We start from the raw sequence: 576,716 nt of genomic DNA on the forward strand, positions 1-576,716 counted from the left end.
TTTCTGGCTGTGGGGCACACCGGACTTTACTGAGCTCTGTCCCTTCCACCTTCCCAGACCATTACTGGGGTCCAAAACACAGGCTAATTTTCAAAGACCACTTCAGATCAAAAGGCCAAAATGAAAGTCATCATCTTTCCCACCAAAGCTCACTCACTCTGTTCTGTTTCAATTTGCACTCTGCAATCTGCTCTGCCACCAGGAAAGCGGGAGTTCTGTAAACTGCTCTCTCTCACTTACATTCCCGTCCTCCCCTCCCCCCCCCCCCCCCCCCCCCCACCATTTGCCACTCCGGATGGCCAGTCACCACATCCTGTCCAGGCCACCGCTTCTGCGGAATCACACTGGCTCAGTTTACCCCATTGTCTTTTTCCCTACCTCCAGTCTCTTAGTTCAGGACCACAGCATTTCTTATGTGGATCGCCTAAGCTGGGTAGCTTAGAGCCAAGGACTTGGGAGCCTTCTCTGTTCCTGGATGAGTCAATCGCTGGGAACTTCCAAGGATCAGGCATCCAAATAAGGATCATCAAATTCCCTCCCTCTTCTCCCCTGCCTCAGAGGAGATCTGGTGTCCCTATGCCATCCCCTATAAGTTACTCTCTTTATCACCTTTATCAAATACAGTGATTGAACTGCATTACAACACTTCATGGTCTTTCTTCCCCATTGTATCGCAAGCAACAGGAAGAGTGGGGGTTCTCCTTGGATGCTGTGTGATGCCAGGCACACAGGTATTCAATACTCCGTAATTCTAGCACCTTCCTGTGAGTATCTGTGAATCCCAACCCTAAGCACTGAGTGACTGCCGTAGGAATGAATGGATGATCGGCAATATCCCTCCACCAAACAGAACGGCACATTTTATCAGACTGCTTCTTAGAGTTTCCATCAATTTGCAAGCTGGGGGACACGAACCAAAGTACACGAAGATGTGTATGATTCGTGCACTGACGCCGTTCGGTGAGGAAGCAGACACTGTAGCCCTCAGACAGTCTGGCTCAATCCAGGAGCTCATTTTTTTAATGCATCCTGTAGAATAAACTATTCCACAGTAACAGTCGCAGTGGATGTATTGCAGACAATCTCTTCACCTCCCCCCCCCCCCAGTTTAGGGGGCAGCTAAACATCCTAAAGGGGTCTGTTTCCAATCAGTTTCCTCCAACTTCCTTTCATTTGCCAGTGCTTGCGTGGTTTTTTGTGGAACAAACATTTTTTTTTAAATTGAAGGGTAATTAACATACAGGGTTGTATCAGTTTTGGGTATACAATATAACAATGCAACAGTTCTGTACATTACTCTGCTCATTAGGAGCTTGAGGAAACTCCCTGGTAATCCCCCTTCCCAGGGCACCCCCAGGTGACCCCTGACCTGCCCCCTGCCCCTTAATCTTCAAGGGCTTCCTTGTTCTGTCTTCTCTTTACATACCTTCCCCATTGTTTTTTGGGTTTTTTTTTAGTAATTTTTTAAATGTTTATTTATTTATTCTTTTGAGAGACAGAGAGAGACAGAGCATGAGCAGGGGGCCGGGGGCAGAGAGAGGGAGACACCAAATCCAAAGCAATCTCCAGGCTCTGAGCTGTCAGCACAGAGCCCGAGGCGGGGCTCGAACTCACAGACTGTGAGATCATGGCCTGAGCCAAAGTTGGATGCTTAACCAACTGAGCCACCCAGGTGCCCCCATACCTTCCCTGTTCTTAAATTATTGCTTTATTACCTGATATCTCTCCAGAGTTTTAATTCAAGTAAAAACGTTTGTTGGAAGAGGGGGCACCTGGGTGGCTCAGATGGTTAAGTGGCCGACTCTTGATCTCGGCTTAGGTCGTGCTTTGACGGTTCGTGTGTTCAAGCCCTGAGTTTGGCTCTGCACCGACAAGGCAGAGCCTGCTTGGAATTCTCTCTCCCTCTCTCTCTATTCCACTCGTGCTCTCTGTCTCTCTCAAAAAATAAATAAATAAACTTAAGAAAAAGCTCATTGGTCTGCTGGGTGACCTCTGTGGCCTCCCAAACAATTTTACTTTGATGATTTATCATGCTTGCCCTCTGATGTCTAGTGAGCCTGACTTCCTTCAGGAAGGAGGATTAGGTGGACAGCATTCATTTTCTTTGCTGTTAAATGACGCATTTTCTGAAGGTCTCTCACCCCGTGGGGATGCTGAGTGGCAGTTCTGTGCGAAGAGGGGCAGGGGTTCTGGGTGAGGTGACTGTTGGCCTGTGATGCAGGGTGGAGCCAGCTATCGGCCCGTGGACCTCCAAACTGCCAGAGGGAGAGGCCTTCACTTGTGATGCCAATACTAACGAGTCAAGATTTTGCTTCCCTCGGAGAGTTTGTTCCATTTACTTGAAGAAGCATCTGGGTTTTTGCTGTATTCTGTTCGCTGCGTGTGCGCGCCTGTGCACGTGTGTGTGTGCAATTGTATGGGTGTGTAGGCGCATGTACGTGTTTGCATGTGTGTGTGCATATGTATGCATGTGTATTTATGAGCACATGTACTTGTGTGTATGGGTGTAACATGCATGTTGTACATGGGTACGTGTCTGCGCGTGCTAGGCATGTGTGTGTTCGTATAGGTTGCGTGTGCATATGCGTGCGTGTATGCATATCTGAGCAGGTGTATCTGCACACGTGCATGAGTGTGTGTCATATGTACGTGTGCGTGTGTGTGCATGCACGTGTGCATGCATACCCATGTGTGCATGTGCGTGTGTCCATGCCCGTGTGCATTGACTGGGAAGGCTGTTCCCTATACAGAGGCTTCAAGTAATCCCTGCTTCCACCCCAATCCTCTGGGAATCCTGGCCCTGGGGCCTCTCTCCGTTCTCAGGGCTACAAGGCTCCTTAGAGATTCTAAACTCCCTCCAAGGCCACATTTGTTGTTTGGGTTTGTTACTTTTCCTAAACTGGCTGGAGGAGGGGCAGGCCGAGCCCCGGGGTGTGGGCATACCCAGGGAGTCTCCTGTCTCTCACCCCCAACTACTCTTCAGGGCCCATCGGGGTGTTTCTGGGTCCCCTGTGGGACCAAGGCCCTCTCTCTGAAAACTGGAGGCACCATTGCCATTTTGTTTTATGTAAAAAAGTGTTTTCTTCTATTAAAACCACTTCATCCGAGAGTTTGAATTTAGCTTTAGCCAGGAGAGTCAGAAGCTAATTTTGCTCTGAATGTGGACTCCCACTTAGCATGTAAAAGGCAGATCCATTGACTGAGGTCAATAGAAGGCAGACTGAGTGAGTGGGGTGTGTGTGTGTGTGTGTGTGTGTGTGTGTGTGTGTTGGGGGTTTGCTTTTACACGGTGGAAGCTCCCTTTCTTAGACTTCCTGGGACACTTCTTTCCTGTTTCAGGAAGAATCCAGAGTTATGCTAGAAAACAGCAAGGGCCCCAATGTCATAGATGTGTTGAAATGAAAATGTTCCAACCAGCCCTTTCCACCAGCCAAACTTCTTGATAAAAATCACCTAATAACACTCAGTCTCACTGTACAATCCTCCAATTGTGCCCCTTAATATTTACATGAGTTGAAAACTTATGTCCACACAAAAACCTGCACAGGAGTGTTTACAGCAGTTTTACTCATAATTACTCCAAAATTGGAAGCCAATAAGATGTCCCGGAGCAGGTGAATGGCTTAACAAACTTGGGGCATGTAGATAATGGACTATTACTCAGGGCTAAGAAGAAACGAGCTTTCCAGCCACAAAAGATCGGGAGGGATCTTAAAAGCATATTGCTAAGGGAAAGAAGCCACTCTGAAAAGCCTACATGCTGTGTAATTCCAAAGACGTGACATTCTGGAAAAGGCAAAACCAGGGAGACATGAAAAGACCAGTGGTTGCCAGGGTCTGGGTGGGAATGTTGGGGAAGGATGAACAGGGGTCACACAGGGGATGTTTTGGGCCATGAAAACACTGTCTGACATTATTATTATTTAAAAAAAATTTTTTTTGATGTGTATTTATTTTTGAGAGAGACAGAGACAGAGCATGAGCAGGGGAGGGGAAGAGATACAGGGAGACGCAGAATCTGAAGCAGGCTCCAGGCCCTGAGCTGTCAGCACAGAGCCCGATGAGGGGCCCGAACTCATGAGCTGTGAGATCATGACCTGAGCCGAAGTCGGACGCTCAGCCGACTGAGCACCCAGGCGCCCCCTGTCTGACATTATAATGAGGCGTATGTGCCATTATCCATTTGTCCAAACCCATAGAATATACAACACCAAGCATGAAGCCTAATGGGAGCTACAGACTTTAGTTTACGATAGGATGGTAACAGAGACGCGCCTCACTAGGGCAAGATGTTACCAATAGGGGAAGCTGCGTCTGGAGAAGGGAAAGATGAGAACTCCCCGCACTTCGCGCTCAATTTTTCCTGTAATCTTAAAACTTTGTTTTTTATTTTACTCTTTATTTATTTTTATAATTCTTATTTTTTCAGACGCGTCTAATAAGACGGCCACGGAACACCTGATGGAAACCAAAGAAAGTCAGGGAAACTTGCCGGAACAAACTAGTTGCAAATGGTCCCTCTCCAGGGCAGCATTGGTGAAAACGTGTCAAAATTATGATTCGGTTTTAGAGTGGCTCGTTGTAGAGGGGTGCCCCCCCCCTCCTCTCCCCCCAGCTACTTAAATATGGAGAGAGGGAAGCGCTCCCTCTGCTGAAGCCTTTCTCAGCAGGTGCAGGGGAAGGGCGAGCAAGCCGTGGAAACACTACCCCCTAGTGGTGGAAGGCAGACTTTCAAAAGCGCGGCTTTGCACGGTTCATTTTCTGTGATATTATCCCTGCGCCCACATTTCTTTACAAAAGCCGGGGGAAAGAAGGTTTGGGGAAGGAGGGAGGTCGGTGGGAGGGATAAGGAGGGCCTGGCTGTCCACGTGGCCACGTACCTAACATTGTCCATCTGATAGACCCACCACGCTCCGCGAGCGTTGAGGGTTGAGAGGAGGGGAACCCAGAAGGCCACTCAACAGGTGGAAGAGGGATTCAAAAGGCACTGAAGGCTCTGTTTGCTTACAAGCATCCCTGCCACGTAATCCTGCTCGTACACACTGCTTGTTGTTGATTCCTGCTGTATACAACAGGCCAAAGCGCAGAGATACCCTCGTTCACTGAGTCTCTAGTGGCGGCCTATTCTGGGCCAGGCGTTCTTGTGGGTGCTTGGGAGGAATGGGAGGTCCGGAAGACTGCCCGTGTCGGCTGGAAGTATGAGCAGCTTTCTAGCTCTTTCCTGGGTGCGAAGAGATAGACGCCCTGACTGGGAAAGGGGAGCAGGAATGGACACCTGGGGGTGTGTCTCTGGAGCTGGAGGAGAGGGAGCTTAGGGCTCTTGGTCAAGAGGGTATGTTTAAACTTTTAAAATATTTATTTCGTTTTGAGAGAGAGAGGAGAGAGAGAACAAGGGGTGGGCAGGCAGAGAGAGAGAGAGAGACCCAGAATCCGAAGTAGGCTCCAGGCTCCGAGCTGTCAGCACAGAGCCCGCTGCGGGGCTCAAACCCATGCCTCGTTGAGATCACGACCTGAGCTCAAGTTGGACTTAACCGACTGAGCCACCCGGCTGCCCCTGGGTATATTTAGAGAGACAATTGCCAGGTGCATGGGAGACCCACAGGGCAAGAGGCAGGGTGGAGGGGAGAATGAGTTGGCCCGTTTCTGGCTCTGCTTCAGGCCTGCGGGGACCAGCCGATTCACAGCTTCCAGTAAAACACTTAGCTGGCTGAGCTGCTGGTTGTAGGAGGCTTTGCCTCCATGGAGGAAAATCCCTATTGCAAGGGGCTCCAGGCAGAGTTTCAGCCCGGAAGCTCTTTCCCAGATTAGCCTGTGTATGCATTTCCTAGGGCTGTGGAAGTGAAGCACCAGGCACTGGGAGGCTTAAAACAAAAGCAAGGTACTTTCTCCCAGTTCTGGGGGCCCAGAGTCTGAAATCGAGGTGCCGGCAGCGTCCTGCTGGCTCTGACGCTCCGGGGGACGAGCCTTCCTCGCCTCTTCCAGCTTTTGGTGGCTCCTGCTGCCCCCCTTGGCTCCCGGGTGCCTCTGCCTCTGTTGTCACATGGCATCTCTGACTCTAAATTCCCCTCTCCTGTAAGGACACCAGTCACTGGATTCCAGGCGCCCCCCTGCCCCAACCCAATGTGACCGGATATTGAGTTGATTGCCTCTGCCATTTGCAACTACGTGGAAGGAACTAGAAGGTATCATGCCAAGCAAAATCAGTCGGTCAGGGAAAGACAAATAGCATATGACTTCACTCCTATGAGGACTTTAAGGGGCAAAACCGATGAACATAAGGGAAGGGAAGCAAAAATAACATAAAAACAGGGAGGGGGACAAAACAGAAGAGACTCAAATATGGGGAACAAACAGAGGGTTGCTGGAGGGGTTGTGGGAGGGGGGATGGGCTAAATGGGGAAGGGGCATTAAGGAATCTACTCCTGAAATCATTGTTTCACTAGATGCTAACTAATTTGGATGTAAATTTAAAAAAAATTTTTTTAATGTTTATTTATTATTGAGAGACAGAGAGTAGGACAGTCCTCAGCACGGAGCCCGACATGGGGCTCGAACCCACAAACTGCGAGATCATGAACTGGGCCGAAGTCACACGCCCAACCGACTGAGCCACCCAGGCACCTCTAACTTGGATGTAAATTAAAAAAATAAATTAAATGAAAAATAAAAAAAAATTAAAAAATAAAACCTAAAATAAAATCACTAAAATAAATGTTTGGTAGAAAAGAAACAAACAAAACTCGGGGCGCCTGGGTGGCGCAGTCGGTTAAGCGTCCGACTTCAGCTCAGGTCACGCTCTCGCGGTCCGTGAGTTCGAGCCCCGCGTCAGGCTCTGGGCTGATGGCTCGGAGCCTGGAGCCTGCTTCCGATTCTGTGTCTCCCTCTCTCTCTGCCCCTCCCCCGTTCATGCTCTGTCTCTCTCTGTCCCAAAAATAAATAAAAAACGTTGAAAAAAAAATTAAAAAAAAAAAAAAGAAACAAACAAAACTCAAAAACCACCTTTTTGCACCAAAGACGTCTTCAAGAATTCTTGCTTGGCCGTCAGCTCCGGACCCCACGAGCCCCACTGTCACCCAAAAAAACCTCATCAGAAAACACAGTGGTTTTTGGTGTTGGTGTTTCCGGCCCTTTGGTGTGCTGTGACTTTGGGCTCTTCTGAGTTAAGGGGAATCTCTGGTGGGATGTTTCTCTGTCCCAGCAGACGGCCGGGTGTTGGAAGCCTGCTTTTCTGCAGCCTGTTCCACCGCTACCCTGAAACCCGGCTGATAATCGGAACGGTTCTTCTAAAACGGAAAACCGCAAGTGGTGTCGTTCTGTTCCCAAATGCCGGGTGCGGTCCTCCAGGAGGAGAGGGACTGCCCTCCCACCCCAGAGAGGCTCCTTAACTGCCGGTGATGAATTTGAACGTGTTCTCCCCGCTGGATGGCGAGTAGGTATTGATGGTGGTCGTATCACTTCTGGGGGTTCCCACATTGGGATTTTTTTTTAAAGTTTATTTATTTTGAGAGAGAGAGAATCCCAAGCAGGCTCCGCGCTGTCCGTGCACAGTCCAACGCAGGGCTCAAACCCACAAACTACCAGATCATGACCTGAGCCCAAATCAAGAGTCCGGCGTTTAACTGACTGAACCACCCGGCGCCCTTGGGATTTTTTCATCATGATCTTGAAACAAAAGATTTCTACCTAGGGGCGCCTGGGTGGCTCAGTCAGTCGAGCCTCTGACTTTGGCTCAGGTTATGATCTTGAGGTTCGTGAGTTCGAGCACCGCGTCGGGCTCTGTGTGGATGGCTCGGAGCCTGGAGCCTGCTTTGGATTCTGTGTCTCCTTCTCTCTCCGCCCCTCCTCTGCTCATGCTCTCTCTTTCTCTTTCTCTCTTTCCCTCTCTCAAAAATAAATAAACATTAAGAAAAAAAAAAGATTTGTAGCTAAAACCAGGTCATGCCCATTAGCCTACCCCACTTTGCTGCTTCCTTTTCTCCATAAGGCTTAGCATCGTATGCAGTAGATTTTTAATTTATAACATTATCAAGATTTTCAATTACTTTGTTTTGGTCTAGGCTCCTACATTAGTTTCTGATGGCTGCTGTAAAAAATTCACCACAAACGCGGCGGCTTAAACCAACACAGATTTACTGTCCTGCATTTCTAGCCGTTGGCACCACGGTGGGTGTTACCGGTCTTAACCAAAACTGAGGGGTTGGCAGGGCTGTGTTCCTTTCCAGAGGAAAGATTTTCTTGCCTTCCCAGCTTCTAGAAGCTGTCTGCAGGCTTGTGACCCCTTTCGATCTTGGGAGCCACCACCAACCTTTGCTTCCATCATTCCATCTCCTTCTGCTACCCCTCCCCCACTTTCCATCTTTTAGGAACACGCGCCTTGACATTGGCCTACCTGGAGAGTCCCATATCATCTTCTTATTTTTTTTCTAAATGCTTATTTATTTTTGAGAGAGAGAGAGAGAGAGGTATGTGTGAGCTCCTGCAATTGGGGGAGGGGCAGAGAGAGGGGGACAGAGGATCGGAAGCCGGCTCCATGCTGGACGCGGGGCTCCAACCCGTGAACTGCAAGATCATGACCTGAGCCAAAGTTGGATGCTCCATTGACTGAGCCACCCAGGCGCCCCCATCTTCTTGAAGTCCGTTGATTCGTGGCTTTAATTTCATTTGCAACCTTAATTCCCCTTCGTGATATGACATATTCATGGATTCCAGGAATTAGGGCGTGAACATCTTGGGGGGGGGGGCGCTATTCTGCAGGAATAACAGGAATTTTGGTCTATAGTCTTGTTAAAATACAAATGTGATAATGTCATTTCCCTATTTGTCCTCCTTCACTATCTCCCCTGGCCCCCCTATGGGGTCAGGCACCTTGATCTGCCTGCGCCCCCCCCATAACGGGCCCTGAAGACAAGGAAATGATCCCAGGAAACACTGGGGGGAGTGGGGAAATGAGGCGGGGAAGGAGTCTACACTGGATGCATCAGTGAGCGGGTGATTGTGGTCGGCTCGACCGCTCCTTGGAGCATACCTCTCAGGTGCCCACCCATGGGTGTGGAAGCTGGGGAGTGAGTCTTCCGACTGCCAGTGGAGACAATTGCTGGAGATGTCGACTCCCCAGCACTCGGGGCTGAGAAGTCTTCAGAGGGTGTCACAGGTGCTTGCGGAAGGACATCGATGCCTTGGAGCGTGGCGGGGGAGGGGGAGGTTGGTGGGGTGCCTGCTGACTTGGGGTGCCTGGCGGATCTGAAGGTGCCTACTTCTTTTTAAAAAATTGTTTTAATGTTTATATATTTTTAAGAGAGAGAGAGAGAGAGAGAGAGCACAAGCAGGGGGGGAGGAGAGAGAGAGGGAGACACAGAATCCAAAGCAGGCTCCAGGCTCCTAGCTGAGCTGTCCGCACAGAGCCCGACGCGGGGCTCGAACTGATGATCGTGACATGAGTCACAGTCAGACGCTCAGCCCGCTGAGCCACCCAGGTGCCCCAAAGGCAAAGCTTCTGTCACTGGAAACTCCAGGGCTGGGCCGCTTCCTGATTTCAGAGCTTCGAGCTGGTTAAAAGTGGCAGCTCCCCTCCCTCTCTCTCTGCCCTTCCCCTGCACTCTCTCTCTCTCTCTCTCTCTCAAAAAATAAATAAACTAGGGGCACCTGGGTGGCGCAGTCGGTTAAGCGTCCGACTTCAGCCAGGTCACGATCTCGAGGTCCGTGAGTTCAAGCCCCGCGTCGGGCTCTGGGCTGATGGCTCAGAGCCTGGAGCCTGCTTCCGATTCTGTGTCTCCCTCTCTCTCTGCCCCTCCCCCGTTCATGCCCTGTCTCTCTCTGTCCCAAAAATAAATAAACGTTGAAAAAAAAAATAAATTAAAAAAAAAAATAAACTAAAAAAAATTTTTTTTAAAAAAAGAGGCACCTGGGTGGCTCAGTCGTTTGAGCATCCAACTCTTGATTTCAGCTCAGGTCATGATCTTCAGATTTGTGAGTTCGAGTCCCGCGTCGGGCTCTGTGCTGATGGTGCAGCGCCTGCTTGGAATTCTCTCTCTCCCTCTCTCTGTGCCCCTCCTCTTCTGTCTCTCTTTCTCTCAAAAATTAAATAAACTAAGAAGAAACAAAAAGTGGCACCTCCCCTGGTGGGTTAGTTCTGAAGTGTTGTTCTGGGAGTCCTTCCCGGAGGCCCCAGCTGCAGCCTGCTTTCCTGAAGATTTTGTAAGCACGTAAATCCGTTCCGAAATCCATTTCCTCCTAGAATAGCTAGACCGGCTCCTGGAACCGCAAGCGGACCCTGCCTGAAACAGATGGCGGCTGTCACACCCGCGGCACAGGTGACACCCGAGAAGATGAACAGCTCCCCGAGGCTGTAGAGGTCAAGCGTCTCCACGGGGGTGGAGTGTCTTCACCCGGTGAAGACGGGGCGAGACGGTGGGGGGGTGTGTCTGCAAAGTGGGGCGGTTCCCGCAGACACAGTGGCCTGAGGGTAACGACAGGAAGGCGACTCTGAGCCGAGAACAGCACGGGATGAGACGACTTCAGGGGATAAACAACCACAAGGGCACCTGAGCAAGCGCCTTGGTAGGAGTTGAATGAGAGCTTCGCGGTGTTACAGGTGCAAGGATGACGCTGGGGGCCAGGCAGAGGCTTCGGGTTTCAGCGAGCAGCCTGGTGACATCGGCTCTGGGTTTCAGGTGGGATATTGACGCAAAGCTGGTTTTGTGTGTTTCCGAAATTCCCGGGGGCTGGTGGACAGGGATGTTGCGACTCTGGTGCAATCTGGTGACCGGTGGCCCTCTTTCAGAGATGCACGGCTTAGAAATTTCCAGAGTCCCGCAGTTGTGTTGGAGAGCACCAACCCAGCCCTAGAGTTTGCAAAGAGCTCACAGTGCTCAACCCACAGGTTCAAGGACACAGAGTATGGATTTTTTTTTTTTCAGTTTACTTATTTAATTTTAAGAGAGGCAGAGACAGAGCGTGAGCAGGGGAGGGGCAGAGAGAGAGAGGGAGACACAGAATCCGAAGCAGGCTCCAGGCTCTGAGCTGTCAGCACAGAGCCCGACGCGGGGCTCGAACCCACAAACTGTGAGATCGTGACCCGAGCCGAAGTCAGATGCTTAACCGGCTGAGACACCCAGGTGCCCCCAGAGTTTAGACTTTTTTAGTGAAGTTTGCACACTCTACTCTGGTAAAGCAAACGTCCTAAGCCCCATCGGAATCAGGTGGAAGATAAATATATAGATAAATACATGCATGTGTACTTACTCCGAGATCCGTGATAGCATAAGACGGACTAGTGCTCTTTCTAGCTTGTGGACAAGTGTGTGGCTGTAAGACCTGAGGTGGCCCCTACCAGAGCCATCAGACGCCCTGGAAGAAAGAGCCAGGTGAGCCTGGCCCCCTTCTCCTCCCACACTGACCCGAGCATGCGGGACAGCAGCCCAAAGCTTGTGCCCTCTGCTCAGGGGCTGCCAGACCCATCCCTTCACTCCTCAGATTCCTTGGAAAACATCCTGGGACACGTATTAAAAGATCTGGTAGTCAGGGGCGCCTGGGAGGCTCAGTCGGTTAAGCGTCCCACTTCAGCTCGGGTCACGATCTCGCGGTTCGTGAGTTCGAGCCCCGCGTCGGGCTCTGTGCTGACAGCTCGGAGCCTGGAGCCTGCTTCGGATTCTGTGTCCCCCTCTCTCTCTGCCCCTCCCCTGCTCACGCACTGTCTCTCTCTGTCTCTGTCTCTTTCTCTCAAATATAAATAAACATTTTGGGGGCGCCTGGGTGGCTCGGTCGGTTAAGTTAGAAATATTTGAACAATGTGACCGAGCAGGAGATGGAGGGAAAAAGCGGGGACAAGGTCAGAAAGTGGCAAGTACGAGCGTCCCAGCACCCAGGGCTTTGCGGCCAACGCTGTGTCGTCAGACGTCTCTCTCACAACCCATGATAAACGCTTCTCTGTCCCGAGTCCATGTTCAACACGCAAGCTACTGACTACTAACTGGAGTCCCAAATGGCTACACGGCAGACAGGAGTGCCTTGGCTGGTAGCCCAGAGTGCCCCAGGACCGTGTGATAAGAGTCCGTTGCTGGATCACCGTTAGGGATGACGGCTCGCAACAGAGCACAGTCTGCCCACATGGGCGGAGCTCTTGATGGGAACCCAAAGCCATCAGCTACCTGTCTGCTCGGTCACCTGCATGGCGATGCCACTCAGGGAAGGCTTCCTTCCCCCGAATCACAGACTTGAGTCCCACGTGCCCTCACAATGTCCAAGCGTCTCAAAACCTTGGCCTGAACCGGGACTGAATCCAAAGACCCGCAAAATTGAGCTTCGTATTGAAGCCAACGAGTCAAAAAAATCTGTCTCGGTGGTAAATCCTGGGAATCCACGGCGGTCACCACAGCCACAGCATGTGGCAAGACGCTGGCCTTGGATCTTTCTCTGTTCTCACTCCCTCACCTCCCCCCGCCCTTAATGGCTGCCATGCACGTGAATGCAGGGTCCTTGGCAAACTGGAAGGGGTTCTCAAACCTACTGCCTCCCGGATGGATCCTCAGCTGGGGGGAGAGGGAGAGCCTCAGGGGCGAGACCTGTCTGGTGCTGGCAGATAGAGAGCACAGGCCTTTCACCCCCATTCTGGGCCGAGACTTGCAGTGGGCGTGGGGGGCGGGCAGGGGGTTAAAGGAGTCTCAGGGAAAGCACCAGTAATGGAAGAAGAAGGCTGAGAAGCATTGGTGGGTTGGCCAACGGGAGGCCTGAGGCTGAGGACTTTGGGATTTGTTCTGCAGGCAGAGAGGAGCTGAACGACATCCCTGCCCGGGCAGGGCTGAGTGCGATCCATCCATCTGTGAACCAGTGTTTTGCTGTGATGGTTTTAAGGAGACTGGGTCACCACTTTCTCCCTACCTTATCCCCCAGCTACGTCTTAAATTCTTTTTGTTGTGAAATACATACTAGATATAAGAGTATAAAATATATACATACGAGTTCATGAGTAATAGAATAAATATCTGTGTATTTACTACCCACATTAAGAAACAGATCTTTCTAGAAACTTAGAGGCTCCAGTGTGCCCTCCCTGCTCACATTCCCTTCTTCGTCCCAGAGTTAATCACTGTCAGATGGCATAGAGAAGGGGTCGGGGGCTAGACAATATGGTGGAAGGCAGGGGCAAGTGTAGATGAAGAACTTCCCAGAAAAAAACGGAAAACAAAAAACTAGAGCTTTCCTTTTGGGCTCTTAAACAAGCTTTTATTTTTATTATCTATTTTGAGAGAGAGAGAGAGAACAAGTAGGGGAGGGGCAGAGAGAGAAGGAGAGACAGAATCCCAAGCAGGCTCCACGCTGTCAGTGCAGAGCCTGATGCAGGGCTCAAACTCGTGAACCTTGAGATCACGACCTGGGCCGAAAGCAAGAGTCAGATGCTTAACTGACTGAGCCACCCAGGTGGCCCTCCTTTTGGGCTTCTTTGGCCGCTGGGACTGCAGTATAGCTGCATGGACCCCACCTGGAGTCCATGGACACACTCACTTGATGGGGGTGAAGGGTGTTGGAGGTATGTTCCATGCCTGCCTCACCTGGGGCAGTGGAGAAGAGCCGCCAATGGTGAGATATGAATGAGTTCAAGACGTCAGGAGGAACAGAAATACTAGGTCCCTGTGTCAGGACACAGTTGGCCATAGGTAGCAGAAGACCCAACTCAGACTGGCTCAAACAAGTGACTTATTTACTGACTCACTTAACTGTAAGTCTTGGGGCAGGTCAGACTTCAACTCCATGTCGATGGCTCTCTTGGTTCTGCCCTTTAATGAGATGGGAACAGTGCCCAAGGCCTCACCTCCATGCAGGACAAAATCCTAAGGAAGAGGAGAGCATTTCCTTCTCTGGTTTTCTCTAAAAAGCAACATTTTTTCTCCACAGAACCACTCCTCCCCAACTTCCTTTCACGCCCATCACCCAATGGGTCCATTGCTGAACTAATCTCTGGTGGAAGGTAACACCTGTTGGTTGAATCAGGTTTGAGTTCTAGAATCCAGCCTGACTGGGGGTGGGCTGGGGGTTGGGGGGAGATGGGACGACCTCGGCCAGTTTAGATTAAAGACACTCAGACCTGGAGTGGGGACCACAATAACCGAAGGAATGACTGAAATATTTACTGAAATTTACTGAAATATCTGTTTGCACACCACACTTCCCTCCAGATGCATGGTAAGGGGTTCAGATAGATTTTAGGCTGCAAATGTTATAGTGAAAGAATTGTACATATATTCATTTATTTCATCCTCCCAGCCTATTGCCATTTAGGGTCTTATAAAATGCCCCAAGTGAACAAACCTGGATAATAAGACACCATCAGTGCCTTTACAACTTTTCCTCTGAAGAGCTCCCTGGATGGTTCAATAATACTCAAAAGAAAGCGGCACGTCACCACGATATAAATAACTAGATGGCTGCCCTTGGGACCAGAACCTGGAGGTGATGGTCAGAGTAGACGACCACCGAGGGACTCAGGGCTTTAGGATCAGCCTAGGAAAAGAGGAACCTTTCAGGGAACCCTAGAACTCCTTACACGCAAGTCCCACCCTAGGGCGAGGACCAGGGATCTACTGTGAAAATTAATGAAGGCAAACTGCACTGCAGTGGAGTTGTGACGCCAGCAGGGGGAGCTCTCCGGCCCTCCCACGTGTGTTTAACTGACTCCAACCGGAAGAGAGGTGCCTGGTTGCCAGGATACTACTTTATCACACTAGTGGGGAGGAAGGAAGGTTTTCTCCTCCCGCCCCGGCAACAGCCCGGCCAATGAGAGGCAGTTACAATTCAGCCAATGAGAAGCCACTACACTTCAAACTCCCCAGTTTGCTCCAATGGACTTTTTGCTGAGAACGGCCCGTCTAGAGTCCCTTTTCCTTTATAAAACAGCGGCCCTCTCTCTTGTGCTGTGGGCTTGCTATGCCTTTGCAGTACATTGCCTGCCCTGAATTGTGATTCTTTGGTATTCCTGAATCAACCCCCTTTTTTGGGGGGGAGGGGAGGGAGGGCTGGGAAAATAACCGACAGTTTTTATTTTTATGTTTAACATTATTCATACATGGGTGTTTTTTTCTTCTCTGCATCTTGCTTTTTTTGGTTAATGCTAGATCTTGGAAGTCACCCCAGAGTCGCACAGGGAACTATTCCTCATTCACTTCTACATTCCATTGTGTACCTGCAACTGAGTTTATTCAACCAGTTTCTAATTTATTCAGCCATTCCCTTTTGATGAACATTTGGGTTTTTTCCTGTCCTTTGCTATTAAAAACAGTGTTTCTGTGAATAGCCTCGTGCATATGTCTCCTTTGCATTTTGCTAGTATATCTTTGGGAGAGATTTCTAGAAGTGGGGTTGCTGGGTCAAAGGGCAAATGCATAGATAAATTTGCTAGATAATGTCGATTCTCCTCTTTGAGTCACAAGTTTTTATGTCTCTCTCTCTCTTATGTGAAACCAGAAGCCTTATGTTTAACTTACTGGTGCAGTGTCCTAATGAGTCAAGAAAAAAAAAATCTCTTATTTTTCCCCACTGCCTGCCTACTTTACTTTCACACAGAACACTTCACTTCTGACACTTCTGGTCACCGAATCTGTGAGGCTTTTCCCCACACCAGGCAATTCTGCAACACCAGTGTCCTACAATTTAACCCAGTTCTGACACTGTCTACGTGGAGATAGCATCCGACCCCACAGGTGACGGGCTCAGTCCCATGAGATTGCTCCGCATTCCAGATGGCAATTGTAAATCCAGGTTGTCACCTGTGCTTCTGACCCGTGGACTATAAATCAGAGGTTCCCACAGTCCCCTCCTTAGGTTTGATTAATTTGCTGGAGTGGCTCAGGGAAAACAGTTTACTTATGTATATCAGTAAGCAAAGGCTATGATCAGGGATACAGATGAACGTCCAGACAGGAGAGATGCACGGGGCAAGGAATGTTGGGAGGGGAAGAACTCCCATGCTCCCTCCAGATGTGTTATATGTTCACCAACCCAGAAGCTCTCTGAACCCCCCCCCCCCCCCCCCTCCTTGGGAGTTTTATGGAGGCTTCCTCCAGGAGATGTGGTCAGTCATTAACTCCATTTTCAGCCCTTCTCCTTTCTCAAGAGAATGGGGGGGCAGGTTGAAACTTGCAAGCTCGCAATCATGGCTTGTTCTGTCTGGTGACCAGCCCTCATCCAGGAGCCCAGGCAGGAGCCCACCCAGAGTCACCTCGCGAGAACAAAAGACACTCTGATTACCCAGGAAATTGCAAGTGTTTCAGGAGCCCTGTGTCAGGAACTGGGGTCCAAGACCAAACATTAGAACAAAAGATGCTCCTCATGCCCTTATCACTTAGGGAATTACAAAGGTTTTAGGAGCTTTGGGAACGGGGGGCAGAGGCCAACATATATTTTTTCTAATTTTGTAAGTAATTTTTTTAAATACAATTTTTGTAGGGGCGCCTGGGTGGCTCAGTCGGTTGGACACCCGACTTCGACTCCCGTCACGATCTCACAGTTCGTGAGTTCGAGCCCCGCATCGGGCTCTGTGCTGACAGCTCGGAGCCTGGAGCCTGCTTCGGATTCTGTGTCTCCTCCTCTCTCTGCCCCTCCCCCGCTCACGCTCTGTCTCTCTCTGTCCCTCAATAATAAAGAAATGTTAAAAAAAATTAAAAAAAATAATTTTTTAAAATAATCTCACATCCACTCAAAAGAAAAACATGCTGACAGACTAAAATTTTGGCTCCCTCTACAAGGTCTATTCAATGCGTCCATAAAACGATCTTTATTGGTGCATGCAAACAAATCCATTTGACTACTTAATTACCAGGCACTTACAAAGGTGCCCTCACGCCATATTTCCTCTGTTAATGGCTGGCTGCTTCAACGTCATTAAATCTATTGCACTTTGAAATTATTTCCATGGAAAAAAAAATCATGCCGTCCCTAGGGGGAAGACTTGTGGCACTAGAGTGTCCCTTGATGACGGTATATGCCACTCAAGTCCTATAGATAAGGGAAGGTCCCTCCTGCACAGGACGTTGAATATCTTTCTGCTTTGAGTCCCCTCTTTACTTACTCCCACAGATCCAGCGAAGACTCTGGATCCCCTTTGCCTCATATCACCTCCAAAGAGAGCTGGCTGAAGGCCAGCCCCTGGAAATGCGGGGAGGGCTTTGATTCCATTTATCTGGGCACAGTGGAGTTGTGCCAGCCCGCCTGATACAGACAGGTGCGTCATAAATTCCAGGGGCTGACCCCACGACTGGGGAGTTTGGGCCCAATGATCCAGGGCTTTTGGTAGCAAGTTCCTGGAGGTTGGTTACCTGCCAAAAACCCCGTTACAGGTGAGCATGTCCTGAAAGGAGGGCTTACACATCTCGGATATATGAGCTGCTCTCCTAATGAGCCAGCCGGCCTTTTAGAAGACTTCTGAAGGGTTAGTAGCCGCAGTGCAAGAAAATAGGATTCTGACCTCTCAGAGCCTATGGATACCAGGGAGGGATCAGGTGGTGGGTTCATTCAAAAGCTTCCCTGTAGAATAAATGCATTGCACAGGTGAGCCCTGGAACAAAACAAGGTGCACTGAAACCAGATCACTGCTGGCTTCAGGAAAGATTAAAGGGAAGGCTGAGCCTTTTTAAAGGAATAGGGTGAACATCAGCCGTGTTAATTTCACAGGAAGGGGATACCAGCCAGTACGGTGTTGTGATAACGATGCCACCAGTTTATTAGGAAGAAAGGTCATCAGAAAAATCCGGAGTTTACAAATAAAGTTCAGAAGGGAAAGAAATTTGGAAATCGGAATTGCTAACTTCTCTCTCAAAAAAGTAATCATTATTTTTGTATTGGCAATTTTTAAATTTTAGTCTTAAAAATTTTTTAATATAGGGGCGCCTGGGTGGCTCAGTCGGTTAAGCGTCCAACTCTTGATTTTGGCTTAGGTCGTGATTTCATTGTTGAGGGGTTCGAGCCCCGGGTCGGGCTCTGCACTGACAGTGTGGAGCCTGCTTGGGATTCTCTGTCTCCCTCTGTCTCTGCCCCTCCCTCTCTCTCTCAAAAATAAATAAACTTTGGGGGCTCCTGGGTGGCTCAGTTGGTCAAGCGTCCAACTTCAGGTCAGGTCATGATCTCATGGTTCATGAGTTCGAGTGCTGCGTCGGGCTTTGTGCGGACAGCTTGGAGCCTGGAGCCTGTTTTGGATTCTGTGTCTCCCTCTCTCTCTGCCCCTACTCCGCTCATGCTCTGTCTCTCTCTCAAAAATAAACATTAAAAAAATTTCTTTAATAAAAAATAAACTTCAAAAATCAATTAACGAATTTTAATATAATAAATTGAATTCCCAGATTCAAACGTCAAAGCCATACTAAAAAGGTATTTGCAGAGATGACACATCCCACCCTCACCCACTTCGCTGGAAGGTGTATTGTTATTTTCTCTGTGTGGAGCCATCAGGAAACCGGCCCTGCAGTCAGTACCTGCTGCCTCTTTGGGAACGTGGGAAAGGGGAGAGAAAGTCTTGATGAACACAACACTTCTCTCCAGCTCTGGCCAGGAGGCGGCACCTTTAATCCAGGCCACTTTCCACCGGAGGGGACTGAGGGGTCACCCTCCTTGCTGGGAAGGGTGGAGCCCCCCCCTCCCCCCGGCAAAAGGGAGTGAGGCCCCAGGATTGTGCTAGAAATGGACCAGGCTTACTGTTGAAAATCTAAATCATCTGCACAATTATTTCAAGTCTCCATTTGCCAGAAGCTGAGAAAGTTCCCCAAGAGAAGGAGTTGAATTTTGGGAGGGTAGGAAACCTTTGGTCTAAAAACACTTTTTAAGCATTGCTATACACAGAACAGTCCCCAAGATCCATTCCTCCTCAAATCACCCCAATCCAGAGCTCAGGCTAGCCAAAAGTCTATAGTCAATGCCAACAGGTTTTGACTGAGCACCCCATTAGCCAAAAAAAATTTTTTTTTGAATGTATACTTCCAATATCCCAAGATATGTAAATATATTAATTAATAATTTGTAACTGTACATTTATGTATATAAATATTTTATTCATAAATTTCATATATTTGTAAAAGAATGTTATATATACTATATAACATATGTAAAAATATGTACTGAAGAGTGCTGATATTAAAAAATATCTCAGGGTGCCTGGGTGGCTCAGTCAGTTAAGTATCCAACTTTGGCTCGGGTCATGATCTTATAGTTCATGGGTTTGAGCCCCGTGTCGGGCTCTGTGCTAACAGCTCGGAGCCTGGAGCCTGCTTTGGATTCTGTGTCTCCCTGTCTCCCTCTGCCCCTCCCCTACTTGTGCTCTGTCTCTCTGTCTCTAAAATAAATAAACACTAAATTTTTTTTAAAATTTTTTTTTTCAACATTTATTTATTTTTGGGACAGAGAGAGACAGAGCATGAACGGGGGAGGGGCAGAGAGAGAGGGAGACAATGGAATCGGAAACAGGCTCCAGGCTCTGAGCCATCAGCCCAGAGCCCGACGCGGGGCTCGAACTCCCGGACCGCGAGATCGTGACCTGGCTGAAGTCGGACGCTTAACCGACTGCGCCACCCAGGCGCCCCTAAATTTTTTTTAAATAAATACATAAATATTAAAAAATAAAAAATATATGTCTCAATATGTGCCTGTATTTACTTCCTTCATCCTTGAGGTGTGGACACCTCACTCCCTTGGGGACCACTGTCTCACTCTCCCCAGATCTCAGAAGTGAGTTCTAGATTGGCTGAAAGTTCACCTTCCTAGACATTCCTTCATCTCATGTTCCAGACTTACAAGGAGGAGAAGGAGGGGGAAGGAGATGAATTCCTACCGAGTGTCTGTGATGGACCAGCACGCGATCAACTCATTTTGTCCTGCCTGCATTTGTCAGGCCAGGCACCTGGGGCTCCGCGGTGGGTGACCTGCCATGCAGCACCCACAGGCAGGAACAGATGGGACCCTGGGCCTCGCCTGCCCCAGGAGCTCAGGGAGCTGTAGAATGGACTTGGGGGCCAGCGCGGGGTCATGCTGATTTATTTTCTTTTGTTTATTTTTTCCGCTTGGAATAACTTTTAGAGAATTGTTGTATTTCTTTTACTTTTTGAATTTAGCCTCTCGGGAGGGTAATGTCCCTCCTTCTCTGTCCCATGAGAAACTTGTTCCGAATTGTGGACAAGTTGCTTTCTTCGGGTCATCTGTGTAGAGCAGGGATTCTCAAAGTGGGCGCTTTTGGCATTTGGGGTCAGATCATTCTTTGTGCGGGGGCTATGCTGTGCCTTATACCATGTATCCCTGGTCTCTATTCATTACGTAGCAGTATTACCACCCTCCCCCCACCCCCCAAGCTCTGACCACCAAAAATGCCTCCAGATTTTGCCAAACGTCCGCTGGGGGACAAAATTGCGCCTGTTGGGAGCCAGTGGTGGAAAGTCACAGCCTTATAGTTGGGTGGGCCCTTTTCGGGCACCTCCTACTCTCACACCCTTTGACGTTGAATCCAGAAGATGTTAGGGCCCTAGACTTCCAGGTTGGGCCCTGCACTACCCAGCAAGCAGTTACGTTAGCTCTGCAGAGAGTGGACCCTATCCCGGGGCACGGCCACATCCTGCCAACCTGTCTCGCCCTTGTGGACAGACCTCTGGGACGCCACAATGCTCTTTGGATAAAAGCCACACTTCCTGGTGGAACTTACGGGGCTCTTCAATGCCTGACCCTTGCCTGCTTCTGGAGGGCTCTCTGCCCTTCTCCTGGCCAGCCGCCCACCTCAGCCCATCCACACTCAGCCCCGTCCTCACTGAGATGACTTTTTCCCCCCGGTGTACTTCTTGCTCTGGGTTTTCCCACGCTCACTCCTCTGCCTGGAATGCTATCTCTTACCTTTTTTTGACCAGCTAAACTTCTACGCATCCTTCAGGTGTGTGCCCTCGACCTGACCAAGCCTCGCTCCATACCTACCCAGCCCGAGGTCAAGGTTGGACACCCCTCCTGCACGGTCCTAACAGGACATTTACTCCCTCTGTGTTGTACTTGCTTGGCTGATTGTCTGAGGCCCTCCAGGAGGGTGGCTCCATCCGGGCGTGGGCTGGGTGGCCTTGGCACGCCGTGTCCCCAGCTCCAGCAGGGACACCAGCGGGTCTCAGGGCATAGCTCAGGGCTAAATACACGCACACACCATACAGTGCCTGGCACTAGGCACATACTTCTCAAATATTAGGAAGAGTTAAGTTCATAGGGTTAAGTTCACAGACTCCGGAGCCAGGCTGTCTAGGTCCGTTGCTGGGCTCAGCTGCTTTGCAACCGGGTGCCCTTGGGCAAATTGCTTACCCTCTCTGTTCCAATCTCTTCATCTTTAGCGTGGAGTGGTAATAACGTATGTCCCTGGAAGAACCACATGGATTACTGTAGGATATGTGCTTAAAACGGTGCCTGGTATTCAGCCAGTATGATGTGAGTTTGCTGTCAGTGCCTCCTAATACTTGATAGAACTTACCCACACTACGAGGATAAGAGTTTTGGTTTGAGGGGGACGGTAGGTGGTTGGGATGAAGAGGGAAAGAGACAGCGTGGGCTGAGAGTCCCCATGTTGGTGAAGAGAAAACCAAGAGTGTGGACTTCCTGAGAATAACCTTAGGACCTTGGAGAAGAGTGCAGGAGAATGTGCGAGATTCTAGAAACTCATTCGTTTCATGAGAATTTGTGGTAGGTTAATTCTGGGTCCAGGAAAGGAGAATAGAATGCCCCTTCTTCCTTCCTCCCTTACTTGGCCCTTTTCCCCAGCACTCACATGAAGAAGCTTCTGTGGACACCTATCCTCCATTTGTCACATCGTTTTCATGGGACAAGTGCATTTCACGTTCCTACCTTCCGGCTGGTCAACACATCCACTAGAAAAGAGGAGGCTGCCAGTTATATAAAACCAGGACGACGACGACGGGTCGTTTCTTGTTCTCAAGCGTTTGGATACAATGGAAGAATTTAAACCTGCCTTGGGGACATTTCTAACTCTGATTTATGCCCACTGGATGGAAATTGAAAACCTGAATTCTCCATCTAAGTCTTCGGTTTGCATTCACGGGTCTGGAGTCATAGAAAAATAAGTTGATGTGGTGTCGAGTCTGAGTTTTCAAGTCTAGAAGGGAAATGACTTTGAACTTCAGAACAAGGTTAGCACGACTGGAGGAGAAGCCAAGAACGGGAATGTTTTCTTGACTCCTGAGCCTGCGCTCATAGCTCACACCGACCTTTACTGATTATTTAAGTTCATGTAGTTTGAATGCAGTAGAAATAACAGGGTTATTCGTCAGCTGCTGAGTTCATTTGGCTGTTTAAACAGTTAAATCAAGCAGGCGGGTAGGCAGACACACAGCAAACATGTGCCTGACATTGGCACCAGGTGCCCTTGGGCGAGACAAGCGTTAACAGTGGCCGCATGTGGGAGTTAGCACGTCACCCGTGGACTCCAGGCTCTGCCGCTTACCAGGGATATTTGACGCCTCTGAATCTCAACCTGCTCATCTTTAAAATGGGGTAGGGACACCTGGGTGGCTCAGTTGGCTAGGGGTCTGACTCTTGATTTCGGCTCAGCTCATGACCTCACAGCTGTGAGGGTTCCGGTTCGAGCCCCGAGTCGGGCTCTGTGCTGACAGCTTGAAGCCTGCTTGGGATTCTCTCTCTCTCTCTCTCTCTCTCTCTCTCTCTCTCTCTTCCCCTCCCCCACTCGTGCTTGCTCTCTCTATAAATAAACAAATAAATAAATAAACTTAAAAAATTTTTTTTAAAGTGGGGGTAGTAATTTCAGTTACCTCATAGAGTTCTGAAAGGTTGTAACTAGACAGTCCCCTCGAACTGTGTGCCCAGCATTAATGTGACTGCCTCTGTTTTGGAGCTCGTGAGCAGATAGAAGGAGAGAGAACTGATTAGCAGAAGCCTGTTGCTGGGTCTTTTGGGGATGAGTGTGAGGAAGCTAAGGGGGAGAATTCAGGACGGGGTGGAAAGAGAGAGTAGTGGATCTGTTACAAATAGCAGGGGTGAAACTTTCTGGGGCCAGGAATGACCTAGAGCCCTTACGAATGTATATGGCATTTTTTGGGCATTTTTGTCCTGTGTGGCTCTATTGTAACCAACTCCCCAACCCAGTGCCCATTATTAGCCCTGATTCTTTCTTTCTTTCTTTCTTTCTTTCTTTCTTTCTTTCTTTCAAGAGAGACAAACAGAAAGAGAGGCTCTCAAGCATGTTCCGTGCTCAGCAAGGAGCCCGATGCTGGGCTCTATCACATGACCCTGGGATCGTGGTGGTCTGAGCTAAAATAAAGAGTCAGACGCTTAACCGACAGAGCCACCCAAGGGTCTCTAGCCTGATTCTTTTTTTTTTTTATGTGTATTTATTTTTGAGACAGAAAGAGACAGTATATGAGCAAGGTGTGGGCAAAGAGAGGAGACAGAAGATCCAAAGTGGGTTCTGAGCTGAGCACGGAACCTGATGCAGGGCTCGAACTCTTGAACTTGCAAGATCATGACCTGAGCCGAAGTCGGACGCTTAACCCCCTGAGCCACCCAGGCACCCTTGTAATTTACACCTGTAGTCCCAGCATAATTACTTTCACTTTTAAAAGTTTATTTATTTATTTATTTATTTAGAAGGAGGGACAGGGAGAGAGGGGAGAGAGAGAATCCCAAGCGGGCTCTGCACTGTCAGCAAAGAGCCCAACCCAAGACTTGAACTCACAAACCATGAGATCATGATCTGAGCCGAGATCAAGACTCAGATGCTCCACTGACTGAGCCACCCAGGGGCCCCCCGTTACCTTCACTTTTAAAAGTGTACAAGTTCGGGCTGTAAATTACATCCTAACTATGCCCACTGCCTTCTGTGAGGTGGTGTTTTGGAAGACGGAGGAAAAGAGGTGGGAGTGAGGAGAGGAGACCAGCAGATGGGGCCAGGCTGGGGGTGGGAGCTCCGGGCCAGAGGGGACCAGAGGAACCAGCGACAGAGCGAGGGACGGGAGGTACGTGGAGCTGTCCTCCGTGCTCAGGATGGGGCTGTCAGCCACTTACATCTTTAGGTGGAGCTGGATGATGGGGGGTTTTCAGGCAACTAGGGATGGTTCGTATTTATAGCATTTTACAGGTAAATTTACCTACATTGAAATACAAAAATCCTATCCGCCCCCAGAAATCCCCTTGCCCCTGTGCCAGCGATGCCCCCACTCCCTGCCCCCAGCCAACCACTGATGTGTTTTCTGTCTGCTTGGTTCGGCTTGCAAATACTGTCCCATGAATGGACCGATGCATTATGTAGCTTTTTGAGTCTGGTTTCTTCTGTTTTTCATAACGCATTTGAGGTTCATCCGTGTTGTGCATGTCAATAGCTGGACCTTTTCGTTATCGAGAAGTATTCCTTTGTATGGATGTGACGCAGTTTATTTACCCGTTTCTCAGTTCGAGGACCTGACGTTGTGTTCATTAACTGTATGATGTTGACAAATCAATATACCTGTGCAACTGGTATCGTAAGATACACGTGTAGGTTTCATTTAAAGTACCAATGAGAAACCAAAAAGAGGTTCAAGGGTTCTTGACCTCTTCTGAACTATGGATCTGTTTGCTTGTCTGGTGAGCTCATCTCTGAATGCTTTCAGTGCCCAAGGAAAAATGCGGAGGATCTCCAAGGAAGCCAATTATACTGAAATACAATTATCAAAAAAATAAGAGGAACCATCTGATTAGGAAGAAATTTAAGAAGTAATTAAGTAATAATATATTTATTTCGTTGTGAACCCACGTCATAAAATCCAGACGCAGGCTTGATAACTATTGAAATTTCAAAGTAGCGATGAATGGAATGGAAATGATACTTTAAGATAATTCACACCTGGAATGAGATACAAATATATCTCTGATTTGTACTGGGGACAAAGCCACGGGTACAATTATTGCAATGGTCATTTGTTCTTTATATCCATAATTAAAAGTAATGTTAAATTTGAGTTTTGTGACTATAAAAATATGATTTTTCCCCAGGAAGCTTCTGAATTCTATCCATGTGTCCTTTGGGGACTTTGATTATGGTGCCTTGTTGTAATTAGAATATTCAGCTCGCTTTCTTGCTATAACCCTAAAAGGGGGGGTGGGGATCAACTTATTTTTGCTGACTTCCATATTCACTGAGACAGAGCCTGGGTCTTTCTCTCTGCTGACTCATAGCTGTTGATTAACGCGTAATGCAGCTATTTCAGGCAGGTCCCGAGTCCCGAGTCGCTTCTGTGACTTCAGAAACTGCTCAGCGTACAGCAATGTAACAATAACGCCTTCAAATTTCATGAAAGAAAACTTGAACAAAGCCCCCAAAGTCCTGGGAAATTGAAACATCTCCTTATCTCGACTTAGGAGACCTGCCACCTGAATTTATAGCAATATACACACACTTAAAGCAAAAGCAAAAAAGTTAAAAAATTAAAAAAAAAACCCAAAATACAAAACAAGCAAAACAAACAACACCCCCCCCCCCAAAAAAAAAAATCAAATGAAGTTTAGCTAGGGGTAGAAAAATACAACTCGTAACCTGTATTTTGGGAGCTCTGAGTTTCTACTGAAACATGAGCCAGTATGATTCTGGGAAAATTCACCTTCCTGGTTTAAAGACAGGGTTACAAAACAGCTTTCAAGTTTTGTGTATATCGAATGCTCCTGAACTCACCCAACAGGATTTTTTTTCAGACGTAATGCATACGAGTGCACCAGAGACATGCAGACTGGTAACGCCTTAAACCACTTAGATTTATAAGGAAGAATCGTTATATCCAAAAAATACAAAATCTGCTCCAAAGATTTGCTTTGAAATACGTTCACCCTTTTTTCTCACTCTTCCAACCAAACATTCTAGAACTGCCCCCTACCACCAAGTGCCATGTGTCAGCATCGCTTCCCCACCCATCATGTTCCTTATTCACTTCTTCACTATCGACATCCATATGGCCAAAACGTACCTTCCTTTTATGGTCCCAGGTGGGTTACCTTCGGGGAACTGTCAAAGATGCTCTACCTGAAAAATAGTTTCTCACTGGCTCTTGGCTGCCTTAGCATTTTCAAGGGTGCAAAGCTTTTATTTCCCCAATAGAGGTAGGAACTTAAAGTGGAGATCTTTGGAATGGCCTAGAAGAACGTGAGACATTCCTGCAGAATGAATGGAATAGACACCAGGGCTTCTTCCAGTCTGACTGAATGGATAAATCCTTTCTGGAGACAGGGCCTAGGGACCTTTCATACTGACACACTCCCTCCGGCATCCCTGTCACTCTGATGCACAGCTGGGGTTAGACACCGAGGCCTCGGAGCACTGAAGGTCCGAGGTAGATGCCTTACCTTTGTATGTCCATAGTTCCTGGGTTTTTGTTCAACAGACTTCTTGTTTGGTCCCAAATAACCTCATAAGAGGAGGGCAGGGATCGCTCCCTCATGGTAAGGTTGGGAAACTTGTCCAAAGACACCCTAGAAACCAGGTACAAGTAAAAGAGGGAGGAGGAAGGTCTGGATCTGCCCTTGGTTTATTTCGAAATTTTGTTTAAAGGTGATCTTGTATATTAATAAATGCCATTAGTTTCGTCTGTGAAATCAGGGACTTAAATACGAAAAGTGGTTTTATAAAAGCTGGCGTCCATTGGCAAATGTCGTCAGGAGCCTTCCAGAAGGAATCTTCCAGTTGGATGGTAAGGGTGTAATTTTTTTTTTCTTTTTTCTTCTTTTTTCTTGGTGAGAAAGTTGCCATCCCTGTCTCAGCAGAGGAAGGGCTGGTTTTAGACCTGGACTATCTTGATTTGGGGGCTATTTACAAGTGTAAGTGGGGTTGCAAATAAAGGGGAAAAAAAAGTTTTACCAGGTATTTGAATCCTCAAATAATGACGATTGACTATACTTTGTACACATTGACACAAAACATCCCTGGTAGGTTATGGACTGAAGCCATGGAAGAGGAGAGACCAAGGCACGTAGGGGTGAAGTAATTTGCCCCAAGTCATATAGCTAGTAAGAAAGAAGCCAGGACCATATATCTGGTAACAGTGCTCCCCAGAAACCCACCAGCTGCTTTTGGACGTGTGGAGAGTGTCAGGTGCAATGGAGACCTCCATACCACTTGGTGTGTTTCTTTTTATTTTATTTTATTTTATTTTATTTTATTTTATTTATTTATTTATTTTTTATTTTTGGGACAGAGAGAGACAGAGCATGAACAGGGGAGGGGCAGAGAGAGAGGGAGACACAGAATCGGAAACAGGCTCCAGGTTCTGAGCCATCAGCCCAGAGCCCGACGCGGGGCTCGAACTCATGGACCGAGAGATCGTGACCTGGCTGAAGTCGGACGCTTAACCGACTGTGCCACCCAGGCGCCCCCCAGTTGGTGTGTTTCAAATTCCTCTGTCAAGAACACCTTTGGCCTTGGGATCTTTCCAGAATATCTTGCTGTTTTGAGGGCAACAGTGCAGGGTCTGAGGAAGGCACTTGTGCCTCTCATCATTGCTCCTGGTGGGGCAGTTGTTTACAAGCTAAAAGGCAGTAAAGACCTCAGATTCTAGGACAACAATTGGCCCTGTTTTTGAGAAGAAATAAGTAAACAAGAGAAGAGAGAGCACAGTTTAGCGGCAGTGATTGGAAGGCTGGCAGGGGGAGGAGTGGGATTTGGGCATCAGGCTTCCTGCTGCGTCTGCAGGATGGAGGCTGTGGCCCAAAGCCAGCCACCTGTACAGAGAGGGAGGTAGGTTCCCAAAATAGAGTTCTACAGAAAAGCGGAGCACAACTCATTTGTAGTGCAATCTACAAAAGCTGGACTCGTAGAAACAGAGGGTACATTGGTGTTTGCCGGGGGCTGGGGATGGGGACATGGGAGATATTGATCAAACGGTGCAGACTTCCAGGGAAAGGATGAGCGAGTTCTGGGGAACCAATGTACAGCCAGGTGATTACAGGTAACGATACTGAAACATACTAGATACCCTCTTTTTTTAATATATAATTTTTTAAAATTTATTTATTTATTTTGAGAGATAGAGCAGGAGAGGGGCAGAGAAAGAGAGAATCCCAAGCAGGCTCTGCACGGCCAGCACAGAGCCCGATGTGGGGACTCAAATTCCTGAACCGTGAGGTCATGACCTGAGCTGAAATCAGGGGTCGGATGCTTAACCGACTGAGTCACCCCGGTGCTCCTGAAATATACTTGAAAATATACTTGAAGGGTACTTGAAAGTTGCTAAGAGAGTAGATCTTAAGTGTTCTCACCACACCAAAAGATCGCAATCTTAGGTGAGGCGATTAAGTGACCTTATTGTGGTAATCAGTTCGCAATACCCGTGTGTTATCAACTCATCTTGGATATCTCCAACCTTACACAATGTTATATGTCAATTATATCTCATTAAAGCTGGGGAAAAAAGTAGAGCATGAAATCTTATTTCGCGATTGTCAGGGATGATGATTATGATTTTATGTTTATAGAAAGCCTGAAAGGGATCACACTATCCTCAGGGGAAAAATCGTGTTCAAATTTCCACAACTCATGATTCAGTCTAGTTCAGTTCCATGTCACTTCGCTCTGTGGCATCCCCCATTTCTACTCCAGGACAGTGACCCCATCCCAGGGTTGTTGAGATCACTCAGTGATTTAAAATAATATATTGGGGATAAAGACTGCTCTGTGTAGCAGCAAGATGTGTAACATTCTATTTCTAAGAGGGAACTAGACAGAACAATCTTTAAGGTCCTTTCAAGTGTTAATATTCCTTTTTTTTTTAAAGACTTTTAAAAATGTTTTTATTTATTTTTGAGACAGAGAGAGACAGAGCATGAGCAGGGGAGGGGCAGAGAGAGAGGGAGACACAGAATCCGAAGCAGGCTCCAGGCTCCGAGCTGTCAGCACAGAGCCCGACACGGGGCTCAAACCCACGAACTGTGAGATCATGACCTGAGCTGAAGTCTGGCGCTTAAACTGACTGAGCCACCCAGGCACCCCTTAAACTTGTAATTGATACATAATGCTTTATTTGTAAGATGGATAATTATACTATATAATAAGTAGTTATATATAATTTATTTATATTAAATCACTGTACCTGACATATTGACATATGGGTTTTGTCCAGTAATACTGTGCCATTTCATAAATGAATACGATAAAATATTACCAAATATCTCTCTCTATTTTTTTTTCCCCAACACACACACAACTATCAGTCTGTTTTTGAGATTTTGGCTCATTATTCTGTACTATGTGCTGGGTATATAGGGATCTTTCTTTCCTCCCTTCCTCCCCCCCTTCCCTCCCTCTTCCCCCTTCCCTACCCTGGGTTCCTCTTTCCTTTCTTTCAATCAAATAAGTCATTTTCTTGGTTCATTTGAAACAAGAAAGTAAACCTTATCGCTTAACTAAAACTTAAAAGTATAAGCATTCTTTGCTTTTAATTTACCGTTTAGTTTCCACAAAGACTGTTTCAGCCTTCCTGTTTTGCTGTTTCTAATGGGTTCTGAATCAAGACACCGGAAAATAGGTTAGGTTGAATTTAGAATAGAGTCATGGGTTTGGAATGAGAGCTCAGTTGCTCATCTTTGGGGAAAGCATTCACACTTTAAGAGGCAAACTCAGTTATATTGTTGTTGGCTTGGGGAGACCTTTTCTGCTCACTTCCTGATTCTGAGCTTTGTTCAGCTCTGGCTAGTGATTTCTAAATACGTGAGGTGTTAGATCATAGGTTACAGAATTCCAGTGCTGAAGGAACCCTATAATCATCTGATCCAAGGTCTTCATTCAGGGTGATGTCCCATCAAGTGAAAGGGACTTCCCAAGGTCACTGAGTTCACTACTTACCTGATCAAACACATACATCTTTGGGGAGAATGTGCCAACAGAGCCGAGGCTCTCGCCCCGGTAGACCCTCTTTCACAACCTTTATCTCTTTCTGGTCCAATCAGATTAAACTCAACCAAATTAAAAAAGGAAAGCTCAAATATTGTAAGATTTGGGAGTGTAAAAGTCGTGAGTTAAATGATTTCATTCTCAGTGTGCTGAATAAATAAACAAAAATACATTTCAAACATTTGACTCCAAGTTTTTAGGAAACATGATTCAAAACATGAGCAACAAAAATATTTTTACAAAGCAGGGCCTTGGCATATTTGAGTTTCTAGAGTGTGGTTAAAGATCTTAAAAAAAATGTGTAATCAAAGTTATTGAGGAGGTGTGGCATGAAATACCAGCCATGAACCGGCATGAACATCAGAACGTTTATAGTTTAGTAAGGATTTTCCACTCTGCAGAATTACACAGCAGGGTGGGACCCTTGTTCCATTTATGTTTATTTCTCCAATACTAGCTGAGTCTGTGTCACAAGGAAGGTCCTCAGAGAGAGTTTGTGGTGTGGTGGATGAATGAATGAGTGATGGGTGGATGATGGATAGAGGGATGGATGGATGGGTTGGATGATGGGTGGATGGACTGGATGATGGATGGATGGGTTGGATGATGGGTGGATGGACTGGATGATGGATGGATGGGTTGGATGATGGGTGGATGGACTGGATGATGGATGGATGGGTTGGATGATGGGTGGATGGACTGGATGATGGATGGATGGGTTGGATGATGGGTGGATGGACTGGATGATGGATGGATGGGTTGGATGATGGGTGGATGGACTGGATGATGGGTGGATGGACTGGATGATGGGTGGATGGACTGGATGATGGATGGATGGGTTGGATGATGGGTGGATGGACTGGATGATGGATGGATGGGTTGGATGATGGGTGGATGGACTGGATGATGGATGGATGGGTTGGATGATGGGTGGATGGACTGGATGATGGATGGATGGGTTGGATGATGGGTGGATGGACTGGATGATGGGTGGATGGACTGGATGATGGGTGGATGGACTGGATGATGGATGGATGGGTTGGATGATGGGTGGATGGACTGGATGATGGGTGGATGGACTGGATGATGGGTGGATGGACTGGATGATGGATGGATGGGTTGGATGATGGGTGGATGGACTGGATGATGGGTGGATGGACTGGATGATGGGTGGATGGACTGGATGATGGATGGATGGGTTGGATGATGGGTGGATGGACTGGATGATGGGTGGATGGACTGGATGATGGGTGGATGGACTGGATGATGGATGGATGGGTTGGATGATGGGTGGATGGACTGGATGATGGATGGATGGGTTGGATGATGGGTGGATGGACTGGATGATGGATGGATGGGTTGGATGATGGGTGGATGGACTGGATGATGGGTGGATGGACTGGATGATGGGTGGATGGACTGGATGATGGATGGATGGGTTGGATGATGGGTGGATGGACTGGATGATGGATGGATGGGTTGGATGATGGGTGGATGGGTAGGTCTTCTCAATTCTGTGAGTAGAATGGAAATGGTTTCTTTAAAGGGCAATTTCATGACTATGTTATAAAGGGATGATTAACTTAATTTTGTGATATGGTGCTCACTTTTTCCTGAACCATAGTTACAAGTAAAATGATAAAAACAAAAGGTTGCCAAGTCTCACAATGGCCAGCTTGTGCTTCTCGTAGCCGCTTAGAGCTCACCCAGCTCCCAGGAGATGAGAGGTATTTTTCTGGGTATGTGGGGACACGGCGTACTCTAGTATCATCTGTTTTCATTCTGACAGATAACTTTTCTCCCCCCAGTATTTCCTATAAGGAATAGACGTTTAGGATATTGGATTTTCTAAACCTTTGTGTCAACAGATGCCGGGGAATCAGCCATGGAAGCTGATTTTTTGGCAAGTATCAAGGGATTAATATTTTAGATGAATGTCCTATGTTATAGAAGAGTGAGATCCATTCCAGTATCTGGACAGTGAAAACTAATAGGACTGACCATTGGATCACCACCTGAAAGCAAACCATTACCACTTGGTGATTGTGCAGAAACATCCACGTTTACAAAATACTTTACAGATGATCTCTTCAGAGGAGCCCAGTGCAGTAGGGTTATCACCAAGAAGTGGCTTGTGCACTATAACATGGCCAGTAAGCAGCCGAATTAGGAGTTGAGCCTAGGCTTGTAGATGCAAATCTCGTAATCTGTCTGTCATTTCAAAAAGTTTCTCATCTGGATTCACTAGGAATCTGCAGGACATGTTTTAAGGAATTACCATCCCTCCCCCCCAACACAACACAACAACCCTTCATCTACTATTCCAAGCTCCTAGTAGATTCAATATATCAGATGAAGGCATTTTCTATGGAACACCCTGTAATTGGGGGGGGGGGGTGCTGGAGGGAGACTGGTCTTCCTTTCAGGCAATAATTCACATTATGGGCTGGTTAATTCTTGGTGGTGGGGGGCTGTGCATGGGAGGAGGTTCGGCGACATCCCTGGCCTCTACTCACTAGATGCCAGCAGCAGCCCCTAATCATGACACCAAAAAATGTGTCCAGACATTGCCAGATGTCCCACGAGGGGCAATATTGTCATACGTGTGTGAAGCCCAGTGCTCACGCCCACCTCCATCCATCTCTGTAGATTTTTGGGTTCTGAAGGACTGGAGGGAGGAGAGAAAAAACTTGGGAGTTTAGTTTTTTTAAGTTTATTTATTTTGAGAAAGAGAGAAAGAGAGAGAGAGAGAGAGAGAGAGAGGCAGAGAAAGGGAGAGAGAGAATGCCAAGCAGGCCCCGTACTGTCAGTGCAGAGCTTGACGTGTGGCTGAAACCCAGGAACTGTGAGATCGTGACCTGAGCCAAAATCGAGAATTGGACGCTTAACTAACCGAGCCACCCAGGTGCCCCAAAACTTGAAGTTTAAAGAAAGTCGAGTTTCTACAACATGTAGAGAGCAAATACAGAAGATTGGACCGTTTGAGAACCATATCAAAATGTTTAGGAAAAAAACTTTACAGATAGAAGGGGAAAGTTTAAAATTGGCTCTCAGTCTTGAGTTTTGGTATTGGTTTTGTCTTCAGCCGGATTGTGACTGATGCTCCTGGGGTCAGAGGTGAAGAATGGGAGAATAAGACCCTGGACCTACCGTCTTCAGGAGCCCAAGGGCCAGTGTGGCATGGGACGGAGGTCCACACCCTTCCACCCCTTCCCTTGTCCCCGGACTGACCACGGCACACCTGAAGCCTGCAACATGACTTCGTCTTTCCCTTCCAGATTGTAGGCTACCTTTCCAGAAGGGCGTTCGGCAAGTGGTTTGTAATCAAACCCTCCTCCTTCCACTCCCCTTCCTCCTCTCCTTCCTCAAAAATCTCTTCCCTCATCCAACAGGAATTTGTTCCAAATCTAGCTTGTTTTGAGAACAGTGCAAGATCATGTGGAAAGAAAACAGAAAAAGCTCTCACTAGCTAGGCGAGTTCCTGGTAGGGTGACCATATGAGTCATTGTCCCAACTGAGGCACTTTTGAGAGTGACAGGGGGTGGCTTGTGATTATGTTCCTGAGACAACAGGATGACTCAGGACTGTCACGGGCTAAGTGGGACGGAGTGTCATGGCTTTTCCAACACTTCAATGCGCGGTTCTGTCAAGATGGGTCCTCTGGGACAATACTAACCATGAGGTCACAATGCCGACGATAACAAGTGCCGTGCTGGGTAGGATACGTACATTCTCTGACTTACAACGGCCATGGTCCTACTAGAACTTCCGTTCTAGAGGAAAAACTTAGTGAAGATCGCAGAGTTAATATGAGATAAAGTGGGATTTGAATCAGGCAACAGTGTGCCCCGAGAACCCATTCATTTCACCATGGCATTATTCGTGTTGGTTTGCGTGATGTGCTTATTGACTTGCAAGAAGGAATATCAGTGTTTCAACCTCTGCCTTCCGATTTAGGTCTATTCTTCAGCAATAGCCTTCTTTTGAACTGAAATACACCTTTACAGTTAACGGGGCAAAGCCAGGAAAATGAGAGCAGGTTGGGGGCCATTCTTGGGCAAGAAAGACCAGCTCTTGGACGAGAAATCAGTGCAGGAAGGACTTGGGTTCAGGCATAGCATATCCCATGATCTGAATGTTATACATACATCGAAATCCCTGGTTCTGAAAGGACCAGACGCTCGCTAAAGAGATCTCCATGGAAACGAGTCTCTCTGTTCCGGAAAAACTGCAAAACAACAAATCCTTTAGTTGTTTGTTTATGGGACACCTGGGGGGCTCAGTCAGTTAAGCTTCTGACTCTTGATTTCAGCTCAGGTCATGATCTCACAGTTTGTGAGTTCGAGCCCCACGTCGCTCTCTGTGCTGACAGCGCAGTGCCTGCTTGGGATTCTTTGTCTCTTTCTCTCTGCCCCTCCCCTGCTCTCTCTCTCTCTCAAAAATAAATAAATAAAACAATAAAAAAAATTGTTTAGGGGCGCCTGGGTGGCGCAGTCAGTTAAGCGTCCGACTTCAGCCAGGTCACGATCTTGCAGTCCGTGAGTTCGAGCCCCGCATCAGGCTCTGGGCTGATGGCTCAGAGCCTGGAGCCTGTTTCGGATTCCGTGTCTCCCTCTCTCTCTGCCCCTCCCCCGTTCATGCTCTGTCTCTCTCTGTCCCCCCCCCCCCCAAAAAATAATAAAATAAATAAATAAACGTTGAAAAAAAATTGTTTATTTATAAGCCCTTGAGTTTTTCCTTGGTAATCCCTGAGCTGTGCTGTTTCATGAGTCCTCGTAATACATGGTAAGAAAGCTTTGTAGTTACTAGTAATTTCTAAAAGCCACTTGATTACCAGTCCTTTGCCTCTTGTCTCCCAGCCTTGACTCTGTCACTTCTGTTTAACCCTCCTTGGTATTTAAATAGCTAATCTGGTGCTGGTTGCCGAGTTAACAATGTGCAAACCTCTAAAGCAACTTCACCTCGACCTTCACGATTCTGTTTATTTGGTGTTTCCTTTTGTGTTTCTGTTCATGAGCTGACTTGGCCTTTGCTAATGATTAAAAGTATTCGCTGAAGTATTCGCCAAAGCCAGTAGATAAGAATTTCTGCAAACAGTGTGTCTTGTGACATTAGCTTGTCCCCTGAAGTACAAAACCAACTGAGAAAAGTAGTTTTGAAAACAGGTTCGCGATGACACGTATGTATTTGAAAGCTTGCATGTATTCGCCCGCTCAGGATTTATTGAGTTTCTAGTAGGCGCCCAGTTTTGTTCTAGGCAGTGACAAACAAAACCTTTGGCTTCATGGGACCACCATCCTAGCGGGGGGTGGGGGAGGAGTGGGGGGGAGACAGACAATAAGGAAGTAAAACACATTGTATGTCATATGGAGACAACTGTTATGGGGGAAAAATAAGGCAGAAAAGGCTGACAGTGAGTAGGGATTGTGATTTAGTTATTCTTTTTTTTTTTTAAATTTATTTTGAGACAGAGAGAGAGGAGGAGGAGGAGGGGCAGAGAGAGGGGAAGAAAGAATGCTAAGCAGGCCCCAGACTGTCAGCACGCAGCCTGACATGGGGCTCGAACCCACAAACCATGAGATCATGACTTGAGCCGAAACCAAGAATCAGACGCTTAACTGGCTGAGCCACCCAGGCGCCCAGGAATTGTGTTCTAAAATAGGGTGTTTATCCACGTTTACTGCAGCATTTCTCACAACAGTCAAGATATAGAAACATCTTCAATATCCTTTGGTGGATGAATGGATAAAAAAAATGTGGTATATGCACACAATGGAATATTATTTGGTTTTTAAACCGAAGGGAAACCTGCCATTTGTGACAGGGACGAATCTAGATGGCATTCTGGTAAGTGAAATAAGCCACATGCAGAAAAAACAAATACTGCACGATCTCACTTATATGTGGAATCTAAATAGTCAAGTTCATCTAAACAGAGTAGAATAGCGGTTAGCAAAGGCTGGGGGAGGGGAAAAGAGGGAGGTGTGGGTCAAGGGTACAAAGTTTCAGTGATGCAGGATGAATACTGGAGATCTAATGTACCACATGCGACTATAGTTAACGATATGGTTTTGTATATTGCTAAGAGGGCAGATCTTAAGTGTTAGCACCACACACACACACACACACACACACACACACACACACATATAGGGTGCTTAGAGAAAAGAGCTTATGAAAAAACCTAAACAAGGCAAGGGATGAGCTACAAGGATATAGGGAGCATCATAGGGAGCATCCGGAATGCCTAGCAAATTCTGGCAACAGCAGGAAGCCAGTGAGGACAGAAAGAGACTGGGACGCCTGATTTTATAGGAGCCATACTTGATGTGTAGGGACTTGACTTTCTCTTGGTGTGAGACAGGAAGGCTTTGAAAGATTTCAAGCATACGAGGTGACTGGTGGACTCATGATTTCGATGGGAGCCATCTGATTGTGCGGTAGAGAACAGACTGATGAAAAGCAAGGGTAAACCAGGGGACCAGCTGGGAGGTAATGGTGGGTTGGCCCAGTGGGGTAGCAGTTGGGGGTAGAGAGGAGAGTTTGGATTCTGGATATGTGTCATTTATTTATTTTTTAAAATGTTTATTATTTTGAGAGAGAGAGAGAGCATGCGAGCAGGGGAGAGGCAAAGAGAGGGAGAGAGAGGGTCTCAAGCAGGCTCTGCACTGTCAGCTCAGAGCCAGATGCGGGGCTCGAACTCACGAACCACAAGATCACGATCTGAGCCGAAATCAAGAGTTGGATGCTCAACCGACTGAGCCACCCAGGCGCACCCTGGATATGTTTTAAAAAGTGGACAATAGAATTTATTGGCAGGTTGGATGGGGGGTGTGAGAGAAAGGAGTTAAGGTTTTCAGTATGTGCACACACGAGTGTAAAGTCTATATAAAGCTGAACACTATCCGAAAGTGTCTGGCTTAACTGCTTACTTATTTTTGCTCTAGCCCAAAGCCCCACGATGGAAGGCATACAGTTCGCTCATTGCTGTGTGCCTAGAGTCTAGAACAGCCTCTCTTTCTCAGCACAGAGCCCTACGTGGGGCTCGAACTCACGGACTGAGAGATCATGACCTGAGCCGAAGTCAGATGTTTAACCGACTGAGCCAACCAGGCGCCCCGAAGAAAGTGTTTATTGGGAGTAATGGGATTTCAGAAAAATTGTAAAGAGTTCTGTTATTTTCTGTCTTCTCTATTTTCAGCTTTGAGTCTGTATTCATGTAAAAATAATGCATTTGCTGAATTATAGAAAATAAAAGAACTTTGCAGAATTATGTGATAAAAACATTTAAAAATTGTTAAGACTATTATTAAAAAGTGAAAGCTTCCACATTCTACAGAAGGCAAGCTGTTATTTTTTTAAATTACATTTTTTTAAATGTTTATTTATTTTTGAGACAGAGAGAGACAGAGCATGAATGGGGGAGGGTCAGAGAGAGAGGGAGACACAGAATCGGAAGCAGGCTCCAGGCTCTGAGCTGTCAGCACAGAGCCCGACACGGGGCTCGAGCTCACAGACCGTGAGATCATGACCTCAGCCAAAGTGGGAAGCTCAACCGACTGAGCCACCCAGGTGCCCCGGCAAGGTGTTATTTTGAAAGCCAATGTCAGTGTGAGTCAACGAATCCAAACACTATAAAAAATTAAATCCTAATCCTATAGAATAAAATGACCTTGTTTGAGATGTAGGGTCCGTTGCGAGGACAGAATAGACTTTATGAATGCTGTTTCTCTACAAGGACACTCCTGGGGACCAGCTCTCAGCCAGCCAGTCAACTGTACTGAGTTCCCATTAATCATCTCTAGGCTTGATTCAAAAGGAGGTTTTTAAGAGATGCCAACCTTCCTATAATCAGGACTTCTGTTTTCTGGAACACACCAGGGCTCACAGGGTTTGCGTCAAGGGACCGCAGTCCTGTGCTCACGGGGTTTGCGTCAAGGGACTGCAGTCCTGTGCCGTGTTTGCTGTTAGGGGCTGACTGTGCTGGCTTTTCTCCTTCCTTAAGCAATGAGGCTAATGGCTATCTCCCGGCCTTGTGAGTGTAGCGGGATTCCTTTCTCTAGGTGATGGGAGCTTTTGCAGAGCATGGCCTGTGTCTGACATGTCTGTCTAGCTCTCACGTGTGAGTGTGGGGCTTTGAGTAGATGTGCCGTGCTTTGTGGTGATGAAGCTTCCGGTCCCTTCCTTTCTGGATAGGGCACAACCTTGGAGAAAGGTGGCATGAATCTGGGTGACACTGGGCTCCTGTCTTGTCACCTGTCAGTGGGTATTGGAGACATCCCGGTAATTAGCCAAATGTGTGACTCCAAGCCCTACCAAAGATCCCCTCTGGTCTTTTAGTGATAACAGAGCCCTCTGTAGACGTGACAGACTAACGTGTCTCAGGACAGTGTCAAAGCCATTAAGAGCCCTATGACTCAAATCAGTCTTGAGTTGGGCTCCCTGCTTCACCGCACTTAGACTGGGCCATCCCAGGCCATCACGGGCCATCCTGGGCAACAGCCTCCTCTCTGTAACCCACATGATTTAGCCTAGCTCATAGTGAACTTACTACGTAATTCTCCTCCTAACTTCCTTTTCTTCGGGAGAAGGTGTCCAGTTTGTGATTCCAGGAAGTTCCTCACCCAGGGAATGCCACAGCTCCCAACCTTCGAATCTTGTATTTTCACCCCAACACCCACAGCTCCCCAAACCCTAACACATAACTCAGGCTAAAGCGCTGGCCAGGGGCTTGGAAAATCTAGGAGCATCTGCAAGATAGACTCTTAGAGAGTCTTTCAGGGACCAGAGAGGTAAAGGATCTAGCCTTTCCACACTGCAAGGATGCTGTACGTGTCATACCTGAGACGGGGGGCTCCCTCATGCACAACAGAGCCCATCTCTGATCAAAGTGCCTCGACGGACTCTTCCTTCTCTATAGGGGCCTCTGGAACTTCTCAGGAGGGTCCTGCAAAATTGGAAAGGTGTCTCCCTGTCTTCTTGCTTTCTGGGTTTGCCACCTTTGTTCGGGGACACTGAGGCGGAAGATGGGCATCTGCATTGGATATCAGCTGAGGAACTTAACCCTGGGCTCCCTGGGGGAGAGTGGAGATTGGGTATTCGGGTGCCCAGCGTGTGGTGTTGGGGTTGTGTGTGATTTAAATGGCTCTGGAACTTGATGCTGTTACAGAAAACACCCAAGCTGCCAGGAGAACTGGGATCTTTTCACTGAAATTCACAAGGGCCATGGGAAAGGCTGTCATTGGCCAGGCTCCCAGGCCACCTGAACACGGGGAGAGGATGGGGTGCAAGCCCCGCCCAAGCCCCAGGGGGACGGAGTTGGCACCGATGACTACTGGTCAGTCCCTGGACGGCGGGCCAGGCATTTCAAAGGGTGTGGGAGCTAAGAGGCCCTCCCCAGCCGCGCTCTCTATCTCGGTGGCCCGCGTCTCCAGCGAAGCCGGGTAGGAATTGGGAGTCTGGGTGGGAAGCAGACTTGAATCTGGAGAAACAGTTGCGGTGGAGGAAGAGAACAGAAAGCTTAAATCCGGGACGAGGGGCGCAGTGTCTTGAGGTCGAGCCCTTTTTGCGCCACCCGAGCCCAGAGCGAGGCGTCCCTTTGGAAGGGGTGCAGCGGCCCCTCCGGCACCGACCTCCTCGCCCAGGGCCCCTTGCCCCATCAGCAGTGTCAAGGAAGGGTCCCCAGCGGAGGACAGGGATCTGCGGCCATGGCCGAGGCAGCGGAGCTAGAGGGAGGGCCCCCAGGCCCCCAGGGGCCGCCCGAGGCCCCAGCGCCTGTGGCGGAGAGACCCGGTGAGCCGGGGGCCGCGGGCCGGGAGGCGGAGCGGGAGGAGGCCAGCGAGGGCGCCGCGGAGGCGCCGAGGGGCGAGGGGGCGGGCGCAGCCGCGACGGCCGCGGTGAACCGGGCAGAAAGCCCCGACCGGGACGGAGGGCGCGCGGGCGAGCGGGAGCCCGGCGCGGACAGTGGCCAGGCGGCCGAGACGCGGGGCGCGAGGGCGGCGCAGGGGGAGGCGGAGGCCGAGGAGGGCGCCTCGGGGTGCGCCGACGGCCCCCAGGGAGAGGAGGGGGCGAGCGGCGGGGAGCAGGTGGAGGACGCGAGCCCCGGGCGCGGCGCGCAGGGTGAGGCCGCGACGGAGGTTCAGGCGGAGCCCGGGGAGCCCGAGGACCCCGGGGCGGAGGAGAAAGCGGAGCGAGGGCCGGGGGAACCGGGAGGCAGCGCGCCGGGGGCGCAGGGGCCCGGCATGGACGCAGCGGGGCAGGCGGGAGGGGCGCACGGGACCCAGGGTGAACCCCGGGACGGAGGGGACCGCAGCCCCCAGCCCCAGGCCGAAGCCACGGAGGCCGCGGCGGCGGAGATTGGCGGGTGCGGCCCCGGGGAGCTGGCAGGGGAGCCTCGGGATGCAGCGGCGGGGCTTGCCGACGAGGCGGGGGCCCCGGGGACAGCGGAGTCGGAGGAAGCGGCCCCCGGGGACGCGAGGGCGGAAGCCGTCGAGGAAGGGGACCAGGGTGGACCCCAGGAGGAGATGGAGGAGGCAGAGGAGGAGAGGCGAGAGCGCAGCCCGGAGGGGGCGGGCGAGGAGGAGCCCCCCGACAGCAGCAGCGCGCATCCAGAGGCGGCCGCGCCAACCGGGGCCGCGGAGCCGGAGGCCGAGCTCAGCAACCACCTGGCGGAGGAGAGCAGCGTCGAGGGCGCGGACGAGACCGCGCGGGTGAACGGCCGCGGGGAGGACGGCGAGGCGTCCGAAGAGGGGGCCCCGAGACAGGAGCACGACATCACCCTCTTCGTGAAGGTAAGTTGAGCTTTCCCCAACTCTTAGCACGCCCCCTCCCATTTTTGGTCTTGGTCTTCCAGGGGTCCCCAGTGTCAAGAGGGTCACTTCCATTCCTAGGAGGGAGGCAGGACATCCTGGGTGTTTTGGGAGAGTTTTAAGGAGCGTTTTAGCGAGACACGATGGTTTGGAAACGAAGAGGTTGGGTGGAGGCAGTCGGGGGAAGTGGGGGGATGCAGGGCCAGCACCCCACTGTCCTTTGCTCTGAAAATCCAAACTGGCCCTTCTCCTCCGGAGGTTATTGAAGAATTAACTTGAAGAAGAAAAAAAGCGACACACCCTACTGATGTTCAGAGCAATTGATGCCAAAGAAAGCTTAATACTTGAAGAGGGGGGAAAATGCAAACAGGTTGTAATGCGAGAAGTATCCCCAGGACTCCGATTTCAGAGGCCCAGGGCTGGCCAGGGTTTTCAGCCCCCCAAAAAGTATCCCTCTTTGGTGGGTAGAATCGATGAGGTCTATTTGGAAGGAAAGCAGAAATTTATGTAAGTATTAGGGTGTTTATTGAGCATTTTAACATTTATTCTGGACGTCTACAAGATGCTGGTGGCTTGAACGCAATCTGCCTTTATGTCGTATTTCAAATTTACTTCAAATGGGAGGAGAACAGTGAATTTGTTAGGGACTCTGTAGGGCACGACTGAGTACGTTTTGAGGTTTGAGTTTAAACAGGCATTTCTACAAGGCATCAAAAATGAGAGGCGAGGTCCAGTGGTAGCCACCCCCCACCCCCTGCCCCCCGCCCCCCACATGGGGATCTTGGTTAAAAAAGCCCGTTCTGAAGACCTGTGGCCAGACCAGGAAAGCAGCAGATAATAAGGCCAAGAATGTGCGTTGCATGTTGAATCATAATCCTTCCAGAATACTTTCAGGCTTATAGAAGCCAGTTAGGACCTAAAGCTCCTTGCGGGGAATGTAAGCAAATTCTAATAAGCAAAAGGAGAAATGTTTCCAAAGTGATTAACATCAGAATTTCAAGAATTGTTTGGGTGGCAAGGGGGTTAGGGAGGAGAGGGCATGTATTTCTTCACTAGTGGGAAAGGGCTGTTACAGAGCTTTTTTGAAAACCCTGGGGCCTTTTAAGATTATGCGTTGGGATAGAACCTAAGGGCACAGCCCCTCCAAAGGGCCTCTGGGAGCTAGAAGTTTGTAGGGAAGGGGAAGGAGAAGGAGGGGGAAGGGGGAGGGGAAGAGCCAAATGCCCTGCCTGTGGTGTGTGCCCCAAATCTGCTCTTGATCTGAAAAATTCCCATTGCTCTGGTCTCATGGCCACCTGATTCCGGCACATCTTTCCAGCCTCTTGTTACAGTTCGGAAATACAGTAACACCTTCCTACCTTGTCCCGCTTCCATTCTCCACTGTCTCCAACCCAGGCCCTTGGTGACAGCCAGTGAGCTACACGTTGTTTCAACGTGTAAAATTCTTCAGTTGTTTTTTGCAGAATTTCAGATAAGTCCACACCCCTTAGCCCGGCCACAAGGTCAGTCCCTCATGATGTTATTCTTGCCTCTTTGGTGTTGTCTGGATGTCTCCACCCGCCCCCCCGCCCCCCGCCCCCCTTTGTTACCGATGGTACCACTATGGCAGCCATATTGAACGAGTCACCTTTCCTTGAGCGAAACACATTCTTTCCTGCCCGGAGATTTTGCAGGTGCTGTACCTTCTGCCTGAATCAAGTTTTTTCCATCTCGACTCTCTCCCTGCCCCCTGCGGGGTGTCTGGATTCATCATGGGGAACCATCTCCTCTGGGGAGCCTTTTCCAACCCCAGTCTGGGTTGGGGGTCCCTCTATTGAAAGTCCACTCACGTCCTGTGTGTTTCACCTCTCCCCTTGACTGTGTGAAATTCATCTTCTCCCCTCCATGTGGAGCACAGGTCTGGAACACGATGAAGATTTGAAGGGGTGTCTGTGTGCACGGCAGCCACGGTTACCATGGTAATCAATAGCATGGACCCACAGCCGGGGGATCAAATCCTGGCTCTGCTGCTCTCTTGCAGTGTGACCTTGGGCAAGCTACTTAACTTGTCTAAGCCTTTACTGCTTATGGATAAAGTGGGGATAATAATAGTACCTACCGGTGAGGTTGTTCAAGAATTAGATTATGTAAAGCACTGAGAAGAGTACCATGGCTTGAGATAAGCATGCTGCGAACCTGTGTTCTTATTGTTATATCTGCTTAGCTTCCACAAACTTCTATTGCTTTTGCACAGAAATGGTCCCCTGCCCATTTCATCCCTGCCCTCCTTTTTTTCTTTAAAGGAAAAATCTCTCTAGATACCTAATTACCTCCATTCTCTGGGGATAGGAAATGTTATGGGAAGTAAAAATGCATTTTTCTTCTCAGATCCTGCTCGGGAGGCAAGGGGCTTTTTTTTTTTCCTTTTAATATATATTTGTTTATTTTTTTGAGAGAGAGTGAGCGCGAGAGCAGGGGAGGGGCAGAGCCCCATATGGGCTATCCGGACTGTTTTATTCTGACATGATCATCTTGGTGATCATTTGTGCCCCCCCCCTTTTTTTTTCTTAAAGAAACAGATCTCCAGGGGAGCCTGAGTGGCTTAGTTGGCTTAGTTGGCTAAGCGTGCAACTTTTTTTTTTTTTTCAACGTTTATTTATTTTTTGGGACAGAGAGAGACAGAGCATGAACGGGGGAGGGGCAGAGAGAGAGGGAGACACAGAATCGGAAACAGGCTCCAGGCTCTGAGCCATCAGCCCAGAGCCTGACTCGGGGCTCGAACTCGCGGACCGCGAGATCGTGACCTGGCTGAAGTCGGACGCTTAACCGACTGCGCCACCCAGGCGCCCCAGATTTGTTTTTTAAGGGAGAGTACTGCAAACATTTCAAACATCTCCTGATGGCCTGGCAAATACCGTTTTCATTAATTGGCCCATATTTTATTTGTGATTTTTAACTTTTGCTTTTCCCTCTGTTTTTTAAAATACATATATTGGTTGCAAACATACCACAAAGTAATGACATATGACCCAGTAACATGTGCTAATAAAATCTGCTTCTACTTTTAACCACCTGGTGGTTTATAATCTCCATCTTTGTGAAAATTCTCATCCTACTACTTTGCCATTTTGTTTTATTCCGTAAGTACGCAAGAATGTATTCTTGTAAAAGAGCCAAAAGCGTATAGAACAGGCCCAGGAAAGCTTCCTTGAATTATTGTATGGGAAATTAATTTCTGATCATGCTAATTCTTTTATTTATTTATTTTTTTACAAAGAAGTGTTAATTATTTGTCATCAAATTATAAGGTAACCCTGCAGTGTATTTAGTAAGAAAGAGTCATTTCTTCTTCACTCATAACAAAGGGTAACAACATAATAACATACCAACATAACAATAACAAACGACAAACAAAATACTGACAACAAAGGATAAAGTAGGGACTTCACCAGCTGTGGGGACTTAGTCGCTAAGGAAGTCTTGCTTACAGATTTGGGGCTTCTAATCCAGCGTGCGTACTTTGAGGCAGGGTCTAGGCGTAGGACAATCTGAGTTATAGATTTTCTGGCAAATGTCACATGACTTAAAAAACCTCAGTGTGACCAATGAGTAATCCTGGGCCAGAGTCTAGGAATTTCTGAAATTAGGTTTTTGGACACGCATCCGGCTTCAGCTCAGGTCACGATCTCACAGTCTGGTGGGTGAGTTCGAGCCCCGCGTCGGGCTCTGTGCTGACGGCTGGGAGCCCGGAGCCTGCTTCGGATTCTGTGTCTCCCTCTCTCTCTGCTCCTCCCCCATTCGTGCTCTGTCTCTGTCTCTCAAAAATGAATAAACGTTACAAAAATTAAAAAAAAAAAGAAAGAAAGAAAGACGTGACCTTTGAAGAGGCATTGACGTTGAGAACTGCCCCCCAACGTAAGTAAATAAATGAATGGAGGCAGCCAAGCAGGGCCACACCACGTCGCCACAGCAGGAGAGGAGGGGTAGGTATGTGTCCAGAGCAGCAGCTGACTGGCTCCTGGTAGACCAGTTGGCTGCAGCAATCTAGGCACCTTCCTCCAGGAGAGAACATGTCAAGACCTGTCCTGCGGGGCTTGGTCACCGAGGAGCTCGAGAGGGAGGTGGTATTTTCATCATCGTGTGTGGGCTGTGACCACGCGCCCTGGAGGGAAATGGGCAAAGGTGCACTCCTAGGATTTTACGTCTCCCTGCAGAATGACGTTTTTGTCCCTTGTGTTCTGAGCGTCTGATACAACTTGCCTGCAAATACATTTATGAAGTCAGTGGAGGTAGTTGGGGTGGAAACCGAGGTGGGATGCGGTGTTATGCTAACGTCTGATACACCTGCGCACACATGTGCACACGGGGTTGGGGGGGGGTGGTGGTCCCTCTCCCCACGCTGGCAGGGCAGTGGGGTCATTGGAAGCTCTCAGTCGGTGCCTTTTGGGAATGGTAGGTAAATGCCGAGGTGGATGCTGGTGGCATCAGTCCAAGGTGACCCAACTAGGCCACTCAGATATCTTGCGGATATCTGTCTGTACCTGTAGATACCTTCAGAAACAGACACCTGAAGATCGGCAAGATACCTTCAGAAACACCACACCGGGTCCTTTCGGCATGTGAATTTACTCTTTAGTTTCCCATACGCAGAAAAGTCAAAACCCAGCCTTTGAAGGAACGTAGAAAGTACAAAGCTCTTGAGCCATGGTTTCGGTTCAAGTAGGTCACAGTGCTGTCGATGCCTCACTTAACCTAGAGCATGTGGATTTATCACCTACTGTGTGCCAGACACTGTGCTACAGTTTGGGGACCCAACGTCAGGCAAGACCGACAGGGTCCCTGCCCTCACGGAGTTTACCGTCTAGCCCAGAGGACAGACCCCGAGCACTGAATGCTGGCGATAGCAGGGACTACACTGATGTGCTCAGTTTTGTCCTCCCGCCCCCCAAGCACAGGGACTGGCACACAGTAGGCGCCCAGTTAATGCTGGCAGGAAGGGGAAGAGGCAGCGAAGATGAGGAGGAGGCTGTAGGAGTATATAGTGGGAAGACCCACAGATACAGTGGTAGTCACTAAGGTGTTTGTCGATTTGATGTATTTGGGGAGACACAGAGAGTGGGACCCTCCGATGATCCCTAGTGCAAGTTCTTGAAGATTTTTGAAAACAGGCTGCCTTTGCTCTCGCCACTCTGTGAGCTCCTGCGACGTTCAGCAAAGGAGGGTTTTCTCCGAGAGTTGGGGAGGTGGATATTGAAATCTCCTAGACTCCTTTTCCATCAATTTTTTTCTACTTTTTTTTTTCTGACAGAGTGCTGATTCATGAACTGGGTTTTGTATTTGGGCATAGTTGGGGGTAGAGGGAGATCCTCTGTCCGCAGTATAGACATCACCGTGTTTTCTGGCACACCATTCTCCTTCCCGTAGGGAGATGGTATCCAATTCCATGTTCAGCTGGATTCTGCAAAGCCTAAAATATTTACTCTCCGGCCCTTTAAGAGAAGGTTTGCTGACCCATAGTTAAACCCCCTTTGATTTGTGACCTGGGACTAGATACATGGCCTCTGGCACAAAATTGGAGTTTTATTTAGCAAGGAAGAAGAGGAATGGCTGTTGAGTAAAGAATCAGCAGTGTCTATCACAGTGAAAAATTTAAGACGCTGAATATCTTATACTTATTTTTGGAAATGTTATTTTTCTACGAGGCCCCTAATCTTGGTTTAAGTGAGGTTGAAATAAAACAGAGATTATAAGTATAAAAAGATACTATGAGGGGCACCTGTGTGGCTCGGTCAGATTAGCGTCTGACTTTGGCTCAGGTCGTGATCTCCTGGTTTGTAAGTTCAGGCCCCACATGGGGCTCACTGCTGTCAGTGCAACGCCTGCTTTGGATCCTCTGTCTCCCTCTCTCTGCCCCTCCCCTGCTTTTGCTCTGTCAAAAATAAATAAACATTAAAAAAAGATACAATGAAATACAATACAATAAAAAGTAAGTCTTTTTCCACCCCTGAGGTCCAGCTTCTCAGTTTTTCTTCTTGGAGACAGTCGCTGAATCTCTTTCCAGGGGTATTCTGTGCATATTGAAGCTGGCATGTAAATATCCTCACTGCATTAGTTACCTATCACCGTGTAATAAATTCATTACTCTGAGACTTAGCACCTAAAACAGCAAACATTTGTTATTCACGGCTTCTCTGTGTTAGGAATTTGGGGTCTTCTTCGTCGGGTAGTTCTAGCTTATGAGATTGCTAGATGTGACGTTGGCAGGGCTGTGGTCTCATCTGAAGGATCGGTTGGGGCAGGGGAGGATCTACTTTCAATGTGGCTGAGTCACATGACTGTTGGCAAGCGGTTCGAATCCTCACCACTTGGGGCTTTCTTCATGGGCTGCTCTCATGTTGGCACAACATGGCATCTGGCTTTTCTTAGAGCAGGGATCCAAGAGAGAAGAAGCCACAATGCCTTTTATGACCAAGTCTCAGAAGTCGCACACTGTGGTTTCTGTCTTATTTGTTTTATTTTTTTAGATGTTTAATGTTTATTTATTTTTGCGAGAGAGAGAGAGGGAGACCACGCATGTGCACAGAGGGGCAGAGAGAGTGGGAGTGCAGGAGGGGCAGAGAGAGGGGGAGACAGAGGATCTGAAGCAGGCTCTGTGCTGACAGCAGAGAGCCCGTCATGGAGGTCGAACTCACGAACTGTTGAGATCATGTCCTGAGCCAAAGTTGGATGCCTAACTGACTGAGCCACCCAGACATCCCTCACAGACGTATTTTTTAAAAAGTACCACACCCAATTTTGTTTTCATAAAAAGTAGTACACTGGAAATACATTGGGTTACATCTTGCTTTCTTTACTTAATGGTATATTTTAGATATCATTCCCTGTTGTACCTGTAGCTTGATTAAATTCTGATTGAGCTAAAAATTTAACTCTGATCGAGTTAAAAATTTCATAGTTTTCTAGTGATAGATGTACTCTGTGGTCAGTCTCCCATGGGTGGATATTTAGATAGTTTCCTTTTTTTTTTTTTTAACAGAGAGAAAGCATGAGCTGGGGAGGGGCAGAGGGAGACAGGAACTGAAGGGGGCTCCATGCTGATGGCAGAGAGCCCAATGTGGGGCTTGAACTCACGAGCAGTGAGATCATGACCTGAGCAGATGTCCAACACTTAGCCTACTGAGCCACCCAGGTGCCCCAGTAGTTTCTTCTTTTGGATGTTAAACCACCCTGTAATGAATATCCCTCTGTGCATATGTAATCACATATGGAAGCTCACTTCTTTAAAAAATTTTTTTTAATGTTTATTTATTTTTGACAGAGAGAGAGGGACAGAGCATGAGCGGGGGAGGGACAGAGAGAGAGGGAGGCACAGAATCAGAAGCAGGCTCTAGGCTCTGAGCTGTCAGCACAGAGCCCGACATGGGGCTCGAACTCACAGATCGCGAGATGAAGACCTGAGCCGAGGTCGGACGCTCAACTGACTGAGCCACCCAGGTGCCCCAGAAACTCACTTCTTAGATCATATCTCTTTTGGCGTATGTGTGGTTGAGTATACTTTTATATTTAACAACTATTGACATCTTTTTTTCTGTGAGCAGCTCGCTTTTGTCCTTTGCCCATTTTTCAAATGAATGTTTGACCTTATTTTTCCTAATTTTTGTATTAAGGACGTTAGACCATTGTCTGTCATGTGGGCTGCATATATTTTTATTGGACCGTTTTGACTATTTGTACTGGAGTAATTTTTCCTTTCAGTCTTAGTAACTTGTTGGAATTGATGCGCAGGAAAACAAAGCATAGGCTGTGACAGCACTCTTAAACTCTCCAACTTCAGGGGCGCCTGGGTGTCTCAGTTGATGAAGTGTCTGACTCTTGATTTCAGCTGAGGTCGTGATCTCACAGTTTGTGGGATGGAGCCCCATGTCGGAGCCTGCTTGGGATTCTCTGTCTCTCTGCTTTTCTGCCCCTCCCTCACTCTCTCTTTCTCGCTCTCAAAAATAAACATTAAAAATAAAATGACATCCCCAATTTAATTTACTGTAATCTTTTTTTTTTAAATGTCTGTTTATTTGTGAGAGAGACAGAGTGCGAGTGGGGGAGGGAAGAGAGCGAGGGAGACACAGAATCCGAAGCAGGCTCCAGGCTCCGAGCTGTCAGCACAGAGCCCGATGCGGGGCTCGAACTCATGAACCACGAGATCATAACCTGAGCTGAAGTTGGCCGCTTAACCGACTGAGTCACCCAGGCGCCCCTTAATTTACTGGAATCCTCAAATCCTCTGTTTTACTTTATATTCTATAACTTCTTAAGTCCTGAGGGATTAGGTATTTCAATTCTTGCCTCTCTCCCTTTCTTTTTAATTAGCACGTTACACTTTATCAAGCACATGCCCTTTGAGAATTAAGTTCTTTCTTACATGGTACGAATTCCCGTTCAAAACAAAATTTCGAATATCTAAGATAGCGGGATCATTTCATGCCACACGGCTACATCACTCTGATGTTGGCATGCCACCTACTGGAATGTATTTGAGTCCCACAAATAAAAACCATCGTGAAAAGTAATCGTCTGTGATGCAGTGATATCAAAATATCATTTCTGAGGTTGTCTCCTCGCTAGATGTTCTATTTCTGCCTCCATCTGTCCAAAGAATTGACCGAAATTTAGAGAGTGATGGCATAGCCTATTTGTAGAGATCCAGTGAATTGTGAAAGACTGCTCAGAGCTTATGTTTAATTAGTGGGAGGGGGAACTGAAACACTCAGATATCAAAGATCATTTGGGGAGATACTTTTGAAGCTTTGGGGGAGGGGGTAGCTCTATGGAGAACAGTTGATATATACTTATTCACACAGCAAGGGAAGTCAGATCTTGTATGTTTGTGTAAGAAATCATCAGATTAAAAATATTCTCTAATTCTAGATTTTTATTGGGTTTATGAGCTCTACCCCAACTCCCTGGTTCTCCTCCCTTGGGTGCTTGGTTGGCCACATGAAAGTTGAGTGTTTTGCTGTGGGGAGAGGTAAAAGGTGCCTTTCAGTCTTCTAAACTCCAGAGTGGTGTTTTGGACTCAAGTGGCTATTTAAAGCAAATATTGATTGAGTGCCCGCCAAGTAGCAGACCCTGTGTTTGGGGCCGGGGTACAACAGTGACACACAGTGATGAACACAGCCCCTGCTTTTCTAGAGCTTTCAGCCTAGAGAGTGATCCAGAAGCAATGGCTAGAGTGAGGAAGGGGAGTGTGTGTGTGTGTGGGGGGGGGGGGGGGGTTTGCTGGAACAGATGGGAGAAATAGGGTAGCAGGCTGGGCAGTGATCTCTAAAGGGGAGGATTTGGCCTCTAGACCTCAGACAGCCTGGGCTCTGCCCTTCTGCTGCAGTCTCTTGCGTTGGGAAGACTGTGCTGTGTGCAATAGACGGGTAAGTGGATGATGGTAATGTACACGCGTGGCTACCGCATCAGGTACAAAGAATTGGGTGGTCAGTTTGCAGAGTGTAAATTGGGTCATCTTGTACATTCTCAGTTAGCCATGAATGCCTCACGCGTCACTTGGCACTCGCAGACATCGGCTTGTGTCTGAGCACAGTAATCGAACAGCTGTTCAAGCTGGGTGCATGTTGCAAATCATCTTTGGCTTTCTATTTGTATGGCAGGAGACTATAGGACGCGGTACAGTGAAAGAACAAAACGGGGGAGATAGACGGAGGTCACTCGGTGGTGTTCAGCTGGTGGGGGGTGCTGATCTGAGGGGTCCAAGGCAGCTTCGCACACGTGTCCACTGTCCGGGCAGCGTGGCCGGAAGGCGGGGCTCAGCCGAGATTGTCAAATGGAGCGCCTGCAGGTGGTCCCTCCAGCTGGTGGCCTCCAGACACAGAGTGGACGAGGCAGCAGGTGCACAGCCTTTTATACCAAAAGCCACATAGCATCGCTCCCACCATATCCTACTGGTGACCAGGTGGTCCCCAGGGGGCTGGCCAGATTCAGACCCGGCTTCTCGGTGGGAGGAGGGCGGAAGAATTTGCAGCCATCTTTAGCCGATCGCGCAGTCACGTGATTTCACGTGACATCAGAGGGTGCCGAAATGCTCAGATCGTTTATTTATAGATCCAGTTCTTTACTCACTTGAACTAGGAAAGTGTCAGCGGTGCCTAAAAGCAACGGAGTTATTTATTTATTTATTTGTTTATTTATATTCAGCGATGGACAGAGCAACCTGTCTGCACGATTTACTACAGCAAATGTCACTGCCATGTAATTACCGTAATTACAACACACGGACGAGGCGGGCCTCGAGCTGAGATCTGGGCCACTCCACGTGTCCTTTCTACAGTCCTTTCTTTGTCATCTCTACGAAGCAGCCATTCACGCTTAGGAAGGAGAAGGGTACCATGCCAATTAAATAGAGACTTGCCCCCACACCCCCTTTTGCTTCTGAGCGTGTGAGTCCCACGCGGTCCTGGAGTAGCAAGAGGCTTGGGTCCCCTTTCAGAAGCTGTGCTATCCTGCCTTTGGTCCAGCAAGACTCAACCCCCAAGACGGCGTGGCCAGCTGCAGGGAGAGGAGAAAATCTGGACCCATTCTGCCCAAGGTGTTATCTTTTATTTTTTTTTTTTTTAATGTTTATTTTTTTTTAATGTTTATTTTATTTTTAAGAGAGAGAGACAGAGAGCTAGTGAGGGAGGGGAGGGGGGAGCAGAGGACCTCAAGCAGGCTCTGCACTGACAGCAGACAGCCTGATGTGGGGCTCGAACTCATGAACCATGGGATGATGGCCTGACCCTAAGTCCGGTGCTCAAGTGACTGAGCCACCCAAGTGCCCCCAAGGCTTTATCTGTGTGTTTTTCTAACCTTCCTGGGGCCTTAAGATGCTGTGGTCCAGGAGGAAGAGCCTCATTATGTACCCCCAGCATCACCCCTTGGGTGCCCCAGGCCCACCTCTAACCATGGTGGGTGGAGGGAAAGACAAATTGGGGCGGGAAGTCGCTGTTCTCTTCCCTGAGTGGGGGCACACGAGGGGACTGATGGGGCCCTTAGGACAACAGCCAGAGGCATGTCTAAGACACTGCACATCACAGACATCACATGCTTGGAAGCCCGCATAGAATAAAAGTGCTGTTGGTCTGGAGATACAGGGACATGGGGCTTTCTTCCTAAATGAGGGAAATTAATACCTTTTTGGTGCCTTTGGTGTCAGGGAGGCGGTGAGTTCGAAGAATCTTGGACTGACTTAATCCCTACCCCCAACTTTGTTCCCTTTGTTTGAGCCCCGGGCTGGCTGCCTTCGACGCTATTCCCATAAAAGGTCAGACTGGATGAAGTTTTGGGTTGCAGCTCAATGGTTTCTTTGTGTCGTTTAACTTTACAGAGAATTTAATGCTTAAGAAAACTCAGAGGTATTAACACATCAGATATGAGAAGGACATTTTTTTGTTAATTGCCACGTTAACCAATATATTATGACCCTGAGTCGTAAGCAGCGGCAATAAAGTGAGATTGTCACTCTCCAGATATTGACATTTGCTGTCGTAAATTCTGCACAGATGTTGCTCTGCCCATCACTGAACATAAAATAAATAACTCCCCTGCTTTTAGGCACTGCCGACATTTTCTTAAGCCAGTTCAAGCGCGTAAAGAACTGGGTCTATAAATAAATGATTTGAGCATTTCCGCACATCGTGCAATCACATCTTCAGGTGGTGGGTTAATGATGGCTGTGAATTCTTTGACCCTCCTTCCACTGAGAAGTGGGGTCTGATTCTCCTCCCTCTGAAGCTGGCCAGACCCTGGTGACTGCCTGGTCACCACTAGAATATGGTGGGAGTGATGCTGTGTGGCTTTCGCTATAAAAGGCTGTGCACCTTCTGCCTTGTTCACTGTCTGTCTTGAGGCCACCAGCTGGAGGGACCACCTGCCGGTGCTCCATTTGACAATCCCGGCTGAGCCCAGCCTTCCGGCCACGCTGCCCGGACAGTAGACACGTTTGAGAAGCTGCCTTGGACCCCTCAGATCGGCCCCTCCACCAGCTCAACACCACTGAGTGACCTTTGTCAATGCCACATGGAAAGGAAGGATCACCTAATCCAGAGCCTTGTCCAGATTCCTGACTTATGAGAGCACGAGAGATTAAAAAAAAAAAAGCAGCACCCTCTGTTAAGTTTGGGGTCATTTGTTCATTGGCGATAAGTAACTGGGATGTGTGGCTTATGTGTCTTCTAAGCTGGTGAAATCTGGTTGGGTCAAACGATAGGACCATGGTGAGAGGTATGGAGGGGTTTAAGGCAGGTCCAGGAGACACAGGAGGTTCCGTGTGGCCACATCTTCTGTCTGCCGCGTGCATTTTTTCCCTGTGCAGTCACTGCAAAGATTGGAATATTCTCATCCATTCAAGAACGCAAGCCACCAGGGTATATAAAAACAGGCTGCATTATTAAGCAGGCTTTCCAGAACAAGATGTTCCTTTGTTGTAATAATTCCTTGTGAGAATTTTACAAGGAAATAAGCTTTTCATGTCCGTGTAAAAGCTTCAGTTGGTATCCGGCCATATTATTAAATAAGGATTAAAAATAGCCCTGGAGTTTTTAAAGCATAATTCGTACACGAGGATAAATAGTAAGTTCCATTCTGTTCGTCCGTGTACTTCTTATGACTTGATTCCACCTACTGTGACAATGAATATGAACACGACTAAGCCTCTGGCCAGAATTTAAAGCTAAGAGCAATTTGATTCAGTGATTAAGTTATGTGGGTCAAGGGTGGCCAGCCACCTGATCCATGCAATAATACATCGATTGTTATGGCTGTTGAAAAGAATAAATACTATACATACCTGGGAGCGTAGTTAGGATTAATAGGCTTTTTGAAAGGTTCAGATCTATGTTTCAAAAAGTTTTAGGACCGAAAACATATTTCTGAGGATCCAGGTATCAACGATGCATTAAGTTGTTCTTAAGTTCTAAGGGTAGGAAGAGTGAGAAGCACATTTCAAAATAGAGCATATCTTTTTTGCATGGGGACCGGAGTGAGAAACTTAATAAACCTAATAGATGAATAAGGTGCGGCCGATGGGCCCATCTCTCCGCTCCACTGGGGACAGACAGCCTAAATCATTGGCTGGATGTGCCAACAAAATCAGTCTTGAGAAGCGTTACCAAGAGGGTAGGCTTGTCTTTATGTAAGAAAAACAAAATACTCAAATTTCCTTTTCTAAAATAGGCTTTGCTGCACTGATGATACATTTTTCCTTTATAGGCTTACAAGAAGTGGGATGCGTGCGATTTGTGTCACAAGATATGCTAGTATAACGAGAAACTCTACCGACAAAGATACGAAAGCGAGGGGCTTAACGGCCTCTCTCTTCATTCCTCCTAAGTGTGGTGAAACAGAGGGTCTATCCGTTTGGTTCCCATTCTGCGAGGACCCTTCCTTCTGCAGTAGAGTTGGTTTGTTGCCGTCCCCACTGGATATCTTGTCGCACCACTAGATGGCGGAAGAGGGAAGGCGAGAGACACGACAGTGGGGCCGAAGGGGTGGTTTCCCGTCCAAGGAGCGTTCCCTCTCTGCCTTGCAGAAAATGTAAAAACCAGAAGCCTTCTGGATGGTCTGTACCTCACAGTAGTCATGGTGACGATACAGCTGGAATTATTGGAATCGCTGGCTTTTTGCCTGCAAGCAGCCGATAGAGCCCTTCCTGCTGACCTTGGCAGTTGCCTTGGCACTGTAATTGGTGGTGATAACAGGAGCCCAGCAGGGCACGGTCCGGCTTTCTGCTCAGCTGCCCACGGGCCCTCTTCCCTCCCAGCTGCAGGTGGCCAGCTCCCCGGCCCCACACTGCCAGGCTCCGTCCTGCACCTAACCAAGAGGTGGGGGTAGGACCCGTGAGGACTCTACTTCGCGGGCACACATTGTAGAGGAAGACGGGAGAGGGCGATGCTGAGCTGAGAAAAGCTTGTGCAGTGGGTGCAGGCAGAAAAATGACCAGACGTCAGCAAATGGCTTGTCTTGTACCTGAGCTTCAAGAAGGCTGGTTTCCCTCGGTTGAAAGGGAGACTGGAAAATAGCGACTCCACCGTTAGAGCAGGGGATATCGGATGCTGTGGCTGCCCTGGCAGAATCTCCCCAAATACAGAAATTGGGAAATGAGCCAAGAATTTAGCGCCTTGGGGACTGGCACTCTCTGTCCCATTTCTATTGGTTTTTCTCATGTTGTCTCTGTCACCCACTTAGGGGGTTTATATATCTTCTAGAAAACTTTATCTTTCATAGGCTCCTCCTTCCCCAATTTTGTGGTTGTTTGGGCATTTCTATAAAAGCTGTTCCATTAGTTCTGGGCCAAGAAAATAATCTCCTGTTGTATCATTGTGTCCGTGGGAAAATCAGTCAATATATCAATTCAACTCACATCATCTTTCCCAGGAATGAAGTTTCCTTATTAAGCATGTCCTTCCCCTAAAAGGTATCAGTGAGTCACATTTCAGTAATGGATTTTTTTTAAACCGGTAGTCCAGATTTTCAGAACCACAAGCCCTATGGCACACCTTATTCTGATGACCTAGGTGAATTAGCTATTCAAGGTTTGTTGAGTATTTTTAAGTTCTTACTTCCTGCACCGACAGCATCTGAATCCAAATGGAAAGAGTTAAAAATCCCCTGAAATTATTCGACGTATTCACCAAGAATACTGTGCGAAGTGGGTTTATGGCTCTGTATTTCTCCAACACCGTCCACTGTAGGCGGGATTTCAGAATGTTCTCGGCACAGTGCGTATCAACACTAGGTCAGGAGTAGAATACAGCAAGCAAAACTCCAGAAGCTGACCCTACTCTGGTTGAGCCTCTCTTCTCGCCCCGATGGCACTGTCCCCTAGAGCTTGAGGATGTGTTGACAAGTCAAAAACACTGGAAGCCTGGATGCTTCTATTCACAGTGTGGTAGTGTGCTAACTAACAGTGTGTTTTGGGGATCCCCGATCCGTGGCTTGACTTCTGAGTTCATTCGTTGGCTCAGCAAGCATCCCAAATGCCCTAAAAGAAAATCTTCTTTTATTGTTTCTTCTACAATTTCATCTTTCGGAATGGGGCTTCGGGTTTTCTGGTTAAGAGCACCCAGTGTTTTGTGCCATTTCTACCCTTGCGCCTTATTTTGTTGAGTAGATCTTTATTGAACAGACTCATGGACAAGACCGTGTTAAACCAAACCCTTTTCAGCTCCCTCTTCTCTTGGCTTTAGTCGGAGCGTCCCTATGACCATGGTTCTGGGCAGTTAGTGTGGTTTGGGACAGAAATGGAATCCAGGGAACCAGAGCAGGGCTGGTTTAGATGATGCCTAAGGGTGGGCTGGACGAGCTGAGGCACCTAACCCACTTAGGGTCCCGTACCTAAGACATAGCCAGTGCCCATCCCTCCCGCCCGCCCTTATTCCCCTGAACGCCCTTCTTTTTGTGTCTGTGTAGATGCCTTTATTTCAGCAACAAGCGAGAGCCCTCACAGAGGCCTGAATGTAGGGCACCGGCTCTTAATCCCATAGGACCTTTCTTTCCCATAACTCGGGGCATTTTTATAAAATTGCCTTCAGTGTGGGGTGGGGTGGGACAGCTGCCTGGTGGTTCAAAGGGAGAGCAAAGGGCTCACTCTGCTGTCCCTCCCTTGCCTGAGGGAGAATTTTTCCCACACTCCCATCTCTAAAGCCCTGTCTTCCTTGCCCCTTCCAAGTGGGAGCAGGGAGAAGGGTCTCAATTTCAAAAACCAAACCTCTACTTTGGTTTCTCACCCCTCTAGTGGTCGTGGTCAGACCGATTGTGGGGAAGAAGTTGTCAATACTCAACACAACCCAACACAGGTGTGTCGCAAGGGGGCTGTCCTCAGAGAAGGCCAGGTTAATTGGTGTTAGCAGAGGTTTTGTTCAAGAGGGATGCTTTTCCTGTGGGGATTGGGAGGTGGGTGCAAAGAAAACCAGGGAGGGCTTGCAAGGTCTTTATGCTTCAAAGCACGTGCCTTGCACATCACCGTCCATTCTGAGTCTTATATGGTATGATCCTTTTCTGGTTCTCGTTTCTGGTTCATTTGCTTCTACGGAAAGTGCTGGATGGAGCAGGGTTCTCATTCGGTGCGTTAAGGGGTGTGAGGTTCTTCCTTTTTTTTGACAACTGTCTCGAGGGGGATTGATGTCGGTGTCCCTCAGAGTTGCTTCGCACCACTCCGCGAGACCCCTGGCACAGACTGGAGCACGAATGGGTCCACAACTGTCGTGCTATGTGGCCTTCTCTGTGGCTCCTGGAGATTTTCCTTTTGGCTTCCTTCCCCTAGGTTTGGTAAAAGCTTTCAGACAGTTCCATTTGTCGACTCTGACATTTCCCTGGTGCTTTTTGCTTTTTGCTTCACCTTCGACACAGCATAAAATGATGCTCCTTGCTTTCCCTCAACCCTCCGAACAGATGCCCACCACCCGTTTGACCAGCCATCCTGCTCCTGGCTCTGCAGTCATGGGGCAAGACAAGTTTCTGCTTCCTTCTTCCTTCAGACGACTGTTCCCTTGTTTCCTGTTTCCTATAAACAGATCATGGAGCTCCCCCTATAAACAGCAGGGGCATCCAGACTGTGGTAGGCTCCCGAGGGACAGACCTGGGGGCTGGAGCAGAGAGAGAGGCCTCTCTGATGCCGCTCAAGCTCGTGGTGGGTGAGGGCAGAACACGCCTGGATATCCAGGTGCCCAGGATGAACCGCTGGTGATTGGTGGCATCCCCCAAATCACAGCCAGATTATCTTCGCCTTCCCTTGTCTTCCTGAAATGGAGGGTGCTGGTCTTTTCCTGTGTCGTTATTTACCTATGGGCACCCTCGTGTGAACTCTTTCCAAGTTATTCTATACCAAAAGTCGTATTTTGTTGCCTCCTCTCCCAGTTCCCAAGCCCTACTTTGCCCCTCCACGTAAACCTGACATACGGCAATTCTATATTGGATTTAGGGTCATAAATGACCATCTTTAGAAAACCCCAGCCTCTCCTCTTGTGTCAGCATGTCTGTCTCCACGGGGCAGATGAAGTGACTCATCACCCTGACATTGGATGACTGCGGCCACAGGATGATTTGCAACAAATTAGGGACACCAGTTTCCCGGCCGCTTACCATAACTGCCCCTTTTGAAAACAGGAGCCTCGGAATGGTTTGTTCCTGGGCCGGTTTGTGGACAACTCTGTGAAGCTGATCTCTGGCTCACTGTCCTTTTTTGAGCGAAAGGGTCAGGGTTAAGGAATCCTGAAATAGTATATGCCCCTCCTTCTCTTTTCCCAGGGGTGAGGGTGGTGAGGGTGGGGATATTTGCCAAAAAAAGCATGTGGCACAGAAATGACTTCCTTATAATAAAGCCAGGGCGTTAGTCTCAGCCTTGGCCAGCCTGTTTGCTGTTTCTCCTTGTCTGGAGAGAAGCTCGTGCCCTTGGCCTTAAGCCACAGGCCTTCCCTGTTGTGTGGGTCAGGCCAGGGCACGGAATACAAGTCTGAGGGACTAGCGATGAGGAAGTGGGGAAAGGCAACGCTTCCAGATAATTCTGTAATGTCTGAAGCCCCCAAATCTCCCCATTTAAATTGCGAACATCTACAAGTCAGTACTGCGTGTCCCTGCTCACTGACAAAGAACTTTAAAATTCGGCACATTTGCTCTCCGTGACCTAGGAACTTGTAAGGAACACACCGGGACTGCAAGGAAATGCAAAATAAAATCTAATCGTTACAATTGGGGTAGTTACCTTCCTGAGCATAGTTCTGGTCACATTTCGTCATTTTAATAAACTCTGTATCTCTGTATGTATATGTATATGTGTGTGTGTGTGTGTGTGTGTGTGTGTGTGTGCATGTGTGTATTTATATATGTGTGTGTGTGTGTGTGTATAAAATGTGTGTATTTTGGACTCTGCCTTTGGTTTTCTTGCTTTTGAAGCTTAGAGCCAACCTTTGCTAATTTATACCTGATGGGATTTGGGGTCCCCCTGTTGATTCTTCTGTCTCCTCTCACCAATGCCAAATGATAGTCTGGTTTGAGCCCAAAGCTTGCGAAGCCTTTGGTTTCTTTCTGTTTAGTCATGCGGGCTTACCTTCAGATCTCAGTGGGACAACAGGGTGGGTCAGGAAAAACGAGCAAGTTGGTGTGGCTCGGGTTTCTTATTAACCACAAAGATATAGGACAGAGTTTACTAAATTTGCACTGAAATAAAAATACCATCCCATTACACCCTGGATCTGGCCTGGGGTCCCATAGCGCCTTAGGCGATGACCTCTCTCCTCTACAAGAAGTCGTGTTTTGGGTGCTGGGAGCTGTTCATTCGTTTCCGATTCTTGCTGAAGTTCGAGACCCATGCGGGGATAACCCGTCATCCCATTAGGGACAACTGCAGGAGAAACTACCCAGTGCCTAGAAATGGCTCCTACGTAGTACCCTTGGTTGCCATTTTTCAGTATACCAGATGTTTTTAAAAAATTATTTAAATATAGTTGACATATATGTTAGTTTCAGGTGTGCAACATAGTGATTCAACAAGTCTGTACGTTATGCGGTGCTCGCCACGGTAAGCGTGGTCACCATCTGTCCCCGTGCCTTATTCCCTACACTGTACTTTTCATCTCTGTGACTTACTTACTTTATAGCTGGAAGTTCGTATCTCTTAATCGCCTTCACCTGTTGCGCCCACGAGCTCTCTGTATTTAAAAGTCTGGTTTTGCTTGTTGGCTTGTTCATTTGTTTCGTTTTTTAGACTCCGCACCTCGGTGAGATCAGGTGGCGTTCGTCTTTCTCTGTCTGACTTATTTCACTCCGCGTGATACCCTCTAGGTGCATCCATGTTGTTGCAGATGGCAAGATCTCATTCTTTTATGGCTGAGTAATATTCCATCATCGTATCCCTAGTGACTTAATTTGAAATTGTGAGTATCCTTCATAACTCTAGCTGTGTAGTATAGCTATAGCTGTAGTAATTAATATGGCTTCTCACAAGTGCCTCCAACCTTTTGGAAGGAGATCTAAGAAGCATAACTTTATAAAGTGACATTTAATAAGACAAGAGTGTTGATCTGGTTTCGCCTCTTGAGCAAACGCTTGTAGGAAGGTGCAGAAAGGGTCACCAAAGTAGACATTTTCCTGTTGTGTATGAGGAAATGGATAGCGTCAATTTGTGGGAAGGTTAGTGGTTGCTGGGGCTAGTGCCCTCCTGGGGAAGAGAAAAGTAACCACCACCACTTGTCTTGACAGTCTGTGGCTTTTTTCTAGACGATTCTCTGAGATTTAGGCTTTTGTGGAAAGCTGGTGTGGGCATCTTGGACCAGGTGAACTCTTCCGGATGTCACAAATCATGCTGCACAGGTGAACCTTCGCCATCTACCTGAAAGAGTAACCACAAAGCTTCTGATTTCTGCCATAATTTGCAATTTTTTTTCCTAATGTTTATTTTATTTTGAGAGAGAGAGAGAGGCAGAGAGAGAGAGCACAATGAGTGGGGGAAGGGCAGAGAGAGAGAGAGAGGGTGAGAGAGCATTCCAAGCAGGCTCCACACCGTCAGCGCAGGGCCTGACGCGAGGCTCGATCTCACGAACCGTGAGGTCACGACCTGAGACAAAACCAAGAGTCGGATGCTTAACAGACGGAGCCACCCAGGCATCTTTGAAATATTAAAAGGAAAGCATCCTAAAATCCTCATTCGTCCTAAACTCTGTCTCACAAGAATTCCCTCCATGACCCTTAAGATACTTCTGATTAATTGGCTAGTTCACCCTGAACAGAAAATTCTACAGAATGCCTAGTCCCCTTCCCTGTCCTGGTCAATAGAGCTTTCATATGTTGGTCATTGAAACCAAGTGGTGTCTCTGAGGCCCTAGACTTTCTTCTCTGTAAATAGTTCTAGGCCTTTGTCTTCCTTAAAACTTATAGACATTCCAAAGAAAAATAAAGACAAAGCAAGTACCTTTTTTGTTTTTCAGGAAGCTACTTGTTTCTAAAGGCTTTTGCAAAAGAGCTACAGAAATCTGAGCAAATTGAGAAAAGCTGGATCAGGAGACTGCTAGAGATAATTAGAATTTTTTTGTTTTTCATTCTTCTCTCCTACCCACTGTATTTCCTCCCTCCTCTCTCCATTGTTCTTCAGTGAGAATCGAGAAATACATTACAAATCATAAATGGTTGTTTTCCTAACATGAGCGAAGCACACACAATTTTGCTGCTGATCTCAAGTCTGGATGCCTTTTTAAAAGCCATACCGTTCAGCTCCCAACTGTGTTTGGGACCTGGCTGTCGCAGTGCCTAGGACAGAAAGACAGTGCCCTCTTTGGTGGTTTTAATGTGGGGTCTAAGAGGGAACTCAAGGGTAGGGAGACCAGTGCATCCTAGTTTATCCAGGGCTTTACTGTTTTTTTTTCTTTTAATAATTTTTAAAATGTTTTATTTATTATTTTTTTGAGGGAGAGAGAGAGAGAGCATAAGCAGGGGAATGGCAGAGAGGGAGAGGGGGAACAGAGGACCTGAAGTGGGCTCCAAGCTCTGCACTGACAGGCTGACAGCGGTGAGCCCGATGTGAGGCTTGAACTCACGAACCACGAGATCACAACCTGAGCTGAAGTTGGATACCCAATCGACTGAGCCACCCAGATGCCCCAGGAGTTTACCGGTTTTAAAATTAAAAAACTCCAGGTAGCCGGAAAACCCTGAGCGTCTGGCAGATCGGGAAGGTTAAGTCCCCTACAGGAGCTAAAAACTAACCTGTGACATTTTCCATCAGCACCTAGTTAGGGATGGATGGTGGGCACGTCTGAATGTGAAGGTGGACAGTCCGAATGTGCCTCTGAAGACCACGAGGGGGCGCCATCAGCCTCCTAAAATTGTTCCACAACAATTTTAGGCTTTTGAAAAGGCAGGTCCTAAAATCCGAGGCGGGGCTCAAACTCATGACCTGAGCTGAAGTCAGCTGCTCAACTGACTGAGCCACCCAGGTGCTCCCAGGGCATGCATTTCTGATAGCCTTAACCCAGCTCCATTTTCTGTCCCGACCACAGTTTGTCCCTTGCATTTCTACTATGCATTTTCTGATTATTATGGATTCCCTTGAACCACCCCCAATGCTTACTGAAAGGAGATGGGGTAAAACTAACAGACAGACCTTTACTCTGAGGAAGGACTTTGCTGGAGCTCCATTTAAACAGAGGCCAGTGTCCAGAGTGGGTAGACAAGGACGAACTCTGGCCAACTCGGGGCGGGGGGTGGGTGGGGGGAGTGGGGAGCTCAGATCCTGCTGTGTGGCCTTGGGCAAGTTACTCTACCTCTCTGAGTCTTAGTTTTCTCACCTGTCCATGGAGATAGTAATGGGACCTACATCTAATAGGCTCGCAGTCAGGCTCTACATCTAACAGGCTCGCATTGAGTTAATCCGAGTCAAGTGTTTCGAACAGTGACTGGTAGAGTGTAACAGTGACGTTGGTTGTTACCAACAGCATCTTTGCTTTGCAACATAGCCACTCTGTTCGTGATGCCACTGGGAAAAGATTTGCAATCTGTGATCGTCTTCCGGACTCAGGTGAGTTGTTTTGAGAAAATGCATTCAATTATGTGTCTTCTTTTGAGATGGAGAGGTGGGACAGAAATTCTCAGGCAACACTTCCTGGCAGTACTGATCTGGCCAGTCTAAATCCCAGGAGACAGACGCTCCAGCGCTCCGGACTCTGTCCCCAGCGGCTTCTGACTTCGGGGAGACTGGGGCGATTTCCCTGCTTGATGGAGGTTCTTACTTTTCCTTCTAATCCCAGGGATTCTATGGAGGATGAGAGAGAAATGGTGGCCTTTGTCGAGAGTGATACAGGGATTTGCAGATGAGGAGATCCTGGTTTCTGGCCCATTTCTGGGCCAGAGGTGGGCTGTTCGGGGGGTGGGTTTGCCCCGCGAACCCCACTGCTGATTTTAAACTGCTTCTCTTTCCCAAAGGTGCCCTAACAGCTGGGAGGGGAAAGCCTGCTCCTAGAGTAGCAGGCTATACAGAACTTGGTGAGTTGGCCAGGCTCGTGGTAGTTCCCGCCTCCTTCCCCCACCCCTGTAGGCCTCAGCCCCTGTTTATCTGTTCACTCTTCCAAGGACCTTATAGTTGCAAGATTTCAAGGTATCAGCTACCTAATCTGAGCGGTTGATTACATCAACCTCTGCTGATGTTCTGCCTAGGGAGGAGCAAAGCCCTGCCTCTAGACAATCTGTGAGGACATTTATAATGTTGTTCCTCCTCCTAAAAAAAAAAAAGGCTCTCATCTGGGCACACAGTATGGTGACCAGCTGTTCCAGCCCGCCTAGGGCTTGGAGGTGGGGGTGGGGGGGGGGTGTGATGGTGCTGAATTTCCAGTTTGAAAATCAGGGCAGTCCTGGGCACACCAGGAGGAGTTTGTGACCCAGAGATCGTCATTTTGGGTGGGTGGGGAAGGGAGCCCCGTGACAGGCAGTCTGGGGGGAGATGCTTGAGGACAGAGGAGGCTGGCCGCGCTGCTGGCCCCGTGGATGGGTGTTCTCGGGGAGAAGGAGTGGTTTCGCTGTCTTTAAAGGAACTGCAGGGGATGAGGAGTTTGCTAGAACTTCGGAGGACAGTGGCCGTTTGCTCCACCATGCGAATTTTTGTGGGTTTTTTTTTAGTGTTTATTTTTGAGAGAGAGAGAGATCGGGGGAGGGACAGGAGAGAGGGGGACAGAGGATCCGAAGCGGGCTCCGTGCTGAAGCAGAGGTGAGTTTTTATGAAGTGCCTTCCACAGGCCTGACTCTGTGCTGTGGACGCTGGCGGGGGCATAGGCAGAACAGGAACAGTGTCACACTTCAAGGGGCCAGGCAACCGCCTGTTGTGCTCAGGAGGCTGACAGGGTCCGCCCGAAGGAATGCAAACCCACAGGAAACAATCCGTAAATAATCTGGTGCTCAGCCGGGCAGCACTGACTCCCCTGGGAGCAGAATTCAGCAGAGGGCAAAAGAAATGCCCAGCAGAGAGTCAGAGAAAGGGAGTCCCTACCTTTGGGGAGGCAGGAGTTGGATGGTAGCCAGGTGGACCAAAGGTATTGTGGGAGGGTGACATGGGATAATTAAGAACACGGCAGTTGGCCAGAGAGAGAACAGCATTTGAGGAGAGTGATTAGCTTGACTGGTATGTTAGACAGTGGAAAGTGCCAGCCTTGAACACAAAACAGCCAGTTATTTCACCAGCAAAATGGGTGTATTCGGGAATGGCAGAGGGATTGCGATTTGGGACATGCAAGTTATGGCAAAACCTTGGGTGAGTCTGGAGAACAAAGGAAAGGAACACTACGTTAAAGAGAAAAAGGAGGGACTTGCGAGGGACTGCTTTGAGCGAAATTCTGTTGGAGAAAAGTGAGAGTTCTGGGTGGTGACGGTTTCTCATTGGCTGAGTTGTGGCAGTTTCTCATTGGCTGAGTTGTGGCAGTTTCTCGTTGGCTGGGCTGTTGCCGGGTCGAGAGAAAATCTTCTCCTGCTGAGTTAGTAAAGCTGGCTTCTTCCTGTGGGAAGGTGCAGGGGATACTTCTTCTATTGGGTCTGCAATGGAATTGGTTGGGCATGAGAACTTTTTTCTTTTTTTTTTTTTTAAGTTTATTTTGAGAGGGACAGAGAGAGAGAGAGAGAGAGAGAGAGAGAGAGAGAGACAGAGAATCCCAAGCAGGCTCCACAGGATCAGTGCAGAGCCTGATTCGGGGCTCGAACTCATGAACCTTGAGGTCATGACCTGAGCCTAAATCAAGAGTTGATGCTTACGGGGCTGAGCCACCCAGGCTCCCTGGCATGAGAACTTTAAGGTTTCTTTTATTCAGGTTCACAAAAGGAGAAGAAAGAAGGAAGGAGGGAAGGGGCAATGGATGATGGAAAGTTTCCGTTTGTCAGGCATTGTTCTCTGTAACATGTAATTAATTCTCACCCAACCTGAAAGAGGTAGGTACTGTTATCCTTACGTTGTAAATGAAGACCGAGCTGTAAGAGGTTGGGTACTTTGCCTTGGTCACACTGCTGGGAGAGCACTGTAATGTGAATTCGCATTTGAACAACATTCCAGCCGAGTGATCTAAGATCTAAGGAAAATGGCATCTTGTCTGGGTGGTTCTGGAGATAGAAAAGATCAGAGGGGCTAGGATCCTTAGGCTGACAGACCAGCGGGAGACTGCTGCAGGAATTTGGGTGGGAGGCTCTGAGACCAAGGCAGGAGTGATTGCAAAGGAGGAGCCATCGCTGTGCTGGGGGACAGACTGATGTTCAGATAAAGGGTAGGAAAGACTGGGTTTCCATCTTCAGGACCGGGAAAGACGTTTGGGACCATTGCCTGGATCCAGTTTGGGAGAATAAGAGAAATCTTTGTTCACCTAATGTTGTCTATGTCTTAGGGCAAGTTACTTAGCCTCTCTGAGCCTCAGTTTCCTCCATCTGAAAAACGGGAGTAGTAAGTAGGCATCTTACAGGAGTTTGAGAGGATTAAATCCGATAATGGCTGTAAATGGTTTAGAACCATATTTAAAATCAGAGCAGGTGTTCAATGAGTATTTGCTCTTACCAGTTTTTTTTGTTGTTGTTGTTGTTTTATTACACCTTTTTTTTTTTAACGTTTATTTATTTTTGAGACAGAGAGAGACAGAGCATGAACGGGGGAGGGTCAGAGAGAGAGAGGGAGGCACAGAATCTGAAACAGGCTCCAGGCTCGGAGCTGTCAGCACAGAGCCCGATGCGGAGCTCGAACTCACGAACCGAGAGATCCTGACCTGAGCCGAAGTGGGACGCTTAACCGACTGAGCCACCCAGGCGCCCCTGCTCTTACCAGTTTTGAAAAAACGTCTGATTTTGGAAGACATTTCCTTCAAAAACATTCTCGTTCGACAAGGAAGTGATAGGCTCATTTGTTTCTCTCCTACTTGGTTGTGATCATTTTTCTTCATTTGATCTGCAGCTCTAGCGTGTGGGACTTCAAATCCTGGTAGGGATTCTTCCACAGTGTGGAATTCACTCTCTCCCGGTGACAGTGGACGAAAGACAGCTGGCAGGGCTCTCGTTTCCTTAGTGCCAACTGCAAAAGTCGGAAAGGAGACCGGCTTTAGCTTTTACAAGCAGAGACCTTTGGTGTCGTTTCTAGAAAAGACTGTTCCCTTGGGCTTGTCGGCCCTGCCGTCGGTCAGGGCGAGCACAGCTCTCCAGATGTTCTTTCCTCTGGACCTTTCCCCAAGAGGTAACTCCCCAAGACATGAGTGCCAGCCCCTTTGCATCCTGGCTGAAGATGTGTTTGCTTTTGCAATTAAGAAAACGACCTCAGTTGTTAATTTTCACTTGGAATACATAGAGGAGGCGTTACTTTTGGAGGGAAAAATATCTGTGGCTTTTTAAGGACTGTACAGTTTGGCATGAAAATCACACTAATTGAGCCTTGTTAAAAAGCTCCCTAACTTCCATAATTGTCTGTTCTGATGCGCCCCAGTTTGGAGGAGTAATAATGCTGATGCTGCAGATGATAATGACAATAATAGCCGCCTTTATTGGTGCCCGGGAGACCCGAGTGTATCACGCCAAGATCCTGCAAGGCATAGGCCTCCTTATCCCCGTTTTTAAAATGGAGAAACTGGGGCGCCTGGGTGGCGCAGTCGGTTAAGCATCCGACTTCAGCCAGGTCACGATCTCGCGGTCCGTGAGTTCAAGCCCCGCGTCGGGCTCTGGGCTGATGGCTCAGAGCCTGGAGCCTGTTTCTGATTCTGTGTCTCCCTCTCTCTCTGCCCCTCGCCCGTTCATGCTCTGTCTCTCTCTGTCCCAAAAATAAATAGACGTTGAAAAAAAAATTAAAAAAAAAAATAAATAAAATGGAGAAACTGAGGCTCAGGGAGAACACATGAACTGCGCAAGGTCACACGGCCAGGGAGTGGGTCACAGCGGCTCTCCCTGGCTCCAAGGTCTGCTGCACTCATTCCCCTTGACCATACTGCCTCAAAATAGAAACTTCCCCTGTCAGGCAAACGGAAAGAACTTTGTTTTTTTTGTCTTTTGTTTTTTGTCTTTTGTTTGTTTTTTTTTTTTGTTTTTTGTCTTCGTTTGTTTGTTTTGTAATTGACAGGAGTAATCAAATCAGAAAGTCTCAGATCTCTTTAAATATTACATTTTAGGTCAAACCATTAGATCGAGAGACTTGGGGAAGACTTTACAGCAGCTCAGGCCCTCCCTCCCTCTCTCCTACCCCCTCCCCCCCTCTCCCCCAACCTCCCTGCCTCCAGCCCCCTTCTATTCTCTTCCCTCCCCTTAGCTGTCCCTCTTCACGGGTAATGTCATAGTGGGAAGAATTGGGAGCTTCTGGAAGGGAAAAGTTCGGAAAAGTTGGCTCAGAAAAAAGTGAGCGGGGAGGGGCTGGGAGGCACTTTCTGAAGCCGACCAGGCTGCAGGTGTATGGGAGCAACTGGACGCAGCGCCCCCCCCCCCCCGCCCCCGCCCCCCGCCCCAGTCATTTTCTAGTGTTTACTGCATGTCAGGAACTCTGTCGGGGAGTGAGGATGGGTCTCTGACTCCACACACCCCCCTTTTCAAGGATTAGAGCGATCCTAGTCCCCCCCTTTCCCCGACTTCCAAATGGGAGCAGGAAAAGACCCAGTGGGATGCCTGATTTGGACCATTTCCCACAAGGCTTTCTCCCTGGGAGGGGACAGTTGCCCCAGCCCAGCCCTCCAAATGGCAGGCCTCGGTGCAGACAGGGTGGGCATAGGCTGGGTGGCACGGGGAGCAGTCACCCACTCCCATGGTTGGCGCTTCTGGCTCTTTCTCTCTGGCGATGCCGTGTCCGGCCTTCCACTGGGGCCAGCTGCCACCAGAGGAGAGTCCCCGCCCATCCCTTCGACCACACTGTTCGTCTCAGAGGGTCAGGTGGCTGCCCACGGCCTCCCACGCACACTCTGCCTTCTGACCCCTGCCTCCTCTGGTCAACTACTGTTTGTGTTCCGCCGAAGTTCCTCCGGAACGCTGGAAACAGGACAGCCCGTCATTACTCATTGCTTTTCTCCAAATCCCTGTGACGGAGCCCCATGAGCTGTTGGCCCCCAAATCCCTCCTGGTTTCCTGCAGGGACTGGCATACCTCCCTGCACACAGGATGCTCATCCTGCCCTCTTTGGTTGAAAGCCGGCCGTCAGAGCAGGGACAATTAGAATATTACTGATTTATTGCCTCTTCCTCTACCTTCTCCCTGTTCGCCCCAAGTGTCTTTCATTACATTTGGGTAGAGTAGGGAAAGTTAAACAGAAGGTGTTTAACGTTTAGGTCCACATAGAATTTTCTAGAAAGAAGGTAGAGTCAGGGGTGGCCGGCTGGCTCAGTCAGTGGAGCATGCGACTCTTGATCTCAGGGTGGTGAGTTTGAGCCCCGTGCTGGGTGTAGAGATTGCTTAAAACGCAAACAAAATCTCAAAAAAAAAAAAAAAAAAAAAAAGGAAGCTAGAGCCAAATAGAGAATCAAGGTGGTGGGTGTGTGGCCTGCTCTAGAGGAAAGGAGAGGGCGGGTGCTGAGGAGCTGCTAACAATACCTTGGAGGGGTGTCACCCCCGTGTCAGGCCCGGACCAGGATGCCAGCAGTCCATTTGGTCCCTTAAAGGCGGTGGCCGGGCAGGAGTCGCTTTAGTGGAAGGTGGGGGTGGGGAGGGTGTCCCTTACATGCAACCCCAATGCAACACCAGAGAGGTCATTTGCTGGAAGCAAAAAGCAGTGGAAGGAAATCTGAAACAAACAAACAAAAATGTCTTCATTCCCCACACATTCTGAACGTGCCCAGGGTACGTGGGAGAGGTTCTAATTTGAAGAGGCCTGAGGTGAGGAGGGATTTTGAGTGTCATCTGGACCCTTCCGCCTCAAGCCCGGAGGGGCTCTGTGCCAGGGAGGCGGGCGCAGGCCAGGACCCGCAGGATTACAGAAATTCTCAAGGCCACAGGAACTTCTCGGCACGTGTCAGCGGCACTAATGTCTTCCTTTCGAGAATTCCCGTCACAGGTGCTCGGGAAAGTCGCGTTTGAAAGACAGATGTGCCATCCTGGGTTGTCCGGGTGCCTGGGGCTTCCCTGGAAACAAGACACTCCAATCTCTCAAGCTGCTTCACCTGATTTTTATCAGAAACGTAGACGTACAAGAATCTCCCCCTGCGGGCCGAGAAACCCTGCTGAGACTTTTTTTTTGCCCCGAGTGTAATTAGCCCGAGAGAATTATCAGCAACGAAAAGTAAAACTTTATACCGTAACACGTGCCAATTACGGTGACCGTCAGTTATTCACTCCTACCGTATGAGGATTTGTCCCATCACCGCGTCTGGTTAATGAACATGGACAAGACGACCCAGTGTTCCTCCCAGTGTTGCTCAATCCCGGGCTGTGAAGATGGCCTATCTCCGCCTTGATTTTGGCTGGCGCATCCCAGCACTGAAGCACGTTAAAGTAATCAAGTCAGGCAGCAAGGCATCTTGGGAACTCCCACCACGTTCCCATGACCCCCTTCATTTACGACAGACCGAGACAGGGAAGTGTTTTCAGAGCTATTTAAGATGAGACGCCCCTGCCTATGTAAATCCTGTGTTGGCAGCTGGCTGATTCTCAGAAACAGCTGGCAGCTTCCAGTTCACTAGCCGTGCTGGCTTGTGACAGTCCTGTTTGGAGGTCACACAGGGGTGGGGTGGGGGGCAGAGTGTACTTGTGGCTTTCCTCACTGCCTTCCAAGCTCTGGGCCCCGTGGCCTGCAGGCCGCTGCCCCCTCCGCCCCCCCACCCCCAGCCACACGTCTCTCTTAGGGTTGTGCAGTTCTAGAAAGGAACCTGTTACCAGGTTTCTGCGTGTGCAGAGCTAGGTGACAAAGGCAGGTTTTTTTTATTTGAGATGTTGGATGTTTTTGGATGTTTTAATTTTATTTGAGAGAGAGAGAGAGAGAGAGAGAGAGAATATGAGTGGGGGAGGGGGAGACAGAGAGGGAGACACAGAAGCAGGCTCCAGGCTCTGAGCCATCAGCCCAGAGCCCGACGCGGGGCTCGAACTCACGGACCGCGAGATCATGACCTGAGCCGGAGTCGGACGCTCAGCCGACTGAGCCACCCAGGCGCCCCAGGTTTTACTTTTAAAGAATGTATTATCGCTTCTGATCCCTTTACTCTTCTTGAAGAAGGAGGTGGCCCAAAGGACAATTTTGGGGGCGGGGGTGGGGGAACGCCGACCTGAGCTGGGGACAATGGAGACATGGAACTAGGCAGAGACCCGGGCGGTGGAATTCTGCCGCGGCAGAAAGCAGCCTGGTGCAGACGGGCCCGTTCCCAGACTCGGAGTTCTTTGTCAAGGTGAGCTGCGTCCACGCACCAGTGACGGCAGAGACGCACGGGCTCAGCAGGGATTTTGCCGCATTCAGGATGAGTTATAACAGGATCTCCGAGGTTAGAGAGACAAGGGAGAGAGAGAAAGGAGACGGTTACCCCACTCCACAGAACTTATCTTAGACTTTACTGTGCTTACTGTAACCACTATAAAAATAAGAGGTTTAGAAGCTGCCAGCGAGTCAGGACTGGCCAAAATATGTGGCTCTGTGTCCTTGTGATTTCATGTCCCCGCCCCCCCCCCCCCCGTTGGCTTGATTCTGCCCAAACCTGCAGTGGTGAAGAAAGAAAGCACCATGATTTAAGAGGTCCTTGCAGCGAGCCGCTGGGGGTTTATGTAACTCAGCTCTGCTCGCTCGTCTGAGGGGCTGGGTTGGCCTTCAAAATGGCCTTGGTGGGGGTGGGGGGGGGGACCCCGAGGCAGGGAAGGCGGTCCAGCAGGGTGCTGTTTCGGGGCCCACCTGCTGGGGACTTGCAATGACCACTCGATGGGGGTGTCCTGACCGGCCACCTCACCACCCCTCCAGCTCCCGAAGCTTCAGGCTCCAGGTGGGGGAGTCCCCAGCCTCTTCTCCCTCATAGGTGGACAGGCCAGCACATGCCCGGAGGGGGAGGGAGAGTGCAGGGGGTGGACAGGTGTGAAGAGAGTGCTTGGAGCTTAGGCGACTCTGAATTCAGTGCTCTGAGTCTGTGGGTGCCGTTTTATGGGCACGATGTCTGCCTTCATGGATCCCTGGCCACCAGCATGACATCATCTTGGGCGAGCTTGTTAGAAATTCATATTTTCCCGGGCCCCAGGCAAGACTTACTGACTCCAACTCTCTGCAATTTTTTTTAATTAATATTTTTACTTAAAAAAAAAAAAACTATTGAAGTAACGCGTGCAGTCAAGTAACCCCATGTTAAGACTCCGCCACGTGAAATCCAAGAGAACGAAATCTTGCTGTTTGCAACAACGCGGAGGGAACTGGAAGGTATTCTGCTCAGTGACATTAGCCAGAGGCAGACAAATATCATATGACTTCATTCATGTGTGGAATTTAAGATACAAAACAGACGAACAGAATGGAAAGGAAGCAAAAATAACATAAAAACAGGGAGGGGGACAAAGCATAAGAGACTCTTAAATGCAGAGAACCAACTGAGGGTTGCTGGAGGGGTTGTGGGTGGAGGGACGGGCCAAATGGGTAAGGAGCATTAAGCAGGGCACTTGTTGGGATGAGCACTGGGTTTTACGTGTAAGGGAGGAATCAGTGGGTTCTACTCCTGAAATCGTTATCACACCATATGCTAACTAACTTGGAGGCAAATTAAAAAAAGAAAAAGAAAACAAGACTCTGCCACTTGGATACACCCGTGTAGCCACCACCGCCTTCAAGATGCAGGACATTTCTGGCCCCGCGAAGTCACCCTCCTATCCCTCCCAGATGAGAGTCCCCTCCGGGGACGGCTGCTCTTCTCACTCCCGTCATCTAGAGAAGCTTGCCTGCGTCTCAGCTCCTTTGAGTCGGCTTTCTTCCTCCCAACACTATATATATGGGATTCATTCACACTGTTGCTTATACTAATAGCTGAATTTTCCCCGTTGTGACGTAGCGTCCTATTGTACGAATATACTACAGCTTCTCTACAACGAATGGATAAGTTGTAGTATACAGATATATTTTAGTATTTCTGTCTTTTATTTTTTTCTGGGCTTTTTAAAAAGTATTTCTGTCTTTTATTTACTTATTAATGTGTATTTCTTTTTGAGAGAGAGAGAGAGAGACAGAGTGTGAGCCGGGGAGGGGCAGAGAGAGAGGGAGACGCAGAATCCGAAACAGGCTCCAGGCTCCAAGCTGTCAGCACAGAGCCTGACGCGGGGCCCGAACTCACGGACTTCGGGACCGTGACCTGAGCCTCGGGCAGACGCTTAACCGACTGCGCCACCCGGGCGCCCTTACTCGTTTTACTCTTGATGGCATCCGGCCTGTTTTCAGGTTCTGGCTGTTCTGCCAAAGCTGCTAAGAACAATTCCTATGAGTGTCTCTCGTGCCCGTCAGCACTCTGCTCCGTTGGGAGTAGAATCACTGGGTCGTCGCTGTTACGCTTACTTAACGTTGGGAGGTTAGTGCCAAACGCTTCTCCAAGGTAGTTGTGCTGTTTGCACTCTGGGCAGCCGTGAATGGCGGGTCGGTTGCTCTGCACCCTTGTCCACACTTGGTGGCGTCAGACCTTTTCATTTTGGCCGTTCCCATTTTGGCCATTTGTGTGGCCCCGTCCCTCCGTGGCTTGGCTTTGCGTCGCTCTGTTGCCTAAACGTGTTAGGAACATTTTCATGTGCTTATGGGCCTGTTCGGGTTTCGTCTTTGGTAACGGGGCCGATCTTTGATTGAAAATTGAGGGTTTCTTCCCCTCTTGATTTCTGGGGCCATGTGGTTATTAGCAACCCCTCCGGGTGACCTAAGCACCCCACCTCTCCGAAGGTCCGGTCTTCTCGCGTCTCTCTTTGCCTTTCTTCAGTCCCCAGGCCAGCAGCTCACTTCCTGCCTCGAATCCTCCGGGGACGCAGGTTGCAGACACAGTGCGGTCTCCTTCACCTTCTCTTAACTGTGCGTGGCAGGGATGGGCCCCTCGGATTGACCGTGGCTGTGTCACCGAGGTCTGGCTGGGTGCAGTGCTTTCGGTCTGGAGATGTGAGGAGTGCGGCGAAGCCACCTCCTTGCCTTTTCCAGCAGGATTTTGTTAGCGCCACGAGCTGGTCAGGGACGTGCGGCCTGGTGGGGAAAGATGGCAGGAGACAGAAGGGTTTGGGGCCTTCCTTTGTTGGCCTTGCTTCTAGCCCTCCGTTTCCCAGGGCTTGGGTAGCCGGGCGTCTCCTCTGTCTTCTCCAACCCCCATGCCTTCCTTCTCGGCCACAAGCCCACGAGGAGGAGGACGTGTGTTCCAGACGTGTCTGCCTGTGTGTGGGAGAGGCGTGTGTGGGTGTGACCTGCTCTGGGTCACCGGGGAGCGGCCGCCCCACCCTCAACACCTTCTCAGTATGAATGCTTCCCATGTTTCTGCCACCCCATGAGCCAGAGGAGGGGACATCAAGGTGTGACAGTGTCCAGGAGGGATGGTGTCTCGGGGGGAGAGTCTGCTGGCGTGTTTCCAAGCTGAGGCATCCTGGAAAGAGCACGTCTTTCCTTTGCACCTTTGGTGACAAGGAGAGTTCCCGCCTGCCTGTCCTTCCCTGTGGGAACCGTGCTGCTCAGAGGCCCAGTGTGGCAGGAAGGGGTGAGCGGCGGGAAGGAAGAAGGAAATGCTCCGTGAAGCCTGTTGGGCTTCACCCCGAGGGGGTGGCCGACTGGCTCAGAGGCTGAGTGAAATGGCCCCGAAAGGGTAGTGGCAGTGGCGCGACCACCAACGCAAGTTTGTAACGGGTTTGTGCCATGCCTTGCGGAATCTGGCCCTCAGAATTGTGAGCCTCGCTCTGATAACGATTTCTTTTCCCGCCTAGGCTGGCTACGATGGCGAGAGTATTGGGAACTGCCCCTTTTCCCAGCGCCTCTTCATGATTCTCTGGCTAAAGGGCGTTATATTCAACGTGACCACAGTGGACCTGAAGAGGTAAGAGGAGGTTTCCACGTTGTTGAGACTGGCCCTGCCACGTCCCCCCCACCCCCGCGCACGTCTTCCCACCCACTCACACCCCACGCCCCCATAACCCCCACACACGCCCCGCACTCACACACTCCTAGAGCCCACAGGCGACCTCGCGGCGTGTCCATCCACGTCGGGGCCCCGAACCGAAGCCCGGGTGTGGGCTCGTCAGTAATTACAGGACCCGCTCAGACATAACCAGGGAGGAGTTGGGGGCACCCTTAAGGAACCTGCTCCCCAAGCTCCTGGTCAGCTGAGCACCTCTCCAAAGCCCGTGTGAGCAGCTCTCCTGTGACCCACGGGGGAGAGAGTTGGCTTTCTTACCTCTGCGCCCAGACAAGAGCCACGCTTTCACTGTCGGTAGGACGTCTTGGGAACCCATGGTCTCCCTTGAACTTCTCAAGGGCTGTTCCTCGTAAACCGGGGAGGACGCGGCTAGGCTTTGGGGGAACGAATTCAAACCTTGGCGACCGTTCACAAAAGCTGCCGCTCCCCTCCCCCTCCCCCCCCCCCCCCCCACCAGGAAACCCGCAGACCTGCAGAACCTAGCCCCCGGAACAAACCCTCCCTTTATGACTTTTGATGGTGAAGTCAAGACGGATGTGAATAAGATCGAGGAGTTCTTAGAGGAGAAATTAGCTCCCCCGAGGTAGGCCTCATAAAACCAGCATTCGCCATCTGATCGTCCCTTTGCCCCTTCGCAGACAAGCCTGAAACTCGTGGCTTCGTGTATTGGGTTTTCTGCGGCCGTGGTACGTCCGTCCCTCCTTAGCCGTGCCGCGGTGTGCCGCAGAACACGCAGCAAGAGCAGAAGCCTTGGGCGACGGCGGCCCGGGTCTCTTTGCTTCGTTTGCACCTGCAGTGGGGCAATTAGGGTTTGGCAGCAGGAAGCGGGGAGGAGGCGGGCCGATGTCGCATGGGTTGGCCACTTCTTAGGTCTGCGGCTGGGAGGGGAAGGAGTGACGTTAGCGTGTGATGTCGCGGGGCGCCGGATCTAGGAGGGAATCTTCTAGCACAGTTGGAGGTGCGGGTGGGCGGCCGTGTCCTGGGAGAACAGCAAAGGCCTTCTCCCCAGACTGTGCAGCTGCCACACCTTGAACACAAAGAGATTAGAAAACCATCCGAGGGGGAAGGTTTTTCACTTTTATATCCGCTCAGAGACAGACATGTTTGTCGCCCCCCCCCCCCCCGTTATCTGTGCTATTCCAATTCTGAATTTTTCAAGGTACCCTAAGCTGGGGACCCAACACCCTGAATCTAACTCTGCAGGAAATGACGTGTTTGCCAAATTCTCGGCATTTATAAAAAACACCAAGAAGGATGCCAATGAGAGTGAGTACTTGCCGTCTTCCTGTTCAATGCTCTCCCCCTGGGGTGCCCCTCGGCCTCTGGCGTGGCTTCTTCTAAGGTCCTGGGAATTCTGACTGATTTCCCTGGGGGTAGGGACCTGTGTCTAGAAATCAGGAAAAAGTACCTTCGACGTAGAATCTGCACGTGCATTTCAAGAGGTCAAATGCTTCCCCTGGAGGTTGGGAGCCCAGAAAACGATAAGTTTAGGGGCAAAGAATCACCGCCAGGAGTTCCCCTGCCGGACCGCGGGAATCCGTTTCAATGAAGCTTCTGCCACTGCTTACCTCATTATGGGCCTCCCATAAAAAGTTTTGAATAAACGGATGAGTTCTAGAAGGAGCAGTGTTGTGTAGACAGCAGAAGTATTTTCCAGGGAGGAGTGAGTCCTTTATTCAGATCTTAGAAGTCCACATCCTTCCCTCCCAATTCCCCAGTGCGGCCCAGCCATGTGTCGGGAGGGAGAGGAGATCAACTCCTCACTTCATGTCGAGAGAAAGGTAACACTAACTCATACGGCTGGCTTATCTTGGTCATTTCTGGCCTTTCTGTTTTAGTTTATGAAAAGAACCTGTTAAAAGCTTTGAAGAAGCTGGATGATTACTTAAATAGCCCTCTGCCTGATGAGATAGATGCCTACAGCACTGAGGATGTTGTCGTTTCTGGAAGGAAGTTCCTGGATGGGGATGAGCTCACGTTAGCCGACTGTAACCTCTTACCCAAGCTCCACATTATAAAGGTTTGACGTTCCTCCTACCGTAGCTGCTGAACACACGGATGGGGCCTTATTTTATTTCGGCCAGACATTGAAACAATCTAAAAGGCAGACTCCTGAATTAAAGAGTCCGTTGGTTTCTGTTTGAGGCGGTCAAATCCCAGACGTCAGATACATGGATATTCTCAGATATGCTTTAGGTAGTCTCAAGAAACTTCTGGGAAGTTGGGCCCCACCCCTCCATCCTCACTGCTTCTCATTTCAAGTCTTGCCCCCACATCCTAAAGAAAAGTTATATGAGAACAACTTGAGGGCAACATTGATTATACCTGGCATTTAATGCTCGAGGTTTGGAGACAATGCATGGAATCTGGGAGCACTGCAGCGTGAATTCAGTTGCTGGTGATAGAAACAGTTCTGTCTGGGGATGGCAGAGATGTGTCTTCTCAGCTTTTAATATCACCCCCCTACAGCTAGGGAGCAGCTCCTTGGCCGGGCCTCTGCTAGATTTGGCATCCTGTCTTGCCAGATAGTTGAACAGGAAATCAGCATTGTGGGTCATATATGTTAGGGTTTAAAGTCTCCCTAGACCAGTGGTTCTCCACCATTAGCAGGCATAAGAATTATTTGGGGAGCTTTCTAGAATTGAAAATCCTCCAGTCCAGCCTCTGGTCTACTAAATCAGAACTTCTAGGGGTGGCCCGGAGATTCCAAAGTAGATGGCCCTACCTCTGGCCTCTGGAGTTATGGTGGTCTCTAAGTAGTGCCCCCAGCCTTCACGTCTCATCAGTTGTTATTATCATTATCACCACTGCAATGTTCTTGACCCTCAGTAGCCTCAGAGGCCCCAGGAAGAAACCCAAGCCTTGTTCTGGGGCATCTTGATGATTAAAATCCCCTCAAGTTCAAACCTGGGTCCTCGGTATAAAGATGGGGGAGATGGGCAAGAGGGGGATACAAGTCAAGGACCCTGTAATTTCATAACTCATGTAGTTGCCAGTTAGAAACTCACAAATGAGGATCACATAATCTGTGGTGCTGATGCTCCTGTAGGCTATACCAGCTGCCCCTGGTTGTCTTGCCTTTCCTTCCTGTATTTTCCTCTTCCTTCCTGATTCCTTTCCCAACTCTTGTCCCATTTCTCTTCCTTCTTCTCTCTTCCTTGTTGGGCTTGAGGGATACCAACTTGAAATCCAAGCCTTGGAGATGTGGCTGAGCCCTCAAGCGCATGTTTTTTTCAATAGCTTTGCCAGGTCCCCGGCATCTAAAATGTAACGAAAGCATCTCAACTCGTCAAAACCTCCTCTGTTTGGGAGCCAGTTTCCAACCAGATATTCACATAGTTGTGTTTTGGTTTAGTCCCTTTAGCGAACGTGTTGTAGTCATTGCCATGACCAGTGTAGCCTCACAGCAGTACGTGGAGGTTGGGGGAAGCAGGAGAGATGCTCCGACCGTCCAGCACTGACTGCCACTTGTTCATCTCCCATGAGGAAAGAGTATTTTAGATTTCGGTAGAACTAAAAGGGGTAAACTTGAGAGTCAAATAAAACAGCCCATGGCTCCAATATGTGACCCGAGAGCCAAATCTTCCAAAGCCATTGGACATCCAAAATACCAAAATAGCTTAATAATCTTTCAGGATGGAATACCTTCTGAAAGGAAATGAGACTCCGTCTAAAAGAATGTATGATAGGGGCGCCTGGGTGGCACAGTCGGTTAAGCGTCCGACTTCAGCTCAGGTCACGATCTCACGGTCGGTGAGTTCGAGCCCCGCGTCGGGCTCTGGGCTGATGGCTCGGAGCCTGGAGCCTGTTTCCGATTCTGTGTCTCCCTCTCTCTCTGCCCCTCCCCCGTTCATGCTCTGTCTCTCTCTGTCCCAAAAATAAATAAACGTTGAAAAAAAAAATTAAAAAACAATGTTTAAAAGAATGTATGATAAAAGATGAGAGACTAAAGGAATTTTTCATCTATTCTCCTTCTTAAAACCCAACACAAGCAATAGGAAAAAACAACAAAGCTTCGTCTTTCATAAAACTGGAATAGGACAGGATACCAGTTCAGAGACTAAGAAACGTTGTCCGGTGTGAGGTGTCACAGGGCTGAGGCAGGTTTCTCTCTATCTTTTTTTTTTTATTTTTTTTTCAACGTTTATTTTTGGGACAGAGAGAGACAGAGCATGAACGGGGGAGGGGCAGAGAGAGAGGGAGACACAGAATCGGAAACAGGCTCCAGGTTCCAAGCCATCAGCCCAGAGCCCGACGCGGGGCTCGAACTCGCGGACCGCGAGATCGTGACCTGGCTGAAGTCGGACGCTTAACCGACTGCGCCACCCAGGCGCCCCAGGTTTCTCTCTATCTTTAGTGAAGTTCAGGTTTCTCTAAAAGTAAATAGTACAGTCTTGAAATGCCCAACCCAGACTTCTTTGAGGACCGGGGCCATGAGAAGAGAAGCAGGAAACAGCCCCACGCAGATCATTTTCCATCCGAGGTCTCCGGGGAGGCAGAGTTGAAGGAGGAACCATGCAGAGGCGTCATCTCTGTGTCCTGCCGTCCATCCCCTAATCTGAAGGAACAGGGAGAGGAGGTGGAAAGAGGGAATGTGCTTTTGGCTGCTGAGCAGAGGAAAGAAACAGTCCTGGAGCCCGTCAAAAGAGGGACTGTAAATTTCCTGAGCTTTATTTTTAGCCGTGGTGACCTCCTGCCTAATCTGAGAGCCTCGGAGTGGAGGGTGTCCTAACTCTAACCTTGACTCTGACCTTGACCCTAACCCTAATTTGTCTGTGGAGCGGCGCATAGAGCAGTGTTTGGTGAGAGAGTGTTTGAGGGTAAACATCCAAATTGGTCTTCCAGCTACCCCGTCTCACTCTCTTTGCCCTCCACAGTATTTTTAAGAAGTGATAACTCCGGGGGCGCCTGGATGGCTCAGTCGGTTGAGCAGCCGACTTCGGCTCAGGTCACGATCTCGAGGTCCGTGAGTTCGAGCCCCGCGTGGGGCTCTGTGCTGGTGGCTTGGAGCCTGGAGCCTGTTTCAGATTCTGCGTCTCCCTCTCTCTCTCTGCCCCTCCCCCGCTCGTGCTCTGTCTTTCTCTCTCTCTCTCAAAAATAAATAAACATAAAAAAAAAAAGAAATGCTAACTCCAGTAGATCTGCCTCATTAAAAGACGATTAATAACCAGAAAGAATCCAAGTGGGACCTCTATGTGGATAGAGATGATCAAGAGGGAGAGGGGAAAAAAGAAAGAGAAGGCACAGAAAAAGGAAAAGGCAGGTGAGAAACACATTTCTGATGAAGCACTGCTCCAGTAGATGAGAATACATTCGAGTCAGATACTTCTCTGTGGCCTCTGACACATGAAAAAGAACATGGATCTTTCGAGAAGAAGCTCAGAGACAGGAACAAGATATCAAAAAATATATATAATATCACAGAGGACATGAAAATCATGAAAAAAACCCCAAACCCTTAAAGACAAAGGAACTAACTTCAGGGGCACCTGGGTGGCTCTGTCAGTGAAGCGTCCGACTTCAGCTCAGGTCATGATCTCGAGGTCTGTGAGTTCGAGCCCCGCGTCAGGCTCTGTGCTGACCGCTCGGAGCCCGGAGTCTGCTTCAGATTCTGTGTCTCCCTCTCTCTCTGCCCCTCCCCTGCTTGCGCTCTGTCTCTCTCTGTCTCTCAAAAATAAATAAATGTTAAAAAAATTAAAAAAATAGCTTCCGAAATAAGGTACATTTAAGCGAGACATAGAACAAGACATTGCAGAAATTCGTCAGGGGTCTGGAGGGTAAGCCCTAGAACAGTTTCCAAAATTGAATGGACAAGCACAGGGATAAAAATGCTCAGCAATTTCCCAGATGTATATAACCAGGAGCCAGAGAACAGGAAAGGGAAAAGAAAAGAAAAGGAAAGGAAAGAAAAGAAAAGAAGAAGGGAAAATTTATTTTGAACTAAAGGATGATCTGAACCTTCAGTTTAAGCAACATGCCATGTTTGGAAAAATATAGTCCAGAATAATCAACACACGATGACATACCTGATAAATTACTGAACTTTAGGGGTCAGATAGGACACTCTGGGTGTCCAGACCATACTAATAATAATAGCAGTAATATTAGTAATAAATAGTAAAGCCGTCTCCAGGGGGAAGAAATCCAGACTTGCCTCTTATGTCTTGATGACCACATTAAAACCAGAAAACAGTGGTTTAATAGTTACAGAGACTTAAAGGAAAGAATGCGTGATGTAAGATTTTCCTATCCAGGTAAATTGTTTTTAGCTGGGCTTCTGGTCTTAACAAATTAAGTACTCCTGGGCTGTTTTTTTTTTTCTTTTTAAAATAAAGCTTCTTTATGATGAATATAGTAATAAAATGATACTGAAAGTAAGAACCCCGGAACAGAGAAGGTGGGTGGTTAAAAGGGTTGGTGATAAACATAGAACCTATTTAAATCCAAAGACGGAACTAAGACCAAACAATGTTATAATAGTTACAGAACAGAATCAGAACATAGTCAACTTGGATGTTTTTACAACCAATGGAAGGGAGATAAGGAAGAAGAAATAGGAAACACTGTAGTTGTACTAATTTCCTTATTTGTCATAATCAGGAGTGAGTAGATATCATCTAAACTTGACAAGTCAAGAAATAGAGAATCTCTGTTATTTAAAGCTATGTAGGGAGAGAGACCGAGGACAAGTCGGGGAGGGGCAGAGAGAGAGGAAGACACAGAATCTGAAGCAGGTTCCAGGCTCTGAGCTGTCAGCATAGAGCCTGATGTGGGGCTTGAACTCGTTAAAAAAAAAAAAAAATTGATAAAGTTATATAGGAAACCACAGGAAGAGTTAAAACAGACCATAAGCTTCGAAGTTACCAGAAAAGGAAACATACACAAACACAGAAATAAACACAGAAAGACAGAAAACAAAGTATTAAATTCAGAAAATGTACCACAAAAAGAAGATCACTTCTATAGGAGGCAGACACTTAAAAAACTTGCTCAGAGGGGCGCCTGGGTGGCTCAGTCGGTTAAGCGTCCGACTTCGGCTCAGGTCATGATCTCACAGTTCGTGAGTTCGAGCCCCGCCTCAGGCTCTGTGCTGACAGCTCGGAGCCTGGATCCTGCGTCTCCTTCTCTCTCTGCCCCTCCCCCACTTGTGCTCTGTCTCTCTCTATCAAAAATAAATGTAAAAAAAATTTTTTTAAAAAAAACTTTCTCAGAAATGTTAAAAATTAGGAGCCCCTGGGTGGCTCAGTCGGTTAAGCCTCTGTGTCCGGGCTTTGGCTCAGGTCGTGATCTCACAGTTCATGAGATGCAGCCCGGCATCAGGCTCTGTGCTGGCAGCGTGGAGCCTGCTCGGGATTCTCTCTCTCCCTCTTTCTGCCCCTCCCCCGTGTGTGTGTGTGTGTGTGTGTGTGTGTGTGTGTGCATGCTCCCTCTCTCTCTTTCAAAATAAGTAAATAAACGTTAAAAAACTGTTAAAATAAAAAAAAATAGGCAAAGATAAACCAGGAGTAATAAATAAAATAATACGTAAAAGGAATTCTTTTTAAAAAGATTTTTTTTAAGTTTATTTATTTTTGACAGAGACAGAACAGGCCTTTGTGGCTCTGGGTTCCTGTTCGGGGATGAATTGCACCGCCTCCCCCACCCCCATTCATATGTTGAAGTCCGAATCCCCAGCATCTCAGGACATAACCTTATTTGGAAATGGTATCTTCGGAGATGTAATTCGTTAAGATGAGGTCATAGTGGAGTAGAGTGGGACCCCTATCCAATAGGACTGGTGTCGCTATAAAAAAAAAAAAAAGGTAATTTGGACACAGAGACACACAGAGGGAGAAACTACCAGAAGCTGGGGAGAGAAGAGACCTTTCCCTAGAACTTCCGGAGGGAATGTGTCCTGTTGACTCCTTGATTTTGGAGTTCTGGCCTCCAGGAGCGTGAGAGAAGAAGCTTCTGTTGTTCTAAGCCACCCAGGTTGTAGTACTTTGTCACAGTGGCCCCAGTTAACTGCTAGCGTCTCCCACAGCATCACCCTCCTTTGTGGCGAATTCCCCAACGGGGCCCCTGGAGCCAGAGGAAGCATCCCCCACTGTTGTGGTTCCCATGATGCTCACTCTCAATTGCCCTGTCCTCACATCCACCGTTTCCGGGAGGACAAGGATTTGTGTCCATTTGTTGACAATGAGGTGCTGTGTTCAGTGACAGAATGATGGAAATCTGCAGAAATAATATGCGCAGATATCTGGGATTTCAGGAGGTGAGGCTCAGCAAGTAGGAAAAAGAGAGCATTTCACGGTGATCCCGGCACAACCTAAAGGGAAGATCTTCACGAATCTTTAGGCACCAAATAACACAGCAAGCCGAACACACAAAGTCAAAACTGCCAGCAACACGAGGAGAAGTCCACCAGAGGAGAGACCGAATTCGTACCAGTGGATCCCAATTCATCTGGGATAAATTGGTGGGCAGGGCTGTGTGGAGTCGCTGTTTTGAGCCCAGTACTTTCATGAGCTTTCCCATCCCCCGTCTGCCCTGTGCAAGGTTGACGTGTAATTTGGGGTAACCTGACTGGCTTTAGGAAGAATGCGTCAGGACTCGAGAAAGAGAATACATCACACACCTCCAAAGAATGGATTGTCTGACCTGATGGCCTACACGAGTGGGTTTTTCCTTTGCTGATTATTTCCTCTTGATTTTCAGATCGTGGCCAAGAGATACAGAGATTTTGAATTTCCTTCTGAAATGACTGGCATCTGGAGATACTTGAACAACGCTTATGCTAGGGACGAGTTCATGAATACGTGTCCAGCCGACCAGGAGATTGAACATGCATATTCAGATGTTGCAAAAAGAATGAAGTGAAGCTGTCTTATTTCTCAGTGGTACGAGGGAGGCTGTGATGACAATGTATTCTTTGTGGGGCGCCTGGGTGGCTCAGTCGGTTGAGCGTCCGACTTCGGCTCAGGTCACGATCTCACGGTTCGCGGGTCGGGCTCCGTGCTGACAGCTCGGAGCTTGGAGCCTGCTTCGGATTCTGTGTCTCCCCCTCTCTCTGCTCCTCCCCCACTCCCTCGCTGTCGGTCTCTCTCTCAAAAATAAACATTTACAAAAATTAAAAAAAAAAGAATGTATTCTTTGTGAGTGGTCTTTTGTTTTCCTTCCAATAGCCATCGTGCCCATATTTTAATAACACCATATCGTAGTGAGATCCACTCGACCCAGATGATACATGGCCTTGTGACTTGTCAACTCACTTGTGTATCTGAATAATACCAGTATCTATTGCGACACATACCAGTTGTCCAGTTGACATTAACTTACTTCTTTGGCATTCGCGGACACTGTAACCCACGATGTTGGGGCATGTGATTTTGAGTTTCCAGTTTCTTTTAAGTTTTTTTTTTTTAACGTTTATTTCTTTTTGAGACAGAGAGAGACAGAGCATGAAGAGGGGAGGGGCAGAGAGAGAGGGAGACACAGAATCTGAAGCAGGCTCCAGGCTCCGAGCTGTCAGCACAGAGCCCGACGTGGGCCTCGAACTCACGGACCGTGAGATCATGACCTGAGCCGAAGTCGGCCGCTTAACCGACCGAGCCACCCAGGCGCCCCTTGAGTTTCCAGTTTCAAAGCAAATTAGATTTGGGTTCAATTCCTCCTTCAACTGTTAAAAAATTGGTCTGTCCCTGATAGTTTTCATAGTCATATACAGCTTGTTTCTCTCCCCCAAAATAGGAGTTTAAGTTTCTTCAGAATGAAAAGATTGTTTTTGTAGTCACACGATGATACATGCCTATTTTAATATTTTAAAACGATGTCAGAGAGTCTAAGGAAGAAAAACCATCGCCTAAAATTTCACTCCACCTAAATAACTGCTAATAACTTGTTGGTGAACCTCTTCCCGTTTGTTAGTCTCTCACAGACACTCGCACGGCATACGACTCCACTCATATGAACTTGGTGACGGGACATGTTAGTAATGCCTTGATGATCATCCATAGAGGACGTAAGACACACAAAAAGGTTCGGCACTGAAGGGCTGCTGGAGGATGCTTGCGAACAGGTTTCACAGGTGGAGAATTGGAGTCCAGAGACCTGCAAGGACCCACAGGGACCAGTGGGGACCCGGAGCCGTGGGGCGTCCCTTCTCTGCCTTGTTTCTGCCCTGGTGATGCCAGCTGCCTCTGGGTTCAGGGCAGGCAGGAGAGGAGAGGGCCAATCATGTGTCTTTTGTTCCAGTTTCCTTTCCGATGCCTTCTCTCGCTCCCCCCACCCCACTCAGGAGACCCCCCGACTCATGAGGTGCAGCTCACAGCTGCACTTTGGAGAATCCTCCCGCCCTGGGATGAAGTGTGGGCCAAACACGCTTCGATTCCTTCCACGGGTCGCCCTGTCTCAGACCCAACACTGGGCTTCTTCGGCAGTGATGCGGTGTGGGGCTGGCCTGGTCGTCGCTTCTCTGCCCTTTACAGTGGCATTTTGACGTCAGGCAGGGAAACTCCAGAAAGGCTTGATTCGTGGTGACTACTCTTGGGCAGTTCTGGTAACTGGTCAAGTTGGGGAGGAAGTGGAAACTATCGGCTCAAAGAGTGCTCTGGTGTACCTGTGGCTTCCCCGCCACCGTCCCCTGCAGCCAGCCTTCCACCTGCCGTGCGTGTGGGCTGGGCTTCCTGGCTCCACCTGAAGGCGAGGAGACAACACGGCAGGTTCTGTACAGATACTCATCAAGAACCCTTTGGGTCTGAGCATTCGCGACCAGACTGTGTTCCTTTGACGTTTATATACATTTTACAGAAATCCCCTTGTCCAGTTGGCTGTAGCATTTGGGTGATGCTGAGTGCTCAATTTTCTTTTTAAGCAAACATTTGTTCTCTGGGCGCTTGGGCATGAAACCAAGATCTTTGATCTTTTTTCGCTTTGCCTGCCTCACTTAGATGTCAAGAAACAAAATGGACAGGGACGGCTTCCTTTAAAACGACGAGAGCAACGTCAAACCAGAGATTTGGTTGGTAATGAAATTAGAAATAATCTGTATTGTGAGCCACAACGGCATTTTAATGGAGACTTACAGAGGTCAGAAAAGACACGTGTGACCCGACCTTGTCCAGGTGGCCACAGCCGAGGTCCTCAGAATGTTCTAGGTTTCACTGTGGTTGTAGGAAAGTGGGTAGTCCCTGGCTAGCACCCACTCCTCTTTCCTACCTCCATGGCCCGTTCACAGGCCCCTAAGAGGCTATTCCTTTGTGGGGAAGGTGAGAAATATTCCAGGGCTGTTCGCTGGCTTAAAGTCTTTATCACAATGTCGGTTCTGAAACAAAATACGCTTGTTTTTCAAAACATACCGTACAGAATGCAGCTAAGGGCACTCAGTGAATGAATCCCCGCTTTGAGGCTTCCTGAGAAGTTTCTTGATGACATCTACTCCCCGTCTCTTCCTCCCCTTCCCCTCCGTAACGGGTTCCCCGATGTACTCCCGGGCGAGTGGACAAGGCCAGTGGCCATCAGAGGCTGGCCGGGGATCACCCACTACTCAGCTAACCTGCTGGGCTCTGTCCCCGGCAAAGCCGTCCTTCCAGTTGGCTAACGCTTGGGAACCTGAGTCAGGCTCCTTTCTGAAGCCCCAACCTTCTGCTACTAAATACTTTACGTACACCTGCTAGGGCCCTGGGAAGCCGTTAAATTTCTGGATTCCCTCAGGGCCCCGGATCATCCTACCAGGAGGAGAGCAATGGTCATTGCTCAGGACATTCCTTGGTTTTGTAAAAGGGTGTTCAAATAGCATTGAGGTTTGTGTTTGCTTGCTTGCTTTTCCCTTATCTGGCATTAAGTGCTAACAAGTTCAACATGGCACTAACCTCTTCCCTGTGAGGAGCTTTGAAGCAGGGGTGATGTTTAAAAAACCCCAAAACCAAGCGGCAGCAGACACAGGGTCCTAAATCTGCCCTCGATACCTCTGACACGTCTGAATGATCATTTGATCTCTCTGGAGTCTTGCTCTTCTTATCTGGAAAATGGGAACGATAGCTCGAGGTCAAGGAGAAATCGGTGTACTTAGAAGTTCTCTGCGAAAGCTCTAATGCAGCTGGCTGCATACGCCTAATTTTTTCCTGTATTTGCTCTTATATGGGTCCTGTCAAAATGGACAGGTTTATAGGACCTTGAACTTTTCTCCAGGAGGGGAAGGCAGTTATGCCCTGACCACCTGCTTCCGGGTAAAAAAGCCCCCTCCCCACCCCCCAACTCCCCATGGGATGGTGGCCACTAACTGCTCAGTTGTCCCCTTTGGTTAAGTCACTGTGGGCTGGTCCAGATACCTTGGGAACCGGATGGACTCCACAGTGGGCTGATGGCTCCATCGGGACCCTTCCCATCTGGTCCCGAGACACAGTTTTCAGTTGTGTGACATGTGCTTGAGGCCCTGAGGCGTGGAAAAGCAGGGAAATCAATGTGAGCGGTGCTCAAGCCACAGCCGGAGGTCCACCCAGGCCCCGTTGTCCTCATTCTCACCACTAGGTGGCGTTTCCTTTCATGCCCGGAAGTGGGCAGGGGGCGGGGGTCTCATCCCACCTCGGGCTCCAGGCAGGTACCAGCTGGGTTGACCCACATCCTCCCCCCCCCTCCCCCCCCCCCCCCCCCCCCGATCTGATGCAGATTCAGCTTCAGGACATCATACCCAGCCCAGCCTTCCTGGGGTCATTCAAGGGCAGCCCACCCGTCAAAGGGGCTTTCCAGGGCCAGAGAAGCAAAGCGTAAAATGCTCCTGATGGTCTCTGCCCAGCTTCCGGAAGGTCCACAACCCAGGTTGGGCTGTATCTTCTGATGCGCTGCAGGATGTCTGTGGTGGGGTTTCTGCTCTCTCCTGTGGCTTTCTGTCCAACCACGGAAAGTGCTCTCGAGGACAAGAGGCTCCTGGTCAAGACTACCTCAAACACAACTCAGCCACTTCCTGTTTGTGAAACCAGATGGGGGTGGGGTGGGCACTGCCTCGTGGGCTTCAGGAGCCAAGGCCCCTCGGGGCCCCTCCTTGGCCTCTTCCTCTCCAAGCCCACGAGCCCGGTGCTCCCTCCTGGAGCCCAACGCCCTGACGGCTCGGAGATGCATGAGGGCTTCATGGAAGGGACAAGTCCCTAGGATCATGAGAAACCTTGCGGCGTGTGAGATTTCCGCTTCCTCTCCTCACCAGCCCTGGCTCTCGGGCCGGAACATCTCCCTGAGCTGCCTTGTGGTCTGCTCACAGCCCTGGGCTTGGAAGGAGGGGGCCGTGGTCGGTGGGGGCAGGCACTGTCTCACCTCCATGCCCGGGCTGTGTCCCCACAAACCTCCTTTCGGTTACTCGCCCGCATCCAAGGATGGAGGGCCTGTGCCTTGGGCTGGGGCCAAGGGCTGGGGCCAAGTCTGACAACCTACTTAGTTGTTCCCCAATCAGTTGCCAAGCACTCAATAAATCCATCCATTGATTTCACCGTAGAACTATATCAAAAAGCAGCCAGGGAGCCTGGACGTGGCTCCCACCGACTGGCCCCCTGTCCTCAGACCTGCCAAGCGACCCGGGGCTCAGCTACCGTGCTGCCTGAGAACGGGAAAACCCCGGTGACCGTTTTGCGACGCAGTGCTCAGCCTCGACCCTCCCCGAGGTGCTCTGCACTGTTTTGCATCCTGGGGTGCTGATTTCTTGGAAGTGCTCCTTAGTAAAGGAAGGCCATCGGACCGCCTGTGGTCAAACCGGAAGGCACCTTCCTTGCAACCGCACAGGAAGTGGACCAGGAAGGATTTTATCCACAGCCTTCTGCTCAGAAGAAATGAAAGAGCCGAAAGGGAGGCAGACCTTGGATTTTTCCGGAAGAGGACTCACAGGAAGAAGAAGGTGGAGGAAGGGGAAGAAGGGAGAGGAGGAAGAGGGAAGGCAGGGAGGGGTGAGGGACTCCCCGCAGGGGTGGAGGTGACTGTGGCTCACGCCACAGGTATGTCAGTACTTTCTGGTGCCTGAGGGGTCTTTCGGGAAGCCCAAGAAGTAGACACAGCTACAAATTGCCTGGTGTTGAGGTTTGTGAACGGCAGGCGTGGGCTCCAGAGGCGCTGGACGGCTTGTGAGCTCTGGGCAGTGCCGGCTGCCAGGCCCTCTCTGGTCACGTGATGTGGCAGAGTTTTTGAAATGTATGCACGCGGTGGTCTTCTTAAACACGTGCACCCACTTTCCCAACGGTGTGGACTGGAGTAAAAGAAGCAAAAGAAAAACAGAAGTTATCTTAACAAGGGTTTCTGCCTCTTGACCTTTCAGTCTGTCCGAGGCTGAGGTGTTGAGGCCTGGTCCTGTCACGGGGCTCCCCCTCCTCGTCATCTTGGGTTCGACCAAGTTCGGAGCCAAGAGGAAGGAGAAAATGGGTTAGGGAGGCATCTAGGGTTGGAAAGGAGATGGGACGGCGGGCCTGGTCTTGCTTCCATCGGATTCTTTCCATTTCTATTTCGTCTTATTTTCTGTATGTATGTCTGTATGCGTGTGTGTGCGTGTGCGTGCGTGTTTCGTGTAGTTCACAAATGAGTCACTAGTCCCGAAAGAATATTCTTTGAAAGAAAACGTTAGGGTCATCTGGCAGTGCTTTGGATGTTGGATGGGCCTCCAATGTATACTTTGGGATTTTTTTGCTAGCTCAGGCAGGGGGAAAGAAGAATTTGTTGTATCGAGTGTGATCCTGGAGTGAGTAGGAAAAAAGATGACAAAGAAGTGAAAAGAAGTGTTTCTTGCTTTTATTTCAGTTTTTTAAATGTATTTTAAAGTTTTATATTTACTGAGAGAGAGAGAGAGACAGAGAAAGAGAGAGGGAGAGAGAGAATCCCAAGCAGGCTCTGTGCCATCAGCCCAGAGCCCAATGCAGGGCTTAAACTCATCAACCATTGACATCGTGACCTGAACCCAAACCGAGAGTCGGATGCATAAGTGACTGAGCCACTCAGGCACCCCACTTCTTGCTTTCAAAAAATGTGTGGTTACAGGGGTGCCTGGGTGGCGCAGTCGGTTAAGCGTCCGACTTCAGCCAGGTCACGATCTCGCGGTCCGTGAGTTCGAGCCCCGCGTCGGGCTCTGGGCTGATGGCTCGGAGCCTGGAGCCTGTTTCTGATTCTGTGTCTCCCTCTCTCTCTGCCCCTCCCCCGTTCATGCTCTGTCTCTCTCTGTCCCCAAAAAAATAAACGTTGAAAAAAAATTTTTAAAATGTGTGGTTACAATGAGAAAAGAGAATGGTGGCCAGAAAGATGCCTAAGAATATGTACAATGGAGACCGATCGGGCAAGTGGGCACTTAGATGTTTACAAGGTTGCTGAGGGGATGTTGCCACAAATGAAATAAGAGAAGTGATAAAGCACATTCATATAGCATTCACGGTTTGCAAAGCCTGCACAAGCGTATGCGGTCCCCTGGGCCCTGGGTGTGCATTGCGACTCAGTGAGGGGACGGCCATCTTGCCTCATGGGCCTGGAGGAGCCTTACTTGCTTCTTTCTCATGAATGGAGGGTGCAGACCACCGCAGAGACCCTGTTCTGTCGACTTCAGGGCCTTGTACCGTCTGGAGGGAGCGGGACATTCCGGTCAGAGAACTGGCAGCTTCCAGTTTGGAGATAGCAGTGAATGGAGGGGAGGGAATGGCTAACCTTTTGCCTGCTCCAAGTGTTCGTCTGAAAAGTAAGCCGTTGGGCTAGATTGGTGGGTTTTCAATCTTGACTTCATGTTAGCATCCTCTGGGTAGCTTTAAAAATGATCGCCGTGCAAGCCACACCTCCGACCAGTCGAATTGGAATCTTTGGGGCTGGGTTTGGACACTGGTGTTTCCAAAATCTTCCCAGGTAATTCTCTTGTGCCTCCGGTGTCTGGATGTTCTTTGAGCTATTTCCAAGCCCAAAGTCTCTAATTTCTGGGTCTGGGTTACGAGTCCCGGTGGGGGTGGGTCAGGGAGGGGAGTGATGGAGGGGTTGCACCTACAGTCTATACTCTCAGGGCAGCTGGTTGAACTAGCCTTGAGCATACATATAACACGACTATACCAACTTGAATAGTGTCCCTCCCGATGCGTGCCCACTCAGAGTCTGAGAGCGTGGCCTTATTTGGAAAGAGGGTCTTGGCAGATGTAATTAGTAAAATTAAGATGAGGCCTTATTGGATTTGGGTGTCTTATTGGATATGGGTGGACCCCAAACCTAATATGACTGGTGCCTTTATAAGAACAGAAGACGCTGAGACGTACAGACACGGAGGGAAGGGGCCACGTAAAGGTGGAGGCAGAGACAGAAGTGGTGTAGCCACCAGCCACGGGCTGCCCAGGCTTGTCTGCAGCCAGCAGAAGCCGGAAGAGGCAAGGAAGGGTCCTCCCCTAGAACTTTCAGAGGGAGCACGTTTCTGCCAACACCTCAATTTCAGACTCCTGGACTCCGGAACAGCCGGGGAATACATTTCTGTCGTCTAAGGCCCCTGACTCCGGGGTACTCTGTTACTGCGGCCCCAGGAAGCTTTACCCAGTGAGGTCTGGATCTTGGAATGACCGGGCCATTTCATCCTTACTTAGTTCCTGGGGCTTCCGGAGCTGACAGCACAGGCAGGGGGTGGCAAGTCGGCCCAGGGGAGCCGGCTTTGCGCTTCCGGAGCAAGGACAGCGAGGTATAGACTGAGCCAGGGTCTGTCTGCTTGAGGGCTGATTTAACCAACGGGCAGCGCTTGGGTCATTTTGTGCTAGAGGAAAGGTGACCGGACGGGAAATGGCTGGGAGCCCTGCGGGCTGGTCCTGCCCCTGCTGCTTCTGACTGGGGTGGGGGCTTGGGAGAGGCAGCCAACCTTCCGGGGCCTCAGTCTCCTCCTCTGTCCAACGCAGGGACCGGATGGTGGGTAATCCCATGAAGTTGCCCACCGATGAGTTGTCAACCCTGAGCCAGCGAGGCCGTTAAACGCCAGTAGCCACGATGCTTGGGGACAGGGCCTCCCGGCACAGACGAGCAGCCCTTGCCCCCGGTCTGGTTCTAAGCTCAGGCCCGTTTAGCTGCCTGCGTTAGTGATTACGGATAGATGTTTTGCTTTCTGGTTAGAGTCACTTGCCCCATTTAGGAATATCTCTGCAGCCTGTGACTACACTAGAGATATCTAGTCACCGGGTCATTTAATATGAAGGATGGTAACCCCCCACAAAGGGGTCTAATGAGCTACTTTTTCTCAGAATTCCTTCTACGGCATCAACCGGACTTTCTCTAACCCAAAGGTGCCAGGTGTAGCGACGTTGGGAGGCCTTCTCAGTCCCCGCTCCCTCATCCATACAGCAGCCTGCTTTGAACCTTCGCCTTGACGGGGAAAAGTGGGCCCAGAAAATTTGGATACGGAGAAGTGGTGGGGAAAACGTCGGGCGCATTTTCTCTCTGCAATTCTAGGGCGATGTACGGGTTTTCTCTGCCACCAGCAGATGACCTCAAACTTAGCAGCTTAACACGGCCCATGGTTGCTGACTCGTGGCAGTCCCAGGGCATGGCAGAGCTGGGCTCTTTGCTGAGGGTCTCCAGGCTGCAGTCAAGGTGTCAGGCAGGCCTGTGATTCTTATCTGAGGCCTGGGGGCCCCTTTCTAAAGTCACTGGTTGTTAGTGGAATTCAGGTCCCTGCAGTTGTGAGACTGAGTCTTTCCGCTTTGAGAGACCATCCATCACTGCCCCCTACGTAGTTCTCTCCTTAATGTGGCCCTTTGCTTCTGCCAGGTCAGCAGAAGAATGTCTCTGCTGCCTGAGAACTCTCTGACTTCTTTTAACTCTGACCTTTATAGTCCCTCACTCATCTGATGAAGTCAGGTCCATGCAGGATAATGTCCTTCAGGAAAGTTGACAGAGCAAGGCCTCTAATAACACATGCAAACTCCCTTCATCTTTGCCATATGATGTAGCCTGCTCAGATGAATGACACTCCACCGGTGTTCACGGGTCCTGTCCGTCCCCCCCGCCCCCCGGCTAAGGGTGGGGGAATTATGCGAGGCGTGCACACTGGGGTCTAGGGATCCTGGGGGCTATCTTAGGATTCTCCCGTCACTGATGACTTGGAGAATCTGTAATGGCCTTTCCAGAAGAAGTCTGCCGCCCAGTACCCAACCCACGGGTTGAGGTCAGCTGAGATGGCATTGTCCACGTCTCAGATGGCCCCAGGCCTCACCAGAGCACCAAACGTCTGCTGCATATGTTCTTGGCAGGCTTCCCTGATATCCTTGTACTCCTAATCCTTAGGCTCAAGCACCCATGGAGGGAGGACGTATGGTGTTCCCATGAAGTCCACTGACTCGCTTTCCAGGTTCCTCTGACAAAGCAGGAATCTGTTGACCTTTAAGTCCTGGCACCAAATGTACCTATTTACCCAGGCTTTTGCCAAAGGGTGGGGAGAGAGGGTGAAGGAAGGATTCTTTGCAGTTGGACAATACTGTGCTTTGTTGTTATTTTGCTCCATGGTGCACAGGTGGCCAAGCGTCCCACGTACAAGGCAGAAGGATTTCTCCTCCTTGGCCTCCCCTGCGTTCAGCCCTGAAGCAAGTTGTGAAGATAAAAATAAGAAACAAAGAGAGGCAGAAAGGGAGAAAGAGGAAAAGACAGAGAGAGGGAGAAAGAGGGATAGAAAGAGAGAGAAAGAGACAGGGAGAGAGAAAGAGGGAAAGAGAGAGAGAAGGAGATAGAGGGAAAGAGGGAGAGAGAAAGAAAGAGAGAGAAAGAAAGAACAAAAGAAAGAAGGAAAGAAAGAAAGAGGAAAAAAGAAGGAAGGAAAGACAGAAAGACAGAAAGAAAGACCCACCACAGTTTCTCCCGTGGTAGAAAAAACAGTCTTTAGAAAGAAACCAATAGTCTGAAAGAAGTTAACATGGACTTCGGGAAAACAAAACAAAGACACCTAACCACCTTCTATTCTCTTTGAGTTTCATTCTGTGCCATTTGTCCATGCCTGTTTGATGGTTGCACCTTGTGATGCAGGGCAGGTTTTTTGTCTGTTTTGCTCGCGGAGACTCCCGGCTTATCTGTCCAAACGGGGCAGTCTTCCAAAGGATGAGACCGGATTTGCTTTCTCTTGCTTGTGATGTAGGGTCCCCAGGAGTCCTAAGCCCCTGGACCTCAATGGAAAGCGAGCTGTCTGCCAGATCAGGAATGCCGAGTGGGGGAGAGGAGGCCAAACCGGACCTCGGAGCCTGTGTGCACAGGAGAGTCAAGAGAGGCCTCCCGGCCCTATGGAAGGTCACCAGAGCAAACGTCAAGCGGCTGGAACGCTGGTCCTCAGGCCCCGGGGTCCTTATTGCCAAGAGAGGAATTTGGTCTATGTAATCTCCATCGTGGTTTTCAGCAGCAAAATGCTCTGATTCTGTTCAGCGTGCAGTCCTTCACGTAGCCCGGTGGCTGTGACACGACTCCCCAGCTTTCGCGGGAGACCACTGCCACATATGTCATAGAATCATGGATATCTCACGCCGGGACGAGCGAGAATGCGGCCGGCTTTCAAGTTGGTGTGTTTGTTTTCCCTAAGAGACCTCGCGAGAGATGTCTGTTACCTCATTCACTAATGTTAAATAAGCTAAAAGCCGTTTCCTGGTAAGAAATGAATATACAGTTTCAGCCACAATGCGTCTTCACAGATGAAACGATATCTATCTTTCTTAAGAAGCACATTTTCCAAGGGCTCTGGGCCTCCCTGAGGATGTGATCTTTAAGGCAGGACGACACGTTCACCTCATCCTCAGGACCAGAGCCCGGAAATACTCTCCGTGAGCACAGGAGGGATTTGATTTCGTTCCGCAAAACCTTCTGGAGAGGGATGATCCCTAGAAATACCTGTGTCTGCAATGGAGGAGGTGGGACATCTCCCCGGGAGACCTTGACCAAGGAAATGCCTCATCTCTCGGAGGCATCTTAGGGCGGCCCTGTCCGGAAGCGGAAAATGGGCTAGGCCATCTAACAAAGCGCCCCAGATTTCAAGGATGTTAGTTTTCGATGAGAGAGCTTCTACTTGATATTTCTGAGAAGTCTGAAGATCCATTTCCATTGTTAAGGAGGAAAAATTTTTTTGTTTATGTATTTATTTTTGAAGAGAGAGAGAGAGAGAGAGAGAGAGGCAGAGAGAGAATCCAAAGCAGGCTCCACGCTGTCAGCAGAGAGCCTGACACGGGGCTCAATCTCACCAACTGTGAGATCATGACCTGAGCTGAAATCAAGAGCTGGACGATTAACCGACCGAGCCACGCGGGCCCCCCAAGGAGGAGAAATTTTGGAAATGCAGTGACGCTCACAGGTAAAATTTGAAGCAACGCCTTGTGGGGCCCCCCACCTTGGCAATGGCCATGTGGGGGCCTGGAAGACAGCCACAGAAGCCCTGTGGCGTTTGCCGGGAGGCTGGGGGCTGGGTTGGCCAGTACCGATTTGCCAGCCCAGGAAACTCTGTCCTTACCCGCTGGAGTCAAAAGAGGTCTTCCCAGTTTGCTCCATGGAGGCCGGCCAGTCCTGGCTCTCTGGCACACTGTGTAACAACTAACAAAGGAAGTTTGCATCTAGAACCCAGAGCCTGATTCACGATTCATGCCCGAGGCTCATTTCTGTGTGGAATATTCCAAGTACTAGCAGGAGAAAGGCAATCCCCAGCTCCCCAGCTCTCCCCTCGGTGCTCCCCATCCCGAGACCCTCCCGGGCTACCGTTCGTACGGATTTGTGCGTGTGTATGGCCAGATCACGTAAATGCAGATGTCAGGTCCACGTCTTCATAGGAGGCGAGGACAAGGAAGCAGAAGTGGATGGAATCAGCAGACGGGGGGAGGGTTTCAGATGGGTGGGAGCAGCAAGATTACTCAACACTTGGGTTTTTGATCAAGGGATCTTAGTAAAGAACAGTATAGCCTTTGTGGGGCAGAAAATAAAAATGCAAAACAGAAGCCAGTAGAGATTTAATAAACAGAGCAATCAATAGGACGCTTTCAGGAGGACTTTGTCGCAATGACTGTTTTAACCCTGCCGAGAAGCGCCGTGGTGCCTGGTCTGTGTTGATCTCCGTTGACACGGTCTCAGGCTGGCCCACGAGTCACTGCCGGAAAAGTTGGGTTAATTTGGGTGATTAACTCTTGCAAGCAGTAGTCCCCGGTATAAACGTTTTCGATGAACTTTCAAGAAGCCGAAAAATGTTTCTCAGGGTCAAATTGCTCCCCCTTTTTAAAATGCTTTCAGAAATGACTCGATGGGGGCGTGTCTGGGTGGCTCAGTAGGTTAAGCGGCCGACTTCGGCGGAGGTCACGATCTCGCGGCTCATGAGTTGGAGCCCCGTGTGGGTCTCTGTGCCGACAGCTCGGAGCCCGGGGCCTGCTTCGGATTCCGCGTCTCCCTCTCTCTCTCTGCCCCTCCCTCACTCGCACTCTATCTCTCTCTCTCTCTCAAAAATAAATAAACATCAGAAAAAATTTAAAGAAAGAAATGACTCGATGTACTCGAGTGAGCAGCATAAATGTGACCAGGGTGGGTGCTGAGATGACCCCACAGTTGTAGCTGTTTCGGTGTAGACGATTTCATGCCATTGCTGGTCAGCCTATCTCCCGATTGGCGGTTTCTTCCTACGCCAGCCCCCCACCTTGTTTAACCAGGACTTCAGATTACTGAGCAAACTGCTGTATGGCCTTGGGCGAGTCCTTTAACTTTGCTGAATCTCAGGTTGCTCATCTGTGAGAGGCTTCTTTTTTTTTTTTTTTTTTTTTTTTTGTAATCCAACTCTTGGAACGTTTGTGAGAGAATACAGGCAATTGCCTGAAAATGTGGAAATCTAGGTAAAAGCAAACATTATTATTCTTTCTGCCTGGTTACGGGGCTGGGCCTCAGAAGGTAGAGCAGCCTGGTGGCCAGGAGCTGGGCCAGGAGTCAAGTCACTTCGTTGGTTGGGAGGCCTTGAACATGTGACTTTTTCTCCCCAAGGCCAATAAAGGTCACACCTGCCTTATTGAGACTACAAGAGGCAATGGAGGTGAAATCATACCGACTTCGTTTAAAAAAACAGTGTAAGGGGAGCTGGGTCACTCCAAAATATTTCTTATGTTAACCACCTTGCTCTGTGCCAGGTGCCCTCTGTCCCTGAAGTCACCCCAAGAAGTCTCCATGACAGGGCACCTGGTGGCTCAGTCGGTTAAGCATCTGACTTTGGCTCAGGTCATGATCTCACGGGTCATGGGTTCGGGCTCCACCCCGGGCTCCGTGCTGACGTCACAGAGCCTGCTTGGGATCCCCTCTCTCCTTCTCTCTCTGCCCCTTCTCCTGCTCTCTCTCTCTCTGTCTCTCAAAATAAATAAACTTTAAGATAAATCAATAACAATTAAATAAAACAAGACTTTTCCTGAAGTCCGTTAAAAAAAAAAAAAGAAGGTTCCGTGACATGCCATCCTGCAAGGAGGTCCCCTCTGGGTCTGGGGTTGCTTTGAAGCCAGAGCAGCCACGTCCAGTCTGATTTACTTCCTCCGGTTGAGAAAACACACGAAGGGCCTTGCGAGGCACAAACCGCGTTTCAGGCTTCCTGCTTTTAGCCGTTTCCATTTTGTCGTCTAGATTGTGACCCACCATTAAGCATGACCACGGATCTTTAGAGAAGCCCATCATCACAGAGCAGTCGGGATTACACGAGATAACTCCTAGGAAAGCACTTTGAAAACTGCAAGCTGCAACACAAACGTTCCTTCTATCAACAGTTACCTGGTCAACCGCTACTTTCTAAATTACTTTAATTGAGAAACTTTTTAAAGTACCAGAGGAGAGATGAACAACGTCTAAGAGAAAATGCTGACGACGAAAGCACGAAAACCCCACTTGAACTTGCTCACTTATGGTTGAGAGCTAAACCACACTCACCTCTCAGGGGTAGTTAGCGGAAAGATGAGCTCTTCAGCAGGCGTATCAGCAGCTCCAGTCCTGAAGGGTGTACTGACTTTACCCGGGAAGCAAGAGTGGCAGGCTCTACGATGGCCAGGGGATGGCTGAGGCTTGGTCCCAGAGGCTGGCATGGCCGGAGGACGGGCAGTGGCTGAAACCCTGGGTATTCTGATTCAACACTAAAGTGAAGAACGGGTATTGCATGAGATGCGTTGAGCATCCATGACCATCATGCCAATGTCCTAATTTTGCATTATCATCTCCTGAAGATAACCATGGGGAACATGATTTTTCGTCAACATCTCTGTAGGTCAATATTTTGCATTGGTCCTTCTCTTTGAGGATATGAAAACAATCTTGGTCATTCTCTAACTTTGAAGGTTCCCCAAGGACTGATATCTCTTCACATACTTTCATGGGTAAAGATCCCATTCTCGATGGAGACCCTCTACTTGGTGATGCCAAAAAACAAAATAGATACCACCTATCTGGGAACATTTTGAGGCATCTTAAGGGCAGGGCAGAACCACTTGGCTATGACATCTGGTTATTCTCTCTTGAGACCTTGGCCATTGAGCCAATATTGGGCTCTGTGGAACCTGCCTCTGCTGCTTCCTAAGGAAATCCATCATCCTTTGGGGCCCAAAGCCCATGAAAGCAACCAAACTCAGATCAGGCTCTAATTCCACACAAGAATCTGACCTGGCTTTCTTCAGGGCTGGCTCTTGCTCCATTGGGCTCCAAGTCTCTGTGCTGGTTGGCCTCAGTTTCCTCCCCTTTCAGCCTTTCAGTGGAACCCAGTGTGACTTCGGACTAAACTCTTGTGAGTCCAAGATTGGAAAGGTGGTCATTGTGTTGACTAGTGCCTTTGTTGCCTGAATTTCATGAAGATCAGAGCATTGTAAGTGACATCGGAAGGGTATGTTAGACCTTTTGTCCTCAGATCATTTTAGAGCTAAAAGTAAGAGCAATCATAGAAGGAAAATTTTGTTTCAGGAAGCCTGGAGAGTTTAAATTACTTGCCCCAGGTCCTTTGTCCATCTATGGTAGAGCTGGGACTAGTGTCCAACCCCCTGAGTCATAGCTGAAGACCATGCGTCCAAGGCAGTGTTTCTCAAAGTGTGATCCTCAGATCACTAGCATACGCATCACTCGGGAACTTGTTAGAAATGCACACTCTTGGGGTGCCTTGAGTCGGTCAAGCATCTGACTCTTGATTTCAGCTCAGGTCATGATCTTATGGTTTGTGGGTTCAAGCCCCATGTCGGGCTCTGCACTGACAGCATGGAGCTTGCTTGGGATCCTCTCTCTCCTTCTCTCTCTGTCCCTCCACTGCGCAATCTCTCTCTCACAAAATAAATAAACTTAAAAGAAAAAAGAAATGCACATTCTGGAGGGCCTTTGAATCAGAAGCTCGATGATCTGTGTGTTGACGTGTCCTCTAGAGAGTTCTGGTGCTTGTGAAAGTTTGAGAAGCACTTTCCATGGTATGACAAGTCAAATCTTTTTGGGGGGGCAGGTGGTGTCAATCCAATACTTTTCATCATGTGTAGAAGAGTTGAGTGCTGAACAGTGATTTTTATCACCCTTTATTTTGTTCATCTATACATTCATTTTGAGTGCCCATTCCCACATCAGGCACCACATGGATCAGAAGGACATATTGGGGGGCACCTGGGTGGCTCAGTTGGTTGAGCATCCGATTCTTGGTTTCAGCTGAGGTCATGATCCCAAGGTTGTGGGATCGAGCCCTGCACTGTGCTCCATGCTGAATGTGGATCCCATTTAAGATTCTCTCTTTCTCTCTCTCTCTGCCCCTCCCCTGCTCACTCTCTCTCTCTCTCTCTCTCTCAAATAAAAAAAAAAAAGAAAGAAGGACATATTGGGTATAAATATTTCCTTCAAGTTGCTGATGGGGAGTCAGGGAATAGCCAAAGTTTTTATATTGGAATGCAAGACAGAATGTGATTGAATCCTTGAATGATACAGACATCCGGGGCAACAACCTGAGTTTGGAAACTTCCTGAGGTGCAGAGGTGAGGTTGGAAATGCTAACGGGGAGACAGACCTAGCAGGCATATGGTGGAGATGGGCCTAATGAGTTCTGGAAACGGTAACAGTAGCCTGAGACCGGTTAGGTGAGAGGAAAGAGCTTGGGCTGGACGTTACATGATCGAGGACCCCAAAGGGGCTGGCCTTAGCGCCTGAGGGGGATGGGCAGTTGGCCTCAGGTGCATTGCTCAGTGATTGACTCTGAAACCTTCCACCTGGTAGGGAGGTATTTTCAGACTCCTCTACAGTACAAGCCTCAAGCAATTTGGCATGACTCAGGTGGTTGGGAAACAATCGTGCTCCCAGGGACGGCCTGACATGTCACTTGAGCAGCCGCCTGCGGCCCAGCTGTTCTTTTTAGGAGGTATGGGCTGATGCTGAACTTGAAAGGGAGTCCAGCAAATGGCAAATGGACACAGAAGGTCGAGTCACGAGCGCTTGCCTCGCCTAGGCCAGTCTTCCCTTCCAAGCGTGAAGCCGACCGCAAAGTCAGATTGGCTTGCAAACATCTGTGCTTTCAAATTGTGGCAGTAAATTCTCTGCGAGCCACTCCGTTCCCCGGCTCGGTGCATATCCCCGCATGGTGCACACCTGCCTGGATATCAAAGCGGCGTTCACAGCGAGGTGCCCCTCGGTCCCTGACGGCTTTCTGGATTGGCCAAGAAAAACGCCTAGTTGAGTAGCCGGCTCCAGGGTATTTCATCGCGTTTTAATTTTGGAAACGTAGCAATTCTTTGGTGACACATATCATAAATCTAGTTATCAGATCGTTTCATCAGAACACTTTATTATCAACCACGCTAAATAATAGAGAATTTATTGCAGTTACAACGACTCTTATTTTTGAAGATAACCCCGGCTAACAGTGATCTAGGACAGTCATTATTTTGTGTCATACACCTACGCTACGAAACAAGCCTTCTTATCGTCATCTTACAAGTGAGCAAACCCAGTCACACAGAGGATGGTGACATCTTCACAGTTCTGCAGTAACTGGCATCTCTCTCTCTCTCTCTCTCTCTCTCTCACACACACACACACACACACAGACACACAGCCCATGCACACACACACACACACACACACACACACACACACACTCATAATCCTGGTGGGATAATGGTATCACATCTTAGAGAGAGGTAGGGATTCAAGCTAACATGGGGCAACTGAGTTCGGACAGGCTGACCAACTTGGGGAAGCCACTTTTAACTCTTACAGCACTGGCTGTCTGTTTGTTGACACGAAGTCCCTTCCCCACAGGTTTGTGGTGAGGGAAAAACTGACAGAATCCGTTGAAAAGTTCTGCTCTACAAACGATCTCCTCCCCCCTCCGCCTCTCTTTTTTTCTGCCCGTCATATCCAGAAGTTAGATTTCTCTGGAAGGCCATGGATGCAGACCTAGCCTCAGGGCCCCCTGATCTAACTCTCTCAGCCCAACTCAGATGGGCTGAGTCTGCTTCTAACCTGTTGGTTTAGTTCAGCAGAATCATCTGTCTGGCCAGGTGACCTCGGTAAGCAGTCGACTGGCCACGGGTTTCCCAAGGACCTTTTGGGACAGCTCAGCGCTCTGACAGGTGGATGCCGGGATCCCCACAAATAAAGATGTCTTATCTTGGGGTCTGTGCGTTTCGTTACTTGAGCACTCTTCCACCCTGGGGAAGTCACATCTTCCTCTGCTTCCCCGGCAGCCCCTGCAGCCAGTGGTTTAGGGCCCCGGGGTGGGGGTGGGGCTCCATACTTTCTCCAGCACCCAGTGTTTCAGGTACCCACTGACTACACCCCCTGACCTCCCATCCCGCCCACTGCCACCCTCACTCGCTGAATTTCAGTGCTTGATGAATGCGTGAAATAGGGCTTCCCGTGAGCTTGTGTCTCTCAAGGGGTTCACGAAAAAGCCTTATGCCTGCAGCAGAAACAAACCCGTGTGCTCCAGCTTTCTAGAATGAGTGAGATGTTGGAAATCCTTCTCCAAATAAAAACGATTCCCAAATGAAGGCCTGTGAAATTAGAAATGTAGCTGTAATGATAGTTTTTGTTTTTGTTTTTGCTTTTTTACTCTTTTATCCTGGTATAATTGATATAACATCAATGTTACCATTAGTAACATTTACTACATTCCCAAGATTGTGCAGCCGTCACTATTATTTATTTCCAGGAGATTTTCATCCCCAAAGGGAGACCCAGGGGACACCTGGGTGGTTCAGTGGGTTGGGCATCTGAGTCTTGATTTCTGCTCAGGTCATGATCCCAGGGTCCTGAGATCAACCCCCGTGTTGGGCACTGTGCTGAATGTGGAGCCTGCTTGAGATTCTCTCTCTTTCTCGCTCTCTCACTGCCCCTCCCCTGCTTGCACTCTTGATCTCTCTAAAAATAGAAAAAAAAAAAAGACAGACCCAGAGGGCAACAGGGTGGCTTAGTCAGTTGAGCATTTGACTCTTGATTGCAGTTCAGCTCATGATCTCATGGTCATGGGATTGAGTCCCTCATCGGGCTCTGCACTGGGCGTTGAGCCTGTTTGGGATTGTCTCTCTCCCTCTGCCTCTCCCTCGCTCTCTCTCTCTAAAACAAAAAAAGAGAGACCCAGTACCCATCAAGCAATCATACTCCATTTCTTCCCCTGCACCACACCCCCCAGCCCCTGGAAACCACTAAACCCACTAATTCCACGGATTGCTTATTTGGGATATTTTCATATTAGGCAGACAAGTCTGCGAATTCAAAAATTGCAACATGCTATGCATTCACATTTATTAAAAATAGAAAAGTCTAGAAGGGCTTCCTTTCTTCCGACCCGGCCCCCATCAGTCCACATCCCCTGTCCTTTTTTCTACGCCTTGGTCGATTCGTATGTGATACAAGTCAATATGCCTATGTTATCGCCTGCTCCCTTTATCCCACAAAAGGTAACATTCCATACACAGTATTACGTACCTTGCTTTTTAGTCACGTAACAAAATGCCCCAGAACTTTATCCGTATCAGCGCACAGAGAGCTTCCCGCTCCTTTGTGCGGCTGCGCGGTGGCTTGGACGGGCCGTGCTTTCTTTAACGCATCCTCTCTTGATGGACAGCTGGGTTTGTTTCCAGTGGTTTCCCCTCACCCCCCAAGCCGCAGTGAATCGTCTTGTACGCGTGTCCTCTTGAAAGTGTCCCTGGGGCACAAATTCTCAGAAGCCGAGTGGCTGGGTCAGAGGGCGTGTGGATTTTAATTTTGTTATCTTTTGCCTAATGAGCCTCCAGCGGGGTCGTGAGGATTCACACTGTCTCTGGAAACCCGGGGAAGCCTCCCAGCCTCCACCACGCTGTGTCCCCAAACGTCAGTAGTATTTTCAGTCCCGGTGTATAGATTTCATTTGAATATCTATTCATATGCTTAAGAAATAGGATGTAAAGAACAGTTATTCTCTTTTTGTCTCCTTTAGATTTTGTTTGTTTTTATTTATTTTTGAGACAGAGAGAGAGCATGAGCAGGGGAAGGGCAGAGAGAGAGGGAGACGCAGAATCGGAAGCAGGCTCCAGGCTCCGAGCTGTCAGCCCAGAGCCCGCTGCGGGGCTCAAACCCACGAACCGTGAGATCGTGACCTGAGCTGAAGTCGGACGCCTAACCGACTGAGCCACCCAGGCGCCCCTCTTTTTGTCACCTTAAAGGAAAGGAACGCTTGCCTGTTTGGCACCTCAGGTGACATCCACCAACGCCTGCAGACCCTTCCTCCACCCGGAAAGAACGGCCTGTGGAAGGTCTCCGCTTCCCTGGGCCAGAGGTCAGCTGAGACCCTCTCTGTTACAAGGATTTGGTATTTTCAGAACAGATTTCTTCTGCGTCCAACCTGAGCGTGCTTCTCGCATTCCCAGGCAGAGGCTGTGAAGTCCAAGCTGTCACTGTTGACTCCGCTCCCCGCCAGGCACCTGCTCTCAGAGCGCCAGGCCAGGGCTCCAGGAGTTCATTACAAAGCATGGGGAGAACGCTAATTATGGAGGTCAAAGCCGTGTGGGGTGCGGAGCCGGGCTCAGGTTGAAAGGGCCCCTTCTCGGCTCTTGCCCATGGCAGTAGAGTGCGTGCGTGTGTCGGGGGCGGTGGCGGGCCACCCCCAGGCTTAAGTTTTGGGGCCCACGTGCCAGCAAAGGGCGAGAATCCCTGCACTCGGGCCCTTTGACTGTTCCTTTAAAAAAAAGTTTTAAACGTGTCTGGACAGAGGGACTTTCAAGTTGCTTTAGGCTTTGGAGAATCCTCTCTCTCTCCTTAATTAGGAGTCAAAGACTCCATTGAAAACTCAGACTTTTTCCGTTTGCGGTCATGGCCTCTGTGTGGCTCTCTGTCGGCTTGGTGGGCACGCAGTGTTTGCTCCCGGTCACCTGCCCCAACTCCTCAATGCCTGGGTACTGGCCTCCCCAGGCACTGCCGGCCAGAGCTGGGAGCGTGCACACTGGTTAGCTGTCATGGTCAGCATCTGACTGTCCTCGAGGGACAGCTGATGGGCAGCGAACTTCCATCCATCATTTCAGACGCGGGGAAATAAACTCAGCCCTTAGGGAGACCAAAGAGACCGAGCATAAGGTGAGTCCTCAGGGGGCCGCGTTCTCTGGTTTACAAACGGTGCAGGTGAGACCCTGCGTTCCTTCCCGCCCCTTGAGCCCCACGTGAGCAACCCTGCCTGCCGTGTGTCTCACTGTGCCTCAATGGTCCTTATTTAAGCATTGAATGAGGAGTGGGCCGGAAGTTTTACACCGGATGGCTGTGAAGCAGGGACACCTCAGCTCCCTGCATGTGCGGCTAAGTGCATCCCCTATGTCCCCTAATCCGGAGAGCATTTCCTGTCCCTCCTCTGGTTCTTATCCCTTAAATTTAATACTCTGAGCTCACTCGGCCATCCTCCCAAAGCTAACCCTGGTCTCCGGTTCCTGGCACAGGGCTCTGGTGACCAGGGAGGTCTTGGGAGACAATTATAGATGGTCAAGTCCCTTCTTGGTCATTTATTTATTAAAAAAAAAAAGTTTATTGGGGCACCTGGGTGACTTGGTTAAGCGTCCGACTTCAGCTCAGGTCATGATCTCACAGTCCGTGAGTTCGAGCCCCGCGTAGGGCTCTGTGCTGACATCTCAGAGCCTGGGGGCTGCTTCAGGTTCTGTGTCTCCTTCTCTCTCTGCCCCTCCCTCGCTCACGCTCTGTCTCTCTTTGTCTCAAAAATTAATAAACATTAAAAAAAATTTTTTTTAAGTTTATTTGTTTTTGAGAGATAGCGTGAGCGGGGCAGAGGCAGAGAGAGAGGGAGACAAAGGATCCAAAGTGGGCTCTTTGCTGACACCAGATAGCCTGATGTGGGGCTCGAACTCACAAACTTCGAGATCATGACCTGAGCTGAAGTTGGAGGCTTAACTGACTGAGCCACCCGGGTGCCCCCAAGTTCCTGCTCGGTCATTTAAAGTCCCGGAGTACCTTAATGTTTCCAAAATTCAGTTACATCACCTGTAAAATCGGCTAGCAATACCAATATCCAACAGCAGTGGGTGAGGACCGAAGGACACATTTGGAAAGTGCCCGGCCCCATAGAAAGCGCTTTTGGCAGCCGTGAAATGTTCTGCCGGCGGTTGGTGATGAACTCATTTGCTGCTCCTCTGGACCCACCACGAATGTGTGCAGAGCCACACTTGCCACGGGCTGTTCCCAGGTGGTGACCGGGCATCACAGGGGTGCTACGACAGGTGCATTCCCGAGGGATGTGGGCTTCCTCTGTCCGACAGCTGTGGCTCGAGGACGTCCCACGGGCTTGCCCAGAACTTCCTTAGAACTGTGCTACAGACAGACTTTGTGCGTCGGCTCCCCCGCCCTCCTTCCCAGGGTCAGACAGGCATCTGCTCTGCTGGCCCTCCCCCTTCTGGATCTTTCTCTTTTTTGCCATCACAGTGGCATCGACTTCCATCTCGGTCCCTGCTTCTTAGAGACCCCACACTAGTATGACACCCAACACATTTTAGTTCCCTCTCCTCTTTGCCAAACATATAGCTCAAAGGCCATTTCCCATCTAGATATCATTTACGGGGATAACGATATGTGTTAATTATTTACTTTAAAATTATTTTCTCTCAACCTGGTGGACATCCCTGTCGGTACCTCGGTGACCGTGAATCCTGGGACTTCTTTGAGCATCAGCATTTGGGGGAGCTGCTTCACACGCAGACAGACAAAAGTCTCAGACAAAAGTCTTCCTCCCTTGCTGACCAGGGACTAGGTATTTTAAAGTGTGTTTTTCCCTACATGAAGACAAACGAGCAATGCTCCCACCTCTGCAAGTGCTGTGCTCCCCAGGACCAGCGTCTGTCTCCACCGAAGGTCTAGAGGGCGTGGGAAGGTCAACCGCAGGCCTGGGAACTTCTGGGTGTGTGCACAGAAGCACCTCTGTCTGTTTCTGGACTCAGCAGGCAGTATTCCTTTCCTCTGACTTTGCCTTATCTGATTTTTTCTAGGAATCTTAGCTTCTTGGTGATGATAGGGGTGAGAGACCCCCCCAACCCTTACTCCATTCACCCCACAAATCAGCCTGGGGATCTTCGGCAGCTCAGAGTAATGAAACCATAAAAACATGGTGTGACAGACCATGGAGGGGTCTTAGCGACCATTAAATTGACCCACCTCATTTGCTAGGTAAGGAAAGAGGCCTAGGGTGCAGCAGAAATTGTCCTTCCTTTGTATTTCCCTTGACTTCCAACCATCCATCCATCCACCCACCCACCTATTCACCTACCAATCCATCCAATCATCTATTCATCCATCAGTCCATGGATCCATCTACCAATCCATCCATCCATCCATCCGTCTGTCCGTCCATCCATCCATCCATCCATCCATCCGTCCGTCTGTCCGTCCATCCATCCATCCATCCATCCATCCATCCGTCTGTCCGTCCATCCATCCATCCATCCGTCTGTCCGTCCATCCATCCATCCATCCATCCATCCATCCGTCTGTCCATCCATCCATCCATCCATCCATCCATCCATCCGTCTCTCCGTCCATCCATCCATCCATCCATCCGTCCGTCCGTCTGTCCATCCATCCATCCATCCATCCATCCATCCGTCTGTCCGTCCATCCATCCATCCATCCATCCGTCTGTCCATCCATCCATCCATCCATCCATCCATCCACATATCAGGGCGAGGCTCTGAGAATTCAAAGAACAATACAATGTGGTGTCTCTCCATGGAGGCTCTCCCAGTCTAGCACTTGCTAGATTTCATTCCTTAAAAAGGCCCAGTTCAACCTTGTCCCTGAAATAGCCCAACTATGTCATCCATCACTCAACCTCTTGCAGTGGAAACCTTTCAAATTCCATCAGCAACACTTTGGCTGTGGGTATGTAGGTCACGAAAAACAAAGTCAGTAACACATGCTTGCCCATTTCTTCCCGGAGGAAGAGACTCTTACGCCCAGAGTCTAGGCCGTGGGGCGCAGGTGCCTCCGGGCTTGGGAGCCTCTCCCAGCAGAGAGAACCCGCTTTTAAAGTTCTGCTTCCTTCCAATCCCCTCCCTTCTCTCACCCCCACCCCATTGCCCCGGTAACTCAGCTTTCTCCACCCCGCCCCCCTCAAGCACGACTGCGTTGGGGCCATCCAGCAATGGGTTCCCTTTATGGCCCTGCTTGTCTCATTGCCCTTCACATCGGAGACCCTTTCTCTCTTTGAGCAAACTCATTACCCTCTGTTAACCCTGCTTGCATAGAAGAGGCTCTGATGTGTGTTGTGAGGGCTCAGGAATGGAGGGAGGAGGGTAGACACTCGAACACACTACACACTCAGATCCTCAGCTGTGAGACGTCTCGTTCTTTCCTTAGAGACCATGAATGACCATGGCTACATCTGTGCTGCTCGTGACGGTGAAGAAGGCAAGGGTCCCTTGGGAGGGTTGGGCCCATCCCTTAGCTCTGCCTTAGACCTGCTTCGTGATCTTAAGAAAGTGCTTCCTCATTCAGGTAGGAGCAAACCCGCTGATCATCAGCTAATATTCACGGCTTGCTTTGTAGACAACTCCTACAGTGCCCGAGCACCCGGGGTTTCCCCTATGGCTGTAAAGCCCGGTGACCAAAGCACGGCCGACGTACCATCTGCCATGGTGATAGGCAGATGCCACGATGCTGCTTCCTACCTCGCGTCTCCTTCTGAGTGAAGAGCTGCTGTGCCTTCTGGTGCATTTGCAGTAGACGTGTGCCAAGCAAGGTGCTGGCTCACGTGGGTGTCCTTGTGCCAGCGGTGGGCGTGCACCAGGGTGCCACGGACCTCGGGGACGTTCTGCAGTGTGCACGTACTTGGGAGTTTGGGTTGGGAGCCAGGCAGAGCAGCAGCCTATCGTCCTGGAGCCCCGAGCCCTACCTGCAGGATCCAGAGACATCTGCAGGCGCCCTGCTCCTACCCCCCACCCCCACATTTTCCCTTTTAATCCCCTCCCCGCCTCCAGAAACATGGTGATCGCTGCCGACCCTCCTCTTGCGATCGTGGCAAGTCACTGATCTCCAGGAGTCGCAGCTTTCAAATCTGAGAAGTGGAGTCATAACCCCATGGACTTCACAGGGTAGGCATGGTGAATACACGAGGCCGTTTTTGTGAAGGTGATTCGCGAGCGGCTTCTCCCGTGTGGGTTCTCCCGAAGGAGCCCTTGATGCTGATACACCGTAGGCGCAGTGTAGACACTTCTGCGTGCCCAGCGTCATCTGGCCCCCTTCGTACCCACGGAAGTGGTGCCGTGTGAACCCTCGGCTTACAGAGGAAGAGACCAGAAAGGAGCTTCTCCCGGAGGTGGTATCGTCACAGTTGGAACCCAGGCTGCGTGGTTCTTGCCCAGCTCTGAACCACGGCTCTGTTGGACCTACTGGATGCAGGACGGAACTTGGGGAAAAGCCCACAGAGCCCCGCCCCGCTGGCTCGTTCCCCAGACAGAACAGCCCGTGTGGGGTTCATCCCGTGGTCACCCTGCCACCCGCTGCAGCCGTGAGGCTGACACATAAGGGACACCCGAGGGCTCTGGCTCCCTGCTCCCTGCACGCTCAGCATGGGCAGCACCCCCCTCCTCCACCCTTGGGATCCCCCCGAGGGCCTCATGTCCAAGTGCGCGACCGAGGAGGCCCCGGGCGTCCCTCCAGCCCTGGGTGTCTGTGACCCACAGTCCGTCACCGGCTGTGTTCGTTTGCTAGGACGGCAATAACAAAGTTGCACGAACGGGGTGTCTTAAAACAACAGCAGTGGATGGCCTCACGGTTCTGGAGGCCAGAGGTCCTAACTCAAGGTGTCACCAAGGCTGGCTCCTCCTTTGGAAGGATCTGTCCCCAGAGAATCTGTCCCGGGCCTCTGTCCTAACTGCTGCTGACGGCCGGCGACCCTGGGCGCTTCTTGGTTTGTGGCAGCGACTCTGTGATCCCTGCCTCTGTCTTCGCGTGGGCTCTGTGTCTCCGACTCGTCATGTGGATGGCTCGAGTGCCACTCTTTTTATAAAGACGTCCTCGTACTGGACGAGGGGCCATCCTACTCCAGCACTACCCCGTCTGTACTAATCACATCGGCAACAGCCCTACTTCCAAATGAGGTCACGCTTGAAATGCTGGGGGTTAGGATGTCAATGTATCTTCTTTGGGGGGGGGAGGTGGGGGACACCACGGACCCATAACATCACTTTTGCATAAAACTGGCCCAACGGGTGAGCATCTTCTGTCTTGTCTGAACTTCCTCGGGCTGGGTTCAGTCAGGTAAGCATCCAGCTCTCGATTTGGGCTCACGTCGTGATCTCGCGGTTCGCAAGATCGAGCCCCACGTCGGGCTCTGCACTGACGGCACGGAACCTACTCGGGATTATCTCCCTTTCCCTCTCTCTCTGCCCCTCCCCTGCTCTCTCTCAAAATAAATATGAAAAAAAAAAATTCACAGATTGCGGGGGTGAGAACTAGAAACCTGTTTTTCCCGGCAGGTACTACAGGTTAAATAGTGTCCCTCAAAAAGACACGTCGCCGTCAGAATGTGAGCCTATTTGCCGGTGTAATTAGGCAAGCTGAGGTCATGCTGGGGTAGAGCGGGCCCCCGATGCAATATGACTGGTGTCCTTAAAAGAAGAGGAGAGACGCACACACGGTAAAGACAGCTGTGTGATGACACAGAGACACGGAGGGAGAAGGCCACGTGGCGACAGGTAGAGATCGCAGAGGTGTGGCTGCGAGCCGAGGAAGGCCAAGGCCAGTCACTCCCAAAAGTTAGGACGAGGCCTCGGAGGATTCTGCGTAGTCTCAGAAGGAACCAGCAGTCTCTCGCCCGCTTCCGGTGTGGGCACCGTGGGGACACCGTGAGGCGTCTTCCTTCCAGGTTCCTGGGCCCGACACGCTCCGGAAGCGGGAAAAGACGAGGAGACACAGACGGCAGTGGGTGGGAAGCACGACCCGTGTGCCAAGCGTTTTATACATGCCGTGCTCTCCCGGGGCCGAGATTCCTAACCTTGCCCCCACTTTGCAGATGGGAAGTGAGGGAATTTGTCAGAAGGTTCCCGGCTGGTAAGCGGCCAGGTGGGGCTTCCCACTGGCGTCTGTGGGTCTGACCTGGACCAGCTCTCCGCGGGGGTTCAGCAAACGCCCCCGAGGTGGGTCCCCGAGAGGCAGAAGCTGCCCTCACCGTTGCCTGCTTGGTGTGGTGCAGAGTTCGGCGGGGGCGGGGGGATCTTCCCCACCCTTCAGGGCAGCTGGGCTCTGCCTGCTGTCCCCTTCTAATGCCCTACAAGTGACACCTTTCTCAAACCTCAGTATCTCCCTGCAAACTTAAAGAGCAGCCCCAACTCAGGGCCACGGGAGCGGCCCCCGGTATGTCCTTCAGTGGACATTGATTACGCTCCGGGCCAGGCAGCATACCCGGGGCTCTGGGACAAGCCAGACAGTCCCAACGTGCCCTGGCCCTCAAGGAGGCGCAGAGGCTATGACTTCTGCATGCTTTCCTAGCAATGCCCCCAACTGGGGCCTTACCGTCCTACGTGGGGCGTCCTACGTGACTGTGAATCGCGTGCAAGGTCTCCTTGCAGTGACCTTGGGCCTAGCAAGACTCCTCGTCAGCATAGGTGTCAGGTCTTACACACTGCAGGGCCTTGGCGCCCTCCCCGTGCCCTGTTTATGGGCCTTAGTTGTTGTACAGTTTCCGGTTGACCTCGGTGGCATTTGCCCCTTTGCCTCTCTCTTGTCTGGTAGCCAAATCCGATTTTTCTCCAGGCCTTATCTCCGGGAAAACTGTAAAAAATGAGCTCAGGTCAGCCAGCGCAGGCCAGGCGTCTTCCCCAAAGCCCTGCTCTGATAGCTTTTGGGATCACTTTGCTTTGTCTTTTTGGGCACAGGAAAGTCGGGTTGGTGCCCGTAGCTCCAGACTGGCAGACTGACCTTGTACACAGATTTCCTAATTTAGTCCTTGCAGCCATCCAATTAGATAAGCACTCTGATGCTTCCCATTTTCCAGATAAACAAAAACAAAAACAAAAACAAAATGGAGGCACAGAGGTGTGATGTAACTTATCCTGACTTTCAGAAATTGGACTCTAAATAACTTATCCAACGTCCCTTAGCCAGTGACTTTCAGAAATTGGACTCTAACCCAGGGGGACTGAGAGTGCGTAATCAAAATTCCACGTGGCGGCTTGAATGAGACACACGCACGTAGGTAGGCCCATACGTGATGGGTAATGTTAGATCGATCGATAGATGATAAGTAGATCGATAGATCGATAGATGATAGGTAGACAGATACTCTCTAGACATTAAAGGCTGGGGACTCCTACCAGAGAAAGATGTTGTTTGTTATGATCGTATTTTCTCCCACATCAGTCTTTCAAAATTACCTTCAACCCACGCACCCAACCTCGTGACGGCCGCCTTCTAGAGGAGGAAATAAATGCCCAGAGAAGTCAAGCTCGTCACTCAGGTTCTATGGCCCAGGGGCCTCCACATGGCCATGCCGCATGCCGACCGGCCCCCCGGGACGCCCTGTGGCCTGGGGCTTCTTGTGCCCGGTGTCAGGGGTGCTGGCGTGGGCGGCAGGGACCAAGCGTCTCCCTTAGAAGTACCCCCGAGGCAGGGAGCCTCAGGACTCCACCTCACGTCTCCAGGACACTAGACTTTGGATGTGACGCCTCACCCCCAGAAGCATGTCCCTTACAACCAATCACCCCCTCTGGTGCCAAATCCCCACGTGCCCTACCCTGGGGCCTGCAGCCGGGGAGGGGGAGGGGCTGGAGCGGGGAGCCCCACCCGGGGAGGCTGGTCTGGGGCTAGACCCACGGGTTCGGGCCTGCCCCCCATCCACCGTGGGGCCGGAGGCTGGTCATCCAACCTCTTCCGCGTCCTCACCTGTAGCACAGCCCGTGTCCCAGAACGTTTCATGCGGAGAATGAGTTTCTGTGTGAAAGATGCTTCAGCGGTGTGTGGATGTGGTTGTGTGCGATGCCCCCGGGGTGCTGGAGGCCGACCTTTGTGCCCCCCCGCCTGGAGGACGACGTCTGCCACCAGGGCAGTTGCTGCGGCTAAGTCAGGCCCCGGGTTTGTCTTGGCTTGACTTGTTTCCATTTTCAATTGAAAATTAAATTTGGATAGACTTCAGCCTGACGAGGTCCGCTCCCTGGGCCTCGGCCAGCCAGCTCTGAGTAACTGCAGACAGGGTGGGGTCACTGGGATTTGGTTATTGGATTTTTTCCCCCCTGCGGTTTCGGGCAGCCTCTCCGCGACAGGCAGCGTCGTCGTCTTAAGACTGGACTTTCCGGGAGAGCGTTCGGGTCACTCCAGGCGTCAGTTGGAAAAGGCTGCTCGTGGACGGGGTCACGGGCCCGAGCTGGGAGCTGCCTCCTTCCGACCTGCAGCCTCCGAGCCCATCGAAGTCTAGGTGACAGCCGGTCCCAATAGCTGTCGCTCCATTGCTGGGCAGTGGGCATTGCTGTTTCCGCGTCAGGCCTGGGCTGTTCCTTTGCGATCATCTCTCTGCTTCCCTGGCCGCTGTCCCTTCGCCAGCCCCCTGACGCCTCACCCACCGGAGCTCTGGGGGAGGCAGAGGGGGCCGCCCCAGCCAGCCATGTCCCTGCTCCAGCCACGCAGCCCGCCGACCCCCACCACAGGGTCTCCCTCCCCGGCTGGGATTCGGTTAGCTGGGCTGGGGCACCCACTCTTGGCTGCTCCCCTGCTGTCCCCAAATGCGCTGACTGTGACGACCCGTCTCTCCACGACCCCCCTGGAACCACTGCAGACCGCTTCCCCTGACAGCAGCCTTGCCCAGACGGGGAATCCTGTGAATCTAAAACTTGAATGAGGGGCGCCTGGCTGGCTCAGTCGGTTAGATGTCTGACTCCTGCTTTCGGCTCAGGTTCGCGGGTTCGAGCCCCGCATCTGGCTCTGTGCTGACAGTCAGTGCGGAGCCTGCTTGGGATTTTTTCCTCTCCCTCTCTCTCTGCCCCTGCCCTGCTCTCTCTCTTTCTCTCTCTGAAAAAAACAACTAAACTAAACTAAAGTAAAAAAAAACTTGAAGGAAGAGAGCTTAGTTTGGGGCGTGCATCGCAGGGTCGTGTGTGTGCGTGAGGGGGCTTTTTATGTGTCTATTTCAACATTTTTGTCTAGGGCAAGAAGTCACTAGATATGCCAACCCCGGGGGCACTAAATCATGAGAACACGGAGGCCAGACAGCCTTTAAGGTGTAGACGGAAGAGTCCCCTTGGGATAATCCAGTTTACCGGTCTTCTAGCGGACGGAGGCGCCACAGTCTCCTGAGGTGACTGGGTTATGAGCAGCGGGGGGCACTCTGCATTTCGTCAGCGATGTAGGGACGACACCCTCTTCTGAGCGCTTTATGAGGCTTTGTACCATGCTGGGCCGCTGGCGTCTGATCGAAACAGCTTCGATAATGCCGCAAAAAGTTGCCAGACGATTTATCCCATTGGCACGAAGCCTAGAATTATAATCAGATCTTGACTTCTTCAAAGGCTTCTCGCTCCGGACTTTCCAAATCGAAAATAAATATTGAGGGCAATTACCCTCCTTTCGTCCTCTGCTGTGCGAAGGGGAGTTTTCATCCCTTAGTTCCAGTAACCTGTCATTTCATTCGGAAGGTATTAGCCCATGGAATATCAACACGGTCCGTCTAGGTTTTGACTGAAAGGAGGGAAGATTTATTATGCCCCGGGTTCATATTTTCCTCTCTTTAAGAAGTCCTGGGCACGCCAGACACTCCTTTTCAGACAAAATCGGCTGTTTTCTTCCCATTACTGGATGCATTGTTTGTGTGCCCCGTTTGCTTGCTATACTCAGAACTCCCTCAAGGGGGCAGCAAACCACAATGCCTGCCGCGTTTCTGGGGCCGCGCCTGGGGTTGCGGAGAGGCCTTGGGACTTGCCTCCAGAGGGGGAATGATTATTGGATTACTGCTCGCCTTCTCAGGAGCTTCTCCGGGCTTGACACGAAAGCACTTCTCCCGGAGTGAAAGCCAGAGCTTCCCCAGTCTCGTTTTTTAGAGAGCTGCAAACATGACCAGACCTATTAATTACTTAATTGAGGTTCTGGGCTTTGAAGATGAAAAGTGTGCTTAAGTGGTGAGTTCTGTTGTTTTCAGACTGGGAAGCTCTTTACTGAGGGGGGTGGGGTGGGGGAGAGGTCTCCTGAGCGTCTCTCCAAGTTATCAGGTCCACTCCGGTGACCCTCTCTGGTGACACGGACCACCCAGTCCTACCGCTGTGCATCGAGGAAGTGTCTCCTAGGTGAACCCCCTTGCAAATACTTCCTCCATCCATCTCGAGCCACACCAGGCTGCCCACAGAGTCCCAGCAAAGGGTCTGGTCGCCCTCAACGTGTGTCCCTTTCACCCTGATCCAGTCACAGGCCCCCCTGTGGTGGCTGAGAATCTGTAGGGGGTGCTGGTCCATTAGGGACCCTGCTTGGCTGCGAGACAGACTGACGCGGATGCCCCGGTGGCTTTGTGGCCCTGCCGGGGGCGGAGAGTACTGGTCACTAAATGAGCAGCGCCTCCAAGCACCAGGCCAGCTCCGCCTGGGGCGAGCAGTGTCTGTACCTGTCTTCGCCCATGGGGATGGGGGAATGGGAGGGGAGATGGGGAGGTCTCCCCACGGGGGGCCCAAAGTCACGGGCAATAAAGGAAGCACTGCAATGTGGCATCGATGCTCTGGTTTACGGAGAACTTTCACATCGACATCATCTCCCGGGAGCCTCTGGAAGGCTCCTGCGAAGAAGCTGAGGCCCGGGTAGGAGACACCCAGAGCAGGCGGAGGGAGGGGCAATGCAGGAGGAAATGCCCCAGGAAGGCTTCTCGACACCTCCAGCGTCCCTCCCTCCCGACCCTCCCCCGCTCCTTCCAGACCGGCATGCTCAGTGGTTAGAAGGCAAGCACCCCACAGCGGCGCCCTAACCTGAGATATTAGCCTTCATGTCACCAGCATTTGAAATTAATTCTGCCACGCGGGGTGCTGGTCACGCTCCGCTGCTCTGCAATTCTTGCCGACGTGTAAGTAGTTTTCCTCTGCCTCTGAACCCAAGCACAAGAGAAATCACTGAGGAAAGTCAAAAGTCTAGACTCCCCGCGAAAGGCTGTGAGGGGAAAGAAATCCCCAAATCCAGGGCGACGCTTCCTCTCCCGCGGGGACAGGTGTCTCCTTCCCCGCGTGGATGTCCCTCGCCCGCAGCCCAGGACCTAACACGGCGGGGCGAGTCGGTTTCATTTCATGTTTTGAGAGGGTGTACCGCCCTCTTAGGTGGAGAATGACGACCTCCAGAGCAAGTCCTTGACCCCTGCCCGCTGAAAGTCCAAAAAGCCCGTGGCCTGTCTGCTGCATAGGCTTCCCCAGAACGTGGGCGTGCGGGTGAGGGCGGGGAGGAAGGAGGAAAACAAAACAGCCGTGTAGTCGGCGACGTCCTCTTGGTTACAAACCACAGAAATGGATTCTGGCTTATCAGTTTAATCAACATGTGATCGAAGAAGGGAGTGTACGGGAAAGAGACGGAGGTTTCACGGGCCCAGGGTGGCGGGCGAAGCCAGCTAGGTTGGCCCTTCCATGCCGGGCTGTCGCAGTCACGGGAGAGGGGTCCTTCAGGTGGCCTGGCCTCAGCTCCTGGTGCCTGGGTCTTGCGGGTCCAACCTCAACCCCTCAGGAGCCCAGATCTGATTAGGTGAATGGGATGGAGGCAGTGGGTCAGAGCATGTATATCTCTGTGTGTGTGTGTGTGTGTGTGTGTGTGATGTTAGACAACCAGTAGCTTCTCCAGGCGAGGGTCACCATTTGCTTCATGTGAACTGAATGTTACATGGGGATTCTCTTCAGCTAAAGCTGAAGCACATTTCTTACAGGAACGGCAACCTTCCTTTAAGGGTTACCAGGTTTTCTGTTAATAGAGAGTTTAAAAATAGAGAAAAATACCGAGAACAAAATTAACTTTGTCTGTAATACCACCATTCGGAGAGAGCAATCATCACATTTGGGTCATATCCATCAGATAGATAGACAGACAGGTAGATAGATGATAGAGATATAGATGATGGATAGGCAGGTATACAGATGATAGATGATGGATATTATACATAAAGTATATACATTTAATAAAAATGTGATTTTAATGAGCACATTGTTTGGTGATCTTTCTCTTCATTTGCTGAATGTCCTTTTTCATTACATTTTTTCCCCATTATTTTTTTTTTTAATTTTTTTTCAATGTTTTTATTTATTTTTGGGACAGAGAGAGACAGAGCATGAACGGTGGAGGGGCAGAGAGAGAGGGAGACACAGAATCGGAAACAGGCTCCAGGCTCTGAGCCATCAGCCCAGAGCCCGACGCGGGGCTCGAACCCAGGGACCGCGAGATCGTGACCTGGCTGAAGTCGGACGCTTAACCGACTGCGCCACCCAGGCGCCCCATTTCCCCATTATTTTTAATGGGTCCTTATAATATTCTGTCAGACACACGTGGCAAAATGTATTTACTCAGTCCCCCCCTGTTGAACAGTTAGGTGCTTCAAATGTTTTTTTGCCGTCATAGGCAATGAAGCGATAAACATCCTTCAATAAGTATTTTTGTACATCTGTGTGGTTATTTCCTTGGGATAAATTTCTTCAAGTGAAGATAACTGATTAAAGGTGGGCCCTTTTAAAGTGTTTGGGTTAGGAGGATCACCTGTCCTTCTGAGATGTCCCCGGAATACTCCAGCACGCTGAGTAAGATGCCCGCGCTGAGTTTATTCATTTCCCAAACACTTTCCTATTTTACGGTGACATCTCATTGCTGTCTCAACTTTTCTTCCAGGTTTTTAAAATACTTTTTTATTTCGGTGTAACATATAAAACACACAGATCTTTTTTTTTAATTTTCAAGTTTATGTGTTTATCTTGAGAGAGAAAGCATGAATGGCAGAGGGCCAGAGAGAAAGGGAGAGAGCGAATCCCAAGCAGGCTCCTCACTGATAGCTGATAGCACGGAGCCCGACGTGAGGCTCGAACTCACAAACCGTGAGGTCATGACCAGTCAAGAGTCAGACGCTTAACCGACTGAGCCACCCAGGCGCCCCAACACACAGATCTTATATGTACAACTCAGTGAATTTGTACGTATAGAGATGCCCATGTGACCACCAGTCTGATCAAGACGTAGAATATTTCCGTTACTCCAGAATGTTCTCTGTGCCCAGATAAGGTCACACTCACAAGTACTAGGGGTTAGGAAGGGGACATAAATTTGGGGGGCTACCATTCATCCCAGTATATTCTCCTCACTGGCTTACTTCCCACAAGTAGCTTACCTGCTGAGGGTAAGCCAGCCCACTTGACCTTCCCTCAGATTACAAGCGTATCGTTGTGTTTTACCTTCTTAGACACCAGGAAGAGGAAGCATTCCATCTTCTCCCCTGTGACACGTCTTGGTCCACAGCTGGCACGGATCCTTGCACAGATTCTTTGTCCACAGCTGGCCTGGACTCTTGCCTGTGTGGTTGGGACATAAACGTAATAAGCTGTGAATCAGCCTCTCTTGCCAGGGGTGCCTTATGAAGAGAGAGCATCTATTTGAGCAAACAGGTATCTTTAATTTGGGGACGGCATTTAGCAAAATGACGCGATGATAACAGGGAATATGTTTACGAGTGTGAGTGTTAAGCTATTTAGACACAAGAACCAGATCGCTAGGTGGTTGCCGAGAAGTTACCGTGTGTTTGAAAAAAGTAATCTGTGTTTTTCCATTCATCCCTTGAATGAATAAGGAAGCTCAGACAGGTGACAGAAGTGACATTGTTTGTCGAGTCTTAATTTGGGTTTGCCTTTGTCCTTTTCAGTTCTTCAACACTCGATTAAAGATGGCTTCTAGGGGTTCAGTTATCTGCGATGTGTAGCACCTACAGCAGGTGTCAGACGTTCCTGCGCACGGTGATATAAAGTCACAACTTGAATCGTTGGAGTACGGTATTTAAAATTTCAGCAGTTTTGAACTTAAAGTTCAAACATCCAAAAAAGAAATTAAGATGGCAAAGCATGCACGCAGACGCACGCACGCACACACACACACACACACACACACACATTCATGCATGAGCACACACAGGCACAGGCACCCACATGCATGCACCCACATACACGCCTGCACACACACACATGCACGCGCACACACGCACACGCAATGCATGCACACGCACAATGCATGCACGCACATACACACATGCACACATGTGCTGCACACATCCTAGGACCTGCTGCAGCCTGAGGGCGGTGCCTGGGCCTGGGAGTTGGGGACCCGCCCCGCCGGGCACTGTCACTGTCACAGTAGAACCCTGTCTCCCATTCTCCAGACCCTGTGCCTCGGCTCCTCCTCCTCTCAGGGCCTGGTGGCCACTCATCCTGTTCCTGCTGGAACCACCCAGGTCCGAGGCTTCCCCACTGGCCCCTCGTCTCTTCTAACTGCCCCTCCCTGCCAGGTCCTCTCCTCTGAAACCAATCCTTCAAATCCTGCCTGCATTCGCCTTTAAACAACCACGTCAGCAGTCGTTACTCAAAAGCCACATAGAGAAATGTGTTTTCGACTATTGTGTAAGTACATGCATATGTACATACTTGTACGCATACATATATATGCACCACCCCCGAAAACCACAAGACAAGAATCATGAAATAATGTTTACCTTTCTTATACGGAACCTTCTCTGACATTTGCTGGTCCATTTCACCCCATCCTGTTTTATTCTATTCCATTCCAGTTGACTTGATCCCGCTTCATTAAAAGCAACGCTTCCGGTGCCCCGATACCTTTATCTCACGTCCCCTTAATGGCTGGTAGCCGCGCTTCCTCTCAGAGGGCAAATCAGAAATCCTTAGCCTTGTTCTCAGGGCGGCTCCTGCCACTTGCCCCCCACTGTCCCTTCAGCCTTTTATTCAGGACTCTGTGTAGGAACCTCTAGGCTGTATTTCCCCAAACCTCTCCACCCGTAGTGGCTCTTGAAGTTCAATGCTCATTTCTGCCTGGCCTGCTTTGTGTCTTTCTCTACCTCCTCCTGCCGGTCCCGTGGACCCAGGTCAATCCTTGCCTCCTCTCTGAAGCACCCCTGACCATGAGCCCCCGCTCTTGTTTCCTGCCCACACATCTGGCATCTAGATCAAGACGGTGAGCTCTGCTTTCATAACCCTTCATTTACGAACAACCCACCGCGTCCGGGCTGGTTTCTCAGTTCAAATAATTGGCCAGGAGAAGGACACTTAGCGCTTCAGCAAGTTACTGGGACCTTGAAAACCCAGCTCTCCCTTCGCCCAAGCCCCTGCCCTGGGGCTGCCCGTGGTGGCGGGGAGGAAATGGGAATGTTTTGGTCACAAGTTGGAACCAGAAGGCACTTTCCTGCTGAGGTTTCATCGCTAGATAGGCGGGTGCACCTGAAAAGGTGTTTGGGGTGCTGTGCTTGGTACATACTTTACGGTTACGTTGGCTTTTATGAGCCAGTCAAACAACCTACCCTCTTCTCAGAATGCTGTTTCTCACAGAACAATGCATTACATTGCATACAAGTCCTACACTTGATCTTAGCCAAAAGGCTGAGAAGCGATGCATTGCACACAAGTCCTGAACCGCTGACCTACCGACAACTCTGGAACTCTCCCTGCCCTGTGGTCAAGCACCTCCTGTACTGCCTGGTCTCACCGCCTTTCCATGTGGACATGTCTTATCTTCCCCACCGGACGCCAAGCCTTGGAGCACAAGCTCTGTGTCCCCAGCCTCCCTCCATTTCCTACGGGGCTGAGCACGGCGGCTCGTGCCCGGTGAGCTCTCTCCATGATCACTCGTCGGGGATATCCCCGGCCGCACCCCACTCCCGGCCTGCTCTGTCGTCATCTTGGTCTGTCCCAGAGGGAGCAGCTCTCTATTGTTTGGAAGATTTTAAGGGATACTAAACAGGCAAGAGAGAACAAAGGGAGAGACGGGGAAGGGAGTGGGGCGGGGGTCGGGGGAAGACCAAGAAAAGGGATGGTCTCCATCCAGGAGGCCCAAGGGACAGGAAGGGACTGGGGGGAGGGGAGGGGGGGTCGCTGGGGATGGGGTGGGGGAGGGTGGGGGCAGGTTATATTCTGCTAGATGAAAGGATTATGGAGATGCTTGCACAACATTGTGGGTACATTTAACACCCCTGACCTGCACGCTTAGAAATGGCTAAGATGGGAAATTTTATGGTGTGTGTTTTGTACCACAATAACAACAAGGAAACAACAAAGACCCCCTCCCCCATTTGATCAGATTCAATGAACAAAGACCCCTAGAACTCTGCATTTTGTGTATGTACTAAATTTGATTCCATGCATTTCTTTTTTTTTTTTAATTTTATTTATTTATTTTGAGAGAGAAAGAGAGAGCATGAGCTGGGGAGGGCCAGAGAGAGAGAGAGAGAGAGAGAGAATCCCAAACAGCCTCTGTGCTGTCAACGCAGAGCCTGACACGAGGCTTGATCTCACAAACTGTGAGAACAGGACCCGAGCCCAAATCAAGAGTCGGTGCTTAACTGACTGAGCCGCCCAGGCACTCCTCCATAGAGTTCTAAAATATAAAATAAATTTCAAGCTTCATACTAGATATGAACCCAAGCTGAACCGCTGAGGAATGAGTGGCTCAGATGTCAGGAGGGCTGTCCCTACTCGTAATTGATGTGGACGATACGTGGGTCCCAGTTTGGTGATAAGGTTTTTCATTTCGCCCCTCAGCCGAGACGGATTTCCAAGCACTACGTATGCCCTGAGAATAATTTGTCGCCAACTCACTTGGGCATTTGGTGGGCATAATAGGTCCTTAAAGATGTCCAGGTCCTGATTTTCAGACCCTGTGACTGTTGTGTTATACATACACATTAAGGTTGCAGATGGGACCACGGTTCCCAATCAGCTGACCTTACGATAAAGACATTATCCTGGATTACACAGCAAACCTGGGTGCAATTACAGGGGTCCTCAAGGGGGAGAGCAGAAGAGTCAGAACGAGGGAGATGTCATCATGAGGGAGACACAACCTGCTAGATTTGAAGAGGGAGAAGGGGCCATGAGCCCCGGAAAGCGTGTGGGCTCCAGAAGCTGGACGAGGCGAGAAAACGGATCCTGTCTCCGAGCCTCTAGAAAGGGACATAGCCCTGCGGATACCTCAATTTTAGCTTAGTTAGACCCATTTCAGGCTTCGACCGCCAGAATATATTTGGATTGTTTTAAGCCACTTAGTCCGTGATATTTGTTACAGCAGTCACAGGAAACAAATACACACGTGAATCTTTGAAAATCTACTTGAAAGGCTCAAAACTCTTTAGTACGTACAGGCACCATGAGTACCTTGCTTTTGGGCAGCCTCTGACTTACGTGTGTGTGTTTCAGAAAAAATACAACCCTGCTGATTGTCTACAGACCAACAGGCTAACCATTGTGTTTTAAAAACAGCTGTTCGTTACGTTCAGTTGAAAAGTTCTAATTATTTTCCAATTAGTTGGGTGTGTATTTGTGTGTACGTGTCACCTCAAAGCCACATTACACAGGAAACTTGAGGGGTGGTCTGAACTACGGAGAGCTGTGGAAAGTCAAAGATCGTCTGGGGAAGTGCAAGTGTAGACAGTCATTTTCCTTATTTGCTGCCTTCCCACATCAATGAAAGCCTTCATCTTCCCCTCGGTGAAGAGCTGGAACTTCCAGAATTGTAATTCTTTGGCTCAGAGAAGCTTAGAACCAAGGTTTCTGACCCCGGCTGCCCGTTAGTACCCAGAAACTTCTAGAAAGCCTGATGGCCAGCCCACACCACGTAAATTGGAACGTTTGAGAATGCCACCAGGTATCGGTACTTTGTGAAGCTCCCCAAGTTCCTCTGGTTCCTCTGCATCAGCCCAGGTTGGGAACTGATGCATTAGGAGGATGTGAGGAGCAGATCCCAGGATCCTGTGGGGACATTGAGGCAGGCTTGCTTCCTGTGGACTGGTTGCATGGACAGAGGCAGAGATGGGGACAGTGAATGGTATGGGGCTGATTGGAAACCTACATGACAAAAGAATGCAGATTCAGGTCGCATGCGGTATACCAAGTATTAATTAAGGATGTAAGAACACTTGTGAGAAGACCTAGATGCCTTGGGAAGGTTTCCAACAACTGCTTCCTCCGCCATGAGCCTCAGACCATGACGGTCTTTGGGACTCAGTACTCAACACAAGGACCGGGTGTTGACGAATGCCTGTTGACAGATAGAGCTCACAGAGGTAGAAGTCCCCCAAGAGGTTCACAGCCGGGGTTGACAACTGCCAGGTGGCTCATGGTTGTCACCGTATCCTCCTCGGTTACGGAAGTCCCTCCAGTCCCCTGGCTTCCCTGCTTTGTATGGTTATGGGAGACAAGACGATGAAAGTCCCCTGTCAGAGAATGATGGTCCGGACCCTCAGATGTCTGTTGAGCAAACAAACAAACGTGGACTTGGAATTGTGTTGTTATCCCACGTCATTTTCTCTGCCCTCAGAAGAAACTAATTGAGTCCAGGCGCCGTTCTTTCTTCCAATGTAATTGTCAAAAGAAATCCAGCTATAAAATGCTATTTTCCTTGTATAAATAAGCGGGAACTTCCTAACCCTGAGCAAGTGGAAAGTTGGAAAGTTTTCTCAGTAAAAATCTGGAGGGACAGGAATCGTTGAAAGAACGAGAATCTCTCAGGTGCCAGTTGCTGATATCGCTCCAATAGTATTAATTTGGATTCTACCAATTTGGAACTTGTAGTGATTCATACTTGTCCCACTAATTCTTCTTGCAAAAAATGTTCAAGATCATTTTTTCCCTGATGGAAACAGCACGGAGTCCAAAGCCTGGAAGCCTGGGGTCAAATCCCAGATTGGCAACTTATTAGTCATGTGATGCTGGAAAAGTAGCGGCCTCTGTAAAACTGAAATAATAATCCGCCGTTTGTTGTGGGCATAGAGGTGATGACACGATAGGCAAACTGTAGAGGGCTTTGCAATTGTTTAGAGTCTGTCTTAGAGTCCAAATCTAGTTCGTTAGTTCTCTCTTAACCTTAAGAGGCATGAGATTCTTTAAGAGGCTTCAACTTCTGGGCTTAGCAATTCTTTAAAAAATTTTTTTAATGTTTATTTATTCTTGAGAGAGAGAGAGAGAGAGAGAGAGAGAGAGAGAGGGAGAGAGAGAGAGAGTGAGCAGGGGAGGGGCAGAGAGAGAGAGAGGGGGAGACACAGAATCTGAAGCAGGCTGCAGGCTTCGAGCCATCAGCACAGAGCCCGACATGGGGCTTGAACTCATGAACCACAAGATCATGACCTGAGCTGAAGTTGGACACTTAACCAACTGAGCCACCCAGGTGCCCTAGGGCTTAGCCATTCTTTATAAATACGTTTATCATTAGAGTGTGTGAGGTAGAGAATTTATAGGCACCACTTTTCTTTGTCAAATAGACCCTTAAAACCTGGGGATAGTGTGTCTTTAAAATGTATTTGATCATCTGGGGCACCTGGGCGGCTTAGTCGGTTAAGTGTCTGACTTTGGCTCAGGTCATGATCTCACGGTTCATGGGTTCGAGCCCCGTGTCAAGGTCTCTGCTGACAGTAAGAGCCCGCTTCAGATCATCTGTCCCTGGCCCCCCGCCTCTGCCCCTTACCTGCTCACACACACACACACACATATACACACACACTCTCTCTCTGTCTCTCAAAGATAAATATTTAAAAATAAAGTGTATTTGATCATCAAAATCACCGAGGGAACACACACACACACACACACACACACACACACACGTGTGTATGTGTGTGTGTGTGTGCACGTTATGTGTAGGTGTGTGTATGTAGGTTTATGTGCGTGTGTATGTGTAAATGTGTGTATGTATAGCCAATGTATATATGTGTACATACATGTACATGCGCATATATATAATATATAGGAGTATTTATGAATCTATGCAATATATAGAAATATAGTATGTGGTATATAAATCTTTAAATATGCCTCTACATTCATATATAGGTATGCATGCACATATACACATTTATATACGTATACAATATACAAGATGTACGTATATACTGTATATAGTAATTGTATGGATGTGTGTATATAGCCATGGATAATATATGTATATATTAGGTTTACATGTATATGCATATGTGTGCCACACTGTCCTATCTTCTGATTCAGTAAATTCTGGGCGAGGCCCAGGGATCTATTTTTAAGTTACACATTAATTCTGATTATCAGCAGTTTAGGGGATGACCCCCCTCACTTTTTACTCATGAAGAAACAGAAGCCCCCAGAGCTGCTGACTTGGCTGAGGTCGCACGGCTGGTTAGAGGCAAAGCCAAAAACAGAACCCTGGTTTCCCGGTTTTCTGAACTGATCTCCTGATCTGGCTCCTTGCGGATGACAATGAACCATACTGTCACTCACTATACTCATAATTGAGCTCTAGAAATACCATGTCTGGCGTATATTTGGCTCGTCTGACTAGATTCCTCCGCCCTTTCTGCACTCAGTGCTTGGATATCACGAGCAGCGAGTGCTGTGCACGGAGGGGCCGCGACCCCACCCCCTCCCCGCTTGCTCTCCTCAGGCCCAGCCCTCTGCATCCCCTTCTGAGCCTCCAGAAGGCAGGGGACCCCCGTCCTGGGGACCGTCTTTCTCCCTGGTGTGTGAGCTTCCCTGGGGAGACTCCATGTCTGGAGCAGGCCCTAGCATTCTAGGCCACTGGGACGGGAGGGCACTGGAAGGTTTTAGGCAGAGGCGTAAAGACCAAATATAGTCTTTACCAAGGTCTGCCTGGCACCAAGTGGAGGACAGACTTACTGGGAACAAGAATGGAGGCGGGACAACTGTAGAAAGATGTTTCAGTACCTTGGCAAGGTATTTTGGTGGACAGCGGGGGTCTGTTAGCTACAGCCATGGGTCAAATCTGGCTGGACACCTGTTAAGCCTGGAGAATGTTCTTTTTTTTTTTTTTAAATTTTTAAAAATGTTTATTTATTTTCGAGAGAGAAGGAGACAGAGCATGAGCAGGGGAGGGGCAGAGAGACAGAGAGAGAGAGAGAGGGAGACGCAGAATCGGAAGCAGGCTCCAGGCTCCGAGCTGTCGGCACAGAGCCCCATGCGGGGCTCGAACTCATGAACCGTGAGATCATGACCTGAGCTGAAGTGGGACGCTTAACCGACTGAGCCACCCAGGCGCCCCAGCCGGTGAATATTCTTGATTGATTCAATGGCAGAGAACACTAGCTCTGAATCTCAGTTAAGAGGAATGTTATTCCCCCACAAAAGAATTCTATTCTTCTCATTTGTTGACTTGCATCTGAAAAAAAAATTGCACTCCGTTGTTAATATCGCTATGTTTTAAATTTCACAACAAAAATGCATGGGAGTATATTTTCTCCTTTGTTATGTAAGTAGCTGCGTGATGTCTTTGATTTTGCCCCTTTGTCCACAACACCTAAGATATTTACTACCTGGCTCTTTCCGGGAAAAGTTTGGTGGCCCCAGAGCCAGGTGTTGGCACTGAGGCAGATAAAACGGATGGACTGGGATACAGTTTGGTGGGAGAGCCCATCGGACTTTGATGTTTAACGCCGGCAGAATATAGACCATGAGGCTGGTGGGTGATGCGACATTGGGTTATCTGATCCCGAAGACCGCTCCTAAGACTGGGAAGAGCCAATGGGCAACAGCCTCTGGGGTCACGAGGTCCCCATCATGGTCGCAAAACAGCCCTGACCGTAGATCACTCTCGGCTGGATCCCTCTGGCTCTTGCCATATCCAGGCTGGGCCTGCAGGTCTCATGTGTGCAAACAGCACTGTTGACCGGGACAAGCAGTGCCTGGTGTGGATCCTGGATGCTCCATGGAACAGCCAGTACACAACGAGGTATGTTTTGATCAATTATTATCATTGTCAAGTTTCCAGCCACCTCCCTACCTCCCAATGACCAACACGTTGGCTCATGGTTGGCACCAAGAATGAGCAGCTTAAAAATTTAATCAGGTTCAGGTAACAGGTAAGGACTGGTTCTCCAGTGAAGGGAAAAACACAGCAAATAGTTTGGATTAAACTATGTGTGCTGTATCTTGCTGGAGCTTGCAGGCCCTTTGGAGGCTCTCAGACGGCTTTTAATTAATTGCTGGAGCCAAGTAGGGCAATCTTGTGAACGAGGCTGCTTTTGCTAATCTGATCCAGCCATGCTCAGGGGGTGGGGGCAGCACTGGCCTTGGGTTTGGGGGATGAGTGGGGCAGGCTGGGGCGTGGGAGGAGCTCAGCCCAGATGGTTGGGACAAAGCTTGGAACAGCCAACCTGCTGGTCAAGGAAACAAACAGGCCTTCCCTTCTAGGCTCAGTTTCCTGGCTTGGCAAGGAGGGATCTGAAATCGAATCCTAGCTCTGCCACTAAGTGTCCCGGGGACCTTGGGCCAATTAACGCCTTTGAACTTCAGTGTATCATGTGTGCAATGAATATAGGATTACAACCTGCAGGATTGTTGTGAGAATCAAATAAGATGACGATGATGCCGTGTAACCCAAGCCCCGGGTCCAGCCCTGCAAGGCCACTGATTAGCTGGGCACGTGAGCAGCCAAAGGCAGTGCTGACCCTGGAGCGGGGAGACGGGAAGAGATCTAGGGTGGGCACATTTCTTGGAGAGCAGAACAAGCTGTAGGTCCCAGGGGCACCTAGGTGCTGGGGGTGGAAGGTTGCCGGTCCCGGGGACCATCTCCCTAACTCCTCCGTAGCAATGGAGGCAGCTCCTGTAGAGGTCGGCAGAACTTGGGCCTGGGGGAGGTGTTCCTGTCTACCTAGCCTGGGCCTCCAGCGGGAACAAGGGGACTTTCTCTTGGCCCTGGTCCCTGTGGGGCCCCATTTTGCTTTCACTCCTCGTGGTGTGGCCCATGCCCTGGTCACAGAGCTTGAGAGTTTCTTCCCCATGCTCCCACAGAGGGCTAAAGGTAGAACACAACTCCTGGGAATCAGGATGGGCTGGAGCTCAGGGAGGGCACATGTTCAGCAGCATCTGCTACACCTCTCTGGCCCATGCTGATGCTTCCAGAATCCATGGTGCTTGGGCTTCCCTCCTGGGCCCCGGTTATGCCTTTGCTTGCTCTTCTCTTTGCCTGGACGCCTCCTCCCTCCCCCTTCTGCTGCAGAAAATCTTCCCTGAGCACACAGGTTAGGGACCAGCACTCCCGAGAGTCACTTCTGTTGGCCTGCCACATTCTGTTGGCCTTGTGCTTTTCTTGACTGCCTCCTCCAACCAGTCCTCGAAGTGCTTGAGGGCAGGCACTGGATCTTAGGCAGCTCCCAGTCTCCAGGATGGGAGTCACCTCCCAATAAATATTTGCTGAGCTGAACTGATTCCTTTCCTTATCATGTAAGAATGGAAGCCAAGAGAGGGATGGTGACCTGCCTAAAGTCACGTGCTACTCAATGGACTCAACCCTATTTCTGGCAAGGTCAGACATAACCTTGATTCGCATCACGTTCTTACAGGATTGAAGTCATGCTGATGACTCAATGAGATCAGATGGGGTTAATCAGAAAACACTCCTTGGCCATCTCAACATGGGGGCTACAGGTAGAGCAGGCAGGGAATCTTTACGAGTCTCAAACTCAAGTGTGCAGAAATGCAACTTTACTTTTTTTGTTGTTTTTCAGTAGATCACACGATCATTACATAAAAGCAAAACAGTATGAAAAGGCTACACCTTAAGATGTCTTGTTCCCATTTTATTGGTTTGTTGTGGATCCTTTTAAAATAGAACCAAAGGTGAAGATACATCCTTATTACTCCCCTTTCTCATAAAATGTAATACGTAGTCCTTTCCTTTACATATCACTATGTAGAGAGTTTCATCATTCTTTTTTTTATAGTCATAGACTATTTCATTATTGATTTAACTGATGGCCACCTGGTTGCTTTCGATTTTTTTAAAGTCTTCGTTTAAACTCCAGTTAGTTAACATAAAGTGTAACATTAGTTTCAAGTGTACGATACAGTGATTCAACTACAGTGAATAACAGCGTGCATATGTCGACTTGCACAGGGGAAGTTGGGTTCATAGAAAAAGTTCTGAGAAGTGGAATCACTGAAATACGGGGTAAATGTTTCTGTAAGTTCTGTGAATATTTCCAAACTCCTCCCCACGAGGTTGTGCCAATTTAGACTTACACTAGCCCTCGAGAGAGTGCCTGCTGGCCACAACCCCAACACTATGTCAACTCAGTCCTTGTTGGAAGCTCCCTTTCTACCTAGTGATAGCACCATGCACTGACTGGTGTCTCCCCAAATTCAAATGTTGACGTCCCAAGCCCCACTGTTACTGCATTTGGAGATAAGAATTTTAGGAGGTATTAAGGTTAAGTGAGGTCTGAAGATTGGGGCTCTGATCCAATAGGATTGGTGGTCTTACAAGAAGAGGAGAGAGACCATGCTTCCCACATGTGCACCAAGAAGAGGTCATGTGAAGACAAAGTAGCCATCCACCAATCACGAAGACAGCCCTCCCTGGAAACCGAACCCTGATGGACCTTGATCTTGGACTTCCGGCCTCTAGAAGTGTAAGAAATGAAAGTCTTTTTTTTAAAAACACCCAGTTTGTGGTATTTTGTTATGGCAGCCTGAGCAGACTAATATGGGTAGAAAAAATTATGTTTACTTCAGGGTAACTTATTCGGTTAGGCGTTTTGTTTTGCTTTGTTTTCGGTTGCTTTGGGAACGTGCTTGGTGAGAGTTTCTGCCTTCCCCTCCTTCCAGGGCAGCATCTGCCCATAATCATGGCATCTTGTCTTTGGCTCCTGCTGAGAGGTCTGTGGTCTTGTCATGGTCTTCTCCAGGCAACCAGTGCATGGGCTATGTCTTTCTCCTCCTCCACTTCCTCCTCCTCTTCCTATTTTTCCTCTTCCTTGGATCTCAGGAGCACATGGTTGGATTAATCACAACTCTTGCTTCATACCGTACCCTCACCATCGCCCACTTTCATTGCACTAGTTACTTCTAATAATGACTAAGACAATTGTGAGATGGTTGTGTCCCCCTAAAGTCTCCAGTTGTCAGCTTGTGACTCTGTTTCTTTCTTGTTCACACTGTGAGGCCCTGTGCACACCCCTCTGAGGAGGCAAGGAAACTTCTGATGCTCTCTGATGCTGTGTCAGATCCTCCCTTCTAGTCCTGCTGCCCTTTCTACCCAACTGCTTTTGGGGTGGAGGCTGGGGAAGCAACTCTGTGAGGCTGCAGGCTCAGCAGTGCTGGTAAATGTCTAACAGTTAGCTCTGGTGCTGGGGAGGGGAAAGGGTGCAGAAAGGTCCACACTTGTAGCTTTGCTGGATGCAAAAGTGTGAAAACTAACTCCATGGCCAATTTCAAGCTGCTAACCTCAACCAGTTCATAAAATTTCTGAAAATTTAACAATTGGCTGCAGGCATGAGTGGGTTCCAAGCTCACCAGAGGATAGGGCACAGGGGCCCTCCTTAGACACCCACAATTTTTGCCCCTTCTGTCCCCTTGCTTAGGCAGCCCTTCTCCAGTCTCTAAGTAAAGGGTCATCTAGTTCTCATGTGTCCTCTTTTCAGCCCAGTATGGTTGACCTGGGCTTGCCATTCTTTGGAGATCACCTTAAAAATGTGACTCTCAGGGCGCCTGGGTGGCTCAGTCGGTTAAGCCGCCGACTTCGGCTCAGGTCATGATCTCGCGGTCCGTGAGTTCGAGCCCCGCGTCGGGCTCTGGGCTGACCGCTCAGAGCCTGGAGCCTGTTTCAGATTCTGTGTCTCCCTCTCTCTGCCCCTCCCCCATTCATGCTCTGTCTCTCTCTGTTTCAAAAATAAATAAACGTTAAAAAAAAATTAAAAAAAATGTGACTCTGATCTCTGTACTCTGCAAGAATAGGGGAAGAGAATTGTGGTGAGGACAAGGCAGTATAGGGGAGAGTTCCTCCACCGAGGAAGCGATTTTGATCTGTTTTGTCTCTGTTGCCTTCCTGGTTGGCATATTGTTGACGTGCAATAACGATTTGTGGAATTTATACGTATCTAAAAATCCTATCGTGCTACTCAGAGAAGTAGAAGACATAGTCTTTGTCCTCATGAAACTTACAGTTGGTATAAGACAAGGAATGAAAAAAGTGACAGATGGCCAGTGCCGGACTATGGTCCAGACGGTGAGTTTTGGTGGTTGTCTGGAGGATGGAGACATTGTGATGGGCCAGGATGCTCCGAGAGCGCTTCATGGGGAAGATAGGATTTGTACCGAGCTTTGAAGGATGCTGTTTCTGAAATAAACCCCTTAACAACTAATTGAAAGCACCTAATTCAACTTGATCTGCCTGTCAGGGGTGTCTCACAGAAAGCCAAAAGAATTCTTCCTGCTTGGCCAAAAGGCATATGCACCACATCGGTAAGAAATAGGTTTGTTTGGTGCACTCTGGAATTTAGCTCCCCCCAAACAATCTGTGGCTCAAATTGGAGAACGGTCATGTCAAGTTGATCACTGAGTAGGGAAACAGGACTTGAAAATGTATGAGGAAGCTCCCTATTCTCTGAGAGCTACCAGTCTAATTAAGAAGATCCTGACATACTCGATTGACAGATACATGAGCAGTGTCAGGGAAACGCAATTTCCGTTATTGTCCATCTCAGCACGGATGGGAAAATTAGGGATGGGAGGTGTGTAGGGAGATCATTATGCAGAGCCTCCCAGGATGTCCCACACAGATATCCTAACTCTGCACAACCCAAACTCAACCCACTACCTTCCTTTTCACAGATGTCCAGTCTTTTGTGTTCCTTATCTCCAGACCCAATGGCACCATTTGCCTGCCTGGGCAAATTAGAAAACGTAACAGTATTCCTAGTTTGCTGTGTGTTGTGTAGTAAGCACTCAGTCCATAGTTTCTTTCCCTCGCTTATTCATTCATTCATTCAATAAATGACAACATGATCTGTAGGGAGACGGTATAGTGTCTAGACCAAAAGCCTGGGCTCCAGAAAGGGATTACCTGGGTTGGAACCCTGACTCTGCCACTTACTAGCTGTGTCACCATGAGCAAGCTGCTTAACTTCTCGAAGGCTCAGGTGCTCTATCTGTAATATGAAAATAATAATGTACCTCTCATATGGTTATTATAAAGACTAAACGAGATAATCCTTGTAGAGTAGTTCATAAGGGCTAAGCACAGAGTTAGCACTCGATACATTTACTGTTTTATGACTGCTACTATTTCCATCATTGTGTTTGGTCTCAGAATTTGGTAGGAGGATGGGTGAATATGACCCTGGCCTTGTACCTTGAGCGGAAAAATTTCATTGCTTTTTTGGAGAGGGCACATCTCCCTTATCAAAAGGGTGTGTGTGGTCCCTTTAATTAAATTATCTGCTACAGGTAGTGTCCACCAGGTAGACCTGAGTCTTAAAGGGGAAATGTGATGCCCTCTTATGTCTCCCCTGTAGACCCACACGCTGAGGGCATCTGTCTCCATCCTTCTCAATGTCTGAATGAGCCCTTGACTCCTACCTTAAATACTTCTGTGTCTGTGGGCTGCCCCCATCCTTGGCTAGGTTGACTTCAGCTGCTTTTTTCTGCCCATCTGGTGCCCCCAGCCTCATTTCCAACAGTGGGATGCCAAAGGATGGTCCAAGACTTGCTCTAGAAACAACCACCTCTTGCTGAAGAGAAAGGATGTAGGCAGGCACAAGGGGGCCAAAGAGGTACTCATGAAACTCGGGTTATAGCTAATTATTGAAGCCCAGGATCTATGGCAAAGGCAGGGAGGACGGTGCCACATAAACCACCTGGAGAACACACAAAGCAGCAGTGATTACATCATACCATCCAGACTTAATCAACTGTGATATTTGAGATGACCAGGCCACGTGGATGTGTTTATCAATAGAACCCAGGTGGGGTGGCTGCTAAGCCAACACATGTTGACCCCGGTGGGAAGAGACTGAAGCATCTGATCAGAGTCTCCAAGGAATAGGTGGCTTTGAGGGAAATTGGGTGGAAGTTCTGAGAAGACAAATAGGGAACAAAGTCCAGGAAATTTGAGATTAAGTAACAGTGTCAGGTCCACTTTTCTTCAGGAGTGAAGCACAGGTCAGCTACATAGCTACTAAGAAGGCTTCCTGTTCCAACCCCACGTCGTCCTCACTTGCTTTCCTTTAACAAGGGGCCACGCCTCCCATAATTCCAGGGATTCTTGAAATGCATATCCCATCGGGAAAAAAAGGCACTATGGTGATTCCTAATCACACTAAGCAGTATAAGTCATTGGCCCAGTGAGGGGTAGAACCAACATGACTGAAGGCCAGTTGCTTTCAGGCATCATGCCGGGCAATTTTTCCATGTCATCTAATTTACTCTTCACACAACCTTATTGGGAGGCAATTTATTTGTCTCACTTTGTAGACGAGGAAAGCAATGCTGAGAACAATGGAGTACCATGTCCAAATTTACACAGTCCATTTTTGATAAGGTATAGATTTTTTCCCTCCCAGGTTTGATCTTACTTCAAAGTCTATGCTCCATCCACCTTTCCACACAGGATGATCTGGCTTTGTAAAGCAATGGGAAAAATGGAATCTGTGTAGTCATGTTCATGAATTCCACTGGGGTGGTTTAAACTGAGCTTTGTTAAATTGGACAATATGGTCCAAATATGGTCCATACTGGACAATATGGTCAATGGTTCAATCATCCTGGATTGTTGTTAGATGTTGGCATTGTGATAGTAGCATTTTGGATGAATCACTGAACTTTTCAATATTTCAGTTTCTTTGTGTAATGGGGATAATAACCATGACCACCTACACACCCAATGCTACCTCTGATGACCGGAGTGAAGAGCAAGTAAGATAGTGGATAAATGCCCTCTTTGGAATTGTGTATATGCCAATTTTTATTTGGTATAACTTGGTTTATTAGGTCTTGGATGTTTATTTATTTATTTATTTATTTTTTTTTTTAAATTTTTTTTCAACGTTTATTTATTTTTGGGACAGAGAGAGACAGAGCATGAACAGGGGAGGGGCAGAGAGAGAGGGAGACACAGAATTGGAAACAGGCTCCAGGCTCCGAGCCATCAGCCCAGAGCCTGACGCGGGGCTCGAACTCCCGGACCGCGAGATCGTGACCTGGCTGAAGTCGGACGCTTAACCGACTGCGCCACCCAGGCACCCCAGGTCTTGGATGTTTAAACGTCAGCTTTCAGTTCTGATAGTCAAATCCATTTAGATGCAGAAAAATGCACAAATTGTAACCAGTGATTGGCTTGATTAATTACTACAAAATGAACATACTTCTAAGTAATTACCGCCTATATCAGAGATAGAACATTATCAGTACCCTAGAAGTCTCTCTGATACTTCCTCCAAATCTTTCTCTTCTTTTCTAGAGGAAGTAATCACTATCCTGACTCTATAACCTTAGATTACTTTTGCCAATTTTGAAGTCTATATATACGGAACCATACAGTATGTACTCTTTGTTTAGCTTCTTTTTTTTATTTAAAAAATTTTTTTTTAACGTTTATTCATTTTTGAGACAGAGAGAGACAGAGCACGAATGGGGGAATGTCAGAGAGAGAGGGAGACACAGAATCCAAAACAGGCTCCAGGCTCCAAGCAGTCAGCACAGAGCCCGACGCGGGGCTCGAACCCACGGACCGCGAGGTCGTGACCTGAGCCAAAGTCGGACGCCCAGCCGACTGAGCCACCCGGGCGCCCCATTTTGTTTAGCTTCTTAACTAAACCTGATGTTTGTGAGAAAGATCTTGTTGCTGTATCCGCGGTTTACTAATTTTCATTTCTGCATAGTATCCCATACATAAGAGGCCACAGTTTATACCATTCTCATAGATTAGTTGATTATTGAATAGTAAGCCAGTTTGAATTCTCGGAACAAACACAACTTGATGTGATGTACTATCTTTTTTTAAAAAAAGTTTATTTATTTGTGTGTGTGTGCGTGTGTGTGAGAGAGAAACAGAGAGAGAGAGAGAGAGAGAGAGAGAGAGAGAGAGAGAACACGAGTGGGGAAGGGGTAGAGAGAGAATGAGAGATTCCCAAGTAAGCTCTGCACTGTTAGCACAGAGTCTGATGCAGGGCTTGAACCCATGAACCATGAGATCATAATCTGAGCCCAAATTGAGAGTCAGATGCTTAACCAATTGAGCCAGGCACCTTAATTATCCTTTTTGATATTGCTGAATTCAGTTTGGTAATATTTTATTCAATTGCTTTTCCTCTATTGCTTATGAATGAGATTGGGCTATCCTTTTCCCGTTTTTGCATTGTTCTTGTCAGGCCTTAGTGCCAAGGTTAACGTTATGCTGCCTTTAGAAAATGTGGAGGAAATGTTTTTTCTTTTATCACCTGAAGAAATTTGTTTACAATTGGTGTTCTTAATTTTAAGAAATTAATTTAAATTTAAATACACTTAAATAAGTTTAAATTTAAGGAAACAATAACACCAATTGTAAACAAACTTTTTATCAGTGAAAGGTATATCCAATTATTTAAACAGACATGAGATCTATTTAGAGTTTCTATTTCTTCTTGTGTCAACTTTAGAAGTATTTTCTAAGAATTTTCCCATTAATTTGTTTCCACATTAATTGGCATTTTGTTCTCAATGTATGTTATTTATTTAATCTCTGCAGTGTATTTTATTGGTGGATTAATCCTTTTATTACAAAATATCATTACCATTGTGACATGTTCCTCTTTATGTTATAGTAACACTCCTTGCCTTTCAGACTATTTTATTTGATATTAACATGGCTATGCACACTTTCTTTTGGTTACCGTTTGCATGAGGGTCTATTTCCATTCTTTTATTTTAAATCTTTGTGTATTCTCATTTAAGGTGTGCCTCCTATGAGCAGCATATTTTTTATCCAGTCTTATAGTCTTTGTATTTAATTGGAATATTTGGTTTTCATATTGAATAGTTTCTGGTATATGTAATTTTAATTTTTTTATGTTTATCTATTTTTGAGAGAGAGAGAGAGACAGTGTGCGAGCAGAAGAAGGGCAGAGAGAGAGGGAGACACAGAATCTGAAGCAGGCTCCAGGCTCTGAGCCGTTAGCACAGAGCCCGATGCAGGGCTAGAACCCACAAACTGGGAGATCGTGACCTTAGCTGAAGTTGGACGCTTAACCAACTGAGCCACCCAGGTGCCCCGATATATGTAATCTGAAATCTACTTTTTGTATTCTGTTTTCTCTTTGTCTCACCTTCTATGATTCCTTTTATCTCGCTTTGTCATGGCATTAAAATATGCCCACAGATTCTTTGATATTTCATCTTTCAAGAGATGCAGCTTTATCTTTCTGTGAATGTGCCCTAGACATACTGACTCAATTTTATCAAACAGAATAGGCAGAAATGACAGTGAATCATTTAAAAGGCTAGATCACAAGAAGAATGCTATTGGGACTCTCAAACATCCACTCACATGTAGTGAAGAACTAAGGTTTCCTGCCAATAGCTTTATAAATGAGTCATCTTAAAAGAAGATTCTGCACTCCCAGTCAAGCCTTCCTATGACTGCAGCGCTGGCTGACATCTCGATGGAAACCTCATGAGAGGCTCTAGCTGAGGCCACCCAGCCAAGCAGCCTTCCAAATTCTAGACCACAGACACGGTGGAATATTATTGTGCTGTTTTAGCTGCTAAGTTTCTTTAGCTGCTAAGTTTTCTTTAAGCTGCTCTATTTCTTACTTTATCTGGAGTAGTTACTTCTTATCATCCCTTTTTTCTGTTAAGCATTTGTTGGTTATATATTCTTTTATTCTGGTTTGTTTTGTGCGGGTCTCACTCTATTGACAGAGGTGCTATTGGCTAGAAATGCCTGGGGGCACTCACCTGGGCCTATGGCGAGTTCCTCATAGACATCTTTTCTTTTGGACTCACTGTTGTGGTGGGACCGGCCTTTGTAATTTTTATTATGATTGCAAGATGACCTCAGGAATAGCCAGTTAGAAACCTTGAGAAAATAGACAAGATTTATTACTCCCAGGTCCGGGGGGGGGGGGTGGGTGGTGGGTGGGGTGCACATGGCACTCCTGGGGCCATCCAGTGAGGACATGGGAAGGGAGAGTGGAGTGGGGGGGGGGGCAGAAGCAGCCCTGGAGTTCTGTTTATTACACTACATGGTTACTCTAGATTACGACACACATGTTTGCCATTGAAATCTACTGTAAGTTAGTAACTTTTTTTTAATCACTCATGGATAATGCAAGGAACACAGGGCATTTTAACTGTATGTCCTCCTGCCTTTGGTGTTGTTATTACTACGTATTTTAATTTTCTCTATATTGTTTAAATCTCACAAGACATTATTAGTGTGTCATACACGCATACTTTACCATTTCCATTCTTAATTCCGTTGTAGGCTTCTACATGGAATCCTTTCTTTTCTACCCAGAGGCCTCTGTTTATAATTGTTCTGTATTGCAGTTCTGTTGGTGACAAATTCAATTTTCATTTGTTTGAAACTGTCTTTGTCTAAAAGTGTTTTCACTGAGTGAGAAGTTCTAAGCTTGCAATTATTTTCTTTCACCACTTGGAAAATGTTACCCCATTATTTCCTGGCTTCTACTGTCTTGTTTAAAAGATATTTGTCAATCTTACGGTTGCTCTTTTGAAAGTGTTTTGTTTTTTTTTTTTTTCTCTCTGACTGATTTTAAGAGTTTTTTCCCTTTGTTTCTGGTTTTCAACAATTTTTTTTAATTTTTTTTTTCAACGTTTATTTATTTTCGGGACAGAGAGAGACAGAGCATGAACGGGGGAGGGGCAGAGAGAGAGGGAGACACAGAATCGGAAACAGGCTCCAGGCTCTGAGCCATCAGCCCAGAGCCCGACGCGGGGCTCGAACCCACGGACCGCGAGATCGTGACCTGGCTGAAGTCGGACTCTTAACCGACTGCGCCACCCAGGCGCCCCTGGTTTTCAACAATTTTACTATGAAGTACTTAGGTGTAGTTTTCTCAGTATTTAAACTGCTTGGTTTTTTTTTTTTTTTTTTAATTTTTTTTTTCCCAACATTTATTTAATTTTGGGACAGAGAGAGACAGAGCATGAACAGGGGAGGGGCAGAGAGAGAGGGAGACACAGAATCGGAAACAGGCTCCAGGCTCTGAGCCATCAGCCCAGAGCCTGACGCGGGGCTTGAACTCACGGACCGCGAGATCATGACCTGGCCGAAGTCGGACGCTTAACCGACTGCGCCACCCAGGCGCCCCAACTGCTTGGTGTTTTTAAAAACACTTTTAAATCTGTGACTTGATGCCATTAGTTGTGGAAATTTATTGTCATCTCTTTGAATATTTTTCTTACCTACTCTCTTTTTCCTCTCCTGGAATTGTGATTACATGTATATCAGACCTTTCACCATGTACCTATGTGTCCTATGCTCTGTTCTGTATGTTCTGCTTTTTTATCTTTAACTCTGTATTTCAGTCTGGTGATTTCTTTTTTTTTTCTTTTTAATGTTTATTTTTGAGAGAGAGAGAGGTGGGGGGGGGGGGAGGGAGAGCCAGAGATAGAGGGAGACACAGAATCCCAAGCAGGTTCCAGGCTCTGAGCTGTCAGCACAGAGCCCGATGTGAGGTTCAAGCCCATGAGGCGTGAAATCATGACCTGAGTCAGGGTCATACACTTAACCGACTGAGCCACCCAGGAGCCCCAAGTCTGGCTATTTCTTTTGACCCGTCTTCTAGTTCATGAATCTTCTCTTCAGCCCTCTCTCCATTTACTATTGAATTCATCGGTTAAGTTCTTAATTTCAATTCAAGTACTTTTCAGTTATAAAGTCCACTTTTTTTTAATAGTTTTGAGTTGTCTACATATAGCCATCTAACTTTCTTGCATTTATTGGTTGCATATATTTTGAAGTCCGTATCTGACAACTCCTATGATTTCTGTGACAACTATCTGTGATTTCTCTTGATATTCAGTTATTTCTTCATGTCTTTTGGTGTGTCAAGTAATTTCTAGTTGAGTAGCTAACATTGTGTATAAAAATTGTTTAGATAATTTGAGCATCTGTTATGCTTTGGAGAGCATTTGGATTTAAAGTAACTAAATCTATGCAGATATTGAGGTGATTAGAGCCTGTGTTTCAGTATTTGTGAAGCTGCACTCCCAGGTATAGCTCTTGGAGCATTTCAATAGAAATCCTGGGTAATTTATCAGCGCCTCTCTCCTGTCTCTTTCTTAAAGGGCCCTGAACCTAATTTTTGTCCCTGTACCTCGAAGCTTAACCAAAAAAAAATTTTTTTTTTTTTTAGTTTTTTAGCAGGCTTGAGAAACAGAAAACGCCTGGAAGGGAAAAGCAAAAGTAATGCCAAATGTCAGACTCATATCACTTCTCACTTCTTTTCTACTTCCCTTGCTTTCTAGGATATTGACCCCTTAGGTCCCTGTTTACCTTGGTTTCATGTCTTCAAACACACACACACACACACACACACACACACACAGTGACGTTTTGTTAGTTGTTCCCTATGGGAGTGTTAATCTGCAACATGCTACTCCCACCATGATTGGAGGCAGGAATCTTTCAAAATCTACTTCTCACATACCAAATGCACAACTCTTCTTAACTTCAAGCCAGGCAGCCTACTATACTTCTGAGAATCAGGTCTTTGAAGACCTAAAGTATGTTTATGATTTCAGAAAATGTATCAATTTAAACTCACTTTCTGGTTTTTAATTTCTTTACCCTCCCATTTTATTCTTGCTCTTATTTGTTCTATCTTAGTCTATGTAAGAAATACGTAAGCTGTCCCAAAGTTCACATTTGAACTTAGTGGAAATTGAAGGCATTGCCAAGAAAACACAAGATACACATGTAGGGACAATGACTGGTAAGCAACGTGACCTGGGCTCCAGGATGTTCACGACTTTGGAGCCATTCTTTAAGTGTAGGCACTACCTAGAGAAACAGTGCCTGGTGAGTTCTTAACTTTTTTCCTACCCTGTGAAATTCTCTTTTGTCAATCTGACCATTTGATTTTGAAGCACAGTTTTGGCATCTTCAGATCGAAACATATGGAAGCTTAGACCTGCACCCTTTAAAATTCAGCTCCATTAAATGGGAGGCACTGAGCTTTTTAATATGTTGGGGACAGAATCGAACCCTCTATTAAGGGCATCTCTTTACACAAACTGTAGGACTCATTGTTAAGAAAAGATGGGAAGAGTCTCCTGGGCTTTTCTGAAAGGACTACCCGTTAAATGGTAAGGTACAGTATGTTTCAGAGTGACAAGCCCAACAGCTGAAAACGACGCTTTGATCTTTATAAGGCTCATAAACAGGGGCAGTGTACTTGCAGACCTATATTTATGTGTTCAAATATTGGAGGAAACTCCAAGCAGAGTCTCAGTACTGCAGGAGTTAGTGGTTTAGACAAAGGGACCAGGGAGAGGGACAATTACATCAAACTTTTTACAGCACGAAGCAAGCTTTCTTCCCTCCTTGCGAACCAATGAGCTGGGATCTTGTTAAGGGCTTGTGTTTTAAGTGAGGCTTGAACCAATCATTACATAGGCATGAGGTATTCACGGAGACAGAAAGAGACAATTGAAACCAAAAGAAAGACTGTTTTGTTTCTGAATTAAATTTGTGGTTATTGTCCCCTTCTTTGACGTTTACTATTTCCTACCCCTCGGTGCCACCCACGTGCACGTATCCCCCTCCTTAGTGTTGAAATCATTAACCACATGTGAAGAGTTAATTTGTGGACAACATGGCTATTTCCTCTGTTTTGCGGAGCAACTAGTGAGGGTTTATAAATAACTTCAGGGGCATCATCAGGGTTTTGAGGATGGTTGCTGTTAAGAACCATCCAAAGGAGGGGCGCCTGGGTGGCGCAGTCGGTTAAGCGTCCGACTTCAGCCAGGTCACGATCTCGCGGTCCGTGAGTTCGAGCCCCGTGTCGGGCTCTGGGCTGATGGCTCAGAGCCTGGAGCCTGTTTCCGATTCTGTGTCTCCCTCTCTCTCTGCCCCTCCCCCGTTCATGCTCTGTCTCTCTCTGTCCCAAAAATAAATAAAAAACGTTGAAAAAAAATTAAAAAAAAAAAAAAGAACCATCCAAAGGAAGTCGAATAAATATGCGATTTTCCCCCGTGGATACTTTCAGTCCTATTAGCATGTTGGGGTTTTTTCTTCCTCTGACCCAAATGATCTGGATATATAAGAATGACAGGCATTGGGGGGGAGGGGTGCCTGGGCAGCTCAGTCAGTTAAGCATCTGACTTTGGCTCAGGTCATAATCTCACGATTCATGAGTTCGAGCCCCACGTCGGGCTCTGTGCTGACAGCTCGGAGCCTGGAGCCTGCTTCGGATTCTGTGTCTCCCTCTCTCTCTGCCCCACCCCCTGCTTGCACTCTGTCTCTCAAAAATGAATAAATTAAAAAAAAAAAAAGTAAAAAAAAAAAGAAAAAAAGACTCACAGGCACTGGAATGGGGGGATCTGAGCTGTGGTTCCAACAGCAGCGATTTACTCCTTTACCTGATTCCTATGGTGACCACGGGTATGTATTTGTCACATGATAGGTTGACTCATGGGATTCCAAAGGGGCCTTGGACAAGAGCGGTTGATCTAACGTTGAGTTTTGAGCTCATTAGCAGTTTAACTGAACCAAGTTCTCTCTATATGATTAGATAAAGATGCATATATTCACCACCTAAGCTAAGAAATAATATAACAATATCCCAGAATCTCTGATCACCTACCTAGTGTAACCAAGTATCCTGAATTTTGTGTTAATGATTCCCCTAATTTTCTCAGAACACCTGTGTATGCCTCCCTTAAAATATTTGGCTCGCTTTTGAGCTTTATATAAATAGAATTGCACCCTGTACATTCTTCTGAGTTTTTAGCCCTGTGACTCATTTTGCTACATGTAATGGTAGTCCATTCATTCATGTAATGGTAGTCCATTCATTCATGTAATGGTAGTCCATTCATTTTCATCTCGGTATACTCTTCCATTGTAAGAATATAATACAGCCTACTTATCCATCTTCTATCGTGGACATTCGAGTTGTTTCTAGTTCTTGCTAGTACAATTAGTGCCACTTTAAGCAGTGGAACGCATCTTTTGGTGCATAGGAGGAGTCTGTCAGGTATTTAAAAAAAATTTTTTTTTAATATTTATTTATTTTTGAGACAGAGAGAGACAGAGCATGAATGGGGGAGGGGCAGAGAGAGAGAGGGAGACACAGAATCGGAAGCAGGCTCCAGGCTCTGAGCCATCAGCCCAGAGCCCGACACGGGGCTCGAACTCACGAACCGTGAGATCGTGACCTGAGCCGAAGTCGGACGCTCAACCGACTGAGCCACCCAGGCGCCCCTGTCAGGTATTTTTCTGGCAGTGGACATTCTGGGACTGAGGGTGAGGCATGTGTTCAGTTCTGTGAGGGTAATGTCAAATTGTTTCCCAAAGTGGTGATGCCAATTTGTACTCCCACCTGCAAAGTAAGAGAGTTTTCACTGTTACTCATTCTCTCCAACATTTTCTGTTGTCTTCCTTTTAATTTTTTGCCAAACATATTCATTATTAATACTAGTTAGATTGAAACGGATACTTTTATTTGTACCTCACAGGTGTGGCAGCTGAGGGTTGGGAATTTCAAGTCCTTGGAGTAGGTATAAGGAGACTAGATTCTGGAAATGTCTATGTGTAGGGAGGAGATCATATCACTCAAAACCAATTTACGGAAAACCAGCCCGTGACTAATCATCCAAAGGCCCGTTCCGTTCAAAATTCACCTTTGTGAAGGGTTTTCATCTGTTTGGGAGCATTTAATGTGAAATAAAATACAAATAAACATAGCTAAACAAAATTAAATTTTATTTATTTATTTTATTTATTTATTTTTAAATTTTTTTTAACGTTTATTTATTTTTGAGACAGAGAGAGACAGAGCATGAATGGGGGAGGGGCAGAGAGAGAGGGAGACACAGAATCGGAAGCAGGCTGCAGGCTCTGAGCCGTCAGCCCAGAGCCCGACGCGGGGCTCGAACTCACGGACCGTGAGATCGTGACCTGAGCTGAAGTCGGACGCTTAACCGACTGAGCCACCTAGGCGCCCCAAATTAAATTTTAAAAAATGGTCAAAATTTGAGAAAAGGATCTTCAAAAAACCTGGCTAATAAGTCCTTTGTTTATTTACAATGAGAAAAAGGACACCCAAATTGAAAAAAAACCCACATTATCCATAAAACGCTGTAAATCTGATGGTTCCTTGTCAAAGCCTTTTTAAAAAAAAATGGCAGACATGCCCTCAGACCATATTCAACAGTTAGACAAGATGGCAGACGAGGATGGGACATGGAAGAAAGGCAAAAACTCTGAAGCTGGATTGAATTTTAAGGAAACTTGACTATCAGGCAAGTGGATCACAGGCAAAGTGGTTTTTGACAACCTGAGCTAAGCACTTTTGGGTCGTTACAAACACTAGGGCAGAGTTAGAGATGAACTCCCAGTGGAGCCACGGGGCTGTTCATCCTGGTAGATTCTGGAGCAACCCTGCTACCTCCTCTCACTTCCTCCTTTCTCTACAGTCCCCGAATACCCGGAAAGGCCCTTAATAAACTGGAAGGAATCAGAGTTTGGGAGAAGAGAAAGCAAGAAAGCACTTCTTCCCCCAGTCAGTGTTTCTGCCCGAGGTGGTCATTTATGTGTGTATGGCACTTAAGATTAAGTTTGTCTGCAGTGACAGAAAACCCCACATATAGGTGGCCTAAGTGAGAGGTAGATGTTTAGTTTTCTTTCATGGGGAGGCATCCAGACATAGGCAGTTCCAGTGGGATGGGGACAAAGACATCGGACCAAACTCTTAATGGCATCCACCCATTGGGGTGTAGCTCTCTTCCATGGACCATCCCCTCCTTATTCTAGGCAGCCGGGTTAGGGAAGAGATGGATAAGTGGGGGCAACATATGCACACCCACTCTTCATTAAGGAGTTTTCTGGGAGCTGCCTCCATTTAGATAACATTGGCCAGAAATGTGTCACATGGGAGGCCAAGCTGTAAGGGAGGTGCAGTCTTTCCTCCAGGCAGTCATGTGACCAAGGGAATCTATTACCGAGGAAAATAGATATTGGGGTAGGCAACTGGCAGGTTTTGGCTTCCTAAAACTCAGGGATGAAAGGAAAGTATTTCAGCTATAGGAATCTGTCATTTTTGCAGGTTTCAATGCGCGGGTCATTCTGTTTGACAATCCAAATCAAGGCACACACGGACTTAGCGAAAGCCTCTCTCCATCCTTGGGGGCTGATTGGCATAGGGAGAAGGTGAAGCCTACAGTTAAGTCTTGCTGTGGGTTTCCCTCCCCGTGGGCAGTTAGGCCAAATGAAGCGACAATTCCTCACCTACCGAATTAAAGAATGAGAACATGGTTGCGGAGTTGGGGGCGGAGTTCAGGGATCCCCCTGCTTTTGCCAAGAGTCAGATCTCGATCACAGAATACTTGTGGGAAAATGGGATGCTGCTTTCTTATTAAGTCATGTATATGGCTGTCAAGCAGAATTCCTAACAAGCAAGGGAGACCCATCTTTTTATTTATTTATTTATTTATTTATTTATTTAATTTTTCAACGTTTATTTATTTTTGGGACAGAGAGAGACAGAGCATGAACGGGGGAGGGGCAGAGAGAGAGGGAGACACAGAATCGGAAACAGGCTCCAGGCTCTGAGCCATCAGCCCAGAGCCCGACGCAGGACTCGAACTCACGGACCGCGAGATCGTGACCTGGCTGAAGTCGGACGCTCAACCGACTGCGCCACCCAGGCGCCCCATCATCTTTTTAAATCTACCATAGCTTCTGTTGCCACCTGGATGGATTCTTCATTGTTGGAAGAATCTTGAAGAGCATGTAATGTATCCTCCTCTTTTCCTGACCCACCAGGAGATGGGGTCTCTGGACAAACTCACTCCTTTCCAGATTTCCGCTTCAGGGAATGCCCACTTCATTCATCGAGTTTCTCAGATCTAAAACCTTGAAGGTCTTCTCAATTCCTTTTTCTCCCACACATCATATTTAATCCATCAGCATAGCCTGTTGGTTCTACTTTTGTGTGCTGCACAAAATCTACCTGGAGCACCCAGCTGAGTAGGTGAATGGGACCTGAAATCCAGTCGTGGTCTAATTGAACTGTGTTCTTTGCTCCAAGGCTGCATCTGTTTGATAGAATCACCCTCGCCAGCCTCTTGATCTTGGACTTCTGGTTTCTAGAATTGTCAGACAACAAATTTCTTTTGTTTCAAGCCATCCAGTTGTGGTATTGTGTTATAGCAATCTTTGGAAATTAATATACCATCATTTTTTAAAGTTGATTTATTTATTTATTTTTGAGAGAGAGAGAGAGAGAGAGAGAGAGAGAGAGAGAATATCCCAAGCAGGCTCGCACTGTCAGCACACAGAGCCCGATGTGGGGCTCCAACTCATGAACCGTCAGATCATGACCTGAGTTGAGACCAGAGTCTGATGCTTAACTGACTGAGCCACCCAGGCGCCCCAATATACCATCTGCTAGACAATATGTTATTGTTGATTTGTTTAGAGTCTGCCTCCCCCAGGAGGAGGGAAAGACTCTGTTATTCACTGCCATAGAAAAGATTTTTGATGAAGGCAGCCATTTTTTAAGGAAGACACTGCAGCTTTTAATTGCCTGCAGAAACTCTCCCACAATCACCAAGGCGAGGAAAGAAAATGGCCTCGTACAACTATTTGTAATAACAAATAATCATACTTTGTATGCACGTAAGACTTTTCATCTTCAAAACACTTTCAAAACATTAATTAATCTTTACAACAGCATCAATGAAATGGAAACGAGGGAGAATTTGAGGTATGCAAAACGTAATTACCAATATTAAAATTTGGCACACAACGAACACCCCTCTTCTGCGGCAGTAAACACATTCCATGACACCTTCTCTCCCTTTGAAAACATGAGCAGGGAACTTAATCCTATAATGTATCATGAAGGAGGCAAGGCTACTCTTGAGAAACCCTAAGGGGAGGGAAGGGTATAGATGCATCAAAGAGAGGGGGCGCATTTGCTTACTTTGGCGTTACCTTAGGATTCTGGGATCTAGGATTCTGAAACCCCACTGAAAGGGGGGATCATGGACATACAGTGTGCCGGTTTTGAACAAAGATATGGGAAATTCTCTTAAGTCACAAGATAAAGTTCAACCAATGATCACAAACCTAAAAGAAAGAAAGAAAGAAAGACAGAAAGAAAGAAAGACAGAAAGAAAGAAAAAGAATTTGAAGGAAAGAAAAAAGAAGGAAGGAAGAAGGAAAGGAAGAAAGAGGCAACTTTTTGGCATCCTGAGCCACATTGGAATACTTTGGTGAGGACCCTCTCAACATCATTTGGAAGGAAAGGGTGGAGGAAAACTTGGCTGTGAACGAAGACAGTGAACCCAAAGTGACTGGGCAACATGGAGCTTCTAGAAACCTGAACTTTTGGATTGTCTAGGCTAGAGGGGGCAGAGACCGGGTGCTCCTACACTTAGCGGGAGGGGAGCTGGTCGTCTTCTCTGGAGCAGATCTCTCTGCTTCACACCAGGGGCCACGTGGCCACAGACGGTGCTGTCCTACGGCTCTCAGCCAAGGACTCCTGCCTCCTGAAGGGAGAGAGAATAAGGCTTCATTTCGTTTTTATTTTCTAATGTTTTTCTTTATTGTTGAGAGAGAGAGTACGAGTTGGGGAGGTGCAGGGCGGGCGTGGGGTGGGGGCAGAGAACCCGAAGCAGGCTCTGTGCTAACAACAGAGATGCCAATGTGGGGCTCGAACTCATGAACTGTGAGATCGTGACCTGAGTCACCCAGGCGCCCCAATTCTTCATTTCTTAAGTGTGGCCTGTGTGTGCTGACTTTTTTCCAAAGAGTTCAGTATGGAAAGGGGGGAATTGAAGGGTAACTTTACAGAGGAGAGCCTGACAAACACTTCTACCGCCCGATCAAGGTCAATGCCAGTAGGCCTCGATCATGTTGATTGTATGTGTCCTTAATAAGATGTGATAAAAAATAGTACGTTACTTCTGTGATCTTCCTCCTCAACACCCACAACCCCCGTCTCATCATGAGAAAAAAAAGTGGCAGAGAAATTCTCATAGTGGGGCAGCCCGCAATATACCTGACTGGTACTCTTTGGAATTACCGAGATCCTCATAAACAAGGGAAGCCTAAGAAAATGTCACAGCCAGGAGGAGCCTAAGGAGACGTGACAATTAAATGTCGTGCGGAATCTTGGAACAGAAAAAGGACAGAGGTGAAAACTAAGGAAATCTGAATAAACTGCGGACCCTAGTTCACAATCACCTATCGGCAGTGGCTCATTAATTGTTGCAAAGGCACTATACCGATGTTTAAGTCTCAGGGGAAATTGTGTGCTGGTGGCAGGGGGCAGGGGGACGGGGGAGATGGAAACTCTCTGAAGTGTCTGCTCACGTTCTCTGTAAATCTAAAACCGTCTTTAAAAATAAAGTTTCTTAAAAATAAGCGAATGATGGGGCGCCTGGGTGGCGCAGTCGGTTAAGCGTCCGACTTCAGCCAGGTCACGATCTCGCGGTCCGGGAGTTCGAGCCCTGCGTCAGGCTCTGGGCTGATGGCTCGGAGCCTGGAGCCTGTTTCCGATTCTGTGTCTCCCTCTCTCTCTGCCCCTCCCCCGTTCGTGCTCTGTCTCTCTCTGTCCCAAAAAAATAAATAAACGTTGAAAAAAAAATTAAAAAAAAAAAAAAAAGAAAAGAAAAAGCAAAAAAAAAAAAAAAAAATAAGCGAATGAAGGTCGGAATGGAGGTGTGGAGGGTTCCGGCCGAAGCTTTCGCCCACATCTCACGGGGTCTGCCCGAGACAGTCATGCAGGGAAGACGCTTTTCACTTGGAGCCTCTCCATGATGGGGAGGATGGAGCAAGTGTGAACGATTTCTTCGGAAGCCCCTTGGGCTCCCCCTTTTCTGGAAACTCTCATGTACTCATTTCTCCCTTCTGCTTTTCAGATGAGCAAGAGGTAGGCATTCTTTGAAGGGAAAGTCACCCATGAGGGTTTACTCAGCTCTTTTGTCATCGACGAATGTCAGCGTTGCTCAGAGCCTCAGTCTAGAAAGCGGTGGAGCCGACGAGTCCTGAACCAGACTTCTGGGGCCCAAATCCCTGCTCCTCCACCGATAGCCATGGAGCGTGGGCGGACTGCTTAACCTCACTGGACTTCAGTGTCCTTGTCTGCAAAATGGGGACAATAGGATCTCCCCCACGGGGCCACTGTAAGAACGGAATAAGCTAGTGTGTGTGCAGTGCTTTAGCAAGAGTCCGGCCTTAGTGAGCACGTCCATGTAATTTGTTAGTTTTAATTCACTCCTCCCCTGGAATGCTTTAAGCACTGCAGAAGGTACAAAACCTCTCTGACCCAAAGGTCTGGTTTAAACCCTGTTCCCGACCGCCGTAATCGAGCATTTCCCTGGCAAGTTTCTGTTTTCTGCCTCCTAGCACGTGGCCCTGACCCCGGAAATCTAATTCTTTTGAAAGAGCATTCTGGAGGGATCTGTCAAAATGTAAAATCGTTTGGAACCCACAGTTCCTTTTTATTTTATATTTTATTTTATTTTATCTTATTTTTCAGTAGTTCTTTTTTAAATGTACAGAAATTCAAGCATGAGGTCATAAGACACGTGCAGAGAGCTGTTGAGGCAGCAAGTCACTGGGGGGACCTTCCAGCCCATCAGTAAAGGAAGGGGCAAACTGACAATTCCAACCATCCCGTTTTCTGTGGTGCCGTCATTAAAAAGAATGAAGCAGATCTAAGTGCGAAGGACACACACTGTATATCAAGTGAAAAGGCTGTGCAGTGTAATGTATCGTAGGATGCCTTTTTGCGTGGATGAGATGAAATATGTGGTGTATAGGGGCACCCGGGGGGCTCAGTCGGTTAAGCGTCCGACTTCAGCTCAGGTCATGATCTCCAGGTTCGTGGGTTCGAGCCCCGCGTCGGGCTCTGTGCGGACAGCTCGGAGCCTGGAGCTTGCTTCGTTCAGATTCTGTGTCTCCCTCTCTCTCTGTCCTTCCCCTGCTGGCACTCTCCCTTCCTCTCTGTTTCTAAAAATAAATACACATTAAAAAAAGATTAAAAAAAATATGTGGTGTATATCATGGGTACAGAAAAAGTCTGCGATGGCAAACATGGACCAGTTAGCAGTAACATCGAGGCATGGATTGGGAAAAGTGGAAGGCATTTTAACTTTTTATTTGATCTTGGTTACGTTTTTACTAATGAGCAGTACTATTCTGCATATTTCCATTTACCCAGCATGTATTACGTACCAACACTTTGTATTGTTTTATTATTTTCAATGTTTATTTATTTTGAGAGAGAGAGAGAGAGAGAGCGCGCATGCAAGCAAGGAGGGGCAGAGAGAGACAGGGAGAGAGAGAGAATCCCAAGCGGGGTCCACACCATCAGTGTGGAGCTGGATGTGGGGCTTGAACTGCCGAACCCGTAAGATCACGACCTGAGCTGAAATCAAGAGTCGGACGCTTAACCGACTGAGCCACCCAGGCGCCCCAACATACCGACAATGTTTTAGTATGTTTCACATGTATTAAGTAATTTAGATCTCCTAACTTCTAGCATCGTTATCTCTATCTTACGGGTGGGAAAGGCTGGGCCCACAGTTTAATCTGTTTCCGAGTGTGAAACAGAACCGGAACTCAGACCCAGGCGGTGTGGTTCCCCAGTACGTGCTCAGCGGCTCCGCTAGGCCCCCCTCTCTGAACACGCCTAACCTGAGCTTCCCACCCATTTCCTGCCTCGGCTCAATGGCCATTATTTCTTGGGATCCCACTTGCTTTGTGTCCTGACATTCTTCATGACCACCCTGCGGGCCATCAAAGACCACGACAAGGCAGTGACAAGAACCGCGAAGGAGTGTTAGATGGTGGTCCGGGGCTGGGAGGTAACTTGGTCACGGAGTCGTGAGACTGAAATACTAGCGTTGCACGGGGTAGGTGGTGAGGGAAGAACTTGAAACAACTCACCACCGCTACTCAGGGCTGACTCGTGTGGTTTCAAGAAATGGAGGCGGATGACGGCGACCGGCCTCTCGAACGTAGGTGCACCTTTCCCACTCTGTGTTGGCAGGTCCCACGTAATTCGTTCAAATCAGTTATTACTTTTATATAGGCATGAGAGCGTGCTTCCTTGCTCCTTCGTGCCCAAAGAAGCTGCGCGGGGGGCCTGGGCTTGGCCTCGGCGCTCAAGGCCTCAGAAGCCAGGGTGTGCTGGCCCCCCGGGGAGGAGAAGGCAGGGACGCCAGCCCGAAGGCCAGCCAGCCCGTGAAGAGCTTGCCGAAGGTGTTGCGCGCGCTGCGGGGCCTTCCTTTGGCTTCCCGGCCCTCCATCTCCGAAACAGACAAAACCAGTGTGATGAGGGTGTATGTACTTGCCAAACTGTTTATTTGCCATTCGCTAAGCGAGGAGATTGGATTTACAGAAGAGACTGTGGTACAAAGAGAGTAACGCTCCCGTGGTCCCCGGGCAGCAGCAGGCCAGCCGCCCTGCACAGGCTGGGCCCGGGGAAGGCTCCCGGCAGAGGGGAGGCGGCCACTCGGACAGGAGCCCACGCACGATGGGGGCCACCCCCCGCCCTACCCCGTCTAGAAACACCTTGGAGAGGGGCTGGTGGGGGTGTTCTCTCATACCGTATCTGGTTTAAAACTCGAGATTGACAGTTTCCTTTTGGGAAGGATGCAACGCGTCAGTACCGGGGAGAAAGAAAGCGCACACACATTTCCAGGAGGCTTTGCGAACAGATCCAGTAACCGCCCGGCAAATAGACACTAGGTGGGTGGGGCCTGTTGGAGTAAGACTGCGTTTCCCATTGTTAGTTTGTCAATAGAGGTGTTTTACTGCCGTTTCAATTTGGAAGTTTATTTTGTTTTCCATTGATTTTTATACATCCAGAATAGCACAAATAACCAACAGTTCTTTTTTTTTCTTTTTCTTTTTTTTTTTTTGCACATTCATTTCCCCCAGAACAAAAAGTGAACTTAAAAAAAAAAAAAAAACTGGAACCATGCTATTAGCTCTTTACAAAAGTGAATAAAAAGTAGCTCATCTTTAAGTCTAAAATAAACAAAGTAGAAAGAAGCATTTTTTTTTGTCTACAGTATTTAGCAAACATAAGAAAAAGTCCTTAGAAACACACACAAAAAAATTGGAAAAAAGTTATTACAGGTATTAACAATATTTTATAATGAAGCTTAAAATCTATTTACATACATAAATACAATTAACTTTGTTGACGCAACTCTTCTGGAAGGAAAAAAAAAATGCCAGTTGATCAGCCTCATCAATACCGATCTGGCTAAAAGGAGGGAGGGAAACTCCAAACAGACAAACAAAAAAACCCCAAACGATCGTATCGTGTAGGTGAACAAAAAGGCATTTGTTCAGATGTAAAAAACGTTTTCTGAGATTATCGTCAAACTGATTTTTCATGTATAAAAGACCCCAAATATGTCATACCCCAGAAAACAAAACCCACCAAAACCAAGAATCACCAGGACGGAATGTCCTAAGGAAGCAGGTATTTCAGGACAGAAATCTGCAAGCATAAATCGCAGGACATTTGAGTGAAACCATTCATTTCCTTTCTAATCAGAGCATTGCTGTTTATCTGCACAGAAACCCGAGGCAGCAGAAAGGCTGTCTATTAACTCACTGATTGTAATTTGCCCAGGAAGGCTTCTGTTGCTGCACTTGGACAGCAAGCAGACCCAAAATGGTTGGCAAGGTCTCTGTTCTGCTGGAAGAAACCCATGGGCAGGAGAAAGGCTGACTCACCATGTTCCTTTATGCAAAGGGAGGAGAAAGGCAGCTCCTCGTGTTCTGGACATTTGGTGCGGAGTTGGGGTGTGTGTGCTGTCTCCTCAGATAAAGCGGGAGAACGGAGGAGGAAAGGGAAGCGAAACAGAGGAAGATGTTACAGGCGCAGGGGAGGAAAGAAATAAAAGTAATGTAAGAAACACAAGTAATAAAAGAAATATAGTGAGAAAAACAAAAAGAATGAAAATGCACGTTCATGTTGAAATTATAAAGGCACGAATGAGCAGTAGAAATGGCTTAATCTTTCTTCTCTTGGACCAATGTTTCCAGATACATCCAGTTATGACATTATTGGCTTAAGGGTCTCCTCGATTACAGGGACACCTTAATGTACCTGAAGGCAACCAAAGCAACTTCTCAGGAGGGGGAAAGGCATTAAGTGTGATGTGAGGCCTATCTCCAGAACAAGTAACATCTGACTTAATTTTTTGGACCAGTTAAGCACTACATTTGCTGGTAAGGGACTGTGAAACTCCGAATGGCCAAACCAGTGGGTCTACAACGAAGCGACAAGCCCTCCTCATACATGCCTTTGAGAGTAAAGATTCAATGTGGAGGATCCTCTGATTCCCCTTCTAGGGCATTAGGCTGGTTTTGAGTTGGAATATCTTCAGGTACCGGAATTGAAGTGAAAAATAGAAATTGTTTTTTCCTTCATTTCCCCCCCAAATTTTGTCAGGTCAGATACGGTCACATGTGCTGAAAAGAACGCTTCAATTCGATTTGGTAAATGGGCTAAAGGTCCCTTTCAGAAATTAAAAAAAAAAAAAACAAAACCAACACTTAAATTTACTGACATTCAAGGGTAATTTTGCTGTAAAAATGTGATACAGAATCAAACATCAAGTTGAGCTGTGGAGAGAGGATTATGTCTAAGCTGAAAATGAATATATTCTGAGTTTCTCCAAGATCTGTTTTAGCTCTTTTCTAGACAAGAATGACCTGACTGACAAAACAAACTGCTTTACTCTTTCTTACCAAAGTGCTACTGCATCTATGTAAAACAAATAATCAATATATATATATATATATAAGAAAACTCAAAAACAAGTTGTTTTAAATAAGACCAGCTGTGTTGCTGCCTGCAGCCAAAGATCTTTCTCATTTGAATCCTTAAATTTATAAAATAAAAATCAAACACTGTTCTGAAGTCCTGCTTTCAAATACTCTTCAGAGTTGACCTGAAATCATTTCAGCTAACGTCAGAGGTACATTAAATAACAACCAGATCATTTTGAGCACACATATGTCAAAATCAGCAGTTAGTATTTAGGAGTTGTACAACAACTGCATTCTGACCGAATTCTCCAATGAAAATAGTGCCATAAAATTTACAGTGACATTGGATACTTTTGAATCGTAGCCACGGGCAGCGGCGGCGCGAATTTCTCCTGTCCCGCTGAGGCACGGAGCAAACTGCACACACACCCCCCCCAAGGCAGGTGAAAGCAACGCGAGGGTGGGCGGTGGACGGGCAGCGTGGGTCGGGAGTCCGGCTCCGGCGGGACAATGCTTTCGCATGCGACTCCACCCGGGCGCACACAGGAAGACTGGCCTGTTCAGGTCTGCCCCTAGGCCCACCCTCTGAAACTTCGGCTGGAGACCTGTGGGCATCAAAGGCCCCCGGTCTGTAGTTTCTTCCCCTCCCAGCCTTGGGGGACAGCCACAAGTTTTGTTCTGCATCAACGAACAGGGACTGTATCAAACACGACTATTTTCTTGGAGCTAAAAAATCTGAACTCTGGATTCGGACGATCTCCTTACTACCCCAGAAGGGAGCAGTTAAGGAACCCATAAATTCATTCACTGGCTTCCCATGTGGATACTTCTCTGCCACACAGCTTACTTTGTTTGGATTTGTTCGGTTATAAAGCATGTCTGACATCATCAAGAGCCCGTGGAGGGAGCAAACTGCTAGGCAGAAAATAAATCCTCTCCAGAGGTGCAATCATTGGCATCTACCTGAACCCTCTGGAACCAGATCTGACCTTCTCTGTTCCAAGGGAGGGAGTCAGATAGGAGACCCTCTGTTGAGCTTGGCAGAAAATTCCATACTTCAGATCCTTTGAGTGGCCCTCAGTATCTAACAAGCCTATTAAAAACATCGCTGCATTAGCTACCAACTCGTTTGATTAACATGAAAGGGAGTTTAATGTAAACAATATTTAGATAACCCGGTCATCTCAATGTCTGTCCTTTTTTTCCAGCCTTCTTCAATGTGACACATTTAACTTTGGCTACTACCAAAACCAAAAATGTAGTACTTGATATTTTTCTTAATATAAGTACATTTAAATAATAAAAAAAAGTATCAACACATAAGTAAGTGTCTAAACATCAAGATACATAAATATCTAGGGATTCCTTGTGGGAATACAGTAGTTGAAAATGACCCAAAGCTGTAGCTGTTTCTCTAAAACAACAACTACACGAAAGTCCAAAAGAAAAGTTAAATAAAACTTACAGAAAAAGGAATCATATTTCTTTCAATTGTCAAAGCAAGAGAGAAGCAAGCTCAAATTTATATATATATATATATATATATATATATATATATATATATATATAAATAAAAACCACCCCAAATGCAAATACGCATTTTGCAATGTATAAGGTGCTGGAAAAGAAAATTAAAACTATGAATTAGATACCAAAACAAGAGGAGCTGCATTCCCCCACCCCTCCCCGCCCCAAACCAAAAATTCCATTCTTTGGAATAGACAACTTGGTTAAAAAGTGAAGTCAAGGGTATAAAATCTTTCTTTTATTCACAGCATCGCTAAATCAGAAGCATTCACAGTTTCCCTCTGGGAATCTTCCTGTTTGCCTTACGACGCGTCCGCGTGGTGGCGGAGCGGACACCCTCGCGGGGGGCGGAGGGGGGGGGCGGAGGGGGGAGGTCGGGTCGGGTTCGGAAAAGGGGAGACGGGCCCACACGACGGCGCTCCGCACGTTTCCGGGGGGCGGGGGGCGGCGCGGCGCGGAGCGGGGCGAGATCCCAGGGCCCCCGGCGCGGGGCGCGCTCCCCGCCCCGGGCCCGGCCTCCCCGCCCAGGCGGGCCGGCTGTCTGCGGCCAAGGCCGGGCCGGGCGCCCCTCCCGCCGGCCGCCGCGGGGGCCTCAGTAGGGCCGCCACACGGCCTCCTCGAGGCGCGCGGCGGGCGCCATGTTGGTGGGCGAGTTGCTGTGGCTGCCCTCGGCCTCCACCACGTCGCTCTGGTTCGGGAGGCTGGGGTTGAGCAGCGCCGAGCCCGTGGACGCGTTGGTGCAGGGCGGCAGGATGCGCGGCGGCGAGCGCTCGCCGCCCACCATGGAGAACTGGTAGGAGCCGGCCGAGGCGCCGTAGTACAGGTGGTAGGAGGGCGAGCTGGCCTGGAAGGGGCCGCCCTGCGCCTGCGACGAGCCGGGGTAGGGCGGCGGCAGGTACGTGTGGTAGCGCGTGGCCGAGCTCATGGCCGACATGCCGATGCCGATGCCCGACGTGACGGGCGTCGGGGAGTAGGTGAAGGCGCCGGGGTAGTGCATGCGAGGGTCTGAGATGGAGGGCAGCGCGGGGAACTGGCGCGGGTCGCCGAAGGCCGTCAGGTCGGGCGCCGCTGCAGGGTGGTGGGGAGAAGAGAAGCGTCAGGCGCTGGTGGGGGAGGCCACGCCCCTCCCGCCCACGGCCACGCCCCTCCCGCCCACGCCCACGTGGTTACCCAGAATGCTGCTGTCCCCGGAGCCCGGGCATGGAGTGGGCATGCTAGTGGGCAGGGAGGTGGGTGGACGGCCGTATAGGACGACGCGTAACGCGAGTTCGTGTGCGATACCACGTTATTGTAAACGATGTAATGTAACATCTAATACGGTAGATACGATACGTATGACTGGATATCGGTGTAGCGGGGTTGACAAGCCCGCCTTCCAGCTGCTACCGATTTTCGCATGGCTCACAAGCTTACTTCTCTACATGGTTGAAAGAAGTGAAAAGAAGACTATTTCCTGACGTGAAGGTCCCGTGAAATTCAAATTTCAGTGGCCACACAGACCATTTCGTTGGAAGGAGCTTTGCTCATTCTTTGATGTATTATCGGGGCTGCTGTGGAGCCACCGCCGCAAAGTTGAGTGGTCGGGACACGGACCGATCGTGGGAGCCAGAAAGCATAAAATACCTACTATCTGGCCCTTTCCGTTAAAAAGTTGGCAGAAAGCGTAAAATACCTACTGTCTAGCCCTTTACGTTAAAAAGTTGACCAGCCCTCTATCATCAGTATATTAATATGCCAATATTAATATAAGTGTAATCTGTGATATGAACATAATAATAACAAGATGTAACTTATAAAATTATGCAATGCTAATGTAATGGATGCATGAGCAGATGAATATTAATAGAATATAGCCTACATAATATGACAGACACTGTGTTATATTAATATATAATAACATAATACATGATACATAATATTTAGGTTGAATCATAGGAAGCTGCTGTTTCGGTAGGCCTCAAACAATTAAAAATTGGCAATTTCTTATGATTTGCTCTGATGCGTGCCATACTAATGACTTGAGAATGAGTGGCAGTGAATATCACCACCGCTCTCTCCCCTACGTCTACCTTTAGACTTGTTCCACATTGGTAGAAAAATACAGCCTCAGTTTCACCTGGTTCGCTTCGTTGGTTCTGTGCTTCACTGCTTTGTTAACACAAGTGGCCGCAGGGCCTTGATGTATATACTCCATTTTTGCACACGTTGAAGTCTTAACCAGGAATGGCAAAGCTTTGTCTATAAAACTCATTTTGTTAGGGTCATGCATTTATGGTTTCAGAAACTGGCTTTGACCTTCCCTGCATCCTTCTGCATTTTGCTCAACCGCAGGCTGCCCTTGGGAACTACTAGGGGGTCTGGATGCCAGGAAGTGCTCCCTGTGTCCTGTAGATCAGTTTCCCAACAGTAGCACTATTGACATGTGGGGCCAGATAGTTATTTGTTGGGGCGGTGGGGGGCTGTCCTGTGCATTGTAGGATGTTTGGCAGCGTCCTTGGCCTCTGCCCACCAAATGTCAGTGGTGCCCCCACACCCCGCATGGCGACAGCTAACGATGTCTGTAGACCCTGCCCAGTGTTCTGGGGGTAGGGTGAGGGGGGCAAAGCCACCATCTCCCCCGCCCCCACTGAGAACCACCACTGTAGATGCAGGATGGTGTCCTGGGGTAACTTCTGTTCTTCAGAAAGTGACATCAGCAAATCCAAAAGAATGAAACGTTTTAAAATTTGTTAGGTTCTGAAACCAACGTATAAAATAACTCCAAGCTCAGGATGGCATGTAGCCTGTGTCCTTTTGTGTTCAGGCCCATAGAGCAACTTAACGGAGCCAAGAGTTTGCTCTGAAAGGAAAGCTACCAGGGTGGATTAATCTGTTTTTGGAAGGCATCCGGGGTTGATCAACTTCCTCATATTTCAAGCCTATTATTCCAGCAGGGAGAGCTAGTGTGCTCCTCTCTCTGCCTGTCTCTCTCTCCCTCTCCCCACCCCCCCCTTCCCCTTCTCCCTTCTCCTCCTTCCCTCTCTCGAATGAACTCCTCTGTAAATTTGGGGTGAATGTGATGAGGAGGTCTATACTCCTCATCAGAGAGGTAATCAAAGTTTATAGAAACAACCGAAGTCTGCAGCCAATCTCTCTGCTAATGAGGAAACCAGGAGTCTGCCTTTCAAACAAACACTGCTGTTAATCTTTTCAAAGCGAGTCAGACATGTGGGCAGGGAAAACGCTGTGAACTGACAGTGGTTCTAGAGCTGCCCTTCCGTGGCCACACTCTCGCTCGTCCTGAAGCCAGGCCGCACCTCATTCCACAGCGTTCGTCCCTGCCCGCTTTCTGGGGCCGTCTGTGAGCAAGCTCTGTGTCACTTGTTTTTGCTCACACGGAGAGCTGTGACAGGAAGCTTGACTCCATTTTTCCAGTGAGATTTCTATAGTCGAGGGAGAAGCATTAGGCAAATGCAATCAATTTGTTGGCATCTGATGCAAGAACTCTGGACACAGGCTAATGACTCTGCCCATTATGCCTCTTGCTCCATTTGCCCTGAGACACAAAGGTGAATCCACTGGAAAAATGAATGAAAGGTCACCCTGTTTCACGGCGATGTCTGGACATGTTCTGCCAGTGTGTTCCAGCTACTACGTGGTAACCTGGTGATGGTACCAAGTTACCGTAATCCCGAGTGAGTCCGCGGTTGGTCACGGATGTAAGTAATGGAATGATGTTACGGTCTCAGCTGTCAGGGGAAAATAGCTCTTTCATTTGTGGGCAGGATATCTGAAAGCTCTTCAATACGGCCCGTGATTCTTCTTCCAATGCCACTCCACCAGAGGCCATCTGTCTGGTCAAGCCATCTTTCCTCACGCATTTTGATAGAAAAAGAGCTGCAGCCCTCTAGATACGTTCCGATTCAAATGGTCTATTCAAATATTTGTTGCCATTTTTACGTCCAGTCTGACATTTCCTACCAAGCCCCACCGCCATGCACCGTTCACCCCACCTGGCTGTAGCTCATGTGTCCCTTCGGCTGGCCCGGTGCCCCCTTATTCAACAGCGTGTGGGGGTGGCGACCCCTAATAGTCACAGGGAGCTCTTAAGAAGTAGGAAATCTAGGGATTAGGAGGTTCAGGTATTTTCGTTGGAAATGTTTCCCCATCGATGGGGCTAAATATTTGCCGTGACAGCTCAAGTGTTCGTTCTGCAGCTTGACATGGATGAAAGCTGTCCCACTCAGGCCCCTCCCACTGCCCCCAAAGGATTAAACAGCCTGAGCAGATAATGGCTGCCTTAAAAGGATCTTTTGCATGACTCAGATTAATGCATGCTGTCTGTCGCCCAGGTTGGCAGCTAAACATTAATTTTTTTTTTTTAAGAAAAAAAAAAAATAAAGGAAAACCTCCAGATGACATCTCTTTTCAGACAAGGTGTGGAGACTGTCTGCAAAGGAAAGAGGGGGAGGCCAGAGGGCAAGGCCCCTTCGCAGAAGGAAGTCCAGGTGGGGCTGGGGGCGGGGAGAGGGGCAGATCTCAGAGCTCTGGGGGCGGGATTAAAAGGAAAAGCAGTCAGAGCAGTGTCAGGTTCTCAAAGCTGGCAGACCGGCAGCCACTTTTCTTTTATGCGTCCCAACCCCCCGCTGCCCCCAGGCATATGACAACACGTTGCAGGCCTGTGCTCCAGGCTTGAATTCCCAGAGGGAGATCTGCCAAGTTGAAGAGCAGCGTCCCATGCCCTGCTCTGCCACCGGGGGAAAGCTCATCTGGAATCCTCTCCGGCCCTCCCTCCAAGACAGTCTTGGGCGCTGAAATGGGACGGGGGTTTTTGTGTACTTCACACCCTCATGCCATGAGACGTCCTTCCTTACTCCTTGGGTAACTGAAGTCCTGGTTATTCAGAAGTGTAACAGCGACACGGGACTTGGGAGGGCACGCTACTCACTCCTTAAAAAAAAAAAAAAGCCACCCTCCCATCGGAACCCTGGTCAGTTGGAGCAGCTGTCTCCCAGGGCTCTAGAAGGTGCGGATCTTGGGTGCTGACCAAGTCAAAAGTCTTATGTAATAAACTCCAAGGGACCCACAGCAGGCACATTTCCAAGGAAAACAGTAATTGTTTCAGATGTAGAGAGCCGAGCAGCGCCACTGAGGAGAATCAATAAAAGTTGACAAGTGCCTTTGGAATCAAACTAGTCCTGAGGGAACAGAACTTCTAAAACAACAAGCTGAGCAGACGTCATAATTCCTAGGCTACTTCCTCAACTCCTCAGCCCCCAGCAGGTGCCCTGAAAATACGGGCATTAATAGTCGAAAATAATGTGGGAAGTGGGCACCCAGGTTGGCTCTCCCATTTCACTACAGAGAATACCCGAAGGCGGTGGTTCTCAGCTAAGGGGGCAGTTTGGGACCTCTGGCTATTTGGCAACATCTGGAGACATCCTTGGTTGTCCTGGTGGGGGATGGGGGGTGGGGGACGGCTGTATCTAGAGGCCAGAGAGGCTGCTAAAGATCCTACAGTGCACAGGACAGCCCTCCACGACCAAGAATTCTCTGGCCCCAGTTGTCAGTGGTGCTGCAGTTGAGAAGCTCTGGGAAGAAGCCAAAGCGTTTGGTATAATCTCGAGTACTCACAACTGTCTGGAAAACACAGTGTTACACAGTGTTTAAAATGGCGGACAAGAGGCCTTGGCCCCTTTGCCTGCCCCTGATCTACTCTAATCGGATCTCAAGGGCTGAAAAGCCAAAACCACTTCCCAACACACGTGAAGTGCGCTTGCGGGCTTCACAAGGCTGAAGTTCTCGGAGCTGTTTTCACAGTCTGGCCCAGCTCCAATTCCAAAGCTCCAAACAGGGAGTTTCTTCCTTTGCTTTTAACAAAGGAATTTTTCTCTCACTCCGATTTCCCTGCCCACGAGCAAAGGTGAGTGCCAAGCCCAAAGGTCTCATAGGTTACATGACTAATATTTAATGAGCTCGTATTAACAACAATTATGCTAACCACGACACCCAAGCTTTCCATTCTGCTCCTCTAGTCTGGTGCGAACATCCCTTCATTCGAAATATCTCACGTGGGGGCGCCTGGGTGGCTCAGTCGGTTCAGCCTTCGGCTCAGGTCATGATCTTTGTGGTCTGTGAGTTCGAGCCCCCGCGTCAGGCTCTATGCTGACAGCTTGGAGCCAGGAGCCTGGAGCCTGCTTCGGCTTCTGTGTCTCCCTCTCTCTGTCCCTCCCCTGCTCATGCTCTCTCTCTCTCTCTCTCTGGTTCTCAAAAATGAATACATGTTAAAAAAAAAAAAAAAGAAATCTCTCACGTGGGGTATAGCACGGGTACCCCAGTGTTGTTCACATGGCCTCTGAAAGCTGGCCACCACCAGATGGACAGTTCCATCAGAGTTCTAGAAGCTGATTACTTTGACCTTGTGTATTATTAACCCTTCAGCTGCTACCTTTGTCTGCCAAGTGTGAGCAAGCCCAAAATGCCCACAGAATCGACTTCTGCCTTCGCATTCATAATCCCCGTCTCAAGGTGTCAGGGAAAATCCGTGCACGGGTGTAGGACTTAGACAACCTTGTCTTTAAAGCACATTTTACCCGCCCCCTCCCAAATGACTGCCAGCCCCTTCAGGCATCTCCAGTCTCTCGAACCTTCCACTCTAGCTCGACTTCAAAGAGTGTGTTTGAGCAGCTTACTTGAGAGTCGACTGGAAATCTCTGCGGAGAGGGTTGTCATGCCGCTGGCCCGTCCAGGCGAGATGGGTGTTGCTGGGTGTACGGAAGGCGAGGCGATTGATCCCAGGTACTGGTAGGACTGGTCATAGGACCACGGTGGGGACGGCTGGATCTGTCTTGTGTCTGCAGAGGATTGGAGAGGTCAGTCATACGTCAGGTGGGGTGGGATTGAAGAAAAGAAACCTTTTAATAAAAAGCTAGTCACCTTTGTTTGTCATACGTCCTGTGGCCTGTTGACCGGTTTGTAGTAAGTCCAAATATTTGCTTTTGTTCGAGAATCTCCCCCCTCCTCCCAAAGTTACTGAATTATTGTTTGTGTGAAATATAGTTTATTCTCGAAGATTTCCCCTGGATGACTGTTCCTTCCAAAGGTTTCACCTGATCACGCTCATAACGACGGGAGAGGTTGAAGATGCTTTCCAGGTAGGTGTTCCCACCCACCTGTTGAACTACCACATGTACTGGCCGCCCAGCTTTACCTCGAGTTACAATTCTCATCCTCCGAAACCTTTTATCAACTCAGGTGATCACCTATCCATCTGTAGTCAGTAAGCAAAAAAGAACATAGAGCTTTGATTTTTTTTTTTTTTTTTTTGGACCTTTGGCAGAAATACTCCAAGGGCTTTTAAATGTCCTCCATTTACGTGAATTCTCTCCCAAGGATGACAGAAAAGAGGGGCTGGCTGGGAAGCTGGTGATGGGGCCTGGGGACTAGTTCACAAGCCCAGCAGTAGTGAGCTAGCCCTACCAACCCAGACCAACAGGTACCAACCCAGACCAACAGCTGTCCTGCATGTTTTCAAGACCTCCAGTTTGCCGTGTTTAAAGGGCAGAATGTTGAGCAAGTATTTTATGGATGGCCAATAAATGAGGCCTGGGATAGAGAAGAGACAAAACTCTGACTTAAGAAGATTTAGGTAAAAAGGACTTTGTAAATTTGACTCCAGCATTCACAGGAGTCTTAGTTTCAAAAGCATCACACTGTTTGCAGATGAAATGGAGGGGAAAAAAAAGGAACAAACCCTCTATTCTTAGGTAACACGTGTAAGCAAATTTAAATGGAACGCTGGCCCGCCAGAGATAGCTTTCCATTTTTTTTTTTTTTTTAGGGCTAAATATTGATTTTCTCTTTGTGTCCCACCTTCTCTGTGGACCACACCAGTCCCCAGGGTCCTCATAGCCCGGGCTGCATGAAGCCGGGAGTCAATCTAGAAAGAGCAGTGTTCCTCAGGAAAATACCAGTCGCAAGCTGTGTATGTGCCAGGACATAAAGAAGTGAGTTATTCCTACTCGTTATAAAACGTCTAGTTCTACTTCCAACGGGGAATTTGCATTTCCAACAGTTTAAGTTTGCTGTTTTTGTTGATCTGTTGGAAGCCGTCAAAGCAGGGGTTTGGAGACCCAGGTCTCCTCCCCCACCTTCCTGCCCGCCCCTTCCCCTTTCCCCCACATGGATCCATTTCTTTCTTTCCTGTAAAATAGCTACATTTTGGGGGCACCCGGGTCACTCAGTCGGTTGAGCGTTCCAGCTCTTGATTTCAGCTCAGGTCATGATCCCCGGGTTGTGGGTTTGAGCCCTGCTTTGGGCTCCGTTCTGAGCATGGAGTCTGTTTGGGATTCTCTCTCTCCCTCCCTCTGCCCCTCTCCCCCGCTCACGTGCACGCGCACTCTCTCTCTCTCTCCAAAAAATAATCACTCAATTCTTTAAGTTTGAAAACTCTGGCGAAATATTTTAACTTAGAATCTCTGAAATCTAATATTAAAGAAAGGCCCTCATGTCATTCTGAATTTGGGGGAATTTGAGCAGAGGGCAAGGAGTAAGAGAGCTGGTCCATTCTAAACTCAGTGCAAATGAATGTTCAACTACAGCCAAAGATCCTGCAATCTTACAGACAACAGTGTTTCCAATAATTGTCAGCAAATAGCAACAGCAGGATGTCCTGTATCCCCCTGTTACTGCAAGCGTTTTCTTCCAAGTGAAGAATAAAGTGTAGACTCAGATATTTTTGTAAGGCATGCATATGTCTTAGATCTACACATTTGCTGCGGGAATATATAGTACTCAAATATTTTAATCATTTAAGAAACAAACAAAAGAGGTTTTATAATTGTCATAAAGCCCTCCGGGGTGTGAATTGCGGTTCAGTAATTCATGCCTTGCTGTGTAGACAGCCCAGCTTCCCCTAACCCCGTGTCTAAAACCACAGTAAGCATAAAGTATTAGGCCATGATTCATGCTCTGTCATGTTTTACTGTAGTGAAAAAGTTGTGCTAGGCTTTTCTAAACTCATAATTAAACCGTGCAAACGTTGCATAATGTTTCACAGCCTTTTAAAAATATGCTTTGGTAAAATGATCTTTATGATTAAAGTCCAAGTTCTCTGATTGTTTTTTTTTTTTTTCACCCAGGGTTTTAGATTCAACATTCTTACTCCACACACAACGTAGCTTTCCAATGTGGAGGAGGGATAACACTAAAAACCCAAAGGACCCCCGTCCGATCACTTTCCATTCATATGACCGTAGTGGATTGGGTTTGGGTTCATTGCCAGCGATGGGCCAGAAGGTGGTGATGGCGAGCTGCTCGTGCCAGGTTTTTGGGTGTTTTCTAATTCTACAGGTATTATTAATAAAAATCCAAAAGCAAAAAATAGAACAGAACACTAGGGCCAACGATATGGTATATGATGAGTTTACCGCTCAGTTACCGTTCTTGCTCTGATGGGGCCGACGTGAACACAAGAAAGCAGAGAAATGGCAGTGCGGTGGGCCAGCACTGGAAGACAGGATATGATCTCCAAGCCCCTTCCAACAGTAACAGCGCAGGATTCTCATTCAAACAGGTCCTACACAGTGTTTCTCTGCTTCACTTGTATGCTAATCAGACTTAGGAAGGAATCAGGTGGACGTGTGGGGTGAAGAATGGTGCTCTTAATAATAAAGGCAGCCATTCTGGGACGAGGAAGTAGGCCGGGAGAAGACGGAAGTGATCCAGAAAAGACCACAGGCCGAGGAAGAGAACCACTGTCGGTCATTCGCCAGAAACTAGGGCGACTTGTTCTTGAAGGGAGGGCCTCCGATAAGTCACGCCATCAAGAAGGACAGAAGTTTTGTTTCGTTTTGAAATTTTAGCGTGTGCCCCACATGTACTAACTTAGCTAGTAGTAGTAGCCTGATGAATAAGACCAAGGTGGCCCCTGCCCCATTGGAACTTCTAGGCTGGTATCAGTGAAGATCCTGAGAGCAGATGATGCTTGGGAAGGTTTCTTGCTATTGCATGAATCGTCATGTTGAGAGTTTTTTTCGTGTTTTCATTCACACTGATTGGTTCGTCCATTCATTCATCCATTTCATAGGCTAATGAAATTATTCACATCCTTATTCGTTCGTGTTGCCCATGAGGATTTTCGCTTTGCTAGGGTCACTGTTCGGGGGACTCGGTAGTGAGTGGACTGTAGTCCTCGCCTTCAGGGAACGACAGCTCGTGAGGGACCTGTGTCCAGGTGAACCGATGGATGGTCTGTCTAATCTGGGCTTGCACACAGCTGTTCCCAGGTCAGAGCTACCCTGATGGTGTTCATTATACACTTCTGTTCCGCCTCAGAGGAACAGGCTAGGGAAAGTGTCTAATTGAAGTCCTAGAATAGATTTCAGCCCGAATTCTGCCTGTACCCTGGGCAGGTCATTTCTTTTCTCTGCTACGTAGTTTTCCCACTTCAAAAAGTCGTGGCGAAGGGTAAGTGAGGTAAGCTATATATAAAAAAGCAAGTAACCCAGTTTGGGGCCATATGAAATGTCCAATTAGTCTGAGTAAGTTTTATGATTATATTATGAAAAAGGAAAATAGGGGTGCCTGGGTGGCTCAGTCGGTTAAGCCTCCGACTTCGCTGAGGTCATGTGAGTTCGAGCCCCATGTTGGGTTCTGTGCTCCCCTCTCTCTCTGCCCCTCCCCTGCTCACGCTGTCTCTCAAAAATAAATAAACATTAAAAAAAAAAAAAAGGGAGGGGCGCCTGGGTGGCTCAGTCGGTCAAGCCTCTGACTCTTGGTTTGGGCTCAGGTCATGATATTGTGGTTGATGAGATCGAGCCCCGTGTCAGGCTCTGCGCTGGCAGCGAGGAGCTTGCTTGGGATTCTTTCTCTTCTCTCTCTGCCCCTCCCCTGCTTGAGCTCTCGCTCTCTGTCCCCCCCTTCTCAAAGAGAAACATTTAAAAAATAAAAAAAAATTGAAAAAGGGGAAGTGAATCCATGCTAAGGGATTCATCTGATACATATTGGTAAGGCCATGCGCACCTGCTCTAGAGCGAGGCTCAGGTAATACCGTGCTGTTCACTGATAACAGGGCTTGCCAGCTGGTCTCCAGCACCAGAGAGGAACTGGGCTTGGACGATTAAGTGGTAAAGGGCAAGAAAACCGGATATTTGAGGTAAGGATAGCGGAGGCAAGGATCCTCTCTTAATCAGTTCATGTTGCCACTAAGAAAACTACCAGAGGGGCGCCTGGGTGGCTCAGTCCGTTAAGCGTCCGACTCTCGGTTTTGGCTCGGGTCATGATTTGACGGTTCGTGGGTTCGAGCCCCGCATCAGGCTCTGCACTCTCAGATCCCTGCACTCCCAATCCCTGCTTGGGATTCTCTCTCTCTCTCTCTCTCTCTCTCTGTCCCTCCGCCCCTCCCCTGCTCGCACGCCCTCGCTCTCTGTTTCTCTCAAAACAAATAAACACTTAAAAAAAACCTACTGGATTAGGAAATTTAAATTTGAGCCTTTCTGCCTCCTATGTTTTTCAGGGTACATAATGTTTTGATGCAGCTGCTCTACTGAGGCCATCTTGTGATGGGTTATTTTCAGCTTTTTGAGCATCATCCCTTCCGTTTGGAATGAGGCCAGAGGAGGGGGATGTTGGGGATCGGTCGGGGCAGAAGCAAGAGCTCAGAGAGCTCCGAGGCATACGCCACTCAGTAAGAAAGCAGGGCGCCGTCGCCTTTTGGTGCAGTGACATCAAAAAGTCGCCAGAGTGAGAAGTGACCCTATCAAATAATTGCTGTCAAGGTGTTCTGCTTCCTGCTGCACCTCCGAAACGTAAAGAGCGTCGGGGGCCACCAGTCCCATCCCTACAAGAAAAAAAAGCTGAACAGACCGGTAATCCATGACTTTTCGTAGTCTATTAGAGAATTGAGACTATAGGGCAAACCGCCAGCCTGAGGTCCTGAGGGGCACGCGACTATAGAAATGCGCACTGAGGGTCTGCGTGCCAGGAACAGAAGCTACTGGGGCCATAAACTGGTAGGAACATTTACATGGTAATTTTGATAAATTGTTGGAGACTGAGTATAGGCACCTGTGAGAATAAGAAACCTCTGGGGGCTGTAGTCTTATGTGTGTGTGTGTGTGTGTGTGCACGTGCACGTGTGTGCATGTGCGTGCGTGGGGGGGCGGGGACACTCTCATGAAGTTGGCCCCACAAACTCCTCCAGGTTTCATGGGATCCAGTATAATAACAGCGGGTCACAGCTTAAAGACACCATTTAGGGAAGTGTTCTTAGGGAAGTCCAAAGACAACAAGGGAGACAAGGACATTAGAGGAATTTGAATCCTCCGGCATCGACAGCTTCAGTAAACATTATACGCAGCCCAACTACTAGCGAGATGCACATAAAATCTCACACCGAAGACCTGTTTACCTCCGTTCCCATGACCCTGATACGTCAGGCCCAGCTTTCAAATTAGACATAACAGGGCATATGCCAAAAGGTAAGAGAAGCAGTCTGAAGAGATACAGTTGGCATCAGAACCAGACTCAGATAGGACACAGAACTTGGGAATTCCCAGACGGGGGATTTAATTATGATTAATATGTTAAGGGCTCTACTGGAAAAAGGAGACCGCATACAAGAACAGGTGGGTGATGTCCTACGGAGATGGAAACTCTCAGATACAGAAGGAAATTCTGGAAATTAAAAACATTGTAACAGAGGTGGGAAATGCCTGTGACAGGTTCATCAATAGACTGGACATGGCTGAGGAAAGAATCAACAAGCTTTAAAATATGTTAAAAACTTCCCAACCTCAAAGGTGTACAGAGAGAAAAGAAAGAAAAACCAATGCAGACAAACAGAAAAAACCCAAACAGAACATCCATGAACTCTGGGACAATTTCAGAAGGTCTGACATATGGAGAGTGGAAATACCAGAAGGAAAACGAATAGAAAACAGTGGAAGAAATAATTGAATTATTAATGCCAATAATTTTTCTTTTCCTTTTTTTAAAATTTATTTTTAATGTTTATTTTTCAGAGAGAGAGACAGAGCTGGGGGGGTGGGGGAGGGGCAGAGAGAGAGGGAGACACAGGATCCGAAGCAGGCTCCAGGCTCTGAGCTGTCAGCACAGAGCCCGATGCGGGGCTCGAACCAACGAACCACAGGATCGTGACCTGAGCCGAAATCAGACACTTAACTGATTGAGTCACCCAGGTGCCCCATAATGGCCAATAATTTTTCAAAATTAATGACGGACATCAAACCATAGATCTGAGAAGCTCAGAGAACACCAAGGAAGAGAAATACCAAACAATCTACAGAAACACCTTACTTAGAGAGCAAGAAGGATAAGAATTACTTCCAAGTTCTCTTCGGAAGCCATACAAGCAAAAAGAGAGGGTAGCAAATATTTAAAAAGTGTGAAGAAAAAAACCCCCAAAAACCACCAGCCTAGAATTCTATACTCCACAAAATTATACCTCGACAGTGAAGGAGAAATAGACATTTTCTGACCTGCAAAAACTGAGGAAACTTATCCAGCGCAACAGCCATGCAAGAAATGTTACAAGAAGCTCTTATAAGAAAAGGAAAGTGGAGGTCAGAAACTGAAATTGACACAGAGCAAGGAAGAGCTTCAGGGAAAGAATAGATGAAGGTAAAATAAAGTCTTACTTTTCCTGTTCTTAGCTGATCCAAAAGATAACTGTCTAAAATGACATTAGTGATATTAGATATTAGAGGGAATACATACTGGATGGTCACAGCAGATGGACAAAGGATATGAGTTGCAGTAATGACAGAGTGGAAGGAATGGTGTAGTGTTATTTAACGGTGGCTTCGATTCATTATACATGTGGTTTGCAAACTCTAGGGCAAACACTAAAAACGGTAAAAAAAACATTTTTTTTAAGTTTATTTATTTTTGAGAAAGAGACAGCACGAGCGGGGCGAGGGGCAGAGAGAGGGAGAGAGAGAGAATCCTAAGTAGGCTCCGTGCTGTCAGCACAGAGCCCGATGAGGGGCTTGAACTCACAACATCATGAGATCGTGACCTGAGCCAAAACCGAGAGTCGGACGCTTAACTGACTGAGCCACCCAGACGCCCCTAAAAACACTTTTCTTAAAAGGTGCAATTGATAGGCTAAGAGAGGATATAAAATGGAGTCATAGAAAGTGCTCCGTTAAGACCAGAGAAGGCAGAAATAGAGGAGAAAAAGAGAACAGGTAAATACATATAGTACAAGCGTGGTACGTATGAATCCAACCATATCAAGAATCACTTTAAATATGAATGTTCTAGGGGCGCCTGGGTGGCGCAGTCGGTTAAGCGTCCGACTTCAGCCAGGTCACAATCTCGCGGTCCGGGAGTTCGAGCCCCGCCTGCGTCAGGCTCTGGGCTGATGGCTCAGAGCCTGGAGCCTGTTTCCGATTCTGTGTCTCCCTCTCTCTCTGCCCCTCCCCCATTCATGCTCTGTCTCTCTCTGTCCCCAAAATAAATAAACGTTGAAAAAAAAAATAAAAAAAAATGAATGTTCTAAACACACCCATTTAAAAGACAGGAACTGTCAGAGTGGATTAATAACAAGGCCCAACTATATGTTGTCAACAAGGAACCTACTTGAAATGTAAAGACTTGGGTTAAAAGTAAAGAGGTGCACAGACGCCATGCTGACAGTAAGCCACAGAAAGGCAGGGTAGCTCTAATAATTTTATACCAAACTGGCTTCAGGAGAAGGAAAAATTTCAGGGATAAAGAGGGGAAATACGTGATGATGAATGAGTCAGATCTCTAAGAAGATGTAACCATCCTTAATGTGTGTGCACCTAACAACAGAGTGTCAAAAAACATGAGGCGAAAAGTGACTTTGAACTACAAGAAACAATAGAAAAATACTCTTCTAGCAACGGATCCATCAAGCAGGCAGAAAATTAAGGCACATTTGACCTGAACAGTACCACCAACAAGCTTGATGCAGTGAACATTTATAGAAGATGCCATTTAACAACAGCAAAAGACACTTTCTTCTCAACCTCACAGGGAACATTCACCCAGAAAGACCACATTCTGGGCCATAAAACACCCTTAACAGATTTACAAGAGCAGAAATCATGCACAGTGTATTCTCAGACCACATGGATTTAAAGCGAAAACGACAACGTCGACAACGGAAAGTTAGCTGGAAGAAGTATTTGGAGCTTCGACAACACACCTCTAAATAACCCACGGGGTAACGACGAAAGTCTCCAGAGAAATTTAAATGCACTTTGAATTAGATGAAAATCCAGCTGATCACAGTTTGCGGGATGCAGCGAAAGCAGCGCTCCGAGGGAAATTTATAGCATCGAACGCATATATTAGAAAAGAAGAAAGATCCAGAATCGATGATCTGAGCTTCCACCTTAGGAAAGTAGAGGAAAAAGAGCACACCAAAGCGAAAGCAAGCGGAAGGAAAGAAATCACAAAACTGAGGGCGGAAATCGATGAAATCGAAAGTGGCAAAGAAAATCAACAAAACCAAAGGCTGTTCTTTGAAAAGGTTAAGACGGCCCACTTTGTCCTCGGTCCTCAGGCCCCCGCCAGGCCACCCAGGAGAGCCTGGCCAGAGAGCCCTCTTGGTTCTGCTCTGACCAGCCACCTCTGGGGTCTTTAACGCCCACCCTCCAAACCCGGATTCCCAGCAGCGCCCCTGAGCCCAGGGCATCTTTTCTCAGCCCCGGGGCCAGGAGGTCGCCAGCTCTGGCGGCTGGTATAGTTAGAGGGCCCTTCCTTCGGCCACCCAGCTGATATCTTTAAAAGTTGCGACCTTTCGGTAACCTTTCAGAGCCATTTAAAAACAGAGACCAGACAGTTATGTATGTCATGGGGCCCCAGCATCTATTTTTAAAAGGGCCAAACCTGCTTGGTGAACATACAAACCCTTGGGGCTGTCCTGGTTTTTTTCCCTAGAGGATTTTTTTTTCTTTTTTTTTCTTTTTTTGCCCTCTTTCTGTTTGGAAGACGGCAAGGTGCTTCCCAGGGTGCTCTTCAGATTCACCTCAGTCATGGGGAGCTGGTGTAATGCCCTCTTGGATGCCTCCAAACGCACAACAGGATATGACTCAGGGCTCAGAGATGTGAGTCAGTTTCCAGGGTGATGTGTCAGGGCGGGCCCGGTGGTGGCTTGCGTTTCCTTGTCTGGGACCCTTGGGAAGGAAGATCGGGGCTCCCCTGCGAACAAAAGGCTGCCCCCCCCACCCCCCAGACACCCTGCACCTCCCTTCAGAACCCTGTGCTACCGGCGTCCGTGGCCCCTGGCGTTGGGTGGTTCTCTGTCCTGAAAGAGGCATTTCCCCGAAGTCCCACTGTCTTCCAGCTGTGTCCTCCCATCCACGAGGCCTGCAGTCAACGCCACACAGCCCAAGAGGGCTGGCGGGCGGGTGGGCCGTCACCTAGAAGTGCGCCCAGGTAGCTGACCCCGGAGTGGCGACTTGTTGCTATCAGCGAAACCCCAAGATGATGTGAGTCAGCTCCCACCAGCTCTGGATCCTGGAAAAAGCGAGGTTGTGAAATAGCTCTGGTATTTGCCAACCGTTGTCTCTGCCGGCTACAGACATCTTGGTTAGTCATGTACAGCTAAGGTGCCTTCATTGTTCCAGCAATTACTCCGGAGGGAGGCATCCAGCACCAAGCCTGGGCAGAGACCTGCCCGGGGATGCTGCGTTTTAAAGGCCTTCAGGGTTTTGAGGGGTCCCGTCCGGATCGGGGACGGCGGGGGGTGGGGGGGGGAGGAGGGCGCGGCAGAAGGGAAGGAGGGAGCCGGAGCCCCGTGGCCACGTCTCCACCGTTCACAGCCTCCGGGACCCATGTTCCGAGCCCCGCCAGGGGGACGGTGGGGAGGCTCCGGGGCTCTGCGGTCAAGGCCACCGGGGTCGGGGTCGGGGCGCCGGGAATCCAGGAGGCCGGCTCTTTGCAGCAGAGCCGCCCCCAGCCCCTCTCCTTCCAAACCTCCGTTTCCTCATCTCTAAACTTGGGGGCAGCCGGCCTCACCTGCCTCACAGGTGTGAGCGTTAATTAATGTTTGTGGAGCCGCTTTGAGAGGCACAGATGAAAGGCGTTCTATAAACGCAAAGTGCCGGTCCTCATTAGAGTTGCCAGACGCTTCCCAGGGGAAACAGCTCAGCCCTCGCCACGAGGCCTCTCCTCTCAACGTCTGGAGAAAGGCTCTGGACTCCGGCACGGTTGTCTCCGAGGAAGGGGTTGGGGGGGGGGCGGCGAATCACCGGCTCCTAGAAAAGACGGCCGTGTGGATGCACACCTGCTCTTCCCCGCCCACACTGTGTCCCCGAGGCAGAGAGAGAGAGAAAGAGAGAGTAGCCTTCGGTTCACACGAGGTTGGAGCCGGGGGGGAGGGGGGGATCACGGTTTCGAGGGGACAGAAGGCACCTTCTAGTCCTCCTCTGTCCTCCCCCGCAGACGGATTACGTCCCCGTACTTTGTTAAGCAAACGTCCCCTGCAGACCCCTCTCCCGGAAAGATTCTCTGCATCTCGGCCCCTGAACACACTTGCCAGGTCCGAACCGATTCTGCGGGTGGGCTGGGTGAACTTCTGTAAGGCCAGCCCATCTGCCATGTTCAGATGAGTCCACGGCCACCCTGTAATTTTCCCTCCATTCTTCCATTTCCCTCTCCTCCAACAAAAATCTCAAAACACGGAGGCTAAGGATGGCTTTCGGTTCCCATCCACTCACTCTCTAGCCCCTTTGCCCTCCTTGTGGCTCCTGGAAAAGGAAGAGCCAGAAATTCCGCGTCAGCGGCTGGGAGATCTCAGGCAGCCTCTAGCTTGCGCTCGAGCCCTGGACATAGAACGAGGACCCTCACTCACAGGGATCAAATGACAGACACCTCGAAGTGGGAAGCTACAAGCGGGAGAGACACAGCATCACCTGGCACAGCCCAGAGCTAAAGAAACGGAACCTTTTGGGGGAACATTCCACGGGGCTGGCGCATGCTCTAAAGAGGACTGTACAGGTTTGAGCTTCGTTGGTCCACGGCACAGGGCGGGAGGCTGTCGAAGCCAAGCCACGATCCAGACTGTCGATGGGAGGCCAGGTGCCGATGAGGGGGAGCCCATAGGACTTGCCAGAGGGACATCGGTGGTCTGACCAAGCAGATTCAGGAGGAGCCGACCCTTGAGCAGATCCTACTAAGTGAGGTGGCCAAGCTTCGCTAGGGTCCTTGTGATGCCTCAGGGTGGTGGCAGGCAAGGAAAAAAAAAGGAGTGATGCTAGGTCTGGGGCCGCGGGGGCTGCAGGGCCACCGGCCCCTCCCCCGTGAGTTGTCAGTATTGGAGAGCACGCTCTTGAGCCCAGCTCAGAACGAGATGTGGCACTCAACGGCTATCGGTCCTGTCATTCTGCGGCCTGGCTTCCTCGGAGACCACTCCATCCAGCTCTGCGGCCCCCGGCCCTCCGTTGTCAGCATGCCGCCCTCCAGCCGACAGCTGGCCTCCGACACATCTCTGGTGGGGGACACAGAGGCAGCACGGGGCAGAGATACCTGGAGGCCGCCCTCGCCACCAGCCCGGTGGTGGCTTTCCCGCGGTGCGTGCTCCCGGCTGCAACCCTAGATTTCACCTCAGCGCTCGTGTGGTTTTGTAGAACCTTACGACTGTTGGGCAGATTTTAGAGGGGCTGAAGCCGTTCAGGCAGCCTCTGTGTCTTCTCCCATGTAGCACAGGCCCTGCTGCGTCCTTACTGGAATTTTAGGCCGGACACTTCTGGTTTTACGCAGCAAACTCTGAAGCATGGCATTCTAATAAAATCAGGAGTCCTAGGGGCGCCTGGGTGGCTCAGTCGGTTAAGCGGCCGACTTCGGCTCAGGTCATGATCTCGCGGTCCGTGAGTTCGAGCCCCACGTCGGGCTCATTGCCGACAGCTCGGAGCCTGGAGCCTGCTTCGGATTCTGTGTCTCCCTCTCTCTCTGACCCTCCCCCGTTCATGCTCTGTCTCTCTCTGTCTCAAAAATAAATAAACGTTAAAGTCAGGAGTCCTGTAGATGGGGAAGCAAGAACGCGACACAATATGATCTAGAGAGTGCTGGCAGGGGGCGGAATGGAGGCTTGATGAGCCTTCCGTCTGTGTGGCCCCCAAACGTTTCCAGGATTTGGGACCCGCGGCCTGGGGCTGTCCCTCAGGGAGTCGAGAGGGCCTGAGGAAGAGCATAGCAAGGGTGTCTGGGAGCCTGAGAGATTAGGGCTGAGCCCGGACTCACCCTTCACTCACCGTGTGCTCGGGCAAGTGACTTAATCCCTTGGAGACTCAGTTTCCCCAGCCATGAGGTGCAAAGTGCCCTCGAGCCCCCTCCCCGGGGAAGACGCGGTTTCACGGTGAGCCCGTGCGAGGCTCCAGCAGGCTGCACACGGCAGGTTACTGAGAGGAAACAGAAGCCCTTTCTCCTGCCGAGCACCAGCCTCCTTCACGGGGAGCACCGCGCCACCTCCCGCCACCCCGCCCTGCCGGCCGCAGCACCGAAATCCAAAAGCCGAGCTTGGCCAATGGAAGGCGCATTGTGCTTTCACCTCCCGAGGTGGGACTCCCGTTGAGGGGCGGCAGCTCTTTGCTAAAGAGCTCCCATTCGGTGCTCCCAGCCTGAAGCAGAGAAGAGTAAGTTTCCCAGGCTGAAGGGCCTGGCCTCCTTCCATAAACTGCTGGCTCGGTGTCTGCTTCAGCCTTCTTCTGTTTTCCTCGCGCTCGCTCCTGTCTGTGCCGTCCCGCCGTGACTTTTCTTCCCCTACCTGCACCTCGCCTCTTGTTTTCCTTTCCCACCCGTCAGGCCCGGCTCCGGGAATTCCCAGCCGGGAGGCCAGCGCCCTGGGAGAGCCGCCCCTCGGCCCCTCGGGCACCTGCCTCCCAGCAGGTGTGGGGCGATTCCCGGCCATCCCTTGGCCTCCAGTGCTCTGAATGGACATAACCATGAACTTCTCCCTCTTGAAGGGCACTGCCAATTCCACTGGGCCTCGGACCCTTCAATTCTCCCACTCTGCCGTGTCGGAAATAACGGCAGGCCAAGCGCACAGATTCTCTTCGCGTAAGAGGGGCGTTCCTTCCCCCCCCTCCCCCGCCCCACCCCCGGCCACCCTTACTGGAGACACAAGACATCCATGATTCACGGACTGCCTGTCTTCCGCTGGTGGTCTCAGAGACACAGCAGGATAGAGCTCAGCATCATCTTTCATTCCTAAAGCTCAACATGCTCCTGACCCCACCAGCTCTGGCTTATTTTTCACAGACCTGTTTTTGGAGTGTTCGCTGCACTTCTTAAGTTCAAGGCTTCTCCATTCATAAAAAATCCCCCCCCCCCCCCAATGGCTCTCTAATGCTGCTCTTTGTTTTTCGGCAACTGCCGAAGTATTGGGCTATTTGCCATCGGAGCGACACAGTGAAGAAGAACAACCCCAAACGGTTTCCTTAAAACGAACAGGTTCCCCCGCTAGTTTCTTTTTTTTTTTCCTAAAGTTCACTTATTTTGAGAGAGACAAAGACAGCGCAAGTGGGGGAGGGGCAGAGGGAGGGAGAGAGAGAGAGAGAGAGAGAGAGAGAGAGAATCTCAAGCAGGCTCCGTGCTGTCACCGCAGAGCCCGACGCTGGGCTCGATCCCACAAACCGTGAGATCACGATCTGAGCCGAAATCAAGAGTTGGATGCTCAACCGACTGAGCCACCCGGCCGCCCCGTCCCATGCTGGTTTTGAGTTCTTCAGAATAACTGGGTTCCTTTGGCTTGTGAGCCAGGGGGACTTGCTATCAATTTCCCCTGCGGTAGCGGACAGCCCCCTCTTTGGTCTGATGCCTCCGCCGCAGCCCTCTCCCCCACCTGGGCGGGAGCTCCGTGCAAGAGGAATTTGTTCACTTAAGTCTGCAGCGGCTCCGCACCCCCCAAAGGACTGACCTTCACGTGAACTAATTGGGACTGCAACAGATTAGTAACACAGGTTGTGGAGGTGCGCTTTTGCTGCATAAAGGAGACCTTTGAAGATAAGAGCTGTGTGCTTTCACAAGCTCATCCCTGGTGCTCTGAACAAAGGACACAAACTAATAAAGTCAGATTCATCTAGGGGCAATCTACACTCGCAGAGGAATATCACCCCAAACGGATTCAGAAAGGCAAATGGAAATCTGCCGGAATTCTTTTAAACTCCCAACACAGATCTCGATTTAAAAAATGACACACACACACAAAAACTCTTGGTAATAAGCAGACCTCTGATGATCTAAAGATCCACAGTTTCATTTATTGACTTAGAGAAAGTAAATGGCATTTCAAATACAACCTTCATACTTTAATAGATGAGGTCACCCTGAGAAAGATGATACTGAGCCCGGCGGTGGGAAACCTCCCTCCAGAGAACGGCTTTGATTTACAAGGTCAAGGAAAGCTTTCTCGGAGAAGCGATAGGTTTTTCAGTGACTTGGGACTAACATGGAAGAATTTAGAAAAAAAAAAAAGTAGAGTTTGAGACAGCAGACTAGGAAACTCTTGCTCAACAAAAGGGATGACCTGCGGAGAGCAGGAGTGAAGAGTCAAAACTGATTTGTTACCAACTATAGACCCCTGAGATCCGCCCCCTTGTTGCAGGCATCGAGGTCCTGTGTAGACGGCGAGATCTTTGTGAGTTTCCCAGACTGGCCTCAACAGGGGCTGTTTCTCCTCCAGGGGACATTGGGCAGTATCTGCAGATATTTCTGGGCGTCACAACTGGGGTGAGGGGTGCTACTGGCACCTAGAGGGTGGGGGGGGGCCAGGGGTACTGCTACACATCCTGCAAGGCACAGCATGCCCCTCCCCCACGGCAGAGACAGATCCGGACCCACGTGTCAATGGTGCCTTAGGAAAACCCAGCCCGGGGTAGGCACGCACCCCAGGCACAGCACAGATGACACCGAGGGGTGTGAGGAGATAAGGGGTGTGGTGGGAACCTTCAGGAGCCCTTGTGGGAACCAGGGTCGCCGGAGGCCATTTGTCTGCCTGCGCGGCATCAGCAGTCACGCCGTGCCCAGGGAGAATTCTGTCCCCACGCCAGGATCTGGGACGACTCTTTCTCACAGTCTCGTGGCCCAGCATCCAGACTCGGAGCTGGCACGCCGCGTCCTGGGTGAGACGCAGGTGTAAACGACCAACGAGATCACTCCCGAGCTGACCGTCGGCTTTGCCACCTGGGAAGGGACAGGCTACTGCTTGCCTTTCCCAAGCTTCCCGGGCATGAGTCACATGGAACTAGATAATGATGCAAATCACTGTCAACATTTCTAAGGTTTCATTCCAACGTCTCATGGAACGATAGTGCAGAAAGCAACCTCAGAGCCTTTCTGAGCCAGCCCCGTTTCAGAGAACACCGAAGCACAGACAGGTCAAGTGGCTCTCTCTGTTCTCCAGGGCAGGCTGGTGACAGGGCAGGGACAGACCTTCTGGCTCTTTGTAGAGTGCTGGTTTTTACTGTGCGATCATTGAAGCCGTTACTGCTCCCCTGGTCTAGTTACCATATACTAAACACACAAAAAAAACCTGGTCTGGACTTCAAAAGGAAGGAAGGAAGGAAGGAAGGAAGGAAGGAAGGAAGGAAGAAATGGGCTGGATGTGATTGCTGAGCACAGAGCCCAGTGGACACAAGGGAGGGGATACCTTTTCCTGCTTACACGTCTGGGATTCTGAGCTCTGTGGGGCTGACTGGGAAGTCCTTACACCATTTCTATCTCCTTTCTACCCCGAAACGAAGCCCAAACACCCCCAAATCTCAAACGGAAGTCGGTGTCTATGGCCGTGAATTCATGAACGACCCAAGTCAAAATCAGGGAGGGAAGGTATCACTTCCCCCCATGGCCCCTGTGTTTTGGGGTGTTCGTGGGGAGGAGGCAGGCTTCCAGAAACCAGGAGGTGACAGCAAGGATCCCACCCTCGCCCTGGTTCTGCCTTTTCTTCTAATGGCCTTAAACCGCCAAGTGACAGCAACGCGCCGATTTTAAACCCTTTTATGGAAAGCGCCATACCCTTTTCTGCTCACATCACTTAAAATAATGAGCTAGCCGCACTTGTATTAGTCTGTCTTTCAAGTGGATTAAATTCACGGTCTCGTTCTCCTCCAGTCTCGCAGGCTTTGGCCTGGCTGTCTGAACCTCCAGATTAGACCAAGGAGCACACGCCAGACAGCAATGAAACGCAATTACCTAGGCAAACTTTTGAAGGATTCGAGCCCTGGGGCACAGGCTGTTTACGAAAGACTAAAAGCACCGTTTGTACTGAGCAGGACCAATTGCCTGCGTCTTTTTGAGTTCTGGATCCTGCCTGCCGCTGGACTCCAGGCAGGATTTCTAGGGGCCAGATAACATCAGGCTTCTGTCCGCACCTCTGCACCTCAGGGTCTCTGCTCTGTTTTTCAACAAGAAAATGCAAGTACCAACAAAAACCTATTCTAACATCTCCTTTTGTGTTCACGGACTCTCTCTCATTGGTTTATTATTATTATTATTATTTTTTTTTCGTATTGTGTACCACCCTGAAAAAAGGGCAGCAAGAAATCATCCTATAGCCACTTGGCTCTGTAACGTCTTTGGATACGAACAACCTTTCCCATAAACAGGAACTTCCCGTCTTTGGGGGGGAAAAAAAAAGAGCAAAACAGCAAACCAGGCTCAACGACACGTCCAAAGTACTTTCCCCTTGACTGGAACAAAAGAGGCTTTCGGAGGAATTGAGGGAAGAGGAGGTGAAGAAAGCGAAAGGGAGGTTGACAGAGAAGGGTGACAAATGGCCTGGCCCCCCCCCCCCCCCACCGGCCCACATTCTGTTATTTTTGCAGATAGGCCTGCGGGCCCGCATACACTAGCTGAAGCCCGTGATTCAGTGGCACAAGGCGGGATGGGGGGAGGGGGCTACTTGGCTTTTCTCATCCACCTCAGGCACAGAATGAAGCCACTGGGCATGGAGGGGGTGGCTGTTTCAGTGCTGGGGGACCTGAGGCTCTGAGGCCCGTCAATGGGTCAGTCGGCGGAGGTGGGGGGGAGAAAAGAGGCTTGGTTCGAGGTGGCCAGGGTGGAGGGCCACCAAGGTCAGGAGTGAACTCGGAAGTATGGGCTCGGAAAGTGCCAGAACCAGGAAGAATCAGGAATGCTTTGAGGGAAGGAGGCGACTCCTGGACGCACCTGAACATGGGGGCTGGGGCAGAAGGCAGGTGTCTGGGAGACAGCAGGGACACAAGAGCGGCTGGCCTGGCGGGGGGTGGGGAGGCAGCAGAAGGAGAGGGCAGCTCACCAGCTTCAGAGAGCAGGGAGCTGTGGAAGGTACGGGGTCAGGGGGTCAAGGAGCACAGACGCTTCCCACCTTCTTCCTTGTAGCAAAAGGGAAAGCGGTGGGCGTGTTGGCACCTGGGCGGGACCACCTGGGCTCCCTCCCTCAGGCCCCCAGCCGGGCTCTGGGAGGCCGAGGAAGAGTCCATCACTGAACCAAGAAGCAAGGCTCCACCCTAGCACGGGTGCTGTGGGAGGAAGGAAATCATTCCGGGAAGAACATTTTAGAATTGAGAGTAAAACCGGTTACCGACCCGTTTTGACCTGCTGTCCCCAGAGCAGGCACAATCTTCCTCAGGGACTGCCGCTCCCCCCTTACCCTGGAGGGCTGGGCTGGGGCCGCGGGGGTCTGGAGGAGGAGGAGAGACGCTTCCTGCCTGCCGGCCTGCAACTTGGAGGCGAGCCTGTCGCTCTCAGCACCATGACTGGAGATGAGGGCGACAGGATGCAGGTGTTCAGGGCTGCGGGGATGCTTGGGAAGCATCTCATCAGTCGGTTTTGATGATCTCAAAGCACAGAGGGAACTCTCGGGTGCTCGCTCCCGGGAGCCCATGACAGCCGGGGCGGCGGCAACGTGTACCCCACTGGGTAACAGTGGAGGGCAAGGCACGGAGATTTGGTGGAGTGCCAGGCCCTGATGGATGGGACCAGGAGTAGAGAAGGGGGGCCGGGTGGATCATCGGAGGGCAGGAAGATGTCCTGGAGGAGATGGGGCAGGCCAGGCTCCCTGAAGGAAGGCAGGACCGGGGAGACGGGGGGTGGGGGGGTGTTGAGAGGCCAGAGGAGGGGGCAGGTGAAGGCAGCAGATCGCAGCGACCTCAGTGCTCCAGCCTCTCCCCGCTCGCTGGGTGCACGTTTGGTCACCTCCGAGCACGGATGGCTCAGGAGGGGAGTGGAAATCTTATGGCCCAGAGCAAGGCACGGCAGGAGAAGGAGCTAAGAAACCAGTGGGTGAAGTGATCTCAGTAGGAGCATCTGTGTCGGGTCCCCCTTGGCCATCAGAGGGCTTGAAAGGCCACATCTGCTTCCTCAGCCACCATCCCCCGCAGGCAATGCGTTCAGACAGAGGGGCCTCAAGGAGGAGGCTGTGCCCACTCTGGCCTCCCCGGAGGCCATGGTCTTAGCAGTGACGCCCCCTCCCACGGCACAGGGTCCTCACGTGTGTTGTCACTCAAGGTCACATACAAGGGGTTCGAACCCAGGCAGGAGGCAGCCGGAAGTTCGCCAGGTTTTCTATCACTCATTGCCGCTTCCCAGGCCTCACTCTGCTTGCTGCCTCTGAAAGAGTCCTGGGGGAAGCTGGCCGACGTGCATATGGAGAAACCGGGGGTGGCTGAGTTCAAAGGGATGTGCTCTAGGAAAAACGGATGGGCCCACTTCGCCCCCAAAGTCTCAGGTCTTAAAACAAGCAGCGTGCACATTTTCCTGCTGTGCCTCTGCGGCTGAAGCTAGCGCCTGAGTCGTTTTTCGGAGGTGAAAGGACAGGGCCCTGACCGTCTCTGGTGGGAGGACGAGCAGAACGGAGTGACCACTGGCACCCAGATGCCTCCCTGCTCAAGTCAGAGCCTTGCGAATCGAGAAGGAAGCGGAGAGATTCACTGAGCTACCCCAGCCCCCAAAGACGGGACAGTTGCACGAGAGGGGTCACTGGGTGCTGGCGTGGGGCCTACGGTGAGGTCTGGCAGGAAAGGGTTGCTTTCTTTAACTCCCGGAAACTCTTCTCTTGACTTTCATCCCACATTGTGCGGTCCTATGCAAAGCAAGTCATTTCAGGGTGGCTTTGACCGAATAATGATCACTCACAGCCATCAGCCTTGAGGGCCGCTGACCTGGGCCCAGAAGAGGTCCTGCCCAGTCGCTGCCTCGGGTCAGGGTCTCTGGAGAGCAGGATTTGCAAAGGGTCCACAGACGTTTAAGTGCTGGTGGCCCACTGGTGTTCTAACAAGGGACAGGAGGGACACAAGCTTGCCAGTTCATCAGTGAGTAACACAGAACTGGGGAAGACTTCCCCTCTGCTTACTGCCCCAGTCACTGAAACGTCAGCAATAGAAGGGAAAAACAAGAAGAGAAAATCCTTCCTGCACAGACCCCTTCGCGTGGAAAAAGCTCAGATTTCAGCTACCCGCCCCCATGCCCCCCGCCCCCTCCCCCGCTTCTCCACGGTGTTGTTCAACCCCCTTGATGACTGGGAATTTATTCTCCAACGGGCCTCAAGCTCCCTGTTTTGCAGTAGGAAATTCTCCTTCATAAGAGGGCTACTGTTGGTATTGTTTGTTTGTTTTTAATTTCCAAAAATAAGGAAAAGTTTATAAAATGGGGGGGGGGAGGTGGGCAGGGAAGAGGGGGACGGAGAGGGCAAGGGAGGCAGCTGACCCCAGCATTTCCCAGTCTCGCCTTGGCTTCTCCCCAGCCCCAAGGTCCCCCCCCCCCCTCTGTTCTGAACGTGAAAAATAAGCAGCCTGAGCCGCCTTGACTGGAGATGTGTCTAACAAGGCCCTCATTGTCTCAGACAGGTGTGAGATTGGACTTGATCTGAGGCCAACACCTCCAGTCCCGGAGCCAGCTCCGTGAGCTGAAAACATGCACCAGCCCTCCAGTAATACCACTGCAGCCAGCCAGAGTCTCAACAATTTAAGGCTTAACACACACAACATAAATCAGTGAAGGATGGACCAGCCGACCGGCAGCTTCTTGGGCGGATGCCTGCAGACTGTCTGCAGATCAGACCCTGCCTGTTTGGGTTATTTGAGACCATTTTTTTTTTTTTTTTTTTTTTTTATAATATAAAGAAGAGAAACTGGGTGGAGCAGTGCGCAGGCACAGTGGTGTTTGCCCTATCTTGTTCCAACAGCCCCTCTTTCACATAAGTGCTGTTTTGCAGGGACTTCTTGGGAAGCTTCACTTTGCTGTGTCCTAATACGAGAATGTGTCCCAGCTGGGGAGGATGGGCGGGAAAGCTGGGCACGTGAGTATAGCAGCTGGCTGTGTGATCTCCGGCAAGTCGCTTAACCTCTCTGGGCTTCCAGTGTCTCCCCTATTGAATGAGGCGGGGGGGGGGGGGGGGGGTGGGGGGGGGGTGGGGTGGGGTGGGGCTGGCCATCTCATTCTCATCCGGCTTTCTAGGATTCACTCATTTCCGTGGTCAGAAGTTCAAAGTCACTGTACGCACTGCCCAAACCGGGGGACATCGTTCCCCTGGCTGGGAAAACTTCCGACACCACTGAATGCTATGTTTCTGAATGGCTCTGTTCTTCTGAGCAACAAAAAGGGCCATTTCCCAGCATTTCCTTTATCGCCCCCTCTTCTGGTCTGTTCTTTAGAAACCTCTGGTTCTCGGACCAGCCCTGAGAACCTCCAGTGCGAGGCCTGGAGCTTAAGCACCCCCCCACCCCGCCCAGGGCTATGGTCATAACTCGTCAAGAGTCAGGCGCTGTGGGAGGCGAAGCCGGGAGGGCCGGTCCACGTGCTTAGTCAGTGCGGGGCCTCAAGTCCCTGCTTCTCTTGATTAACCCTTAACTAAGGTGCACATAGGACAGGTGACCACCAATGCAAGGGAGCCCGGAAGCCACCCTCGAGTCAGCGCCTCTGACAGAGGGACACTTGGTATCTGCCCACGGGATTCCTGTGAAGGCCCTGGGTGGCTCTGGTCTTGCCGCCCGTGACCCTGACTCTGAAATCACGGCGGTGGTCAATCGCGGGGACGCCTGTGTCTGGCCCTAGCTCCCTCGTCCGCGCGGCCTAGATGCAGAAGTTGGCAGCGGTGTCCTGAACTGGGACACGGGACTGTCACTGAGCACCCGTCCCCAGCACCCCCCCAGCACCCCCCCCCCAGCCCCGGCTTTGCCGAGTTCCCACAGCTGTGGCTGCCCGGCCCCGCCCCAAAACCCTCGCACACCTGTCTGCAGGCCTCCTCTTGGCCCGCCAGCCCAAGCCGCCAGCAGGCTTTCAAGGCCCGGGCCTGTGGGCGGAATCGGCCCAGGGAGGTATTTACTTAAAATCACACAGGAAGGTGAAACTAGGTTCAAAGAAATCCTTTTGTAGATGGTTCGTTAAAAATGCCAAAGAGGCTGACCATTCACATTCTCTGAATGTGTCCGATTCATGCAAGTAAGGGCCGGGTCGGGGTTCATCCGCGGCTGCTGCCCACGTGGGCCCTGTGGTCACGGAGTGTCCCGTCGGCCCTTCTGCAGCTGTTTGCTGTCCCCCAGGGAGCTGGGCTGGGGGGCGCTCTGTGGGGCTGAGAAGGACACAGGGTGGCCTGGAGACGGGTACCCTAGCCTTGCCTTTTCGCAGAACCCCTACGCAAGTGTGGAATTGAGCATTTTGCAAACGGAGACACAAAGAAGCACACGATACGGGACCCGACCACGCGGCCTATCGTCTCGTTGAGGAGACCGCACACTTCTAGAAAAGGGCCGAGGAAGGCAGAGCAGGATTACGAGTCCTGACGAGGGTTCCATACCCTATATTCCGTGGCCACCTCCGAGGCGGGCCGGACCAACGGGATGAGCACTGGACCAGGAGTCCCAAGACTTGGAGTTCAGGTCGGCCTCCGACTAGGCCAATCCCTGTGATTCCCTGGGCCTCGGGTGTCTCATGAGTAAAATAAAGGGCACGGAGCAAAGAAGAATAAGGTCCCTTTCAGCTACAACAGTCTGCCGTTCCCACTTGACCTTGTGGAGCAGCAGTTATGGGCTCTCCCGTTGGAGTTCACCCAAGGAAACGGGACAGGACTCGAAGACCCTACTGAAACCACCACAGACAGGGCTCCTGTCCTCCTGCGGAACAAGGAGACACAAAGTGAGTGTCACAGAGTGGCTGTGTGGCTCATCCGAACCGGGCAGGATGGACGGATATGTGACACCCTGGTGATACACCACAGCCACCAGCACGAGGACAATAATAGCGTTAAGAGGAAAGCAAATGACACCAACCACTTGTTTAGTGGGCGCTGTGCTTAAACCCTTGACGAAAATATACCTCAATCCCTGCGGCAAACCCCTGACGTAATAGGAGTAAATACACGCGACGCTCCCTGCGGGCCCGGCATATGAATGGTAACTCATTTGTCCTCACAGCTCGCCGGTGAGTCAGGTGCTAATATTACCGGGCCCATTTTACAGATGGGGAGCAGTGGAACAAAGGACTTCAGCAATTTTTGCAAGATCACATAACTGGGAAGCAGCCAACCTGGGATTGGAATTCCAAAGTCCGTACCCACTATCCGCCATATAGCTTTTAGTGCTAATTTACAGATCCAGATTCTGCTTTCCTGAGAAAGTGCATTCTCGGGGGGGGGGGGGCAGGGGGGCTCCCGTGTTTTTTTCTGAGACTCTTCTGATGATAAGATGGGAGGAACAGCTGTATCTGCCCTGTCTTGACATCTCCAGGCTGCTGTGTCTCTGTCTGAGGGAGCCATGAATGACCAGGGAGAAAGTTTGAAAAATAAAAGAAACTCCTCATAGACCCCCTAATGTATCCACCGCCCCCGCCCCCGACCGCCCCCCTCCCCCAAGGCGTGAAAGAATCAAATGAGGAAATCGGGAAGAGATTCTGGAATAAGACTAACAAGATTTCCTCTCCCGTCCACCTGAATTGGCCATCGGTAATTTTGCACAAATTCAATTTTAAAGTCATGCTTTGTAATTTGTGGAAAATCATATTAAATTAAACAGATCCACGTCTGGGCAATGACTTCTCTCATTTAGCAACATATGGTGCCTCAGAAAGCTCGATCCCACAGCAAAAATATTACCAAAAATAGAAGGAAGGAAGGAAGAAAGAAAGAAAGAAAGAAAGAAAGAAAGAAAGAACGAACGGAAAGGTGGCCTTTTAATCATAAGCAACCAAGTAGAGGTATTCCGGGACATCCCTACTGGTTTCCCTGAGAATGTTCGGCATGACCGGTAATCTCCAGGAGCTGCAGGAGCCAGAATTACAGAATATCAGCGTTGAAGCCCATGTCTGTAATTGCTTATATGAGACGGGGGGGACCCGGGACTGGCGGTAAAGGGAACGGCGGGAACTGATCACGTGGAGGCTGTGTGCCTGTGCGGGCCCACTAGGCGGGACCCTCAGGACTGTGCCCTGCGCCTCACGGGTGACAGGTGGTGGGGATTACATGAACCAATGACAAAACCATGGGCTCCGTTTTGTTATCGCCTTTGGTACACGCGTGAACCAGGCAGCGTCCTCGTCATAATTCACCGCAGTCTGCTCCAGTCACAACCCCAGCATAGACGCCGTCACCAACCTATGCCGCAGGTTCAAATCCGGCGGGGCGGGGTGGGGGAGGGGGGCGACATCACTGCGCGTTTCAAAAACTTGTGCTTTCACCCCGAAGACACCAACCCTCTTGGACCAGCCACAGAATCACGGCCGAGAATTCAGGCAAATGACGGTTCTACAGAGCTGGCAATCTACAACAACATCCGGTTGAAGATGAACAGACCTCGAGAGGGGCGATCTCAATAAACCACTTAACGGGCAGAAATGCCGAGGCGAGCCCTTGAGCTTGTGCTGACTTTTCCAGATATTTTAATAACTTTATCATATAATTTGCCATCTGATCTTACAGAGAGATGGGCTAATGCAGTGTGAGTGGCCACACTGGGCACAAACCCCATGAGACTTAATGAAACAACCACGTTCACTTCCCTTGTGCGACCTGCAACTCCCAAGAGCGCTATCACTGGTCAGGTTATTTCTTCCTCCCTTTTTACCTTGAGAGATTCTTCGACCTCCCCCACCCCCACTCCTGCAGGTCAGCGTCCACATGCGACCTTCCTAAAGACGGTAGGAGTTGTTGGCACAGCGTAAGCTCCCTGGGTCTTGGGTCTGGCCTCGGAGTGACTCAGTTGAACACATAAAGCTGTAAGTAAAGACAGTTCCTCCGTGGGAACCAGCAAGTTATAGATCTGGGAGATTTAAATGTCCCGGATGGGTGAACTGCTCACACCCAGGGTGGTGCCGACGCAGAGGCTTTCTCTAGGGATGCTCTGCCTTTACGACATCACTGGTGGCCACACCCAAAGCCCCACAGCAGAAGGGTCACGGTGCATCGTCCCCCTTCCTCCCAGCGGGACTGGGCTCGCCACCCCAGCAGCCCAAGTCTTGTTCAGCACGATGATCGCACTGACTTATGGAGGCGTAGACTCAGTAATGTCGGCTGGAAGACCAAGATGGTGAGCAGGAATGAGCTCCATGTGTGTTCGTGCTGTGTGTTTTAAAGCTCAGGTTTCACGGCCACGCGACAGCCCTGAGGTGACATGAGACGCGTCGGTCAGTTCTCTCCCACCTCCTCCCCCATCTCGTCCACACTCCCTCCAGGCGGACAAACAGGGGGTTCCATCTAACAGAGAATCCCCTTTACAAAAGGGTAAGAGTCCAACTTCGGCTCAGGTCATGATCACATGGTTCGTGGGTTCGAGCCCCGCGTCCGGCTCTGTGCGGACAGCTCAGAGCCTGGAGCCTGCTTTGGCTTCTGCGTCTCCCTCTCTCTCTCTGTCCCTCCCCTGCTCGCGCTCTGTCTCTCTGGCTCTCAAAAATAAATAAACATTAAAAAAAATAGAAAGGAAAAAAAAATCAACTGGATAAGAAGTCCTCCCCCCCCCCCCCCCCCCGTGGTCAATCCTCAGGCGTGCACAAAAAAAAAAAAAAAAAAAAAAAAACAGAAAATAAGCATGACTGGCCAATGTTTGTTTTTCGGGTGAGTTCTATACCATTTTTGAAATTATTTTGTTTTATTTACTGTGGTTGGTAACTGAATCTCTGGTATCAAAACATAAAATGTTCTGCCAGAAAGAGATTACGGAAGAAAGGTCTGTGGAAAGAAACTGGGTTTGTCAGTGAAGATTTTATTTACAGGTGTTTTGCAATCCGTCCCTTTAATCTCCATAACAATTGGGCTGTTCTGCTTTGGAGGCAGATTATTGTTCAATAATCGGAAAGCTCCAGAGGGGCGAAGGCTACGGACGGACATAAAATGGGAGGATCTGAGACAACTATGTACCAAGGCGGCTCCTGAGGTCTGAGAAGCCCTGGGTATACTTTCCCCCAAAAGGCCTGACAGTGAGGCCCCGAGGGCCAGAGAGGAATAAGGAGAGGTAGAAGTCGTTAGGGTTCCTCAGCATTCTTTAAACCCCATGTGCTTTTAAACAGCCCCTAAAAGAACTGAGTTACAGCAGGGCCCGCCTTGCCGCTCCGCGATGTGAGGAAAAATAACACCCATGAGTGAAACCAGCTCAGTTTGGGGAACCACCCCTTACAAGAAAGCACAGTAGCTCTCTAACCCAGACCCTGGCTTTGCTACCAGAGAGTATGGTTGGTTCCTCCCTGGGTGCAAACTTTGGGCAAACTTGGACACGACTTCGTGGCCGTAGTCAAAGTTTCTTTTTTAAATATACAAATGTGAAAGGCTATCTTCGGGTGATTTGTAAATTTGGGATTATGGGGCATGCAAAGTGAATCGCCAGCCTTTCGAAATGTGTGTCCGGTCAACAACGCCTTGCCATGAAGCCATTTTTCAAAGAAAGGCAGCTTGTCTCAAATGACAGTGATACGCCTAGCTCTGGGGAGGTCCAATTCTTGAGTCCGTCCCAACTGGCTGGCTGTGGTCTTCCTGTCGTCTTCTGAGCCCACGCTTACCACCATCCACAGCGTCATGAGCTGTTGGGGGCGAGGGCAGAGGGCACCCAGGCCTCCGGTCTGCCGGTCTGCGTGGTTCCCACGAGACAGGGCAGAGATCCCCCTGACCTTTCCCTACCTAGCACTGCTGGCCCTCTGGTCCCATCTGCCTACGTGCACTAGAAAATGTTAAGAAATGTCTGACTTCACATAAAAAAAAAAAAAAATCCTATGTTTTCCTGCCTGGGAGATAAAAGTACCATGATACTGAGTTCCAGCAATGACGGGCTGACCTGCTGGCCAGAAGAGATGATGGAGGCATTTAACGTGAGACACTGTGTCCATATGTCCCCTGCCTAAAATATCTGCTCTGGGGGGTGGACGCAGCAAAGTTATTTCTAGACTCCTCTGCGGCCTCCTGTCCTTTCTACTTTGGTGTAATTGCTAGAATGGTGCCCACCGGCCCTTCCCCCTCCCCTTCCCCCGCCCCCCCCTCCCCCCGCCGCCCCCGACCAAAAAAACGTGTGTCCATGTTCTGAGCCACAGACCCGTGAATGTGATCTTATTTGGAGAAACAATCTTTGCAGATGTGATTCAGTGAGAAGAGATGAGCTTCTCCTGGTTTATCTGGGTGGGGCCTAAATCCAGTGACAAGTGTCCTCATAAGAGACAGAAGAGGGGGATGACACAGACAAGGAGGCCGTATGAAGGTGAAAGGGGAGCCCGGAAAGGGGGAGCCAGGAGCCAAGGAACACCCGGAGGCACGGATTTGCGTGCTCGAGAGGGGGGGAGGGGCACAGAGAGAGGGAGACAGGATCCCCAGCAGGCTGTCCACACCGTCGGCACAGAGCCCGATGCGGGGCTTGAACTCACGAACCGTGCAATCACGACCTGAGCCGAAATCAAGAGTGGGATGCTCAACTGACGGAGCCACCCAGGCACCCCTAACGGTTTTAAGTGTTTTCCATGGGCTGAATCTACGGCTCACCGCTTCATGCTTCACGATGGCCCTAGAATCTCCAAGCATAATTACTGCTCTTGTTCTGCAGGTGGAGAAACTGAGGCTTTAAGTGGTTAAGTAACCTGCTAGAGGTCCCAGAGCAATACACGGTAGAGGCCGGGGATAGGCCAAGGTGGTCTGCCTGTTGAACCTTCACTCTTAGCCACTGTGCCCTGTCTTTCTAAGCCGTTAGGTCCTCAGCTCAGCTCTCCCTCTCGCCATTTAATCATCGGTACCACGGAAGTGCTCCAGCTAGAGTTTTATTAAAACCTTGCTCTTCTGAGCAAAAACTCTGTATGTGTGTGTGCACCCACACACCCACATGCCGGCCTGTAGATTACCAGAACGAGGGGACTGTTCAGAACATATCAAATCCTCAGAAGGAATATTTTATCCTTAAGATCAGGCCCTAAAGTGAACCCTTCTTTCTTGTAATTAGAAAAGCATTAGAAGAACATTGCCAACACGCTCTGGAAAACACGGTCCGATCACCTTGAACGACATCCATGAAAACGTTTGGTCTGAAAATGTAGTCCCGCTAAAAATGTGGTTTATGATTACGGGTGCTGACAGCTCACGAGGTCGGCGGCTCCTTTGAAGGGCTGGTTTATTAAGTACTTAGCTGTGCGGTGCTTGTAAATACAGTGCAGGCATTTTGAGCCGTGCCGCTCAAGGGGGTTCTGTGTCGCTAACCATGCCTCGCCATCAACAGAGCGCGAGAGGAACTCAGGCCGTGAATGGAAATCAAGGGTGTCAGACACACGGTAGCCACATTCAACTCAAGCTACAATGGCGAAGGCCTTATGGCCTTTTTCTCAAGGAGAAAACAGACTTAGCTTTCTTCCCGCCCCCCTTTCTCTTTTTCTGCATGTCTACGACGCGATTCATTGATATGAGCTTTTCAAACTTTCCTTAAACCTACAGTTTACATTGCACCAGCCAAGAACATAGGAAACAGTAAACTGGGTTCTCAATTCCTGCCTTGAGAATGCTTTCAGCTCTGTTAACTCTAACCCCTCCGCCTGCTCCTGAGAAGAGAGGACAGGACACAGCAGTGGCACCTGTCGGCTTGCTCACCCACACGTTAACTCTTTTTTTTTTTAATTATTATTATTTTTTTTTTTACATTTATTCATTTTTGAGAGACCGACAGAGACAGAGCACAAGCGGAGGAGGGGCAGAGAGAGAGGGAGACACAGAAGCCGAAGCGGGCTCCAGGCTCCGAGCCGTCAGCCCTGAGCCCGACGCGGGGCTCGAACTCACGGACCGCGAGATCGTGGCCTGAGCCGAAGTCGGACGCTCAGCCGACTGCGCCACCCGGGCGCCCCTCACACGTGAACTCTTCATTCTGCATCCTTTCCACTGTTTTCCTTTTCCCTCCCTCCCTTCCCTCTCGCATGTATTTATTTTTCTGTATTCACGGGGACACCCGATTCAGGCTTGATCTCAATCATGTTCAGATTCTGACGTCGTAAACCTCTAAAGGCTCTCAAGTTCTACCATGCTAGATAAGAGTGAGTTTTAAATCATTCACTTTTCACCTTTACCGCATGGCTTCTAAGTCGATTCCTAGCGCCCTGACTAGTTTGCTTTGTTGTGTAAGCATTAAATGACCATTTGTAGATTTACATGCGCAAACCCCTCTGGCTTTGGACTATATAGCCTCCCACCCCACTCTGATTTTGAACTTCTAGACGAAAAAGGAAGGAGAGAGAGAGAGAGAGCGACAGAGAAGAAGTGAGGAGAAGAAAAGAGAAGTTTGATATTTTACCCCCAAGGCTGGAAAGGGGATTTCTCTCACCTCCTACAGGGAAGTAGAAAGGTTTTTTTTTTCCCTTTTGTCAATGTGGCTGATAAACACTGACATATGTAACCGGATAGCTGAGGAACAAAGTCAATTCATACCTCCAAAAGCTTCACAGACAACCGTAGCCTTTCCAAAGTAACTTTGACTTTTGGGGAAAATCACTCGCAAAACAAAAATCGTTTGGAATCCTAAAAATCAGGAGGTGAATCTGAGATGTCAGGGTCTCCACTCTCTGGCCGTACTCTCAACTCTCGGCGAGAGGCACGCGCATACTCCTCAAGGCTGATCAGAGGTGGCCGGTGTTTGGACGTTCGGAAGGTTCCGGCAACAACGGACCCCAAGAGAGACAGACTCGTACATGCAGGAAGGCCGGGCCTCTGCCCCAGGAAACCAAGAGCAGTTGGGAAGCCCTCCTCGTCCTTCGTTCCCTCACGCTGGAGATTCATGATTCTGAGTTAAGTGTCCTTTTGTCCCCCGCTTGAAAAATCAAGCCCCCCGCTTGATGCCCCCCAAAAAGATAGTTTTTCGAGGTGCCCACCACAGAGTCTGGCCCTACGGTTATCATCATCAGCAACATCTAATGCTAACAGAAGGCACTCAGCACTCCTCCCCTCGCCTCTTTGAGGATCTGGATCTTTTGACCCTGGTCAGCCTTGAGTCTAATGGATCCTTGATCCAACAGAACCTGCCACCCTCGCAACACTGGCTCCAGAGCCAGAAAGATCTGGGTTTGAGTCTAAGTCCGTCACTTCTGCTCTTGGAGAATCTGGGCAATTGTTAGCCTGTGGGGTTTATCCCCTCTGTCTACAACCTGCATCAGGGGATTGCGGTGGGAGCGGAATAATGTGAAGGTCTGACCTGTGCCAAAATACATCCTAACGGGTTAAAGAGCTAAACCTCACGCCAACATGCAGCAGAACTACAAAACTTTGGCCCCTTCCTTTCTCCAGTTTCTTCAGATGTGAGTCTGTCTACCTCTTCCCAGAAAGGTGGGGGTTATGTAGCTGTAAATGTGGTTCATCAGTTCTGGTAAATCAGGAGTCAAATTCTTAAAATGACTTGCTTGGGTCGCCTGGAGCCGTCTCTAAAGGAGTGCGTGTGACCGATTGAGCATCGGCGACTTCATCTTGCTAGAATCGGTCCTGTCCCATGTTTTGAAAGGACACGTGTCCGTTTTCCTTCCCATGACTCTACGAGAATCCTAAACCTCGCCCGTAGCAGTTCGTGATGCTCTCTTGCCTAATCGTGTAGCCGCGACAAAATGGCTTTCTCTTCACTTTTAAGAGCTGGTAAAGTAGGAAGTTGAAATTGACCTCAGCCCTCTTAATAGTTAAAAACCTCACCAAACGAACAGTGGTTTGGTGGGTGGCAGCCTGCCCCCCTTTTCCCTTACCTTGCTTCAGATAATTTGAGGTGTCTGTTTTGGGGGATTCTCAAGCACATCTGACTGCAGATAAACAGAGGCATTATCCCACATCTGTGATTTCCTACGGGCAGAGTTGAAGGGGCAGGCGTAGCTCTCCGGATGAAGTCCCAGCCTCTCTGTCAGCCCACGATCTCTCCAAGCCCCCAGCTGCTGACGTTTCCAGATGCTGAAAACATTCACACATCTGTACGGCACCCTTTTCAACTTCCATGACTACCTTTGGGATATTTTTCTTATAGCGATTGATGCCTTTTCAAAGAGAGCCATAAACACATGCTGAATTTTTACATAAAGCATCTTCTTAAATATAATATGGAGTCTCCAGAGCTAAGCCAGGAAAATAACCATTTTCCTACTTGTCAAGAACAAAATGAAGGTTCTGGCTGAAAGAGACTTTACTATTATCCCTGTTAACTTTCTAATTTCAGGGAAAAAAAAATCCCCAGGGTCTACTCAAACCATGACTAAGGGAAAAAAACATTTCCTTATAGAAAAAAAAAAAGGAAGAAAGAAAAAGTAGTTTTACACGAATATATCTTGGGCGGTTATTTTTAAAAAGTTCCTATAATTTTACAAGTGATGTACTGACCAGCAAATCATATTTTGGAAAGAAAGGGCATTAGCAATATAGTTAACACATTCTTTAGCATAGCAACCAAGCCTCTAGGGCCCTCTAAAAGCAAGTTATTATTACTTACATGTTGCAGAAGTAAAAAGTTTTCAAAAGGAACAATAAAGGGGTGATGCTCTGTGTTAAACCTGATACTCTGCTAAGCATACAGTATTCCAAAGAGCTGAAGAATGCCCGTCCACGGTTGTGTCTCCACCCAAGAGCTGCTGACTGCCGAGGACAAGAATTCAATTACCACCCTCCCCCTCTCCTTTTTGGTAAAAAAAAAAAAAAAAAAAAAAAGAGCGTATCTGACAAGGAGGGAAATCAGATCTGATTCACTCCTCACCAAAACCGTCTGAAACAAAGCTGGCTTCAGGGTGACCATTTCAACTTGCCCCCGCTATGGTTGAATTTTCCATTGCTTTTTAAAAAGTGCTGAATAGTTTTGGTTCCAATATCAGGAGAAAAAGGCAAGTCCCTTCATCAACCTAGTAGTATAAATGGCCCGGCATACGACGAGAGAATAAGAGAATAGAAATCTTCCCTTTGATGTCACAGATGGAGGTCTGCAGGTGACGTAAAGTAATTTCAATGGCCCTCAACACAAGATCAAGAAATCGCCTTGACAGTTTGTTCTATCTGGAAGGCAAGTATCATTTAACCCCTTGCCCATCGCTTTCCATTAATGTGCCATTCGACCCAATTTACCGTCCACGCTTGCATTTTGGCATTAGAAAAGGTTAGTGTGCGTATTTTTGAATGACTGGTCACGATAAAGCACCATAAACCTGATGCTTTCACGGAGGCTATTTCTCAAGACACCTAAGATGAGTCTGTAGATGAGAGACAACCTGCCCGAATCAAGCTCTGGGTTTCTGTTCCGATACAAAGAGGCCACTCTACCCACAGGCCACTTAACAGCTGTGTGCCGAGCATCTGACGGGAAGCTGCCTTTGGGAATTTTCCACTCAAATAAAAGAACCGCCCCCAGAAACATCATTATGAGAGCCTGGGACAGGAGCCGTCGAACTCTGGGCAAGAGAGTCAGCCTACTCTTCGAGGACCCCCCAAGTGCTAGCCCCAAAAGAGGGGTACTGGTCTAGAAACCTTGAAGAACTCACGAGGAGAGCACATCCCGCAATACGACTCACACAGAGAAAGCACCCGGGGAAGCGAATTTTGGCAATCTCGGGGGGCTGGTAGCGTGTCCCTGGCTGGCCACCTGCTCTCTCCCCCAGATGTGTCCCTTATCTCTCCCTTTGAGTCCAACAAGCCTGCTACTTGGAGAAGAGAATCTGACTGTGACCATATCACATACAGCTGTGTGCTGCACAGCACAGAGTAAGGGACTGTATTTCGGAAATTTGACATGGTATCACAGAGCAAATAACCATTGACGTCAGTGGTTTCTACGGTGCAAGTGAACTTTGTGTATTATCTAATTTGGCACAGGGCATTTTATGCAATTACTGTATTTTACAGTGTTTTTGCAGTTGCTAGCTAAACCCCAGGGTATGCGTGTATGGCTGTGTGTATGTGTGTGTGTGTTAATCTGCACTATTTATTGATTGCAAATTTATTTATTGTAAATAATACCTTTGATGTGATGGCAGCCAGACTTTCCTCGTATTTCTTTATATTTTCGTAAAGGACATATATTAGGTACAAGCCCCACCAATGATCTGAGGCCCACAGGAACTTGAAAGCTCCTGACTTTCACCTCGCTTGGGGCGCGTGCGTGTGTACGTGCGTGTGTGTGTTCTAGCCTAATGGGTAGGGAGGAAAACAGCATAGCCAAAGCTAACTCTTGAAAACATCCAAGATATTATCTACGTATAGATAGATATCTCTCCATATCCTAGGCAGCAAAGCCTCCGGATCTGGGGATCTCAGTACAAGGCAGATCTGACTCAGTAGGTCCGGGCTGGGCCAGAGACCCTGCGTGTCTACGAGGCTGCTGGTCCGAGGACCACCCTCAGCTCAAGGAGGAGAAAGAAGCCAGGGCTGGTCTGGGGGAGGGGGTGGGGCCCGAGGGCGAGGCGGGAAGCGGGCTCCCTCCAGGTACTTACCCTGCATCTGACTCTGAGGCTGAGGGTTAAAGGCAGTGGAGTGGTTCAAGGAGGCCCGAGGGTTGGGTGTGGGGGCTGGGTGGTGTGGGCTGACCCTCATGGCTGTTCGCCGCAGCTGCTCCAGCTCACTGAGCCGCTCGGAAAAGGACAAGCTCCCGGGCTTGGTCTGATCATCTAGTTTCTGACGATGTCCTATTGTGGGGAGGGGGTGGGGTGGGGAGGGGGAGAGGGAGGCAAGGAAGGAGGGAGGGAAAAGATCAGAAAATGTATTGTGGATTTCCTGACATCCAGGGTTTTCTTGTCTTTCCCCTCCCTCTCCCCTCGCCCCCAACGTGGCTTCGCTGGAGGTCTGCACACTTGGCTGGGGCGCCCCGGGGGAGATTCGGGGCCCCCGTCATCCCAGGCCACTGGGTGGCCCACCCAGTGTGCGCCCCGTCTCCCTAACCCCGTGCGCCCACCTCCGCTGGGCAGAACGCGGTGGGCGCACCCGCCTTGGTGACCGCGTCAGGTCAAGAGGGAGAGAAGGAGCATCGGTCGTTGGCGCTCGGCCGCACACCGCGGGCCAAGCTGTGGCAGCCAGGAAAGGTGCCTTCCCTGTGGCATCAGAACGGCCGCTCCCTACTGCAAATCCAATCACCACTGTCAGGTTTTAGAGGCAGCAAAGTGGGCCCTGGAGCTCAGCGCACGCCCCTTCCAACAGGAAATGAGGTGTGGCTGCAAACCCACAGTCCTTGGGGAGGTCCGATTTCCTGCTAAATGCAGGGCTCGGGCAGCCCCTCGGCCCCTCTCCTCTCCCTCTCCTCGAAAGCTTTCTACGGGCATTCTTGAGCATTCCTTCCTGAAGCCGACTTCCCCAGGTGCACCCTCTAAGAGGGGGGTGGACCGGAAGGTGTAGCCTGGGCCTCATCGGGTCCAGTATTCCCAGCAGACTGGGCCCACTGGAGCCCAGAGGACGTGCCAGCAGACCGGATGAGCTGGCCCAAGGGCTCAGGAATCCAAGGGGGGGGGGCTCAGTGTCTGTATAGATGGTGAGTGTCCTTGCCTTGTTCCCCATCAAAATCACTGTCACCACGATGCAGTGAGCAGAGGCCATTCACATGGGACAGGCTGGGAGGGTTGGGCCTCCTGTTTCCTTCCTTAATTCCTCCAACAAAACGTCTCTACACTGGAGACGCAGGCCTGTCAAGCAGAACTGAGGCTCGAGATGTACCGATCTAGCCACCGCGGGGCCAGGCGATTCATTCCCCTTTGAAAGACGATGTGCCCTGCTCCTTCCTCACCCCTGTGGTTCGAATAAAGGGTCATTGACCAATTTCACACACCGACCCCCCCCAACCCCCTCCGCCATTGTCAGGCGGCCTCCAAACAACACTGGACCTCGTTGCCATCAACTGGGGCTGCTTCACATGCCCTGACCCAGCCCGCCGTTAGAAAGAGAATTCCAGGAGTCTACTCTCCCCGGCCTGGGGGGCAGTGGGGTGGGAGAAGTGCATTTCAGCCCAGCTCCCGATCGCTACAATTACAAAATTAAATTTTATAACTTGTATTACGGCTCCAAATCTCCGTGGCTTGCCGTTTCTTCCTGCTGCCAGGCCCCTTGGCACAGTGGATGCAGTCTCAAATTCCAGACCAAAAAAAGGACCCACTATACTGCAGTGATTTTTATCATGGACAAGACCTGTTTGGCTCCAAAATGAGGAAAACGACTTAAGCATAATATTTGTGTAGTTCAAACGCAACGCTCCCTCTTTTCATGTGTCACCAAGGCAAATCTGGACTCTGATTCAGCCCCGCAGCCCACAACACTCGACCTGAACACAAACAGCCTGAGTCACACAGGGCCAGCACACATGTGAGAGGCCTCTTACCGGCTGAGTATTTTAAGCACTGGCCTTGTGGGCGAAAGGCCATAGGGCCAGGTCCCGGAACAACTCCTGTCATCCCTTTCTCTCAGAAGTATGAAAATGTCTTTTTCTAGAACATTCTATTTCAGTGGATCATGGTGTAATTCAGTGTCTCTGGATGGATCTTTCCCTGACTCCTCCCTCGTTTTTTTTTTTTAACGTTTATTTATTTTTGAGAGAGAGAGAGAGAGAGAGAGAGCCTGAGCGCACGCACGCAAGTGGGGGAGGGGCAGAGAGAGAGGGAGACACAATCCGAAGCAGGCTCCGGGCTCTGAGCTGTCAGCACGGGGCCCGACGTGGGGCCCGAACCCACAAACCGCGAGATCATGACCTGAGCCGACGTCAGATGCTTAACCGACTGAGCCACCCAGGCACCCTGACTCCTCCCTCCTTTTATATTTGGGACAGATTCGTAGCTTTCCGCTGATCAGACTGAGAAATCTGGTATTCCTACAAGCAAAAGAATTCCAACTCAGAAGCCATTCAAAGCAGTTTTAAATGCCTACCACGACCTAATGGTTGGTATTAGGAGTCAGGGAGAGAAGAGGGCAGGACAAATGATTCTGGGGAGTTCCACTGCCTCAGAAAGAATGCCGGTTGGCGAAATAATGGTGCAGAGGCTTCCAGCAGGTTTTGTACCCGTTTCAAAACTTCACATTCCTTGGGCACCCCGTGGCATTTTTGAAGAACACCGTGTCAAGGACAGAGGGTGATCCAGAAGGATGATGTATACAAGATCATTGTGAGTACACAGCATTTGGCAATTTGGAGTCTACGGTCTGCCTTTGAAGAGCGGCTGTCGGTTGTGTCCGCCTCGGTCCCCAAGGTTGGGGATCACGTGCCACCAAAAACATGGAGCAGGAATAAGTCATTTTAGGTAAGCCGCTACGGTGGCCAGGCACAACGTTGAGATGATTTGTTTGCATTAGTCCCCTCTCATTGCCCTACGTCTAAAAAAACCAAAAGTTTTAACATGTGAGCAATTTCTGTATCAGCTGACACCTGCCCAAATCGTAGTCATTTACAGAGATTAACTGATGACTGCCTGCTTTAGCAGGAATGTTCGGGCATAACTCTCAGAGAAAACAATTCTTCACTCGCAGCCATTTTCTAAGCCCCGAGAGTCGGGAGGCTGAGTTTAATGCCGGAGGAGTGGGGGGGGGGAAGCATTCATTCTGCGCCCTCCCCACGTGTGATCCTGGCGGTAAGTAAGAGCCTTCTTATCTTTGCAGGGAATCTCCCCTCACCAGTCACTTCCTCACCAGGGTGCTAGAGGGTCGTAACACCAAGGCACAGGGGAAATAAAAAGCATTATCATCTGAAAGGTGTGGTTCAGATGCATTTATAAGCTAGATCAAAGGAACACCTAATTCTTCTTTTCTGAAGCCATCAGATTTCACGGGCCAAAGAGGCATATTTTGTATGAAATACAGGAGCTTCCGACATAAACTTTCAAGCCGGGGAAAATGGATGCTTTAGGTCTCCGGTTTCCTGTATCTGCGTGCAATTAAAATGTCAATTTGCCCCCTGAATTTTAAATATGGGAAATGTTCACTAGCAAGCTCCCTTTTCTTCTTTCTTGCTGAGGACTGGGCTTCAGAGGGCAGCAGGGAATTCAACTCTGGATCAAATCTAGTAGAATTACCATGCAGCGCTAAGCATGCACGTTTGGTAGTCTGACTTTTTGAGCCCACTGTAAGTAAGCTGAAAATGTTGACACGGTGGCCCTTAAAATAGTGGCTGCTTTAAGATTTCATACCAGGACATCTCAATGACTCTTGAACAGAGTTGAAAAGGATACTTAATTTTGTTTCTCTCTTACTATTCCCACATTCTGGAAGAAGTATTTGATTAGGATTTTATTATATACATAGTGTCATAAAAAGCCAAAAGAAAAAAAAAAAAGGAATAAAAATAAATTAATCCCATCTGCGAAATTTTACTTCTTCATTCCAGAGATATACGTCCTGGAGCTTTCTGGGATAGCTGCCCACAAGGCATCCCTAAATGTTATGATAGCCATGATGGATAATGAGGCCAGCTTTCAATTTTTCTGCTATAAAAACTAGAGTGAGTAGGTATGCATCTCTCTTCCATAACTGAACTATATTTTTTAAGAAACCACGGTTGAACTGTGGAATATGATATTTTCTCTTTTTAAAATTTTTTTAAAGTAGTCTCCACACCCAGCCTGGAGCCCAACGTGGGGCTTGAACTCACGCCCCTGAGATCAAGACCTGAGCTGAGATCAAGAGTTCCGTGCTTAACCGAGCCACCCAGGCGCCCGAACTATATTCTCCTCTATCACAGAACACAAGTAAGGCTAAATTGTCACATTTTCCTGGAAAATTTTGGCCAGAGAGAATAATTTTATGGCAGCTTGTCAGCCCATGTTTCTGGTATGGGTTTACTACTTTTCTTGATAGGTTCTCAGCAGAAAAAGTAGGAAGGCATAGATTCGAAGCATTGTCATGATGAACGGTTGAACAAAATGTATGCGAAATGATAATACCAAAAAGATATCTATATATGTATAGATACATATATTTGTGTATGTCTATATATGACCTTGTGAGTCTTCTAAAAGCATACAATTCTAAAAGCATACAATACAATTCTTTCGCATTTCAAAAGATGCTTGCTGGTCAATCTGATACTAACAACATGGGTCTGGATATAAAAACCTGGGTATCTCCCCCTTAATTTGCTACAGCTTTAGGCCTATGGAAAAGAAATTGACGTGTGTAGACAACAGCTCATTTTTCCTGGTATAACAGTCTAAACTCTAGATTCCGGGGTTACTAAAGTCTTGAGGACAGGAAAGTAATCATACCGAATGTGAATGTGATCCTTCCTTAAAGCACCTTGCAGGTGATGAAATAAATCTTTCTAATAGCAAAACTATCTGTCTGCTGGCTAATTTAATGCTGGACAGTATTGTCCCATTGTGTGTGTGTATATATATATATATATATATATATATATATGTATGTATATGTATATATATATATATACACACACACATACATGTATGTATATATCGTGATATCAAATATATGATATGTATGTTAGCATATTCTATATTAGGATACATATTATATATTCATGTTTATAGATTGTCCAGTGCCATATAAACTTTGGTAGCCTAACTTCTCCCTCTAATTTCTCCCCATGTTGTCAAACTAGGACATCTCTGCAAAGTTAGAGTACTTCAGAACTGGAGACGTGCCGGAGAAATCGGCTTCGTTTTTTAACCCACGTGTGAGAAGTGAAGTTCAGACCGGTTATGTCATTTATCTAACCTCACACGGCCAATGAGAGAAGGAGGGCGGGTCTGAAAACACACCCACTCCCTTAAACAGCTGCCCACCCACCGCTCCGCAATCTTGCTCCTATCCATACCAATTTCTGTGTGCCCCCCCCCCCCCCGGTGGATCGATAGGAGAGTGAACAGTGTTAGGTAATTGTAGGTCACCGGGCCACCAGAGCACCATAAGGATTTGCACTTTCTGCCTTTACTGTCCCACTTCTGTTCCCAGCTCGTGTGTAGAGCCAGAAGTGTATTGTGACCCCACAGTAGAGAGCTATGTCTCACACACCTGAATGAGCATCCGAGCCGTGGGGCCTTCTGGCTTGGTAGCCCTGGGGTGTGGCCTGAGAATTTAGACGTCTAATAAGGCCCAAGCGATGTGACCCCCCCCCCCCCCCAAAGCTGGTCCAGGGAACATCCTGGGGATTTGAGCGAGACGGGGGGTGACTCCTCCCTTCAACGTGCTTCTAACTTTCCCCGGGCTAGAAATGAACACACCAAATATACTGGAACTGTGTTTAGACTAAGTATCCACGAGCGCCGAGTGACGCGTGACGGCCTTGTTCTGGCGACAGCTACCTGGTGGTCTTTTTCTTAATCTTTCAACTCTTCAGTGTATGCAGGACGGCTGTAAGTGCCAGAGGTCTGCCCTACAGACAGGTGGGTGTAGACCAGTTCCCTCCCGCCATCACTGAGCTGAGTCGGTGACTCACCATGGCTGTGCTCAGGCTGATCTGTAGGGTGAACCCAGAACGTGACTCCTGCTCTGCCGTCTACCGGAACGACTTTGAAGAAGAGCAGGAGAGGGTTAATGAGGAACCTGTTGTTCCTTTCCAGTTGAAGCCTCTGGGTGCCCCCGAGGATGGGGGTGTTAAAGCAGATGCCGTAATCCTTCTCTCCGCCAGAGAAACAACATGGCACCAGGGAAACGTGACCGCCAGTCTGCCTGTTAAGAACCTCTATTATAAATCTTCTTTTCCACCCAACTTTCCTGCGGACAAGAGCAAGTCTCTTCATCACCCAGCCTCCTTATCTGGAAGCCTGGAATTAAAGGACTAAGATGGATGACTCCGAGGGGGCTCTAAAAGCATTCACGGCAATTATATCTCAGCAATTAGCTACTCAACTCGTTCTGGTCGGGCGACTCCAAGCACAGGCTTTCTTGAACAACCTCATATGACGTTAGGACTTTCAAAGGTTTCTTTCTGTCTTTTTGTCAGCCAGACACCTGGCCTGTGGGAGCCAGTCCCGGGCTCAACTGTCTAATTGGCCTTCGGAGCTCAAGCCTGAACCTGGCATTCTACCCGGCACGCACTGCCCTCCCGGGTGCTGGTGGTCAGCAGGTTTGCACGACATATCCCGAGAACTCACTCTCCCCCGGTCTCCTGCTGCTTCGTCAGTGGCCTTTCGGACAGTTACTAGTGACCTAGGACATCACTGTTCTCGGATCTTCTCCTCTCTCTCCTCAAGCCTTCGCCGAGCCTTTCCTGCTACCTTGCTGACTGGGGCATCGCATTCTGGGTCTCGGCCCCTTCCCCCTCATCATCGAAAGGGTGCATCCAGAGGGAGTGGGCCGTCAGACTCCCCTCAAGACCTGCTAGCAAGGAGTCAGCGGCTGCAGCTGGGAAGAGAGCCAGCCTGCTGAACCTTACCCCAGGGTCTCATTTCCCTGCGTCTCCGATGAGATGGGAAATAATGATACTTCTTGGTCCCCTGCCCTTCCCCTGTCATCAGTGGCAAGAGGAATGTAAGGCTGAGATTACTGCTCATTCCTCTACCTGTGTGTCTGTCCACGCCCCCTCTCCCACGTGTCCCGGGCACATGCCCTCCGACCTTCTACAGGTGGAAAATCACACTGAACCCTGGAGAAAAGTCTGTCGGGGTGCTGCTTCTTCCTAGGTAACGTGTTTCGGCTTTCTTAGGGATCCCACAGACACGGGGCTTTTACCCCAGGACAATCACCAATGGGGAGAGCGATGCCTTTGGTTGGGAAAAGCTTCGATTCTCTCGCAGGTGGCAGTAGGTAAGCGGGTGACCACGGGTCTGGTCGTGCGTGGGGCTTCCCTGTCCTGGGTCTTTCCAAACCATGGTCCTGCCTTGGCCCTTCATATGGCATAAAGCTCATGTTTTAGAGGCCAGCCTGGCATTTTGCTATGCCTGCTTTCCAAGGCGAATACCCCTTATTTTGAAACTAGGAGGCAGGCAGTGTGAGGTCTCTGCTCCGCTCCAGCCATACTGGCCACCTTGCTATCACTCCCAAATGTCTGCCTCCGGGCCTTGGCACTTGCTGTTTCTTCTGCCCAGAATACCCCTTTCCCAGATATCTGTGCACCGCATCCCTCCATCCTTCAAGCCTTTGCTCAGATTTCACCTTCTCCCTGAGACATTCCTAAACACCCTAGTTTAAATTGCAAACTCTCCCGGCCCAGTCGACCCCCTTAGCCCTTTAGCTTTGGTTTTCTCCAAGGCACTTATTAACAATTACTTCTGGTCTGCCTGCGCCCACTGGACTGTGAGGTCCACGAGGGTGTGGGGTTTTGCCTCTTTTCTTCAAGCGGGGTCAGAAAACTACTTGTGGAGGAAAAACGTCATAACTGAGCGCATCAAGTTTCATGTGGAAATGTCTCATTAGAAGTCAAATTGTCTGGGTGGCTCAGGCCGTTAAGCATCCGATTCTTGATTTCAGCTCAGATCATGATCTCATGGTGTTTGGGCTGGAGCCCTGCGTCAGGCTCCTTGCTGACAGTGCAGAGCCTGGTTGGGATTCTCTCTCTCTCTCTCTCTCTCTCTCTCTCTCACTCTCTGCCCCTCCCCGTTCACACACACACACACACACACACACACACACACGGTCCGACGGGCGAAGACCCAACTGCTAGAGACGAGTAGAAAAGGAAAGGTATACAAAGCAACAGTACCAGGGAGAGGCAGAGCCAGCTGGGGCCAAAGCCAGATGAAAACTAACAGAGACTCCGGCGGAAGGAAGGCCCACGCGAGGCCTGCCCCCCACCCCCAGCCATGCCCCCCAGATTCGCGGGACAGAAACAAAAACAAAACAGAGCTGCTCCCGTTCCAGCCTCAGAGTAACAGGACAGTGGAGTTCTCAGCGCGCTCGCCAGAGCTCTTTGAGACCCGGACCACCCTGAAAGCAGAGTAGTCAAACTCTGTAGTCGCTGGTCGCCATTGGTTACCTCCTGTTTCTGTCTGGTGACTCAGGACCTAATTGTAGCTTAGGGCGGAGAACCCGTCCGGTTTCTTTTGCTCTTGACCAGAGGTGGCCGTCTGGGGGGACGGGGGGGGGGGGGGGGGGGAGGAGACCCCGCAGAGGGAGGGGTGCAGGCCGCTCACAAGTTCAAGAGCCTCTCTTCTCTATCAGCCTGTAATTCCAAGGCTTATCCACTGTCCTTGATTAAGGGACTGTCTCCAGAAAAGCCCGTTAGGGAGCCATTAAAAAGTAACCTGAGAGCGGTTACTTTTATCCCAGGAGTTCCTAACCCCCCTGGGCGGGCTGTGACTGGAAGGGGACTTTGGAGGGTATGTTTTGGTGGGGGCAGTACTGAGAGGTGAGTTTGGGCTGGGGATGCTGCCTGGAGCTTCTGAGCTGGTTCTGGAGTTCTGGTTCTCAGCAGAACAGGCCCCAGGGCAAGGCCTGCGGACAAGGAGAAGACCATCCCAGGGGTCCGCAGATGGCACCTGCCTCACTGAGTTGCCTGGGCATTCCTGTTGTCCACACAGGCCACCCACCTTCCCTGCGGGGGCCATCCACCTCCCCGCCGCACCCCACTACCCTGTGTGACCCGCAGAGTAAACTGAGGGCCCGTATGAGGTTAGACGGTACCTCGGGAACTGCTGGGTGAATGAATAAACGGATGAAAAAAAAAGAGTGAATAAACTCCCCCTTGGTAGGCTAGACTTATCCTGGGATGTGCACTCAGCCGTGTGTGCGATGCTCTCTACTCCTCTGTACTTCTGAAGAGGGGAAAGTAAATTCCCTCCATTCCTAAAAGTCCTGGGCCCCCGGGGGGGTGGGGGTTCCCAGCAGCAGAGAGGGCAGGGAGCACCTGATTTCCACCTCTCTGGTCATAAATGCCAACTGACCTTGGGGCCGTCCTCATGGAAGCGCGAGATGTGGGGCTGTCAAAGTCTTCTAGAAAATGGCTGAGCAGCCCCTCAGGTGCGTTAAAGAGCCACGGCACCCCGGCCACTCACAATCTCTGAGCCCTGGCTGGTCAGAAAACCAACAGTAACTAGTAGTTGCTTTTTCACGAGCTATTAGCCCCGCCTCATGCCATCCAGAGAAAAAACTTCCAGGTTGTCTGGGGGATGATGACCTCACTGAGGCTTTTATCCAGGCTTTTAAAAGCCTGTGTTGTCAACACACAGCTGAGAAGCGGCGACCGTCTGTAGGGGAGTAAATCTTCTGACAGTTACCTGAATGGGCAAGGGGGTATTTGCCGGGGATTCCCAAAGAGCCGAGACGTGGTGACGAAAACACTAGTCCCACGGCTTGCCAGGTGACGTTGGGAGGGAAAAGCTCAACTTACTCCAACACACAAATGCCCCCCTATTCACCCTGCTGACCACCTCTGAGCCAGTTATGGAAGGAAGGACCAAACGTGGGCAACCTTCTCCCAGCAAATCTTTCCAGATCTGAAAGGAAGAGGCTTTCTCCTCTTCCTCTGTCTTTACCTGGGGACCCGGCCTATGGAAGGCTGGCTCAGTGACCCCGGCTTCCCAGCTCCACTCTGCTCTGAGTGCAATAGGACGCCTGCCTTTTCAACGACTGGTTTTGAACCTTCTCTCCTCTTAACTCCCTGAACAGTCCCTCTCCTGTATGAATACTCCGGGGTGTGAAGGCATCATCTCAGCTCAGAGGGAACGCACTCATAAACTATTGCGAGTTATGGTGAGTCTTTCCATAACCTGTGGGGCGCCCCCCCCCAACTCCTGCTCTGACTTTTCCCCACCCCCAGCTTTTTTTTTTTTAACTACTTCTGCTTCCTTCAGTTTCTTTGCAGCTGCAGCAGAGAGATATAGTAAAGCTACTGTATAGGATTTTGCAAGCAGGGCCTCTGAGAGCTTTCCAAACTCCATACAAGCCGGTTATTCTCTGGCTTGTTTTCTTTGGCTTCAGGTTAGTAACACAGAATGAGTCAAACAGTATTAACTTTCAATAGGGAAGTGGTGTGGTCAACCAAAGCTGTTTGCGGCTAGATGGTGCAGATAGGTAGGGCAGGTAATAAAGAACAGCCCATAATGCTGCAAGGAGGTGAAGGAGGGAGGCAGGCCTCGCTCAGAAACATCTAGCAATTAAGTCAACAGGACTCAAACCATCTTTTCTCGTTGGCTGAGGAATTAACACGAAGGTCTCTGACCGGCCAGCTTCAGGAAGCTGGCCATGCCGGGATTCTGTGGTTTGCACAATTGAGCACTTTGTGGGTATAGGGATGTCTTCCCCACCCCCCCCCCCCCCCCCCGCCTCTTCTTTTCTTAAATGAGGCCAAAGCCATGGGAAATCTAGTTAGGCTGACTTCCCCTACTTGTGGCATGTCATTCTCGAGTGGACCTTTATTCGTTTCTTTCCCCGGCTTGGGGAGTGACAGATGCCCCCTCCCTCCCCCAGCTTCCCAGTCCTGGGCCTCCCCGGGATGGTGGGCTGAGGGCAAGGCCCCGGGCTCTCCTTCTCCAGGCCGGAAGACCATGCCTTGGAAATGTACCTGCTCCTAGCAGACATCAAGTCAGATTCCGAGAAGCCGACAAGGACCTTAAAATCGTCAGATCGTCTCTCTCGCTCTGCAGATAAGGAAAGGGAGTCTCTGGGAGGGGAAAGCGGAGCTTGGTGGAGCCAGCCAGGGCCAGAAGCTGCCTTTCCCAGGCCAGCGGTGTTTCCACTAGGTGGCCGCTCCCTTGCCCAGGGCTCAGGATTCCTTTTACAGTTCAACCGAGCGGCTCCCGAGAAGAGCCCAGCCCTGGAGACTCAAATTTCAGCAGTTTCCAGTTCTTTCTGCCTGCCTATTTATTTTGAGACTGGCTGAATCACCCAAGGAAGAGAACGAGTTTCTCCCAACCTGGTCCTGGCAGCCAGTCCGTGAAGGAACAGGACAGAGAGCCGGCCTCCGGAGCCTTGGAAGAGTCTCACCTCTGAGCTGTTGCAGATTTGACTCGTCCTGGGAAACTGGCACGGAGGCCCAACGGTGTAACATGTCCCCTCCCTGAAATCTAATCCAGAAATCTCAGGCAAGCAGCATATGTAAAAAGCCATGGGGGGGAAAAAAAAAAAAAAAAAAAAAAAAAAAAAAAAAAAAAAAAAAAAGGAACAGGGACTCCACCAGGAACTCTCTTCCCAAGCCTTTCACCGAGAGAAACTAGAATTCCAGAATCGTCGAGGAAAGGTGGCATTTGGTTTCGGAAAAGAAATACATCTTTAAAGTAAATGCGGCTCTTTTAACTGTTAGGGTTGCTGCTTTTAGCTTCCAGTGTTTTTCAAGGGTATGTAGTAGTAGGTAAAGAAAATAGGATATTCTAATGGCAAAAGGCAAAATTCCTAGCAGTACGGATTGGCAGCTGGGCTGATTTGAGCATCTCTATTCCTTTTCTACCCGTTTCTTCCCCTCGGTTCTGAAAGGCCTGATGAAACAAAATCTACCCTCAAAAAAACAATAATTATTTAAGATCCCTGAGATTTTTGTATAGTAGATACAAAACAATAATCAATTTTTCTATTATATTTTTCTATTATTGCACTATAATCTATTAGATTTCTATCACCTAACTGGTAAGACTGTTTACCAAGCATCTTGATATATATTATCTCAGTTCATCTGAAATAGTGCTAGGCAGTAGACAGCTCATATGATTATTCCCATCTCATAGACGACCCCGTGGAAGCTTCTAGACGTTGGCAGGCACACAGCAGCATGAGTGCTAACATTCAGTTAGGAAACAACTAAATTTTGATAAAATCTCTATTTGGAACAGGACCACTTCTCTCCAGGGCAATCCGGTTAACAGGATTTTGCTTCAGTGAGGAATGAATTGTTGAAATCAGTTCAGTATTTGGAATTAATAGTAGATAGGGTGGAAGGTAAAAGAGAAAAAAAGCCCTTATTGAATTGTATGCTGGGGACCCAATCTGCCAGGAGTTTTTAAAAAATAACTTGGCAATGGGGCGCATGGGTGGCTCAGTCAGTTAAGCGTCTGACTTCGGCTCAGATCAGGATCTCACGGCTCGTGGGTTTGAGCCCCACGTCGGGCTCTGTGCTGACAGCTCAGAGCCTGGAGCCTGCTTCGGACTCTGTGTGTCCCTCTCTCTCTGCCCCTCCCCTGCTCACACTCTGTCTCTCTCTATCTCTCTCTGTCTCTCTGTCTCTCTCTCTCTCTCTCTCAAAAAAAAAAAAAAAGAATAAGCATTATAAAAAGAAAATTTAAAAATAAAAACTAACTTGGCAATGGCACATATTTGGTCCCCACTTGGGCAGAATTCCAGTAGTTGCCCGTGGTAAAGGCTAAGGGATGAGGGAAAGGGACCTGTGTCCAGGGCATGTGCTAATATTTAAGGAGCTCCTCTGTGCCAGGCTGTGCTATCATCAATCTGCACAAGACCTCCCTCTCATAGGGATATCACCCTCCTGGTTTTACACCCGAGAGGGCTGAGCTTGGGGAGGCTAATCTGATCATGGAGGAGAGGCGGGGTTGAACGAAGCCGCCAACTCTCTAGTTGCCAACCCCCACTCTAGCCTGCCTCTCAGGCACACTCTTTTCACCTTCACACCCTCCGGCAAGGCAGGTGTCGCTAAGCCCATTCTTCAGATGGGGAAACTGATGTGCCACTGGTCAGTGGCAGGGATGACACCCGAAGCCGGGCTGGTCCGGCTCCAAATGCCTCTCTCACTCCCTCCGGCTCAGAGCTCTCTGCTCCGTTTCTGAAACCCGGGGTTCTGCCCTGTTGGCAATGCTGGAGACAAACAAAAAGATGTGACTGTGTGCAGTTTTCTGTAGCTCTTTAAAGTGAATGAATTGGAAATATCACAAAACCACTTCAAAGCTAAGTAAAAATAAGGTGATCCCGGGAACAAATCCAAAAGGGGCCATAAATGCATACAGTCCTTAAGGATTTACTTATTTCAAAATATTTACATTTTATCTCAAATGACCAGAAGACTGACTTCTAGGCCACGGTGAACAAAAACAAAAACAAAACCGACCAAACACATAGATCAAGTGTTCGACATTTCGGTAAATGAAAGAATACCGAGAGACTTCCCTAACGGTCTCAGCTTTACTGAATACTGGCTTTAATGGAACCTGAGTATATGTAGATCATGGAAGTAACAAACTACTGTACTACCATTAACTTACTTTATAGGGGTCCAGGGAGTTGGCAGATTAATTCAGTCGTGTTCCTTAAAAAAAAAAAAAAAAAAAAAAGAAAAAGAAAAGAAAAGGAAAAAGAAGGCAAAGAGAAAAGAACTTTGCTTTGGGTACCTAAATGATTTGTTTTTAGTTTATCCCTTCTTTATTGTCAACTTTTCATGACAAAAACCCTTGAAGACAGCTCAATTATCAAGGACAGGCACACTGAAAGAACAGAACACGAAAATTGCAAGTGAGCCCAAATGAACTTAAATACAGATCTAGGGCGAGGGGGTGGCTTTTACTTATTTAAGCTGAACTTCTGGGTTTTGCTTTGTTTGGTTTTTTTCTCTGTGGTGATGGAGTTCTAGGAGACCCATTGGATCTAATTCTTACTTGAGGACTTTCTTGGCTACCTAGCTTACAGGAAAAAAACCCAAGCCTTCGGGAAAACTTGAGCAGAGTTTTGTTTGTTTGCTTTCTTTTCTTTTTTCAATGCATGTCTTTATTTACTTATTTTTTTGAGAGAGAGAAAAAGAGTGAGTGAGCAGGGAAGGGGCAGAGAGAAAGGGGGACAGAGGATCCTACGCAGGCTCTGTGCTGACATCAGAGAGCTCGGTGTGGGGCTCGACCTCGTGAACCCTGAGACCCTGACCTGAGCTGAAGTTGGACGCTTCACTGACTGAGCCACACAGGCGTCCCCGTTAGTTTGTTTTCAAAGCGAAAAGCGGAAGTGGCTGGTGTACGAAAAAATTCTAGATCCGTCCCACGGTCAAGAAGCCGATCTGATAATGTGTGCGGCACGGCCAAACCCAGTCCATCCACAGGCACAGGTCCACGTGCCGGCCTTGGCAGTGGCATTCACGGAGCTGGGGCCCACCTGTTGCTGTAGCACCCGAGGTTACCAATGCCCCAGCTCAGGTCCCCTCACAGGGCAACTGGATGCTACCCACGGACCTCGGCTGAGCACCCGGAAAAGTCTCCAAGTCTGTAGGGTGGGAGCACCAGGTCATTGAAATGTGCCACTGAATGTCTTTGGGGGGAAATGAAGAAAAGCCCTACAAACAGATACCAAAATATCAAAAAAAAACCCCGCCAAAAACCAAAACACCAAAACAAGTCTAGAAAGACACGATGGTTTAGGGTGGCTGAGCAGGTTTCCTACGCCTGCAAAGCTTGCCCGTGGCTGGCGGGTCCAGGTACCCCGGGAGGAGAGCTGCCTTCCTCTGGGGCAAGAATTCAGATTCCAGGGGCCTCTGGCGCACTTTGTCAGTTTTCTAGAACAGTACGGAAGAGCCTGTCCTACAGCCCTGTCATGCCTATATTGAAAAGAGCCCACACGTTAGATCTCAGCGCCGACTTGCGATGTTGTTACTCAGACAGGATTTTTCCCCTGGAATTTTTCACAAAGTTCAACATTTGGGAGCAAGAGGGACTTGGGAGCAACATTTTACCCAAGAGGGACTTAGGAACAGTGCCCGGAGTGTTTCAAGGGTCCATAAAAATGCCAGAAAAGAAATTTTGCTGGGTCTAAATACAAAAGGAAAACTGAAAAAAAAAAAAAAATCAAAATTTATAAATGTTTAATTAAATGTCTTAAAAAATGCAGCCTGATGGCGACTGCATGAATTTTTAAACTGAGGATTCTCAATTTTTTTTTTTTTTTTGGCTTAGAGTTTTCTCATAGCCAAAGAACTCTAAGACCAAATGCAAATAATTGCTCTGTCTTCTGAACACTTATTGTGGGCCCTACACGTTCCACAGAGGCTGTCTTATCCAGCCTCCCAGCCATGTGAGGTTAATAAAGCCACTGCCCTTGTTTTATGGAGGCTCAGCCTCCCCTCCCTCCCCGGTATGGTCACCCACACAGTTAGCAAGTGAGGATATGCGGATCTCAGCCCCTGATTGCACTCACCTTGATCATGGCGGTGAAATCGGGGCTGAAGGTAATAAGACAAGTTACTCACAGCCAGATAATTTCAAAAATAAATGACAAAATGGGGCGCCTGGGTGGCTCAGTCGGTTAAGCGTCTGACTTCGGCTCGGGTCATGAGCTCGCAATTCGTGGGTTCGAGCCCCGCGTCGGGCTCTGTGTTGACAGCTTGGAGCCTGGAACCTGCTTTGCATTGTGTGTCTCCCTCTCTCTCTGTCCCTCCCCCGCTCGTGCTCTGTCCCGGTCTCAAAACTAAGTAAACAATAACAATTAAAAAAAAAAATGATGAAAGCTCTTTCAAAAATTTACAGAAGGAAAAAAAACCCACAGTGGTATCCAACATATCACACATGTGGGTGCATGTGGATATGTCTGATGTCACACAGGACGGAGTCTCCTTCCCCCAGGGAAGGGGGCCCAGAGACTCGGCCTCGAAGGGGCCTTGCTTGTGTGGAACTTAGGGCTCTGTTTTTCGGACAATATTTTGTTACCCCTTCCAAGTGGGAGCTAATTTAGAGATTATCTCATCCCATCGCCTGGTTGGTCAGAAGAGGAAAGTGAGGAAGAAAGTACTTGAGATAATTGCTTGAGGTCACATCCACTGGCCTGATGGCGTCATCGTGAAACCCAGGTCCCCCGTTCAGGACCCAGAGACCTTTCTACATGTTTTAAGATTAAGGAATGGCAGCCTAGAGAGAGACAGATTCTTTTTTCTCCTTTTAGCATTTCATATAGTAAATTCTAACAAGGGCTGTGATATATTAGCTTAGATCTTGACCTCACCGGGGTGAAACTCAAGACAGTGCTTCGGTTTACAATGGCCTCGATGGAAAGAGAAATCCAAGGTAATGGTCTAAATTTCACTGCCTGCTTCCTCTCTCCTCTTTCTCCTCCATTAGACTGTGAAGGTGCCCAGATCCTTTCCTGGCATTCTCACAGTACTCACTGGTACTAAAAAATCTTAGTAACCTTGATATAAAATAGAGCTAGTTACCAAGAGGTCATAGGCCTCCCCGGGTCTTGGTGAGCACCGAGGAGGGATTATCCCTGTTTCCAGGGACAGAAGCACACGTCTCCCAGGATCTTCCTCTATTCCCATTTGTCCAAGGGACCCTTTTGGACCTGGGCCTGAATGAAGTCCATCGAAAACTCAAGGGTCAGGGAAATCTTTATATAAAAGTCTTCTTAATCTTGTTTCATCCTACTAAAAATAACAAGCAGAAAGAGGTTCTAAAATTCATTGGAAACACTTAGGCACATTATTAATAATCCTTGAAAACTTGCCATTGCTAAGTCTTGGGGGTTGTTGGGGAACTCAGCACATGAGAATTACAGTACCAGAGAAAGGCACCCCAGAATGTCCATCGTAGCATCGAAATGCCTCTCGGGGGGGGGGGGGATATAAGCCAGTAGCACATTTCCTCTTCTTTGACCCTCAGCCTGTCTCTTGCTTTATATCTGAGTGGGAGGGAAGACAGCATTATTTCCTTTTTCTTTTGTGGAGCCAGATTTCATCTAGAAAAAAAACCTGAGGTCCAAATCTGATATTTGAAAAATCCAGAGGATTGAGTAAATCACTGCTCATTAACTGGAAGAAATGCTTAAGCAGTTCTGAGCAAACAAAGCGACTATAGACGGATAACTGCAATCCTGAGCTCACAGATCTGTAAAACTGCCTGGCCTTCCACTAACCATTTGGTGGCAAATGACACAAATTCTCATCTTTCCAGAGGGCTGCACCCGTATAGCTGGACCTTCCCGGAAGCTCTTTGCCAAAGGTGGGGGGGAGGGGGCACAAGACTGGGACCGTTCAAGTGATCATTTTGTTACATTGAAACAATTCTGTTTTCATGTGTCTTTGTTTTTGAGACAGAGAGAGAGAGAGAAAGAGAGCAGAGCATGAGCGGGCGACAGAAGGAGGCACAGAATCTGAAGCAGGCTGCAGGCTCTGAGCTGGCAGCACAGAGCCCAATGCAGGGCTCGACCTCACGAACTGGGAGAGCCTGACCTGAGCTGAAGTCGAATGCTAAACCGACTGAGCTAGCTACCCAGGCACTCCTCATTTTGGTACCTGATTCATCTTTCCTGCATGCCAACACTGGAGGTCCCTGCTTCACGTCCGTCCCCAAGCAGACCCCGGTGACAGACATGGAACCAACCATCGGTACCTGTGACCACATGGCCGTTCACCGGGTCCCGCCCTGTGCCCCAGGCTGTACTGCATTACAACCTCATCCTAGGGCGGATGCGGGTTCCCTTCCTGTCCAATGACTGCCAAGGCTATGAGGCTCGGCTTTCTTGAAGACGGCTGTATTTGAACCAGAGTCGGATTGATACACTCTCCTAATAAAAAGCTTCTGAAGCAGCAATTTCAATACAATGAAGCGCAAGGAGGGGTTGGCGCAGTTCTTCAAAACAGACCGTGGCGCCTGCGGATGGCCGCGTCTGGGCTGTTTCGTTTCAGTTCTCGCTTACTGACCCTGTGACCTTGAGCGAGGGATGTCTCTTCTCTTTGCTTCCACTTCCTCACCTGTTCTCGCAAAGATGAGATCAGTTGACTTACGGGAAGCCCTTTGAATGGTGTTGGGCAGACAATCAGCACTAAGTGTTAGCTATTATTGTTATTAGGTGTCTTTACGATTAAGAGAAAACAGTAGTTAAGGAAACCCTGTGCCTTAGTCGCAAGAGCAATCCGCAAACACTTCCGCTCATCCCACACTCTTCCAAGGAGACTCCATCTCAAATATGTTTAGGCTCGTTATCGCCACCGTGTACTGGTACCTTCCACGCCTTCCTGTTTTTCCCTCCAGACACACTCTCCACGTTGAAGGATCTTGTTTCTTCTGTCTATTGGAGATCCGCTGCTTACGTTCAAAATCACAGAAGGAAATGTATTTGTGTGATGTGACCTCCACAGAGTCCTCAGCAAAGCAATGGCGCGATGAAGAGTTAGGCCCTTCGGTGGACCTATTTCAACTACGATTCCCTGTTTTAAGAAAGTGAGCCGGCAAGAAGGCTGGTGCCCCAGAAAATGGCATTTTCCGAAGTTTTTCAGGAACGGCTCCACCTAGCTCCCTGTTATTGTGAATTCCAAGCCAGCACAGCAGTTACTGTGAAGGACTCCTTTAACCTGAGGGCAGGTGTTGTCCCAGAGACGGCCAATATTTGTGTTATTAATCTTTTCAATTTTTAATTAGGTTGCTCAATGTTCCAGAAGTTAACAGCTATCTGGCCAGACAGGTAATGGCTTGTGACATCAGAAGGGCTCTCCAGTCCGCAGCCCTGGGATCCCCACCCCCTGCCCGTCGGGTCACGTAGGGTCCCGGCTGCTAACTCTCCTCAATCTCTCCTTAGCAAAATGTCTTCCTCCACGGCCCTGGGCCGCCACACAGATTATTTAGTCAAACAGCTACAGAGAATGTGCTTCGGTATCTCAGTATTATCATATCACAGATCCATGGGCTCGAGCTAGGAGTTTTCATTAGATCCCCTCAAATATAAAAAATCCATCAAAAACAACTCTCGAGTACCGTTTTCCTGAAAAAGCCGGTCGCCCTGTCTCTCCCGCGTAACGTAACGAGAAGACTTTTTCTTTCAATGTGTTAACAAGCCACAAAGTGTGGTTCTGTCTCCGTCCTGGAAATGTACCGTCATTTGCATAACAAGCCACCCAGGACTGTTGCATCTGTGTAGTATCTGCATACTGCTGCTTGCAAGAACCGATCCCCACAGAGAAAATGCCTGCGGACAGTGCTCTTTCTCCATAATAAATTTAATTTTTCATCAACTGGTAATTTCTCTCTTAGTCTGACATGAAAAATAAATCTCACGGAGTGTGGGGAAAAAAAAAAACAAAACCAAGTTTTGACTCCCTAAGTGGCAGGTCAGTTACTGCAAAAGAGCAAAGTAACCATCTGAAGTGAAAACGGTTCTCGGTTCTCTCCGGAATACACTTTTTGCTGCTCCTTCACCACCGAAACGCAGGAAAGTGGGGTGGGAAGGACCAAGTTATCCCTTTGGCCTAGAAAACAGTCAGCTGTGGCATGCTCTCTAATTCATAGTCCTTTTCTCTCTTTCTTTTCTTAACGTTTATTTATTTTGAGAGAGAGAATGCATGAGCCGAGGAGGGAGGGGCAGAGAGAGAGAGGGAGAGAGAATCCCAAGCGGGCTCCACGCTGTCCGCACAGAGCCTGACACGGGGCTTGACCTCACGGACCGTGAGGTCGTGGCCCGAGCCGAAATCAAGAGTGTGACGCTTAACCGACTCAGCCACCCAGGCGCCCTCACTGTTCTTTCCTTAATCACCTGAGTGTCAGGTTGAGTGGGATAAGCTTTCCTTCTGGTTCTTTGCATGAGTGTTTCAAGTTAAAGGCCTCCATGCCTGCAATGAAGCACCACCATTTGCCCCTTTCAGACCGTCTTACAGCTGGGATGAACGCGAGAAGCCCTATGAGCTATCGCCTCATTTAAAACACGAGGGTGAGAAGCCAGCTCAGAGACTTTGGCATAGGTGGTGGACAGATGGCCCAGGGAGATGAAGAGGTGAATGGACAGGTGGACAGGAGAACGGGATGAGGTACCAGGAGCCCCTCATCCTCCTCCTGACTTATTACCAACTACTTTTTCTCAACCAAGGCAAATCATTTCATTTCTCTGGGACCTTCCCTTCTCTCTGAGGCCACGAGGCCCGGAGGCTCTCTCTTCAGCTCCCCCGCTCTTTGATGCCATGAAACGATAGAACTTTTCAAAACGACTGTACTTGTCAATGCCAGGGCCACTTTGCCATAACTACATACTGGAGTATCATTCAGCCTTAATAAGGAAGGAAATGCTGCCATTTGCAACAACATGGATGAACACTGAGGATATCATGCTACGGGAAATAAGTCAGACAGAGAAAGACGAATACGGGATGATCTCACATGTAAAATCTAAAAAAAAAAAAGAGAGAGAGAGAGAGAGAGAAGAACTCATGGAAACAGAGAGCCGATCAGTGGGGGCAGGGGCAGGAGTGCAGGGAAGTAGGCAAAGATGGGGAAGGGGTACAAGCTTCCGGCTGTAAGATGAACGGGTCCTGTGGATGTAACGTACAGCGTGACGACTATGGTTGACAATACTGTGTCGTATAGTTGCAAGTTGCCAGGCAAACAGATCGTAAACGTTCTCAGCATGCACACACGCACGCACACACTATTTGAGGGGATGGATCTGTTAACTCATCTTGCCGTGGTAATCGTTTTGCAATATACACGTACATCGACTCATCATGTTGCAAACCTGAAACTTACACAATGCTATAGGTCAATGACATCTCAATAAAGCTGGGGGGGAGAAAAAAAAAACCAACTCTGTTCACTTTCTCGTTAAAAACAAAATGGCTGCGAGCAGAACTTCATCAAAAAGTAGTTCCCACCTTGAATCGAGATGTTCGCATAACGAGGAAAACAGCATACTAATATTAGCAGTGAGGGGCCCCACCCTTGCTTCCTGGGTGAATAGAAAAGTCAGCATTACTCAAGCCCCTCTGGGAGTCTGTGTGCATTTAATTCTCCTTCTAGAAGACCTTGGTGAAACGCGAGACTGTCTACTTGGGACTGTAACACCTCTCTATAGCGTGCTTAGCACCTCCCATTTAATTTTTCCTAAGACCCCAAATTCCATTTGGCAGGAGAGACGCCATAAAAATGGATGCCTCTGGAGCAAATCCCTTCTGTCTGTTCAAAGAGCCCTTCTCAATCGTGACCGCTTTCTGGAGTTCTAAAACAGCAGGGGAGTCAACTGTATACACAGGCAGGCCCTTACAATAGCATATTTTCCCCTCCGGCTGCCAATTCTTAACAGTCAGAGCGACCATCATTTGTTTTTCTCAAGTTCAGCCACCTGGATGCTTCTTTGAATGTTACAGGAAATACAAGCAGTGGGGCAAAAACCTGCCCTTTTTTCTGCATGAGAGAATAACAGAGGTAGAGGTATATCAAGGGGTCACCTGGTTATAAAGCTTCTTCCTCCAGGCAGGTCACCGTTTGAACGGTCTGAGTCGAAACTACTGTTTCTATTTTTAAAGACAGAGATTCTACAACCACCTGAGTGAGCCTCTCTCACGACTTCGCGACCCCCAGAGTCATTTTCCTGACACCTCACAGCCGCCTGCATGCCCCCTGCCCCCCAACCCTGGGCTTTGCTCGAATCTAAGCCTGCTTCCTCTTTGGTCCTCTACAGAGAGCCAAGGCGCCTGCTGGGTGTTTCTGTTCCGTTATTAATATGACAGGGTCACTATGAGTCTTCAGTTTGCCACGCCTACTTTGGAAACCTACAAAGATGGGTTTGGCTGTCACTGTGTGGTCCTGTGCCTGTGGCCTGGCTGATCAAACACAGGCTGGAATCAGGGGGATGCCACCAAAGTCCCAGAGTTTCCTGAGTCTGGGCATGACCCGACAGATGGTCTCCGTGACTTCAAGAGAAAAAGTGGAGAGGCGGTAACCGAGGTCAGAGATAAAGGGAGTCACACGGAGCAGGCAGGCTGCACCCAGGCGCTCCTCGTGAATGGAATGCCACATCCTGGGGGGCTCTTCCTGGCGGGTGTGGCTTCCCTGTGGGGGTTCTTCCCTCTCTGGGGCACCGAGAAAGCTCAGGCAGCACATGGGATGGTTCTATGGGATCAAGACACTATGAGGCACGACTTGGGGTGAGCACGGGGTGACCTGTAGAGTCACGCCTGGGGGCGGCCTTACAGCCCCATGAGCACCCCCACCACGAGAAAGGCCCCTGGAGGACAGCCCCGCCGAACAGCAGCCGCAGAGGCGGGCAGGGAGCCCCTCCTGCGGATGGACAACGTCTGCCAAGTTCATCCTCTGTGCCAGGCACAAAGCGTTGTCTCTTCCTGTCTTATAAAAGCGGCCCTCACTATTATCTCCATTTTGCAGATGAGGAAACTGAGGTCCGGGGAGGTTCCGTAACTTGCTGAAGGCTTAAGCGCGTGAACCAGAACTCCACTTGTTTCCCCCCACCCCCAACACCCCCAGAACCCAAATTCTTAACCAGTCCGTTTTACGACCTCGCCTCCCCGCGTCTCAACCTCCAGGCATAAGCCCTGTTTTTGAATCTCTCCCACCAGAAGAGACAGTTCTCATTTTCCACCCCGGGGACCTGATACGGTTTGGAGGCATGCAGATGATGGGTAGAACCCAGCCTCCGGCCCGGGGAAGGGTGTGGTTCTGGAAAAGAGTGTTACTCTTGTGTTTACTCAAAGATAGTCATTAAGTCACCGTGAAAACATCTTTCTGCAGACTAAACAACCCCACTGCTTTTTAAAAAAGCTTTCCTCACAGGAGCTATTTCTTTTTCTTTCTTTCTTTCTTTTTTTTTTTTTTTTTTTGGGCCACCCCTGCGGCTGGCCATTCTTCCACTTACTGTTCGTTTCTGATACTGTTGAACTTCACCGTGTATTTGAGGGACTAGTCCTTAGTTTCATGCAGCCCCGAAATGCTTCCAACACACATTTGACTCAGGCTGATTTGCTTCTGCCTTCTAAGAGAATGCTTTAAAAGGAGCCCAGTGCTCAGAGACAAACTTTGACGACTGTCAACGATAAAATTCTCTCTCCCTGCAGGAGCCTCCTATCCCTCTCTGACACAGGTTTTAGCCGCATTTGAGCAACGTCAGTCAAACCCAAGGATTCTGAGATACCGTCCCTGGTGCCTCAGTGTCCCAGCCCAGAGGTTTGCCAGCCCCGAGGGGGGGGCCCACTTACTTCGAGGTTCCCGGGGTCCATCCACTGTGATTTTGATGGCTCTGTGGTACGTGGCAACTTGTGGTGGGTTCGTGAAGACCGTGATTGTCAAAGTGAAGCTCTTCCCTGTTGGAACACAAAAGAGAACACACAAAACAATGAGGTGATGGCCTGGATATATCCGCTGGGTAGTTGACCATTAATTTATGCTTTCCAGCCATCAAACTGGAAAGGTGGCACTTCTTGGGCACGAGTTGGTGGTTTTTCCAACACTCCCTTGAGTTTGGCTTTGCTTAAATTCCAGAATGCACACCTTTGGTATTTGTGTAAGATGTTAACACTTCGCATAGTTACACGGCTTCCGTTTAATCATCAATAAAACAACACAGGATCAAGAGAGATTCAGCTTTGTTTTCTTTCAAGCCAAGACTCCAGGGAACATGGGATCAGATTGGCTGCTATCCACTCCCCCAGAGCTGGTCCCCAAGGAGTGAAAGAAACTGTATCCATCTTTCCTTTTTTTTTTTTTTTTTTTTTCCAATATATGAAGTTTATTGTCAAATTGGTTTCCATACAACACCCAGGGCTTCATCTTTCCTTTTTAACATTGCTTGCCCCTTCAAGGATTGGGAAAGACGGAATACCTGAGTTTGGGAACAGGCTAAATTCAAATTATTCTCTCTGTATTTCAAAGACACTAATTGCTGGTGGACTTTAAATATTATTATTATTTAAAAATTTTTCTTAACGTTTATTCATTTTTTTTTTTGAGAGAGAGAGAGAAAGAGAGAGAGAGAGAGAGTGTGAGCAGGGGAGGGGCAGAGAGAGAGGGACACACAGAGTCCGAAGCAGGCTCCAGGCCCTGAGCTGTCAGCACAGAGCCCGACGCGGGGCTCGAACTCACAAACCGTGAGATCGTGACCTGAGCCGAAGTCGGACGCTTAACTGACTGAGCCACCAGGCACCCCTAAATATTATTTTTAAATGCTAGATGCTATTTGGGTACTCATGGGATTGGCCAGACAAAATTTACAGTCAACAAACTGACTTCACAATATGTAACTGACAGACTGAGATTCGATAAGGACTAGAGACATATACACGCACGGGGATCTCCACCCAAACACTTCACATACATGCATGGCACGCAAGCACCTTTTTATAACATATGTCTACCGCCATGGTTTTAGTAACTTTTAAAAACTATTTTAAAATATATATATAACTCAGAATACAGTGACTAACGTATAAATACATAAATAACTAACAGAACAGAAATATACCAACAACTAATATTAATAATATAAGTATTAATATGCACATATATTGATCATTGAAAACATTTTTTGGCTAGGTGGTTCAAAGGACGAACTCTTGGTTTGAACTTGGGCTAGCTGACCTTTGGCAAGGCCCCAGACCCCTCCGTGCCTCAGTGCCCTTACCTGGAAAATGGGTACATATAACATTTTCTACCTTATAGGGTTTGGAGGAGGTTAAATGAGTTCATAGGAGTAAAATCATTAAAATGTTATCTGGACCATGATATTTGAAGGTGTGCGCACGCGTGTGTGTGTGTGTGTGTGTGTGTGTGCGCGCGCGTGTGTGTGTTGTGCTCGCTTTTATTATTTTCCTTTTCTGTTTCTCAGAGTTCCCCAACAGGATCCTAAGGTTTGACTAAGCATGGTATTTGGACCACCCACATCACTGCAGTGGGGTCTCTATTTAACAGTTTCTCCTCTTAGTCATGTACCATGAAATGAAACCTAGAAGAAATGAAAGGCCCACCCATCCCCCTATCTGTGCCCAACCCACGTAAGACTCAAATTGTCTTCCTCCCCCAAGTTAGAAAGAACAGAGTATCTTCAACTGTCATGCACGTTTTCACACCAAGGAAAGCTACAAAAAAGCTCAATAAAAACACAGGTGACCCTTGAACAACGCAGGTGTTAGGGGCAGCGACCCCTGCCCTGTTGAAAATCCATGTATAACCTTTGACTCCCCAAAAACTACCAATAGCCTACTGCCTATCTGAAGACTCACTGATAACATAAACAGTCGATTAACACGAATTTTGTATTTCAGGTATATTATACACTGTGCTCTTATCATAAAGGAAGCTAGAGAAAAGGAAATATTATTATTCTTCTTCTTATTAATGTTTATTTTTGAGAGGGAGAGAGAACACAGGGGAACAGGGAGGGGCAGAGAGAGGGGGGAACAGAGGATCTGAAGCGGGCTCCGTGCTGACAGCAGAGAGCTTGATGTGGGGCTCGAACCCACGAACCGTGAGATCATGACCTGAGCTGAAGTCAGACGCTTAACCGACTAGGCCACCCCCGCACCCCGAAAAGAAAATATTATTTAGAAAATCGTAAGGAAGAGAAAATAGGTTTACAGCCCTGTACTGTATTTATCAAAAAAAATCTGCATGTACATGAACCTGCATGGTTCAACCCATGTTGTCCAAGGGTCTACTGCGTAATCTTTGGCCACAGCAAGCCAGTGATTCCTAATCGTGAAAAGTCCCCAGTGAACAATCCCCAAGGATCTGCATTCTGTCTACAGTGAAGCCTTCGATAAGAGGAACAATGACAAGTAACCACTGGATGCTGAAACCGGCTTCGTCCGGCCTGGCTTTGCAACCACAGTCATGGCTGACAGGCCAGGCTGCTCTCTAGGGAGGGGTGCTGAGGGGCCTAGAGCACTGGAGGAGCCCAGGAGGCCCGGCCCACAGATTTATCTTCCCATCAGCTTCTCTTCTCTCCTGGAACCCAGAGAGGATCCCTTTTGGGCTTTAGGGATTTGCCATCTTTAGGACATCGTTCAAATGTGGCCAGGCGATACCCCAGATCACTTCTCCCCTTGGCATCTCGCTGAGGTAGGGGCGCGTGCAGGAGGGGCTGCTGGTCAGGCCTGGCGAGGAGGGCACGGCGATGTGGAGGCAGCACCTTGTTCAACTGCCCATCTTGGTCAAGGGAGCAAAGGCAACTATGGCCCAGGTGGCCCGTCCACGTGGTCCTCTGGGCCCTACGGCCATCCACCTTTTGTCAAGAACCTACAAGGTGGGAAGGCGCCTGGGTGGCTCAATCGGATAAGCGCCTGACTTCAGTTCAGGTCTTGATCTCCTGGTTCGTGGGTTCGGGCCCTGCGTCGGGCTCTGTGCTGACAGCTCAGAGCCTGGAGCCTGCTTCAAGTTCTGTGTCCCCTCTCTCTCTCTGCCCCTCCCCTGCTCATACTCTGTGTCTCTCAAAAATAAATAAACATTAAAAAAAAAAAGACCCTACAAGAGGTATGGACCGTATTAAGACTGGATCCCACACCAGCTATTAGGACCTTCTCCCCGATGAGCCCCCCCCCCCCCATCACGTTATTTCTTGCTCACTCTTCTCTCCCCCAGCTGGACTCACGACCACGGGATTTCCACTCTGGGGTCTGTCTTCCTCCAGCCCCCTGGCCAGCCTGTCAAGGCTTCCTTGCTTTGCCCATCCTGCCCCCCCGCTGCTATGTTCCTGGCTTCAAAGTCGGGCTCGTGTTTCAGGCAGCCTCCCCACATCTGCCTCCGAAAGCGGTCTTCGACTTCGATGGGGACTGAACGGGTTTGTGGCTGTGAAAGCCCAAGGACAGGGATGGTGGTCCAAGACCACCGCGCTTTCTCAGAAGAAGGTGGCAAAGGATGAGGTGGCAGCAGGTGGCTTCAGGGTAGAGGGGGATTGAAATGGATTAAAAAAAAAAAAAAAAGACCTTAAGGACACAAGCAGTGAGTAATGACGTGGCCCCAGGGGCCCAGCAGGTCTGGGCGCATGAGGGGCCGGGCTGCTCTTCCTTCCAGAGGCTTAGATACGAGTTCATGTAACAAACGCTGTGACCTCTCTGGATCTCAGTCTCCTGATCTGCAAAACAGGGAGCCCGGGGGTCGTGGGATACCCACAAGGTCACTTTCAACTCACGGTATCTTCTGAGGACGCAGCCCTCCCGGCGCCCATGTTCATGTGCATGTGTGTGCCTACATGTAGCTGTGCCCCCGTGCGCCTCCCCCATCGCCTGTAGTGTCAGCATTTCAGAGTCCGTGAAAACACTGTATTACTTTTCTAGAGCTGCTGTAACAAATTTCCACAAACCGACGGTTGTGGGAGGGGAGGCTTAAAACAACTGAAATTTATCGTCTCATAGTTCTAGAGGCCAGAAATCCAATATCAAGGTGTCGGCAGGGCCGTGCTCTCTCTGAAGGCTCTGGGGCAGAATCCTCCCTTCCTTGTCCCTGCTTCTGGTGCTCGCAGGCAAGCCTGGGCTTTCCTTGGTGTCCAAGTTCATCATTCAGCTTCTGCCTCTGCTGTCACGTGGCCTTTGTTCCCCTGTGTGGCTTCTGTCTCCAAATGCACTTCTCCTTATAAGGACACCAGTCATTGGAGTTAGGGCCCACCCTCGCCCGAGACGTCCTCACCTTACTTGATTACATCTGCAAAACCCCTATATCTAAGTAAGGTTGCCTTCTGAGGTTCCCCGTGAACATGAGTTTTTAGGGAACACTATACGAGCTAGTTCAAACACCGAATGCCGTCAGAGTTCCCGTCTTGACGTTATGACTAACAAGTTCTCTGCAGGCACCTGTATATTTTACCCTCTGAAATGGTCCCACTCCCTTGGTAGCCCTAGTGAATCATCCTATCCCTTTTTTTAAACGTCTATTCATTTTGGAGGGCGGGAGGGGGGAACGCACGCGCCTACGAGTGGGGGAGGGGTAGAGAGAGAGGGAGAGAGAATCCCAAGCAGGCTCCGCACTGTCAGCGCAGAGTCTGACGTGGGGCTTGATGTCACGAACGGTGAGATCACCACCTGAGCCGAAATCAAGAAGTTGGACGCTCACCCGGCTTAGCCACCCAGGTGCCCCATACGATCATCCTAATCTTGACTTCCTAAATGACGACAAAGAATTAGTTTTTATAATATTGGCATTTTCAGATTTGTGTAGAACTTGCAACCTTTCACGCATTTTCCTCTATACTATTGCACCGGGTCCTCGGAATGGTCTCATGAAGTAAACAAGAGAGATTTTATTGTCCCTCGTCGACAGGTAGCAGAGCCAAGGCTCGGGGAAATTCCGTAACTTGCCCCAAGTCACACAGCCTGTATACACAGCAGAACCCAGATCTCTCAGCTTTACACCCACTGTTCTTCACGTTGTCGTCAGGAAATCCCAAAACCCGATTTGCAAACTCAGTGACAGCAGCACTGGGAATCCAGACTCCTGGCATACGTCCCATGCTCTACCATTGCCCCAGAAAGCGAATGTAGCCCCCGTGACTTCACTATACCCACACTGTGCTCGACAGCTAACCGTGAGCCTGGGTTATAGTTCAGAAGCAGCTTCTTACGGGGCTGAATTTGGGCTCCTGGCAGCCGAGCATTTAATGCCACCCCCCCGGGCAACCACAGACTGGCCTGCTTAATCGGGAATGAAATCCAACCAAGGTGAATACTTGTGAAACTGTTGCCCATAATTCTAACTCTATCATTTTATTTACGCCCATCGTTTTATGTGCAGTCACAAGAAATGTGACCGTCGTCCGTCCAGCAAGAGCCACTAGCTGGGGCGTTCTGGCCCCCAGGAACGTGCTGTTCACGACGGTGGGGATATTCCGCTTGCTCCCCTCACAATGGGCTCTTGTTTACGGCTTTGAGCACCAGGACATCTGCTCATGACCTCATAGACGGAGGTAATAAGTGATGACACTTTGTTCACAGGTGTGTGTGACATTTTTCCACTCTGGGAAAACTCTGCCTTCGACTTCCTTGCGTTCTTCCGATCAGACCTGGCACCGAGCTTGATCACTGGCGAGAGTCGGCCAGTGGGCACCCGTGACTGCCGTTCGGAGCCTCGGGACCCCCCACGCGCTGCCCTTCACCACCTCCCGGCCCTTCTTGGCCGGCACCTGCAGTGGTGGTAGCTGCCCCCCCCCCCCCCCCCCCCCCCCCCCCGCCCAAGAGCACACGCGCTGTTAGCCGGATTCCCTCATTAGAATGACCTATGGGCCTGGTATTTGAAGTGCGTGGGTGTGGAGAGCGAAAGAGGCTCAAGTGTTTTTCTCAGCAGACTGTAGCCAGACTGGTAAGTCAGAGGAGAGCAAAGGAGAACGGACCGGCTAAATAACCGCCATCCCCGAAAGTGGCTCTGCAGGATCGAGTGCGGGCCTGGGAGGACGGTGCTGCCGTAGAGAGAGCTGATTCATTCACTCGTGTGGCCCGGAGACGCTCGAAGGTTCCCTGCATCCCTGGCTTTGGTGCCAGGAGACGAGCAGAGGCCTTGGCGCCCCGAGGTGCGCTGCTCTCGGCTCCCGAGGGGGCAGGCGGCAGGCTCGCAGGCGTCCCGTGTGGGGGCCCACGGTGGGGCGAGCGCCCAAGGGGCACACAGAGACCTTCCTTCTCCAGCTCACAGCGACCTAACTCAAACGGCAGCCTCAGCTCTGGCCAGTGGTCGGGTTCCAGGAGGAACCCGTTTAGAAGCTCAAACGCTAGGACCGAATGAGGAGGCAGGAGCTACACGACAGGGGACGCAAGGGTCGCCTTGTGCTCAAAAGCTGCAAAAGATAAGGCACTGAGTATATGATCTGGTGGACGAGGGCACACGCAGAGTGTGGGCCCTGAAGCCAGAAATGCCCGTTTCCGTATCTCTGCCACATGCTAGCCGCCTGACCTTGAGCAAGTCACTTAACCTCTCTGGGGCCTCAGCTTTGTCATCCGTAAAACAGGGGCGACACCAGTCTTTCCATCTCATCGTCTCATTATGCAAGTTCAATGAAGTAACGAATCAGCACGTACTAGTTCAATTATCGTTAAAGACGTGAGCAAGGTGATTCCACGCAGACGGAGGTGTGGGCCATCCGGGGAGGAGGAGCTGGTGACGAGGCACGTCGAGGTCTGATGGGGTAGGTGGGTGCCGGGCAGGGGGCACCCTTGAAGCTCCACCTGTTTTCCTTAGGAGTCCCAGCAAACGGAGGCAGAGCACAGAGGGCAGCAGACAGGACAGCGGCCCGAGCCCCGCGGACACGTCAGGAAAACTGCACGTTCAACTGGAATGTCAAGTTCACTCCTGCCCCGCCAGCTGGCGGTCTTTGTGAGGCCCAACTGTGGCTGGCTGATCCGCCTTATAAACAAGCTGGGCCAAATGCTCCCCGGCGACCATGTGTCGCCCCCCTCGACGCCAGTGTGTGCATCCGAGTGCCAGGACAAAACACTAACTGCTTTATTTAGTCGGGAAGAAGGTCACGGGTGAGTCTTCCCCGACGCTTTCAGGCGGCCCCACGTTTCCAGGCCTCGGGCTGCTGACCTCTGACAGCCACCTGTGGTCTAATAAAGCCGCAGCTGGACGCTGCAGTTCCTTGTGGCCCCAGCACAGACTCCGATTCCTCACCGCATCTGAGAAGTAGTCAAACCTCAGGACTGCTCCCCAAGGGGCCGAGGGCGGGGAGGGGAAGACAGGGCGTAAAGGCCGCTCGAAATCGTTCCTCGCCCACGAGTGGAATAGCAGACGCTGAAGCTGGGGCCCTGTCACATCACGGCAGTGTCCTCCTATGCCAATGGTGTCAGGGGCAGCTCTCTCAGTCCTGTTCCGTTGTGACTGTCCCTCCCTGGGTTTGGTTCGTGGGTATAGCCCATCTTCCTGCATTGGCTCCTCGGCCGCTGGGCTGTGTTTCTGTCACTCTCCTTGGGGTAGGTTTGGACCTGAGACTCATCTTCTCCTTTTTGGGCAGTTTCGCTGGGATGTGAAACTTGCCCTTTGTCACGCAGGGGAAGGCTGTCCGCACAGAGGGCCGTCGGCCGTGGGGGCCGGAAGGGGCAGGGGGCTGCGGGGACACACCGTCATGACATCTTTCACTTGCGTGGGCATCTCTGCGGGAAAACCGGCTGTGCTCATGAACTTTAAACACTTAAGAGCGCAAGTGAAGAACAGTCAAACGAAGGGAAAAAAAATGCAGCTTTAGAAAAGCAAGAAAAGCCCGTGAAGGCTCAGGTTTTGCTCTTTGCAAATTCTGGAAATCCCAACAGATTCTGAAATGTTGCAAGAAGAGTTCTCCTTTCACTGTAGAGATTGTGCCGGGTCTACTTTTCATCAAGGATAACTAAGTATTAAAATTAATGCACCCTCAGATTCCAGGGGAAATCTGAACTGGGGGTATTTTTCACAAAGCACTTTTTTTTTTTTTTTTTGAGAGAGAGCGAGCGAGCGAGCGAGCGGGGGAAGTGGGGCAGAGAGAGAGGGAAAGAGAGTATCCCAAGCAGGTTCCACACCCTGCCGGACGCGGGGTTCCATCTCATGACCATGTGATCATGACCTGAACCGAAATCAAGAGTCTAATGCTCAACCGACTGAGCCACCCAGGTGCCGCACACTAAGCATTTTTAGAAGATGCTTATTTATTTATTTTGAGAGAGAGAGAGAGAGAGAGCGAGCATGCATGCAAGTTGGGGGAGAGCCAGAGAGAGAGAGAGAGAGAGAGAGAATCCCAAGCAGGCTCTCCACCCATCCCAGTGTGGGGCTCGATCTCACAAACCATGAAATCATGACCTGAGCCATAATCAAGAGTCAGACGCTCAACCAGCTGAGCCACCCAGGCGCCCCCTACACACAAAGCATTTTTAATTTACATTTCTTGCGTTTTCCACTGGAACAGCCAAACAGCCAGAGTTCACGCTTTTGCTCTCATCCATTTCCTCATCTGAACACCACTATTTTTGACAGGGGAGCTGTCAAATGATTTACACGAGGATTTCTGGATAGGGTACAAATCCTTCAAGTCACACGGAATTTCCTACTTTCTCTAAATTGAACTGAAATGAAGACGTCCGTGTGTATCCACATGCAGGCAAAGGGCCCTGTGTGTTTGCAGATGTGTTGATCTAAGGTAAGGGTACCTGCATCCACACGGGCAGAATGCGGACGAGGGGGCCCATGCTGCTGGTGCACCCCCCCCCAAAGTCTCCTGACACGGACTTCGAACACAGAACTCAGTTTTCCATAAAAAACAGCATTTGGGGGGGGGGGGAGGGAGGGACGGATTGTTTGAAAAAAAGCATTGTTTTACGTACAGAAAGCCGAAAACGTGCAGAGCATTTTCTCTGGAAATCTCCTCTGGAAGTCGAGGACAGGGGCAGCATTTTATTCGTCTTTGTGTCTTGTTCCGAGGCAATAAAAAAAGGTTTGCTCACGGGATCAGTGAATTATCCCATAAACTTTCGATCTGACAGCTGGTTCTTTACGGCGTCCCATTTCACTTTGAAGGCGTGGCTTTCCTTTTTCATGGCACCGGTGTGAGCTCGGCCTGACCAGGGGCATGGATGGGCAAGCCTTCTTCTTCCTGGAGAATATTTACCCAACCCCAAGGCGCCACGACACTCATGTGACTTTGCAATTCCTTTCCCCGGATTTCACGGTCCCTCCACGATCTTCCCTTTTCTTTTGGTGTCACGGTTCCTGGGCATCTTGGTGGAGGAATCAAGTTGTAATCCTTTTAGCCCAAACACTTCCAAGACCCTGAACTGCGGCCGGGGGAGCCCCTCTGGTTGGTGACCCAAGTCCCCCAGGGGAAATTGAGCCAGAGGCTTACATAGTGGGCAGGTGATCAAAGTAGCCTCGTCCCAGCCCTGACTCTGATAGTGCGATGGCCGGCTGCCTCAAGGATACGGCCCAACCCCTCACGACGCTTCAGCAGAGACCCGGGAGTGGACATTTAGAAGGGAAGGCAGCGCTGGGGTCCTCCATTCTGCCTCCAGCCTTTCAGACCCCACAGCGGCTGCTTCCGGGAAGGCAGGTGGTGTGGCGGCTGAAAGAAGGGAGAAGCTCCAGGCAGGACTGGGGGTGTGGCAGGCAGGGCCCGGCAGGAGCGGACTCTGGGGACAACGACATTCACCAAATAGGATATCTACAAACTGGGTATGCACACGTCCGAGGCTGCCTGCGGGCAGAAATGGCAGTTTGCGGTCTCGAAGGCCCCAAGCCTCCTTTCCCTTTCTAATCTGCAAGCTGCCTATCTTTCTGCACTTCGTATCTGCTGATGTCAAGTCCCTGCCGAAAAGCATGTGGGCGGTTCTCCCTTTCCCTGGGACCAGGCCCAATTCCCAGTGTGGATGGAGGTCCAGGCCTTGAGCCGCTCTCTGGGTCTCATCCTCCTCCAAAGCCCTCCCCAGATGGCCATGGAGCATCTTCTGGCTCCTCCACGGGCAGGTGTTCTTGCCCGCCCTGTTTTCTCTGCTCGGACACTCTTCTTGGTGCCTTCACCTGACATCCTGAAATGTCTCAACGGAGACGGCAGTTTGTCCGGGAAGACAAACTTCACTAGGTTCTGCGCGACTGCTCATCTGCTGGACTGTTGGCCCCTCGCTAGCTCCCAAAGGCTGTGGCTTCTCTTTGGCTGATCTTTGTATCTCCAGTGGGGACCCAGTGCCTGGAACACAGTAGGTGCACAATGCATATCCGATGAATGGATGAATGGATGAATGGGGGAATGAACGAAGTGCCCTCATTAAATGACCTCCGGGCGTGGGGGTGAAGTCTCAGAAAAAAGCAACGGACCCTCTACTTCCGGCACTGGAAGCGTCCGAAGCCTGTGCGAGCCTTACCAATTAAAACCGAGAACACAAGGTCCACCCCATGTCAAAAAATCCAGCCAATGTCTGGAACGATTATACCACTGTTACCGTATTTACTTATGAATGTTTGTGAAACTCCCGCTGTGTCTCAGGCACTCTCGTTTTATGAGGTTCTTAGCAGGATAAAGGAATTCCTCGCATCCAGAAGCAAGAGTGGAAAACAGCCTCCTTCCTAAGTGTCTGATTCAGGGACTCACGTGCTGACCTGCTCTTTTCCCACCTCCCTCCGTGCTTCTCACGGCAGAGGGAAGGACATTCCCCGGGGAAGCGGGATCTCTTCTTCCTGAGTCCTGCCACACCCACATCATCTTGTTCCCATCATCCGGACACCCTTCGAGGCGTGCGTGAGAGGCACAGCCACGCCCACCGTACAGATGGGGAGACCGAGGCCAGCACATCTTAGCGAGCCCCGCAGGCCTCGGACCATGCCGCGCTACCTCCCGTGGACCCACAGAATCACGGCGAACAGACGTGTGGGTTCTAGGTTGCCCTGTAAATCAGAGGCACACTGACTGGGAAGCAATGGCTTCGGTGTAATGCAGAGCCCGTGGATTTGGACAGAACGTGAGGCGAAGTAAGATACTTTGCCAAGCAATAGCCAGATTAATTAATTCTCCATTTATAGATGGCCAAAAGAAAGTGCACGAACGTTCGCTTGCAGTTTCTAAAAATGCTGTGATACAACCTTAAAATGGCTCCCAGTGGAACAGCCAGCATGTCCTTAAGTACAGTCCAAGTCCAAGGCAAGCCGCCGTGGTACTACTATAAAACTCCCCAAACTTGGGTGGAGTCAGCAATTACCGTGCAGGAAGAATGTGACGCTCCTGGGTGCCAGCCTGTGGAGCCCAGCGACAGGACAAAGGGATTATTCTGCTTCATCGTGAAAATGCAGTGTTTATTGTTAAAATACGGTGGGGAATTAAAGGGGCATGTATGAATCCTAAATATTTGCATGCCATTAATGTTTGCACAAAAGACTTGGAATGGCTAAGTTGGGAGAACTTCTTTTCCCATGAAAAACGTGCCTCAAATTACAGCGCATATTTAATTCCGCCTCCGCCACCGCTCATCTGAGATCTCAGGGCCCGCTGCGTATAACTCTTTCGCGACCCGAGACCTCCACGCGGCCGGCGAGCAAGGGGAAGGGTTGATGTCCCTCCTGGAAAACTTGTCCACTTGGATAAACAAAACAGCAGGTCCCCGTGGCTGTCGTTTGTTACGAGCTCACAGAGTTTCCATCATCTGCTCTGCAGAGTTCCTGTCACTGAAGCACATCTACCGAATGCGAGGCAGTGACTCCTGCCGTGTGTCCCTTGTGTCAGGACATCCTCCCTGCACCCACCCCCGCTCCCAAGGACAGAGCCAGAATCAGGCTCAGAAAGGTCAAGTGACTTGCCCACGGATGCACAGCTCCGTGCCAGCGTTCTGCACCCGGGGCGATCCCCTCCCCTCCCGCCCCCGCCCCCAGTGGCACTTGGTGACACGTGCAAACATTTGTGGCTGTCACAGTTGGGAAGGGAGCTGCTACCGGCTACTGGGGCAAGGCCAGGGATACTGCTAACCATCCGACAACACCCAGGGCAGCCCCACAATAATGAAAACTCAGCCCTAGATGCTGATAGTATTGAGGGTGAGACACCTTCCTCAGCCAAGAATCCAGAAAAGTCCGTGCACTAACCACGAGGCTGTGCTTCCCGAAGAGTCCGGGAGCCGTCACTCGCCGGAAGACGTTTAAGGAGACTCCGCTCTGTGCCAGGCACTGAGGATACCACACGGTGCTTTTCTAGAGCAGGCTCAGATCTTTTAGGTTTTTGAAAATTCTTGGGGGTCCACCTCTTGGGAGCGCCAGGCACATCCTCCCGTCTTTTTCGTGGTGCTTGGGTCTCAGTTACCCCCGCAGTGTCCCCGTGCATGCCACAGCTGTTCTTGAGCTCTTTCCCCGGCGACCTTCACTCCAAGCACATGGGCTCGGCACGGCCCCCAGCGCAGATGCTGCCCGTGAACTCCCATTTCGGTAGCCAGCTATCTCTAATTGTTTGACATGCCACAGATCTCCACGCTGAATCTGGGGGATGGTTGCTTAACTGGGGGGAGCCTAAAGGGGAGCGTCCGTGGGGCAGGAAAGGTAAGAGTGGGGGTTTCCACGCAGGGCTAAAGCAAGCCAACGGAAACCAGGGAAAGCACTCCCGGCAAAATTTCTTTGAGAAATTCAGCCTGCAGCCGACGCGACCTTGATGCAGTTAAGAACCCCTTCAGATGTGTTTCAAATCATCTTTCCCTGAATCTCAGGATGGGAAACAAGTGAGAGCAGAACTAATGTTGGGGCAGGTGGGAGAAAGCTCTGGAAGAGACCCACCTGTCTGTCTGTGGTACCTGGGAACCCAGGGCCATCTCAGAGACGGCCAGCAGATTGGGCCCCTTCTCTGCTGCTTTACGTGTTTCCTCCCTTTTTTTTTTTTTTTCTGTCCCAAGGTGTGCAGACCAAGCCCTTTCTGGTGTCTGTCAGTGATGCATGCCAGGACTTTGCTTTCAGCACTTTTCAGTTCAAGGGGACACTGGCCGTTCACACCGATTCATGTTCCCAGAGTGGTGGATCTGTGGTCCCGGACTGCAGCACTGTGCGGGTGGGGGTGCTGAGCACTGAGAAGCCAGCAGGGTACTTTCACTGTTTCCCAGTCCCTACACCTGTGGGACACTCCTGAGGGACCGGCTGCAGTATGGGGATTCTTCCAGGAAGAGCTTCTCCTGCCATGTGGCCCCACACGCAGCCACTCCTGGCCTCCACACGTCCCCCTGCCGCCCGGGGACGTTCATGTTCGGAGATGGGGCCGATGTATGCACCTAGAACACCCGTAGGTTTTCATTTTTAAAATAAGACTTTACTATTCAGTGATGTTTCCGAATTTTATTTGTTTTATTCTCTGTGAGCTTTTGAATGTAAGTTTGTCATGTATTTTGGGGAGAGGCAGAAAGTGTTGGGGGTAGGGGGGTAAGGGAGACATTTTGCCACTTCTCATGAATGAGTGTGATGCTGGATGAGCGTTCTCAGTCTCAGCACTACTGACGTTTCAGACGCGTGACTCCATTGCCAGTGTGTGTGGGGGGGTGGGGGATGGGGTGGCGGGTTAGCCTGTGCACCGCAGGGTGTGGGGCCCCATCCCTGGCTTCCACCCACAAGAGGTTACCAGCACATCCCCGTGCCAGTGGCGACAGCCAAAAATGTCTCCAGATGCTACCGAGTGTCCCACGGGGGTCAAAACCACCCCAGTTGGGAACGACTGAGTGAGCCCATCATCAAAATGGATAAGCAGAAAGACGGATAAAATACCGACTGTGGCCCACCCTGAGGTTTCCAAAGGCATGACGAAGACAGAGCACCTGGAAAGACCCAGCAGTGTAGGCACTGGAGATACACCACTCAAAGGGGCAGCCAGAGCCGTATCATGGCATGAGTTTAGATCCGCTTCTCATTAATTACAAATAAATAGGGCGCCTGGGTGGCTCAGGCGGCTAAGCATCCGACTTCGGCTCAGGTCATGATCTCACGGCTTGCGGGTTCCAGCCCCACGTCGTCGGGCTCGGCGCTGACGGCTCGGAGCCTGGAGCCTGCCTCGGATTCTGTGTCTCCCTCTCTCTCCCTCTCTGCCCCTTCCCTGCTCGCTGTCTGTCTCTCTCTCTCAAAAATAAATAAACATTAAAGAATCAAAAACATTAACAGTAAATAGATACTGACTGTACTCCACACAATAGTTTCAAGTAGAATGAAGGAAAAACAACCGTAAAGACCCAAAACCAGTGCCTTGAGCGAGGTGGAATGTTTCCACCTCCCAACAGGCCCATCCCTCGTCGCCTCGTCTGCCGAGATCTGATAAGCACACAGATCACCAGCTGAGCTCAACGCCCATACTCCTGTGCAGTGCCTTCGAGCGAGCCAAGGAAAGTCTCCTTTGTTTGCATAAGGTGACTCAGTTAGGGCCACACAGCACCCTGAGAATGCCCGCCAGCACTCCCATTAACCAGACCCAGGAGTTTCCTTGGGTCAGGAGGCTGCGGGAGGTGGAACAGTCTACGGCTGACGCCACCCACACATCCTTAATGACGGTCTGAAATCTCGAGGTAAAAGCAGGGATTCATCTAAGTTGAAAAATCAACAGGAAATTTACTTCCATCGTCTTTGAGAAGCACACAGTTTAAGTAGCTTCTAGACGCACGCTTCCACACCAAGGACATCGCAAGACACCCGTTCTGGCTCCAGCAGCTGAGAAAGGCCAAGAGCCTCTCCAAGAAGGATGTGGGGAATCACTTCGTGACTCACGGGTCCTCGACCCCCGGAAACCCTCACTAGAGGAAGTTCTCCGACAACACGTGGAGCTCCTGCGTGGCATCTGTGCCCGACAGAGGCTGGGGACACGCTCGAGTACCAGATGAGCGCGGGGCAAAGCGCATGCCACGGGGAGCTCCGTTCGGAACACAGACCGAACGTACCTCTGCCGAGCGAGGGACTCGCATCAGAACTGCTGCGGTGATGGGGGCCAGGCGTTGCCTGAAGTCCAACTAATGTGTGTATATGAAAATGTTTTTCTTTTTTTGGTTTCTTTATTTTCGAGAGAGAGCGCAAGTGGGGAAGGGGCAGAGAGAGAGGGGACAGAAGATCTGAGGCAGGCTCTGCACCGTCAGCAGTGAGCCCGATGCAGGGCTCAACTCCAGAGCCGTGAGATCGTGACCTCCACCGACTGAGCCACCGACTGGTGCCCCTACAAAAATACACATCTTGAAGAGCCGCGATATGTCCCCCACGCCCCGACAGTGAGTCGGCACATTTGGAAGTATTCACAGGCAACTCATTCAATCTACGCTGCTCACTCATTAATTTTTGGTAATCGCATCCTTTAGCATGCATGTAGTGCCAAAGATAATTTGGCCCAAGAAGGCTTTTCGGTGGGGCTACATGTGCACACGCACGCACACACACGCACGCACTGACTGAAAGCCCAACAGATCCTTCAAAAACACATAACCTCTTCATACTGACAGGACGTGACTGTTTATAAACACCCCCCCGAGTGATCCGAACTCGTTTTATAATCATCAACAGAAAGCAAACAGTCAGACAGTATATTCTCTCTCTTTTCCGACAAGTAATTTTTCTTTTTCAAAAGAAAATAATAACACAGAACATGCTCTTCCCTCACCAATCTTCTCCACCCTCTCTTGCCCCTCGCCAACCGGCACAGAAAGAAAATACAAAACTGATTTATTAGAACCAGAGCAGCGTCGCGGCCGTTGGCCGGACCGCTGTTTATGTCTATAATGCTTGCCGCTGAAACAGGAAGCTCTAAAAATCATTCAACCATTATTTGTCTCGGAGGCGCTTGCTGATTGAGAGTCCCCTGTCCCCACCAAAAAGAACTGCCTTGGCCGAACGCAAGCTGGCTGGCACGGAAGGGGTGGAGGGCCGGTGAAGTCCAGCGTCTGCCCACCAGCTCTGAAATATTGCTCAGGCCATTCACTTCAATTTCAAAAAACCGTCTGACCCTATCAGCAACGTCTGGCACTTTGTAACACCAGCGAGAAAACCATGAAGAGATGAATTCTGAAACTCTATGCTTCAGGCATAAGCAGTTTCCAAGAGGGCTTTTCTCCTTGGTCCCTGCCACGTCTTAACAGGACAAGGACCACCAGTGGTGATAGTGGTGGGGGTGCTGATGGGAGGGCGGGGGAAGGAAGGGAGCAACCGGCTTTAAGAAAGTGTTGCTACCCCTTTTATTGGCAAATGTGAAACAGAATGAGACAGCTGATCTCTAAAGATGGATTCCAGGGGCGCCTGGGTGGCTCAGCGGGGTAAGTGTCCGACTCTTGGCTTCGGCTCAGGTCGTGATCTCACAGGTCGTGAGTCGGAGCCCCGCATCGGGCTCTGCGCTGACGGTGCGGAGCCTGCTTGGGATTCTCTGTCTCTCCCTCTCTCTCTGCCCCTCCCCTGCTCGTGCTCTCTCTCAAAATAAATAAGTAGACTTAAAAAAATTTTAAAAAAGAAAAGATGGATTCTACATCAGATCATGGACACGAGCTTTCGACCTGTCGTCTAAAGGAATTATTTGCTAGGGCTTTGCAGGGCTTGGTGTATCAGAAGTTAAGTCTTTTTTTTTTTTTTTTTTTTAATCCGTATTTGCCCACAGTGAAGTCTGAGAGCAGATTTCAGTGTGTGTACATGTATATATATGCTCATACACATATTCAATATATATATACTAAACATATATATACTAAGTATGAATATAAATATATATAATATATAATTTTTAAATGTAAATCAATAACAACTGAGAAAAAAAGGGGAGAATGGGAGAGTTGATTTGAATACACCTCGTGTCTTTTTTTTATATTTTCTCCAGGAGATCTGATTACCAGCTTATTATCTTGAATGTTACCCATGGAACTCTGGGGTTGTCAGATAAATTTTTCCTACCCCTCATAGAGGACTCTGTGATGCAAAGGAGAATGACTTGGGTGCTATGATAATATTGTGAATCATTCAGACCATTTCTTTTTCCATAAAGATGCATCTCTTTTCGTTCAGGATATCAGGACAGTTTATCCTCTCCTAAAGGTGCCTTCCTGTCACGTCAACCGCAGTCTTTCATTCATCTGAACGCAACCTCCTCATCCTGTTCTCCAAATAATGTAAAACAACTTAAGAATGGAAGTGCCTTACGTAACAAACATTACATAAATACGCAATAACTCAGATAGTGACCGGGTAAATATTCTGCCTGGGAAGACATCCAGAGCAAGAACATAATGAAGGAATTTCATTTTATTTTTTAAAAATTTTTTTTTTCAACGTTTTATTTTTATTTTTGGGACAGAGAGAGACAGAGCATGAACGGGGGAGGGGCAGAGAGCGAGGGAGACACAGAATTGGAAACAGGCTCCAGGCTCCGAGCCATCAGCCCAGAGCCTGACGCGGGGCTCGAACTCACGGACCGCGAGATCGTGACCTGGCTGAAGTCGGACGCCTAACCGACTGCGCCACCCAGGCGCCCCTTTTTTTTTTTTTTTTTTAAATTTGGAATTTCATTTTATAAAAGCATTGGGAAGAGGTAACTGTTTTGAAAGTGGAGACTTAAGTTGCCAGGGAGGTCAACATACACATAAATTCCTCCAAGAAATTAAACCCCATTCTAACAGCCCAGAGAACTGGGGACCTCATGGGGGCTGAGCATGGAATCACACTGCAGGGGTGTGGGGGAGTCCAGGCACTCACTGAGATGAGGCTCTGACAAAACGGGCCCCTTCCCCTTTCGAGGGACAGCACGTGTGCATACCTGATGGCCTTCAAAAGGTTTGGACCAGCAGTTCGAATGGGATCTATTTTCCTAATTATACAAACCAGGTCCTGGCTATAATAAAAACAGGTGTTACCAAAACACACAGGGTGCAAGAAGAATGCCTTGTCTGTTCACTTATTTATATTCCAGTTATCTACTATGTGCAGCCCCGTGCTAGGCTGGCCCTCCAAGGCAAGTTTCAAATTCGCAGATTCTTGGCTTGGGCCGGGGCGGTCCATGGATCCCCAGAAGGTGACCACAAATGAGCCTCAGAGTCCTGAAAAACGAAACTGTGCGGGTGGGGGGGGTGGGGGGGGCGGGGAACTCCGCGTATAAGCGCATATGCGTATTTTTTTTCCCTTGGGAGAAGGCTTCCAAGGGATTTTCAAAACTTTCTGTGATGTTCCCAAAAGATTAAAAATCACACTCTTAGAAATTAGAAGGAAATTTACACTGGATTCTCTTCCCTCGTTTATGATGTGGTTGATGATACGGTCTGGTAGATTTCCTCTTTGGTTCTAAAATGAATTCACTAAAGCCGGTATTCCCTGATTGATTGATTTCTTTCCAACTGACTATGTACTCCAACAGGGACGGAAGCACTCACAGACCTCATTGCTAAAATTTCTTAACTGTCTCTCAGCTGCAGCCACGCTATGCTTTCCTGTAACTACAAATGTCAGTGATCCCTGCCTCAACTGCCCATGTAAACGGATGGAAGCGACTGTTCATTCAGCTCGCCAAAGAGAACCTCTTTTGACCCTGAACTTCAATTTTCCGGAGGTGAGGGATGGTCCCAGAACTTGTGGTTAAGTGAAAGGTTCTGAACAACAACCTGTGTGCTCTGCATAACCTCTCCTCCCCTGGGAGCTGCTAACTCTTCTTCCATTGTAAAGGAAGAGTCCATTTCTATGGAGACACCAAATCGAAGGGAGAAACTCCCAAAAGGGAAGTATACCCCGAACGAGAATTTAAACTGGCAAGGAGCAAAAGGAGGGAAGGGGAAAAAGAAAGACGGTTCAGACTGCTGAAGGCTTCACCAATATTTTTTAGGGGCCAGTGTTGTCAGCAAGGCCTTAAAAGCCGGAAGGGCAGGTTTCCCCAGTTGCACTGAACTTGAGGTTAGACGTTGTGTGATCCTGGATATGAGCCAGCACCCAGACAGATCAGTTTTGTCGAACAGAGAAAAACCCTTCCACGTCCAACCTCTGGTGATTTCTGTGAGGTTTTCCAATCTGCATGGACTGGCAGCTGGTAAAAAGAAAAGGGAGTTTCTTTTTCTACCCTTCGTTTGGAGCTGAGCACCAAGCCCTTTTGAGAATCCATCGGATCTGTGCTGTTTGACAGAACGCGAAACTGGCACAGAAACGTTTGGACGAGCCAATAGCCAGGACCTTCTCGGCCACTGTGGTGTGTTGATGCCAATGACGTGTTTTCAGGCACATTTTCAAAACCAGAAAATGAAACAGTAAATAGCCTGAAGATCGCCTAAGAAAACGTAATGACACTTTTAAAGGACAAGATTCAGTGAGGAAGATTAAGGCTAATTGTCAAAATTAGTAGAATCATCTGCTCTCTTCGTAATGGGAAGCAAATTACAAAAAAAAAAAAAAAAGATCTGGCAGGCTTCGATGTTGACACTTCCACTCGAGAGAGTAAAATCAAGTTGTATTTTATAACTATGGAGAGACATAAGGACACAGAGTCAAATGGGGCCTTTTGACAGCCCGTTTTGTTTTGTAGTACTGACTAAAAAAAAAAAAAACAAAAAAAACAAAAAAAACCACAAGCACACAAATAACTCAAGACCAACAATCTACAGGATAACCATAATTGGGTCAAATGTGTAATTAGGGCTCCTATATTTTGGATTGCCTATTATCTCGCACGGGAAGCGGAGCCCATTCCAAACAGATATTGTCCCTTTATGGCATTTTAATCGATTTTCTTGTTCCAGGTTATCAGAAGACAGCCCGGCCTTGGTTCCAGCTATTTCACTCTCTGGGTTTTATGCAAACTCTAGGGCATTCTGGCACGAATCAGGCAGCCAAGTGCAAACAATCCACACCTTGGGGAAACAGTTCACTGTTCCCCAAGTAAACACAATCACCTATTAGTCACCCACTCAAAACAGAAATGGCCAATGGGGGACAAGAGACCAGCCCTCGATGCCAGAAAAGGAAGCATGCTGCTTTCAAAATCTCATTCTTTATGAGCACCGGCTAACTGCATACTGCCTCAAAGCCGCTACAGCACTGCTTGTGGGGAAATGTCACCGGCATGATCCGTTCAAGTTTCCCACACTTTTATAACCCAAACCCAACACGCAGACCCCCACAGACGCGCACTACGATAACAGGACTTTCTCTGGAAATGCAGTGCCCTGAGACTCAGCCACCGTTCCTGATAATGCACATCCACAAGAATTGAAGTGAGATGGCGAGGGAGGCTGGCAGGCAGGCCCCAGACAATAGATAGGGCCTTTGTGTTTTATTGGCTTCTCACCTACTCGGCCAGCCACTCATCTGAAGCCTTCGAGATGTTTTCTAAACACACATCTCTGAATCATAATGTGAATCCCATTTACTGAAAGGCGGGGACTTTTAATATAACAAGTGAACCCATTTAATGACTTTATGCTTTTATACATTACAGCATCTCTCATGCTTTCCATAAGTGGATATAATTTTCTTTGCATTACCCTATTATTAACATAGTTAGTATTATGAACATATGTATTCAATCATGTTATCTCTTTTTTTTTTTTTTTTTCTTTCTCAACCCAGGATGCTATTTTAAAAATGCTCTGGACGGCTAAGATAGCAAAAATGATTGCCCCCAAAAGCAACACACCTTTACCCCTTCCCCTCTTCGACTAGTCAAACACAGATTTTCTTATATTTTGCAATGCCTTTATAAAGAGTAACGATTACTCTTATGTTTAAACGTCCATTGGTTATACTTTAATCTTTTTTTTAAATACAAGAGTCATCTACTGTTGTTCAGGCCCTTATCGTGACTTTTATTATATTCGAAATAACTTGTATGCATTAGGTTATTCATTACTATATCGTGAAAATGAGATTTTCAAAACAAACTCTCCTTCCTCTTCAATTAAACTTCTAGTACTTACTGCTATTTATAAAATATGACTTCAGTTCCCACAATGCAGAGAAAACACAATATTTGAAAATAATTGGAAACCAGAGGGGTTTACGGGCCAAAATTCCTCTTTCTGCTCTAATACTTCAGTAATGGGCACAGAAAAATAAAACACACAGAACAGTTCCTTTGGGTAATCCAGTCTTTAACACATTAGCACGAAAATGTTAACTGGGTCTGGCCCCTCCCCCAAATAATAAGGCATCCAAATGACACGAAACAAGGAAGGTGGCAAAACGCCATCAAATCTACCAAACCAGAAGGATATCAACACCGTGTCTTCATATTTTGCCATAAAATGGTAAATTTGAAACCACATTTCAGTAACCGTATATTGCATATCCCTTAAAACGATCAGAAGTGCTCATCTGAAACTTGGTCCCTTGTCACAGACAGCTCATGGAATCTAAGTCAAAGGCTTCTATTGTAGAGATTTTTGATAATTACCAAGTTGAGAACACCAGTTGTACGATCTCAGTTTCCATGATGGTGAGTTTTATATTTTTAAATTTTGGTGAGGACCTGAGGGATTTCCTTGAAGTTCACATTTCATGTTTTACATCTTCCAAAGCAGTTTTAAACCGGCTCAATAAAAGAAGGCAACAATGAATCTTGAAAACATATTAAGTTTTAAATAAATATTTTTTAAAAGCTCGATGTAGTGATAAGAACAAGAAAGACTATTTCTAGGGGGGGAACTTCCATCACGGAAACTTCTAGAAGGTTTTGAAATTTGGGTCTGTTGCCATGTAAATACTTGTGTTTCAAGTTCAGTTTTGACGGATACATACCTCGTCCACTCCGACCGACAAACCTGAGGTCATTGAATCTTGCAACTTGGTTTTTCATGGCTGCGGTGGCATTTCTCAGTTCGGCTGAGTAGTTTTCGTCATTGCCTGCCATCACAGTGACCAGAGTACCATCTGGGACATCCCCCAGAGCCACCACCTAAACACCAGCCAAGGGACAAACGCAGACATCAGAAATGTTACAAACGTTGGTGTCTCTGGTGTAGTAATTGCTCTAAAATTAAACGTATATTAAGTGATCCTTTTTAAGTTTGCAAAGGAATAGCAAAATGACAGAAAAGTTATTCATGGGAAGAATTTCTTTGAATTCCATTATGCAGAACTAAATATAAATTTTCAAGTCCTAAAACATTCATCTAATAAAGCCACATCAGGTCACATGGCACAGTTGGAAGGAGACTGAATGCGGCCAAGGCTCTGGAAAGCTGTGCCTTCTCACGAATGCAATCATCTTACTCGCGCACATCTGAGAAACGCAGTATCTTCTTTTTGTGACTATATAACCGAACCCATTTTTCGCTTGTCCAGACCTCCATCGATGGGCCTAACAGGGCCAACTTTGCTTTTAGGTGTTCAAACTTATTTCTGCCAAAATTGAATTCGATCATTACAACGGAATTGTTGACCGTTCTTGAGGGACGCTGTCCCTCTGCAGGTCATCTTTGAGACCCCCTGCTCGCTTCTCTTATTCTGACTGTCACTAGCAGGGAATGAATTCTGGCAGGCAAAGGAAAAAAAAAATCAGAAGTGTATCCTTTATTACTAATTCCAAAATCCACAGACGTCAGAGAAGAGGGGCTCTCCCTGTTATGTGCTGCTCTGAATTCAGGAGTGGAACTAGGTGGCATTTTTATATCTGTGGGTCCCCCAGACGTGTCCACTGCATCCTGATAGCTGACTGAGGTTTTCCCCAAACCCAGCTGACCTTGAAGAGGAGTTCCGCTAACGTAATTGCATAGGAATGGATTTCCTAACAGGGCTGGTGAACAAGACTGGTAGATAAGTATTTCTGATGCTCAGGTAATAAAAAAAGCAGTAATTTCCAAGGTAAAATGCTCTGAAGACAATGGTGTAAAGATGCTTTGTGCAGTAGTATCCCATCATTTGACCCTTCTAGAAACGATTTACTGGGGTTAGACAACTATTACCAGCTAAATTTCCATTGCTTCTATTTTTTTAAAGTGGTCATAGGACTTCCGATGAAAATACCCCAAGTTCTATCGTTTCTGATATTCCTCATGGTACTTTCTCAGTCAGTAGTGCATTTGTGTTAATCATGCCAATCATACAGTCGCTTTCTTCATACTGTGTTTGAGTTGGAACAGCAAAGAATTCTCTAGGGATTATTTCTTCCCTGTGTTTTCTACCTCTTCATTTTTACCCCATTTGGGGGTTAATACCTGTATTTTCGACCCTCTTTTCCTGTCTGCAAAAAAGGCTGCCATAGGCTCCCTGATAGCGAAGCCATGGTTTCTCGAAATGCCCATCTTCGTGGCCTCCCCGTGTCATCCAAGTGACCCTCCATTGCTTTTGTGCCTTGGGATGCTTCAGCTCTTGGGCTCTGAGGAGTCTGGCAGGGAGGACAAGCCATCTCACCACAAGAGACTATGGGACCGGGAGGACCAGCCCACACAGCAGTAGGTAAGCACATTCTTCATCTGTCTTAGCACACTTGCTCTCTCAAACACCGTCTGGGCCTTTTATCTTTCTTTCTAATCCTTTCCATCCCAACGCTGGGCATGTTTTCTACGAAGGAGATTTAAAAACACAGCTATTTATTCCCCAAGCACCCTCTAATTAGATATTTAGTTCCCATTAGAAGCGTGTTTGTTGCCTTTTAATTAAGAGCAGTAATATGACAATTCCCTTTTGTTTCGAAAACATCATTGAACTAAATCTCCCTGATCAGTTATTTACTTATTTTTTTTTTTACCACTTTTTCTATTCCCACAAAACGTGCTTGCTTTATTCTGCTTTTTTCAGTCTCTTAAAAATTTTTCCACTTTTTTTTTTTCTTCACTATTTTCACTTCCCTCTGTAAAATTAGCTCACAGTGTTGAAATGCTCTCCTGGAACACATATTTTTACTTCCTCGTCCCCCTCTCCCTGTGATGACCCGGCTTCTCTATTTTAATCCAACCTTCAGTAAGTATACAAGGACTGTCTACTTAATTACATGGTTTTCAAACTCAATAATTCGCTCTTGGGGCAGAGTCTGTAAAGAGGTGAAGTAAATAAATCTTGTTGCATAGCTTCCCAAACGTATTCTAAATCACCTTCCTCCCCCTGGCTCCTCTCACGATGCTCCACGCCTGTACCTCTCTCATCTTTCCAAGACTATCTTTGTCAGTAATTTGGCAAACTTGTGAGACCTTCATCAAGTGGAAACAAATATAGAGTAAAATGATCATGGTGGCTAAATATGAAAAGGTTGTTGATGTTGGAATTTAAGACCAACAAAATTAGGAGTTTAACTCCTACCCCTGCCTTTCTAAAAAAAAAAAATGCAACAAAAGTCAGAGATATTTGGGTCCTGAAGATCATTTATTTCGTCTTTTATTGATCTCAGAGGGATTTTTTTTTTTCTTTTTGCTTTTGGCAGGAGGAAAGGGGAGAATATTAAATCCGGGGAAATTACAGTAATAACGTATAACATCTAATTGTTAACAAGCCTACTTAGCCTAGATAAAAAAATTAAAAAATTAAAACTAACACGTCTGCTAATTTTATACAGATTGTGTCACTGATAGGCAATAAGGAGAGAATTAAAAAAAAAAAAAATCTAACTTCAAACAGAAAGAAAGAAGGAACTAGAATGAAAAGCTACCAACAATAGGTAAGGAAACACAAACATTTACATTTAACACAGACCAAACAGACAAGAAGGGACTTGCTGGCCAAAGGATATCTCATATTTTGTTTTCCTTCTCTGTTTTTAAAGTATCAGGAAGTTGGGCAAAATATCAGCCCTCCTAGGTACTCTAGTGGATCTCCCCACACCGCTCTTGGCTGGCCTGCTCACACATTCAGACTGGCATTTTAAACAACTCTAATTAGGTTGAAATTACAGTTACAATTCATTTATTTCAAATCCCTTAATTTTCCAGAGTTTCAAAGAAAACTGTGGAGTGGAACCCAGAACTCAGCCAAGATGACATTTAATGCGTGCCCAGGGACTGAAGTCTTGCCGATAGAAACATGACTTCTTTCTTTCTTACAGAAAGCATATGACTATTAGCATCCAAAGCCTCTGAACTTGTTGAAGGCATGTTTATGCCTTCGGACCCTGGTGAGCCAGGGCCTACACAGACTGTAATATTGCAGTATTAAAAAAAAAAAAAAATCCTAAGTCATCTAAATAGCTTTTTTAGGCTGCTTCTGTAAGTAGTGGGTAACACGTAGCAAATTTAAGATTTTCACAGTAGTAAAATATGTATCTTTTCTATGCTAAAAAATAAAGGTGTTCCATGGGAAAAATGAGGGGGGGGGAGTTACATTTTGGGGGTCCAGGACAAGCAAATAGGCATATCTTAATCTATTTTAAGGAAACTTCGTAATCTGAAGTCTCCCTTCCATTTCAAACATTAAAGCAGGGTATGGATTTACACATAGGATTTCGGAAGGCTAGTAACGAATCACTTACATGCTCTTTTCATCAATACCATCAGACTTTATCATTGGTTCACATTTTCTCCTCCATATTACAGGGAAAACAATCATTCTTTACTGATTAACTTCTTAAAGAGATTGTCTGGGGCTTATTTAAAATCCACATTTTAAACTAATAATGTCTACGGAAACTCTCTGGGAGGAAGGTAGGTGGCTACGTGGAGAGTGGAGCCAGGGATACACAGGGAGTCAACTGGGAGGGAGTCACGTTTTGAAGGCTAGCTTGCTTTTCCCCCCTAACCTTTGGGCTCGTTTCCTGGCTGAAAATTCTGTCTGCTCCTTCGGTTGTGCAGGGAGCAGGCTTCCTCCAGGAAGAGGCCTCTCTTGATGGGGACGCAGTGGTGACAGATACTACTCAAGTGGCTACATTTCTGCAACGTCCTTCCCTTTCCCCTATCTGTCCTCAAGACCCACTTGAACTTTTTTCAAGAGAACTCTACATGGGTCATTTAGGAGTCTACCAACGATCACTCAGTAAAACAAATGAGATTGAAAAAAAAAAAAGTGAATCGTCAAAAGTCATTTTGAAAAAGAAATCTCTTTGGTTACTAAGATTTCTGCGAAAAAGAATTCCCGGGTGGCTCATCAAAGCAAGTTCTAGGATTTTCTTTTCAGGCTTTTAGAAGAAAAAAAAATATATATCCAGATATATATCTCATACGTTATATATACATACATATATACATATACATATACATATACATATACATATGTATATATATACATATTTAGAGTAGCTTGAGAAACTATATCACTTCATCCCCTGAAGATTATTAATCACTTAGTGTTTTGATATATTTGGGCGTTGGTTCCCTGGCGGAGGAGGGGACATCCAGAAGAGATTCTGATTTCACCTCAAAGGAAGACACAGGGCTCTGACAACCCACTCCCTTGGTAGGTCAGGGGTATTGGGTTTAAATGACCCTTTGGCTGAGTATCAGCCTGTCTCCTCCCTCAGCTCTTATCTGAAAAGTGGCCCCGGGGCCGAGCCCTGTCAAGTCCCCAGTCACAGAAGGGACTCAGTCCTGTTCTGTGGCTAAAGGAGCTTGTTTCTGTAAAGAGATTAGAATGATTGAAAAACTGAAATGGACTCCCAGCCCAACTCTACAGAGATGCAAGACAGCAAGGAAAGAGTCCTGTGGCTTTTCCACCTCATCCTCACTCCCTCCCCCTCCAAAACTTCTGCTCTCAGAAAACAGAGGCAATTCTATAGACAGAGCCAATTACGCATTTTGTTTGGTCTTAGAAATCATAATGTTAAGTTTAGAAGGTGTATAAAGCTTAAAAATAAAGAACTCCGACAGTACTGTATAAAAAACTGAACACTATCCATTGTAACTAGATCAAGATCCAGTAGAGGCCTGGAACTCTTAAAAAGCTTATATTAAATTAATCTCCCTGAAAGGGCACAATCTGATCTTTACAGCTCCCTCCCCACCCCCCACCTGCCTTTCTTAGTCCTCAAAATGAACAGGAAATGACTACGGATTGTACTAAAATGTTGGTTGCCCCTTCTTAAACCCACCCAAGACAGAATAATAGAATCCCCACCGCCAAAATTAAATTTCTACTGTTTGCGGTCAGGGCTGGGGCGGGGTGGGGGGGGGGGGGGCAGTGGCGTTTAAAGACGGCGGGTGTTGTTGATAATATCCCGGTTCAAGGGCAAGGTTTTTTAAAGGCCGCTCAAAGCTAGGGCGAGATCAGGGCTGGAAGTGAACGAAGACCTCTCGGGCTGTTCAGCAGAATTTGCGGGGTCTACGCCACCCCCTCCCCAGACAGAAATGCGAGCGGATTAGACCCCGGCTGGCTCGCAGAGAAGACAGCCTTGCCACCTTTCGAGGCCCCGGGCTTAATCTAGGTGAGCCGGAGATAAGGTTCAGGAGGGTTCCAGGAAAAGAAACAGGATTCGCTACTTGCGGCTTGTGGCAGGCGCAGACTAGAAGCTGCAAAAAGTCTTCAGAGAACTTTTGCAAACTTAACTACGCCCTCCGCGGACTTTGGACATGCTAATTTCGATGGGACTGTTGAAGAGCCAGTGGGGGTAGGAAGCCCTGACAGTTTTCCTTGTCAGTTTATTTTCACTGACCCTAAAGTATAAAAGTATCTTTACTTCCTGATGCCTCCATCGGAGCGAGGCAGAATGGCTTGGGTGTCAAGCCAGGGCTGGGGGTGGGGGTGGGGGGGTTGGGTGGGGGAGAAGCACGGGAGCAGACGGGCTGGCCAGGGCTGGGTTATAACTTTTTCTGCTTTTCTACTTTGTAGCAAAGCTAAGGACCTCTGTCAGGGAGGTCCCGACCGGCCCTCAGTGGACGTCCTTGGGGGGCATCCAGATCTTTTTCAGTCCACCCTGGAGGCAGCCCCTGCGGGTCCCCCAGCACACACACACACACCGAGGATCGCCAGGGCAACCCAGCATCCCCGGTGTCCCGAGAGCAGGAGGATGGACCAGGGGCCGCGGGGGGCAGCGCCGGCCCCTTTCTAGAACCCGGCCCCGCCCGCCTGGCCGCTGCCCTCCGGGATCGCCCCCGGCCTCGGCCGGCCTCCGCCTGTCCCCCCGCCACCCGCTCGCGGCCCGGGCCGAGTACCTTGAAAGCGATGGGCAGGGTCTTGTTGCAGCGCCAGTGCGTGGGCAACACGGAGCAGAGGAAGTTGGGGCTGTCGGTGCGCACCAGCTCGCCGGGGTGGTCGGCCAGCACCTCCACCATGCTGCGGTCGCCGCTCCTCAGCTTGCCGGCCAGGGCGGCGCCGGCGTCCGGGGCGCCCAGCGGCAGCGCCTCGCTCATCTTGCCCGGGCTCAGCGCGGTGGAAGGCGGCGTGAAGCGGCGGCTCGTGCTGGCATCTACGGGGATACGCATCACAACAAGCCGATTGAGTTAGGACCCTGCAAACAGCTCCTACCAGACGGCGACAGGGGCGCGGATCTTCGGCGAGCAGCTCCAGGGAGACCAACATACAAGTTCAGGGGCCTTTATTGCTGCGGGTGGGGGGAGGGGGACTGGGGGAGGCGGGAGACCAAGTTACTAACAGTCCAGGAGGGGGAAAGTTCTATTATGCCGGCCAGCCTCAGACCCGGCAGGGCTCCTAGCAACCGACCGGTTAGTGCTTTAAAAATTGGGCGACTAGAATCCAGAGTCAAATGCCAAGGGAGACTATCTTCTGAGTCTTGCTTTGAGAGTTTAACTTCAGTCTTTGGCTGTTAAAGAAAGTTCCCGGAGGCAAAATTCCCATACGCTTTCTAAAACATTTATACGGAGAGCGAAAAGACCAGCAAATACATAATTTGGAAGTTCCAGTAGGTAATCGCCTGTCAGTTTTTTGTTTTTTTTTTTTTTTTACTTGTTTGCTTTTGCGGGTGAGTTTTGTCTAAAGTCCTAATACGACACAAAATATACGAGTGTCTTCCATATACAGAGCCACTCTCACATGCAAAACTGGCTTCGGTCCTCAAAAGCAAGAGCTGCGACTTCCAAAGGTCATGCTACTAATGTATGTGCACGTATATATAAATATATACATATGCTCTACTTCATAAAATATTTACAATTCAATCTGTAGAGAATTTAAACACAACAGAAATCCATTAATGTTCGCTGCTGATTTTTTTTTTTAAGTAGCCTTGAAAATAAGCTTCAGTAGTTGAAGAAGGGCTGGGCTGGAAATACTTGTCATGTTCTCTTAATAATTTCTGGCAAAATGCTCAGTTCAGAGAATTCAGCTTTTCAAAAAAGAGCTAGTCTTAAAAAAAAAAAAAAAAAAAAGAAAAAAAGTTCCAAGTCGATGACAGTCAGGGTACAGCTCTCCACATCTGAGAACTCGGGTTTGGGGATGTTGGTTAAGTTTGTGGCTGATCCTGTGGTTGGTGGGAGTTGAGCAGCAGCCGAGTCACACGCACGCAGACACGCACTCTTCCCGAAGCCAGCCACTGTCTACATCGACTCGGTGAGTCAGCCCGACTTGGGCAGTAGCGAGACGATCTTCCTCCAACGTCGCCTCAGCGCCGGCTGGTTAAATGCCCGGACGCGCCTATACCTACGATCACCGCGTAACCGCAGCAGGTGGAGCGGGCCTTGAGAGGAGGCTCCGCAGCGCAGATCGAAACAGACGCGGTGGTTCGAATTACACACGCAGTCACACTCCCACGCACACTCCCACGCACATGCAACTTCACGGCTCGCCTCGAAGCCCAGCACACTTTCTCCTGCAGTTGTCACAGGAAACAACCGGGGAAAAGTTCACAGGCAGGAAAGAAGTTGAAACATCCAGCCAAGAAACCAGTTCATTCAAAAGTAAGAGAGAAAGAAAAAAAAAAAAATCGTAGCTCCAACGCAGGTCAAGGAGAAGCAGCAAAGGTTGACTTTCTTCTGGCGTCCCCAGGAGGCCCGGGAAGAGGTGCCTGCCGGCGCAGGGCCGGGCAGCGTGGTGCCCTGGCTGGGTCCGGCCGCGGGGCGCCCGTCCCGCCTAGCGCCCGCTGGCTCTATGAATGAGAGTGCCTGGAAATGAACGTGCTTTTACTGTAAGCCCGGCCCGAGGAATTCCATTCCCTCAGCTCGTTTGCATAGGGGCGGCCGCCGGCCAATCACAGGCCTTTCCGGTATCAGCCAGGGCGCGGCTCGCGGCCGCGGGCTCCTGGAATTGGCCCGCGCGCCCCCGCCGCTGCCGCGCGCTACTGTACGCAGCCTGGGTGGAGAGTCCCAGGCTGCCGCGGCCTCCCCGCGCACCCCGCGCACTCGCATCCACGCACACACACACACACACACACTCACACATTCGCCCGAGGCCCCGCCCTGGTGCGGACCGCGGCCCTGCGTCTCTGCGCCCGTGCAGCGTCGCGCTGCCACCGGCCCGGGGCTGCAGTGCGCAGCGGCGCCACAGGCGGCCGCGGTCTGGCGACCAGGGAGGTGGAGAAAGAGGAGGCCGGCCGGCCCTGGGAGGGCTCGGGCCGCGCGCCGCGCCCGGAACGGCCCGGGCACGGAGACCAGCTGGAGGGAGGCGCCCCCCGCGCCTTGGAGATGAAGCGGCCGCCGCGAGGCTCCCGGGATCGGTACCGGAGCCCCGGGGCGGCCCCGGGCCCTGAGCGGCCACCCAGGGCCGAGCCTCTGCTTCCCCGGCGTGGGTGGGATTCGGCCGCGAGGGGGGCCGGAGGGCCGAGGGCCCGGCCGAAGAGCGGCTCCGCGGGGCCCCATGGTCGGGTGGGCAGCTGCAGCGAAGTGACGCTGATTCATTTAACGAGGCCAGACGACTCTCGGTCTCCCCAACATGGTTTTGTGTTTTTAGTTTTCTCTCTTGGTTTGCTTTCTCTAATTGGTGTTTTTCACCGCGTCCGGGCTGCGGCTTAATTACGCAGCGCGCCTCAGTCTGAGTGCGCGGTGCGGCCAGCAAAGGAGTGTCCCGATCAGGAAAGACCCCAAAGAACAAGCGACGGGAAAGAAAGTTGAAGGCATCCGCTGGGCTGGCACCCCGTCCTCGGAGCGTCGGCTCCCCCGCAGGCGGCACGAAAGCCCACCGCTGGGCCTAGGTCGCCCTAGCCCCGCACCCACCTCCGGCTCCCCGGAAACGGCGCTGGCTCCTTTCCCCGCCCCCGCGAGCCGGAGCGGCCTGGGGTGCCGAACCCACCCCGGCTTTGCGCGCCGGCGGGAACTTCCCTTGCGCCCGTCCCCGCGGCGCCGCGGGCATTTTCGCGGAGCTTAGAGGGGGCCCCGCCCCACCCCGGCGCCCGAGGCCCGTCCCTCCCCTCCCCCGCCCCGCAGCCACGGGGCTCCCTGGCACCCCGCGGCACTCACCCCCCGCCGCGGGGGAGGGCGCCCACCCCGCCCCCAACACGGAGCCCTCAACTTCGACTCCCGGGAGCTGGGGTCCCTCACCCGCCCTCCCCCTCGTCCCCCCCCGCGGGGCCCCTCCCTCCAGCCGTCTCCTTCCCCGCTGCGGGCGCGCGGCTACAGTGCCGGGGACCGCCGCCGCCGCGCGGGACTCTCCTCGGGCTCTGCCGCTGGGGCCTAACGGAGGCGTCGGCCAGGGCGGGCCCGCCGCGGAGGCCCTTCCCGGGGGCCCGGGCGGCTTCCCTCGCCCCAGGACCCGAGAGGCCGCACGGGCTGCGCCGAGCGGCGAGGAGGCGGGGGCCGGCCCCGCGGGAGGCGCTGAGGGCCGCGGACCCGGGGCGGACGCCAGGGGGCAGCAGCCGTCCTCTCTGCCGCCCGGGGCGTCGGGAACGCCCCCGAGGGCGCGGGACTCCGCCGGCCCTCCTCTGGGCCTTTGGGTCGCTCTCGTCAGAACTCCAGTTTGGGGAGAAACGACTGGAAACGGCCGCCGGAGCCAGCCCCAGCGGCCGCGTTGCGCCCCTACTATCCCGGCAGCCGAGCTGGCGGTGCAGGAACCCTCTGGTGGGAGTCGGGGGGGTCCCGGCTGTCCCGACAGGCCCGCATCAGGGTCTCTTCCCGAAACCCGTTTGGGCGCACACCGCGGTCGGTCCTCCCGCCACCCCGGTGCTCCCGGCGTCCCGGGCGCCGTCGCCCGGCCAGCGGCTCCGGCTCCCGCCTGCCTTTCCGAGCCTCTCCCCAGGTGGGCCGTCCCCTCGCTCCTCTCCCGGGACGCCCGGGACCTCCCAGCAAACTACCTGCAGTTTGTTTTAATGGGTCTGAGGTCTCAGCAAACTCCTTTGTGTTTTTCCTAAATGATTTTGAAGAGGCCCCATTTCAGGCATAAAGACCCCCAAAAGTCCTCTCTCCACCTTGGCCCAGCGGTTCCAAACATTGCGCCGTTGCCAAGCCTCCCCGTCTGCCGCCCCCCCCCCCCCCCCCCCCCCGGCCCCGGCCCCGGCTCCGCCGCCGCCTCCGGCTCTAGAGGCGAGTTGGGGCGAGTGAAACCCCTTTGCCGCCGCTCAAATACAACGCTCTAAGTGCCCACCGAGCGCTCCCGGGAACAGCCGCCAAGTGCATCCTTAGGGACCCCCGCGGACGCAGGGCGGGGAGGCTCAGGAGTGCGGCAGAGGCGAAAATGGGCTCTGACTCGGGGGATGTAGCGGATTGGGGTAATTTCGCCGCGCGGAAAGGTCAGAGAAGAACGCTCCTCTGGGGCTCCGGCGGTTTGAAACCCTAAACCCTGCGAGGGGGCTGCGGGTCTGACTCTCCGCGGCAGCCTCTCCGGCGGGGTCAAGTTCCCTTCCTTAGAAAAGAGGTACTGGGATAGATGCGCCAAGGTGAGCCCTTCAACGGCAGCACCTTGGGCGCTGCTCGGCTAAGAGTTTCAACCAGTGCATCTCGAACTTGAACGTCGACGAGGATGATAAAAGCGAGAAAAGCTTTTGCTGATTTATTCTAAATCCGGCCGCCGGGCATTTCGGGTTCCCGGGACCCGCGCTGGCTATATATGCGCTGTGCGGTGCGCACTTGAAAACGAGAAATAAAACCCTGCACTGCACCTTCCTTATCGAGGAACTAAAGCAGGCAGCATGAGGCTCAGCTAAGGTGTACCTCGAATCCCTTAGTCTGAAGGACTTTTTACAGAGCTTATAAAGTTCATTAACATCGCACGCGAAATGAAGAATTCCTTCCCACCCAAAGCGCTCATTTTAGCGGCAATACAGAGTTTCCCTTCCTCTGCCTAAGAAAGGAAAGGAGACATTACCGCATTCACTCCTGGAACAATACTAAAATTTAACTCTTGTCATAATACAAAATAAAAAATACAACGAAGCGACGTGTTGGGTGGATGCTGTAGGACAGATTTTTTCCAAATTTGCTGCGTGGGGGAAATTCCAATAATGTCCCTAACAGGAATGAAATGTAAGTTTTCAGAGGGATTTTTAAAAGTAGTATTTGGTTAGTTGGAATAAAAATAACAATTTCATTGGGAAAAAAACAATGGCTCATTGACGTTTGTCTTCAGCGTTAGGTCAGTATATAACTGTAAGTGGTCTCAGAAAATATCTAAATATCTTACATTTTTTCTGTTTTAAAACCCTCTCAAAAATAAAATATGCCTGTAGGTAGGATTAGAGGCTCAACCGGTCTCTTAAATCAACATTCCCCTCTGTGGGTAACATCTTTTTAAAATTACATTTCTAAAAGTGTATTTCTAGAAAAAAAACCTTTCTATTTCAGTGACCACTTCAGTGAATTAAAACCAGGGCACGTATTTTGCTAGTGGTTCTGGAGCAAGCTGGTGCAGTTGGTATAATGTCATAGGGATGGAGAACATTTTTATGAAGAGTAACATGTTCATATCCGTGCAGGCGAATAACCTGCCATACACACAATCCAGTTTTCGACATTACAATTTGATTAAACATTTCCCCCCTTCTGGAGTGGCTCTGAGATTATTATACTTTTGAAATCCAATTCCTTTGGGGACAGGAGTCTTTCCTTCTGCCACTATATCCTTCCCTCATAGGAATGTTTCCATAGGATGCATGGTTGATGTGTGATCTGTTCACTCCAGCATCATCACTGTGTAGCTCACAGGTAGCAAGCAGAAAGTTTTTAAGTTAATTTTTTTTTTTTTGTAATTTAGGATGCTTAGTAAACATTTTACCCTCGTAAAAATTTTGCATTGCCACTGCTGTAACAAAGGCAATAAACTAGGTTATAACAAGCTCTATTTTTTTTTCAGAGTCATGCAGAGTCGTTTAATAAAAGCAGAATGCACCTGTGGTAAACTACGCTGTAGAACCGAGGGTGTCATTATAGTTTCATTGGAATGTTTTATAGGGTTTGATATTTACAATATGAAGAGCAGCTTTTAAGTATTTGTGAATCAGCAAAAAAAAAAAGCCTTAATTATTTGGCTAATTTATGTCATACGTTGTAGAGATGCATAGATAAAAAATCATATGAATGTGCATATTTTATAAAAAAATAGAATTTGGGATCCAACATACCGTGAACATCTCTAGATGGATTCATTCCGTGTACACATTCTGAAAGAACAGAAAGTGGGAAAATAAAAACAATTGGGTAAATGTACTGACAGCAAACACTAAATTCACTGATAGTTGATAAATTTCATTCTAATTGCAATAATTACAAGCATTAAAACTAAATTTCCACCCCCCCTCTTTTTTTTTTTTTTTTTGTTGTTGTTCGCTGATTGCCCCTCACTCTTTTTAGCACTGGGGAATTTTATAGCATATTGTCCAATTTGGGCACAAAAGTAGCTTTGAAACAGTAAACCAGCAAGTAAAAAAATGAACTGTTACATATGCACATAATTTTATGTGACTTCAACCAATGTTTTCCATTGATAGCTAGTAGTGAATCTTTCTCACAGAATCACCTTTTTAAACCTCGCTATGTGAGGCCAATGTGATTTATTTATGAACATTAGAAATACATCTGGAGGAAGTAGACGTGAATCAGAATTCAAGGTGAACTCAAGACCAAACCCTTACTTCATACCAAAACACTTGCAAATTGGTATTACAGCAGAGGTGAAATGCAAGAGGTAAAAATACGAGTTTTCTTTAAAGCAATGAAGATAAACAATTTTGAATACCTCCTCTGAAAGAAACAAACTGATAAACATTATCATAATTTACTTCCAATGGGACAGGTTGCAAATATTTCCTCCTTGCTTGCTCTACTCTCCTTCTCTTTACTAATTTATCCTGATTTATCTTTCAGAGTATTTATCCTGAAACCTCTCATTCTTGACATAACAGATGATAGCAATTTTCACTGAAAATATCTGTCATACGATCACATCCAAATATGTGTCACTATATTGCTGCTGCGTGTCCAGTTATAGGTAAACCCATTAAGCAAAGTCATCTGAAGCTTCTTTTCCTTGAATATCTACAGTAATGTTCTGCTTTTGACATTGTTGGAACAGCCTTGTATATTGAAAATGCTCAGCACTGAATGCTTAACACGGAGGATACGCCATTTTTCAGAGCCTTCGGATTTGAGCATTTGCAATGTCACAGACCGACTTTCAACCTTACTCCACAATATTAATGTAATACATCTTAAAAACACTTTAAAACTAAGAAAGGAGGTAATTATTTCAGATTTCGAGACGCTGTTTAAATAGGCAGGAGAACAAGATTTACAGCTCCTTAGTCTTATGTATATATACATATACATATATATATATATATATATATTTTTTTTTTTTTTTGCCAAAGCAAAAAGAACAACTAGAATAATAAGGGGTTCTGAAGGACTACCCTATAATGAAAGATTAAAGCAATTGAATAGGTATAGTTTCCACGGAGCATCCTCAAAAAACAAATCACTGAGAGATTGTGGTTTGCATGTATATAAAATGACTCTGTAAAGAGTTTTTTTTATAAATAGAGCAGGGAAAAAAATCATTTGCGCTTATGAATGATAAATTAAGAAATTTCAAATGTACCCTGAAGTTCGTAAGTTTACTTTTAATAGGCATGGGGGAGGGGGGATCCACAACAGTAATACTGACCAGACAGCTGGATTTATACGGAAGAGACCCAGCAAACCCTACCACCCTGGACATTCTCTCCTGAGACCCTGAGAAGCTCCCCCAGGTCAGAGGCTGGGGAATAGAAGAAGCAAAATAGAAACACAAGTGTTCCAGTTACACAGCTAATATTTCCGGGATTCTGGGAGAAAACCCAAGATCTTTTTTTAACCTAAAAACAAAGGCAAGAGTGAGTGAATTTTGGAAGGTGTGCATGTCATCTGTTGGGAACCGTCCTTAGTTTGTCCTGTGTCAGTAGCCTTGAGGACACAGTGCTCATGCCATTTAGCCTTAAGCCCGGAGAGGGTGGCTCGTCTGCAGGAGAGGTAGCCCCTGTGGAGGTTGGCAGTCATTTGCCCAGAGGGTTGTGAAACGTGCTAGAACCTAAACCGCAAGAGAGGATAGGTCTTGGGGGTTCATGGCAGCAAGAGCTCAATTTGGCCAACTTATCCACCAGCGCGCTCTCTCTCTCTCTCTCTCTCCCTCCCTCTCCTTGAAACTACTAAGTGCCAGGTAATGACCAAAATGCTTGTATATTCCTCGCTTCATTTAATCTTTGCCAGGATGCCATTACCAACCCTATTTTACAGACGGGGAGCCTCACACTTGGAGAGTTTAGGAAACCTGACAAAGTCACTCCACTCTATGTACACACACACACACACACATGACACAGACTCATGTCCACCTATGGGTCTGAGCTATGTTTCTTTTTGATCACAACTATGTGTTTTTATGGGTATCTTTTGGAGAGCTCTGAAAAACTAAACTCTGAGCTCATCTTTCAATTTACCTTCTCCTGTCTCATTGTCTCCATGAGAAACTATCCCCGAAATTCTTTACATTGCAAATCTCGAATACTTAGGAGTCACAGCCCGAGGTTATTTCTGGCCATCTGTAGACTTTGAGGAGCAGGTCAAGGTCCCTTTAGCTTTTCAATTCTTAATAAATGTTAAATGGCTTTCTAGCCCTCGGCCTCCACTCATTCAAAATGGCATTTTGAGGACTTTCCCAGGTATGAAGTATTTGATTTCCTCCCTTCAGCGTATCTGTAAAGCTTTCTATGTGCCAGGCAGGGTGCTGGGCTGGTTGATAGCAAAGGACAAATAGAGGAGAGCGACAGAGCATCATGGCTGTTGCTGAGTGTCATGGAGTGTCATGGCTCCAGGAAGATGGCGGGAGGAGACACAGGAAAACGAGGGGGCATACCACCTGGCGGGGGTGGTACTTGGGTTGGCTCTCGGAGGTTGGGTAGATTTTTACCAGATGGTTGGCAGGGCTGGAGGAAGGTTTCAGGAAGGTGGGAGGGGACAGGGGAGAAGGCGCTCCTGGCAGAAGGATCAGCATGAGAAAGATGTGAATTTCTGAAACAGACCCACACGTCACTTCTGGTGTCATTGGAGGGTAGGTTTGGGGTGAGGGCGCTCACAGAGGACACAATGCTGGCAGACATGAACACAGGTCGTAGGCGGCTTATAAACCTGCAGAAATTTGCATTTCAACCGGAGGCCACTGGGTTCTATGGGAGCCTTGAAGTCTGGGGAACATCGTGATTAACATCTGTTTGAGGGAAGTAAATGTGTCAGAGGTGGTGGGTGAGTAGGAGGGGGTAGAGATGAGGAAGGGGGAGCTACTGCAGCTGTCGCACAAGGAATTGTGAACATCTGCATTAAGGTGGGGACAATGGAGATGGAAGAGATGGCCGCAGAGGGGAGGAGAGGAGTCTCTCCTGCTTCCGGCCCAGGTGCCATTACTGGCGGGAGGGAAGACCAGAAGAGGAAGGGTTTGGAGGTCGACCCGAGGATCTGGCTTTGGAGGTACAGAACAGAGCTGTAGGTGCTGGTGGAGAAAACAGCAGTTGAGGGCAGAGGTCTAGGGTACAGGTAACGAGTGCAGAATCGTCACACATCTGTGGTGGTTTCACATCTTGCCGAGACAGTGTCCGGGGAGAAGGGAGTGCTGACAGAATCTGAGATTGTCAACATCTAAAGGGTTGATTAGAAAAAGATGGACCTGGACCGACCAAGGGGATTGAGCCAGGTAGAGAAAGAGGGGAATAGGGTGTTTGAAACAAAAGAAGATGGGAGTTTTGAGAGGAAAGGCATGAGTCTCAAAGGCCAAGGTCAAGGAGGGGCCAATGAGGATGAGGACTGAGACAATGACGTTGGATTTTCCCTAGAGGATCCGTGGTAACTTTTGCTAGAAGACATTCAGTGGAGCAGAGGAGGGGGCAGTGAGTGCATGGAGGGAGGGGGGAGCTAGGTGCCTGTTGGAGGAGGGAGGGGAAAAGGGGGGTGGCAGGGAAAGGGAGAGCCCAAAGTTGAGATGTGTGCGTGCGCGCGCGCAGGTGTGTTGAAGACATGAGAGAAGATTAACATCTATCGTGTGCATTTTACTGACGATCAGACCCATCAGCTCCCGCGCCAACCCAGCTCTTCTCGCTCTTTTCACCCTCCGGTCTCCAGAGTGGGATCCACGGACTTGCCTTTGACCTCATCCGGTCTGCTGCCAAGTCCTCTTTTTGGTTTCTTCGTTGTAATTGACCCTCCTTTTTCTATCCCTATTGCCATCATTCTGGTTCAAGTTCTCATGACTTCTCACCAGATCTCCTGCAAAGGTCTCCCACAAAGGGGCTTCTATTAATTTCATGTAGTACTTCCAGATTACTCTCCCATACCACTGCTCTGCAGACGTGGTCACAGAACACATGCCCTACGCACCCCAGCTTCAGAGCGAGCTCTTCTGCGCTCTCCTGCAGGACTAAGGACTACCCTTCATTCCCATCTTGGAGTGGGCTCAGATCCCTGTGCCTCGGGTGAAATTTTCCCTCAAGGGCCAAATATACTCTTCCTCATGGTGTCCGTGTCCTCTGGGTGACCCTTGGACTATATTTTACTTTATGTTATAGCTATTTGAGTGTATCGAGGGTGGGGTGCGTAAGAGCCAAGTAATGGGACCAACTCTTCCCTGGCTTCTGGTTTCTATGCGGAGTGACATTCTTCGTTGTAAAACTCTTGGCCTCTTGCCCCAACCTCGTTCATCCTCCACCATAAAAGACTGAATTGCTTGCTTAGTAGCTCTGGGAATAGAAACCAGGCACAGGAGGCAGAACCCTAAAACGGACCCTCAAGACTTCCCACCCGAATCTGGAGGACAGCGAATATGAGGAAATGTCACGCCCTGGCCATGTGACGTGGCACAGCGAATTTTTCTGATGTGACTGATGTTACCAATCCGTTGGCTTCGAGTCAACCAAAAGGGCAATTATTCTGGAGGCCTGATCTAATCACATGAGATCTTTAAAAGCAGAGTTTTCTCAGGCTGGGGCGGAAAAGAGGTAGAGAGAGGGATCCGATGTGCCTGCATCGTCGGCTGGATGATGGAGGGAGCCATGTGCACAACGGAGAGCAGTCTCTGTAGGTGACCCCTGGCTGACGGCCAGCATGGAAGCAGGACCCCATCTCGCAGTCCTTAAGGAACCGCATTCTGCCGGCAACCTGCAGAAGCTTCGAAGAACATTTTCCCCTAAAGCCTCCAGATGAGAGTCGGCCGGTCCAACACTGGTTGGTTTTTGGCCTCGTGAGTCCCTAAGCTGGGAACGTGGTTGAGCCCAACTGGACTTCTGACCTACAGAACTCTGAGCTAATAAGTAGGTGTGGTAATTTGGTAGTGTGGCAGCAATAGAAAATTATTACTCTGAGCGTGCCTTTCCCTTCCCTTTTGTTTGGGATAACACTGCCTGTGTGCTAATGAGTAAGTGTCTATTTATGGGGTTCAATGGCAAGAAGCCATGTCCTGAGCTATGTTCTCTCACAGTCCTTGGTGATAAAGCTGATATTTTTTTCCTTTTTAATTAATTAATTTTTAGTTTTATTATTTTTTAAATGATTTCTTTTAAAAAAAATTTTTTTTAACATTTTATTTATTGTCGAGACAGAGAGAGACAGAGCATGAACGGGGGAGGGGCAGAGAGAGAGGGAGACACAGAATCGGAAGCAGGCTCCAGGCTCTGAGCCATCAGCCCAGAGCCCGACATGGGGCTCGAACTCACGGACCGCGAGATCGTGACCTGAGCTGAAGTCGGACGCTTAACCGACTGAGCCACCCAGGCGCCCCTTTAATTTTATTTTTTTAAATTTACATCCAAATTAGCGTATAGTGCAACAATGATTTCAGGAGTAGATTCCTTAGTGCCCCTCCCCCATTTAGCCCATCCCCCCTCGCACACCTCCCTCCAGTAACCCTCTGTTTGTTCTCCATATTTAGGAGTCTCTTATGTAAAGCTGATATCTTAATCCCTGTCTGCTTGGCTACTTTGCCTCACAGTTGGTTCTGGATCACTGGGGAGCAAGGTTATCTTTCATTGGGCCCTCTTAATGTCCCCTGTATAATTGTCTTATTGTCTCCTGATTCGCCCTCACCCCCACGTAAACACATCGCCTCTAGATTTTGAACACCTTGCTGGTGAGGCTGTCCTCCTCCTTTGTGAATCCCTAGACAGTACTGCAGAAACTGAATATGTTTCTGAAGCCCCTGGGGATCTGGTTAAGTGCAGATTCTGATTCAACAGGTTTGGGGGGCGCCTGAGATCCTGCATTTCCAACAGGTTCTCAGTGCTGCTGCCTTTTCATGGACCACACTCAGGGAACGCGAGAGCACCGGCTCAGTATCCAGCGAGTTGTGCCCAGCACACGCTAGACTGCGGTGTCTGAAAGGTTTTCTTAAACAACATTGCCAAATGCAAATTGACATCAAAGCTATTTCTGATTGGGTTTTTTAAACTCTTGTGATGGACTGAATGTTTGTGCCCCGCCCACCCCGCCGCCCCACCAAATTCATATGATGAAGCCCTAACCCCCAGTGTGATGGTATTAAGAGGCACAGCCTGTGGGTGGCAGTTAGGTTTAAATGAAGCCATGTGGGCGGGGTTTTCATCACGGGATTAGCGCTCTTCGGAGAAGGGATCAGAGAGCTTTCTCTCTACTTCTCTCTCTCCCCCTGCCATGTGAGCACACAGTGAGAAGTCAGCCATCTGCAAGCCAGGGAGACAGCTCTCACCAGAACGTGGCCGTGACAGGCACCCCGATCTTGGACTTCCAGCCCCAGAACTGTGAGAAGTAAATTTCCATTGTTGAAGCCACTCAGTCTATGATTTTGTGATGGCAGCTCACTACGGCAACAGAAGTTACCTTTTATCAGTGCACCCTCTAGCACACCGTACAGCAAGTGCTTTACACGTGCTCTTCCCCTTAACCCTCTGGTAACAAGCGGTTCATATTTCTTCCCTTCACTTCACCGCTGCAGAAACTGAGATTTAGTAACTGGCCCACTTTCCACCCAAGCAGTTTGCCTCGGGAGCGCCCAGCTAGAACCAGCCAGCTCAACTACACTGCAAGATGGTTCATATCATTATACTGTCCCCTGTCAAAATTTCTTTCCTAGACCCTGACGAGGTTCATTTAAACTACCTGGGCATTCTTCCTCATTCTGGGACAACACCGCCCAACGGAAATGTAATGTTAGCCATAGACACGATTTAAAACTTTCTAGTGGCCGCATTAAACGAGTAAAGAGAGATGGGTGAAAGTGCTTTGATGATATATTTCATTTCACTCACTGTATCTCAGACATTTGCATTTCAACATGTCATCAATATAAAAATTATTGATAGTTTACATTCTTTTTTTTTTTTTTGCAGCCAGTCCTTCAAAGTCCTGTGTGTATAGCAAGCCTCAATTCACCGCAGTCACGTTTCAAGTCCTTAAGGGTCACCTGTGGCTAGTGGTTACTGTTTTGGACAGTGCGCCTCCAGAGTGACCGCTCAAGACACAACTCCGTCTGCACAGCAATGTTGCTACTATTCTGCCGGCGCTCTAGCAGGCCCTGTTTTTAACTTTGCTGTCAGGGAAGGCCCTTAAGTGACGCATCTTTCCTGACTCACGTTCTCCCTCTGAGCTTTCCTGAAGCAAAGTTCAGAATTTTTATTACAGTATCACCCGATAGACTAACAGGCAGAAAGATACACACACACGCACACGCGAGCGCGCACACCCATACAGAGCCAGCAACTGAACTGCGAAAGCCTACCAACCGCTGTCAATGCCTTGAGGCACGTCTTCACAGCCACGGACGAGCCACGAGCCAACCTCATGCAGTTTTCGTTTCCACGTAATGTTTAGCAGCCACTGATGGCTCAGCCTATACAACAGCGCGGGGGGGTTCCTAAGAGCCCTGAAAAGATATTACCAAAGCATCCCTTGTTTCTCTCTCTTTTTTTTTTTTTTTAATTTTTTTTTTTTTCAACGTTTATTTATTTTTGGGACAGAGAGAGACAGAGCATGAATGGGGGAGGGGCAGAGAGAGAGGGAGACACAGAATCGGAAACAGGCTCCAGGCTCTGAGCCATCAGCCCAGAGCCCGACGCGGGGCTCGAACTCACGGACCGCGAGATCGTGACCTGGCTGAAGTCGGATGCTTAACCAACTGCGCCACCCACGCGCCCCTGTTTCTCTCTTTTACAGGATTCATTTTCTATGAATTTCATGTGAGCAATGGGGATTAGAAAAACAAGTTCTATTTTTCAGGGCTCGATTTCAAGACCGTGAGATCATGACCAGAGCTGAAATCAAGAGTTGGACGCTTAACCGACTAAGCCACCCAGGTGCCCTAAGGAGTTCTATTTTTAATAGGTCGTGATTTTAAAATAGAATTGTAAAGTAGCCAAATGATACTCATTCTCAAATAGCAATTCTTACAAACAGGTTTATTTTGAAATATAGCATATTTCCCTCCCAAATCACTCAAGATGTCAATTTGGTAACAATCTTCTGGTTAAAATACAGTAAGAGTTCAAATCGATGAGGCAGCTCCTGGTCCAAGTTAGGGAGTGGATCTGCCTCTCTTCCAGTGCTCAGAAAAAATAACAAAGGGGAAGATATGGGACCAGGTCTATTACCGAAACGACTGGCCCTACCTCACTGTTTTGAGTCCTCAGAGGCTGCTGGGAATCTCTGAAGGTCCCAGTTATCTCTTTAGGGCAAACGTACCTGGTTTCCACCCCTCAGTCTGGTGGGGTGAGTGCAGAGGTCAAGAGGCTGATGGGTGAAGACTAGAGAGGATGTGGATTTTCTCCACGGTTTCTTTGGCTCCATTGGCCATGGACAGAAGGTGGTTTCCTGGGACAGGCTGAGAAACCACTCTGGGTGCATGAAACTGGTCTCCTCTTTGAATGGCATCCCTTATCCCAGCGCTATGGGAAAGTACCCAAGTATCAAGAAGCACCTCAAAAATCTACTGAACAGGGAAGCGAATTTATGTGCTTTCCCATGATTCTGAGTCCCCCAAGTGGGGACGGTTACAGGAGTAAACTTTTCTGGTGGATGACAGGAGTCTATAAAAACAGCTTATAACTTCTACGTCTGCTTTACTTTAGGTTAAATTTTAGTCCATGCATTTAAAACCATCCCGCCATGATGAGCTAAAACACAATTTTTCTAAGTTGGGTAAAAAAAGAAACGAATGAACGTAGGAATGAACGCACAGAAGCCTTTTTCCTTGTTTCCCACATCATTTCGCGATGAACTCTCCTCCCAGAGGGGAACAGTTTATTTTATTCTTTGTGTTTATAATTTACCTTTCCTCTCTCACTTGGGGAATTATGAAATGGGAAGGTATGTTTTTCTTCCCCCTCCCCGTGCAACATTTACGTCTAAAAATAAGTAGGTGAGTCGATTTAACCCGTTCTTGAACTGTTAGACATAGGAAGGAGGGTTGGGGGTGAACTGTAGGTCAGTTTGATAAAATGAACCCAATGACCCCTTTCGAGCTGGTAGAGCGGTGGGCAGGCCCACGTGATGTTAAATGTGGACCATGGTGGGTAAAGGGGCGGGCAAGGAGATACATATATCTTCAAGTGATGGGATGATGGCTGGGTAACTGTTCACTCCCTCCCAACAGCAGAAGTTTTGACGTTGTTGATGGCATGATTGAATGAATGACCGGGTTGTTCGTGCAACCAACAACTCCTCCCCCCCCCCCCCCCCCCATATGGTTGATGCAGGAGGACCCAACTCATCTCTCACTGGTAGAGGCACACCGGGAAGGAAGGGGGCTTCAGCCTCCTCCTGCTACTAGCCACTTAGACATTTACACGGACCCAGCTTCAGTTTTCTCTCCTACAAAATGAGAGATTTGGACAAGGGGGCTTTTCAGCACCATCAACACTTACATATAAATGCCACCTGGAATTGTGAGAAATTGACCTGATCTGGTGCTGACCTAGGTCAGCACACGGCTGGAGTGAACTCGGGTTTTGAGTGGGGAGGGGAAAAGAAAGAAAAAGGGGAACCCAGAATCAACTTCGCAGTGTTTTCTTATCTGTGGTTCCCCAGAGACTGCGGAGAAATTGGCTCAGAATTGTAGCAGAAATTATTAGAGAGGGACCGCAGAAGTTTGAGACGAATCTTGATTGTCCGATCTGCCACCTGTCCTGGACATGGGAATCTGCTCAAGAATCAGAGTAAGCAGTGTAGTTCTCTGCGAGGAATTGCTGAGAAATCTACATCGATCAATTAAATAATAAATTGCCAAATGTTGGTCTTAGAGTGTGCTCCAGGCACTCAGATAAGAAGGCGAATCCTCGCATATTAACCCTGCGATCTGCAGACTTGGAAAACAGAATTATATATGAAACAGCGGGCTAACATTATCATTACTCTGCTTTGTTGTGGGGTCATGGAATTATCACACTCCACCAAAGCTTTAAAATACCACACAGTAGCATGAAATAAAAAATAGCTAAAAAAAAAAAGCAGCCATAGAAGTGATTATTCTATTCTCTAATTACATAATTACATTTTCTGTTTTATACAAATCCTAAGATCTGCATTGTAATAGTTACATATTTTCAGATTACATTAAGATTATACGATTATGTTCTAGTAATAATCACATTTTTATGCAGAGTATACCATACACATGATGAAAGGGAATATTAAAAGCTTTTGTGGAGACTTCCTATGAAACATCATTGTTTATTTCTTAACCAAAAAGTGTTAGTTAGGTAAGATTTAAACTTTTTGATGTGACTGCTTTGTGCTTGCTTAGAAAAATGTCATCATAAATCTATGTTTCAAAAAAGCACATTTTTCTACTTTTTTTTTTTTTTTTTGCAATGAATAAATGGTACTAATTCTGTACAGGTCATCTGTTCTTGAAAGGTAGGAAGGAAGGCAAAAATAATTTTTAACAAAATTAAACAAAAATATCTGAAAAATAAACATCTGTTAGCTAGTTTCCAATTTATACTTGTATGTACAACAAAAGCAATATAAAGAGATCATCCAAAAATTGTTAAAAATGATTAAGCATACAAACAACACTCGAAGGCTTTTTAGCACACATTTTTGCAGAGAAGGTAGTTCTTTAAAAATGGTAATAACGAAGGAACAGAGGATTACTCCACCGTGAAGGCAAATGAGTCCCCAAATGAAGTCAAGTTTATTTCCAGTTAAACTGACCAATGAATGCACCGCTCTTTAGTGACCATAAAGCACCTCCATTTTTTTCTTGCTTCTCTAGGTCCCTTCATTCAAATGCATATGAAGCCATTCCTCCCGGAGGACAATTTCGAAAGCATTATTGGTTAATACAGCATTCTAGGGTAAGTTTTGAAAAAGGGCATGCAGAAAGTATTTCTATAAATGTGGGCCTAAAGAATTTTCAAAAAGCATTTAATTAGAAGATGTTCTGTACGTGTCAAGGTCTCCATTCAGGGGGCATCTTCGTGTTGAGAGAAACATATGCCGGATCTAGTGGATTTCCTTACCACTTCTAAAGTAGAAACTGTCTGTTTAGCCCAGAACGCTTTCAGTGGACACACTGTATAATGAAACGCACTTCTATCGGGAGGAAAGAAGCTTTTCCCAAACATGTCAGTAGGGGCTCCGCTGTTTGTCTACACAAACCACGCTGAGTGGTCAGAGTCTGGAGCCGGGTCTGGGGTGAGCTGAATGAAGGACAGATACTGTCCAGGAACTGCCTGGTGGGCCCCGTCTAAGAGACGCGGGCAGACCCCTTTTCCCGAGTCCCACCGTTCTGGAGATCATTATTTAACATGAACCTGAAGTGCAAGATGTAGATTTCTTCCCCCTCACTAACCAAGCCCACGAGAGATTTCATTTCTCGTCTTTTTGCCTCAGGCACGTGGAGGCTGGCAATTTTCATCTCGTTCCTGAAATGATTTCCACATCCTCCCCCCTTCCCAATTAGACTGGAAATTTATTAAGACCTCTGGTTAACCCCTTGAACGCTAGGAATGAGAAGGAAATAAAGTTACATGGCAACTTAGTTTTCACTTTTGTGTATGTTTCCTTCTTTCTTCCTTTTTCTTTTTCTTCTGATCACAATAAAGGAAGGTTTGATTAATCATACTCTCCCCGAAAGGCATTTCTTTAGCGAGAACATGACACTGCGTTAAAGGTAAAGCAGCGGAAGAAAAAATTTCCTTAATGAGAATGTTATTCTGTCACTAGTCATCTTTATATTTAAAAGTGTTCTGGAATTCTTGGGGCGCCCGGGTGGGACAGTTGGTTAAGTGTCTGACTTCAGCTTAGGTCATGATCTCACGGTCCGTGAGTTTGAGCCCCGCGTCGGGCTCTGTGCTGACAGCTCGGAGCCTGGAGCCTGCTTTGGATTCTGTGTCTGCCTCTCTCCCACTCATGCTGTCTCTGTCTCTCAAAAATAAATAAATGTTTAAAAAAATTAAAAAAAGTAAAAGTTCTGGAGTTCTTACGAGTAAAATGAGTTAAATTAGAGACAAAGGCAGATACAACCTAGGACGTTATACTAAAGCAGCAAATGCATGGTGGAGAATGACTACCACACACGTGGAATGTTCTCTTGGCTTTTACTAAGCTCCAAGTATCTGGAACTAAAAAGGAAAAGTGGATTGAGTATCTAGAAACTGCTAGATCACCTGAAGCTTATCGAGTGGGTCTGCGATCCCACCCCTGACCCTCCAGTTAAAAAAAAAAACAAAAAACTTCTATTAAAAAATATCTTCTCACTGGTCTTTAAGATTTTGGCACGTTGAATTCCAAAGTACACATACCCCAAATAACTCCTCAGCAGCTACCTGTGAACAAGAATCTGTCAGCTGGAAGTCTGTGTATGTTGCTTTGAACAGAAGGAAGAAAGACACTTGTGACTCGTGTTAGAAGTCAGCATTCCTGAGAAAAGCCAAGTTCCCCTCTGAGACAAAAGTTCGGATCTTTAAAAATAAATGTGAGCCTTTTCTATTTTTTGAAAAGACGCAACTAACATACAAGCATAGATCCGATAGACTTAGTAGGTCAAGGAAATAATTCAGCATGTCGGGAGCCGACTGGATAGCGTGCCACTCACGAACGCGTTGGACTTGGGCTATGCTAGGTTTTAACACGTTTGGGGATCCGTGGACCTGAAGTCGAGAGGCTAGGTGGTTTGACCTCTGGAGACCCATCAAATGATCTTAGTCTATGTGAACAGAGACGGCCATGGAATTGACTCATCAAAAGTGAAAGCCTTAGTGACGCTAATATGGTTATTATATATATATATAATATATATATATGTATATGTATATACGGCAAATGTCAGTGGGCAAATAATAGAGAGTCTCTAACAACGCGTGAGCCACTTCTGAGTTATAGGCCTTGTGGTAAGGGCTTCCCTGGCATTATCACCTTTAATCCTCTTAATAATCCTATTATGTTTGCGACTATTATCCTCTTAGGCTTAAAGGGTTAAGCAGTGTGGCCTCGTAGGGATGGAGTACAGAAAGTAAGAATTTGAGCAGGTGCGTAGGAAATCAATCTTTGAATTGCGTGCTGTGCTGTGGAAACAACGTGGTTCTTCGTACTTCTCATGCGAGAAGTTTCATAGACAATGACTTTCCGAAGAAAGGACAGCCTTTGCTTCCGACAGTCAGCCCCTGCCCAGTTCAAGGGGCATTTGCAAACAGGCCCACTCGAGATGCCTGAGCTGCTTTAGAAACACTGAACCCAGATAGGTGGATAAATATTTCAACAACTTTTCCAGAATGTACTTAAGGAGCAGAGCCCATCTCAATTTGGGTTTGAGCCCATGGCCTTATAGTTTAAATATAAAATGCATTAAAGCCCTTTATTTAGAGAGCCATATGCCATTTTTAGGGAGCAGCCCCAGTTATCCTTCTGACTTTATTGGGAGTACAGTGCAAACAGGTGTCTCCATATTGTCATTAGTATTCATTATTTATTAGGACTTGATGGTGTATTCAGAGCCGGGAGGGTCATGAGTTGCCTAGGGTGGAAGGCTTGACTCTAAGGACTGTGCCTCCTTATTATACAGACTTGGGGGCTTTCTACAGAGCGAGAAACCCACAACAAGAGAACCCAACTTGGTACTCACCTGTGGGTTCAGAACTCAGGGGGGTACATCTTATTTTCTGACTTGGGAAAAAGCAGGTCACTGTCATGTAAAAAGTTTCTGAAAAGTGACTGCTAAACCATATATTGTGGCCCCGAATTAGTTGTGAACTAAAAATAATAATAATAATGATTCTTGTTACAATAAAAAGAAAAGAGAGGAAAGGGAAAAAAATAGAAGAGAATAAATGGAAAATAGAGAGCTTTGCAAATAGTGAGAAAAAGTATCGCTTCCTGAAGCCCCTCTTTTGACCGCTAGACCCATTTCCTGCGTCGTGCATACGATTTTCTTCTTACTGTTGCTCAGCCATTCAAAAAAAATTTGAAAGCCTCTGGCCTGAAATGTCTTTTTTTATCTTAGTACTCATTTTGTTAGGTGACCCAGTGTGTGACTCTCTGTGACTCTCAGCAGGGCTCCTAACCTTCCCGTGCCTCAGTTTCCTCACTGGCCTTGGCGTCCTGCCATTTTCAAAGTTCTCAAGAAGACCACGTGAAATCATAACGGCTGATGTACCTTGCAAAGCCAAGCACGGTCATCAAAGGCAAAAGGATTATTACAAAACAAACCAGGGGAAAATGTTTTGAAGGCCACCCCTTCGTAGACTAGCATCCAATCATTTCAAGAGGTGAAAACAGCCTTAGCAAACACCCTGTATACTCCATTCATGATGGAATGGAAAAATGAGTGATTTCTCCAAGGTCTCAAAATAGTGGTGGATCTGGGACCCCCTGACCTGTGAATTAGAATCTTTCCCCAAAACCTGCCGCCATTTCAACAGCCATGTTGTTACTTCTTGATTTAAAAAAAAAAAAAAAAAAGGAGGGTCTTGTGAAATTTTATTTACAGAAAATTTACTACTCACGAAAAGTTAAATTGATTTCTTCCTTTTCAAAGTGGTTTCCTGATTGCAATCACATAAATTAAACTCCAGCCCTGAAGACGTTGTGGGGACAGAGTAATAAATCTTCCATGAAGAGATACGGGGAATCCTTTGAAAGTCTCAAGAATAATGCAGTAAAATGTAAGCAGTAAATATTACTGATCTTCTGCTGGAGACGTCGATTGGGAAAGGCTTTTTAATTTTTTTGTGTAATGTTTATTTATTTTTGAGAGAGAGAGAGAGAGAGAGACAGAGCACAAGTGGGGGAGAGGCAGAGAGAGAGGGAGACAGAATCCGAAGCAGGCTCCAGGCTCCGAGCTGTCAGCATAGAGCCTATCGGGGCAGGGGGGCTCGAACTCACAGACCGTGAGATCATGACCTGAGCCAAAGTCAGACGCTTAACCCACTGAGCCACCCTGGTGCCCCAATCGGGAAAGGATTTCTATACTCTGTTGGAAAGGTAGAAGGAAGAATGTCTCTTCCCTCTCTTTAATAGTCTAACCTGAAAGTCAAGGGGGAACCAAAAAATGTCACCAAAGTGTCATCTTTGCTTCTCCAGGGGGAAAAGTGGGCTGGAACATAGACTTCGCTGATAGGGCGAGGCCGTTGCTCAACGCTATGTTGTAACACTATTTTAACTGTCACCGAGGGCTGGGATGGCAAATGTTGCATCAACTTCTCTGCAAGGTGTTTCCTGGGCTTTGCAGACAGGATGGTTCTGGGGAGGTGCAATCTCTATTCTTGTGGAGGCCAGATAAAGCCTTACGCTCAGGGCCACTATCTTTGAGCGCCAAAGCTGTAGATAACAGGGTTTCACACCCAATGCCCAAGTGCTGCTTTCCTAATTGGTAGGTCTTTCTTGCTAAAGTCTTTTGTGTGTGTTTTATCAGAGACATTTTATCATCTTTCTCCAAACGTCCTTTGTCAAGGTAGGCCTTTGAACTTCTTTTGCGTATACATTGAATGTGACCAATGATTCAGGGGATGTAAAAAGCTTATCTATAATTCTAAACAAAGAGGAACAGAGTCATTGATCTTTCTGCCGTGATAGATCTTCTTGGGGCTTGCGTGTGTGTGTGTGTGTGTGTGTGTGTGTGTATGTGCATGCCCGCGTATGTGCACACACGTGCACGCATGTGGGTTGGGGGACACACATATATAACAAGAACTATAATCGTGTTATTTATGTTTAAGGCGTTCTGCAACAGATTATCCCATGCAAATACTTTGTGCTTTTTGTTCTCCCACAAATTAGACCCCCACATGCTAAGGGGCAGCTTGTCTTAGATTGGAGAAAGTGCCCACCGAGGGCGGGCCTGACATCACACCCAGCCAGCTCTGTGTTCCCTTCCTGGTGCAGCTTGTGGGCCGAAGACAGCCAGAGTCCTCGTCAGACCCTTGCTTTGCTCTCATTCGGTATGGGACTTTCTGGAACTGAGCACTAACCCTTGCAGGACGAATTAATGCTTGCTCATATTATTTATATCCCCTCTCTGTGGAAAACAGATGGAATCCATTTGGATCACATCAGATAGGTTTATAAGTTCACCCCTCCCCTTTTCATTTTTTGCACATCTCATGTCAAGGTCCAGCCCGCAACTGTGAAAATCAGACTAGAAAGGAGGAGAGACCAGGACAGATGCGGGAGGTGGCGTCCCTCCCTCTTGGCACGGAGGCAGCTTCCTAATGCCACTCACGTGCTGTGGCACGCCCGTCCTTACAGGGACCGCATCAAATCTCTTAAAAAGAAAAACAGGAGAAAAAATAGGTGATGTTCTGTTTGACGTCCCGCACGTCTCCAGAAGGAGGTGTGAGCTCTGCCGCAGGGTCAGGAGGGCTCCCCCCTGGGTGGGGTCCCGGGGTCCTCTGGCTCCAGCCTGGCCATCCTCCAGGAGAGGAGACGAGTTGACTCCATAGCGGGAAAGTATAAAAGAGCAGCTAAGGACCGGCAAGATTCAAACTTGATCTTTAGGACGGTGGGTCTTCTCCCCAGGATTCCACTGGCTCACGCCACACCTTTCTCTTTTTCTTCACCCTTCCCTTCCTCTTTGCTTGAACCTTTGACCCACCGGGCTGTGAATGGGCAATCATGCGGGGTTCTGTGGTTGCCAGGAATACCCACAGGCCAGCGCAGACGCTGAAACAGGGCGACAGCTTCAGTTTTAAACAAATCAAGACTTCCGTCACCCGGCCCCGCGATCGACTTCCACAAACCAGCTCCGGGGCCAGCCTCACGCGTGGCCTAGCCCTCTCTTCCCCACGGGCGCTTGGATTTCCCACTCACTCTCTGCCTGCCATCCTGGGAAACCAGCGCTGGTATCTGTGCGCCTGAGTCATGGCTTGTGGCTCCCCGATGTCTGGCTGTGCTCCCTTGCTTTCGCCCCACTGGCTGGAGGGCTCAAAGCTCTCCCCGGTCTCATTTTTCTCCTTTTTTGTAATTTCCTGATCGAATCATCAATGACGGAGATAATTTTCAAAACTTTTTTTCTTTTTTCTTTCTGGCGGGGAATTCATTCAGGCTGCTGGGAACTCAGAACAAATGAACTGTCTTTCTGAAGTCAAGAACCGCATAATGAAAGCTAAAGGCAAAGGCAAACGTCTCTCGCACCCTTTGTCCTCTGTCTCACTAGCCCCGGACAGGAGAGTCAAGCTCCCTTTTCCCCACCGGCCCCCAGTAGTGGTTCTGAGTGCACAGGACAGAGCCCTCTGGGCTCTGGACAGAATGGGAACCCATCCCCCACCCGGACTGGTCCCGGGCCCTAGGGGGTTGGGGACGGCTTGTTCCTGACAACCAGTAGGGAATCCTAGTGCTCAGGCCAGCGCTTCATTTCAATATTGCAAGAAACCTCAATACAAGACCTAGGAGGAGAACGCGGAACGCTTCGTTGGACTTTCCGGGCGCAAGAGGAACTCGCAGACTTGGGTGGGGGAAAAGGGACGCTTCCTGATCCGACTCACAAAGCTTCTCCTGTGGTGGTACAGGACCCAGGGAGATAAAGAGTAGGTGCTCAGTAAATGCCTGCCATACAGAAGTTGGTAAAAATCGGCACCAAAAATACACTTTGGGGATATACTGTAGGAAATAAAGATGATGCTGACCATAGTAGCAACCAGGGTTCCCGAAAGCAGACAGCTTGCATCCAGTGGCTCGGGGGGGAGGTGGGCGGGGGGCGGTTCTTGTTCTTGATCAGATCTGTGAGGCACAGAGAGAGGGGGAGCTCTGCCAGGGTCATGCACCTGACAGTCACGTTTGGACCCGTGCTCTCTCTGACGGGGGAGGGGCCTGCAGTCTGCCTGGTGTTGGACTTTTCGGCAGGGAGAAAGGGCAGGAGCCCCCTGGCCAGCTTCATTGCAGTCACACAGGCAGAGATCGTGGTTCTCCTCTAACCAGACTCCGTGAGGGCTTTCCAGGAAGCTCAGAATTCCAGGCTCTGGGCGAGCGGGCCCAGCCACCACTTTCACCTCACAGAGCACCTGTGTCCCGCAGCCTCCGTCCTGTGCTTCAGATACGCCAAGCGCTTCCTGCCTCAGGACCTTTTCACGCGCCTTCCCTCTGCCCGGATCACTTGGCCCCTGGGTGTTTTCCCAAGCCCGCCCACGTGTCCTCTGCTAAAGCGACAGCTACAGTAACCCCACTCCCGACCTCTGCACCGCCACCCATATCAGCTCCCACACATTGGTTTATTCTCATCATTGCATTTGTCTTATTTAACCTCTGTGTTCACTTGTTTATTGCCTGCCTCCACGCTTCAAGGGAATGGGTGCAGCGAGGGAGAAACTGTCCCGTTCGTTGCTGGAGAGCCCCCAGTATTAAGAAAAGTGCTCGCAACTGGGTAGATCTTCAAGAAATACTTTCTATGAATGGATGAATGAATGAATGAATGAATGATGGACTGGAGCTGCCGCCTCTCCAGCCTGGTGTACCCTGAGTCAGCCCAGATCTCAGAGGAAGGAGATAACTGCTTCCGGGTGTTAGATAATGGGGGGAAAAACACCTCCCCTTTGCAACTTGCTTTTTAAATCACTGGATTCCTGTAAGTCTAGAAGCCTGGGGAACCTCCTGCCTCTTTTGTGGCTCTTGGTGCCTCCAGGCCTTTGGAAATTGATGGTCAATAACCTAAGAAAGCACCTCAGGGTTTGGGAAGCAGTGAGAACCACAACCCCACCCTTGAAGGAGTTTTCTTCCTCACACAGGGTTCTGATGCTTCGGTGATGCAAATATATGGATTTTCTCAGAAGGTAAACGTTTCTGGCCAGATCAAAACCAAAGAAACACAGCAAGGGAGACTCCTTGGCCCCTGTGCCCCTGCCTGCTGTCTCACTTAGCAAGTGCAGACCTCTGTTTCCACAGCTTTCTTAGTCTTTGGGGTGCAGGCTAAGTGGAACGGAGAGGGATCCTGTCTCCATTTGGGGAATCCACATCTGATGTGTATCTGAAACTTCAGGTCAGTCTTGAGTTGGCCCCAGATATATAAGACATATACGAGTGAGTGTGACTGGGTCTGAGCTAAGTTTTCCCAGTCAATGGCAACAGGGGACAGAAGTCCCTGGCCTCCCACCCATGGGGGCCACCCCCGGCCCAGTGAAGGCTGCAGGCAGGTATAGAATTGGCAGGTGCAAGGAGGGAGCAGTGGGCTTTGCCTGAGTCTTTTTCTGGGATGAGCAGGGCTCCGGAGAAGGAAGGAAACTGTAGGGCTCTGACTCAGGACTGCCCATCTGCCATCTGCAAACGGAGCCGTGCGGAGGGGGGCACATTTTCTGCAGCCATCATCTGAACAGGTAGGTGTACACGTTAGAGAACCCAGGACACAGAGTGTCACTGCTGGGGCAGCATTCAGAGGCACCGACAAGCTCGGACTGTTTCTAGGCACTATGTCTCTTAAGCCATGTCTCATTTTTGCTCTCTCTCTCTCTCTCTCTCTCTCTCTCTCTTTGTGGCCCCTTCATCTTTGCTCTCCTTTCAACTGGGCTTCAGGGCAGGATGCATGATTTGGTACCCATGACACAGGGCTTCAGTTTGGGGTGGGGGTGGGGGCCTTACATCGGATTCTTTAATAATTCACACGGCGGCATCGTAGGGATACTCTTAACTGCTTCTTAAAAGTAATTAATTGATTTTCTGACATCTCAGTTAACAATGTCTTATACTGACACAATGTTGTGTTTTGGGCTTTAGATTGGCCCCGAGGACTGAATGGATTGAATTCACCCCAGAGTTTCACTTCAGAGACTCTGAAAATACGCCTCTGAAGAGGAAGGGCTTTTTTACATGGAGTGTTGTCTAAAAATCTAAACCATATGTCTTTTCTGGGCCTGTCAATGGGGGTAAAATATAGGTTCGAGGGTGTGTAGCCGCTCAGACGTCGAACATTCAAGAGGCATGAAATAACCTAACGGTTACTCAATCGGCTCAGCACTCTGGAGGAAAAGTCACCCCAGCTCTGTCGAGAGAGTTGTCTCAGCCGGTGTGTGGTGGGAAGAACTCCATCGAAACGTGGCTTGCTGAGGGCTCTTGAAAGAGGCAGACCAGCTCTGTACGCAGAGTGGTCGTCTCCAGGCAGCTTGTCTTCTGGTAGCTGACTTTGCAAGATCCGTTCACTGCGGCCTGTGATGGAAGAACTCTCCACAGGGGGGATGCCCATCGGCGAGGCAGACTTTATTAATGGGGACATGAAGACGCACACTAGTTAAGTGGCTTGCCCTAGGTCATGCAGTGAGTCAGTGAAGTGCTGGAAACAAGGACTCGCTGACATCGTGGCCTCTGCAGGGATTCGTGTGACAAACCTCTGCAGTGAATACGGCGTAGTCTTAAATGTATTTACCTGCCAGGAAGCCGCCATGTTTATTTGAGCACCTAGTGTGCCCACTGGATAGAATTCCTCAGAGTAAACGTTCAGGGGAGCCGTATTTCTTCCCCGTTCCGGATGCTGCCTGTCTCAGGGACCACGGGGAGGCATTGCTTCTGACCTCTCTCTCCCTCTCGCTTGGTGCGCTGGTGAGTCTGGGAGAAGGATGTGGTGGCCGGGGAACTTGGCCCCCTTCTCTCCCTCCTCCTGAGGGTCAGTGGCTCCAGGAGGCACAGATTCTGGCCTGTGCTTTTGTGTGGTGTGTTTGAGGCCCAGCACTGGTTCGGCGGAGCCTGAGGCAGGTGGGGAAGTGTGTCTACTTTTGGAGTTCAGTGTTAGGAAGCCTGTGGTTACTGGGGCACGACTGAGCCCCGTTCTGCAATCTGGCTTCAAGAACAATAGAGCTGGCCTCTTGATCTGCATATGTCCCCCTCTTTTTTGTCTTTTTCTTACTTGTTGCCGAATTCAGAAAGGCTGTCATTTATTGAACCTGCTTCAATCTCCAGCATCGGCAAAGAGACCTGAGCGTAAAGCTGGGACACGGGGTGACAGGAGAGCAAACCCACTTGAACTTGATACACAGGGAGCTGAGCCTGGCTTCCTGGCTGTGTTACTTCCCTTGGGCTGCTCAGTTCATCTGTTTCCTGAATTATAGAGTGGGGATCATTTCTCCTTTCCAGCTCTGTTATGAGGATTAGATGAGATATCCCGTAAGACACTTCATAGACTATGTTTAGCCTATCTGTGGCCAATAAAGGGGACCTGAAGCCTTTCCTACTGCAAAGCACCAGAAGAAAGACAAATAAAAGTACTTAAATACCTTAAAACATTACCATAGTTTCGCTGTTTTACTTTTCACTAATTTGAGAACATCTTATGTTCTAACACTTCTCGGGAGAAAAATGTAGTGGAAAAATGGAAGACCGCATGAGGAAAAGGGAATGAACCCTTTAAGATGAAGAAAGGATCTAGAAACACCTCAGAGGTAAAGTCCAAACTCATCACCGATCTGGTCTTGCTGAGACTGGTACTTGACATTCTTTTGGCAATTATTTGTTACCATTCCTTCCTCCTTCCTCAGCCCAACCCAGGTAGGCATAAAGACTCCTGTTCATAGCACCTGCTTTGAATGCACAGATTGGTTGTCAGGGTGGCAGTAAGGGGATCGGCATGGTAAAATCGTGGAGGAACCATTGCATGCAAGCACGGAATGTTCTTATCGATATGCACATGACTATTTTGACTGTGTCTATTACCATGGTTGCTGTTTCTTGGCAAAGCAGAAGGTGTTGTCAGACTAGAGAAATAACTACCAGAGATCAATATTGCTTGGGTAACTCACTTTAGAATCGTCTTCAACTTTTAACACTTGCAAATTCCATTTTTCTAGGTCAGTGTTATTTTGCTGACACGGGGAACAAATGCTCACGTTATAAAAACACGAAGAAAAGTATCCTCAGGGGCCCAGAGTGTTGAATATCAACAGCCTCTTCACATGCGTAATCTTGGGAAGTTAAATGCTTTTACCCAGAGATGTAGGTTACGTTCTTTACTTTTTTAAAAGTATGGTGACAAGAGGTCCAAGAGATTCAATAATGCATATTTTGAAAGTTGTTTAGGTAAAGAATAGGCGAGGTTTTGTAAGGGGACTAGGGAAAGCAACATGAATTATTTACTGTGTCTCTAGAGATGGAAGAAAGTCTCAGGATTTTGCTGAAGTCACTGATTGATTTTCTGACACAAGTGACATGAAACTCAAGTGGCCCGTTGGTATTGCACACCAGACATGTAACCCTCTGCTAAAGGCAGAGCTTCATTTCAGGGGCCAGAAGTTTGTGTCTTCGGGCTGGGATCGGGGGAAGGCGGTAATTTTTTGCTGCTTTATAATGAATACATCCTATAAAGTGCTTCAAGCAATCAACACCACACGAATTCCAGATTCGATTGATGTAATGCAAACACTTCCCACGTGCAACGACCCATCCCGGACATTCCCGGAGGGTAAGAGCCTATGAAGGCATGGCCCCACACCCTTAACAAATGCCCAGCTTGGTAGGGGAGGCAGATTAGTCACCCAATGCTGACAATTTGATGTGGAACGCAATGAACGTGGTTAAGGGAGGTGTAAACCAACAGTTAGGGGAGCATGGGAGAGGGGAAGGATGAGCTCCGTCTGGGAGAGTTGGGGAGCTTGGGGGAAGTGGTGACGAGGAGGCTGAATCTGGAAGGAGTGGAGGATGGGAAGAGAACTTAAGGAAGAAGGAAAGCCAGGATATGTCACGGAACGGTGCACGCAGGATGCTGCTGTCACACACACTGGCACAGGGGGGAGAGGGTGTGGGAAGGCTACCAGGACGCAGGGATGCCAACCTCGGTAAGGGGCAGTATTTACTGAGCACTTACTGTGGGCCACCAGGCCCTGAATCTTGTGTCCATGTTAATCTAACTGAATACTCACACCAAATCTTTGAGAAAATCACCATGATTGTTCTAATTTTAGGAATAAAATAACATGTTTATATTGGGTCAGTAACGTACACAATGCCACTCAGATAGCCAGTGGTAGAGCTGGGACCCAGACTCAGGACTCTGGACCGTGAAGCCCCCTGCTCTGAATGCGTGCCATTTCCCGTACGATACCATCATAGAACTAAGTTCGTCACTCAGGGGTTGGGAGACCTCTTTCCCAAAGGCAGGTGAGCATCATAGGGGCATTATAATCCTAAGCACAGCCATGCTTCAAGGACCGTGTCAGAGATCGTGAAAAGGATGAGTTTGAATGGGTTGGCGTTAGAAGCCCACAGACCCATTAGAAGATCCAGCAGTCACCTTGGTGAGGAGACCATGGCCTCCAGGAAAGAAGAGGCAGATGGAGAAGGCGAGGTGGGAGAGAAGATTCAGAACGTTGGAACTGGACACTGGAGTGGGACCCAGAGACAGATGTCTGGGATTTTAGTCCGAGTGACTGGGAGACCCGTATTACCAATCCTTACGTGCCCTTCAGTTTAGCTAAAAGAATTAGAACTCTCTATTGGCACTGTGCATTGCAATTCTAGTCATTCGGCAGTGAAACACGTTGGATGGAGTCGTAACACTAAATCAAACCAAAGACATCTCTCCTGGGTGCGAAATGTACTGAAATGGTGGCATCCCTTGATATCTGTTTCTTTCTTGGCAGAAATATTCCAAAGAAGACAGATAGATGCAAAGGTGGGCAGACACAAAGAGGAAAGGAGAGATTTCGCCTGGAGTGTTTAGCCCTCCTGTTAATGCTGAAATGAACGTGGAGCCCGGCGGGTAAGAAAGGCAAGCCGATTATCATCGCCGCAACTTGGAATCAATCTGTAAGACGGCTCAACTGGACCCCAGACACACAGCCAGAAGAATAAGAGATGGTTATAAAGGCCTTGGCGTTTGCCCAAGTTATGATGCTATGTCAAGGTCAGGTTGATGTGCAAACAATCTGAGTTTTTCCCTTGAGGGTGCTCATGAGATGGGAAATACAGAGTGATGACGACAACTTTCACCTTGAAAAACTCAACATCGGTGTATGACAACCATCCTTTCTGGCCCAGGAGTTGAAAACAATCTGGCTGATCACCAGCATCTCCAGAGGAACATCCGAGAAGTGGTTATCCCTAGTCGCAGGGAGGACATGGAAGGATCTCTGTTTACTGGATTATTTTTACAATTTGCTTATTTTATATATTGTGCTCTCTTACCGATGGCCTGATCATATTCTTTGTTGAAGAAATATCATGGCTTTATTTATTGATTTTTTTTTAATTTTTAAATTTTTATTAGAGAGAGAGAGCATGAGTGGGGGAGAGGGGCAGAGAGAGGGAGAGAGAGAAGGAGAAGAGAAAGAGAGAGAGAGAGAGAGAAAGAGAGAATCTTAAGCATGCTCAGCATGTAGCCAGACACGGGGCTTGATCCCACAACCCTGAGATCATGACCTGAACCCAAATCAACCGTCAGATGCTCAACTGACTGAACCACCCAGGCGCCCCTCCAGAGCACACGCTCTTAATCAGTCTCTTGAACTGCCCGCTCTTTATGTGAATTTGCAAGTTCAGCCTTTGAAAAGTGATGACCGAGGAGCAAAGGGACCTCTAATCTAGTGACCAGGAAGGACCCAGACAAGTAAACTCATTTAATATTGTATTTGTCATCTACGTCCTTTTGCGGGAGACCAGATCAGGAACCTGCACAGTTTTTTTTTTGACTCCTTGAGTCACTGACCTACTGCACTGTTTTACTAGCTTTGCTTGTAAGCCCTCATTGTACCTGCGTCTCACCAGGCAGCGCTGGCCTGTCCTTTGCTTCAGTGGGTCTGGTGGCCTGCCCTCACCCCTTACAGGCTTTTTCATTGCCACATTGCTGGCATACACCCAGCACAGCCAGACTCTTCCGGGGGAAAAACGATTTACCAAGTTAGCGCGGAGATAAAAATACTTCCTCCTTCGATTGGGTGGTCTCCCTATAGAACTGAAACAAAATTAGAGCCAGGAAGTGGCAGGTATTTTGGAAACTGATACTTGATAATTGAGTATTATTAGACTTAGTGTTTTGGCCCTAAATGAGCTTTGTTGACCTTTAGGAAAGACTATTGCAGATGAACCTTTTTAGATGGGAATCGAATTGTAAAGAGAACGTGTACATGCTGTATTAGTGTTATATTTTGGGAACATACTTGAGAAACAGAGTTAAGCATTTGCTCATTGAACACGTTGTTATGAGCTGGTGCACCTGGCCAGGCACTGTTTTAGGAACTTGAATGAGACCAGTGACCAAAACAGCAAAAGCCCCTTTTCTGGGGAAGCTGACCTGGGTTCGGGCTCAGATGGAAAAAGCTAAATGAATTCAAGTTCTATGTTTGACTTGTGGACCAAGGAAATGACCACTGTCAAAGGCAAAAATGTTCTTCATCTTTGAAAACTTGCCTTCACACCATTCTACCAATTTTGAGGATACCCCAGCTCTCTTCCTCCCAGGATATAATTTAGTATCTTATCTATGGCCTCATTCCTAGCCTTTTTAAGCAAATGTCTGCTACTTTTTGTGTTTTCTTAGTCCACAATGAAAGCTTTCCCCGAGACCCCAGGCTTCCCTCCTTCTAATGTAAATTGTGATAAATGGATGGTGAGTGACCCCGGGTTCTGGCCAAAGAGATGAACCAAGAATGAAAGCACTTGGACCTAAATCATGTTGTTGGTCCAAAATCTGTCTTAATTGTATCATCATCAAGAAAGGGCCATGGTCCAAAGGAAATAAAAACCAGATATTGAAGACATTTGCATTCCTATGTCCACTGTAGCATGATTTATAATAGCTAACATATGGAAACAATCTAAGTGTCAATGGATGAATGGATAAAGATGTGGCCTATCTATCTATCTATCTATCGGAATATTATTCAGCCACGAAAAAGAAGGAAACCCTGCCATTTGCAACAACGTGGATGGACTTTGAAGACATTATACTAAGTGAAATAAGACAAACAAGAAGACAATTACTGCATGTATAATTTATACGTAAAATGGAAAAACAAGCCAAATTCATAGAAACAGAGAGTTGAAAAGTGGTTGCCACAGGGTGGGGGTTGCAGGGAAACAGGGAGAGTCTGTAAAATGGTACAAACTTTCATTTGGAAGATAAATAAGGTCTGAAGATTAACAACAACACAAAGACTGAAAGTACCACCTGCTAGGGGAAAAACTTTCAACTGGAAACACGTGAAGAAATTCTCAATTTCGGACCGAATCGAACAGTCAGCAAAAAGTCTCACAAGCATGTCCCACTTCGTTACAATTATTTAAGCTGTATCAACTTACACTCCTGGGCATACCGGAAAATAGCTTTTGGGGTAAATCTCTGGAGAAGTCTTAACTCTTTGCAGAAGTGAAGGCCCTATCCAGCTCCTCACCTAAAACCTACAGTGAAACACCTGAGACCTTGGGCTCTTCCTAATACCCCTGATGCTTGGAGGTGGGCTAGGAGAGTTACATAATGTTCACACGGGCACACGCTTGCTAAAAAAGCCTTTTCATAATAAAGGCCAGGAGCTGTTTAAATATTCTCCCCCCCCCCCCGCCATGTGTTAATGTGGTAAAATATACATGACACAACATTTACCACCTTAACCATTTTTAAGTATACACAGGTCTGTGAGATTTTAATACAGTCAACTCCTCCTGCAACTGTCACCACCATTCATCTCCAAAACTTTCAATCTTCCCAGATTGAAACTCTTCCCCCAGACAACACTAACTCCACACCTCCTTCCCCAGCCACCATTTTAAGTTCTGTGTACGGGTCTGACTACTCTAGGACCTCATGGAGGTGAAATTACGCGATATTTGTCCTTTTCTGACGGGCTTTTTTTCACTCAGCATAATGTCTTCAAGGTCCACACATGTTGTGGCACGTATCAGAATTCCTTTCCTTTTGAAGGACGTATGATACACAGTTGTACGCATGTGTCACACTTTGTTTATCCAGTCATCTGCCGACGGACACTTGGGTCGTTTCCACCTTTTGGCGATTGTGAATAATGCTGCTATAAACACGAGTGGACAAATGTGACCAGTTTTATTCACTATCTTGATACAAGTGGATTTTTTAAAAAAATGTGACAGGCTTCACTAAGGGCAAACCCTTTTGAAAATGTGTGGCAAGGTGAGATTTTTGTACCTGATTTTCCTTGACTACCTTTCACTCTTCCAATCGATTCCTTCGTTTGTTCAACAGAGAGGTGCCAGCTGTGCGCTGAGCACTCTTCTAGGTTTTGGGGATTCCAGCGTCGGTCCCTGCTTTTCAAGGAGACAGGTCTATAAATGAGGGGTTCTAGCCTTGTGTTCTGTGGGTCTTCTGTAAGGTGTGATCTGGTTAGAAAGGAAGGGAGACCAGCTGTCTTTACCATTCCTGGGTGGCTAAGGGAGGTTTTGAGCAGTAATGATTCCAGAGCTAAAGGAGGAACCCGTAAGATGTGCCGTCCCTGGGCTAGGTACTTAACATAGGTTGTCTTGTGCAATGCTCTCCATAGTTTTATGAGGTGGGTGCTTTACTGTCCCTACATTACTGATAGGGAATCAGGGCTCAGAGAGACTGAGTAATTTGTCCAAGGTCTCACACCTAGTAAGCAGCACCCCACTTGGTAGCTCTTTTAACTATTCCATTGTCCCGGTGTTTGGAACAGGAACCGACAAGGTAAAGGTAGAGGAGGGGTGCAGGGCATCCCAGGAAGAGGAAGCAGGGAGCTGGACACACGGACTGAGGAAGAAGCAAGGAGGAATTCAGAGCGCTGTCACCCTCTCCAAGTGGTTTCAAAAGAGGGTCACTGCACTTGTCTGCTGGACACCCCCAGTGTTTAGGCCTGGAAATGAGCCCTTGTCTCCCATCTGTTCCCCATCGTCCTTTTAGTAAGATGGCACCAGGGGCATCCAGAGATGGGGACACTAGGAAACCACAGGATATGTTCTGCCAACTTTGGGTCCCTGTGGCTCAGAAGATTTTGGCATAAACAGATGGAAAGCATCAACATCTTTTTTGCTGCATAAGTATGTATCTACCATTGATTTAATGCTTATTGTAAGCCGGACACTGGTCTAAGCGCTTCACGTGGATGAACATTCTAACTTTTCGCAACAACCCTTAGATGTAGGTTCTATGACCATTCTATGTTATTTACGTGTTCATTTCTAAGGACGCTCTATGCCCAACATGGGGCTAGAACTCACAACCCTGACATCAAGAGTCACATGCTCTACCAGCTGATCCAGCTGGGCGTCCCATGATCATTCTATTTTATAGAGGAGGAAAATGAATCCCAGGGAAGATAAGAATTTGTTTATGGTAACATAGCTGGGAATTGGCAGGGTTATGATTTGAAGTCTATGGAGGTCCAAAAAATTGTAGATGGTCATTATCAATGTTCTACTGTGAGTCAGTCCCTAAATGTCACCTTTGTCTCAGTGTGATTGAGTGAGGTTCTTGTTCCATAGTCTCTGGGACCTCTTACCCTTGGCCGTTAGGACAGGTGGCTTAGAGCTCAGCGTGCTCAGAAAGAAAAGTAAAGACTATCAAGGACCCAGGAGCTGTTAATTCCCTTTCATCTTGTGCAACAGTAAAGATGAAATGTCTATATTTAAATTGTGTTCTTTCATAGGTGGCTGTCACTGTCCGTTAGCTTTGTGGTTTCCATTTCTTTCCAGTTCACAACTGGACTCCTGAGGAAGCCGAGTGGGGAGGAGCTGAGTCCTGCTTGTCCTGTGTCAGTCACATACATTTTTAGTTGTGAGGTCGTGAAAACCGGTGACACATTTCTAAAGAGTCAGAATTTGATCTCAAGATGAAATTCTAATTATAGTTGCTACCAAAAAACCAAACAAAACCCCCAAAATAAAACCCAGCCCCCACAACCTAGTTGTTAAATTTATAAACCTAGATGTCCTGTGGGAATTCAAAGTACTGATGTGCAAGACTGAACTTGGGGCTGGCCTGATTCCTGCTGTGTTTCCTACATTTCCTTATTTAAATGAACAGCAATTCTGTCACCCGTCGCTCAAGGGAGAAATCTCAACTATTTCTTTCCCAACAATGCAACCCTGTCAAAGTGGGAAAAAAATCTCTTCCTCATGGTTGGTTTGTGTCTGTCACCTTCTTCCTGCCACCAGTATTTCTTCTGCCCTGCGCATATCGTCTCTAGACTTTGCTTGGGCCATTCCTTGCCTCTGGATTCGACGGCACCTTTCCATCTTCCATGCCGCCGCTAAGCCATGTCTCTCAAATTCACATCTAAACCTATCTCCCTGCTTGAAATCTCTCTATAGTCCCCCCCACCTGGAGGCCCTGCTCACCGGGGCCTCCATCCATGCCTCCTGCTTTTTCCGTCTTGAATCTGATGCTCCTGGTGTATCGACTCTTTTTGTTCCCCCAGCATGTCAGGTCATTTCATAAGAAGGGCCTTCGCTCGTGGTGATTCCCCCATGATGTGTCTTGTCCTTTCCCCTCAGTCTTCAGCTCATCCACAGATCCTGACCCTTTGCACCACCCCAGTTAGGCTCATTTCTTCATCTCCTTTCAAATGAGTTCAATTACTTTCCAGTAAATGTTTGGTGACCATTTGCAGTGCGGGGCTCTCTGCTACGTATCGGGAATATGGAGAGGAGTGGGACACGGTTCTTGTCCTCAAGGCAGACCCGGCCAATGGTCAGTATCTACCAGGTGTCGTGGTGGCACGGGGTGGGTGGGGATCTTGTGGGTAAGAGCCAGATGGAGAAGTACCTTGTTTATTATGCTCAGGAGTTTAAATTTTGTTCCTTTTCCTGGATTGCCCACTTCCCCCAACCACCTTTCCTGCCAAGATCAATCCAAGTGCAATGAAATTTATAAGCTGTTCACAAACTATCTCATCCTTCTAGAATAATTCTGTACATTTTGATAGCACTGATAGTTGAATTATATATCTGAAAACTTAATTATACACATCTTTTATTGTTCTCTAACTGGATAATATGCTTTTTTTTTTTTGCTTCCCCAATATTATGAGTTGAATTCTGTCCCCCCAAGAGATGTGTTGAAGTCTTACCCCCTGGTATCTGTGAATGTGACCTTATTGGAAATAGGGCAAGTGGGGTTACAATGAAGTTAAGATGAAGTCGTTAGTGTGGGTCTTAATCCAATATGGCTGGTGTCCTTAGGAGAAATGGGGAATGCTATAGAAAGACACAGGGGTAGTGAGAAACAACATGATGCGAGAGGCAGAGATGGCAGTGATGCACCTGCAAATTAAGGCATGCCAAGGATTTCCAGCAGCCATCAGAAACTAAGAAGAGGCAAGGAAGGATTCCCGTGCTTTACAGGAGGGAGCACGGCCCTGCCGCCATCTTGATTTTGGACTTCCAGCCTCTAGAGAATGTCAGACAGTACATTTCTGTTGCTTTAAGCTGCATAGTTTCTGGTACTTCGTTATGGCAGCCCCAGGAAACGAATAAATCCCACTCATTGTAAGTTCCTTAGACACCAAAATAGATGGAGTATTTTAGCACTATTACAGTACATCTCAGAAAGGTGTTCCAGAGATATTTACTGATTGATCGCAAATTAGGTACACGAAGCGGGGATGGGAGTTTACAGTAGTCAGAAGGGCACAGACTCATCTGTGTTCCCCAAATGCCAGTGCCGCAGTGGATTTTACTTGTGCATCTCATTTGCTGTGGAGAAGCTACGTTTCTCTGCCACTCAGCTATCCTCTTTTCTGGTCATTAAAAGCAAAAATTAGGGCAGAACATGTAAACAATTGTTAACAGAAGTTATTTCTAGAGGGTGATACTTTGAGTAATTGTGATCAACTTTTTGCTTGGTTGTTTCTCTTTTTCCAGTTTTAATAAAATGCACATGTATTCCTTTAATAATAAAAACACCTATTTTTAATTTTTATTTTTAAAAAAGATATGGTTTTTTGAAAAGGCGAGTGTTCCGTGTGTCCAATATTAAGAGACAACCCATATTTCTTCCTGATTGATTAAATCTGTCAGCATTTTGATCCACGGCAAAAACAAACTTGGGTTTTTCTAAAGCTCTTTGGGGTTTCTCATAAAGCAGGCTTTTTAACCAATGTTTTGAACATATCAGGTTAAGGTATGTGAAACAGCCTTTCCAAGTGGGATTTAATGTAATGCAATAAGAAGTGAAGATTTAACAGAGGATTTCTTTCCTAAGCATGGGAAGAATCAGGTAGTTGTTCATCATTCTTTGAATGAGAGCATTTAGCTTTTACCATCAGCCAGACAGAAAAAACGGATGTTCTCCGAAGACATCGGCACCTTACGCAGAAAATCAAAGCTACTCAAAAGAAAAACACAAGGCTAGTGAGAAATGCAGACCCTGTCTGTAAAGGTGGTTCAGCAGCACTGGAGATGTTTCTCTCACTGTATCTCTTTCCCTCAGATGTCCTAGGGCTTTCGCTTGGCCTGAAGTGCCGTCACATGGTCAGCTACTGTAGCAAACATTTAGTTGCTCACCAAGAGGGGGTAAAAAAGTGTGACCTAAGCATTTCAGAAAGCTTGACTCCTACTTTATGAGAGCAGGGAGAAAATTCAGAAGAAAGGGAGCTCGTTAAAGAACAGAATTTACAGGATGCCAACATGAGAAAAGAACTCAGTCTTGGGACACACTACTAAAGAATGAATGCTAAGAGTTTGGGCTTCGGCTTTGTTTTCTCTTGCCATGTTCCATGTAACATAGAAGGCATGAATACCAAGCCACATATGTGGTTTCCTTGGGTACATGAGTGTGGGGTAACTGGATACTCCTTCGTTAATTAGTTTCTCATTTGGTGACTCTTATCCATGATGCAATTGGTTTTCCATAGATGATGCTTTGTTTGGGATAAAAGATGGCAGATGCCACAGACGATCCCTCCTCCGTGTCTTGGGAAGATGGGGCAACTCATTTCTCCTAGGCTTTTCCTTTGACTATAGATAACTTGCTTGTAAATTTGGACTCTGAATTCAGTAAGGTTCCCTTGCCTTGAGTTGGCCATTTAGTTTTTGACACCAATGGTAATTTACAAGAGTGTAGTACCATACCAAGGATATTAAGGGTGCTATTAGAATAGATTAAACATGGTACCCGACATATAGTAGGTACTTGAAATATGAAAGGCCTTGCCTTGGGGACACAATCAAACTGTATATTGCATTATTGATATTTAGGGTTTGAATCCATCCATAGTTAATGGATAGACTGGCCAGCTGGCCCTAGTAATGTCTCTTCTAGAACAGCGATTCTCAGCTTTTCTTGTAAATTATGACTGCTCGGAGAGCTTTTAAAAATCATAATGCCCAGGCTACTTCTCATACCAAATTAAATCAGAACCTTTGGAGGTAGGACGCAAGCACTGGTACTTATTAAAAAGTTCCCAGACAATTCCAATAAGTAGCCAAGTTTGAGAACCATTTACTACCTTAGAGCTCTAATATCCATAAGTAGCCATTAATCTTATGTGGTGATTTAAATTAAAATTAATATAATTTAAATAAAGTCCTTCAGCAGCAATAGCCAAATTTCAAGTGCTCAATAGCCACATGTGACTAGTGGCTGCCATACCAAACAGTGTGGAATTATAGAACATTCCTGTCATTGCAGAAGTTCCCACTGGTCACCATTACCATACAATATGGAGCCCTAGATTTATGTCTAGTTCTTTAATCTGAACAAATAATGAATGGCCACACTGTCAGCAAGAATTTTAAATAAAATGTTCCTGGGCATTGCCATACTTTATCTTGACAACCATCTCTGAAAGGGTCAAGTTACAACTAGAGAGCTAATTAAAATTATTTAGAATTCTCTGACCAAAGCTACATCCTTCTTGGGAGAAAAAAAAAAAATATTTGATGTACTGGCCCAAACAATAGTGTGCTTTCTGGCGCCCATGGTTACGGTTGGTGCCCATGGGAGTTGCTGAGCCCATTAGAACAGAGAATCTCATCAGAATGTACCGGTGGGTTCTGGGGCTCAAAAAGGCCTCTACAGCCTTGCAAGTTGATTTCTCTAGCTCTCCTTAGGATTTCGCTTTGTGAACAAAACCTCTTTAGAAGTATAGAGGACTCTCTGCCCTGCATTCCTTGCAGCTGTGAGGAAGCATCTAGGTGTGTGTCCCTTATCCCAACTCTGTGCATTAGTTAGGGGTCTTATTAAGCTGCCTAAGTTCATCATAATGTACTTATTTAGGGGTTTGATCATAAAATGCTCCTTATAGCAACACTACAGGGTGACCACTTTCAGGGAAAACACAAGGTGGAACCCAGTGGTTTACTTGGAAATAGCATGGCTTTGATAATATGACTCCACTTAAACTCATAGAAAAGATTTATTTCCGGAAATACTTTTCAGTAGGGAGGAGTATGGGGACCACAGACCAAGAGGTCATCCACACAGGATGCTGATCTCTCTGCTTCTTAAGACACATTCTGAAATATATATATATGTATATATGGAGCTTCCGTGACCTTCATGTTTCCCAGGGTGCCCACACGAGTCTCCCCATGGAAAGACATTTGCCTGATCACATGACTACCAATGGAGAGACTGGTGCCGGTTTTGGTAAAATACCAATGGGGAAAGAGTTTTTGTATTATTCATCTGAGAAAAACAAGTGACATGATCACAGACATTGGTTCTTAAGAGATGAAGCCCAGAACCACCTTGAGAACTGGCCTTAATACTCTTTACCCAAGTCACCCTCCTGTTGTACTTTTCTATGGCTTTCACCAAACACACACACACACACACACACACACACACACACACACACGTTCTTTAGAGCTCTGGACAGTGCTACCTAGGCGTTCTTTAAACTGATGTCATCCTGGAAAATTCTGAAACTTTTCTAACATTTAAGTTTTCATATAACCCCTTTTAAGTAATGATCACCATAGCAGATACAAAGAAGCATCAGATGCAATTTTTTGTTCTTTCAGGATACGTGATGCCTCACATTGGGGTAGTTACTCAGTTCAAAAGTCATACCCATTTCTTTCTTGATTTTTAGAAAGAAGATGATAGGTTTTCTCCCCAAGCCTGTCATGAACGAACCTGCCAGAATTCATGTTTACTCTCCTAAGAGTTAGCCGTGCGGACTCAGTGGCAGTGACCAAAGCTGGCTGGGAATCGGTGAGGAAAGCCCCATTTTTGTCATCCACTTGTTGTTTGGGTTGGAATCAGATGGGTTTTGTTGTTTAGCAAAAGGATTATCTAATTTATCTCTGAGTTTTTCCATGTGATTCTTGGAGCCCAGCCTCCTGATGAATGTATAAAAGGAATTTGAAGTGATTTGTGGTAGGTGTCCTTACACACCTGTGCCTCCAGGTGACTCAGTCTTTTAAAATTCCTCCAATAATATTATTATTTTTCTAAGAGTCTGGAAGGTAGCATCTTCCAGATCAATCAAAAGGGATTGTTTACATTCGAAAACAAGTTAATCAACATTCAACATGTCCCTCCCCCCCCGCCTTTTTTTTTTTTTTCTACAACTAACAACGGCAATTGAATAGTTTGAACCCAGTTAGATTCTGGTTTGTTTATTTGTTTGTTTTTCTGACAAGGGACTAGAGGAGGGATGGCCAAATGAGGTTCATCTGGAATCCCAATCCCGAATGGTTGGTATTGGCTGAAGGAGGGGTTCTGAGGCCATGACGGGACAAAGCAGGAAGGAGAGCTGTGATCATTCGCGGATGTTTTCAACGGGCAAGGGGGAAAGATGTAGCTACATACATACCAGACATTTCTGATCTCTGGACTAGAGGATTAAGCGTTTGGAGAGGATAGTGTGAGATAAAGCAGCACGGGAAGGTTGGCTCCATGTTGAAATTTGTACCTATTCCTTGGGCAGTGGAAAGTCATGGAAAACTGTTGACCATGATAGAAGCTACGATCAGATCTGAACTTTTAGGAAACCAAGCTGGACATAGGTGTAAGATGAAGTGAAGTGGGGCAGGGTAACTAATGAACTAGAAGTCCAAATAAGGGACAAGGACAAGGTAGATGTGAGAAAATTAGAATTGCCCAGGAGCCAGTGATAACCATGAGATTTCCATTTAGGATAATCGGTTTATAGAAAGCTTCATTATTTTTTCAATCTACTCCCAAACAGCATGCTTAATATGCCACAGACATTATAAAAATGGTTAATGAATGAGATATGTGTCAATGAATGGATGAGTGAGTGAATTAAAGTTAGGAGAAGGAGGTAGTTTGGAGGAAAAGGGGACAATTTTTATTTTAGACATTGAGTTTGGGGTGTCAGTAGAACCTCTTTAGAGGAGAAGACCCCAGGCCTCTCCAAATCAACCATTGTACCATTGACAGATTGTAGAATCTTCCCTCTCAACAACTGCTTTCTACACAGCACTTATCCTGCAGATGATCCAAGATGCTTCTCTAGGAAACCATGCACCTGTCTCATACAATTACCATTTATTGAAGCCTCCATTCTATGGTATTATTTGTGATACAATAAGTGATTTGACCTTTGCAACTTTTTAATAGGGAGGAGAGTATTATTTTCCCATTCTACAGAGGCAGAAAACGAGCTCTGGAGAGGTTCAAACACTTGCCAAGGTCCACACTGATGGTTACTAACTCAAGTAGCAAAGCTGGGATTTACACCCAACCTCCCCTCCCTTTTAATTCTCTAACTGTTCCATTTCTGCACGCTACCTCTCACTACTAGGAGACGCATTCTAGAAAATGCCCAACTCAGGCTGCTGATGTCATGTTAAGGAATCATGCCTAGTGGATCCTGCATCACCCTCTACGTTTTCTATTCTTTCCCGCTTACTCCCCAGTTTCCCTCATCCGTGCCTAACTGACCACCTAGCCCCTCTTTCTTACTCACCATACCCAACCGTGTTCCCAGCGCACGTGTGCCCTCTTTTCTGTTCTCACTTTCTACTTCTGTTTCTCTCACAGGTGCATGTGTGAACATGTGCATAAAGGTCACGGGCATTTGGAGTGGTTCAAGGAATTTTGTGGAAGAAAATGTGGGACAACCATGGCCGTATTGTGGTACATGTTCAGGCAAAGTTGCTGGATATAACCAGGGATTGTAAGGCAAATGCACAGCGCACAACTCTTTGTCTTGGAAAATGAGTGATTGGGACCATCCTAATGGCCCAACTGTTTAGCACGAAACAGCTTTTCGTCAGCCTGCGTACTCAACTGCCTTCTACAGGACTCAGTGCATGGGTGTCGTGAGATGTACGTTTGTTACTTGCTACAAACAACCCTGTAGGCAGGAATCGGTATTTCCAAATATCCACGTAACTGGGTCAAATGACATCCAGAGGTAGGCTGTGATGCTCTGATGCTCTTTATATCCGCTTTTCATGGAACCTAACATTTTAAGTCACTAATAATGACCCTGACATTTGACATTGTGTGTGAGTGGTGAGTCGTTATCTGTCCTTCACCAAGTTGTGATGCACCTTTTTTTCTTGAGACTTTTGGCAAGTTCAAGTCGCTAAGATTTATGACCAGGCAAAGGGACGGATGCTGTTGTCTTACTATGTTCAGTGTAACTGAGGTGCAGGCAGAAAATGGTCAAGACCTATGTTCCATCCCGGACCTTCTTGGTTCTTTGCCACAGAGCTTCTCTTGGCTCTGGGTCTGGGTGGCTTTGGCAGCGGCCACCGTCACAAAGCCGTGCTTTGCTGCTATTGCCACCACAGGCCAAAGAATTCCCATACGCGATGCCCACCGACAAGGGAAGTTGGCCGCGTCTGTGCCCTCCTGGGACTAGACTTCCCGATGCTCTGCTTCCCCAGTGTGTGCACGCAGTGCCAGGTGTCACCCTTCAAGTGCAAGGGGATTAATACCCCGTTGGGTGGATTTTTGATCGATGGGAGATAGTAGATAGGAAGGATCCAGCAGCAAGTGATCCACCTTCATTCCAAGACACAGCAGTTCCCTTCAGCCTTTCTGGATGTTCCGAAAGGCCAAGCACCGAGCTAGGTCTCTTGTAAGCTCTGAGCCAGATCAGTAATGCACCCTCTTGGATTTGCTTCCCCCTCCCATGACTCTTTTTCTTTCGTTTTCATTTCCTTTCATTTCCATGCACACCCTGTGGTACCACCCCAGCAGAGTTTCAGCACGTAAGCTCCTGGCTCGCTTTCTATTCTCTAGGGATGTGAGGCTAAGACACTTGTTTGTCCTTTCTACTAGACTTGAGTTCCTGGAAGGCATACGTCAAGGTCATCTTTCTGTTGATAGTGCCTAGATCTTTCGCCCATGTTTGCTGAATGAAAATGTCTGGCAGGCCAGCCAAAGGGAGCTTCACCAAGGAGACCACAATCTCTCAGTTCAGCTTGGCTTTGACTTTCACGGCACGCTCAAATTGCCACCCTCAGGTTGGTCGAGCCTGTTAATATCTTGCCAGACGTTGGAAGGCTTGGCCTGGGAGACACTGGAAAGATGCGCCACCCAGGCGCCCTGGCTTAATGAATTCTTAAAGCAGTGGTTTTTTTTTTTTTTTTTTTTTTTTAAAGGAGTAAAATAAATAAAGAGGATGAGAGAGGAAACCAAAATGCACAACCAATTTCCATAATTAAAAATCTGTGATTGGGGCGCCTGGGTGGCGCAGTCGGTTGAGCGTCCGACTTCAGCCAGGTCACGATCTCGCGGTCCGGGAGTTCGAGCCCCGCGTCGGGCTCTGGGCTGATGGCTCGGAGCCTGGAGCCTGTTTCCGATTCTGTGTCTCCCTCTCTCTCTGCCCCTCCCCCGTTCGTGCTCTGTCTCTCTCTGTCCCAAAAATAAATAAACGTTGGAAAAAAAAATTAAAAAAAAAATCTGTGATTAAAATAACGTGTTACTCATGTGTCAGCTGCTTCTAGTTGATGTGCTCTTGAGGAACATAAAGAGAAATAAGAAAGGGGATCTTGTAGCTGTGAGCTCCACTTCTACTGCCGTGATTCTCCTTTATGGGGTCACGTCATTGGTGATTTCAACCAGAATGGGGTGTACTTACATCTGGGTTTAAAACCCTGATTCCGATGTTCAAACATGATACGACCTTGCGTTAAGTCCTTGGTTCCCTACTTTCTCATTTGTGACGTAGATGACACCTTCACCAACATACACGGTATGAAAGTTTAGGGGAGGTAGCTGAAAGAATGGCCAAATAGGACTTTGAACAGCTTCAACAGCTCTCTGGGTTCAGGGATTTTAGTATTCTGTGGTGATAATGTGATTGATGCTGGTGATAATAATTGAATTATCCCCTCAGTGAATAAGCTTGAGTTTCTTTCGTAAACCGCATAAAGCAGCGTTTCTCAGTCTCAGGACCATTGACATTTGGGGCTGGTTAGTACTGTGAATTACAGGAAAAACAGCAGCATCCTTGGCTTCTACCTATTAGGTCCCAGTAGCACCCTTCACCCGTGGTATACCAAAAAAAAAAGGTCACCAGACGCCGCCAAACGTTCCCTTCCTGGGCAAGATCACTGCCAGTTGAGAGCCATCAAAATACAGCATGTCCGGGACAGCTATAGTTTCCCTCCCCTATATCAACATTTTGAATACGACTTGGAAAGCAAACGGCATACACACCCCCCGAAACGGCGACGGAGGCTGAGGCAGTTGGTGTATACGGCATTGTGTTTGCCACTGTTTATCCCGAACCCATAGCTCTGCTTAGACACGACCACTGCCTTATAGAATTCAGAGTTTACTTTCCGTCCACGCCAAGAAGCAACTTACATGAGGGTTCAGGAAGCTAGGAGACTCCCCTCCCAGAAGCCTCCTTCTGCATCAGAAGGCAGATGTGAGCTCCGCCTGTGAACTGATTTACAACCCAAACCCTATTTGTCCACACACATCACATAAAACCTGAGACTTGGAGACACGAGCTGCCGTGTTCATTTTTCCCCCTCAATTCTTTCGTGATAACCATTTAGACTCCAGCCCCTCTGTATTTTTCCTTTTTTTTTTTTTTTAACAATATAGCACGCTGTCATTTCCAGAAAATGTTTTAAATTAGTATAAAACTTGGCTAAATTTAGCTTTTATAGAAGAAAGAATAAAACATAATTAACTGTTTAAAGAAGAAAACAGAAACCACATGAAGGAATGAGGCTTGCTGGCGAGAAATCTAACGGTAGTGTTTGGTAGCTAACTCATCTCCTGTGCAACAGATGTTCACAAACTCAAATGGAAACAGGATGGCCATCCGCCTGGAAGGCATTGCTGATAAAAAGCTGGTAACCGGGAGCACGTAGGAGCCCCGCACAGGTGCGGCGTCTAGGCAGCCCCACTGCCCAGGGATGGGATCCCAAGAACTCCGGAGCGGCCAGGGGAACAGAAATCTCCGAAGAACGACCCACAGAGCAACACTCGGCAGGATGCCACGTCAGTCTAGTCCGTTGCTAATAATTGCCAGCCCTTGTGGAAAAGCCAGCCCTTGAAGCATTAGTTTCTGGTTTCAGCAGAACAGACGCTATCTTTTGTCATTTCTATATAAATACTTGCGAGTTGAGAGGCACTGTTTTTTTCTCCCGACGCAGACTACTCTTTATGGCTCTTCAGTGGGTAAAGGGGTTAGTTTGATTTAAAAACTAAAAATGATTCTCTGTTTGGCTCCGGGGGAGAAAAAAAAAAGGCATTAAAAAAAAATTCTGCAGAGAACAGAGAGAGACAAAGGGTTCCATTGTACCACGGACCTAGGCGCGTCGTGTCTCTTCCCTCCCGGTGCAGACAGAATGCCTGGCCCCAAAGCATACTAGATTATGCGCAGATGGGTCCAATCTTTGTCACCTAATAAAGACTCATTGAATCAAAGGCCAGATTATCATTTATTCTGCCGGACTAATGCAACATTCTCTCTTTAGTGCAGTCTTTTCTTCATAGTCAAACAGTTATAGTTATTATTATTGTTGTTGTTGCTGTAATATTTTAAAACACAGATGGACCTGGTTGGATACCATTGTAACATGGTGGCCGCCAGCCAAAAAAACTACAACAATCTATTGTTGAGAGCTAGCGCGCCTTGGGTGACTCATAGAGGCTCCGGGGTAATATGTCTGAAATCATCCCAATAACTTAATCGGCGAGTTCTGCTTTTATTCCTCGGTTTCCACATTTTATCTCCCTGGAAGTTAACAAATGAAATTCAGAATAATTGAATTATGGGTTAATAACGCATGAAATAAATTCATGATAAATCGAATCGCCAGCAAGCACCTTGCCAGATGACCTCGTTAGCAGTCACGTTTTATTTGAGGTGGCTCTAAATATGATAAGAATGGTTTTCTTTAGTTGAAAAAAAATCTAAAAAAAAAAAAAAAGGATCAGAAAACATTTTGAGGCTCAGTGTGGGGTTCTGGGATTCATCTTTGACGTCATACCTCGTTCCACAAAGTGATATAGTTTCATAGTGAAAAAATTAGAAGGAAAAGTACTTCTGTTTCCTGGGGACGAGAGTGGAAAGGAGAACCCCCTGATATGTCAGGGGTCCTGCTTTTCACCCACATTTTCCAGGGTTTTCAATGGAAAACGCCAAGTGAGTTTGAGTACCGTTTTCTAAAATTGCTTCCTCTTTTTTCTTTAAATTTTTTTAATGTTTATTTATTTTTGAGACAGAGAGACAGAGCATGAGCAAGGAAGGGGCCCAGAGAGAGGGAAACACAGAATGTGAAGCAGGCTCCAGGCTCTGAGCTGTCAGCACAGAACCCGACGCGGGGCTCGAACTCACGAACTGTGAAATCATGACCTGAGCCGAAGTCGGACGCTTAACCGACTGAGCCACCCAGGCGCCCCTAAAATTGCTTCCTCTCTGACCCATGGCATTCATAGTCAGGCCCCCAGGCTCCGAAGAAATGAGAAATTAACTTTACCACCTCTTTTTTCAATGAAGTTCTCCCCAAAGATGCCAAACCTTTGGATGCAAGGCTTTGAAGGCTTTCATTATGCAGACATCCTTGCATTTCATGCGTGCTGAGTGGTAACTTATGGTTTCTAAAGTTTACATTTGGATTAAGAATAGCAAATAATAAGCTATGTATCATATAATATTCAGAGCAAAAAGATCCAATGTTACCAAGAAGAGATCGAGACACTGAATGCCTACCCATGTTATATTTGATAGTTTTCTAAGTAGTCTAATGCCACTTATGTCTCTGGGAGAACGAAAGGTGTTATATTTTTCTCCCTTCACTGAAGGATAATCAAGATCAAAAGTAAGCAAATCCTCTCTCTCCTTTTTTCCGGTTTTTTATTTTATTTATTTTAATATGAAATTCATTGTCAAATTGGTTTCCATACAACACCCAGTGCTCCTCCCAACAGGTGCCCTCTTCAATGCCCATCACCCACCCTCCCCTCCTTCCCCTCCCCATCAACCCGCAGTTTATTCTCAGTTTTTAAGAGTCTCTTATGGTTTGGCTCCCTCCCTCTCTAACTCTCTCTTTGGCTACACTATTCCAGTTTCTAATTATAACTAAGTTAGTTCTCATTAGTGTGAAAAATTGGAGTGATTGTCTTCTCCTTTATGCTGAGATAGATTCTCTTAGTTGGATCTCGTTCAGGGTCTGATGCAGACAAATTGTGTTTTGCAAGTTTCTCTCCCCTTTCTTCCTGCTCTTCATTGGCTCTTCTTTTTTTCCCTATATGTGGGGAATCTGATCCGCCAAATGCCATATCTGCCAAAATGCTGAACACACATTGTTTACAAGTCAGGGCGGACTCAGCGAGCGGCCCTATAACAACCGGACATCCACGTGCAAAAAAACTCATCTGGACACAGACCTCCCACTCTTCATAACCATTACCTCAAAGTAGATTACAAAGCTACCTGTAAAATGCAAAACTGTAAAACTCCTAGAATATGACATAAGAAACAGCTTAGAGGACCTTGGGTATGATGTGATGTTTTATTTTATTTTATTAAAAAAAATTTTTTTAATGTTTTATTTATTTTTGAGACAGGGAGAGACAGAGCATGGACAGGGGAGGGTCAGAGAGAGGGAGACACAGAATCTGAAACAGGCTCCAGGCTCTGAGCTGTCAGCACAGAGCCCGACTCGGGGCTCGAACTCAAGGACCGAGAGATCATGACCTGAGCCGAAGTCGGCCGCTTAACCGGCTCAGCCACCCAGGCACCCCTGATGTGATGTTTTAGATACAACACCAAAGGTATGATCTATGGAAGAAATAACTGATATGTGAAGCTCTTATTAAAATGAAGATGTAAAGACAATGCCAAGAAAATGAAAAGACAAACTATAGACTAGGAGAAAATATTTGCAAAAAACGCATCTGAGAAAGGACCGTCATCTAAAATACACGAAGAACTTGAAAAACTCTACAGGACACAGATGGATAGCCTGATTAAAATATGGGCCAAAGATCGATCTTAAATGACACCTCACCAAAGAAAATATACAGATGTCAAGTAAGCAGTGGAAAAGATGTTCCACATCGTGTCTCAGCAGGGAAATGTACATTAAAATGACAATGAGCTATCACTATCCACCTGTTAGAAGAGCTAAATTCCTTAACACTGACGACAGCAAATGCTGACAAGGATGTGGAGCAGCCGGAACTTCCGTTCACTGCTGGTGGGCACGCAATATGGTACAGCCACTTTGGAGGACACTTTGGCAGTTTCTTCCAGAACTCAACATACTCTTATCCGATGATCCAGCAGTCACACTCCTTGGTAGTTACCAAAGGAGTTCAAAACTTATGTCCACAAAAAACCTGCACAAGGACGTTTATAGCAGCTTTCTTCATTACTGCCAAGACATAAAAACAACCAAGATACCCTTTGGTAGGATAAATAGACTGTGGTAAATCCAGCGGATGGAATATTATTGAGTGCTGAAAAGAAATGAGCTATCAAGCTATGAGAAGATGTAGAGAGAACTTAAATGCATATTAGTAAGTGATGTGACTCTGAAAAGGCTATATACTGTATTATTTCCATTACATGATATTCTGGAAAAGGCAAAACTATGGAGACAGTATAAAGATCAGCGGTTGCCAGCATTTGGGGGCAGAAGGGAACAATGAATAGGTGGAGTACAGAAGATCTTTAGGGCAGTGAAAATACTCTTTACGATGTCATGTCATATACCTTTGTACAAACCCATAGAATGCAGAACACCAAGAGTGAGCCATGATGTAAACGATGGGCTTTGGGCGATTGTGATGTGTCAGCGTAGGCTCATCAATTGTCACAAATGTGCCACTCTGGTGGAGGATGATGAAAATGTAGGAGGCTATGCATGTGTACTGGCAAGGAAGGGTGCGAGAAATCTCTGTCACTTCCCCTCAATTTTTATGTGAACCTAAAACTGCTCTTAGAAAGTGAAGTCTCAATTAAAAAAGTAATTATGAAAGTAACAGTAATAAAGAAGTATGAAAATCTGTGTAACAAATGGCCTTCCTTTTCTTCGCAACACATTGTTTTTTGTGCTTGATATTACCATTTGTGATCATCCTTCGTTATGTCTTTGCCTACACATAGAGCAGCAAAAAGGACTAACTTCCTTACGATAACTTTTAGTTGGATAGGGTTCTGAGACTATTCTGACAGTAAGATATAATCTTGGTTTTATTGATTACCTGGCAAAGTACTGAGACCATAGGGACGTAAGTCTTCTACGGGTCACCACCATTCTAAGGGAAACTCATATTTATCACTATTTTTTCTAGACTCAGTTTATATAACGGTGCACTTCATGTTATAAAAGTCTTCGCAAAAGTTTTATAGATGAAATTTATAAACAAATTGGATGATTGATCATTGAGCATACTGTGTCTGTATTTGCTACTTTTTAAAGACAAGTAAATGGTCAAGATAACTTTCTCTATCAGAGAATCCTAATGGATCATATGATGGGTTTTCTAGAAAAAAATTGGAAAACAAACTTATCTCAGTGAACAAAAGAGTTCAGGAAAGAAAATGTAATGCTTCCTAGGCTCAACAGATATACTTATTCTAACAGCTGCTTCTGTAGACAATGAAAAGTGAACAAACATTATTATCTCAAGGTAAAAATGGTCACCTCTGTTGTGTCACTGATCGTCAATGGCATCAGTTTGCTTCTATCTTGTCCATCAATGACTTTTTTTCTACTGCTACAGTAACTGAATTCTTCCATTGGAGAAGAACATAATGGTCATGTGTGATATATATTGAGGGTACCCATTCATGACAGAAAACATGTAAGAGAGACTCTGCCCTGGTAAGCCAAAGTACACCTGCCGTGTCAGAATGAGGGAAGAAACAGGGGTTCCTTAGTCTCAGGCTTGAACATCTTAAACAAACATCACCACTCGGGCCTTAGGGTCTAACCTCCCAGGGAGGTATTGAGCACCAAGAATACTACTCCCAAGACAGGGGCAAACTAGAGGCTGCCTAAAATTTTCTACCAAGGGAGCCTACATTCATCTGTAAAAATCGTAGCCTGTGGAAGCATGTAGCAGAGGGAATGCTAGACCCCAGCCAGCTTCTGCAGGGGTGGTTAGGAAAACTCTGGAACATTTCAAATTCTGTGATCTTTGCATCACTTTGCTTCTGTGTTTCTTTTCTTTCTCTCAGACAAGACCATTCAGGTTCGCCAGAGAATTGCGCAATATATAACCAAGTATGCCTCTCCCCTTCATATTTTCTTTCGTTTTTATTTTAAATTTTTTTTTCAACGTTTTTTATTTATTTTTGGGACAGAGAGAGACAGAGCATGAACGGGGGAGGGGCAGAGAGAGAGGGAGACACAGAATCGGAAACAGGCTCCAGGCTCCGAGCCATCAGCCCAGAGTCTGACGCGGGGCTCGAACTCAAGGACCGCGAGATCGTGACCTGGCTGAAGTCGGACGCTTAACCGACTGTGCCACCCAGGCGCCCCTCGTTTTTATTTTAAAGAGAAACCAATAGCCATTACCCATTTAATGATCGGCAGTGAAGAGACAGGAGTGTCTCAACCTTGTAACTTTTCTGGATTCTTTTCAGTGTTCCCCAAAACAAAACCAAACCAAAACCAAAAGAAAAAACAGGTGCTAGATGCTTCCAGGACAGAGTCAACTTCTACTGCTTGTTTTGTATGTCTGATGGGTAGCATGAGTTGAGGAATAATGCCAGAAAGCGGCTGAGGATCTTGTGGGGTGGAAGCTGCCAAAAGATGGAGGAACATTAGTGACTTATAAGATGCATTGATAATGGAAGCCACGGTCCAGAATTCTAGGGCTGCAAGGAAAGGAGTTGCTTATGGTCTATCGAGAGGTAAGTATTTGTTGGTTCTTTCATGTCCCGGTTAAATGTGTTTGATACAGTCATCAAAATCTAGAATTCCTCGGTGCAAGGTCTAAACACACAGACAATAATAAATGGCACTGAAAGGAATCCATAGGATTTTTGAAATCAGTTCTTAGATAGCACAATGACCACGTTCATGTATGTGTATGCACACACACACACACACACACACACACACCCTAACCCAGAGATAGATTAAAAACAGCAGTTTGCATCCCGTCTGTTTCTAAGCCCTGAATCCAAGTTGAGGGGAGAAATGAGGTCTATCACATTTAGTTTTGTTCTAGGGCGTGAGAGTGTGTGAGCTTTTCTGAAGCCTCACCTTCAGTCAAACCCACGTAAGCCTTGAATTGCCCTCCTTTTCAAGGCAAGTAAGATGATGCTTTTCCTGCAACTTTCAGGAGGAAAGGTAGGAACTTTCTGGTGCCTTGAAGAGTGACAATTAGTAGGCGTCTCTGTCACCAGGCTTGGAAACCTTTGATCTGTGCTTCTGGCTCCTTCCAAATACATTCGTGCCTTTCAACTTGAAATTAAAAAACAGAAAATGCAAACCTAGTGTGCCTTCTTGATGAGAGCGATGACCTAGCCCTATTCAAACAGCAGCTCAACGTCTCTCAGCATCAGGGGAATACAAATCAAAACCACAGTGAGATACCACATCACACCTGTCAGAATGGCTAACATGAACATCCTCATGGCGAGGATGAGGAGAAACGGGGACCCCTCTGGCGCTGTTGGTGGGAATGCAAACTGGTGCGGCTGCTCTGGAAAACAGTACGGGGTTTCCTCCAAAAAACTAAAATAGAACTACCTGATGACCCAGAAATTGCACTACAAGGTATTTACCCAATGATACAAAAATACAGATTCAATGGGGCACAAGCACCCTGATGTTTATAGCAGCATTATCAAACAATAGCCAAACTATGGAGAGAGAATCCAAGTGTCCATTGACTGATGGATGGATAAAGAAGATGTGGTATACACACACACACACACACACACACACATACACGCGCGCGCGCGCGCACGTGCACACACACATACACATACACACTGGAATATTACTCAGTCATCAAAAAGAATAAAATCTTGCCATTTGCAATGACGTGGACAGAGCTAGAATGTATCACGCTAAGTGAAATAAGTCAATCAGAGAAAGATAAATACCATATGATTTCACTCACACGTGGAGTTTAAGAAACAAAACAGAAGAACATATGGGAAGGGGAGAAAAAGAAGAGAGGGAAACAAACCACAAAAGACTTTTGATGATAGAGAACAAACTGAGGGTTGACGGAGGGAGATGGGCGGGGTATGGGTTAGGTGGGTGATGGGTACTAAGGCGGGCACTTGTGGTGATCACTAGATGTTGCATGTAGGTGATGAATCGCTAAATTCTAATCCTGAAACCAACATCACTGCTGTAGGTTAGCTACCTAAAATTTAAATAAATAAAAAAAAAAAGAGCAGTACAGATAGCTGGAAATGTCTGATCCTGTTACGGCCATGGAAACTAACTGTGGCTCCCAGGGCTCTGAAGACGTCAAGAGTATGCAATGGTCCTTCTTTGGGTCCCTATATTCTAAATGTCTTAACTGAGAGTCATTCTGCCCCTTTCTTTAATCAACTGATCAATGTACAAACAACCGAAGTATCCTCCTGACAAGTCTCAATCCAGAAATGTGACAATTTCTATGTTCACTCTGGTGTCTAGAAGTCAGTCTGGCTCCCTTTAGCCTCTGGGCCCCCAGGAGGTCCAAGGCAAGAGTGACAGGTTACTCAAGAATGCACTCTCCTGCCTCTAGGGGAGCAGGTATGCTCACGGGGCACTGGTCTACATAAATAAGGTGGGAAAGAAAGATCCCTGAGTTGGGAGTTGAGACCTGCTTTCTCCTCCTGGCTTTGCCACTAACTAGGAGTGAGATAAGGGGCAGTTTCCTCCTTGGGACTCAGTTTCCACACCTTCAGTATGAAGGCTATCTGGAGATATCCATGAATCACGACGGTGTGCCATCACCAGCTACCCTGTTCTCTCTTGGGGCGGTCCTATGGCATGCATTATTTCGTACCCCCACATGGTTCAGAATAAGCGAAGTAAGTCAACTGACATCACTGGCACTCTCTGAGGGTGTGGAGGGTGTATGTGGTGGAAGAAGAGGGAACTGGTAGTTTCCTGCCGATGCGGATCATACTCGAAGCTACCAGGACCAAGTCTCCCTTCCCCTTTCATCCCAGAATTTTGGCTTCTCTCTTCCCGTAGCTCTTCCTGGGGCACTTCCTAAATATTCTACGGGAATAGCTATCTATTTTTCCACGTAGGTTCAGATTCGTATCGAGGTCCACACATCCCGAGAAAGGTATCTGACATTACTACACAGAAGAGTCTGCATGTGACACAAAGTCCTCCCACACTCAGGTCTGAAGGAACACGCTTTCCTTTGTGATTCTTAACATAATCTACCAATCAGTCTTTTCCAAACTCTTGTCTTTTCATGTATGACATGTTAAGACTTTTACGAAAGAACTCTCTTCAATGTCAGCCCAGAGAGTCTGCAGAAAATGTTTCAGCTCTATTTACCCGCATTCTTTTTTGCGCGTCATTTTACTAAAGCCAGATATCTGAAAGATGAACGTACGGGGATTTAATTTCTCAATGGTATGAAAGGCTATTAACGGTTTTATTGATGTTTAGCTATAGATGATGATTTCTTTCTCTCTCTCTCTCTCTCTCTCTCTTTTTTTTGAGGCTAGGAGGATTATTTAATGAGAGACATACGTAACAAGTTAAAGCTTGCTAGCTTACTTCATCTCGGTAACGGAGAAAACTCCTTCAACTGTGGATTTTCTTTCAGAGGGCATTCTGAACCATGCAAAATACGGTCTGATTCCTCAAAGAAAATTAGAAAACAATGAAGAAAAAGTACCTTTAAATTTTATGAGCTCCTCACCCCTGCCCCTCTCCCCGCTAATCTCTGCAACCCAATCCAGGATCGAATGCATGAGATTCAAATACCAGAGATGTTACGGTTGTGGAATATTTAGAAGCCATTCCCTTGAGACACACACCTATGTTGGGGTGGACCACTGTTGTTCCTGGGGATAGAACATGGAACCAGTTCAACGACTAGGCTGGGTGACCTTCCATAGGTTATTTACGCAGCAGGTTCCCAAGATTTACAAGACTGTATCTTTGAACTTGCTCTAATGCACTGGGGGGCAAATTTCCTATTCGTTTACTTATACCTTGATGACGACGTCGGGCAAAAATGTATACAAATGGGGTTGTGTGGATATCTTCACCGCATCGGAGCGCTGCGCAGGCTCCATGGTCACCTGACAATCAGTCTCCAGAGGCCTCAAGGAGTGCCTGGCTTTCTTCACTCTGACCCAAGCTCAGGTAAGTGTCCATTATTGCTCCAAAAGCTACTCTTGATTGTGCTTAATTGATATTTCCATTAGTCTGATGAACACACATAGCATCAAATGCCAGGATTGGCCACAAATTGAGTATGAGGCGTCCTTCGCCTCCGCATGGGAGGGTGAAGAAGGTTTTCAAGGCGGAGGAGGACATGGGGAGGACAATTAGCAGGGTTCACGGACCCTTTCCAGTGCTGAGATGACACCAGATGCCCGTCTGTTGCTTGCGCTCAGTGCATGCTTAAGTCTATGCTTATTCGCGGGGAGAATCAGCAAATCACACTGGTTTTGAACACCAGAGGCTCCATTTAGCAGTGGGACAAGCCCGTGCTGCTGAAATAAAGCAGTGAGGCAGCAAGTGGGCTGGAAGCCTCCAGTCTGGTTGAAGGAAAGTTTCCCTCCCCTCACCCCAGCCAGACAGCCATGTCAGGTGTGAACCCCGAAGTCTTATAAAAGCTCTACCAACTGCCCCAACTGAACTGGGTTCAGAGCCCCAAGTGACCGCGTCAGCTTTTAACCCGCTTTCCTGCCACTTTGGCACATTGTATGTCTCCAAGCAATTGGGATATATGGGAAGCATCTATGGAAAAGGTCCACGGGGGACAATCAGTCATGTCATCAAGATCACTTTCTGCAGCAAACGACCACAAATGTTAGAGTGAAAATAGACTAATTTCAGTCTGACTGTTCTACTGTTCTTGGTTTTATGACCATGTTTTTCACCCCGGGTGGAAAAATACAAAGAACTGCCCTGGAACTAAAAACAGAAAAGAATCTGTTTTGAGGAACATTTTCCCCCTTGACTTCTCTGCTGCATTTACCAGATGTCCCCCATCGCGGGCTCCAACAAGAACCACACAATGGACTTTTCGGCCCATTCCTGCCAGCACCCAACACCTCAAACGCGCATTCGTGAAGTGTAAAAAGCATCTTTAACATCTTCCTGGCAAAGTACTTCACGTGAGTCACCGGCTTTCCACTTGTTCTACCAAAGAGAGACAGAAGGACCAACTAATCAAACTCTATTGCACACACTGCCAAAGAGACAAATGATGACAGAAAGCCAATGTGGTTATGAGGAGAGAACATAGAACCAAATCTCAGTGTTGGTTCAATTATCGGGCCACATGGTCTTCCACGCGGCGTTTATGTTGGCACGTTCTCACTTCTCAAAGCAGGCTCAGAGATTTATAAGACGGTGCCTTTGGGTTTATGCTGATGTCCTTAAGTAAAAGTTACATGTTGACTTACCTGTACATTGACAACTGGGTCTGGTAAAACTGGGGGGAGCAAACGTCCAACCCTCCCAAGTCCATTGTATACACATGCGGTCCTCTTATAGTCACCCAATAGGGATGATTGTGGTAGATGCTGGGGGAGATTTGCCTAAATAGAACAGTTTGCTTATGTAATACCCTTCCTCGTTTCCCCACATCTTTTTTCCTTTCCTTTTTGAAACAAATAGAAAGAAAGGAGGTTTAGGGAATCATTTCGTGTGCTTCCTACGTCCCCAACAGGTTTCTTACCCGTTGAGATTCTCAACCTTACGGAACAAAGAAAATTCCCGAGTCGCACAGCAATCAGGGTAAGATTGTGCGGACTCGGATTGTGCAACAATTCTTTTTTTTTTAAGTTTATTTACCTATTCATTTTGAGAGAGAACGAGTGGGGGAGGGGCAGAGAGAGAATCCCACGCAGCCTCCGCAGAGCCTGACCTGGGGCTCGAACCCCTCAACGGTGAGATCGTGACCTGAGCCCAAATCAAGAGTTGGATGCTTAACCGACTGAGCCAGCCAGGCGCCCCAGGGTAGTGTAACAATTCTTTCTCAAACAGGTCTTCTGAGATTTAGGCGGGGAGAGTATGCTTCTGGATTAGTCAATATCGGGATGCACAGCATGTCAGCACACGAGATACGTGGTTAAATATTATATTGCTTTGGGTGTTGGGCTAATATCAGTGTTTCCTTCGCATGAACGTCATCTGGCAATGTTGATCCTCACAGTCTAAGCGAATGATATGCAGCCAGAAGAGGGGCTGGCATCTCCTCTGAGATCATAAGATAGAGTCTGCACTGGGAATGTTAAAGTTGGAGACGACTGGGTCTGCATTTGTGCGATTAGGGAGTATGCTAACTATCACAACCATGTTATGGCCGTAAAGAAAAAGAGGTACTTTACTTTCAGCAATGCCTGTGTCTAAGGGCGCATTTTGAGAATAAATCTATAACTCGAGCATCTTCTTTGCTAACGTTCATGAATCAGCTGCTAACCAACTAGATGAGCAATGTAATAGGTAGTTTCAGTGTTAACACTTCCACTCCCGGAAGAATTGTTTGGCAGATGGCTTTAGACTTACTCGGGAACTGTTACAACATCAAAGCACGGCTTATGGAGCTTGGCAAATGAGGCATTGTATTTGAGTGTCATCTATTGTTTCCAACATGACTTTCTAAAGGACCTTTTTGATACCAAAGATTAATAGCAAGTGGAGTTAAATAAATCATGTCATTGAGAACAGGAATGCCAATATAGATATTATCAAGACACGTAATTTGGCAAAAAAAATATCTGTTGGGCGTCTGCTCTGTGCCAGCCATGCATTGGCCAACACCTGCTAATCAGTCATGGACACTCATGAGAATACATCGGAGTCTATGTTTTCAGGCGGACTAAAATATAGTTACAGAGAAGGCACCAAAAATAGCATTCTTCGGTTTTTCTTTTCCAAAACCCAACTCCACAATCTCACAGACGTACGCAGGCCCGTTTCTCTGTGATGAAAAACACGCTCGTTCTTGCCCAATGGGTGTGCAATGCACCTTCCCTAGACCTCGTGACCTGCCTCCTTGACAGCGGATTTTCCTTACTCCACGTCTCTGCCGGATCCCCCACAAGAGCACCCCCACCTTCCACCTCCACATTCTTACCATCTCCTCACGTCCCAGCCCAGAAACCTGCTTTTTACTCCCACTGCTCTCCTGAAATTGCTTTCTCAAATGTCAGCGGCGTCAACAGTTGCTGATTCAATTCTTCCCTTCTAGACTTCTCGGCGATGCCCTGGCAACACTCTCGTTGAAATGTTCTCTACCCTCAGTGTCTCCTTGACCCTGTAACAGCCTAAGACTTTTCTTCACCATTCTGACAGTTCTTTCCATCTTCTGTGCTCTCATCTCCAGACAGATGCTCTCTTTAAGGCTTTCATTTAGCTGCCTGTACCATTTCTTGTAGCGCTTGGGTGTTTCTTGGGCTTCAACTGCTGTGTCTATAAAGGTGACTCTCAAAACTCTTCCTCCAGACCTCGCTTCTCCTTAAACTCCAGTCTTAACCTCCCCACTTGTTAGCTGGACAGCTCGTTTCTTGATGAGCTTTGACTTCTTCTCCCTGATAACCTTCCTTTCCAGGCTTTCTGGTTTAAAAAAGAAATTTCTTTTAATGTCTATTTGTTTTTGAGAGAGAGAGAGAGAAAGAGAGAGAGAAAGTTTGAGCAGGGGCAGGGCAGAGAGAGAGGGAGACACAGAATCCGAAGCAGGCTCCAGGCTCCGAGCTGTCAGCACAGAGCCCGACGTGGGGCTCGAACCCACAAACTGCGATATCATGATGTGAACCAAAGTCGGACGCTTAAGTGACTGAGCTTACCCAGGCGCCTCAGGGGCTTTGTGGTTTTGAACATGGCACCCTGTTTTCCCAACCACCCGTGTAATCTTAGATGTGGATTCTCTCTCTCAGTTGGTTGCCAATTCTCTCAGTTCTGTCCTCATTATATCCACTCTCATGTCCCATATCTTGGTTTATCCTGCCACCATCTCCATTCAGCTCCTCACGAATTCCCTCTGTGAGCTGGTCTTCCTAACCCCCATCTCTTCCCGCTTTCCAATGCCTTCACATCTCGCAAAATCTAGGATAATCTTCCCCAAGACATGATACCATGGTGACATTGCTTTCTTCAAAAATGCTCTATTGTGTTTTGACCCCTAAACTCATGTTCTTAGTCTTTGCTCTGCTCTTCCTCAAATATGTAATCATGTCCTTCAGACCCAATGGACTCAGTGATAGGCCCAAATAACACACGACTTTCCCCTTTCTCCCCCATTGTCTGTGCTCATCCAGCTGCTTGGAATACTCTCCTTTACACATCTCTGCCCTTGTCATCCCTCCAGGGCCAGCTGTGTTGTCATATTCCCCCCAAAGCCTTCCCCTTATGGGGATGCCGTGGAAATCAGAATAGGGCTTCGCCTTTCTCCATAGCTTGGTTTGATTCATACACCACAGATACGAAAGTTATAGGGGGTCTTACATCACACAGCAACACGTGGTTGACAAATCATTGCAGGAAGTGGCTGTTGAGAGCAGAGGTTTGTTTACCAAAGGGCCCAGCTCTGAAGTTGAGTGTATAAGAACTTCCCTGGCCAGGGTCATTTGGTGCTGTGCAGACACAAGGCGGAGGTCACAAATGGGCTTGGGCTACGACATCCCAGCTGTCTGCAGACTCTCCCAGTCATCTCGAAGGAACTGGTGAGGCCCATGGGGAACTACAATGTGGGCATCACACACATAGAAGAGAAGAGGTCAACTTCTCAACGGCCCCTCCTCTATGGTCCTCCCTGAACTCTTGCTCTCTCCCTCTTCTGACCACACGTGGTGATACATCTATGCCTCCATTGGCCTGATTACTTCCTGTATTTTAGCCTTGTCATCTCACCAAATAGATTAGGAGATTTTTGACTGGGAGAGTGAATTTGATTTGTTACCATAGTACCTAACATCGTCGTTTGCCCAGAGCTGGGATTTAATCAATGTTGGTTGAAGAAATACCGAAGGATAAAGTTTCAGAGTTTTGGGGCCACCGTCACTGTCTGATGTGTTGATATGTGTCCTATACGAACGTGCCTGTTTCTCAACCTACTGCTCAGATTAATGAGTTTTTATAGGGCCTCTGGATAGGGCAGCTTTCAGAATAAAGACCCCCCCCCCCCCCCACGCACTCTCTCACATGAATGACTAAATAATCTCAAACTGTATTATTTATATAAATCCAAGGGAATATGCTGAAACTGCAGTTATTTCTAGAAGGTGGAAAGACTTGGCATTATAAGCAAGTCGATGTCTTATTTTCGTCATTTTTTTCCCCCCAAATGTGTTCACGAAGACAGGAACCCACAGCTAGTTCCCCGGCAGGGTGAACGTTTTCCACGGAAGCCCTATGTATTGTGGTAACTATTTCTTCTTCTCCACAGAGATCTCTGATTTTTCTCCCTCCATTCCCATCAGAGGCCTGTCCATGCGCTGGAGGGACTTCGCAGTTGTGCCGCCCCTGAACACAGTCACGCTCAAAGCTTTCTCAGAAGTGTTTCCTCCGAGGTCTTCATAAAAATTCTTGTGGAGACTGTGGTACCTTGCTCACATGTAGAAGGTATTTGTCACCCGGGAGTGCATGTGACAGAGAGCGCTGCAGACCTCGGAACCTGGGGCTCTGTGGACATTTCACCTCCTTTCCTAACATCAAAGGCCTCGACGCCAGCATCCAGTCAGGTTTCCATGAGGGTTTTCATCTGTTGCTTCTTCTTCTCAGAGGCTGGTCAGGAGCCCGGTCAGCTCTACCTCCCACCCAGGCATTAACTGAAGACATCCCCTTCTGTTTCACTTTCGAAACGAAGGTTGGTATGTCAGCTGAGATTTAGAATGGCTATCTCTTGTAAAAATTCACTTCTTCATATAAATGGAAAAAGGCACCACAAGAAAAGCCGTGGCAATAATACCTCTTCAATCACGGCCTCAGACAGGGCTGATTTGGGCCTCGTCCGACCTCGTGAGGCCAGCCAGAGGCCAAGTGCACCTGGGCTCCCTCTCCACCCAGACAGACTTTCATTTCATTCATGAGAGCTCTTAGTGTGTCCTACTCCAAAATAGTATGAAAAGTCTCTGCTCTAGATGGCGATAGGCTCTCAGGGGAACATTTCTCCGAGGAGGTTCCAAGGGCCCTGCTTAAATTACCCGAGGCCCAGACTCAAAGCGAAGGGGCCACGGTGCGCAGATTTTCATTTTGGGTGCGGGGACATGAAGAGTACCGAGGTGGCATCGAGGACTCACCGAGGAGCGCTTCTCTGACTGGGGAATGACCGACCACGAGGATGGGGCTATCCAGGTGGCCGGAACATGCGGAGCAGGCGACTTCCAACCTGACCCGATGGTATATAAACAAGCAAACACACAGAACTTCTTGCCTGCTGATGCTCCTTTATTCATATATCACTTCCTGCCCCACGCCCTAGGCAACCACATTGGGTTTGTCTGGAGATTTGGAAGACAGGAGTAAAGAGATATTTGGGATATTTTAGATAAAAGGAACAAATGAACCAAATGACACGCCAAAATCTTTTTTTTTTTTTTTTTGGTCAAACGACCAACATCAGTACAGTGATTAGTTTGAATATTCCCAGTAGCCCACCTTTGTTTGAGGTTCACTGGAAGGTTTTACTAATGGCAGGATTTAAGACCAGTGACCTCTGTCTTCTTGGATACATGCTTTCCAGCTGCCGGACTATCAAGTGCATTTCTATAAGGCATATTGTGAGTTGTTTTTTTTTTTTTAAACATGATTTTCTGTATTATAAACAGAGATCTGACCTTTACCCCAATGAGGCTGGATTGAACGTTTTGTCAGGGAATGGTGAAGGGGACCCTTTGAAAATGTAACCCCCAATGGGAGGAGGAAAAGAAAATTTTGCTCCCCAGGTTGGCCTCCTGGAGGCATGTTCATTTATATATATATATATATACACACACATATATGAATAAATATGAATGCTAATAGATTAATGAATGTTAATATGAATGTTAATAGACTTATTCCTAACAGGCAAAAACTGGAAACAGAATCTATCAACAGGTAAACATATAAACAATTTTTAGTGAAACTGCTAAGATTGGATCCACATGGGAACTGGCCAGTAATAATAAGAAATGAACCTACTAGTACTCATCAATCTGAAAAATCTTTTTTTTTTTCAGAGCAATGTCTTCTGCTTTCATTTATTTATTTATTTATTTAAGTGCCCTCCAAGCCCACCCAATGCAGAGCCCAACACAGAGCTTGAACTCACTACTCTGAGATCAAGACCCGAACCTAGATCAAGAGTTGTACGCTTAACCGACTGAGACACCCCCATATGCTCGTTGATTCAGCGCAAAGCCATGAGGGCAGCCCCAAGCCCAGAGATGACCACGCTAATGAGGAAAGGCCCATAAGACCAGTCTTGAGATTTTTAGCCTGTCACGGTGCTACATGAAATGGGGAGGGGGCACCTCAGTGCCATCAGCCAGCTTTGTTTAGCCAACCAATAGCTAATGCTTATTGGTCATATCCCTTCTGGCAAGTATTGAGCTAGGCCCTGGGGGCACCAAGATGATTAATGGATGAGAATCTACTTCAGGGAGCATATAGTTCCTCCAGGTTAGCCAAGATGGCTGTCCCTCTGAACTAACTGGATATCAGTGACTGACACTGGAGTAGGCGTCCCACTCGCAGACATATAGGATCTTCTTAACTGACATCATAGGATCCCAGAATTTTATAACACTGAGGGACCTTAGAGATTTTTTAGCACGTTGACATAAAATTAAAAGATTATTGTAGTTCCTTATAAACTGTCCAGAGCTGAACAAACATTGTTATCTGTCTAAGGGTCTCGGTTTATGAAGGGGAAATCCGACACAAAGCTAAGTGATCATTCGGGGTCTAATAGCTACATCGTCACACATGTTGGGTAATAGTTACAACTCACATTTTATGTTTGTTTAGGATTCAAAACTTACGTCTTATTTGGTTGACGGAGGGAGGTGGGGGGGTAAGCTAGATGGGGGATGGGTACTAAGTCAGGCACCTGTTGGGATGAGCCCTGGGTGTTGTATGTAAGTGACGAATCACTGGGTTCTGCTCCTGAAACCAATATTGCACGGGATGTTAACTAACTGGAATTGTCATAAAAATTTGAAAAGAAAAAAAAAACCCTGTGTTATAAATAACAGATACAGAGGCGTGATGGGAAGGAAACTGCACTAAGGAAACACTAAAATGCAATTTTGTTCTGCATATCTAAAGTATAACTAATGAGAATAACCTAAAAGCCAAAAAAAAAAAAAAGTCAAGCACTCGCAAGTATGAGCTTAGGTAATAATTATTCGATGGTTTAGTTGCATTTTACAGACTACCTGTGGTAGGCAGGATCCTAAGACACTCCCCTCCTCCCAGGATTTCCCACCCTAATCCCTGCAGGTGTCTCTGCCTTTGTGCTAACTTCCAGCATGGTGGAGGGGAAGCATGAACATCCTGTAGAATCTTAGAGAATGTAATTAAAAGTTCTGTTTATAAATCCTTTATTGACATTTAGGAAATGATTACAGTGCTACATGGTGCTTCATTCTCTAATATGATGTTCCTTAGAGAGGACATCAGCGATTTGTCAACAGCCTCTGGAAATCAAGTGACAAGTTATTTACGTTTTACAGTGTGGCCAAATGCTAGGTACCTCCTCCCAGGTGGGGACTCGTCACCAAATTCGTTCACAGAGGTGGCTCAGAGGCTTTGAAGACAAGCCATAGTCAATTCTACAAGTCAACAAGGAGAATGACAGCAATCCCACCAAGAACAGGGACCCCGACACTCAAACACCAGAAGCTGCGTGGAATTTCTTTCGTGTCTTTCTAGTGAACAAAAGAATTCTTATAAAAAAAAAAGTGTGGAATTGGCCTGTCACCACGCTGGCTGCCTGAGACTATACCTTTGCACCGGTTTGGCACCTCTTGTCCTTAAGTCATAATGTTGGGCATGGACCCTACTCAACGTATGGGATCTGAAGGAATGAATGGATTGTAAGTTTGTAATTGCTTTACGACTACTAAGTGCTCTTATTCATAATTATCTCCTTTAATCACCTAGTCCTCACCTTTCTGGAGGGTTAAAAAATAACGCCCTCATTTTATAGGAAAAGAAACTGACGTTTGGGAAGTTTGATTTGTCCCAGGGGCCACGTTCTCATTTCTTTTTTTCCCCTAATGTTTATTTTTGAGAGATAAAGAGACAGAAAGAGAAGGACAGAGAGTGAGTGGGGGAGGGACAGAGAGAGAGGGAGACACAGAATCGGAAGCTGGCTCCAGGCTCCGGGCTGTCAGCACAGGGCCCGACGCGGGGCTTGAACTTACGGACCGCGAGATCGTGACCTGAGCCGAAGCCGGACGCTCAACCGACTGAGCCACCCGGAGCCCCCTCATTTCTAATCAGACGTTCTGTTTCCTGAACATCCCCAGGTGTTGCTGCCAGAAGGTACTTTACACACGTTCTGTCACCTCATTTGTTCCTCATTAATTAGACCCCCACATGATGATCTTTTTGTCTCCAGTTTTCAGATGAAAGGCTCAATGAAGTTACGTAATTCGATCGAGTCACACAGGCCAGAACCGCTCACACTGGTCCTCAATCCCAGGTCTCTCCTGCTATAACCCAGCTGCCCTTCCAACTAGAGCATAAGGCTATTGCAATTTTCATTTTTTTAAAGTCAGAAAGGCACAAAGCACTGACTCGAGGCAGGATTAAAGCGATCGTATCTCAGTTGAGGAGTCTCTATTTTTTGGCAGTTTAAAAAAATGTGGGCTTTGGAGCGGTATTATGCAGTCCAATTGAATTGAACTCTGTGCAACAGGCTTTGATGATTGCCTATTTTGTACAAGTTCTGTGCGGTACCTGATGTCCATGCTCCTTTCTTCCCTAGAAACAGAGTCCCAATTTTGTTGAGGACAGCAATGTGTTTAGGTAAAAGATGACATTTCCTTTTTTTTTTTAAATTAGGCAGTCATGTGAGTACATTCTCACGTTCTGGTTGGGCCTTCAGGAAAACTCTTTGAAGGGCTCTTTTGTCCTTACCCTTCCCTCTGGTTGGAAAGTGGGCATACTGTCCGGAGCTCTGGTAGCCATCCTGCATCATGAGACATCTTTGAGGATGAAAGTCAAATTGGAGGATGATAGGGAAGAAACACACAGGGAGCCCAGACCCCTGGTGACAAGGTGGGGCGGCCGGGGCAGTCTTGGACTACTTATATCTGGAATTACCATGTGAAAGAAATGAATTTTTATCTTGTTTAAGCCACTACTTGCTTCTGGTCTCTGAGTACAGTGTGTAGCTGGTGGGCTAAAGGAGAGCTGAATAAACTACATTTATGGGCTCCTAGAAAAGGCAAATGCAAAATTCAGTAGAGTATGGTCTGAACATGATCTGATCCAGTAGCAACAAAAACCCAGTGGGGAAGCACGCCCCGCAAAGAAGAAAATAATTGTGCTAGGAGGAGGGTGTCTGGATAGACTTCTTACCCCTTGGATGAAGGGAGATAAGAAATAGAAGAGAAAATTCAGTGAGCAAAAGCCTGGAGACTGAGAAGCCAAGTTGAAGTAATGGCATTGGTGTTTCAGAAATGATCTGATTGCAGTTCAGCAAAGCGTTGACCATCCGTTGTGATGGACCGAAATCTAAACCACATAGGAAAGTGGTTTAGCAAAGTTTGTGTCCTTTGAGATGCGGTCTATTGGCTCATTCAAGTTCTTTTCTTCAAACATATCACTTGGGCAATATTTTGAGCTGTAGAAAGGGTAGTTCACCTTTACACATTTGGCTGTATTTGAGGAGAGATGGTTTTCATAGGATTCACAGTTTTTGGTCTGCATTAAAAAGGTGTCTTTGAGGTGGGAGGAGGAAAGGGGAGGAGAAATCCCGCTTATATGGTTATGGGATGCCGTTACGGACTGCATATTTGTGTTTCCCTGAAATTCATGTGTGGAAGCCCTAACCCCCCATGTGAAATGTAAGGAGATGGGCCATTTGGGAAGTAATTAGGTGTGGATGGGCTCACGAGGGTGGGGTTCCCGTGATGGGATTAGCACCCTTATAAAAAGAGACTAGAAAACTGGTTCTCTCTATCTCTCCCCCACGTGAGCACACAGCAAGAAGGTCCCCGTCTTCAAGCCAGGAAGAAAGTTCTCACTAGAACCTGACCGCACTGGAACTCTCATCTCAGACTTCCAGCCTCCAGAACTGTGAGAAGTAAATGCCTGTTGTTTAACCCATCCCAACCTACCCAGTCTATAGTATTATGATTTTTTTTTTTTTAAGGCAGCCCAAGCTGACTAAGGCAGATGCATTTTATACTTGCTATGTGTGGCAGGGAGATTCCCTGACAATTGCATTCCGGGGGTCATGCTGGAGGGTGGGAGAGAAAAAGGGCAGGATGCAGAAGAATGGAGAAATGAAGTTTCAATCCCAGTGGCTAATGAAACCTGGGGAATTCCAAGAGCCGATGGCAAGTTCCAGATCTCTCCCTTGGGTGTCCACAAAGTGTCCATGTGATCCTACCCTTCCGCAGCCTCCCTCACAGGTAGGCTGTGGCATCTGGCTGACTTATGGTCAATGTGCTGTAGGTAGAAATAACCTAACCCTTTCAGGTTGGGACCCAACGGTGTTCCATGTGACCATCCAGCCCTCTCTCTCCCACTGTGGTAATACTAGATCACGTATTCCACAAGATGTGACTATAGGTAGAAGCAGCCTGGGGCCCCAAGTCACAGCCTGGAGGAGGTCCTTACAGATGACGTGCCCTCAAAGTGTGTCATTGGGAGAGAAAGAGATAAGCTTTGGTTGTTTGAGGATATTGGAACTTGGGAATTATTTGTATTGTCAGTTTGTATTCAGTACTCTGACTCTGATATTATTGCTTGGCAGGGGAAATCAGTGTTACTCCTTCATCAAATAAGTGAGAGGCAGTGCACCTTTGGTTAGGAACACGGGATTTGGAGTTGGCATAAACATAGGCTCAGTTTGATTCCCAGGTAAACTTGGGAAAGTTTCCTGCCCTCATGGGCCCCAGATTTTTACTTACAATATGGGAATACTACTTGTACCTACTTCTTTTTTTTAATTTTTAAAGTTTATTTATTTATTTTTGAGAGAGAGACAGAGAGAATGAGATGGGGAGGGGAAGAGAGGGAGGGAGAGAGAATCTCAAGCAGCTTTGCACTGTCAGCAAGGAGCCTGATGTGGGGCTCAGACTCACAAACCATGAGATCATGACCTGAGCTGAAACCAAGAGTTGGACGCTAAACCAGATCCTGGTATCAGAAATACCTTACAGCACTGTTAAATTGCCAATCATCAGGTACCCACCTAGACTCCACTAAACCCAAATATTTGCAGGGTGAGGGGAGGTTTGGAAGCCTGAATTTTAAACAAGCTTCCCAAGTAGTTCCTATACTTACTGAATTTTGACAATGACTATTCTTAGAGGTTGTGGGGAATATGAACAAATGCACGGCATAGTATCTGGTACATGGTAAGTGCTCAGTAAATGGGAGCAATTATGTTTCATACTGGAAAATATAATGGTATGAGACTCTAATTTACCTAGGGAAGCTGGGAAAAATACATGAAGGATCAAAAGAGAGAAGGCTTTGTTCCTTGTCACACTCATCACTTTGGCCTCCAAGGAAGCTATAAGAGCAGGCATTCTGAACATAACCCGATTTGACTTAAATGGAGGAATGAGGCAAATTGCTGTGATGTGGTGCAAATTCAGCAACAAAATAACAACCTGAAAACAGATGAAGGAGTAGGTCATTTGCCTAGCAGCAAAATCCCTCAAGGCTCCCAGGCTTTAGGAAGGTGAATTTTTAAGCATTCATGGAGATTCGTTAATGAGTATACAAAAAGATTGTTGCATGGCGGCCATCATGCCTGAAGCTCTGTTGAAAAATTATTGACAGCTATATTGCTTATTCCTGTAGTGGTCAGGAAATGAAATGCCTTTGTCTAATCAAGTAATTGCATTAAGGAACTACTGGGAACCTTTGGTTGCTTTTCTGGAACAGGCAAGAAGTCAACTGTACTCCAACCAGGTTAACTGTCAAGAGGAGTTTGGCTCAAATTTCTTTTAGTTCAAACAACATATTTTTTACCTCATACATATGCAAGGCAAGTATAAAAATAAAGTCAATCCATAGTAAAAACAAAGCAGTACGTTTGTAACAAGCCCTGTGTTTCCAAAATGGGGCTCAACAAAAGAGGTATTTTTGTTTTTTCCTTTTGGAGGGGTCTGGGGTATGGGTCTGGACACAGTTTGAAGGCCTGCGATGAGTAATGACAGAACCAAAATGAGAAGGATCTCCAATGACTTATAATAGGCCACTCTGCACCCAGACTTGACTTCAGGGAGGATCACTCTACATCGTGCTACAACCCAGGCAGAGAGAGACATTTTCTAGTTAAGCCGGTTGCCACTGGCAGCATTTTCCTGAAGACACAAAGTCCAAAGAGTTTGTCATTTGAAAGATCCAGTGCGGGAAAATTATGAGCACGCGAAAAACAATAACATAAGTAGACAGAGACGTTGTCAGTTTTGTTGAAGTTGTTATTATGTGATTTCAAGCCTTTGGGTTTTCCAAAGGCTTCTTTTTATGTCTACACCTTCATAAAGATACAGCCACTAAGGGGAAACACAGTTACTAGGGCCCCTTTGTCCACATGATGTCAAATTCTTGGCCAGTCCTAGTTGTCACTGAATTGTTGACAGGGGGTATTGCTTGTACATTACACGCTAGACCCAACGGGCTGAGTTTGTGTGTTCTTACGCCACTGCCTCTCTCACTGACTGTGGTTCCAAGGCCCTGGACACAGAGCAAGGCGGGTCTGCATTGCTAGCACTTGGCCTCACTTTCCCACATTCCTCCTCCTTATTGTCTCCCGTCTACACAGTCACATGCAGGGTATATTTCTACAGGGTATACACCAATCCTCCATGCTTATAAAATTACTTCCATTTGTGAGGTAAACTCGCTCTTTTCCCCTAGCTTTGGATTTTCCTCTTAAGCTTGCTTTGAGGAATGGGCTCAAAAATAAACGCATGCTTTCCACGTGGCAGGAAGCAGGTTCTAGAGTTTGGCATGTGGCCCATCACAGGCACCCATATTGTTCTTGTTTGAAATAATGGTGTCTACGAAAGGATGCCAGGGAAGGTGACACCAGAAAGAAGCCGGCCATCATGCATCTGAGCTTTGTGACATTCTGCTCGCCCTGACCTTTGGCTCAGGGCACCTGCTCAGTGTCTCACAGCATCCAGGTGCCAAACAGGAAGAAAAATGCTGACTTGGCCAATGCGGGTGTTACACGTGTTGGCTAATATTTGCTGCCTGCTTTGAAGATGAAAAGTATCATGGGGCACTAAGTGCAATAATTATTAATTGTAAAGCCTCGCAAAACTCCCTGGAAAATTAGTGACAAATGGGAAGGAAATATAAATGTTTGTGACGGGAATCCAGGAGCCAGGGTGGCTGTGAAATGTCAGGAGTGTCCTCACCTTGGGCCAGCCAGGAGCTCACTCGTCTTTGGAAGGCCAATGCTTCCTGGAGTCAAAGTAGTAATGTTGGAGGCAGGTAAGAGGGAAGGTCCTCTAGAGATCTGTCTTCGTAAGCACCCATGGGACTCTGGGCTGAGCGTGCCTTTTCTCCTCCTCCTTCCTGAGAGGAAGTGTGTCTGCAGCACGGTGCTGTCACATGGGTGCTATGAAAGAGACACCCCATTTGGGCTTTGGGCTGGGCTTCATGCTGTCTTTATTATCTGGAAGTAATAGGGTCATAGACCCTTGGATGGTTCAGATAATCACTTATCAACGGCATGCTTCCTCTGGCCATCTGATCGCATTTACGAACTTGAGCTTTGTCCTCTCAGAATTCTCTAACCTTTTCCGGGTCATCTGGAGCCATCAGGCTGACGGTGTGTCTGGCTAAGGGCACGTGTAGTATGGACAGGTGAGCATATGGCTTCATCTGGGGGATGCTGGGGCAGGGTGTCTGTGTCCTGTTCAACCCTCTGTCGTGGTGCCATCGGGAATTCATCCTGCCACGGGTTATCTGCTTGAGTTTCTCATCAAACGCATCTTCGTGAAGGTTAATGGTGAAATAAAAATCCTCCCAATGTATCTTTTTTGAAAAACAGTGCAGAATTGGAGGCGTTCGTAGGAATCACAATGTATTTACCTAATATTAGATGAGGTGTTTTCTTTTTGTTGTTTTCTTCCTTTTTTATTTGAGAGAGAGAGAGAGAGGGTGCGTGCTTTGGGGAGAAGGTGAGTGGGGTGGAGAGAGAGAGAGAGGGAGAATCTTAAGTGGCTCTATGCTTAGCGTGGAGCCTGACGTGGGGGTTGATACCACAACTCTGGTATCACGACCTGAGCCAAAATCAAGATTTGGACACTCAACCGACCGAACCCACCCAGGCACCCTGATAAGGGATTTTATAATAAACTTTTGTGCAGCTGTCACAGACGTGACATTCGCATTGCGGGAATGGACAGCACCGGGCCCCAGGCCTGACATCTGCTGGCAACCAGCTGCGTGGCTGTGGACAAGCTTTTCCATCTTTCGGAGGCTCTGCTTCAATACCTATAAGATGAAGTGTAGCTGGACCAGTGATGTTAAGTTCCTTTCTGGCTTTGATGACTCGATGTCCTTTGAGCTGGGGCCAGTATGGCACCATCAGGGGAAGGGACAAAAAAAAAAAACAATTATGACTTGCACAGGAGAAACTACTAGCTGTGTGACCCTGGACAAGTTACTTAACGTTTCTGTGCTTTAGTTATCTCAACCTCGAAATGGGGACAGCACCATGTGGATATGGATTCTGAGGCTTCCATAAATTAATATCTGTAAAGCACTGACAGCACACAGTAGATGCTGTGTGGATGCTTATCAATAAATATAAAGAAACTGAGCTATGAATCCCTTAGGTAGCTAGAGAGGGACAGAGTGAGCTGAAGGCTATAAAGACATTCAAAATAAGACCTGAAGAGAGAAGATAGAGAGGACTTCCCAAATGGACTGAGGAGGACACGTGTTTAGAAAAACTAAGGAGGTGAAGGGTCTGGGTTTGAACGACGGGTGGGGGTGGGGGAGTTAATTTCATCACAAACCTGACAGAGAGAGAATAAACTCAGGCCTGGAGGCAGGGCAGAGGAGATATGTCGAGGGCAATGAGTGGCTCGAAGTTTCTATGCAACGCCTCCAGGGGGATGGCCACTCCCAGCCAGGGCCCCATTGGTCATGAGCGGAAGGGCAGTGACCGCAGAGGGCACACTCATGCAGGTGGGCAGCCTACCAACAGTGTGAGGGGATCGCTCTGAACTAGGAGGTTCAACCAAGTGGGCGTAAAGATGGGCCAGCAAGTGAGGTTAGGCCTCGAAGGGGCCGGTGGGTGAGTAAAGGTAATCTAAGATCAACGTCCAAGACACCCAAGACCTACCCAGCCTTGAGCAGCAATGGAATGCCCTTTTGGCCTCAGTCACTACCCTGGAAGGTGGCTGAGTTCTACCAGAGTTTATGTCTCTTGATGGTGTATGATTTTTTTTTTCTTTCAACGTTTATTTATTTTTGGGACAGAGAGAGAAAGAGCATGAACGGGGGAGGGGCAGAGAGAGAGGGAGACACAGAATCGGCAACAGGCTCCAGGCTCTGAGCCATCAGCCCAGAGCCTGACGCGGGGCTCGAACTCCCGGACCGCGAGATCGTGACCTGGCTGAAGTCGGACGCTTAACCGACTGCGCCACCCAGGCGCCCCATGGTGTATGATTTTTTAAGAAAATACTTATTTATTTGTTCTGAGAGCGAGCGAGCGGGCGCACGAGTGGGGGAGGGGCAGAGAGGGGGAGAGAGAATCCCAAGCAGACTACACTGTCAGCAAAGAGCCCGATGCAGGGTTCTAACCCATGACCCATGAGATCATGAACTGAATTGAAATCAAGAGTCAGACACTTAACCTACTGAGCCACCCAGGTGCCCTGACTGTGTATAATTTTTAAGAGCCCCTGGTTGTCGGCCACAACCAGATGAACAGACACGTCTATGGGCACACTGCAGAAGGTGGGAGGAGCAATAATGAGTGGCATATGGATACAGGGGCATCGTAAATGTCTTCAGGTGAGGGATGAAGGGAAGGTGAGGGAAAGGTGGGGAGACGCCCTGCGAAGGTCCTCTATGGTCCAGGAATCACATCATCAGCTAACACTTTTCTGGATTGATGACAACTACAAAGGAAAAACACTCTTATGGCCTAAGAAGCCACGGCAGCCAGGAGAAGCCATTTGTTAACGACAGGATTTTTACCAAGCCTAATATGTTTGAAGAAATAGGATATTCATTTGCTTCCTAAATGTTTTGACCGACCACTTGAAAGAATGATAAATTGTGATGCATAAAGAAAAATCTGTGTAACAACACTTCAGTGATAGACTTCGAAATTGAGTTCTCCTGCTACTCAGAGCCAGGAAATTTCCTTGATGACTGTATTAGCAGGACAGGGGACAATGACTTCAAAGCAAGCCGAGCTGTCTCCTATGTCTTACTAATAATGATATGTAACCCCAGTCAGCCTGCTGTCATAGTTTCTAGAGGGAGCAATGATTTCGTCATGTTGCACAGATAATATTCTTTCCCAAATAAACCTTTCTTGAGAAAAGGCAGGGAACAGCCATATTGGGTGATTCAGGGATGAGCCCTTTTCTCAGTAAATTATGTTTCTGAACCAGGGTACTTCTCCAGGAATGCATTCTTCTGAGCCTCGAAGTTATTTTCCAGTTTAATGGAAGCTCTATTTATGTGTTTTATTAATTTATAGATTCTTGATGTCTGAGAAGTTCATTGCACTTTTTGCTCCCACTAAACATTTAAAAACATTTAGAAAGAGGCCGTGTTTTGCCAAAGGCAAAGGGATGAACACCCTCTAGTGACTTAAGAGTTTGCTTAGGACTCAAAACAGGACGTTCTGTTGGACCATAAGAAATGTCTTTCTCTACTTTTAACGTTCCTGTTAACCCTTCCCTTTTGATAGAATTTGAGAGAAATATCAGCAGATTGCCAGTAAAGAAATGACTTACAGAAATTTGCAATAATGAGTTAGTTTCTCCCCTCTCTTCCTTTCTTAATAGTTGAGATTTCTCAACCACTGTTGCTATTGTTGGTGTTTGTATGCTTGTTTCTTTCCTGCTCCACTTGGTGTTTTGAGGCTATGCTTGGGTTCAAACAATTAAACCAAAGGATATTGACCAAACAACCCAAACCTAGATTTAAGAACCAAATAACTTTCTACTTCCTCATCCACAGACACACACATTCTCACTGCTGCCATTTTGCAAGGTGTGTTGAAGACAGAGAACATGGTGCTTCTTCTGTGCAAAAGATGAGTAATTGATTCACGGTTGTCACTTCCTGACGACCTCAGAGGGCTTGGCGGTGGAGAATTTGAATACGGGTTCTTGTGCTTTGCCAGTCAAAACACATTGCTGACCTTATGTCCTCCTAAGGGAGCCCACGCAAACAGAGGAAAGGAATAAAGGCCATGACAACACCAGCACTTGGCTCTCCATATTTTTGAAAAGCTCCCATGGCAATGCCAATGTGCAGTCAAGGTTAAGGGCCTCGGTCACAGAACATTTAGTGTCTAGGTTAGGCTGTGATCCCCTGAGGGCAGCACCATGCTGTGGGGGTATTCATATTGGCACGCTCGGCTTCTAGGCAGCAAGGAAGAAGCACTCACTAAGCACCCACACGGAAGACACACCTTCCTCCAACCCCAGCACTCTGGAGCATCCATGGCTTTCCAGGACAGCAGCAGTTTTTCAAATTCCCATAGAGCAGAAGCATTGGCCTAAGACTGGGGGAGCTGCTAGGTGAGGACAGACAAGCCTAGAATGGAGCTACAGTCTCTCATCCAGCTTGGCCACAGACTGGCTCAGGATCAGTACTTTCCTGGGCCTCAGTGTCCTCAAATGCGTGAGCTGGTTGCAGTAAGACGGTCTCTGGGGCCCTTTGTACCGCTAAAAACCCATCACTCCATTTGCTAAAATGCCAGGCCCGTCAACCAGAAGGAGGGTTGGAAGGAAAGACCTGAAAGAGGGGAATTTTGACAACCAGGGATGGCCCTTGATTTTCTACCCACCTGATGCGCTGTTCAAGGTCCAGACCACCCCCAAGAAATATTACAGTGAGGCAGATGTGAAAGCCAGACAAGACATGGATTTTGACAGTGGATCAATGGGACATTATTTAGCACAGCTGTTTCTGGTCACGGCGATAGAATAGGGAGACTTGGCACACGGTGGATGCAGAGGGCAGTTTCCTCAGTTGGGGGGGGGTGGCTTTTGAGGGACTTGGCTGGGATTCACTCTCAGCCATGAAGAGCACTGAGGCTGGCCCACCTGACAGAGCTCGTAGGCTCAGAAGCCTGCTTTTTTCAACTTCAAGTAAATAGAACTTATGCATGTGGATGGAAGACTGGGACTGGCGTCCATTCATTCGTGAATTCATTCATGCATTGACTCCAGGTCCTACCCCTGTTCCCACAGAGCAGACCAGAGAAGCTCCAGCATGCTTGGCTTGATGATGACCACAGGGGTAACACAGAGAACAGCCAACTCCCTCAACCAGGTGATCAGAGCTTGTGATTCCAACATGGGCACCATGGAAACTGCCTTCCTCAAGAAGTGAAGACCTACGTAGGAAGGTTGTGTGCTCAATGGCATGAGGGCATTTTAATTCTAACCCAGAATTACAGACACCCTTCTACAGTCTCCTGTTCCTCACGTGCATGTCCCTCACAGCAAGGGGGGAAGAAACCAGTAGGTGAGGAAGAGCAGGGGGGGAGCCAGCCACACTGGTGGTAGTGTCTCAGAGGTCAACCAAGAGTAAGGCAAAGTCGCACAAAAGACAAGAAAGTGGAGGTGGAAATTCAGCTTTCTCATCTGGCATCTGCCACCAACAAGCTTTGTGACCGGTGAGTCATGGCCTTCTCCCGGCTTAAGGTTCCTAATCTATGAATTGAATGCAAAATATGTCAAGTCTCGTCTGGCTTCCTCTGAGGGCATGATGGATGGCTAGCATGGCACCAACACCCAGGGGGCTTTTAGCACACACACACACACACACACACACACACGTCACGTGCTTGCACGCACATGCTCCTGCCCATATGCTTGTGCATATGCTGGCCCACACATCCCACTCACACACTTCCATGCTCAGGCAGCACCCACACCCATCTACTCATGTGCGTGCGCGCACACACTCACACACACACACACACACACACACACACACACACCCCTTTACATGCACTCCGACATATGCCCACACGCTCTCTCGTGCACACAGATCTGAGTATATGCTCCACATTTCATCCATATTCCACACTTCATCTCCAAATTTTCAGAAATCAGGAACAGACTGGTCAGGAAACGAGAATAAAAATCATCTGGAGGGTATTTTTTATGGGCTTCTGATGATCTCGCTGCCTCTGGTTTAGTTCCTTTTTCCACTGCGTAGGGCCAGATACTTTGGTTTTTATGTAGACACCTCTTTCAGGGGGACATGGCATTAAGAGAAAAGAGCTAAAGCAAAGGAAAGTGTAATGAAAGAAAGAGGAGAAAAGCCCTTCCACCCCCATATAGGGAGGGCAGGGGGGTGGAAGGATGTTTGGAGTGTTCTTGCAGAATATTTGTATAAAGAACTTCATGTCCTTGTTTACTTTCTGTGGAGCCCCATTTCCTCCCTTGAATTCCTGGTGGTCATACTCACCAGCTATGGGGCTCTTCAGATGAAAATCTGAGACACAGAAAGCACACACACACTCTAGGGCAGGAGGACCCTGAGGGTCAAGTGCTCCTCCCTGAGATCTAGGGCATTTCCGGATCAAGTATCTCCCTTGCTCCTCACCGCTCTCTGACCTGGCCCCAGAGCTGCAAAGAAAAGCCAGGGAGGACATTTCTGGGGGTCACACCGAGAAGCACCTGGGGGTTACAGTTGAGGAGAACCAGGCAGAAGGCGAGCGGATCCCACCTGTGCACACCAGCAAAGGGATTGGCCGACTACAACCCAGGGCACCATATTGGAACTGTCTCCTCTACTGCATTTCCAATGTCTTCCGGAGAAAGGGGAGTTTTGAGGTCTTGCCTTCAGTTTCAAAATGCTTTCCCATTGCAGACTCCACTTCACCGGCATACTTATGCGAATTAGGCAGAGCCCTGTTATACCGATAAAGAAACTGAGGCTTAAGGTGGTTAATTCGTCCAAGATCACACAGGAAGGAAGTAGGAGAGCTTACACTGGGCTTTGCATCTCCTGAGCCCCAAAGCTAGTCCTTTTACCACTGTATCATGGACAATAAAAGGATAATAAAAATCAGTGACAATAATAATGAGGATGATGATCTGATATTTGTGAAGGGTTTACCAAGTACCGGCTGCCATTTTAAGCGCATTATAGCGATCGGCTTCTTTAATCCCTACATCCCTGTGAGGCGGGCGCCTTCATCATCCTCAGTGAGCAAATGCCAAAACTGGGCCCCAAAGGGTCAAAGTTGCCTGAAGCCACATCCCAGTGAATGGAGAAGTGAACACTTGGGCCTAACCACTCTGCTGACCAGAGGAAGGCCTGGGGTCACCATCCCTTCCCGCGGGGTTCAATGAGCGACATTATACGCATTTTCCCCCTACCCAGACATCCATAGAGGGTTTCACCCCACCAATCAATGGCCGCCCACTTTCTCCCCAAGGATCAGGTCATTGATCTAATGATGAGTTTGCTGCAGAGGGAAATTAATGTCATTTGCCCTTCTATTTATTTTTGCTTTCCCCGCTGAAATTGCTATTATGGTTACATACGCCATGCAAGAATTGTGGTGATGTTGTTTCTAAATTAATTTCCACCTAAGAGTTTTCGATTTTCGCTTTTCACGGTGATGGAGCCTGCGAACACGGCAATTACGGTAAATTGTTCTCGTCACACAAATGAACCGGATGAGGTGAAGCGATGACGGGCCAGGAGCCTGAGCATAAGGGGGCATTTCAGAGAGAGTTATTCAGACAGTTAGCCCGTTTCTTCAGGAATGGGGAAAAATCTTAGGGGTAAAGGTAAAACAACTTCACAGGCATGTTTTTTTAGAATAGTGCTCTGTCTTTCCACTGAGCATTAGACTTGGACTGAGGCATAATTGGCCAACCGTCTCTCGCCAGGCCCCTTAGACTGTGCGCCTTGCAACCCCACAGCCACTGCAACCCCCCCCCCCACCCCAGCCACTGTCATGAATATGTCAGCGTGGGCATACCAGCTGGGGGTGGGGGGCTGACCTCCATCCCAGGAGCCCTGAACGCCGGGTCCCAGTGTTGTTGCAAATCAGACCTTTTTGTAGGCGTGCACGAGGTGTGTCAGAGTCATTTCTGGTGTTAGGTCGAGAAGGTCAAATTTAGAGTTTGAGACAAGAGGAGTCTCCAGGGGTGGGCGAGTGACGCACAGTTACATCAAGTAGAATGACAAGGCATGATGTGACCGTACCAGCTAGGGTGGCTGATGGATGCCTGCACCAGGATCCTCCAAGACCCTCAGCAGAGCCCTAAATGTTACATGGAAGGGCTGCCACGGGAAGACGGACCGCCATGCAACGTTCTCCTGGGGTTCCGGACATTTGTTTCCAAGCAGCTTCCATCCAAGAGACCCACGATCCCCTGTGTCACATGACCACCTGTTTCAGAGAAACAGCTTCTTTTCCATTTCAGGTCAAATCCAGTTTTGAAGCCTCCTAAACTGCAGGTGCTAAGGCTGCACGAGCTGGAGAATCAGCGGACATCGTCCCTCGACACACACTCCCTTTCCCCAGTGCCTTCCAGTCTGAAAAAAAGTACTGATCAGCATTTCTGAGCTGTTGAGTTTCTCTCTCCAGCCCCAGCCCCTGGACTGAGCTCTCTGTAGGCTTCCCTGGGCCCAGAATGTCTTCAGGAGACAGGTTGCAGAGCCACTGAGATCTAGGACTGCGTCCTGACTCGGATGTGTCCAAATAAGCGAGTCGGTTCTAAGCTCTCTGCGGGGCTCTGGTGCCGGCTTGCTGCTTTGGTCTGGTGATTCTTCCAAAGCAGCTCACTCCTCAGCAGAGGCGCTGAGACCTGCCCGGAAGTGTGGGGTGATCCGAAGGGATGCTGGGAAACTTTCGACATCGAGGTCCTAGTTAAAGGGACGCTTTGGTATGGCCCTCCAGAGTTCGAATTTGGGACTCAGAGAGCAGTGGCTTAGGGAACTGTTAGTGACAGACCCCCGGGGGAAGGAGGTGGCTTTGCTGCCATTGACAAGACTGACTCTCCACCTCCCTCATAGAAGCCAAGTCCTGCTTTTTTTTAAAGCTTATTTATTTATTTTGAGAGAGACACAGAGAGAGAGAGAGCATTGAAAAGGCAGAGAGAGAGAGAAAGAGAGCACATTGAAGAGGCAGAGAGAGAGGGAGAGAGAATCACAGGCAGGCTCTGCACCATCAGCACGGAGCCTGATGCGGGGCTTGAACTCATGAACTGTGAGATCATGACCTAGGTTGAAATCGAGTCGGCTGCTTAATGGAATGAGCCACCCAGGTGCACCCCGCTTTTTTTTTTTTTTTTTTGAGAGAGAGAGAGAGGGAGAGAGGGGATGGGCAGAGAGAATCCCAAACAGGCTCCACGCTCAGCACGGAGCCTGATGTGGGACTCGAACCCAGGACCTTGGGATCATGACCTGAGCTGAAATCAGGATTTGGACACTTCACCGACTGGGCCACCCAGGTGCCCCCAAATCCTTTCTCAATCTCACCTTCTCTTCAGGAGGCCTCCCTGTGACTCCTGTTTCAATTCAAGACTAGGAGTGTCTAGAAGGTTCTTCCATCCCGAGTCCAGCTGACAATATTGGAATGGAACTGCAGAGGAGGGCAGACCAAGTGGGACTTGCTCCCAGGCACTCCCTCTGCCAACCCCAGGGGGCCCCCTGGAACATTCCAGCACTGGAGGCCGTCCATGAAGCATCTGACACAGCGAGCAGCTGGCCTGACCTGTGGCAAACTTGAGGGGCTCACCTGAGTGTGCGTGACTGCCCTTTTGTGATTTGAAAAGGTGACGCGGACAGAAAGCTTTGTCATTTCTGAAACTGTGACCCCTACTCGGCGAGTGCTACATGCATTGTCCATCAGAAAACCGTATTTGGGTTTACACCCAGCTCCAACCATTCAGTAACCACGTAGGCAATTGGCCTGGAGGGGTGAAACCAAGCAGGAAAAGTTCTCTCTCCCTACACAGGGAAGCCTAAGTCAGACATTTCATACCACAGTCTCCTGTCTGAGGAGGGGGTCAGTTCTCCTTGATCTCCGGTGCCCTTTGAAGTAGAAACCTCTGTCTGCTTAACGCCCTAAACCAGAGAGACTCCGATGAATTCCTTTTACATTAAACAAATCCAAGTCTGGAAAGGCAGTGATATTTCTAAACAAGTAAACCCAGCCATGATTTAGGCTTTTGCAGAGTTCAAGATGGTTATCCAGGACCGTCGCTAATGGACCAAAAATCAAACATGCATCTAGCAAGGAGCTGACGGAGGTGACGGGAGACCCTCTGACAGGTTTTCCAGCCAGAAACCCACCTCCTCTTTGAATCCATTGTACTCCCAGGGCCGCCTGTCTCCCTCGGGAACTGAGAAACAAAGAGGGAGGGAGACGGGAGTAAAGGGAGGGCGAAAAAGGAAGAAAAGATGAAACGTGGAGAAAGAGCGAAAAGGAAATGAAAAGAACTTTACTGCTCAGTTTCTTCTCTTGCCTGACCCAATTATCAGATTTTGCATTTAAGTTTAAGACAGTAGATCAAACAGTAAGAGGCACTTTGTACTTCTGCCAGGAGACCATATGATATCTCTCAGTGGCTCTCCTGCATGCCAGGAATACGGAGCCCTGCCTCTCAGCCGGGCTTGCATATGGTGCATTGCGCAAAAAAAAATAGGATTCGTAAGTGCCTGCGCTCGGGGGTGATGTGCAGGATTTACAGCACTTGATCAGTTACAGGGAAAAAGGCGAAGCGCAGTCTAATTGTAACTTTCCCCAAATGAGAAGCGAGAGAAGGCCAAAAGTCTCGTGGCAAGCTTACTTTGCCAGACTGATCATCTTCGGGGCTGTTTTGATGCGATCCAGAACTTTCTACGAGGTACGGATCAGATCCGTTCTGGGGACTTGGACATGGCTTGCGGTGGCGGTGTGTGTTCCCCGGCAGACGGGAGGGCCTGGGGAGCAGACGTGAACTTCTTGGAGCCGCTCTGGCTCGCCTCCTGAGAGCGCACGCTTTATCATGCAGGGAGATGGTTCGTGTGGGCCACGCGGGGTATTTAAGCGGTTTTCGTGCCCTTGGACAGGGCTCTGGCTTTGTGCAGCCACATGAAATAGAGGCTTTGGAAAGGTTACTTCTCACTTCCGAGAACTGCGATAAGCACTGAGAAACCATGACTTCCACTCCAGGGCTTGGAGTTTGCAAGGACACGGCCCAGAAGGATGTTCCGCTCTTTGCGGTAACAAGTTTTTGGAAGCCCCGTGGGTGACCTCTACCCCACTGATGACAGTGGAATTAGGTTGGGCACGGCGGCAACTCACTTTGCCAAATTAAATTAGCTAATATCTTTCAGAGGCTTTTCAAATCCAGCCCTTTCTCCGGGAGAAGGCAAGGTGGAAGGCAGAAGAGAGAAATCGGTATTTTGCTCCGATCCTGGATGGCTGGGCGTTTAAAGCCTGGCCTCAGAGGTCACTTCCTCTGTAGACCTTTTCATCTCCCTTCAACCTCGGGGATGGGATCACTTCCTCCTTGGTGCCCACACTAGGCTTCGAAGTTGGCAGAGGTCCTCTTAGCCTTTGCTACAGCTACTCGTTTATGTGTCTTAGTTTTTGTATCTGTGAGCTCGTTAATCTTCACAGGGACCCTACCAGTATTGTGCCCATTTTATAGACTGTTATAAAACCCCAAAGCACACTAATGAGAACCAGGGGCTCACGTAGCAAGAAGTGAGCAACTGGAATCTGGGTGCAGCGTATATACAGGTTCTTTGTGTTTAGTCTTACAACTTTCCTGTATGTTCAACTCATTTCAAAATAACAAATTAAAAAAAAAAAAAGTTCTCAGGAGTTAGGTAATTGTGGATATCAGTACTGGCTTGGCTACTTACTAGTTGTTTGTAAACTAAGGGCTTTACGTGTTTTAGCCCGTTTGATCTTCGTAATCCTATAAAGGGAGGTAGGTATTACATATTTATCTCAACTGTACTCAAGGGTAAACTGAGGCTCAGAGAGGTTGAAGAATATGTCGGAAAAAACCTGTGCTCATTCACAAAGCTTGAACTGACTTATTAACATAGTGTTAACCTCCCTAGAGCTCTGAAGGGATACAATGTTGGGTCAGTTCTTTCACCAAAGAAAATTTTATGGAACATACAGCAGGTTCCAGTCAAGGCTCTGACCTTAAAAGGTGCGGCACGTAACTTGAAATTCCTTAGCTTCTCTTAATTCGTTTCTAGATGATATATCAATAAGAGGAATCCAGGAAGGGCTAAAATTTTGGAATTTGTTGATTTTATCCTTTCCTTATCGTTACAGATTACAGAATAATTCTTTTTACCTTATCATAAGAAAATATCTTAGTATTTTGATCACTTTAACATCTTCCAGGCACATTAAAAATTTTTGTTATATTTCCTTTCTTCTACTCATCACCCACCCATCCAGGCATCCATTTATCATCCATCTACCCAACCATCCACCTATTCATCCATCCATCCATCCATCCATCCATCCATCCACTTATCTTTCTGTCCATCCATCCATGCGTGCATCATCTATCCATCCATCCATCCATCCATCCATCCATCCATCCATCCCCTTATCCTTCGGTCCATCCAACCATGCACACATCATCTATCCATCCACCCATCCATCCATCCATCCATTCTCCATTATGTATGGTATCTGTACATTAACAAAGTCTTTGTGAGAAGGGAAGGTGCATATCTCCTGTTTGCTGAGTTGAAGAAAGAGATTCATGTGTACCCACGCCAGAAGGTAGGAAGCAGTCGGGTCAGTGAAAGGACGATAGAGAAGGTAAATTCCAGCAGTTCAGAGGAGGGAGAAATGATTCTTCTCTGACACCCATGAATTGTAACAATCAAACCTCAAGCACCACATGTTTCACAGAACAAAGCAAACGACATGTTGTGTGGTTTGCCAGCTCCTTGTAAAAGATTTCTGTGGCCTCTCTGGATGGAGCAGTGCTCTGATGTCTCTACTGGAAGAACACTCTCTGGGACAATTTTAATAACCCTTGTAGGCTTATAACTGATCACTTAGAGACCATAATTTTCTAAATACGGTTTAGAAGAATTTCTCCTAAACACAAGAGCAGACCAACATTTAAGTTTATGTGGCATTTTTATATCCAGTACCCAGACCTCTATATAGGTCGTTCCATTCGTATGGCACCTGAATTTTCTCTAGAAAAACTGGAGACTTCACTGCTCACTGCTCCAACTACGAGGTGATTATAAAATATTGAACTAGAGGGCCCCACAGTGACCTCTGGGGCCTGGAATTAATACTTTTCATAAAGGGAAATGCCCATTTGGGTTTCTGCCTCTACATCAATATTCTATAGCACGACATCTTCCAATTTCATAGTAATTAAATAAATAGAAGTTTTTACTAGGCTCTGTGCCAAAGAACCTTTGGAAGTAAAAATGGATTATAATTGCCGATCCCACTTAACCACTTGCTTATGATCTACCGAAAGAAATTTATAGTATGCATTGCCCTAAAAAACAATCAAAAACAATCAAAAGTGAACCCATGTTCCAAAAAACGTGTGAGCAAATGCAATTTTTGTTTTGGGATTGGTGAAATGAGCCATGTGTTACCATCACTAAGGACATTTGCTCTTTGATAGCACTCCATTGTGAATCTCACCATGAAAGAAACGATCCCCCTTGATTGTTCTTTTGTGTAAATGAGGCGCTGCCTGCACGTAGGGTTTGTTTATCATAGACTATCCTGTAGTGGAAAAGTGAGATGTGACTTTCTACTTTAAAAAGTGGTTTGGGATTTTGCAACGATCAGCTCGGCGGGGTGACGAGGATCTCCTTTTCGGTTCGGCGGTGTGCCGCCTTCCCTACGGTCATCATTTGCTAAGCCTGCTCTCTTATGCTGCCCCACATTATCCAGTTGCATAGACAGAACGTGGGAGTCAAAAACCCCGATGCTCCCTTTGACCTTCTTCTTCCTCGCCATCTCGCCTCCTCGACATCATTGACCTACTACCTTTACGTTAGTCACCCCCTGACCCATGCCTTCAGCATGGAGTTTCTTGAACTTCGAGACCAAATTCTGGAGAACCTGGAGAGTTCTACGTGTATATTTTATGGGACCCTCAAAACCCATATACTTCGAACTGAGCCCGTCGCTTGGATGGATTCCCTAGCTCGCGGGAAGGCACCACATTTTAAGTCTTTTTTCCCCTTCTAAGATCTGTCTCCTAGAGAGCCTCTTTAGTTTTCAGTCCTGCCCCTTAACTCCTTAGAAGATACTCCCTCCACCTTGGCTCCTGACATTAGATTGCCCTGGTTGGTCCCTTGATCTCCCTTGTTGCTCAGTAAGCAGGCCTAGATACGTTTGTGTCTGTAGAAGGAGATGAAGGTCAAATTCCTGTAGTTTCCTGGCTTCTGGGCCTGGATTGGACAAGTCACCTCATTTCGACAAGACCTACACAAGTTGCCTCACCAGGAGGTGCGGGGGCTTTTCGGGGACTCAGTGTGGTCACGTGTGGGAAATTTTGTGTGTATGCATCTTACAGTATTCCATAGATAGAAGCTATTTTTAAGAAACTATTTATTTTCGGGGCTCCCGGGTGGCTCTTTTCCTTAAGCGTCCGACTTCGGCTCAGGTCATGATATCTCGGTTCATGGTGCGGCTCACTGGTTTGAGCCCCACATCTGGCTCTGTGCTGGCAGCTCGAAGCCTGGAGCCTGCTTTGGATTCTGTGTCTCCCTCTCTCTCTCTGCCTCTCCCCCGCTCACGCTCTGTCTCTCTCTGTCTGCTAAAAATAAATAAGATGTTTAAAAAACTTTGAAAAAAAAAAAAAAGAATCCACTTAGGTTTAAAAAAAAGAAACTATTTTCTCTTATTGCTAATCTGTAAAATTTTGAATTTATTGATGTCATAAATGTTTTACTATAGATCTGATCCATTTTTCGTGTGTTCATTATGATGATCCTCTTAGAAATCTCAAGAACCTGTTTAATTTGTCAAGGTAACTGCCTTCCTGTGAAGGTGGCTTCCTTTGATGTCATGGAAAATTCAGCTTGGAGTTCCTTCAAATCAGACCCTCTTTCCAAATGTTGTCACCACCCAGGACAAATGGCTTATCTGACACTGCTAGCTTCTAAGGAGGCTTTTAGTCTCTTTCTAAGGAGGGGGAGATTGACCTCATTCTTCTATATATATGAATATAGCCTAGTTTGCCTTTATTATCTAAGTATTTCCAATAAGCGTGAAATTTTGGCCTGGATTATTCTAAGAATTGCTTCAACCCTTCTCTCCTTCCATGCGCAGATAGAGCATTAGGCCATGTCTAGCATCCCACCTCTTTTTTGACCCACTGCTTTCCAGAAATGTTCTGTTTTCGTAAAAGCCAAGTGCAAAGAGATGAACGAATTGACCGTATTTCTGATGGGTACGCCGGATGGTTTTCAGTCCTCTTCATGATCACATGAGCAAGATTTTTCAAACCCTGGGCCTCCCGAGGGCAGCCCAAGGAGTAAGTTCCCCCGGGCCGGCTGGCTGGAGGCGCTGATGAGGCAGAGTCCACGCCAGCTAAAGACTTGCTCATGCTCTGCCAAGAAACCCTCTTGAAAGTAGGACAAGTTTTGCATGAAACCCCATTTTCAAACTGAAACCATGACAAAAAATGGTGGTTCGGTGTGGTTTTTACACAAAACCAGGTGAAGCTTTGTGGTTCAGCCAAGGTTTGACTTGGAGCCAGAGCGAACTCACTGCGCTTGACTGGATCTTGTTTCGTGTTTCGTGCTCCTTTTGGTTCCGTGTCCCAGACCCGAAATCTGGTTCAGATGAGGGGTGCAGAAGGAGAGTGGCATGAAATCTGGTGCAGATGAAGACAGCAGTCACTTTATAAGGGCCATGCCCCTCTCCCGGGTTGCTGTCTGTTCCCGTTTTCTTTCCATATTCCTTCTGGAAAGGATCGTCTGCACACTAAGGAGTTCCCTGAGATTTTCTTTAAAGAAGCAGAATTATTAACGCCGTAAAATTTAGCAAAGCCGATTCGGCTCTTGTTCTCTTTTCTTTTTCTCCTAATAGATCCATTGCCAAATCTGTTTCGTCAGGTCAGCCATCGAAAACTCTTGGAGAAAACATTTTAAGCAACAAGTGATGACGTTACGTAGGCATGGACTTATTCAGCAAGCTTGAAGCACCTACTCTGTGTTGGATACTTTAACCTCTTAAATTCTCACAGCACATCACACTAGTTTACAGACGAAGAAACTAGCCTCGGAGTGATTGGGTAACCCGTCCGGATCCTAAAGGGAAGGTGAGCGAGGGCAATACTAGGTAGACGCAGCCAGAAGTGGTAGATGAAAAGGTTGCTCCCAGGTCTTTTTCTGGCTCCTTCTGTTATACCACGTGGTCTAGAAATCGTACCAAAGTTCTGCCCTTCAAGAGCTTTTAACTTGGAGAAGGAACCAAATCATATAGTCTGTAGGGAAAACCATAGTATGTAGTAGAAAGAGCAAGGTGCCATAAGGCTTGTCCAGGTGGCTAGTTGTAGGAATTCAAAAAAGAGGGGAGATCACTCCAAGCTGAAGCTTACACATGTTATATGTCAATTGTATCTCAGTAAAGTTCAAAACGAATCTTTGTGAAAACTAACATTTGGGCTGCTTAAGAGCAGTTGGGGCGGAGTTGGTAGGCAGGAAGGGAAAATAGTCACGTGGTGAAACAGGGCGGCTAAAAGCCCAGAAATGAGAGTCTTGTTTTTGGAGTGAAGTTTCGGAAGGAGAGCTGAGGAAAATAACTTTGAAAAGAGAGCTTGGGACTCAATCTTGGAGGGTCTTGGTTTTACGACTATTGAGTTGTATTCTACCTGCAGAGGGAAAGCCACTGAATATTTTTGAGTCGGGAATTGCCCAAATCAGGGCAAAACGCAGGCAAAAGCCCGGGATTTAACTCTGAAAGTCGTGTCTCATTGGAAATTCAGATAAGAATTAGAAAAAGTGTAGTAATTGGCCTTCAGAAAAAATCACTGAAGAAAAACTAATCATCTCTATACCATTTGAGCTCAACAATGAGATACACTTGGAATTACAGAATAATATTCACGCTCTTGCTTGAATTTCGAAGTTAGAATTTATTAGCACATATCTTCCACGAATATACTGTCTACTGCCTACTTCCCCAAACTGAAAAATGTCCCCAAATGTATGGGCTTTTTTTTTTTTTTTCATTATCATTCTCTACTTCCTCCAAACTCAGTAGCAAAACCAAATTAAATTTAAATTCTCCTTCATGACAGAAAGGAAATACTAAGGGATAAGATTTTGTCAAGTACAATTGAGTTTGGGAGGGTCACAAGCCATTGTGATATCAGAGATTTTTTTCACCCCCTGAGAACCAATTTTTGTCCCCTTAGGCGTGAGATTCCCCCCCTTGGGAATGCATGAGACAGGCCCAAGCTTGCTTTGGCATCCTATTTTGATAGACACAGTGGAAGCTCGAATGTCTGGTGAAGTCTGTGCCACAGAAAAGGAGGAGAGATAACAACCTCCAAGCCCAATACGCTGACAATTGACAGAAATGCCACCTGGGAGGTTAGATGCAGAGATCACACAGGACACACAGGAACTATCAGGAAAGGCAATCTCATTGGAGCATCACGGTCAGTAACATGTTGGTGGATCGTATTTCCCTCTAGCTACAAGTGCTTCCTGCGCAATAATTTATACTATCATTTTTTACTACGCATTCGGCCAGGCGATGGCCACAGGAAGGCAAGAGAATGCTCCACGAACGCCCCACAAAACCAAACATGCGTAATATTCTTCTGAAGCCTCGAGATGACAGTGTTTCCAACCTACCTCACTCATAAAGGCGATGTTTCTTTATGGGACAGCTGCGAAAATATTCATTTTAACCAACTAGATAGGTGTCGTTTGGAGACCTCAGTTATAATGATTTGAAAAAAAAAAACAACAAACGGTGATAATTTAGAAGATCAGAGTGGTTGAGCGTATAGTTTTTAACAATTTTTTGTTGTTGGGAGTGTCTGTTGTTTGAAGAATATCGGGGGTCTTCACTGGATAAAGAGTGCTCTATGCCCAAGGAAGACTCTTCCAGAAATTCTACCACAAAGCCTTCCTTTCCGTTAATGAGCACGAGGGTGTTGCTTCTAGGTTAGCTTTCGACGGAGCTCAAAACGCAAAGGTTTTGAAATGAACGGGGATGCTGATTTCCAAAGAAAAGGGAAATGAACACCTTTCTTCCCCTTTCACCAAACATATATGACAAATATATGACAAAAAGCCTGGTTTTATTGTGTTGTTGTTTGTAGTTCCCTAGGAGCAAGAGATATTGTCTAACTTGAGGATTCTATTTTTTACTGGAATAATAAGATGTCACCGGGAGAACGTTACTTTATTGGGGAAAAAAATTTTTTTTTTGACTTGTCTACCACAGTGTCACATATTTCGTAGCTGTGTGTTTCCTGGTTAAAAGGCACTAACTTTTTCAACGTTTGCTGCTCATTTTGTGAACCAGATCAGGGTAAGGAAATTGCAATATTTAAGAACAGCTGTAGGCGGTAATTAAGGGATTGTCTGATTTTCTGCCAGTTCTGCTCATAACCTGTGGGCTGCCTTATTATTTAAATCTCTGTATGCATGAAGACTCTGCTTTCGGACACTGAGGCACGTCTTCCTAAGCCACCTGAATACAAAAAGGGCTTTTTAAAGTTTTTTAATGTTTTTTTTTTTTTTTTGAGACAGAGAGAGACAGAGCCTAAGCAGGGGAGGAGCGGAGAGAGAGGGAGACACAGAATCCAAAGCAGGTTCCAGGCTCTGAGCCGTCAGCACAGAGCCTGACACGGGGCTCGAACTCACGGACCGTGAGATCGTGACCTGAGCCCAAGTCGGACGCTCAACCGACTGTGCTGCCCAGGTGCCCCCCCAAAAAGGGATTGTTTTAGGTGAATGTGGGGTCTCCCCTGCCAGAGTTCTTATGCAAAAACAGTATTTATTTCTGGCCCAGTATGTATTCATCCTGGGCCAGATAGGGTCGTCCTGTCTTTCAGGAGACGGACTGTTATCTCTTGTATTGGAGAGAGTAAAGCTCCATGGCGATTGCCACTCTCTCCAGTATGTTCTGAGCACTAAAGGCTCCAGCCTTGCTTGGCCTGACTGGGGACTCTGAAATCTCAAGGATCCTGCATGTATTCCCATGCCCAGGTTCTGGAATAGCACCTGTGACTCACAGCCCATGGAGTGAGAGAAAGATTCTGGGCTTGGCTCTAAACTTTATATGCTATAAAGTGTCTTCAACTTTTTCTATAAGTCACAGTCATTTTTTTTTTCTTTTTTTTGCATAGGTTTGCAGCTCCGAGGTCATTGTAAGCACCTCTATAATCGCCACAAACAATATTTGTTAGGAAAACTCTTCCCATGGGTGCTTCACCAGGTGGTCTACAAAAAGAATTATGTAGGCACACCCATAATTTGGAGGGGTCCATGGTCTCCTTCAGACAGGCCTTGAAAAACAAATGTTAATATAAAAGCAACCAGACTGATACTTAGCCGGTCTGGCTGGGGGTGGCTATATTGGTCATTTTATTGCTGCCTTCCTTCCTGAGTGGCTGTTACCTGCAGTGTATCTGTTGCTCGATAGTTTGATTATCTTCCCCGAAACATATGCATTATCTGGTAAGTCTCTGTCGTATCCGTTTTTAAGCCTCATCTGTTTTTAGGTGCATTTGGCAATAGTTGGATGATGTTCATAGTGATAGAAAAATACCAGCTTTGAAAAGCTGAATTTTCAGTAACACACTCTTCTCTCCTTGGTCCAAAAGCAACATAATCTAGAACAAAGGGTAGGACCAAGAGTCAGAAGCGCTGGCTCTGCACAGCAGAGTGGCCTGTTGAACTCGCCAGACCCTATAACCAGGTTGCTGGCTCCAAGCACAGTTCTGTGTTTTGCTAGTACACGGCCCGGGGCAAAGCTCCACCCTGGAAGATGGGATAAATATAACGTGTACCCCGCAGGGCGCGGATCATCGCAAGGATTAAATGAGTCAATCTACATAAAGAACCTAGAAGAGTGTCTGGCTTGACAGTAAGTGCTTTATAAAGATCTGTTACGTGGCTTTGATCCTGACTTTGTCACCGAGGAGCAGGTGGGGGGCAGACTCTCTAGGTGTCGATCTCGTATGAACAATGGCTGAAACCATTTAGCTTCCTAAATGGTTTTCTTTTCTTTCCAAATAAGGCACCTTGCAAACACCTAAGAGAAGTCACTCAGAGTAGGGGGAAAATGAATCATCAAAACAGGACACTCTGCCGCTCGAATGGAGATGCCGTTCATAATTAAGATCTCCGCTGGGACACAGGGCATCGGCCAGACCAGTATGGGAGATCCACATGGAGCAGGTAATGTCGTGAGTGTCCGTAGACAGGAGATGGGAGATTTTGGCTTTGGAGACATGAGGGGGTGGGGATATTGTCTCAAGTCATAAGAGTGGCATTCGAATGGCACACAGTTGAAACAACAATTGCCGAAAGGCGCCACACGCTTTCGCAACATTGCTCTCCAATTATTCCCAGGGCCACAGCTAGAAGGGGGATCAATATCACTAAAGACACAGATTTGGATAAACATAAGTTATGTGGATTTTTTTTTTTAATCTCTGCTGAGTTTTCTGTTATAAAGCTTCCTTCACTATCCTGAGAGAAGCAGTTTTCCCCATTACTGATGGAAAGTTAAGTCTCCTCATAAGTAGGATTTCCCTTCCAGAAATTCAAAACGAGAAAAAGTAGCAGACCATGCAGTTTTGTGCCAGCGAACAGCTTTTTCCAAAGATTTGAACGGAATAATTTGTTTTTCATGGTTTATAAGTAGCAGATAAAACCTACATGGAAAATCAGACAAGAAGAAATGGAAAATAAGACGCAGAATCTGGAATCGTAACCTTAAAAAGCAATTTGTTTTATTTCAGCCGTGCCCAGAAAGCACTTGAGGTTAACAAGTGAGTATTTCTACTGGAAGAATCGGTTACAATCAGGTCACCAGCTTAGAGAAGACGTAGGCGGAAGTTTAGACACCAAGTCTATCATTTTAAACGTGCTTTGTCAGCAAAACTGTCAGGGACAGACTGTTGACTTAAAGTGATTATGAGAGGGTAAAATATCAAAGAGGAAGATGAAGCGTTTGTGGAAAGGCCCCTCTTAAGATCGGGAGCAGCCGAGGGTCTCCATATGACACGGTTGCGCATTCCTTGGGGAGCAGGTTTTGAGCTCCTTGACTCCTTCCTACATCAGTCTCATGTGGAAAAAAAGAAAACCCAAAAACAAAACAGAAACTAGCTTCCTCTTGAAGTCCTTGCTCTTGGCTACAGAGACCCGGGCCACACATTTAATCTGGTGCAAAGTGTTGTTTAGGATGACAGAGACATGGTAATACTCTTCTGCTTTCCCACTGCAAGCTGGGTGTGAAAATCTGTAACAGTACTATTCGAACTTCTCATTGAACAATCAACAACAAATAAAAACCTAGAGCCCTCGACCCTGGCACCAATGGACAGATTCTGCGTGGGTCATCTTAGCTCACCTGGGAATGGATTATTTTTTTCCTAGAAGTTTATTTGAGTCCGAAAGATTTAATTGTTAATTCAGTGTCTATTATCGTCTTATATAGGTGCTTAATAACGACTAGAGCTGACAAACCTTTGGATCCATATGAGCTGTGGAATTCAGAAGGATATTATTTCCTGCTATGTTAGTAACTGAGTTTTTGCAGTGGGTTTTACTTGGTAGCTCATTTGATCCATTTGGTTTGATCATTTAGATGTTTCAAGCCACCAAATATGGCCTTAAGTTTCACAAATGTTGTGTCTATTTCCTTAGCAACCAAATGGTTCTGAGACCTGTTTTTTTTTTTTTTTTTATCTGTAGGTCATTGCCATCACTACAGGGGGAACGCCCCCCTCAAACTTTTCTTCTTAAATTGGAGCTGTTGCTTGAACAAAAGCCTGAAAGGATGGGTCTTAGAAAAGCTGCTGAACACGCAGCTGTAACATAAGGCTGAAGCGATCCATGTCAACAGTTAGCTGGGTGCATTCATTGGTTTGTGTCTGTGTTGAAGACAGCCTGTAGACGGAAGGCACTTGGTTTTAGCCCTAGACCATTCAGTGCCTTGTTCCATTTCCTTTACCACATGCATGTTAGTGTTTATCTCTTTGAATCATTAGAACTATAAAATGCTGTCCCTTTTCCTATCAAAGATTTGAAAAATATCTTTTGCCACGCGGTAGGTATAGAGAATTCTTTTGGACACAGACTTTTAAATCCAGTCTTCCCATGGAACTACCATTGATATCAGATATTAAGATGAAGACAGTTTACTGTTCATGGAAGTGTAGCTCTCAGGAGGGCCCAAGGTCATCCCAAGGCTCAGTTGTAAAATCAGAAGATACTAGTGTGTGTGTGTGCGTGTGGGTGTGCGCGCGTGCCTGTGTGTGTGCACATGTGAGACAGAGAGAGAGGGAGAGAAGGAGAGAGAGATTGGGTTGGGAAAGGTACCATCCACTGGATGTTTAGCCTCATTGTCACGTTTTTCTTCTTTATGACTAAAAGAATCAAGCTCATGGAAAAAAATTTGATCATGTCTCCATTTTTCAAAATCTGGCGTGAATTCAGAGAAGCTAAGTCATCTGCCAAGAACTTTACAGCCAAGAGGTGGTAGAACCAAGATGCGAAGTCAGGTTGGCCCGTTGCCAAAGTCTAGTACGCTATATGCTGTTTCCCAAGGAACATTCTAAGAACCGAGTTCTTTTCCCGCTTGCAGATGTCAGGTAGGCTGCTCAGGTAGAAGGTGCTAAGTGCAGATATTGTCAACGGCAAGTGAGTGAGGTAGAATTCGGGGGAGATTAAAGCTTTCCTGGACACCCGAATTACATCCTAGGCATAGGTCCTGTCTCTCAATATGGCTTCTAGAAATATTAAGCATCAGAAGCTCTAGTGATGGTGTGAATCATAGGAAGTGCTAAGCTAAAATACTGAATGAGTCATTCTTTCTGGAAACAATGGCATTTATGTCTCTAAAACTCTTGGTGGACTTCTGCAGATGGGGTAGAATAAAAACTATTTAAATTTCACCACTACTACCTACTGCTAAACACTAAAATAAACGTACTGCTATTAATACAAAATAGCTTTCCCTTTTTGAAAAGTTGTTATCAACACGTTGAATTATTTGCTTATCAAAACACTGAATAGCATGCCACACGCCTTCTGGGTGTAAAATAAATGTTAATGACAATAAATATAGTGGTACCCGATCTTTCTACTGTCTGATCTCACTCACACCATCTCTCTCGTGTCCTGGGTCTACAACAAACCTGGTGCTTGGATAGCTGGCAGGTTCTAGAAACTTGGGGGTGGGATAAATAGAACCTAACCAGCAGTTGGATGTGCCATGAAGGGTGGGGGCATCAAAGTCAATTCTGAAGGTTTAGCCCTGGTGATAAGGGAGCCGGTGGTGCCATGACCAGAAATAGGAAAGCTGGAAAGTCTGATAAAAGATGATGGATTCAATATGGGACACATTTCCCTTGAGGTTTCTGGGGGTGATGTCCTGATGGATGTGTTTGTGAACCCGTTGAAAACATGGCCAGACCTATGAGATGGGCTTGCCTGGAGGGCCAGTACTGCCTGTCATGGGCCTATGGCATTCGAGGCAAAAGTGGGGAGATTCCCAAAGGGGAAGAGTTGGACCAGAGGGGGAAGAGTCTAGAACAGAGTCTAGGATACATCTGGGGTAAGGGTGAGGGAAGAGGAGTAGAATTGTGGGAAATTGTGGAAGGAATTGTGGAAAAAAGAGTAATGATACAAGATCTGAAATCACCATAGGGTGAAAAGTAGGGCCAAGGGGTGGGATAATTTCTTTTCTTTTCTTTTCTTTTCTTTTCTTTTCTTTTTTTTTGAAGTTTCATTATTTATTTTAAGAATGAGGGAGAGAGAGTGCGGGAGTGTATGTATATGCACAAGCAGGAGAGGGGCAAAGAGAGAGGGAGACAGAGAATCCCAGACAGGCTCCGCACTGTCAGCACTGAGCCTGCTGTGGGGCTCCAACTCACGAACGATGAGATCATGACCTGAGCTGAAATCGAGAGTCGGACACTTAACCATCTGAGCCACTAGGAGCCCCAGGGGTGGGATAGTTTTCTTTCAAAGGATGAGATGGTCTCATCCTTGTTGGCTCTAGAGTAGCAAATAAGTGAGCTCAATCTCAGTATGTCGTTGTGGACCAGAGTGTCCCACGCGAAGTCAGAAAAGAAGGGAGAGCATTGTTAAGAACCCCAGAATCACACTTCGTTTGCCACATAACTCATCTGTGGAGGAGAACGTCTCACTGGCCCCGACTCTTTTGGAGGAGACATTGTAACCCACTGTTCAGAAGGAAGTGGGGGCAAGGGGAAGAGGAAAAGGAAGATGGCAGCTCTCAGGGATGGCTGAGTGAGCAAGAAAGGCATTTGAAGACAAAAGACAGAGCAGGTGGAGTGGGACCAAGGGACCCAGGGTGGAGGAGAGCAGAGAAGGAAGAGGGGTGGACGAAGAGCTGACATAGCAGTTCCAGAGGAAGCAGGGGTGTTCGAGCGGGGAGCACAATACTTGCTACATCTCTGGAAACTGATGGAGCAAATGCAATATTCCCTAGAAAGACGGCATGTAAGGGTACAGCGAGACCACGTCTCAGGAAGGAAGAAGTGAACAGGTGCTTTCTTCAGTACTCACTACTCTTCTCAGGACTACAGGAGGGAGAGGATTTTCCGAGAGGAGAGGCTGGCTGGAACCCAGGGTCGGGCTGAGAACAGCTCGCAAAGAAGGAGGAGCACGGTAGGGTGTTTCGCGTGGATAAACTGGATATGGGATGCAGGGGTTAGAATAAGACAATGCGTGCCCAAGTGGTTTGGGGGTTCCAACAATGCTTAGGATACTGAGGGTAAAAAGCAGAGAAAGTAAGTTGGAAGGATTGTACGAGGAAGGCGACTTGCGGCCATCGTTACGTGTGACCGAGTAGTGACAGCGAGGGACTTGGAACTCAGCCGAAAGGCAGGGGGGATTGCATGTGAAAACCTTTTATTTCCCCGTGGCCCCATCACAGTGTCGTGCAACGGGGTTGATGGGGAGTTACAGGCTGTCGGTGTGATGGAACCTAGGGTCTGGCTCATTATGGCCGGCCAATTATCAAGGGTGCTGGCTTGAGTGCCGGGGTGGCCAGAGGCATCTGGGGTCACGGCGGAGGCGGCAAGTGCAGTCAGTAGGGGTGAGGATGGTAGGCTGAAAGGAGTAGAAGCTGTGAATGGAGGAACATTCCAGAATGTGAGATGGCGGAGACGGTACCATTTTCACTTGGAGAGCCGGTAGCCCCTGGTGAGGATGAAAACACTTCTAGGCCGACTGTGCTTCACCCCCACCCTGATTCCCTACTGCAAAATTTACATTTCTCTAAACGCATTTAGAGAAAGGTGTCTGGTGGTCCATCTGAGCTACAACCGTTTGACCAGACTCTTTAGGCTGATCATTTACAACCTTGCACGCTGCCCACTGTTTCACCTTCCAGCCTGCCCCACATTAACTTCCAGTGCTCTTTCCATCAAATCACGCCTAGCCGTGTGTCACAGATGGGCACCGTTTGTTTTCTCAACCCTGGAAGTTGGGAGGTCAAGATTCAACATTGTGCACGAAGATTTCGGTGTGGAGGAGGTTCCAAAATCAAGACCAGGAATGACTAATTCCACCAGAGGGGGGCAGGAGGTGATGTGGAGGAAACAGCAAATGAGCCATGGTCCCTGTAGTGTCCCCCGAACGTTCATGTCTACCGGGCATCTCAGAATGTAATCTTACCTAGAAATAAGGTCTTTGTAGATGCGATCAGTTTGAGTCACACAAGATCAGGGTGGGCTCTAAATCTAACGACCGTATCTTCGGAAGAAGAGGAGAAGACACACAGAGACACAGGGAGGGGGTCGTGGGAAGACAGGGACAGAGCCTGGGTATTGCACCCACAATCCAAGGGGCGTCCACGATTGCCAGGAGCCACGAGAAGCAAGGAAAGGTTCTTCCCTAGAGCCTTGGATGGGGGCGTGGCCCTGCAAACACTTCGATTTTGGACTTCGAGCCTCTAGAATTGTGAGACAATACATTTCTGTTGTTTTAAACCACCCTGTTTTCGAGAACTCGTGCCAGCAGCCCTAGGAAACCAACAGAATCCTCAGACCCTGATGACTAAGGTTTTCACTGCCCAGCTGGGAAACTTCTCCCAGGAGGCCACGTTGCCCCTGGAGCCTGTCCCGATGTAACCAGCATGATTTAAAGCCTCGGGAAGCCTTGCCCCAGAAGGCTTCATGCCCAGGTAAGTGTACTTCTTTGGCAGGCCCTTGTCATTACAAGCTTCTGGCTTACATCTTTGTTCCTTTGAACTTCAAGCAATGGCCGCCCCAGGGCCGTTGTTTTGACTACACTGCTGGTTTCTAAACTCCCCACTGTGTGGTTTCCAGGTCAGACAGTCAGGCTTTGTTCTGTGAATCACTGCCCGGAGAGAGTCAATTAAATGTCGCTAGGCTGCCTTGCGGCCTGGCTTCAGTGGCTCAGCGAGAACAGGGGCATTTAGCGAGTTCCTGAGGAAAGCCAGACGTGGGGGGGGGGGGGGGGGCGGGGAGACGGGGCGCTGACATGGGGCAGGGAACACAGATTAGGGAGCTCAAGACTGCGGTGACGGATGAAGGCACCGGGAGCTCAGCTTCCTGGCTTGGGAAGCAGCTGTTGATTCCCGCCACGCTATTTCAGGACCCGAAAGGGAAAGTGAGGGGCTTTGGGAAACCTCTTGGAAGAGGCCTCGCGTCAAAGGGAGAGGAGGCACGTGTGAGCCTCGCCACCCTTCTGCTTCAGGACTGGGAAAGAGTCACAGTGTGCGTCTGGTCGGTGATCTTTCTGGTGGGAGGTTTCCTTTGAAGTCTGACATCACTGAAAAACTTCTCATAAAACCAAAAAGGAAAAAAAAAAAAAAAGAGGATCTCCTGCTGGCTAGGAGGGTACCAAAGAAAATGGAAATGAGAAACAGTTACAGCTCTCGGCAGAAACAGGAACGGGCAGAACCTGAAGTCAGTCGGGGAGAGAGAGGGAAAAGACGAGACAAGATCCCTCCACGGGCCTGTTGAGTGCTGCCTTTGTGGCAGGCTTGCTCCCCGGGGTGGGGGCAAGAGTCCTGTGTGAGACCAGGCATCCCAGACGGAGGAACGGGTCAGCTCCCACCCTGCGCGCACTGGGGTCCCGGGCAAGTCACAGAGACGCTCGGAACCTCGGTCTCTTCTTCCTAGGACGGGGGATTCCTGCCGGCCCTGCCTTCCCTCGCAGGATTGTGTAGGGCTCAGGGGAGACAGTGTGCGAAACCACTCTGTCACTTTCTAAGGACCCTGTAAGTATAGACGAAGAAGGATGGGCCCCCCCGCTGCAGCTGGTTCCAGGACGCCTTCGATATCCTGTTTGCCCGAACCATGTCAGGCGCCGGCTAAGGATCTCCATAGAAGCCCCGCTCCAGGAGCCCCGGTGGGTTAGAACTGTCTCTTCTTTCCCTGCAATACATTCATGACACAGCCAGTAGGGAACAGGGATGGAGAGAGAGAGAGAGAGAGGGAGAGAGAGACTGGCGATGCTCCTTTTCCAGAGCATCATGAGGGCAGTCCCCTGCCCCACCATCTACCCAGGGTGCTCCTTTGGATCATGAGCGGAGCCCAGATGGGCCAGTGTGGTGCAGACCCCAGGGAAGGGGATGCCCGAGGCCTGGCCACCCAGTCTTCAGCCCTGGCCCATGCTTCTCTCTGAGCCACAGCATCACGGAGTACCTTCGAAGACTGTGCTCTGAGCCCCCACTTTTCTTCCTTCAGCGGCAAGGGCCTGTCCTTTCGTCTCTCTCCACCAACTTCTCCTAGATGCTACCTTCTGCCACGAAGCCTGTCCCGAGCCTGCTGCAGCACCTTGCGGGTCCTCCGGGTGCCACGTCCTGTTGCTTCTGTCCACTGCTTGGATCAGCCCTCCCCTGCCCACTCCCTAACTGTAAGGACCCTCCCTAACTGTAAGGACCAGTAGCGGATGATTCAGCTTATTATGATTATTATTCGGGTGGCCTTCTCCTATGCCCTAATCTTATCCAAGATGCAATATCCTGCAAGTGATGGTTAATAGTTGGCGGATTCTGATACACTAGCTAATAGCGGGAAGGGCAGCTTTGAGCCCCTGGGAAGGAGACTAGAGGTGTGTTTATCCAGGCTCCGGGGCTCCCAGGTCCTCAAAAGGGAGCGGTACCAACGGGCGTGGGGTCAAGTAAGTGGGGAGGTCTAGAACACTTGCCTTTGGCGCCTCCAGCTCTCCTTATACTGACCTTCATCACTCTACCTTCTTTGGGGCAGCCTCTTGGTTCATACTAAAGTGTAAACGGCTAATAGTTTACCCTTCCCTGGGGGAGTCGCCTTCTCAGAGCCTACCTAAAGTTGAAGATGAAGTCCTGGGGCTGTCCTAGAGGTCACTGGGGGTGGGGGGGAGAGTAAAGAACTTGTCTAGGATGAGGAATTTTCCAGGCTTCTGAAATCACCCCCTTGGGAAGCTGCCTGGTGTGGTGTGCCCCTCAGTTAAGGTAGTTTCTCTCATTCCAGGCTGCTTAGGACACTGATCCCTTTCTCTCTGGACCCTCCCTACTCAGCCTAACTTGAAAGATACCAGATTCCCCCAAAACAGCTTCAGGGAACAGTATGGAAGTCTGTGGGTGGCAGGCATGCCTGTTGCAGCAGAATTTAAATGTCTTCGTGCTGTAAAACTTGGAATGTCTACTACGGGTTCTTACTGTGCTGTTTGGCTTGCGATAGGCAGCGGGCGAAGGGAACGTCCAGGTTCACGTTCTAACGATGCTGCCTTCCCTTCTGCAGACCGCTGGCGACTCCCCGGGGCCCTGCCTTGCCACATCTATAGAATGGGGAGACGTGGCCCACTGGATAGGCTTCCGGGCATCAAATTACTTACCCTTTCTCTGCTTCAGTTTCCTCATCTGCCAGGGGTTCCTGCTCAGAGGGTGGCAGGAGGAGGAAAGGAAATGACATGCACAGAACACCCAGCTCAGGGGTGAAAGCACAGTAGATGAGTTTTTTTTTTTTTTTTTAATTACAGTTGCTAGGGTCATTTCCTGTTCTGAGCTTCTGTGACTTAGATTTATTTTTCTGTCTATGGACTAACTCGCGCTTCTGAGGTTCTATCCCTTTGCTGTTTTGCTGACCAACTCCCTTCCTGAGAGGTTGCTCTTAATATCACTTTCATTCCGAGAGCCCTGACCATCTGGAGGGACCAGATGGGGCAACATATCAAGGTGGAGCATCAGTGGCGCAGGGGACATAGGAAGGTCCTTTTCTTTCAACCAGAAACTCTACGATGAGTTTGCTTACGATGCAAGTAAGATCTAGACTCTACCAACTATGGAGGGCTTGCAGACAAGGTGACTCCTTCTAGAAGCTTCCCCGGGGAGGAGCAGGAATCTTCAGAATGGGAGAGCTGCGTGGGGGTGACAGTGGGTCACCTGCATGTCTAGGCTTCTTATCAAAGAGAATCAGGAGTGGGTGTTTGTTACGGTTGGGAGAAATCAGCAAATACGATAAGTCTAGTCATCAGGATAGATCAGAAGGATGGGTTTTAGTCAAAAGCTTTCAAGATGGTGAGCCTCATTTTCTAGTGGCTATTGTGTCATGACCAGGGTCACATGTGCACACAGACACATGTCTGGGATGCCTCAATTAATGGACACGACACTGGGACACAGGGAATGGATTTCTGTTGACATTTTCCCTAGAAAAGGACAGCAACTCAGCAACTTTGTCATGGGACGTATCGGCACGGTGTTGCATTTGGGATCAGAATGCCTCACGCAGCTCATGTGTTTGCTCCGAGGGCTGGACAATGCAAGAGAACGCCGAAGCATTCTGACCCACCAGGAGTTTAGGGAACTGTCAATGCCGCAGACTGAAAGAATGTTGTGCCCCTTGGCCCCGAAGTCATGCTATTTCCTAAAGCCCAATGGCATGGTATTTGGAGGTGGGGCCTTCGGGAGTTGATTAGGTCCTGAGGGAGGAGCCCTCCGCAATGGTATTTGTGCCCCTATAAAAGAGACCCCAGAGAGCTCCCTTGCCTCTTCCACCATGTGGGGCTACAATGACAAGACAGCCAGCCATGAGCCAGGAAGAGGGTTCTCCCTAGACATTGACGCTGTCAGCATCTTGATCTTGGACTTCTCAGCTTCCAGAACTATGAGAAATAAATGTCTGGTGTTCGTATGCTGTCCAGTCTATGATATTTCTGTTATAGCAGCCTGAATGGACTAAGACAGCTGAGGGCTAGACGTGACCTTGGAAGCCTCCGTGGGCTACAGGGCTGGTGAAGTCCAGCGTCCTGCCTCCTGTGATTCCACCTCACCTGCTTCTCTCCTTATATCCCAGCTGCACTCTTGTCTTGGGCTTTACCATCCCGACCAAGGGGGGCATTTTCTGAATATGCCAGCTCCCTTCCAGCCCCCAGGCCCTTGAACATGCCCTTGCCTCCATCGGCAGCTCCTTTTCCCTTCTCTTCCTTTGGCTACATTCTAGATAAAGGATAATCGTACCTGCCATCATCCCCTCAGACAGGTTGGGTGTCCCATCCTATGCTTCCTGGCTGGCACTCTGGGTCAGTTCTCTTGTCTGTCACCCCCCCCCCCCCCACCGCCCCCCCGCAGGGTCCTCGATGACAGGGCTGTCCATTGACATCTGTGAAGCATCTATGAGTGCTCACTTGGCTGAGTTTATCTCCCCGGACTACATAGCTCACCAATACCAGTGCCTTTAGCCCAACAGGGCAGTGCTACTACGGTTCTTCGTTTGCAGACGGGGAAGCAGAGGCACAAAGAGGTTATATGACTTGCCTGAGGTCACACAAGTAATAAGTGGTGTGAATGGGGGGGGAGCACCTCTGGTGTCCCGATGGCCTGAACTGGGTTGGGTAGCGTCTCCCAAAATTCATGCCCACGCAGAACCTCGGAGCATGACCTTCTCTACGTAGAGGGTCTTTGCAGGAGTAACGAGATACGACAGGGTCACGCTAGGTCTGTATCCAGCGGCCGGTCTCCTCGTGAGAAAACAGAGATAACGCAGAGGGGAGAAAGACGGCCATGCTCACGGGCAGAGAGACTGTGGTGACGGAGTCAGAAGCCAGGGAATGCCATTGCTGGCAACCAGCAGAAGAGAGGAAGAGGCAAGGGAGGATCCTCCCGTAAACCCTTCAGACGTGGAGTGGCCCTACTTGATTTCAGACTGCTGGCCCCTGGAACTGTGAGAGAAAACAATTTCTGTTGTGTTCAGCTGCCCGGTTGGCGGTCATTTGGTATGGCGGGGCCACAGGAAAGTAATAAACTACCTCGCAGGGAGCGAAGGGAGTGGTTTCTCGGGGGGCTGTGGCATCTACACCCTCTCCCAGGAGCGGGGAGAGGGCCAGCGGGCCTGCTTCCCCTGGAAGTTCTGGCCAAGGATGGGCGCCGTGGAAGATTCCTGCACCGCTTGCATGCTGCACAGGCTTGCCGGTCCCCTCCATGAGATGGGAGGGACATTTTGGGAGGGACACTGTGCTGGGCTTAAGATGGGAGCCTGGGGCACATTCCAGGCGGCTGGACCTCGGGGAGGCCCAAAGCAGCCCCCCAGCGCCTGTATTTTCCTTCTTAGCAGATGGGACCTAGACACGAACAGGAGCCGGGCACTGTTCTGGGCACTGGGGGTGCTCTGGGCGACGAGGTTGACCGCAGTCTCTATCTCCAGGAGATGAGGTTCTGGGGGACCAGGAGTCACCCAGGAAAGAAACACGTGATGATTTCAGAGAGCGGTTAGGGATCTAAAGAAAAACCTCCTTCTCCAAAGATAAGGAGGTTTCACAAAACGCAACAGTATACATAAAAACAAAACACCAAACCGAGAGGCGATGCCCTTGGCCCGTGTCAAGGATCACACACAAATGTTGGCGTGTCGGGCCGGGCAGAGCTGAGACTCAGACGATCCGTGGCCGGCCGGGCTGGGCTTCAGAGGACGGCCTACCTTGTGGCCAGGCTGGCCGTCCAAGTCACTTTCTGCATGGTGGGGCCGGCAATGAAAAGGATGACTGGGCAGGCAGCCTGCCCGGACCTCAGCGGGAGGGAGAGCCGAGACTCCCCTGGGCCGGTTCCCCAGGCCGAGCTGGCAACAGGGCCCGCAGTTCCCCGAAAGGGCCGCTCTCCTGCCCCTCCAGGAAGAGAGTGTGTGGGGGGGGGGCCTTTGGGGAGCACCCGTGAGAGATGCCAAGCACTGGACACGCCTCTTGCCTGGCAGATGCCATCCCCCTCGAGGGTGCTTCTTAGGTGGCTGCTTTGAGAAAGACCCATGGAGCCAACTTCGGGAGCTTTCAAAACTTCCAGGAAGAGCAAGATGCACACTTTCCAAACCTAACACACAAGCCTTAGAAATATCACCCATAAGCATGGATACTTAAAAATTTGTTTAAATGTTTATTTATTTTTGAGAGAGAGGGAGAGAGAGTGTGAGCAGGGCAGGGGCAGAGAGAGAGGGAGACACAGAATCCGAAGCAGGCTCCGGGCTCCGAGCTGTCAGCACAGAGCCCGACGCGGGGCTCGAACTCGCGAACCGTGAGATCATGACCTGAGCCGAAGTCGGACGCTTAACCGACTGAGGCACCCAGGCGCCCCAAACATGGATACTTTTAAATGCACGCAAAGTGACTTAGCTATAGAATAAGACAATTTAAAATACAAAGCACTATCTTTTTTTATTTTTTGAAAAATTAAAAAATGTTTTACTGTTTATTTTTGAGAGAGAGGGAGACAGAGCATGAGCAGGGGAGGGGCAGAGAGAGAGAGAGAGAGAGAGAGAGAGGGAGACACAGACTCAGAAATCAGGTTCCAGGCTCTGAGCTGTCAGCACAGAGCCCGATGCAGGGCTCAAACCCACAAACTGTGAGATCATGACCTGAGCCAAAGTCGGATGCTTAACCGACTAAGCCACCCAGGTGCCCCTAAACGACAAGGCACAATTAATGATGGGTAATAGAAACCATTATTTTAGAATAGAACCATTTTGGAAAGAGAAGCAATTCTGGGGTCAGACAAAACTGTGCATCCGTAACTTTCCACCTGATGTGCCTTCTCTGGTCAAACACCCCCCACTCCGATCCAGGGCAGAGTAGAAGAAGATCTGTCCGCTTGCTTGTTGCTAAACACAGACAGTGACTGAGGAGTGTGGGGGGAAAGACCTGGAATAAATGCAGTGCTCTACCTTTTCCCACACCAGTCACTGAGATTCCTCAGTAACTTCCCTCAAAGCTGATTTTTCTCATCTCCTTTGAATATCTCATGGCTTTGGTGGAAGTCATGTTCCCTCTGAAATGGCTGGTGACACGTGGACAGTCTCAAGAGCCCCTTCAGCACCGGGAGACGCTCCTGTCCCCTTCATGAGTGGAGAAGGACAAAATGAAGGCTGTGATTGTAGGACACAATGGGAAGTTGTCATTTCGACAATCATCCGATCATTTAACGGTTCCAGAGCAACCAGGAGGAGCTAGCTTTCTTCACCATTGCAGTTTAATTTTTTTTTTTTTGAAAAAAAAATTAGAAATGATCTTTGAAGGGACGCCTGGGTGGCTCAGGTGGTAGAACGTCTGACTCTTGATCTCGGGGTGGTGAATTCGAGCCCCACAGTGGGTGTAGAGATTGCTTAAGTAATTAAAACTTAAACAAATAATAACACCAACTAAACTCCGGTTAAAAACAATAACTGAGGGATGTCTAGGTGGCTCAGTCGGTTGAGCATCTGACTCTTGATTTCAGCTCAGGTCATGATCCCAGGATCATGGGATTGAGCCCCACGTCGGGTTCCTTGCTGAGCGTGAGATTCTCTCTCTCTCTTTCTCTCCCTCTGCCCCTCCCCCTCCTCTCTCTCTCTCTCTGTCACTCCTCCTCCTCCTCTCTCTAAAATAATAAAAAAAAAGATAATAATCTTTGAAGAAATGTCATCAACTTGGAGGAAGGATAAGACATTTCCTTGAGCTGTAAACTATTTAAATGAAATGATGAATTGTCTTTTTCCATTGGTGAGGACACAACACAGGTTTTGTATTCTAAGCTTTTGTATACGTATATTGACATTTTTATGCTTGTGGATAAATTAGCCAATGGATGTAGGTTGACCTAAAAACAAAACCAGTCCTGGCGTTTTTTGTTTTGTTTTGTTTTGTTTTGTTTTTGGTATTGATAGGAGATCCCGGGCGTTCATTAACTTATTGCCGCAGACATTTCACGGCGTATGTAAGTCATGTCACATGCTGGCCACCTCAAACCAAAACAGCCCTGTACGTCAGCTATATCTCAATAAAACCAGGAAAAAAAAAAAAAAAAAGAATGGAAGAAAAAACAACCACAGCAAAAAAAAATGGCATGAACTTCCAGCCTCCATACTGACCGGGGAGCCTCTGTCCTCTCACCCTCAGACACCTCAGCCACATTCTGGGGCGGTTAATTTGGTTTCCTGACTGGAATTGCGACACCCTTGCCACAGAGTGTCTTCGAGCTCCAGACAAGCCCGTGAACAGGGTGTCAGGAAGTCCGGGAAAGCATGAGTCAGCTCAGCACTGGCACCCGTGGCCCCCCTGGGCCTCAAAAGGAAACTTGACCAGTAGCCGAAGTCAACAAGGGGCACAGAGCAAGCCGTCCCATGCTCAGAAGGCGGCCTGGGGGAGGCGGGGGGCCAGGGGCTGGCTGGTGGGCACGGCCAGGGAGCCCCGGCCGGCGTGTCCCCGCGGGCCCTGCACACCAAGCTCCACCCTTCCCAGCAAGAGACTTTCCAGCCTTTTCGGCTCTGACCACAAAGGGTGGAATTTAATGGCCTGAGAACTCATTTCGCGTTGGTTTTGGTAAACTCAAAATGACAGAATGAGTAATGCGTTAAAATCATCTTTTTCCCAATCGAAAAATATGTATGACAATTCTGTCTGCGACTTAACTTCTTAGCAATAAAGATTGTAACTTTCTGGGAGATAATTCGAGATCTGAACGTACCAGTGCTAGACTCTGGGCGTTGTCCTGTGTGGCCACGGGACACGGTTCGTAGCAAAGGCCGTTTAGGAAGCAATGTTCTCTTAGTTTCCTTCTCATCTCTTCCTGCCTCTCGGGATACACATATGTGTAGGTACGTCTTTCCGTACTTGGTTTCCTCTCTCCCTCATTCCCACCTTTCAGAAGCCCCTGCTGCACCCTCAATGCAGACATGCTTTTCAGAATTTTGAACACTGAGAATTCCTGGAAGATGCAGGTCTGTTTTCCCACACCTGGACCTTGAACCTGATAGGTCCGCCGCCCGCTCCTAAGCGTGTAGGGCAACGGAACCCCAGACGAGGTAGGGCCGTGCGGCTGTGGACTTGGGCTCCCCACCCAGGAGACGGAAATTCTCCCCAAAGCACTACTCAGAGCACCCCCGGGGGCCCGCCTGACTTAGCCGGGCTCCACATTCACTCCCACTGCTCAGCACAGTTGGGGTGGGGGAAGGGCCCAGATGTGACCCTCTGCCTAGGAGGAGGGTGGGGGGAATTCAACTGTGGGGAAGTGAGAAAGGCCCACGATCCGATGCAGGAGAGGAAAAAGAAGAAGCGAGACCGGGAGAGGTCTCCCTGTAAGTGGGGCTGCAGCCAGAGGCTGGGGGGACCCGCTGAAGAAGGGAAGGTTTCCTCTAGTTCCTGTCTCTGGTCCGTGACCCCTCTTCCTCCACCCTGGACACCAGTTCTATAGGGTCGGCCCAACACACACACTGGAGGTTCTGCACGCGGCTGGGAAGGGGAAGACGAAAACCATAGCCTAAAAGCAGAGTTTCTGAAATAGCGTCGATACCTCTCAAATAGCAGCTTGAAAGAAAACGCCACGCTCTTCCTCTCTGTGCCTCCTCCCCGCTTTACTTCCTAACCCATCTCCTCGCTGCTAAAATCTGTAAGCGGAAAAACTTAGTAGCGTCAAGATCTTCCTTATAGAAAGCATGCTGTAAATTATCTAGAAACTTGGGCATTTCTGCAGGGCTACTCTCCCCTGAGCTTGGCACATTTCTTGGCACCGTGAGGCCAGGAGGCTAAAAACAAAGCAAACCAAAGCAGAGAAAAACCACCCCCAAACCAAAACCAAAACCAAACCGAACCAAACCAAAAAACAAACAACAAACCCCCTCCAAACTAAAACAACAACAAAAAATAAGATTTTAGGTCTTGAACAGTAGGACGAAGATACTATCAAAACATTTTGCGAAACTTAGAGATTTTTTTTCCATATTTTCCACAGGGTTAACCTTGGAGATGAAAATCGACTTTGGAACTTTTGATTTTTTTTTTTTTTTTCCCAAATAAGAATTTCCTTAACCAAACTGAAGAAATTTACTTGGGAGAAGAAAATGACTAACTTGTAGTTTCCACAATGAGAAACACATTCCCATGGCTGTTGGCCACTTTCTGTCACTGTGTGATAGGCTTAAATTGCCCTCATTTATAAAGAGTTAAAAATATGAATGAAATGTTTAAATTTGTTCAAAGAACATCACGGTTTCAACATCCTCCCCCAGAAAGAGAGCAACGATATTAGATGGCAATTGACATAATGATCACTTCTGAGTAGCAACCTGAAGCTTGACTGCTTATATTTAATTTCAAACCAAGAGCCACAATTTCGAAAGAAAGAAAGAAGGAAAGAAAGAAGGAAAGAAGGAAAGAAGGAAATAGCCAGCCTCTATTGCTGCAGCCAGATAGGGCCGCGTAATGGCCGTGAGCCTGTCTCTTCCTGCAGCGTTTCTGGCCTTGAGTCCACAGAGCCCCCGCCAACATCAAAGGAAGCTGTAGGAGATGGTGTGCGGAACACCAGATAGCCCGAGGAAGGGGGGACCCTTCCTTTGCCAAAAAGGAGTTGCTAAAATTAGACGGTGAGGTTGCCTCAGCACTGGAGGGGATCTTGCTGACCGCCTGCCTCCATCGATGATGGAGCCTTCACTGCTTTTGAGACCTTCAAGAGGCAGGGCTTGTGCAATCGGCAGGGGTGTCTTTCTGCTTCGAGATCCTTCCCTCCCCTCTCTCCTTGAGCGCCTGCTGCCGATATTTAAATCAATTTCCTCTTGCTTTGGGGCTCAGTGCAGATGGGGAGCAGCCGGGCGCTGCTCTGTTCCTCCGGGCTTTCTAAGATGGTTTTTATAATCCGAGACCAGCATTTGCCCTCCCCGTTCATCCGGGCTTCATTTTGTCCTTTTCTGTGCATTTGGGATGCATGGGGGATGTGGGTTCTTGGAGGAGGGGTGGAAGGTCAGGGCCGGCCTCACCCTTGGGCTGAGCATGTGGTCACCTGCGAGGCTCCCCCCCCCCCCCCTTACCTCCCTCTCCACCTGCCTTGCCCCGGTGAACGGCATTTGAACACCTGCCGCTCGAGATTTACGCTTTGGGGTGAGCATTGTCCTCCTTCCGTGTTTCTCTTTCAAACCCGGAGTCCCTCAGGAAGGGGTTAAGTCCCTTAAAATTAATATCTTTGCTGCCCTGATTTCCTCTCCAGAAATATGTAGGGAAGCGAGACGGGCTGGAAGAGGGGACGGAGAGGAGAAGCAAGGGGTTTAGGAAAGGAGACCTGAGCGAGGCCACAGAGATCAGCCCCCTTTCCCGGAGACCGTCCCCTGCGGCTTCCTCAGGAGGACCACACGATGTCCAGAGACGACTGCGTGACTTTCAGAGATAACAGGGACAGTTCCTGTGACATCCGCTCCCCTCCCCCGGCAACAGCTGTCCCTCTCCTCAGAGGATCTCTCTATGGCTCTGGGCGCTGGGAGCCGCAGCTTTGCAGGGCGAGGAAGGAGCCAGAACCCCAGGAGCCTGGTCCTCATCTTGTCTGCTTCTTTTTTCTCAAGACCAAAACAAACCACAAAGCCCCTTGCCCCACTGAATATCCACCCACGGAGTACAGTCGAGAAATCTGTGTTCCAAAGCAAAACCCTTCTCTTTGAAGGATCCAGCCTTTCAACGGCCCCACCAACGGGAGGGTTAATCGACCTGACCTGAGGCAGGCATATGGCAGGAAGTAGGTCTCTTATGAGGTTGAGTGGGTGACTTGTGGTGACTGTCAGGCACTGGGGGCCTTGAATTCAGGCCTGTGGGTGAGCAGGGCACAAACAGCTGGGCAGAGTGGCCCTTAATCTCCTGCCAGCTGGACCCAGAGACGGGGCTCGGAGGCTCGAGTGCCCGGGCTGTTCTTGGCAGACGTTCCAGAAATGACTCTGGTGGCGAGAGCCTGTGGCTTCAGGCCTGCCCCAGAATAACACACTGTCAGCATATGTTAACAGGCTGCCTTTTCCCCAGAGATCACAAAATGCATTCCATTTAGTGTCTGTTTTGCAAGTGTTACTATCTGTGTTTTATGGGCAACGAGACCAAAAGACAGCAAGGCCTTTGAGCTCCGCCGGGTGAGTGTGAGTGGTTACGGGCTGTCCTGGGAGGCCCGTGCTTCCTGACTCTCAGGCCAGAGCACCACAGCTTTCCCCCGACCTCTCCAAACTCCTTCCAGAATGATCTTTCTGGCTTGCAGCTCTCAGGGTCTGGTTAGCGTTAAAAGGAACGCGTGTGTTCTGAACTCCCTGGAAGAGAGAGCTGTATTAAACGCACACACACACAATCTAGTGTTCAACACGTGAGGACATAGATGAAAGGGGACGGCCGCTTCAGTGTTGGGTTCTGTGACCACACATGGTGAGGCCTTCCCCCTTACGTTAAGCGTGAGACCGTGCAGATCCTGCTTTCTTCTTTTCACAACGTGGCCGTCCCATTAGACCGAACGGAACGAGGTACCTGCTGGTCTGATGCTAAGTGAAGTTTTCCGAGTTAGTTCAGCTCGCTCTCCCCAGGAGGAACTTCATCTCCACCGGACAGAGAGAGAACATTTTCTCCCCGAGGGTGTCGGAGCCACCCTTGCAATATCTGACGCTAAAACAAATGATTCTTGTTTTTAACCAGTATTTTTTTAGGCTGTTTGTTTTTGAGAGAGAGAAGAGAGAGAGCGGGTGGGGCGGAGAGAGAGATGGAGCGAGAGAGATCCCAAGCAGGCTCCGAGCTCAGCAGAGCCTGGCTCGGGGCTCCATCCACAACCAAGAGAGCATGATGGGAACCGAAGTCAAGAATTGGATGCTTAACCAACTGAGCCACCCAAGGGCCCCCCCCCAAATGAGTCTTTAATTGTAATCCCAGCGAGGGCAGATGATTTTCACGGCTAGAATTAGCAACGTAAGACCTGGAAACATCACCACATGCGAGACTGAAAGATATCTAAGGGAACCTTTTCTAGGATAGACACTCAAGCAGTTCCCAGAAAAGGAAACTTCAAGTCTATACCGATTTTTTTTTTTTTTTCAAATCTCAGGGAGACGGTTCCACGGTTTGTCACTGGGAACTAGTGTTTAACAGACAATCAGCAAACATTTATCACACACCTACTATGTGTAAGGTTCTGTGAGGGCACAAGGACGGTTATTTAACGCCCGGCCCCCAAGTTGACCGTGTTGACGGCCTGCCCCGAGTTGGTTCTCAATCTTTCCACTCGTATACACACGGCAACAACTACTCTCAATATTTGGAAATCCTGCGTTGTCTCTCTCAACTGTCTCTCATGTCTTTGCTTCCTAACTTGAGGGGAGCTGCTGTTGGGACAGTTAGTTGCCAGGTCGCTGCTGAGCCGCTTCTTCCAAGTGCTGGGATGAGCTGAGGATAAGCAAAAAGTAGCCCCTAAATGCATCCAAGTCCAAACTCGTGGTCTTCCCCGCCCCCCCCCCCCCCCCCGATACGTCCCCGCCCACCATACTCTTCCCTGCCTCTATGGAGACTGCGGTTTTCAGATGGCTTGTGCTACAGAACACTCGATTCTTCCACACTTCTTTTATTTTGCACCATCCAGACCGTCATCCAATAATGCTGGTTTCAGCCACTATTATTGTCCCTGCCAGGCGCCCTTATTTCTTACTTCCATTTGCAATGCTTTCCTATTTGTTTTTTTTTTTTTTGAAGCCTTTAAAAAAATTTTTTTTAATGTTTATTTTATTTTTGAAAGAGACAGAGACAGAATGTGAGTGGGTTAGGGGCAGAGAGAGAGAGAGAGAGATACAGAATCCAAAACAGGCTCCAGGCTCCAAGCTGTCGGCACAGAGCCCAACACAGGGCTCGAACCCACGAACTGTGAGATCATGACCTGAGCCGAAGTCGGACGCTCAACCGACTGAGCCACCCAGGCTCCCCAATTGGTTTTAAGCTTTTAAAAAGAGCTTTATTAAGATATAATGCATGTACTACATTTCACTTATTTACAGTGTAAAAATCAGGGCGCCTGGGTGGCTCAGTCGGTTAAGCATCTGACTCGGTTTCAGCTCAGGTCATGATCTCAGAGCCTGTGAGTTTGAGCCCCTCATTGGGCTCTGCACCGATCGTGTGGAGCCTGTTTGGGATTCTCTCTCCCTGTGTCTCTCTCTGCCCCTCCCCTGCTCACACACACTCTCAAAACAAATAAATACACTTCAAAAGCTAAAGTGTAAAAATCGGTGTATTTAAAAACTACATTATTAATTTTTTGAGTGGTAAAATTTCTATATAGTGTAAAATTTCTCATTTTTCACATTTTTCCAGCATACAATCCAGTGGGACTAATTGTGTTCACAACTGTTGTGAATTTATTACTGCCACCTACTACTAACACTGTTTTACTACTCCAAACAAACAGTGAACTAGCAATAGGAGGGAACTTCTTCAACATAATACAGGCCGTCTATGAAAAACCCACAACTAATATACTCAATGCTGAAAACCTGAAAGCTTTTCTCCTAAGGTTAAGACCAAGAAAGACAAGGAAGCCCACTTTTGCCACTGCTCCGTAACACAGCACGGGGAGCTCTGGCCAGAGCGGTCAGGCATGGGAAAGAAATAAAGGGCAGCCAAACTAGTGAGGAAGATGTACAATTCTGTTCACAGACGACATGCTCTTCTGTGTAGACACCCCGAAGTCCACAGAGACCCTGCGAAATCTAATAAACAGATTCAGCCAAGTTGCAGGATAAAGACCGACATACAAACACCAGTGGTATCTCTATACCCTTGCAAGACCCATCCAAAAAGGAAATTAAAAATCAATCCATTTACAATCGTACCGAAAAGCACGAAATACTTGGGGCGCCTGGGTGGCTCAGTCGGTTACGCGTCCGGCTCTGGCTCAGGTCGTGATCTCACAGCTCGTGAGTTCGAGCCCCGCGTCGGGCTCTGTGCCGACCGCTCGGAGCCTGGAGCCTGCTTCGAATTCTGGGTCGCCCTCTCTTTCTCTACCCCTCCTCCACTCATGCCCTGTCTCTCTCTGTCTCAAAAATAAATAGATATTAAAAAAAAGTTTTTTAAAGAACAAAATACTCAGGGATAGATTTAACCAAGGAGGCAAAAGACTTGTACGCTGAAAACTACAAAATATCACTCAAGGAAATTAAAGAGGCCTAGAATGAATGGAAAGACAGGTCACGTGCACGGATTGGAAGGCTTATTGTCACAAAGATGACGGTGCCACCCAGAGCAATCCATAGACTCAATGTAAGTGCTACCAAAATCCCAATGCTGTTTCTTACAGAGACTGAAAACCCCATCTTAAGTTCCTGGTTGGCTTTTGCACGTCCTGGTCCCCCTGCCTGGTGCCCTGGTACCCCAGAGCCGCATGACCCTGTGTCACTTCCTTCAGGTGAGTCTGTCACCACCTCAGTCACATGCTACCTATCACTTTCTCACTGTGGCCCTCCCTCGCCGCCCTTGTGCTTCTGGAACACTTTCATTTGTCTTCTTTTTGTCCCCGGCTGTTCATGTCATCTGCCCACAGAGTCTATTTTACTTATTTATTTTTTGACCCTCCCTCTTCGAACATAAAGTTCATGAGTTGAGGAATTTTTCACTGCTCCCTGCTACATGCCCAGCACTGAGAACATACCAGGCACAGAGTAGGCATTCGAGACAGAGATTTACCGAGTCCAAGGACGACTGTAAGACATATAAGCAAAATGAATACATTTGGTCTATTGGCTTGGTAAGGAAGCAAGGCCAACAGGGATCAACTCCTGGGACCGTTGCCTCTTGCTTTCCTTAACAAAACTCCATCTTACGGTGAAAAACAGTGGTGTGGGAGCAGTGCAGCTCCCTCGCACACTCAGAGAAGTGGCCGGTTCACATGTTTCTTCCTAGTTGAAAATCATGTTCACTTGGGCTGGTTTCAAATCATCAGCTGTCTTTCCAGCATAAGCATACCACTCCCCGAATTCCAGTATCTTCGAAATCTCTTCCCGGCCTCAAAAAGCCATCAGGATGTCTTAATCCGTCCTGATCTTCGATGGCGGGGGACCCGAGTTCGGGGAGATGCAGTTATGGCTACCAGCAGGATGCCAAGCACTTGGCTTTGGCTGGGCGAGAGCAAATCTCGACACCCAGGGAGCAAGCAGCACAGCTGGCAGGGAAATAACGGGAATGTATGCAAGTGAGCGAAGGGGACGGACCGTAACGGGAGACTCCCACAAGTGGGAAACTTAGTACGTGCAGACATAACTACATGCCAAACAAATTTACAATTTCACATGCTTAACTTGCGATTTTCACTCCGATGATGATGAGTGAACAAGAAGGAGAAAAGCTGTCTGTTCACAGATGACTCATCTATGTCTTATTTTAAATGGATCTTGGGAGTGTTTCCCCAAATTACATCACTGAGCTCCTGAATCCATGAAATCTCCAGATGAACAGCACAAAGCCACACTTCATCTGGAGGGTCCAACGTCGTGATAGCCCCTCACCCAGCCTCGATTTCTTCATTTCTACCCTCAGGGGACAGCTACTGCCCTTAGGAAGAGGGGCCCACTGCCTCCCTGAGATCAGAAAGGCGCACTTCCTGCCCGGAGACTGACCGGGCTGATGCCCCCAAGTGAGTCCCGTCATCCCACTCATTGGAACAGTACCTTTAAAATATCCGTGGGGTAAAATCAATGAAAACCAAACACATATGTTTCAGCATTTTTCTTTCAAATACATCATTTTGGTAGAGTATAGATATATACTTTCCAACTTCCTATTTATCTATCTATTCATCGTATTTTCACGATAAGCCATACGTAGATACTCATTAATCCCACCCATATAAGATGGCTTTAAAGTGGAAAACCTTTTTCACTACCAATTGCTGTTGAGAAAATGAAGGGAGGAGTAAACTCTGGTAACTGCCTTCGGGAAATGGGACAGTCTAGAATCTGGCCATACAGAGGTAACATAGAGGCTGTTCATCTTGGCTGAGTCAGCCATGAGCCCTTGGATAGACTTGGGCCCAGGGACTGACTGGATGCCAGTCACACTCATGAAGGCGGCACGCCACAGGATGGCAGAGGGGCTTTGGTTGCATCAGAATTTTGTTGCCTCAAATAATTCCAGAAAACAAGAGGCCCAGAAGCTCCAACTGGGACACGATTTTTGTACGGAATAACAGAAAGCTCAATTTCTCTGCTGTAGCAATTCCTGTCAGCATTTGAATTGCAGGTCTCAGCTTCCTGGCAAATCTCAAAGGGCCATGACTGAAGTCTGCTCCCCGCTCATGTTCCATAGAGAAAAACATGGCGGTTTCCGGGCAAGGACAAGCGTGCATCGTGAATGAATGAAGTCAGTAAAGCTCAGACTCGATCTCAGGAACGGTGGCCCTGTTTTTATCACCCCATCTATTGTAGAATTAATCATTTATTTTTCCCAAAGGGACCTGGGGTCATTTGCAATGGGGCCTTATCTGATCCCGCCTCACTTCTGGTTCATCCTATTGTTTCTGGGTCTGCAGATTTCATCACGTGATGGGATCATATTCGGGGGGAAATAGAAGCATTACGTTTTTCATCTTACAAAGGAGGCTGCTCACAGGTCAGGCCCTCGTTTACTACCTACTTCCTGGAGAGGTGACTGTCTCGTGATCCCAGGCCCGGCTCCCACTTGGGCTTCGACCAAAAACCAGGCCCCCCCCCCCCCCGCCCCCTCAAGAGCACACCTTGGACATGACGCCCGTGTTTTAAATTCATATCACTTTCCCATCACTGAGGGACTTTGATTTGGTCCTTTCTGAGACTGGATTGGGAAATTTATTTTCTGACTTGAACTTCCATGCCTCCGTGTCTTAAGACCATCTCATTCCTGCCTTTCCCCACCGGTAGCATTGACCTCTAAACATGCCGGCACTGCTCAGTTAGTTAAAGAGAAATCACAGGTAGATTTTTTTGACCTCTATACAGAGGTAGAAATCATATTGTCTGTTAGAGTAGGATTTCTTCCTTATGCCAACATGCTCTGTGCATGTGATAGAATGATGGGGAAATAGAGATGAGAGAGACAGGGAGAGAGAGAGTGAAGGAGGGACAGAGGGACAGGGAAGAAGAGAAGGAGAGGCAGGGAAAGAGAGACACAGAGAGAGATGGAGAGAGAGACACACACAGAGAAACAAAAAGAGAGAAAGACAGACACACAATTCCCGCACGCCCACCCCCTGCCATGCACACATGGGGGGAAGGGAGACAGGGACAGAGACAGAGAGGCTGCATATTACTTTTTAAAGGAAGCCCCCTCCCCCACCTGAGCCTGTCTACAGTCCTATAAACACCATTAGGATCCTGTGTGACTCATTTTATATCCCAGGAAATAGTCTCTTCTGTCTTCCAAAGTACCACATTTTCAATTCCAGACTTGAGTCAAATTGGAGTAGACGCCCACCCCCACCAATTATGTAATTAATTTATACTGAGAGACTCTATGTTATACATTCTCTATTTTTAGGCTTAGGAACTGACAGTTTTCCAAACACACATCCTACTTAAAACACAGTCTTCACAATCCCAGCCTGGTCCTTGGCACCTGTTATCCCCTTAAAGGACACTTCCTGTTCTAGCTGCCCCTTTGCTTCCTTCTGGAAGCTCAGCCTCTAGAGGGTGGGACCCTAAAGTATACCATGAGCACTAGCCAGAGGGGCACCTTTCCTCACTACTGTGGATGCTGCACACAGAAGAGACGGGCATTGGCTGGAGCCGGGACCTCCTGCCCACCTCATATCTCTTAAGCTTCCTTTGAATTTCATGCTCATAGCTGGAGTGGAGGGGTGGTGCTCTGATGTGATTTTCCTGCTGTGCCGGCAGGATTGCTCCGTGGCCTTGACATGTTTAGTTACTCCCTGTTCAACTGGAATGCGTGGCAGCCAGCACCCCCGCCCCCAGCCGGAATGCCTAGGATTGTATTTTACTGGCTTGGCCTCTTCACAGCTGGGAAGAGTCTCCCCAGGGGTCTCTGACGCTGAGTAAGTTTTTCACATCATCCTTGGCAGACTGACCCCGATCTGAAGTCATCCTCCAGGACAAGATCGACAAGAAGTCTCATCAATTATAGCCACGAGTTCTTTAAATGTTGAGGAGCTAAACCATCACTTAGCGGACAGGTGCTGTATTTCATAGTTGGGTGCATTGTGTGCGAGAGAGGGGAGACATAGAGGAGATGCACACACACACACACACACACACACACACACACACTGAAGCCTGGAGATTTAAAACTTAAATGCTCTTGGGGCGCTTGGGCGGCTCAGTCGGTTAAGCGTTCGACTTGGGCTCAGGTCACGATCTCACGGTTTGTGGGTTCGAGCCCTGCATCGGGCTCTGTGCTGATGGCTCAGAGCCTGAGGCCTGCTTTGGATTCCGTGTCTCCCTCTCTCTCTGCCCCTCCCTGATTCACACTCTATTTCTCTCTCTCAAAGACAAATAAACATTAAAAAAAATTATAAAAATAAAATAAAAAAATTAAATGTCCTCAATGTTTTTATGGAAAAATCTGTTTTGCCTCCACAAAAGCCTCAAGTAGGCTAACTGAACTCCATAACCTTTCCAGGAAACACAACTAGAAAGATCTGCCCTCTGGTAAGCCACATCACTCTCTCTTGCAAGCCTTCCAAAGCATTCCATGCAACCACCCTTCCTCCAGCAAACATGGAACAAAATTATCTGTATGGCTCAGCTCAGCTAAGACCTGGTAACTGCAGACAACCAGACCTGGGTTTGAGTCCCTGTTCTGCGGGGCGACTTTGGCCAAGTTAGATACCCTTTCTGAGCCTCAGGAGGACAACAGTAATATCAGTGTCATGGGTGTCATATACAAAGGGCTCAGCCCTGCCCTGGGCAAATTCGTATTCAGGACATGTTAGTGACATTGTATTATTAACCTTTCCATGGAGCATGGAGATGGAACAGCGTCAGCAAGTCCTTTGATCCCAGGTCCCAGCCTGGCGCTTTACAAAGGCTGCGGGCAGGGCTTGTACGTGACCCATGGCCTTTCTCCACCAGACCGGAGGCACCGGCATGACAGAAGAGAGAAACAAGAGGCCTTCCAAAGGAACCTCATGTCGGGGAGCACTGTCTGCCGGGACACTCTGGCTATGTCTTCATCCCTCCCACTCTAGGGAGTGCCCCAGGCAGGAGGACAAATTATATGTTCACTCTATGAGTTTCCCTCAGTAGCTTCCAGAGCTGCACCGGCCAATAGTGTAGCCACCAACAAAATGTGCCTACCGCGCCCTTGAAATGTGGCTGGCCTGAACTGAGATGTGCTCTAAGTGTAAAATATACACCAGACCCCAAAGAGTTATGAAAAAATATAAATGATCACATCAATAACTTTTGCACGGAATACATGCTGAAAGGATAACATTTGGCTACCGTGGCTTAATAAAAACATAAGTAAGCTTCGCATTACTTGTTTCTTTTCACTTAATTGATTGTAACGCATCAGAAATTAAACGTGGGGGCTGGCGCCGTATTCTGTTAGACGGCCCCGTTGTTGACTTTGAGTCCTACGGATGGTGCACACGTAACTGTGCGTTGGGCAACTGTGCATTGGGCAGATGCTGTGGCCTACCAGTGGATTGTCTGTCGGGCTTTAGAGGAAAATGCCTTCCCCACAGAACTGCTCTGTCATACCATTGGCTGATTGGGTCTCTACTCCTCAATCCTAGCCTTTGATCCCGAATTCCCTCCAGGCTGCAAACTTTCCTTTGTGCCGTGGTGGCTTGCCATCACATGGACGTCGAAAGGGACCCAGACTCAATGAGTCCAAACACCACCCCTCATTCTCAAAGCAATATCAGCGAGTTCTTAATACAATCCCGAACTGTGTTATGTCCCAGCTTAGAAAATGTTCTTGACCCTCTACATGTCCAAAATCTTTATCCTGGCATTCAAAACCCTGGAGAATCCAGCCCTCCTGTATGGATCCAGCTTTATGCCCTGTGAATTTCACTGCCTCTCTCACCTCCCCTCTCCCCATCACCACCAGACCATGCTATTTAGCACGAACATGCCCAGTGCCTTTTTACCTCTGAGTCTTTAATTGGTATTGCCTCCTCCCCCACGCTATTTTCACTTTTTTATCTGCTTTGGGGGTTCTATGTAGCTCAGGAGTGCAGCTAAAAATCCACATTCTCTGGAAGTTTTTCCAGCCCTCTCCTAGTGGGCAGTGTTCCATCATCCCATATCCAAGAACATTTTGATCACGATACCGTGATAGCACGTTCCAGTTGGTTCCGTGTTAGCATCGTGCAGGTGAGCATTTCCCTTGCCACCGCGAAGGTGGACCTACTTCTCTAGCATTTGGTGGTTCCTTATTCATCTTCTTACCCTCCCTCCTCATAGCAACTAGCCCTAATTTCCAACAATCGTTTGGAAGGTGCTAATCCATGAGGGCAAGTTAAGTCGATGACAAATGCACTCTGGAAGGGTGGCTGTCTGGGCTTGTCGCGGCTCTGCACTGGGAGAATTCTTTGGGGATTGATGAGGAGGAGTGAGACCAAGGTAGCATTTGGAAAGGAAAAGGAAACAATTAGGTCGTGTGCATCTCTGTAAGGAGACTCTCTAATCATGCCACGTCAAAATATTTGTTGAATGCGCATTTCGAGAAAAATTTAATCTGAAGATCAAATTCAGTGGTGGTGAGCCCAGGATGTGCTTCAGACCTGGCTTGTTCTACCATTTATCCCCTCTTTCCCTTCATTATAGATGTGACAGATGCCTAGAGCTGGACTCAGCTCGTCTAACCATGCTGATTACGGAACGATCATTACAGCCATGAATAAGGAAGGCTTCTGGAGAAAGATAAAATTACACTTTTATTAGGACATCAAACAGGACCTTGCATGAAAAGAGCTACTGATCCAAAGGGAAGGAAAATAAAGGGGGAAAGGACCTTGAGGCCCCTAACTGTAATGGAGAGGCTGACGCTGGGCTTTCAGGAGAGCTGGTCGTGTGTGTGTTGAATTACAGGCAATTATCGGTGGTCTCCCTGTTGGCCCTGAAGAATTTAGAACCACGTCAAAGAGAAACATGATCTATCAGAAGGGAAGTTCTGTTGCATCTTTTAACCCTGTGTCAACTCTGAAGCTCTCCGTGATGCGTTTTACCGTTGAGATCTTACAAATAGTTGTTGGTAAGAGTCCTGTGAGGATAACTTTCTCTCTCAGGTCACATGCTTTGATGGGGCCAAACGGGGGCTGTGAAAATACTGAGGGATGTTTAAGACTGAAATAAATTGCGTCAACGTCTTCTCTGCCACCGAGCGGTCTATCCGTAAGGAAGGAAGCAACATTTGTGCACAAACCACTGTGCGTTGTTCACCAAGACGATCTGGAGGTGCAAGACCATGAAGCGTGGTCTGATTCTTCAAAGATAAAAGTGACACTATGGTCAACACGATTTTAGTGTTCATCATACTTCATTATATTTCTGGGATGTGGCGCATTTCCACAGGAGCATACTGGACACCGGAACACTCACCACAGAAAAAGAAGGGAGGCAGAGACAGTTCAAATGCTCCATTGGGCCAGGCCAGCTGGAGAGCCGTGGACATTCCTGCATTTAATGCAGCGTGCCCTGGGCTGATGAGAGCTGGCTCTCCTCATGCTGGTCCCCAGCCCGCATCCATAGCAGGGACGGACGATGCTTGTGGCTCAAATGAAATAAAGGTTACTGAGTGGAAAAAAAAAAATGGAAGTCCAAACACTTCAAGGATGAATCTTTTTGGGTTCTTGTATTCCAGGTTGGATTAAAAGAGCTGACGCTAACTAAATGTGGAACGGAGCCAAATAGCTTAACATGTCCGTGGTTCGTCTCCTCACGTGCAAAATGTGAACAAAGTTTAAAGTTCTATCAGTTTATGTTGCAGCGATGTTAGACAACCCACATCTCTGCATCAATACTCTAGACGAGCGTCTCTTCTGAGTGTTCGCACGGAATTGCATAAAAGGGATGATGTCAAGAATGAGGTCCTACGTTAGAATTCTTCAGGGAAAGCATTTCAGTCTGTGATATACTTTTTGGTGGTATTAAGTTGGATTGTGTTTCATCTCTGGTTTCCAAGCATACGAGAACCATATCGCACGTTTGGAGATTTCAAGCTTTCTTCCCCTGATTATTTCAATAGCAAGGCATTATCACCCCATACACGTCAGGAAAAGTTACAAGAAATACCCAATACCCTAGATTTGGGGGTACTGGTAACCACTGTTAGAAACTTAATCTGTGCATTCATCTCCTTTTCATTATCCTTTCCATCTTTATGTTTACATAAGCAGAGTCCCAAAGCACCAACAACTCACGTACTTAGTACATTTGTATCATACAGATCACATAAACAGCCTGTGTTTATGAGAATGCCTTTATTTGGTGGTGTCCTGGATTTCTTTCTATTCCCAGCTTCTGGAACACTTCTCGGTAGAGAACGATGGCCGATGAGTTTGTTAAATGAATCAACGGGTGGAGGAATGGTGGAGATACTTCACCTTCTCAGACCTCCTCCCGTCCCCGGCAACTTTTCTGCTGAGAATCCTTCTCCGCCCCCAGGTCCGAGTCACTGAGACAGCCACCAGTGACTCATGAGTCGTCACTTGTGATAAAATCGATGTCTGGACTAGACATCGCTTCTCACGGGCAAAGAGTGTGTTCATGTATTGGGATAAGCAGATGTCTCGATGGGCAGAAGTGGAAAAGAAGAGCGTCAAACAACTTGGCATTGGTCAAAGGAAGCAGGGGAATATAGGTGATGTAACTACACTAACCAAAAATGCTAGATGGTGTTTTAGCGCCCTTGATAGTCACCGCCTGGGGGAAAATCCTCTGCTGCTTATCGAAGGGAAGTCTCTCACGTACAAGTGTCATCATTTCCATAGTGAATGGAATGGAGGCAGAGGAGCATTTATTACCATGAAACAGAAAATAATTCTCGCCAACACCCTTGCCATTTGGTTGTAAGGTACGGTGAAATTTTGGGCACCCTCTCGACCCCAACTAGTTTCTTTCCTTGGCTTTTATGTGGGCAAGGTTGTTGTAATTTCTCTGTTCAAATAAAGTCTGTCGAAAGCCACAAAAGGAGATCTGGACCCTAAAGCTTAACGGATTCTGGAAAGCAGCTGGCTTGTAACATGAGTCATTCCAGTCAAGCTTTCTCTTTTGTATGTTTTCATCTGGCCTAAAGAGTGGGTTATTGGATGTCTTCCGGCAGGTGCTATGGGATTAAGGAGGTAGCTGGTCAGAAACAAACTTTGAATTAGGGTTTTTAAAAAATAGTTTACTAAAGTAAATATGATCGTTAGCTTAATCCCCATATCCAACAGAAGGTTCACATTTAATAGCGAGGTTAAAAAAAATTGGTTGGCATGTGCATGTACAGGTCTCTGTGCTTTTGCTCCGAGATTTATATTTTAGCGTTAATGATGAAATTTCCAGTACACTCCCATTTACCAGGATATAAGCATTCCAAAAGCTCAAACATCTACATTAGTTTTCCTTTTTTTGCAATTATGAGAGAAAACCGAGTGGAATATTCATAAACTTACAATGGGAAATTAATTTCTTTTAAAGTTACCTTTACAAGGTATTACAAGGTCTGTGGAGATTCAGAACAGACTCCAATACCTGTAATTTTGGGTCATGATAAAATCAATTTTTGCACGATAATTCTCAAGTATTTATTTTTTTAGTTAGAGAGAGAGCGCATGCGAGCAGTGGAGAGGGGCAGAGAGAGAGAGAGACAGACACACACACACACACACACACACACACACACAGAATCCCAAGTGGCTCCACACTCAGCACAGAGCCCGATGCAGGGCTCAATCCCCTGACCCTGGTGTCATGACCTGAGCTGAAATCACGAGTCGAATGCTCTACTGACTGAGCCACCCAGGCGCACCAACTTTCACGTATTTCTGAGGATGCTTCGGGTTTCCGAATCATTCAAGAAAGAGGAACTTAAATGGCAGATACTTTCAATGATGTCAACTCTCTCTCTTCATACACCTAGTACTCAAATTAAGAAGAGTAGGTAATCCATGTTGCATATATATGACATATACTACTTGAACATGTTATTACCACCATCACAGCACCTAAGTTATCAAAGGGAAAGAGCCCATAAGGAGAATTTGGGAAGGAAATGACACGCACTTGCTGTTAAGGACAGACTAAAGAAGGGGCAAAAGAAAATAACTTTTTGTATCCAGGAATTATAAGACCCCAGATTTCAGGTCTAAAGGTCTAAACTCATGCATCAGCTTCCCCTCACTTAAAGTAAGCATGACCTTGGACCCTAGTAATAATGCCTGCTCTCTCTCACAGGATGGTGAGGAATAAAGGAGGTAGTTTTTGTGAAAACCCTTTGCAAACTCCAAAGTCGAATATAAATCAGAGGTCAGTAGACTTTTTCTGTAAAGAGCAGACAATGAATGTTTTAGGTTTTGTGGATAGATCTCTAGCAAAACTGCTCAACTCTGCTATTGCCCCAAGAAGGAAGTTATAGACAGTGTATAAATAAATGGGCATGACTGTTTCAATAGAATTTTATTTACAAAATCAGGTGGCAGGCCAGAATTGGTCCACGGGCTATAATTTGCCGACCCCTAACGTAAAGAATAGTTTTTGTCATGACGGCACGATAGAAACGTCCACGGTAGAGCATGTTTGCAAATACGTCATCCCAGCGCATGTTAATGCATACATCTACATCATTAATCTGCATTAAAAACAATCTGCCTTTTTTCAAGCCACTGGGGCTTGTCAGTAAATGGAATTGTCAGGACAATTGTCTACAGGTAGAGCTGAATTTTCACACTTGCATTGCAGATGAGAGAGCCGGGCTAAGGCAACACATTTGAGAGTTGGCACTTGCTTGTCACAAAGTCTTACCTAGATAAGACTAATACATTGGCACCTTTAAATATACATATGAACCTAGTTTCTAGTTGGATACCAACTGCTTTGTTCATTCTGTACTTTTTCATAGATCCACAAACGGTAGAGAATGGGAACCACACTAAAAGGCCAACTCTGAGAAGCTAAAATGAGAGGAGAAGGCTATCAGATGTGAGTGTGTTAAAGACATTCTCCCTCAACTTGGAGATAGGTTCTAATCAAAAAAGATAAAACAGAGCGAAGCTAGTGTCCAGGGATGGTGAGGATTGGGGGAAAACAGCCCCTTTTGGGCACAGGGGGTTGACGTGTAAATTGGTGTAGCTGTTCTGGAGGACAGAGTGCCAGTGTCAAAACTCTTAAAAATGTAGCCTCTGAACCAACATTTCCATTTCCAGGAATTTATCCCAAGGAAATAGTCAGAAATGCACCCTGAGATTATGTTCATAGATGTTCAATGCAGCAGTGATCAGGACAGTGGAACAGTGGAAACAATCTAAATTGCCAAAGATTTGGGGCGCCTGGGTGGCTCAGTTGGTTGAGCATCTGATTCTTGATTTGGGCTCAGGTCATGATCTCAGGATCATGGGATTGAGCCCCACGTTGGACTCCAAGCCGAGCATGGAGCCTGCCTGGGATTCTCTCTTTTTCCCCTGCTTGATCTCTCTCTTTCAAGATAAAGAAGATAAACTTGAAAAAAACTGCCAAAGATCTGAGTCTGTTAAATAAGTAGCTGTGTTATATGAAAATCTATGCAAGATGAAACCAACATTTTAAAAGAATTTTTAATAGCATGGAAATGCCCACAGTGTTTTTTAAGGGATAAAAGGTAGTTTATAAAGCAATACTTGACATATGGCGTTGGGGCACCTGGGTGGCTCAGTTGGTTAAGCATCCAGCTGTTGACTTTGGCCTAGGTCATGATCTTACCATTTGTCGGTTTGAGCCCCGCATCGGGCTCTGACAGTGCCTGCTCGGAATTCTCTCTCCCTACCTCCCTCTCTTTCTCCTTCTCTCTCTCTCTCTCCCTCTCAGAATAAATAAACTTAAAATAAGTAAGTAAATAAGTAAATAAATAAATAAGATGTCAACTACAAATATAATTTAAAAATAGGGAAAAAAAGACACCAAAATGTTAACACAGGACAGAGATAATTCTTAAGATTATGAATGAGGCAAACTTCTTTATACTTTCTTGATTTTTTTAAAAAAAGTCTCCAATAAGCCTTTGAAATAAGAAAGAAAAAAGTAAACATTATTTAAAAATCAATACCTTAGTTAACCAGAGTCAGCTGAACTTCAATGAACTGGGTTATTTTTTAAGGGAAAGGGACAGTTTCCTCAGGTATCTGAGAGTCCAGTTTTCACACCAAAGTCTACTATTTCAACCTCCTGCAGGTGCTGAATGATGTGGGGTTAAATCCTGATCAGGGGCTGAACTTGCTCAGGGGAAGCGTGTGGGACATACAGAGTTGAGTGGGAAGCAGAGAACCTTCTTTCCGGTCCAGGATCTGTACTTACCAGCCCTGTAACCTTGGGCACATTTCATAAGTTACTGAGTCTCAGTTTCGATACCTATAAAAGGAGTTAATCATCTCTGCTCAGTATACTTTCAAAGATTTGCCGGGAAGGTCAGGCATGATACGTAGGTAAACATGAAAAAAGGTACAGAATTAAAAAAAAAAAATCACTTCCCTCAACCGTAATAGTATTTTATAATTATTTAGGAAATTGAGCTCAAAGATTTTTGAGATGTGGTGGATAACAAGGTAGAATCAAAAGGAGTTTTCTGGCCAAGTTCAAGTCAACCATAGGATCCAATTTGCTAGCTACTTCTTTTCCTGAGACTTCCACTTAATGGAGGTTTTAGTACGCTGAGGAAAACCAGAAACCAAGACTCCTTTGAAACCCTAGTTGCGGGGCGCCTGGGTGGCACAGTCGGTTAAGCGTCCGACTTCAGCCAGGTCACGATCTCGCAGTCCATGAGTTCGAGCCCCGCGTCAGGCTCTGGGCTGATGGCTCAGAGGCTGGAGCCTGTTTCCGATTCTGTGTCTCCCTCTCTCTCTGCCCCTCCCCCGTTCATGCTCTGTCTCTCTCTGTCCCAAAAATAAATAAACGTTGAAAAAAAAACAAACCCTAGTTGCATTATCTTCAAACTCATCTGCAAAGGTAGATCTGGGGGGAGTCATGTCTGTCCTGTGTCTCCTCCTGTTTGCACCTCAAGATTCTTGACTGACTTCTAGACCCTTCCCTGGGGATACTGAAGACTAGTCAGGTTAGTTTCTTCCTCGCCGGTGGTATGGAAAACCCAGCCCCACCACATGTTAAGGCTGGAGAGCTGGGGGAAACCATGGGCCCAGGAGTCTTTAAGATACACGCTTTTGCTAACAGCAACCCATTGTGGCCCATCAGAGCCTCCCCTGCAACCACGGATTGAGCCCCAGCTCTCCCTGCAGAGGTGAGGAGACGTGCTAGTTGGCTCTCTGTGCGCTGAGGGCCTCTCACAGCCCTTGGGACGCTGCATTGTCATGACTTGTGTGTGTGTGTGTGTGTGTGTGTGTGTGTGTCTCAGCTACACAGGGAAGCGTCCGGTCAGAGCTGGGCCTACCCACCCTGGATTTCCGGAGAGCTTCCCTCAGGGTCTGGGCGACAGACTCATCCTTTGGAAGCCGAGGAAGAGAGGAAGAAGGTATATCCAGCTCGTCACAAGGTTGAGGAAGAAGGAGAGACAACAGCTTATAGAGGAGAGGAAGAGAAGGACTTTGGACCCAAACTGCCCGACACTGTCACCAGCCCTGCCTTCTCCCACAGAGCAGACCCCGGGATCCTGAACCCCTTGGCATTTCGGTTTCTCGCCCAGAAGATGGGGTTGCTGCGGGGACCAAACAAGTTGACGTATGCAAAGTGCTCGGTTCGGGCACCACATTGAAGGGGGTGCTATTGTCCCTGTTCTTGCTAGAGAGAAGCCGAGGGCGGAGAGTCAGGTGTGATGTCTGTTTGGTTGGTTTCTTCTGTTACCGCATTTCTGAGCCGAGAGGGGGAATGACTGATGGACAGTGGACAGTTCCCACACGCAGGCGGGAGGGCTTGGGGCCAGCCAGGAGGTCCGGTGAGCCGGGTGTGGAGGCAGCAGGTCTGCGGGCGAGGAAGACAGGTCTGGCTGCCCAATGAGGGGAGCAGGTGGCCCAGGGGGGGACCAGGAGCAGTTGGAAGAACTGTGGTGGGAATGGATGGGCCACATCCAGGTCAAGTACAAAGAACCTGCAAGCCGCGCCTGGAACCCCACAGGCGGAAAGGCAGAAGGGACGGACTCCTGGACTGGAGCCAAAGAGCGGCCTCCGGGAGGCGGGAGCCCAGGGAAGGCTGCTGGGAGGCGCAGGCCTGGAAAGGACGGGCAGGTGGAACGTGGGACGGCCAAGGTCTGCAGTTTGCAGACCCAGCACGCAAAGGTCCGGATTGGCGAAATCGGAAAACACAACAGACAGGTCTCCAAATCTTCCAACATCCGTCTCTTCCCTGCCTTCCAGGGAAGGTAGAACACAGACCTCAAAAGCCAAACCTTAGTCAAGAACGCTCCGTCTGACCTGTCCCTCCTGAGTAACCTTGACCTCAGTTGTCTCATTCCAAGCTGTTGCCACGTTAGGCCAGGGTCTCACGGCCCCCAAGTGCTTCCTGTTTCCCTCTGTATCAGAAACCGCACCCAGCTGACTGATGGACTCACGCGGGCTCAGACACACAGACACCCGAGGGGCTTTCCCCTCAGGGGAGTCCGAGGGGAGGCTCCACGGCGCAGCCGGCCTCATCACTGCTGCTCAAGCCACTGAAGGACTTCTCTCCTGTTCCTTAAGAGGCAGCCTGAGTGACACATGGGACACCAACGGTGTGAACAGTATTTCTCGTTTTGTTTAACTCATTTGAGTATCCATTTTCAGATTCAAATGAATTGTGATGCCAATCGGGGCACCTGGGTGGCTCGGTTGGTTAAGCGCCCGATTTTGGCTCAGGTCATAATCTCACAGCTCATGAGTTCAAGCCCCGTGTAGGGCTCTGTGCTGACAGCTCAGAGCCGGGAGCCTGCTTCGGATTCTGTCTCCCTCTCTCTCTGCCCCTTCCCCCGCTTACTCTCTGTCTCTCTCTCCTTCAAAAATAAGTAAACATTAACTTTTTTTTTTTTAAAGCCAATCACCTTTGGAAAGAAGGTTTTCTTCCCCACCTCTCTGAGGGTGTTCACTAGAGGTTTATTTCCAAACGAGAAGATCACAAAACAGATCCCTTTCTGTATTATCTGTTCAGCAAATCCCAGTGTGTATGTGCCATGAGGTGGTAATAGGGGTTACTAAAAAAGAATAATGGAGGGTTTGTTGTTAAATAGGTTTGCGGAACAGACTCAAACATAAGTAGAAAGTTACCGTTGCAGCAGACCTTCTCAGAGCCTTTAAGGTGCTAATGAACCTTGTTACACTTCCGGGAGAGGCTAGCTTCACGGGCAGCAGAAACGTGTCTGCCATAAGCATCTCGAGAACCAATGTTCTGGGACTGTTCTTTGGAAAAAGTCTCTTTAGTGAGGGCTCCTCACATCAGAGATGAGGCACGATCCCAAGAAGATAAGGTGACTTAGCCAAGACGTGCAAAGCTGCCTAGCTGCAGAGCTGAGATTAAACGTAGCACCGCTCCGAGGTGTGCTTCCCTGTGCCGTAAAGAGTTCCTCACTGGAAGCAATGCACACCTTTTCAGAGGGACCGCTTCGTTGTGTCTTTTTTAATGTTTATTTATTTGTTTTGAGACAGAGCATGTGAGCGCACATGCGAGAGAAAGAGGGGTAGAGAAGGAGAGAGAGAGAGAGAGACAGAGAGAGAGAGAGAGAGAGAGGATCCCGAGCAGGCTCCGCATAGTCAGCACAGAGCCCGATGCCGGGCTCAATCCCATGAACCGTGAGGTCAGGGCCTGAGCTGAGATCAAGAGTCAGAGGCTTAACCGACTGAGCCACCGGGATTCAAAGGGAGCACCTTTGAATGAGAAACACTGCTGTGTCTGTGCAGGCTGGTCCCAACCTGCCCATTGATTTAGGCTACAAGCGACCTCCTGAGTGGAGGGGGTGAAGGCATAGGACGTTCTGGGCTGCGGCTTCCTTTGGGCGGCCAGTGTGGCCATCGGGACACCCAGTAGGTGCACAGCCAACGAGAGAGGCACAGAAGAAGAACGAGGAGGCTTTGCCATTTTACGACTTGCCCGTGTTCAAGAAAGGGAGCGGCCGCCCCTCCTTCCTCCTCCAGCACGCGGCTCCTTACCTCAGGATGCAGATCTTCAAGGACTTCTGCAGTTGGCATCGGGTGGGGGCTGTCCCATAAACCTAATTCCCACATGTAACCTTATTTTAATAGAAAACTTTATTCATGCTCCAAACAACTGACTCATCAGTGCTCTTGAGGAGAGAAGCTGTTTACAAGGAGCCACAGACGTCCTGCAACGTTGGCTCGGATGGGCCACTCCGGGCAGTAGAAATAAGTGAGGAGGCCGTGGAAGACGAGGCCATACCACGCTGCAGGTTGGGGAGCGATGGGAGCGTCGTTAACCCCACCCAAGGCCTGTCCTAGGCGAAGTCACAGAACAGAAGCCACTCCCGGGGCACCCAGCATCCCGGCCCTGTCTCCTGCCCACTGAAGGGCTCTCTGCAAGTTTCCAGAGCCGCGATGAGGTGACCAGGCTACTCGAGCAGTTCTGAAGCCCACACCGCCATGCATGGACTGCAGCGTTGGAATCAAATGGAACTCACAACAGAGTTAACCTAACACGCACGTGATGATTTCTGTAATTGCTCTTGGGCTGTAGAGTGTGGGGTAAATCAGCCGGTGCCCTGGAGTCAGAAAGCGCGAGGTTTAAGTCTGTGCTGTGTTACTACACGGCTCTTGACCTCGGGTGATCTATTCACACCCCCCCGAACTCGGTTTTGTCATCTCTAAAACGGGAACCACACCTACCCCACAGAGTTCTCGTGAGGTTAATGGCACACGCACGCTTCTCGCTCTAGGACTTGAGATCGACCTCACTAAGGTTGGAAGGCGCAAGTGTTTGTACCAAGAGGACACGGACCGTCTCAGAAAGCAGCCCTAATCCTTCCAGTGTGGTCATCTCAGAGCCCCGTTGCTGGGGCCAGGAGGGTCCAGGCATAAAGGGGCCACGGGGCACTTGGGTGGCTCAGTTGGTTAAGCATCCAACTCTTGATTTTGGCTCAGGTCATGATCTCAGGGTTTGTGGGTTCGAGCCCCGGGTTGGGCTCTGTGCTGCCGGTGCGAGCCCTGCTGGGAATTCTCTCTCTCCCTCGCTCTCTGCCTCTCCCCCACTCTCTCTCTCTCTTGCTCTCTCTCAAAATAAATAAATAAACATTAAAAAAGTAAACAAAGGGGCCAAGACAGGAGCCCTTGGTGACCTCCCAGTGTTTGCCCAAGGGGCCCACACACCCAGGCCTCTTTTGTGGCTTCCCACAGAGGGGATCTAAGTTAGCAGCCTCGTGAGCCTGCTGCGTCCGAATCTCTGAGCCTCAAAGCCCGCGCACCTGTTTCCTGTGTGTGTGTATCCCTGTGGCCTTGGGATGGAGAGGGAGGCCGTGAAGCTCGGAGAGTGCTGAGTGATGGTCAAGAAGGCAGGGGGTGGGAGGGGACAGAGGTTCAAGTGGAAAGAGGGGAGGGGTGGGAAAGAATGATGGAGGTGGTCTCCCAAGAACTAAGCTGGGTTCACTGTGGTTTAGGAGCCCTAAACCAAGCGGGGCACCAAGCCTTCCTTTCCCTGCATCCAGACCTTCCCCACTTGCTTAGGACGAGAAATGTCTTTGGTTAGGGGTGAAGGGTTTCATTCGTCAGTGAAATCAGAGCGCTCGATATGCAAAAGCTCAGGTGTGCTGACGCGTTAGCACAGGATTGAGGGACATGATGCCCAGCGTCGTAGCGGAGCCCTGAGCGAGCAAAGGGACCTGCACGATAGGCAGTAAGACCTAGAAAGCGTCCATTTGTGGGTGGTTAGAAGGCTGCACCTTGCTGAGGGATCAGGCTCACCTCCATCCAAGCCTGAAGCAGAAGGCTGAGCTGGAAAATCTAAGAAGGTACAAGCCAGCAGGCAAAGGTGTAAGAGTATTTGATTGGAAATGAAGACGCCCACGTCTAGTTTTCATGCTGTCCTGTGTGGCTTCGGGCAAGTTACTTCACCCCTCTGGGCCAGAAGGTGCTCAATATTTAAAAGAGGCAGGGAAGTATGTCCTGCTATGACTCGTTCTGGGTCTATACTGGGGGGATTCTCAAGCATGGGGGGGGGGTTCTGTGTTCTCAATCTTTCTCATAGTTTTGTGTTCTCCAATTTACTTTTATCATAACCAGCTTTCGGGAAAGCATCTTTGGCCCCTTTACAGTAAGTATCAATGACCAACAACCCTTTCAGAGGGAGAATCAAAGAGTTTGGCTAAAGAATGGAGGGTTAACGGCGGAACCGTCCACTTGATCTGGGAGGTCCAGTAGCTTCGGGGGCAGCAAGGACCCGCAAGGACTCTGAGATCACACCTAGTGTGATAACCAGCTTCACATGCACACGAAGATTAAGACGCGGACCCTGTCCTTACAAAATTAAGCAGGGAAGCAGCCCAGATCCTGAATCTTTGCTCACCTAGGATGCTGCTTCCCTTCTAAACGAGGCTGCGGGAGCAGACGAGGGCTGGGGAGGACCCCCAAGGCTCAGACCTGGAAGCGCTATATTAAGTCAAATGACTAATACGGACGGTAGAGTATATTGTTATGGGCTGAACTGTGTCCCCTCTTAAATTCATATGTTGGTGTGTCAAGTCCCAGGTCCCCAGAATGTGACCTCATTTGGAGACAGGGTCTTTGCAGAGGTGATCAAGTTAAAGTGAAGTCATTAAGGTGGGCCCTAATCTGGTGTGACCAGTGTCGTCATAAAAAGCGGAAATTTGGATGCAGGCACGTGCAGAGGGAAGGCGGTGTGCAGGCACAGGGAGAAGACAGCCATCTATAAGCCAAGGGCAGAAATCTGGAACAGATGCTTCCCTCAAAGCCCGGGGAAGGAAGCGACTAGGCTGACATCTTGATTTTGAACTTCTGGCTTCTAGAACTGTGAGAGGATACATTTCCATCGTTTGAGTCTCCCAGGCTGTGGCAATTTGCTGTGACCGCCCTAGCAAACTAATACTTCTATCATGAAAAATGTTTTCCCTTGCAGGCTTGATGAGTAACTTGATTATTAGGGTGATCTGACATTTTCCTAATTACGACTCCCTGTGGGGACCAGATAAAGGCACTCCAGACATATGTAGGTCTGTGGGCATACAGTTTGGGGAATGAGTGGTCCCTTTCTTTGGAGAAGGCACCTCATCTTCTAGGCAGGCATATCCTATGCTGTGACTCTAGATTTGGCAAGTGGAGCCTCCGTTGGACTTCAGCCTACATTGTCCCCTTAACAGGTTGTCTTTGTGCAGTGCCCAAACTGCTCAACTGTGCTCAGTGAACCTACACGAGACCAAGTGCCCCTAAGGGACAGGGGCTTATCCTAGTGCTTTGGGGGCTCTAGGACTTAGCCTAGGGCTAGCTTTCCAAGAACTCTTAGCCAACTTTTGCTGTCTGAATAAAGGCAGCCTGATTTGCTCTAGGATTTGAAGGGAAGCAGGACACCTCCAGCTCCCAGTCTCTGTAAGTCTCCACTGCCTTGGGGAAGAAGTCCCTTTACTTGGCTCAGACTGGCCTAGACTAATTAGGACTGGCCCAACAAATCCATCATTATCTTCCAACACCGTATTCCCCTTTTAGTCAAAGTGATCAGCTCATCATACTCGACCATGCCCTCGGCACTTCCTGCCTTGCAGATGCTGTTCCCTTTCCTGGATTATTTTCCACTGCTCTCCTCTCCACGCTTAAATCCTCACTTCGCCTGAGGCCTCTGAAATGGCTCCAGCCACATTGTGACCTGCCAGTCTTTTGAAATGCCACAGCATCTCAGTGTGTACCATTCAGTCCCAAGCGGTTGTAGGATGCGACCTAGCCATTCCGTAGGTGTACGTCTTTTGTCTCCAATGATACTGTAACTAAGGGGGGCAAACCCTACCAATCCTCTTCTGTGTCTATAAGAGGCCCAGGATAAGATTGTCAATCTACAGAGCAAGCTAGCAACAAACTCATGTGGAACACTGACATTCACGAAGTCAGGATGATGCAGTGGGTGGTTTTCAAAGGCCTTAAACGTTTTGGAAAAGTATTGAGATTATGTACAGTTGGGAAAAGCATTCTGGAATTGTAGTAAGTAAATACGGCCAAGTTCCTTGAGGCCCCAGGCCTTGGCGGGTCAGATGGGGCCATACGGCACACCCCCATACTCTAGAAAAAGGAGGACGACCCTATTCTCAGCAGCCCTCCAGGGAGGGGAATTGACCACCTGCCAGACAGCCTCTTGCCTGGTTAATCATAAACCCATAACCTGTGGAAGCCAAGGGCATCACCAGAACAAATTCTTTGGATACACGATTCACCGACTCACTGGGAGGCTCATTGGCTGCTTTCCCGGCACCCAGCACCAGCTTCCTCTTGCGTCCAGAATCCTAGCGGAGAATTCTAGCGGACTGCTATTCAGGAAGATGTCATTTTCATGACAAGCAGAGAAGCGCGAGCAGGTGCTGGGCTGTTTGCACAGTGTCAGGCTTACCAGGGCCTGTCCAGGGCCCTGGGGTTTCCTAATTGCAGATTTTAATTGCTTTAAAGAAAACTTCAATGGAAGTCATGTCCTCCCCACAAATGATTCAATCCTACATAGAGAGCAAATAAAGAACTGAAAAAGTATCATTCTCTAAAGCCTTAAGAATGGTGAGTGGTTTTTAAAGAGAACTAGCAGAAATTTGTCTCTCTCTATAAAGAGCTTTTGTCATTTCCTCCTAGACCTGCCTTCCGGAGAGCCTGGAAATACGCAGGACAATGATATCTTGTGCGTGCGTCATCCCAGATCTTACATTTAACGGCGCAGGGATGGATCCGGGGCTGATAACGGCACCGGGTAGAAAACACGGGGGCTTGGTGTTTGGGTTTGGCTTGCCCTCGTTTAGAAAGCTGGAATGAGCCCTAATTTGCTCCATCAAGAGAGCAAAGCACGCATGGACCGTGGCGCTCGAGGCCGAGGCCGAGAAAGGAAAGGGGAAAGGGAAACTGTGGATGTCACCTGCCAGAGCACCAACTTCTTCCTCTCACCCCACAGTCCGTCTCTGTCTCAGGGTGCAGCCGGGACCGTGGGCTAGGCTGGCGTGTGGGTGCAAATCACGAGTTAAAAAAAAAAAAGTAACCACATACCTTGAGCTTCTGGGTCCCTTAAATCACGCCCTTAAAGTTGTGACTCTTTTTTTTTTTTTCTTGAAATACATTTTTTTTTTTTTTTACAACTTTTGAAAGAGTGTACTTTGCTTCCAAGGAACCTCACAGAAAGTTATGACCCGAGTCTCTGTTGGTGGCCTTTGAGAAGGGTGGCGGGCCCCACTCATTTCTCCTTTGGCTGCTCCCCTCCACAAAACGGGGGTTCGTCCCTGACTCATCAGAAAGCTTCCCTAGATCTGGCTGAGTGAGGGGTCCCCAGGGGAGTCTGATACCTCCCCTTTTTCCCTCCAGGGTGGCGGTGGTAGCTCCTGGGAAGTGACTGCAGGGGAGTTGGGGGCGCATGCAGCCACAGTCTTTGCTCAAGAGAAAGTTCCATGCATGGCAGAGTCCCCTGGGCACTTTGTTCTGTATCGGGGGCTAAGCGGACTTGAATCCTGGAGCCAGATGGTCTGAGTTGGAACTCAAGACCTGGGGCACCAGGCTGTGCGTCAGTTTCCTCATCTGTAAGATGGTGCTAATGACGGTACGTCCCATGGAAGGATTGCTTTGAGGATCGCAGGAGTTCTTATCTGCAAAGTCCTTAGAGCAACGTCTGGCACGTAGCAAGCACAGCCAGCGGTGTAGGAGTGTTTGTGAACTGAGTAACTATAAATAAACGAGATGGTCTTAACTTTCCAGGAACTGATACACCCTTTTCTCTCTTGGGCAAGTTTGGTTTGCTATTTGTGGAATACGGGACAATCACAGAAATTCCGTAGCAACTCGAACGGAGTACTGTGGGTGTTTCGTGTGTTTGTGCGTGTAAACAAGATAGAAACATACCCACCCAAACAGTCCTGCCCTCTCCACTTCAAACTCCAAAGCAACTGACAAATATACCCTAGAATCGAACGGACACGTAAGGGATGGGCCTTTGGCTTGTAGAGGTGGGTTAGAGAATACTCCGAGGGCAGAAGACTACAATGAAATTGTCTCTAGGCTCCACCTGAGTGTGGACCGTGGAAAGGACCCTAGGAACCCTATAGCCAGCCGCAGAGGCTTGCACTGCCTCACCCCTGCCTGAGCCCCGAGATGGGGCTTAGCTGGGGAAGGAACAGGACCTCCGCAAGGCAGGCCGTGACTGGGGCATCATCCAAAGAGAGGGGAGCAGAGGAAAAGGGACTCCTCCCAGGCCCTCCCATTGTAGGTACTTCTCCCCTCACAGGGCAGAGGGGGACAGATAAGAGGAAGCCCGGTGCCATCTTCTCTATGCTTCCGGCAATGGAGAGTTCCCACGTAAGAGGCTGGCGAGGGCTCCAGGATCAGGCAGAAACGGCCCCCAGAACACATCTCACGGAGAGAGATACTTGTTTTTATCCTGCAGCACCATCAAAGTACGTATCATGGGGTGCCTGGGTGGCGCAGTCGGTTAAGCGTCCGACTTCAGCCAGGTCACGATCTTGCGGTCCGTGGGTTCGAGCCCCGCGTCAGGCTCTGTGCCGACGGCTCAGAGCCTGGAGCCTGTTTCCGATTCTGTGTCTCCCTCTCTCTCTGCCCCTCCCCCGTTCATGCTCTGTCTCTCTCTGTCCCAAAAATAAATAAACGTTGGAAAAAAAAATTTCAAAAGTACGTATCACAAGCAGCTTGCTGAGGGGTCATTGTCTATAATCAGACTGGGCACAGGTTAGGGGGTAGCTACGAGGCAATGTAGATCATAGTAACTGTCCTCGAGGGAGCTGCTTGGTGGCTCTGTGGTTTACTAGTGGCATTAAGGAGAGAGATGTGGCTTGCCTTTGAACAGGATAAGCAGAGTTGAAGAGTCTGTGTTGGGTGCGTGTAATCAGGAGATGGCAAGGGATAGAGCGGGGGCTCAGGAGGGGCTCCTTCTTGGCCTTGCCCTTGATGGAGCCTGGTGGTCCTCCAGCTGGCTCCACCCAGGATGGCCTGAAATGTTGCCAGAGGACAGGAATTGGCTCTTAACCTACCCTTAAACCAGCAGGGCCCTGGGGAAGTTCAGAAGCCAGCTGCCCTGCACAAAAAACCTTGAGTTACCTATCACATTTGCAGATTTCAGCACTCACTACTGACCGGTAGAATGGTGATATGGTGTTTCCGCTATTTGGAGACAACAGGCTTAGTAAATAACCCCCAGAGCATAGGTCATGTAAATCACAGTAGAATAATTCGGCAGTGACGGGTTTTGAGTATTTATTGCCTTTATTGTAAAATCATCCGTTGAGACGTAAGTTTATGTAGTTTCGTACTTTTAAATATATTTTTAAAATATTTCCTTATTTTTGAGACAGAGAGAGAGAGAGAGAGAGAGAGAGAGAGACAGGTTGCAAGTGGGGGAGAGGCAGAGAGAGGAGACACAGAATCTGAAGCAGGCTCCAGGCTCCGGGCTGTCAGCACAGAACCCGACGCGGGGCTCGAACCCACAAACCGCGAGGTCATGACCTGAGCTGAAGTCGGATGCTCTACCAACCGAGCCACCCAGGCGTCCCTGTACAGTCTCATTTTGAATGATGGCTGTGTTTAAAGACCAGCTTACAAAAGCCCTGAAAGTTAACTATAGACTCTTTTGAGAGGATGCGAGCACGAAACCCCTGCAACCCGTGTGTCCTTGTTGTAGGAAGACGAGGCCAACCTTCACCCACGAAGGGTCTACCTTCTGTAATTCTCATGTGCAAACGCATCTGGGTACAGATGGGACGGGAGCCTGAGTGTGAGGAAAAGGTGGGGACCATTGCTCAGAAATCGGGTCGTCACTGCTTGGTCCACAGGGGAGGGCTGAGTGCGTATGACCGAGGATGGATGGACACAGTGTGAACGAGGCGAATATCTGCAGGAACCTGAGTGTCCTATAAGTCAGACGGTTTCTTTTGTGCATATACACAACACATATATATATCATGTGGAAACGCTAATCGGGTATTTATATTATATGCCATGTATTATATACTAAATAAAATGTTCTCTTATAGATTATATTAAATATATCAAATAGATTTATATAAAATATATTTTATATATCATATACTTATATTTATCTTAAGTATATATTAATATAGTAAATGTAAATGGATATAAATAAATAAACAAATAAATAACAAATAAATGAACAAATAAATCCTTAATTTGGCATACGGTTGCCCAGCAAAAGAGCATATTTCCCAGCTTCCTTTACAGCCAGGCGTCCCCTCGTGTTTGTTTAGGCTCTGGCCAGTGGCCTTCGAGCAGGAGCGTTGTGGGCGAATTTCAGAGCTGCTGTTAAAGGGAAAGAGTAGGGGCGCCTGGGTGGCTCAGTCGGTTAAGCATCCGACTTCAGCTCAGGTCATGATCTCGCGGTCCGTGAGTTCGAACCCCGTGTCGGGCTCTGGGCTGATGGCTCAGAGCCTGGAGCCTGTTTCCGATTCTGTGTCTCCCTCTCTCTCTGCCCCTCCCCCGTTCATGCTCTGTCTCTCTCTGTCTCAAAAATAAATAAACATTAGAAAAAAATTTTTAAAGGGAAAGAGTAGATATCCTCATTCCGTATTGTCTCCTCTGACTGGCTGGAATGTGGGCACGTTATTGGGGTCTGAAGCAGCCATTTTGGGCCACGAGGGAAGAGGCAGGCATTGCAGAGGGCAGATCATCGGGGTAGAAGGCTCTGTGTTCCTAGTGTTTCTGACAATGCCATACCAACCTACCCAGACTCCACGAGAGAGAGGAGTGCACATTTTTCTTGTTTGAGCCCCAGTAATTTGGAATCTATTGGAGGAGCCAAACCAATATCCTGATATCACACAATGCGTTTATCTGCCCGCCATGAACAATTAGAACATGTCTGAGGTAAAAGTAGACCTCTTAGCCTTCCCCCAAAAGACTTTGCAGAATTTTAATTCACTTTCTGCATCTTATTCTTTTAACTTTTTAGAGAGTGAGGGTCAGGTATATAGTTAAGTTCCTACCCAGTGCACCTGACTTGAAGGTAGCTACCTCAGGCTGGCTGCTCTGTTTGTTTGTGTTTTTCTTTCAAGCAGGTGTTGCTGCAAGTTGAAATTGACGTTTTCAACCCTGCGTATTAGGCTGTGTAGTATTTCAGGGCTTTTGTGTATTAGTTGATGTTTTCAACCCTGTGTATTAGACGTTTAGGCTGGTAATCTTGCCTCTTTCAACCTAGACGTATTTGTAACTTTGCATTATTTTCTAGTAATGCTAAAATTCTCAGCATCCCGGTACTCACAGGGCCGAGCACAGTCTCTGAAATCATCAGTGTCGGGAACGTGAGCAATGGATTTGAGCTTTAGATGCAGCGAGAGCCACTTGAGACCAAGACTAGTGATAGGTAAGGGTAATGAAGCCTGGTAATGCTTGTCTTGGTCAACAATGAAGTGCGATTTCAAAGTCAGGAGGCTGTTGTACTTGTTCAACCCCCAAACGGACGCCAAAAGTCACTTCCAAAGAGCAGCTCTAAAACTGGGAGCTGGTGACCTGCTGCAGATTTGCCCAGGGAACTACCCTGAAGGATACGGCCATGATGGATGTGGAAATTCTGGAGTATGTAAACAAATCAGATTTATTATTTTCCATTCACTATCTTTTTATTCATTTGTTTATAAGAGCGCTTAAATGAGAAAGAAGTTCATTGAGGACATTTCAGTGAGGTCTGCAAGGTCATGAAAATAAATAATCGTGCATCGATTTGAGCAATTGTCTGCCACAGAAGGTTCCTTCTTGAGTGTATTCAAAGCCCTCCATGGCCTGGAGAACCGTGCCCTCCCACAGAGCTTCCCGAGTGTCAGTCCGACAGGCAGCCTACGCTCCCAATAGACCGTGAACTTCACTGTTCATACCTGGCTCGTGCTAGCCTTGGCTCATCCTCTCCTCCTTCCCCAAGAATGAATTATCCTTTGACTTGAGTTTTTGTTTGAGTAAAGACTTCCATCGTCAAGTTGAGCTATTTATTATTAGAGTCTATACCTGGATTAGCCCACATGTATGGGGACTTATATTTATTTGGATCAAGCATAGCAGCTTTAATTGGGAGAACATGGCAAGTCAGCAGGAAGCATGCGTGAGATAAAGACTAAACGGTCACAGAAATGGGAAGATGGGCTTGCAAGGAAGAGTCTGAGGAGTGATTTCCCATGAGGAGCTGCCTGACAGGAGAGTTTACAAATTGGAAGACGTTTCTAGGGGAGGAAATGGGAAAATGATATGACTCTCTGGAAATCCTTACAAATAAGGGCAATTCTTATTCCCCCAGGGTAGTTGGTTATTCATCACGAACACAGGACGATGGAGGGATGCAGATGCTCTGTTTCTACCCTGTGTTTTTGGACAGTGGAACAGAAGCAAATCTGAAACTTCAGGAAGAGAACCTTAAAATGTATGGGTAGCTGGAGCGTCCCCAGCAAAGATCAGGACCCCTGGGATGCCCGGTGGCCTCCCTCTGCTGTGCTCTGAAGCAACCCCAATAGGAGCCATTTTCCGTGATCGGAGAGGGGTGCGTGTGTGTGTGCGCGCGCGCGCGCGCGTGCCCGCATGCACGCGTGGATGGGTGATTGTTCTTTTCACGCAGAGAAGTCTCTATCACCGATTTGAGAAAACAGGATTTTATAGCTTGTGTGAAACTATTTTCAGGTTAATTCTCAATTACACCCTTTGGCTTGGAGGGTCAAGTTGTTTGGTTTCCAGCGAATATTGTGGTTGTACCTGTGGTTACCCACTGACTTCTCATCTGCTTTGCTTATCTGATAACAGGCAAATGGGGAAAGAGCTTTTAATATCCCCCAAAAGGGGAAGATTGGTAATTAGTTATTCACCGCATGGAATCAGGCCAGGTCAGTTTACTCCAAGAAAGAAACCAATCTGGATACTGGGCTTTGGGGTTCCTTTTCCACAAGCTTTTGCTTATCACTGGTCTCCTCTGGATCGCTTTCTGTTATTTCTTTTTTACTTTCTGTTTGTATTTAAAGGCAGGCCAAAGCATTCGACGCTGCGGAAGAGAAAGCAACTTCACCTCCTCCTCAACTGTGCCGTTTTCCTGGCAGGTCTTAAATTTCGACCCACACCGGCCAGCCCCGGGGTCGGCGCATATCCGCTCCCCCGGGAGGTGGGGGGTCGTCGGCCCCATCCCTCCGTCTGCACGGAGCGGCAGCAAGGGCACCCTTGAGAAAAAGCAATGGGTGAAGTTAACCGAAAGAGCGACGCAGAAGGCAACAGCCAGAAACGGCGGAGGGGGGGAACGACAGCAGCGGCGACAGGAAGGGAGGCGGTGGCGCGGGTCCTGGCGCGGCGCGCGCTGCAGCGACGGAACTTCTGCAAAAGCTGCCTGCCCGCGTTATCAGTGGCGCGCAGGCCTGTGGTTTTCTCGCTCTCGCAACCCTGCTTTAACTGCCGGTTTATTTTTCGACAAACAGGATGCCTCCATCTGAGGCTGTCAGCATCCCAGGCTCAGAGAGAGAAAAGAGGTAGTGCAGCCCCACCCTAGAGGCAAGGCGGGGGGGGGGGGGGGGTGTCTGTTTTAAGAGGCTTCCCAGAGAAGAAAGGAGCCTGCAGGTGCAGCCGCTGGGAAAGCGTCGAGGAGGGCGGGTGAGGAGGCAGGAGGGAGTGAAACCCGGGGCCCCCCAGTCTCTACCCTGTAACTGATTACACTGTTGCGCCTTTGCAAGAATCTGGAGCCGGGGAGGCCCAATCGTGGGGGCCAGGCTGCAGATTTAAGGACAAAGCTCTTTGAACGTCAGCTTGCCTGCAAATCGCTGGGAAGCTTTTGTGAAAATACAGGTTGATTCTGCAGGTCTGGGCCGGGGTTGGAGATTCTGAGCTTGTACCAAGTTCCCAGGTGATGTCACTAGCCCCAAGACCACATTTTGACTCAAAGCAAGGCCTTGGGAGAGTCCTGTCTGGCCATTGGCCATAAATTTCTTGTTTGGAGTCTCTGTGGAGGCTACAAGCCACGGGGCCCAGGGTTCCGCAGGAGAGTGAATCCTCATGGAGGCCTTGCACTTCAGCCAAGAGGCGTTTGTTCCTATGGCTGTGCTTTAATGCCCGCCACCTTGCTACTGGAAAAGCGAATTCCTTCCTGCTCCAGAGGGAAGGAAAATGCGAAAGAGTTAAGGGATTTTTAACATCCCAGCTGGGACCACCTGCAGGGATTCAGGAGAGTCTAGGTTAGGTCCTGGGCCCACAGGTGGTGGGGGAGGGGGAGGATGTGACAAATACATAAAAAGCTCACACAAGAAACTCCAAACCAGCCAGGGGCCTCCTGTTGACGAGGTGTGTTCACATCTCAGAATTCCCGCACGTCCACAGCTGTTTCAGAAGCTGTGTAGTTTGGTGCAGCGGGATAGAATCCGGAGCCCACGTCTGAGTGTTCTAGACCCGACTTGATCTCTCGCTAACCCTAGAATCCCATGGCATACGCTTTAAAGTACATATTTTTGAGTCGCAGGTAATAAGCAGTAAGTTCGATCTTGGCTCGGAGAGACCAGACTAGAAAAATCCATGGTATGCGAGAAAAGTCACGAGAAGCCTCACCCTTCTGGAATGAATACGTCCCTGCAGAGCAGGCGCTAGCTGTCAGATGGAGAACTGAATCTGACTACACCCTGAAATTTCATGAAGATTCTATTTTGATTTCATCCAAACCAGTCCAAGCCTTCCTGTTGCTGAGCATCTCTCTAAGTACTAGCAAGGTTACGGGGCTGCGAAGATGCAGATTCTGGGGCCTCTCAGGGTCTCTCATGAGGCCCAAGAATCTGCATTTTAACAAACCCTGCAGTGGGATTCTTAGGTACTGCCAACTTAGGACCCCCTCCACCCCCCCCCCCCCATCGGCAAGTTCAAGTTCGTCCTTCCTTCTGCAACATTCAAAGATCTAGCTTCAATTTTGCTGCTCACTGGTGAGCCAGAGTGGTCTCTTCATGGCCCATGAGCGTCTCCTGAACCAGCTCGACTGGCCGCCTCATTTATGTCATCTCCTTCGTCCTCCCCAGCCCCGGATAAGATGGCCGCTTCTCCTCTGGACCCTCCACAGATCACTTCTGAGTTGAGCAACCAGTCATCTTCCTGGTGTGATGCTTCTCCCGTCTTTGCTGCGCTCTTCAATTATCATTTTGTCCCCTGACTCTTTCTCCTGCTTGGGATTTGCCTTCTTTACCAGACAGTGAGCTCCCTGAAGGCCATTTCATGCCACGTAATCTTTGCATTCCAGGCTATTTTCTAATACACGGTCACGCACATATCAGCCACTCAGTACATTCGCTGATGGGTCATTGCTAACATGTTCTACAGAGTGCGATCAACCAGGCACCCGGTGGGTCTGGGATCAGAAGAGGCCGGGAAGGAAATGGGAAGGAAGTGACATGGTTGAAAACCTGGTTATATAGTCACGAAAGACACAGATGGAGTGGGGAAAGGGGAGGGTGGACGCCCAGCTCATCGGCTTGCTGTGCGAAGTGGGGAAGGAGTTTCTTCTTGTTAAATATAGTTTCCATTGTACTTGAAATCCAGATGATCAAATCTGCGAACCGAAGGATGGGTGTCTATTTTTCAAACACATCCCCTGGTGGTGGTGGCTCTCTTGCGTGGCCTCTCCCCACTGTCCCCTCTGCTCCAACTGACCTCTCTCCTTCTTTTTTGCACAGTTGGTGGTCAGCTCAACAGCTTACTCCAAGTTCAAGTTAGAGGAAATTTCATGTGTTACATGTAAGTAAACAGAATAAAATTATGGGAGTACATCAATGATTTAGCAGAGAGCAGTAAACATACCTCAACTTTAATCCCAACATAGCTAGGATTACTGCTGACGCAGACTTGGCTTTCTTTCCTGGCCTTTCTAAGCTCTGAATTCTTACTGTTATCTCAGAGCCTCCATGTTTTCACTTTCAAACTCAGCTAACAATATTGGCTCATAAGGCATTGGGTGGGCAAGGGGACAATGTATGGAGACTGCCCGAGAGCCTCAGGCACAGAAGGTGCTAGTAACCCATAGAACCCTGTTCCTAAGTTCAATATACTTCCTGGAGGAATGCCTCCTGGTGTTCCAGGCTTCAGGCACCTTCAGTGCCTCTCAACCACAGCCCCATCGTTCTCCTCCAATCCTTAACTTGTCTCTTACGGGAATCTTTTGGCCTCAGGAGGAATCCCTTCCTTCTTGGGTTTCAGGCACATCCCTGTTGGCCGTCTGGTCACTCTGCTCACCTGTGTGGACGTGCCCCCAAACTCTGCTCCTAGGACTCCTGCCTTCTCCTTATCTCCTCTCTCCAGCCTATGATCTGCTGTCTCTATATGCTGTCTCTGGCCTTCTCTCTTTACGCTGGGTTCTCTTGTCTTTTATCTGTCTTCTTCCTTTCCCTCTGATACTCAAAGCCCTTATGATAGTCTTTAGAACATCTGTTTAAGGTGATAGCTTCCTCCTCCACATAATAAAGAGATTAGGATCCTCTTTTGTAATATGAAGGTGCTTAGAATAGATACTGGTCTATGATATTGGTCCTTGGGAATCCCCAGATGACCTCTGCCACCATAATTTCTAAGGCCTTTCAGTTTTTCCATCTACCCTTTGACAGGTACTCACTCCCTGAAGACATGCACACTTGCTTCCCCAATTTCAGGGGGAGGGGTAGCACTTTCCAGAAACCAAAACACCAAGAGGATTGAATAAAGGGCAGAAATACATCTCTACAACCATAACTCTGGTGATCGATAATACGAGGTTGGATTATCAAGCTCGTCATTATTTACATTTGGGGCCTGGTCATTCCCTACTGTAGTGGGCTATCCTGTGCATTGTAAGAAGTGTGATAGCATCTTTTGCCTCAACTGGCTAGATCCCAGTACACTTCTTCCATCCTCCCGCCATTTGTGGCCATTGAAAATGTCTCTAGACATTGTCAGATATGCCCCAGGGACAACACTGCCCCTCACCTCGCACCCGCTCCCTCTAGTTAAGAACCACCAATTTAAGATACTTCATGGTGAAAAGCTTGGTGAAGAAAATGGGAAAAGAAATGGGAAATATATCTGGAAAGAAGTTTCCAATATATGGTCTAAACAAATGAAAAAGGAGACTGAACAAACAGATCCATGGGAAAGGAACCACAAGAACAGATCTTAAGGAAAAGGATGAAAATTACAAATATAAGAAGGCATTTATTTGGACAGAGGATCCACTAAGGAATGTTCCTGAATGGAACACAGAATGAGGGCCAAGCTTGACAGAATCCTTCCTAGCTGCAGATGTGGCTATGGGCAAAGCTGAGTGTATCCATGTGACCTGGGTCCAGGCCTGGCTGAGGGGCATTTAGGTGCAGATGGGCTTTGGAAGAATGGTCGGCATGTTTAGGAACACAAGATATTCCAGTTGTTCAACAAATACTCATGGTTTCCGAACAGAATGGGGAACACGCGTATGCCACGTCACCTGGCCAACATTTCACTGAAGAACATTCCCCCCCTTGATTGAGAGCTATGGAGAAAACGTGCTGCATCCCCAAGACAGTCTCTGTGTCCACTCACCTTCCCAAGACTTTACCGAGAAAGGCAAAACCGAGACCTTAATGACAAATCTGCTGTAAGTTATTTACCGAGCCTTTTCTGGTTTTCCACTAGTTTTCTTTTTTGGACAGGAAAAAAAAAATGGTTTAGCTTTCCAATAAAAAGGCCTTTTTAAACTGGTAACAGAAGAATAGAGGGCATCCCTTCTGTTGTTTTTTGTTTGATGTCTTAGAGGTAACTCAATGGGAAATGGAGTGGACCTCATTATCCATCCTGAGATAAGAGATTCTCTTGGTCATTGACATTTCTTTTTCCACAAAGGTATTCAATTTAAAGCACAAACCAGTCAACTCAGGAACAGAAAAAGCCCCTTCACTATGTGTTTTTCTCACATGTTTCTTGTGTACTTACCCAGCCTCCCACAATGGACACCCACCAGACCTTCCAGCCCAACACCCTTTGGACAGAAGTGGGATCAGCCCCATGCAGCCTGCTTCTCCTTACCCTAATATCCCCCACAGACTCTTTCCTATCCTTAGCTAATCACAAGAGTTAAGGTGGGGAGCCAAGTCTGAGTAGAGGTCTTAATTTCTCACTCCCAGCTGTGGTTGTATGGCTGGAGAGAGACTATCGTGGCCTCTTCTGCCCATACAACTGGGCCTTCTATACCTCAGCAGTAAGCACAAGGCCAGTGGATTTATCCATCTATCTGTTCAGCTGCCTATGCATGCATCCATGAATCCATCCATTCATCCAAAAATTCATCCATGATCCATCTGTCCATCCATCCATCCATCCATCCATCCATCCATCCATCCACCTATTCATCTATCCATTCATCCATCCAACCATCCATCCATCCATCCATCCATCCATCCATCCCTCTGCCCATCCGTCTACTCATTCATCCATCCACTACCCATTCATCCATTCATCCATTCATCCATCCATCCATCCATCCATCCACCCATTCATCTATCCATTCATCCATTCATCCATCCATCCAACCATCCATCCATCCATCCCTCTGCCCATCCGTCTACTCATTCATCCATCCACCACCCATTCATCCAAACATCCATCCATCCATCCATTCACCCATTCATCCACCAATCCATCTGTCCATCCATCCAACATTTGTTTAGTGCCCACACCTTTTCAGGTGCTGTGAGAAAAAGAGAAAAGGATTCATGAGATTATTTCTCAAAGAGCTCAGAGTCTCTGGGAGAATATGTTTAGAAACAGAAAACCTTGAATTACATTTTGGTGAGTACTGCTGTACCTACATGAACTGAATAAATAATAGAACCAGAATGTGCCCTGTTGCAGGAGACCCCAATGGGTACCCTAGAAGTCTTGGCTACCCCTGCATCACTCTGGTAGCCCAATGGCATCAGGGAGCAAACATAGACTGTGTCCATCTATGTCTATGACAGGGGTGTGGGGATGCCTGGTCTTTTTCCTGCAGTGTTTCTAACAGACACACGTCCCACGACTTATAACTCGCACACTGACTTCCCTGCACTGAACAACAGCCCCATGGACTGGCTGGCTAACCCTGCTACCAGAAGTTATGGGAGCAATGACAATTGTGCAGAAGAAATCTTTCCCCAGAGAGGATTTGAAAATAATATGCAGAAAAGTGACATTGAAGATGCTTTGGCACTTCTGAAACTTTTGACTAAATCTTCAATGATCTGTAGGTCCTGGAATCTCTCCCTACCTGGTCTTTTTGACTACTTTTCTCCTAGATATCTAGAGCCTTCATCAAAGACATGCTGCGAGTACCCATATGAAAAAGGAAATAAAATGGGTTGTTCAAAATCAGGATTCAGAACTGCAGCCTCCTGAGCTCCTAATAGTTTTGAAATAGTTAAGAGCTCTATTGCTGTCAAGTATTTCCCTTGATGTCTGTAATGAGAGGCTAAGATCGGTCATTTTTGATCGGTCATGTCAAAGGACATGAGTGCCCAGGTCACACCCTCTCTAGAAGACTGTCTCTTAAGTATGCGTAGTTTAGCGGTTAAGCATTCAGGACCCCAAACCAGACTAGGGTGGTGCCCCACCATGCCACCTCCCAGCCGCGTGCACCTCGATGAGTTTTGTGGCACACTGTGCCCCGGTCCCCCATCTGCAAAACGAGGAGATTAACTGTCCCCCTGTGTAGGTGACAACAATGATGTAAGTGCCTATTTGTGGGCACCTAACACAGGCCTGGCCCTTGGAAAATGCTACATAATAGTGCTTGCTCAATACAACTGGACATTCCCCAATGCTTTCTTGTCACTTCCTATGGGATGACTTCTTCCTGCTGAGCTTTAATCATTGTGTATGTCAACCACAACAGCCTGGATGCATTGTCCCAGGAGTACCTAATTTTCCCTCTCTTGCCCTAGAAAAACTCTTGAAGGTCAGGTTAACAGGTCTGATTTCTTCTAGAAAGTAATCCCAATTTACTAATTCTTTCTTGTTTGTCCTCAGCAGACTGGAATCTTAAGGTACCCTTGATTCTCTGCTCTTAATTACGGACCTATGGCTGCCTGCCCTAATTTCAAGGCCCTTGCTCATGGACCGTCCCTTTTGGTGGACAGCTTGAGCCAGCGCTGGAAGATGGGGACCAGCCAGGTGTGGTGGATACAAACATGTCGGAGAACGTCAGAATCACCACATTTTTTAAATTTCCTGACCCATAAGTAAATGGGAAGCACCAATAATGGTTTGGTCCCTAAGGTTTCTCCAGAGCAGTGGTTCTCAAACAAGGGGTGATTTCATCACTCAGAGGAGATGTGGCGATGACTGGAGACATTTCTTTGTTTGTCCCAGCTTGGGGTGGTGATGCTTCTGGCATCCAGTAGGTGCAGGCCAGGGATGCTGCTAGACGTCTCCCAACACACAGCACAGTTTTAACGAACCATAGTCTGGTCCCCCAAGTCAACAGTGGTGAGGGTGAGAAACTTTGCACAGAATTAACAGAAGGCGAATTCGCAGCCTACACGATGCCTTTCACTCAGAAGTTCAGCACGGAAAGATCTCAAACATCTACCCTCTCATTTCCCAGGTGGGACCTGGGAGCGGAAGATCACGTGCAGGGGTACACACAGCTGGAGCCGAGACCCGCGTCAGCCCAGGGCTCTCTGCCCGCCCCTCCCACCTCCACACTGCGTCCCATGCCTGAGCCACTAGCTGCTGGCCAGTGGCTGAGCCAATGGATCCAGTGGACCTGCTGATCCAATCCATCAGATGTCCCTGTGCGTTCACGTGAGTGCCAACATCAGGGTTCGCTTTGCAGAGTTCGCTTGCCGTGGGTGTATAAAGACGAAAGTGGGAAAATCAAGCAGAGTGGTGTCTCGCAAAAAAAAAAGGCAAATCAGGTGGGCAGTCGAAGCCCCACTACCCCAGGTGAATTCAGCTACAGTTTGCCACGTATTCCGGTATTCCTAACTTAGTTCTCATGGCCACCTAGCAGGTAAGCACCGCCACCACCCGCTGCTCAGAGGACGAGAGGAGGCCCAGAGAAGGTAAGCAGGCGGCTCAAGGCGACAGCGGGAGGAGCCCTCTGACCCGGAGGGCCGTGACCACTGCCCGCCCTGTCCGGGGATACGAGTGGGTAAGCCAGCGACATCCGGGCTGGGCTCTGCCTCCTGCCAGCCCTGTGGCCTGGGCTGTTCCGTGTGCCTTTTTTTTTTTTTTTTAAATTTTTTTTTTCAATGTTTATTTATTTTTGGGACAGAGAGAGACAGAGCATGAACGGGGGAGGGGCAGAGAGAGAGGGAGACACAGAATCGGAAACAGGCTCCAGGCTCTGAGCCATCAGCCCAGAGCCTGACGCGGGCGGGGCTCGAACCCACTGACCGCGAGATCGTGACCTGGCTGAAGTCGGACGCTTAACCGACTGCGCCACCCAGGCGCCCCCCGTGTGCCTTTTTTATTGTTGTCAAATGGGGATTAAGAGCCGTACTTATCTCATAAGGTTTTTATTGAAAGGGATCATGGTGGCAATGTGCCTGCTGCTTCGTAAGCACCGGTGAGTGTTGGTGAATGTTGGTGAATGTCATTAATAAGCAGCCGTGAGACTGAACTGTCATCTGCGGCACAAGCCAGAAGCCTTCCCAGCAGGAGCACAGAGGGCACGTGACTGCACTGAGTCTGGCGGTGGGGGCTCCTCCCTCTCATCCTCCTGGTCCAGAACCTGTCCAGGGCCAGGCAGCAAGGTCCTTCCCTGCCTTCTACTCCTTTGGGCCACGTTACCGAAACGTGGAATGGACAGATGAGGCTGTCATTTCTGTGTGAGTGACAGGATCGAGGCTGGCCTGACGTGGTTGACGTGGGCAGCTAGGGTCTCCGAGGGAGGCCACTGGGGGCCAGGATTCCCCAGGAAGGACCAGAGCCTTCCTGAAGGTCAAGCGGAGATCACGGAGGGAAGACGGCGGGACGGAGAGAGGGAGGGAAGCCGGGCTGGGGCAGGCCAGGCCGGGCCCTGGGGTGCGTGCAGATGGCCCTAAGTAAGCATGCGAGGGTGTTTTCTGAGTCACAAGAATTCCCCACATATAATCTCTAGCGCATGGAGATTTTTTTTTTCCCTGTCATTTGCACACTCTGCATAAGGAAAGCAACTCTTTTGAGGTGATACAGAATCACCTTTCCAGAGGAGCTTTATTAGTTTACTATTATTTTTTATTGTGGAGAATAATTAGCTTGAGCGCCTTTTAATTTGTTCCCATTAAGATGTTTGCATAGCAGCAATTAGAGCCTGGCGGGCTCCCTGCCTCCTCGGTGAGCAGGGGCCTCTCACTGGCTGTGAGCTGGCTTTGTGGGGGGAAATGTAATTAATTCTTGCGGCCTTTGCCACGTGGAGAGCCCAAGGAGAAAGGGAAGGAACTTTCTGTGACTCTGTGGTACTGGCTGTAGACTAATCAGATGGGAAATGCCTTTTTATACTAATAAGGTTAAAGAGAAAACGAAAACCTCAAACCCACCTACTTGAAAACAGGATTTGTAATGATGTCGGAGCACTGGCAACATGGACTTCTGAAATGACAAATGTCTCTGCCGAAGGGTGGAGAGGCTGTTCTCAAAGGCTCACCAACCAGTCAGTGGGTCTCTTGCTGTGCAGCTGGCCCCCCGGTGACGTGGAGGGTCCTGTTTACAGGAGGGGTCGAAGCCACTTCTTGGTGTCACAGCTGAGTCAGCTGTTTCCACGGTAGAATTTTTATCTCGGCCATGGGAATAATTGGATGTGGGCGTTTGCTGGGACCTTCACTGGAATCCTGGCCAGGGTCAGGGTCATGACAGTGCAGGCTTTGGGGGGGCTTCTTGGCTTCCTAAAGGATGAACTCATGTATGAGACCCCTGATTACTGGGCAGATCATTCTGTGGGCTCTTCTGTATGTGGGTCCCGGGACGCGGACCAGGATGCGGCAAGAGAGCCACCTAGGGCGCAAAGTTTAAGGAGGAGCTGTCTCTCAAAGTCGGGCCGGCCTGCAGGGTCAGCCCACCTGTGAGCGAGCACCTCCTGAAGACTTTTTTGCTAAGTGCCTTGCTGTCTCACTGGAGTGCCACCCCTGGCGGACTCCCAGACTGATGGATTAAGACAGATGGCTGGGGAGAAAGACTCAGGGCTGGTTTCTCCCCACCCAAAGTAGCATCCCACCATTGCCTTGGGAACAGGCCATTCAGGCATACAACCTAGTTTGAGCACCAGTGACTTAGAGAAGCGTCTCTCGTGCTCTGCCCTGGAACCACATGAATGTCTCCCTTGGGGGCAGCTCTGATGGGGCGGGACCACCATGAGGGTCAAAGTGAGCCGGGCATCGGTGACGTGGATGGGAGGGACCCACGCCGCCGAATGCATCCAGAGACATGGAAGCAGTCCAGGATAATGGATGGTACCCCGGCTCAAGGCCGCCTGAGGTTCAACCTCTCCTCTCTCCCAGCACACACGGTGTCACCTGCTGTCCAGGGGCCTCGACTCGTCTCTAACTCTGTCGGGTGTCGAACCAAGAGAAGGGCAACCTCCCGACAGGCAGACCGTGGGCTCGGCGGTGAACTCCTCCACTTGCCCCTGGCTCCCTCATTGACATTCAGCCCCACCTCGCGCAGGTTACCTAACCTCTGCGTGCCACGCTTCCCTCGGTGAAAGCTGATTAGCGATGAGAATTCCTGCTCACAGGTTTTCGCGGAGGATGTCATGAGGTGACACAAGCAAGAGCTTGGCACCAGTGCAGTGCTGGTACATAGCTGATGCCCAATAAATACCAGCTTTCCTATGACCAGTTCGGCCTTGTTAAGCTCAGCCCTCTGCCACGAAGCACTAAGATCATTTCTGCGCTGTTACAAGAGAGGTAGAGCCGGTAATTCATCCTCGTCTGTGCCCGGCCACAGGGCCCCTCTCCGGGCTCAGCAGAGGTTTACTCTCCCGCCGTAGCCCCTCGGGGCTACTTTTCACCTATTGGCTCATCCTGTGTCTGTTGCTTCATGTTTTACCTCAAAGCTTGACAACCTTCCAAAGTAGGGATCATTGCCCCCACTTTATAGATGAGAAACCTGGGCCCCGCACGTTCGGGTAGATGGCTCAGATTCACGCAGGTGGTGAGTGCTGGTGATGGGGTAGAAACCAACCCCCTGACCTCAAAGGCCCGGGACCCCCGCACCACCCCTCCAGGCGGATCAAGACCTGGCGATCAAGAGCACTCGGTTCCTTCCGGAGTCAAGCTTATGCTTAAACATCCGCCGAAGAGTCCAAGTGAAGGAATAAAGGTCTGCTTGTAAAAGCGGAGTCCCAGTTAGCAATTTGTAGGCGTCCAGAACTTTTCTGTGTCAAATCGGGGTATTCTTGGAGGAGAAGGGAAAAGCACCACAACTTGCACTTTTAGGTGTATCTTATTTTAATTTCCATTTTTGGGCTGTCTTTTATAATGCGTATACCATAATTATATCAGCACAGGAGGGCAGGCATGTAATTTATAAGTAAATCGCTATGCATAGGTTTTCGGGTACGCTAATTAAGTTTTATTTATGTGTCACATGATCGAGAGAGGTTGGAAGTGACTTTCGACTTTCAGAAGCTCCTGTTCCCCCTAGAAAAGGTTTTGTCCAATTCAGTCCATCATGGGGAGAAATCCCAGTGGGCTGCCTGAGGTGTGTGAGTTTTGAGTGCTGGCCTCCGCGAGTGTGCGAGCGTGTATGAGAGAACGCTCGAGAGAGGAAAAAGCCTTTACTTTTCTTGAGAGAGGCTACTCGAGACCATACGTACTTTGAATCAGGAGTGCGGTGAGGACAGATATCCCTGATGGGGGTTGTAGCCTGGGTTCAGATCTTGTGGGAAGACAGCATTCTCCTACTTCCCAAGGGTCCCTTCGAAAGCTGGAGGCTGGCAGCCTTAGCCAAACCATCTCTCCCCTCTCTGCGTGAGCATGCACGCTTGCAGTTCCTCTGGTTTTTCAGATTTCACCAGAGACTCTCATTAAAACCAACCTGGTTAACCCTAAAATTGCTTAAGTGGGCGGCGGGTGTGCGGTGGGCAGCTTAGCGAAGGCACTGCTGGGTTTACCGGTAAAAGAGAACATGCAAACCACAGGGTGGGTGAGAACATCCAAATCACATCAGGGTAGAGGAGGCCCTTCTCTCTTCCTAACGCGCGCACCTCAGCTGCGGACTCCATATAAATTCTTCTACTTAATGTGTCCCCACAATGAAAGGGATTTAGCCCATAAAGGGCTGTGGCGTCTGACCAAGGAAAAGAGTAATTAAGGAGGATTAGGAGAGGTGTCTGCTAATTACTGAGACTCCCAGGTGGAATCTGCGACCAAAGTCCAGTGTCTACAAAATGCTAGGGGCCAGGGGCCAGGCAGAGCCAATTCCTGGGTCTTACTCAGGTATTGACCAGCTGTGACCCCTTAGAAAAGTGAATGTCTCTGGGGTCCTAGGGAGAGAGATGTCTAGGATCACTCCAGCCACAGTATATATTATATATGTTCCATGTGATGTGCTATTTATTATATATTATATGCATATATTATATATTATACATAGCTGTATTTATATATTTATGTATTATATAGTTATATATTATATATTATACACACAGTTGCATTTATATATTGATGTATTGAATATTATATATTTATATATTGTATATTATATATTATACGTATAGTTGTATTTATAGATTTGTATATAATAGATATTATATATTTATATATTGTATATTATATATTATACATACAGCTGTATTTATATATTGTATATTATATATTATACATACAGCTGTATTTATATATTTATGTATTATATATTATATATTTATATATTGTATATTATACATTATATATACAGTTGTATTTATATATTTATGTATTGTATATTATATATTTATATATTGTATATTATATATTATACATATAGTTGTATTTATAGATTTGTATATAATATATATTATAGATTTATATATTGTATGTTATATATTATACATATAGTTGTATTTATAGATTTATATATTGTATGTTATATATTATACACATAGTTGTATTTATAGATTTGTATATAATATATATTATATATTTATATATTGTATGTTATATATTATACATATAGTTGTATTTATAGATTTATATATTGTATATTATATATTATACATATAGTTGTATTTATAGATTTGTATATAATATATATTATATATTTATATATTGTATGTCATATATTATACATATAGTTGTATTTATAGATTTATATATTGTATATTATATATTATACATACAGCTGTATTTATATATTTATGCATTGCATATTTTATATTTATATATTGTATATTATATATTATACATACAGCTGTATTTATATATTTATGTATTGTATATTATATATTTATATATTGTATATTATATATTATACATATAGTTGTATTTATATATTTATATATTGTATATTATATATTATACATATAGTTGTATTTATATATTTATATATTGTATATTATATATTATACATACAGCTGTATTTATATATTTATGCATTGCATATTATATATTTATATATTGTATATTATGTATTATATATACAGCTGTATTTATATATTTATGTATTGTATATTATATATTATACATACAGTTGTATTGTACATATGTAGTTTCAAATGCCAACTGAATTTATATAGAGCTATATATGTAAAACTATACACACACAATTTAGAAATATTAAACAGGACGATGTCTCATAGTTCATTTGTTATTTAAACATATTCATACACCTCCATGACACAGATACAATGATTGCTTTGTTTTGAACACAACACACAAAAAAAGGAGCTTTTTTTTGTTTATTTTTAAATATGAAGCAATGATGTAGGATGATTGGCAGCTGAACAGAATTTCCATTGTTGGCGTTTGTGTGTCTTTACATGACCCCACACCCTTCAAAGTCCTAATATTTGCTTAAGGTTGTTGAATACTTGTTCCTCTGCTCTAGAACTTTGGGAGTCACGGCCACCCTGATCTTTATAAATAGTAGATTCAATAATGAGAGAGTTGCCGCCTGAGTTTCTCTGTTCATCCTTGTCAGTGCCTATGTAATTTCATTTTTACCCTTTCCCACCACATTATGTGCTCCAGCCTGTAAAGGGCTGGGGGTGGACAGAAGTTTCCAGAAGGCCAGAGCTATTTTTCCTTCCTCGCATTTTCTCCAGACCCTTGCAGGGGATTTTATACATGTATGCAGTTTCAGATTTTTATAAATTATACCCTTGCAAAGTGGGTGAGTGTCAAGTTCAGCTGTGGCCACTGGGGAGGTGGCTGGGGCCTCCCAGATGCAGCCTGCAGATGGTGTGTGGAATGAGGGGCTTGGTGCTCCTAGTTCAAAGCGCAGCAGAAGCTGTGTAATAAAAGGCAGCAAACTGTGGTTGATGTTAAGACTGCTTCTGGAAAAAAATGGCCCCCAAGCCAGTGTACTTCAGCTCATCTATGTTTTCTTTTGCACATTTTGAGGCTACAAGAAAAAATAACCATTGAAGTGTATGCACGCTTAGAAAAAAAATGCAGAGCAAAGGGAAATTGTTCTTTCCCTGAGCAATGAGAGAGCAGCTCTGATGTTTCAGCTCCCTTAGAAAGCTCACCCCAGGGTGGCCCGTGAGCCCAGATTACCATGCAGCACGTTTCAGATTCTAAGTGACCCGTTTACTCTTTTAAACATACTTCCTTTTGTAGCAACGTGGATGGAACTGGAGAGTGTTATGCTAAGTGAAATAAGTCATACAGAGTAGGACAGATTCCATATGTTTTTACTCCTATGTGGATCCTGAGAAACTTAACAGAAGACCATGGGGGAGGGGAAGGAAAAAAAATGATTAGAGAGGGAGGGAGCCAAAACATAACAGACTCCTAAAAACTGAGAACAAACTGAGGGTTTACGGGGAATGGGAGGGCGGGGTGGGTGGGTGATGGGTATTGAGGAGGGCACCTGTTGGGATGAGCACTGGGTGTTGTATGGAAACCAATTTGACAATAAATTTCATATTAAAAAAAAAGAGAATAAAATGGTCACACAGCCACTCATATAAAAAAAATAAAATAAAAAAATAAACATACTCCTATGTGGCCAACTGGCTACTGCAGTATTTTTTAGATATTTCTTTAAGGTCAACAATAACAACAACAACAAATGTCTGAAACCCTACACACTTTCAGAAGAACTTAAGTGTTGATCTGATATACTAATATCGACTAATAGAGCTCTCCAGGACAGGTAGAAACAGAAGTTTGCTTTTGGTGCCCCTGGGCTATACTGATTTCATTTCTTGCTCATCTAATGACTTCATTCTCCATCAGACATCAGAAAAAGTTTCTTTGGAAGAGTCACAGTCTTTGCTGAGGACACGTCAAACACCAGGAGTAAAAGTGGGACAGTCAGCCGGGAAGGGAAAGTAGCCACATGTTTGCAAATGTCACAGCCGCATAGTTCTTTCTCCCAATGGACGTGGTTTCTTTCTTTTTTTTTTTTTTTTAAATTTTTTTAATGTTTATTTATTTTTTTATAATTTTTTTTTTCAACGTTTATTTCTTTTTGGGACAGAGAGAGACAGAGCATGAACAGGGGAGGGGCAGAGAGAGAGGGAGACACAGAATCAGAAGCAGGCTCCAGGCTCTGAGCCATCAGCCCAGAGCCCGACGCGGGGCTCAAACTCACGGACCGCGAGATCGTGACCTGGCTGAAGTCGGACGCTTAACCGACTGCGCCACCCACGCGCCCCAATGTTTATTTATTTTTGAAGGAGAGAGAGAGATGGAGTGTGAGTGGGGGAGGGGCAGAGAAAGAGGGAGACACAGAATTCGAAGCAGGCTCCAGGCTCCGAGCTGTCAGCACAGAGCCTGACGCGGGGCTCGAACTCACAAACCGTGAGATCGTGACCTGAGCCGAAAAAGTCAGACGCTCAACCAACTGAGCCACCCAGGCGCCCCTTAATGGACGTGGTTTCAAGATTTGCCAAGTTGAGTCCTTGATTTAGAATCCTTTTAACACGGGCTGCGAGTTTATACAATGAAGCATCAGTTTTGAAATCAGTGGAGCCATTGAACAAACCCAACTAGCCAACTGAGATTTCTATTTGGGGGGCTCTTTTACCTTCGGGCCCCCAACATGCCTGGGAGAGCTCCCTGTTTAGAAAGAAGTCCATCTGAAAATAGACACATAAGGACCGCGGACCACTGGCATACACGAGATCAGCGGGTTCTCTAAGTGCACATCGATCATACAGCAAGACGAAATGAGAGATTTACATTATTGCTTATTTCAGGGAAACACTGTGTAAAGATTTTTTTGTTTTCCTTATTGAGGCACTGGCTTGCAGGGAGGTAGTTTGCATCCAGACTGAGGAAGTTGACAGGGCCAGTCGTTACGAAGCAGAAATAATCTATCACTTGCAGAAAACAAGGTGTGAATAAGTGCCCTATCTCTTAGATAGAGGGTTATTATCTGGTTGTTTTATTTCCGTCACAGATAAAAACGTCTTGAGGTAAATTTAAGGAGGGCAAGTTAAAAAAAAAAAAAAAGCTCCTCTCAAGAAATTCTATAGAAAAGAATCCTCTTAATAATAATAATAATAATAAGTACGGGGCGCCTGGGTGGCTCAGCCGGTTGAGCGCCCGACTTCAGCTCAGGTCCCCATCTCATGGTCTGTGGGTTCGAGCCCCCTGTCAGGCTCTGTGCTGACAGCTCGGAGCCTGGAGCCTGCTTCGGATTCTGTGTCTCCCTCTCTCTCTGCCCCTCCCCTGCTCGAATTCTGTCTCTCTCTCTCCTTCTTTCAAAAATAAAACCTTAAAAAACAAAAGTTGCAGCGTGTCGAGTCGTGAGCTTTTGAGCATGCGAAGGAGCAGGGCGAGGGAAAAGTAAACTATTTCCAGTTACTGACAGGTACTTCGGCCCCCCAGGCCAGGTGTGGTGGCTCTCACATAAGCAGCATTCCCGTGGACGTGAGGCTGTCTGCTTGTCTTCTCTCACCCGAGAGGCAAGTGTGACAAAGAGAATAAGTGTGACCTTGACTCCCATTTAACCAGCTCCGGGCCCCGCCCCATCCCGTCTCCAGAGGATCATGAAGATCCGAGGAAGAACCCGGGGTTGCCCCGTATGTATTTTCAAAGCACTGCCGACATGGAAAGTGTTGGGACAAATGAGACGAGATGTCATCAGGGAGCAGGCGGTCTAGGGAACAGCATTTGCTGTCCTGGAAGGTGCTGCATGGGGCTCACTGGACCCCCCTTCCCAGCTGCCCTCCCCCTCTGCTTCCCTTCCCTCTCAGGGCGGGAAAGTGACAACCCCACTGTCCCAGACACCTTCCAAGCCTGAGGTCTTGTGACCTGGGTCTGGCCTACAAGACGTCCGAGGGGAAGTTTGCAGAGAAGGGCTTCTTCCTCTGCTGAACAAAAAGCCTCATGAAGAGAGGGTTTGGGCCCTCGATCTCCTTCCTGTCTGGACAGAGCTGAGGTTCAGGCCCAAACACAGGAGCACCCCGGCCCCTCCGAACCAGCCGTGGGTTGTCCTCCCGAACCGCCTGCCGCAGGAGATGGGCCAATACCCGGCCACTGAAACGGCTGGAGTCAGATTTTCCTAAATGTGCAGCCAAATGTAATTCTCACCGATAAACTCTAGCAGGAGGTTTGCACTTTGCATGTCACTGTGACACAATTCATTACCGTAATCATCTTTTGGATACGTAGTTTATTTCTCTTAGTTTTTTCTCTCTCTTGCAGGGCAGGCATCGTTGGGGGCATCGTTGGGTGTTATCGGGAGAGTGGAGGGGAAGGAGAAGGGAGAGAGAGATTCAGAAAGCTAAGAGAGCAAGGGAGTGGGACAAAGAGGGGGGAGTCTGCAATCCAGAGGAGTGTCGAAGCATACTTTTCGAGCACGCCAGTAGTAACTTGAGGTTTTGCGTTCGGTTACGTGTTCAGGAATCATCCATCGTTCTCCAGAAGCACTCTCTGACTGTGTGCAGGGCCTGCCAAGCTCTTAAAGGAAATGGTCCCTTTCGACTACTGTGGGCCATCATAGTTATGACATTTTTTGGTGGGGAAGGGACAGGCCCAGCAAGACACATTGCTTAAGCCTTATTTTACTCAGGAAATGCAGGGCATTGGTGGCACCCAGGAGGAGGGGTGGGGGAAGTCAAGGAATGAGAGTCACAGGGCAAGTGTTATGCAGATTTTAATCTCTGTTCAGGGACCAGAGCAGCTTCTGGAGAATTCTCTAAAGGACGGGAGTTAGAAGGAAAATTTTTCAAGCCAATGTGGGAAAATGCTTTGCGTGTGCAAATTGGTAGGAGGACTATTTCCTATCAGGAAATAAAATAATTAAAAAAAAAAAATAGCCGCTTCGTGTAGCCACAGAGGAGCCTCTGTGATGTGCTATAGGGCAGCTCTCTGACGCGTTCAAAGATTTTGAACAGGAACTTTGTAACTCGGAGGCCGGCGTGTCTAGAACATTACCAGCCCCTTTCGGTAGAAAACTGAGACACAGAGACATTCAATGACTCATCTAGGTCACTAGGAAGCTACCGGAGAAACTGAAAACGAGCTGGAGTTTCCTGTGCGGCCTCTGCTCCCTCCCCCAGTGACAGAAGCAGACGGGGCTTCTCCATCTCTGGGCTTTGATAAAGTAGGTGATCAGAAATGTCTCAGAGGCGCACGAAGATAGGCCACCTCTCAGAGGCCTGGAGAACTTGCGTGGGGTTCAAGGGCGAAATGGTTTTTTCGTTAAGAAGGGCCTTGAGGAAAATCAAGCTACACCAGGGCTCTCGAGGAGGAGATACATCGATCAAGGTTGATGTTACAACACACCCCAGTCAGCCTCCATATTTAAAAGCCACACTGTGGGGCGCCTGGGTGGCTCAGTCGGTTAAGAATCCCACTTGAGCTCAGGTCATGATCTCGCGGTTCGTGAGTTCGAGCCCCGCGTCGGGCTCTGTGCGGACAGCTCGGAGCCGATAGCCTGCTTCGGATTCTGCATCTCCTTCTGTCTCTGCCCCTCCCCTGCTTGCACTCTGTCTCTCTCTGTCTCTGTCTCTCTCTCAAAAATAAATAAACATAAAAAAAATAAAAAACTATAAAACAGAAAAGCCACAATGATTGAGTTGAGCTATACGAAGGGTCCAGGCTTCTCTCCTGTCCTCTCTGTGGGTACTTCTGAGTGAGGGAAGGGTGATGTGACGATGGGAAAGCCATCGGGCTGACTTACTTAGCATCTCCCATACCCCACTGGGGTTCCCGCTGCGTCACCTTTGCCCAGACCGTACATCACCCCCCGCCCCAGCCTAGACCACCCTTCCCTCTCTCCTCTCAGTTCCCGCCTAATACTTAACTGCCTGTTTTTGTGACTGTGCCAAGCACATTACACAGGTTACTGAATTCAGTCCACACAGCTGCATTAGCCATAGGTACGACCACTACCTCCTTGTTTTGTAGACGAGGAAACCGAGGCTCACGAGAGAAGCTGCTTTTGCCATTCGGCTAAAGCCAGAAAAATGGAAAGGAAAAGTCCATCACCCCTGGGCTGTCCGTGCCTGGTCCACCTACAGCCCACCGCCCCGCTTTGTTCTCTCACTGTTCCCATCAACTCCGGGCTCTCTCTACACCGACTCCCAGCCGAGGGCTGGTGTCTCTAATAGAGTCTCCGTGTGTGGTGGCCTTGGAGCCTTCCTCGGCCCCGGGGGGATCAGACCCAGCCCCGCTTTCTCTGTAAGGGGGCAGGTCTCTCCTGAGCACACATCTCAGGGCTAGTTTGAGCGAACAAAAGAACCTCCTGGCTCCTGATTTCTTTCCAAAAGCTCTCCAAGGGTTCTGGCTGTTTAGCTCCTGGGTCGGCTGCCGTTTCTGAAGACACTTCGGCTACTGCTTGTTCACTGGGCCTGCACTTGGTGTGCGAGCAGATGTGGGGCCTCCTGCGGCCTGACACCCTCCCCCACCCCCGCCATCCACCCTCGCTGCTGAAGTGTGCCTTGCAAGGACTCTGAAATCCGGGGACAGTCCCCCTGGAGGAAACAGAACCGAGGCCTCGCTTCTTCTGGGGACAGCTTTTTGCTCTTCTAACACTCAAACACTCCAGAATTGCTTTGTCATTTTCAAAGGTTTGTTAGCGTGCAAAGAAACTAAATGGCGAAACGTACGATTGTGAGTTTAGATCGATTTTTGGCACCTTTTTTCCCCCCCCTCTCAGTTTCAGAATGTGTGGGCAGTTTCAAGATGTGAGGCTCCGTTTCGCACGGGGTAGGGGGCTAGGGTCTGAGTCTTCAACATCCAGGAGGGGCCCTAGGAAGGGTATGGTTTCCTGGTGGGCCAGAAGCAGTCAGATTTGCTAAGACGCATGTCACGGGTTGAATTGGGTCCCCTCCAAAATTCATAGGTTGGGGTTCTTAACTCCTAACACTTCAGAATGTGACTGTATTTGGAGGCTGGGTTTTTACAGAGGTGATTACTGGTAAATTCAGGGCGGACCCTGATGCCACAAGCCCGGTGTCCCTATAGGAAGGGAGACTGGGACACAGATATACACGGAGAGGATCGCGCGAACACACGCGCGAGAAGACGGCCACCCGCGAGCCAAGGAGAGAGGCCTCAGAAGAAACCAATCCTCCCGGCACCTTGAAGCTTTCCAGAAATAAACCTCGACCAGACTTCTCAATGAGACTTCTGGTCTCCAGAGTCATGAGACCCTACATCTCCATTGTTTTAGCCACCCGGCCTGTGATGCTTCGCCATGGCGGCTCCAGAAAAATGATACAGATTTCACACCTTTCAAACTACGGAGGCCCAAGTTAATCTACGGCTTTCTGTGATCTTGACTCTCCGGTTGCGCCAGAAGCGTCTTGGCGAAGGTTTTTCTGAAAATAGTGGCACACGGAGGCTCCCAGAGGAGCACGCTTCACTCAGCCTTGTATTCTGCCATTCCCTTTGAAAGATACCCTCCAAGAAGACAGTCGTGAGTCAGCCTCGCTGAGATTTTTTTTTTTTTTTTTTTTTTTTTTTTTTTTTTTTACCTGTGGTTCTAGGAACTCAGAGGCATATTAGCATTCGGGCTTTGCATAGACTACTAAGCCACTTCTAAGAACAAGGCTACCTGAGGCATTGTGCAAAAGTTCGCATGTGCCACTGCTTTCCTCTTTCACATTTACCACTTGCCCTGGGGGCCGACGCCTTGGGCCTCGTGGGGGGACACCAGTGTGGGTTCTGCAAGAACGCCGCGGCACGAACCACGCGTGTTCGTTCCTCCCAGGGAACGTCCGTCACGTCTAACCTTCTCACCTAAGCAAATGAAGTGAGAGTGTGGGGCGGCATGGTGGGAGCAGAGAGGCATTCTCTGTGGTAGACCACATTCATTTTGCATGCCACTCTTTTAGACCCTTGCTTGCCTCTCAAGGCAAGGGAACAGTGGTTTGCTTGGTCCCACCCCTCTCGCTCCTCCCGGTTTCCACATGGATGTCTCTGCCGAAAATGAGCTACGGGTTTCCTCCTGTGAAGATTGCACGGACTGATAAAGTACCGTCCCAGGAGGAAAACCAGGTGTTGTTTCCAGTTCTGTAGTTCAGAACTCCAGGGAGGGAACATTCGCCATAGATTTTATGTAGCAAGAAATGACCACGGGGCTGAGCGCTGCTAATGGCCAGTCTTCGGGAATGTGGCTAAGAATGCCGAGAGAGAACCATTTGCTGGAGATGACCAGACACGATTCTCCTAGCATCACGCTCTCAGGCAGGGCCCAAGAGGCCCCGAAAGCAAGGACCTTTGGCCACCCCTCTGGCTCCAGTGAGCGTGGAAGGCTGATCCCGACGATGCAGACCCTCCATTGGCGGGTCACCTTGCTAAAACTAACTGGGAAATTGCTAAGATTTCACTTTGGCTCCCTGAAATGAAATCTCAATGTAATATTATTCACGTTAGAGACTGTAAAAGCCCCTAAGTTCCTTCTCCTGACACCGAGGGCTTTTGCCAATAGCCCTGCTGAGTCTTGATTCGAGTCTCAGGGCTCTCTCGCCCCCACTCACTTAAAAGCAAACTGCCCCTGTTCCTAACCTGGGGCGGCTCAGTGACCTGCGTTAGCACAGGAGCTATGGGGCTGTGCAAGGGCCGGGCCTCCTTCTATTTCCTGTATTTGAGCCGGTCCCTGGGTCCCTTCCCCGTCTCTGCCGTCTGGCCGGTAAGGACAGCTTTGAAGGCAGCCTCACACCGTGCCCCAAATCCAATCTATTGCCCAATGGAATGTTTTCAAATTTCCTGACTCTGCCTTCCTGAGTTTGATAAAATAGGAAACAATAATTGTGTGGAGGGTATTGAAAGCGGAGTGAAGGCAGGAAGATCTTTCTTTCTGTTTTTCTACAAATATTGCTTCCTTTGCTCATTAGTGGCCCAGAGGAAATGCAGCCAGGGAGCAGCCTAACAGCTTCTCACCAGCGGCCGGCGTCTCTGCCACAGGAGCCCAGCGCTGCTCTGAGACAAGGGCGTGTGACTCACACACATCGCATGATTCAACTTCACTAAAATTTCCTCGGCTGCCAGTAAAGAAGCATTTACAAACCCTCTAATTTGAAGCTTTGAATCGGTTAATGACTTGCTTTCTTCCCCTTCTCCTGAAATCCTCCCCCACCACCCTCCACACACACACACACACACACACGCACGCACGCACACACACACACACAGCTTTGTCAAGTTTTTACATTTCAGGGACCCGGAAACATAGAGGCCCTGTGACATTCACAATAGCATTTGTTGTGACAAAGTGGCTGGCAGCCTTCTGCATTCCCCTGCTCATTTGGCTGTAAGAACAAATAATGAGTCACAGATCCTATTTGGGTGCGCGCGAGAGTTTGTAGCCAGAAAATTAATTATTCCCCCGGCCGATCCCACTCCGTCCCGGCTCTGCCAAACCATCAAGCCGCATTTTGCAGGCGTCGGTCAGAGTGCGAGCCCCGACACACTGCTCTGCCTTCGCGACATTCTTATGTTCTTATTATTTCTGTTTGTTGAAGCACGGCCCTCTTTTCCCACCAGCGCCGCGAAGGCGCACACGCGCACACGTACTCACACACCCAGAGCCGCGGCCCCGGCGCCGCTTTGCACATTTCGAGAGGCTGCCTGCGAAACTGCAGACAAGCGTTTCCACACGGGCCGTTCCAATTAGGAAGCGCACCGTCTAATGACCCGGGACGCGACACGACGCTAGACTTAGGAAACGGTTTCATTGCTCTTTGCGCAGAGGGAGACAGAGATCTCTCCGTAGGCGACAACTTGCATTTCCCCCTGCCCCCCCCCCCCCCCCCCCCCCCACGAAGGACGCCGGCTGCCGCTTTGCACTGAGGCCACGAGGAGCGTGGCCCCATCCCGGTGGTTCTAACACAGACAGATCCGCCTGGCTCTCGCGCTCTCTCCCTTGAGGGGACAGCAGAGCTACCACTTTGCCCCCGGAGTCCCCAGGCTGGTCTAACGTGTGCCTGCCAGCCTGCCTCCGCCTCCGCCCCACGCTGGCACCAGCCCTCCCGGCCAGCTGTGCAGGTGCCCGCTACCCCCCCCCCCCACTCTCCCCCCCCTCCCCCCCCCCGGGGCGGGCCGAGTTCAGGACGCTCAGCCACCGTCATTGCAGGCAAGGGGCAGAAAAGCAAACCCAGACGGCTTCTTGCGAGCTTTATCATCTCTAGGACTTTAATCAGGAACAGCCCAACTTACTTGCACTTGACAAAGTTCTCACACACCGACTGAACACTTCAACAGCTTAGCTAAGTATTTATTAAAACATTTCTGAAGAGCTGCCATCTGATGAATAAGTAATCCAATAGCCTTGTAATCATACGCCTGAGTTTGAATTCTTTCCACCAAACCGACAGGGAATCGACGGGAGCTACGCGCCCCGAGTTACGACAAGCTGCCATTTCGTTATCTGCAAAGCCGAGCCAAAGAAGGTATCGAAAGACCAGAGCGTACTCACCTCTCATGAAGCACTGTGGGTATGAAGGAAATGACTCAAATATGCTGTCTGAAGCCATCGCTTCCTCCTGAAAATGCACCCTCTTCTGAAGGCGGGGGATTCAATGATTTCTTTCACCTTTGGAGGGAAAACCAAAGAAAGGTCACTGTCTTAACCTCACCCCCCCGACCGTGGCTCCCTGCCTTTCTTTCTTTCTTTTTTTTTTTTTTTTTGTTGTTGTTTGGTTTTTCCTCCCCATACCTCTGGGGCTCCCTGAGCCCTGCAAAACATGTACCTTGGCGAAAACAAAATATTCAAATTGTTCAAGATTTGAAAAAAAAAAAAAAGCGGCGTCTTGGCTGTGGGTTGGTGATGTTCACCACTCTGTGAAACCCTGTGGTTTGCCGTCAGTGTGATTCGTCCTGCTCGCTGACCACTATGCCGGGCGCAGACTTCTGAGACTACCAGCCTACCCAACTTGTGGTTCTGTGGTTGTTTATGGGGCCCAAAGAAGTTTTCACACAACCCAAATTACAAATTTAACTGTTCCCCTTTCCACAGCCCGTCTTAATTGGTTCTTGCCAATCATGTGACTTAAGTGATGTCAAATTTCTTTTTTTTTCCTTTCTTCTTTTTTTTTTTTTTTACTTTCTGAGCAATGCCCTTCCTTTCCCCCCCCCCCCCCCCCACCTGCCTTCCCCGAGGCTGTTCAAGAAAAGAGCCGAGTAGAGTCTGCAAGAGAGGGACCGTAGAGAAAAGTGACTCAGTCTCTTATTATATCAATGGTCTTTGCTGATGGAGGACAACTTGGGTCTTGCTGTTGTTACTTGTGGTTTTGGGAGCCACTCATTATTTTGATAACAGTTGCATTGCCGCTTATTCAATAGTAGTTCAACCTTGGCATCAGGCTCAGGCAGGATGTGGAGCCCATCACTTAAGACGCTGGGCATCAGCTCAGGACAATCCAGCACTTGGTAAAGACCAGGGCAGCGTAAGTGAAACTACGAAAGGAAAAACAAAATAAAAGGAAATGTTTTGCGGAGAGCTTGATCCCTTGAAAGGGTCTAGCTACTTGCTGGTATTGTAAAGCTTAAAAAAAAAAAATCGAAAAAAAGTGGGGGGGGGGGAGGGAAGCATTTGAGTTTTGTGACCAACAGGTCGTTTCAATAAAAGCAAAATTACGTGGTTTTACTCCTCCTAAACGAACAGCTTTTCGGTACAGAGGGGAAATCAGGGTTCTCTCTGACACACACACTCAAATTAGGAATCTACTGGAAAACCAAGAAAGGAGAGACCCTGCACTTTGAGCCCAAGCGGAAGGCTAACCTGCAACCGTTTGTTCTTCGTTTTCACCTGTGGCAGTTCACTGCATTGCCTTTCTCTGGTTCTGTTGGCATCGATAGGCTAACTCAGACCTGGAGGCAAAACGCAGGTTAGCCCGACGGGAACTACACTCCCCAGCAAGCCCCTTCTCATGGAGACGGAGCGAAGCAGATCGTAGCGCTCACCCTCCACCCCGGGAAGAAGTCAACCTGCGTGGAATGTGCTACACACAGGGTACTTTCGCACGTGGGCAAGCCATTCCGGGCACACGTAATAATTTCTCTCTCCTGCTCGTTGCCTCTAAGTGCTGACGAAGAAAACGCCGTGTTTCTTGAAGTTCCAAGGTCAAGGGAGACTCTCTTCCCCTAATTTCTTTCTATTAACTTCGCTCTGCTCCACGTACAAGCCTTCACGGCACCCTGTACACACCACGTTTCGACTCACATGGTCAAGAGCGGTCGAGATGACGGGTCCAGGATGCCAACCCTGGATTCCAAGCTGCACGGGCACAAGCAGCGAAGGGGCTTCAGGAAGCCCGTGGAACCTGAACAACCCCTCGGTGTTTCCCTCATCTGCTCAGTTTCGCTCCTACCCACCGTGATCATGTGCTCGCGGGCAAATGGCGCAGGTCTCTTTAAAGGAAGGGACATGATTTTTACTTACTCCTGTTTTGACTAGTGCAGGAATTGAAACTCAAGAGACTGCTTTCTCCCACACTTGTGTGAAGTTAGCTTCCCGAAGGTTGACACCTTATTAATATTTGAAAGAGTAATAAGGTAGGTATTTCTTTTACGATGTTTATTAATATCCATGCCCGATGCATGTTTCCTGTTGCTTCTCAATGCAAATCCCTTGCGAAGGTAATTAAGACCGTGTTCCTGTGCTCGCTGCTAAACCTACGTGTGGGTGTGAGCCCACATCAGGCTCTTTTCTCTCTTCTGTATGTAATATTCCCTGGAAGGGTCGTAAGAGCTGAAGGCCGTAACACGCAGCTGTCACTTCCGAGCTGGCTCAGACTTATTAATGACTTAGCAATTCAAGTGGCGACGCAGATAAATTCTGATACTTCATTCTAGAAACTCCCCAGATGCTTTCAGCCTTAGGTGTCCAGATGCTTGAAGGGAGGTGGCCCTGGATGGGTCAGCTAACTGCCCGCATTCTTGGCTTTTCTCTGCGCGCCTCGCTAGAGCCAAACATGTATCCTGCCCAGCAGAGTCTTCCTAGAACAGGTCAAGGTTAAAGAGGACTTGTCAGGCTGGGGTTTGTGTTTGCTGAGGCCTCACCTTAACGCTTCGATCATCTGTAATCGCCGGGGCCGGAGTTTCAACGGGGCACCAGGGGGCAGAGTTGAAGGCCAGTGCGCCGGGCTGCTGGCGTTGCCTCCCTCCGGGTTATCTGCCATAACGGCCGCAGCAGGACCTCAGAGCTTGGTGAGGCAACAGTCAGAGTTTTTCTGGGCCTCCTCCCAGTCCTGACAATAAGTGAGGACCCAGCCAGCCGCTGGTGAACTTGGCCTTACCACTTCCCCGGGAGCCCAAGACGAAAAGACACATATGTCATCAGTGAGCCCCCTGGAGGAATACTCAAGCCTATCTTTGCGAGAACTGTTGAGGATTCTTTAAGTTTGTGCATTAACCCACACCCTGTGACCTACTTCCTGCGAGTGACTCAGACCTTGGGCTGCTCGCTTGGGAATTGTACCCAAGCGGCTACAACCGACTGTGGCTTTGCCAAGTAATTGGATGGCAGTTTTCATCCTCACTCAAATTGGCTACGGCTTCTACATGCCACTGTTGGGGGGAGGAATATGCTCAGGTGTCATTTTTAATGGTTCCATAAAAATACCACCAAAGGTGGAAAGATGCATGGTTGCATAAGCCTGTAATTAACGTATAAACTTCTATGTGCAACCCAACCCAAACCTGCCCTTGGCAAACCCAGAAGTTCGGAATAAGCTGGAGGCCCTGTTGTTGCAGATCTTTCCAGGCCCCTCACGACGGCGTCCACGGAGGGGCATGGCCATCTTACGCACGAGTCTCTCATTCTTCCCAGTAAAAGTAGAATTCGAACGGAAGCCCCCACAAGACTCTACTGTACAGCCAGATAAGAGTTTCAGTATTCACACCCTTACCTTCCCTGGATGGAGATACATTGCTCTGTGGAGAAATGGGACCTAAAGAAAAAAAAAAAAGAAAACAGGCAGGCATTGAAACCCATCAATGAATCCTGTCAACCCATCCAATGAAAGCTGTCTAATGACATGAAAGGCTGTTTAATGACCATCGTTTGAAATCTAAGAGTTTCAACTCAATTAGATTTTGAGTAGCTTCGCTACTCAAAAGGTGGCCTGTGGGTCAGCAGCAGTGACATCACCCCAGAACTCGCGAGGGATCAGAATCTTGGGCTCTGTCCTAGACCTACGTTTTTAGAGTCTGCAGGTTTGCAGCTCTCCAGGTGATTCCTGCACACATCAAAGCTGGAGAGGCGTGGCTCCTAGAAAGCCCTTGCATAGGTAGGGATTTGGTAAAGGATACGCTATGATGATTTCCTACAGTCTTTGTGATCTCCGTTTTCCTTAGAGCTTTCTGAAAAGTCGATCTTTTCTACCTTGTTGCCTTGGCACAAGTTTTTAAACTCTGGATGTTTCTAGACAGCAGAGACCCGCAAGAGGTGCGGCTCCTGTCCTCCGAGATAGAGCTTTCTTGGATGGTCACTCAGACTCTCCTCGCGCGTGCTGGGTTTGGGTCAAGTTTACAGTTTGAGGTTTGACACACAAGGTGGGGAGGCTCCCGTGTGCTCCGTCTCCCAGGCTGGTGACCACATGTATATAAACAGAAGGCTTCTTTTCCTCCAGGGGCATCAGACTCTCAGTTTTTACCTAGTTTGCATTTTGGAAACACATCAATCCTGTGAGTTCTTCCAGACGCACACCACGTGTTCATGTGGTAACATTGCAGGTGGCCGCCGGTGTCCTGCCGTGAGCCGTCCTCCCCGTGGGATACCTGCCTCTGCTCTCCAGCCTTGGCCTTGCAGATGTCATATCCTATGCTTTGTTCCAAAACGAGGGACCCGGCCTTACACCGTCGCCACCTGGCTCGGCCAAACCAGAGTCCAGAGGACCCGTTTACGCAGGGGTCCAGGAGGTTGGCTACCTCTTTCCAGTGCATCTGGATCCTTTCAGGCCTGCCCTGGGCCAGGAATCTTGTTTGGAATAGTTTCTCTTTCCAGAATGTTGGCTCTTCAGCTTCTGGTGCCATTTGTCACCAGGAGGGTAAAACTGGAAAACTTAAACAAACCCTCTTTGAATGTTAGAAATGTTCAGCATTCGAAGTCTGGTCAAACGATGGAAAACATTCCGAGTTGGTACTGAACTTTCCATCCAGTTCCTCCAACCTTGAGGCTAATTTTAGCATGAGATCCAGGCAGGGAAAGCTAAAGGAAATGAAGCAACTAAAATTACTCTGCGTTGGAGAAGCCGGAATTTACGCTGGTTAGATAGTGTAAAATTCAATAATTCAGCTTAGGTGGCATCCCCAGTGTGATCAAAGCAGCTGGCTTTAGGAACTTTGGACTTTTATTGTAATTGCTACCCATTTGCCTGGTAGTAGGCAAATTAACAAACTTTCACAAGATTCCTTACCAACGGACACATAATAGTGCCCTTTTCACGGGGGTGCTGTGAGAATCGGTACTTTTTGGACTATGCAAAGCGCTGTTGAATGGAATTGAAAAGAGACTCGTGGTTGATCCTTCAATATGGGAACCTGTAGCATGTGAATTTTAACACTAGGACTGGCCAGGTATCACAAACATATGGCATCAGGTCCCTAAATTAGAGGTCTGGATAAGAGCAAGTGAAAAATAGCCTCGGCAGTCGATACTGGAGAAATCCCCAGTGTTCATCGCTTAAGCTTTGAATTCAATGTTCTTTGGGAAGAATATTATTCAGCGCTACCGACGCAGGCTGCAGATTCTTACTGAACCTCAAAATGTCAAAATTAAAAAAAAAAATGTACCGAGAAAACAAAATACCGCGCTTAAAATTGGGCGGTGTGCATTTTAATTCCCTCCTGTTTCAATTCCCTTGCTCGCCTTTGCCAGTTCAGCAGCTGGCTGGATTTCTGGGTGAAGAGCGGGAAGGAAGATCCTGACTGCGCTCTGGTTCTGATTTCACGTTCTCAAGTTTTCAGTTTATTCAAAGCAGAGAGAAGAAACCAGGATATCACCACGCGCCACACCACTGCAACCGCACTACGGCTATCAGAACACAGTCCCTCAGCCTCTGGGGCCAGTCATGTCATGTCCTCACGGGGACTGGAAGTGTATTCGTGACACATACACACATGCGTTCACTTGCCGATCCTGTTTATTTCCCACACAGGACTTATATCTGAGATGGTATTTTTTCCAGGATAAGAAAATTTGTTAGGTAGACAACATACAATGCGATATTGGTTTCAGGAGTAGAATTCAGTGATTCATCACTTACACAGAACACATCCCAACAAGTGCCTTCCTTAGTACTCGTCATCATCTAGCCCATCCCCCACTCACCTCCCTTCGGCACCCCTCAGTTTGTTCTCAATTATTAAGAGTCTCTGGCGGGGGGGCGCCTGGGTGGCTCAGTCGGTTAAGCGGCCGACCTTGGCTCAGGTCATGAACTCGCAGTCTGTGAGTCCGAGCCCCGCGTCGGGCTCCGTGCTGACAGCTCAGAGCCTGGAGCCTGCTTGGGATTCTGTGTTTCTCCCTTTCGCTGCCCCTCCCCCACTCAAGCACATGCTCTCGCTCTCAAAAATAAACATTAAACAAAGTTTAAAAAGTTAAGAATAATAAAAAAAGCGTCTCTCGTGGTTTATTGCTCTCCTTTGTCTTTCCCTCCACCCCTTTCCCATATGTTCATCTGTTTTGTTTCTTTTTTTTTTTTTTTAATTTTTTTTTTTCAACATTTATTTATTTATTTGGGACAGAGAGAGACAGAGCATGAACGGGGAGGGGCAGAGAGAGAGGGAGACAACAGAATCGGAAACAGGCTCCAGGCTCTGAGCCATCAGCCCAGAGCCTGACGCGGGGCTCGAACTCACGGACCGCGAGATCGTGACCTGGCTGAAGTCGGACGCTTAACCGACTGCGCCACCCAGGCGCCCCTGTTTTGTTTCTTAAATTCCACAAATGAGTGAAAGCATATGGTATTTCTCTTTCTTGGGTTTGTTTTGCTTGACATAATACATTCTAGCTCTATCCATGCCCCTGCATATGGCAAGATTTCATTCTTTTTGATGGCTGAGTAATATTCCACTATATTATATGTATTATTTTGGTGGCTTTTGATTATGATGACAGTATTTGTCTTCAGTTTGTTTCCCTGGGCCTTTTACATCTTCCCATCACTCATTTACGATTCTCAGATTTGTATGGAAAATGGAGACTCAAGGACCTGAGTTTCTGCCCCCGTGGGCCACACGCTGTGAACTGGGACTCAGGGGCCGCCTCAAACGCACAGTGGTTGTTCAGCAGATGTTGAGGGTTTCAGAAAATCAGTGCCGTGAATGTCAACAGGCCTGAAATTGTAACCAAACCGTCCGGGACTCTTCAAAAAGGAATTCTGAGCTCCTGGAGGAAATTGTCTCTTAGGTCTCTGTGAGGTTCCTTGTCTATGAAAAGATGTTCAGGAAACATACAACTCCACCCGATTTTGTAAGTGACCTTTAACTTCTTTCCATGCCTTTGCCTTTAAACAGGAATCCACCATTTCCCTTTGGATCCGTGCCCCTTGTCAATTCCTCCTCCTTTTAGAATCACCACATTTCCATAACCAGCAGCCTCCTTTCTCTCCTCTCCCCTTCCTTGGTGATGGTCATAGCCATTCATGTATGTATGAATGCACTCAGCTCTAACTTCACTCCGCAACCCAGGCCTAGGAGCCGTCTTCTTGCACCCTCCCCAGCTACGAGAATCTGTGTCTGTGTTTCGGCCGCTCCCCAGTTGTGCTCCTGCGTTTTCTCCTTCTCTACACCCGGTGTCCAGCGAGCGTCTCAAGGTCACTCTACCTCACAGCGGAGCTTTCCTTGTTCTTTGAATTCTTCTGTTATCAAGGCGTGGATTCGCGTGCCTTGGCAGAATCAGTCAATCCATCCTTTGTCCCTACGTTTTTTGTGTCTTTCAACTTTTCCTTCTAGGCTTTACTAAATATCAGGAACACCTCACTTTCTCCACAACTAGTGACTCCACTGATATTTGAGTATTAGGTTACCTCCCTGAGTATATTTATTTCCTAATCTTGGGCTAGGCAGACCTGGTCCTGCTCAGAAGAAGGTTACGATCGTCTGAACCATTCACATAAAAAATGAAAAGTTGTATCAGAATGACCTGTGTGACCAGTGTGGGGATGGGGGGAGAAGTGAGTGAGGCTCCCAGGGTTCGCAGTTTAGAGAAGCGCTGACCGTCAGTGATGACCCTGAACGTGGGCGACCCCATGAGTGAGCGCTGCCTTAAAGGCGGCACCCTACGGGCCTCCCTTGCTTGACCCTAGTCCCGGCCCTGGGCATGGCTCACAAAACTGAACAGAGACCATGGGCTGGGCCGAGGGTCAGGAAGAAAGCACGTGGCTGCAAAGCCTGTGGCCACAGAATAGTGGGGTCCTGAGCTGGGCACTGGCAGATCCACACGTTCTGTTTGGTTGGCACTAGACACATACATTTTGGGTGGATAAAAGGACAGGGAGAGCAGCAGAGATGGGCAGAGCTCTGAGGCCAAGGGCAAACCAGAAATAAGCTCTGTCTGCTTGGGTGCTGGCGAGAAGCCCAGCCCGGCCGCCATATTTCAGCTATGAGGTGACGAGCACTCTGACAAGGTGGGGGGCAGGGACGGGGGTGGGGGGTGGGGAGGGGCACTCGGAAGGTAACGGGCTTACGACATTAGCTTCCTTAGGTTTTCACTCCTCCCTTTACCTTGTAGCTGTGGTCCCCGCCCCCCTGACCCCAAGCTCGGTCTCAGAACTCGCTCTAACCACTGCAGCAGGAACAAACTTGCTGGAAGGAGAGGCTTGGAAAGGTGCTTGGTCCCTTGAATGCTCCCCTGTTGGTGTACTGGAAGAGAGCCAGTGGTCCCAGTTGGGGCCATCCTGGATCAGCCAGTTGCCAGCTGGCCATCGGACACTCGGGTGAGCACCAGCCTAACCCAGAAGAACCAACCAGCCGAACCCAGTCGTGACCAGAGCTGCCCGGCCTCCCCATGAAGTGTGAGTGGTAATCAATGGTGTTGTTTGAAGCCATAGCATTTTGTGGTGGTTTGTGGCATCACATTGCCATGGTGGTGGTCTTTGACGAGGAAGAGGTAAAGGCGAAGAAGGCACCAGCATTGAGCTTCAGGCTGAGGCAAAGAGGCAGGATCTGGTAGTCCCAACGTGAAAGAAAGTCAGAAGCTCAAGATGAGAATTCTTAGAAGGGGGCAGGAAGAGACAGCAGCCAGGGGGGAAGGGTGGCCAGGGGAATGGGAGAAAGAAAAAGGAAGCTTGAACGCCTGGGTGCCTCAGTCGGTTAAGGGTCCAGCTCTTGATTTCAGCTCGGGTGGTGATTTCACGGTTTGTGAGTTCGAGCCCCACATGGGGCTCTGCGTTGACAGCACTGAGCTTGCTTAGGATCCTCTGTCTCTGTCTCTCTGTCTCTCTCTCTGCCCCTCTCCTGCTCAGGCTCTCTCTGTCTTTCTCAAAATAAATAAATAAACATTAAAAAAAGAAAAAGAAAACAAGAGTATGGTACAAGCCAAGGGACGACATCTCAAGGGATGAGAGAAAAACAGGGTTAGATGTTGAAAAGAGAGACGAGAAAAACAAAGACTATGGGAAAGTCAACAGATTTGACAAGAAAGAGCCACTTGAGATCTGTTCCTTCATGACGCTCCTCAGACTAAACAGAAGAGTGACATCCAGTTGTGCCGGGTTGCAGACGAGCAGCTCCGCTTTGCTTGAATAGGGACTTAATATGGAATGAATCATTGCGTGTGCATGTTTGTCTGAATGGATCTAAGTTGGTTATGTGACCTTTCCCGTCTCGATTCAATTCAGAAAACATTGATAGAGCAGGCCACTGTGATAGAACGGGGAGACACTACATCTCCAAAAGGAAGATTGGAGTATTTCTTGTTGTTGCAGTGCACGACACAGCTAGATCTCGAGGGTATGTTTGAGACGGGCTGACGTGGGGCAAAAGGAGGTGACCACAGAGAGGGACAGCCACCCTCCACGGCAGCCACAGGTATCGAGGCTTGCTGGGTTGCTGAAGGGGCTGCCCGTGCTACTGAGAGATAACAGATATTCCAGATCAGAGTGAGTGTGAAGACAGGACCATGGGGAAACTTCCAAAGAGATGTTCAAGGGCCCTGATCCTCAGTGGAGCCATAAAGGGTCAAGAGAGGACAATGGAGAGGAGGGTCTTAGGAGAGAGGGCTTCAAGTGTGGCTTCTCGACTTCTCTCCCCCATCCAAGTAACCAAGTCTGCCACTCTTGTCAAACCTGGAGAGAGGGACAAAGAGCATGTGTGACTCAGTCTGGGCCCTGACTCACCCCTGCGACTGTGAGTGGCCTCTTGTAAGGCAGGAGAGGAGCTGTAGTAGGAATCTCCAGCAACCCTTCCAAGGTGCCTCAAATATGGAACCCCAAGTAAGATGCTGGCTTGACGCTATTCTAAAAATATTTTTTTTAAGTTTATTTATTTATTTGAGAGAGAGAGAGAGAGAGAGAGAGCACACACGCACAAGTGGGGGAGGGGCAGAGAGAAAGACAGAATCCGAAGCAGGCTCCACACCATCAGTGCAAAGCCCTATGTGGGGCTGGAACTCATGAACTGTGAGATCATGACCTGAGCCGAAACCAAGAGTTGGACCCTCAACCGACTGTGCCACCCAGGTGCCCCGGCTTGGCTCTATCTTAAAAGGGATTCTGGGGGGTGCCTGGGTGGCTCAGTCAGTTAAGTAAGGGGCTCTTGATCTCAGCTCAGGTCATGATCTCACGATTCATAGGATTGAGCCCCTAGTTGGGTTCCGCACTGGCAGTGTGGAGCCTACTTTCGATTCTCTCTCTCTCAACCCCTCCCTTGCTTGTGCTCTCTCTGTCCCTCTCTCTGTCTCTCTTTCTCTCTCACTTTCTCAAAATAAATAAAGAAACTAAAAAAAATAAAAATGGAGTTAAAATTAAGGAATTCTGGGGGTGCCTGGGTGGCTCAGTCAGTTAAGCATCCGACTCTTAATTTCTGCTCACGTCATGATCTCATGGTTCGTGAGATGGAGTCCCATGTCAGGCTCTGTGCTGACAGTGCAGAGTCTGCTTGGGATTCTCTCTCTCCCCCTTTCTGTCTGCTCCTCCCTTGCTCATGCTCTCTCTCTCTCTCACACACACACAAAATAAATAAACATTAAAAAAAAAAAAAAAGAGATTTTGCCCACAAGGTTGGACTGCCCAAGCAAGGAGATTTCAGCCTAAAGAGCTTATGGTGTAGACCATCGTGAGCAGGAATTGAGATGGCATTGGGGGCTAAGGTCCTAGAGAGGGACACTGCCCTGTGTGGGGAGTTGCGTCAGAGGAGCCAGATAAGAGAGTCCACGAGAATGCACAGGAGAGAAACAACCCATGTTAAACAGCCACGAGGTCAGAGAGAGCCAGGATCGCTTAAAACAAAGGCTGCTAAGTGAGCTTCTAATCTCTCCCACGGTCTCCCTTTGCCCCCCCCCCCCCACCGTACCCCCAGCACAGCAGTGTGCAAGCCGAGTTAGCAAGGACTAAGGGTGGGTGTGGAAGCACTGTAGGCAGAAAGGAGTCCCATGAACCCACCCAGGTAGTCAGCCCAACAGGTTCCAACTGCAGTGATGGGCGTCCAATCAAGTTGGTAATTTAGATGATCTGAGACTCTTGTACAGTTTACGGTGAATGCAATTTTTCTTATCTAAGCAAGAAGAAAAGAATCACACATACTAAGTAGGGTTTCAAAATGTGAGAACACCCAGCAGATGAGCGGATGAACAAAATGTGATCTGTCTTTACAATGGAATACTTTTCTGCCATGAAAAGGAGTGAAATTTCGATATATATCACAACACGGATGGACCTTGAAAACATTATGCCAGACCCAGTAGGACAAGTGTTGTGTGTGGGACTTATATGAGGTACCTAGAACAGGTAAATTCATAGAAAAGAAGGTGAAAAAGAGGTTGCCGGGGATTGGAGGGAGAGAGGAATGGGATGTCACTGTTTAAGAATACAGTGTCACTTTGCTCAGATTCTGTGTCTCCCTCTCTCTCTGTCCCTTCCCCACTCATGTTCTGTCTCTCTCTCTCTTTCAAAAATAAATAAACATGAAAAAAATTTTTAAGAAGGGGGGCGCCCGTGAGGCTGAGTTGGTTAAGCGTCCGACTTTGGCTCAGGTCATGATCTCACAGTTCATGGGTTCTAGCCCCACATCAGGCTGTGTGCTGACAGCTCAGAGCCAGAATCCTACTTCAGATTCTATGTCTCCCTCTCTCTCTTCCCCTCCCCCACCCATTCTGTTTCTCTCTCCTTCAAAAATAAATAAACATTAAAAAACATTTAAAAAGGGGCGCCTCGGTGGCTCAGTCGGTTGAGTGTCCAACCTCGACTCAGGTCATGATCTCACGGCTCGTGAGTTCGAGCCCCGCATCGGGCTCTGTGCTGACAGCTCAGGGCCTGGAGCCTGGTTTGGAATCTGCGTCTCCCTCTCTCTCTGCCCCTAACCCACGCACATTCTGTCTCTGTCTCTCTCAAAAATTAATAAACATTAAAAAAATTAAAAAAAACATTAAAAAATGATACAGTGTCAGTTTGGGATGATAAAAAGTTCTGGAGAAGGTTAGTGGTGATGGTTGTATGTTATGAAGGTAATTATTAATGCCACTGAATTGTACGCTTAAAAATGGTTAAAATGATAAATAGAATATGTATATTTTACTACAATAAAAAAATCAAGTGACTTGTATAATTAAATCTATGAATTCTTTATGACCAAAGTAACCGACTATATCAATGATGGGAACTCTTCTGTATATCGGTCCCCACAGCTCCAGATCAGGAGCAGTGGGATTTATTTATTTATTATTTTTTTTATCCCCTTTAGCAATACTCTGTTGACCAATTTAAAACAGATACAGCCAGGATCTAGATGTTACTTATTGAGTCAGGGTAGACTACCTAATGGCTTGAGACTCAAAAAGGCTTGTTTGAGTCAATGTATGACATAGTTAATATAGTACTTATTACCTGATAAACATTTACTAAATCTCTACTATTTTTATGGTAATTGGAAGCAATCAGAAGATTTTCCCAGGAAACAGGGTCTTCAGAAACTTTCTGACTCTGTTCGCACCTTATGTGGTGCTCTATTTGTTCAAGAAGAATCTAAAGTTGTATCTTAGTAAGTTAAGAAAAATGGAATTTAACATGATTTTTTTCCAGCATCTAAATTGGCTTGTATTACATTTCTCTTCAAAACTATCTAGACCCGCACACTCAGATACACACACACACACACACACACACACACCCCACAGTTGAATCCAGGTTATTGATTTCACTAAGCTCTGCCCTCACTTGGCACCGACGTGCAAGCAAGCTCAAACATATCACCTTTCTGTGTTCCCTGTTCTTGTAGTTAGTGGACCACACAAAGGGCAGACCCAGAGGAGATAACGGATTTAATGATAAATCAAATGATTCATTCTTTTTCCTTTAGCCTCTTAAGATGAAGGGATTAACTTGTTTGATGCCTGCACTGGAAATGTGCTGCTATGTGTCTTGAATCCTACACAGTACTAGCCTTTTTCTCAGGTCTGCTCAAGTGTTCATCAACACCCTTCTAAGCTTCTAGCTCCCAGGTCAGTTAGATAAAACCATGGAGTCATGCCGATTAAAAGCGTCTAATCCCTTTAGGATGGCATGCCTCCCAGAGTGCCCTTTACAGAGATGCCAAAGGAAATTCAAAATAAGGTGCAGGTATGACTCCGTGTTGGCAATTCCACCCCCTGTGCTGTGTCAGGGACAGTGCCCTCCCTGGACTACCTAGGACCTGGTTATTAAGGCGATAAGAAGTGGGCGGTGAGTTCCTTTAGGCTCAGAACGCTTCAGCTACTAAAAACGACACATCTTTTAACTCCAAGGTTTTCATTGTTATTCATATCGCTTACCCAATGAGCAAATGAGCCTTAGCTCATTTCTCTTCTTTTAGCGTGAGCTGGAGACATTCGGAACAATTAGGTGATTTCACTGCACTTCAAGCCATCACCCGAATGGAGTGCTGTATTGTCAGTCTATCACTTCCTGTCAAGTTCAAGTTTATCTCTACCGAATATATATACGCTTCTGTGATGCCGCGGGGGTCGGGATGCCAGATTTAGCCAATAAATAAATAAACAAATAAATAAATAAAATAAAATAAAATAAAATAAAAAAAGGAAGAAAGAAAGAAAAAAAAAGAATGCATTGTTAACTTTGAATTTTAAAGGTAAAAAATGAATTCAGTTCCTAGTAAATCTCAGATAGTACATAGGGGATTCTTAAAGAATTATTCACAGTTTAACTGAAATTCAGATTTAACTGGGTGTCCTGTATTTTCTCTGGCCGTCCTCACTGACAGTCCAGATGTAAGACGTGCATGTACATATATCCCCCAAGAAGCCAGAGACTTTGGGGTCAATTTAAGTATACAGGAGAAAATAACCTAGTACGTCCGTGCACTTCGATCACTGCAGGCTGGGATGGACTTGTTTTTGGTTTTGTTTTTCCCTTTATCTTGTACCCTTTCAGGAGGAGTTCTTTCATACCGTGCCGGTGGTTTGTCCAACAGTAAGAAGCAATGTCGAAAAGGATCATTTACCTTTGCCTTTTTTGCCAAGCTGGATTCACCTGCTTTCCTGTCCAGGAGGACTCGCTGTGGTATTGTTCTCCCAAGCTTCTTTTCCAAAGGAGAACCCGGGCGTGCTAATTGCTGGGTGTCGGCGACACGAATGGAAGTGGACGACAGCTGGGTGCTGGGCCCGTTCTGCGGGGACAGGCTGGGGTTTCCATTGTATAGTCTGGCCTCCTTCCATCTGCACTGGCTTTTGTCTTGGGTCTCGAGCAATTGGCTAGAGCCGAAAACATAAACACCTCCATGCCCTTGCCCCTTATCATTTTCTTTTCATGTTGGTTGAGGAAATACACCTGAGAGACCAAAGGAACACAACGCACCCAGCAATTACCAGCCACCACGGGCAGGCGGCAAAGGCTCAAACAACAAAACCCCCGAGGTGGGCTGCTGCTGGCCCCTGGCTTTGCTCGGGGCTCCTGTCAGGGGCCAGGCTCTGGGACTGAGTCAAGGACTCCCTCCCGCTTCTGTCTTGGGACAGTTGGTTTCCTTGCTGCCAAAGATGGAGAACTCAGGAAGTTTCTGTCCTGATTTATTTTGCGCAAACAGCGGCCACAGGTCATGCCCGGTGCTGGGAAAGCTACTGAATAAACGGAAGGAGGCAGAACTTAACTAAATTTGTGTCATCCATGAAGCTGTTTTCTTTTTAAAGTTTATTTGTTTGTTTATTTCTCCATCTCTGTGCCCAACGTGGGGCTTGAACTCACGACTCTAAGATCAAGAGTCGCACGCTCTACCGACTGAGCCAGCCAGGCGCCCCTAAACTGTGCATCTTTGACCCATGGATGCATCTATGTAATCCACACCCTTATCAAGATACAGTGTATTTCCACCACTTCACGGAAGTCCTTAGAAAATTCACAGCCCACCCCACCCCCACGAGGAAACCGCTGTTCTCCGTTTTCTTTCACTATAGTTTTGACTGTTCTAGAACTTCACAGAAATGGATCATACAGTACGTGTCTAGATTCTTTTGTTGAGTAGCTCAGCTCTCCCCTCTTTATATTTGCTGAGTTATTGTTCCGTGTGAACATACCTCAATTTGTTTAGTTCTCCTACTGATGGACATTTGGGTCATTTCCAGTTTTGAGCTACTATAAACAATTCTGCTACAAATACATTTGCATAAGTGTTTTATGGAATTTTTTTTCCTATGGAATGTATTTCTCATGGATAACTCGATCGGAGTGACATTTCTGGGGGACAGGGTAGGTGAGTGTCAAAAGGACTGACTACCCCGAATGTTTGCAAGGATGTGGAACACCCAGAACCAATGCATTGCTGGAGGAACATAAAATGGTACAAGCTTCGGGAAACGTTTGGACTTTTCGTGTAATCACCTATGAGATACTTAGTGGCAAAATTGTGAAAAGAAAGACTGTATCTCTCTCTCTCTCTCTTTTTTTTTTTTTTTTTTGACCCAGGAAAAGCTTTGGTGGAAAAATCCCAAAGGGGCATTAGAAAGAGAAGGTCAAGGGGCACCTGGGTCGCTCATTCGGTTGAGCGTCTGACTCTGGATTTCCGTTCAGATCATGATCTCGGGGTCGTGAGATCGAGCTCTGAGTCAGGAGGAACGCTGAGTGTGGAGCCTGCTTGAGACTCTCTCACTCCCTCTGCCTCCCCAACCCTCTGCGAACTCAGGGTCTTTCTCTCAAAATAATAATAAAAAATAATAAAAATTAAAAAAACAAAAAGAAAAGGCCAGGGGGTGAGGGTGTAAGGAGAGACATCTGAAAACACCACCGCCATTTCATGCCGTAGAGACTGAGTTCTGCATTCATTCAGCGCGTTTATTGAGAACATTCTGTGTATCAGGCTCCATTTTACATATACACACATTAACTCTTATTCGGTGGTAACTTTGTATTGCTATTTAACACAAAGCTGCCGATTAATGGGCTATCTGTGCTGTCTGTGGGAGCTGTTGTATAAATGATGAAGAAAGGGAAACATGATTGCCTCTCAAACCTCATAGCGGAAGACCGAGCAGATTTTATGTTCATGCTCCCTCCCACAAATAGCGAACGACGTAAGCAAATTGTTCTTATTTGCCATACTCTAGTTTGGTCCCAAAATGCCAAAAGCATTTCTTTTAAGCAGTTCTGCAAAAATTATCAGAAAAGTAACGAAGATTACAGATGTGTGGAAAGAAATGGTTATCATTACCGAGCTCGAAATCAGAGTTATCTTGTCGGGTGATTGGACTGAACTATTGTCCAGAATATTCTGTAGGCTCTCCTATGCCTCCCTATCACGTGTCTCACCCCTGTAGATATCTTTCTCCCGTGAGACTGGCAATGCCGTGGCTGGGGCTGCTTGTTCAAGGACGAGGAACAGAGCCACCACCAAAGGGTAGCTGACAAATAAAGTGAGGACATACCAATCGCTGTGGTTGTACGTGACCGAGATTTGGGTTGGTGGCCGTAATTGAGCCCCTACTGACTGATGTGCTGGCTCCAATCAAAACAACCTGACTTGTTGTTCTCTCTTTCTCGGATACTAATTATTCCTTTTTTGATAGTTGGTTGATTTTTATAGGAAGAGTATATATTTCATGTACTGAACAGTAAGGATTGCATCCAAAACAACCTCTGTTCCCTTACTAATTATTACGGATCTGCCGTGCACACATTTATCTAAATTTGCCAATTCTTTTACTTATTCACTTAACAGACGTTTCAAAAGGACCCAATCCATGTTGCTTTCTGGGCTGGGTGCTGGGGGAAGCAGGTGGCAGTTTCCGGCATGGGTAAGACAGGGTTCCTGTTCTGGGGGTACTTATCAAAAGAGCGGAAAGTTTTGTTTTAAGGACACAGGGTTCTAGACATGTATTATGTGCTGTGCAGGGTAACATTGTGTTCTACCTCTAACACCTGCCTTCCACTTCAAGCGCTGACCTCTACTTAGAGCATTTTCTGAGTTGGTATTGACTTAGTGGTTACCCTAATTTGTAACCTTAAAAATTGTTTTTTTTAATGTTTATTTATTTTTCAGAGAAAGAGGCAGACGGCGAGGGGGAGAGGGAGACACAGAATGTGAAGCAGGCTCCAGGCTCTGAGCTATCCGCACAGAGCCCGACGCGGGGCTCGAACTCACGAGCCGTGAGAGCGTGACCTGAGCTGAAGTCAGACGCTCAACCGGCTGAGCCACCCTGGTGCCCCTAGTTTGTAACCCTTGTAAGGGTTAAAACCCAAATCACATCCTTTGCCCTTTAGCTTACCAGGCTAACCGGCGTACATTTAATTAAATTTCTCTCTCACCAAATGTCCCCTTTATTTCCTTAATAATATTAGTTACTCTTACTCACTTTTTTACACCTTAGTAGCTTTTCTCTTCTGGGCAGGTATGTAAAATCTCTCTAGATTTTGACACCGTGTTATGTTGTTGGAGAGGTAGATAATGGGTTTTCGGGTGCTTCCCTTCCCAAAAATATCTAGCTGGTGAACACTGCAAACGTATTTCTGATTTGCATCGTGTCTGACCAGAACTTTCTACATGGGGGACTCAGTATTATTTCCCCCCCTTGTTACTCATTCGCACTTGGAATTTGATATGCACTTGGGTTCAGGAGTAGGGAGGTAAAATGCCTTAAACTTGAGCACATGATCCTGAGTACATCATTTCTGTTATTAATCGACAAACGGCTTAACTCTGTTTTTAATAAGTTCTTAAATCTGATAATAGACCTATACTCCAAAACAAGTTAGCCCAATGTTTCAGGTAGTTGTGGACAAATGAAGTTTTGCATCTCAACCAAACTAAGTAACTAGACTCGAAAGACATAAAATAATAATAATAGCAAGAAATATTTATTTCTTCCTGCTTTGGTGACCACATTTTCGCTTGGAAAGATGTTTCTTTTTATGAACAGAAAGAGAAAAGAATGACTCTATGTATTTCATTTTTCAAATTAATGATCTTGGATAACTTGAAAGTACTTCTTATTTTAAAAAGAAAACAAAAAATATTAGGAAAACGCTGGGTGTTAACTTCACCAACAATTGAATTCATTAAAAGTTCACTAATTATACTGGTAACTATCATTAGTTCACTCCCCCCCCCCCCAAGTGCCTTCCACTCAATTCTCACAAACGTGTGTTTCTTCCCATTTTCCAGATGAGAAAACTGAGGCGTAAAGAGACTAAATAATTTCCAAACCACCTAGATAGAAAGTGGGGGAACCAGGGTATCAAGCCCAGGCAGGCTGACTGCAGATTCTGTGGCCAGTCATGACTACACAGTAGTGCCCAGAATATTCCACATCTTTACCTTTACTCTTTGTATTTATTCTTCATCCAAGAGTCGGCTAAAATGAGAAAGAGGCGATCTGTTGCACTAGCAATTCTGATTTCACATGCTTTGTAGCTCAGCACTGGGGTCATTTGCTAAAGGTTAAGAGAAATATTTTCACTAACGTGCAGAGGGTCCGTAGGACGTGGTACCCGAGTTTCATGGTCTTTCTTGTCTGTACAGTGTCCATTGCCTGTAATGTGTTCATTTCTACTACAGAGGGTTCATACGTTCCCGTTGGAGATTTAAACAGCATTTTTGAGGGATAATGTAAGTTGACCATGCCCAAGCCTGTGTTTGGGCGTGTCTTTATAAAAGATAGGATGCATTTAGGCCATATTAGATCTCATTCAATGAGAGAAGGGGATGATTTAGTAGATAACTAGATTGTCCATAAAGTGATTCAAAATGAACATTAAATTTTTCCTTCCTCCAAACACTCCGGGCGCTTTCGAACCACTCACGCAATGGGTATCGTGTATCACCCTAGATCAGAGTCGTCAATGGCCATGCCTATCTTCCCTGACAGACTATAAAATTTGGAGCCCAAGGGCGTGTCTCATTCTTTGCTATGATCCCTTAAGAACTTAGAATGTGGTAGGAGCCCATCCCTTTTTTGTTGACTGGCACATCAGTTATCTATTTAAAAAAAAAATTAATGTTTATTGAGTTTTGAGAGAGAGAGAGAGAGAGAGAGAGAGAGAGAGAGAGAGAGAATGAGCGGGGGTGGGGGGCAGAGAGAGAGGGAGGCACAGAATCTGAAGCAGGTTCCAGGCTCTGAGCTGTCAGCACAGAGCCCCACTCGGGGCTCGAACTCACGGACTGCGAGATCATGACCTGAGCTGATCAGACACTTAACTGACTGAGCCACCCAGGCGCCCGGCGTATTGGTTATCCATTGCCATAGTCCTACTGCATTAAAAACATCCCCAAATCCTGAGTTCTTCTAACAATGAACCCTTGGTGTTAGTCTCGGGTCTACAAGTCACCGGGGCAGTTCTTCCCATCTCAGTTGGGCTCGCTCAGGCATCACCTGTCAGCCTCAGCTCGGCTAGGCAGCTCTGGACCCTGGCCAGGCTCCCCCGTGTTGGGGCTCGGCTGGCTTGGGACGGCCTGTCTCTCTTTCATCCGCTGTCTCATCCTCCAGGCAGCTTCTCGTGGCGCTGGAGGTGACAGAGAAGAAGGCACGCCGAAACGTACACGACTTCTGACGTCTAGGCTTCGAACTGGCACCCTGTCATTTGTACTGTAGTCTCTTGGCCAAACCCAAGTCACAGGCCAGCCCTGATTCAAGGGGTGGGGAAAACGGGCTGCATCTCCTCCTGGGAAGGGCAGCAGAGTCGTGTGAAAAGGCATGAGTATGCGATCCGCCACGACTAGAATAAAGCAAAGACGCATCAGAAGCCGAGTCATGAAGGGGGAAGGGGGGGGGGTGCAGGGCAGAGTAGCCGGCTCAGGGTCCCTGCCCTTTCTACAGCTGCATGACCACAAACGTGCCATATCATGCCACCCCGCGGCCTTAATCACAGTTTTAGGTCTTCCCAAGGTTGTCGGGAGATGCCGGTGAAATAAACACACTGACTTGCTTTGTAAATTGTAAATCTCGGTGCGCGCGTGTGAACCTACATCGCTGTCATCTCACTTGAAGTGAGAGAGACTTCCGGCAATTCCGGTTACCGACAGATTCTGAAGAAGCGCCCGGAGAGAATGTGCAAATCCCCATAAACAGCATTTCTCTCACTCTACTCCCTGACGGGATCTGATGCATCCTGAGACCAGCGTACCAGGCATCAGAGGCGCCCGCTCGAGAGGCAGGGACATTTTAGACCCTCGCCTTCCGGAAGAGCAGACATTTGTTCCCGCCCCGGTGGCTCCCACAGCCGAGGTGGGCGATGTGCCCAACACCCTCCTCCTTCGTTTGCTTCTGCTTGAGGGATTAACAACCTCCTAAAATGAATTCCCAAGTCCCCTTCTTCCAGATTGTGCGATGTCACTGTGATTGGGCCCTTTCCTCTTCGGCCGCCCGGGGTGATATCTTGGCGCTTGTTGGAGTGAGAAATGGTCTTGGGTGCCATTGGTAACAGCTTACTTTGGAGTACTTGAATGGATGCGTTTCCCCCACCCTGTGGCACTCCTGGTGATGAAAATGGAAATAAGCTTTGCGTAAGGGGCATGGAAGGAGCTTCCTCTCCACCCCAGTGGGTCTGGCTCTGTTTAGGCATCAAATGTGAATGCGAATCTGTTGAACACGTTGCGAGAAGTGACAGTAGGGGAAAGGAAGGCCCAAACTGATTTGCCGTGTGCGGGAGACAGTCGACGCCGGTTTTCCACACTTCGAGAACTTGCAGTCGGCCTGTGAGGCCTCTGAGACAATCCAGGGGCATTTACGGGGCCTGAGAACATGTGCGAATCCCAAAGGAGAAGAGAGAGTTTGTTGTTTTAGATCACATCCTCCAGGAGCCTTATCGCGGCCCGTCCAAATCCTTTCTCTTTGAAGTTTATTTATTGATTTCGAGAGAGAGAGAGAGAGAAAGAGAGGGATCAGGGGAGGGGCAGAGAGAGGGGGAGAGTGAGAATCCCAAGCAGGGTCTGCACTTGACAGCACTGAGGCCGACGAGGGGCTTTATCCCACGAACCGTGAGATCATGAGTCGAAATCAAGAGTCGACCGACTGAGCCCCCCAGGCGCCCTGCAGGTACACATCCCAAACCCCAAATTGCCTTAAATGGCATCACACACCGTATGCACCCTGATGGGATGCGAAACCAGCACAGATGTGTTTCCCCTTCTCCTTGGCATTGACAGAACTCACAGGCTGGACGAAGCCCGAGCTGCGATTTACTGAAAAGCCAACTCAAGCCGAGGGCGGTGCTAATTCTGCACATACCGTTGTTAATTTCTTTGAAATGGTGCTGCTTCATTCATTTGGGCTGCCTTCAGCCAGATGGAAAAACCGGCTGGCTTTTGCCTTCCTAAATGCCCAAGACCCTTCCCTTTTCTCCCCCGCTGGCTCCGTGTGTCTCCCCCGTCTGGGGACAGGGGCTAGAGATTCAGAGGCGGCCTTGGGGGCATGGGTCCTCCACCTTGGCTCTCCGGGGGCCATGGTGCTGCCAGGGTGAGATGTCAGGGGGCAGGCTGGAGGGGCCCCGGGGGGTGATCCGAGAGCAGGCCTCTCTGGCCAGCATCAGCAGCAGCAGCGATTTGCGGAGGAAAGACAGCACTGTCCTTTTTTCATTAAGTGTATTTATAAACACACTGCACATGAAACATTTTTCCTTTCTTCACAGTGATGGATGATTATACGTCTATGAAATGTTTTCATTTATTTGGCGCCAGGGTAATCAAAATCAGTTGAAACTGTCCCACTGAAGGGAAGGAAAACAAGTGGGTGTGGGACAGCCTGCGTTCTGTCCCTCGTGCTTCTCAAGGGTAGTAGCTGGCAGGAGGGCTTGCTCCTCAAGGAACACGCTCTTGGGCGGGTAATTACTCCCAGTCCTGCTCGTGGCCCCGGTCCACGGAGGCTGCGCGCACTGCAGAACTTTCAAAGCGCTCCGGAAGCAGTGTGGGAGCATCGGGGCCAGCCTGTGCGTGACTCTGTTTAGGCTGAGAGGGAGCTGGTCCCAGAAAACCTTTGTGAATGAAACGCTCCTGCTTTCATGTCTGCCCTGGCCCGTGTTCTGGGTCAGTCATCGTGATGTCCAACATCCTGTTTAAACGGGTGTTTTCCACTACATACAGAAAAAAAGCATGTCTATTCTAAGCTCCTCATGACTGTGCAAAGGCAGGCAATGGAGATCAGGTAGGGAAGCCGGCTTGACCTGTCAGTGGGGAAAATGCAGAAGGCGGATGCCTGGCCCCTTCCCCTGATGGGGTTCTTTGGATGGCTGCAGGATTTAGATCTTTGCTTTACAAAGCCAACCTGAATGCGGGAAGGCCCCCGTTTGGGTGAACGTAACCAGCCTAGCCCGCAGGATGGTTTAACTCACTTCTGGTGATCTCTTTGCTTTATGGTTTGTGATGCAGACCTCTTCGCGGGCACGGGGGTTAAAATAATGATTTCCTTGATCTCCAATCATCACCTTGCAAAGAATTAACTTGAATACTGGGGCAGGCGAAGCACATTCACCTCTTGAATAGATGTAGGAATTTTTTTTTAAGTGAATTGGCAGGATTTCTTTTTTTTAATGTTTATTTATTTTTGAGAGAGAGAGAGAGAGAGAGAGAGACAGAGCATGAGCAGGGGAGGGCCAGAGAGAGGGAGACACAGAATCGGGAGTAGGTTCCAGGCTCCGAGCTGTCAGCACAGAGACTGACGCGGGGCTCGAACCCACAAACCGTGAGAACCTGACCTGAGCCAAATTCGGATTCCTAACTGACTGAGCCACCCAGGCACCCCAAGAGGATTTCTTTATAGTTTTCTTATCAAAGCACGCAGAGTCCTAAGTGATGTTTTCAAAGCAGGGTCAGAAAGGAATGAGTCTTACTTCCTGGCTCCAAGTAAACAGGGTACAGAGGACTTTGAGAAAGGCCTTTTGGAACATACTTATATGGGGTTTTAAGAAAATTATAATTTCTACTACAGAAACTACTGTTCTAGATAAGCACACTGTGTTCTTTCTCCAGTTGTTGGCTAGAGAAAATCTGTGATCTATCCCGGGGGCCGCAGAACTCTGACGTTGGGGTTCCTGAACTCTAAGAAGGAAGCTTTTCTATCCTCAGGAGGATACATTGTTTGATATACTTCACCTACAAGGAGGAAAGATTTTACCTTTGCAATGTGCCAGGACGTGAGATGAGCATTTGTGAGCATGAAATCTGAATAAAAATCATAACATTGGAAGTTTCTTGGTCCAAAATAGATACAGACATCTTTTCTGTAGGGAGCAAGGGACAAAGGTGACCACTGAATAACCAGTGCACCTTCCTGTATTCTCTCAAATTCCCATTTTTAGCTGTGCACTTTGGAAGTACCCGATTTCTGAAGGTGAGGAAGATGAGAATCTCAAATGACAGAGCGTGTTTTTTTTTTTTAATTTTTTTTTCAACGTTTATTTATTTTTGGGACAGAGAGAGACAGAGCATGAACGGGGGAGGGGCAGAGAGAGAGGGAGACACAGAATCGGAAACAGGCTCCAGGCTCTGAGCCATCAGCCCAGAGCCTGACGTGGGGCTCGAACTCACGGACCGCGAGATCGTGACCTGGCTGAAGTCGGACGCTTAACCAACTGCGCCACCCAGGTGCCCCAAAAGCGTGTTTTTAAAAATATTTACGAGTGCTTCTGGAATGCTGGGATAGTTTGAAACAGACAAATGTAGGTGCAGCAGAATGGTTTCCATGTTTCATATTATCTTCCCCTAATTAAAAATTAACCGGGATGATTAAAAATGTGTTGGTGATCCTTATAAAAGAAGGTGTGAGAAGGGTACTCTTTGGCCCCCCAAAAGATGGCTTGAGCGATGCTTGAGGTGGTGATCCTGGTTTCAAATGTTTAGCTCTTCAATTATTTGGTGTGAAATCTGTTACTTCACTAAGAGAGGGACTGATTAATTCAGAAACTGGTAGCAACCAACTTCCTCCCAGTCAGATAGGATGACATCACCCCAAAGGTCCAAGGCAGTATGCTAAATACCATTTCAAAATAGCCAGTCATGTTGGCTGGAATGGAGTGGCCACAGCCAATCACTGGCACCCATCCTTCATTGTCCGGCCCCCAAAACGCCAGCCACCAGAGTCAGGGTGAGCAAAGCCAAGGGCAGCCAGCCAAGTCTTATACAAATGCCCGAGATGCCTTTATCTCCGGATAAATAGATCATGTTAAGGATTTCTGTGGCAGAAATGGATCCCATAGACAACAGAACTTTGGCGTCTTTTTAGCTAATGTTTTTCCTTTATAGACAGAGCCAACTGATTTATTTTAGGATGAGCATTTCCTATTTTTATAGGCGTCTCTTCCATTTTACTGAGAATCTTATCTAAAGTGTGAACAAATTCTCAAATGTTGAATATGAACTGAGAAGAAAAAGCCCCTTAATCAGAGTTCAATTAGCTGGTTTTGCTTGCCAGCAGATTATATATTTCACAAAGGCAACCAGCTGTCATTCCCACTTGGTTAATTCCGAGTGAGTTCGGATTCTTCTATTTCTGCCTGTAGTTTTTTCCAGGCTCAGCCAAACACACATACTTCCTCTCCTCCGCCATCTATCATTCTGACTGTAGAACATCCAGTTTCTTGAAATTTATGCAAGGCCTCACACACTCGTACAAGCACACAGTCATCCACGCTCGTGACAGACTATATAATTTGTGAGGCCCGGTACAAAGTGAAAATGCGGGTCCCTTGTTCAAAACGTATTAAAAATTTCGAGATGGTGACGACAGGCCATTAAACCAAGGGTGAGGCCCTTTTGAGAATGGAAATCTGTAGGACCACGTGGGTCGCATGCCCATGAGGCCAGCCCTGGCCATATTCAATACCTATACTCACACACCGCATCCCAAATACACAGCCAAGAATACACAGAGACCAACGGAACTTTTTACTTTGTGCTAAAACTTCCGTTTCCGCCCAACACCGATTTCCCATATCTTGGTTGTAATACGTTAGCAAAGAAAACACCGATTTCTGAAGTTAAGATTTCTAGAGCTTAGTGCTATAAAACACTAATGCTTCTAAAGCACTTTTGTGTGGATTTTCTCCTTTGATCTCAAAAAGTTGTTATCTCCAATCTGCCAATAAGCAAGCAGGAAAAGTCACCCAAGGCCATACCACAGAGTTGTTTTTTTTCTTTTCTGATTATGAGTGTACTGTACAGAAAATTTGAAAAATGTGGGGGAAGAGAAAATATTTATTACCCATAAAATGCCATCCATTAGAGATAACTACCATGAAAGTTTTGGTATGTGTCCTTCTAAGTCCAGTTTTCTATGAATCTGGACCCAAGAGTTTGTGTAGGTTCTTGTATTTTTTCTTTTTTTAATATGTTGTTTTTTTATGTTTATTATTATTATTTTTTTTTTTTTGAGAGACAGCGAGCATGTGTGGGGAGGGGCAGAGAAAGAGCACGAGAGTGAGAGAAGAAGAGAGAGAATCCCAAGTAGCCTCTGCACTATCAGTACAAAGGCCGATGCAGGGCTTGGACTCTCACGTTCCATGAGATCATGAACTGGGCTGAAACCAAGAGCCGGGTGCGTAACCCACTGAGCCACCCAGGTGCCCCAGTTCTTGTATTGTTTTCTTACCTCTATTGGGATCATATTGTACATACTGCTTCATAATCTTTCTCACTCAGTAATACGACACAGCTCTTTTCTACGTTATGAAACACTCTTAGGAAGCATTGTTCCTCATGGCCATATAGTATTCCATCGTGATTAGTAAAGAATGCATTCAGGAATAAGTGAGCAATGATAAACAGAGAAAAGATGGCCCAATCAGTGATAATTCCCTTTCCTACCGTATCTCTTTTACTCCTGACAACTGCCTTATAAACCAGCTGTTCTTATGTCCACTTTCATAGAAACTCAGAGTCCAAGAGTTTAAATCATTAGCTGCTGGCCACACACCTATGAAAGCAAAGCTGGCATACCCAGCTTTGCAGGAAGGCACATAAGGCGAAGCTGATAGTCCTATCACTGTGTGACGGCAGGAATACATAATTTAGTGTTTTATTCTAATGAAAGGTCCTCGGGTCGGCACATCGTTTAGAGCCTCGGAGATTGTCGAGGTGTGGCGGTTCCTCTAGGAAACAGCATCTAGGAGGATCCATGGAATCAAGACAAGGATCTGGTGACACAGACAAGTGATGATCAGGAGCAACCCCCGGGCCAAAGAAATATCGCTCCGGAAATGATTTCCCGGTTCATGGGAATTCTTTTGGTCACAGAGAGTCAAATTTAAACTTCGCGGAGATGGTTGTACCTTGCAAAGAGCAAATGCGGGAGTGGGGGATGCGTCGATTTCCATCTTTAAGGCAACAGCGTTGGGATGAATTCCTAAGCCATGTGTCTGTGGGGCTGTGTGATTACCCTCTAAGTGAGGATTTAGGACAATTTTAGAAAGAAACAAAAAACAAACAAACAAAAAGATGTTCCTTAAAGTTCTCAGGAGTGATCGCTTGAAAATGATTTCCCTGGTGTAATACTTTTTACCCATTTTGCTCACCCCCTCTGGCTTAGTCAGCGAGTTTCTCACTGACGTTCTGAGTTCCAGGAGCTGAGTCCCAGAGGGGAATGGAAAAGATTCCTGGCATATACATTATTAGATCAGGAGATGTTCAGGATGAGTAAGAATAGCCTACTACCCTGGGTCTTGACCACAAAAGGATCCCCCAAAAGGGAAGGCAATCAGTGGCTGTCTCACTTTTCTGAGACAGCTGTTCCAAGCCACCAAGTAGGTGGCTTAGAGTAAAAGAAACTTATTCCCTTCGTAGTTCTGGAGGCCAGAAGTCCAAAATCCAGGGGTCAGCAGGACCACACCCCCTCTGAAGTTCATAGTGGGGAATCTTTTCTTGCTTCTGGCTTCTGGCTTCTGAGGCTTCTGGCTTCTGAGGACTCCTGGTGTCCCCTGACTCAGGGCTCCGTCTCTTCGGTCTCCGCCTCTGTCTTCACGTGGCTTCTCCTTCTCTGTCTTTGTCGGTTCCTCTTCTGTCTCATATAAGGACACAGCACTGGGCTTAGGGTTCACCCAGATAATCCAGGATGATCTCATCTGGACACTCCTTGCAAAGATCCTTGTTCCGAAGAAGCTCATATTCACAGGTTGTTGTGGTTGGTTCACACACATATTTTGTTGGCAGCTACCCTCTACAGTGAGGGCAGCTTAGGTGTTGACGTGTCCCTGAGAGAGAGTCACTGAGTCTTTCTGGGTTTAGACTTTGGGTAGGACCTTCTTTCCTGGATAAAGTGCTGGGAAGGAAGGAAGACCTCAAAACCAAAGAGCTGTTTGGGTTCCTGAGGCAGCCAGTTCTCTGGCAGTCTCTGTGCTCCCAAGTTCTAGATTCAACAAAATGGTGTCTGTGGGCCCCAGAGGGGCATCAAGACAGGCGAGGGAGGGAGAGCCACGCCTAAAGAGAAAGAAGCTCTGTGTGGCAAACACGATGTAAGGCCACGTGGGATGGATGACGGCCACCTCGGCAGACTGGAGCCCGGAAATGGAAGCTTACCCGAGACGCAGGGCCCTCTGTGGCATCCTGTGTCCTGGCCTGGAACAAAAAGCATAGCCTTGAGCTTTGACTCTGGGCATGAGGGCGCTGCTTATCTGGAGAAAATGAGTTTTCTGTCCCACCGAATGAGGAGAGGGTCAAAATAGAAATTGACGATGTACATTTTTTTTTTTTTTTTTACTGTGTTAGGGTTCTCCAGAGAAACAGGACCATTAGTGGGGAGAAAGAGAGAGACAGAGGGAGGGAGAGATTAATTAAAAAAAATTTTTTTTAACGTTTATTCATTTTTGGGAGACAGAGAGAACAGTGTGAGCTGGGGAGGGGCAGAGAGAGAGGGAGACAGAATCCGAAGCAGGCTCCAAGCTCTGAGCTGTCAGCACAGAGCTGGATGCGGAGCTCAAACTCACTGACCACAAGATCATGACCTGAGCCGAAGTCGGATTCTTAACCGACTGAGCCACCCAGGTGCCCTGGGAGAGATTAATTTTTTTTTAAATTTTTAAAAATTTTTAAAAAACCTTTGTTTTTGAGAGAGAGAGACAGAGGGTGAGCAGGGGAGGAGCAGAGAAACAGAGAGAGAGAGAGAGAGAGAATCCAAAGCAGGCTCCAGGCCCTGAACTGTCAGCACAGAGCCGGACATGGGGCTTGAACTCACAAACCATGAGATCATGACCTGAGCCAAAGTCGGATGCTCATCCGACTGAGCCACCCAGGCGCCTCTTGGGAGAGATTAATTTTTAAGGAATTGTCTCATGTGAGTGTGGGCCCAGCATGTCTGAAATCTGCAGGCCAGGCTGGCAGGCTGGAGAGTCAGGTGAGAGGTGAGGTCACAGTCTTGAGTCCTAATTCCACAAGCCAGCAGGCTGGAGACGCAGGCAGGATGTCTATGCTATGTAGTCTTGAGATAATTCATTTCTCTCTTTGGAGAATCTCAGTCTTTGTTCTTAACACCTTCAACTGATGGGATGGGGTTCACCCGCGTTACAGGGAATAATCTGTTTTCCTCAAAGTCTACTGTTTTCAATGCTAATCACGTCCAAAAAAATGCCTTCACAACGACATCTAGCCTGGTGTTGGGCCAGACAGCTGTGCACCATAACCCAGCCAACTTGACGTTTAAGATGAACTAGCACATTTACATAATGGTGCAGACTTAAAATTTAGGCTTGTCCTTCAAATATTTCTGAGCACCTGTTAAGTGCCAGGTATTTGTACCATATGCTGGAGATATGAGAGTGGATGGGATAGCTGTGCCCCCTGCCGTCATGGAGTTTAGAGCTGACCCATCGATCTAGATCAAATCAAGGTGGCAGTTATGACATCCTGAGGCATGTATGGGCAGTTGAGAGAACACCCACGGGGCCTCAGTTGATGTCCTGGAAGTCTGGGAACATTTCCTCCAGACTTGGAGGAAAATACGTGTGAACCAAGGGAAATGAGAAAGGGAGAGGAAGGACAAACCTCCCTGGCAGAAAAAAAGCTTAGAGTAAAAGAAGTCCATGGGAAGTTTGAGAGACTGAAATAAAGTCATTATGGCTGGAAAATAGAATGCGAGGCTCATGATCATGGAGAGATGAGGACAGAGGGGTGATCTTGAGGACTGACCACGCCGCACCTCGGCTGAGATATGATAGCAGTCACACCTTAGGCTAAGAGCACTGGGGAGCCCCTGAAGGCTGTTGCGCTGGGGGGTAACATGACCAGACTTACCTTTCGAGAAGAGGGCTCTCGCTGTTCTGTCTAGGTGAGTTGGAGGTGGGGGTCAGGGCCTGGGTCAACAGTTGCAGGATCCCCGTGAGATGCGAGAATGGCCAGAGTTAGGGGAGTGATAGCAGGCGAAGACACAAAGTATTTACAAGAGTACAAGTCAACCGAGATGGTATCGGTTCCATTTACAGATGGCTGTTGGGGTTGGATGGATCGTCAGGCAGAAACACTTTGAAATTTGTTATCTCATGTGGGGACGGAATTTGACAGCCTTACTGCAATGTAACGTCTCTGATCATCTCTCTACCTGCCTTTCCTCTCTCTCCCTATCCTTAGTTCTTGTGATTAGACTTAGTGATCTTCCCTTCTCAAATATATGATGTCCAGTTCAGAGTAAAGTGGTTCTTTGTTTTTCCTCTTTTTTTTTTTCTTAAGTTTGTCTTGTGAATTAACTTAATACAAAACGGGAAGAGAGGTAGATGATTGTGTCAATGTGAAATCTTCTACATTCTTCAATCCTTGCAGGGCTGTTCACATCCTGGGGAGAACCCCTTCCCCCCGCCTCCCCCACCCTCCCAGGATGCTGGAATCTTCCCAGCTTACCTGGCTTCAGCAGCCCCTGGCCTTTCATTGAGAAGATGTAAATTGGAGTGCATTGTAATTGAAGGTTATTCAACCTTTCCATATTAAAGTGAACATGAGATCAAATTGTCGGTTTTTCCAAACTTTATGTCATTTTGTATTAGATTACTTTCCTCATGCCAGGACATGGAGCTCATAGGAACCCAAAGTGGAAGGAATCTCCAAATTTTGCCAAGTCTATAATGTGAAGAAGAAAAAACCATGCGAGAGAGGTGCATTTGAATGTGAATGAAACCCCAGCTCTGCTTTGGCAGCAGGATGAAATGAACTCAGCCTGCACTTGGCATTTGGGTTGCTAATGTCCTGAACTACACCTCCCAAGCGGTCCGAATTCTATCAAACCAAAAACACGTTTTACCAGATGCTTCCCCCACTCATTTCCAATATGTGTGCTTTGCGTGGAATGAAATCCATATGTTTCTTATCCATTTACACTTAAATCATCAAGATGTTGCTCAATGATGCCTCTGTGATTTACAGATCTCCTCAGTCTTTTTTTCTTTAATTTGCAAAAGGAAAATCATATTTTGCAAAGTGTAGACTTGAAACCACAAATTTGTACAATGAAGAAAAATGTGCGTCTGCTGTTTTCTTTCTTTTCTCTTCCAAGCTTCAAAGGAGGCATTGCCAACTTACAAACACATGACTTCCAGAAGCATCCATACCAACGGCATGCGCCCGAGTCTCCATGTCTCTCTCGTTAACTACTGTAGTCTCTTGTCGTGGGAGTGTGTTTGTTGCGGGGGTGGGTGGATGAAAAGAGAATAATTTAGAGACAAATTGGTAAGAAGGAAAAAAAAGGAAGGAAGATACAAAGGGAGGGTGGGAGTAAAAGATTTTAAAGTTGGGAACATGTGGGAAATGGATACGTTTGGAGGTGAAGGAAGAGAAAACAGGCTCAAGGAACAATGTAAGGCAGCCAACTACTGAATCATCCACTTGTTAAAAAGATATTTGTGTGGTGCTTTCTACGTACCAGATTGTGCGAAATGAAGACAGTTGCAAATTCTTTGGTGCCTCCCCCATCAGGAAGAGGGCCTGTTTCTTCTCCACTTGAATAGAAGGTGGCATGGAGCTACTTGGCCCAATGCGGTTGGGCAGAAGTGATGCTATGCCAGCTCTGGACTTAGCCTTTAAGAGGACTAGTACCTACTGCCTTGGCCTCTAGAACCTAGCTGCCACGCTGAAGCCATGTGTAGACCAAGTCAGCAGTGCTAAGTGACCACCGGCCAATACGGACAACGGTTGCCAATACTGTGAGTGGCCATCTTGAATGTCCAGCCCATTCCAGCCTTTAGGGAGAAAGATCGCACCAGCATTTCATCACCCCCTCACTTTGAGAACAAAGAGTTGCTTTCCTGGAAAAGTTTTGTTAACATCAGTGGTCAGAAACATTTGCTTATACCATAGTGTCTTTAAGATGAATCTTTAAAAATTTCATGCCATCATTGGCATATAGAGATGATGTATATTTTTCTGGGCCGTGAATCTTTTCCGTTTAATGACCTTATGTCCCAGCAGCCAAGGTGACTCTATTCAAAAGAACTTTGCCAATATCTTTGCGTGTGGTCTTTATATTTAATACCTAGCCACTAACTGTTACTTTGCCTATCAGCTATCTATTATCTATCTATCTATCTATCTATCTATCTATCATCCATCTACCTATCTATCATCTATCTATCATCTACCCGTGCATCACACGCAAGTCTCAAATTTCAATTGTATCTCACATATATCTAATACATACACGCATGTATTAGCACTTCATATTTTAATTTTATAGTCCCTTGAATGGATTAAAGGATTCCATTTTTTAGCTTTTGATCTATTTTTCTGTAAGCTAGATTTGCTTTGTTCTCTAGGCTCATTTTCTTAGGCTTTGATGTAACAATGGAAGGAATGCACGAGTGACTTCTGAATTATTGACTCCCCCCCCAACCCACACTGCTTCTTACATTTTGCTTTCTTCCCACTAGGTTTTGAGGGATCATAATGATAGCTGACACTTTTGCACATTACTATGTGCCAGCGGCTTTGCTAATAAGATAACATATGTCATCTCATTTAATTGTCATAACAATGGCTAGAGGTTGGCATCATTTTTCTCATTTTACTGTTCAAGAAGCAGAGGCTTAAAGAAATTCAGATACTAGCTCAGGGTCATACACAGATAGTGATAGAGCCAGGATTTGAATCCATATTTCTCGTCTTTCTGATTTTTTTTCTTTCTTTAAAAAAATTTTTTTTTAAATTTTTTAGAGATTGAGAGAGAGAGAGAGAGAGAGAGAGAGAGCATCAGCTGAAGAGAGGGACAGAGGGAGAAAGAGAAGGAATCTTAAGCAGGCTTCATGCTCAGCACTGAGCCTGACATGGGGCTTAATCCCACGACCCTGGGATTATGACCTGAACTGAAATCAAGCGTTGGATGCTCAACCAACTGAGTCACCCACGCACCATCCTTCTTTCTTGTTCTCTCTTTAAGAAAATTGTTTGAGTTTATTTATTTTGAGAGAGAGAGAGAGAGAGAGAGAGAGGAGAGGCAGAGAGAGAGAATCCCAAGCAGGCTCCGTGCTTTCTGTACAGAGCCTGATGTGAGGCTAGAACTCATGAACGGTGAGATCGTGACCTGAGCCGAAATCAAGAATCAGACACTGAACCAACTGAACCACCCAGGCGCTCCTCTTTCCTGTTTTCTAAGACCAATTCACACAAAGGGGTTAATTTGGTCATTCATGTAGTGGTTTAAAAAATTCTTCAGACGTTTTCTGTGTTGAATAGTTTAGTGAAAGCATACTAGATAAATGGCCAGTAGAAATAAATAAGACATTCTTCATATGCATCAGGAGTTTTCGGGGCAAGCATCTGAATCTTGTTAGTTTTATCAGTCACATGGGACTATAGACAGTTCTTAACTTCTTTAATTTATCAATCAGGATAGGCTGGGTTAGTTGCAGTAACAAACAATTCTACAATCTCAGTAGTTTAAAACAAGGTTAATTTCTTACCCACGCTGTTCAGCCTCTGAGGCTTGGGCAGTGGCTCTGCTCTATGTTGTCATTATTTTTACTCTGGGACACAGCGCTATCTGGAACATTTATATGGTCACTGTGGCAGAAAAATGAAAAGAGATCTCCAAAGGGCATCAGTGGGGGAAGGAAATGCTCCAGCCATAAAGTGACACACTTTACTTATACTCAAAACACATTGGCCAGAACTAGTCATTCCCTACCACAGGGGAGCCAGGATAGGCACTCTTACAGAAGGGGGAGGAATTAGAATATTTGGAAACCAGAAGCAATGACTACCACATTTACGGTAATTTAAGAATTCATAGCTTAATATGTGGAAGGACCTTAAAAACAGAACGCATTTTATGCCTGACATGTGTCAGTGCTTGATCAGTGTCATGGAATTCTATTGAGAAATTTGGTAATTCCAAGACTTTTCTTCAAATTCTGTCCTCCTGACTATCTTAAGTGAAAAAAAAAATAATGGGAAGGTTAGTGTGAGTCTTTGTATTCTTTGTTTTTTTCAATCTTTAAGATAGGGCTTCAGCTAATAGCTCTGAAGGACTAGTTTTAAACAGACCAATCCTGTTGTTGAGAACAAAGAAGGCTTGTATAGAGTATGGTCACACACATGGATGTGCACACACACACGTATGCATAAAGAGTTACTAAAATGGACTAGATCTGAGGGTCTAATATCTTGGAGAGAAAGGTCAGTCGCTGAGGGGAAGCTACATTCCGAGCTGATTTCTCCCTAAGGTGCCTGCCTAGTCATATCCTGGGCAAAGAGGCTGAGAAAACAAGGCAAGAATAACTCAAGGGTAAAGAGGAAGAGAATCTGAGCAGAGCTTTTGGTAATCCCATAGGCCTGGGGAGATAAAAATTGATGTTCAGTTCTACTAAGGCAATCAGAACTCAAGGGGTCAAAATTTTGGAGAAAAGGTAAGCTCAGAGAAGTGAGACCCATGCCCTGAGCTGCTTTCTGCCTATTGGTTTTTATTGATTCTTATATAGTTCAGGTTGAGAGATAGGTAAGCAAAAGAGAAATCAGTTGCTAAGAGAAAAACTCCACAGGGAACTATTGGATATCTCGTGATCCTGGAGTAAAAAGAAATTGTAATACGAAGATTTCCAAAGGAAAGAGGCCTAGTTAGCAACCCAGTTGGGACCCTCCTTAAGCACTGTATTTAAAGAATGAAAGCAGGTCAGAAATTAGAGAAAACCCTGTAAAGACTAAAATCCAATTTCGAACCAGCTCCATCCCTCATTGGATTAAGGGATCTGCTTCTATGTTACCCATTTCCAAGGAGCTAAAGAGAATTCTTTTGAAGTTAGATAAGATCATCCAGAAATTTTGCATTTTTCCCCATAAATGATGCTTAGGATTCAGTAAAATTACCAGAAATACTAAAAATAGTACCAAGAGAGAGGGAGAGAAAAGCAAACAGAACACCCCCACAATTTTGGAACTTCCAGATGCATATTAATTGAGAAAACTATGATTAATGTGTTAAACAAAACAGATGGCAAGACAAAGAATTTTACCAAAGAACTAGAATGTATAACTTCAGTGGAAATGGGATTAAATAGAAAATCAGGAAATTAAAAAAAATATGTGAAATTAATTATGCAATAGATATGTTTACTAGCAGATTATACAGTTTAAAGGCAGATTAGTTATCTGGAATATTTGTCAGTAGAAAACAAGTAAATGAAAGCAGAGGAAAGATTATAAACTACACATTTTGGGGGGGGAGAAATTGAAAAGGAGATAAATAAATGAAAATAAATACAAAACAATCATTAATTTTGATGCATTAGAAGGATCAATATTATAAAAAAATGACAATTTATTTAAACTGAACTTTCAAGTCAATACAACCAAATGAAACTCACAAATAGTTTGTATTTATGTGTGTGGAAATTGACAAGCTGATATTAAGATATATGTAAAAATGCAAAAGGCCAAGAAAAGTCAAGTTTATCGTCAAGAAGAACGAAATTGGAAGATTTATAGACTAGATTTCAAGATTTATGATAAAGCTACAATTTTTGAAATGGTATGATATCAGTGCCAAGGTACATAGTCTACATTAGCACAACTTATCTTGGAAAAATGTATGAATGGAAAAAAGAGAGAGAGAGAGAGGAGGAAAGAAGAAAAATGATACAACGGAAGTAAGCACATCCGGTGGAAAAAGGATGGTCCTTTAAATATTCGTAAGAATATCCACATTAAAAAAAAACAAACTTTCAACCCTTACCTCACTCTATACACACACATTAACTGCAGGTGAGTGGTAGTACTAAGTGTGAAAAGTTAAATTGTTAAGCTTCTGAAGGATAACGTAAGATAACATATTTGTTGCCTTTGTGATCTAGGCAAAGATTTCTTTCTTTTTTTAAAAAAGCAATTATTTATTTTGAGAGAGCGAGAGCAGGAGAGTGGGAGGGGCAGAGAGATAGGGGCGGAGGAACCAAAGTGGCCTCTGTGCTGACAGCTGAGACCCCTACGTGGGGCTCAAATCCATGAAACGCGCAATCGTGACTTGAGCCAACGTTGGATGCGTAACTGACCGAGCCACCCAAGGCGCCCTAGGCCAAGAGTTCCTAATCAGGACATTAAAAATATTAATCATTAAGAAAACCATTGACAAACTGGATGGCATTAAAATTGCAAGTGTCAGGGGGGATGAGGGGTTTTCGGAACTCCAGCTTTCCCACACGACTAACGAGAGTGTGAGTACTATCATTTGGGAAAAATGTTTGGGGGTGATTAATAAAGTTGAATGTACACGTACCCTTTGGCTAGAAATTGCACTCCTTTTTTGGGTACATAACTGGATTGCAGATATGGGCAGGAAATGTCATGTGAAGAATATTTACAGCGACATATCCCTGATGGCCTCAAATGCCCATCAGCAGTAGAATGAATACATTGCATATCCATACTGTGAATGCTATAAAATAATGAAAATAAATACACGAATTATTGCTGCACACACACACACACACACACACACACACACATGAATCTTACAAATCAAATATTGAAAGAAGGATGCACATACCACGACAAGCACAAATTCCACGATTCTATTTATTTCAAGTTCAATAAAAGGCAAATTGAATCCATAGTGAGGGTAGTCAGGTAGTTGTTATCTTTGGGGAGCAGAAGGAGGTGGCTGGGAGGGACACAAGGGAAGATTTGGGGTGCTGAAGAATGTTCCATTTCCTGATCTGTACGGGTTTGCTCATTTTGTGAAAGTGTATGAAGTTTTTACCGTTGTAATCTGAGTGTGCTATACTTCAATAAAGATGCTCAGTTAAAAATACTAACAACTCTATAGGACAAGTATATCCGGTGACTGAAAAGCACCATTCTTGCCACAGAATCTTTACAATGCTGGATATGGAATGTGGATTCGATTTTTATTACCGTGGTCACTGAGCCCTTGTGTCAAGCAGATACTACATAGTTATTTAAATGGCTTCTGTGATGCAGTCAGAAGATCAGAAGTAATGAAGTAAGACGAAAAATAAGAAAAAAAACCCCTGTGATTCTTTTATATTTTTATTTTGACTTGGCTTTTTGCTGGGTATAAACACAGAAACTAAAAAAAAAAGATAAATTTGGGGGCTATAAAGAGACATTTTCTTTTGAACAGTGGAATCAATTTATTGGAAAGATTTCTCATTGTGCATTTCTGTGCTTTGTTATGTAATAAGCATCATGACCATTCTTTACGGTTCCATAACAGTACGCACAGCCTCACTTTAATTTTGCCCCACTGTATTTTAAAAACTTGAGGCAATTCAGTGTTGAATCATCCCCACCGTAACCTTGTAAAGTGGGCTGGAGACAATGACTCTACTTCCTTTCAGCGATGAGAAAACCACCGCACAGGAGAAGTTAACCTACTTGTCCAGGATCACACATCTAGCCAAGTACAGACCAAGGCCCAGATGCAAGTGCTGTAATCTTGATCGATACCAGTGTTTTTCCACTAAATTCATCTTTTCTTCCTCTCGGTCTTGATTTGGGTCAAGGAGATTTACGATCATCGGTTTCAGGTCAGGCCTGGCAGAGAGAGACCAACGATAAAAAGAGAAGTTGTGTAACTGGACAAATTTGAACTGAGGTGGCTGAAAAGCTGGACTGAGGCAAGATTGGGCCCCAACGTCCATGGCCAAACCATAAGCCAAGAAATAGAAAAAAAAGACAATCACTGTACCATAGTTTTTATTGATTAACAAAAACCAGAATGTGAAAAATATGTAGAGTGAGATACTGAGAACTCAGTCCCAGACAACACATCTGTTTCTTAAAAGGTTCTATGATTTCATGAAACCAAAACTTATAATCTTCTAACATCTCCCCACCTCCCTTCTAGTTCTGTTTTTCTGGGAAATTACTTGTCAGAGCTGCACTGTGGAAATTTCGTGTTTCCTGGGAAGCAGGAGCAAGAGAGAGCTCGTGTGAAGAAAACTTCAACCCTGCATCGAAATCCAAGAGAGCCAGTAAAGACCTTGAAGACTTTCAACCGTCTAGCCCTTTGGCTATTCTCCAAGGGCCTTGACTCACCATCCTTTCATGGATTTGAACTCCTAATTCCTCATCTCTCCATCTCTGCCTACCCTGAGGTGGGATGGGAGACGACACTACCATAAATCACATATCTCCATTGCATCCACTGACTTGGTAACCACAAGATGAACTGGCTGGGATACTTGGGATTCATAATTTAGGTACTTGGAATTAATTCCCCATGAGTGCAAGAAATGCTTTGTCCAGTTGGACCTCTCTTACCTTCCCTTCTTACATAATGTGTCCTTCCTCTCTCCAGTCTCTGGTTTTGATCGTCACTCATTTGCTCCAGAAGCCAGAACTGACCTTTTATGCTGTCTCTGATCCTTTCCATTTCCCCACCAGTCCCCATCTCAGGGACTGGAATCCTTCCCTAGAATTCGGGAAGGTCTTTACTTCCTCCATATTCTTGCAAGTTCCTGTCCCCTCTCTACCTCTTTGATGAGCCTTGGGGGTAAGCCATTGCTAGGTTCCTACTCTGAGACCCCACACTGGAATCCTCCTTTGCCAGAGTCTCTGCCTGTATCAGTTATGATGTCAAGGAACAGAAAGAAATTAATGTTGGCTCAAGCAACATGGTTATTTTATTATCTTCCACTGCGTGTGAAGGTAAATGATTTCACCCTGGGTGTAGCAGATGGCTTGTGTCCTCAAAGACACAGACTCTTGGGGCGCCTGGGTGGCGTAGTCGGTTAAGCGTCCGACTTCAGCCAGGTCACGATCTCGCGGTCCGTGAGTTCGAGCCCCGCGTCGGGCTCTGGGCTGATGGCTCAGAGCCTGGAGCCTGTTTCCGATTCTGTGTCTCCCTCTCTCTCTGCCCCTCCCCCGTTCATGCTCTGTCTCTCTCTGTCCCAAAAATAAATAAACGTTGAAAAAAAAAAAAGACACAGACTCTTTCTATTTTTTCTTCTCTGGGATTTTGACAAGTTGCCTTTTTGTCTTCAGACTTGTCACCTCACGGTCATAAGATGGCTGACGTATCTCCAGATGACACATTCCAGCTACCCAAGCAGGAAGGAAGGGACTGACACAGAGCCATCTTCCTCATGAAGCTGGTTTTTTTTTTTTTTTTTAAATTCAGATTGTGAAGGTCCTCCAGGGTACTTCTCTTTATGTCCTCCTTGTAGCAAATTAAGACATATTCCTATTTCTAGTTGATCACTGGTGAAGGGGATTGGGATTTCCACGGCTGGTTCAGACTGATCAAGAGTCATCCTAAACTCAGGATGGGATACGTTTCCTGGGGATGTTGAACATTTTGAAGCAAAATTGGGAGGGCACAACTTTTGAATAAACATGGGGCCGTGAAGACTCAGTCTGAGTTTGGGCTTCATATTCAGGCATTCTAGAACCCAGAGAGTGGGTTCAGCTCTTGATTTCTCCTTTGCCCTGACCACTGCCCACGGTCAGCACAAAATAAACTTGGAGTGTATGCAGGCGTCATGCATGAAGCGATGCACACACAGAGGAATAAATGAATGGCGTGAGTGAGAGTGTACATCCCTTTCTCCCTTATTTAAGACAGACTTACCAGAACCTTCCTCTCAATCCTGGTATTTGCCTTTAGGAAGGGGTTACCTCGAGTTCCGTTGTTGTCCTGTGTTGCATCGTTCTGTCTCCTCTATTTATAATCTAAATTCTTTGGCTTCCTGGAAGTGTGTCTCTTTTATGTTCCTTTTTCTTACGCTGGCTTCCCCTCATCAAACCCGTTCTCTTTCTTTGCCGTTCTTCCCACTCAGCAGTGTTCCTGCCTCCCTGCCAGTGCACGTTTCTTATTATTTTAAAAAAAAATTATTGTTTATTTATGTGTGAGAGTGGGACAAAAATGTGAGCGGGGAGGGGACAGAGAGAGAGAGAGGGAGACACAGAATCCGAAGCAGGCTCCAGGCTCTGAGCTGTCAGCTCAGAGCCCGACGCGGGGCTTGAACCCACGAACGGTGAGATCATGACCTGAGCCGAAGTCGGCCGCTTAACCGACTGAGCCACCCAGGCGCCCCTGTGTTTGCCTTTTTAAGGAAATGGCCTATGGTTTGCAAACTGGACATTCCATTTTATACTCCCTCTAATACATACGAGGATTTGAGCTTCTCCACATCCTTGCCAACACTTGTAGCTGTCTGTCTTTTTGTTAACTGTTTATTTATTTATTTTGAGAGAAAGAGAGAGAGCATGTCTGTGAGTGGGGGAGGGGCAGAAAGAGGGGGAGCGAGAGAATCCCAAGCAGGCCCCGTGCTGTCAGTGCAGAGCCCGATGCAGGGCTCCATATCACGAATGGTGAGATCGTGACCTGAGCTGAAATCAAGAGCCAGACACTCAAACGACTGAGTCACCCAGGTGTCCCCGTCTGTCTTTTTTATTATAACTATCCTACTGGATGTAACGTGATGTTTCAATGACGTCTGGCATTTTTTTTTTTAATTTACTTGTCAGCTCTTTGTACGTCCCCTTTGGTGAAAAGTCTATTTAAATCTCCTGTCCATTTGTATACTGAGTTCTTTGTCTTCTTCTTATGATTCTAAGGATTTCCTATATATTTTGCCCACAAATGTTCTATCAGAGTATGTGACTTGCAAATATATTCTTTCAATTTGCTGTGGCGTGTCTTTCTGTTTTCATCATGGTATCTTTTTGAGCAGTAAGTTTTCATTTTGATTGCAGAGGAGGGTTGTGGCTGGAGAATGCAGGGTATTTCTCCCTCTTTCCATTTCTGTGGCCGTTCGGGCAAGGCCCACACCTCCCGGGGTGCTAGGCCCTACCTCTGGTGACCCCACTGCTTCCCTTGACCCTCCAAACCTGGGGTAGGAGTGACTTCCCTTCGCTCGTCGCTGGGCAGCCCCGTCAACTTGGATGTTCGCCGCTTCCAACCTTTTTTGTAATTAGTTCCCCACATCAGAAGCACCTGCCTGTGGTACTCTGGTTTTCTCCCTGTCTCCTCACCGAAAACAAACAAACAAAAAAAACCCCAAAACATCGCTGTCGGAGATATCATCTTAAAATGCCCTAGTATTGCCTTTTTACTGCTTTTTTCATATTGCTGAAATTCCCGTGTTAGATGCCAAAGGCTTCGAATAATCTGGCTTTTCATAAACCGAGGGGTTCCTGCTTTGCACCTGCTCCTGCTCCAAGTACCCCTACCTTTAGTGCAATTCACTTCCCACTGTTATTTGACCACCTCCTCGCTCCCCTTTCCTAGCCTGTGAGCAGGGGCCGTAAGCTACTTGTGTCTTTTTAGCCCCAGACACAATAGAAGACCACTGCTCCCCAGAAGGAATCAGTAGGTGATGGCAATGCAAGAAATGTCAGGGTATCCCCCAAGTGGAGAAAGGCCATTTTTGGGCTAGGCTTTGGTCATCCAGTGGCTCCTCCAAGACAAGGAGGTGAGGAAGGTCCCCAGAGCACAGGGGATCCTGATCTGATGTCAGCAGGAGCATCATTCAGAGCTTCAGGGCTCAGAGCAGTTTGGTGTCCGATGTGGATAGAATGTGAAAGTTCTTTGCTACTCTTGCTTTATCTGCCATCCTCCCCCGCGTTTTCCCCACTCACTCCTACACTGTACACACACACACACACACACACACACACACACACACACACTTTCTCTCTCTCTTTTCTGCCTAGAAAATGCTATTTACTCCTAAAAGTTCAGCCCTTCGGTTTTTTTCTTCTGAGAAGCTTTCTGTAGACCAGTCGAGAGGAATTAACAGTTCCTTCTTCTGGGCTCCTCTAAGAATGTGGGCACATTCCTTATAAGCACAACATGGTGACTGTAATTAGCTCTTTGTGTGTCTCTCTCCCTCACCAGACCGAGGGTCGGTTTTGTTAGGGGCAGGACCATATCACATGCCTCTTCATCTGAAAGGCTGACCCACAGCCTGGCAGGGAGGATATTCAGCACACGCTTCTTGAGTCAATGAATGCAATCTGTTTCAGCCTGATATACTTTTCACAAAGAGATGTTGTGGTGAAAAAAGAAAGAAAGAAATAAAGAAAGAAAGAAAGAAAGAAAGAAAGAAAGAAAGAAAGAAGAAAGAAAGAAAAGAAGAAAGAAAGAAAAAAAGAAAGAAAAAGAAATGAAGAAAGGAAGAAGGAAAGGAAGAAAGAAAGAAAGAAAGAAAGGAAGAAAGGAAGAAAGGAAGAAAGAAGAAAAGAAAGAGAAAGAAAGGAAGAAAAAGAAAGGAGGAAAGAAAGAAAGAAAAAGGAAGAAGGAAAGAAATAAAGAAAAAGAAAGGAAGAATGGAAGAAAGAAGGAAAGAAAGAGAAAGGAAGAAAGGAAGAAAAAGAAAGGAAGAAAGAAAGCAAGGAAAAAAGCAAGAAAGAAAGAAAAAGAAAGAAAAAGAAAAAAGAAAGGAAGAAAGAAAGAAAAGAAAGAGAAAGAAGGAAAAAGAAAGGAAGAAAGGAAGGAAGAAAGAAAGAAAGAAAAAGAAAGGAAGAAAGAAGGAAAGAAAAAGAAAGGAAGAACGAAAGAAAAAGAAAGAAAGAAAGAAAGAAAGAAAGAAAGAAAAAGAAAGGAAGGAAGGAAGAAATGCTTAGAATCTGAACTTGTCTCTGTGCTGATTATTATCTAATTTCTATAGAAGTGCGAGGTGAACCAGGTCACAGCGGCCCGTTTCAACTCCTTTTTTGGACCAGGGAAATAACTCCCCAGCCATTTGCAGCTTCTGTTGTTTCATTTGTCATCTGAACTTCTCCACCCTGAAATCTGTACATGTCACAATCACTGCCTTCCAGATTTCGAGAGCTTTCGACAGTCCTCTAAAATGCTTTCCTTTAGAAATGTGATACTCTAGGGCGCCTGGGTGGCTCAGTCGGTGAAGCATCCGACTTTGGCTCAGGACATGATCTCACGGTTTGTGAGTTCAAGCCCCGCATCGAGCTCTGTACTGACAGTTCAGAGCCTGGGGCCTGCTTCAGGTTCTGTGTCTCTCTCTCGCTCTGCCCCTCCCCTGCTTGTGTGCATGTGCATGCTGTCTCTCTCCCTCTCTCTCTTTCTCTCTCTCAAGAATAAATACATATTAAAAAATGTTTAGGAATTTGATACTCTAGAAAACTCTTCTCCATAGTTACGATAAAGATAATTCTGAATAACGTGATGAGTCTTGTCTTTCTTACTTAACTTATAGTTTCACTTAACTGCTTTCTTCTAACCATTGCAATGGTCATCAGTAGTTCTTCAAGTTCAGCTAACTAACCATCCAGAGTCACAGCTTCTCAAATCTACCCATCTACTCAGAGGCTATGGGACAGGAGTCGTGGTTTGCCAGCGAGGCAGGTCCCAGCATTTCTCTCGGTGAGGACTCCTGCAGCCGTCCTATGCCCAGCAGGAAGATGAATCCACATCAGGCTCTCTTGCTCGGGCTTCAAAGCCTCCTACCCCCAAAGCGCACCAATGTATCTTGTAAAAACTCCAGAGGTATAGCTTCCAGGGCCCCCATAAGGGCCATGTCTCATTATAAGACTTATCACTCAGGGAGGCCCCCAAACAGGGCTCCCTAATTGGGTCCATTGATAGTTTCCCCCCGTCCAGATGTGGGCTCCCCATCAAGGTCATTTCTACTATAATGAATGTTGCCTAAGAACATAGCTGACATTTTAATTTTTATCAGGTGCCGGAGAAGAGAGCTAATCAAAGGTTGAATTTTTACGTAGTAGGTGAGAAGATTGGGTTTATTAACCCTTTGCCAGCACCCATGTAACATAAGGTCAGGTTCCTCTGCACAACATTCAAGAGCATCCACAGCCACCGGGGTGGGGGCCTGTCACGTTCATTCACCCTCCCCTTGATTTTGAGCATTCGTCACATCTGACGTCTCACCGTTTTCTGGAAACACGTTGTACTTTCAAATTGCCTAATCTCACCCCGAAGTTTTCCCCACTTACAGAAGCTCTTCCTGCAGCCACTTTACCCTCTATTTTTGTTCTAATTCGCGTTTCCTTGTGAAGGTCAAGACCAAATGCTACCCCTCCTGTTAAATGTCTCCCTGATGTGACTTCCCAGGTAGACTGAGTCATTTTCGTCCCTGCACAACAGCATTTTATTCACCCCATGATTTAGATGGAGACAGACAGAAAGAGAGAGAGAAAGATTGTCACCTTGAATTTCAGCGAATTACATTCGCAGCTTCTGCAGAACTAGCAGCATGCAGAGCACGGGGCAGTGGGGGTGGGGGGTGTCTTCAACTTTGAGTCCCTGGACCTTGCAGAGTGAGGGCATGTTGTGGGTGCCCCAGAAATAATTAGGGAGGTCAACGAAATGGCCTTTGATTCTAATTGTAGATCTCCTGGAAAAGTGAGCACTTATGGGGGTGAGAAAAGTTCAAGTTCACAGTGTTCTATGAAAGTTTACAGGGATCGAAAGCACTTCCTGAGTGCTTAATGTGTGGCCACAGTTATCATTTTCTTCAGTTAATCCTTGCCAAAGCCCTGTGGAGAAAGTACTCTTCTTGTCCCCTCTTAACTGACAGGGAGACTCGGATTAGGGAGGTTGAGGGACATGCCCGTGTTTGTACAGCCATCAAGAGGAGGGGCTGGGATTCAAACCCAGGCAGACTGGCTCCAGAGCTGGTTATAGTATCTCTCTTACACCTTCGGGATGCCCGTGGGCAAGCTAAGAGGATCTTTACTCTCATTTTCTGACACAATGGGCACGTTTACGCTGCTCTCTCTGCCCATCTCCGCCCCAGAGTCCATGCAGCACAATTTCAAGGTCATCTGTAAGTCTGACCATGTGTAGTCCACTGGAACGACTGGTAAGTTGAGTAAAATAAGCCATTTACTCTCCTCTTGGGGTACTCTGTAGCGGTTATTTTTATAACATTAGTCAAATACACTGACACATTTTGACTTTGGGCCTCAAACATTGTTTTGGCCACTTAGGTCATCATGATGGGAGACTGATATTCTTAGGCAGCACGCTCGTTAAGTGATTTCACACCCAAAGAAGCAAGAAAGGATCGAGGCTCAACGTGTCAGGGACATATTGTTCCTAGTGTTAGTAGTTATGTCATTGGGTTTGTGACTTTGCAAAGTGCTATGTTAGCAGAAACATCCCCTATCTGTATACCTATCCCCTAACATATACCTATCTATTTGCCATGGTCTAAGAGCAATAACATCCTTTAAAGAGCTGGTCCAACAGTCTCTAATCAAGGATAGAAACCTGTGGTATTTTATCCTATCCCTTTGGTATTTTAAATCATATATTTTACCCACATTTATATCCACCAGGTATAGTGAAATAGAAATATTTTAAATGATGCCTTGAAATATTTTGTGCAATTCAGTAAGGAACATGGGTCCTATTCCTGAGACCTTAACAAGAATACCCAAGTAAGAGGGTAGGATCTGTCTTGTTTCTGAGAATCTTCCAGAAGTTTCTATTTTTTTTTTTTTCTGGAACAGATGCGGTGTAATTTTATTTGAATGGTATTTCTGAGTTAGTTTTCTTAGGAAGCCGGAAATGGAATAGTCTGTATCTATCTTTTTGCATTCATTCATGTATTTATAGAGCCTCTTCGTCAGGCTTTCTTCTGTGGAATAAACTGTGACAATATTTTCTTCATCGCTTCTGTCTTGGGTTATAGTGCTATTTCCTCACTGGCCTAAAATTTGGCTTCAGACCTAAGGAAATCTGTTTTCCTACACCTTGGGATAGTAATATGACTGGGTGCACCGGAGGTAAGAAGACGATGAGTCAAATAAAAGGTAGGACCGTACAATGTTCTCCTCTCTAGCTAACTCCAAACCTGACAATACCTGACTCTGGTCTAAAAATACCAACTCTGGAGTTATGAAGGCTTCATGCCTTGGGTGTGACTGCCTACTGCCAGAGGGTGGGCTCTTCGGCTCAGGGAGAAAAGGAACAGGTGTTCGCTATTCTCGGAGGTGGGCAACAAATGGAAACTTCTGTGATTCTTAGATGATTCTGCTTGTTTTGGGTAAGGACCGGACCCTTGGGGGTCCTTTCGGCTACATTCATCTGTCTGTCCACAGCCTCTGTCTATCTGTCTACCTGTCTATCTGCCTGTCATCTGTCTACCCATCTATCGATCATCTATCCATCTATCATCTCTCTCATTTTGGCTAATTCCTAACATGGATATAGCTGAGGCGGAGTAAACCTTCTGGTGTGTGTTAGCTCTGGAGTCCTCAGGGTGACTTTTGATCTTTGAGAAAAGGGTGGTTTATGCTGGCACCCACCATGACCATGTGGCCATGGAGAGAGGAAGGGAGAGGGGATTATATGTACTTCGTCTATATGACGCTCCATTTGGTTACTCACAGGTCCTATTTCAGATTGATCTTTTCCAGTGAATTTGCATTTTTGGTCTAGTTGTCGGTTAAGTTATTTATTTATTTAAAAAAAATTTTTTTTTTCAACGTTTATTTATTTCTGGGACAGAGAGAGACAGAGCATGAACAGGGGAGGGGCAGAGAGAGAGGGAGACACAGAATCAGAAACAGGCTCCAGGCTCTGAGCCATCAGCCCAGAGCCCGACGCGGGGCTCGAACTCACGGACCGCGAGATCGTGACCTGGCTGAAGTCGGACGCTCAACCGACTGCGCCACCCAGGCGCCCCAGTTGTCGGTTAAGTTATAACATAGGAAGTTTCAGGGAGCAATCAGAGGACCACTGGGGTAATGTTTTTCACCAGACACCTTGTTCTTTTTCTTTTGCAATTTAGTTTTATTTATTTTGAGAGGCGGGGGGAGGGGCAGAGACAGAGGGAGAGAGCGAGAATCCCAAGCAGACTCTAAGCTGTCAGCGCAGAGCCAGATAAGGGGCTCGATCTCACAAACTGTGAGATCATGACCTGAGCTGAAATCAGGAGTCAGACGTTTAGCCGCCTGAGCCACCCAGGTGCCCTGACATCTTTTTCTGGTTACAAATAAACCTCTCCTAGGTAGAGGAGTGTAAAAATCAGATTCAATGGCATGATGCAAAGAAAAAAATAAAAAAGGTAGCCGACACACTTGGGTTAAATTAAGTAAAAAAAAAAAATGCGCTCCTTACAATTGTTCTATTTTCCTTATGCTATTATTATAAATTAAATAGTCCAGTGTCACAAGCGAAGCCTTATTTTTACAGCCTCCTTTTCCAGGCCTTTCAAAAAGATTAATTCCAGGGATTAAGGACTCGTCTGAGGAAAACATGTACTTAGGCCTTTCCTCCCCCAGAGGTCTCAGAGCCTGAGACCGAAGATGAATGTGGACAGGCTACTCCTTTTCCCAAAACGCAACCTGCTCTGGGAGAGCATCATACACATATATGGTTTGCAAAGCATAATAAGTAGTTGAACACAGATCCCCAAGGGGTTGACAGTTCACGTGAGAGTTTACAGGAAACGTGTTTTTTGGCCGGTGTGTGCGCGAGTGTGAGCTGAATGGAGTTTTACACAGACTCTGAGAGTGGCCAGGGAACCAGGCATCCTCCCCTGCCTTGAGCTTTGCTAAACAAGGCGAAGATGTGATGTCCCAGTTTGAGTGTAATGAGGTCACCTCCTATCACAGCGATTTCACCTCGGCGTTGACTCATAGATGCTTCCAGTTAAGTCTGAGGCTCAAATCATCCAGTTCTTTGGTTCCTCCATTTTGTTTCAGACCATCGGGATCCGGTTGGCTTTCCTTCTTTCCTTCTCTACCCCAGGCTCCTTGATTTGCAGGACACCTTTGTTTTCAAGGGTAATCCCCTGTTTCTTCTCAGCATCCAAGAGCCGGTGAGATGCCAACTGGGAGCCCGCCATCTTTGGTCTCTTCTGTTCTCAACACAGCTGGGGAGAGTCACTAGGACCCTTCAGCCAGTCACAGGAGATGCACGTGGCTATTCCAGACCTCCAGCTCTTCCCTCCGTGCTGCTGCCTCAGAGTACAGGCAGCACATGGTCTGGCCTCAAGTGCCCAGAGGACCGTATCGTGTCCAGACCCATCTTAATTCCTGCTCCCCTTTTCTTCTCTCTGTGGCTGACCCCACCAGCTGGTCTGCATTGCATGTTCTTCCACATCCTTGAGAACTTTCCTTGGCCATTCCTTCTCTGTGCTGCACTCATATCTCCCTCTCTCCCAGGTTCTGCCCTTTAGCACGGAAGCAGGTTGAGGTTGTTCCCCTGTGTAAGAGCAAATAAACATAGCCATGATTTTTAAAAAATATTTCCATTCAATGCACTTTTCTTGACATGGTGAATTCCACTCATCCCTATCCTTCCCCCTGACACACACTCCCAAGGCCACACCCTAGCCGTTGATACAACCTGGAGTTCTTCTTCTTATGAAAACTTACATCCTGGTATCCCTCTTCCTGCCACAGTTCTGTATTATTCTTGCTCCCCTATTTCTGTGTGCCTGCTACACATGTCCACATGTCCGTTCATCTCTTGAAAGATGTGTTTCATCGTAACTCCATGCCATTCTCACTTCTAGCACAAAGTAGCCTCCATTTCACCACCCATCTTCCATCCCCAAACAAGCTTATCCTTCTGCCTGCTTGCCCGGAAGACACCATCCTTGGGCCAATACAACCACCCACTGTGTCTGCACCTGGACCACTGGTGAAACTCAGATGCCATGCAGACTGGTATCCCACACAGCCATGGTCTCCAGCCTGAGCTGGGATCTCAACTCTACCCAACTGTCATTCTGCAAACCCCATGACTGCTCCGTCTTGCATTCCCCCAGATAGTGTTTCTCTACAGTCTTCCAATTCCCCCTTGGGACTCCCTCCCTTCTCCCTCTTAGGGGATTTCATGTATTCTTAATTCCTTAAGAAATGGGGATCACTGAAGTAAACCCTCATATTCTGCCTGAAACACTGATGGTAGGTGGACCTGTTTTCAGAGCCCTGAAATTTTCATGGAGAACCAACATCCATTTCTCACAGTTAATGTCCTATCCCCTATCTGCTTCCTCCAGGGTCTTTCCTTATCAATTCCCTCCTTTTATCTTTAATTTCCAGTGACTTTTGTTCTACTCTCCCTTTCCTCTAATCATAAGGCTATATTTAAGTTCTCCCCCCATGCATAAAAATTACAAATGAAAATTACAAGTATGAACAAAGCACAAAATTCACCCTTGATCTTATGTCTTTTTGGAGTGTCCACCTTCTCTTTTGCTCCCATCTGGGGCAAAATTTGGAAACAATGCTGTCTTCCACCTCTTCTCACAGACCTTCTAGAGACCTCGTTTCTGTTCCCAACTCCACCAAGATTATCTTAAGGTCACTAGGACCTTCCTATCAGCATAAATGACCGTTTCGTAGCATTCGACCTCGGCGGGGACTTTGCTGTTGGAAATTCTTTCCTCAGCTCGCTCTGATCATTGTCTGGAGGTTCTCCCTCCTTCCCTCAGTATTTCTTTCCCCCCTCCCTAGCAGGTTCCTCTTCCTCTGCTTTCCCCTAAGTCACTAGTGTTTCCCAGTCCACAGCCTCTATCAGCATCCTTCAAAACCTACCTCTACCTTCTTTTCCTTGGTGAAGTGTTTCCTACCTGAAGCCCCCAACAAATTGAGCATTCCATAGAATGCTATGGAAACCTACTATCCTGACGGATAATTTACTTCTTTGTATACTTTCTTGATCTGGTTTGTGAGTTTCTTGTTGGCAAAATCATGTAGTAGTAGTAGCTTACAGAGAAGATAGTTCGTAAATGCTTGTTTGATTTAACTGAGTTGAGTTGTTGCCTTTTCTCTCCGGTGTCTGTGTATAGTAAATGTCAGCTGCTTTTCCAGAAGGTCTATCCTGTCCTTACTTTTTCTGGACTCGCATTGTAGGCCTTAGCATATTTTTCAAACCTCTTCAAAGCACAAGGCTTCCTGACACTATTTCTCACCCTCCTTTATATTCATCTTCATTCTATTTTTCTGTGTGTGTACAAATGTTTTTACATCTGACATCACCAGATAATTTCCTGTTGGGCACCTCTTTAGATACTTCCCCATTTTCTCCCCAGTCAGAATTACACTCTTAACAAAGACTCTCCGTTCCTCTTGAAGCAACTTGCTATTTTATTCTCAAGTCTTAAGGTCCCACCGATCTTTGCTCTAAACTTCTGGAACTCTGCCTTCTCAGAACGAGGACATCCATCTGACAATACCCAGCTCAGCCATTGTTGGCTTTCACAGGCTCTGGAGTAACCTGCTCTTTTTTTTTTTTTTTTTTTTCCCAGGGCCCTGCTACTTCCTTGTTGGTTAGAATAGATCCAGAGAAGCAATTCTGCATCACTTCCTCTTTTGGCGAAGTTGATTCCTAGCAGATGTCCCCATGGCCTCTTCTCACAGAGCCCCCTCCCCCTGCCATCTCCTGGCCCCTTTAGCCCCATCTGTGCCTGCTGTTTGATCCATGCCTGGAAAACATCATTGCTTCCTCCATCTGGATGGGTGGTCCCAGCATATTCCTTCTCTGCATTTCCTTTAATCTTCAACCAAACTCTGTCCTGCCCAATCCCCTTATCACAGTCACACGCTTCACCTCAGGTGTGCATGGCTTTTATTGGCATAGTGTGAATCTGGTTCTTTTGAACAAGGTATTTCCAAGATCTTGCTGTCCTAGGGCCTGATACCTGCTTGTTTAAATCCTGGTGATGGTGAATAGCGGCACCTACATTCCCACTTAGAATCCGACGTTTTATTGTTTTATTTGTTAACCATATTTTGTGCCTACCCATTTAGTATGTGGACATACCACTAATTCTGGGCTTCTTGAAGGTTGTTACTGACTGTGACTTGGCACCATCTGGTAGTATTATTTTCTCTATTTCCCACACAAAATTTCCCCAGTGTTTATTTGACTTTATACATTTTGCGGAACAAAGCTTCGATTCTTTTTCTTCTTTATTTTTTAACTATTATATTTTTAATTTCCTATTCTACTTTTTTTTGCAAAACAAAGCTTATATTATTATTATTATTATTATTATTAGAACATTTTTGGCTGATCTTCGTGAGATATCAATTCTAGCCAAGGACACATATTTCAGTATAATTACTCTAGGATATACAAAACCAAATTTGGTTCCAACAATAATGTCAATAGTAGTTGTCCATGTACAACTAGCAGCAGTGGTAGTAGTAACAGCAGTTACCATTCATTCAACAAATAATAAGCACCTACTATATGCCAAGCAATATATTATATGCTGGAGAAAATCGTGATACATTCTCCAACTTTCCTGGCCACCGAAAGTCTGCTCTCTGTGAGGACACAAATATTAATCAAATACCCACACAAACAAAAATAGAAATCAGCCCTGTGATACAGACATGGCAGAGATCACTGGTCATTCACCACCATCTGCAATCTCTTAGTGGTAGAACTTCTAAGTTAGCAGGACTCATGGCTGCCCCGCCGGAGGCATAAAGCCCATGTTCTCTTCCCTGCAGAGAGGGATTCTTCTAGTTAATAAGCACTTACATAGCACTGTCCGAGGGCCAGCCACTCTCCCCAGTTCCTTCCACACACCAGCTCATTTTGTCTCCTTCAAGAAGGCTTTGAAGGACATACTATTATCGTTCTCTTTTCACAGGTGAGGAGCCCAAGGAGTAGAAGGGTTGAATATTTAGTTCAAGGTCACACAGCTTTTAAGAGTTGGGACACAACTCCGGACAGTGCACCTTCAGATGCTCTTAACCATGGCACCAGGTTCTCTGCAGATCGATCTCCCCATATTGTCCACTTGTGTGTACGTGTGATTCATGTGCGTGAACACAAACCTGGAAGTCTGTGTGTCTGTGTGTGTGTGTCTGTATGTACACAGAGTTCTGTTATTTTGCTTAGAAATAACCAGTGCTTTGATGTAATACTGCAAATCCAATCCTGCCTTCCCCTATGGGGTCAACTCAATGGACAGCCACATTTAATGACTCTAGGCACCACTTGGTCAAAAAGCACAGAGGATTCTGGGGAAACTAATCTTGGTCGTGGGAAGGAGGGACTATTCAGTGATCAAAGGCTGTTTGGTAACTCACCTCCTGTCTCCTTTTCCTCCTGCAAACAGGGGCCTAATGCCATTTTAGATACTATAAGTGGAAGTATAACTGCGATAGCTTTTGGAAAGGTATTTTCCTTGCTAGTAAGTCACACGCTTCCTCTGAGAACAAACATAGGAGAGAAACACTGTTTTGTTACCACCCGATCTTCATGTGGTGGTCAGCTGTGCCCAACTGGACTTCACTGCAGACTTCAGGGCAGTAACTTCTGGGAGATAAGTGGGAGCACATGGCATGGGCAAGATAAGACCTCAGCAGCCTTAAATAAATGTGAACAGCAATGGTCTTCTAAGTGGTCTTCTGAGAAAAGCACTGTTATCATCAGCATTGTTCACGCTTATTAACAACTTTCCTTGGATGGGGCTGTCAACATGTTTGTTCTTTCAACCTGAATTATCTCCCGGGAAAGAAACTCTTCCCAAGATCGGCCAGCAGTTGTTTGCGTGGGTTGCGGCTCCCAGAGCAGTTTCCAGCTGTTGTTAGCACAGCAGGAAGGAGCCTGTGCCCAGATAGCCAGGGCCTGGAGCTGGGCCAGCCCTGCCCAGTAGGCCAGGCCTGAGGCACCACCAGCCAAGGCTTTTGGAAGAACCTATGATGAATCTTCCAGAGAGGTGCAGTAGATCTAATGGGATGCTACCAGGGAGAAATGAAGACAGAGGATTTGTGGTTTGCTGCTTCTTCATTTTCTGCCTACCCCTTTTTAAGTGTCGGTATACAGGTGGCACCCCCACTAGCCAGCAAGGGCCTAAAAGTTCTCTGCCATATTCTGACACTAGTCAGTTGGGTTCTTATTGGAGCCATATTGAATATCCTTAAGCTCTTCAAAGACAGGTCTCACCATAATTTCTCTGTGACTCTCCAAGTCAACAGGTCTATGCAGTCAGTGTTAAAGAATATAAATGTTGGGGCGCCTGGGTGGCGCAGTCGGTTAAGCGTCCGACTTCAGCCAGGTCACGATCTCGCGGTCCGTGAGTTCGAGCCCCGCGTCGGGCTCTGGGCTGATGGCTCGGAGCCTGGAGCCTGTTTCCGATTCTGTGTCTCCCTCTCTCTCTGCCCCTCCCCCGTTCATGCTCTGTCTCTCTCTTCCCCCCCCCCCCCCAAAAAAAAAAGAATATAAATGTTGGGGCACCGGCCTCAGTCGGTTAAGCGTCCGACTTCAACCCAGATCATGATCTCGCAGTTTGTGAGTTCGAGGCCCGCATTGGGCTCTGTGCTGACAGCTCAAGATTCTGTGTCTCCCTCTCTCTCTGCCCCTCTCCAAGTCACCTCTGTCTCTCTCTTTCTCTCAGAAATAAATACACATTAAAAAAATTAAAAAAAAAATAAGTGTTAAAGTGAATGGAAGATGCTAAATGCCACCACTTACCGTCATCCATGGACACATGTTGGAGGGTAATCTGACAGTGATTCCCATAGATGTCCTGGAGATGTCCACACAGCTCTTTTGAGGAACTAAACGTGAACTTTGAGGATGGAGAAAAACACAAGCTGTCCGTGGAGAAGCATCACGAGTTTTGTTTTCAGTCCCTGGACCAAGTTTTCTTACTTCTATTTGTTCATCATTCATTCATTCATTCATTCACAGGCTTTAGATTCAGACAGGCCAGGGCTGAATCTATCCTTTTATATTCTTTATGTGTGGTGTTGGGCAAGCCTGTGGTATTGCCCACCCTCCATATCCTATCAAACGTAAAATGAATTCGTCCTGGGACTAGCAGAGAATCCTTCTTGGACAGAGCAGAAGGAAAGAAGAAAGACAGGGTTTCTTCCCTTATGGAGCAGCTAAAGATAGAAATAGCAAATTAGAAGACAGAGCTGAAGAAATGAGGGATTCTCTTACCTTTAACCGGTGTTTTAGTTTGCCAGACCGCTATAATAAAGTACCACAAACAGGTGCCTTAAAACCATAGAAGTATGTTATCTCACAGTTCTGAAGGCCAGAAGGCTGAAAACTTACAAAACCAGGTTTTGGTAAGGTCCTGGTCCCTTGGCAGCCTTCAGGTAAGGATCCTTCCCAACCTCTTCGTAGCTTCTGGGAATTATGGCAATTCCTGGAATTCCTTGGCTTGTAGCTCTCTCCAATCTCTCCAATTTCTGCCTTTGGCATCACGTGGGTTTCTTCCCTGTATGTTTCTTTTCTGTCTGTGTGTCCAAATACCCCTCTCCTTTCTTTTGTAGAGATACCAGCCATTGGATTTAAGGCCCACTCTGATCTAGTATGACCTTATCTCAACTTGAATATCTGCAGACTATCTCCAAATAAGGTCACATTCACAGGTGCTGGGAGCTTGGACTTAAACATATCTTTTGGCGGGGGGGCACTATTCAGTCCACTACAATCAGGGACCAAAAAATTTCTTCAGAAGCCCCGAGCAGGCATCCCTTCACATCTCATGTGAAGGCTCATCCCTTGGCCTGGGGCACACCCATCCTCTATGGATATAAAGAGCTTTCTGATGGATATCTAACAAAAATTAGAGTTAAAATAGTAAGGGAGGAGAGCAGTGGGGCATACTTAGTACGCATGGGCCCCAGCGTCTGCCACGTAGGGAGAAAAATCGGGAATCTACCATACATAAATGACATGAGGTACTTAACCAAAAAAGAAAGGCATAATGTAGGAGCAATATTTGTAGAGATAGACTCGATATATCTTGGAAACTACAATTATGAACACAAGAGAATCAATGTGCAAAGATGAGAACAACCTAGAGTCTGCCTAGGAAATGAGAAACTCAGAACTTGACACTGAGTGAGTGAGCAGAGGGTATTTGGAGAAGGTGAGCAAGAACTGAGCTACAGAGAGACACAGGCACTGATGAAGGTATAGCTCTATTTATATTTTCTTTTGTAACCCCCCACTGCCAGCCCTACACATTTGCTCATCTACTCATCAAACCCAAAGTGGAAAGCACATCCCCAGTTTCAGCAAATCCTTGGCAAGAGCAGCTCTCTGGGAAAATACCCAGCACATGCCATGGCGACTGGAAGGCTTCCGGATGACACAGTTACTCTTGTTTGGAAGATGAACATCAAGAGCACTTGAGAAATGATAGTGGGAACTATTCCATTCTCATCTTGCCTATATTTGGACATAATATTTTAACCATTCCTACGGTCCCATCTCCATCCACCTGAGTCGCTGGGGTGGAGACGTGCACGCTGGACTTTTCTGTTAGTCACTTGCCTTGGTCGGCCTCCAGCTGGAAGAAGTAATAGACAGTGTTGGAAGCTGAGGTCATCCCTTTGATTCTAGTAACCCGGCTGGAGATTCTGCACCACTGGAATCCGGCTCATTCATTTCCAGGAAGTCAAGTTCGGTAAATTAGTACCTAATCTATTTCATTCTCAAATCCCCATCATGGCAGCTTACATGAAGTTCAAGGAAGAACTTCCCAAGTGTCCTCATTTAAAATATACTATAGCTTTTATAGTAGTATTGAGAATTAATTTATCTCCATTTTCTTTACATTTTTTGACTTCTGAGTCAAAACTCAAAAGATGACTCCTACCTTTTTACCCACACTCAACTTTCTACAGTTTTCCTTGGGATTGGGCCTGTAGGAAATAAAGCATAGTAATCCTCATCATTTCCCTGGCCCTGTTTATATCAGGACTTCTCTTGTTGACTCAAAGCCCTTACTTAGTAGTCTCCTCACTTGATAGGAGATAAAGAAACGCAGAGCCAATTATCCCCAATTTTCAGATAAAATGACTAAGGGACAAAGGAGTCTGAAGACTGACTGGTTGCCCAATAGCTGGTGCCCAGTCTGGGGGAAAATTACTGACCCATCCACCCCCTAATATGCATATGCAGCCTTTCGTTTTCCCACGGGTTTGACACAGCACGGAGGAAGAGAATTCAAAATGTGAAATTACCTAAAATGCCCACAGATTGGATTGACATGAGTTATATGAAAACGCCGGGGGCCATATCTGCCGTGTAGAGCATGATGTATGAAATTTGATTTCTTTCCTTACCAATCTTGACTGAAGTGCAGGTTTTTGTATTGACATTTAGATGCGGTACCTCGATGCAATAGCATGACCCCACAGTTTGCTGATGCGAGCCGGGAATGATTTTCTCCACGCAGCTGAGCTGCGATGAAACCTTCCTCTGCCTTCCCTGAAGGCTGGCAGTCTGTGTGAGGAGAAGGATGCGAGCCCAGCCCTTGTGTCTTTTTTCACTGAGACAACTGAGACTTCGTGTTAGAAAAAAAAATCATCTGCCTACACTCGGGTGGGTGGGGAAATAAAAGTGAACTGAGTTGTGAGGAACCGAGTCAACAGTTCGTGTTCCCGCCCAGGAAGATTGAGTCCTGCATTTGCTCCTGCTTTCTTCCGGGTGCCTGTAGAACCTATCACCCCTCTGCCCCCGACTCCCAGGTGAATGAAGATGATTAGGGAATAGGAGTTCTCGGTTTTCTTTCAAGTACTGAATTGTGGGGGCTCAGTTGTGGGGCTCAAAATCCACATGGTGGAATGCTAACCCGTTAGCAGCTCCGAACGTAGCCTTATTTGGAGCTAGGGTCTTTGTAGAGGTGATCAAGATAAAATGAGATCATGAGGGTGCGTCCTAATCCAGTATGACTCACGTCCTCATAAAAAGAGGAAATTTGGACAGAGACATACGCGCGAAGGTAAGACCATGTGAAGACGCAGGGAGAAAATGGCCGTCTATGAGTCAAGGAGAGAGACCTCAGAAGAAGCCAACCGGGCTCACACCTTGGGCCCGGGCTTCCCAGCCTCCAGACTGTGAGACGTTACATTTCTCTTGTTCTGGTCACCAGTCGGTGGTAACTTGCCATAGCATCCCTAGCAGCCTCATACAGAGTTCTACGATTCCACTGTTTAATTATGTCATTACAGATTTAATACTAATGGGAAATGTTTTTGTAAATGTTTACGTACATGTGATCTAACTGGAGCCTGACATTAACAGTGGGAGGTAGGAATCATTTTCCTATTCTTTCCAGGATTAGACGCTCTGCTCCAATGCGAAGACGAAGAAAGACAGGCTCGCGTGTGACTTGACCAGTCACCCAGTGTTGTGGGGCAGATCCAGGTCACAAATATGTGGCCCGCTCCCAAGATTCTTGGTCTATCTTCTACTACATGCTGCTACCGTGTGAGGGGTTGTAAGAGCTTATCTATTGCTTAAAAAAGAAATTGAGATAGCAAAAATTAGGGTGGGCGTCCTGGGAACATACATAAACACGGTCTGAACAAAGAAAGTTAGGGTTGAGTCCATGGGCACCACACATGAATGGAGAAAATACAATAGGCACATTGACCTTATCAGTATATCTCATTTGCTGCCTTCTTTAGCCCAATTTGGCTGAAAAGATGATCATTGCTGCCAAAAGCTGCAAGACAAAGGAAGACACAGATCTCTCAGTAAAAAAAAAATTCTGAGTAAAATACCCCTAATTGGTTCCAAACTGTTAAATGTGCAGCTCCAGGGAACATCCTTTACTGCGTGAAGACAAGTGTTTACTGCCCTCACGGGGAGAGAGGGGGCACACAGGCTGCTGGAAGGGTTGCAGGTTGGTAGAACCTTCTGGAAGGCAATTTGGCAGTATGTCTCCTTCGGCTCCACGGTCTTTGACTCTGTAATTCTATTTTGGGGAGTTTATGCTGCTGAAACAGTCCATTCAAAGGTAGGGAAATGTGTGGCTAAGAATGTTCTCGGCAGCTCAGGTGTGTGCCTCTGGGGACGGGAGCGGAGCAGGAAGCAGGGAAGAGAACTGGGGTTTGGGGCAACATGGCAGACTGGGAACCGCCATGGAGGGTCCCAGACCTGGCATTGCTTATCACGCAAGCATGGGGAAAGCTGGGCTGTTCATGTATGTCTAACACATGCAAAGATGTCCGTGACATGTACCAACTAAAAAAACTATAAAAATAATAGATGCAGTATGACCCTGTATGTGCATATATGTACATGTACGTGCTCATATACACGCCCACAACATATGTGTGCACACATGAGCACGGGCACACGCACACAAATGAGGGGTGGCAGACCTGAATGACACACACCAAATACTATGATTATCTCTGGGCCATGGATCATGGAAGATATGATTTTTTTCCCTTTTACTCTGCGTACATGTAATTTCTAAAACCTGTACAACATGCATTTATTAGTTTAGTAATAGTAAGCGTTTGTACTGAACATGTAATAGTTTAGGGTCCATAATATTATCATGGCCAGTATCTTTATTTCAGTTTATCCTCCAGTTCTCCACAGTTATTTGATTATTAAATCTAGCACTGATATCTGCTAAGAACACCAAGAACTCTCTGATCGAATCTGAGATTTTGCTCTTTCTTTCTTTGATGCAGTTCGCCTTAACCCAAGTTCAGATGAAAGGAAACACTTATCATCTCAGGCTCTTAGAAGCCTGGCCAATTATATCACTTGCCATCCTGCCATGTCCCGAGAGAGCTGATGGTCAGCAGCTTGCCTAAGCTGCAATGTCACCTCGGATGCACTATTTATTCATGGACGGCACTGGTGCTGTGCATTTTGTTTTGAATTAGGGTTCTCCAGAGAAATAGAACCTTCGTTGTAAAGAACTGGCTCATGTGATTATGGAGGCTGAGAAGTTCCAAGATGTGCAGGTGACAAGCCAGAGACCGAGAGAGCTGATGGTGTAGTTTCAGTCTGAAGGCAGGCGGGCTCGAGCCCCAAGTGCTGATTTTCCAGTTTGAGCCTAAAGGCGGAAAAAGGCCAGTGGCCTAGCTCAGCAGTAAGGAGGTGGGAGCTCCCTCTAACCGGGCCTTTTTGTTCTTTCCAGGTCTTCAGTCGATTATGTCTTGACCCCGCTCAAGCTGCTACATAGAACTCCATGGATGGAGGGCTTGAACGACAAGCAGTTACTTGTCACAGTTCCAGAGGCTGGGAAGTCCAAGATCAAGGCACCAGTAGATCTGGTGAGACCCGCTTCCTGGTTCACAGACGGCGGTCTTTTCATGATTTTCTCACATGGTGGAAACAGCACAGGAGCTCTCTGGGGTCTGTTGGATAAGGGCACTGATCCATTCATTAGGGCCCCACTCTCACGACCTAAACACCTTCCAAAGGCCCTACTTCCTAAATACCATCACACTGGGGCTAAGATTTCAACATATGAATTTGGGCGGGGGGCGGAGGTGGACACAAATATTCAGTCTATGGAAAATTGGATGAGGGCCACCCATATTGGTGGGGGGGGCATCTGCTTTACTCAGTCTACTGATTCAAATGCTCATCCTACCCAGAAACACTCTCAGACACACCCAGAATAATGCTCTGTGCCAAATGTCTGGGCACCCAGTGGCTCAGGCAGGTTGGTATGAAACCAACCCTCAGATTGCCCAGCATACAAATGTCTCTCAGTGAGCATAAACTGCTGAGCCCAAACCTCTTCAGGCCCTGTTCCCGCCCATCCTGATGAGTCTGGCAGACCCCACGGGCTGACTTTTTCCTTGGAGTCACAAGAGACCTGGACGATACAGAAGACCACGACTTAGTTATTGGAACATACTTGGGTATATTTGCTCTGAATTAAACTCTACAGCCAATGGACTCTATCGGAGCGAGATTATTCAAATTACAAACTTCAGTGTTTAAATTCTTCCCTGACCCTTAAGAAGTATTTTCCTCCTTTTGCTACCAGCTGGTTTAGTGGGGTGGGCACACAAAAGCAAGCCGTTACCACCATCAGATTGGCCACCCTCATAGATGTTCCCTTTCGATTCGCGTTCTCAAAAGCTGAGGGGACAGAGTTGGTTGTTTGTTCCTAAATTCGAGGCTGGTGACTCTCTCGAGGCCGAACCGAGACCAGGGATGACATCTGCACAGAGGGACTGGGAGAAGTGAGTCGGCTCTGGAGCAGGTCTTCAGAAATGCCAGGAGACAGGACAGACTGTGTCCCAGGGGTCCAAGCCCTGAGGTGTGTCAGCTCTCCAACTGCTCAGCCCTGGTTTTCCAATCTAGGGGTAGATCCCTGATATGGAGAATCAAATGGGGCTCAGGACTGATATATGAGGATGTGGCCACCAGGGACCTGTGTTGATGGACAGCGAGGTCCAGGGTGGAGGGTAGAGCAGCAGAGAGGCGAAGGGGTCAAGGACAACACAGCAGGATTAAAGTCTAGGGGTTTTCCATTGTGGATTATTTCATAAAGTCTGGGACATTTTGGGGGTGTCACAATGGAGGGGGCACTACCGACATCTTCTGGGTAGAGACCAAGGGTGCTACGAACATCCTACAATGCACCAGACAGAATGATCTGGCCCCTCACGTAATACATATGTATTACGCGCATGCACACTCACACACACGCATGTGCACACACAAATGAAGAGTACTTAGCCTTACAGATGGGATAGCAGGAACTGGGGGATGGGGCTCACGGGGGGAGAGCCGTGACTTGGGGCAGCTCAGCAGCCTGGGAGCAGAAAGCACCGGGGGCTGCAGGCTTGGCCCGATTCGCAGGAACGAGCGATGAGCGGCAGCAACCCACTGTGACAAGGTTGTAAGCCGAGGCTGGGTCTGGGGTGTTCTAGTTGTTGTTTGTTTGATTCTGTTTTTATAAACACCCACCCAGCAGACTCCAAGGAGGGGGGAAGAACCTAAGATTCCATCTGCGACTTCAGGCAAGAATGATTCAGGGCGGGGCATTGTCAGGGAACTCATTTAGGGGAGTTATGGGCAAGGCTGATGAGGCAGGGGCCCTGGTTCCTAAAAGCCTGAGAAGGACGTATGAAGATTCCCCACGAGGCACATTTTAGGGGCTTTCTCCTTTCCTCTCCGCCCCCCTCCCATACACAGGCTGTCTTGGCGAGGAGCAAAAGCGGTGGCCAAAGGGCCCGTGCTCTCCAGCTAGCCTGCCTGGGTTATCATCGTATCTCCGCCCCTTGCTGGCTGGCTGTGTGACCTCAGGCGATCTAGTTAACCTCTCCGTGCTTTCAGTTTCCCCATCTGTAAAATGGGCACACTAAAATAGCCGTCATCACATAGAGGTTACAGGGACTAAATGAGGTGCTCTCTGTCAAGCTGTGGATTCTCTGTGATAATCGTCCTTCTCAGCTTCCCCAAAGCAGATCACCTTTCGTTTTTCCACAGTTGAGCGTCTCACGCAAACTGAAACTGGGAAAAATGCACGAGAAAGAAGTGAGGTCTTTGCTTCTGCTGTTCTTTTCTGACCACTTCCAGATTCCGGGGGGGGGGGGGGGGGCGGGGCTGGGGGAGCTAGGGGTCAGGTGCACATCTCGTTCTCAGAAGGCAGTGCGACAAAGGGGACTGTGGTCGGGGTGTGCCCTGGGCAAACTGCTTCGGAGTAACATGGAGGGCATATTTCTTTTCCCCCCAGGGCTATAAACACACCCTGCTGAGGTTGTGGAGGTCACGTTTCCCACGTCCAGTCTGTCTTTCCGTATCACCTTGAGAGACTTGTCCTGAAGTCACCTTGGGAGACTTGTCCTGAAACCTTCCGCTCCCAAAACATTTTAAAAAGCGCAGACCAGAGCTTACAACAGGGGCTTACGACAGCATAAACTGTGTCAACACAGCACAAGGATATAGGGCGTCTTCCCAAAACGTTCCCAGAGCGCATCTCTGGCCCCCAAATATGGGATTGCCACCAAAGCCTCTCTCCAGCACATGAAAAAAAAAAAAATAAAAGAAAATAGAGAGAAAAGAAAACGCGCTGAGATTTATTTTTAAAAGGTCCGCTAAAGGATGAACAGGCACAGGGGAAGGTTTCTATTAAATGGTCTTCCATATGCAGAGAGGTATTTACACGTTTCGCCAACTGCCTGACTAATGCATGCCAGCATGAGAAAAACTTTTTGTTTTGTTTTGTTTTGTTTTCTTCCCCCCACAAGCTCTTCCTGCTGTGACTCTGCTTCTTAGAAAGAGACGAGGCAGATTTGGTTGGCCAAGGCACACACGCGATGCCGGGGTGCGTGTGGTGATGTCCCTGCTGGGTCTGACTTGGTCCAGTTGGTCACCTAGAAAGCGGATAAGGTGTTAGGGAACAGGCATAGAGTAAAAAAAGTGGTTAAAGAGAGCTGCAAGTAACCTCTTACTCCCCACTGAGATTCCAAAAGCATCCGAGACCGCTCCCGACTACTGAGGGCTTTGTTGACAAATGATAGCTCTGGCCTCGACATAACCGGTGGCCCCTGGTACACGTCTCATCCCTGTGGCCTCGGGAAGGAAGTTTTCAATTGGAAGGTTTTTAGGCTGCGACGAATAGGGACCATGGAAGTCGCGTCGCCGGTTTTCTCTGGGTGATTTACACCGCAGTGCTCCGCACGAGCTGAAGTCAACCTTCAAAGCCCACATGGCCTTGTTTTACAGGGGAGTTGAGAGCCACTGAATTTATGTCCTTGTTCGAACCTCCACAGCCAATTAGTGTCAGAGGCAAGCCTTGATCATGTAACTGCTGGTTCTTACTTCTGGGCTCCTTCCCCCACGCTGGGTGGGTCCCTTCCTGCAGAGACATCTGCTCAGAAGCATTCGTGCCTAAAGAGTGACATGACATTTTTCAGCATCTATTACACTAAAAACTGGAACCCACTGTCATCCTTCACTTTGTTCCGGAAAGTCTTCATTTCCTACTTTGCTTTAACTCAAACCTCATGTGACGTTTCCAAATGCCTGCCTCAATCCATGCTGACCTTCAGCACCGCCAGCCCCACGGCGGTCATATCTCACTTCCCAGCCTGCTCCTGGGGAGAAGGACAAAAGTGAATTCTCAGGTTCCTCTTCTCCTGGTTCGTGTTTACGGCCGGGGATGCAGACAGGGCCCACGCGATGCAATTTCTCTGTGACCATCCTTCCTTCGCTCAGCCTTGCTGTCCACTGTCTATCCAACGAATTGCAAGAAATATGCCATTGTGGTTTTTAGAATTCCCCCCCCCCCAAAGTTGTAGGGATTAGTCGATTGTTTCTTTAGGGTTCACACTCACCATGAGTGTGAGCACGGCATAAATCTTGCCTTCAGCGGCCTAGTAGACAAGACAGATGAAAAGCCATTGGCTCATCTGAACAGGAGCAGGAACGAGAAAGATGGCACGATCGACGCAACAGGGAGTTTGAAAGTAGTGTGCGCATTTGTTCCAGAAGACTCAGGCGCTGCTCCACGGGAAATGGGGAATTCGGGGCCTGGGGAAGAGTCTGCCCAATATTCTGACTTCCGTTTAAGTGAACAACTGTTTCCTAAGCACATTCTGAGCTGCCTACTGTCTTCCCATTAGCGTGTCCGTGCCTGTCATCTGCGAGGGACATCTCTCCAGGAGCCAGCCATGAACACAGCTGGGTTTGTTGTGCTTTCGTTTATATGAGAAAGAAAAAAAAAAGCGAATAAACATTTCAAGATCCCTACTTTGGAAAAGATTCTGGAGCCACCCCAATATTCATCAACTTCTCTGTTTAGAATTACTCAGATGTGTGGCGTCTACAGTTTCTTCACGCGATTGTTCTTTTGGTTTTGTTTCTTCTCTGAACATTTTGAGTGATGGAGGACGACCAAGAATCAATGCTTTGGCCACAGTGCCTCGCCAGTTGCCAAGAGGGATGGATGCGGCCAGATCGTCGGTAGCATCCATACTATGCATATTCTCCTTCTTAATTTCCTTTCTTAAAGCCCTTCTAGATCTCCACCATGAAGAAAGAAATGTGCGAATGTACTTAATGCCATTTAACTGTATATTTAAATACAGTTAAAATAGTAAATTTTACGTGATGCGTATTTTACTGCAATACGAAAGAAATACATTGCATTTTCTTACGTTATTATTTTATCTTTTATTTTCTGGGACAGCGAGAGGAAAGAAAGAGAATCTTCAGCAGGCTCCATGCTAGGGTAGAGTCCAACGCAGAGCTCGATCCCACAACTCTGGGATCGTGACCTAAGCCAAAATCAAGATTCAGACACTCAACCGACCGAGTCACCTAGGTGCCCCTTGAGATACACGGTATGTTTTAAAACAACAAACAGAATTTTAGCTGCGGCTAAACAATAAACTGTAAGAGGAAGGATAGTGGAGACAGAACTGTGGTGAGTCTGAATTTCTAAGCCCTCAATAGGTGTTTTACCCCCCAAACCAACCCTGGGAGGTCTTCAGATTCCTTATCTCTGCGCCTCAGTTATGTCAGGAAACTTCACTGATGCTTCTCATGAAACTGAGGTCTTCAGCTGGAAAGGGAGGTACAGTGCCAAGGAATCAATTGCTTCATTGCCCCTTGTTGCCATTCATGTGTGAAAATGACACAAATTTATCTCACTCTGCAGAATTTTCAACAAAAACAAATAACTTTCATGAAAAAAAAAACCCTCACCTTCTGTCTGGTTTTCTCTTGGGAGCAAAGCTTTGCTTTTCTTAACGGGGATCAATTTTGCACTTCATTAAGCACCTTGATCTTTTCGACGCACCAGGCTTTAATGCAATAACACAATCTTAGATCATCTAGATTAATGATTACAATAAAACTGGGCATAAATCTTTGGAAGCCTGTGGAAACCCACAGCTGCAGATGCTGACGTCTGATTTCTAAAATTTCAGAAAGATTTCTTTCTATCGATGGATAGCCTATGTTTTGGGATTGTTTGTTTGTTTGTTTGCCTAGACTTATCAAACTTCTAGTCCTAGAGTTGAACAAAGTCCTCAGGGGATAATTTGCCCCCTGGCCTAGTGTCCAACCAAAATCCTTCTGGTGGGGTTTACGTTCAGCCCTGACATTTCCATGGGAATCCTGATACTACAAGTAAGGGATGTATTTACACATGAGATGGCATTCTCCAAGGTTCCCTACAGCACAGGACTGGTGCCTTGAATTTAGGACAGAATGGTCAAGACTATTCTTTGGGGTGCCTGGGTGGCTCATGTTTAACCATCTAGATCCTGGTCTTGGCTCAGATCGTGATCTCAGGGTTTGCGGGTTTGAGCCCCACATTGGGCTCTGTGCTGACAGCGTGGACCCTGCTTGGGATTCTCTCTCTCCCTCTCTGTCTGCCCCTCCTCCACTTGCATTGTCTCTGTCTCTCTCAAAATAAATAAATAAACTTAAAAAAAAAAAAGACTGTTTCAAACTCTAGAAGCTGCTCAGTCCATCTCCCCGACACGTACTGATCCAGGCAAGAAAATGTCTTCTTGGCCTACACATCCCAGCACGAGTGTGGGATTCAGTCCTTCAGACTTCCAAAGGAAACAGGGCAGCGCGCTGAAGTGAAGCTGCTTTTGTACGTGTGTTGGCCGAGGATTGCCAAACTCTTCTTGAAACGTGGGGTCAAGACATCAGGGTTCCTTAACAAGGCAAGAAAAGAGAGACTTGAAAGAGTTTGATGCTTTCTTGGTTCTGTTGCACAGGACAGCAGCTCATGGTCCTACCAGGAGTTCCGCTCAGATTGTTCTAGAACATTCTGTGGTCCCACCGGTGCAAGATGAGGACTGTACCACTACTCCACCCTCTTCTTTGGAGGAATGTTTTCAGATGCTTCCCTGTGAAAGAACTCAGAAATAATTTATGCTTTATGGGTACCAGTGTTTTCATCCTCGTGATAGCAAACACTGAGCAGTCCACTTGATAGAATCCAAATGAGTCTCTGACTTTTGCATTCATTTTTTAAATGTTTATTTATTTATTTAGACAGAGAGCGAGAGAGAGAGAGCGCACAAGCCATAGAGGGGCAGAGAGAGAGGGAGAGAGAACTCCGAGCAAGCTCTGTGCTGTCAGAACAGAGCCCGATGCAAGGCTCGAACTCACAAACTGTGCAATCCTCACCTGAGCCAAAACCAAGACTCAGAGGCTTAACTGACTAAGCCACCCAGGTGCCCCTGACTTTTGCATTTTTTATCCCCATGCATTGCAGCCTCAGCACGACACTAGTGATTATGTTGTGGGTGCCTATCTGGGAAGGACACGGGGGACATGGAAACTGGACAGTCCCCTGAGTCTAGTTTCTTGGATGAGCACTTGTGTTGTCCTTTCTCAGTTACCATCACTCAACGGGGTGCAGTTGTTGGGGGCTCTGGTCAAAATTAGAAGCCTGACCCCCACAAGAGTTGGGGGGAGCAGTGGTCAGGGTACAAAGGGATGTTGACCTCTCTCCCCAGGATGAACCATCTTATATCTGCCTTAGACAGTAGTCTTTATAGATCCTGTTCCAGATGCAGTGGCTTAGGTAAGCCAATTTGCCAAACACCTGCCACAGAGGGGACACGTATCCAAAGATACGTTATCCAGAAACGTATCTGGGCAGAAGATAGTAAGGTATAAGGAAATGACAGGTTCCCTGTAAAAAATGTAACCAGGAACCACCCAGTTCGACTTTACACAGAAAATCTCCTTTCGGAAAAATTTAGCTACTGTAATTTCTCATCCGATTGGCTTGGGGCCGGTGAGGGGAATGTTCTCGATGATTTCTGCCATATCTGTGTTGGTCCCAAGGGCTGCTGGCACCCGTGAAACATTCGGAAGAATATGAGATAAGTTTGCGATATTCCCAATTTTACTAAAGGCTCTGAGGTAATAAGGGAAGTGAACAGAGGACATCACGTATGAAGGAAACGTGAATGTCCAGCCAGGGCAAATTGTGGGCCTAGTTAGTGCCTTTGCCGGGGACCCCACAGAACTGCAGCTTGACCGGTATTTTCTCACCTGGCTCGTGGTCTACCTCCTGTGTCTTTCCACTGCAACCCAAGGGAGGGATTCACCCCCAGTGAGTTGTCATACCAAGAAAGAGAGATGGCCTGGGGGAAGCTCTTGCTCTCATGTGCAGGGATGCAGGCTACCCTTCGTTAGCATCGGTGCGAAAAACGTAACAATGTGCAAACCCACGCAAGAGGTATGTACCAGACAGACAAGGCTGACCCATTTCTCAGCTGTGGAGAGATACCTTAATTCTCTCTCTCTCTCTTTTTCCATTGCTTTTAAATTTTTCCCTCAACAGCTCCTGTTTTCTCCTCCGGGAACTCCTATTATTTGTGTGAGGTCTTGCACTGTTATCATTTAGGAAGGGGAGATCTGGAAGCCTTCCTGGGTGTGGCGGTGGTGACAGTGAGGGAATGAGGACAGACAGGAGTGGGGGTCGCAGAGACAGGACCCGTAGCTCCTAATTACAGATAGGAGTCAGTTGACCAGCCCTCCTGGTTTGTCCAAGGCTGCTGGGATTCCCAGGACACGGGTCTTCCTAGGTGGGACTACCACAGGGTGGGGAGTTAGGCTCCCCCCTCGCCCCCACTCACACACGGGTGGCACCCCTCCAAACTCCCATCTGTGCAGGGGACACGCTGACACCATCTTTAAGTTTTAATTCCTCACACCAGAGGATCAATCTTTTTCTGTGGTTGTTTTCATCTTGTACGGGCAATTCACTCATTCTGCACGATAGCTGCTTGGCATTTGCTTTAAATAGCACATTAGGCTGTGAGCTCTCTGAGGTCAGAGGTCATCCTTACGTCCCTCATCTGCCTGGTCTACCTCCCTCCCCCACTCCCCACCGGCCACCTTCAAAGTTACCTGTCTGGAAGGGTCGCAGTTTCAACGCTGAGACAACGCGGAGAAGGTTGAGTCCTTACCGAAACCTCCTGAAGAGGCAGAAAGGGGGGGTTCATGCTCCACAGAAAGACAGAGTGAAACCCTGTCAACACCCATTCTTCCCTCCAGTCTCTACCCACCTTCTCCCTTCTAGTCTCCCTCAGGCCTCCTGTTCTTTTCCAGACCTGTTCCTTTCTCTCATGAGTGACTCAGGGCCTTATGCAGCCCAGCTTTGGCCTTTTCTAATTCTCTTCTGCATCCCGACCACTCAATATCCCAGAAAGCCTCCAGAGTCCAGAAGGCCAAACTTCTAAATTTTGTGCATGTGTTTGTTAGGGGATGGGGGGGGGGGGTGGGTGGAAGATGCAGAGAGGCTTAAGGGCAGGAATCTGTGAACATTTTTGCCCTCATCATCATAATACAAGCATTATAAATAATATGTGCTTACTAAATATTTATCGCGCTGTGTTATTTCTCTATCATGCAGATGGACGGCTCTGGGAGGGAATTAGCTGTGGGTCCAATGCATTTTGCAATAATAGCCCCTGGCCAAGGAAAGAGACCCCCGACCCTCCTTGAGACTCATGGTGAACTAGGGAATGGAAAAAAGGCCCTGTGCCCTTAGCAAGAGAGGTGAACGCTGTTTAAAGGGAGGCACTCAAGAAGGAGTGTTTGTGCAGGGACGTGTGGTTGCGTTCCTGTGAGTGTGTTGTGAGAAAGCTCCAGTCTTGGTCATACAGGCTCAGTGCGGTGAAAACGAAGAGTGTGGATTTGGGTCTCGGGTGCCTGCAACGTCGAACCAGCCCTGGAGCGATGTTACTATTTTCTCCCCGGTCCTTCCCAGAGCTCTCGGTCCTTCCCAGAGTTCTCGGGAGTCCTAAATACGCCGAGACACATCAAACGCTTAGCACAGTACCTGGCATATAGTAAATACTCAATAAACGACAGCTATTACTATTATTAAGGTTGACCCCAACTACAGATGAGAGGCTGCTAAGGCCTCAATAAATCCTCACGAGAGGGGACCACAAGCAACCAAGGGTGTGCTGGCTTGAGTTTTTGGAACTGTCTTGATATATTTGAAATGTATACGGAAATCCAAAGTGCTGAGGTCCCCTGATAAAAACAGAAAAAAAAAAAAGTGAAAGCATATGGTGGTCTGAGTCTCAAAGAAGAATGACTTCAGTTATAGAAACAGGCTGTTGGAGAAATGCGTCTTTTCAGCTCCGTCAGTCACAAACCTTTTCCAAATGTTGACATTACGCATGATATTAATATACTATAAAGGATCCACGTAAAACTGGAAAAGCACAAACACACCATGCAAAGCCAGAGTCATGCTAATGCCCCTAATGGATGAGAAACAAACATTCACAGCTAGCTTTGGGTCTTAGGGTTGGCCCTGGATTGTGTCAGGCCTGTAACAGCCAGTCGCTGTCTACGGATGCGGCAGAATCTGGAATGTCCTAAATGAAAAGAAACATTTTCTCATTCATATTCTTATTAACGTTTTACTTTATGTGACTCGATTATCAAGGACTGTTTGCCTTTTGCAACCCTTGTAGGTTTGGGGTGGGGAATAAATGCCCATTTAGGATAAAGGCCCCCCCTTTTTTTTACCCCCCAAGGTTGCAGGAGTTGTTCAGGCAGAGAACAACCTTTGAAGTTAAGAAACACTGTGTTATCAAGCCAGAATATGAAATAAAATCAGAAAGGGGCCCCTAATGCATTATGGAATATACGGTGCAGAATCTGGCCGAAGGTGATGCTAATTTCTGCTCTTGTCAATGAGAAACAGACGTCAGGACGACTTGCTGTGCATTCGTCTGAATCCTCAGGACTCCGGGTTGCCACATGGCGATCTGAGAGAGCTGGTGGGCCTGGCGGGCAAGGGGGGAGCCCCGCGAGGGGGGTGCAGAGGCTGGCTCCTTTATTTTCTTTGGCTTGGCTTATGGAAAAATCAGAGAAAATGAATTTCAAATGATGGGTCAAAACTCAAGATTCGAACCACATTTCTTCTATCCTGTAGATCTCACGCATCCAGGAAAATGGTTTGGATACCTTGAACTCCGTTTCCAGCTGCAGGTATGTTGTTCGCGGGGTTCTAGTCAAAGAAATAGTTTCCTTTCAGCCACCTACCAGGCGATGAATCTTTCTAAATTCCGTAGAGTCGTGGGGAAGAAGTTCAAATTGGCTGCTGATGACTATACTGTACTAATATAAAAATTACACTAATTTTTTTCCGCCCGTTTCTTGTCTCCTTTAAAAATGTCCTTTTGGCCTGTGGCACATTTTGCCTCAAAAATGTGTGGGGGACAAAAGATCTACATTAACGCGGCAGCTGGGACGGGGATGTCACTCAGGCAACTTCCCCCTGACTCTATATTGCTTTTGGAGACATTGTCAAAATACGTCGAGGGCTCGACAAACGTCTGCATGCTAAATGGAAGCGTAGAAATAATGTCTACTGTTTGGTGATAAAATCTTAGAAACTAGACAGATGTGTGAATGCCCTTATGGGCGGGAGAGAGGCAACTGCTTTACTAAGACACTGAATTTTCAGAAAGGAAGGAGGTTGATGCCAGAAGCCGAAGGAAGGATGTCACTGTCTTCTGAAGAAGCAGCCCCCGCTACTCTTTCTGGTTAACAGGCTATGCAGGCAGCTTCTGAGGAGGGTCGCACGCCTTGTATTTTGGCATTAAAAAATCATCAGGATGACTGGGGCGCCTGGGTGGCTCAGTCGGTTAAGCGTCTGACTTCCGCTCAGGTCACGTTCTTGCAGTTCGGGAGTTCAAGCCTCACGTCGGGCTCTGTGCGGGCAGCTCAGAGCCTGGAACCCGCTTCGGATTCTGTGTCTCCCTCTCTCTGCCCCTCCCCTGCTTGCACGCTGTCTCTCTGTCTCTCTCAAAAGAAACATTAAACAATTTTTAAAAACATCATAAGGAAGAGCGAAATATCCCCACCATCCATCACCAACTTGAGCCAGGGGACCCTTGTCCTCCAGGCACAAGGTGTTGCTGCAGAGAATTGCAGGCTTTGAACTTGATCTTGCTCCTGCCCCCCGCTTCTGGGATGCTGGCTTCTCTTCTTCTCCAAAGCCCAGGTCCCTACTGTCTTTTTGTCTCATCGCCATTGTCCTGGGCTTTCTTGCTCCCCCCAGGCCCAGGCTCAGGCTCAGGCCCAGGCTCATCTTGTTCCCAAACAGTGTCCGGTGGGCACAACAGAGTGGTCCTTGGAAGGACCCAGCTGCACAAAGACTCCCACCTGTGAGAAGGTCAGAGCAGGGTTTGCTCCAAACACACAGTGGAGCTTGTGGGGGGCGGGGGTAGGGGGAAGGGTGGGGGGTGGGTGTGGCAAATGGCCTTGTCTCTTCCCATTCTGAGAGTCTACTTGGAGGAAATCTTCCTCCAAGAGTTAGGGATGCAGAGATGTTTCCCTGGGGCGAGGCTTTATGGAAAAATGGAAGTATTGAATTTAGGATCCAGTAAGGAATTTAAACTTGCCCAAAAAAAGGGGTCTGGTCTTTGCCCTTGGTTTCTGGGAGGTAATCGCTAAGCGCTTGGAATGTGCTGCCTGATAGAAGTGTCTATGTTTGCCTTGGGTCTTTGCACCAGCCAGCTAATAACAATGTGATTTTGGGTGGGGACCGTGAGCCACACCAACATGCTTTAGGGTAGTAGGAGCTCTGGGAGCCTGGGTGGTTCAGTCGGGTAAGGGTCCAACGCTTGGTTTCAGTTCAGGTCCCGATCTCACAGTTAGTGAGTTCGAGCCCCTCTGTCAGCAGGCAGCCTGCTTGGGATTCTCTCTCTGCCCCTCCCAGCTTCTCTCTCTCTCTCTCTCTCTCTCTCTCAAAATAAATAAATAACTTTAAAAGAAGGTTTTTTATAAAAAAAAAAAAAAAAAAGGATAGTAGGGGCTTTGAGCCCAGTGGTATCAGCTTTGCCTCTTGAGGGGCTGGAGACTGAGATGAGTCACTCAGCGTTGTCACATGGTGGAAGCCCAGGAAAGACTCTGGATCCCAGGGCTCTGGTGAGGTCTCTGGGCTGGCGTGCTCTCTGCGTCCTGGCCCACATCAGTGCCAGGAGGGTACTGCTGCTGCCTCATTTCCCCACTTCCCGACAGAGCCACTCTCCTTGACTTTCCCCTGCACATTATCCATTTACGTTATTTCCATTAACATTTTTTAAAAAAATTTATTTATTATTTTGAGAGAGAGAGAGAGAGAGAGACAGACAGACAGACACAGAGCACGAACAGGGGAGGGGCAGAGAGAGAGGGAGATCCAGAATCTGAAGCAGGTTCCAGGCTCCAAGCTGTCAGCACAGAGCCTGACGCAGGGCTCAAACCCATGAACTGTGAGATCATGATCTGAGCTGAAGTCAGATGCTCAACCAACTGAGCCCCCCAGGCGCCCTGCATTACTTCCATTTGAATACTTATTTCCAACTAGCAATTACTTCCTATGATCTGCTGATAAAGTGTTAAAAATGATCTTATTAATATCTATATCTATATACACACATATGTATGTACATATATATACATACATACACATACATATTTAATATGTATGTTATATATGTATGTATTATATATATTTATATATATTTATATATACACACATACACATACATATTTAATATGTATGTTATATATGTATGTATTATATATATTACATGTATGTGTATATATAATATATAATATATAAATTATACAATATATAATATATTATAAATTATACATATAATATTTATATTATTTATATAAAATTATATAATATATATTATATACACACACACACACATTGGAATACTACTTGGTAATCAAAAAGAAAGAAATCCTGCCATTTGCAACAATGTGGAGGGAACTAGAGTGTATTATACTAAGTGAAATAAGTCAGAGAAAGACAAATGTCATATGATTTCACTCATATGTGGAATTTAAGAATCCCGACAGTTGAACATAGGGAAAGGGAAGGAAAAATAAGACAAAAACAGAGAGGGAGGCAAATCATAAGAGACTCTTAAAAATCAGAGAACAGGGGCGCCTGGGTGGCGCAGTCGGTTAAGCGTCCGACTTCAGCCAGGTCACGATCTTGCGGTCCGCGAGTTGGAGCCCCGCGTCAGGCTCTGGGCTGATGGCTCAGAGCCTGGAGCCTGTTTCTGATTCTGTGTGTCCCTCTCTCTCTGCCCCTCCCCTGTTCATGCTCTGTCTCTCTCTGTCCCAAAAATAAATAAACGTTGAAAAAAAAAATCTATAAAAAAAAAAATTAAAAAAAAAATCAGAGAAGAAACTGAGGGTTGCTGGAGAGGAAGTGGGTGGGGGGATGGGCTAAATGGGGGATGGGCATTAAGGAGGGCTCTTTTCAGGATGTGCACTGGGTGTCCTACTACTCCTGAAGCCAAGACTACACTGTATGTTAACTAACTTGAATTTAAAAAATAAATTAAGGGGCACCTGGGTGGCTCAGTCTGTTCAGCGTCCGACATTGGCTCAGGTCATGATCTCACTGTTCGTGAGTTTGAGCCCCGCGTCGGGCTCTGTGCTGACGGCTTGGAGCCTGGAGCCTGCTTCGGATTCTGCGTCTCCCTCTCTCTCTGCCCCTCCCCTGCTCACACTCTGTCTCTGTCTCAAATATGAATAAAACATTAAAAATAAATAAATAAACAAGCAAACAAACAAACAAATAAATAATGATCCTATTAAGACTTCCATACTCAGGTGAAAGGAACACTTCTATGCTTTGAAAGAAAAGCACAGAATTGGAAAGCTTCCACTCCCTGCACTTGGTACAATGTACAGGTACAGGTTCTCCAGGAACAGTGAAAGGTCAACCAAAGAACACACAATAGGGTCTCAGTAAATGTCCCCACCCGTATGAGTGTGCTCGGGCCGCCCTAAGAAAGCACCACGAACTGGGTGGCTTGAAACAGCAGAAATTCATCGTCTCCTAGCCCTTGGGCCAGAAGCTTGAAATCAGAGTCAGCAGGGCCGGGCTCCCTCTGAAACCTGCAGGGGACCCTTCCTTGCTGCTTCCCAGCTTCCGGTGGGTTGCTGGCAATCTTTGGTGTTCCTTGGCTTGTAGATGCCTCTCCCCAGTATTGCATTCTCACATGGTCTGTCCCTTTAAAAAATTTTTTTTAATGGGTTATTTATTTTTAAGAGAGAGAAAGAGACAGAGAGAGAGCAGGGGAGGTGCAGAGAAAGAGGGAGACACAGAATCTGAAGCAGGCTCCAGGCTCGGAGATGTCAGCACAGAGCCCGATGCGGGGCTCGAACTCGTGAACCACGAGATCGTGACCTGAGCCGAAGTCAGATGCTTAACCGCCTGAGTCACTCTGGCGCCCCTATGTTGTGTGTTGTTGTCGTCGTTGTTGTTTTAATAAGGACGTCAGCTCTGTTATCAGGGGCCCATTCTACTCCAATATAACTTCACCTCGGTTAATTACATCTGCAACAGTATTTCCAAAGAAGTCCGAGTCTAAGGTACTGGTGGTTAGGACCCGAAAATACCTTTGCGGAGGGGGCAAAGTTCCACCATTTCCACCTTTGTGGAAGCTAAAGCCACTTACGGAGCTCCTAAGCCTCGGTTCCTTCATCTGTGAAATGGGAAGAATGACGTCACCGCCTCCCCGGCTGTGGAGGGATCAAAGGACAAAGAAGGGCACACGTGCCCCGGGACACACACGCATCCATCGACGTGTAGGACAGCTGACACCCGCGAGAGCGGGGGGGCTCCCTGCCTCTGTGGGCGGTAGTGATTCCAAGCAGGATATTTTCTAGTGCATTTACATTCATTCACGTCCGAGGCGTGCAACTCCCCTTCTTTCACCTGTCCTTTCTCGTCCTGCCGCCACCAGGTGCTCGGGGAGCAGGGAGGAGCGTGAACCAAAGGAGCATTGTTCCCTGGGGAAGGCTCAGTCGTCAACTCCGTTCCCCCAGCTAGCACGCTGAGACAGTCGCCGGCTGCACCTTGCCTTTTCCTCTGTCTTGACTTCGGTGCTTATCTGAGAGCCTTTTGTTCAGGCTCATAATTAGTCAGTGACTCAGTCGCCCGCAAGCGTTACCCGTGGAGCCAGACGACAACAGCAAGCTCCGTGGACCACCTGTCCCGAGTCATTTCCTGTGTGGGCGGCAACTTCACAGGGCTGAGAATATGAGTTACGGTAAAAATGGCTTCGGCCCTGGCGTTCTGCATTGTTGAAACTAGATGGAATCTCGCTTCATTATGTTCTGGCCAGACACATTTCATTATCGTTCTTTGCATATATATTAAAAACTCTTACCCCTCTGTGAACAAATGTGCTCAAGGGGGGGGGCGGGAGACGATACACCCTGGTGATGTGACGTTCTTGTAGGAGAGAAGACACCTCTGTTTTACCTGTTAAGTCAGCTCGGTGAGCGCAGAATGCACTTGGATGGGACGGTAACTGGGGTGGTGCGTGCGTTCTTGTGGGTGATCTTCCAGATGGGGGTTCAAGAAGATTAACAGGACGTTTTAAGCCCTACGTTGCATGGCATTAGAGTTGTGGAAACAGTCTGAATGAATCAAATATCCTGTTCACCTAAATTGGCCAATGGAGTGGAAACACACACACACACACACACACACACACCACCCCAAACAGTTATTTATGTCATATAGACAAAACACCGGGTTGGTTGACTGATCATTTCCACTCTGCAGTGAGCCATGCTTGGTATTTTCACTCTGGGTTTAACTGCCACATTTTTCCACTAATGGAACTGCTCCTCAGGAGGACGGTTCATTTTTAACCTTACTGCCCCTCATTCTCTGTCTTTCTGATCTCTTTGTAGACTGTAGAGTTCTTGGGTCATGATTAAACTCTAAAAGTGAAGCCTACTGGGGCAGCCGGGTGGTTCAGTCGGTTAAGCATCTGACTCTTGATTTTGGCTCAGGTCATGATCTCAGAGTCAGGAGATCAAGCCCCGTGGCGGGGGGAGGGGAGGGGAAGAAAAGTAAAGTCTACTTATTTATGACCATGAGAAACAGTCTAGAAAAAAATAAACTTAAGTCTATGTGGCAGGGAGGCAGTGCAGTATTGCAGAAAGAACAGGAATTTAGGAGCCTGGGGATTTGATTAAAGTCTTAGCTGTGTGGCCTTGTGCTAGTTACTTCACCACTCTGACCCCTTGGTTTAGTGGTCTTCAAAATGGGGCTGGTAATACCTACTTCCCAGGGTTTAGATGATGAGTGAGAAAGTGCATATTATCCCCTGGCAGGCCCTCAACTAAAAAGGGGAAGATCCCTCATTTACATTTATAACTCTGTCAACATAACTAAAAATGCTGAGTCCTCTAGCCTCCAACTCTTATCTGCCATATACTCTATGACTGTCACACACCCCAGTGATTTAACTATTCAAGCCAGCATCACACACACATCTTGTGGACCACAGGTGGGGAGGGAAAGGGACAATGTGCCCAGGAAAACGCGACGTTTCCGGAGCGAAGGGAGCAGATCTCAAGTACAAATGGTCCCTTTTGCTTATAAAAATGACCCCGTCAGCCTCACTCAGGGACTAGCCTTGGAGTCGACCAGAATCATTGATTCACAGACTCCTGTATTGATTTACTCAAAAAACATCCGGGGTGGACACCGTACTAGGCTCTGGGGACACGAAAGCGTGTGTCACGCCTGACCTCGTGCAGCTCTCGGGTCGGCGGGGGAGTCGAGCATCAAACAAGTGCTCATGAAGGTAAGTATTTCGGTGGAAGCTGGGATTCATGCTGTGAACAGCAAAGTGCAGGGCAGTCTGGGAGGGTGAAACCCCAGGTCAATGAGAACGATGCTTCGTCATCTGCGTTCTTTCCCCCCGGTTCCCAACCAGGTTGATGCGTTGTGGATGCAACACTGAAAACATTAACGGGAAGAGGAGTCTGGGAATACGAAACATGGAATACAGGGGGTATGTCCTTTCAACCATTGTTTCTGCACATTGACGTAAAAAGGGCCTTTCGACATCTGTAGAGAAGTATAATGCGAAAAACAATTTTTTGTACTTATCTTTCATTGAGGTTGCTCGTAAGTCCCACAGATGTTACCTCACCCAGGTTTTAGGACACTTCTCACAGGAACGTAAGGTGACACTCTGCCCCCATTTCACAGATGAAGTCACTGAGCTGGGAGGAGGTAAGGGTGATGTGGGATCAGGGGCCAGGCTGCCTGAATCCTGTCTCTGGCTTTGAACTCAGCAGCTAGCTATGTGACTTTGGGTGCTTCCCTTGTAGTTTCCTTTAAGGGTTTGGGATGGATAGTCTCCCGTGTCCCATATAGTTTGAATAATCAATGATGGTGTCAAGGAAACCGGGCAAATGTCAGAGTGCTGATTCTCAGGATATAATTCAAATCTTCGCGGATAACTTCGGCTTCCGAATAAGATTTCTGCAACAAGACCATCCCAAAAGACTATCAGGAATAAGTGAATGTTATGTTAGAAGGATCCTAGCTCAGTGTGTCCCCAAATGCCTAAGAGTAAGATTCTGGAGACCCAACCCAGACTTACTATATCCAAATTCCCAGGCAGAGGCCTGGGAAGAAATTACAGAATTCAATAGGCAACTTGGGAAAACACGGCCTCCATCCAGATCGGTGGTCTCACGTTACCAAGGACCTTAGAAGAACGGGGATAGCTGGATCCAACCCTAGAGGTTTTATTTACACGGGCTGAGATGTGTCCTGAATGATCACAGTTTTAGTGTCTCCCTGGGTCATTACAATGGGCAGCCAAAATCTAGAGCAAGCTCTGTCACTGTGCCAATGAACTTGTGCTGAACAGTTTCCATGAGGCTAATCTTACGAAGATGTAAAAACCATGTCCAAAGTCGCCCACTGATTGGGGGCAATGTGGGGCTGGACCCCCCAGCCCCTGACTCTGCTCTCGCTCTGTCCACCTCATTATGTTGATACCCTAATGTCAGTTTTCTTTTTTCTTTTTAATATTTGTTTATTTGGGGGAGAGTGTAAGTGGGGGGGGGGCAGAGAGAGGGGGACAGAGGATCCGAAGCAGGCTCTGCGCTGACAGGCTGATGTCATCAAGCCCCACGTGGGGCCCGAACTCACGAACCGCGAGATCACGACATGAGCCGAAGTTGGACGCTCCACCGACCGAGCCACCCAGGCGCCCCTGTAAGTTTTCTTTAAATGGAAAAGGAAAAGGTTTTAATTACAGTAGCCCAACGGAAAAAAAAATCATTCAGAAATTTAAAATTTGGAATTTAGTAAAACATTTGACTTCACAGAAATCCAAATTGTCTGTATGGTTCCCATCACCACCACCGACACCACTAAGGTAGCTCAAAGATGAACAAACTTGGAGAAATGCTTGCAACATAAATGACAAAGGGTTTTGTAAAAAAATCTCTAGAAACCAGTATGAGGACGGATAATCCAATGGAAGAACGATCAAAAGTAAATAGAAAATTAACACAGAAAGCAATTCAAGGGACCAATAAAATCATAAAAGTGTATTTTACCTCCTTAATAATTAAAGACCTAGAAATTAAAATACCAGTGAATTATTAATATCTGCTCATCAGATTATGAACGATGACATGATTGATAATCTCGATTATGGGGGAGGATGTGACTGCTGGTTATCGGGTACATCGGCAGAGTCTTTCTGCAGAGCAATTTGGCGATGCGTAAAGTCTTCAGGTATGTGCACGCTCTTTGACCTGGTGATTCTACCTCAAACAAATTGTCCTAAGAGGTTAAGTGTGTGAAGATCAATGTGCGTCTTTTTTTTTTTTTTTTCAACGTTTTTATTTATTTTTGGGACAGAGAGAGACAGAGCATGAACGGGGGAGGGGCAGAGAGAGAGGGAGACACAGACTCGGAAACAGGCTCCAAGCCATCAGCCCAGAGCCTGACGTGGGGCTCGAACTCACGGACCGCGAGATCGTGACCTGGCTGAAGTCGGACGCTTAACCGACTGCGCCACCCAGGCGCCCCAATGTGCGTCTTTTTATCACATGATTGTGTATTATATCAAACACTTGGAAATAATACAAACAGCCATTAATACACAATTGGTGAAATACAGTTTAGTTGATCTACACGATGGGGTAATACGTAAATATTAAAAATTATATTGCAGAATGACATGTATTGGCATAGAAATAACGTTCCATGTACATAAAGTGAATCGTTACCCAGCTATATATCACAGGAGCTCACTTTTTAACTTGTATGAGTGGGTCTGTATCACCACATATGCACCACATATGGGCCATAGAGACCTAGGTTTGGGATCCAGTTCTGGTCTTGTCTAAAATCCAGGTTTTTCAGAGAGGTTTTCCAGGATGTGGGACTTTGCATTCTAACCCTGGGACAATACTGACCAAATGAGAATGACTGATCGTCTGGTCTCATCCCTAACTCACTGTGTGACTTTGAACATGGTTTTTCCATGTTTGTGTTGCACATTCCTTTCTTAAAACAATGGATGTGACATAGTTGTGGTTGGAGAATTTGCACCCACTCCCATATTAACAATGTTTTTATTTGGGTGGTGAAATTATAGGCATTTTAGAATTTCTTCTTCGATATTTCTTTATAGTGCATATCTATAATTTTCATAATATAAAACACATTAAAGTTGTTTATATTAAAAACAACTCTAGGGTTAACTGGGGTCTATTTTCAGTACCAAGAAAATGGCAAAATGATGATAAAGAAGTATTTCTACAGAATGTCAATCACAGACATTTATTATAGAGGAGAACCTGAAACCAGAGATTCAAGAACAAAGAGTATCATGGACAATTTGTCCCTCACGACTACAGTATCTTACACCAGAAATGATACAGGAATAAAAAATATATATATATTCCTTGTGTTATAGAAGCAGCAACAGCCTTCCTGTATGGATTCAGTGTACTTTCAGTTTCGAACTAGAATGTTTTCTTTAATTTTTTTAATGTTTATTTATTTTTGAGAGAGAGAGACAGGGAGAGAGAGAGAGAGAGAGAGAGAGAGAGAGAGAGAGAGAGCATGAGCAGGAGAGGAACAGAGAAAGAGGGAGACACAGAATCTGAAGCAGACTATAGGCTCTGAGCTGTCAGCACAGAGCCCGATGCGAGGCTTGAACTCACAAACCGTGAGATCACGACGGGAGCTGAAGTCAGAGGCTTAACTGACTGAGCCACCCAGGCGTCCCAAGGAATAGAATGATTTAATCACTTTCTTCCCAGAATAAGAAGGATGTGGCTTATGAACAAATTTCCAAGTGAGTACGTGTTGTTTGAAAACATTCACCTTGGAAGTTTCTATGTTCATAATTTTCGTGTTGCTTCGATAAGGCTAAATAGTGATGCTTTTCAAGAAATCTTGTACTGATGATATTAGCATATCAACGGAAAAGTCCAATTGTCAAGTGAAGCAGTCAGCCCTAAACTTTGCGGTCCTAAGTTTGGGGAAACTTAAGAGGAACTTTCCCCCCAAAAGGCTTGGAATTGGGTCAAGCGTAAATTCACTTAGTTTGGTGAGAGATGGTGATGGGGAAGGAAAAGTTGCCAAAGCCCTCGTGGCGTGTGCCATGGCCTGGAAGGTGGGTAGAAATAACACATACTCTTTCTGGAAGTGTCCAAAGTGCACATTTTGACACGCATGGCATGGAAAGCTAACTCTGGTACTCTACCACGGCTGACGTCCTGACTTTCTCTGGGGCAAGTGCCCTTGCCGATTTCTCACCTGTCTTGCAACAGCTGCAGAGATTTGCACGAGTCTGAAGAGAGCAGGAGAAACTAGAAGCTGCCCCCTGTGAAGAACCCCCACCATCTTCCCAGCAGACCCCCAGGCCATGCCCCTACACCCGTCACCTGAATACTGGACACATTCGTTAATGTCACAACTTTTGAGATTTTCTTCCTAACTCATTCTTTGTGCTCTGTTCTCCACATCAGGAAAAGAAGAAAAAAAAACAAAGGCAGTGCCGAAATCACTCACAGTTCTGCCTTTGAAAATCCCTTTGACTTCCTTCTGCATCTGGAAATTACACCTGGATTCCAAAACATTCTTCGTTGCTTTTGATGAGGAAGTCAGGACTTCCCTGATGGGAGCGCATGGTTTGATTCACGGGACAGGATTCCTGACAGGTTTTGTGCGGACATTCCTACTGCAGGACTACAAATCATTTTGTGGGTCGGGTGATAAATCAGCAATCCTACTGCAGTACGTTTCTCCTTATCTAAATGTATTTCCCCAAATTCATTTTAATTAAGCAAAAAGGGTTTGCAAAAGTTTCCTTTGCATATTTGCAACCCCCTCCCTGCTGGCCGGGTGCCCAGACTGCAGGAGCGTCAGATCCCAGGCTGGACATGCAAATATCCCTGGTTACTGTGCAGCTCCAGACTCTTCCTGTCTAAAATATATTTTTAATCCAGAAAGATGAGGATATGAATTGCATTCCTGAATATGTACCATTAAAAGCACTGTGTGTATTTTCTCTGGATGCTCTGGAAAATTACGCACTAATCCGCATGTCACTCCGTTAAGCATAGCTATGGGATTATAACGGTTTGGGAATAGAAAGCTTGTGTATATACCAAAAAGCTTTGAGCTAATTTTGCTGTATTGCCAACTTAGTTTGTGAGAATCGAGCTGTGTCAAAAAAATTACAAAAATGAACCAAGCAGTTCTTTTCTCAATGAAATCTTTTATTTATGTAGTTTTTCCATTTTTTAATGTTTATTTTTCAGAGAGAGCAAGAAACAGAGTGTGAGCCGGGGAGGGGCAGAGAGAGAGGGAGACACAGAATCCCAAGCAGGCTCCAGGCTCCGAGCTGTCAGCACAGAGCCCGACGCGGGGCTCGAACTCGCAAACCGTGAGATCATGACCTGAGCCGAAGTCAGACACTTAACTGACTGAACCACCCAGGTGCCCCTCAACCCAATCGTTTTAAATGTCAAAATTGATTAAACCCTGACCTCAAACATGGTCCTAAGTCTGCCACTAAGCGGCTAACAGTGAGTAATGGATTTCAAGGTCATTTTTCTAACAATTTATGTGTCTACGAGTGACTTGATTTCTTTCTTCTGCTTCTTTGTTTATTCTTTTCTTATATTTCTTCCTTCCTTTCTTTTTTTATAGATAACTGTATCAGTCTGCTCAGGCTGCCATAACAAAATACTGCAGACTGTGGGGCTTCCAACAACAGAAATTTATTTTTCACGCTTCTGGAGGCTGGGGGTCCAAGATCAAGGTGCCAGTTGATTTTGTTCCTGGTGAGACTCTCTTTCTGGCTTGCAGAGGGCCACCTTCTTGTCCCCCATGGCAGAGAAAGAGGAAGAGAAAGAGGAGGAGGAGGAGGAAGGGAGGAGGGGAGCAGGAGGGAGGGAGGAAGGGAAAGAGAGAGAGAAAGAGGGAGGGAGGGAGAGAATGAGGGAGCAAAGAGAGTACTCTGGTGTTTTCCAGTCTACTGCAAGGACACTAACCCTAGTGGATCAAGACCCCATCCTTATGACCCCCCAACCTTAATTACCTCCTTATAGGCCCCATGGCCAAATTGCAGTCATGTTGAGAGTTAGGGCCTCAATATAGGATTCTGTGGGGGGGGGGGGGGCACGCATAATTCATTCCATAGCAACAATTGATTAAGAAAGTGAACATCATCTACTTGGTTTGAGAGAGCTGGCAGAATGTGCATGTCACTTGCTTTTCAGATGGACAGGTTTTGTACAAAAGAACTTCAAGTAACAATTGCAAAGCCTTGCTGATAGGAAAAAGCCATCACACAATGAGCAAAGGCTCAGCCACATCTAGAATCCTTTCCCAGCTGTATCTTTTTCTGGTTGTGTGGCCATGAGCACATGATATAAGATTTTGTAACCTGTTTGTGTGTGTGTGTGTGTGTGTGTGTGTGTGTGTGTGTGTGTGTGAATAATTGTATTCGTCTCAGATAACTGCTGATGAGTTTACCTGGGAATTTTTGCAGAAAATGCTTGGTGAGTAAGTGCTCACTTTTAGCCATTATTAACATCATTGCCATCATCATCATCATCATCATGGTCATTATCATTCCCAGACTAGTTAACAATAAGGTGAAAGTATTTTGTCTTGTAAGCAGGTGTGTCATTCTCCAAAGAATCACATGCAATACGTGAGACCAGAAGCACAATTCTTTTTTGCTCAAAAAGAATCTTAAACAATCTTACTCGTAGGTTGTTGCACATGGTACACTCTCGAGAGAAAAGCTGTTTAGACCCCGAACCGCCAACTTGAGTCCCCACGGAGATCACTGTCCACTGAGCAGAACATACCTTTAACAGCTTGCCTTCTTCCCCACATGAATGTTGTCTCTGTAGTGATTTACAGGAAACTCAACGCGGACCCAACCCCGCAAGTGTCTCCAAGAAGAACCCAAACTCACTGTAGAACAGCAAGAGAGAAATAATGCCACTAGAATGAATTTTCAGTTCAGTAGAGTAAGTTTTTCTCAAGCTATTCAACATTTGCAATGCCTGAAAACACTTTCTCCAAAACCACTTCCAACCCACAGCTCATAATATTTTTATGATTAACCTTAGAGGGAGCAAAAATATAACCAGCACTATGTCACATTCCCACAACCAAACTTCTGGTCTTTTTCACCGGTGGGGTAGGGAAAGGGGGGTTTGGATAGTCCAGGGGATGCAGAGAGAAAGTCCTTTGTCTGGAGTTTTTAATTGCTGAGGGTTTTTTTTTTTTTAAACCAAAGAAGCAATTCCTTTCATGCACCATGTCTCACCTTGAATTCTTATCCACGAGGGACATAGCTGATCAATGATGTAATTCTACAGTTATTTAAGGATAGTGATTCTTTTATTCTCACCAAAGGTTTGCCCAAAATTAAAAGGAGCCTGGAGTCATTTATTTTAATCTCTCAAGATTGTTTATTGTTTCTACAAGTTAGGGCAGCCCCATCTTTGGAAGGCATAGTCCAAGAGAAAAGTCGATAAAATGATAGCATTGTTAGATGGGGTGGGGTTTTCGCAAAATAGACTCATTGTTGATGGTCTTTTAAGGTAACACTTCATATTTTATCTTGTGGCCTTTCTGAAATGCATGGATGTTCGTTTGGCGTAAACAACAACACTATTAACTTACCTTTTGAGACTTGGCCACCATTGAGAATTCAGTAAACGTCTACAAATTGTAAACTTCAATAGTGGATTCTTGAAAATGTTCATTTCCGTGTAACTTCCTTTCCATGTGCTGCCATAAAGCTCTTTGGTCTTTATACCATGTATAAAATGAGGAGTCATATACACACTTAATTTGGGTTCTTTGAGTATTATAAGCTTCCCTCCTCCCAATATAATTAATCACTTTTCCATGCATGATGGAAACTGCAAAATGATTTTTCCCCCTTGGGTTACAAAAATATCCCTAGATTGTCAGCTTTTGCTTTTCAGGCTCTTTGATCTACTTTGAACGTGAAATGTGCAGGACCACCAAGCTGGACCCCAAGCTGGGTGGGTGACCTCTACCCTACAGTGTGAGAAAAAAAGCTGTAAATTTTCCCCCTTATTTTTTTATACGCATGAGTTTTTTATTTAGAAAAAGAAACTAATACATAATCAGTACCTTTACAGTTAACTCACCCAAATGTTATTTGTTTAAGGTATTTGATGTCCAATATACTTAGTGTTGTTGTTTTTTTTTTTAAATAAGGCTCGTTTAAGCTCTTTTCCTAGAAAAGGGATGTTGCCTTTGCCAAAGGCACATTATCTTCAATATCCAGTATTTTCAGTCTATTTTCTGCAACTTAAATTTTCCACATCTTAATTTGTCTCAGTTCTCTAAATTGGTAGGGTTAGAAGGCCTTCCTTTCCTAGCATCTGACTCAACTTGCTTAGGAAATTAAACAAGGTCTTTCCCCTTTGATGGAGAAACCAATCACCGATGGGCGCACAAATGAGAGAAAGGTGAGGTCTTCAAAGTCTGCCCCTATTTATATAAGCACCTTCCAACATCCAAATCTGTTCTACGTCACTATAATACCTACTGTGTCTAAAACTATAGTATTACCTTATAAGGAAAATCTCCTGTGAGCCAAAAATTTAAAGTCTAGTTATAATGAAAAGACATCAGAGAAAAAAATGACTCAATGAATTTTAAAAGCCCTACACGGAGAGCAGTTCACCTGTTATTACAGATGTGAATAAATCGTGTAGATTAATTACCCAAGTACAAGAATATCTATAGTATGCAAGCATCTATTGGGGGGGATTACTCATTGAACTATGGCCCCAGCCTAAGAACCCAACACATGTCTGAATTTGAGAATGAAGGTGGTTTGGGAAAGAACGTGCCAGCAATTTTAATGTTTTTAAAATCCTGGTGTGGTTCCTCAAGTTACAATTGCTTTGCTACATTTTCTATGCCAAGAATAGAGTTTCATACCTTTCCAAACAATGCAACTCCGGTGGGACGTTTGGTTGGGGAAATGAATCACATAAGATACCATGCGATGATGTCTTTACCTTTCTTTTCCCTAAATTCTACCCATTCCAGGGGTTTCTACACTTGTACAAACTATTCAGCGCTCAGATGGAGACTGTAAGAACCTCCTGGTCCTTAGATGTTCTTCTGGGCCTCATGCATAGCAAGTCTGAAGCGAGCAAAGGCTAGAGTGAAAACCTTCCTTGATCTACACTGCATGGCCTTGGGAGGACACTTGAGAAAACACAGTTACATTATGTTAGGCCTCTTTGCGCCCAGTACTTTTTCTCGAAGATGTTTCAAGAGTACTTGTGGAATGGTACAAACCCCAGATTGTAAATTTCTGCTCTTGGGCTTCACTAAATACCCTTGCCCTCTCCAGAAACATTCTCTGCCACTGCAGAAAGTTGCTGAGTCCTTATTAGATTCATTCAAAACTTGGTGACCTTTAAGCAAACCCCCAAAGATGAGAGATGATAAAGAAGAAAACTAGAAAATGTTACTGGTAGACACAGTGCATTCATTTCTTTTTTTGAAGTAATCAACTCTTGAGCTGAGAGTTTCAAAATTCTATTCAGATTTAGACATCTTTCAACAATAACGATGTGAATGATTTCCAAGTTACCCACTCTATAATTCTTACTAAGTAGAATAATGCAGTATTTACTGCAAACTTGAGTATTTGATTTTCATATGACAAACTTCTGATTAAATACTCTGTAGATTGTGATCACCCACCGCGACCTTCAGGTAACCTGTTGTTCCAAACCAGACAGGAAGAAAGAAGGAGTGGTCTTAGAGGAAACGAAGGCTATTGTAAGGAACTCTGAACTGGAGAGTCAAGAAATGCGTCATTCATTCTATTCACAATCTTAGACAAAGTCTTGTTTTCTCTCTACCTTAGTTTCTCATTTCGTTAAAAAAAAAAAAAGGACAGAAAAAATGTCATCTTCCAAGAATATGGTAGAAAAAGATGTTGAGTTGAGTAAAAAGGTTAGAGCTGATGGTCCCCTTCAAAGGCATTATGCTTAGTGAAAAAAGTATAGCTCAGAATGTTACATGCTGTTTGATTCCATAACATTCTTCTTTTTTTTAAATTTTTTTTATTTTTTTTAACGTTTATTTATTTTTGAGACAGAGAGAAACACAGCATGAACGGGGGAGGGGCAGAGAGAGAGGGAGACACAGAATCGGAAACAGGCTCCAGGCTCCGAGCCGTCAGCCCAGAGCCCGACGCGGGGCTCGAACTCCCGGACCGCGAGATCGTGACCTGGCTGAAGTCGGATGCTTAACCGACTGCGCCACCCAGGCGCCCCCATAACATTCTTGAAAGGACACAATTCTAGAGAGGGAGAACAGATTGGTAGTTGCAGAGGGTCAGAACGGAGAGGCGTGTACATAGAAGAGTAGAGTGAGGGGGTTCCTTCGGTGATAGAACAATTCTGTATCTTGGCTGTGTTGGAGGTTATATGAATCAACACCCTAGATAAAATCGCATAGAATTACATGCACACACGCAAATTGAATGCGTGTTAAAAATGCTACAAACTGGACAGCTCTGCGGGTCATTTAACAGCATGACACCAACGACAACTTCTGGGAGAGCTTGATGAAGGGTACAGTTGGACTCTGTGTATTATTTTTATAACTTCCTGTGAATCTATTCTTATTTCAAAATAAAACATGTTTAAAAGTGTCATTACAGAGCTGTCTCCAGGTGCCTTCTTGACTAATCCAGTGTTCCCTACGTGTACAATCACAATGAGATTAAAAGCACAAATAATTTTTTAAAAAAAGGGCCATCGTGAAAGAATGGCAATTGTTACATGGGGTGGGATGAGTCACAACAAAACCATCAAACGGAGTTCTTCTCTTGTAACGTAACTTTGCATAAACGTGAATACAATGGTGCCTTGTTTAACACCACTTTGAACTTACAAGCAAACTTCTTAGGGACAGCCTTTTGAAATATAAGCCTTTTGTAAATCGAGATGCCATGGAACATTTGTTCCATGAACTGTTTCACGAAAACAAATCAATCTGTAGTAAAATAAATTTGGAAATACTGGAATTAAACATATTTTCCCCTGGATCTCTTTTCATAAGAATAATTAAAAAAAAAAACACATACTTTTGAAAAAATAGACTCTAGCCTTCTACTCCCCAAAACAATGGACGAGGTGATCCCGATGATTTGGCCCAATTCGCTGCTGAAGACGAGTAGGGTGTTGGAACACACACAGACACGCTCACACACACACACGCGCGCGCACACACACACACACACACACACACACTATCTGACTGAAGGCAACAGAGAGCTGTCAATGCAGCGAAAAAATACGAAGCCGAGAGCCAGAAGACAGAAACACAAAGAGAAAGTGTCAGCATTTGGGTCATTTTCACCATCAAGTAAACATTTTTACCTGGAAGAGGAAACTACAAATTTTTAAAGATATTCAGAGCTTTTGCCAATTATACAAGGTGAGTGGGAGAAAAACAGGAATCCAGGGCCTGCCGGGAGTCCTGGTATATCTCTCGTGCTTTGGATCGAGAAGACCGAGTCTTGTAACCTAGGGATCCAGGTGAATGGAAAAGACGGCCCTTAGGAAATGCAAGTCCTCTTATTTGTTAAGTATTATTATTATGTTATTATTTTAAATTTAAATCTAAGTTAACCTATAGTGTAATAATGATTTCAGGAGTAGAACCCAGTGATTCATCTCTTACATTAGGACAGCCACTGCTCATCCCGACAAGTGCCCTCCATCGTGCCCATCCCCCATTTAGCCCACCACCACCCCCCACCTCCCCTCCAGCAGCCCTCAGTTCGTTCTCCGTATTTAAGAGTCTCTTATGGTTGGTCCTGCCCCTGTTTTTATATTATTTTTGCTTCCCTTCCTTTATGTCCATCTGTTTTACATCTTTAATTCTACATATGAGTGAAGTCTTATATTTGTCTCTGACTGACTTATTTCGCTTAGCATAATACACTCTAGTTCCATCCATGTGGTTGCAAATGACAAGATTTCCTTCTTTTTGATTGCTGAGTAATATTCCATGGTATGTATGTATATATATATGCATACCACATCTTCTTTGAAGCTGAAGTCTACCTAAGGATCACTTCAATCTCTGAAATTGGTCCCACGTCAATCATCTCTCTAGGAACATTAAGTCTTAAAGATAATTTATAATTTGTTACATACATCAGGCAGGAAGTCAAAAGTATCATGGCAGAGGCACCTAGGTGCCTCAGTCGGTGGAGCATCCCACTCTTGATTCTGGCTCAGGTCATGATCCCAGGGTTGTGGGATCAAGCTCAGCTCTGGGCTCCATGCTGAGTGGAGAGCCTGCTTAAGATTCTCTCTCACTCTCCCTCTGCCCCTCTCCCCTGCTTGTGCTCTCTTTTCTCTCTCTAAAAAAACCAAACCCCCCCCCCCCAAAAAAAAACAAAAAAAAAACCAACTAAAAAAAGTCAAGGCATAGGAAGCCAGAAGAAAAACAACAGAAACAGACCCAAAAGGGCTCCGGATACAAGTTACCGAACAACAGAATTTAAAGTCGCAAGTGGTCAAGGAGACACAAGGAAAAATGCAGAATTTTGATGAATATTTAAGAACTGTTGGGATAATCAAAGGGAAATGTTAGAAAACTACAATTATTGAAATTAGGAACAAAGATGAAACTAAAGTGTATTAAAGAATAAGACAGAATCAGTGAGGTGAAAGACAGATTCAGAGAAATGACCCAGATGGAGGCATACAGGGGAAAACGGATGAAAAAAGTAGAATGCGTAAGAGAAAAAAATGGAGTGACAATTTCCATTGAACATGTAATGAGGTTCCTTCCAGAAAAATAAAAGAAAGGGAGTGGTATAGACTTAGTATGTAACGGGGCATGGTTGACAACTTTCCAAACTGGCAGAGATTCAAGAAGCAGGAGAAATCCAGAGAAAAATCCCATCAGAGTAAATGACTGAAAACCAAAAATAATGGGAAAACACGAGAAGTGACCAGAGAAAGAAAGACACGTTGATTTCCAAGGAGGAACATTAGATGGAGAGTCATCACCCCAAGAATAAATAAGCGAAGCGAAATAAAATACTCACACTTTAAAAAGAAAGTAAACAAACCATTAAAAAAATGAAATAAAACAACATAAAAGCCAGAAGGCAATGGACAAAGTTTTCGAAATGGTGAAAAAAAAATTAATATTCAACCTAGAACTCTATATTGAATTGAAAAATACCCTTCAAGGATGAAGACGAAATGAAGACATTTCCAGACAAACAAAAACAGAGAGTATGTCACTGGTAAACTTGAATGGAAGGGAATAGTGGAGGCTTTCTTTAGGAGGAAGGACAATGGTCCCAGAGGGAGGCCTGAAGTTGCGGGAAAGACTGAAGAGCAAGAAAAGGCGATTATGTCTGTAAACTAGAAGAATTTTGACTGCACGGATCCATAATAGTATTTGAATAGAAGATGCAAAGATGCATGCAAATGCAAGTAAGCTGGGAGGGAGGGAAAAGGAGTTTCTGCATCATGTGACTGGGGTTAAGAGGGATTAGGTTCCGCGGCATCAGGTTGTATCTCTAAGTAAGCTGGTGGAAGAATAGTGAACCAGTGTTCACCCTCACACTCACAGAGAGGGGGACAATAGGACAGATGTTAAGGACCCTAGAAGCCCCAAGTAATGCAGGGCTGGAGACAGAAGGAATGTAGAAATGGGTAAGACAAGTAGAAAGGAAGTAACAGGATGGCAAATTTTGCATCAAATAGGGTAGTATTTTTAACACTACTGTAGGCTGTGATCTCAGTGGACGATGAAAACAATAGTTCACGTATGGAAGTCCTATGTCAAACCGCCTAACAAGCAGTGACTCATTCATATGTCGTAAGTACCATTATTTATTCCCACTTGAAAAATGAAATTTAGGCACAGAAAGGTGGAATAACAGACCCAGGATCGCCCAGCAGGTGGGGGCAGAGCCGGCATTTGAAACCCTGCAGTTAATTCTCAGCTTGTGTGTTTGATTGCCATGTTGGGCTGTATGATTCTGCCCCTCCTGTGGTAGCACTGAGAAAGTTCCAGACTTACTGTCTGGCATTAAAGAAAATAAATTGTTGGGGCGCCTGGGTGGCTCAGTCGGTTGGGCGACCGACATCGGCTCAGGTCATGATCTCACAGTCCATGAGTTCGAGCCCCGCATCGGGCTCTGTGCTGACAGCTGGGATCCTGGAGCCTGTTTCAGATTCTGTGTCTCCCTCTCTCTCTGACCCTCCCCCGTTCATGCTCTGTCTCTCTATGTCTCAAAAATAAATAAACGTCAAATAAAAAAAAATTTTTTTTAAGAAAATAAATTGTTTGAAACTTCAGGAATTTCCCCAGAATTAGAAACTGAAGCCACCAATATATTAAAACTTAAAATAAGGGCACCTGGGTTGCTCAGTTGGTTGGGCATCTGACTTCAGCTCACGTCATGATCTCATGGTTCATGGGTTTGAGCCCCACATCCGGCTCTGCGCTGACAGCCTGGAGACTGGAGCCTGCTTCAGATTCTGTGTCTCCCTCTCTCTCGGCCCCCCTCCCCAGAGCTCACGCTCTGTCTCTCTCTCTCTCAAAAATAAATAAACATTAAAAAAATTAAAACTTAAAATATCACATCGAGAGCAGCTTGGTCATCATTTATATTAAGAGCCCTAAGAAATTTCATTCTTTGATGTAGTATTTGCATTTCTAGGAAACTACACCAAAGACGAAGTACGGGGAAAAATGGATGAATAGAGATGTTCATGGGGCCTTATCTGTGACAGAGAAAAAAAAAAATGAAACAGGATAAATGTGTCATTAATGATGATGAGATTATACATGGTCATTAAAAGGGCATTGATAAATACAAGTATTATGGATACATCCAGCATTTACATGTATATAATAAAAAGCCATTATACCAAGTAATGGAGAAGGGAATCAAACGGCATATGCTAAAATAATCACACATATATTCAACCCCCTTTTCCCATTCTCCTTGACAAAAATCCCCAAAGAAAAAGACAACTGTGAAAAACCTAATATAGTCTTGAAGCAAATATGTTAAAATATTTGCAATATGTATATTGGGGTGGTAGGATTGGTTATATATTTGTTCCTCATTTTGTATTTTCCAGTTCTTCTTGGGGACTGTGTTCGAATTAATATGTAAATTCATTAATACCAAATATGTTTGTTTGAAATGGTGAAATCTTCTCTTTTCTGATGAGGGCACATTTGGGCTCTCCCTGAGAGCGTTTAGAAAAGGATCAATTACCCAAAGAGAGCAGAGTTCCTGATGGAACATAGCCTTGTTTTCTTCTGAGGAAAACCCAACCACAATACAAGTGGTTTGGATTCACCAGCCTTGTGCCCATTGCCTTGGTGTGGAAGGCCCCATCGCTTCCAGCTGATAATGCACAGCCACTGCCAAAGCCAGTGGCTCCAAGGGAAGACCGTGTCTGGGCATGACTCTCAGGTGGCAGGAGGAGAGAGGAAAGAGGACATTGGAGAAAAACAACCCGTGTGAGTCCCTGCTCTCTTTAGAACTTTAAATGATACTTTTGTGGACACTTCCATCCATCCATCCATCCAAGATCATTTCTTCAGCAAATGAGTATTGCACGTCTGTCATATGGAAGCACTTTGCTGAGGGCCAAGAGGCTAAAATTAGTTTAGGGAAAAGATCCTGTTTTAGTCCTAACGACCAATCAATTGGGGAAATGGAGACTTCATGCTCTTTTTTTTTTATAAACTAAAGTCCGCTTCAATTTCCTTATCTAGTGCTATTGATATGATATTGTTTAGATGTTTGGTTATCCTGAGAATCAAAGAGCCTGCTGGCTATTTACTAGGTTCCTTTAAAGTTAGTTTCTCAAAGGATAGTTTGTCCAGGGAGGCGTAGAGAGACAGGAGTCTTTCTTCATCTCAGAGGTCCTTTCCCTGGGGTCTATGGACCCTGAGGATCTATGATGAGGATCCTTATGAACTTGGTTAGGACAAAATATATCCTTATTTTTACCAATCTCTAAATCAAATGTGGGAATTTTCTTTAATCTTGAATATAGAGAACTAATGGCAGTAATATTAGAAAGACATATGACTTTCTTGTCTATAGAAATAACAGATATTTTCCAACCAGGTTATATTTGTTACAAATGTATCAAAACACCGTGCATGCTCACCACGACCCTGAAATTACTGTCATTCAGCTCACGTGTAGGTCTTGTTATTTAATGACTTAATGAAAAAACATAATCGTTTCTATTTGCAATTAAAAAACCTGTTTTGATAGCTATTTTGCTATGAATTAAGGTTCCCTAGAGACACAGAATAGGATCCATATATATGACTTACTATATCAAGAGATTTGTTGTAAGGAATTGGCTCGTGCAAGTTTGGAGGTCAAGAAGTCCTGAGATCTGCATTCTGCGAGCTAGAGACCCAGGTGAAGTCCGTGTCTCCTTCCTAGTCCGGATCAAGCACATCAGCCAGGACAGTAACCCCCTTCTTTGCCTGTTCATTCAGAGTTATGAGGAGCCCAAAGTGGCAAAGCAGCAGTCTTCACTTCCAGATCAATAGAATCATTGTTTTGTCTCCTGGTGGACGCACTCTGCCCTTTGGAACTAAGACTACTAGGCCAGCAGAGCATAGAGTCGTGGGAACAGGAAACAAAAGTTTTGCTAGGGGGTCATTCGGGGTAGTAGTGAGTGGTAACACTCCTATGTCCACCCCTTGATTTCTGGACCCACGAAGCCTGGCTAAAGGAGAAACAGCACCATAGAGTGAATGCTGATTCCCATCATATCCAGCCTTCTGGAGAACCCTGCCCCAGGTCCGGGGGTATTCCCACATTGCCAACACTGTAGCTGAATCTTCAAAACGCCATTCCCCTGTTCTGTCAGGTCAGCTGATTCAGGATGCTTGGGGACATGGTCGGAACGCTAGCGAATTCCATGAGTGTGGGTCCATTGCTGTACTTCATTTGCTGTGAAGTGAGACCCTTGATGAGAGGCCATGCTGTGTGGAACACGGTGATGATGGGTCAGGCATCTGTAAGTTCATGGATGGCAGTTTGGGCATACTGTATGCAAGGTAGGTAAATCCCTATCCAGAGCAGAGCACTGTCCCCTCCATGATGGAAGTGATCTAATGCAATCAACCTGCCCTCAGGTAGCTGGCTGATCATCAGGGGCTCGGTGCTGGTCTCTGCTGCTGGTAGTTGGGTCACTCAGCAGAGGCTATAGCCATGTTGGCCTTGGTGAGTGGAAGGCCACGTTGCTGAGCCCATGCATAACCTCCATCTCTGCCGTCATGGCCCCTGTGCTCATGAGCCTGTTGGGCAATGATGGGGTGGTTTGGGTAGTCAACTGGTATTCACAGAACAGAAAATCCTCTCCACCTGATTATTAAAGTACCCCTCTGCTGAGATAATCTTTTGGTGAGCATTCACACAGGACCCAAATAGCTTCACATTTTTTTTGCCCATCAAAGGGGTCTATCTGCATATTTTTTCCCCAAATTTCCTTGTCACCAATTTTCCAATCATGTTCTTTCTAAGTCCCTGACCATCCTATCAAATAATTGGCCACAGCTCATGAAGCAGTGTATAATTACATATCTGGCCATTTCTAAACAAAGTACACAAGCAGGTGCATTGATCCAAGTTCTATCTACTGGGAGGATTTCCCTTCACTGTTGTCCTTCAGAGATATCCCAGAGGGGCTGAGTGTGCAGATGTCCACTTTCAGGTGGTGCCTGGGTCTCATGGAGACACGTTGGAAAGTGAGGCACAAGTCTTCTCTTCCTCTGTCAACTGATTGTAGGGAATTCTTCACGAAGCTGCAGGCACAGGCTGGGAGACAGAAGGTAGCATCGCAGGAATGGGGACCACGGACATTTATGCCACTTCTTTGTGTAACTTGTACCTTCAAGGCCACTCAGGCAAGCCCGATTGTATCACTTCCAGTTGATGACAGAGTGTTGCTGTGCACACCCAACTTTATGGCTTGATGGGTCAGGAAATGCCTGGTTCATGATGGGAGTTCAGGTCACATGGTAACTCGGTGGCCTGTGGTTAAGCATTTAATTTCTACTAAGGCCCAGTAGCAGGCCAAGCATTGTTTCTCAAATGAATAGTTATCTCCATAGGGCTGCTTCAGTATCCTAAGGCACTGCAATTCACCCACAGACTCCAAACAGCATTTGTCTCTGCCCCGGATACTCCAATCACCGTTGGATCTGCCGGGCTCTATGGCCCAAGTGGCAGAGCAGCTCGGACCTGTTGCAGAGCTTTCTCTTCTTCTGGGCCCCACTCGAAACTAGCAGCTTTTTGGGTCACTTGGTAAACAGGCTGGAGTAGCCCACCCAAATAAAGAATATGTTGCCTCCCATATCCTAGGAGGCCCACTAGGCATTAGGCCTCCTTTTAGTTGTAGGAGGACCCAGCTGCAACAACTTATCCTTCACCCTAGAAGGGGTGGCTCGACAGGTTCCATACCACTAGATGTGTAAACATCCCGCTGAGGTAGAAGGCTCTGGATTTTTTGTTGGATTTCTGTCCCACCCACTGGCATGCAAATATCTTACCAATAAGTCTAGAGTAGCTGCTACTTCTTGCTCACTGGGTCTGATCAGCACAATGTCATCAACATAATGGACTAGTGTCATCCTTCATGGAAGGGAAAAGCAATCAAACGAAATTGTGACGTAGTGCTGTAGCATTGATAGACTCTGGGAGTAGGACCGTGAAGGTGGATTGCTGACCTTGCCCACTGAAAGCAGAGTGCTTCTGGTGATCTTTAGCACCACCTTTTGAGAAAAAAGCATTTTCCAGATCAAAGGGTACATACCAGTTACCACAATGTATATTAATTTTCTCAGTCAATGAAGCCACATCTGGTACAGCAGCTGCAATGGGACTCACCACCTGATTAAGCTCATGATGCTCTGCTGTCGTTGCCCAAGATCCACCTGCCTTCTGCACAGGACAAATAGCAGAGTTGAATGGGGATGTTGTGGGAATCACCATCCCCGCATCTTTCAAGTCCTTTATGGTGGCATTAACCTCTGTAATCCTTCCAGGAATCTAGTATTGGTTATCCTGAAAATCAAAGAGCCCACTGGAGACTTCTTGGTGTCCTTCTAAAGATAGTTTATCAAAGCGTAGTTTATCCAGGAAGAAGTGGAGGAAAACCAAGTTTTCTGCATCTCGGAAGTTCTTCCATGGCTAAGAATTTTATAAACTGGGTTAGGACAAAATGCTGCTTTATCTTTATTAACTGTTAACTCAGATGTATTTTCTTCAATCACAAATATAGAAAATCCGTGGGAGAAGTATTACAAAGCACTTGTGACTTTCTTACCAATATAAATCATAGATATTTTCAAACCACATTATAGTTGTTGCACGTGTATCAAAATATTGTTGATCATCTCAGCAGTTTTGATATTTTGATATTTAATGAGTTAATAAGGAAGCATAATTGTTAGAAGCTACAACTGTTTAAAAAAACTGTTTTGATAAAAAAACCAAAAACCTATTTTGATAAATATATGCCAGTATAATTGCATTTAACAGAACAGAGCTATACTGGTACAAAACTGGATGTCTTGTGTCTCTGATCACCATCATAGCTTATTTTGGTATGGGGCCATATCTGTATTTTCTATCTGACTAGACAATCGCTAATAATCTTCCTTGACACTGATAATACTATTTTATTTTTGTTGTTCCTCTTCCTCAGTTATTTCACAAATTATTTTGGACCTGAGGTGTAAGATGTCTATGACAATGTATGCCATCTTATTTCTACTCCCCCAATGTTCTACTGAATTTAGTTCTATTGCAAGAATGATACCCTGTGTTGCTGCATTCCAATCATGAGCTTTATAAAAATCCCAGAGTTTTAGGCATAGCAGAATAAGGGAGAGTTTTCCATCAGAGATAATCACAGAAGGTATTTATTCATCGTTCCTTCAACTAATGTTTTCCAGAGACTATATTGAATATCAGGAATGTACCAGATTATTTAGGGCTTCAAGAATGGATGTGACATGGTTACAATAGTACAAGAGCTTAATCGAGCAGGGGAGTTAGACATGTAAAAGGTCCCAGGGACAGAGAACATGGATCAGGGGACGCACAAGAGAATATAGTTGTCAAAGTAGAGAAGGGGTAAAGGAAAAGAATTGGTTGACGGTGGAGCCATTACAATCAGAGGAATCAAAACAGGTAAAGGAACATATGTCTTGGGGGTTAACTGATGTCTGTGGGGCTGGAATAAACACTATCTGGGTAGGAAAGTGGGAGAAGTTCCTGCCAGAAAGATAGCATAGCATGGAGACTGGACTTGGGATTTCTCAACAGGTAATGGAAAGCCATTAATAACTTTTAAGCAGGGGAATAGCATGATCAGACACAAGCATTAGAAAGATGATTCAGGAGATGACACATTGAAGGCAGACAGGAAATCAAAAAGATCCTGTGACCTCTCTGAGTTTGGAGAAAAAGAGAAAAGAAAGAATCAAAGGTGCCTTTCAACTTTCTTGCTTAGGTGAGAGGTTTGGTGGTGACATCCTTAATTGGAGAAGGTCATGTTAGAGGCAGAAAGTAAAGGTCTGGAGCTCAAGGGAGATATTGAGTCTGGGAAAATAAATGTATGAGTCATCCACATGGAAGTGATAGTTAAAGCTATGGGAATAAACGCATTTTCCTAGGAGAGTGTCTAGACTTGAGATGTGAGGATCTTTGAGGACACAACCCGGGGGAACAGTAACGTGTAAGGGTGGAGTCAGGAAAGATGAGTCAGTGAGGAAAACTAAGGGAGACAAGTCAGACTACCCTTCAGAGAATCCAGAAGCACCATCAGAGGAAAACTGAGGGTGGGGGCAGAGGGGGGCAGCGGTGGTGATTTTCAATGAGAATTTCAAAACTAGTTATAGAGGCTGAGGTCCAAGATGACTATCCTGGAGGTGAAGTGAAATTGTCCACACGAGGATGACATCTAGGGGGTGCATTAGTCTGCTGGGCTCACAGCAGAATACCAAAGACCGGGGTGGGAGGCTTCAACAACAGAAATTTCTTTCCTCACGGTTCTGGAGGCTGGAAGTCTGGAGATCTAGGTGCCATCAGGTCTGGTTTCTCGTGAGGTTTCTTCATGGTTTATGGATGGCCACCTTCTAACTGTGTCTTCACAGGGCCTTTCTCTGTGTATGCACACCCTTGGTGTCTCCTCATGCTCTTAAAAAGGTATCATTCCTACTGGAACAGGCCCCCATCCTTATGACCTCACTTAACCTTAATTACCTCCTTAAAGGCCTTACCTCCTAGCACAGTCACACTAGAAGGTAAGAGCTTCAACATATGAATGGCGGTGGGGCACAATTCGGTCCGTGGCAGGAGCTGTGATGGGAAAAAGTGATAGGAAATGGAGTTGCCAAGACCCAGGACTCCAGAGGCGGGGAGTGAATCAGTTTCTCTAAGAGGATGTATAAATGGAGTAATGCACCTCGTAAGAGGAGTAGGTGGACGAGAAGACCCATCACTGACGCTCAAAGGCTTGTGGACCAGGGTAAGATGGCATCTGCATTTTCTCCACAGTGGATTGGCGGTGTGAAGAAAGTGACCTTCCGGGATGAAGGTCTGTTATCTGTTGTTTTCTAGTGGTCCCGCCAGTGGGTGCTCCTCGAGGCTGTGGGATAGTCAGAACCAGAGAGGGGACATCTGCCCAAGGTACAGTGTGTGAATCCACTTGGTCAACCCACAGCCTTAGCTTTGTATCAGTGACCTGAACCCTCCGCCATCTGATGAACAGTCTCATCTGTTTCCAGATGCCTTTCCCATCAGGACCTACATTTGGTCACAGCCCCTGCTGACTCAGCAATGTTGGAGTTGGTACTAGACATCAGAGAAGGGTCATTTTATTGCCACGGTCGGTTGCCCAGGGACACACATGAAGTTGTGACTCTCTGTGTAAGCTAGATCTTCCGTAGAGGCCCACACTTCCGGGCCTGCCGTTACCCTTGCTGCCCACCTTCCAGAGTGTTCCCTCTGAAATGTAAATTATACTGCAGATCTCTTCCGCTAAACCTCTCCAGCAGATCTCCATCACACTTATAATAAAATCAGGGTAGGGGCACCCAGGTGGCTCAGTCAGTTAAACGTCCGGTTTGATTTCGGTTCAGGTCATGATCTCACGGTTTGTGAGATCAAACTCTGCGTTTGGCTCTTTGCCAATAGTGTGGAGCCTGCTTGGAATTTTCTCTCTCTCTCTGTCCCTCTCCCCACTCAATGCTCTCTCTCTCTCTCTCTAAGTAAATAAATAAGCTTAAACAACAACAACAAAACCTCCAGGGTCATTGCCACCACCTCTTCTCGCCATGACCTATGGGAGTGATTCTGCCTTCCTCCCTCGGCCACCATGGGACATTTGGTGATGTCTGGAGACTTCTGGGGTTGCCCCAACTTATGGAGGTGCTAATGACATCTGGCGGATAAAGGCCAGGGATGCTGCTAAATGTCTTACAATGCACAGGACTTGGACCCACCTCCCGCTACAATGACAAAAAACTATCTAGTCCTAAATGTCCATAGTGCTGAGGTGAGACACCCTGCCCTACAGCGTGCTTGTGCTCTGGCTTGCCCACCCTGCCCACCTTCTCTGGTATTCCTCCTGGTCCGTCTTGATTTTCTCAGACACATCAGTGCTACCTGAGGACACGTGCCTTCACTGCTCCCACTGGTACGGCCCCTAAATGTCTCCAGAACTTGCTCCTTCCTAAGGCTTTCTCGGATCCTACCGACTAGCTCCTTCCCTCAGACCACTCCCTCCCCTTTCTTCTAAGCCTGCTTATCACCTGCAATTATAGAGCTTAATGGGCTCTTTTCATCTGTCTTCCGTGCCAGGAGGTGACCTCCAAGGTAGCACAGGCCTGGTCCTGTTCACTGCGGTGTATCCCATCTCCAAAGGCCCAGCATACAGTTGGACCTCAATAGCCAGCTGCCAAAGAAGCCAAGGAGGGCAGAAAAGTTGCTGTTGGAGGTGGAGAAGGTTCCTGGGGTGCAGTGATGTGTGATCCCTTTGCTCTCTCAATACTCATCTGGTGAAAATTCTTCAATTATTATTATTTTTTTAATTTTGGGGGGGGAGAGAGAGAGAGAGAGAGGGAGGGAGAGAAAGGGAATGAGCACGAATGGGGGAGGGGAAGAGAGAGAGGGAGACAGAATCCCAAGCAGGCTTTGCGTTGTCAGATGGCTGACCGACTGAGGTCAAGAGTCGGATGCTTAACTGACTGAGCCACCCAGGTGCCCGAAAACTCTTCAGTTAGATTCTGAAGTCACCTGGCTCTACACGTACTTAACAGCCAACATAATGAGAGATCCAACGAGGAAGCCACTGGATCCAAAGAGTTACAAGTCATGGCGGCAAATGGCAGGCGTCTTAGATGCATCTGCTTTGGTGAAATGGCTGTTACTTCACTCAGCTCTCATTCTGGACTTTAGGCTTTTACAGCAATAGGCTGAGCAGCACGGCCAGCAACCTCAAACACTAAATTCAAGTGCAGTTTTCAACACTGTTCACAATGTATTAGATAAACCACATATACGCGCCTATGAGTATGTGCAAATGTTCACAGGCTTATCATCATATAGAGGTGTGGGTTCTCTTACCACGGGCCAACCACTGTTTCAGTCAAATTATTTTGATTAAAACATAAATGCAACTGAAGTCAAGGCAAGTCTCTGCAGATTGAGAGCTGGGCAGAGGACAGCCAGCCAGAAATGGCTCCAAATGTTCTACGACAGCTGAACGTTCCCAGAGAAGGTTGGGGTTCACTTTAATTCATTTATAGTAGAGACATTTTAGAACATCGTGTGAACTCTTCTTCTATTAAATAATTTCAGAACCCACTCATCTTCAGGATTCTTGATTTGCTGTCAACAACAATTTTCTTTTGCCTTTTTTCTTCTTTCTTTCTTTCTTTCTTTGATGAGAGCTCTCCCTAGGGAAAAAGTAAAAACAGCTTTTCCTGGAAGAGCTCATGCTGCCCTCATTTACCTTTTGCATAACAAAAGCCCAGACTATAATTCTGAATGGCTGTTTTGTGTAGTTGAACCAGGTGTTGAGCTTGGAGAGACCCAACATTAGAAGTCAGAGAAATGCCAATTTGCTCTGTTTCAAAACACTTTGTTTCAATCACTGCCAAAGCCTCGGGGCAAAATGCTATAATCTATTTTCAGTTCCAGCTTTTCAGTTGGCTTGGGCTTATTTTTTAATTTTTTTTTTAACTTTATCAACATGCCCAAGTGACAATATCACTTATTAACCGTATTGATCTGAAAAGACTTTTATTAACTACAAAACGTATTCGTTATTCGGAGTTGGTTCTAGTTACTGCTTGGCAAGAAAACATCGAAGTCCTGAGGGATGAGAACTGATTTATAAATAAATAGTGAACATACTGGTTAAAATACATCGGTGATCTACCTGTTTATAGGTTAAATAATACAAAGTCAAATTGAGAAAGGCACTGCCACCCTATTTAAAGGATACTGGCATACCGGATAAGGGCATATTTTCAATTTAGAGAGTTTGAGAGACATACATTCTGTCATTGCTGGAGGTATGTTACACTGGGTAGATGCAGAGCTTTATTGTCTTAGCAGCACTGCATTGGCAAAAAATGGTGTGAAAGAAAAGGCAGCAAAGACATTGCAAGCTACCAAAGACACCCCTAGATGAATGCATAAGACTCATTCACTCAACAAATATTTTCTGGGCACTGACAATGGGTTGGGTATTATTCTACATGCTGGGTTTGCAAAGTAACCATATATATTTGTGTTAACATAGTATTAAGCACCTGGGTCTCTGAGCCGGGAGTTTTCTCTGATGCTTCATCAATATCTGGGCAAGCTGAGATATTACAGAACTGTGCGTGTTCTCTCCAAAGGCGGAAGCTAGAGACCTGAGATGCTTATGCAACACAAGGGAACCGGACTTTCAGGCAAAGGCATGGAATCCAATTCTGAAATTGACAAACTGACACAGGCAAATGGTTTTCGGTCTTTGACTCTCAGGATCCTCCTTTATAAAATAATCCGATCTCATCAGGTTGGTATCCTGGGTAAAATGAGCTAGTGTATGTGCAGTGCGGTGGGAATGGAAAATGGTAGAGCTGTGGTGGGAAACGATTTGGCGGTCCCTCAAAAAGTTAAAATTACCACATGAGTCAGTAATTCCACTCCTCCGTGTATACCAAAAAATTAGAAACTGGTACTCAAACAAATACACGTAAATGCAAGTTCATAGCGGCATTATTCATAATAGTCAAAAGCTGGAAAGAGCCCAAATATTCATCAACTGACGGATGGACAAAGAGGTTGTGGTACAGACAGACCATGGAAGATTATCTAGCCAAAAAAAAAAAAAAAGGAATAAAGTCCTGATACATGTTACAACATGGAGGTGCCTCAAATACATGACGTTAAGTGAAAGAGGCCAAACACAAAAGGTCACGCGTTGTCTGATTCCGTTTATATAAATATCTAGAGTAGGTCAGTCCACAGAAAACAGAAAGCTGGTTAGTGGTTGCCAGGGGCTATTTGGAGAAGAAAGGGAGAAGAAACGCTTAGTTTGGGGGCGGGGTGATGAAAAGGTTCTGCAACTAGATATTAGCGGTAGCTGCACACACTGTAAATGTGCTAAATGCCACTGAAATGTTCTCTTCTAAAGTATTACGTTTTACGCTTGTGAATTTCACCTCAAAACAAACAGGAGACAGTGTGTATGGAAATACTCTGTACCCATTTTAGTGACCTACCCACGGTTACCGAGCTGGTTGGAAATGTATGGGTAAAGGCTATGCACGAACTCAGGTGGGGAAGTCTGAAACTTATACTGGATTTTCTTCCTAGAGGGAAAACTTTTCTCTGAAGGGATCCCTCCCCCTCAATTTCCCCTCCTGTCTCATTGGCCAGAATCCGGTCACATGCCCATTCTTAAACCAATCATGGCAGGAGGAGGGGGTATATCCTGAGGCCAATCAAGCCTCTTGGAGCTGGGGATGGGGGCTGGGTCGGCTTCCCCTGAGACCACGGCTGTGTGTGTGTGTGTGTGTGTGTGTGTGTGCGCGCGCGCGTGCACTCCCACTGCGCGTGCTTGTGTGAATGTTGCAGGAGAGCCAGGGTTCCGTAGCACTAGATAGGGGCACAAGGACTCCAACTAAGCAACCCTCAGAAGCCCCTCTGTTAGAAAACCTGGCATCGTGGTCAAGATGGATGAGTTCATACTTGCGCCTGGACACACGCTTCCCCACCGAGATTCAGAAATTTATCCTTTGCAGATCTAAAGGACAATCAGGAAGGAGGTAACAACCCGCCACAACATATCGCCCTATAAGTCTGTAAAATGCAGCGACCGCTTTCAGAAGCCCCCACCTCTGGAGACAGGCTTCTGGGAGCCCTTCTAGTAAACGGGGACTTAGGGAGACTGGTAGGTGAATGGGGCCCTTGCAGAGAAAGACCTGGATGCATGGCTTGGCTCACCACTTCTACCATGGAGGTCACCCTGAGAAAGTCTGGGTTTAGCCAGGAAAAACCGAAGCCTCCTTGAGCTTCAGATTTATCATCTGTTGAAAGATATTGAAAGAATTACACTGGAGGGTGAAAAACGCTTTCTAATTTATGGTAGGTACAGAGAACATTGACTAAATTCCCTTGACAGGTCAGATGGACATGACTTACACGTGGATTCTCACTTTATAGTATTGTCATGTCGTATGTCTTAATATGTTGAAGCCTTGGGAACAGTTGAATATTGAATGAATGAATGAATGAGTGAGTGAATGAATGCCTCCATATCCAATATAAGTGGAAGCAGAGGTTCTGATTGGCCAGAGAGCTCCTCAAAATACTCCAAATGTAGCAACCATCAGTGATTCCCAACCCCGCCCAATCAACACTCTGCCTTCCTTAGAAATCCCTAACTGGGGTGCCTGGGTGTCTCAGTCAGTTGTGAATCAGACTTTGACTGGGGTCATGATCTCATGACCCACATTGGGCTTGCTGCTTTCAGCCTGTCACTGCAGAGCCTGCTTCAGGTCCTCTGTCCCCATCTCTGTCTGCCCCACCCTGCTTACACTCTCTCTCAAAAAATAAATAAAACATAAAAAAAAAAAAATCCTAGCACGTACACCTTAGGCCTGGCTTAAAACCACACTCTCTAGGATAGTCATCTCTTATCGTCAGGCCTGGGTACACAATTTTTGGAACCTGGCACAAAATCAAGGCCCCCTGTTTAAAAATTATGAAGATTTTCAGGACCCCAACAGGAGAACAGTAACCCAAAAGTGGGGCCCCTTCTAAGCACAAAACCTTGTTTGACTGCCCGGTCACACATTCATGAACTCAGTCTTGATTATAACTTACATATTCTTTAGCCCAGCATACAAGGCCCTTCAGGATGTGACTCTCTAGTTTCGATCCTGGGTTTCCCAGGGTTCCAATTAGCATTTGTCACATGGCACTTAAGTCACACTTTTTCCACCTTGGTCTCTTCCCACAAGAAGGTGAGCTCCATGAGTTCAGGGGATGTGTCTTATCTCCTTCTATACCTCCAGCTCTTAGCCTGGCATCTAGCAAGATGTGATCAGAAAAATGGCCATGTGACTAGTGGGCAGCAATCCGAACCATTCATTCTCAGCTGCCACTCTAGGTGGGGCCTCTGAATCTTACCAAGTGTCTGTTCAGGTTTTGGCTTTGACTTCTGACTTCGCCCCTGGTTGCTATGGGGCTGTCTTTTCTGGGACAGATAATACCAAAGTCTGCTCTCTTTCCTTTGGGTTTTAGTAAAAAAAAAAAAAAAAAAAAAAAAATGGTGCTGGCTCTCAGGTCTTTGCTCGTCATTCATATTCTCGTTGTGGGGTGATGTAGGTGAAGCTCTTCTAAAGTAGATCCCAAGACAAAGATTTGGGCCAGGTATTCTACTTATACTGGGAAGAGTGGGGAAGTAAGAAAGTGAAAGATGGAAGGCTATGAAGAAATACCTGAATTAGTAGGTTCTGTTACCTGAAAATTGGGCCCAGACTGCTCAGGACCTTTTGAAAAGTTGTGTTGAGCCGGACTCCGAGTGATCCCACCAGGGGTGAAGGAGAGCCCTTCCAGAACTATTTTTGCACAAGTGCTGCCTCTCCTTGACTGAGAGGTACTCTGGAATCTTTCTGGCACTTGTAGCCTGGTGTGTATGTGGGGGTGTGTGCCCGCAGTCACAGAATGTCATTAGCCAGGAGACGAAGGAGGCCATCATCATGGTGGCATGTAGCCCTTGGAATAAAGTGAGGGGAAGTGGGTGGAGCACTGATGATGTCTGATACACGGAGGAACAGTGGCGAACAGTCCTTGACAGAAATGTTTCGAGATGATCATGAACTCCAGCTAGGGCATCAGTGGCAGAAACTATGGCAGCTGGTTTCTTAGGGCTGCTATAGCAAAGTACCGAAAAGAAATAATAAATAATATATTCTTCCACAGCTCTGGAGTCCAGAGATCCAACATCCGGCTGGTCAGTAGGGCCATGCTACCTCCAAAGCCTCTAGAGAAGGATCTGTTCCAGGTCTCTCAACTTGTTCCTTGGCTTATCGTCTCCCTCTGTATCTTCACATCACCTTCCCTCCACGTTTATCTGTCGGCATCCAAATTTCCCCTCTTTATAAGAACATCAGTCATATTGGATTAGGGCCCACCCTAATGACCTAATTTTAACTTGATTACCTCTGTGAAGACCTGATCTCCAAATGAGGTCACATTCTGAGGTGGTGGCAGTCAGGCCTTCCACCTACCTTTTTTAGGGGAACATAGTTCAACCCATAACATAAGCAAATGAAAGAAACCACCCCCGCGTCCCGCTCTGCGTCCCTAAGTGGGCAACACCTAACAAGGAAATGTGTCCCTTGCCTACCTAGATGTTTTAGATCAGCTCCCCAAAACAACAGCTGCTGCACCTTCCCACGTCACTCGCTCACACGAAAGAGAAAAGTGGGCCAAACTCTTTCAAGCAGGAGGACAGGCTATCGCCAAAGTTATACGCATCTGTGAATGTACACGAAAGCCAGTGTGGCTTGCAAAAACCATCGCATAATTCTGTCCAAGGGGAAGATTAATTGGAAGCTCGCTTAGGTTAAGATGGTCTGCTGTGGGAGGTATGTGGCAAACCAGGAGAAAATCCACAGGGGGATCTTTGTAAAAATGAAAATAATTAAAGGCTTCAAAAATAGGACCCAGGGAAAAAGCTAAAAGGAATTTGATAATTTGGTCTACAGAAAAAGCAGACTGAGGTGTGGCTTCCCAGTTCCCCCGCATTTGAAAGGTGGCCAAGGGCACTCCTATTTCTGCTGAGAAGAGACTGATGGGAAAAGGGCTTAAACTGAAGGGGGAGATTTGGGCTGGATAAACTGAAGAATGTTCCAGAATTAATCTACCTGGTGTTGGCACTCCAGGATTGGTTAACTGACAGAAAAGGTTTTGCTTTTGTAGAGATTTAAAGATCTGTGCAGACATCCTTTACCTACATAATCTCATTTGATTCTCCCCACTGTTTGGGGGAACAGCTTAGGTGGCATTATATAAACTGTAAAGGGCCGTGCACATGAGTTACACTAACAGCTTACAAAATGCTTCATTTTTACTGGTTCAGTGTGTCTCCACCTCAACACTACTGGCATGAAGGCCGGATCATCTTTCCTGTACGTTCTCCTCTACGCTGGAGAATATTAGCAGCAACTCTGGTCTCTGCCCAATGGTTGCCAATAGAACCCCCCCCCCCCCAGTTACAACACCCCAAAATGTCTCCAGTCATGGTCAAATGTCCCCTGAGGACAAGATCACCCACAGTTGCAAACACTGTTTTTTGCTTTTTAACAATTTGAGAAAGATGAAGAGACAGCCCCTAACTTCTAGGACCTCACAGACCCCTGGGAAATGGCGCCTCCATTCTCCTCACAGTGGGAAGATGGCTACCTTAAGACCCTTAAGTCTGTGTGACATTGTCAGGGAGGAACAGTTCCCACAGAAGAGAGAAGGTTGAAATTAGAATGTTAAAGGGTGAATAGGGTTTATCTTCTAGATGTTGTCATTTATGATATCATACACAACGTTTTACTGGGGGGGGCGGGGGGTCATCAGACTCTGGTCCATGGACGCAATCAGGTCTGTTGTCTTTTTTTTTTTTTTTTTAATAAATAAACCTTTGTTGAAACTCAGTCACGGTTATTCATTTAAACAACGCCTATGGGTGCTATACGATATAACAGCAGAGCTGAATGGTTGCGACTGAGTCTGTATGGCTGAAATTTGAAAATACTATCTGACTGTTAGAAAAACTTTCTGATCTCTGTCCGGGTGCCGGAATATGAAGAACGGGGACCTTTACTGAATGCCCGTTGTACGCCATCACTTCTCACCGCTTTATGCAAGATCATCTACCGTGTACCAAGCACTGTGGTTTATGTATGTGACCTAATTTCCCCTTTGCAATGACCTTGAGAAATCTATATTGTCATCCTCGGGTCCACAGATGGAAGTTCAGATAAAATAATGAACTTGTTAAAATCATATAGCAAGTAAGAAGGTGAATGGTGTGCTCAAAGTCCCATTTTCTTTTTCTTTTTTAAAAAGTTTATGTATTTATTTTGAGAGAGAGAGAAAGAGAGAGAGCATCCCAAGCAGGCTCCTCTCTGTCAGCGCAGAACCTGACACAGGGCTCGAACTCACGCACCGTGAGGTCATGACCTGAGCCGCAATCAAGAGTCAGATGCTTCACTGACTGAGCCACCCAGTTGTCCCTCAAAGTCCCATTTTCTTGATTCAATGGCATTAAAGCTGCAAAACTGTCAGTTTTCTGACCCATCGAAAGCAAACGAAGGTACCTACCTTATTTCAGCGCATAAGCTTTCTCGTGACTTAGCAATGTCAGTAACACTTCTGACAACAAAATGTTCTGTAGACAGTGATTCCAGCAGTGTAAGTGAGCACAAGGTGAGCGTTGCGCTCTGTGTTCTAGTGACATTGGCTTCCGCGCCATGTGTACCCCGTGAGGAAACCAGCGGATGATCCTTGCACACTGTCTGTGGTCCCCTCACTAGGTTCTTCCTTCCCCATCACACGGCTCAGCTGGCAGGTCCAGGGGAAGAAATAAAACCCAAGCTTGGAGTTCAAAGAGGTTTGAGAGCAATGGCATGCTAAATCCGCCCCATAAAGGGTTTGGAGATCCTGGAGGCCACAGTAAAGATATTCCCGAAATGAAGTCAGGATGGGGCTGCCCGAGTGGTGGAGGAATCTGATCTGCCCCAAAGATCAGACGTCACCTTCTCTCCACCCCGGCAGGAGAAGCGCTCTGGTGGGCAGTTCGGCAGGTGGCGAGTGTGCAGGTGGGCCTCAGGAAAGATGGACAAGTGGCTCGTGGGTCCCCCTTTCGTTGCTTCTCTTCTTTCCTAGGTGCTCAGTAACATGTTTCGCTGGGGGCACCCATATCACTAGGCGTGTGTGTAGAACAAAATGAAATCGTTAGTTATGGAACAATTGCTCACTAAGGAGTACCGAACACAGCACACAAAGCATGTTAAATTCCTCATTTCATTCTGCCGTCACGACCACCTCTGTCGTAAGCGCTGGTCCCATCTTACGGATGCAGAAGGTGAGGCTTGGGGGGCCATGAGCAACTTGCCGGAAGTCATGTAATACCAAGATCGACAAGCACATCTTTCAGACTCCTAATCATTTCACTGCCCATCCCTCGATGAAAATGGGGTGCCAGCTGAGGGTGTTTTCTGCCCAGGGGGCAGGGAGGCAATCCGGTGTCCCTGAGCCCACGTGCTTCTGCCCACGTCTGACTTCCAGGTCTCGGGTTTTCCAGGCTTGCTCAGATGGGCTCCGGGTGTGTCAAACGCCTCAGATAGGATAGACCCCCACAGAATGGCATATGCAACCAATCAGTATGGTAACAAAGAAGGAAATGATTTAGCCCCCCCGTGTATACAACATGTGGAAGGTATCTGGGCACTAGAAGAAAGAGGTGTGAAAGCTCCTAGTGCCTCAGGCCAGAGACAGCAGCTTGAGCCCACATGGGGGGACTTGCTTCTCCCCGCCCCCCCCCCCCCCAAATGACAGGCTGCTGCAGCCTTGGGCACATGGGAGTTGGTGCACAGATACAGATGAGTCCATGTGCACAGATACAGGCAAGGAGGGTCCCTGCCCCGCTCACCCTAGCCTAGCTGCCTTTCTGCCCTGTGGCTCCTCCAATTGTCAAGACCCCCCAAGAGGCTGGCCCTACAATCTCTGTTCTCAGTGGGGCTCCCACCGGGACAAGTATGAAAATGTGAGCCCTCCAGAGTCACCCCCTACGGGGCGATGCCAATTCCAGACACGCTTGCTCGAGCCCCCGTCACGCTCGCTGCTTTCGTTGTGGGTTGAGCTGTGTCCATCAGAAAGATATGTTGAAGTCTTAACCCCACCCCCTCCCCGTACCTGTGAATGTGACCTTATTTGGAACCATGCTCTCTGGTCTCCTAGGGGTGCAGACTCACAAAAGCTCCTTCTAGACTCTTCATGCTGGTAAGAAGGTTCTAGAATGAGATACTCAGGACCACAAAGGGGATCTTTGTGCTAGTCTCAGGCAGATGTGGAGATTCTCTGGTTAGATGTGGGTCACATTGACCTTTCCAGGTCTAACGGTCCAATGAGACTTTTGGGATAATCTTGAAGGGCTCTACTCGCAGGATATCAGAATGGCCTGCCTGCACCTGGGACCGATAGGAAGGGGCTCTGATCTGAGAGGAGGTCCTTCTCGGTGTGCTTCCTTCCCATCTCATGATCATTTTCCCGGTCCTCTGTGCTGCTACATGCCTCTGGCGATGACCTCTGTGGAGCATGACTGCCTTGCCTGGGCTGCCTTGCCTCCTGGCAAGAGATTGCAGGAAGAGGGGAGAGAGGGCTCAGAGTATGGCTTGCTTCTTCCCTCCCTAGTCCCTGGGTGCTTTGCCTTTCTCTCTTAGTTTCCCCAGGGTAACTGTTATTAAATTCTCCCCTATCTCCACAATTTGGGCCATCTGCTTCCTGCTGGGAATCTAACGGCTATAGTAAGCACCAAGAAATATCAGCAATTATTTTTATTACTGTCATGCCATCCTTGGTCTATGCTCTGGGATATCCAGAGAGGACCTAGCCCCTTCCTTGCCCTGGAGAGAACGGCAGGATTAACCTGTTTAGGCTGCGCACCACCACCATGGAAATCATACCACCAAAGGAGCGTGAGTATTCTGAGAGCCCATCTTTGTGTTATGCCTGTGTATTTTTAAAAGAATTCCTCTATATCTGCTGAGGGAATACTTGGAACTTCTTTCGAGGCAAGTCATAGACATGTTCTTAGCATTCCCCCTCCTTTCTCATACTTTCGCCCAAGGACATCTCAGTGGCCACTGCACAACGTACACCCATATTTTTGGCTCCTTGGCCAGCTCCTTCCTCCACTGAGCTGGGGGCCCTCCATTTCAAATTGCCTTTCCTTACTCCTACAAGTTTTCTTTGGCAGATTTCTAGAGCAGAAAATCCAACAAAAAACTCGCTGATTACAATGGAATGTACCCACTCATGTTGTAAAAGGTCACTCCACTGTGTGGCATCCTGTGACACACACACCAAATCAGCTTAGTCAGAAGCATGTGCCACATGACTAACGATTGGACCTGAATTGGGCATTGTGTAGGAGAGCTTAGCAGGTGTCCCTATCACTCTACAGAACCCCGTGTCAAATGAGCAATGCCCAGTGGTGCCAAGAAACCTCATGAATGAGTCCAGAAAAATCTCTGGTGTCCGCCTGCTACAAGTGATCTCTGTGCATGGTACACAATCAGTGCCCAATAATAAGATCATGTCCAAAGTCACACAGGAAGCTTCAGTTGCAGAAAGGAAGCTGTGAATGCCAAACAGGGAAGACACAGAGTGCCAGCCTTAACTTCCTTGAAATTGTTCAAGCAGCTTTGGAAATCACAGAAAGATGGAGGAACCATTATCCAATGGTAGGAAAAACAACACTTGGTTAGAAAAAGGGCAAATGGCATTGTCCTAAGAGGCAAGTGTGAGATTCCTATTTGTGAGAATTCTGTACTCTAGGCACTAATAGATGATTTGTCTCCAAATCCCAACAGTGGTATAGATGTAAACCCTGAATTATTTTCCTTTTGGAAAATATTATTTCATGTATAATGAAAAGTAAAAGGGACGAGTGGTTGTGTCTGAGTTTGACTGGGATTGAGTGGGAACGGGGCATGAGAGAACTATGTGGGCATTAGTCTTGTTCTATATCTTTTTTTTTTAATGTTTATTTTTGAGAGAGAGACAGTGTGAGTGGAGGAGGGACAGAGAGAGAGAGAGGGAGACTCAGAATCGGAAGCAGGCTCCAGGCTCTGAGCTGTCAGCACAGAGCCTGACGCAGGGCTTGAACTCACAAACAGTGAGATCAGACCTGAGCTGAATTGGATGCTTAACCAACTGAGCCACCCAGGTGCCTTGTCTTGTTCTGTATCTTGATAAGGGTTACATTACACACCTGTATGCATTTGTCAAAACTTTTAGAAAGCTACAGTAAGATGTGGACATTTCACGGCTGGCAATTTTTTCCTTAAAAAATACATGAACAAATACTGAGCTCTAGTTAGTGATGTGCATGTGGTGATCTTTACTGCAACTGGTTTCAAAATGCAGCAAAAATAATACAGACAAATGGATAGAAAGATGAATAGCTAGTACGTAACAAAGCAAACACAGCCATCCACTGGTTGTAGAATCTAGGCAGTGGATATGGACATTTTCTGTATAATCCTTCAAATCTTTTAAATGATTGCAAATTTCATTTAAAAAATGTTGGGGGGAGAAACCTAAAGAAAAAAAACTGAAAAGAGAAATCCCAAGGTTTCTCATACAGTTGAGAATATTTCAACTCAAGTATTATCAGGTTGTCAAGTTATCAAAATATTGCTGCTAGAAATCCAGTATTCCCCATAGAATATGATATGTGTAATCCAATATAAAATTCCCTCCAACTAAATCTTGTCCTAAAAATTGATCCCAAGGGAGATATATACAGGGGAGATACACCAGAGGTACAAGATTGTACAAAGTGCATGATTTTGAGGAGGGTGTTTCTGAAAGAGCACGTCAGGGCTAAAGATGGCTTCAGTCCCTACTCTTGGCGCACCCACCTTTTATCACTCCCGCCACCTTCAAACCACGAACTTCACAGAGATCACAGATGGTCTAGCTGCGTAACCTGTTCATGGGCTATGGGCGGCTGCTGGGAAGCCCGAAGGGTAGAGTGGAGAAAACTACACAGACACACGCTTGCAGCTACGGAAGAACCCGCTTATACACCTGACTCCTTTGGCTCTTTACTTCTTGTATGAAGTCTACAGTTTGACTCTGCCCATTTGACATCTTGACTATTTTTGGACTGGCTGTCAACAGGACGAGTCTGTGGTAGACATCTGGCTTTGCTAATAAAGGATGGGGCTGTTGAGAGTAGCTGGGGAGTAGTAGATGGTTAATAAATATTATTGATTAGAAAAAAAAAGTAGAGGCAGGAATGAGATTGAAATTTATCAGGGACCCTTTGAAGGGAGGGAAGAGATGTGATTCAGTGAAACAGAAGATCCAATAGGGATCAAACGAATGTAAAGGCAGACATTGACACGGGTAAAAGAATTAAATCCAGAAAGGATCCGGAAGAAGAGACAATAAACGGTAATGATTTGGAATACGATAGCTTCCTCTCTGCCTTCTGGCTGCATGACCTTTAGACAAATGCTCCAACTCTCTCTCTCTCTCTCAAAAATAAACATTTAAAAAAATTAAATAAATAAATACAAAGATTTGAAGTTTCTGGCAGGTGATTACTTCAGACCCAAAGGAAACAAAGGATGATGAATAAGCAAGTCTTCACCCACTGGCCTAGTCTGTTGGATACGCTAACAATTGGAAAGGAGAAAAAGGGGTGCCCGGGTGGCTCAGTTGGTTAAGCACCTGACTCTTGATCTCAGCTCAGGTCTTGATCTCAGAGTCATCGGTTCAAGCCCTGACTTGGGCTCCATGCTGGGCGTGGAGCTCACTTAAAAAAAAGAAAGGAAGAAAGAAAGAAAGAAAGAAAGAAAGAAAGAAAGAAAGAAAAGAATTAAAAGGAGAAAAGTATCCTAATTCCCATTGGAATGGGAAGTCACCATTGTCTCAGAAGGAGAGTGGAGGAGGCTGCTGATGTGGAAGGTTGAGCTAATTGTCCGTTGTGTCTAGAAATTTCTTGGGAATAACTCTGCTGGGGCAAGATGTTCAAAGGAGGCTACACCCTAGTCCTGGGGAGCATGGAGATGAACAAAAATGTGAGTTAATAGTAATCGCAAAAAATAGTAACTCGCAAAACGTGAGTTAATAGTAATCGCTTCCATGCAGAAACACTCTTTCCAAGGAAGCCATTGTTGAAACTACAGCCAATGAAGTTACATCAGCACTGATCATTAAAAAAAAACACTTTCATTTCCATCATGAACTGTTTCTCATACCTGTAATTTTGACCGAAGGATGAAATAGAAGAGAGGAGAGCTATGGATGTGTGTAACTGCCGGGGCCAAGAAGACCATTTCCATGCATTGGGTGCACGCATTAGGTGAGGTCTACGGAGACCCTCAATCGGGGCGGAATTCCAGTGGAAATTGCACGGAGCCTCCAAGAACAGTGCTTTCTATGTTGAGTATGGAGAGTCGCTTCTAGGAACAGGACAAATTCAGACCCACTCTACTAATTTCTTCCATGCACAAAGATGAAATCTTTTAATGGCAGTAACGAGGCAGTGTTGCAAGTGGAGGGGACTTCCTTAAGAAGTGAAAAATAAGCATTTCATTGCAGCTGTGGCACATACTAAGCGGCATGTAACGTCTAACCAAATCCCCCCGCATCATCTCTCTCAGACTTCATGAAGAAAAACGCTGCTACTCAGGAATCCTGTGAAGAAAGAGAGAGGAGAGCAAACTCTTGAGAAAGCCTACCTCCGTTATTCAGTCCTGTGCTCTCAGCTCTCAAAGGTGATCATCTGAGTGATTCAAATCAATTATTAAAATGACAGGTTTTGGTTAATGAGAAAATCTTGAAAAGCAATTTCCCACTAAGGTTTTACAACTCAGCTAAAGCTGTCTGGTAGAAATATTCTAGAATATACTTACATAGCCTTTGACCAACCAAACAGAAGGAAATATTGCTTCATGTTCCCCCAAATATACAAGCCCTTTGATGTTGTATTTGAGGATACATGAGGCTCAAATAGTTTATTTCAATATTCTTCTAAGTCACCGACTGTATACATATACATATATATATATATATATATATATATATGTATTTTTTCTCTAGAGCAGGGCTGGTTTTACCCTTGGTCAAAGACTGTTTTGAGAGATGGAGAAGTTTTATGGGGCCTCCAAACCTTGTAAAAGAAAACTGCTTTCCTCCCTAGACTCCGTGCTCCATCTGGGAGGCCGACTTCCAATATTTGGTGGAAATTTTGTCTTGCTTGTCAGCCCTTTAGATCTATGGAAAATTTCTATATATTTTTTTATTGAAGTGTTAAAAGGAAATACTTGTCATGTAAGCCTAAAGGAAAATTCAGACTTTGTGGACCCCTAAAGAAACATAGCAGTGAGCATGTAAGAGTATTCAAATGTGGATCAAGAAACACTTTCCAGTAGAATTTAGAACTTGTGGTTTTATGTTTTCCTACGTAAACGTTTTCTTACTTTTTGATCTCATGCCTTTCAAATTACAAATCTCAAGGATTTTCTTTCTTTTCTTTACTTGCTTTTTTCTCCTCCCCCAAACCCCTTTTTTATTAAAAAATTTTTTTTAATCTTTATTTTAATTTTTGAGAGAGAGAGAGAGAGAGAGAGAGAGAGAGAGCGCATGAGCAGGGGAGGAACGGACAGAGAGGAAGACACAGAATCCGAAGCAGGCTCCAGGCTTTGAGCTGTCAGCACAGAGCCTGATGTGGGGCTCGAGCTCACGGCCTGTGAGATCATGCCCTGAGCTGAAGTCAGACGCTCAACCGACTGAGCCACCCAGGAGCCCCATGGATTTTCTTTTTTTAATTTCTTCTTCTTCTTCTTCTTCTTCTTCTTCTTCTCCTTCTTCTTCTTCTTCTTTTTGTATTTAGAAATGGGGAAAGTGATGCTCTTCCCTTGAAGAATTTAGACTAATCAGAAAATCCTACAGAAATAGATTTTTCTTCTTAGGTCATTGCATGAATCCGATTTTGAGACATGACATTGTAATAATACTTGAATCCCCCCCCCCCATATCTGAGGGGCTTCTAAAAATGCAAGTTCATTTTTCACTAATGTAATGTGCCAAGCATCTCTTATGTTCCAGCATCGGAATTAAAGAAGCAGGTTTATGTGGATGGCCCTAGCCAATAGTTGCTGTGGATGCAGATTTTGACCCATCCCACCTCTGTGACTGCAAACTTAATATTTTCTCTCTCTCCCCTACCCCCCCTTCTCTCTCTCTCTCTCTCTTTCCTGGGACTACCATTTTATTTTCTTGTGGGTTTTTTTTCTTCAGTACATTGATTATTTAAGCATAATTTCAAAACCTCTGTGCAAGTATCCTTTTAATGGTGTGTAGCATTTCTTTTTTTCAGCTTTATTGAGGTATAATTGGCAAAAATTGTATCATATTTAAAGCGTATGACTCGATGCTTTAAAATATGTACACTTTGTGAAGTATTCACCACAATCAAGCAGTTTTTTTTTTTAATGTTTAGTCATTTTTGAGAGAAAAAGACAGAGCGTGAGCCGGGTAGGGGCAGAGAGAGAGAGAGAGAGAGAGAGAGAGAGAGAGAACTTGAAGCAGGCTCCAGGCTCTGAGCTGTCAGCACAGAGCGCAATGCAGGGCTTGAACCCATGAACCATGAGATCGCCATCTGAGCCAAAACCAAGAGTCAGACGCTTAACCGACTGAGCCACCCAGGTGCCCCAAGGTATTGTTTTAAGAAGAAGACAGTGGTTTTGAAGCCACCAAGGGGCCTCGAGGGTTCTAGAAGGTACATCCACGGGTGCATCTCACCCATCACTACCAGCACTGGCATCGATGCGGGGCAGGAGGGCGTACAGGTGAGTGTGGAGCTTCGGCGGGGATTTGCCCCCCTCATATTCTGGTTACATGTTGCAGCCTCACGTGACACATCTAATTCCGACGCATTATAACAGATGTCCCAGCGAGCAGAGTCGGGACACTGGGTAAATCATTCTGGCAGGATGACGGTGTTATCAGTTTCCGATCACACGACCGGTAAACAACCGAGAAGCTCAAGGAAGCAGCCTCCTTTTGCCCGGAGTTCTAACAGCAGCCACGAGCATTTAATAAACGCCTGCCATGTGCAAAGTTCTTGGCGTGCATTATCTCCTTTGATCCTCGCATCAGCCGGAGGAGGAGGCTGCTATAATGCTCATTATTTACAGACGAGGAAACCAAGGCTTAGGAAGATTAAGCAACTTGAAAAAGATCACATACTTAAGTGGCGGAACCTAGATATGATCCAAGGAAATCTGATGGTGGGATTCACACTTTAAACCATTATCTGGTTCAGTCATAACTGACGTTCATGATCTTGAGCCTGGGATATTCCAAGAGTCAGAAGCGCCTTCTGATTCATAAAAAAATCGAATCGTTCTCTGTGAGGCCTTTACGTTAAAAGTATTTCGTCACGACCTAACTCAGTGGAGGGATACTTTATGCAGGGCCAGATAGTAAGTATTGTGGACTTTGTGGGCTACAGACCGCCCCTATTTTATATTCTTTGTCATATTTACAACCTTTTAAAGTGTAGAAACATGATTAGCTCAAAGCGAGGCAGGAGGCAGATTTGGCCCACAGGCCACAGTTTGCAACCCCCCCTGGTAACCCATCAAAACCCGATATACTGGGTGTGATGTCTGTGTAATCTCCTTGCCAGATTATGTGATTAACTGGAATATTTCATTTACAGCTCTTTTGAAGCATTGGGAATCTACTAAAACTGGAAGGTGGGTTTGGGTGTATACTGTCTATACTCCATGAACTTATGGAGAGAAATCTTTCTTTGCTGAAGAATGTCTTTATTCACTAAGAAAGTCTTCCGTTAAGAAAGCCCCCAAATCTCTCTCGACTGTGGCTGCTGGCAACATAAGATATATATATATATATATATATATATATATATATATTATTAATGACAGGATAAAAATATCCTTAAAATTAGATCAGCATTAATAGAAATCTAGTGTCATAGTAACTGCATGAACTCCCTTCACAAGAGACTCAGCCCTTCAGGAGGGAAAATGAATGAACTTCACTCATTCATCTTAGAGGACCAAGATAAAATCTTAAGGTATCCTTCAGACGCTATAATCCGCTTTGAACTTTGGTTCAAGTTATTTCCATGGTCATCCTCCATTTTCACTGGAGTAGATGCTCTACAAGACAGAACCCTACACATCACTTTGTGTAAAGTTACCAAAGAAAGAGGGGGCAGAAAAAACAGATTGGAGTCTGCTGTTAATTAAAACCAGCCGATGATGTGCAGTGATTTGTCTGGGGCACTTCTGACCGGGCCGGTTCCTTGACAGCTGTACATTCTTTCCTGCCCGTATTGTTTGAACTGCGTCCAATGGTACAATCATTAAATCTTTGATAGCTGTTGTTTAAATATGAGAAAGGGGGAGCGCTCTTTGGTTTTAAGGAAGAAAAGGAGATGAGTCTTGTATTACATTTTAAAAGTTGGGGCTTATTAGATCATTTTCACTAGGTTTTGATAGCATGCCTCTGGTCATTTTCAGATTATCAGCTGACACTTTTTAACCGCGCCAATGTCAAACGTCTCGCGGCTTCCCTTTTTCCCAAGGGATTCTGGCTGTGGGGAGGAGGGGAAAGTATGAAACACCTGGTCTTACTCACATGAGGCTGGGGGGAGAGGTTGATTTCACAGTTGAAAGCTCCATAGGGTGGAATGCATTTAAATGTTTACTAATAGAGAAAGGGGCTCCAAACAAACAAACAAAAAATAAATAAAAAAGAGAAGAGAAAAGGAAAAAAAAAAAAAAACAGGTGGCTTCAGGGAAATTGCTCACAAGCACACAACAAAATTCTGTTTCGACCTTGAGTCTGATAGACAATAGGCCTATAAAATATAAATATTTTATAAACACGGTATCCTTTCTAAATAGCTATTGTGATATCTATATATGTACATAGGTATATACAGATGTATAGGTAGGATAGATGATCAGATAGATGGATGGGCTTAGGGTTTTCATTTATATCTATCTATCTATCTTTCAGCTCACATTTCAGTTTCAAAGATCTGTTTCACAACAGCCTCATCTACCACCAGGAGGGGGCTTGGGGGTTCAGATGAACGATTTGCCAGGGTGGTAGGTGTGGAGTTCTGGGACAATGCTTTAACTCTCCTTCTCTCAATGGAACGAACACCCCTCAGCCTGCCAGTGTGACCCTGTCCTTTGAAGGGCTTTCAGAATGAGACAGATTGCCTTCTTGCTGGAACTCTAGACTCCTGGGGCGACGTTTTTTTCAAAGACAGGTGTGAAAAGTATCCTTACATATTCAGAAATGAGTCATTGTCTCCTGGCTGCCGCTGCTTATCTCAACCCGGTCAAGGTCAAATGAAGTTCCGGTTCACATGAAGATGCTCTACGCTGACTTTTCAGCATCACCGGGGACTCTTTTATTTCATCTGATCTGGGGGAGCCTGACAACATTGCTTGACGTATCCATCCATGTCAGGGTCAACGTTTACCAGACGACCGTGGAACTGCTGGACCATAGGAATGTAAGTGAGGTTGTAACCCTTGGAGTCCAAACGATACTGCCAGACAGACAGCAATGAAAATAGACCTTATCAGTAGTTAAGGCAAACTTCTTTTCTTTTCTTTTTTTTTTAAGTTTATTTATTTATTTTGAGGGCAAGAGAGAGCAGGGGAGAGAGAGAATTCCAAGCGGGCTCCACACTGTCCGTGAAGAGTCTGACGCTGGGCTTGAGCTCACAAACCATGAGATCGTGACTTGAGCTGAAACCGAGTCGTTTAACTGACTGAGCCACCCAGGCAGCCCTAAGGCAAATTTCTTAATGCCAACTGGTTTGGCCAAATATGAGAAGAATGATTTGGCTTTACCCTGACTATGGGTACTTTTTAGTTGAATCAATCTCTTGGTTAAAATTCTTTGCCCATTTAGAGACAGATGAATATACATGTTTGTCCTGGTCTAATCCGTTTAAACTTGAGCCTGATTGGGGTGCCTGGGTGGCTCAGTCGGTTAAGCATCTGACCGGCTCAGGTCACGATCTCACGGTGCGCAAGTTCGAGCCCCGCGTCGGGCTCTGTGCTGACGGCTCAGAGCCTGGAGCCTGCTTCCGATTCTGTGTCTCCCTCTCTCTCTGCCCCTCCCCAGCTCACCCTCTGTCTCTTTCTCTGTCAAAAATAAACATTTTTAAAAATATTAAAAGCATAATAACTAGAGCCTAATGTTTGCTCCATTTGCCATAGGAACTGTGGTTCGTTGAAGTATACGTACTTATGAAGTTCTTGTCCCTGTTAGCTGGGCTATGCAAGCAGGATACAGCTAGTAAAATAGCAAGCTAAGTTGGTTGTCTACACCCAGCTCTTTCTTCCCTCCACCATCTTCCTTGCTCCCAGAGCTGACCTCTCCAGGAGTGTCTGATGATATCAGGTATTCGATTTATCAATCCTACTTACAGCTAGGCAATGAGCATTGACTGTAGACTGGCACCGGAGGGAAAACCATATGGGGGAGTAATTAAGAAGGTTTTATTCCCTTGGGGTGCCTGGGTGGCTCGGCCAGTTAAGTATCCGACTTCAGCTCAGGTCATGATCTCACGGCTCCTGAGTTCGAGCCCCACGTCGGGCTCTGTGCTGACAGCTTGGAGCCTGGAGTTTTCTTTGTGTTCTGTGTCTCCCTCTCTCTCTGCCCCTCCCCTGCTTGTGCTCTGTCTCTCAAAAATGAAATAAACGTTAAAAAATAAAAATAAAAAAGAGAAGGTTTTACTCCCTCATTAGAAAACAATGCCCAGGTGGACATGCCCTTCTTTTCTGGCTCGGTGTTGCTATGTCCATAAGTGATCTCTGGAACAGCTGCATCCATTTTGTGACCTGAGGATGGTACGCAGAGAGAAAGAGCCTTGGTCTTCGATGACGTCAGTGTGCCACCAAACTGAAACTGGACACATCAACCTCTGAATGTCTCATGAAGTGAATTTAGTGCACACTTGAAACCATCTTAACTGAAACAGAAAGGACTGAATAAAAAGTTTGATTCTATTCACAATCCCCTTGTGCCCACAGATCCATAGCAATGGTCTTTAAAAATTTTTTTTAACGTTATTTATTCGTTTTGAAAGAGACAGAGACAGCTGTGGGGGAGGGCGGAGAGAGAGAGGGAGAGACAGAATCCCAAGCAGGCTCCACACTGCCAGCACAGAGCGCGATGTGAGGCTCAAACTCACGAACCGCGACATCATGACCTGAGCTGAAACCAAGAGTCAGACGCTCTACTGACTGAGCCACTCAGGTGCCCCCACAGCAATGGTCTTAATGCTTACTTAACACGTTAGCTCTTAGGCACTTAAGAGCATTAGGATCCGGCTACGAGGTATAGAAGGCTCAGAAAGTGGCAAAGTCCGGAATCAGTATGGTACTGAGAACACTAGGCGTGGTATAGAAGAAAAGAACCAGTACGCTCTAATTCAGCAGTAGGTAATATTTAATCCAAAGCCAGGTTTTCAAAATTTAAGAAGGGCCCAGAAGGGGAAAGGGATTTCCACGCCAAATGGGAGGCTGAGTTCCAAGAACTCCAAGTTTGTTTCTACTTTGACATTGGCTCACGTCCATGTTTAGAAACATGGACAAATATGGGCTCCTCGGTGGCTCAGTTGGTTAAGCATCGAACTATTGGTTTTGGTTCAGGTCATGTGTGATCTCACGGTTCATGAGTTCGAGCCCCATATCAGGCTCTGTGCTGACAGTGTGGAGCTTGCTTGGGATTCTCTATCTCCCTCTCTCTGCCCCTCCCCTGCTCTCTCTCTCTCTCTCAAAATAAATTAATAAACTTAAAAAAAAGCAACATGAAAAAATTATTAAGGAAATGTCAAAAAAGTAATCCATTAATCAATTAAAAATTTCCTCATACTCTCTGTGTTTTAAGGAACGTTGGTCTACAGCTTGAGTTCATGGACTTGAAAGACAGGGAGGGTCAGCATATTGGTCAGCTCTCCTTGCCTGAGGGTCTGTCCACGACAGTCAGACTTCTGAGATCATATAAATGGACGGGCACAGAGACCGATTCTGTTTCAAATCTCAGCCTGACCCACAATAGTTTGTGAAATCAGTCGCTCAACCCTCTTAATTTTAGTTTCTTTAAGGAATCTACTCCTGACATCATTGTTTCACTACATGCTAACTAATTTGGATGTAAATTTAAAAAAATAAAAAAGAAAATTAAAAAAAAAGAAATAAATAAAAATTTAAAAACATGGAAAGAAAGTCTTCTAGGTCTTTTCTTGGTGGGGAGGATGATTAAATAAAATAATGCAAAGAAAACTATTTAGCATGCCAGGGACACCATAAATGCAAAAAGTCTAGCTACTATGATGTTCATGGTCTCTTACGACTTTATGATACTAGTGCTTCTGGAAGAATTGAAATTGTTCCTAAAGAGCTCCATGTATTCAATAGAAATCACAATGCTCCAAGGAGGAAAATATCTGTCAGTTACTACGTTTCTTATACTAATCATTGCTTTTCTAGAACAAGATTTTCACAAATATTTCAGGGAGTCATTTTGAGAAGGACACCTGGACAGCACGTGAAACTGCTTAGTTCTCTCACACAGGATCTGCCAAATTGCTGATTTCTGCATAAAACATGAGAATTTTGAATTATGAATATTGAATAATAATTTTTAAAATGATGGACAGACTAAATATTACCACGTTTTAACTGCTTCTGTATGATATCTGGTGTCATGTCATCACTATTTTAATGGACTACTTTGTGGCCAAATTGTTTTAACATGTGTTCAATCCTAAATAATCACTCATTAATCTTATGTGACAACCGGATTTTAATATTTATTAGTGCCCCGTTGGTGACAACAGACTTTATGCTACTTATAGCATCTGAATCTTTTTCTTTCCAGAATAAAGTTACTTACACACCAAACTGCTTGTCTTACAACCGTGACAGTTAGGCACAACCTTAGGCAAAATTACGATATAATCTTTCCACTAAAAATCAGTCCTGGATATTTATTTGAGATTGCCAGTTAGGTGAAGGAATCTTATATGTCATTGTTTAGAAATGAATAGATTTCATAAAGGTGAGCCTGTCTATATTGTGTTGGCTTACATACAAATATGCCCTGATCATTGTTGAAAAGTTTCTGATGTAATTACTAAATCCGCTAAAGAGAGGGCAAGATATCTGTGGAGGGTTGATTCATATGATAATGAAGACAATGATAAAGACTTTCAGGGCAAAATATGACTTCAGGTTGGTTGAGTGGTTTATTTTCTCTTTGGACATTATGCCCCTTCCCTGAAGCCCCTAGAGAGAAAGTGCCAGGGTTGGGATTAAGTATGCTCTCTACTTCCCATTGAAGTTAATCTCTCCTCACATCATCCTTTCCACTTTTTTCTTTTTCTTTTTATCTTTCTTTTTCTTAGAGAGAGAGAGAGAGAGAGAGAGAGAGAGAACATGTGAAGCAAGGAGAGGGGCAGAGGGAAAGAGAGGGAAAGACAGTCCCAAGCAGGCTTCATGCTCAGCACAGAGCCCAATGCGGGACTCGATCTCACAACCCTGAGACCATGACCTGAGCTGAAATCAAGAGTTAGCCACTCAGCTGACTGAGCCACCCAGGCGCCCCTATTCCCTTCCACTTTTCCACTTTTTATCTCAATCGCCTGCTATCTTCTAAGCCAATTCTACACACCCATTGAAGAAAAGGTTTGCCTCTTTACCCAAATTCCACTGACCTGCCATTATCTTCAGTGACCTGGTGGTTCAGGTAAATGACCTTTCTGGCTTTCTTCCTCTCTGCTTCTTAACTTCCACATCTCCGACTGCCTTCATCTCTCCTCCCCTTCAGGCACTGTCTCCAACTTAAATCCAGGGATTTATCCATCCTTAAGTTCCTGAACACAAATATTACACTCTTTGGTCCGCAATGTCAGTTTATTTGGTTTTATGACTGCTGCCATATTATCTGGTCTTTAAACTTACCACGTTTTTTGACACCTTCTGTTCTTTCAGAATTAACCTCTTCTGATGTTTTTCTTCCTTGGGCCCTACCACAAATATCACTAGGATCCTTGGCTCCATTACTTTTCATCCTTCCAAAACACACACTCCACAAAACTATAATACTGCATTAATGCTTCGGCCCCCTTCCTGGCTGGCTCCTGGACCAAGGTGGTTGAGGACAGTTGGAGAATATTTATTTCGTGTTTCAACCAGATTCTCCTATCAGACTCCTACTTACTGTTGGGCAACTACTTTCCAAATACCTTTCAATGTCTATTAACCCCCCCCCCCCCATCACTCTTCTCAAGAACTCTATCAAACTTTCCAGTGACCGTGGACAAATGTGCCACTTTGATTAAAAACCAGGGCAAATAGGCATCTTATTAAATAGATTTGTTGGAAAGCTGTGTGTGCCAGCCCCAACATCTTTGATTTCCATTTCACATCATGAGGCCTCACTCTCCTGTTGGAATCCACAAGCTATTTCTTTGATGGCAGCTCTTTCTTCCTCTTTCAAGTCCTCTTCATTCGTCATTTGTATTCTGTCCCCTATCTTTAACTTCTTCTTCTTAGTTGAATCCTGTACGTCTGTGAGATCATAAGATAATAAAAGATATGTCTGCTCCCCTGTTCCTGGCACAGAACTCCTAAAACCTTTGTAATTTCCTGGGTGATAAAAGCTTTAGGAACATCTTTGGCTCTAATATTTGGTCTTTGACCCTGGTTCCTGCCACAGAGTTCCTAAATCTCTTGGAATTTCCTGGGTGATAGCAGTGTCTTTTGCTCTAGTGAAACAGTCTTGATGGGTTCCTGGGTGGGGGCTGGTCACCAGAAGGAGCAAGCTAAGATTAGAAGCTTGGAATTTTTAGCCCCATCCCCCATTCTCCACAGAGCGGGGAGAAGCTGAAATAGAGTCAGTGCTCGATCATGCCTACGTGATGAAGCCTCCATAAAAATCCCCACACTCTAGGGTTTGGAGAGCTTCCAGTTGGTGAACACATCCATGTACGAGAAGGGTGATGTACGTTAACTTCACGGGAGCAGCAGTTTTTGTGCTCGGGATCCTCCCAGATCTCTCCCTGTGAATCTCTCCCTCTGACTCTTTTTCTGTATTCTTTACCATATCCTTTAATAAATTGGTAAATGCAAATAAGCATTCCCCTGAGCCCTGTGAGCTATTCTAGCAAATAATCAAACCTAAAGTGGAGGAGTTCATGGAAGCCTCTGATTTGTAGCCACGTCAGACAAGAGTTGTGGGTTAACTGGGGAACATATCACTCGCGATTGGCGTCTGAGGTGGGGGGAGTGCATCCTGATGCAATTGAGCCCTTGACCTCTGGGATCTGATACTATGTCCAGACAGAGTTGAATATAGCGTCTGACTGAGTTGAATTAAATTGTAGGACTCCAAACTGGCAGCACGGAGAATTTCTCAGGGTGGGAGAAACCCCACACATCTGGGGTCAGAAGTGTTGCGAGTGTGGTAATCGTGTGAGAATAAAGAAGACACACAAGAGGAGAGCTGAGTTATTACGAACACAACTTCAGACTGTTAGCGGGTTTAAGATTTTTCCAACTTAAACATTTCTTCACGGATCGGGCTTTCTTCTAGCCACCAACTTACTCCATGTATTCCCCTCTTGTCTACACCTCTTCAAAACAGCAAGGTCCATTTCCTGTGTTTTCTCATTCCTTCTTGGTCCTTTGCGATCGGGCTTCTGTCATCATACTCTGCTGTGATGGTTCTCTCAGTGGGCAACTAGTCATCTTTCTACTGAAAATTCTAATAAAACTTTCAGTCCTCAATTTCCAGGCTTCCTGCAGCTCCAGACCTTGCTGTTCAAGGAGCAGCAGAAGAAGAGACTAGAGAGATATGCCCAAAGCTGATGGAAGGTTTTATGTGCCAAACGGAGGAGCGTGGACTTTTCCGCTGAAGTTCTGAAGAGGTCCTCCAAGTTCACTCTCTTCAAGCCTTTTACTTCCATGATTTTTCACTCCTCTGGTTCTCTCTTCACCCTTTCTAGCTCTTTCTCAGGCACATTCTCTTCTGCTTACCAATGAAACGTTGTCCCCCAGAAGTTGCCCCTGAGTGATCTCATCTGCCCTCATGCTTTCCAGTGACTGAGATGGGATGCTGAGTCCTCTGTGAACAACTACAGCACCGCACTCCATTGCTGTGGATTTCCGATTTACATATCCAGCGATTTATTGTATACCATAGAATCCATAGGTCCTTTGAACTTTATTTGCACAATACTGAACTCATGATCTTTCTTTTTTTAAGTTTATTTTTATTTATTTTGAGAGAGAGAGAGCAGCATAGAGAGCAAGCAGGGGAGGGGCAAAGAGAGAGGGAGACAGAAACCCAGGCAACGTCTGTACTATCAGGGCAGAGCCCAACGTGGGGCTTGAACTCACAAACCGAACTGTGAGATCATGACCTGAGCTGAAGTCAAGAGTCAGGACGCTTAACCAACTGAGCTAGCCAGGCACCCCTGGTGATCTTTCTTTTCAGCTTCTTTATTCTTGTGCATTCTCCATTAATTCGTTCAGATAAGCTAGAGAAGTAAAGCTCGCAGACATCACTTTGCCTGCCATCTTTGTCTCCCGCCATCAGTAAGACTCCAAGTTCTTTTCATTTAATTTTTAGTCATTTCTCAACCCTTTTCCCCTGGCCCTCATGCGTTACTCCTCTATCTACCTGCATTAGTGCAAGAGCCTCTAAACCAGTCTTCCTGCTACTAACATTATTCCTCTGAAAGCCATACCCTGGAGTCCCCAGATTTGCCTAGTCCCAAATCAAACCCAAACATGGCGCGTTCTTTGATTGAACCCTTAAATGGATACCGTCACCTGGGAAGTCAAGCCCAAGTTCCTTAGGAAGACTTTTGTCCACCTCCCTCGGAAATTCTCTCACTTTTCCTCACTCACGTCCTCCGTCACTATGGAACTCCTGAAGTTTCCCGCCATAGGCTGCTTCTCAGCACCTCCTCTTTACCTCCATTCTCCTCGAAGGGTCTTTCAGCTTAGGGATTACCTCCTCCTTGATGCTTCTCGTAACACCTTAGACTAAGCCAAGCCCTCTCCCTCCCGTGTGAATAAAACCTTATGCTCACATTTATTATTTCATTAGCTTCATAGTGTATATTTTTGTGTGATATATATGTGTACACACACATATACTTTATATATCATTACACTTGCAATGATTTGTTTGTGAGTTTGCCTAACGCTACTCACTGTGAACACCTTAAGTCCAGTGAGTACCATAGGTACCTGGACTGCATGAAGATTCTGTATTCCATCCACACTTACTGAAGGAAATGAGTTAGGAAAAAATATGGTGCACGCACATGAGCACACACACTCAGTTTACCTCAGGAAATATTTATGGAGAATTTACTATACACCCAGTGCTGTTCTAGCTGCCAGAGACAGAAGTCTGATCGAATGGAGCTTGCATTCCAGAGAGTGGCAAGTATTCTGATAATATAAAAGTCAACGCATTGATGAATAAGAAAATTTCAGAGACTGCTATTAGTCGGATAATCGTATGAACATTTGCTCAGCTCCTGCTTCAGGGTCAGACAAGACACTTTTCTAGGTCCCGGGAATAGAGTAATGAAAAAAAAAAACCCGTAAAAGAACCCTGGCAACATGGAACGTACAAGCTTTAATTCAGAGAAGGTTAAAAAACTACGGCAAAGAGTAACTTGGTGGGAGGCTACTTCCGTTAGCAGGGCCAGGGAAATATTCTCTCAGGAGGTGTCATTTTGGTTACGATTTGAGTAATAAAATCAGTCACACAGAAGGCGGGTGTGGGGAGGGTGGGATGTTTCAAGGTAGGGAAAAGAGATGATCTTGATTGCAGATGTGGCCAGAAAGGAAGCAATATGGCAGACCTGAGACTGTGATTCTTATAAAGGCTTTCTTACAAGGTTGGCCCTTGGCTGACATCTGCAAACATGGATTTCAATAGTGTTGTCACCATTCTATAACCGAGAAGGATGGTCGATTGTGCCTAAACTGTTTGAATACATGATAGGGTTTATGCTGAGCACCTGCTTTCCTTTTGGGAGTCTAGAGTATTGGTATGTGCTGGGGAGAGAGGGCCTACATGATCAATCCCAAATAAAAACGGGTGTGGAGTCTTCAGTGAGCTTCTTTGGTAGACAACGGTTCACATGCGGTGTCACAATTTGATGCTGGAGGAATTATGCATGTCCTGTGGGACTCCACCGGAGGAGGACTCTTAGAAGCTCATGCTTGGTTTCTTCTGGACTTCACTTCATGTACCTTTTCCCTTTGCTGATGTTGCTTGGTATCCTTTCATGATAATAAATTATAGCCATTTAATTATAGACACATGCTGAGTCGTGTGAGTCTTTCTGGTGAATCATCACGTCTGGAGATGGTCTTGGGGACCCCCGATACAACAGGTATGCTTAATTTGTGGGATTCATGTCACATATTTGAAGAAAGAGGTTAGAATGAACAGATAGTTGGGTTGGATGCTAAAAGCAAGAAGATACAAGGATGGGTAAAGGAAAAATGGGCTTAAGAGAATGATCACCCAAAAGGTTGCATGGTGATGAAACCCCAGGCAGGTTTTAATTCAACTGCTTTACTTCTTCTTGGTATTTTTGTCACATTCTGGTCATACCCATTCCTTGCAGGTAACTCCAAGCATTTAGGCACTTAAAAACCTCCTGAGATATTGACCTAAGCCTTTTCTTCCTAAAATGATTTTTCCCCTTATTTACAATGACAACAACTCACAAATCAGTTTCTAATGTTCTCAAATCTTTTAATATTCCTTTCGTTACTCTATCATTCGATAAATATTTATTAAACACAAACAATTTACTGTGCCCCAGGTGTCATGGTAGTCCCTGGTGATTCAACGATGACCTACAACAAATCCTTCTCTTGTTCTCAAGGAAGGAAAAATGCCAAAGGAAAAACAGGCAAACAGATTTTGTTCAGATCACAGTTTTGCAATTGCATATAAGTTTCAGGAGCTTTCTGGGCACCCAAGGCCCCATGTGCTATACCACAGCCATGCTCCCAACAGGTGAACGTAGGAAACTGTTAGGTGAGTCAGCATATGGAAAATGCTGGGGATTCTTGAAATAGCCCTGTGTCGTTAATCACTGATACCCTGGCTCTGTCTGTGAAGCAACTGGAAATGAATAAGCAAAGACGGTGAACCATCCTGTAATGGTTAGAGGACGGAATTACCCCAAGGGACATTTGTTGAGTCAGTGAAAGAACGTGGCAAACTTCAACAGTCATAGATCCACATGGAATGAAAGAAAAGGAGAAGAGTGTTTTCCAACAGCTTGATCTCCAGTCAAAACCTTCTGGAGGGCATGATTCTTCTGGATTCTTTTGGCAATTGGAGAAAAGAGGGAAAGAGAGGAATGGCATGTTGTTCTGACCACAGTAGATCCTAGATTTACTTGATATGATGATACCTAGTACATTGCCAGTGTGTGATGCCTGATTTTGAATTGAATGATTATAAAAGGCAAATTTATAATAAAAAGGAAAAGAGAAATTTATTAAAAAATCAACCTTGAGAAAATGATACTAGAAAAGATGGGTCTTGGAAGTGGTAAATCAAAAAGCTGAACATAAGGTAGGCTTTTTGAAACTATAAATGGGGATGCCTCTGTAGGAGTTATTTCAAAATACTGAGTCTGGCAGAAATGATTTGAGAGAAAAGTCGAAGTAACACTAGATGTTGATATATTTTATTTTGTGAAACTTCCCACTAAATTTGGAACTTCTCGTATTTTGCCACAAAGTGAATTTCTGGAAAAGTATAACCAGATTTTTCACCGATTCCCAAGGCAAAATCAGAGATGTAGTTTTTTAGGGAACAAATTTATTCCACTTCAGGCAAAAACATACGAAGAATATAGTAAACGTTTAAAAGCACAACTTAAAGGGGGAGAGGAGACACTTCTAACAAAACATCGTTTTCAAAATATTAACAATAGTACATACGAAGTCATAAAAATGCTGAATGAGTTGGAAGTTGTTTCCACATTTCAGCTAAAGATGGTAATTTGGGAAAATGACCCCGTCCTTTCATGAAACTCCAACTGTCTTCAGGCTCAGCATAGCAACAATCCATTTGTGCCACTTTCTTCATTTCAGAAACTCTATCTACATCTCTCTCTCTAGCACTTGGTCATGTTTCAGTACCACGGAGGCAGAGTTGGGGCTGGACACTAAGCAGGGCTGCACAACTAACAGCCACTGATTGGGCCCCTTCCTATGCAGGCATTGTGCTGGGCACCCCATGGCCTTCTTCCGTTTAATTCCCCCAACACAGTACAGAGGGGGTGTTCTCACCCTCATTTAAAGGATGAGGTAAGGACTGAAATGTCCACACTGTCCTCACCAAAGGAGAGGGCCCCTTTGCTGTAGACACCAACTTTTGTCTAAGGTGGCTTGGCCACTGATAGGCAATGCCACACCCTGGCCTAACCCACTGGTGTCTACCGGGCCAGCCCTCCTCGGATCATTGCTGGGCTTGTCGTTACGTGGTACGAATGGGTCCCAGTGTTTTGAAGGCCATTGAAGGACCTTGTCCAGCTACACTAAATGCCTGACCTTCTGGGACTCTAACCCTCTTTAGAAAGTCGAAGTGGCTCAACAGGCCGGCCAGTGATTCAGTACGGTAAATGTGCGTTCCGTAAATGTATGTTAGGTGGGTCATTGTGTAGATTCGGCAACTCCTGAATGCTCTTAAGGCATTTCAGAAGAATCTTGCATTTTATTTCCGTGTTTCACTGTTTCCTCGGCCTGTCTTATGGACGCCAATCAACGGAGATGAAATGCAGTACTCATAACTGGGAAGAGAGGTTTTGTGCGTGCGAAGCATCCTTTTAAAGGAGATCGTGATAATGTAAGGTGAAATACTGTCGATAGGTTATTTGGGATTCACGGATTTTTCTTCTTCTGGATTCTTCCCATTCTCGTTAAGTAAGATATTTTCTCAAGTCCCATTGCCTTTCTTAGACCACATGTATTCAAAAAGCGATAGGTTTAGTAACTAGCAGGATCCAAGCAACCCATCTCACCCTTATGTTTTCAATCAATCAGTCATCAACCACGGAAGAGCTACAAAGTCCTTGATCCTTCTTGAAGTAAGAACATTCTTTTCCTTACCTCTTGACTCATATTCTTGCTCTTTCTCAGTGAGTAATACTTGTTTTCTCAAGCCAGACACTTGAGGGAATGCTAACCGTCCACTCTCCTTTTGCCTCTCTAGCTCGTCACCGGTTCTGCTGGGTCTTTCAAGCCTCTCAGCAGCCTCCCCTCTGTTCTCCCGTCTGCGGGTCTGGCTCTTGTCCAGCCAACTCAGACTACTGAAAGGACTCCTCACTGTCCATCCTCTGCAGGCTTCTAGAACATTCTCCCTGACAGGGAAATATGACCACATCTTTCCTTGCTTAGAATTCTTCAAAGTTCCTCTGGCCAAAGGATTAGCTCACTCTTTTTTCCTGTCAGAGGAGGCTACACATACGTTCGGTTCAACTTATATTTATTGAGCACCTACTACGCACCAGAGGTGCCGATCTTGGTGCTGGGGGATACAGCAGTGAACAAAGTCCGTGTTTTCACGGAGCTTCCCTTCCACAGAAAACAAAGTAAGTCGTATATGTGCGTATCATACACATATGCACAGGTATGTTTATATTTAAACGGTGACTTGGCCGAAAGTTGTAGAAGTTGGTTTGGAGAAAAACAAAGCAGGGCAGGGTCCTAGGGGATGTTGGTGGAGGGGTCTGTTTATTTGTTTGCTTATTTATTTATTTATTTATTTATTAAAGTTTATTTATTTTGAGAGACAGAGAGAGAGAGAGAGAGGGAGAGAGGGTTCAAGTGGGGGAAGGGCAGAGAGAGAGGTAGAGAGAGAATCCCAAGCAGGCTCCATACAGTCATTCGTGATCCCCAAAACTGTGAGGTCGTGACCTGAGCCGAAACCAAGAGTTGGATGCTGAATCAACTGAGCCATCCAGGCGCTCCTGGTGAAGGGGGGTGTTTAAATAGCGTGATCAAGGAAAGCCTCACGAGACAGGATATCTTGGCAAAGGTGTGAAATACACTCTGTGTGTGGGAGGGCCATTTCTTCCACCCCTCTGCACCTACCCTTGGTCTTTCCCAAGTCTACCATCCTCCCGGCCTTTGAGCCTTTGCACGTACCCTTGACTTTGCCTAGGACATCTGCTCTCCTGCAGGGCTCACCGGGTTGTCCTTGTGGCCTCTGCTGCTCCACTCCGACCTCCTTCTGGGACCCTCCAAGCGGGCTTGGGACTCTCCCTCCGGCCTTCAGCGTCACTTGGAACAGACCTACCAGACAGAGCACTGTCTCGTACCGTGATTCTTCCCTTTCCCTCTCTAAATACATAGAAACATAAACATGCACGTACGTGACGGGTAACTTTTCTTATTTGTTGAGCCTCGCCACGTGCAGGCCTTGTATTCTAACTCACTCTTCGTAACAACTGAACGAGGTGATACTGCCCCCATTTTCCAAGCGAGAAAACCCACTTGTCCAATCCCTTGTCACTAATGGAGCCGGACTCAAACTCAGAGCGCTCTGTCCCCATGGCCTTGCTCTGTCCCCTGCCCCCCAGCCTCCTTCCACGATGAAGCCACCTTAGGGCACATTTTGTACCCTTGCACCTCTGTCTCCTTGGACCTCGCACAGCGTAAGTGCAAAATAAGTAGTTCTTGAACAAATACATTTTAATAATATCTGTTCGTTGCTTTATCACTCTCCACGTAGAGCTTCTATGTCCATCCCCTGAAGTGTCCCCCCCCAAGCCTAACGTTTCCTGGTACTTACCAGGTGAGAAGTGCACTAAATACTAATGCTGACCCCAACTCCTTTAGTTCTCAACAACCCAGCGGGGCAGGTACCACACTTACCCCTGCTTTACAGATGGGAACGACGAGGCCCCCAGCAGTTAGGTCACTTTCCAAAGCTCGCAGAGCTAGCAAGTGATGGGACAGAGATCGGAACCGAGGTGGCCTGGTACTGGAGCCCCTGCTCTCCATCGCGGCCTCGCATCGCCTCTCTTGACTCTCTCAATCCAGGTTGTAGGCCCAGGGAATGATGTGCAATGGTGTGCATGGCCTTTGCCCTGCTTCTGAAATGAGATATCTTCCTTAACATTTACTTCGTACTGACATAGTAGAGAAAGCAACCTCTTACCCCTAGTTCTTCCAGTGACGAAGACGCACCCAAGGGGCATTTGACGGTACCATCGATGCACTGGGGCCCAGGGGCAATCAGGACATAAGAGGACAAGTATCCAAAAAGAAAGTGGGTAACCGTGCAGTGGAGGAAAAACAAAAAGAAAGAGTTTTCTCGCTGTTGTTTTTTTAAAGCCAGGAAGTATTGGGAAACCGTAATTGAAAGAGAATTGATGCTGTCACAAAGGGAGGAATATTCGGGTTTGCCAGTGACATCTGGCTCTGAATCAAATGTCTAAAAATCCACCACCCTACACCCTAGACCCAAGAAGGAATAAACCAAATCGTGCCAGAAGTCTCGGAGCTGGGAATGTGGTACCGTCTGTCCATGGGCTGCTTGGGGGCTTAAATGAAGCACGTGAGAAACTGAGCAGGAAAATGTGATCAGGATATCGAAGTGTGTTTTTTACACCGCCTACCGCTTCCACTGCCCTTCTGGTCACCGCCCTTCCCCTCCCCCTGCCCCGCCCCCCGAAGAAAAGGAATAATATTTTCACTGCCTTGTAAAAGGGGACGAGGTGCGTGGTGACTTCTTTGCCTTAGACTACTGTTAATCTCACCGAACGCTACCTCCGACCACAAGGCTAATTTCAACGTTCAAGAAGTTCTAATGCTTTGTGGGGAAGCGTGAGAAATGCTCTGTGAAGAGAAGAGGTAATTCTGCTCAAGGGTCATCTCTGGTTTTTTTTGTGTTGTTTTTTTTTTTTTTGGCTTTAGCGGCATTTGCAAGAAAGGCAGACATTTTCTTTTCACGAAAGTTGATGACTTCAGGTGGGGAGCAAGCGGTTGTGGCAGATGGACCTTTCAGATGCAGTAAAATATCCTGTCTTCGGATAAATGTTTATGGTAGCGGGAGAGCTGAAGAAGAAAAACACAAGCAAAGAGTTGCATGACTCACAGGCTGATGTGCTTCTAAATAAAGCATTTCTCAGAGTTTCCCAGGAGGTGTTTTGAGTGAAATGGCAGCAGGATCTCTGTAGGGAGTAGGGTGGCACGGGCATGTTTTAAAGGCAGAAGAAGGTGCATCCCACAGTAGGTCAGGAAAATCATTCCGTTGCTTTTGATGTTTAAGAAAATATATGTCTAAAGTGAGAATATCTGACCGTGGATACAGCATCCTAGACCACATATGGGCGATGACATCATTAGCAGCTCTCGGCTGGGCCCCTTTGCAGGTGACGATCAGAGGTTTTAGTGGGACGCCTCATGTTGACTCACAGACTTTCCTCCAACAGAGCATCGTGGAGGGATGATAATTAAGTTTAATTTTAGATCTTGTGTGCCGAACCTGGGAATGTTTTCAAATACAGAGCAGGATCTGCTGACTTGGGCACTTGAGTCTTCAAAGAAAGGTCATAAGTCCTAGACTACCTCCATTCCCTTCAGTCCCTTCCACTCCAGAATATTGGGTGTTTGGAACCGATTGGGGGAAGAAAAATCTTCTATTGAAACCATCCCGCAATTAGCAGGCCCTCCTGGCTGTAGTTTCACACGGAGAAGTGCGGCCACCTTTCTCCACACTCAAGCCTAATTATTCGGTTCCAGAGAGCCCTTTCCACTCTTGCTAAGATTAAAAAAAAACTTTTTTTTTTTTTCCCATCCTTGTATAAAGGGCTTGAGCTTGTTGAAACAGTGGTTGGAATATTCTCCAGATTCTCATGGGGGCTTAGCAGCCACGGTCTCATGGGACCTGATAATAAATTGGCAATATTAGATTAGTTGACTCAGCCATCTCTGGATACCTGGTATAGGCGTCAGTGTAGAAATGAAGCAGTTATTCCAGCAAAGAGTTGCTACCCCGGAAGCCGGAAGGAAGAAACTAAATCATATCGGGATTCTTAGATCCGGAAAATGTGCTGCTTCTACCAAGTGGCTGCTTTCAGGCTTGAGTGAAACACGTGAGAAACTTAAAAGGGAAATGTGATCAGGATGTCAAAGGGTGCTTTCGAATGTAACGTGGCCGCCTCGTTCCGGATCGCCAGATTTAACAAATAAAAAAACCCCAGGGTGCACAGGTAAACTTGAATTTCAGATGCACGCGGATGACATTTCAGTGGACATACGTCCGACCCGTGCGCCGTTTCGTTATTCATAACTCATCCGAACATCCAAAAAATGACTCAGTGTTGCTCTGAAATTTAAATCTGAGCAACCTATATTTTAGCTGGCAACTCTCTGAGAGGCAAGACCTTTACTCCGGTGTTCTTTTATCACAAACGCGTTCAGAATATTTTCTTGCAAGCACTGAAGAATCTAGAGGAAGTGTAAAAAAATATTTAATAAAGGCAAGGACATAGCTACTCTGGGAGGGGCTTCTCCCAGCCAGAAGCGCCCAGAAACCAGCAGGGGAAAAGTAAACGTAACGTGACGATTTAACGAAGCCTGTTGTGACCTAACACTTCCACCTAGACACAATCCAAACTGAAGCTTGAAGCTCAAGTTCTGGTTTGCTCATTTCTCTTCCCAATGTTTCCCTGCCTCCTGTAGGGGAAAATAAAGGGAGAGACAAAGAGGGGGGAAAAAAAAGAAAAAAGTCCAGCATTTCCACGTACTTTTGTTTTGGCACTAGGTGTGTTGTGGAGAAGAAAGCCACCTCCTGCTTTTAATCTGGCCCGTGTGCGGCAAAGTCGCATATTGCGAGATTCTGGCTTTTAGTGAGAACAATTACCAAGCGTTTCTGATCACCGGAAGTTGAGAAGAGTCACTGTCCCTAAGAAGATAATAAACATGGGCAGCAGTCAGACGGGCCATAGTGGGTATCATTTTCCAGACTCCACTGTGATTTGGGGCAACGGGGCCACGAACGAGACCCCCCCCCCCCCGGCTCCCACCCCTACCCTCACATGGGCAGCTTTCTGCTCTGAGCTGGGCTGTCTTTTCCTTCCTGCCCAGGGAGGCAGGCGCGGCTGCTGTTTCTGGGCAAGTGGCCACCTCGGGGATACTTGCTTTAGATAGCCCGCAGCTGGCCGAGTGGGCGGTGCGCTCAGACAGCACAGGCAGCTCCCACTGTCTCCGCCGAGGCTCTGGGGCCTTGTGATTTATAAAGCGCTTTCCAGGCCTGCAGTTAACGGTTTAGGAAGCAAAGCCATGATATAGATGAAGCTGTGGCTATCCGACTAATGGATCTCCACGCACGCGAGGCCCGCACACCTTTCCCCTGCGGTTGGCCTGGAGGAGATTCCAGGCAAGCCATAGGGAGGACGTGGGTGCCTGGGTGCTGCATCACGGTCCAGGGCAATGGTGCCCCGGCGACCATCAGGGCCGACCGCCCCCCCCCCCACCCATGCCAACTCAAGAGAGTGAGGCTCGCCAGCTGTTTATGTGGCATGGATATTCTTACATTTGTGACACTTTCAGTTTGAAGGCACAGAGGACCATGAAGGGAACCGTGTGAGCATTTCTGGGCAAAGCCCGAATTTGATTTTTTGGTTTGGTTTGCTTTCCTTCTAGACGATCGTCCTCCTATGTGCTGGCAATTAACACGTTCAGGGAATGAGGGGTGGGGAATTCTCCACGGAGGGGGTCCGAGACGTTTGATTTTCTTGTCCCCGACTACAAACGATTGCCTAATTGGGAGAAACTGTAACTACAACAGTTCACTGGGGGAAACGTGAAAACAAAGTGAACCAGAAAAGAAATAGAAACCCAGACTTTTCAGTTCCTGTTTATCCTATTTTTAATCTCAACATCTCAGTTGCTCTCTTTCTGTTTTCCTTGCCTTGCTGGAATTCGTACACACACCTGGCTTTCCATTTGCCTTGGGGACAGAGAAGAGGTGGGGCCCGAGAGTGGGGGACAGCTCCGCTGCGGGGGGGGGGTGTGGGGGGCAGTGCCACGGTGGCGCTTGTCGGAAGAGGGAGGGGTGCAGAAATCTCGCCCCGTCTAACTCCAAGGTGTCGGGGGAACGTGAGTGATGACCCCTCCTTGCATTATCTGCTCCCGCTAAGAGACCCTGGCCGTTCCAGGTAAGTGCAAGAAGCAAAGGGGGGAAGGTCCTCTTGAGATGGTGGCAACATGTCCAGACTGACCAGTGACCTGAGGAGACATGAATGGTTCTGTTCATTGGTCCCTGTGCACACATCATGTCTGTCTCTGTCTTTCTTTCTCCCCCTCCTCCCTCGTTGTTTCCTTCCAGCCCCAGTGAGGCAAAGGCAAAGAAAACCAAGGACGTCCCGGGGGTGGGAAACCTTGCAAGAGACAACAACTGTTCGCCACGGAGGCTGCTCTCACTCTGCCGTGTTGGTGCCCATGCCACAGTGTGCTCAAAATTGTGAAAATACTTTCTCTTCCTTTTATGAGTGAAATAATTCATGCCATCGTGTGGTTCTGTCACGGAAAAAAAAAAAAAAAAAAGAAAAGGGAACAGAGCACCTCAAGGAAAATAACGTCTTCTGAAACAGTCAGATGTGCGAGCCGGCGTTTTAAGTTTGTATTTTTATTTTTAAGGTTTATGTATTTCTTTGAGGGGGGGGGGAGGGGCAGAGAGAGAGGCAGAGAGAGAATCCCAGTCAGGCTCCCCGTTGTCAGCGCAGAACCCAATATGGGGCTCGATCCCACGGACTGTGAGATCACGACCTGAGCTGAAATCAAATCAAGGGTCGGACACTTAACCTACTGAGCCCCCCAGGTGCCCCTAAACTGGGGTTCTAAAGCCTGACAGGGGAGGAGCCTCGGCCCCCACCCTGGGCTCTCACGGTGCCCTGGAGCTCTATTTTGTGACTTGTCGCCTGTGTGTCTGTCTTCCTACCCAACTGGGAGCCTCTGGGGGTGGGAGCTGTGCCCTTTTGTCACCTCCCGCCCAGCACAGAGCACTGCAGCACCTGGCCTCACGGGCACACAAGGAGGTCTGTGAGGATCCTCCGGTGTGGCTTACGCGTGCCCAGTCCCCTCCAACTGCTGTCCTTCATTCAGCACAGACACCGCCTGGAACCCCAGAGCCACTCCCCAAAGGGACGTATTCAGCCTCCCACCTGCTTACCCATTCAAAGTCTCCCCATCAGAAACCGGGGTTTGCTGCCTGCCCCCTCTAGTCAGCAGGCGTCTCCAGGATCTGCAAGGGTGTCCCTGAGGTAGCCTTAGATTCCCTCTTCCCCTGATGGCTTTCATTTGGTTAATCGACCTGGCAAATTATCGCTTGAGAAGAGCCATCACTAGCTTCCACCCCAGAGAAAGGATGAGAAGACCATCAGACCTCTGTGGGGCCGGCCTACATTCACTTCCAACATGAAGTGTTAGAACATGAGGTATCTCCACCTGGAGAGCCGGAACCTTCTGGAAGACTCTGGATCCTTGTACAGGGTGTTGAGCTGCTGGCACCGAACTCAGTAATAAACGTCCTCGGTTCGTGCAGTCTTCACTGTAAGGGTGCTCATTAGAAACTGTCTCACTAGGCTTCAATGATTTGAATAGAAATGGGTATATTTAATAAAAACAATCTGCTTTGTGAAATTGTTTCAGAAGGTTTTGTTTCGGTAGTGGTGGTTCTTATATGTTTTCTTCAGCCCCAGATAAGCTTGAAATAAACCGCTGACATACAATTAATGTTAAATGTCATCATATTTTGAGTCAAGCTGATTTTGATGACAGTGAAGACCATTTTGAAGCCGTTCCATGATTTTCACCACACAACGGATTTTAGAAAGAAAAAAAAAAGATTCCCATATTATAGACCTTGAAAAGTGCTAGCAGTGTTGTTTAGCCCCTCCAACATAAGCACCCACAACAGTAAAGCAAACAAAACCCACAGTGGACTGAAAATGTGGTTTCTGGAACTCTCTTAAACCTTGGCTAACTTTTGGGGGCTCCCAAAGGACAGGATTACTTCATGTCAAAGCAAAAATTCTCCTGACTCTGTAAACAACCCACAGTTCTGGGAAATATGGAAAATGTAGATCAAAACTGAAATTGTGTTGTATTTGGACAGGCTGTCCCAGATGATGAAGTTTAGTCCCGCGGGACCCACCTCGGCTGCTTTGGGGGGCTGTTGGGGCTTTTCTCTTCCCGCGTCCACTCTCTCTCTCTCTTCCCCTTCTTCCTCAGAATCGCGGTTGCCAATCAAAAACACCAACGATGATATTCCCACCAACCTGGACTGGAAGGCCCGATCCTTTCTCTCGAGCTCAAACCGCGCTGTGCATTTTCACGGTATCATATTTGTGTTCTGTGGCGTCTTCAGAAACTTGCAAAGTCAAAAGACAAAAGTCACTAAATGTCTCATTTCCCACTAGTTTCGTGGCGCAAACCAAATCAACGCTCTCTTTTCTCCTCCCCACCACATGACTAATTCCCGTTTCATGCTTCGGTGTGGATGAATGTCAACACGACACTCTCACCGAGAAGATTTTATGGTCGGGTGAATGTCAAGCAAATTTTGAAATACATTCTGATTCCATCTGGACAGAAGACAGCAGTGAGCACAACACAGCGTCTCATCAGAATAAACTCAACTTTTCTTTTTCCCCCATCATAGAATTTATGTTGTGAAGGTGGAAAGACAATTTCCCCACAAAGAGGAGCCTGTGATAAAGAAAAGCTTATATCCTTGAATTAAAAAAAATTTTTTTTTCAACGTTTATTTATTTTTTTTTTGGGACAGAGAGAGACAGAGCATGAACGGGGGAGGGGCAGAGAGAGAGGGAGACACAGAATCGGAAACAGGCTCCAGGCTCCGAGCCGTCAGCCCAGAGCCTGACGCGGGGCTCGAACTCCCGGACCGCGAGGTCGCGAGATCGTGACCTGGCTGAAGTCGGATGCTTAACCGACTGCGCCACCCAGGCGCCCCTGAATTTTAAATTTCACCTAATAAACTATGCAGACAAAGGAGATTAGGGCGTTTGGCAGAATCCTGGGCAATTTGCCTCCACGAGAAGGGAGAGAGCCAGAGGAGAAGGAACCACAGTGCATCCCGTCTGTCCCTTCCGCAACTGGGATCTTCCCTTGTTTTAACCCAAACAGACGTTAACAGGGAAGGCCAGCTGCTTTTACAATGAATAAACCCATTACCTCAACTCCCTGTACATTACTGAGGCATTTTTACTTGTCAGATTTTCTGTTTTGCGGAGGCTTGGATGTTTTCAGGATGCTGTCAATGCAGACAAAACAGAGCCAGTTTTCCCAGCAGCACCAGATGTGGATGAGAACATGGGCCTCCCTGGCCCTCCCGTTTCAAGGTTTGGTGGTAAGTCACCGCTGCTGTCGAAAATAGTAACAACGGTATCTGGCATCTGGACCCCGTGCTGCCTGGTGCTGGCTAAGCCATCTGCACAGTAGCCAACGGGACGAGGCCGCCTGTGGGCTCAGAGAAGGGTGGGGGCCCCTGCAGTGCGACCCAAACACGGCCCCAAGGGCCGGGGCTGTTGCAATTTCCAGGGCAGCGAAGAGAACCAGTGCGGGTCGGTCCAGGGAGCTACCCGACCCTGAGCACCACTCACGTTTGACCCATGGCAGTCGGCAACCTTAACTGTGCCGAGGGAAGCAAATGAACAGTGAAAACTCCAAACCAAGAGCAAGAGGGATTTGCCGAAAGTACCCGCGTCGCGTCTCTTGCTTCCTCCCGTAGCCAGTCCCCGCGGTCTCTCCCAGATTACTGGGTATCCTGCAGGCTTAGTGTGACAGACGTGGGGCTGGTGCTGAGAGTGCCCACGTGGTCCCCGAATCAGTCAGACGCACCTGTGGCCCACAGCCAGACAACTCAGGTGGGTAGAACCTGACAGGAGGGCTGTTTGACCGGTAGAGTATAGGGAACAACCTCTACTTTACCGTGAAGAAGTGGGATCTAGAAGGACACATCAAACTTCACAGAATCAGCACTAAAGAGCGGGTTCAGAGCGAGGCCCTCCTAATTGATTTGCAGCAGCAATGAAGGTTATAATTTTTAAAAAATGTGTTTCTACGCCTAGCCACTTCCGATGGTTTGCCTCCGGCCTTGTCCCCATCTAATCCAGTCTCAGCGGAGTCTGGGCAGTGGAAGTCATGGGCATGACACTGGCCGTGGTTGATCTCGGCTCAACCTCTCGTCACCTGAATGACTTTGAACAAGTTTCTTAACGCTTCGTTTTTCTCAGTGATGGAATGGGGACATTGGCATGTTATCTGCCCAACCAAGTTTGTTGTGAACGTCCAATCAGGGGAGGCATTGATGCGTGGAATACACTCATCACAATGTCAAGCACATATTCGATACTCAACGGAGGCTAGGGATGGCTGTTATCCAGCAATGTCGATGGGCCTTCTTTTCAATGGCTTCCTGTTGCCCATAGGAAACATATAAAGTCTCACATGGCTGAGAGGTTCTCCGTATCTGGGGTCTAAGGTCTCAACAGCTTATCTCTCAATACTCTCCCCTCTGAATTCAATACTCTGCAGATGTTGAAAGTCACTCAGCTCCTCAGAAATCCTGTGTTCTCCCCAACTCCCAGGCCTTGGGACATGCGCACCGTTGCCTTGGAACACTCTATCAGCACCTCCTACTCACCCTAGAGAGCAGCTTAAATGCCCTCTGACTTCACTCTCCTTGCACTATGCTGCCCTGAGCAGAACCTCTGTCTGCTTGTCCCTTGTCACTGGTCTTCTCCATGTGACCGTAAGGTCTATGAAATCAGCAGCCATGGTGTTATTCATCTTACTATTCCTAATCCCTAGAATAGGAAGTGAATATTCAATGAAGTGAGTGGGATACAATCTGTTCTCTTCCAAAGGAATGGTTTTTCCTGAAAAAAAGAAAAAGAAAAGTCTCGTTGTCCCCTAATGGGTACTCACCTCTTCTCCCAGGGTAATGGAAGTCTTGATTTTTAGTTGGGCCCTTGGTTAAGAAAAAGAAACAAAATAACAGCCCTACATTTCCCAACATCCCTTGAAGTTGTGACTAGGATGTGACTAGGTTTTGGATAAGTTTTTTTTTTTTGTTTTTTTTTTTGTAACGTTTATTTACTTTTGAGACAGAGAGAGACAGAGCATGAACAGGGAAGGGGCAGAGAGAGAGGGAGACACAGAATGGGAAGCAGGCTCCAGGCTCTGAGCCATCAGCCCAGAGCCCGACACGGGGCTCGAACTCACGGTCCGTAAGATCGTGACCTGAGCCGAAGTCAGACACCCAACCGACTGAGCCACCCAGGCGCCCCGGTTTTGGATAAGTTTTGACCAATGAAACATAAGCCACATGTTGCTCATCATCAATTCATTCTCTACAAAATCCAGGCTATAAGTATGTAAGCAGTCAAGGCCCGTCAGGTTCTGTCACCCACCGGCTGTGTTTTGTGTAGCAGACTCTGGCACCCTACCCTGACTGACAGTTGGAATGCATTCTTTGTTGTGTTCTTTTTTTTCTCTTTCTCCACTCTGATACCTTGAACTGAGATGCGATGGCTGGAGCTTTGGCTGACATTCTGGACCCTGAGGAACAAGGCCCTACTTTAGTGCTGGTAAAGTATACAGCTGGAAGGAGCCTGGGTCCTTGAGTATTTCAGAGATTATAACGACTGTACCAGCTTGGATTTCTTACCTTCTGATTTTTTCTTTTGCTTAAAGCAATTATTATTTTTATGCGCTGGTACTCACAGTGGGGATTAAAGGAAACTTCAGTTATTAAGAATCACATGCGAAACAATTATTTCATTTGGGATAAAAGAACTTAAAGAATTTCAAGCTATTTCAACGAAGGCTTTTCATAATGGAATTTTAGTAACAATGATGCATTTATTTATGTTAATTGAGGGGGTACTGATGTCAATTTGATGTAAGTTGTTGAAAGTATTGATGTGAGATTTTTTTTTAAAAACCCAAACATAACCAAGCAAATTATAGAGCTCAGACCCAAATCGGTAGGTTTCTAGATTCAAAACACATAGCAGAACATTTCACGAATGCCACTGGTGAGCAACAGAATACAATGTCAACTGAGCCGCCAGTCATTCCAGAAAGCAGCTGTGTTTTCCAAAACAGAGCACACAACAGGCTTTCTTCTTATGTTTGTGGTGCTATTTCTCAATCACAAGCCAATGATGACTGGGAACAATATTCAAAATATTTATCAATCTGTACAGTTTGGATCCAGACCAATCAGAACAGATGCTGGCTATAGAACATAGAATATCGTCTATCCATCATGGTGTGTGCTGATGTGATATCTGTCCGATGATACCAATAGCTGCCTTTGTACAGAAATCATGATCACAGTCTGTCTAATCCATGGTATAGCACGCGGAAGAAACACTTATACGCAAAACGTCCAGGTCTGTGGACATTGTTCTTTCTTTGTATGTTTCCTAATGGCCTTATTTAGAAGAAAGTGACACCCATAAACTCTTTTAGATGGATTCTTGGAAGGTGATTAAATGGCTTTTTAGCATACACTTTTCTTTTTCTTTTTTATTTGAGAGAGAGAGAGAGAGGAGGGCAGAGGAAGAGAGGGAGAGAGGGAATCTTAAGCAGGCTCCACACTCAGTGCAGAGCCTGACATGGGGATTCCATGACCCTGAGATCATGACCTGAGCCAAAATCAAGAGCTGGGCACTCCATGGCCTGAGCCACCCAGGCACCCCTGGAAAACACTTTTCTTAATCATAGTTTGCCTGTGTTTGAGTAAGTGCTTATGTGCACGCATATGTACGCACACACACACACACACACACACACACACAAAGGTGCTGTGATCCCAACTCAGTGCTCCGAATTGGACCTGTGGCCATGATGCTGGCTCCTTTCATTCCAGGAAGAAGACACATCAGAGTCTCCAACACACCGGACCTGTTACCAGCATTCATGTCACAAAGCTCCTGGTGTCTACCAGACTGCTATTTTTGATGTGCAGCTGTTAGTGCTGATGAAACATCTGATAGTTTCTCTTCTCCAGGCGGGTTTGGTGCAAGATACCAGTAAACGATCATTTGTTTCAGTTCTTATAAGCATCAAGAGACTAATATTAGATAATAGTTCCTCCCACACATGCTCCTTTTCTTCTGGCGTTTGGCCCTAGAGGATCCCAGACCCTGAGAAAACCATGCAGAGCCATTCTCTGGCAGGCCTGGGCTTCTATCCTCAAGACCCGTGGGGCCCCATCTGCTTTTCAAAGTCTGACCAAATGGGAGAATGGGAACATACAGTGTCACTCCCCCACACCCTGGGGTCCACACTGTGTTTTTTTTTTGCTAGAGTTGTACTCATTTCCTTTTGTTTTCTTCCCTGTGGATTCGGGGACTAACTATGATTCACTGAAATAGTCATTTGTGTACTTGGAGGCCAGTAGAGAAATCCCCTTTCGGCTCAGGGGGGGACGGGTGATCAAAATATTTAACAACTGGTAAAATATAACAACTGTTAAGGCCGCAGCATTATCCAGTCAGAACAGACGCTGGCCACAGAGCTTGAGCTGGCTCCTGGAGGCTCCTTGTCGTAGACTCTGGGGGCTCGGGGAAGCTACTATTTGCCAATTGGTACGAGACATATTTCCGTATTTGTGGAATATGGAAGAATTGGGGAATCCTCAGCCTCAGCATTAATAATCATCTTGTTTATCTATCCTCATGGTCTTTATCAACTCTTCTTATGTTAGGACCCACAGTTGGGTATTTCTCATCCCTATTTGTCAATTGCCAGATGGCTTTCGTCCATACTGGAGCCTCATTTAAGATGCTCAATAACAATAACAACAACAAAAACACTGAAACTGTTCACTTGCATATGAGAAATTATAACATAAATGTCAGATTATCTTTGGCTTAGAGGAAATGGAACTTTATTGAATTACTAGCACAGTAGCGTTTGCTAGAAAGGTCCCTATATAACGAGGGGTTGCTCCAATAGAGGTGTGATGCTCTGTGCTGTTCACTCATCAGTCCACTTCTGCTCCCCAGGCTCTTCTTCTGGCTGCCACACTGTGGAGGAAGTGATGTACGAGCGACCGTGTCCACGCACAGGGGAGGTGCCAGAAACGTCATGGGGGAAAGACTGAAAGGTATTTCTTTATAGGTGCCATGAAAGGTGCCTTGCATTTTGCATTTATTTGGAAGAAGAAGTAGACTTATTTTGTGTTGCCTCTGCGGGTGAAACAGGGGAAGTGAGGGGCACTTATAAGGAGGTAGAATTGGGGTCAAGGTAAGGAAGAGTTAATGGAAGGAAAATGAACTACATAGTAATATAAGTTCAAGGTTAATACAATTCAGTTCAAGAAACATCCGTGAGGCACCTACCATACTCTGCTTACTATGTGCAATGTTGTAAAAATAAAGAAGGCTGTAGTTGCTTCATGTAAGAGATACATATATGAAAAGAATTAACAAGAAAACATCAGGACATGTCCCACAGGAGACTCTTTCATGAGATTCCAAAGGAGTACAGGGAGCAAGTGATCAATTCTTCTCAGGGGACCAGGAAAGCATCTGTGAAAGAGTGAGTGACAGAGCTAGGTTTCGAAGAATGAACTCTTGTCTGAATAAGACCTCCAGTCAGACAAGGGAGGAATAATATTTCAAGCTGAAGGAACAGTGTACGCAAAGCCCACGGAGGCCCTTCAAATTGTGTGTAGAGAACTACATACAAGAGTTTTGGAATTGATTACTTTGTCAGGGAGCACTGGCCGATGCTCTTTTGGGATACCCTACATACACAGAAAGAGCTAGAATTTCAACTGTTCATTCGTTTTGAATCATTGCTTGCGTTTCTATATTTGTTTGGTTATCCTCATCCAATAGATCTGTTCCTCCAGCCGTTCCGTAAGGGAATTGTTCAGCAAAAGGCTTTCTGAATTTATGAGAAGGGAAACGTTCAAAATGTGAGTCCAGTTTAAATTGTGTTTGGTTTCAGTGGATTTTTTTTTTCATTTTGTTCTTTTTATTTTTTTTGCGTTGCATAGGAACAAACTTAGATTAGCTTTGAATGATCGATCAAGCATAGTATCTGTTTTACTTAAAAAATAATTATAATCTCAAGGGTTGCTGGAGGAGAGGTAGGTAGGGGATGGGCTAAATGGGTGATGGGTATTGAAGAGGGCACCTGTTGGGATCAGTACTGGGCATTGTATGTAAATGACGAATCACTATATTCTACTCCTGAAGCTAATACTATGCTATATGTTAACTTACTTGAATCTAAATTAAAAAACTAATAGTAATTATAATCTGAATGGTCCCATGCTCAACTGTCTATACGAAATCTTTCAAAATTGTTCAAGCCAATTTTTTTAGGTTTATTTATTCATTCTGGCAGACAGTGAGAGGGAGAGAGAATCCCAAGTAGGCTCTATGCTATCAGCTCAGAGCTCGATGTGGGGCTTGAACTCATGAACCGTGAGATCATGACCTGAGCTGAAACCAAGAGTCGGACCCTTGACCAACTAAGACACCCAGGCGTCCCCAAGCCAATTTTTAACTTTTTTTTTAAGAGAGAGACACACAGAGCATGAGCAGGGAAGGGGCAGAGAGAGAGGGAGACACAGAATCCGAAGCAGGCTCCAGGCTCTGAGCCGTCAGCACAGAGCCCGACGTGGGGCTTGAACTCACAAACGATGAGATCATGACCTGAGCTGAAGTCGGACGCTCAACCGACTGAGCCACCCAGGCACCCCCAGTTTTTAAGTTCTATTTAGTTCGTATCTGCACCTTGAGTTTCTGGCCCTCTGTTCCCTGGGCCAGAGTGATAGAGTGGGGATAGGTCCTCCAGGGACAGAGAGGTATGGAGAAGCAGCAGACCCAGGAGGTCAAAGTCCACTTCGATCAGGCCCCAGGCAATTAGGAATGTTGGCTACTTGTCCACCAGCCCTCCTTGCATCAACCACACCCCCACCCATTACCACTGTGGGGGCTGGGGAGGGTGGGCTTTGTGCCCCTGAGCTGTTTGTCACCAAAGAATTAGAAAGGCACGCTCCACAATCTTGACTCAAGTAAAAACTACCAAATGTTCCCGAATCATGAGCTGAAGGCTTCCAAATAGCAAATAAATGCCCTTAAAGAATCACTATTTTATTATACCCAGTTTAACAGAAATGTCTGTTGAGTTCACTGCCAGGTGCCGCATTATCACTTAACCAAAAATTTCTCTATAAAAATAACTTCCCCCACTGGAATGGTGGTATATGTACACAGAGGAGTCTATTTATGTTTCAGTTCAGTTTCAAACAGTTTTAAGAAATGAGCTGAATGCATAGAATTGAAGCAATATGGGCACCTCTGGAAAGACGCGGCAGATGTTAGCTCTTGAATTGGTGCAAATAGAAATGACAGCCTTTCATTTCGCGAGTAGATCTATTTAGGTTTTTCTGGTGTGATGCTGACTTTTTAATGTGATTTGGCACAGAAGTTGCTTAATGCGAACGACGCTATCTTGTTATTGGGAAACTTCTGGTTTGAGAAGAAAGCTGCCTTTCCTTCTTCCCGGATGCGAGCAGCTCCTGAGAACGGAGCCCCCGTAGCTGGGAGGCACTGAGCGCGCAGAAGTACTGGCCACGGGGACACAGTACTCTTTTCTTCTGGGTTCACCCTTCATTGCGCAGGAAGGCTCAGTCTGGCTCCCAGTGCCCTCTGATCTCGCCTCTCCAGTAGCACTCACCCTGTATTTAAAAAAAATTGTTTTAATGTTTATTTATTTTTGAGAGAGAGAGACAGACAGAGACAGAGTGTGGGGGGTAGGCAGGGGCTGAGAAAGAGGGAGACACAGAATCTGAAACAGGCTCCAGGCTCTGAGCCGTCAGCACAGAGCCTGACGCAGGGCTCGAACTCGCGCACCGTGAGATCATGACCTGAGCTGAAGTCAGACGCTCAACCGACTGAGCCACACAGGGGCCCCAGCACTCACCCTGCATTTTAGGGACCTCTTCCTCTTGGGTAGCAAGGACCAGGTCCTGTTCACCATGGCATCTCCAGGACCCAGTGCAGAGCTGGGAACCCCATGGGGGCCGGACAATGATTTTTGAAGGAACTGGAGCCTTGTGAGTGACATCGAGTGCCTTCGGAGGTCCTAGAGAGGTCAGCCTGGGCTGGGACCGAAGGGAGGGGATGGCCAGGAATGGAACTCGTGCTCACCTACGAGAACCTCAAGAACAGAATTTCAAGCAGGATGACAGTGAAAAGGGTAAGGTTGATGAACCAGCAAATTAGGGCGCCTTTTGGTCGAGGGAAAAAACCTCACGAAATTGAATGAGGCAAATCTTGCTTCCCGGTGTGTCTTATTTTTCTGCTAGCCCTCTAAAATCATACATAGCAATTGAAAAAGCTGAAGTTTTCTCCATCCCCAAATAAAAAGCAGATGTCATTCATCACAATAAATCCGAATTTATTCAGAGCTCATTCATGAAGAAACGTAGTATGCATTTACTATTTTTAATTTAGTCTGATATTTTCCAATTGTGTCTGCTACTGATTTGAAAACCGTAGTTTCCTTTTTCTAATCTGAGTCTTTACTTAAATATCCTGTTGATCACCTGATGCAAACCTAACTTTTCTTGTTGGTAATTAAGAATCATTTTACCGAAACTACCTTTTGGAGAGTGCTTAGTGTTCTGGAAAACTAAATCTGTTGGCTCTTGTCACTAGTTCGTATCAAACGTCTAGAGAAGGAGGTTAAATAAAAGTGCATTTTTAAAAAGAAACTCCTTTAATAAGCCAGCACAGGCTCTATGAATATCTGCTTCTTGGTATTCAAAGAACTTAGAGATCAATCTCCCTGAGACATGGGCGGGCCGTCAAATGAGAGCTCCCAAGCATCCAGGCAAGTGCCCTCAGTTCTGACCTGATTCTCCCTTCCTACATGCTGGCAGAGGAAGGAGGGTAATATTCTAGGCTGTTTCTTTCAGGACAATTAACCTGCCTCCACCTCCTTTCCCCCTACATAGAGCCTTCTGATGCACATCTGCCAGGAGCTGTGTGTTCGGGGATTAATATTTTCTGGTTCTAAGAGGCAGTCCCACGCTTCAGTTTAAAATGAGATTGAAAGAGTCCTTTGCTTTCTTGTCCCTTTAGGGTGCGGAGGCAAAGCTGGAGCCTCTGTGGGTTCATTTTTTCAAGAGTGACCTCTTTCCCCGGAGGAAGTAGTCGGAGAAAGACACTGGCTCTCTCCAAGCCACAAATGGAAGGTAATCCTTGGAACGAGACTAGGTGACTACACGAGCAAGAGAAGCGACGTGTTGTTCTTCTTAAGTGAGCACATTAAAGGGGGCTAGTGATGAACCCGTAGACTTCATACTGATAATGCATCCAGAAGCATGGCAGATCGGCAAGACAACAGTGACTCACGTGGCATTAACCCAGCACGGGAGGGGGCCAGGTGATCAGCGCCCACAGGGGCAGGTGCACACGCTGGGATGGGGTTCAAACCCACGCATCTAGACCAGTGATGGCACCTGAGAAAGAGAATGTGAGCAGACCGACAGGAGATTCATTGACATCTGTGACTCAAACTCTCCTACGCCCCAGAGGAGGGTGTGGGGGGCCAAAGTAAAGGACACAGCAGGAGGAGCTACTGCAATACTGACTCAGGGAAAAGAAATGTGGTCGAGAACGGCAGGGGTGGATTGGAATGTCCAAACCCTAATCCTGGAGACATGCGCCTTTGTAGGGCTGCAAGACTTCGCCTGGACACATTTTGAATCACCCGTGGCCTTGACGTTTGTGTACACATTCTCATGCTGCAGTAACAAGTAATAGGAATTGTTCATTTGAGAGGTATTTATTGAACGTCTATCCTTTCAGGGCACGTGCTGGGACTTGAGAAGGCTACAGAGACGTGCCAGCCTGTCTCTGTCCCCAAGTTTCTTAGAGGATTTACTGACTATCTTCAAAGAAAAAAATATAGACACACACACATATACATACATATATGTATGTATATATGTACATATACATATACTATGTATATGTACATACATATATGTATGTACATATGTACATATACTATATATATGTGTATATATAGGTACATACACACCTGCATATTTATATATGTTCTCTTTACTAGGTTATAAAGATGCTGTTAATTAATTTTTCGGAGAATTGGTGAGAATTCTAGAATTTGAGGGAGGTGTTTGGCACCAGCTGATAAAAGAGAAGTCTTGGACCTTGGCTATATAAGGAGACACAAGACATCTCTAAGCACCATAGAAATACTCTCCCATGGGGGAGAAAAAGCCGTAAAGAACTGAATCTATGGAGTAGAGAGATCGGGCTGAGTCCCAGCTTCAGCTTGTGGAGCTGTGGATGGGTTCCTGAAGGAGTAGAGGCTCTGTCTCTAGGGACAAAAATACCTACCTCAAAGGCTTGGGTGAGGGTTACGTTTTCTAACGGCTGGCCCCCAGTAGATGCTCTGTAAACATCAGGTCCTTTGCCAAGATCTTTTCCCTTTGGTTGGGTTCAGTCCCCTGGATTATACATAAAATGAGCCTTTTCATGTTGAAGTCTGTGACAGAGCAGATAAAGTTCTCTGGAAATGGGGCGTCTGTGGCACCCTAAAACCCTCCCTCTTTTTAAAAAATGTTTTTTATTTATTTTGAGAGAAAGAGAGAGAGCGGGGGAGGGGAGGAGAGGGAAGAAGAGAGAGAAACCCAAGCAGGCTCCGTGGTGTCAGCACAGAGAGCCTGACACAGGGCTTGAACCCACGAAGTGTGAGATCATACCCTGAGCCAAAAGCAAGGGTTGGTCGATTAACCAACTTAACCACCCAGGCACCCTTAAAGCCCTCCCTCTTCAAACATGTAACAATGCCGGATAAAATATTAAATGCTTTTTTGCAATATTAAATGTGTTTTAAGTGCACGGTGTGGGGAAAATATCAGAGGCCAAAAAGGTTAAGTTAAGAGAGCAAATCCAGAGAGGGGAGGCTAGAGCAGCCTAGGTTGCTTGGCTATTCCAGTAACTTGGCTGTGGGTTCAACTTAATGGTGAACTGGGTAGGGTGACCCCACGTCCAACTAGGGTCTTTGAAAGTCTGTGCCTTCACTGAAAGGATAAACCAAAATGTATTCTCCCGTGAGTGTAAATCACCAGACAGGGAGAAGTACTTTTTGAGACGTTTTGACCATCTCTCGTGGAGTTTTGAGATCCGTTTCATGGTACACACGTGGTCTGTGAAATATCAGGCTAAGAATATGACATTACGGTGCCAGACTGGTGGTGGCCCCAGGGACTCACCAGGAGAAAATGAAAACCTCTAAAGAGTAAAATGCCTTCAACCTAGACTTCAAAGAGAGTTCCAAAATTCATGAGCTAAAAAAAAAAGAAGATCAGAGAACACACAAGTAAACAAGGCACCATGAGTGAGAGTCTGCAGACCCAAGACAGAGCAGAATGAACACAGAGACTATTAGATATCGAGATTATTGAAAAAAAACTCTAAAATAAATGTATTCCATGCGTTTTCAGGAAGGAAAGAGTGTCTTGCAAACACCAGAAGAGAAAAAGAGAGCGTGAAAAATGACAACCAGGATTTGAAAAAGTAGTAAACATATCTTTTAGAAACAAGTCTATAATAAGTAAAATGTGAAGCTCAGGTTAGGCAGAGCTGAGGGGAGAACCGGTGAAGTCAGGGACCCTCACGGAATTGTGCCGAGCACAGAGCAGAGTGACAGCGAGGTGGAAACAATAAAGGAAGGTGAGGAACATGTGTGCAAAGTAAAAAATCATAACACACCCTCGGTCAGCTTGTGGAAAGAGATGATACAGAGAGGGGATAGAGGAGGCACAGTGGCGACGAGACCGTGGTAGGGAATTCTCTTGAATCCATGAAATCCATGAATCCTCTGACTTGGGGACTTCAGGGAATCATAAGCAGGATAAGAGAAAGCCACGCAAGATTTACTGTGTCGAAACAGCTGAACGCCGAAGATGACCTGAGAAGTTGCCAGAAAAAAAGCAAGTGATGTAAAAGGAGCCATGGTCAGACAGACAGCAGATTCCTCAAAAGGGAGCAAAAATGAAGTGCAGTCACGTCTTCAGCAGGCTGGGAGAAAGTAACGTCAACCCAGAAACGGGTACCCGGTGGGCACGTCTTTTAGTAAAATAAAGGTATTTTCAGATAAACGATGAGGGGATCTGTTGGCTGCACAGGCCCACCCATGGAACTTCCCCACAAAGCAGGCTCCAGAAGGAAGACATGGACCCCAGAAAGAAGTTGGACACGGATGCATTGATGAGCAAAGACTTCACAAATGCAGTGCAAATCTATAAAGAAAATCCAGAAGTGATAAACGCTGAGTTTCAGATACTGAGTGTTCACCTGCTCGAGGAAGGAAGCAAAGGGAATTTTGATACATTTTTATGTCCTACTTGAGCTCAGTGGTGAGTACATGACTGCCTATTTTATATTCTATAGACCTGAATGTCAGTTATATGCATACATAGTCTTTGGCATGTTTGAAACATGACTTACCATAAAAGATTTAAATATTACCTCAAAATCCACCTGGAAAATTGCAGATAATAACACGCTTCGAAGAAAAAAAAATTCAAAACTTGCCTCAATCTAACATGTGTTAGTTCCTACAAAAGTTAGGAACATAAGAATGGAGATAGAACATGGCGATTAGAGAAGACTGTACTATCTAAGAACCCTTGAAATCAGTAATTAGAAAATAGATAAATTCCCATAGCGGGGATTTTACCAGTTGATGATGTGATCTGTCAGATTATTTCATGGGACAATTCGGTCATGTGGTCTTTTGTTCCCTTCTTTGCGGTGGCCCTTTGGAAACTCAGGTCCCAGTTTGCGTTCAGCTGCTCTGGCTTTCTCACAGCGAGGGCCTGGCATTGCTTCCCTTGGCTGATGTCTCCTCATGGCACCCCAAAGTTGGCCAAATGCAAGCCTGGTAGTTCTGGGTAGTAAAGGGACCCTTGCAGTCAGGTTGAGGGTGAACCAGGAAAGGAGATCCAAACAAAGGGAGGCAAAGAGTCGCCCGTATGTCCTCTCTCAAGGCACTTGCCCAGCTGTACTGTCGTGACCTTTTTCTCCCAACCAGACGGCAAGCTCCTTGAAGACGGGACCCCGTCGCTGTGGCTCTTCATCATGTGGCCAGTGAGACAGGCAGGGTGGCAGGTGCCCCTTGCTAGGAGGTCAATAAGTATGTATCAAGGGCATGACTACGTGATGCATTGTGGGCCAGGCAGTCCTGGTCGTCCTTATAGATTTCGTCTTATGTGTGCGCCAGGACGAGATGCGTGATGAGTATCTGAACCTTTTGTAAGTGATTCTCCGATGTCATTTACGAGCAAAACGTTCACAATGTCTTCATGCTGCCATCTGAGGATTCTGAGGACAGGATCACATGAAATACTTTAAATTGTTTTGCACGTGTTACAAGGTCATAAGAGTATGAGTTTTAAAAAAACAAGACACTGAAGCTGAATTGGCAAGAGAGCAGAGGCAGCCGCCAATGGGAAAGCAACGCTGACTCCAGGCAGGACAGGGGTGCTGGCTGGAGGTTTGGGGATCTCTCCCCAGGGCAGTTGCAGACTTCTAGGAAGGCAGAGAGCACTGAGCAGCTTCAGAGAGCAATTCCGCCAAGGTCCTCGTGTTCACCAGGACTGTCTCACCGCCCGGCCCCATGCTCCCCTGGCTCCCCTGGCTTTGGGTGAGAACCCCGACCTACGTTCCTTTGTTTCGGGACAAACCAGAACCACTCGCTGCAGCAGGTGCACTGTGGGCCCGGGAAGTGAAGACCTGGGGTCTGAGCCTCCTGCCGTCAGAGGCCCACAGGGAGCGGAACCACTGCCACATTCGGAGACAGCAAGCCGGTGACGTGGCCTCAGCAGAATGGCCACGTCACCGGCTTGCTGTCTTGTCTCGTGCCCCCTTCTTGAGTCACCACCGCTGGGGGAAGCCATCTCCCTGCCAGGACACAGGGGATGTGGACATAGGTGCACGGTCTTCGGAGGATGGGCCGGCCCTGCAGGGAGAACAGGACTCAGCAGCTGAACCACTTGAGACACTGCATCTCCACCTGTGGTCTGGTTCTGAGTTGCTTGGGATTTGACCGGCGCATAAAAGACCCCACAACCTGCCCGGAGTCCAGCAGCAAGGCAGCCGATGAGCCATGTGTCCACAGAAATAGATTCTGAGGGTGTCCGGGAGATTCCTCCCTACCAGCTTCTGGAAAGATGGGGAGTCAGCAAGGTGGATCCCCATCATAGCCAAGAGAGACCAGACATTGTCATAAACATCCCTCCCCTTCTCCACAAACTGCCTGAACCAGAGATCCCTGTATCTTCCTCAAACTTCCTTCCAGGCTGTTGTCAGCGTTGATTTATTTATTTTTAAATGTTTGTTTGCTTGTTTGTTTATTTATTTATGGATGCTTGTTTATTTGGAGAAAGAGTGAGAGCAAGCAAGGGAGGGGCAGAGGGAGAGGGAGAGAGAGACCCAGAATCCAAGCAGGCTCCAGGCTCCAAGCTGTCAGCACAGAGCCTGACGCGGGGCTTGAATCCACGAACTGTGAGATCATGACTTGAGCCAAAGTCCGACCCTTAACCAACTGAGCCACCCAGGCATCCTTAGAAATATTTATTTATTTTTGAGAGACAGTGAGAGAGAGAGAGAGAGACAGAGAACAAGGGAGGGGCAGAGAGAGATGGGGAGATAAGGATCCGAAGCAGGCTCCACACTGACAGCAGACAGCCCGAGGCGGGGCTCGAACTCTGAACTCATGAACCATGAGATCATGACCTGAGCTGAAGTCAGACGCTTAGCCATCTGAGCCACCCAGGTGCCCCTCTCTCAGCATTTATTAGCATAAGAAGGTTCGGGGGGTGGGAGAGGAGAAAATGCAAAGTCGAGCGGCCTGGGCCCAAGAATCCCTGGGGCAAACGTGGACTGTGGGATCATAGACTCATGGGGTTGGAGGGGACTGAACAGAACAAAGTGCTGAGGAGAGAGGAGAGGGCAGAGAGGTGGCACAGGTGGGAAGGACAGGACCACACGGAGGGACTTCCCCAGAAATCTGGCTCCCGCATCAAAAGCCCTTCAATGGTGCTATGCTTCACTGAGATCAAATGCACAGGGACTGGGCAGATATCCAACTTGCCCTTAATTGTACTCCTGACAGCCTGGCTTTATTGTTGGTTTCTAAAAGTTGTGAATGCCAAGAAAATCAGACACCATAAAATGAAGGCTAGAGTTAAAAACCAAATATTAACCATACCTTTCATGTTTAAGTGTTTCCCAGTGGACAGCATGTCTTTCTACACCCATGATCGCATTCCCCTCCCACCACTGTATGAATTGTGCAAAGAGACATGCCCGCTTTGTAGAGGAAGAAACTGAAGTTCAGAGAGGTTAAGTAATTTGCGCCAAGTCGCACAGCCCTCACGTGGAGGAGTCGCGACTAGACTCTGGGGATTCCTTTCACACAATTTGGTTCTGGCGCATCTCTGCCCCGCCTGGGGTCCTGCCCATTTGACTCTGATACTGCTACAAAGACACAGGTGAGTTTTCCATTCCCCCCCCCACCCCCAGGGCTCTCTCCCTTTCTCAGTAAAATTGGTCATTATTTGGAGGGGTCAACATCCCCGAAATTTGAAAACGTGACAAATTCTGGATTGTAATGTAAAGAAAGCATGTCTTCTGAATATTTCTGAATTATGAGGACATGGATGGCTGTGGAAAGAAGTTAGTTTTGTCATAGAGTCTCTTGTGCAGTAAATTCAAGTCTCTGCTTTCCACGGGGTCAAGCCTCGTCAGTTAGAGAAGCAAATCAAGTTCTGGAAAGGTAGGCGCATTGTCCAGATTTAGGCAGGGAAAGAGTCTACTCAACAGTGCATGTGAACCCACGACCTGGAAACCCTAGATCCTGTGACCTTTTCTTGCCAACGTGAAGCAGGCTGGGCTCTTTCGGGAGCTCAATGCTTAATTTGTAAGTGGACATTTAGCACCGCGGATGGGACGTGACCTTGTTTCACGCACATACACACATGCACATGCACACACGCACATACACACATCCAATTCGCAAGCCCAAAGAGTTGCGTTCTTTACTCCCCTCCAAACTCTCCAGATGAGAGTTTGCCTAATTGGAGTAGCTCATTGTCCTCTGGGAGGGCAAACAAGGTAGGCACATGGAGATGGACAATGGCTGTAGAAGCTGGCACATCGAAAATTAGTTAGTTAGATCCAGGAAGGAATCTTGGTCCATCTGTGTGAGGGTTCTAAAGAAATAGAAAATGTCAAGACCCCATTTCGTGCAGGTATGGCGATCACATCCTATTCCATGCGTTGTTTGCTGTGAGATCAAGTTGATATTTTGGAAAGCAAAATTTAGGAATTTCTCTGAAAACGCTGATCTCGCGATTCCTCCTCTAGGACTTTCTCATAAAGAGATACAGCCAGGTGACCACACAGAGGTCCACTCAGTGATGCTTATCTCTGCTTATAAAATGAAACGTCTAGTAACAGCAAATGTCAGTCCACGGGCGACGGGTTGGATAGATGGTGGTCTAGCTAGCCAGCGGGATTCTATTTGGTGAAGAGAGAAAGCGGTTGCTCTACATGTTCCCCTGTGTAGTTATCTCTATCTCACGTGGAGCAGAAAAAGCAAATTACAGGATAGTTTGTATACTGAGTTTCCATTTCGTAGAAACAAGCAAGATAGAGGGGCATGTATGCATAATAAGCATTTAAAACATTGTATGTGCATGAATAGCAGACTGGAAAGAGATACACCGAGTTTCAGTGGTCTTCATCTTTTGGAAGAGGGAATGGGGAAGTTGCTTTCTTTTTTTTTCTCCCTTCCTCGTTTCTTCCCTTCCGTTCTTTCTCTTTCATTCTTTCTGTACAGAGTCCGGTATTTTTAAGATTTTTGTGTCGTAAAGGACTCCTTTCCTAAGTGCAGATGTCAATAGAAATTTAAGGAAGGAGGAACCAGCGTGTCGGGGAGCCTTTTCTACACGGGGCAGGATGCGAAATACCTTACGTGCGTAACCTCACAAGCTACTCACAAAGTCTCTGTGGGGTAGGGAACGGCATCATCTTGTCTTAACACATGACAGATGTGAGAAGCAGAGAGCATAAAGAGCTTGCCGAAGGTTACACGGCTGGTGAGGGCAGAACAGGGGACCTGACTCTGGGCTTCAGACCAGGAGACCCGTGTGCCCACCTGTCGCTGGGACTCTGCCTCAGGGAGGGAGTCTGTCTGGAGATCTACGGGGAGCCTTTAAGGGGCCTGAATGGGGCACCAGCCGATCCCCCTGTGTCCCGCCCAGAGGAGGTCTGGAGCTTTCTCAGAGTGACACAGTATTCCTCTGTGCTGTGTTTCTGTCCCCGGCTGCTGCCCCGGTGCCGAGCCCCTGCAGGGCCCTGCAGTCAGCTGAGAGAGCTTCGGGAAATGCTCCCTGGCCTTCTCTGGGCTTCCTCTCCACACGCGCGCGCGCGCGCGTGTGTGTGTCTGTGCGTGTGTGTTGGGGGAAAGAACCCCTCAGCTGAGACACAATGGCTCCCCACCCAGCTCCTGGAGAAAGCCAGGGGCAGCTCGATGTCAGGGTGCTGTTTTCCCTGGTGAACTGGGTCAAAGGTTCTGATGGAGAGAGGCTGTCGGATGGGCGCTGGGATCTCTTCCTCTGGGAACAGAGTTTTGGCTCTTTTGCAAGTGGCCACGGAGGTCCGGTTACAGGCTTGCTGAGCTGGAGTAAAGGCCAGGCCTGGGGCCAAGCAAGGCCTGAGAACCGCGCGGGAAGTGATTCGCCCCAAAGCCCTCAGCCAAGTGGGACAAGCCTCGGCAGGCCCTCCCCTCACCTCTCAGGGGGCCTCTGGCAGCCCTGGTCCCTCTAAGGGAGCTCGAGAGACGGAACCTGTGCGGGTTCAAAAGCTCTAGCGGAACCCTTTCTGGGCCCTGCTCCTGGCCAGGTGCAAAGCCCCGCCGATACGACGTTCATTTTTATCCCGAATTTTCAGCCTGGACCACGTTCGTCTACCTGATTACGCCTGGGCCATGGCTGTTGGTCTTTTCAGATTAACACAGGTGTGGCCTCCCCCAGGCAGGTTCTGCCAGAATTAGGCCGGGCCGGGGCCCTGGTGCTGCTCCGAGAGCCCCGTGGGGAGCATCCTCTCCCCCACGACACGCCCCATGTCAGGAGCATCGATCTTTTCCGCGGCTCATTCTCCCACTCGACCATAAGCCATGGTGGGGCCTCAGTGTCCCCTCCCCTAAGCACAGAGCTCGCACAGGACCCAGCTGGGATCTGCCTGAACTGAAGGGTAAAACGGCTCCTCTCTGCCCAACCAAGAACGAGCGTCAGCCACCACGCCAGGGGCTGGCGTAGGATGCGTGTCCTGCTCGAGGGGAGAAAGCCCTCAAAGCGGACTCTCAGGAGAACGGTGAGGAACAGCCTGTGAATGAGGTCAGGGGAGAAAGGCCGCCAACAGATAACAAGCGCATATCACAGAGGACAACCCTCCTGGCAGATCCATGGAACGAAACACAGGCATTGAGGAAGACGAATTCGGACAAGGAGAATCACTCCCCTCGGAGCTGGTTACGCATTTTTGCACAGTGCACAAACTGCACAATCGGACATGGCCACCCCCCAAAATAACATTAAAATATCACACGCTGAGCTCCTACGGGGACCGGGTACCAGACTAGGTATGTCATAGATGTTGTTTCCTTGGATTTTCCTATCAATTCTATTATTCTTCTCATTTTAAAGACAGGGTAAACTGAGGCTTAAAAAAAAGAAATTTTCTCAAGGCCATCCTTTCAAGGAGAAGTTGGCATCCAGTCCCACCGTGGTGGCTCTTGGGGGTCTGCTTCTAACCTACCCTCCACGAGGTCTCAGGAAAACACGTGGAAAAGGCCATGTCCGCACACACTGCAGAAGAAACTGGCAGAAGAGAAGAAACACCTCCAAGGAAAAGACAGGCACAGGCTTTGGAAAATGAGAGATGTGAGACTAGGGCAGATGTCATCTGGGACACCGTACAAAACAAGCTGATGGCAAAAGCCACCAGGCTTCTGTTTTAGGACAAGCAACACCTGCTAGTGTGGGGGCCACAGAGGGAGAGGAGACGGTGACCCAGCAGCACCTGTCTCTCCACGGGCCATGGCCACAGGCTCTGTGGCCCTGGGCCAAGATGATGGGACAGAAGCACGGGCCAGCTCTGGCCCCAGAGAACGCTAAATAAGGGCAGACAAATAAGAAAGAGCAAAGAATTCTGACCGGGCAGAAAACAAGTGTGGCAGCAGCAGCAGATCTGCAGCCATTATGTTTGCAAACAAAACCAGAAAGGGAGAGACTGGGAGGCCGTGGGTCTAGTAAAAGATGAGGTGGAAGCCAAAGAAGAAAAAAGGACAGAAAGGCGAAACCCATCTGTTGAAACAAAGCTACCCATAGGTGTAGAGATCAATATTATTTGTGAGAAATGCAGGCACGTTTTTTTTTTTAATTTTTTTTTTTCAACGTTTATTTATTTTTGGGACAGAGAGAGACAGAGCATGAACAGGGGAGGGGCAGAGAGAGAGGGAGACACAGAATCGGAAACAGGCTCCAGGCTCTGAGCCATCAGCCCAGAGCCCGATGCGGGGCTCGAACTCCCGGACCGCGAGATCGTGACCTGGCTGAAGTCGGACGCTTAACCGACTGCCCCACCCAGGCGCCCCTGCAGGCACGTTTTTAAGGAATATCGGGAGAAGCTTGTTTAGCGGTGGGAAGAAAATCATGAATGTAAATGTAAATAAATACATAAATTCTATTGTTTTTAAAAAGTCTGTGAGGCGTACATTGAATTAACTGTATGAAATTAATTAGTATGTAAGGCTTGATTTAAATCACAGGGACATCTGGATCAAGGTATTGCAAGAATAACTGTGAGGCACGCTCCATGTACGAGGCCCTGTGGTGGATCCTGGGGCCACCGAGAAAAATTAGACATGTGGTTTGCCTTTGGGAGCCCACATCACAGTTAGCAGTGGACAGTGGATGCCAAGGACAGGCCCTGGGGTACACCCCAGCTTGGGCAATCGGGTGGTGCATTTTCTTAGACAATTAAAAAATGATAATAAAACAGATTAAAAGCCAGTCATTCTAAAGAATTGGTGGTAAAATACTCCTCCGCTCAAGAAAGTCTTCTGTTGGTTTAAGCCAGGGTGTCGCGATTAGAGCCTGTGGGCTAAATCTACCCAGCTGCCTGTTTTTTGTTTTTTGTTTTTATTTTTAATATGAAATTTATTGTCAAATTGGTTTTCATATGACACCCAGTTCTCATTCCAACAGGTGCCTTTCTCCATGCCCATCACCCATGTCCAGCTGCCTGTGGTTGTAAATAAAGTTTTATTGGCACACAACTATGTTCATTAATACATGCGTCACCCACGGCTTCTTTCTTTCATGCTGTGATGGCAGAGTTGAGTAGCTGTGACAGAGACCAGATGGTCTCTCTTTAGGCAATAATAAAATACTTACTATCTGGCCTTTACAGAAAAAGTTTGCCAACCCTTGGTCTAAGTTATAAACAATGGCTGCAGTTACCACTGAGTTTTTATAATATATATGTCAACTTCAATCAGCACACTTTTGTTACTTTTTCTTTAGTAAACAGTATGTTCTAGAAGGGAAGTGAATTCAATGACTCCCAGGTATATAATCTCTTTGGAGGACTCTGCTATATACATTTGTTTTGAGAGTAAGTTTATCACTGGCTGGGCTCTGTCTCTCTCTCTCCAGCCTTTATAATATTCTTGCTTTTATTTTTTTTTAAATTTTTTTGTTTTTGTTTTTACGTTTATTTATTTTTGAGACAGAGAGAGACAGAGCATGAACGGGGGAGGGGCAGAGAGAGAGGGAGACACAGAATCAGAAGCAGGCTCCAGGCTCTGAGCCATCAGCCCAGAGCCTGACACGGGGCTCGAACTCACGGACCGTGAGATCGTGACCTGAGCTGAAGTCGGACACTCAACCAACTGAGCCACCCAGGCGCCCCTATTCTTGCTTTTAAAGAGCAGGTACAAGGGTGTCCGTTAAGTGTCCGACTCAGTTTTTGGCCGAGGTCATGATCTCATGGTTCGTGAGTTTGAGCTGACATCGTTCTCTGCACGAACAGTGTGGAGCCTGCTTAGGATTCTCTCTCTCCCACTCTCTCTCTCTGCCCCTCCCCCACTTGCTCTCTCTGTGTCTCACAAAATAAATAATAAACTTGAAAAAAAAATGTAAAGAGTAGGTTCAAAATCATGATGATAGCACTCTGCTTATAAAGTAGTAGAAACAGAACTTGAGTTGTTCCAATTTCTATGTTTTAGATGACCACTTGGATCTTCTGTTCATGTTTAAAACTTAAAATGATGAAACGGAGTACAAACAACAAGGTGTAATAATTTTGCTGGCTACGTGCAAATTTTGCTTTATTATTTTTTTTAATGTTTATTTATAAATTTGAGAGAGAGAGAGGGAGCGTGCACAAGTAAAGGAAGGGGAGAGAGAGAGGGAAAGAGAGAGAATCCCAAGCAGGCTTCGTGCTGTCAGCCCAGAGCCCAATGCCGGGCTCAGTCCCATGAACCATGAGATCATGACCTGAGCTGAAACCAAGACTCGAACACTTAACCAACTGAGCCACCCAGGTGCCCCTATTTTATAAAATTTAAATACTAGCATTGAAATTGAAGTGAATTTACTTATAAATGTTATTTGGTTTAAAACCAAAGAATGAAGAAAGACCAAGAGTCATGATTGAATGTCACGGAGGTTTCAGACGGGGGACAATCCTTACACATGGAAATCTGTGTTTGTCACGCCTGTAGAAAATGCTCCCGATAACCTTCGCCACACCTATGAGGATGTGAGTGTGTGTGTTACCCCGTGAGCCAGCAAGCCTGAGTGTGCACAAAGTGCAGCCTCGCTGCTCTCCAAAACAAATATATGTAGAACTTGGTGATGGGTTATGTAGCTGCAAGCATGCACATGAGAATCGAGACAATCTTCAGGATTGCACTGATGGAAAGGGAGCTAAAAAAAAGGAAGGAAAGGCTTTCCAATTTATGATGCTTTATTTATTTTCAATTCTTCCCTTCCTTCCCTCCTTCCTTCCTTCCTTCCTCCTTCTCTTCTTCTTTCCCTCCCTCTCCTCCTTCCTCTCTCCCTCCATTCTTCCTTCCCTCCCTGCCTTCCTGCCTTCCTTCCTTCCTTCCTTCCATCCTTTCTTCCTTTATCCTTCCGTCTCTTCCCCCTCCCTCCCTCCCTTCCTTCTCTTCTTCCTTCTTTACTCCCTTTCTTTCTTCCTTAGACATGTATCGAGCACGTACTATGTGTTAGGCATTGTTCCAGATTTGGGAAAAACAGTCCCCGCCCTAACAGAACTTAGATTAGGTTGTGGGTTCATGTGCACACGTACGCAACCTGAGAAAGCAAAGGGGTTCATGGAGCCATCTGTGCATCTCTCCCATAGCGACTTCAGCACTAAAGATTCCTGGAAATATCAGACTGTTGAATAGCTTGGCTGAAAGATGACAAACACATTGTCAGCTACACCCGCAGGGTACCCTCATTGTTGCTGGTGGCTTCTCGGCCCACAGGTCTGATCATCTATGTACACCCCTGACTTGTGAGTCACTGAAGAGTCATAACTGTGACCCTGACCATAACAAGGACAGCCATTTATTTGCCCTTTGAAACGTGACCAGCTGGCCCATTAATTTTGCAGCATTAATTCTAAGAGGAAATTAAATTCCAACCAGAGTCATTAATCTTTTAAAAATAGAGCCACAAGAGGAGAACATTGATAATCAGAATGTAATTTTCTGACTTAGGAAGTGGTCAAGACATTGGTGTCAGGGCTCCCGTAGATCTAAGGTTCTCAAGGCATTTTCTCGAATGACTCAACCAGGTCAAAGCAATGGTTTTAAGTCTGGGGAAAAAAAAAGACTTCAAAGAGTCAAGCTTCCTAAAACTTTGCTGAGAATCTTGGCCAGCAATAACAAAGGGATTGGCATCTATTGAATGATTAACACCCAGTCATTGATTATCTCTTACTCAACTTCTCTTCTTAGTGAGACAATTATTTAGGAGATGGGTTTTATAAAGTGGTACCCGAAGTGGCCCAGTGATGGTTAGAGAGCTACCATTAAAAAGAATACCATTTATATTCTTTTTTAAAAGTTGTTACTCTTTCTGTAGTCTGTCAGCTCTTAAAAAAAATGATGATGATTTTCATTAAAGGAAACTAGGTCTGTCTCAATAATTTAATCTAAAAGCAAAACCTCTCCTAATTCGTTTATATTCTTTTAATTTAATCCTTTATTGCTTCTGTATCCAACTCAAACTGAAACATTTTTTACCCCCATTTCGTTTTTGTTCAATTTATCTCTCTTATTTTTAGTGATTTAATTCCAGGTCTTGTAGAAATACACTCCTCTTGTCTTAAAGCTTCTAAGGAAAATTTGCTGCCGAGAGTAGGCATAAGTATTTGTCCTCTATGGCACCCATCTCTTATAAAAAAGCAAAATGAGCAAATAGAAAACCAAAGTAACATGAAGATTTACTTGCAGACCCACTTTCACCATTTTTGGTCAATAATACGGGAGAGGGAGAAGGTCTTCCATAGATTCTGTTATAGCTGCTCCTAACCACTCAAGAGCTAGAGCTAATTGTACCATCAGCCACCATGGAAAGAATAAAGACAGGCTAATGAGGACTTAAAATCAGTCTCTGACCTTCAGGTCCCAATGAGAAGGAATGGAGTTTGGGACCAGAACCCTATGTCAATGCGTCAAACTTTGGTTTGGTTTCACAAGAGCTATCACTGGTAGGAGGGATTATGACTCTAGCCCTATAACCGAATCAGAATCGAGTCTGCTCACTTGCAAAGAGACTCTGCAGATCTTTATTAAAATAGTTTCTCAACTGCTCGACTGTACATCTGAGTGCAAAACAAAGATTTCTTCTAAAAACATAATACCCCCCTTTCTTTTTTTTGCAAATCAATTGGCATTATTTTCCATCTCCAACTATCTTATATGTATACCGTCCCTTTATAATCCCCGATCCGGAATACCTTCCAGTCTCACATGGCTTCCATTGTGCAAGAGATGTGTGCCTCCCAACACAGAGTAGAGTCTCCTTCTGAAAACCTCGGAAGAGTCACATCAGAAGTGGCTCTGGGGAAAAAGGTATGTTTCCAACGTTTCTATGTTCTGTGGTGGGAATTACAACATGTCTGTTCACTCTGCTTTAGACAGGAAAGCCTCGAAATCTTCTCCTATGGATGTGCTAGCCTTCCCACTGATGTCTTTCTGTGCCCATTAATATATGTTGCTAGGTAGGAAGGAGAGGTTAAATCAGTGTTGTTCATATTCCATGGGGAGTCTCCCCGCCCCGGCCACCCAGTCATCTCAATGTGTTTTGACTTTTCCTCCTCGATAAGCATCAGAACAGGTAGAAACTATAATATATTAATGCCAGTTATACAAACAATGTCACAAGCAGCAAATTTATAAAACAGAAAAGATTTCTTTATATTTACCAGAAGCACTGAAAGGGAATAAGTATTAAATATTGGCAAATTACTGTGCCGTGAGGCTTCTGAGTTGAGTTGTTCAATTTGCTGTATGAGTGAGAAATACCTTGATGAATGTGTCCTTCAACCTGTATGTCAATGGCAAATGGATTTTGTTATAGAAGAAAAAATGAATTTTATTTTTAATTCAAAATGTCAGAAATGTCAGCAGCCGAAGTGACTGTTGGTTTAACCACATCTTCTCTAAATTGGCAACACAAGGCAAAAGCCTAAATTTAAGCACTGCAATTATGGTTTTGGTTTCAGACCCATCGCACAGTTGTTAGTTACCATACTTGAGCAGAGGAAAAAACTGCTCAGGGTAGGGAAAGGAATTTGCAAACTGCCGCAGCAGGTTAATTTAGACTAGCTTGGACTCCAGTCATGAGAATCACGCATGCCCTCTGGAATGTTTCGGCCAACCTTGTCCTGGTTAGCTCAACAAGAGAAGACTTCTCTGGTTTTTAAAATGAAAAAAAAAAAAAGAGAGAGAGAGAGAGAGAGAGAAATGAGAAGAGGCACTTGAAAATCAAATGCATGGGCAATGTTTTCAAGTGGAAAACCCCTTAACTGGAAATCTAAAGTTTGAAGCCTAACTTTTGGGTTTCAGTGTCTTTCAACCTACCTCGGTGGAAGTTAGGGTCAGTGACTACTGCATGTAGGTTTGGAATCAAGATTTGTGTTTCACATCCTACTGTCATTATGCCATCACGGCAGTTCCTCCTTTTGCTTCATTTTTTTTCTTTTTTTGCAGCCACAAAGCAGCCTCCATGCTTCCAAGGTGATATGTGATCAAGGTGGCAATGACCGTATTGTTTCCATTCACTCAATCCAACAGCCCAGAAATGCCACCCCAAGTCTCTACTCTGGAGCAACTCCTGAACATGTGCATAGGGACACAGAAACAAGAATATCCATGTCCAAAAACTGTACACATTTTTTTTAGAAGTCTAGATTTCTAACACCAAGAGAATGAATTCTAAATGGGTTGTGTGTAGGGGCGCCTGGGTGGCTCCGTTAAGCATCCAACTCTTGATTTTGGCTCAGGTCATGATCTCATGGTTCGTGGGATCAAGCCTCACATCGGGCTCTGCACTGACAGTGTGGAGCCTGCTTGGGATTCTCTCTCTCTCTCTCTCTCTCTCCACTTCTTTCTATTCTTTGTCTGTCTCTCAAAATAATTACTACATAAAAATAATGGGATATGTCTAGATGTTTGTGTGTGTGAGGACATGCACACAAAAACAATGGAATACAATTCAGGAGTGAAATGTTTGTTTCAACACGGTTCTATCTCAAGATGCAAAGTATTGAATGAAAGTAACAGTTTTAGGTAAGACGTATATAGGGGTAGGGACCCATTTCTTTGGAGTTTATATGCAAATTCATACTCTGCCATGTTTTATAATAAGCATGCAGCAAAGTTATAAATCAATGCATGGGGATGAGAAACGCCAGCTCCAGAGAGTGTTTTGTTGGTTTTTTTTTTTCCCCTTGAGCCTGGGAGGAGAATAATATCAGAGGAGGTAACGGGCTGGGCAATACGCGATCACTAGTACTTCAATGGACAGTAAACCCAAGAGTCATCATGATACAATCTTGATTAATTAATTAATTAATTTGATTAATGGATCGATAAACTATATTTTATTGTACCAGCCTTTATTCCTTTTTGTATGAAGAAATACTTACTACCAATTTAAAAACCTAGCGAAAAAGGAGTAAATGGGGTGGAGAACCGGAGTCAGATTCTTTCTAGATACTTGGTAGAGACAGCAGGCTGTTGGAAAGATAAACAGCAGAACTGAATCATTACTGGGCTGACCTGTGCAGTGTTGAAGGGAAAGTAGCCAGCAGGAGGAGAGAGATTTGGTAGTCTATAAAGGTGATGACTGACACGGCGGGCCCCCTGAGAAGGCCAGAAAAAGGGCAGTCAGGCAGCAGATGGGAGAGGTGACTAGTAAGGCAGAACGGGCAGCATTTCCTCTAAAGCTGGAATGGAATTAAAAATGGAGCCAGAGAACGTGAATTCTTTGATTCTTAGAGGATATGAGCTAAAGAAGCTCGCGCTGGGGCACCTGGGTGGCTCAGTTAAGGGTCCGACTCTTGGTTTTGGCTCAGGTCATGATCTCACGGTTCGGGAGTCTGAGCCCCATATCTGTGCTGGAAGCATGGAGCCTGCTTGGGATTCTCTCTCTCCCTCTGTCTCTGCCACCCCCCCCCCCCCCCCTTACCCACACTCTCTCTCTCTCTCTCTCTCTCTCTCTTTCTCTCTCAAAAGTAAACAAACATTTAAAATCAAGAACTGAAAAGCCAACTTTAGGAGCGATCTGGGATTGTGGTTGGCTCAGCAGGCCCACAAGTAGGTCAAAGGGGCCTTGAGACTCCCAGTTGAGCGTGAGAGCAAAATTGAAGTGTCTGACCACAGAATGTCAGCTGAACAGAGCTTGGGAGTGTCGAGTAGGAAAAACAAAGTGAAGCAGGAAGGGGAAGATGTGGGCTGGCGGCCCCACTGGGAGCAAAGAGCATGAGCAGTGAGTGGTGGTGGCCGAAATGTTGGGTGATAGTGAATGCAGTGTGGTACCAGTCGAGTCATCTGGGTTGTAGCAGAGAATCCTGGACGTCAGCCACTGAAGTGTCATTGGGGAGGGGGACATGAGGGAGAGGATTTCTAGGAGCTGCCAGATGGCAGGGGCCCTAGAGGGAACGTGGAGTGGGGCTCACAGACCAGTGGGAAGCAAAGAGAAGGCAGAGGACTCTTTCTCTCCTCTACCAATGACCTGAATTTTGTAGACACAAGACCACGTTGATAAAAGCACAAGGAACTGGCACCGATGGTGGGTAATTGGATGCAGTTGAAAACTAGACAACCAGAACTATGGTGACGTGTGCACTCGGATTCTCTACCCCTTAATATGGTCCTTCACCTCCAAATCTTCCTGCCCACGAGCGATCTAATTATGCCGCCCCTTCCACACGTTCCATATGAGCATCTAACCATCAATCTTAGGATAGATTTAGCTAATCTGATAGAAGAATGAACCCAGATGGTAAACAGATGATGAAAACTGACATGCGTGTGCATTGTTCCTCTGAACATTGTTACGTAACAGTAAGTATTTGAGAGTACTAAATAATTGGGTCAATAAATAATTGGACAAAACTGCCTTGGTTTGTCAGCTTGTAATGTGGAAAGAGGAATTAACTGAACTTCCAGGTTTGTTCACCAAAGAAAGAAAACATCACAGATAAACCCTTAAGAAGCATTGCCTCAGTTTGTTAAGTGAGCACGTTGTTCTGTACTCAAAACATACAAAACAACACCCATATACAGACAACGTGAGAGAAAGGGAGAATACGTGAGCACTGCTTTGCAAACTCATATATGATCTTCCTGTTCGGACCTGCCGGTGGGATGTGGCTTTTCCAGCTACTCCACTGAATGGAGCCCATAAAAATATAGTCGATGTACGATGGAGAATATGCTGCATATCTTCAGCAGTCCTTGAATATAATCTGATTTTAAAGACAATCTAAATAAGGATGATCAGCGAAAAAAAAAATTATCGAAGTGTATGATTCATGGTGGGGGTAAGGGGGGAGGAGACATTCCGAACAAGAAATCAGTCTAAAGATGTGTGACTCTAGTTTGGCCACGGTAAGATTACACCAGTGGCTTAGAGATGCCAAAAAAATGGTCACGTACAGTCTAATTGGTTGGTACCTCGCCATGCAATTCTTTTTGTTTTGCAGATCCAAAGGATATAAATTCTGAAAACGAAGGAACCGTCGCCATCGCTAACAAAATGGTAAACATCCTCTGCCTTTAAAGAAGAAGAAATAATCAGGGCGCAATTGGGTCCTTAAAGCGCTGCTTCGTGTATCCAAGAGCGTACATCTTGTAGCAATCTGACAGTAATGGCTAGCCTAAAACTGGGCGATCATTTCTCAGAGAGCGTGTTTACCTAATTAAGAGCTTCTCTGTGGTCCCCAGTTACTTAATTGTGTCATTAGCGGCAGTTTTGACATGAAGAGCTACTTGGGTCTGCAGCACCAGCCTGGCCTCCGTTAGGAAAGCCCAGCAGAGCGGCTCCCAGGGGGCCGGCACAGCCCCACTGCAGTCTGTGCAGCACAAAATGGAATAATTGGTCCCCAGAGGGGCTGTCTCCTCAGCTGCCAATAGGGATTGTTTTTTTCTTCTTTTTTTTCTCGTGAATAAAAAGCCAAGGCTCCAGGACTCCTCTGCTGACCATTAACTCGCTGTGGCGCGCAGAGCGAGTGTGGGTGTGGGGGGAGTTAGGTCCCAGCGATTGTGACTACTTCTGTCCTCTTTGCACTACTGTCCCTTGTCATGTCTGATAGCACCAAATCAACGTACTGACAAAGGGGAGAATGTGGTCAAGCTTCCTGGGAGTCAGACTGATAGAATGTGCAGTGCACCACAGAGGCATCCGATCAGGCGGTACCACGGCTGTTTCAGCTCCAGGATCCGGGCCCAAAGGAGCGTTTGCCCTCCTGTAATAACACAGCAAAGGGCCAGAAGTGACCACGATCGTGGCGGAAGTCGGGTGGGAGCTTCCTGCCGCGCCTTCCGTTTTTCAGAAGAAAGAGCAAAACTAAGAGAGTCGACACAAGTCCTCAAAAGTATTTCCCCGGGAAAAATACCAACGACTTCTAAAACGGGTTTTGTTTTTAACTTCTATTGAGATATAGTTCACACATAATAAATTCACCGTTCTGAAGTACACAACTGAGTGATTTTAACATATTCACGAGGAGGCATATCCATCACCACTGCCCCATTCTGGGAAAAACTAGCACAATAATGATCTGTTGAGAAAGAAATATTTTCATTTGCAGTTTGAGCCTCTATTTTGGGGCTTTTTAATTCAAGCCTAGACATCTTTGTGAAAAAGAAAACACTTCTTGGAAAGTGTCTTAAAATGCATATAAACAAAAAACTTAATCCAATTTTATTTCCTTAAAAAAGCCTAAAGGATTCAGATTTACTTAGCTGAGGCAGCCCATGGAAAATTAGTTATTGTGTGTGTGTAGATAATGTGACCCTCCGTTGTATATTCTGGGACACAAATTTCTTTAGGGTCACTGAAATAATTTTTTTGGTGCATCATTCCACCTCTGTTTTCTCAAAATAGAATTAGAGGTGTTCATCCAATTTTGCCATTGCGTTTTTGAAATGCGACTCAACTCTAGAACCCCTGTTGCCTTTATGGCAAGGTCCATACCAACCTTTTGCTCTAAGAAGATCTACTTGACGTATCTCATATCACTGGTCACTTAGGAGGGAGATATTTGCCACTGATCAAAGCTGCTTCGCTCCATTTCAAGTGTTGGTGTTGGGCAGTATCTTCGCCTTGTTTCTCCCAGAAAGCAGAGCCTGAGACGAGGGCTTGCACTAAGCTTATTTTGGGAAAGAATTCCAAGGGACGGGTGTGGGAGACAGGACAGAAGAAAATGGAAGGAGGGAATGCCCATCCAAAGGTATGCAATTGAGTTAAACCCAGGAAACGAGAGATAACACTACAGCCGAGGCAAGATGTTATCGGGTCATAGCTGCCTGCAGATGTCTGGTGCAATACATGGCTGGCAAAACCTAGTCGTAAGAGGCGTCTGGCAAAGGGTCCCAATCTTATGCCCACGATGGGCATTTAAAGAACTGTAAAAGGTGAACCACGGTTCGATGCACGTGGCACATCTACGCCTGTGTGAAATTTCAAACAAGAAGTCATTTTTAAGCAATGCAGTTTTAGAAATTCTCATATTGTTCTGGCTACAAAGACAGATGGGTCAGATGGGTAGAGGGATCGTGGCCAGAAAAGGGCCTCCTGAAGTTGACGTGCAAAGATGGGGAGCTGCACGTGACCAGAAATATGAGTCCGGATCAAGAAGCTGGAATGCCAAGGTGGAGCAGGCAAGATCCAGGTGGGACCAGAGCAGGGAGTTTTCTCGTCTTTTCTTGGCCAGACTAGATAAGGAGATGGTCACCTACTTAGTGAGGATGAATTGGAAACCCACCCTCAGGCTCTATACTCCTTATAGCTGGTGGAGAGTAAACCGATCTCATTCCAGAGTTCAAATCCAGCCATCCTCAACAGAACACTTTGTTAGTTTCATGAAGGTTGACATCAAACAATTCTCCATTTGTTAAGATAACACTCAAGTTAGGCAGACTATGCCTGATTATTAGAAACAATGTTCCCTTGGGGGCATCTGGGTGGCTCAGTCAGTTATGTGTCAGACTCTCGATTTTGGCTCAGGTCATGATCTCATGGTCTGTGGGATCGAGCCCCACACTGGGCTCTGTGCTGACAGCGTGGAGCCTGCTTGGGATTCTCTCTCTTCCCTTCTCTGTCCCTCCCCCTCTTGTGTTTTGTCTCTCTCTCTCTCTCTCTCTCCCTCAAAATAAATAAACATTAAAAAAAGAATAATGTTCTCATGCTTTTCAAAGAGTGTAGGTGGAAGAGTAAATTAAGATGACTTTTCTGGAGGTGGGCGATTTGAACCAAATCCTTAAAAATGTTTATGCCTTTTGACCCAACAAGTCTACTTGTAAGAATCGATCCTAAGAATAAAGGCAGATACGGTCACAAAAAAAATGAATATATAAGGATGGTTATTAAAACGTTGTTAACAACATTGAAGACAACTTTTTTTGCCGTTTCAATTTTTTATTTAAATTCTAGTTAGTTAACATAGAGTGTGATATTAGTTTCAGGAGTAAAACTTAGTGATTCGTCACCTACATGTAACACCCAGGGCTCGTCAACTTTTAAATTAATTAATTGGGGGATAGTTATTAACATATTAATACAGCCATAAAAAGAATTACTAGAAAGTTATCAAAAACCATGGCTTAAATGTGTACACATTAACATAGAAAGATGACCACAAATTATTAAGTAACAAAGTTAAGGAACTGTATGATTCCGTTTATATAAAATTATATATGCACAGAGATGTGTCTAGACAGGTAGTTACCAACTTTTTAATGGTTCTTATCGCTTGCAATGTTTCAGGAGATTTTTTCTTTCATATATTTTTTGTATCCTTTGGCATTTTATAAGTCATGTTATTATTTTCACAATCTAAAAAAAACAGCAAAGATATTTTCATTTTGAGGAAAATAGATTCTAGTTCCCAGTTTGAACAAAAACATGTGGGTAGCTCCTACTTTAAATTTAGTCTGGGTGTGCTACGTGCTATAGCAACATGCAATAATTAGCTGACTCAAGGTGTATTTCCACTCTTTTTTTTTTAACTTTTTTTAAGGTTTATTTATTTTTGAGACAGAGAGAGACAGAGCATGAACGGGGGAGGGGCAGAGAGAGAGGGAGACACAGAACGGGAAGCAAGCTCCAGGCTCAGAGCCATCAGCCCAGAGCCCGACGCGGGGCTCGAACTCACGGACCGCGAGAGCGCGGCCTGAGCTGAAGTCGGACGCTTAACCGATTGAGCCACCCAGGCGCCCTGGTGTATTTCCATTCTATTGACACATAAGATTTTGGCCGTCCTCCTTCGGGCTGAATTGAGGCAGATGTGCCAAAACTCAAGATTTATGTGAACTACAAATAGCTTACCAAAAATCTGAGGACACTTTCTTTCTGTATGTTGTCAGAGCGCTCACCTGGTGGGTCCAATCTGCCAATCGTTCAACCCAAATTCCTGGTTTGCTCAAAGTACGAGTGAGTCATTCACATGGGAAGACTGGCATTTGAGACAGAAAATAACATCAGTATCAAGGGACTGTTCCCCGGTGATTCTGTAAATATCCTTCTTTTTCTATCTCCTCCCAGTATTTGCTGGGTTCGTTTGACGTTCACTCCTTACCCTGTCATACCTTATTGGAGGTATGATCTCATTTGTTAGGAAATGCATTGGTTTAAAATATTTTATGCAATATCTCCAATAGCACTTGGTGGGAATAGGCAGACTATAGATCATATGCTGATAAAGTATATTTTGTCAGTCTATTAATTAGATTAATAGATTAATTAGATTCATTTGCTAAATAAGCTTGTGAGAGCTTTGTTGCCGTAACATTAATGATTGTCTTACTGATGGCTTAGAAGCATGCACGCTTTCTGACTCATCAAAAGACTAAATTAT

At 47.3% G+C, this 576,716-nt stretch overlaps 2 protein-coding genes, 4 long non-coding RNA genes and 1 pseudogene across 13 annotated transcripts; 4 read left to right on the forward strand and 3 right to left on the reverse strand.

Moving 5' to 3' along the window:
- The first annotated feature begins 39,582 nt into the window (after positions 1-39,582).
- CLIC6 (chloride intracellular channel 6) lies at positions 39,583-82,662 on the forward strand. The gene is made up of 6 exons (XM_047875708.1): positions 39,583-40,665; positions 73,498-73,607; positions 74,164-74,289; positions 74,866-74,972; positions 75,545-75,726; positions 82,404-82,662. The coding sequence occupies exons 1-6, from the start codon at positions 39,583-39,585 to the stop codon at positions 82,563-82,565; spliced, it is 1,770 nt and encodes a 589-aa protein (XP_047731664.1). The 3' UTR covers positions 82,566-82,662.
- Positions 82,663-149,059: 66,397 nt separating this feature from the next.
- On the reverse strand, positions 149,060-406,375 carry RUNX1 (RUNX family transcription factor 1). 4 transcript variants are annotated; one of them, XM_047876130.1, is made up of 9 exons: positions 406,159-406,375; positions 405,885-406,001; positions 250,093-250,131; positions 243,806-244,059; positions 237,534-237,690; positions 215,630-215,734; positions 192,381-192,572; positions 159,230-159,391; positions 149,060-153,626 (listed from the first exon to the last, which is right to left on the reverse strand). In XM_047876130.1, the coding sequence occupies exons 2-9, from the start codon at positions 405,940-405,942 to the stop codon at positions 153,151-153,153; spliced, it is 1,443 nt and encodes a 480-aa protein (XP_047732086.1). In that variant the 5' UTR covers positions 405,943-406,001; positions 406,159-406,375; the 3' UTR covers positions 149,060-153,150. The 4 variants fall into 4 exon arrangements, with proteins under 4 accessions (XP_047732086.1, XP_047732087.1, XP_047732088.1 ...); XM_047876131.1 differs by lacking the exon at positions 406,159-406,375 and adding an exon at positions 406,125-406,140; XM_047876132.1 differs by lacking the exon at positions 250,093-250,131.
- LOC125175499 (uncharacterized) lies at positions 243,094-244,665 on the forward strand. The gene is made up of 2 exons (XR_007155837.1): positions 243,094-243,261; positions 243,483-244,665. It is a non-coding gene; the product is annotated as an uncharacterized LOC125175499 (long non-coding RNA).
- LOC125175498 (uncharacterized) lies at positions 323,962-336,549 on the forward strand. Of its 3 annotated transcripts, none has more exons than XR_007155835.1 (3): positions 323,962-324,114; positions 329,310-329,541; positions 333,483-336,549. It is a non-coding gene; the product is annotated as an uncharacterized LOC125175498 (long non-coding RNA). The 3 variants fall into 3 exon arrangements; XR_007155836.1 differs by lacking the exon at positions 329,310-329,541 and having other exon boundaries at positions 333,483-333,643; positions 335,165-336,549; XR_007155834.1 differs by lacking the exon at positions 329,310-329,541.
- Positions 406,376-497,943: 91,568 nt separating the features above from the next.
- LOC125174565 (uncharacterized) lies at positions 497,944-530,684 on the reverse strand (annotated as a pseudogene).
- A 5,181-nt stretch (positions 530,685-535,865) lies between these two features.
- Positions 535,866-539,853, reverse strand: LOC125174958 (uncharacterized). The gene is made up of 3 exons (XR_007155620.1): positions 539,700-539,853; positions 536,821-537,041; positions 535,866-536,238 (listed from the first exon to the last, which is right to left on the reverse strand). It is a non-coding gene; the product is annotated as an uncharacterized LOC125174958 (long non-coding RNA).
- A 1,115-nt stretch (positions 539,854-540,968) lies between these two features.
- LOC125174955 (uncharacterized) lies at positions 540,969-543,715 on the forward strand. Of its 3 annotated transcripts, XR_007155616.1 has the most exons (3): positions 540,969-541,112; positions 541,283-541,572; positions 543,187-543,715. It is a non-coding gene; the product is annotated as an uncharacterized LOC125174955 (long non-coding RNA). The 3 variants fall into 3 exon arrangements; XR_007155617.1 differs by having other exon boundaries at positions 540,969-541,572; XR_007155615.1 differs by lacking the exon at positions 541,283-541,572.
- Positions 543,716-576,716: the final 33,001 nt, after the last annotated feature.

Source organism: Prionailurus viverrinus, chromosome C2 (assembly GCF_022837055.1).
Source record: "Prionailurus viverrinus isolate Anna chromosome C2, UM_Priviv_1.0, whole genome shotgun sequence".
Classification (NCBI taxonomy): domain Eukaryota; kingdom Metazoa; phylum Chordata; class Mammalia; order Carnivora; family Felidae; genus Prionailurus; species Prionailurus viverrinus.

Excerpts from the sequence above, each read along its gene's own strand:
- RUNX1 (XM_047876130.1), bottom strand. The coding sequence starts at position 405,942 with ATGGCTTCAGACAGCATATTTGAGTCATTTCCTTCATACCCACAGTGC. Across the intron at positions 159,392-192,380 it reads GCCTCAGAGTCAGATGCAGG|ACACAAGACAGATCCAGCCG; the intron begins GTAAGTACCTGG and ends AATCCTCTGCAG. Across the intron at positions 153,627-159,229 it reads GATTTCCAGTCGACTCTCAA|CGGCGCCCGACCTGACGGCC; the intron begins GTAAGCTGCTCA and ends ACCACCCTGCAG.
- CLIC6 (XM_047875708.1), top strand. The coding sequence starts at position 39,583 with ATGGCCGAGGCAGCGGAGCTAGAGGGAGGGCCCCCAGGCCCCCAGGGG. Across the intron at positions 40,666-73,497 it reads ACATCACCCTCTTCGTGAAG|GCTGGCTACGATGGCGAGAG; the intron begins GTAAGTTGAGCT and ends TTTCCCGCCTAG. Across the intron at positions 74,973-75,544 it reads CAAGAAGGATGCCAATGAGA|TTTATGAAAAGAACCTGTTA; the intron begins GTGAGTACTTGC and ends TTTCTGTTTTAG.